The following is a 576716-nucleotide window of genomic DNA, read 5'->3' on the forward strand; positions in this document are numbered from 1 at the left end:
TTATGTTAGCCCAGGGGCTCGTTTTGATTTCTTTTTATAAACCGGTGGATTGGACTGCGGCTATTGGGGAAGGAGGAGGCTTCATTGGAGGCCCGCTACAGTGTGGGGAACCCCAGTGCCAGGGGGTGCACTGCCAAAGGTGGGGTGAGCTGACCCCAGTGCCAGTTGGGGTACACAGACAGGGCTGTGGAGGACCCAGCAATGACTGAAGGCCTAGCTAGTCTAGGGCCTCAGAGAGACCATTTGTGAATGCCATCTGCGAAGCTTGGGGCATGGTAAAGGGGTGGTTTTGGAGCCATGCATCCAGCCCATAAGGCATGTGGGTATTGAGAGACACCTCCTGAGTGTGGGACCCAATAAAGGGATCCAGCAACCTGCAGGGTTTGGGGGAAACTGTCAGTACTGTGACCAAGTAGCAACTTGAGGGCAGCCTCCCAATCCATCATTTATGACAGCAAGATGTGGCAGGCGAGATTAGTAGGTGCCCAAAGAGTGGAGCTTGCACCATCACAGTGCCCTAGGGACATCACAGCCATCCCAGGGGTGGCCGTATCGTGATAGTTGGTCTCTAGCAACCATTCCCCTGGGTGTATTTCCTGTTGGGTCCCTGCTCTAGGGTCCTGCTGGGATGGCCCACACTGCCCTTCCATCTGGCATCCTCCTTTAAGCTGCCCAGTTTTCTTCCTGGGCCAATCGGGGTCAGCTCCCTGAGGCACGTGTCCTCGTGCTCCTGTGTCCTGCCTGTTGCTTTGCTTTTCCCTAGACCTTCTTTCTTCATGCACTGGAGATGTGCCACTCACCCAGACCCATCCCAGTAAGTTTCCTGCTGGCATGGCTTTTCCTGCAGGGGCATAGCAGGGGTTGGACACAGTCCCTGCTACACCCATTCTCAGCTGCCCTCTTCCAGCTCTCCAGGGTACCTTTTGTTTGTCTGTGGCTCTCCCTCCAGCAGCCTCACTCCATGCAGTGCTCAGAGCCACGCTGCCTTTCAGGCTCAGAAGCCAAATTTATATTCCCGTGGGCTCTACCCCTTCCAGTCACATGATCTTCCAACCAAGGACAGGGGTTTTCCCTGGCATACTAATCTGCCTTCTCCCTTTGTTACAACCTATCCAGCTGCCCTGCAGTCTCTACGTAACCAACTGCTGGAGTTCTGCTCCTTGTAGCCTATTGCAAGGCATCTTGCTCCAGGATAGTCACTTTCAGCTTCATAGCACATTTTCCCAGTCTGTCCACTGCATTCTGGGTCCTAGCCCTGCCCTCCAGAGTGTCTGCAACTTGGTGCTGTCCACAAATTTGCTAAACAAGTACTAAGTCCCATCATTCACATCATTAATAGAGATATTAAACAATACCAGACCCAAGGCAGACCCTTGGGGAACCCCACTTGATACCTCATCCCACCAAGACTTTGAGTCACTGATGACTACATTGAGCATGATGATCCAACCAGTTATTCATCCACCTTACAGTACTTTCATCTATTCCATATTTCCTTAGCTTGTTAATGAGTACACCATAGGAGGCAGTATCAAAAGCCTTTCTAAAAATCAAGGTATATCATGTCCACTGCTCTCCTCCACACAGTATATCACCTTATAGAAGGAAATCAGGTTGGTCAAGCATGACATGCTCTTGGTGAATCCACGGTGTGGATATACCCAGGAGGGGGAGCTCTGGTCTCTGCTAGCAGGTCTGTATGCAATGTGAAGTGGACAAGGCATGAGTTAAAAAAGCAGAAATAACTGCTGCAGCAGGATTGGAAACCCAGGATTCCCTTATCCCAGCTGAGTGTTCTCTTCGCTGAGTTACAGAATCGCCCTTCCTCTTGCTTCTGTTCCTTCTAGACCTACAAATCTTTGTTGTTCAGGGAGGTAGCTTCAGCAAGCGAGGCAGAAGATTCCAGCCAGCCTTGCCCATAATCTGATGGTTACAGTGTTCTTGGAAGTAGAAGATGGGTTCTTCAGTCTCCTCAGGATTTCCCACTTCTTGATAAGTTTTCTAACCACTAGAGTATTGAGTAAAAGACAAGTTCTTCCTTGTCCTCTGACTATTTTGTAATGATGTTAGGGACTGAAGTGTAGGTGGTCTGGCCTAATGGTTAAGCCTGATGGTTAGGCCACTAAGGAAAGCCAGGGGACAGGAGTGTAGTCAGAGTTCATGAGTCACATTACCAAATTCAGAGGGAAATCCAGGGGCGGAGTCCATAACATGAGACTGGGTTAGGATCTAAGGATCAGAGGCTGAATTACCAAATCCAAAGGACAGTCCATAGAGCAGATCCTTAGAGCAGTCCAAGAGCAGAGTCAAACTGGGGTCAGGACCCAGGAAACAGACCCACAGGGAAATCCAAAGTCCAGGAACAAGCCAAAACCAGAAAAAACAGAGTTCAGGAACCAGGAGGCTTGTCACAGCACACAAGGTCACAGCTATCGGCTGGCCTGGAGGCTGTTGCCAGAGGTGGGGAGCCTGAACGTCCAATATCCAGCCAGTAAGCCAGCCCATTACCTAGCTGGGGTACAGCTTGTGGTCCAGAGACCTAAGGCAAGTATGACTGCCTAGGCAATTAGGCCACACTGGGCTGCCTGCAAGGGTCCCTGACAAATGAACTCCATTGATGCTCTCAGTGTCAGTGATTAGGTATGTGGTATGGCCAGCTAAGTAGCCTGGGAGTTAGTGAAACCTTAGGCATTTTGCAGAAGGTATTTGGATTATAATAATCAGGGGTTAGGTGCCTAAGTGATCAATTTAAAAGGCCTCTGAGCATGAGTAACAGCCAAAATTTAGGCATGTAGAGGTCTTCTTAGGCCAAAATGAATGAATTAATCTAGGCATATAAGTAATTCTGCATCTACTGAAGGAAGGTAGATCTTAGTCACTTTTTGTGACTTAGGTGCTACTTGCAGGGTCAATTTGGATCTGGCCCATACAGCCTGGTATTTTGTGCTGTGAGGTATCTGTCCAGAGTGCTGAACAGTAGGCCTGCGCAAGTAGGCAGCTATTCGATCTGGCTTCAGATCCGGCCGCTTCAAATGCCAGCAATCCGATCAGGAGCTCCAGGCCAGATTCCTGCTTCAATCCAACAACAACTTTGTTGTTTTTTGTCTGATCTGGATGAAACTTGAAGAGGTAGTAGCATCTGCTGAGAGCATGAAGCCCACCAAGTTTTAAGAAGATTGGTGCAGGCATTCAGGGGGAACTGAACCCCAAATTCTTGAAAGCAAAACTCACGTCATGTGTATGTGTTATGCCACAGGGGGGTGAAAACTGCAGGAGTGGTGGCCCCCACTGAGGCCATGAAGCCTGCCAAGTGTCAAGGATATCTGTGCAGGGGTTTGGGGGGAACTGCACCTCAAGCTGCAGACAAGCAAAATTTGTGACATGAATGACACTGTGTGTGTTAAGGCATAGCAGGGTGAAAGCTGCAGGCATGCTAGCCCCTGCTGCAGCCATGATGCCTGCCAGCTGTCAAGGAGATAGGTGCAGGGCTTCTGGGTTCTGGGACCCTGCACCCCTAGGTGCTGACAGGCAAAACTCGTGACAAGGGTGCTTGTGCAACTGACTGTCTCTGTCTTGGGGCGGTTGATTATTTCCTCTCCTTAGTCTGTGGTTTTGTAGGTGTTAATCCTTGCTAATTAACTCATTAACACCTAATTAACATTTACAAAACCACAGACTAAGGAGACCCTGCTGCACCTTAACTCACACAATGTCACCCATGTCATGAGTTTTGCTTGTCCACAGCTTGAGGTACAGTTTCCCCCAAACCCCTGCATCTACCTTCTTGAAACTTGGCAGGCTTCGTGGCCTCAGCAGGGGCCATCACCCCTGCAGTTTTCACCCCACTGTGGTGTAACACATACACATGACATGAGTTTTGATTTCCAGAATATGGGGTGCAGTTCCCCCCGAACCCCTGCACTGATCTTCTTAAAATTTGGCAGGCTTCATGCTCTCAGCAGAGGCTCCTGCAAGTTTAATCCAAATCAAACAAGAAACAACAAAGTTACAGATATTTAATTGATTCCCCATTATACCCTATGGCCGGATCTCCAAGGCAGCTCCAAAGCTTTTCCGCAGTGGTTCAGAAGCTCCGAACCACTTCAGAAATCCTAAAGAAGCCAGCGCTTCCATCCAGACATGGTGCTTCGGATGCTGAAGTGTCCAAAGCTTCTACAGATCTGAAGCACAGTCCGAAGCCTTGCACAGCCCTGCTGAACAGCTGCATCTAAAAAGTGCAAAGCTGAGCAAATGTGCCAATTCACAAGAGAAGCAGCATATAGTGAAAGAAACAAAACTGTGGATTCACTTTTGCTATCTTTTTTTGTATGCATGATTTCAACATAAAACATATTAAAATCCATCCTAGGTAGGCAAGGCCTCAGTTTCAAGTCATTGCTTCTTAAAAAACCTTGAGGATAGTCTGTTGTTTGTAGTCACTTATTGCAAGGGGTGTGGATCACAAATCAGAGTGTTACAGCCTTAAACAAAATAAATCCAACCCTGCTAAACCCAGGGTAGGGTGAGTGGAATTTAGATCATGTGGGACATGACACTCACATGATAAATTGTAATGCTTCCTCTTGCAGTTAACATAGAGAATGGTTGATCTGTTGATCAAGGAGAAGAAAGAAGAGTGAGAACTTGTGATGAGCAGCTGAGAGTATCTGGGTATTGAGTTAGTAAGAGCTGGTGGCTGCCAAATGTGGCAGAAGAAAAGCAGGTGCAAGGACCATAATGAAAGATATTGTGTGAGCTGAAGAAAGGCATTTTAAACAAGAACAAGCTGAATTAAGTCCTAAGTATTCTCCAAGGCTAAATTCTTTCCTCCTTAGTTAACAAGATACTCCTAAATTATTAGTACAGCTTGCATTGCTAAAGTTGAACTTGGCACTATGTGGACACACGGTGAAAAGATAATTCTTGTGTGAATGAACCAGTAATCTAACCAGAGGAGACAAGCACAAGTTTTCATAGATTGTAAAGCTGGAAGGGACCTTGGAAGATCATCGGGTCCAGCCCCCTGCACCAAGCAGGAAAGATAACTGGGGTTGGACCGCAGCAAGGTGACCGTCCAGTCTCCTCTCGAAGATTTCCAGGGTAGGTGATTGCACCACCTCTGGAGGGAGCTTATCCCGCAGTCTGGACACACTGATTGTGAAAAAGTTTTTCCTAATGTTGAGTCTGAATCAATATTCCAGGAGTTTGTGGCCATTACTCCTGGTTGTCCCCTCAGGTACCCTGGTGAACAGTTGTTCACTGAGTCCTTGATGTACTCCCGTAGTGTAGCGGCAAGCTGCTGCCAGGTCCCCTCTCAGTCTTCTTTTCCTCAGGTTGAAGAGTTGCAGATCCCTCCACCTTTCCTCATATGGCTTGCCTTTTAAGACTCTGATCATACAAGTGGCTCTTCTTTGGACTCTCTCGAGCTTGTCCACATCCTTATTAAAGTGCGGTGCCCAGAACTGGATGCAGTACTCCAGCTGCAGTCTCACCAGTGCTAAGTATAGAGGAAGAATCACCTCCTTTGTTTTGTTGGAGATACATCGATTATTGCATGCCAGAGTATTATTTGCCCTACTGGCTACAACATCGCACTGCCAGCTCATATTGATTATTATTACCCCCAGGTCCCTTTCATTTGTGGTGCTAGTCAGGTTGGTGCCACCAAGCCTGTAAGTGTGTTGGGGGTTGCTCATCCCGAGGTGGAATACTTTACATTTCTGTAAGTGTGAGTGAAATAGTATATTTTCTCCATTCTGCACAAAGGAGCTGAGGCACAGATAAGTTATATGATTTGAACAAGATGATGCAAAGACTGGCAGAGCTGGACTCAGATCTCAAGGGATCCAGTATACTGCCTTAGCTGTGAGACTGTCTGTCCTCTACAGACAACACTGGGACACACAAGACGGCACGGAAAGGTTGCTCAGCTTTGAGGAGAATCTAGATTACTTCATGTAACATGGAGAGAAAACTGATGAGTTTCAGTTTGTGCGGACAATAAAGACATACTTTTGTGTGCAAACCTTTTCCCTCCAGAGCAATCTGGGCTACCAGTGTCAGCAGAGACTCTGGTCTATCTTTGACTTTCATGCCCCAAACTGAGTAGGTGACATTGTCTGTTTTGTTATTTAAGTATAGACCCCTGGTTCTGGATGCATTTCTGGATGCATTTGGATGCATCCAGAGTCCCAGCTCTGGATGTGTCAGAGAGCTGCCCAGACAGGAGCTTCACAATGCCACAACAAGGAATCACCAAGAAACTCCACTCAGGACTGTCCCCTAGTCCATGATTTACCCCTTCCTTGAGAAAAAAAGATTAACTTTGTAGAGTGATTAGAGCAAAAACGTGATTAAGTTTTTGTGAGTCAAATGGAAGCCAAGGGAGGTGACTCAGGGAGACCCCCTGTAAGTTCCCAAATAAAGGGATTTCATTGCTCTGAACATCTGTCTGCAAGGATCATATATGTTCTGCACTGGAGAGGAGAGCCAAGCAAGACCCCAAGGAAAACTGTGAGTCTGGTTGAAGTTGGGGAAGGACTGTGTCCCATACAGCTGTCATGAAAAAGTAAGGTATCACAGCACTGAAGCAAAGGACATGCCTCAGGCCTGGCAAGAAGGGAGGAATTGTGAGTGCTAGGAGGGGTTGCGGGGGGTGGGGACAGTGATTTAATTATTAGAGCTTGTTAATCATTAGCTATCATAACTCCTTCCTTCCCCATATCCTAGTGTCCTGGTTCCCACATAGTCTGTCTGGTGTGTCCTCTCTTTGCTGGACTTTTCTTCCTTCTTATCCATTGTGCCCTGGGCTCTTTGCTCTCTGCTAGGGTTTAACATTACCAGTGATTTCTCAAGGAATAGCATCATATGCACCTGGCACAGAATCAGAGTCCTAGGGCTGGAAGGAAGCTTATGGGCCATCTGGTCCAACCCACTGCACGAATGTGTGAATGCTGTTCCTAAAGCAAATCGTTAATCAACCTCCTCTTAAAAACTGCCAATGAAGGATATTCTACAATCTTTCCCTGGCCACTCGATTCCACTGTCTTACTGTTCTTACAGCAAGGAGGCATTTCCAAGATCTAATCTAATTCCACTTTCCTGCAATTTAAAACCATTGCTTTGTGTTTTGCCCTTTGTGACAAGTGAAAACAGTTGTTCCCCCTCTTCTTTTATGGCAGCCTTTCAAATATATGAAAACTGCCATCATGTGGTGGTTACATTCCCAAATTACATTTGCTTTTCTTCACTCATGTTGAGTGTGCGGTCCACCAAACCCCCGCTATACCTCTCAGCAACCCTATGCCCCAACCATTTATCTCACATGCTGTACCAGTGCATTTTGTTATTCTTCTCTAGGTGTAGTACCTTACATTTTTCTGCATTCAACTTAATTCTATTGTCTCTATCCCAGCTCTCCAACCTATCAAGATTCTTTTCAAATCTATTCCTATCCCCCGAAGTGTTGTGTGTCATCTGCAGACTTGCTCTGAAAATTCTGTTTTGGCTTTAAATCATTATTAAACATGTTAAAGAGCTGGGATCTAGGACAGACCTCTGTGAGACACTGTTTGCAACCTCCTGCCATTCTGACATTGATCCATTTATAATTACCCTTTGTTTGTAATTATTGCACCAATTATATATTCACCTAATAACAATTTTAACTAGCCCACATCTTTCCAGTTTGCTTATGAGAATGTCATGTGAGATTATATCAAAAGCCTGGCTAAAGTCCTAGTGTACTATGTCTGCTGTATTCCCTTCATCTACCTAGCTAGTTACCATGTCAAAAGAATGATTTACTTTGAGTGGAGGCACTTAGAGCCAACCAGAAAGAACTCAGAACCTCACACACTAGAAGGAGGGGAGAAGCTGCTGCAAATGCCAATGACAGCAAGTATGGAGGAGAGAGAAGGGAGGCAGCTTAAGCAACCTCTCAAAGAAGGGGCGGTAACAGTAGTGCCATAATCTGTAACGTCAAGCAGAATCCATTGGTTGTCTTTACAAAGGTTCTTCAGGTTATCGCAAGAGGACTCCAACTTGACATCAGAGAATTGCCTGTGGAGAGAGCCAATATCACAGCTAATCAACTCCAGAGCTTTTAGAACCTCCTAAATAAACTCAACACCATACACTCCAGTCCACTGAGAAATGGCCTTCTATGATTCAGGCCTCACACTCTGATTCTTGTGTTGACTGACACCTGCACCACCAGCTGTCTCCATTTGGGTTGCTCAGTCCTAGCAGTGCTTTAATGATGGCTGGATGGATTGGGGCAGTGGTGTGGAGAAAGGAATATAATATATGTTGCCTTTCTTTTTTGTACAACGAATTGGTCCTATAACTAGCCACTAGCAGTAACTTAGACATCCGAAGGCACGACTTCACAGTCAGGGCGGCTAGGATCTGGAACCAACTTCCAAGCGAAGTGGTGCTGGCTTCTACCCTGGGGGTCTTTAAGAGGAGGCTTGATGTCTACCTGGCAGGGGTCATTTGAGCCTGGTTTTCTCTCCTGCCCAGGGCAGAGGGTCAAACTTGATGATCTACAAGGTCCCTTCCAACCCTACTTCTATGAATCTACTGCATTTAGAACATCCCTTGGAAAAGTAAAGTTTGTGGCTAACCTATGTCTTTTCAGGTGGGAGCCTGTGGGTGCCCAAATTCAACAACCATGGACTGTGAGGCTTGTCTCCTGCCTTTCTTCCAAAGTTATTCTCTTCTTTCATTCAGAAGGTTATAGCACATGGCTGTCAGCCTCAGCTTTGTGCACAACCTGTTTGGAAACCAGACCCTTCCAAGAATGTCAGCCTTGCCTTAAAATGAGTGTCTTCTTTCTCAAACAGAATTCTTTTAGTACTCTGCCAAGAGATAAGGAAGAATGTAAAGGGAGAAAGCATCAGTGCAAAAGGCATCGCTATCAGAGATGCCTTTCTGCCTTAACAAAGATTGTTTCACACATATAGAGTAAAGGTGTAAGTGAAACATCTCCACAGGGGATGTCAAGGAGGAAGGGCTGAGGGTAAGGCTCTGGGACATGTGCCATCAAGTTGTTTTCAGTTTAAGATTTTATCAGGTCTGATCCTAAGGTGGTGTGAAACAGTGTAGATTCATTGATCTGAAGCAGTGGTGTCAAACATATGGCCCATGGGCCCAATGTGTAGGGGTATACTGAACTCCAGGCAGTTGCTGGCTTATTTTGCAGGCAGACCATGGGGCTAGTAGCCATTTTTACAAGCCAAGTGCAGTGAGCTTCCCCATGCCTCTGACTGGCTGAGGGGCCCCAGTAGTCCTGCACCTCCCTGCAGATTGCTAGAAGGCTGCAAACTGCCACTTAGATTATAATGTATCGATGAATGGCTTTCATGGGCTTAATACCCTGATTAAGTCCATGGAAGCCATTAATTGATGTGTAATTAAGCAATCTAAGCAGTTAATTATGGTCTATAATGAAATATCTTATTAAAATAAAGCTATGCACACCATGAATTACACATAGTACCAACTATAAACACTTTATTAACTAATACCAACTACATACACTTTATTAACTCATACCATCTAAGAACTTAATTAAACTCTAAACTGAAATATCTTATGTAAACAAAGCTATGCACAACATGAATTGTAACTAATACCAGCTATATACACTTTAATAAAGGGTATTATAAAAGGAGTTTACTGAAACTGAATACTAACCTTGAGACATGCTAGCTATTAAATATTAAATACATTCTCTGTCTCTGTGGGGTGATCGCTTGTCGGTACACTGAGATAGCATGCTCAGCATCCACCGAGTTCATTGGAATGGTGAGGCAATATTTAGTCAGGTCATAAAGATGTGGAAACCGGTCACAGAGTGCCAAAATGCAGGCACAGGTACAGGCAGACAAAACTTTCCAGGTAGAGGCAGTATCTTTTATTAGACCAACTAAATAGTTGAAAACGTTTTTTCTTTGCAGGTTTTTGGGTACAGACGCCCTTCATCAGGCAAAGGAGAATTCAAAGATGCCAAAATTTCTCCGAGGTAGAAAACAAACTTCATCTTGCAAAGGGGAAACCAGAGATGGCTGGGTTTCTTCAAGATGGAAAAGCGAGTTTGTAAAAAGTTGCTCTGTGAGATTGCAAATGAGGAGCAGACAAAGGCTGAAACAGTCAGGTTACCTGGAGGTGTCAGATGGTAGGCAGGGTATTGAATTTGGCTTCTTTCTTGCTCACATTGTGAAGTTTTCATTTCAAAACAGCAAACTATAATATATTCCATGTTTCAAGGATATTGGTTGTAGCCGTGTTGGTCTAAGGGCATAGGCAGACAAAACTTTTGGGGTAGAAGTGGTATCTTAGGGTAGAGGCACAGATATAGGCATCTGGCACTCTTTCACAAAGTTCACATAAGCACCACATTCATTGCTATTCTCCCCCATCCTGGGATTGCTTTCTGTAGCTGAGGGCCAAAACTCAAAGGCACCTGATTGGGGTCCAAAATGTGAATAGCTCTAAGGAAGAAGGCAGTTGGTTGTCTGAACCATGGTGGCAGTGATGGGTCGTACCTGTAGTTCAGTTTCACAGCTATTGTCTGAAACAGGTCCCTTCTGCACTGGCTTTCACAAGGACAGCTTGACAGTTCTTGTGATGCCCTGTCTTCAGCCCAACTTATCAAATCCATCAGCTTGTTTTATGCATGTTGAATCACAGCCTGCCAGCCTTTAAAGCTCCATAAGCTAGGTAGCATTGTCAGCCACAAATATCGCCTGATCTTGAATGTTACCTCTCCATAAGAGATCACAAAGCTTGAGCACACACGCACTGTGTGCTGGGTGTGACTTTCAACTCCTCACTCACAAACTGCTGGCAGAGTTGCATGTGCTTGGTGTGGTAACAGACCTCATTGAACTACAAATTCCACTATACGAACACAGGCCCTGGTGGTAGCAGCACAGTGTGCGTGTGCCAGATGTCACTGAGTAGGGACAGAATGTGTGCATAGCAGGTGACATGAACAGGGCTGGGCAGCATTTCTTGAAGCAAATCGGAGAAAGTCTTGCACATGTACATAGCATTATCAGACAGGAATGCTGAGATCTTGTTAAGGTCTACGATGCCATAGCTGACAATTACCTTCACAATGGCTTGGGACACGGTAGAAAAATTGACAGACATGAGGTGGAACAGCTCAGTTTGAAACACAGTCAGGTCCTGGTCTGTCCAGCTCCCTTTGGTCAAGGAATGAAAAAACTAAACTCTGTCTTAGCAACCAGGCTGGAGAATGGGTGGAGATTTCATAGATTTCATAGACATTCTGGCTGGAAGGGACCCCGGAGGATCATCGAAGCCAGCCCCCTGCCCCAGGGGCAGGAAGTCAGCAGGGATCTAGGATCCCAGCAAGATAAGCATCCAAATGTGTCTTGAAGGCATTCAGAGTAGGTGCTTGAACCGCCTCCGGCTGCAGTCTATTCCAAACCTTGGGGGCTCAGACAGTAAAGAAGTTCTTCCTTATGTCCAGCCTGAAACAGTCATGGCGGAGTTTGTGACCATTCGATCTTGTCATCCTTGGGACACTCTGGTGAACAGACATTCCCCCAGATCTGATGAGCACCCCTGATAAAGTTATAGGTGGCCACCAGATCACCCCTAAGCCCGTGCTTTTCCAGGCTGAAGAGTCCCATAGCTCTCAGCCTGTCATTGTAAGGTCTGTTTTTCTGACCTCTGATCATGCGCATGGCTCTCCTCTGCACTCTCTCAAGCTTCTCCACATCCTTTTTGAATTGTGGAGCCCAGTACTGGATGCAGTACTCCAGCTGTGGCCTCACCAAAGCCGAGTACAATGTGAGAATGACATCCCGGGATTTGCTTGAGAAGCATCTATGGATGCAAGCCAGCATTTTGCTCGCTTTATTAGCCGCAGCATCACATTGAAGGCTCATGTTCATCTTGTGGTCAATCACGATCCCCAAGTCCCTTTCATCTGTAGTGCTAACCAGTGTAGTACTGCCAAGCCTATAAGCATTCTGCAGGTTTTTCCTCCCAAGGTGGAAAGCCTTGCATTTTTTGGTCTTGAACACCATCAGGTTCTCTTCTGCCCATTTCATGAGCCTGTCAAGATCTGTCTGGATCACCCTCCTGCCCTCAGGTGTGGATGCTTTCCCCCAAAGTTTGGTGCCATCAGTGAACTTGGCCAGTCCGCTTCTGACTCCAATGTCCACATCATTGATGAAGATGTTAAAAAGTATAGGCCCTAGGACAGAGCCTTGAGGGACCCCACTGATCACCGCACACCACGACTATTGACTTCCATCAACCACCACCCTCTGGGTCCTACCACAGAGCCAATTCCCCAGCCAGCGGATCGTGATGAGGTGAAGGCCACAGTTGGCCAGTTTTGCCAAGAGGTGATCATGGGATACCAGATGGAAGGCTTTTTTAAAGTCAAGATATATGACATCAATCTCTTCCCCCTTGTCCAGGTGATAGGTCACCTGGTCATAAAAGGAAATGAGATTGGTCAAGCAAGACCTACCCGCAACAAACCTGTGCTGGGTATCCCTCAGGATATTGCTGTCAGCTAGTCTGTTACGGATGGCCTCCTTGATAATCTTTTCCAAGACCTTCCCCAGGATAAAGGTCAGGCTGATGGGCCTGTAGTTTGCCAGATCTACTTTCCTCCCTTTCTTGAAGATAGGCACCATATTGGCCTTCTTCCAGTCTTCGGGCACTTCACCAAAGCGCCAGGAGTTCTCGAAGATCTGTGCCAGTGGCTGAGCTATGATGCTTGCCAGCTCCTTGAGTACCCTTGGGTGTAAGCTGTCAGGGCCAGCTGACTTGAAGGTATCCAGGCTGTCAAGGTGTTCCTCACGAGGTCAGCTTTGATGGAGGGTAAGGAATCTCCCTCACTCGGGCATCCCTGACACACAGTGGGCAGGGGCGTCCCATGGGACTGGTGAAAAACTGATGCAAAGTACCGATTCAGCAGGTTGGCTTTTTCCTGGGCGTCGGTTGTCAGTTGCCCCATGTGGTTTAGCAGGGGTCCAATGTTGCCCTTGCTTTTCCTCTGGCTCCCCACCGATCTAAAAAAGGACTTTTTATTGTCCTTGATGTTTGTAGCTAGCTGGAGTTCCATCGCAGCCTTGGCTTTCCTGGTTTGCTCTCTGCAGGTCTGGACCAGAGCAGAGTATTCCTCCTTGGAGGTGGATCCCATCCTCCATCCTTTGTAGGTCCTCCTTTTAAGATGCAGGAGGTCCACTAGTTCCCTGGAGAGCCAAGGTGGCTGCTGTGCCCTTTTGCTGCCTTTCCTCTGAGACGGGATAGACTTTGCTTGTGCATCCAGGATTGCTCCTTTGAGGAGCAGCCACTCGTCTTGAACTCCCCTCCCCTTTGGGTTGTGGCCCTTTAGGGTCTCACTGACAAGCCTCCTTAGCTTGTCAAGGTCAGCTTTCCTGAAGTCGAGGACTTCTGCTCTCTGGGTTCATCAGTAATACAGTCTTCTGAGAGAGCTCTTTGTGAACAGAGGTAGGAGCATGGAGACTCTAATGGACCTTCCTTTTGAAAATACTGACTGACCCGGGCTGGGTGAGCTCTGGCTCCTGCTGGTAGAAAGAGAGACATGCATCCTGCTCTGGGCACCAGCTGGAAGGACGACATGACACAAGCACAATGGATCTATCCAGAGGCTCCAGAGAAGGTGGATTCTATTTGCTATGAACCAATATATGACACCAGGAATATCAGGGATGGTGAAGCTGTTTGGCAGCTTATTTGCTATGGAGCAATAAGGAGCAATATAATGCATACATGTACATGTTTTGATTTTTCATGTTTTTCTTTGTCAGGTTATGAATTGCAGTTTGTTGCTCATTTCTTATTGTTCTCATTATGATAGTAAAAAGATAAATTTCATTTTTTTTTAATTATTATTCACAAAGGGAAATTTGATGCCGGGTATCCCACATTAGGTGCTACTGTTTTTATATATATGTGAAGTGAAACCACAGTGGTTGGGCAGTAGGTATTGTCTAGCTGCTTACAGAAACTAGCACGTGTGGGCAAGTACGAGCACAGGGGCTGCCTCTGGAATTAATGCTGTTGTTCTTAGTTCAGATCTGAGAGGAGGGAGAGCCACCCTTCTTGACATCCCTTCCCCAGAGCACAGCTAAGTGGGAGGCAGAGAAAGCTGGTGGAATACAAAAGAGCAATGAGAAGGTGGACTTCATTACCCAGCCTCTCTGGAAGCATCGTGGGTGTGTGATTACGAAGGGAGCAACTTTTCCTTTGGAAATGCACAATGCTCTTGTCACTCATCCAAATTAAACAATGTTAATGTTGGAATGATGCACTCCCCATATTCTCCCCTCTCTCATCCCATAGGCCATGTCAGGTCAAAGCGCATGCACCTGGGCTATCATTAGGACTTCAGTTACTATGGCAGTTGGCTTGAACAGGCTGCAAGTGAGGGGATGGGTACATCAGCCAGGCACAAGGGGGTGGATTTGGACCAGGATCAGACCTAAAAATAAATCCTGGAATTGTCTCGTCTGCCTCATTCCTCAGAGATTGGGGCTGTGTTTCTGAAAGTAGCAGGTTCCTGAGCGGGTGCAGATGGGTCATTTTGCACAGAGATTAACAGAGCTAATATATAGGGTGAGGTGCATGACAGACATCTTTCTGTTCCACAAGAGCTGATTTAAGGGACCATCAAAAATCAGTGGGCAGAATGGAAATACGGAATAGGTATGCTCCCAGTGCATTTGAAGGTACTTAGGGGCAGACCATGACAGAGTATTGCCTAATTGGGTTGTATCAGCATTCTTTAATTGTGCAAGCTGAAAGCATTGGAAGGTGGTGCTGGCAGCATATAACGAAAGGGCTATTTGCTTGTTCATTGAGTATTTAATTGGCAGTGTTCTCAAAGAGCAGTTAACTACTGTGATGTTCTCTTCCATCTTCCCTCTGCCAGTAATGCCAGTCTTCATCATCAACTTATTCTATTTTCAAGCAAGTACCATAGTGCTTTCTGCAATGCTACCTTCAAACATGGAAGGAACTGCTTATCAGAAGCCACAAAATCATCTCCCTGTCCTCCTTTCAAATCTTTCCTTTAATGATTCAACACCAGCAAAAGTTAGACAGATAGGCAGGCCTATTTGTTGTGCTGAGTGTCCATGGGCTAGACACTCCTTCAGTCAGAGAGGCCACTGAACACAACAGTAAATTCTGGGGGACAACAGAAGTGAAAACAAGGATGGGAGTGCAGGTCAAAGGTTAATGATGAGTGGTCCAAAGGGGACACCAAGTAGAGCACACTGGCTAGTGCCCACCACCAGCCCTCAAACAAGTCCAAGGAGCCAGTGGGCATCACTCAGTGAAACTCTGCCTGGAGACATGAACGATGAGGATCTGGAAGGTGGCCCCACTGTCACCAGAGGGCCTCTAAGTCAGAGTGCTGCTCCTGCTCAGGTGTATGCCCAGCTTAGCTAGGGCCAGGAGGAGGTTGACCTGGAGGTCCTGGAAAGCAGATAGGCAGGAGGCATTCAGAGATTGCTCCCAGTCATTGTCTCATTGTTTCCAGTTCTGTCTGCCTTGACCTGTTGATCCTTGAGATTGTAAACTCTGTTGTGCAGGGACCATCTTTTCTGTGTTTGTACAGAACCTGGCACAGTGGCTCCTAGATAATAAACTTCATTTGTTGTCGTTGTTGTATTTAATAATTATACATTGTCATCAATGCATAGTACATCATTATTAGAAACATTTATATTATGTAATTATGTCCTGCACTTTTCCTTTTCATTATAGATTAACATATCCATGTGAAACTTATTAATAGAAAGAAAAAAAGTTTCCATTCTGAAATGTTAAGGGAGATGGATAGAAGCAAGCACATAATGTCTGCATATGTAATTTAAGCCTATAACATCAGGAAAAATAAAGAAAAAGCAATATGCATAGAAAGTCTGATTTAAATAACATATTTAAAAATTTTAAATGTTATTTCAATTAAAGAAGCAATTGGTTATAAATCATGTTTACACTTTAGTATTAGATCTTGGCTCTTTCTGTTCAGATAGGCTGCCTACAAGTCTGTTTAAACCTGCAGATGGCAGCATGTTCTCACACTTGGGGTATGTGATCTCAATTGTTCTTTGACTACAGCTGCTCACAATACTGCTTTGTTCCTCCCTCATCTGTCACCTGGTTTCTGCCTGTTCCTTTCAGAGATGGATTATATTTGCTTTTGGTTCAGGGTCCAATCTGGAACATGAGTTCTTTCTCCTAAAACTGACCACTGGGTCACATTAGATAGATCTGTTCTGGTGTCAGAGAGATACCTTGTCATGGACCACTCTGGAAAGCTGTAACATGAGTCTTTGTGTGGACCCTCTCCTTCACACAGCTTATGGGTACAGAGGAAAATGAACAGCAAGTGTTATCCTATGGAGAAAGGGGAAAGACCAGGCAGTGTGACTTTGTTCCATTCACCATGGATGATAGGACAGATTGGGACAGAGAACCGCTTTTAACCACCTCAGAGTTTGGGGCCTCCAAATTTCATTGTCTAATCTATGTAACCTTCCCAATCTCCCTTGATTGGGATCTGACACTAAGATTTACTGGGTGGCCAGATTGGAACCAACATCCTCTCCTAAGAAAGATAGCACTACCAGTTCCCTTTTTTTTTTTTCCTCCTTTGACTATAAGTGTTTGAATATTAAGTTAGCCATCAGAGTAGGACAGTTTCCTCTAGTCCATTCCTCTGGGATCTGCCTAATGCACTTTGAAATCTTCCAAGAAATAAGGCTGTTTCATCCTCCCTTCAGAATTTGTGGCCAGAGCAAAAAACAAACACTTCTCTGGCTGGATTATGGATCCAGGTGCTAAATCCAGAAAGTTTGTACTCGGTCAACTTTCAGATTCAGAAATCAGTATAGAACACGGTCTAAATTCCACCCTGGAATTCCTTCCATTACCTATATTGGGAATGAATGCACCCACAGCTTTCTTATTTAAGATCATATTCTATTGCAAACTTAGAAAAATCAGATGAAGTTCTGAAACATTGAAAAAAGATTTGAAATAAATAGGAGAGGGAGGAGACATATCTGAGGCATTTGAAGAGGTGAAGGAGTGGGTAAGAGTGGGTTTGGATTGGGGGCAGCACTTGTATTATTAGCTGGCTGATGTGTTAGGTTGTTATGTGGTGATGTGTTATCTGATTATTAGCTGCGACTAGCTGGTTTGCACCATTGTTCCTTAACTTTGTTAAACACCTAAAGTTTAATAAAGGTGCTATAAATATAGCACCCAATCAGTTCTCCTGAGCACATATTTCAGACTGCTGGAAGAAAATATCAGATGCATAATTTTAACAGCAGAATCATGCAATGGAAGATGGAAGCAGCCCAGTCTCAGCAATAAATCAACACTTTGTCAACAGAGAACACCAACAGGAGTGATAAACAAATGGCATTTCCTTAGCACTCAGCTTCCCAACACCCATTAGCCACAGCAATGTTAATAGCTGTAGATGAATAGATTGTAGCTGAATTGCACCCACTGAGATTCAAAGAGAGCATTTAATGTGTAACTTCTGATCTCAAGTCCTAAAAACATGATCTCAGATATGTGCTGGTCCGTGTTCTCAGTGTTGAACTTGGTTGCAATCCTGGATCATACCCCCTATTTCTGGGCACATTCATGCCATAAACTGAAATGTGTGAACTGGAGACACCCACATTACAGCAGCTGCCACCTTATCATGGTTCTGCTGGGAAGGAGCCTCCCCACATAGAGGGAAAGGTGAAGGCTGAATCTTCCCAGCCCACAAGCACAACCTGCCCCAGCAAAAGACAGGAAAGTGTGGATGGTGAGACCCAGCCAGGCCAAAGAGTGATTGTGGTGCTTTGTGGGTCTCCTTCACCACATAGCCACCTTACTAAGGAAGAATATTTGTTGCTAGTGAGAAACTCCAAAAAGACTGACTGGAGGGAAATTCCTCAGCTGCTAGTCAAGAAAAGGAAACCATCTGAAGCCACGGAAAGGAGGAATTTGGCCACTGAAGTCTTAAGGCTTAGTCTGGCTTTGTGATGACAGCAAGTTTGAAATGGACTTTTCCACTCCTCCACACCAAAAACAGGCTGACACTGACAGAAACAAGCTAATTTGCAGAGGGGGAAAAGCCTATGATCAGAAGGAAAATCATCCTGAGGAATATGTATCAGAAATTTCACCCTGCCTTTAGTAAAATGTCTTTAGGAATGTTATACATTACAGATGATTTCTTAAACAAAATGTACTGCATCCAATATGGGATAGGTCAATATTAGATGTACAGGAGACCCTCACCATTCACGGGGGATCCATTCTGGAGAAAATCCGCGAATACTGCCGGGGATCCCTGTCAGACCCCACAGCTGCCCCCTGCACTCCTCCCACAAGAGGCTGGAAGTGCAGGGCTCCCCTGCAGTGCCTGGGGACTGACTGCAGCTGCCCCCAGGGGCAAAAGATGCTGCCACCGCCTCCCTCCCCGTCCCTGGCACTTGCTCTCTGCCTGCCCAGCTCTGCTGTCCCCTGTCCCACGCAGCGCTCCATGCCTGGCTTAATTGCAGAGGCAGGAGCTTGGTGCAGCACCAGAGGGAGCTGCGGCGGTGCTTGCTCTGACCCACCCAGTTGGCACGGCGCACTATGAATATTCGAATCTGTGAATAGCAGATTTGAGAATAGTGGGGGTTTCCTGTATTCTTATGGATAAAAGGAAGCAAACAGAAAAGAAATAGGGAAGAGATGGAACTCAGGCTAGCGTCCAGGATTAAGGACAACAAAAAGTCCTTTTTCAAGTACATTGAGAGCAAGAAGAGGGCACCAAGCAATGTAGGGCCCCTGCAAGACCCAAATGGTAATCTTGTGGCTATGCCAGATGAGAAAGTTGATATTTTTAACAGTTTCTTTGCCTCTGTTTTCTTGAACAGGGACTGGGACATCCCTCCTGCCAGAGGTAGGGACAATCTTGGGGATAGCTCTGTCAGGCCTTCGATCAGGGCAGATGTAGTTAGGGATCTTCTGGAAGGGTTAGACATTTTTAAATCTGCAGGTCCAAATGCCTTCCACCCAAGGGTGTTGAGGGAGCTGGCAGGGGTCATCGCGGAGCCCTTGGCCCAGCTGTATGAGCATTTGTGGTCATCTGGCCAGGTGCCGAAGGATTGGAAACCAAGTAATGCGGTCCCAACTTTTAAGAAAGGGAGGAAGGAGGACCCAAGTAATTATAGGCCTGTAAGCCTCACCTTGGTGTTTGGGAAGATCTTGGAGAGAATCATCAAGGAGCACATCTGTGGGGGGCCTGCAGGGGAGATCATGCTCAGGGGCAACCAGCATGGGTTCATCAAAGGCAGGTCCTGCCAGACCAACCTGATTGCCTTTTGTGACCAAGTAACTAAATCCTTGGATGATGGTGTCGTCATGGATGTAGTCTTTGTAGACTTAAAGAAGGTCTTTAACATTGTCTCTCACCCCATTATCATCAATAAATTAGGCGACTGTGGCATTGATGCCTACACAGTTGGATGGGTAAAAAGTTGGCTGATGGGGCGCACCCAGAGAGTAGTGGTGGACAAGTCGTATTCAACCTGCAAGATGTGAGCAGTGGGGTCCCCCAGGGCTCGGTCCTCAGGCCTGCACTATTTAACATATTCATCAGTGACTTGGACGAGGGGGTTGAAAGCACGCTGTCCAAGTTTACTGATGACACTAAGATGTGGGGCGAGGTGGACACACTTGAAGGGAGAGAGAGGCTGCAACTAGATTTAGACAGACTACAACAGTGGGCAGATGAGAATAGGATGGGGTTCAACATAGATAAATGCAGGGTGCTGCACCTTGGGAGAAGGAATCCACAGCATACATACAGGCTGGGGAGTTCCCCTCTTGAAAGCACAGAGGTGAAAAGGGATCTTGGGGTCATTATTGACTCCAAGATGAACAGGAGCCAGCAAGGCCAGCCATACCTTGTCATGCATCCAAAGATGCATCTCAAGCCAGTCCAGAGAGGTAATACTCCCCCTCTATGTGACATTGGTCAGGCCGCAGTTGGAGTACTGCGTCCAGTACTGGGCACCGCACTTTAAAAAGGATGTGGCCAGCCAAGAGAGAATTCAGAGGGCCACCCGCTTGTTGAGAGGGCAGCAGGACAGGCCCTATGAGGAGAGACTGAGGGACCTGAACCTGTTTAGCCTCAGCAAGAGGAGGCTGAGGGGGGACCTGGTGGCTGCCTACAAACTCATCAGGGGAGATCAACAGCAAATAGGTACAGCCCTTTTCTCCCCAGCACCACCTGGGGTGACAAGGAACAATGGTCATAAGCTGATGGAGAATAGGTTTAGGTTAGAGATCAGAAGGCAATATTTTACAGTTAGGGTGGCCAAAATCTGGAACCAACTTCCCTGGGAAGTGGTCCTTGCCCCTACCTTGGGCAAATTCAAAAAGAGGTTAGATGATCACCTGTCTGGGGTCTTGTGAACCCAGCATTCATTCCTGCCTGTGGCAGGGGGTCAGGCTAGATGATCTGATCAGGTCCCTCCTGACCCTAGCTACTATGAAACTATGAAAGCAGTGTCTGGCTGGTAAGTTTGTTCTGGGGGAAGGAAGAGGTGTCGGGGGGGGCAGATCAAGGCCCCAGCAGTGAGGGAGGGAGTGGGGCTGGGGCAGGCACTGCACAACCGGGGTGGGATGTGAGATGGAGCTGCAAGGGGCTTGTCTGGGGGGGGCTCCTACCACTGCATACACCTTGGGAGGGCATGTGGGGGCATGTGCCTCTGGATCTGTGTGAAGGGCAAGAGTGGGTTGCTGCTGTGGGCTGGGGATGTGCCGGGCACTTCCCAGCACTGGGCTGGGCCAGGCTGCACTCGGGGCAGGCGGTGGTGGCAGTACTGGGAGGGTGCTGGGGGCACTGCAGCCACCCCAAAATTTGCTGTAGCTCCCTCTTAGCACCTTCTCCCAGCACCACTGCTGCCTGCCCCAAGCGCAGCCCAGCCCAGCCCAGCCCCCCACCAGGAAGAGCCTGGCACCGCCCCAGCCCCAGCTTCACCCTGTGCACAGATCTAGGGGCCCACACCCCCCATGCCCTCCTGGGGTGCACACAGCAGTGGGAGCCGCTCTCCCCACTCCTCCAGATGAGCTGCTGGCGGCTCTGTCCTGTCCCAGCAGGGCGGCACCTGTCCCTACCCCAGCCCCAGCCCCACTCCCTCCCTCCCTCACTGTGGGAGCCTCCATCTGCCCCTCCCCCACACCCCTTCTCTCCCCCCCTTTCTCTCTCAGGATTTCAGTTTTGATGAACTAACCTTTCAGTGTGAGGGGTGTTTTAGTCAGGAAATTCCTAACAAGCCCGTATCAAAAGGAGCCTTTTGGGCCTCAAAACTAAGACTGTAGCCACGGGGTGGCGCGCCAGGGACACACCAGGGACCACAGCCCTTCAGCTCCTCAGACATGAAGGGACTGCCCTGTTCTTCTAGGTTCGCCTTGTCACCGGCTGACAAATGTCCACCCTGCAAAATAAGCAGGAGCAAATGCACTTGCTAAATACGTTGCGTTATTTTCAAGCTCGGGAATACGACGCCGTCTCTTCAGAGACATTTCCTTCTTGGCGCTGCCTACATGCAGTTGAATGTACTTGCGCTATCTTAGAAACATCTGCTTTTATTCAGACACACAACAAACTAGAAGTCTTGATTTGATTCGGCAAACTGATCTGAGCCGCCAAAGCCACGGGCAGAAATGCACCTGGCCGGATTGCTTGGGGAGCACGTCTCCCCGAGGGGGCTTCCCCCGACAGCCAGCTGAGCGCACAGACCCTGTTCTCCGGATCCCCCGGCTTCTGCCTAACTTGTCCGGCCGCCCAGAAAACACGTGTATTGCTCCAGCAGAGAGCTCGGTGCGGGAGGAGCACCCGGCACCGAGCCCCGCCACCCCGGCACGGACGTGTCCCCAGGCAGCAAAGTCTCCCAGCCGTCCCGGACCCGGGAAGAAAGCCTGAGGCTGCGGGCGGCGCCCGGGGTGCAGGGCGAGCTTCCCGCCGCAGCTGCACCAGGGCCGCCCCCCGGCCTGCGTCCGCCCCGCCCCGCCCCACCCCGCCCGGGCACGGCTCCGGCTCCGGCTGCGGCGCATGTGCCGCCCCGGCGCCTCCCTCCTCCCCCGGCCGCGCGCAGGCAGCCCAGCCCAGCCCAGCCCAGCCCAGCCCGAGCCGCCGGGCAGCCGCGAGCATGAAGGACCGCACCGGGGAGCTCCGCGCGGTGAGTGCCCGCGCCCGGTCCGCGTGTGTCTAGGGGTCCGTCATCCCGGGAGAGCCAAGGACGTGTACGTGTATGTGTGTTTCTAGGGGTCAGTCAGCCCTGGGGAGCTGAGGGTGTGTGTGTGTGTGTAAGCTGGACCTGTGTGTGCACGTGTGTGTCTAGGGGTTCATCATCCCTGGGGAGCTGAGGAGGGGTGTGTGTGTGCGTGCGCGTGCACCGTGTGTCTAGGGGCTCTCTCGTCCTTGGAGGGCTCGAGGACGGGTGTGTGTAAGCTGGACTTGCGTGTGTATGTGTGTCTAGGGGCCTGTCATCCTTGGGGAGCTGAGGACATGTGTGTAGGCTGGACCTCTGTGTGTGTGTGCATGTGTGTGTGTGTGCGTGCATGTGTGTGTCTAGGGGTCAGTCATCCCTGGGGAGCTGAGGAAGTGTGTGTGTGTGTGTAAGCTGGACCTGTATGTGTGCACGTATGTGTCTTGGGGTCCATCATCCCTGGGGAGCTGAGGGTGTGTGTGTGTGTGTGAGATACCTGGCAGGGGAAACACAACTTATCTGGGTCCATGAAGGCAGTTTTTCTTCAGCTCTCCTGGGGATAACTTCTTCTGGTGTGGTTTAGTACCCACCAAGGTGTTGGGGCTCAAAACCCACTTTATGGAAATGGGAGGCTCCTCCCCAGCTTGCTCCTGCGGCTACATGGCTGAGGGCAGGCGAAACTCGGGTGGCATCTGAACCCCAAGCCTCCGGGGATGCCCGCCAAAAGATGTTGGAAATATCTGAAGCCCCTGGCGGGGGTGGAGGATGTTTGCTGGTTGTAGGGCCACTCAGTCGCGATGCACAGGGGGTGCACGGGGGTACATGTGCACCCCCTGAGAGCACTGGTGCACCCCCTGACAGCAGCGTTCCCTGCTTAGGCAATGGGCAGGGGGGCAGGCGAGACACTGGTGCTGCCCCTGCGAGTGCCAGCCGGGGCGTGAGGGTGCCAAGAGAAGTGATGCCTGCAATCCCTCTGCACCTGATCGTGCCAACTTGGGGGAGGTTTCCCCTGCGGCGGATCGCACCAACTGCTGGCACTTCCAGGTCAGCCTGATTGGCCACAGGAGAACTCCTGCCAGCTGACTGGTCATTGTGGGGGGGGGGGGCAAGTGCCCCCCCCGACTCAGGAGGCACCAGTTGCCTACTTATGGTTCTGAACTAACTCATGGATTTGGACTTGATTTGACTTGAAACATGAAACATTTCTTAAAAAACAAACAAACAAACAAGTGTGTGTGTGTGTGTGGAGAGGTCAGTTGCCCCCTGGTTTGCAGAGCTGGGCGGGTGTTGTGCAGCCCTGGCCATGGGGTAGCAGTGGGGCTGTGCACTGCCCTTCTTGGGAAGTTGGGAGTGGTGCATGGGAATATGGCCCCACTGCTCTGGGGAAGGCAGTGGAGGAGGTTTGTGAGGGAGCAGAGCCAGCTGCGCTGGTGACCACACACACTGAAGCTCTCTCTTGGGCCAAAGCTGGGGAAGAGAGTGCGTGCGTGTGCTGGGCGGGTTTGGGACTAGCTGGATGGGGATGAACCCTGCCTGGGAGAGGGGTTCAGCACATGTGGGGGGTGCATATGCTGGCCACGCAGAGGAGCTTGTGGGGTTGTGTCTGTGCTTAGAGGCAATCTGAGGTTCCTGCCGCACGCACTTTGAGGCGGTAGAGCTCGGCATGGCAATAAGTATTATTAAATGTGACACGTTGCGCGCCCCCGGGGGAGCTGGTTGTGTGAGTGGATGTGACGTGCTCATTGATGGGAGAAGGAGGCCATTGTGCGAGTGGGCTGGACGCTCTGGGTTTGTTTTGACTTAAATAAAAGGTCTTCCCCTCCCTCATGTGGGGAACAAGGTCAGGAATAACTTTGTAAGTTTTGACAAGGTGCAGTGTGGAGAGAAGAGGTGGGAGCCTGTGTGGGTCTGACACACAAATGCTGGGACTGTGCAAATGGTCCCCCTGGGGGAGGTTGTGCAAAGAAGTGGGGAGAATGTGTATGTAGGCCTGACAAATCTTCCCAGGAGGCTTGCTGTGACTGGCTGAACAAAGGTTCAGGTGAGTGTAGCTTGACAGCAGGTTGTAGGATCAGAGGCAGACAGAGAAGTTGACAAGTGTATTCTTGTCCCTGAGCCTTCCTCTGAGGCCTCTTAATACAGATTTCCATAGGGATTTCCATAGCTGGTTTATGCCAATTTGAATATAATGCTCTGGGCCATATCTTGTTTCAAGATGTCTTTAATCAAGGGACTAAGTTTTTCAGTAAGTACACGTCTTGGGATATCCCTGTGTTTGCTGGAGTGGGGGATGGGTGTGTCATTTTGGAACCATCAAAACGCAGGCACAGGTAGCTTGTGGAAGAGCTTAATTCTTGTCTCTCTGTCATTTCTGTAATTTGACTGCGCTCACTTGTTGCATCTTATCGTATAGCATTCCTGCCCGCAGCTGCAAGTGAATCAATGCAGACAGCCCCTTATGTCCATCCACCCAGGACTCCTTTTGATACCAAGGGTCTGCTCATGCATATCCAGCTGAAGGATCAAGATCCCAGGTTGAAAGATTTTTGGGTCAGGGACTGTACTTTTTCTTGTGAATTTATACAGGATCAAGCATAATGTTGCCCTGCCCCTCAGTGGTACTTCCAGAACAGTAAGAGTACATAATGTGAGCCCTAATCTTGTCCTCAACCCTGCATCTAATGGGCACATCTTGTTTCGAGCCTGGAGAACAGGCATGCTTAGTTACACTTCCAGCAAAGGTACAGAATGAAACAAAACAGATGCAGACTCTTTCTGTTATATAGTGCCTAGGAGTTGCTGGAAGGAAGAGTTTCTAAACACCAGATCCCCAATGGCAGAGAAATCAGATATGTGGTGAAAAAATTGTCCTGTACAAGAGATTTCACATAATTACAGATATCCAGTTTGTTTTCCTTCGTGGGAATTCATATAATTTTTCCTAGTTTTAATCTTTCTATGTCTACTCTTTTAGTATATTTTTTTTAATCTTTTCTGGAACTTGTGACTCTTTTATTTACATTTTTAGCTGTCAATTTTTCCTTTGTAAATCAGTCTGTCTGACTCTTTCTCCTTTTTGTTTTCATTCTCTCCAGTTTGTTGATGTTGTCCAGATGCTAAATGCCAATTGCATATTAGTTTAGCGGAGAAGCAATATTTCTTTGGCATTATCTGTTATCGTATTGATTTTGTATTTGGCAGAGAGGATACACCAGTTTTCAGGCACAAATGACCTTCCTAATATCTCTTGTCTAACATCTAACAAGAAAGCTTACTTAATACCTCTCCCAATTAGAAAGTTGATTCAGTAAAAGGTATTACCAAGCAAATCTTGCTTCTCATATTCTCTGGATCACCATGGCTGCAATGACAATACAACACTATTATTTAAGGTACAGTCTCACTGATGTTCAGGGATCCTAGTTTTCCCTGATAAAAATTGCAAATTCTCTGATTAAAACCCCCAAATCCATGATTAAAATGAAAGGCCAAGATATATATCAGTTGAACACCATGTTTTCTTGATATATTTACATTTTTAAAGCAATTTGGAAGTCTACCAGTGCCTCAGTCACTATAACAAACTAGCCAGTTGCCCATCAGGAATGACTAGGGGAGGGGTAGCAGGGACAGAGTGCTGCCATCACCTCCCAGGAGCGGTGGGGCGGGGGTGGGGGTGGGCTGTGTGTGTGCTTGCCCCACCATCCCCTCTGTCCCCTTCAGCCAGCACCCCATACCGCTGCTGCCTCCAGGGTGCTGGCCTCTCCCCCCTGCTCCATCCCCGCCATCACAGTGGTGCTCTGCCGTGCCACTGCCTCTTGTCCAGAACGGTGTTGGAGCACTTTGGTTGTTTCAGTAACCAATCAGAGTGCTCCAAGAGAGTGACAGACAGACAGACAGATGGACTAAGCCCTTTATTATATTTGAATTAATTCTAAATGCCTATAAATTTTGGTATTTGATTTTGGGTTTTTTATCACGGAAAATCAGAGCTCTTCCTGCTCCCTTAGCTCACAGAATGCAGGTCCAGGCCCTGCACTCCCAAGCTACAGCCCCCCGGCCCTGCTGGTGCCCCTCTCTCCCCCCTACAGTGCCCTCCCCTCAGCCCTGCTGGTACCACTCACTCCCCCCAACGACCCCCTGGCTCTGCTGGTGTCCCTTACCCCACCCCCTGCCCAACCCCCTGGCCCTGCTGGTGCTCCTTGCCCCTCACCCACAGCCTCCTGCCCCACTCCAGCCCTGCCAGAGGGGCCTCTAGCTGCCAGGGCTATGGGGCCAGGGGCCCAGGTCTGCACCCCCTGCCCCCCACAGCACTGCCGGAGCCCTGGCTGCTGCCCACAGGAGGTGGTGGTTTCTGGAGTGGAGTGGAGTGGAGTGGAGCATGGAGCCTGGCTCTCCCCTCCCCTGGGCAACCCCACCCTGCTACCTCCCCTGGGGGCCTCCGCAGCCCAGCAGTTGTGACCTGGTATGCCATGGGAGAGTGAGGCTGCACAGGGAAGCTCACTGCTGCTGCAAGCTCCGCACTGCCCTAGAGAGGTGTCCCCTGGTCATGTGGGGGCAGCGGTGTGGGGTTTTGCCTCTCGCTGCTGCTGGGTAGGCAAGGGGCATGTCGTAGGAGCAGCATGGAGCTCACAGCAGCAAGGAGCTTCCTTGCACAACCCCACTGTGCACCAGGTCATATCCACTGGGCTCTGGAGGCCCCAGGGGAGGGCAGCAGGGCAGGAGCCTGAGCCCGCAGTGGGCAGCCTGTACTTGCCCCGTGCTTTCTGGCCCTGGGCCCCAAGCCTCAAGTATCCCCCAGCTGGGCAGCAGCCCTAGCCTCAGCCTCCCTCCATCCCTATGGGGGCCTCAATCCCCCCCGCCACTTACCTGCTGGAGCTGCCATCCAGGCTGCCTGGGTCCATATGCACATATATGCACATGGCGCTCCCTACCTGACCGTCCTCCTCCCACCCTCCCCAGCCAGCGTGCAGAGAGCTCTTTGCAAAAGTACAAAATCCATGGGTTTTTCCATTAAAATGAAAAATCTGCATTTTTCTTGGGTAAAGGGGGAAATCTGTGTTTTTCTCTGTTTCCCCATGGGAAATGGAAAACCTGGATCCCTGACTGATGTTACATTGAATTTCCTTTCTCTTCTTTTTTTACGTGATAGTTGCATACCTATTGCCCAGAAGTTCATGGACACTGTTGCCACCATTACACATCTGATTTTCTCTTCACTGTCGCCAGCACAACATAAATTATGTGACCCTGTGACCACGAAATGACGTTGGAGAATCTCAACTTTTCCTGGCACAAAGCTATACTTCTAGCCTTTATGGTTCCAAAAGAACTTTGAAAGCACGAGTTTAGAGTAATTAGTGATGCAATGTCTGTTTAAGTTTGCAGAAAACCAGATACAATGGCTCTGAGAGATGTGTACTTCCACATCCACGCCACATTCAGTGTTCATCTGAAATCTAATGATGCTTCTAAGTGTAAACATTAAAAACTCTGTCAGTGTTGATCATGTAAGAATGGAGGGGTAGCTAGCCATGTTAGCCTGAAGCGATGCAGAAGGCAGGGTAGATTTGCATCTTATAGATTAACCAAATCGGTGATGTACAGTATCACCTTTCATTAGCGGACTTACTTCATCAGATACTGGGAGGGAACTGCAGTCTCTTCACAGCACATGATGAAATAAATCCACTGTTTACAAAAACTTTATACCTATGGTGGTCAACCTCATGGCCTTACAGGCCAGATAAGTGGCACAGGGATGGTCTGCAGACTGGATTCTGCCTTGTGCCACCTGGGTTATGTCTTGCATGGCTGGATCTGGCTTTGTCCCTCCCAGATCCCACCTCACGCCACTCAAATTGGGCCCCGCACACCCAGTTTGAGCCTTGCACTTCCTGGATCCCACCTCGCACAACCTGGATTGGTTCCTGCATGCTTGTATCGGTCTTTTTGCTTCCTGGATCCAGCCCTGTACTGCCCAGATCTTGCCTTGTGCCACCTGGATTGGGCCTGCACATTCAGGTCTGGCGTTTCACTGCTGGGATCCAGAGGCAGAGGGCTGAATCCAATCTCGTGGCACCCAAATCCATCCCTGTGTGCCTGGATCTCACTTTCTGCATGCCCAGATCCTACCTCACACTGCCCTGGCCCCACACGCCCAGACCTGTGCTCCCCTAGCCTCGTGGAGCTGATCTAACATGCAGGGCCCCCCAGGGGCCCAGAAATTTGGTAGTGGGGGAGCTGTGGTTAATGCTGCCTCTTCTCCCTTGCTGCCAAATTTTCAGATCTGTGAGGAGCCCTGTGGCAGATCATATGGCTCTGCAGAAAGGATCTGCCACACAGGCCGGGAGTTGAAGATCCCTGCCTTACACTGTACATCTCTGATTTAGTTAGTCTATAAGGTGCAAATCCACCCTGTCTTCATGTTAGAAGAAACATCTAATTAAACTGCCAACCTCCTCTAATGTCTCACCAGTTGCCACTAGCCCCGCTGCCAAAATCTTCAGCTTCCCCTTGATAACTTTTGTTACGCAGCTACTCACTGTGTGAGAACCGAGTTAAATGGGCTGCTTTTGCTATGAAAATAGATCATTCCTAGGCCATGTTACACTAGCCAAAATGTATATAGTGGAAGCTCCCTATTGGGAGTTGAATCCTGTGGTGCTGTGCACTAAGGTTTCTGAAACAGTACCGTTTTGTTTTGACTCTGTTTCACCATTTTGATGAGACAGTGTTTCATTCTGAGTTTTGTTTCATTTTGAAACCACTGTTCTGTTTCGTTTTGTCAAAACTGTTTCACTGTTTTGATACTGTTTCGATGTTTCGCCCATAGACTATAATGGGGAAGCATGAAACTGCCTATAACTTTGTCATCTCCTGCCCGATTTAGATGAAACTTGCAGGGATGGTAGCCCCTTCTGAGGTTCTGAAGTCTGCCAAGTTTCTGGGAAACTGCACCTTAAGCTGCTGACAAGCAAGACTTGTGACATGGGTGACACTGTGTGTGTGTGTGTGTGTGTGTAAGGCACGCCCTCACGCTGGGGCCTCTACATGACATGATTGTGTGCCCCAATGAGGTCTCCTCCTTCCCTACAGCCTCAGTCCTGTCCGGCACTTTAAATGACAACAGGTAAAATAATAACTTAGTGAGCAGCAGGACTGTAGCATCAGGCAGCCAAACTGTGACAAAAGCCTTTCTTTCCTCTCCTGCAGGAGCTGCTTCTCCAGCAGCTGCCAGAGAACTCTCCCTGCTAACCCCAGCCCTGGGGCTTAGATGTGCCCAGGGCCCTGCATCTTTCTGGTCAGGTGGTAGGGGTGTTGGTCTAAGGACGTGGCAATGGCAGACAAGGTCCTTTGGGTCAATCTAAACTGGTTTCTTTTAGCAGACCAACTGAATAGTTAAAGAAATATATCTTAGCAAGCTTTCGAGTTGAAAAACCCTTCATCAGACTGAGGAAGCACCTGTAGTTGGTGTATGTGCTGTTCCTGGATGGAAGGAATAATAAAGAAGCCAGAGGCTGGCATGCAATGCAGGCAAGAAAGCCAGTCAGTGAAAATGGAAATGGAGGCATCAGGATGTAAGGAACAGGCAGGGTGGGGAGGGAAGGGGGATGTAGCAGCGCAGGTAGAAGTGGAGAGGTACCTGGGGAATCGGATATCCGGCAGGTTGTAGTGTCAGAATTCCACTGTCTATATCGAGTCCATGAGTTTCTGTACCTATTGCCTAGGAGGCTGATGAAGTTCAGTTTATAGGCTCGTCTGTGAAAAGTGGTTTGTAAATTCAAGCAAGCACTAAACCTCATCACCAGAAGCCAACTTCTTACAGCTCAAAACACACTGAATGGATCCAGGCCATAACATGACAAGACATGCAAAACCTGCAATATCTCCAATATGGAGATATTTTCACAATACAGTACATATCTCCATCAGGGCACCAGATGTCCTGACAGACAAGCCTATGAACTGTACTTCATCAACCTCCTAGGTACAGAAACTCGTGGACTCAATATAGACATTGGAATTCTGACACACTGCAACCTGCCAGACATCTAACTCCCAAGGTACCTCTCCACTTTTACTTGCGTTGTTACATCCCCCTTTCCCCCTGCACACCCCTGCCTGTCCCTCACCCCCTGACACCTCCATTTCCATTTTCACTGAGGCTTTCTTGCCTACATTGCATGCCAGCCTCTGGCGTCTTTACTATTCCTTCCATCCAGGACCAGGAAACACACCAACTGCAGGTGCTTCTTTAGCCTGATGAAGGGTTTTTCAACCCAAAAGCTGGCATCACAGGCACCTAAGCTGAGCTCACCTGGAGCCTCACAACTCCACTGCAACCAGCAAGCCTCAGGTGTGCCAAAGACATGACAGGTCTGGGCTTTACCCAGTCAGGACTGTGTGTGTGTGTGTGGTGGCTGGAGGTTATGGCACCTCCTACCCACCTTTCAGCAGCGGGATCCTCGGTCCTGGCATTTCCTGGGGCTGCCGCGCCACCAACAGTCCCACCAGGCCTCCACGACCCTGGCAGAGTGCAGTTTTAGTGGTCGTGCCCAGGACTTGGGGCCTCCTCCTTCCCCATAGTCCCATCCCATACCTCCAAGTTCATCCTGGCATGGAAGGTCAGCAGGGACATGTTCTTCCCCAGCCATGCCCTTGGCCCACATTGGCAGTGCCTGTGGTGGAGGAGGAGACTGGCTGGTGGATGGTGTGCTAGTATGGGACAGTGGATCCCCCTCTTCCACTTCCCCCCACCTCTGCCATTCTGCCTCCCTGACTCTTCACCAGCACCTCCATTCACTGATCCAGAGTTTGGCTGCTGCATATGCTGCCCTTCACCCTCAGGTCACACATGGTGGTCAGCACATGGACTGTACTGGACCACAAGGGATCAAGCCATTTCCTGATGCCCAATTTCAGCTGCATCACCAGTGCCTGCACATCTGGTAACAGCGACTTGCCCCAGCCAGGAACATTGATCCCCTGTAAGTGCTCCATTTGGCTCTGAAGTTCCCTCACTATAGGGATCACCTGGCTAAGGAGGGCATCGCCAGTGCTGAAGGTCTCAGTGGCCTCAAGGAAGGGCTTGAGGGCCACCAAGATCTGGGAGATGGTATCCCACTCATCTCTGTTAAGGGTGCTGCTGAGCCAAATCTCCCCGAGCAAGGCCATCTCACAGACGGCTTTCCGCCGCTCAACCAGCCTTCCAGAATCAGGAATGCTGCAGGATATTCAGCTCTGCTTGTTTGTCCTGCAGCATCTTGCCCCCCTTGATGCTCCGGTGGAAGTAGCCTGCCACCTTCCTGCATTTGGAAATGAGCTTGCTGGTGGCACTGACGCTGTCACCAGCAGCCCTATCTCCCTCCAAGGCGTCCCTGACAGTAAGGTGGAACTTGTGTGCCACACAGTGAATGCCAACAAGGTTGGCACCATGGACCACCTTGACCATATTGGCCCCATTGTCGGTGACCATGAACCCACGGGTGAGCTCGCCCTGCCCAGCAAGCCATCCCTGCACCGGCCTCCATGATCTTGGTTGCTGTGTGGGGCTCATCCATCACCTTGGCTTGAAGGAGAGCCCACTGATGACTTGACTGGTTGCACCAGTGCCCTGCGAGGGAGAGGTAGGTATGATCTTCACCCCGGCTGCTCCAAATGTCCGAGGTGAAGTGTAAGGCCGCCCGCGGACCTGCCTTGCACAGCTCCTCCCTCAAGTACTCCCTGCATGCCTCATACAGGGAGGGTATCACCATCCTGCAGGAGGTGGTGTGTGCAGGCACTTGGTATGATGTGGCCATGAGCACCGTGAACCCTGGCTGCTCAACTAAGGAGAAGGGCTGGCCATCAACAGCAAGCATCTCCGCAATGCTTTAGGTAATCTTGCTTGGCCTTGCAACATGCCCCCATTTCTGTCCGCCTTTCCTCCACTGTTCCAGGGTGGGCTGCCTCTGCTTTGGGGGAATGGGGGCTTTGGAGCGAGAGGGGGACTTCCCTTTGGACATGCTCCCACTGGTGCCAGGCTAAGGAGAAGCAAGGGCAAGGGGGTGATGCCTGCAGAGATGCATCAACATGCCTACACAGTCAGATGGATCGCAAATTGGCTGAGGGGCTGCACACAGAGAGTGGTGGTGATTGGTGATATTTGACCTGGAGGGATGTGGGCAGTGGAGTCCCCCAGGGCTCGGTCCTCGGGCCCATACTGTTCAATTTCTTTATTAGCAGTTTGGGCGAGGGGGTGAAAAGCACCCTGTTCAAATTTGCTGATGACACCAAGATTTGGGGTGAGGTGGGCACGCTAGAAGGGAGGGACAGGATACAACTGGACCTGGACAGGTTACAGGGGTGGGTGAATGCGAATAGGATGGGATTCAATACTGACAAGTGCAGAGTGGTGCACTTGGGCAGTAAGAACCAGCAGCATACCTACAGGCTGGGGAACTCCCTTCTCGAAAGCACAGTGACAGAAAGGGATCTTGGAGTCATTATCGATTCTAAAATGAACATGGGCTACCAATGTGAGGACATGGTCAGTAAGGCTAACTGCACCTTGTCATGCATCCGCAGATGCATCACGAGCAGGTCCAAGGAGGTGATCCTCCCCCTCTATGCGACACTGGTCAGGCCACAGTTGAAGTACTGCATCCAGTTTTGGACACCGCACTTTAGGAGGGAAGTGGCCAGCATCGAGAGGGTCCAGAGGAGGGCCACTCACATGATCTGGGGACAGCAGGGCAGGTCCTACAAGGAGAGGCTATGGGACCTGAACCTGTTCAACCTTCACAAGAGAAGGCTGAGAGGGGACCTGGTGGCCATCTATAAACTTACCGGGGGGGACCAGTGGGGAATGGGAGAGACCCTGTCCCCCTGAGCACCTCCCAGAGTAACAAGGAATAATGGCCATAAGTTGATTGAGAGTAGGTTCAGGCTGGACATCAGAAGGCACTATTTCACAGTCAGGGCGGCTAGGATCTGGAACCAACTTCCAAGGGAAGCGGTGCTGGCTCCTACCTTGGGGGTCTTTAAGAGGAGGCTTGATAATTACCTAGCTGGGGTCATATGAGCCCAGTATTCACTCCTGTCCAGGGCAGGGGGTCGGACTTGATGATCTACTCAGGTCCCTTCCAACCCTGAATCTATGAATCCCTGTGGTGCTCATGTATTTTGTTCCCTTGCCCCGGCTAGTTTTGGCTCAGCAGTGCAGGCAGATGGTGTATGTGGGATCATCTGCCAGCTCAAAATGACCCCAGACCACACTACCTGCTTGCTTCTGGAGTGGGTGCATGTGTGGATGCTGCCTTTTCCCCCTCCTCAGCAGGCAGAGGCACAGCAACAGGAGGAGCAGACTCACCTGAGCCTCTTGCCTCTACCTCTACGTCAAACTCCTCCAAAGTGCCTTCTGAGGAAGGAGACTTGGCTCTAGGAGAAGCTTGAGGGGTGTGGAGCACAAACTCGGATGATTCTCTCTCCTTCCCCAGAATTTCCCTTGCTAGGACACTGAGGTCCAGATCCAGATCCAGCTCTTCCTCTGGCACTGAAAGACTTAGGATGGGAAGTGAAATGTGGGGGGAGGATTTCACAGATTTTATAGACATTAGGGCTGGAAGGGACCTTGGAAAATCATCGAGTCCAGCGCCCCCACCCGAAGGGCAGGAAGTCAGCTGGGGTCATAGGATCCCAGCAAGATAAGCATCCAATTTACTCCTGAAGGTGTTCAACGTAGGTGCTTGAACCACCTCCAGTGGCAGGCTATTCCAGACCTTGGGGGCTCGGACAGTAAAGAAATTCTTCCTTATGTCCAGTCTGAAACGGTTTTGTAGTAGTTTATAACCGTTCGACCTCGTCATCCCTTGGGGTGCTCTGGTGAACAAACATTCCCCCAGATACTGGTGGCCACCCCTGATAAACTTATAGGTGGCCATCAGATCACCCCTGAGCCTGCACTTTTCCAGGCTAAAGAGCCCCATGGCTCTCATCCTGTCGTCGTAAGGTCTGTTTTCCTGACCTCTGATCATGCGCGTGGCTCTTCTCTAGACTCTTTCAAGCTTTTCCACATCCTTTTTGAATTGTCTTGCTAGTGCTGCTTGTTGTCGTGGTGGTGGGTTATGGCTGGTGCTCTTGGAGGGGATACAGTCTCAGGCACAGGCAGTGGTACTGTCATGGCTGTCATGCTCCCCTCTCCTTGCTGCCTGTACAACTAGTGGAAGCCTCATCCCTTCTAGCTGGAGGAAAGAGGCTGCATTTTAGTTTAGTGAGGGGGAACTTACACCTCTCCCTCTACCCCCTCTTCCACCCCTCCCTGAAGACTTGCCAGTTGCCTCTCCACCACGCTTCATGGTGTGTTTCATAGTGTCTTGTCTTTATAAAAATATATAAATGTATATGTGCCTTTCTATATAAATTCTATATTATAATATGCTGCAAGATATAAATGTATAGAAGTAAAAATATATAAATTCTGTAGTATAAAATCCAATATAATAAAGAAATTGAAAATAATAAATCAATGAATATAATAATAAAATAAAAGGGTCTAGAAAGAAAGCAAAAGGTATTGCAGAATGCTACATGCCGGGCTAGCAAGTAGGACATCAAATCAATGGTAGTAGTAGCCTTTGTTGTCTAATGCTCCTGAGCTGCTGGAAGATAGCTCAGTAACTGTCAGACACCAAGGCAGAAAGCAGGCCAGTTCAAAAAAAATGCTGCCTTTTATGCTGTTTTTCCATCCCTCCCCCAGAGCACTGGGATTGGAAGGGACCTCAGGGAAGGATGACAGTCACTGGCCAGCTACACAGTCAATATGAAAACAGTCCTTCCCCCCCTCTTTCCCCTCCCTCTCCTTATGCAAGCCAAGCTTCAAAACTTGAAATGTTTCAAAACTTTTGACTGCCCTTGTTTCGTTTCGAGGCTGTTTTGAGGCCTTTGTTTTGTTTCGTTTTTGCTGTTTCGAGCTCGAAACGAGTCGACACAGCATTGAAATGAAACAGCCAGTGAAATTTCGCACAGCCCTACTATGCACTCATTAATTAATTAATTAATTGAATTAATAAGCGGCTGCCAGAAATTACCAGAATTTAGATTCAATTTGCCAAAGAGTGTATATGTCTCGAGAGTGTGTCTTTTGGTATTTTATGTGTCATCCAAATACTGGTACTTTGCATTATTTTTCCCAGAATGCATTAGCGTGTGAATCTCATGTAGTTGTTTTCTGACCTGTTTTTTAATATTTCAGAATTCCTTTGACTGATTTCTATACCTGGCTGGTGTTTGTCCATCATCCTTATATAGTTACTATTGCTTAGATGTTAAAATGTAAGGCCTCAGAAGGGAACATATAAGCATAGAGCTGGAAGGGGCCCCCTAGGCCTATGATGTTTTTCTCAGGTAGTCGTTCACCCAAGGAAACTCCAAAATATCCACTTCAAACCCTCACATACAGCTAGAGGGTTCAATACCAGAAACACGAAGAACACCCCATAGCATGGCTTGGCTGCATACAGACAGGGTTAGATCCGGCTCGTGCAGCGGGCAGAGCTTTGCTTGTGTTCGTGAACACGCTGGAGCTGAAAGCTGTGACCACACTGGAGTTGAAAGCTGTGCCCACATCACTGCCCCTTTTCTCTGGCCCCCTGCCTTCCTCCTTCCTCAGAGCTGCACCACTGCTGCTTCTCTTTGCCCTTCATTCCCCCCCTCCCTCCTCTCATTTTTCTTCCCAAGGCTTCAGTAAAAGTGCAGCTTCTAAGCTGGTGGAGAACTGTACCGGGGCTGGGCTGGGGATGTGGGGAGATGCAGGATCAGTGTGGAAGCAGCTTCTAGCTGCCTGTCACTAGTGCCGCTCCCTTCCTGGTGGAAGCTGCATTTGAACCACAACCAGGGAGCAGGGGGGCTGAGAGAAACAGTGGCAGCATGGGTACAGCTTCCAGCTGGACAGTAGTTTTGCCTGGGCTGGGACCTGGAAGCTGCTTCCATGCTGCTCTCACTTCCCCCCACCTGCCCACCCTCTCTGGCCCTGCTACAGCTCCTCTCCTGTGGAAAGCTATGCTTGCACCACAGCTGGGAAGCAGGGGGGCTTGAAGGTGTGTGGGTGCAGCCTCCAACTGCATGACTCTGAGCGCTCAGGACTCAAAAACTGGAGAACCCGTGGGTTGAAATCTTTCTGTCCTGTACTGTTATCTGCTCTGAGACTTATAAATTCATAGATTGTAAGGCTGGAAGGGACCTCAGAGGATCATTGGGTCCAGCCCCCTACACCAGGCAGGAAAGACAACTGGGGTCAGGTGATCCCAGTGAGATGACCTTCCAGTTTCCTCTTGAAGATTTCCAGGGTAGGCGATTGCACCACCTCTGGGGGGAGCTTATTCCACAGTCTGGAAACCCTAATGATGAAGACGTTTTTCCTCATGTTGAGCCTGAAATGGTCTTCCAGGAGTTTGTGGCCATTACTCCTGGCTTTCCCCAAGTGCACCCTGGTGAACAGTTGTTCACTGAGCCCTTGATGTACTCCCCTAGCGTAGTGGTAAGCTGCTACCAATTCCCCTCTCGGCCTTCCCTTTTTCAGGCTGAAGAGTCCCAGGTCCCTCAGCCTTTCCTTGTATGGCTTGCTGCGCAAGTCTCTTATCATCTGGGTGGCCCTTCTCTGGACTCTCTCAAGCTTTTCCGTGTCCTTGTTAAAATGCAGTGCCCAGAACTGGACACAGCATGCCAGTTAAGGTAATTATTACCCCCAGGTCCCCTTCATTCATGGTGCTGGTCAGTTTGGCGCCACCAAGCCTGTAGGTGTGTAGAGGATTGTTCATCCCCACATGGAGCACTTTACATTTCTTGTTGTTGAACTTCATCAAGCTACCTGCCTTTACCCTCACTGCAGATATCGGGCCCCTCTTCAGCAAGGGGATGGATGGCTTGGTACAGCTGTGGGTCAGGTCAGACTTCCCCAGGCAGGATCAGACCATAGATTGCCGACCCCTGAACTGTATGATCCCATTGCTCTGTTCTATACTTTAGTCTAGTGTCTAATAACTCCAGTTCTGTTACTCCTTTCTCATGTACTATGCTGTTTGGTGCAGTTCTTAGTCTGAGCTCTAGCCAGTGCAAGAACTAGAGTAGATGGAGTCTGTTCTGGTATCAAGTCAAGGGTGAAGTGTGTTGAGTCAGGAACATGCAGAATGGCTCTCTATGATCAGTTCTTTTTCTTCTATTTCATTAATCCTATTGGGAGGCTACATATTCCAAGATGGAGGAATTATTTGTAAAAAATTATCTTGGGAGGAATAGGATAAAATGAAGAAAAGGAAAATGTAAACTGAGTATTAGGAGAAAATTTTGATGCCGAGAGTTTTAGACTGTGAATAGAGGCCATTTGGGGTGCCTAGAATTGAACTGGATGGAATACTGGAAAGGATTCTGCATTTCCTAATTCTAGAGTAAGAGGTGGCGTGTGTGTGTGTGTGTGTGTGTGTGTGTGTGTGTGTACATGCACATGCCTGTGTTCATATGTGCATGTGCATGCATGCTGAGATGGAGGGGTTTACTCAAAAGAGAAATACATCCTTTCTGTTCAACAGCAGCAACTGGAAAGCTCTCAAGACAAGGGACTCTTTCTTCATGTACACTGGAGACTGAAATACAGTTGAAAATAGGGTCTTTAATAATATTAAAAGAATGTCACGTGAGTGCCCTGTTAGCTGGCTGAGGAGTGGTATTGGCAGAGTATTGAGAAATATTTTTAAATATGTAAAAAAATAAAGTGGTGTTCATTTTCCCTCCTGGTGTAATACAGGTGTAACGATAGCTTGATATTATCTTAAGTTTAATGTTGAACATTTGTAAAGATTGTAAACATTGATGCCTGTCTGTTCTAAGAAATAGCTTTTCAGTAGGACAGCATCTCACAGGGAACTCCTTCCATCCAGGATCACATCGTGTGCCACTTCAGCAAGGTAGCCTGCTATCAGGTTCATGTTCAGAAAAATTATGAAAGTCTTGATTGCAAATACACTCTTTGTTCTCTGTGTGGTGGGAAGTACTCCATATTCTGAACTTTCATGGGGCTGTTCCAAGCCAAACAGGAACAGTGCTCATCTAAGCACCTCTGTGTCCCCACACTAAAAACAAGTAGAGTTTTGTGGTCAAATTGAGTGATTTGAACTGTATGTCATGGCTGGAGATGACAATCTTACTGGGAGGGGTGGTGAGAATTTAAATCACTTCAGTGCATGCAGACAGCTTTTCAGGAAGACAATGCATTGAAATAACATGTAAAGAATAAGGAGGCTTCCTGGAGAGATTGGAGCTCTTTTAACTTGCTAGTCATCCTAATGAATTAGGGTAGGCTCTGCTTTTCCTGTATTTGAAATGTGTGTTTCTTATCCAGCTTCACTGGGCCAGTTTCTTCTCATTTCAGTATAACCTGCAAATTTGGCTTGTGAGAAGATAAAAAGAATCGTTTCATTGGAGCTAAAGGAGAGCAGCACAAGGCTTCTATTAACCACCCCAATAAAGAAACTAGCTTCATATCTTAAAAGGACTCATTAAAATGACACATTTCAAAATTTAAAGTGGCAATCCTGAAACTTCTCTGAAACATTCTTGGCACACTGGTTTTTAAGCACATTTTACATATCTGGTGACCATGGAAGTAGAGTGGAGGTACTATAAATGTCCCCGGATTCTTTCTTAACAATCTGGAATGAAAGATTTATATATCCTCTCTGGATAAGAAGTCTTAGTCTTTTGGCTTAGGTGAACTGACGAAAGACTAAATTAGAGGCCTGGTCTTGAAAAAGTCTTGTTTGGAAATCAATACAACTTTGCACTAAATTCAGCCGTGGTGTAAGCAGATTGGAGATTTCATTGGACTCAATAGGAGGTAAGCCTGTTTACGCCAAAGCCAAGTTTGACTCTGACTAAAGAGCAATGTGTTGCCTCTTCCCCATCTGTTTCCTGATTTCTGGATTTAAATTCAGATGAGCAAGCATGCCCCTAAGGAAAGGGGCAGCTGCCGACGCAAACCCAGTTCTTCTGGCAGGCATTCCCAGAGGAGTGCAGTTTGAACTATTGCCAAATTCTCTGCTTTCTTGGGAGCCAGAAGTCCAAGATCTCAGAGCCCCAGGCCTCTTTAATGTGTGATTTGATTGGTTGCCTTTAGAACTACATTACTAACAGAACTGCTGAGTTCTCCCAGCATCTCCTTTTCCCTGGGCTTCTTACCATATTCTCCAAATAGTCATGAATCATTGTAACTGAAGAAATGAACCCAGCATTGTCTGATGGCTGGGTTGTTTCAGAGTAGAGTCTAAGCAATTTAAAGGCCTGTCCCAAAGAGTATTTCACCGCTGGAGCAGGTAAGTCCCATTCCACTCCAACCACATAGCTCGAGGTGAGTGTTGAAGATGATAAAAAGGTTGGAAAGCAAGCAGCACTTAGATAAAGGTGCACATAGTTTGGAGAAAAGGAGATTAAGAGGAGAATTGATGATATATTTGAAAGGTTTTCATTGAGAAGACAGGAGATATTGCTTTCCCTTTTCACATAGGACAGGACACAAAGCAATAGGTTTTAACTGCAGCAACGCTGACTTAGATGAAATCTCAGGGAAAAAACGGTTATAAGTGTAAGAAAAGTAGAACAATGGATTGAGCTCCTTAGGGAAGATGTAGAATCTTCTCTCAAGGAGCATCTATTTGGGATGGCTTAGAAATAGTGCATCCTGCTTCTAGTTAAAGCACCCCCGACACCATTTTGAAAGGCAGGATGCTGAATACACAAGACACTGTGTGTGTTTTAATTAGAGCAGCTCCCAAGAGTAGCTCTAACCAGTGCCCCTCAGACCATGTGTATAGATGCCCTATGATTTTGTGACTGGAAAAGGTTACCATTGACTCTAATCCCCAGTATTCACAGGCAGCCATATGGTAGACATGTAGTCCAAAAGTCCACAAGATTATCTAGCCTTCCCCAACTGTTCACTGTTGTAGCAAATCACTTCTGTTCTCCAACAAACTTCAGACCTTTAGTACAAAAAAATGAGGGTCTCATAAAACTATGGTGTGCCAGAGGATGAGGGTAGGATGCACCATGGGTATCACCAATGCTATGAACCCCTGGAGTAGCAAGGGAACTTGCTTTTGTGGACCACACCTGTGGTAATAGTGCTGCTCAGGAAGTGGATGATGGCAGATTTCATGCAAATGGTAGTATGGACACAGGCTGTAACTCTTTCCTGAGCTAAAATGTTAAAATGTCAGATCATTTCCTCCAAGTATTATTTCTATTTTATCCTCATTGCAGCAGCCTTTATTCAGTCACAGTCTTGAGCTGGGGAAACTTGCCTCTACTACTTTTTGTTCTCTCTGTAACACAACTGGGATACAGCTTTACAGCTTTTTCCAGGAACACAGGGTTTATCTTGATCCTCCAGCCAAATGAATAACAGCCCATAGCCCCCGGAGCAAAGCCACGGATTGTCCGGCTGCTCCCCTGCTTCTCCCCCTGCGGGGAAGCCGGCAGTGCCTAGCTCCACTCTGGGGGCTCTGGGAAGCCGTGGGAGAAGCCACGGCTCATCCAGCTACTCCCCACATGGTAAGGCGGGCAGCGCCAGGCTACACTCCAGTGGTTCTGGGAGTGGGGTCCATGGGCAGCTGTAGGAGAATTCACAGCTTGTCTGGCTGCTCCCCCTGCAGTGAGGCTACAGGCGCTAGGAGTGGGGGCTCTGCCCTGCTGCTGCTTGTCCAGCTGGGGCAGGTGTGGTGGCACTGGGAACAGGGGTTCTGCCATGCTGCCACTTACCCAGCTGGGGTGGTGGGTGTGGGGCAGAGGTGCTGCGCTACCTTGGACAAGTGGCATGCAGCAGCAGAACCACTCCAGCCACCCTGTGCCTCCCAGACGAGCCGTGGTTTCACTCTGCCCCAGTGAGTGGCAGCAGGGCATGGCAGGGGCATGTACCCTAGATCTGCTTCGTGTGGCCTGGGCTGGGGCTGCTCTGGATGGGCAGCAGGAGCTATGGGGAATGTTACGGTAGCTGGAGCCCCCCCAAACTCTCACTTCGCTGCCCACCCCATGCAGCTGCTGCTGCTCGGTGGGGCAAAATCGTAGCTCATCCAGGAGGCACGGGGAGGCTGGAGTGGCTCTGCCACTGTGTGCCGCTTGTCTGAGGCAGTGCAGCACCTCTGCCCCGCATCTTCCTACCCTGGCTGGACAAGCAGCGGCAGGACAAAGCTCTCACTCCCAGTGTCTTCTGCCTGGAGCGAACTGTGCCTGCATTGTGTGCCCCCCTGCCTCAGCTGGGCAAGCAGCAGCAGAGCAGAGCCCCCACTCCCAGCACCTTCTGCCTGGCATACAGCCCCGGCCCCGGCTGCCCCACACAGATCCAGGACACATGCCCCCCTGCACCCTCCTAGACCTGCAATGCACAGCAGCAGGAGCTGCCCTCCCCACCCCAGCTGGGTAACATTTGCCCCAGCCCCAGTCCCAGCACTACCCGCAATCCCTCCCTCGCTGCAGTGGTGTTGATCTGCCTCCCCATGCCTCTTCCCTCCTCTCTTCTCCCCCACCGCAACAGACTTACCAGCTGGACACATCTGTGTCCAGCATTGTAAAAGTGAAACTCGCATCAGAACATCGAAACAGGCTGTCAATTTACGAATGTCATAAGTGCCGTTTGACGTAACTCGATACATTGTAAGTAAAGGGCTGCTTGTATATAAAGGGCTTAGTCCATCTGTCTGTGCGTCTGTCTGTAATGCTCTTGGGGTGTGTGGCTCCTGGCGGGGCGTGGCTTCAACAGAGTAGGCCAGGTGGATGTGGAGAGGAGGGGGAGTGGCATGGGGGGGAAGGGGGAGGGTGGCAGCGCGTGGCCAGATGCAGAGCGGTGGCGACACAGGGCAGTGCATGATGATGGCCACCCACTGGCCCACATTGCGGGGTGGGCGTGGGGCCGGACACGGAAGGGCAGGGGAGTGGCACACGGCCAGATGCAGAGCGGCAGTAATGTGGGCCACATGCAAGCTTCACCCCCCACCACGCTTCTGGGAGGCGGCAGCACTCCATTCCCTCCTGACCCCACCGTTATTCTTGATGGGCAATTTGCTAGTATACTATAAACGCAGAAGATATGACACCGAATTGATGGAAAAACCTTTTATACATTTGAGCAAAGGAAAAATCATCAGGTTGTCCTAATTAATATCATATAGACAGCACAGTTATGAACTTAAGGTAACTGCCAAATTAATGCCAATTATTGTCAACACCTAATTTCCCCAGCAAAGCTTTGATTAATCTGAAATCCTCCTTCATATTGGGTCCCACCATGGAGAGGTCATATTTTTGCAAAAGTTGGGGAGGGCTGGGAGAGATGTTATTTAAAAAATAAATGGAAGAGAGCATTTTTTGTCACCATTTCAAAAATGTCTTGGTTTAGGAAGTCCAAATACAAAGTGCTTGCTGAGCCTTAGGGAAAAGTAGTGCATGGGGATGTATTGAATCACATTGGTATATAATAAAAAAACTATTAATGGTGAGGGTGGAAAAAATTTTGGATTCTCTGCAAAATCTCTGAACTCTTTTGTGAAGAGTCTCCTGCATTTTGGCAGGAACTAAATATCAGATGATGTAAAGAGCTTAGGCAGCTGTTTAATACTGTAGAGACAACAAACATGGGCCGGACCTTCTGGAGAGAGTGTTGTCTCCGCAAGTCTTGAACCATATTTTTCACATGGCAGGAGCTCCATCTACATGAGCTTTTTAGACCATCCAGGAAATAAATACGTTCAGAAATAAAGGAAACTTCAAAAACAGATTGAGAGATTCAAGGTTTGAGAAGGAGGATTGGCACTTTCCTGGAGGTCTCAGTACAGAATGTGAATTGGGAATTGATGCTTCCTATCCCAGCTCTGGGACTTAAAGCTTTTTTCAGATTTCTGCTGTGGTTGTTCCATGTCAAGACATGGATTGGAGCTAAAAGGTGCATGTGATTACTCCATTCCAAGAGGACTTCCTAGATTGGAGAGTAAAGAGTCTGAGAATGCAAATGAGATAGGGGGGAAGGTAGATTTACAGCTGTACCCTGTGGCAGAATGCCATCTCTGTCTCTCCCCAAACTCTATCAGGCGGATGCCTAATCTGGCAATTTGATTACCATGATCACTGCAGAGGGCAGACACCTGTGGTCTCTTCGGCTTTAGGTAACTCTGAGTTGTAACCTGAGCTGGATACATTGCTGAGGGAGAGGGAAACCTGCTTCCTCTGTCTACGTGACTGGCCTCACACACCTGGGTGGGGGCTTAAACTCCCTATTGTTCTAAGCCAAAGGTGGGCAATTATTGTGGTCAGAGGGCCGCTTACTGAGTTTTGGCAAGCCATTGAGGGCTGCATGACAGGAAGTGAGGGGCTGATAAATATTAATTTTCTACATTTTTTAGGGGCCCCATGAGCCAAATAGAATGGCCTGGTGGGCTGCATCCAGCCCATGGGCTGCATTTTGCCCACCCCTGTTCTAAGTAATGGGAGGAGGCTAAAGACCCTGTCAGTCTACCCAGCAACCAGTGATGCATTTCAAATTGGTTGGCTGGCAACCAACAATTGCTGGCCTTCATTGGATCAGGTAAATGAAGTCATAAGGTCTATATAAATTTAGGACTGCCCAGGAGGTGGGGGAGCAGCCATGATGAGAATTCTCTGAAATGGGCTCTCTCTATTGAAACTTATGTTCAGTGAACTGCTTGCCTCCAGAGGGAATCTTCACCTGCCTGTGAATGATACTTGTAAGTAAGCTACTTGAGATCTAACTAGATATATAGCTTGCAGTAACTCAGATGCATGATCAAAGGCTACCATGCCACAGTTTGCTGTAAGGTATTGCTTTGATATTGCTCTATCCTGTACCCTATTCCAAACCTACTCCTTGTAACCAATAAAGGTTTCCCCTGTATTTAGCATGGAAGACTTATTGGGAGAGGGGCTAGATTATGCCTTGGGGTCCCCTTGGTTCAGCTGAATAAGGGAAACCACTATTTGTGCTTCAGACTGAGGGAAGCACCCCAAGTTCTTGCAGTGGGTCAAGTACCCTCAAGGACTACTAGGTCTGTGTTTCCCAGGGGGCACAGGCCCAAGATCAGTCCAGACCCTGGGTGGTGGTGGCATTACCCCCACGCTTGCAGGTGTGCTCTAGGAAGGGGGTTGGCTGGATGTGAGGCACCCCCAGGGAAGCACTTGAAGCCTGGAAGGTGGTTGGGTGCAGTGAGGTGGGTGGCTCAACGCAGGAGTACCCCCCCCCACACACACACTGGCCCACCACATACCCAACCCAAGCACAAACCCAAGTTTGCTAATGTTTAAGGAACCTGCCTGAATTGGAAGTTCACAAACTACATACAAAACCAGGCAAATTTCAAGAGGACTGAGGTGTCATGAGCATCTCATGCAATTTACTATCAGAAGGTTGCTTTTTTCCAGTGTTGGCTTTCATAGTCTTTTCTTGCTTTCTTATCAGGAAATGTTTGTTTGGTGCCTAATAATACACTCTCATGCCCCAGGTTCCTCAGGACATTGCAGCTGGATACATCTAGATGTTCCCCATGCACTGCAAATAGATCATTCTTGGCAGGGAGACCATATGTGATGCTGCCAGCAAAGAGCAGACTGAGCCTGGTCCTGTCACTGTTTATATCTAGGGAAGGCAGGGGCAGGGAGGGTACACTGGTACACTTGCACCCACCTTTAATTTCTGGTCCACCCAAAGTTTAAAACTGCCTGGCAGTGGTAGCTGCATTTCTAGTCAGGCAGTGCTGAGGGACTCACTGACTTTGTGGCTCATTATAATCTTCTGATCCCTTGTAAACTCTTCATTCCACAGGTGCTAATGATCATCTCTTTTTTTTAATGATCTTGATGTTTCACCAGTTAAGCTATCCTTTCTTTTGCAGTTTGGCTGTCTGTTAGCTGCTCCCAGTAATGAAGCTCCTATTTCACGGCCTGGCAGGTTGTTTTTAGCTCATTCCAATGAAGTTATATTCATTTTTGCTTCAATTGTAACCTGAATAATACAGCCCTAAGCCCCTAGTGTACTAGTAAATGTGACAAGTCTGTGCTTTTGTTCATGCCCCTAGTCGTCAGTAATGCCCCAGCTTACTCCGTTCTCCATTTCTTGCTTGCCATGCTTTATGGTAACCAGTGTGTTTTGAGGGAGGCTATTCTCGGAACCAAGGTAGTCTTTTGGGGGTGCTTTTGAGCTGTTATTGTGGCCTCTTTGCTGCCCCCTTAGCCACGCCCACCCCTTCCTTCTGGTTCCCTGTCTGCCCCCTTTTGGGACTCCTCTTCTCACACTCTCCTTATGTACTGGACTAACGCTGGGTCCCTTGGACCCTGACCCTTGTCTTGGCTTCAGCCTTTTCAGCCTCAGTCCTTTTTTTCTTCTGGCTGAGACCCCTCATCCCAGGTCATTCAGGCACTGGCTCTTCGGGCCTGAGCCTCACAACACAGGGTGCCTGCCACATACCCTGCTCGTGGACTCCACTCCCTGTGTTCCAGTCTTAAATTTAAACACATAGAAGAAAACCAGAACACAAGAAGTTAACCATCCAATTGTAACTCAGCTATGAGCCCCTCAGGGTTATAAAAGTTGTTACTCTCCCAAGGAGCTGCCCTAATTCCCCCAGCCCCAGGGTACCTCCTTTTCACTCTTAGTTCTGTTCTTTTTCCCACTGTCTGCAAGTCTGAACTACCAGCCCCAGCTCAGAAACTGTGCTTAAATATGGCCAAGCCCTGCCCCTTTTCCAGTCACCTGACCACTGCCCCTAAAGATGGGCCTGGGTGTTCCTGCTCAGCCTAATGAACTGCTTGGTTTTTCTTGCCCTGCAGCTTTCCCCAGCTTCTTAGCAGTCCCTGGCCTCCAGTCTTGAATCCCTTGTAAGTTGTTTACTTCATCCCCTTTCCCCCGTGAGTTCTCATAGCCTGGATCCCACAAAGGGTCTGTTCCCTTCCCCTCTCCCTCCATCGTGCATGAGTAGCAGGGTTTGGGTTCCCAGTTACAGTAAAGTTTCTAACTCACGGGTCAGCAACGTTTTTGGGCAGAGTGCCAAAAACATGTGCAACCTTGACTTGTAAGATGTTGGTGTGCCAGGGCCAGGTGGTGGGGGAGCCGCCAGGGGCCCGATCACTGTTGTGGCAGTGCAGCCCTGGCCCCTTCCTTGCTTTATGCCCCAAGGTCCGCGTGCCAAGCAAAACGCCTTTGTGTACCATGCTCTGGCACCTGTGCCGGGGCTTGCCTACCCCTATTTTCACTTTTTTTTTAATCGAAGAAAAATGTGTTGTTTTTATATGCACATCACTATCTGCACCCCCTTTTTCAATATTCTAGATCTGCCTGTGAGGAAAGGCCTCCTCAGGTTGATATGCCTTTCCCCCAGGATTGATAGAAAGAGTAGAAAAAGTTCATGTCTAGGTTCTACATAAAATCTACCCACTTGTTGGAGAAGACGGGAGGAAAAAAACCCTCCACTTCTTTGGATGGAGCTTTCTTCTCTTAGTTCAGCTCTTTGTTGTAGTCCCCGAGTGTTAAATGCTTTATTCCAGTATGATCTCTCCAGCTGACTAGAGTAATGTTATCCAAGGGATAAATATATTGGACTTCCTCATTGCTGAAAGAGTGAATAGGCTGTCCCTAGAAATGCCACTTTCCTCAAGCATGAAAGGGTTTTAGAATTGACCAGGGCCCCAATCCTGCAAACACTGTAATTTGTTGTATGTAGTGGGGCTACCCACATATGTAAAGTTGCTTACATGAGTATATTTTCACAGAATTGGAACAAAGTCAGTTTGTGTTATTTCTTCAGCATCCAAACCATTAAACAACCTTCTTAGAATCACAGAATCAGAGGTTGGAAGGGCTCTTAAGGGTCATCAGGTCTAGCCTTAACTTAAGGAGTAGCTTGTGAGGTCGTGAGTCAGTTCTTATCTTGCTGAAGTCAGTAGAAAGCTAGAAATGTTCTAGTGAGATGAAGAGTTGCACTGATGTGAAACAAGAATTAGGCCTGTTATATATTTTGGTGTGAAGGGGCTGAGACTCTACAACAATAGCATCAGAAGCTCTGAACCAAGATGCATTAGTTACTGGAAATGGAGTACAGCTGAGATTCTGCAACTTATTTACCATAATGAGAGGAAAAATTTGGCTCATCTCATGTACCACTTCCCCTGAAACTCTTTAATATGGAACCTCTTTTACTAGTCCTTGCTCAGTGGGAATGACTGAAATGGCTTTGCATTATTTCTTCCTTGTGAGCCCATTTGTTTCTTTTACATTTCACAATTATATTAACACGTCCCTCCCCAGAGATGTCTGTGCTTTTTCTTCATACCAAATAATTCATCTGTAGCAGGCTGTAAATGCTCAGCTTTTGCCTGCTACCTGATCTGCATCCACCTGGAAATCCTGCTGTCTGTGAGAGTGGCATGGGTGTGTGTGTGTGTCTGTTTTTCAAAAAGGACATTCAGAATCTAGCTCCAAGTTTACCTGTATAGATACACCCTCGCCCATTTCTCCCAACCACTGTGAAATGCCCTGGGGCATTACACTGTAAATTTAAATGTGTAACCAATTATCATCAATAATACATTGCTGCTTCTGCAACTGACTGTACCTTCCAGGCCCAGTCATGAAGCCAGACAATGTCATTCTTTTTACCAGGAGTCATGTGCCTTTGTTCCTCATTGGGACAGTAAGACCATTTAATAATTTGTTATTAACCAGCCTCAGGTGTTCAAAAATCATGAATGGGCCCCAAAATCATATATATAGCAACTTCATCCAACTTGGTGTCAGCTGCAAATTTAGTAAGCCTGCACTTGATCCAATTATCAAAATAATTAATGAAGATATTAATGGAGAGATCCTGGGGAACTGCACTTGATACAGGTTTCCCTCACTTTATGCAGCTTCTGTATGCGTGAATTTGCTCTTACCTGATGACCTTTTTTATACCAAAAATTCATTATACATGAGGTAAATTCATTCTTATGCAATTGGTGTGGTGGAAACCCACAGACAGCTGCTATGTGAGGTGCATTGTGGGAGTGACGCACACCAAAATATAGTCTCCTGCGTGGATCTGTGCTCCTCACTTATTGTCTACAACATGTGTTTCTGTAGTTGCCATCCCCATTATGATAGTGCCTTGTGCTTGTGTGTACTGTCTGCTGTTGGTGAGTACCAAAATTGTCTTGTAAAAGTGGTAGAAATGAGTCGGGGGTCAGTACAGTCGAGATCTTGGAACATATCCCTATTTGTTACATTGTAAAGTGGGTTCCCTTTATGCAAATTCAGGTTATGTGCTGTTTTCCAGGAACGCATGTACAGCATAAAGCGAGGGAAACCTGTACATTCTCCCTACTAGACACTGAACCATTGATGACTACTCTTTGAGCATGATGATCCAACCAGTTATGTATCCATCTTACAGTACCTTCATCTAGTCTGTATCACTTTAGCTTGTTAATAAGAACATTATGGGAGATGGTCAAAAGCCTTGCTAAAGTCAACGTATATCACATCCAGTCCTCTTTTCCCATCCACAGAGCCTGCCACCTTATTGTAGAAGGAAATCAAGTTGGTGAGGCATGACTTACTCTTCGTAAATCCATGTGGGCTGTTCCTGATCACTTTGTTCTCCTCAAGGTGCTTTGAAATAAATTCTTTGAGGACCTGCTCCATGATCTTTTCAGGTATCATGGTCAGGCTGACTGGTCTGTAATTCGTGGAATCTCCCTTTCTTAAAGATGGGCACTATATTTGCCCTTTTCCAATCACTTGGGACCTCAGCCAGTCCCTGTAAGGTTCTCAGAGAAGATAGTCAATGGCTCTGAAATTACCTCAGCCAATTCCCTTAAGTACCCTAGGATGCATCCCATGTGGCTCTGCTGACTTGAAAGCATCTAGCTTCTTTAAGTAAACTCTAACCTCTTCTTCTACTATTCTAGGCTAGGCTAGGGGTCAGCAACATATGACTAGGAAGTGAGGAGCTGCACTAGGGCTGGATAGCTTCCAGCTGAGCCCACACTGCATTTGGGAGGCTGGGGTTGGGGGGTGGAGAGAAGTGGTGGCAGTATGGATGCAGTTTTCAGCTTTTCTTCCCAAGCTCAGTTCCCCACCAGCTAGAAGCTGTATCTGCACTGCAACCAGAGAACAGGGTGTGGAGAGAAGCAGTGGCAACATGGGTGGAGTTCCTAGCAGCTCTGGACAGGCACAGACAAATGCACTGCCGAGCCCCCAAGCACACATCAAGGTATACTGCATCCGCTGGTCCCCTGCATCCATAGAGCCACTCATCTCATCATAGGAGGCAATCAGGTTGGTCAGGCATGACTTGCCCTTGGTGAACCCATGCTCACTGTTCCTAATCACCTTCTCCTTCAAGTGCTTAGGAATAGATTCCTTGAGGATCTGTTCCATGATTTTTCCAGGGACTGAGATGAGGCAGACTGTTCTGTAGTTCCCTGGATCCTACTTTTTCCCTTTCTTAAATATGGGCACTGTGTTTACTAGGGATGCACTGATGGAGATTTTTGGGGCTGATACCAATAGCCAGTTTTTAAGGAGGCGTATCGGTCAATGCTGATCTGATTTCCAATACAGCTGAGTGCAGGTGGTAAGTGTGTTGTGGTGGAAAGGGAGTGGGGAGGGAGAGGGTGGGAAGGGCATATGAAGGCCCCTATGGAGAGAGAGGGAGTGGGGCTGGAGCAGGTGCTGCCCAGCTGGCTCTTCCGGGGAGCACGGGGAGTGGGGGTGACTCTCTTGCTGCTGCCTGCATCCTGGGAGGGCATGGGGACGGGGGCGGGGGATGTGCCCCAGATCTACACAGGGCATGGGCAAGGCGGTCTGCAGCTGCAGGCTGGGGCTGGCTCCGGGGCAGTACTGGGCAGGCAGCGGTAGCTGCACTGGGAGGGGGCTACGGGGAAGGACTGCAGCCATCCCAGAAATCACTGTAGCCACCCCATTGCCCCCCTCCCAGCACAGCCATCACCTGCCCTGCACAGATCCGGGGACACCCTCCCTCCCCCCATGCCCTCCCAGATAAGTGGCGGGAGCAGTGCCTGGAGCCTCTGGGTGAATGGACAAGCCACCGAACAAGCTGCACGCAGTGGCAGGAGCCCCCCCCCCCTTCCCATGCTCCCTGGACTAGCCCCAGCTCTGTCCTGCATCATCCTCCCCTCCTGCCCCAGCCCCACACCCTTACCACGGGGGCCTTGATCTGACCCCCCACGCCCCTTCTCTTCCACTTCCACCACAACAGACTTACCGGCTGCACACACCTCTCCATGCTGCTGGCTGTGCTCCTCACTGCCTACATGGTCCGCTGTGGCTGTGCTTATACATGGGCCATTTCAGGCCAATTTCAGATGTAGACCATTTTCTTTATATCGGTGCTGATCTGATATTGGACTGATGTATTGGTGCACCTCTAATGTTTACCCTTTTCCAATCATCTGGGACCACTGATCACCATGAATTTTCAAAGATGATGGTCAGTGGCTCTGCACATATTAGCCAATACCCTCAGCACCCTCAGGTACATCCCATCCAGCCCCATGGACTTGTATATGTCCAGCTAAATTGTCCCTGACCTATTTCTAAATAGTCCCTAACTTTCTCCGCTGTTGGCTGCTCACCTCCTCCCCAAACTACTGCCTGGTGCAGTAGTCTGGGAGCTGATCACGCCTATGAAGACTGAGGTGAAAAAAGCATTGAGTACTTCAGCCTTTTCTGCATCCTCTGTCACTAGGTTGCCTTCCCCATTCAGTAAGGGACCCACACTTTCCCTGACCCTCCTCTTGCTACTGACATACTTGTAGAAACCCTTCTTGTTACCCTTCACATCCCTTGCTAGCTGCAGTACTGTATTGCCCTCCCAGCAGATGTCAGGGTGATTGAAGTCCCCCATGAAAACCAGGGCCTGTGATCAGGAAACTTTTGCTGGCTGTTTGAAGAAAGCCTCGTCCACCACTTCTTCCTGGTCTGGTGGTCTATAGCAGACCCCCACCATGACATCACCCTTGTTGCTCTCCCCTCTGACCTTAACCCAGAGACTTTCAACAGGCCTAGCTCCAGTTTCATACAGGGGCTCTGAGCAATCGCACAGCTCTTTTACATACAGTGTGACTCCTCTTTTCTCCTGCCTGTCCTTCCTGAACAGCTTATACCCACCCATGACAGTGCTCCAGTCATGTGAGCTCCCACCAAATCTCTGTTATTCCAATCATGTCATAGTGTTGTGACTGCGCAAGGACTTCCACTTCTTCCTGATTGTTTCCCAGACTGTGCATTCGCGTACAGGCACCTGAGATAACTATCTGATTGCCCTGATTTCTCAGGAAGTATGAGAACACCTCTCCTGTTGTCCCCTCCCGCTTCTGCTTTTTCCAGGTCACCCCCTTCCCCACTTACCTCAAAGCTTTGGTTTCCATCTCCCGGTGAACCTAGTTTAAAGCCATCTTTACGAGGTTAGCAAGCCCGTCTGCAGAGATGCTCTTCCCTGTCTTAGTTAGATGGATCACATCTCTTCCCAGCAATCCTTCTTGGAACAACATCCCATGGTCGAAGAAGCCAAAGCCCTGCTGGAGACACCACCAGTGCAGTCAGGTATTGATCTGCAGGATGCACCCACTCCTGCCCAGGCTCTTTCCCTTGACCAGAAGGATCAAAGAGAACTAGGGGTGCACCGATAGAGATTTTGAGGGCTGATACCGACAGTCGATTTTTAAGGAGGCGTATCGGCTGATACCAATCCGATTTCTGATACAGCTGCATCCAGCTAGTAAGTGTGTTGTGAAAGGGGAGGGGGGAGAGAAGGGGTGTGGGGGAGGGAGTGGGGCTGGGGTTGGGGTAAGCACTGCCCAGCCTGGCTGGGCTAGGGTAGGGGACGGAGCCATGGCTCATCCAGGGGGTGTGGCTTCTACTACTGTGTGCACCCCGGGAGGGCATGGAGAGGGGGATGTGCCCCCAGATCCGCGGGGGGTGCAGCAGGGTGGGCTGCAGCTGTGGGTTGGGGCTGAGCTGCACCGGGCTCTTCCTGGCGGGGTGGGAGGGGTGGGGCTGGGCTGTGCTGCACTCAGGGCAGGCAGCGGCAGCACTGGGAGGGGGGATATGGGAAGGCTACAATGAAATTTGGGATGGCTGCAGCCTCCCCTGTAGCTCCGCTCCCAGCGCCGCTACCCTCCCCCAGTGCAGCCAGGCCTGGCCCCCTCCCCCACCAGGAAGAGCCTGGTGCAGACTCCGGCCCCAACTCCACAGCTGCAGCCTGCCCTCCCCACACAGATCCAGGAGCACACGCCCCCCCACCCCCCCCATGCCCTCCTGGATGGTGCCTACCCCAGCCCCACTGCCTCCCTCACCGGGAGGAGGTGTTGATCTGCTTCCCCACACCCCTTCCCTCCCCTCCCATCACAACAGACTTACCAGCTGCTGGGCTGTGCTCCTCGCTGCCTGTGTGCTGCACTGCAGCTGTGCACACACGGTCATTTATCGGCCAAGTTATCAGCCACATCAGGCCAATTTCTGATATAGTCAATTTTCTTTATATCGGTGCTGATCTGATATCAGACCTATGTATCAGTGCACCTCTAAAGAGAACATGACCTGAGCTCCAGTCCTCTTCACCCTTGCACCCAGAGAATGCAATGCTCTTTCTGAGTAATTTGACCAAGTTTCTACTTCTTGTAGGATTCTTTTTGAGTTTCAACTCATTGAAGAAATTGCTGTCTAGCCAGGTTGGTCTCCTGTTGCACTTCCCATTTTTCTGTCACAGTGGGATAACTTGCTCATGCACCCTTAAAAAGGGCCTCCTCAAAGTACAGTCAGCTCTCTGGTTTCCTTTGCCCCTCAGACTTGCCTCCCCTCAGGTCCCCGAGTTTGTTAAAATTTGCTTTTCTGTATTCTGCTGCTCTCTTTTCCTTCGTCCCCTTAGCATCTTGAGCTATATCATTTTGTGGTCACTGAGAGCCAAGTTACCTTTTGTGTTCACATTCTCAACTCTTGTTTGTGAGCAGAAACTCAAGAAGACTTTCATCCCCAGTTGGCCTCTCTACCCTCTGTACGAAAAATTTATCCTCAACATACTCCAAGAATCTGCTGGACTGCTTGTACACAGCTGTGTTTCCCTCCTAGCAGATGTAATGGCAATTAAAGTCTCCCATGAAAACCAGGTCCTGTGATTTTGAAACTTCTGTCAGTTGTTTAAAGAAGGCCTTATCTACCTCCTCTTTGTTTAGTGGCCTATAGAACAGGGGTCAGCAATGTTTTTGGGAGGACTGCCAAAAACTCCCCAGCCTCGACTTGGAAGATGTTGGTGTGCCAGGGGCAGATGGGAGGGAAGCCGCAAGGGGCCCAATCCTTGTTGTGCTGACAAGCCACGGCCCCTTCCTGCCATCCACCCAGAGGTGCACGTGCACCCACCGCCAGCAACAAACCAGGCCAGGGCTCCACAGACTTCAGTGCAGCAGCTTGCAGGTTCCCAACTGGCTGCCACAGCAAGAGCCCAGGCTGCTTGCAGCAGGCAGTAGGGAGGCTGCAAGCAGCTGCACCGAGGTCTGAGGAGCCCTGGCCCAGCTCATTGCTGGTGGCAGGTTTACACACCTTCCTGCGAGCAGTGGGGGAGCTGCAAGGCGCCCATTCATTCTTATGGCAGAGCAGCCCTGGCTCCTACCCTGCTGCCCACCCTGAGGCACGTGTGCCAAGCAGAATGCCTTTGCATGCCATGCTCTGGCATGCACGCCGGGGGTTGCCAACCCCTGCTTTAGAATATGCCTATCATGACATTCCCCCCCTGCTGTTCTTCCCTCTAACCTTTAGCCAAAGACTTTCAACAGGCCTTCCTTCCACTTCATACCGCACCTCAGAGCATGTGTACATCTCCTTTATATTTAGGGCAATACCTCCGCCTTTTTATTCCTTGAACAAGTTATACTCATCCATAACAGCCATGTGAAGTATCCCACCATGTCCCCGTAATTCCAATTATAACCTAATTCCTTGCTTGTAATAGGACCTCTAGTTCTTCCTATTTATTCCCCATGCTTCTTGAATCAGTAGATAAGCATTTTAGATACCTGACTGTCCTGTCCTCTCCTAAGAGCATTCCTAAGGTTTTTGGCTATTAGTTTCCCTTACAGAACTTTGTTAAGGCTTTTGCTGTTGCTTCCCCATACTAAGTTTTTATCCAGTTCTCCTGGCTCTTTATTTACTTCTGGGCTTTTGTCTCCATCCCCCAGTGAACCTAGTTTAAAGATCCCCTCACTAGGTTAGCAAGCTTGTACCTGAAGCCACTCTGCACCCTCTTCATCAGGTGGAGTCTTCTTTTTCTAGCAGTCTTTCTTCCTGGAACACCACCCATGGTTGAAAAAGCCAAACCCCTGCTGGTGTCACTATCTACACAGCCACTTGTTGATCTCCAAGATGCATCTGCTCCTAGCTGGACTTTTATTGTTGACTGAAAGAATCAATGAGAACACCACCGTCCCCTCCCTTCACACCTGTACCCAGAGCCATGTAGTCATTTTTGATCTGCTCAGGGTCATCCCTGGCAGTATCATTAGTGCCCATATGGATAAGCAGCACGGGATAGTAGTCAGAGGGCCAGATGAGTCTCAGTAACTTTTCTGTGACATCTCAAATGTGGGCTCCTGGCAGGCAGAGGTCCTCCTGATTTAACAGGTCAGGACAGCAGATGGCTGCCTCCATCACCTCTTGGCAGCAGTGGTTTTGACCCTCCCACCCCTAGAGATGCATGACTTGGCCTCTCCTGCCACTGTAGTAGGCTTCTTCTCATCCACAGCCAGGGCCTCATAAGTATTAATATATAAAAGTATTTTTACATATTTTGGAGTAAACTGTGGTTGTTTTCCTTCCTTGTACTTTGAGGCATGTCAATGAGCATTCATTTGTGACCTCGAAAACCTGCACGAGTCAGCTGGCAGCTAAGTTTCAGCCATTTGCTTGTGTTCCTGAGATAACAAGTTTGCTGAGCAGTCTGCTGCTCTCAGCTGGCTCTGGGAGCTCTGTGGGTGAGGTTAATTGGCAGAACTGTGTAGGAAGGAAGCTTGCACTTCGGCTGCCCACAGAGTGCCAGCGTTGTTACCTTCTTGCTTTCAAGAACACAGCATTCAGGCAAATCATTAAAAACATTAGAAATGCCTAGATGCTAATCGCATACCATCTGAGAGTAGTGAAGCAGCTCAGGTGCGCACCTGCAGAGAAAGCTAGAGCTTTGAAATCACTGTTGCTGGCTTGAGACGATTTCCCAACCAATCTGTCACCACTCTTAACTAATTTTATTTTTTATCACATTTAATGAGGTAGGCTTGCTTATACACTAGCATCTGGTAAACCAAACATTAGTGGAAAGGGGATCAAGGTGAAGTATTGTTGATAGTTTGTGTGCTGCCCATCAGCTCTTCGGCTGTGTCAGTTAGTAGGAAGAGGAGATGTGGGAACAATTATGGAGCTGACAGCTAAGATCTTATCACAGGTCTGTGCTTTTTATAATGTTTTGTCCTTCCCCAGCACTTTCTGCCTGAAGACTGCAAACTACTTTGCAAATGTTTGTAGGTTGAGCCTGTTGGCACCTGCTGAGATTAGGGATGTAAATATCATTAAAAAAATTATCTATTTAGCCTCCTTTACTTATATCGGGGGGGGGGGGGGGTTGTGTGTGTGTGTATATATGGGGGGGTGTGTATAAGTATATATGTATGTATATAAATAAATAAATAAAAGGTTATATATATCTACACTACGAGTATCACTCCAGTGAAAGAAAACCTTCACCCGTTACAAAAACTGCACCCATGAACCCATACCAAGGCTTGCTGGCCTCTCAGACCTGTTACAATATGGTCATTATGTGCTATACACATAAGCAACTCCTGGTCCCTCAGACCAGGCAACTCTTCCCTTTCATCCCCACCCCACTTGCAGGGTCACATACTCAGTTCACCTGTCCTCTATATTGCTGTCTCTCCAGCTCCCGCTGGAGGACCCGCTATTGCTGTCGCTGTCCTTGGTTCCACTTGTCTCTTCCTCTTCCTCGCTGTCACTGCCCCCTTCTCCGCTTTGGGGACGTTGGATGATCCTGTGCCACATGTCTCTGTCCCTCAGCCTCACTGTCTCCTGGCTCTTTTTGTGGTTTCTCATGGTTGCTGGCCCTGCGCTCTGCAGGCCGTAGAAGCTGCAGCACTGGTTCAGGATCTCGTAGAACCACGGTGAACCCCTGATCAATGGGCTGTGGTTGGTTGGGGTGACTACCCCCCAGGGTCTCAGGATGTGCCTTACAAAATACCAGTTAAATGGTCCCGCAGGAGAGGGGCATGGAAGAGTGGGGAGCTGGGGCTGAGGGTGGTGATACATGGAGTATCTCTTCCCCTTCTGGATGTGGCCTGCAGCTGGGCTGGCACTGCGCTCCTCCTGCTTGGCTGGGGGCCTGCTCCAGTGCTGTGGCTCCTAGCAGGGGGAAGTCAGCCCACAGATGGATGCCTTGTGCATGATCCTGTGTGTGTCTGCCACGTGCCCCCACGCTGGGAGACATGCCATGGGCCCTTGCCAAGTGGCAGCTGCTGGAGCCCAAGGGTGGGTGGGAAGGAGGGAGGTGCTGCCCAGTGCTCTGGGCTAGAGGCACTGCCTGGGCATGGCAAGGTGTGGCTATCCCAGCACGCGGGAGCCCCTGTGGGTGCTAGGGGGCACCTGGCTCCATGCATGCTGTCCTTCTGTGGCACCTGATGGCAACTCCACCATTGTGCTTGCTCCTTTTCAAACCATACCAGCGCTGCCACACAAGTGTGCCCAGTTCAACTTCCCCAGGTAACTGCTAGTTACCTTCCTGCTGCAGCAGCTGTGCAGTGATGCAGCTGGGATCTGCGCCACGTCGTGGGCAACCCCTGCCAGAGCTGCTCCTCTGACAGTGGGCAACACTGAGCTGAGGGGTAAAAGGTAAATATTACATGATATAAATATAATTACCATTTAACCTTTTACATCCCTAGCTGAGATATGAAAGGGTCATTATCTCAGTTTTACAGATGAGGGCCCTGCTTCTGTTGTGCTCCCCTCAGCTCTAGGGCTGTTCTGCTGTAATTCTGTTTTGAATAGGCCCTATGGGCTGCTCTGCCAGCCCCGAATCACTGGAGCATATTATGCACTAGACACATCCTCTCTATTCCTGCTCCCTCCCCTACAGTGTGGGTTGCAAGGGGACAGTGTAGGTGTCTTATGCCAGTCCACTCCCAGCCAGTCCAACCCTATTTTCAGTGCTACAGGTGATACCTAAGGGGTGTTAAATGAACGTTTTTACCCATTCAAAGTAGATGAGCACCTCTAAAGGAACTTCAGCAGAATGTGTAAGCAAAAGTAAAGAAACTGAGGCAAGGAGAAAGAACATACCTAGCTCTGGGTCATTTGGTGAATCCTTGGCAAAATCAAGAATAGATTCTAGGTCTCCCAACTCAATCTCATGTATTATGCAGTAGAGCCACCCTTCTATCCCATAGAAATTAGAGTTGCTCCAGTCATGGGTATGTCCACACTGCAGTCACAGGAGGGACTACAGGGGAAGTATAGAGGTATCTGAGCTAGTTTGGGAAAGGAACACAATCTACATGCAGCAACTAGACTTCAGGGCAGAATAAACTAGTCTGCACTGAGCTCCATGCTGCTGCAGCTAGTCTGTTACCAGTTAACTTCAGGGATCTATATGCTACCCTACATTGATTTCTCTGATTGTTGTGTAATTACAGTGCATCGGAGTAAACTTGATGAATCTGGTAATAACTGTGCTCCAGTCAACCTCCACATCTCATGTATCTGCATCCCTCTGCTTCAAAATGGCAGCGGAGGTGTTTTAACTAAAGCTCACTCAATGGGCTTTAGATAAAGTGCCCCTGCTGCCATTTCGAAGTGCAGGGATGCTGATACATGGGATGCTCTGAGTGCTTTAATTAAAACTGCTCTCAGCTCCACTCTAATTGAAGTGACTGCCCCCCGCAACTCCCAGAGCATGTGTAAAAATGCCCTATATGGGCAATCATGGAAATGATCTAAAATCTGTGAAAGTGTATTACTTAAAAGTAAACTGAAATGTTTTCAAAATTAATTTCATACAAAAGTCCTGTTAAGCTCTCAGTCATTAGTTTAGCCCCTGAGAATACTTTAGAATAGCAAACATATTTGAGACCAAACATCTGAATGTCTGCTGTGGTGCTTTCGTTGTGTGTCCTTATCTGTCTGGATGTGTTTAAAGTATGGTGTCATTTCTACTAGTATGTTGATGTGTATGGCCTTGAAACAAGGGCAGACATTCAGCTCTCTGTGCCACTTGAGCTGTTACCGGAATTACTGACTGGACACAAGCCTTGTCTGAGTTAGGAAGTCTTTCCCATAATTTTTTACTGTTACTATCATCAGTTCAACTCCACTTTTGGTTGATGGTGGGAGCATGTGCAATGACACATCGCTGGTGCTGTGTTTGCTATCATAGAATTTTTGGGGGAAAGATGCATGTGGTGCAGCTGCAACACCTAGAGGGTGCACGTGCACCCCCCGACCAGCTGTGCTTGCCACTTAGGCGATGGGCAGGAGGGGAGGCAGGAGTGCCAGTGCCCCCCCTGCAGCCACAGTCGGCCGTCTTGTGATTGGCCATGCCCCCCCGACTAAGGCGGCACCAGTCGCCCATGATGTTGTGTGCAGGCAAAGTCTTGAGCTTTGCTTATGTTACTGCTTGCAGTACTGGAGCTAATAGTGGTAAAAATGGGATTTTTTTTTGGCCAGAAGACCCAGGGTAGGAACCCTCAGAGTTCCTTGTCATCACATGATTTTAAAACTGGTACTCATAATATTCAAGTCTGCACAAACATCTGTTGAATGATCTGGATTGGGAAGATTAGAGCGGGTTTGAGTTCCTGTAACAAGTCATATTCCACAGAGCACCTCATATAGATTGCACACAAAATACATTGCAGAGTTAAATGGCAGATGATTATTTTTTAACAGTGGCAAAACTAGTTGTCAGAGAAAAATTCTGTATACTATTGACAGAACCTGCTCTGTCAGGGTACATTCATTCTTAGGTTCCCATGTGCTTCGTAAGTTTAATAATGTAGAAATGGGGAGCATGCACTTCTTTTAGGTTAATATTTTCTGCTTTAGTGCAGCTTTAATGGGGAACTAGTCACCTGGCCTTTGTACATCCATATTTGTACATGTTTCCCTGTAAAACTGGGTTTTTAGGCATCTTGATTTGCAGGTGGAGCTCGGGATAAATGTGACATGACTACAGAATAGAAATAAGACCTGCAGTAGTAGAGAGACCTGGATTGAAGCAGCCTTGTGGGTGAGGCTGTTCATGCTGACTACACAGGGTGTCTGGATACAGAGCACTGGGAGTCTTAGCCTGAAGAAGGAAGCAGAAGAAGTAACATGAGGAAGGGTGTGAGGGAAAAGCCAGGCAACTAGAAGAAGCAGCAGTTCAAAGTGAACAGTGGTGCTGATGGATGAGCCTAAACTAGATGACCTAATTAGGGCCTCAGGGCTGGAGCACACAGTAAAGGAAGGGACTGAACTACCTTTTGCCTTTGGCTCTGTGGGAGGAGGTGAATGGACATCTTGCACTGAAAAGAGGAGGATGGTCTGCCTAAACCCATGAGATAGAAGGAACTTGGCAAGAAACTAGATACAACTCTTACTTCCTTAGGGAAGAAATTGCTTATGCCCAAGAGGGCAAGGGGATGGTTTGTGTTGTCACTGTGACTAATGTAGGAAACTTCATTGTGCTTTTTGTGAAAAATGTATGAGGCTTGGTTTCCTCCACCCATTTTTTTTTCTATCATCAACTGTGATTGAAAAGGGTAATTTCTTTCCTGGAACAAGAAAATAGAATATTGGCATTGGTTACACAGGCATGTGAGGGTTGGTATGAACAATCAAGATGCCAACATGTGTGTGGAGCTACCTTGAAGACACTGTGGGGACCAATGAAGTTTGAAGACAGCTAGGCCAAAGGAGGTTTCCACGACACCCCTCTCCTACCTCAGCTGAAGGGGCCAGGATGTGTCATGGGAGTTCTGTCCATCCGCAAGTGGAAATCAAGACTGAGATTGCAGGGGACTGGAAGAAGAACCTGTGCTCCCCAGTCCAAAGCAACTGAACGCTGGACATTTAGAGGAGAGGGGTAGGCTGTGCTGCCAACTTGCGCTTACCCGTTGGTTTTCTTTTTCAATTCTAATCTAATGACAAGGGTGCAGATATGGGTGAGTAGGCCTGGCCCTCCTATTTGCTTAGGGGGTGCTTAACCTCTTGACTCTACTGGTTATATTAGGTATACCCTGGTTCTACTGGGTATATCTTGGTGGCTGCTTTTTAATGGGTGGGTCAACTCAAGATTCTGCCTCACCTCTACACAAAACTATCCCATTCCCTCTTATAGACCCTACATACAGTATTCAGTTTGACTAATAAATTGTGTCTTGTTTGGAAAAGTTGCCCTACGCTGCTGTATATGTGCTGGTTATAATCTGTAGTAGGAGTTCCTGTTCTTTTGGATCTGTTGAAGGGCCCATGATGAGAAACACAGAGAATACATTTTTCTCTCCATGTCTTTGACTAGCAGGCCTGCAGGGATAAACCTTGTAAAAGTGGTGGCCTAGTGTTAAGAAAGTTACACTCTGGGATGCGTAACATACCCTGTAGAATGGATCTGGGCACATCTGTGTGTGGTAACTTGAGAGACAGTGAATGAGAGAGAAGTCAGGGGTAATCAAGGCCAGGATGAGCAGGCTCTGGCATGAATTATACTGACTAATGTTGCACAGGTAAGATTGAGCTGGGAAACATTTCCTTTAGTCATTATAGAACAGTTACAGACTTGAATTAAAAAATTAACTGTCTTCATAGACATAAGTTGGGTCTGAAAACTGTACATTTATGTTAAAAGTATCAAGAAATGAGGGAGACTTTACCGGTGTACTTGGGATTGTGGTCATCTCTGAAAATTGGGAAAAGCGAGGGGGATCATTTTGGGCATGGGCTTGATTACTAATTTAACTGCATGTACTGGAAGAGACTCTTTGAATTGTAGGACACTGCGTGAAAGGCAGCCTGAATGCAAATTTTATTAACGGTAGCTAAGATTTTGAAGGCTTGTAAGCATGTTAATCCCACTGAAAGGGGAACAAATGACTGGCTTTGCCTGTTGAATATCTTGAGAGAGCATGGACATTTATTTTTAAACACAGCAAGCTCTTTTGTGACTCCAGCTTTATTTAATACTCTTACCAAAACAGCTCTAGCTGTATCAACAATATGGAGAATCAGGGAATAATAGAACCGTAAGGGACCTCTAAGATCATCAAGTCCAGTCCCCTGCTGTGGGCAGGAAGTTATTGGGCTCAGACAAGCTCAACAAGGTGCCTGTCCAGCCTCCTCTTGAACACCTCCAAGGATGGTGACTGCACCACCTCTGCTGGGAGTGTGTTCCAGATTCTGGTGACCCTTATAGAGAAAAAGTTCTTCCTTATATCTAGCCTGAATTTACCCTCTATAAGTTTATGTCCATTGGTTCTCATCCTCACTTGAGGTGGCTTCGTGAAGAGTTGCTCACCTAGATCTTGGTGTTCACCCCTGATGTACTTGTAGGTGGCTATCAAGTCACCTCTCAGCCTTCTCTTACTTGAACTGAACAGGCCCAGTTCCCAGAGTTTCTCCTTGTAAGGCCTATCCTCCATGTCCTTGACCATGCGGGTGGCCCTTCTTTGTACCCTCTTGAGCTTATCTATGTCCTTCTTGAAGTGCGGTGCCCAGAACTGGACACCACTCCAACTGAGGCCTCACCAGTGCCGAATACAGAGGGAGGAGCACTTCCCTGGATCTATTGGACGTACACCGGCTGATGCGCGCCAGAATTCTGTTTGCTTTCTTGGTGACTTCATTGCACTGCTGGCTCATATTCATCTTCTGGTCGATAGTAACCCCCAGGTCTTGTTCAGATGCTGTGCCAGCCACTGGACTACCACCTATCCTGTAGTTGTGGTGAGAGTTCTCCCTACCCATATGAAGGACTTTGCACTTATCCCTGTTAAACCTCATCTGATTCCGTTTTGCCCATGAGTCCAGTCTGTCAAGGTTATCCTGGATGGATCCTGACCCTATCCTCCAGCATGCCCACATTTCTCCACAGCTTGGTATCATCTGTGAACTTAATAATCGAGCTTTCCACCCCCTCATCCAAGTTGTTAATGAATATAGTAAAGATCACAGGTACAAGCATGGATCCCTAGGGGACACCACTGGAGATGACCCTGCCAAATGAGGCCATCCCATCAATTACAACTTTCTGGGAGTAGCCTCTAAGCCAGTTGTCCACCCACCTCACTGTAGACTGGTCAAGTCCGGCACCCCTGAGTTTGTCTGAGAGAATCCCGTGGGAAACCGAATCAAAGGCTTTACTAAAGTCTAAGTATATCGTGTCCACCTCGTATCCCTTGTCCACACGGCTAGTTATCTGGTCGTATGGTCGTAGAAGGGCACAAGGTTTGTGAGGCATGATTTACCCTCAACAAAACCATGCTGTTTGCTTCTTAACATCCCGTCCATTTCTAGCTTGCAAATAATGGCCTCCTTATTATATTTTTCAAAGATTTTACCCAGGACCAAGGTCAGACTGACCAGCCTGTAGTTTGCAGGGTCATCCCTCTTCCCTTTCTTGAAGATGGGCACCATATTGGCCTTCTTTCAGTCATCCAGGACCGCTCCCAAGTTCCATAACTCTTCAAACAGCTTGGCCAATGTTGCTGCTATTAGCTAAGCCAGTTCTTTCAGGACTCTTGGGTTCAGGTCGTTGGGCCCAGCAGACTTGAAGACATCCAAGTGCTGCTGGAGATCCCTCACTTACTCAGGACTGATTCTGTGTAGTTTGTCATCTTCCCCATGTTCCTCAAGCCTCTGGTCAGGTGAACAACCCCCGTTTGATTTCAAGAATACTGACATGAAGTATATATTTCGGAGCTCGGCTTTTTCATGGGCATTTGCTGTGTGCTGCTCCTAAGCATTCAGTGGGGATCCCACAGCGGAGCCTGATTTTTTTTTTTTTCTTGCTCTCTATGTATTTGTAGAAAGACTTTTTGTTGTTTTTTATTCCAGTTGCCAGCTTATAACATACATAATATCATTTTACTGGCAATCATGATTGATAACATTTAGAGAATTATGTAATTTTGTACAATTTCTTTCTATATTATAACTCCATAACAAAATGCCTAGAGGCCTCTGATGGGGATATAAAAGAACCAGTGTTAATGAAGCTTTGAACTTTGTTTCTTTTTAACATGCTAGGTAAAAAATGGGAGGAAGCTGGCTCCCATTGTTAGGTGTGTCAGAATATTAAGTTTTGTCTAATTCATACCTTTCAGGGATCACTGAGAAACTGGTTTCAATAGGTTTTCAAGGAACCCCAAAACAAAGGAAATTTCCTGAATCTTCTAGTTTTTTTGCCTAGTTTGTAGATATTAGATCCTCTGACACTTTGGGAACAGATTGAAACAAATGCATCTGTAAACAAAATAGGAAGAAAGCTTAATAAGAAAGACTAGGTGTGATGCTTATCCACCAGCAGTCTTTCCCTTTTCAAGCACCACGAGTAGGCTCTTACCCTCAACTCACCTGTCATGACTTCACTGATATGAAATTACAAGGGAAGAATTCAGTGTGATGGGGGAAAAAAGGGCCCCTTTGGGGTACTCATGGTTTCTGGCATGGCTAGCATTGGGGCTCTACCTCCCCTACACCCTGACCCACACGCCAGCCATTGTTGTAATGATGGTTTCCTGCAGTGCTGGACTCTGGTCCTGATTGATCCCCACTCTTGGTGAATTCCAGGCAGGGTGTTAGGCTATGCCCCTCCACTTTAGGGGTGAATGCTAGTGAGCCTGTGAGAGTTGTTAACCTCCACCTGAGGGTCCACTGATGACTGAGGGCCCCCTGGCTCCTCCCGTCCTCTTTAAGGGACCTCCTCATGATCCCACAAGAAAAAAGAAATAATGCAAAAAAGGAGAAAAAACAGAAGCATAAAAACCCCTCTGTTCTAATGGGGTTGGCTCCCCTGGGTCCACTAGCTCTCTTGGACCCTCAATCCCCCTTGATGCCTTAGGGTTTTAAACTTAGGTGGGGAGGGGAGGGGCACTGACTCATTCCCCCGAGCTGGTGAACCTGAGCCTCTTACACTGCTCTGGTTAGTTGTGGCTCTTCACAACCTTGGTGTGTCCCTTCTGCCAGAAGCAGTCTCTTCCCCTTCGCTACCAGCACTCTGTGCCTTTTATCTTTCCTCTGGTGGCACCGGTGGCTGACATCACTAGCCTGGCAGTGCCCAGGTTGATTGATAACTGACTTTTAAATCTTGGTACGGATGGGACTCCTCCATTTTGAGTTTCCCAGGTAAGTCTTCCTGCTGGGGTTGTGTGTCTTGGCTTGTCTGCATGGGGGGTCTGCAAGCATGTCGATGCGGGGGTCTCAGGCTCCTTTTGTCACACTGTGTCTTGTTCTTAGATTCTTTTCTTTTTAATTAAAAGTACTGAATTTTTAGTTGTATAAAATCCACTTTGAGTTTTCTGAACAGTCTCCTCATTTAAAAACTTAATAGGCAAAGGGGTTCAGTTAGTTAACTAGCTACTGATTAATTCTTTCTTTTGAGTAGCACTTCTTAGTACAAAGCTGGAGTTCAATACATTTTGGTTTTGCCCTGATGGTCAACAAAATGAGGCTTGGCTAGATCAAAGTAGGGGATTCCAAAGATTTGTTTAGAATCAATGCAAGGAAATGTTTATTCTATGTGGGAGAAGAACTGGAATATGAGGAAGGTTCCCTCTTTACATGTGCATTCAGTCTTCAAGTAATGCAAGTCATTTGAGTAATGCTATGGGCTAGGGACAGAAATTACACATAAAGTGGTTTAAGTGATCAGAAACTTAAATGGCTGGATGCAGCCCAGTCTATGGAGGGGGCAGCCCTCCTCAGCCCCCCGGAAAGCCCCGTCTGGAGTCTGGGGCCAGAGAGGGGGGTTAAGCACCCTTACTGCTGGCTGTAACTGTGGACTACAAATCCAAGAGGCATCCGGAAGCAGGAAGAGGAAGTGATCAAGAACCCTGCAGAGTCCTATTGTTGTTATACTGGACTGCAAATCCCAGAGACCTTCGGGAGCAGCAGGAAGAGGAAGTGAACACACAACCAGAGAGCTGTGCTCTAGTACCCCCCAGCTTCTGCCTTCAGCCACTGCAGGCATGTAGCTGCATTTCCTGAATCAAAGGTAAATGTCTGTTCACTTCTGTTTCAATTTAATCTGTGCAGTTTAGACTAACCTGCAAAGACTGAACTGATTCAGCCTTGGGCTTTTTGACTGTCCATACTTAGCCTTGGTCGTGGGTGTGGGTTTACAGGATAATTCATAACTAATCTGTGGAATGTGGGTTTATGTAGTTGTTTTGCTTGTATACTCTTACCATAGAATAAATCATGCCAGGATCTGGAATGGGCTTCCAAGGGACGTGGTGCTCGCCCTATCCTTGGGGGTCTTCAAGAGGAGAGCAGACAGGCACCTGGCTGGGCTCACATGATCCCAGGTTTGGTGACCCTTTTCCTGCCTGCCAGGGGCAGGGGTTCGGACTAGGCGGACCACTGAGGTCCCTTCCAACCCTAGAATCTATGAATCTATGAATAGGGTTCGAATTGACCTTAAGGGTCATTGAAACTAGATCCCTTCACAAATACAGGATGAGCAGACATCCCAGACAGATTCCTACCCAGCCTCTTCTTGAGAACCGTCAATGGAGGTCTTATCAGGTCATTCCATTGTCCTGCTGTTGTTCTTCCTATACCCTTGGTGTAAAGACTTAATATTTGTTCACAAAAAGAGAGCAGAAAATGACCAATGTTGCAGTAAGGCAAAGTACAAGTACCCCAGGGTGACAGATGGAGTCTTTCCTAATGAAGGTCATATTGCCTTTACTAGACCTGATGAGATCCTGATAGCACTATATTCTTATTAAAGTCAGTGGGATTAAAATGTACTCTCCATTTTTCTGAATGTAGTTGCAATGGATTTAAATCAGGGGCGGGCAATTATTTTGGGCAGAGGGCCGCTTACTGAGTTTTGGCAAGCTGTTGAGGGCCGCATGGGTAGCCCCGTCCCTTCACAGATGCCCCACACCCTGGCTGCCATTTTGTGGCTGGAAGTCCTGTGATTTACTTGTGTTTGTGTAGTGGACACAGAGGTGACTGCACAATAGCTTAAAATGAAGTCTGACTGTATATTATGAGGGTTGGGGGAATGGGGGGTGAGTATAGGTTTGTGGTGGCTGTGGGTATGTGGGGGGTGGGGGACGGTGTGGGTGTTGGGTTTTTGTGGGGGTGCATAGGTATGGGTGCGGGGTTTGGGAGCATGTGGGTGTGTGTGTGGATATGTGGGGGGAGGGTGGTTGAGGTGTGTAAGAGGGTGTGGGGGTCTGTGTGTATGGCAGTGCGGTGGGGAGTGGGTGCATGTATATGCTGAGGTGTGCATATGGGACTCACCCTATGCGCGTGCACACACACACACACACAGAGACAGAGGCTCTCCCTCCCTCATTGCTCTCTGTCTCTCTCTCCCCCTCATTGCACTCACACACGTATACACTCACACTCTTTCTCTCTCTCTTTGTTCCTGGCCCTGGAGTGCTAGTGCGGGCCCTGTGCTCCCATGGTCCGCCCACGTGGTGCTAGAGGCTGGCAGGCATGCAGGAAAGCAGTGAAAGCTGCAGCAGGCAGAGGCTTCCAGTTGGGGGGCAGGGCTGCGAGGGGGTTGGGGGTGGGGCAGGGCTGGGTCAGCGTTCTTTCTGGGTCCTGCTGGCTTCGCCTGAGTCCTACTGCCCCTGGTTCCTGTCATCTTTGATAGGCAGCCAGGAGCAGATAAATATAAACTTTCTAAAATGTTATGGCCTACTGGGCTGTATTTTGCCTGCCCCTGATTTAAATCAACAAGTGAAAGCCTCCAGTTTGAGTGATTAATTTTAATCAAGTTTTCAATTAGTACTTCATTTATTTTCTAAAGAAAGATTCATTTTCACTGTTTGCTAGAGCCTCTAAAACATAGATTTACAGCTAAAATAAAGTTTTTACACTACATTTAGAACATATTTTTGCTACCTAAGAAGTGTACACTCTAAGTACATGAATTTAATCAAACAATTATATGCTCAATTTTTCCTATTCTCATATGCTGTATCAAGCAACCTCACTACTTGGTTTGCTCTGTCAGGTGGAGTGTAATTTGGCCATAATGATTGAACCATGGCAATGAAGTGTTTATTCTGAAAAAAATGAAAGGGAGAATTGGCTGCATAAATGATCCAAATACATTTTTTCATCCATGGAGGCTTCCTGAAACATGCCTTTTCTGATTATGAGTTCATCTGTAATTTTACTTCTCTTTCTTTTTTTTTCTCTTTTTTTTCGATGCAGGTAATTTACTGTCTGTCTGTCACATGCTTATTAGTCACCTTGCTGATAGTACCAGCAGATGATTATGTTCATAATTAACACCGTTTGTATCTAAACTGAACCCTGAGTATGTATTACTCAATCCATTGTTTAAAAAAAGAGATTGTAAATGAAATATTCTTCCTACCATAGTTGTTTGCATTTATACCATTGGTTAAATGACATTATTTGTTCTGTCCCCAATTTTTTAGAAAAAAAATAATACATCTTAAGGATTATCCAAATCTATTTAAAACCTTATCTCTAGCAACATACCATGCCAGGCAGCCTGAAAATAAAAAACAAACTTTTAAAATATTAAAATGTATAAATGCCTTATAAAAAATTATTTTTAACAGGAATGATTTACCTGTGATGCTTGATTTATAATGAATATAGAAATCATGCCAGAAGTCCAGAAGTTGTAGTAAATATGGAACTGATCATTATTCCCGAACAAATTAACATCCTATTATAAATTTTGAAATGCTTAGGTTAAATTATAATTAATTGACCCAAAACACAAATTTGTGACAGTAATTGAAGTGGCACAGTAAGGTGGGACAAGAATAAGTTTACTAACCAGTTGATCCAGTTGTTGAGATATATCCAGACTATCATCTTCAAAGCCTTCCAAGGATCATTTTTCATAATGTTGTTTCATTCCGACAACCAAGCCTTGCATCGCTTTGTTGCTGTGTTTATATTTGGCGTGTCTTTCCTCTTGAACTAGAAATATGGAAATTTATTAAAAATAGTCCCAAACAGAGTCTTTGCATGGCAGATGTTTGACTCCAGTTCCCAGGTGTTAAAATCAGCACAAGAGGCTGCACTCCAAAGAATATTGTCCCTTCGTCCCACAGTGTCCTGACATTGACACTGTTACTGCTCTTTCCTGGTTGGTCATGCTGCGCTGCATCCCTCCTTGGTACACACATCTCCCACTGAACCCCCTCACCACTTCACCCAAACAGAAAAAGAAGTCACGGACAGCTGTTCTGCTCAGTTAAGCACGTGCCTTTAGCACTGCAGTATTTTATTTGTTCAGTGACAGAAGGATGCAGTTGAGAAAATAATGGCTTTTTATTATTTGTATCTCTCTCTCTCTGTACATGGGGGAGGAGACAGGGCAAGGCCATTTAATTGAAGTGCCCAGGTCTATCCAGAATGAATGGCTGGTAGTTACCAGGCAGATTTGAGTTCCTCCATGAGCTGGAGAGAATAAGTTTCTGTGGTGGGTGGATTCATAAATATTCATAACTTGAAAAATATGCAAATCAAGATGTAAGGGGATGCTATAAACTGGAAGTGTGAGAGCATCCAGGTGGGTTCAGTAGATTATCCTATCAGCCATTGATGTGGTATCTCCTGGGGTCAGAGACCAGGTTTGAACGGCTGTAAACACCTTAGACCAGTGTTGTTTAACTGTTTTCCCTTGTAAGCTGGATGGGTGGTACCTGGCCCATTTGTTGGCTGGATCGGGCCAGTGGGCCCAGTTCAGCCATGTGGAGGGGGGCAGGAGACAGCATGACCCCAATTAAGCTGCATGTGGCTTGAAAATTTGGCAGTGGAGTAAGGGTGACAGTATTAATTCCCACTACTCTCCTGCCAACAAGTTTCCCAACCTGTGGGGAGCCCCACAGGCCAGATGCCAAGGTTCTGCAGGCTGGATTTTGTCCACGGGCTGGGGGTTGAGCACCCCTGCCTTTATACACATCATTAATGACCTCTGACCCCAAAATGACAACCATCTCAACAAAGACATGGGGGACAAATCTGTCCTGGCTTACAAGCAGCCCCTCAACATCAAATGGCATCTCTGCAGTAACAAGCTAATTCCAACCAAGGTCCCAGACCTTGCTCCAGATCCAGATGCCAGCTGTGCCCCCTCATCAATATAGACCATGTCATCAGTGGACCAAACAACACTGATTATAACACCTGAGGTTCATTTACCTGCACTTCTACCAATGTCATATATTCTATCACCTGCTTACAGTGTTCCTTTGCTATCTACATTGGACTGACAGGGTGATCCCTATGTGTAAGAATGAACGAACACTGATCTGACATCAGTACCACAATGCTTTAACCTGGATATTCCATCGCTGACCTTGAAGTGGCTGTTCTTAGATAACAAAACTTTAAAAACAAACTTGACCAGGAAATTGCAGAACAAAATATTGCATCTCTTGAAGTGCAGTGCCCACAACTGAACCAAGTACTCTAAGTGAGGCCTTTCCAATGATGACTAGAATAGAGGAATCACTTTTCTTGTCTTATATGCAACACTCCTACATGCTGTTGGCTTTTTCACAACATCGGGAGGACGAGGCTTTCTTCAAACAGATGATGGAAGTTTCCTGATCACAGTTCATGGTTTTCATGGGGGACTTCAATCATGCTGACATTTGCTGGGAGGGCAATACAGCAGTGCACAGGCAATCCAGAACATTTTTGGGGATAGCTGGGGGCAGGTTTCTGGTGCAAGTATTGACGAGGTCAAGTAGAGACCATGCTCTTCTTGACCTGCTGCTCACAAACAGGGAAGAATTGGTGGGGAATGTAGTACTGGATGGCAACTTGGGCAGCAGTGACCATGAGATTTGAGTTCAGGATCCTGAGGAAAGGGAGAAAACAGAGCAACAGAGTTAGGACCCTGGACTTCAGAACAGCGCTTTGACTCTCTCAGGAACCGACGGGCTGGATCCCCTGAGAGGCCAGTCTGAGGGGGAAAGAGGTCCAGGAGAGCTGACTGTATTTTAAAGAAACCTTCCTGAGTGCACAGAATGCACAGGAAGACTAGCAAATATGGCAGAAGACCAGCTTGGCTTAACAGGGGACTCTTTAGTGAGGTAAAACACAAAAAAGAAGCTTACAAGAACTGGAAACTTGGACAAACAACTAGGGAGAAGTATAAGAGTATTGCAGGGATGAAATCAGGAGGGCCAAAGTGTACTGTTCTCAGTGGTGGCAGGTGACAGAACAAGGAGCAATGGTCTGAAGTGGCAGCAAGGGAAGTTTAGGTTGGACATTAGGAAAAACTCTCTCACTTGGAGGGCGGGGAAGCACCAAAACAGGTTACCCAGAGAGGTTGTGGAGTCTCCATCTTCGGAAGTTTTTAAAACCTGGCTAGACAAAGCCTTGGCTGCAGTGATCTAGCTGGGGATGGTTCTGCTTTGAGCAGGGGGTTGGACTAGATGTGACCTCCTGAGGTCCCTTCCAACCCTAATTTTCTATGATTAGTCTCCCTTGACTCATACTTGGCTTGTGGTCCACTAAAACCTGCAGCTCATTTCCTGCTGTACTTCAGCCCAGCCAATTGTTCCCCAGTTTGTATTTATGCATTTGATTGTTCCATCTTGTGTTTAATGCTTTGCACTTGTCCTTTTTGAGTTTCTTTCAATTTATTTTATACCATTTCTCCAGTTTATCAAGTCATTTTGAATCCTGTCCTGTCCTCCAAAGTGTCTGCCAGCCACCTGGCTTGGTGGCATCTATACATTAACTAAACATATGCTCATTTCCATCCTCCAATCATTTAAATTATAGAGCAGCACAGGACTCCAGACAGGCCCCTGAGAAAGTCAATTGATACCTCTTCCCAGTCAGATATTGAGCTATTGATAACTAGTTTTTGAATATAAAAATCCCACTTGTTATGTATCCACCTTACAGCAACTCTGTTTCTTTAGCTTACTAATGAGAATGTCATAGAGGACAGGTTTGAAAGCCTGGCTAAAATCAATGTATATCACATCCACTGCTCTTCTTCCTTCTAGAAAGCCTGTCACCTTGTCACAGAAGGCAACCAGGTTGGCTAAGCATGACTTGTTCTCGTCAAATCCATGTTGGCTGTTCCTGATCACTTTGTTAGGTGCTTAGAAATAGCTTCCTTGATTATATGCTCCAGAATCTTTCTGGTTATCGGAATGTTTTCTCCCTGAGTTTTCTTTACATTTATGTAGGGTGCAACTCTTTGATAAAGACTAATGGGTTCAACATATTTACTTTGTATTTAGTGGCTTTAAGAGTTCATAATAAGCTTAAGCCTTAACATTTGTATTAAATTCAGGCTTCGTTTTTAGCAGGCTTATTTTTTTTAAAGATATGTTTTATTAAAAATAGCAGTATAACAAATTCCTAATTAATGAGTAAATATATTTTTATGTCATCAGTTTTTATCTAACGTGTTGCAGTTACAAGCCATATATCTTTTGTTGGCAATGCACTAGGTATTAAAAAGTGCTCATGCCAATGGGGTGGTTAGGATTAATTCTAGCTGCTTTAATTGTGAAAATGGCTTGGTCTTTGTATGAATTGCACAGACGCTATACAAATGTTTGTTTTACTCCATAGCCTCTTAGTTAACGAGATTTTAAGGAAATGTACAAAATTATCACTACAGGCAGAACATGTAGAGCAAGGCTCATTAAGCTAAGTACTGTAATAAATAGTTATTTCCAGAAAATATATGTATATTAATAAAAAATTGGCAGAACCCTGCGACTAGGAAAGGCGGAATGAGCATGTAAGCGGGTTGCCGAGCCTGCTGGCTTCGGCAGGCAGGTTTGCTCCCTGAGGCGCTCCTCAGCTGCTCCTCCCAACTCCAACACAGTCTTTAAACTGGGGGAAAAAAACTCCTAGAAATGAAAAATTCAAGCCCTGATGCCCTGTTGCAGGCACTCAGAGGGGAGCCCCTTTGGCTCTGGCCCTCAGCACAGCAGTCTGGCCCCTCGTGCTGGCGAGCTGTTCTATTCATAGCTGACTTTTTTTTTTTTTTCCTCCAACCTGTTTCCTCCTGGTCTCCCATTCTGTTCTTCTCTCTGGGTTTTTAAGCTCCCAGTGAGTCTCTCCCTTATTAACAACTCCCCTACAGCTACTCAAGAGGGCTGCCCCCTCTTAAGACCACCTTGTTGCAGCGCAATAATATATTGGTTCCAAATGGAAACCTTAAGCAAGCAAAAAATGACATATGGAATTAGGCTGTCTATTTAATCATGAATTCTTCAGGGACAATCTTTAATGTAAAGGCACAGCAAAGAGAAAGAAGGCAGGAAAATGCAGCTTATGAGGATGAAGCAGAGTAATAAAGTGCAAATACAAAGCCAGGCATGAAAAGGTGTGAGAATGAAGCACATTTTAGGTTGGAGGAATGAGGTGTATTCACGAGGGTCTAGAAATCCAAGTGGTAAACCAGTAAGAACTGTATGGGAAGTTAAGGAACAAATGAATCAGTAGGGTCAAGAGAATGGTCCAGTCTAGAGCAGGGGTGGGCAATTATTTTGGGCGGAGGGCCGCTTACCAAGTTTAGGCAAGCTATTGAGGGCTGCATGGGTAGCCCTGCTCTTTGACAGGTTCCCTACCCCTGGTTGCCATCTTGGGACTCTAAGTCTTGCCCATTAACCCCTGACCTTTGTGTTGGGTCGTTACTGGGAAGAGGGGCGTGTCTTCACACCCAACAGCTGTTCACAGGTCTTTTCCCCAGGCTTAGCTACCTTGGGATGGCTCTCTGCCTCTCTCTCTCTTTCTCTCTCTCCCTTGTTCCTGCCTGCCACGATTTTTTCTTGTTTTGCTGGTTCTTGAAGATGTAAAGGAAAGGGGGAGAGAGGGAGAGGCTGGTGCCACCAGTTGCCAGTTTGCACTATGACCTCCGCACCGGCGAAAAGAAAAGGTGTCAAATGAACTGAAGAAATGAAAAGAAATTTTATTGAATTGACAGGGTCCCTTTCTGAGTTTGTCACAGTCTATCCAACTCCTTTACTCAGTCTATCTTCCCTCGGGTGGCTGAGCTTTCCCTGTTAGGGCAGACGGGGTCTCTTCTTTACTTATACTGCTGCCACACCTGACTTGATTGTTTTGGGAGGTAGGCAGTCAGGGCAAGGGATACCTTGAGTGGAAGCATCTGCTTCTTTCTTCCTCTTCCTGGTAGATCCTTGCCCCACACAGCGCTGATAAGCTGCTGGAGGAGAGCATCTTGGTAATTCTCTGAGGGAGAGAAAGCAAAAACAAAAACCAGAGGGAACCGGGCTGTGACCGAAGCAAACCCCATGGCTCCCGTTCTCTTATCTGCATTGCCAGTGTCTCTGACTTCATTAGCGAACGCCGGTGGTCAATTAACCGAACAAAGTTAAGCCAAGGGAGAGAGTACCCGCATTCTTCTTCTTATACTCTTCCCCACCCCCGGGGATGAGGGCTCCTCCATGCATTCAAGCCTACTGGTCTCTTCCCTTTTTTTTTTTCTGGAGTTTTTTTGGTCTTGGTGAGATGCAGCCATGCGTTACTCTGCCTGCCAGCTTCCAGTTTCCATCTTCTCCTCCAGGCCTCTGCCTGGCCCCGGATATTGCTTTGGCCGGTGCGATCCCCCAATCCGCTTCACCTGGCGATGTGTTAAAGTGGGTCTGGTGTGCACTGGCAGCTCCCGCTGTAGCGTGGAGACCTTATTCTTGGAAACCTCGAGCTTGGAGCCGGGAGGAGGTGTCGGGTAAGTATCCCCTGATCTTTCACACTTTGCCAGCAGAAGTCCCTCTCCTTGCCTCCAGAAGTACTCCTTTCAGCATGGGGTTTTGCCATCTCAGAACCAGAAAAATACCAAATTATATTCTAAAAAATCAAACATCTACAAGATTCATTAATTTGATTTCAAAAAATCTTTTTGTCCTGATCTACATGTGTTTGTGTAGTGTACATAGAGGTGATCACACAATAGTTTAAGATGAAGTCCTACTCTTGTAAATTGTGAGGGTGTGGGTATGTGGGGGGGCTTGTGGGGGGAGTGAGGGAGCATGTGGAAGTGTGTGTGGATATGTGGGGCGTGGATAGGTATGGGGTTTGTGGGATGTTGTGTGTGGGGAGAGGGTGGGCTGGGCTGTGTGAGGGGGTGTGGGGGTCTGCATGTATGGCAGTGTGGGGGGGGTATGGGTACATGTATATGGTGGGGGGTGCTTGTGGGACTCACCCTACAAACACACCCACACACAGTGCTTGCCTCATTATACACACACTCACCCACCCACCCTCCTGGCCCCAGGGTACCAGTGTGGCCCTGCTCCCATGGTGCAACGATGCAGCCGGGGCCACATGGTGCTGGAGCAGCAGCAGCAGGCAGACACTTCTGTGGGGGGGAGGCCAGACTGCCCTTTCTCCTGACTCCTGCCAGCTTCCCCGGCGTCCTACTTCCCCCGGCTCCTGTCAACTTTGACAGGGAGCCTGGAGCAGATAAATATTAATTTTGTAGGTGCCCTGCAGGCTGGATAGACTGGTCTGGTGGGCCAAATCTGGTCCATGGGCCATATTTTGCCTGCCCCGGCCTAGAAACACAAAAGATTTAAAAGATTCAGAGAATGGAGAAGCTTGGGTGATTGTTTAGTGCAGGGGTGTCCAACCTTTTTGAATGTGGGGCCGGAGCATGAACTTTTTATCACCCAGTGGGCCAGCAGGAGCAGGCGCTTGTGCGGCCTGGGGGTGCAGGGGTCAAGGGGTGCCACCTGACCCCGCTGTGTCCTCCCTGCCACCTGGGTGACCTCAGGGATGCTCCCACACCTGTGCGCCTGGGCTCAGCAGCCAGGGGGACATGTGGGGACTCTATAGGGGGGTGCAGGATGTGCAGGAACACCCCCCTGCTCCCTTTTCCTCCGGGGCAGCCTGAGCCCAAGCCCAAGTGGCAGGGGTCCCTCCCTCTCCAGGACCTGCAACTCACCACCTCCAGTGCGATGTCTGTGGGCACGGGGGGATGCGGAGAGACAGGAGCGGCGCTGGCTTCCCACCCCGACAGCCACAGCAGCAGCGGCAGCAGCATCTCCTGCAGGCCCAGCTGTAGCATCCCTCCGAGCCAGCATCCGCACCCCCTGTGCCTGCCTGCTGCACCGCGACCTGCTCCAGCCCACAGGGCTGGAGGGGACCAGCATAGGGTGGGGCCGGCATGCAAATGAGGAAGGGAGGGGCAGGGCTAGGAACAGAAACCCTGCAATGTGGGAGAGGGGAGGAGCTGGCATGCAAATGAGGAAGGGAGGGGTGGGGCAAGGAAGGGACACTGTGAAATGAGGGAGGAGGGGAGAAGCCATAACGTGTCGGCAACATCAAGCTGACACGGTGCATGTGGGAACCTTGTCCCTTCCCGAGGCCTTCAGCAGCCATTAGGAAGCTGCTGAGAGGCTGGGGGAGGGACAAGGGGTGGGAATGAAAGTAAACAATGTTTACTTTCATTTCCCATTGCAGCACCACGGGCCTCAGAAAATGGCTTGGCAGGCTGCATGGCGGCCCGCGGGCCATATGTTGGACAAGCCTGGTTTAGTGTGATGCATTGTGAACTCTGTGTACATTTTAGTTAATGTAACAGGAGCTGTAAGGCTAAATAGCTGCAGTTAGCAATAGTGTATCTAGGGGCGAGCAAGCAGGGCACCAGCCCTGGGTGCTGATTTTAGAGTGGGTGCATACTGGCAGTCCCTGGGAATCCCATGGCTTGAGGCTGCTGCAGCCACTGTGCAGTGGGCCTGTCCCCCAGCCACAGCAGCCCAAGCCCATGCTGTCACTGCAGTAGTTGCCACAAGAGTGTGGCGAGCTTGGCCATGGCAGATAAAACTTCACCCCCCTCTTTCCCCTTTTCTCCAGTGGTTGGCAGGGGTGGTTCCCTCTCTGTATCTGGGGCACTGAGGGAGCTTGCTACACCTTTGGTAGTTAGGACTGAATGTATTCCAATATAGAGCAAGACAGTTAAGGGCAATGTTAATGGCATGAAAAATAAATATGTAATTAAAAAGTACTTCTTGTTTTATTTTTGGGACTTGTGGAAGGCCAAGGAGATATCTATGACTTTAAAAAGATTGTTTGGCACCTTCAGCATCTAATGTAGGATATAAACTCATGATAGAAATATAATTTGTTGGAAATGCAAGGTGATGCAACATGCTTGCCAATGTCAGATGGCCTAAGAGACTCAGCATCCTGAACCCCACTCTCCCCCTTCCTTCCTTTCTTCCTTCCCTCTGTTCTGCTGATGAGGCCCAGTTAGCTCATTTACTAGTGAAACTTTTGGCTCCAATAAGGACATGAGTGGAGGTTTTTAGGTCCTCTGAAGTGGAAGAGTGGGAACTTTGAGTGTCAATGAGAAGCCTACCTGCCTCTATGGACAGACATTTTTTTTTTCAAATGAGAGTAAGGTCTCATTTGAAGGAAATGTTGTTAAAATACATGTTCTCTTTAAAATTTCCTTAAAATATTCTTAAAATACACATAAGATTTCCTTACACATAAGTTTCATAGTGAGATAGAAAAGCTTGAAGGACCCCTGGTGTTTGGTTTTGGAGAGATGAATTTGTTCTGCCACATAACAGGGTATAGTAGATGGTTCCCTTAGTATAGAGGAGACAGGACTTTAGCTTTGGGCTTTTGTGAGCAAATCAAACTTTGAGCATAACTGCTATAGTGATTTCTCTTCACATTATCCAGTTTATGGTCTTTCTTTGAGTGACCTCTGCATATTCCAATGTGTTTGGCTGGCTGAGTGTTTGTTTGATGGGCTGTGTGTTTGGGATGTGCTCTGAGCAGCTGGGAGTGCTGGTAGCTGGGTGATTGCTTCCTGTGCCTGGAATAGGTTACAGAGAGGTTGTGGAATCCTTGGAGGATTTTAAGATCTGGCTAGCCAAAGCCTCGACTGGGATGATATAGTTGGGGATGGTCCTACTTTGAGCAGCTGGGTTGGACTCAATGACCTCCTGAGGTCCTTTTCAACCCTAATTTTCTATGATTTTATATTCTGGTTATGGACCCTAGTAACAAAGACTTCTTTCTCAAAGCAATGGGCACTTTTTGCTTCCTGCCTCTTTCCTTACTGTTCTTTACAGGGTCAAGTCTTGTATCAGAAAGTTAAAATTCCACATGTTAACATTGGCGTCAGTTATTCCCTATTTGCCCTCCTGGATTGGTCTGGAGGTGTCAGTTTAAAAGATGTGCATTTCCATGCTGTTGTGTGACCTTCACATTGCAAATAGCATCACCACTTATAATACCCAGTCCTCCTGTTTGTCCTCTTGATTAAGCAGGGATTAGTCACAAAAATCCTGTCTATAGTAGCAGTACACCTCAAAAAGCAGTGTATTAATGCTTACTCTTGTATATCATTGGTCTGTAACAACATTTTCACATGAGTACCTATCTATAGTTGTGGTCTAAATATGCTCCGGGTTTGAAACCTGGGATTTGGCATAAGCTGGAAAAAATTGCATAGAGCTCCTGCAGTCCGGTTTGTTGGGGAAACGTCTATCAAAAACACAGAACTTTCCTTTCAAAGAGAGATTTCTAAAAATCTCATCAGCCATAAAATTCTTGTGTATACTACAAACTTTTGCTTGTATAGCCACATAGGCTAGGACTGGAAAAAGGCCACACCCATTTATGATATAAGTATGCCAGCAAAAGCGCGGTGTGGATGCAGTTAGGCTGACAGGAGAAGACTTCTGTTGATTTAGCATCTACTGAGGAGGAGCTGACGGAAGGTTTTTGCTGGCGCACACAGTGTCTCCACTAGGTGGTTCTGCTGATATAGCCAGAGCTGTCCCTAGCAGTGTGTGGGACCCAGGGCATATCAGCCTGCGCGGGACCCAGGGGCAGTGTGTGGTGAGCAGCCAGAGCGGGGGTGGGGGGTGAGCAGCTGGAGCCGGTGGAGCATGTGGGGAGGGTGAAGGGGAGGGGCTAGTGAGCAGCTAGAGCCAGCAGCGCTCAGAAGCAGCAGTGAGTGGTGGCCACAGCGGGGCCTGTACAGCACCAGCTGTGAGGCTCGGGGCAATTGCCCCGATTCACTGCCCCACCATCTCCTTCCCCTTCCCCCCCACCCCAGAACAGCCCTGGATACAGCTGTGCTGGCAGAGCTATAGGCTAAGTACAGACAGTCAAAAAACCCGAGGCTAAATTGATTCAGCCCTTGCAGGTTAGTCTAAACTGCACAGATTAAACTGAAAAAGAAGTGAACAGACATTTACCTTTGATTCAGAAAATGCAGCCATGTGCCTACAGTGGCTCAGGCCAGAAGGCAGGGAGGGTGGGGGAAGGGAAGGGGAACTAGAGCTGGGCTGTCTGGCTGTGCATTCACTTCCTCTTCCTGCTGCCCCTGAGGTCTCTGGGATTTGCAGTCCAGAATTACAACAGCGGGACTCTGCAGGGGTGCTGATCACTTCCTCTTCCTGCTTCCAGGTGCCTCTGGGATTTGTAGTTTACAGTGGCAGCTAGCAGTAAGTTTGAGTGGGGGAAGGGGTGTTTAACCCTCCTCCCTGGCCCCAGACCCCTGCCAGGGTTTGCCCGGGGGTGGGTGGGAGGCAGTTCCCCTCCTGTAGGCCGGCCTGCATCCCCAGCTGGCCTTGCTCCCCCTCTCCTTCTCAGCCAGCTCTCACTGCTCCAGCTAGGGAGCAAAGGAGCAGGGCCAGCCATGCTCTCAGGAGCAGACAGCACAGCCCAGCCCAAAGTTGCAAAGCATGCTGGGATGCTGGGGGACTCTGATTTAACTTGAACCAGGAAGGGGTCTGAGACAGAAGTTTCATAAACCAGTTTGACCTTAATCAGTCTTATACTACATTCAACCAGGTTTATCTTAAACCAGTTTCAGCCATTTTGAAACTGGTTTATGTGCACTGAGCTTCTGTTCTGTTACAGGTTTAAACCAGTTTCTGATCACTTAAACTGGTTTACTGCTGTCCCTAGCCATAGTGGCAGCAGTTGTGTAATATAGACAAACCCTTGGAGACCCCGTGAGAAGCCGTCAGATTATCTTGTTCTTAAAAACAAAGTGCCTTATGGCTCTGGCCACCAGCATAGCTGCCATGAAGGTGATCAAGCTTTGGAACATGCTATGCAGAGAGGTTATGGAATCTCCATCCTGGGAAATTTTCAAGACTAGGTTCAACTGACACTTGGTTGGGATGGTTTAGTTAAGGATGATCCTGCTTTGAGCAGGAGGCTGAACTAGGTGGCCTCATGAGGTCCCTTCCAGACCTCCTTTCCTATGCTCCTATAACTGCTTATGCCCATCTCAAGAACAAAATACTTCAGTGTTTGTCATCTACCATCACCATACAGCATGCTCACCTACCTGATACTTCACAAAGTAATGTTGTTATCCTTCAGTTGGTGGACTCAGTTTCGAAATGTTGGAAAGATGTGACATTAAATTAACCAGTTCCTTTGGCTAAAAGTATCTCAGGTATTTCAAACTTGTGTTATGGCACTCATTTAAATAACCCAAGTCCCCACAAACACAGGGACCCCTAGAAAAGGAATCTGTATTTGCTGTGGTTGGATTCGACAAATCAGATGGGTTTCAGATTCTCTCTCCTATCTGCTTGGTGAAGTTGGCCAGATAGCAAGAGACAACGGACTAGCAAATTTCCTGTGACAAACAATGAGGAGCTGCTTCAACCAGCTGTGTGAAGAAACTGTGGCATAATGGAAAAGGTGCATCTAGCACCAGGTTTATGCCTTAGCCCTGCATCTTGAACTAGCTGAGCAGAGATGAGAGATCTGAATGCTCCCAGGAGAACTTGGCGCTAGATGGGTTTTTTCCTTGTTGGGTGACGCGATAAAATTTTATAGAGTAAATGGATTAGAAAAGGGTGGTTGAGAACTCCTGATCTTTCTATCTTAATACAACCTGCATAGGTGGCAAGGTCAAAACTAATAAAAATAAATGCCTACGCCTAATTAGATTGTGGAACTCATTGTCACTGGATGGTCATTGGGGCCCAGTTCTCAGAAAATTCAACAAAAGTTTTGGATCTTTATAGGGTAACTAAATTTTCTAGAGTGGTCATAATACTAAGAAAAAAATCTGGAGGAAGGACAGACTGCCTCAGGGCATTAGCCACTGCCTAACTGTGGGGTATATCTACATGGTGGTGGTGGCATGACCCAACTTGGACAGGCATAAGCATGCCCCATTCACCAGTCATGCTCAAAATCTGAAAAGGTACCAGTGAGGACATTTCAGGCCATCCCTCTCTGGTTGCTGTCAAAACCTCTAGCACAGTTGCAAACAGCTGCTTGGAATGACATTGAATCATCTTTACCAGTGTATTTCTGCATTTGAAGCATGTGTGTTGTTGCAGGCAAGTAGCCACGCTCAGACCCAGAATGCTCTGTTACTCTGGTATCATGAACGACTGGTGCCTCCTGAGACTGGGGGGGACATCATTTGTAAGCAGCAGTGTTGGCAGCGAGCAGGGACCACCCGCAGACACCGGCAGTGGTGTCGGCAGCGGTGGGGGTGGTGGCAGGTGGCGAGCAGGGACCGCTGGCTGCCATGTCGCCGGTGAGGGGGGGGGCAGCAACCGCCCACAGAAGCTGGCGGCAGCTTTACTAGCGGCCAATCTTGGGAGGGGGCACGTGCCCCCCTGTGCCCCACCTACACATCGCCTATGTCTGAAATAGTATACTATGGGAGACTTAACTTGGGGGTAAATTATCCTGCATCTCCTTCTGTGGATTTCTTATACTTTTCTCTGAAGCACTTGTTTTTAGCTACTGTCAGAGACAAGACACTGGACCAGAGACAGCTCAGGTCCAATCCCATTTTGCAAGAGATTAGTTGCACAGCTGCCTTTGGTTTTCCTTGGTAGTTGGGCCCCTACCTCCCACAGGCCCCTTTGAATTTTCCAGTTTAAGTCAAGAGCTAGAGCTAGAGCTGATACAAATGTTCTGACAAACATTGTAGACTTGGAGTTTGCTGATTTAGCAAAATTGGAACATTCTGTAGAGGTGGTCAGAGCATGCAGCGGCATTAGTAATTACACACAGAGAAGTTCCCTGCAAGTGCATTTAACTCCATATCTTATGAGCCTCCATAGACCACATTCCCTGGGTAAAAAGACAGATGGACTGCTTGAAGGGCTGGAGACTTCAAGTATTCTAGGATCTGCAGCTTTGAGGAGGAGCCAGCCCTGAGACAGCTCCAGGGCTCCCCTCCCTTTTGTGCTCCTAATTGCAACATATTCATGTTTCTTAATATTTCTTAATATTTAAAATTAGGTCTGTGCAAAGCGGTTGGTATTCGCTTCGGATTTGGCCAATTTGGGGGACAGTGATTCAGTCTGATGATTTGAACCACTATCCCGATTTGATACGGCCGAATCAGTTAGTCCAGGCCTATCCTCCGCTTGCAGGGGTCCCCCCACAGTCCCTTCCCCCCGTCCCCACTCCGCCCCTAGTACTCACCAGCTCGGAGTCAGCTGCAGCTCCCTGCTGCAGCCACCGGCGACTGCCTGAATCATCAAAGCTCTCTGACTCTTTTCTGGTTTGGGGGGGCACCCGGGGTCCCCCTGCAGCCAATCACTGAGCCAGGGTATGCGGGGGGTGGGGCCCAGCCCACTCCCTGGGGAACCCAGAAGTGGATCAGAAGCAGTTCTGGTCCACTTCTGGGTTCGACGCTAAGTACGCGGGGAGCCCCCCTGCACTCCTGGGGGATGCCCCATCTGCTCCAGCATTCATGAGCCATGCCTGCTGACTCAAGATATATAGAAGAAATATTTAAAGTCATGTCTATGTCCAAATCGCTGATTCTCTGAATCGACATCGAGTCTTCAGATTCAGATTTGGTCGAATAGAATTGGAGCCAGCGATCCAAATCAATTAATCAAATCACTGTCCCCGATTCGGGCCAAATCCGAATCGAATAGGGCCCGTTTCACGCACCTCTAGTATCTAGTATTAGGCCTTCTTCTATACCTGCTATTGCTTTCCAGCCTACATTGACTCCCATCTCTTTCAGTTTGCAGTACAAGTTTCCCTCAATTTATGTGGGTTCTTTGTATGCGAATTCGCTCTTACGTGAGAGGCATATTTAGAGCCATAATTCATTATATGCGAGGTAAATTCACTCTTACGCAATCAGCATAGATGCCCCCCCGCCCAAGCAGGTAAGTCTGTGGAGGGAGAGGAAAGGGCCGTGGCCCCACTCCCTCCAGCCCCAGCTGCAGCAGTCCCAGGAGCAGCCAACACCAGCTGCCTGCACCAGGGCACGGTGCAGCCCAAGAGAAGAGGTGAGCAGGGACAGGTGGAGCATGGTGCAGTCCAACAGCTGCAGGCAGCTGGCACTGGCTGCTCCCAGGGCTGCTGTAGCCAGGGCTGGGGTGAGTGCCACTCTGTTCCCTCTGCTTTGCTGCCTTGTGCAGGCTTGGGAGCAGCACCCCTTCCCTAGTCCCAGCCTCACTCCCTCCCTCACCGCCATGGGAACCTATCTCTATTTGTTACATTGTAAAGTGGGCTCACTTCATGCAAATTTGATTTACGTGCCATTCTCCGGGAACTCATGTACAGCATAAATCAAGGGAAACCTGTATATGAAATGATTTCTTGTTTCATTTTCTCAGGATACATTTCACCATTGCCCTCTGTGGGGATTAATGTCTCACTTAAATGTTGCTAGGTTTTGTTTATGATCTATGTGAAATCTGAACTCCAAGGAAATTTCATTAATTTGCTGGATTATTGCCAGTCTAATCTTATTTGAAGGATGACCATTTTATAAACTGTCTTGATTTTCACTTGTATATCAGCTCCCTGTGAAATGAGTAACAGGTGTTTTAATGTGCTTAGGGCTCTATCTATTGCACAGTTTGCTTTCCTTTTCTCTTGTTTTATATTGGAAGCTTTTGGATACAAAACTAGGCCCACAATCATTCAAGTGAATGAGCAAAACAATAGGCTGTATGTAATTTAGAGGAGCTTTCAGCAAGGAGTTGGCATGCCCTGATAAATCATTAGTCCACTGGGACATTGGTCAGTGTATGTACCACACTATGTGAGATTGGCAGAAATCCATTTTAGCTGTGCATCAATCCTGCTTTATATTAGTAGAATATCGGATAAGCGGAGAAGGATGTATTGGAAACAGAAGAAAAAAATAATTTCTGTGGCATAGCTATTGCTACCATAGTTAAAATCGGGCAGTGGCCAGAAAAAGAACTAATACAAGTGGTTCCTTCTTTTCTAACATTTTTACTTGCTTTTTGTATCCATGTCCTTATTGTAGGCCTTGCTAAAGCATGGATTAATGTAACCATAGGTCAGTCCATATATAAATCATACAGGGGCCCTGCTAATGGCTTGAACTGAAGTAGGTCCCAATGAATACAAAACTAGGCATACGATATATGTCTTGCATAGAAGTGCTGGAAAAGTAGCTCATTTGTTTTGGAGGTGATTCCAAAAATCAACAGATAGAGAGTGAATTGGGAAGACCAGTACAGAACACAAAAACAAAGATCAGAGTGGCCTGGCAAACAGGTGTCCCCATCTGGTGAGAAAATTGCATTAATAGGTGAGAAGTAGTATGTGGATGATGTCACCTAAAGATGTTTTAGTAATTGGTGAGAACTAGAATGTATCTGCTGTAAGCAGGGGTGTGCTTGGTAGCCGTGTTGGTCTGGGACAAGAAGACATACAAAAAACTAGAACTCTTGGTTCCAAAATGATACCTTCTATTAGACCAACTAGAAAATGCTTTTTCAGTTGGTCTAACAAAAGGTATCATTTTGGAACCAAGAGTTTTAGTTTTTGTATGTCTTCTATGCTGTAAACATGCATTTTTTTAATTGGTTTATAAAAAGGGACCTGGGAACCCTTAATAATTTGTGCTGGGTTATGTTCATGACTGTACTGTGCCTAAAAATGGCCTGGTTAATGCTATGGATGTTAGTGTCTAAGCTTGTCAGTAGACCGTAAACCTGGCCCACCTTCTTGTTACTAGGAACTGAATGAAGCCTGTGGTCTCTTTCTTGTAACAGTGAGGTTGTTTGGAGCACAACATCACAGAGGATATCCTGACAGCAGCACACAGATCATTCAGACTGAGGGAGCTTGACATGACCAGCAACACCTCACCCCCAGACAACACTAATGGAGTCAGATAGCAATATTGATGGAGACCACCCTGACAATACTGGTGCCTTCCTGGAGATCTGCATATATTTACTAGGCCTGTGCGAAATGGCTAGTATTCACTTTGGATTCAGATTTGGATGAATCAGAGGACAGTGATTCGGTTCGGTGATTGGAATCACTGTCCCTAATTGATTTGGCTGAATCTCCGAATCACACAGGCCCTATCCCCTGCCCGCTCTCCCAGACCTGGCAATGGCTGCCCTGCCTGCCCCAGCTCCCAGCATTTAAAAAAAAGAGCAGGGAGGAGGCAGGGGATGGGGCCTGGCAGGGGTTCCCCCCATGGTCCCCTCCCCCCCCACCTCCAGCTCCAACTCCCCTGTCCCTACTTACCAGCTCGGAGTTCAGCTACAGCTCTCTGCTGCAGCCAGCAGGGACTGCTTGAATCATCAAAGCTCTCCAAATTGATTCAGAACTTTTAATTGGTCCCCTGATTTGATTTGGATTTGGAGATTTGGCCACCAGATTGGGCCGAATCTCCTCCGAATCAGCACCTGAAGCTTCGCACAGCCCTAATATTTACTCAGTTTAGTGACCATAGTAAGATTTTACTTTGTAGCCATGAGGAGCCAGTATACCTATAGGAGATTAATGCGGATGGTAGTGTAGCCAAGGGCAGGCAAACGGGACACCAACTTGAAGTGCCAATTGGAGGGGGGAGGGACACAACGGCAGCAGCAGCAGCTGTGATGTGCAAGGAGCCCATGCAGTAGTGGCTGGGGTGGCAGTAGCAGTCCTCAGTGTTAGCAGAGACAGTGGCATAGTGGCAGCATTTGAGGGTCTTCCAAGTGTCTGGTAAAATACTCCCCTTCCAGCACCCTCCTCCAGCACCTGTTCCCTCACCCCAGCTGGGACACCAGACTTCCCAGTTATGACCCCAAAACTGGGTGGCATGTACTCAAGAGAGCTATTAATGTTGCAGCATCAGACTGTGTCCTACTGGTGGTGATTTCATGAATGGTGTTCTCTAGAATTTGAGGAGGAAAGAGTCCTGGTAAGGGACTGGGATTGGATCAAGCTTTGTGGGGAGAGATCAGGCAATGTAACTCAAAATCAGGGAGTTATCTGAAGTCAGCAAGGAGCCAAATGTTTTCACAGGCACTGGTTTGACTGTATGTATCAAAAAGCACTTTAAACAACATGTCCTGTTTTATCAACATAGACCAGTGGTTCTCAACTTTTTTAGACTCAGGTCACCCTGTGATAAACTCAAGGCACCCCTTGGACAATGTCATCTCTTAGTTTTCACTCAGTTTTTGACTATAGAAAAATAATATATTGATTCTATTGCAAAGGACTCAAAGACCACAACAGGTCAGAATGTTTTTAATATTCTGGATTCCTATTTGAAATCTCTAGTTTTATTTTGGGAATCATATTTGCATACCTAGTAGTGCTAACATTATATGGCAACATTGAAAGGATCTCAATGCACCCCAGGGTGCCACAGCACCCTAGTTGAGAATTACTGGCATAGACATTATTGTTATCAATTCCAGCTGACACCAGATTTCTGCTTTTGTCATAATCTTGGAGTTGCATGAATAGAACATTTTGTGGTTTAAGTCACAAAAGTGGACTTTAGAGAGAGAAACTCAGAGCTGGTTTGTCTGTGTGAAATTAAGTCCACCATCCTGCTACTTTCAAATGTGTTGGTGCTGTTTAAAAAGGCAAAAGGTAGGCCAAGTTACAGGCAGGGAACAAAGTGCTAATATTATCAGGGCAGGGGCCAAGACCAGATCTCCTTTGTAGTGTGCAATGTGGGAGCACAAGCAGCCCTCGCTAAAGAAACACAAAGATACCAAACGTTTGCATCTTCCCGTTAAAAGAAGACGAAGCAACAGGCATGGTTTCCCTTTCTCTGAATGCTGTTTTCCTGAGATACACCTGGAAAAAACATCAGACACAGGAATAGGAGTCCACGCTCAGAACTTTGGTTGGACTTGCAGTGTATTCCCGCCTGGCTGCCAATTCAGTGTTGAGGCTTTGCACAGCTCGTGACAATGTGGTTGGAGATTATGCTGGTTCCCATAAAGATTCTGATGGCTGCGCCTCCCTTCCGAATGTCTGAGCACTGTAGGTCAGTGCTGGTAATCTCTCTTGCTCCTCATAGTTTTTTGGGTAGTAGTTTGGAATGAAGGTTCTGTAAATCCTGGCCACTTGCAGAACCTGTTCACTGCTGCAGTTCTGTCACATCGCAGATTATTTCCATGTAATTTGGTAGTGCCAAGTACAGTTAGACCCTTTATAGGTCAGGTGGATTATGAGGAGTTGATTTCAAATGAACTACGTCTATTGATGTTGCTTTCCACCAAAATTATTCCAAGGTTGTGGGTGCATATGTGCTCAGTGCCTCCATGCCTTCTTACTCATAAAAAGTAGCCCTAGCCCACCCTTGTAAGGTACTGTTTGCAGCACAGTTGCCTTTCAAGCAGATGTATGCTGATAAATATGACCAGATTTAGCATGGATTTTTGTGACTGAGTTTAGAAACTGACCAGATATCTATTAAAATGGTAGGCTCATGCCAACTTTTGATAACTTATTCCTGTGAATCTAACATTAACACCTGAAGAGGAGGAAGCTTTATGATCATTACATTAACATTCTTGTCTGGCACTGAAACACACCGATCTAAACTGCATTGCTTAAAAAAAACTACATAACTTCGATCAGCATTTCGCAACCCGTGGATTGAGACCCAAAAGTGTGTCATGAGAATATATGAAAAGGTCATGAACAAACTCTAAAAAATGGATCAACAAACTTTAAAAATGGATTCTCCTTTAGAGAGAAGGAGAACAAGCTAGTTCATCTTGCTTGTTCCCCATGCTCCTAGCATTAGTATATAGGCACTTGAGCCCTGTGACTGGTGCCTTTGCTGCCCCCCAGCTCCAAATCCCAAGGGGCCCCTTATTTCTTACCTGCTTATTGCTTACCTGTGCTGTACTGCTGGCCGCCCCATGGCTTGCAGGTTCCCAATGTTCTCCTTCTTCAGGCTGGGCTGTCCTTGTGGGTGCCACATTGTTTGGTGGTCCACAGCTTCCCCCGCCCTCATCTTCCCCTCCTCCCTGATGAGCCTAGTTTAAAGCCTGCCAGAGGAGATCTGCCAATCTAGAACAGAACACATGCTTACCTTTGGGGGACAGGTGAAGCCCATCCCAACTGAGCATGTCCCTCATTGTGAAGTGCGGGTCATTGTCCAGGAAGCCGAAGCCTGTCTCGAGACACCATTGCAGAAGCCGCCAGTCAGTGTCTCTAATGCAGTTTTCATGTCTTCTTCCACGTCTGCTCACTGGTAGGATGGAAGAAAATACCACCTGTGCACCGATCTCCCTCAGCACGCCGCCCAGAGCACTGTAGTCCGTCATCAGGTGATCAGGGCTTCTCCTGGCCGCATCATTAGTACCCACATGGACTAGGACCATGGGTGGGCTGAATCATGGCCTGGATTACTTCCGTCACATCCCGAATCTTTGCTCTGGGCAGGCAGTAGACCTCTCGTGTTGAGGGGTCCTGGCGACAGATGGACCCTTCTGTACCTCTCAGGATGGAGTCGCCTATGACGATCACTCATCGCCTCCTCCTCTGGGTCCGCTTGGATCTCTCGACCTGTTAGGAGTGTGGAGAATGTGGTGTTGCTTCCTGCCCAGAGGTTTCCTCCTCTCCTTCCATCTCCTGCACGGTCGCCAGGGCCTCGTACCTGTTCTCTAGTCGGACTGGAGGAACTGGTACCAGTTTGCTGCGAGCAGCTCCGGTCCTGGATGTGACCATCTGCCACTCTGCTGTGGAGGGCACTCCCCGGGGTGCTTCTTCCTTGGGTGCCTGGGCCTGCAGGGAAAGGAAATAGCTGTCAATTTCATCCTCTGCCTCCCTGATCCTCCTCAGCCTGCCAACCTCCTCCCGGAGCTCCCTCACCTGCGCCTCCAGAGCCCTAAGACGGGCTCCTGCCAGACAGGTGTGGGGGCCCCCAATCTCTGCCCCCCCCCCCCCCCCCCCCGGCCCTCCTGTACAGGAGTCTCTCTCCTGGCCCTTCCTGCTCGCCTGCCGGCACGAACGTCTGCGCAAACGCCGGCGCGCTCTTACAGAGCGCGCCTGTTTGCACGCTCTGTTCATGCTGCGCGGCTCAGGAGCACGGCTCCCTACCAGCTCAGCTATAAGGGACCCAGGGGGCTTCCCTTCCAGATCCAGTTCAGCTGTGCCGGTTCCCTCCGCCCCACTTACCTTCAGGGGATCAGCTGTTGCTGCCCCCGCTGCTGATTCCTCTGCTGCTGCTGTTGCTGCTTCCGCCTCTGGTCAGTGAGTTAGTAAGGGGGCACATGTGCATGCGGGACACGTGTGCCTGGATCCTCTCCTTCCTGCTGCTGGTTCCCGAGTACTGGGAGACGATCCTGATGCGAGGAAAAAGAGGGAAAGGGGCCAGGAGGCTTCCTTGGCTGACCAGAGGAATCCAGGGCAGCCTATGGGCCAGAGGGGGGGCACATAAAAAGTGGAAACAGGGAGAGATCACCAAAGAGGAGTATACCTCCTCTGCTCACGCTTGTAGGGAGGCAGTTAGATGGGCCAAAGCTACCATGGAGCTGAGGATGGCATCCCAAGTAAAGGATAACAAGAAATTGTTTTTTAGATATATAGGGAGTAAAAGGAAGGCCCAGGGAGGAATAGGACCCCTACTAAATGGGCAGAAGCAATTGGTGACGGACAGGGGGGACAAGGCTGAACTCCTCAACAAGTTCTTTGCCTCAGTTGTTCCTAAATGAGGGGCAAGACAAGTCTCTCACTGGGATTGTAGAGAGGCAGCAGCAAGGCGCCAGACTTCCATGTGTAGACCCTGAGGTGGTGCAGAGTCACTTGGAGGAACTGGATGCCTTTAAGTCAGCAGGCCCGGATGAGCTCCATCCGAAGGTACTGAAGGCACTGGCCGACATCATTGCAGAGCCACTGGCGGGAATATTTGAATGCTCGTGGTGCACGGGCCAAGTCCCGGAGGACTAGAAAAGGGCCAATGTGGTCCCCATTTTCAAGAAGGGGAGGAAGGAGGACCCGGGCAACTATAGGCCAGTCAGTCTCACCTCCATCCTTGGTAAAGTCTTTGAAAAAATTATCAAGGCTCACATTTGCGAGAGCCCGGCAGGACAAATTATGCTGAGGGGAAACCAGCACGGGTTCGTAGCAGGCAGATCATGCCTGACCAATCTAGTCTCTTTTTATGACCAGGTTACAAAACGCCTGGACGCAGGAGTAGGGGTGGATGTCGTATATTTAGACTTCAGGAAGGCCTTCAATACGGTATCCCACCCCATACTGGTGAACAAGTTGAGAGGCTGTGACTTAGATGACTACACGGTCCAGTGGGTGGCGAATTGGCTAGAGGGTTGCACTCAGAGAGTCGTAGTGGATGGGTAGGTTTCAACCTGGAAGGGTGTGGGCAGTGGGGTCCCACAGGGCTTGGTCCTTGGACCGATACTCTTCAATGTCTTCATCAGCGACTTGGACGAGGGAGTGAAGTGTACTCTGTCCAAGTTTGCAGATGACACAAAACTGGGGAGAAGTGGACACGCCGGAGGGCAGGGAACAGCTACAAGCAGACCTGGACAGGTTGGACAAATGGGCAGAAAACAACAGAATGCAGTTCAACAAGGAGAAGTGCAAAGTGCTGCACCTAGGGAGGAAAATGTCCAGCACACCTACAGCCTAGGAAATGACCTGCTTGGTGGCACGGAAGCGGAAAGGGATCTTGGAGTCCTGGTTGAATGTAGTATCAAACTGATTTAGGTCAAACTGGTTTATGAAACTTCTGTCTCAGATCCCTTCCTGGTTCAAGTTAAATCAGAGTCCCCCAGCATCCCATTATGCTTTGCAGCCCTGGGCTAGGATGTGCTGTCTGCTCCAGAAAGCAGGGCTGGTCCTGCCCCTCTGCTCCTTATCTGGAGCAGTGAGGGATGGCTCACTGGCTCCCCCAGGCAGGCCGCAGCTGGGGTGTGGGGCCAAGGAGGGGGGTTAAACTCTCCTTCCCCAAATATGGAGTTGCCCTGCCCTGCTTATTTACTGCTGGCTGGAACTGTGGACTACAAGTCCCAGAGGCACCTGAAAGCAAGAAGAAGAAGTGATGAGCAACCCTGCAGAGTCCTGCTGCTGTGATTGCGGACTGTAAATCCCGGAGACCTCGGGGGCAGCAGGAAGAGGAAGTAAACACACCACCAAGCTGTGTAGTTCTTCAGTTTCTTCTATCCTTGTTCAAGCTTTTATGAATTCAGCATCGCATGAATCGGGGGGGGGGGGGGGAGAGTTTTGGAGGGCTTCTTTCTTCCTTTTGGCAGTGGCTGGCAGGAGTGCTTTAGTGCCCCCTGGCTTCTGGCTTGAACTGCTGCAGACATGTGGCTGCATTTCCTCAATCAAAAGTGATTGTCTGCTCATTTGATTATTGATTCAATCCTTTCAGTTTAGACAAACTGGCAAAGACTGAATCAATGCAGACTTGGGCTTTTTTCACTGTCTATTCTTAGCCAGAGCAAGATTCCCTCAAGATGCAAGCTCCCAGAAATCATTAATCTCTCTTTGTTGTCACTGTTTGATGTGTAATGACTCCAGAAATGCTTCACCGCTGTCCTGAGGTAACTGAAGATATTCCTGAATAAGTTTCCAAGTTGGGACACCCTGAACTTTGAGAACAGATTTGAACTTTGCCTTCTGGGACTATTTCTAAACATAACCAAAAGTGTGAATGGTTAATGCTGCATTATGGAGGGATGGTGGTTTTTAGTTTATTTGTAGCAAAATGAAAGAGTTGTTTTGGCATCTGGCATCTTGAATCTAATTTACACAGAATTTCTAATGATAAATGTGTAGTGAGCATGTTTCATGTCCCTGCTGAGCACAACAGAGCTTTATGGACAGTTAGGTCAGAACACATTTCCAAGGACCCTGACATCCGTTCCTTTTATAATGTAGCTTTACAAATCATTTGAGGGCTGAGGAGAAGCTTCCATGCAGCTCACTGCTGACTTATTTTCATAGACATAAGGGCTGGAAGGGACCTCGCAAGATCATCAAGTCTGGCCCCTTGCCCAAGGGGCAGGAAGTCAGCTGGGGTCAAATGATCCCAGCAAGATAGGCATCCAAGTGTTTCTTAAAAGTGTCCAGAGCAGGTGCTTGCACCATTTGGGGTGGGGGGGGCATTGGTGACGTGTAGGGGGTGTATGCAGGTGCAGATGCACCCCATGAGATTGGCAGTGAACCCTCTGAAAGAAGCACCAGGCAGTTGCTGCTTATCACGCCTCCCCCTGCCCCTCTTCCCCACCCCCACCACCGCCGGTGTCTGTGGGCAGTTGCCAATTGCTGTTGGCCGCTGCCAACACTCCTGGCAGTGTCCGCAGGTGGTCGCCAACTGCCAGTCAGCACTCACCACTGCCCCCCACTACCAGCTGTGGGAGCTCCCCACTACTACACCCCTGCTACCACCGCTGCCTGTGGGCAGTCGCCATGCCCCCGCAGCCTCTGGGGGCATGTGGTGTTTATGCAGAGAACAGCAGGATTGCATTTCTATTTTGCACCAAAAGAGGACATTGCTGTTGTGGTAAGGATAGGGCAGAAATTTTACAGAGAGTAAGATCTCAAGTGGATTAAATTTCCTAGCAGTTTCAGAGCTGCTATTTCAGTGGCCTGGTCAGGTTGGTGGCAAAGGGTCTAATAGGTAACAGTAGATTATAGACTAGGGAAGGGCAATTATTTCGGGTGGAGGGGCACTTATCCAGTTTTGGCAGGCTGTTGAGAGCCACATGGGTAGCCCTGCCCCTTGACAGATGCCCTGTCCCCTGGTCACCATCTTGGGACCAATGTCCCAATGTCTTAGGACCAATGTCCCAGGGCCAGCACTGGTGGGGCCCCAAAGTGGGGACAGGCTGGCAGGCGTCTGTGGAGCCAGGCTGGGCTGCACTAGCAGGGAGAGAGGGGAGCTGGCCTGGCTTCCTAGAGCCCCTGTCAGCTGGGACCCCGCGCTCCTGCCACCCTGCTCTGGGCCCCGCCGGCACTAGCCCTGGGACACCAGTGCGGGCCCTGTGCTCTGGCTGGCTTCCCGTGCACTCACACCCAGTGCTCCCCCAGCCCCGACCCCCTGCCCGCCAGCAGGGAAGAAGCTGGTACTGAGAGTGGGGAAAAGCAACCCCTCTCCCACCCCGTGGCCAGTGCTCCCTGCTGCAGGTGCTCGCAGCCCACGCGGGGCTGTCTGGATCAGGCACAGGCAGCCCCACACGGGCTACATGCGGCTACAGCACAGGGCGCTGGCCACGGGGCGAGCGAGGAGCCACCTTTCCTCGTGCTCAGCACCAGCTTGTAACCCAGCCCCACTGCCAGGCTAGGCTCCAAGCCAGCTCTGGGCTCGCCCATCAGTGGCAGCAGCTATGGCTCCCCCACTTGCCGCAATGGGCAGTGTTTGCTGCTGCTGCCTTCCTGGAGTTCACACGCTGGGCAGCCCAGAGATGGTGGTGGCAAACAGTGCCTGGCATGGCAAGTGGAGGGCCGCAGCTGCTGCCACCACACATGCAGTCCCGACGGGCGAGGCCAGAGCCGGCATGGGGCCCAGGCTGGCAGTGGGGCCAGGTTACAAGGTGGTGCTGAGTGCAGGGGTGGGGGGAAGTGGCTCCTCACCTGCCCCGTGCCTGGCATCCCATGCTGCAGCCGCTTGCAGCCTGCATGGGGCTGCCTGTACCTGTTCCTCTTAAGCAGGAGGCTGCCCATCCAGTGCCCCAGCCAGCCCCTCCAGTGTCTACACATGCGTTGCTGCAGAGTTTTTTACTCCACAGCAGGATAGTATTTACTTATATTTACGAGTGCTTCAGTGGGGGCTGCCTGACAGTTACCCCGTGCTGAAGCACCCTCATACCCCAGCCAGCCTCTCCACAGCATGTTGAGCCAGGGGGAGCAGCCTTGGGCTGGCTGGCTGACCCATGAGGCCCTCTGTCATCCGGGACTGCTCTGCCCCAGCTCAGTGTCCTGTGATCCTGGGCGCACATGCAGATGTGCACCCAGCAACAATAATTTCTGGAGCAATAATCTCTGGATCTTATTCCTATGCATTAATAGGAATATGTAGATGCTCCCACTGTGAATTTTCTATTTGAAGAATCAAACTGTGTGCTGAAGGAGGGGCCTGAACAAATTTTAGGCCTGGCATTATTCTTTCCTGGGGTGACACACCAGCAACCTTCTGCATCCCTTGCTGGATGGTTTACTCTGGCGCATATCCATGGCTGAGTTGTACTTGTGTTAGATCCATAAATGCGTCTTGGCATAGACAAATCTAAAAATGAAAATAAAATACCAAATGAGAAGCATCATTTGCCTAATTAGCTCTAGGTAACAGAGCTGGTTGCTGTTATGCTGGAGAGCCCTCCTCTGTTGCCTTTGGTCCCACTGATTTTCAGCAGCAAGCAGGTTTCAAGTCTGTTCAGCTAGTTTATGCTGCTCTGCATTCTTTTGGAAAGCCTCTGGTGAAGGAATGAGATTTATATTGAACCAGAGGGATATAATCTGCCAGATAATTAATTTATTAGCAATGTGCTTATTAAGAAACCACAAAGCCAGGATGCCTGGGGCTTTTCAAATTCTCTTTCTGCATAAATTGCTTGTGGAGCCCAGGCTCTGTTTCACTGCAGAGGATAGATGTCTTCAGCTTTTTTCTTTCCCTTGAGATTTCAGCTGCCTTGAAATGGGAGACTCTGTAGCTGTTCTTGTTGTGCAGCTCTAGAATTCCTGTCCTTTCACTCTGGTTTGATGCATTTGTCAGCATAAACTGTGCCCCAGGCTAGAGGAGATTGGGTGTTTTTGTACATGATTAGTACACAATTCTGCAGACACTTTTCATCTCAGGACTGCAATGTGAAGACTCATTCTAGCAGGCTTGAGAAATCAGAGCTACTCTACCTTAAAAAAATTAGTAAAGCCAGGATAGCCTGGGAAATTCCCCCTTCCTTCTGCCCGCCTCCCGCATTCTGGCCCACGTGGTTGGTGGTTGTAGGTGGCCTGAAAGCCAAAGTTAATTGCTACTACCTGAGGATGTCTGAGACGCAGAAATAGAACTATTAACAAGTTCTTTGAATCCCTTCTTCCCTTTTTATGCTCCCCAAATCACCTGGATCTCAGCAAGTATTTGCTGGGATCCCTGGCTGGAGGAATACTCTGCTTCTGATACTTCCCAGTCAGCTGTGTGTGCAGTGGGACGAGGCACCAAAACATAATTGGTGTCTGTTTGCAAAAGAGGTTAAGGTACCAGGGACTACAGGCACAAGGCATCTGAGTTACCTGGCTGCCTAATGATATTCATTAACCTGCCTTCATTCGTTGCTAAAAACTGATTCTGAAGCTAGTCTCATTTAAACTGTTTCATTGCATCTCCTTGCTTCTCTTCTCAGTAAACCAGGGCTAGACTTGAAAGTTTTTGTTGGCTGGCTGCTTGCAGCATGTGAGAAACCTGAGAGAAGGGATCCTACAAAAGTATTCCACTTCCTATCTCTTGTCAGGAGAGTGTGGAAAAGGCTGAGAGTAGGGATGTGTGAAGCTTCAGGTGGTGATTCGATTTGAAGGAGTTTCAGCTTGATTTGGTGGCCAAATCTCCAAATGTGAATCGAATCAGGGGACCAATTTAAAGGTCCGAATTGATTCAAAGCTCTCTGAATCTTCAGCAAAGATTCGAAGAGCTTTGATGATTCAGGCAGGCCCTGGTGGCTGCAGCAGGGAGCTTCAGCTGAACTCGGAGCTGGTAAGTACTAGGGGCTGGGGGAGGGGACCATGGGGGGACCCCTGCCAGCCCCCTTGTTCCCCCCCAGCTCCCCCAGCCCCTCCATGGCTGCCCCTGCCTGCCCCAGCTCGGTACTTTAAAAAAAAGCCCCAGTGCTCACTGGGTGCTGCCAGGCAGGGGGCAATCCCCACTGCCCCATGCTGCTTGGGGGGCTCTACACAAGCCCCCTCGACCCCCGACCCTCCCCCCCCCCCCGCCCAATCACCAAATCGAATCACTGTCCTCTGAATCGGCTGAATCCAAATCCGAAGCGAATATTAGCTGCTTTGCACAGGCCTAGCTGACAGCACGCAAACCAGAGAACTATAGGTGCAGACAGAAGTGCAGGTTCCTGCTGGAACTCAGCTCTTTGCAAGAAGCACTATGAGTTACAGTGGTCCCCCAGACCCAACAGGTGTTCACTGTTTTGTCCCAGGGGTTGGGGAATTCAGCTGCAGTTTGGAATGGCTGTGAGTCTGCAGCCACTCTCCCCTAGCCATGCCCCTCTCCCCACCTGTCTTCAGATCCAAGGCTCCAATCTGCCTGCCCCACCCTCCAGCGCTGGCTGAAAAAATCTCAGACTGACCCCCCTCCACTCCCTTCCCCCTCTCCCATTCTGAAAACAACTTTGGGAGCAGGCTGATCTGCATCAGCCCAGGCTTGCTTCCAGCACATGCAGACAGACATTAATGAAGGCAATCCTTTTTGGAGCATCTTCATCTGAACACTCATTCAACCCTTAGGCCCTTTTTACAGTGCTCTGCAGCCATACACTTGTGTTTGGTCGTGGTTGTAGAGCACTTTCAGAGGTCAGATTGGGTGAAAATTGTCATTTCTGTCTGTGTCTTACATGGCCTTCTGTACACTCTTCTTGCTCTGCTGAGGCCTGGTGAGTGTTGAGTTAGGGTGTGAGTTTAAAGCACTATCATCATACTGGTATATGTACACATTTTTGTGGAAAAAAGGAACCATTTTTTAGTTTGTGTTTTTTTACAAATACTTTAAAATAAGCCAGAAAAATCCTCCCCTACTCGATAATGTGTGTCTCTATAAGGTAGTTTTACCAGTACCACTAGCAAAATCTCTTGGGTAGACAGGCTTGTATTGTTGGTATTTCAGCAGCATCTACCATCCTGAACAAGAATTCTGACTGAGAAGTGCACAACTGCCAAGGAGTTGGTGTGCAGCATTTCTGAAGGCTCTGTCCTATTTCCCATGTGTAGCCTCCCCATGAGGCTTGTGCTAATATTCTTGTTTAGTGCAGGCTGCCATAGAATCAGTTGTCCTTTCAAGTCTAATTTGCCTCTGTGGGAATCTCTGGGCATAATGGCCAGTGGAGGTGTCTTCTTTCAACCGAGGAAACAAGGATCTTGTTAGCCAGGTATAAGCAGTTAGGAAGTGGTTCTCTTCTTTGTTTCTGTGCATAATGAAGCTATTGTAGCAGAGGCAGGGAATCAGGCAATCAGCCTGATTTTACTTCTATTCCAAACTTTTAGTGAAAGCTGTTGGTGTCGGAGGTGGTGAAGCACAGGGTTTTTTTAGCAGTGTAGATTGCACAGATGGCACCCTTACTCAACCTGCAATGACTTCGCAATAGCAACACATGCCCTTATGACCATGAGGTTCCAGTCTTGTAATTTTCTCTTAGCAGGGCTCCCAGTGGGGCTTTCATACTGCTTTCAGCATGCTCAGCATGCAGCAATATGTTTAGTTACTGGCCTCAATAACCACAATCAGGCTTTCTTTACATTAGCTGTCTGTAAAGTAGTGAATTGGCTTTGAAGTATCAATGTGCTGTAAAATGTTGGTCTTGGCTATCTTAGAAACACCCTCATTGAGCCTCATGCTGAGTTCATCTTTGATTACCCAACAGCTGGACAGAAATGAGAATAGTCCACAAAACAAGCAACAGAAATTATTAGAGACATGGCATATCCCTGGTATTAGGACGATTAAAAGGGGTTAGATTTGTTCATTGGGGTAAAAGGTGAGTGGTATAGGGGAAGGAGGGATGCCATAATGAATGACAGAGAAGCAAATCAGCTGCTCCCTTTATCTCTCTTATACCACTAGGAGAGGGGCACCAGTAAAACTAAGACATGTATGTAATCAGCTGCTAAAAGGAGATGGTTTGCTGTTAAGAATGAAAAAGGATTAAACAGTTTCATAACTGAAAATATCTGCATAAATACATAAGACAAGAACTCTCCTGTTTTAGGGCTGTCAGGACCCCTGGGATTTGAACCCAGGTCTTCTGCACCCACAGGGAAAAGCCCAGGGCAAAACACCACCTAGCAGCAGATTAAGCACCATGGCCAGCTGCCAAGAGGTTCCCAGTGAGGGGCTAAATGACCTGAGTGAATCAATAGGAGGCTTAGGCTGCAGGGGAGTGGGGAGGGGGTTGCAAAATATGGCCCATGAGCCAGATCCAGCCCACCACGCCATTCTATCCAGCCCACAGGGTCTTCTAAAAATTTTAGAAAATTAATATTTATGAGCTCTTGGCTGCCTGTCGATGACAGAAGCCAGGGGCAGCAGGACCCAGCAGCCCTGCCCCACCCCACCCCACCCCACCCCAGCCATTTTCCTGCTTTCCTGCCTGGACACTGCTCTAGCACTACGTGGCTCCCAACTGCATCACCAGACCGCAGGAGCATGGGGCCCATGCCAGTACCCCGGGGCCAGGAGCAGAAGGGGTGTGTGTGTGTGCGTGCGTGCGTGCGTGCATGCACAGAGGGAGGGAAGGACAGAGTGTGTGTATGTGTGTTCATAGGGTGAGTCCCTCACGCCCCCCCACTGTACACACGCACCCACACTGCCCTCACACTGCCATACATGCAGACCCCCACACACACACCCCAGCCACCCTTCCCAACACATTCCCCCACAAACCCCATACCCACTCACACCCCACATATCCACATGCTCCCTCACCCCACACCCACCCCCCACACCTATCCACCCCAACAGACACACCCACAGCCCCCCACAAACCTGTACCCAACCCCCCCAATATACAAGCATAAGACTTTATTTTAAGCTATTGTGCAATCACCTCTACATACACTACACAAACACATGTTAATTGGGACAAAAATAGTTTTTGAAATCAAATTAATCAATGTTGTAAATGTTTCATTTTAGAATATAATTTGGTATTTTTCTGGTTTCATAGATTTCATAGACTTCATAGACATTAGGGCTGGAAGGGGCCTTGGAAGATCATTGAGTCCAGCCCCTTGCCCAAGGGGGAGGAAGTCAGCTGGGGTCATAGGATCCCAGAAAGATAAACATCCAAATTTCTCTTGAAGTCATTCAATGTGGGTGCTTGAACCAACTCCGATGGCAGGCTATTCCGACCTTGAGGGCTCGGACAGTAAAGAAGTTCTTCCTTATGTCCAGCCTGACACAGTCTTTCTGGAGTTTATAACCATTCGACCTTGTCAGCCCTTGGGGCGCTCTGGTGAACAATCGTTCCCCCAGATACTGGTGAACACCACTGATAAACTTATAGGTGGCCATCAGATCGCCCCTGAGCCTGCGCTTTTCCAGGCTAAGGAGCCCCATAGCTCTCAGCCTGTCGTCATAAGGTCTGTTTTCCTGACCTCTGATCATGTGTGTGGCTCTTCTCTGGACTCGCTCAAGCTTCTCCACATCCTTTTTGAATTGTGGAGCCCAAAACTGGACTCAATACTCAAGCTGCGGCCTCACCAAGGCCAAGTACAACGGGAGAATGACGTCCCGGGATTTACTTGAGAAGCATCTTATTTTGCTCGCTTTACTAGCCGCTGCATCACAATGAAGACTCATGTTCATCTTGTGGTCAGTCATGACCCCCAAGTCCTTTTCATCCGTAGTGCTAGCCAGTATAGCACTACCGAGCCTATAAGGATGCTGCAGGTTTTTCCTCCCAAGGTGGAGAACCTTGCATTTTTTGGTGTTAAACACCATCAGGTTCTTGCCCATCCTGTGCGGGCCGGGTGCGAATCCGCGGCCCTTGTCGCGCTGCACGCGGGCTGTGGCTGGCAGCCCAGGCATGCCGGGTTGGAGAGGGCGGGCGCTGAGCTAGAATTAGGCACTGACGCGTAATGGTAGATTTGAAGATTGTTTACTTACACCGGGATGGTCGCGGTGCAGGCTGGAAAACTTGCTTGAGTTGAGGTTACAAACAAAAAGAACACGAACAATCACGTGGAGTTTGCTAGGCTCCACGCAAACAGAACTCTGGATGTCCTGGACAAGCGCGCCACCGAAATGGAAACTCATAGATACATCTTATAATTTTTTCGTTCGAAGACGAGAAGAGGTGGGCGGTGGATCAGGCCGCCGAACTCCTCTGGAACTCACACAAGGTTTCTGTTGCCCTGCTGTGTACCCAGAGTCAGCACGAGATCGATGTGGAGTCCTCCTCAGCTTGGGCGGAAACCGCTCAAGCCTCTTATACGGCTAGCAGGCCAATCGCTAGCCGCCACGTGGGAATAATTTAGAACTAGCCAATAGCGGGGAACAAATTTGTATACGGGTGGTGGGAAATCCTTTGCACCGTGCATTTCTGTCACAACTTGAGAAATGCTCCCTGCAAAGACAGCTGCAAAGTGGTGGGAACTTTTTCCTTGCATGCGGGTTCTCTATGCATTAAAACTCCACTGTGCAATGAAGCTGTAATCCCATGGGGATAATTCTAGTGCCGAAGCGCACACAAAATCATACCTTTGGGTCATGACACATCCATTTCATGAGCCTGTCACGGTCAGCCTGGATTGCCCTCCTGTCCTCAGGTGTGGATGCTTTACCCCAGAGTTTGGTATTGTTGGCGAACTTGGCCAGTCCGCTTGTGACTCCAATGCCTACATCATTAATGAAGATGTTGAACAATATAGGTCCAAGGACAGAGCCTTGGGGGACCCCACTGGTCACAGGGCACCATGATGATTGTCTTATGTCAACCACCACCCTCTGGGTCCAACCACGGAGCCAATTCCCCAGTCAGCGGATCATGGTGGACCCAAGGCCATGGTTGGCCAGTTTTGCCAAGAGGTGATCGTGGGATACCAGATTGAAGGCTTTTTTGAAGTCAAGATATATGACATCAATCTCCTCTCCCTTGTCCAGGTGATAGGTCACCTGGTTGTAGAAGGAAATGAGATTGGTCAAGCAAGACCTACCCGCAACAAACTCATGCTGGGTATCCCTCAGGATATTGCTGTCAGCTAGTCTGTTAAGGATGGGCTCTTTGATAGTCTTTTCCAAGACCTTGCTCAGGATAGAGGTCAGGCTGATGGGTCTATAGTTTGCTGGATCCACTTTCCTCCCTTTCTTGAAGATAGGTACCACATTGGCCTTCTTCCAATCTTCAGGCACTTCACCAGGGCGCCAGGAGTTCTCGAAAGCCCGTGCCAGGGGCTGGGCTATGACGCTCGCCAGCTCCTTGAGTAGCCTGGGGTGTAGATTGTCAAGGCCAGCTGACTTGAAGGTGTCCAGCCTCTCAAGGTGTTCCTTCATGAGGTCAGCATTGTTGGAGGGCCTCCCTGTCCTGTAATGGGCATGGGCGTCCCATGGGACTGATGAAAGACTGATGCAAAGTACCCATTTAATAGGTTGGCTTTTTCCTGGGCTTCGGTTGTCAGTTGTCCCTTCTGGTTTAGCAGGGGTCCAATTTGCCCTTGCTTTTCCTCCGGCTCCCCACATATCTGAAAAAGGCCTTTTAATTGTCCTTGATACTTGTAGCTAGTTGGAGTTCCATCGCAGCCTTGGCTTTTCTGGTTCGCTCCTTGCAGGACCAGACCAGTGTGGAATATTCCTCCTTGGAGGTGGATCCTGTCCTCCATCCTTTGTAGGCCTTTCTTTTTAGCCGCAGGAGGTCCGCTAGTTCCCTGGAGATCCAAGGGGGCTGCTGTGCCCTTTTGCTGCCTTTCCTCTGAGACAGAATAGGCTGAGCTTGTGCATCAAGGATTGCTCCCTTGAGAAGCAACCGCTCTTCCTGAACTCTCCTCCCCTTGGGGCTGTGGTCCCTTAGGGCCTCGCCGACAAGCCTCCTGAGCTTGTCAAAGTCTGCTTTCCTAAAGTCAAGGACTTCTGTATTGCTGACTGACTTGCCAGCTTTACGGCAGATGGTGAAGGTGATCAGCACATGGTCACTGTTGCCCAGCTTCCCATTGATCATTAGGTCACTGATTAGGTTGTCCCCGGTTGCCAGTATCAGGTTGAGCAGCGCTTTATCTCGCATTGGCCCATAGACTTCTTGAGTCAGATAGAGGTCATCCACGCACGAGAGGAAGCTTTGTGACCGCTCAGATTTAGCCGAGCGCTCTTCCCATGAGATGGGTAATTGAAGTCTCCCATGACAACCACGAACCGGGAGCATGTGGCCTCAGACAATTCCCTGGTGAACTCCTGGTCAAGCTCTTGACTTTGGGTGGGAGGTCTGTAGTAGACTCCCACCATTGTGTCACCTGTGCTGTATTCCCCATGGATTTTAACCCAGAGGGTTCTGTGATGGGTTGTCAAAGTCAGGGGTTAGGGGATGGGACTTCCAGTCACCAGATGCTGACCAGGGGGTGGGGCACCTTTCAAGGGGCGGGGTACCCATGCAGCCCTTGACAGCTTGCCAAAACTCAGTAAGCGGCCCTCCAGCTGAAATAATTGCCTGCCCCTGGCTTAGGTTGAACTGGTTTGGTGGAGCCTGCTGTCTAGTAGGGCTGTGGCTATAGCATGACTGTGCATATGGAAGACCTGGTTTCAGATATCAGGAGTCCTAACAAGGGCAGTCACTACTACTCTCTTCCCTTTCCTTCTCACCACACATACACCCCCCCCCCCCTTACTTTGTGCTTTTTGGCCCAGTCACTGTTCGGGAACAGGCAATGTGGGGGACAGTAATGAGGGAGGCAGTGGTGGGGGGCATATGGTAAGGCAGGTGGTTAGGGGCCAGTAATGGGGTACACAGTGGGGGATAGACAGTAGGGGGAAGGCAGTGTGGAGGGTGTGGGGAGGCATGCAGTTTGTCCCCTGCTGCCTGCCCCCACCACTTACCCCCCTTTTGTGCCAACTCCCTCCTCCCTTCCCCCATCCCTTGTTCTCTTCTCTGTACTGCCCCTGCTCCCTGTGGCCTTGGGCACCCACCTCTCCATTCCCCTCTATCTCTACCCACCACCTGCCCCTCCACCCCACTTACCTTTTCTATAGTGCCAACAGGCTCCATCCCTGCTGCAGCCTGGGGCACTGAGTACATCTCCAGTCTGGACCAATAACAATGGCATGCAGCCAACATTGCTGCTACAGAGCTGGGCTGGGACTAGGGGTGTGCGAAGTGGGCCCTATTCAATTTGGATTTGGCCCGAATCAGGGCCAGTGATTCCATTCGTTGATTCAGATCACTGTCCCTGATTCGATTTGGCCGAATCTGAATCTGAAGATTTGATGCTGATTTGGAGGATCAGTGATTCGGACATAGACATAGCTATAAAAAAAATTTCTACATACCTTAAGGTAGCAGGCACAGGTCATGATTACTGCGATGCTGGGGTGCATGGAGCGTCCCACAGGAGTGTGGGGGGGTCCCTCCACATGCTCAGCGGCGAACCCAGAAGTGGACCAGAAGTACTTTGGGTCCACTTCTGGGTCTGCCGGACAGTGCGCTGGGGGCCTCTCCGTGCCCCCCCCCACCCAGTCAGTAATCGGCCACAGAGGGACCCCAGGTGCCTTCCCTAGACCCAGGCGGCACCAGTCACCGAGCCGGGGGGGGCACAGAGGGGGCCCCCCAGCGTGCTCCCCAGCAGACCCGGAAGTGGACCAAAAGTGCTTCTGGTCCACTTCCAGGTCTGCTGCTGAGTGCACTGGGGATCCCTCATGCTTCTGTGAGACAATCCATGCACCCCAACATCGCAGCACTCACGAGCCACCTGGAGGTATGTAGAAAAAACAATCAGGCCAAATCTTCGCTGAATCGAATCAGGGACTGAAGCTTCATACAGCTTCATGCTCTGCGCTGCAGGCTGCAGTGAGGAGAGAACCTGCTGATACAGAAGCAAAGGTAAGAGGGAGTGCAGTGAGGGGCTGTGTGGGGAGAAGCAGCACAGGAGGGAGACTGGGTGCAGCAGAGGCCCATGGCTCCAAGGCAGGAGCAGCGGGGGTTGCAGAGGCAGTGGAAGGCAGACAGTAGCTGCAGTTCTGACTGTAGCCCTGACCTGGGGTTCGGGCTAAAGCTGGAGCCTCAGCTGTTGCCTGCCCCCCCCCAGCTCATACTCAATTCTAAGATGAGGGGCTTTCCTCCCCATGTTAAATGGGGGAAAACATCCTCTTTTAATTGAGTAAATTAGATTGAGCCTTTGGGTGGATGGTCTCTGCCTTAACACCTTGGGGACACAGTGTGATTCTGATTGGTGCCTCTGTGCAGATGTGTAAGGCAGGATGACTGGGGCAGCAGCTGGGAGAGAGGTGGGGTACTGAAAAATAACAGTTGTCACCAAAAGTACTTGGCCACACAAGTGGCATGGCAGCAGCTGGAAGTTGCTTCTGCCTCCCTGTGTAGCTGCTGCTCTGGGCACCCAGCTACCCTCTTACATCTCTGTGTACTACTGCTTATCAAACAGTGATTTTGAGCTATTTATTTAACAGCTTTGTATACTACCCATCCCATCAAAGGCTGAGAGTAGCTTACAGTAAGAGAACAACATTATTTATAAAAGCAAGTAAATGTAATACATTTTCAAATACAATGTAAAACAAAAAATTCTTAACAATATTTCATCCTAGCTTTGTCTGCTAAATCCCTGCCCAGATAGGAAGGTCTTGCAACACTTACAGTATATGTCCAAGCTCTGGCAGGTCACAAAGGGAAGGGAGCTCTAGAGCTCAGATCTCCAAATGTTTTTGCCAAGTTAACTTGCTGCATTAACGATAGTTCCAGGCGGTTGCTCTTGGCTACTGTTAGGGATCACAGTGGGCCATAAGGGAGAAGGCAGTTCCTTAGATATGTTGGGCCTGGACCATTCAGGCCCTTATAGACCAAAACCAGCACTTTGAATTGCATCTGGAAAACTACTGGAAGCCAGTGCAGATTCTGGAGTTACTGGAGTTCAGAAAGTGATGCTTGTACAATAAACTCGCTATGCCTGGCACCAGAACCATCTAGCATGGCATACTCCTGCGCTCAGGCTGCCTCCTAACCCAGCAGTAGTATTGCCACATCCATGTGGCTCTGTAGATGGGCTTTAGGAAGGACTAACAGGCACTGTTCCTAAGCAGCTTATCTGAAGCATCATATGCCGTAGTGTAACTGAGAGGGGTGACTGAGGCATCAGCCCCGGTCGGTGCCTTTTGTGGGGGGGGGGGGGGGGGAACGTAAAGGCATTCACCGCCACAGCAGTGACTGACTGCACTGCCACAGCTGATGTGGCAGCAGCCAATGCTGCCTCAGGTGCCATGGCCACTCTGGGCCCCGAGCTATCTGCATGTCCATGATTATTGTGTTTTCTCACATACACCACATACGTTTTACTGAACACCAGCTGCTGGGAATTAAGTGCGCGTTATGTGCAAAAAATATGGTAAAAGCAGTTTCTGCTGGTTACCTTGTAAAAATGGAAACAAAATCTGCGCAGGAACTCACAGGGCACAGAACAAAGAGCAGGCTTGGCTCCCTAGCTGCCGCTACTCAGTTACTGACTACTAGAAAAGATCTTTTTTTTCCTTATTCTGCCTTTCAAAAACAAAATGAATATTTTATTCCAGGGCATGCTTTATGCAAGAAAATATGGTATGCAGTTTCCATCTTAGAAGGCAGCCTGCCTTCTAAGTGGTGCAGTGTGCTTGAGGGCCCCACTGCCAGACCCAGGAAGCTTGTCATGCTGAATGTTTAATGGCTTAATACTAATAATGGATCTTTGCCCTGAATGAGTCTGGCAGCTCCTGTGTGAAATCCCTGGAATTGGTTTGTGGCACTATTTTTTTTTCTTTTTTTGCTCAATTTAGAAGTTCTGTTCTCTGTATGAAGATATGGAGCTGTCCCTCTGAGCCAGAAGCTGATACCGGGGTTGCCTGCAAGAGGGAATAGGAGAAGTTTCACCAGTTCCTTTCATCCCCAGCTAGATTGATACTTTAAACAGAGCCTGGTAAAGATGATGATGGCTTTATCTGTGAAAAGTCTGAAGTCAGGTAGAAGGCAAGATTTGCACCTTTATAAACTAACTAAAACAGAGATATATAGCATAAGCTTTTATAAGCAGGCTTATCTGTGCCTGACTCAGAATCACTGATAAAACACCCTCTTTTTTCATCATGGTGTATCAGCTATATATGCTTCACTCCAATGAGCTTGTACTGTTTTGGGTACTTTGGGTTGGAAGGCTGCTCTAGCATTGACATAGCACTGAAGATCCATGATACTGGGCTCATCTACACCTGTACTTTAATGCACAGTTGACTATTTTACTGCACATTAAACATCATTTAAAAAGCATGCAAATATTAGCGCAGCCTAATGTGCATTAATTTAGTACCTCACATTGGAGGCACTAAATGCGCATTAGAAAAAGAGCATTAATGCACATGTAGACACACCCACTGGGAAGGGTGTTTTAAAGCTGATTTACCTCTAATGTAAATCCAAGAATTCATAGCAGAAGCTCTAAAAGAGTTGGAGTGCTTGGCCAACACATTAGCATGATCTGGAGGCCTCTTCCGCTTATGAGGTGACCTAGCTTGACTGCTGAATCCGTCTCACTAAGAGGACTGCTTTGCGGTATTCTTCTGAAGGGCTTTGCTCAATTTTAGTAGCGCTATGCTTAAATGACTATTAAAATTAGGGATATGGGGCACAGACAGAAATTACATTTTTTGTGTGGTCGGCTCCCTGAAAGCACCCTGCAGCCCTGCTGTGACACATGTGCACAGCTGCAAAATGCTTTAAAAGTGGCCGATTGCATGATAAATTAACCCTCCTCAAATGAGGGATCAGATGAAGGCACTCTACTTTAGAGCACCTTAGGGAACTTGTGTTCCCTAGGGTTAATTTTTCAAGTGATCAGGGCTGAGCTGATGCAGCCCAGCTTTGCCCCCACCCTCCTGCAAACCCAGTCGTCAGCTTGCTGCTGCTAGCTTCCCCCTCCCTTCCTGAAGACAGCCCTAGAGCTGGCAGGGAGGGGGCAGGGCTGGGGAGAGGGGCAGCTCTTCAGTTGGCTGCTCACCTGCACGTAGGCTCAATCCCCACCCCCTGACCCAACAGGTGAATGTCTGTTGAGTTGGGGTGGAGAGAGGCCGCTCTAACTCAAGGTACTTTATGTAAAGCACCATGAGTTAGGGTGGGGGGCCTGCACATCTGTCAGCACCCCTGTTTTTTTCCCTGCAAGACAGTGGTTTCCAACCCTTTCAGGCTCAAGGTGCCTCTCCATAGGTTTACGCACATGCACACATATGTATGTTTTTAAAGAAACTAGTCCATTGTGTCAGCTGTAGATGTAGCCATGGAGAGAGACAGCCCCTGCCTAGTGTACTGTGAGTACAGGCATCTTTTTTTACTTAACCTGCTCCAGTTCTCATGGTTTTGACTTTGTAAGTCTCATGTGGTTCCCAAGAGATGGTGTGGCCAAGCTGGAGATAGCTTTGGCACTGGTAAGCTGCAGAGCTGGACAAAGGAGAAAATAGGGGTCATGTCACACCCTTGGCCAATGCCCACTACTCCAAGGAGAGCCCAGACAGGCTCCTCTGTTTCCTAGGGCAAATGCCTCCTTGTCTTTTCTGCCAGGCAGGCCAGCTGGCACGTGAAGGCACATATCACTCAGCACACTGGAAGAAGGTCATAGGCCCTATCCCCAGGTGGTGGAATTGGCACGGGAATCTGGAGCAGTGCTGTTTTACCCCAGCTGAATCTAACAGGGGTAGGTAGAGGTGGCACCTACTTAGTGAAGCCTTAGTATGGACTGAGGGGGCAGGGAGGAGACTTTACTGTGTGTATTCTGGATCGTTGTGCCTTCTGCTTATTTTCCAGATCCTATCAAAACTTATTGGGTGGTTCTCTGACATGACTTCCCTTAGCCTTTCCTCTGCATCAGCATATGTAAAAGTGGCCACATGGGAGAAATTGTAAGTTTACTCCTTACAGTCTGAATGGTACAAAGGGCTGGTAGTTCAAGCATATCTGTCTTTGTTGCATATTAATGTATATAGCACCTGAAGAAGTATCATCCTTTGTAAGGTAAACTACTGAATCAAAAGTTATATAGTAAGAGAACAGATAACTTGTGAGGGAGGTCTAACTCAGCAGGGTAATAATATGTTTTAAAACTGAAATTTAAAGCAACTTTCTGGTTTAGGTGTGAGGTGAGAGCCAGTAGAAGAAAACTGCCACAGAATTTAAAAAGTTGCAAAACCCCCAAATGCTAGCTTCTAAGCAAAACCAGGAACAACAGAACTTGGGTTTATTTAAAGCCCCAGGTTCTCACCTAAACTTGATTATCATGTTCTCTAATTTGTGAGAAATTGTGCAACAGGACACAACTGCAGGGGTGCAAGGGTGAATCCTGAGATCTCTGTAGTGTAGGAGTGAAGGGGGCATGGCACATCTGAGCCTGCTCAGAACTCTGTGCATCACACTAGCAGGATTGGCAAGACCCCCTGTGCAGCCCCATATGTTATTGGGTTTTTTTCATGAAGTAACACCATTGCCATTAGTGCCCCCCCTTCCCCTGTACAATGTGGCCACTTCCATATTTAGAAAGGAAGAGAGCTCTAGCCATTGTACTATTACTTGCCAAGCTTATAGCTGTTTCCTAGAAGTCTCCATGAGGACCAGTCCCACATTGTGAGATCGGGCAGGATCTCAGTGCAGGGAAGTTTGGGAGCATGTTCTTCTAGCTACTTTGTTTTGAAATAGTTTGATATGTCTTTTGAATTTCTGCAAGTAACTTTCCTGATTAATTATTTGCTGTCTCAGGTGTACACAGTGCTGTCCCGTGAAAGGCCGTGCTGAGCAAATCACAGCCTATTGCAATGGCGGCTGTGAGGGAGCATTGCAGTTTGAAGGGGTTGTGGAACAGGTATAGTCTAGGTTGTTGCAGGTGGTTTTGCAGAATGTAAAAAACTAACCAAAAAATAAAAGGCCTTCCCAATATTAGTATGATAAACGCAGTGGCTTTACTAATAGGAAAAAAAATGGCTAGCTATCGGATGCCATTGATACCAGATAGGATTCTCATTAATGCTTAAGTGATGTAGATGCTTAAGTTCCACTGAATTCAAGTTTTTAAATTCCAAGATCACTTTGAAAATGGCTCTTAAATCACAATAGGGGCTTTTGAAATTTTATCCAGTACCTGTCTGCTTACATAGAATTAGATGGTACAAAGGGAAAGCAGCACACAGACTCAGAGTTAAACTGATCGTGGAGGATGTGAGCCTGCTGAAGTCAGTGAGGAGTTAGACTGAGTCCCTATTTTGTAGAAGGCAAGGTAGATTTGCAGTTTATAGACTAACCAATGAGATTATATATATAATCAGATTCTGTGATGAACTGAGCTTCAGCCCATGGAAAGCTTGTACGCTATATATATTAGGGCTGTGCAAGGCTTTGGACAGAACTTCGGATCCGGAGAAGCTTCGCACGCTTCAGGGCCTGAAGCAGCACATCGGGTCGAAGCACTGCCTCGTTCGGGTTTCTGAAGAGGTTCGGCGCCGCCTTGGAGATCTGGCCATAGGGTATAATGGGGAAACAATAAAATATCTATAACTTTGTTGTTTTTTGTCTAATTTGAATGAGAATTTCAGAGATGCTAGATCCTGCAGAGAGGATGAAGTCTGCCAAGTTTCAAGAAGATCGGTTTAGGGGCTTGGGGGGAATGGCACCCCAAATTCTTGAAAGCAAAACTCCTGTTACGTCTATGTGTTACAACACAGGGGGGTCAAAACTGCAGGGCTGGTAGCACTTACTGAGGCCACAAAGCCTGCCAAGTTTCAAGAAGATGGGTGCAGGGGCTTGGGGGGAACTGCTCCTCAAGCTGCAGACAAGCAAAACTCGTGCCATGGGTGCTGTGGGACCAATGATGTCTGGGGGCAGGGAGGGGAGACACTGCTGCAGGCCTGGCTACTAAGCTGCTGTGTTCCCAGTTACCAATCAATCAGTCATGATTCACTCAGGGACTCGGGGACCAGCTCAATACACAGGACCTAGCTACTGCATAACGACTTAACCAGCATGAACTAGCACCTACAACACCAGGCTAAGGAGAGAAAAGAATACATACAGTCAACTGCCCCAGGACAGACACAGTCTTGGGACAAGTTTTGTCTGTCAGCAGCTAGGGGTGCAGGGCCCCAGGACCCCCCTGCACCGATCTCCTCCACAGCTGGCAGGCGTCACAGCAGGGGCCACCATCCCTGCAGCTGTCACCGTGCTGCGCCTTAGCACATGCAGGGTCACCCATGGCACGAGTTTTGCTTGTCCTCATTGTGAGGTGCAATATCCCCCAAACCCCTGCACCGATCTTCTTGAAACTTGGCAGGTTTCACGCTATCAGCAGAGGCTACTATCCCTGCGAGTTTCATCCAAATCGGACAAAAAACAACAAAGTTATAGATATTTCATTGATTCCCCATTATACCCTATGGCCGGATCTCCAAGGCAGCTCAGAAGCTTCGGAGCTGCTTCAGCTGGATTGAGGCGGAAACCCAGTCGGAGCTCCGGATCGGATCGCGGCCATCCAAAGTGGCCGGATCCAAAAGCCGAATCGGATCGCTGCCAACTCGCACAGGCCTAATATATATATAGAGAGAGAGTGCAAGAGAGAGGTGTGTGTGTGTGTGTGTAAAAATAATATATACATACATATACACACACACATATACACATACAGATGCACCTTGGTTAGTCTATGAGCTGCACATCTACCCTGCCTTCTATTTGATTTAAGACTAACACAGCTAACTACCTCCCCGTTTTTTGCTAGGAATGTAATTCTCCTTGTTACAGGGGCTAGCACCTTGGATTTTTCCCCTTCCTCTACAGCAGTGAGTAAGGTTTGTTTGGTTGCAAGAAAACCATGCCACCTTAATCCTTCTAGTTTCCTGCTACTGTAGAGGGCAGGTTTTTTCCAACACTGGTACTTGTCATGTTCTGTGCCTATGCTTTGACATAACTATACCTGATGAAATCTGTAGGTTGAGCTGGGAGTCGGTCCCAGAGAACATGTACTATCTGTGATGCTTTTGCTGAGTGAGGGACCCCTACCTGATATTGCTCTGTGGTACCCCTTAAAATCTTTAGCATAGGAAGGAGGAGCTGAAGCACAGTTTGCTGTCTCTTCTAGTGAAGTGAAGTGCATTTGCTGGCCTGAGGGACCTGCGCAGTGCAGCATGGCAGGCTGTATGATTTGTGCTAATGTAAAATATAGTCATGTAGCTAAGGGATACATAAAGGAAGCTCGCAAGGCAGCCTGTCTTTTGTGGTTTCTCACTTTTGTGGCTTCCCATCTCTGATGCGTTCTCCTTTTCAGCTAGATTATCTGATATCACAGTGGGAATGTCCCAGTGCAGACGCTTCCCACAAGGGGATAGATTGCACTCGACAGAAGTGCCACGGCCCCTCAAGTTTTATGGATCATGCTTGCAGAATTAGAAAGTTCTTAAAAATCTTTCCCTTTCCTGAGCCAGTGTTTTTTTTTTTTTAAATCTGGTATAGGCCTTCCCATTGCAAAGTCTGTTTTCAGCAATGAGTACCGAGTGCTCTGAGAGTTTCAAAACTTGTTAAAGAAACAACAAGTTTTAGGTTAATTATCCACCTACTCATATATACACACTCTCCCATGTGCTGAGACCCTGTGTAATCCAGCTGCCTGCATTGATCTTGATCAAGCTCATGAGGCTTAGATACCTTGGTGCTGGGAACCATAGTGATGTTGGCACCTGAGTTAGATGTTCACGTCACATTAAAAGAGAGAATAAATAGGTTGATAGAAGTCCCATATGAATGGATGCATTTTCCATTGAGCATTACTTGCATCTCCAGGATGTGTTTCCATTTTTTGTTTCAAGGGTCCTAAGGGAAAGACTAGATGGATACAATACAATAGAATACAATTCATCCTGTAAGATAAGGTAGAAGATGTAGTTGTTTGGATGTGTTGGGCAAATAATTTTCTGATGAAATCTTCCCTGGGGTGTACAGGCACAGAGCATGTTATCTGTCTGTCTGACCTGCCTTCCAGGTGGTTTCTGATTCTTCCCAATCATTTGGCAGTATGAGTGGAGTGCATCTTTGTTAAATGGAGGCAGCTCTTTCTGAAAGCTAAACAAGTAAGTTACCAATGAAACAAACCAATTGGCAAAAATGGCCTCCGACAGTTTTCCTGCTTCTAGGAGATGAAGAATATATAACTTTCTCAATGGAAAAGGTCACTGTGTGCCGGGAAGGGGATTCAGACAACATCAGCTGGACATAAATATACCATATAAAAGAAAATGTGATGTGGGGCAGAATTGCAATAATAAAGAACACAGCAGACTGTAAGGGAGGTTCATGTTCATTGGCAGAGCAGCTTTGTAGCCCAATACTGGAATTTCTAAGCGAGGAGAGCAACGGAACAGAGCTTGGGCAACTTGGCTGAGGCCTAGAGCAGGGGTGGGCAAAATACGGCCCGCGGGCCAGATGTGGCCTGCCACGCCATTCTATCTGGCCCATGGGGCCCCTAAAAATTTTAAAAAATTAATATTTATCTGCCCCAGGCTGCCTGTCATGTGGCCCTCAATGGCCTGCCAAAACTCAGTAAGCGGCCCTCCATCCAAAATAATTGCCCGCCCCTGGCCTAGAGGGAAGATCTGTGCTGTAGAACTAGAAGAGCATTGCAGGACACAAGCGAGTGACATTGGTAGGTGCGTAGAAACTTCACAAATTTCCTCCATGCTTGGAAGTGATACTTGCACAGAGAAAACTTTGGTGAAATTTTAAAAGAAATTTCAGGTATGCAGACTGTCTAGGTAATAGGACAAGGTACTGAGCAAGCTGGTGGGTTGCTAATCACTGGAGATGCATAAGAATAGGCATCGTGCCTGTATCTGTCGGTGATCAGGTAGTTAGCTTGAAGTCAGGCAGAAGGCAGGGCACCTTATAGACTAGTGGGGGCCAACTATTTTGGTAAGCATACCACAGATTATCCCCACACCCCTTCTGAGTGCCACTCCAAACCCTTTCCCCTGCCTGATCTGATGCTCTGCTTTCTGCTCCCTGCCCTATCTGCTGCTGTGTTGCCTGACCCCTTTCTGGTCTGCTGCATGCCACACACAGAGGCTGCCTGTGCCACTTAGGAAGCAGGTAGGCCACCCCTCTTAAAAACTGAATTAGAGATAAATAAGCTTTTGTAAGCAGTAGCTTACTTCATCAGATGCTATGAAGGGACTGGAGGAAGCAGAGCTTCTAAATAGAAAGAAATGATCTAAATCAAACCTGCCATGACTCAGACAGAGAAGCTAGTGTAGATCAGGGGGGTGAATGTGTGAATAAACACATGGCTTCAGTAGTGAATAGAACATGCTGCCTGCTGCAGTGAAAGCAAACTAAAAAATTCTCACCTTGTGTTCATATATCTGGGGGCTCCCATCAAATTCAGGATGCTCTTTATTTCTTCTTCTAAATCTGAATCTCAGATAGCATCCATGTCCCCAAATTTAGCATCTGTCTCAGATGGCTTTTGCTATTAACTTGTTCAGCTTGACATGGAGGATGCAGCATTGCCAGCTCCTGTGATTTTTATCATCTTGCAGTGTTTAGTGATTTTTCTCAAAGCCCCAGATCCTGTGAACAGTTCAGACTTTCAAGGGGCATTCTTTTAAAAAGAAAAGTAAGTTTATATCCTTCCTAATTGCTGGGCAACACTTTAAAAAGCAATGTCCAAGAGTCAGCAACTAGAGAGGAAATTAAAAGAACCAAAGAACCCTGTGTTTATAAAATCACATGATTTTTAAGTTAACACCATGAGTTTTTATCTTTTCTGAGCATGTGGTATTGGCAGTCATGAGCAGAACCATCCCACTTGGAAATGTCACCTGTGGATGTAAGGGAGCTTTGACTAGGCCTTCCAGCCAGTCCTGAAAATGTGTTCCCAGGAACTGCCTGTGTCTGATTCTGTGTTACGTGCCTACATATAGGAGCTGGGCATGCCTGTGGCATACTCCAGAGCACCATGTGGGGCAGTCCGGAGTCAGCCAGGCCTCGTGATTGCTGAGTGATGGTAATGCTGTATAGGCAACATTGTCAGCTCTTAGGGCTGTCAGTAAACAGCAATCCCTTTCTGACAGGGACAGAGTACTGGTAATGGGCTATGTTTGGGGGGAGAGGTGGGGTTCCAGTTTGGGCTGGTAGCTCTGGGGGAAGAAGTTTAAAGATCGAGTTGGGACACAGAGGAGTGCATGGGATACTTGGACTGTGTGAAAGAAGGAGATACCATTCTTGGATATGGTCCCTCCTCTGGTACCCCTAGGAATTCAGGTGTGATCAATATTTGCTTTGCTTGGAGGAATCATTTGTATTATTTTTTTAGTAGTTTTATGTACTTCTGTGCAACTACATCTTTGAGTGATAGCAAAGTGCCTCAGGCAGCCCATGTGTAGGACATCAGAGGACTGTGTACTGCTTTTTTGACATCCCCTTTTACCATAATCATTAAAGTCTGATGCTGCATATGGCACACCCTTGTGGTCATGCAGATTAGACTATGGGTACAGACAGAAGTGACAACTTTTGCTCGATCTGACCATAGAAAGCGGTCTATAGCCATGACCAAACACAAGTACACAGCTGCAGACTGCTTCAAAAACGACCGATTGGGCAAAAATCTGAACCTTCATTGCATGACGTGTCAGATGAAGACATTTCAAAACAGAGCATCTTCTGTAACTTCTGCCTGCCAGCCTGTTGCTGTTTTCAGATTGGGAGAGGGGAAAAGGAGCGGAGGGAGTTTGGTCTGGATTTTTAACAGCCTGCACAGGTGGGGTGTGTGTATTGGATTCCCCCCACACATGTGAATCCCTGGGGAACCCCTAGAGGTGGATAAAATGGTGGATGTAGCTGGTGGCTGGACTCCATTTCCCAGCAGCCCCTGCCTGCATCACTGTGGCCAGTTTCCATGGAGACCCCAGGAATGGCAGGTCTTTGAGTGTGGGGCTTGGGTTTCCACGGAGATTGGCCCAAGCAGCACTGGTTGGGCATGTGGCTGGGCTGGGGCTGAGGTTCTGCGATGGTGCCGGTGTGGTCCAGAGCCGTGGCAGAGCTGCGATCCACTGCCTGCACACCCCTGCCCAAGGCACGTAGGAAGCAGATCACAGCTCTGCCCCAGCTCCAGACCATGCTGTCACCACCACAAAATCCCAGCCCCTGCCCGGGGCATGCAGGCAGTGGATAGCAGCTCTGCCCCAGCTCTGGACCAAATTGTCACTGCTGCAAAAGCCCAGCCCCAGAGCAGCTCCCCGCTTCCGGCAAAGCGTTCTCAGTTATAGTGGGGAGCTGCACTTCTGTCTGTGCCCTATGTGTCTGCCTGCATGGTAATCCTAACTTGTATTCTGACTTCTTGTCACAGGCTGCTCTCTGAAGCTGTGGCCTTGAAAGCAGGACTGCCCGGGGAAGGGCTCTGCTTCCATTCTTTTGAGAGAGGGATTGGGTTCTTCCTCTGGGTGACATGCACACCTGTCCTGAATTTTGAAATATCTAGCCCCTGCCCTTCAGCAAAATTGCTAAAATGAAGCAGTTGCTGCCAAGTGACAGCGAAAGTGCCTTTTCTCTTAATACCAACAGTGAGAATTTGTGTTTGTACAGAGTGCGTGAATTAGATCTCAAAGTGCTTTACAAATACAGATGGATTAAACCTCATCCCTACAGTAGAAATGTGGGAATACCTGAGCCAGATCTAATTGGAGGCCTATCTGGTTTTATGTTGTGGGCTGTGTCCACACTAAAAAACAAAAAAACCCTCCTTGTGTTTATAATGAAATGGCTGACATGATATACAGTCCAAATGTAGACAGGGCAGGCAGTAGTTGCTGATTGAAATAAAGCTGAATCTCCCCCTGGGTTCACCTCAACCAGCTCCATTGCAATAACAATATAATGTGGCCTGCCTTCCACTGGTATGTCTACTGTTTTCAGTCATCTTATCATACAAACTCACTTTTTTTCTTAGGATGGTTGTGGGTAACAGTTCCTGGCACCTGCTATTACAGAAGAGGGTGCAAGAACCCCTGATAATCTGGGGTTGCCTAGGGAAAAGGTTTGGGTTATAGATGGACATACTATAGATTAGATGTCTGTGTATATAGCCTCCCTAAAATATTTATGGATGTTCGTCTCCTTCACATAAATATCAAACACTTCTTTAATCCTGCTAAGCTCTTAGTCTTGGATACCTTGTGGTAGAGAGTTCATGGGTTAATTATGTAAAAAGTGTAAAAATATTTAGCTGAATAAAAGAGAGTCTGAAATCATAAATGTGTTCCCTTTCATTAAATCTCTCCTGTTCTCACCTTAATGTGAACAGAGGCTTTCCTGTCTGGATGAAATCTGTTAAATCTCTATATATTAAAAACTTTTTATTTTTTTGCTGCCTGTCTGACCCCTTTTATTTCTGCTACTTTTTATTTATTTATTTTTTTTTTGGTTTTTTTGGTGAGGGTTTTTTTGTTTTGTTTTGTTTTGTTTGGGGGGGGGGGGGAGGGGGTTGGTATTAAGGCCACCAGAACTGAATATAGCATGCCAGAGGTGTGTATCCCACCTATCGGAGCATTGTGGTTATTTTTTTTTAAATGTCCTGGTCTGTTTTTACTATGGTATCTAACATTCTTCTGCTTGTTTGACCACTGCCACACCTGGGGCAGATGGGAACATGTGCAGCTGAGAGCAGCTCAGGGAAAACATCCAGTTCCTCCTTCCATGGCACTGTATAAAGTTGTAAAATATCACAGTTCTCATTTTACACTTGGGTAAACCTAGGCACAGAAGTTACATGGCTGGACAGTGAGTTGCAGTGGTGATTTTCACTATGTCTCTGTGTGTGAGCCTGAACTTGTTAATTCCTGAAGCCTTTCAGAGATGCATTAAAACAGGGGCGGACAATTATTTTGGGTGGAGGGCTGCTTACTGAGTTTTGGCAAGCCATCAAGGGCCTCGTGACAAGCAGCCCGGGGCAGATAAATATTAATTTTCTAAATTTTTAGGGGCCCCGCAAGCCGGATAGAATGGCCTGGCAGGCCACATCTGGCCCGTGGGCCACACTTTGCCCACCCCTGCATTAAATTAATTAATATCTCCCTGTCTTTTTCTACTCCATCCATGGGTCAGCTGGATTAATCCATACACCTTCCAGAGGGTCAGAACTTATGTTTCAGGTCACAGGAGAGCTTATCACTCATGAACAGACCTGAAAGGATGTCCACCTTCTCCTGAGTAGTGGAAGAATCCACTTGAGTTCAGAGCATGGAATGGAGCATTGGGGCTTGTAGGAGCAGCTTACTCATATCCTTTTTTTGTGTATATACAGGCTAAGGACAGCGACGATGATGATGAAGTCACTGTTAGCGTGGACCGGGATCGCTTCATGGATGAGTTCTTTGAACAAGTAAGAAGTTGGTTTCTTGTGCCATGCTTAGATGTGTGGTGGAACAGCACAGATGTGGAACAGATGTGTGGTGGAACAGAAACCAAGTGGTGATTGTCACTGACCCCACTGCTGGATGCTAGGTGTTGAACAACCCAGTCTTTATCAATTCCTGTCCCTGGATGATGCCCATTATTAGAAGCCATAGGCATGTGTTAGGGACTTAGCAGTGAGAAAATGGAATTCTTTTGCCTTGACAAGGCACAGAGTTCAGCATTTGTTAGTCCCTCCTTGGTTATACCTAAAGCACGACTGTAAAGGTGTAGACATTGATTAGAATGAATCACCATCTTAACAGCAAAAGCTAGGCAGTAATGTGCAATTACGTGCCCCAAAGGCCCATTCAATTTTCTGCTAGCTTCCATAGAAACCAAAGGTGGTGTAAGAGGCAAATTGTTTGGTAAATGAGCGCAAGTGCCCCCGTGTCAGTTGTGGAGTAGAGTTACTGTCTTCTGCAGAAGCAGAAAGCCTCACAGTTCTTTGTTGCAAAATGCATGCCTCAGTGCTCTGATTACAGCAATAAGACTGTAAGAATCCCTGGAAGTACTTCTTCGCAGAACAACAGCTTCTGTATGGAACTGATTTAATTTTCTGTATATGTCTGGTTTATGGATGAGGTATTCTTCTGGCATGTGGGTGGCTGTAAGATGTGCATGCACATTTCTAGAACACCCTTATCAGAATGTGTGTGGTAAGGAGGGAAGGGGGTGAGCCTGCAGAGAGATGTCTTATTGCAAGCGGAAAATGGAATGAATAAATACAGTCAGCTGAAGGCAAGGAAAGGCTGAAAGAACTGGGGTTGTTTAGTTTGGAGGAGGGCAGATGGGGGAGGGGGTTAGATGATTTGATAACACTCTTCAAATACCACAAAGTTGTTAATAAGGAGGTGATGATTATTTTTTTGCTGTGTCTACAAAAGACAGGACAAGAAGTAAAAGCCTTAAATTGGAGCAAGGCTGGACATTAGGATGAATTTTCTGACTATAATGTTAAGGGTGATTAAGTACTGAAACACATGACCTAGAGAGGTTGTGTAATTTGCCATTTGAAGCTTTTACACATGCAGTTTAGATGAACGCAAAACAGGAAGATCCTGCCATGAACAGGGATAACCTCTAGGAGTCTTTTGGGCCCTGTTTTTCTATGAGTGAAATCAATCTGAATCTAGAGTAAAGGACAATCTGGAGGACATGCAGCCCAGGAATACAGTAGGGCACAAATATGGCTTCTTCCCAAGACATCAGCAAATTTCCTTGAAGTGCAGATGCAGTTGGGAAAGTGCTGGTGTCAAGTGGCATCTCTGTTCCCTGTCTGTCTGTCCATCCATTCTCCCTGTAGGATGGAGTCAAATCTGCACTTTTCAGCTTTTATTCTGGTTAACCCTCTGGAGCCAGCAGTTACTGGGAAAATGAACTGGGTTCTTGCCTTGTGCATCTGGAACATATTGTTTGCTGTACTTTTGTTGCTGCAAAGTTTGTATCCCTAGTACTGATGCAAGAGCCAGGAAGTCTGGAGTCTTCCAGGTCCCAGGGGTTTGCTAGACTGGTACTTAGTAGATATGATGGAAAATGTTTTTCCTAAGTGAAAGTATTTTAGCCCTATCCTTTCCTAGCAGCTGATGAAATTAGGTTGTTGCCTACAAAAGCTTATGTCTCTCTGAACAAGGGAGGGCAGGGTGGTACACTGGAGACTATCTTTTGCCTGATTTCAACTAACATGGCTAACTACCTCTAGGGCCATTGTATGGAAACCTCTGCACCTCCCCAACCCTATTTACTATACTTTAAAGGGATGTCTTTTCAAATCATTCCTGTCTTTTGAGAGTCTGATTGATATCCATTGAGAAGCTTCAACAAAAACTGGATTGTACCAGCCTGGATGTCCTACGACTGTATTTGAATTGGGGAGTACTGCAGCATGATAAACTCACTTCTCAAGCACTCTTAACACCTTTGACATGCTTAACATCCATGTTCTTTTTGCCTGTGTCTCCTTAGGTAGAGGAAATTCGAGGGTTTATTGACAAAATTTCGGAGAACGTGGAGGAAGTGAAGAGGAAGCACAGTGCCATTCTTGCTGCACCCAACCCAGATGAGAGTGAGTGAGACGTTCTCAGTTTTCTTCTTCAGCAGGCTCTGGGAAATGGTGGCACGTGACTGACTCTTGTGGTTTATGAGGGTGGGTCTGATTCCTTGGGTGGATGGATGGAGCCTGTGCAAGGTCCTTTTGAGCTAAGAATGATATGCCGATGTGTCACCCAGATCATCCTACTGGCTGTCTCTTAACCAGGATGGGCTGTAAAGAAAGAGGCTGGTGAGATGCATAATAACTGTGGAGCTTACAGTGGCCAAATGAGAGACCCACAGAAGACAGGCTGGACTGACAGGGAAAAGGGCCAGAAGGATTGACTGGGGCTTCTTCAAGTTATAGTGGAAGGCAGCGGGGAGCACTGAGCTCTTGACGCTGGTGGAGAGCGATTCTGTGCCTGTGTGTTTGGGGGCATCATGAGGTTCTAAAGAGCAGACAGCCCTTTTAACTCCAGTGAATCCATTTCCCATTCTGTTCAGCTGGAAAAAAATGAGTTATTGCAGCAGTGGCTACAGACTTCCCTTTCTGCTACTTCTCTACCAAATACAGTACCGTAGCGATGAAGTTTGATGCTCGGGGCAAAGCCTGCAGCAGCAACCTGCTCTCGCCCTGCACACAGATCCAGGGGGCACACGCCCCCCCCATGCTTGCCTGGGAGTGAATGCAGTGGTGGGAGCTGCCCTCCCCCCATCCGTGCAACCTCCATAAATGAGCTGCTTTTGCCTCTGTCCCACCCTGGTCGGGCAGCGCCTGTTGATGCCCCTTTGCTTCAGCACCCAGGGCTGTTGCCCCACTTGCTCCCCACTTGCTATGGCACTGATCAAATACACTTAATTACAAACCTGAGGAAGAATGTCTTGCAGTCAAAAGCTTGACTAACTCTATCCCAATGACATAGTTGGTCCTATAAAAGATATCAGCCAGGAAATACTTGCCTCCCAATTAATTACAGGCATACTAACCTCTTCTATTCTGTGGCATGACAAGGAAAGTGCATGGTCCTCTGCTCTGCAGAGGGAACTGCAGGAGGTTAGATACAATTGGCAATATACTGTCTGTATGCTCCCCACAATAGCTCCTGACCAAACAGGCTGCTAGATAAAAATAAACAAGGGACGTATGATCCTCACAGAGTTCCCAGCACTCTAAGATCACTCTGAGAAAGACTTGCAAACTTTTCTGTCAGCCGATGCATAGCACAGGCATGTGAAGGCCTTCTGGAGTTGGTAGGTTAAAACACCTGCTCCAGAAGGCTGCAATGCTAGTCTGCTTGGACCCCCTCTGACAGCCATTTATACTGACCCCTCTGCTTCCCTGCTGGCTACACAAGACTTTCTCCGTGAATGTGTCTAGGTTAAACAAGTAATCTGATATTTAGAGGTGCACTGATATATCAGTCGCATATCGGATCGGCACCAATTAAAAGGAAATTTAACATTATTGGCAATCGACTTTTTTTGGCTGGTGTAGTTGATAATGTCAATGATAAATGCTGCATGCACACAGCCAAGAGTTCAGCCTGGCAACTTGGGGAGCAGCGTCTGGCCGGTAAACGTATAGGAGCGAAGGGGCACACAAATCCAGGGGGGCACATGGCCCCCGTGCCTCCCCCAGGGCCGGATGCAGTGGCAGGGAACTACTTCCCTACCCCCACACTCCCTGGATGAGCAGCCTTCTGCTCCCAGCCCTGGCTGGGCACCCCTGCCCCACTCCCTCCCTCACTATGGGGGCCATTATCTGCCCCCCCATGTTCCTTCCCTCTCCCATTCCCCCCCCACAGACTTACTGGCAGGATGCTTCTCTCCATGCTGCCTAGTTGCACTCCTGTAAGTTGGCAATCAAATCGGTATTGGCTGATATGACTGGGCCATCAGTATCAGCCAAGAAAATCTTTATTAGTACACCCCTACTGATATTTCCTACAAACTGCAACTCAAGACCTCTTAAAGGGTGGTGTTCTGTCTCTAATTAAATAAGGGTATTACCCCTTCCATCTAGAATGGCCTCGCCATCATGTTCACTAAACAGCAGCCTAGAAATACAGTTCCTCTGTATCTTCATGTTTCTTAGGCTGTTCCTCACCATCCACTTTGGATTTTGTGTTTTGCAGTATTATATATAGACATCTTTCTAAATGATCAGTTCTATCCTACCACAAATTCTCAGGCTCAGTGTGGGACCCATGGGTGATACTTCTCTGGCTTTAGTGTGGCAGGAGTAATCCAAATGATCCACTTGGTCTCAGGATATTGTGGGCAGTTTATGGCATTCTGAAGTTGGGGATGGGGTTTTCTAAAGTGTGTAAGGAAGCTGGTAGTACAACACGTGTTTTCAGTTGGGATTGCTGGATGATTCCTAACTACCTGCAGTACTTTTCAGAATCTTGCCCTATGTGGCCAGTGTGGCAGTAAAGGTAGAGCTGACATTTTCTTCTCCTTAAATTACTACAGTGATTTGATGTCAAATAGCCTGTCCAAAAGGGAGCTGATTAGATGCTGAATGTTAAGAGCTTGCAGCAAATCACAGCACGCTAGTAGCAAAAACCTGTTGTACTGTAACAGACTCAGACCTAGCAGGTTAAGTGCTGCATTCACTCCTGGTAAGCCAGTGCCCCAGCTGACAAACTCTGTTCCTGTACATAATCATAAACTATAGGAGGTGTGTATGCTAGCTACTTTCTAGGAGATTTACAACAGGACTGTAGAAACAGAACACAAACTCCTTGTGTGTAGGATGCTGAATGCAACTGAGGGCTAATCCACACTGCAGTGGTGGCAAGTCTCAGCACTGATGTTCTCATAGAAAACAGAGAGTAGAGCTGGAGGGGTCCTCCATATGTCATCTAGTGCAACCCCATGCCTGTGGCAGGATCATCCATATACAAACCATCCTATATAAATCCATAATCTAACACTTAGTAAAACTACCATCATCCCTGGCATAACACAAGACATAGTATCCTAACCTGCCTGCCAAACATAAAGCAGGGGGGACCATGGCAGCCAACAGGCTGCTTCTGTAAAATGTCCTAAATGACCACAACCTTTTTAAGGCATCCTGGACTCTTATCTAGCTAGTCTAGAAGGTCCATCTCTATCCTTCCTTCTGCCTGACTTCCGACTAACATGGCTAAGTACCTCTCTCTGCTCATGAATCGAAGAGTGACATATCCTAAAAACCAATGCCATACTGTCCCAGTAGTGCCTTAGTGGTCAGGAGATGTCTCTGACTGCTGCTTTTGTCCTTCTCCTCTGTGCTGTTGTGGGCACATCTGCTTGCTTATGTGCCAATTGGTAGATTTTGTACCCTGAGACATTTCAAAATAGCTTAAAAATGGGGCTTTGAAATGGAGGAGCAAGGTTCAGTCCTATGTATTCTTGGTACCAACACCGCTGGCTCAGTGACCAAAGACTTACCATTCAGCCCAGGCCAAAGTCATAGGGCATCATGCTGGGCAGTCAGGAGGACATTCTGGTAACTAACTTTCAAAAGCTAGCAGGGAGCCGGATAGTTTCCACTTGGTAAGCATGACATACTGCAGCGTGGCAGCTGGTACTAGCTGAGCAGCATTTCGTTAGTGCCTTCTGCTTTCCAACATTGTACCAAGCATTTTAATTCACCAGATTGCTGCTGCCTCGAGTTTTATAAACAGGTACTGGAAGAACAGTAGAATTTGCTGGACAGATTAGATGAAAGAAAGGAAATGGGCTAATTATTTGTGTCAGTGGGAAGAGGGTTCCAAAAGGGACTCTTTCGCTAGCTAATGATCAGGAAGGAGAAACACAAGTCTGTATTCTTCAAACTGCTGGAGTTTGAAAGTAATTACAGAAATAGTTTTCCAGACAGTAAATTATTCTGCAACCAAGGATTATTTTCAACTGAATTGAAATATTTAGCAGGGGAGTCCAGAAGCTGCCAGGTCACTATTTTATTCTGACCTGACTGAGGTAGATGAATTTTGTGCTTGTGCAATGAAGGACCAATAGTGATGATAACCTGGATAGATAGGCCCTGTGTTCAGTACACAGCTGTGCCAGTGTATCTCATGCCAAGGGCTAACAATCATACCTAACTGCCTGGTCATATAAGCTTCTCCTCTCTCCTTACCCCATCTACTCAATTCACTTCAGTATTTAAACCCCCAATGGTGAAATGCCCAGTGAATTTCCCCATGGGACCACCTGAGCCTTCCTCAGGTGCTTTGCAGCTTAGTAAATACAGTAAAACCTGCTTATATCAAACTTTCTTGTACTCATGCATTAGTGACTTTGTGAAGGACTTTTTTATTTGAATACAGGTTAGTAACTTTATTTAAACTGGCTTTGAGATTGACATACTTGCTTTTCATAAAACATGGGGAGGGCATCTAAATCGCCATGATAAAAGGTTAGACTGAATAAAACATTAACCTTTCATTTGTATCAAGCATGTCTGTTGAGCCATGCTAATAATCATAGCCGATGTGAGAGAACCTGTCTCTGCAGAACCTAAAACAGGAGGAGGCCAGGGGTGCCCTCCATAGGGATGTTGCATTAACTGGAACTAATCACTACATGATCACGTGAAAACCCTCCTTTGAGGAGGCATTTTAAAGCCCCCACTAGGGAAGACAAGATGCATATCTGCACAAGAGAGAATAACTGAAGGTTGACTCATGTTTGTGTGGAGATTTAGCTGTGAACAAGCAAGTACAACTTATTTGTGCTTTGTAGCTCTGACATTAAAAAGTAGGTTCTGTTTAAGCAGATCCCCAGAACTGGGAGAGCGTGGATGTAAGCCTGAGGTGCATTGGCAGAACTGGGAGGTGAACATGTGGGATCATATGAATGATTATTTTTTGTGTCAACATCATATTAATGAAGATATTGATGATATGATATTAATTATCAGATGAATCATCATATTCATGATGATTATACATGTCAGCATTACCAGCAGAGGAAGTTTTGCATGGCATCTACCATCTAAACCAGTGGCACCCAATTTATTTCTGGCCCCGCAGTCTGGAGGAGTGATGTAGGGGCAGGCCATTGGCTAGATGTGTTCAGGTTTGGGGCCCCTGCTGTAGAAAGGATGTGGACAAGTTGACGAGAGTCTAGTAGAGGGCAACGAAAATGGTTCAGGGGCTGAGGCATGTGACTTCTGAAGAGAGGCTGAGGGAACTTTTTTTTCAGTCTGCAGAAGAAAAGACTGGCGGGGGATTTGATAGCAGCCTTTAATTACCTGAAGGAGGTTCGAAAGAGGATGGAGCTGGACTGTTCTCAGTGGTGGCAGATGACAGAACAATGAGCAATGGTCTCAAGTTGCAACAAGGGAAGTTTAAGTTGGATATTAGGAAAAACTTTCTTACTAGGAGGGTGGGGAATCTTTGGAACAGGTTACCCAAAGAGATGGTCGAATCTCCATCCTTGGAGGGTTTTAAGGCCTGGCTTGACAAATCCCTGGCTGGGATGATCTAGTTGGAGCTGGTTCTGCTTTGAGCACAGGGTTGGACTAGATGACCTCCTGAGGTCCCTCCCAACCTTAATTTTCTATGATTCTGGATCCTGCGCACTGGTTCAAAGCAGCTATGTACCCACCCAGTTGCATGCACCCAGATCCCATGCATGCACCCATCGATCCCATGCACCCAGATCAGGCCATGCAGTGGCACAATTTGACATGCAGGACCATGTTATCCAGCCTACCAGGCTCCCAATGGGTCCAAAAATTTAGCAGGAAAACTGAAAATAATGCTATCAAATTTCCAGACTGGCGGGGAGTCCCATGGGCCAGATAGCACAGCTCCTTGGTCTAGGGTTGAACACCTTGATCCAAATCATTGTTTATTTAAGGGAATGAATAGAGGTAAGAGAAACTCAAAAGGTAAAATCTCACTAATGTTTAATCTGTGAAATGGTAAGCATTGTTTGTCAAACCAGAATACTTAAGAAAGCTGTATAATTCTCGATTTCCTTCTGTATACTTTCAAGCAACACCATTCCAAGGAGAAGGAAAAGGCATGGGACTGCCTGGGGCTTTGCTTAGTATTTCTGCCCTCTTTTAGGCTGGAGCCATTGGATTAGAGTGTCTTTACTGTGAAGAGGTTCATCACTGCCTACCAAGGATCTCTCTTCTGAATCTATACCTTGTGCTAGAGAAATGATTCTCAGTTGAGATGCTGTGGTACCCTGTGGTGCTGTGACATGCTTGTAAGGGTGTCGCGGGGCACAGGCAGTCTCCCAAAAGTGTCACAGTGTGGCCTGCCCTGCCTCATGCCAGGGTTGCGTGGAGCTGTTCATAGTGGGAAGAGGGCAGCTGAGCTAGCCTGGGCTAGCCTGGATAGTGCTGGTGGCCTCCAGTGCCCATCAGAGAGTCTGGGGGGGATGAGTAAGTGGAGAATGACCTGCAGCTGCTCATGAGGAAGCAGCTCAGGAAGAAGCAGGAGCTGCAGGGTGAGCACAGGTCAGGCCCAGAGACCAGGATGGCAGGCCCAGGAGGATGCAGCAAGGCCAGGCTGACCACAGGCATGGAGCTGGTGCTTAGGGTCTTGTCCTTGCTGGGGCATGAGGTTGGGCCTTCTTACACTTGGTGGCCACCACCAGTGCTCTCTGTTCCAAAGGGAGCCCAGAGCTCAGCCCACCATACACGCAAGCTGGCACCTGTGGGTAAGGAAATAAAGTTTTCATTTCTCACAAGTGTACTGGGAACCTTGGTCCCTATCCTGTAGTCAAAGCATTGTAACCATATAAGTTTGCAACCCTGAAGTGTTTTGTTTTTTTATTTCTTGCATACCCACATCTGATTCTGCTTTATTACCATCTTCTTAATTTTTTAAATCTAAACAATTTTTTTTTCTAAAAAATCTTTTCTAATCTAAAAAAGATTAGATCCTTTTTTAAAGAGACCTAATCTAAGGTAAAGGGACTCCAGAAAAATGTTTTTGAATGGGCATTAAAACTGGTCATTACTTATTTTTTTAACATTTGAAATGGGGTGCTGCTGAATTCAAAAAAGTTATGGAGGGGTGCCTTGACTCTAAATTAGTGGGAAACCACTGCTCTAAAGTTTGAATTGATACTGTTGCTTGTATTATTTAGATTCTGGCTTCTTGTGCTGGGCATGTGGCCCAGCTATAATGCATGTAGAATATGTCTGTTAGACAGCACTTTATTTAATTTGCAGTGGGCGCATCTACATGAGACATTTACTGAGGAGTTGCCGAATTAGCTCCACAGTAAACGTCTTGGCATCTACACATGCAACTTGATTAGGCTTCAGGAAACTAATAAACTCTGCAAGAGGTTAGTACTTGTAAGTAAAAGTACTGTTCTGCTGTGGAGTTTTTTACTTTGTAGCAGGGCATGCGTAGACACTACCCTGGCTGGCTGGGGCAGGAGGGTGCTTTAGTGTGGGGGCTGCCTGCTGACTAGTCCCACACAGAACCACCCTCGTGCCCCAGCCAGCTCCTCCACAGCATGTTGGGCCAGGTCAGAGCAGCCCTGGGCTGGCAGGCTGACCCTCTGGGCTCTCTGCAAGCCAGGGCTGCTCCAGCCCAGCTCAACATCCTGCAGTCTTGGGCGCACATGTAAACGCGACGCCCAGGAGCAATAAACTCTGGCATGATAAGCGCTGGAGTTTGTGTGATATTAATATGCACATGTAGATGTGCCCAGTATGTGGCATTTTTCAGTGATTGGAACTCTAGATTGTAATGACTCTTGTAGTGCAAGAATGAGGGAGTCTTTGTTGCTGGCAGCTAATTGCGTGACTGATGCATAGGCTAGAGTAGGGATATTATACCGTGGGCCAAATGAAGTGCACAGGGCCAGTCTGTGGGCTGGATTGGGACTATGGACTGGCCCTGTGTGCTGCATGCAGCATGTCCCTGATCTGCTTCTCTGGGCTGGATGCAGTGTGTAGTATGTGTCCACTCCAGCCCCACTTGTTGCAGGGCCAGTCCAGGGTGCATGCTGTGTTTGACACCCATGCCAGACCAGTCCTAAGTGCTGGATCTGGTGCACAGGGCTGGTCTGTGGGCTCAATCCAAAGCAACTCCGGTTCCAGTACACAGAGCGAGTCTGGTGCAGACGCTGTATGCAGTGTGCATCCCAGACTGGCTCCTCATGCCACATGTAGGGCATGCTCTGGACCAGCCCCATGTACCACATGCAGCATGTGTCTCAGCAGTCCCTGTGTGTCACAGACCCTGTGAATGTGCTGCATTCAGCCCTGTACGGGCCAGGACTGGCACATATTGCATGTGGCATGCAGGGTCCACAGGAAGCGCCACAGGCCAGATGATAGGGCTTTGTGGACTGGATCCAGCCCATGGGCTGTGTTTATGATACCCCTGAGCTAGAGAGATCCACAAGATGGTAGTTTTCTTGCAAAATGTAAAGTCTTCCTCGAGGGGGGATGCACAGTGAAAGCATATTCTTTTTAGCTGGTTAAAGGGACATATTTAAAATTCAATAGGCATTTTCAATGTTGTTAAGAATCCTGATCTGAATCACAGGCACTGTGGTAAGTCTGTTCTTAAAATTGTTCTGGGGGAGATCTGTCTGCACTGTGGTGGCAACCTGCCTCAGTCGGAACATTTCCCAGAAGGTCCCACCCACCTGCTTCCGCTCCAAACTGAGACGTGTACTGGTGGAGCCTCTTCAGGAGTCCTTCTGTGCCTGTTCTTGAAATGTTGGTCTCTGGTGAGCTTGGGTGGAGCTAAGAGAATGACCCTGGAGTGTCATTTGGATGACGTCCACGGGAGCAGGCGAGTGAGGTGCGATTAGGAAGCCCTGGCTTTGGTACACTGCCAGCATGATGCAGACATACCCATAAACTCTGACTGTCACATCCGTCATCGCTCCTGGTGCTCAAAATGGTACATGATGTTTTTGGTTTTTGGCCTCTGGTTCATTCTCTTCACGTTCTATGTTTAATGGGAAGCGTTCATTGGATTTTGGAGCACCTGGTATGGGTGCTTAGTGATTTCTGGTGGCCCTTTCTCTGCATCTGTTTTCCTCCCCGCTTATATTAATGCTTCTTTTTTACTGCCTTGTGTAATGGATTGTGCTCCTTGAATGAATTACTCCAGGGAGCATAAATCTTTAAATCTGTAGCCAGTTTCCTTCTATCTGTCAGTTCAATCCATCTCAAGTGGACTTAAGAAGCCTTGATAAATATTTAAAACCTCTAAGTGGGCCCATTATTACAGCGTAACAGAAAGCAAGAGATATTTCAGATGCACATAAATTTAAACTCGAACCACACCCCCGAGTTTCTAGATATGAGGGAGACCCACAAGACATGAGACTGAGATGGTGGCTTCTAAAAGGCAGAAAAGTTCTTTGGGTTCCTTGTCTAAAGAATATGATGCGGATAGGATTTTCTGTTCCTGATCAAAGGGGTCATCCTGAGCTCTCCAAAGTAGTAGGGCCACGGGTAGAGTTGCTTCCGGAGTGCATGAATCTGTAGGTACTTACCTCTTCTTTATGCAAAACTGGCGCTGAAACTGTGAGATGCTGTTTTGCATTGTTTGTGCGTGGGCTGTAAATATAACACTTCTGAGCAGATTCTTCCAATACCACTTTGCTTAAAGAGTGAACTAATTGCTGTGTGCTCCTTCTAACCATGACCTCTGGCATTCAGCAGCCTGCCTAGGCAGTGGGGCACAGATGGAAATGCCACCCCGGGGAGCTTGGAGCAATGGTCACTCACGCAGGCACCACCAAACTGAATCAGGGTTGACACAGTGAAAATGAGCAGTTTGCTTCTCTTTGTTCCAGAGACTCTTGCATCCTTCTCCTCTCTGCTCCCATTTCCATGGCTCATTTGTTCACTACATGCTGTAATATTTGTATCTCGGCGGTACTCATTCATTGTTGGTGTTCAGTCACATGAAGCGCTGCATCTGTGTGCCAAGAGGAGGAAAGCCAAACAGAGCAGGAGTGATTTGTGGCTAAGTGAATATATTCCTGTGTGTCACTTAGGCACGAACATAGAGCTGTCTGTTAGGAGTCACAAATAACATGCGTTGTGGGCCTGTGATGAGATGAGCTTAATAAGTGCTCTCAAGTCCAGGCAGAAAAGTCCCTGTGTTCTTGTCAATTAAGTGCTGTGAAACAAGGCAACCCATTTTAATGGCTGGAGCTGCTGGCATGAGAACATACAGGTTGACGCATAAAGCCAGAGCTCTATTACTGGGTTCACTGTAGGATTTCCCTTTGGGGTTTAATGCATTCTGAAAGCAGTGCTCTCAACAAGGGCGAATGTTGAAATGTTTTTTACAAAGTAGAGACTGTGACCGGGGCTCCCAGACTAAACAGCACAAGAAAGGTTTTTTCCAAAGCCTGCAGGTTGCTGTACTCTGCTGTGTGTTACGTTCAAGGCTGCATTCCCTTTGCTGCTGTGCGTTGTGGTGGGAGAAATCTCCCTAAGGTCCGTTGTCTAGCTGTAATTTGATTGACAGACAACGCAGGTAAAGAAAGACAGCTGTTTATTTGCTCGAGCAAAGACCATAAAGCCAGCAAAAGGCAAAATGGCCCCCCCTCAAGGGTGAGGCGATCTTTTATACTTCTTACAACAAAGCAAGACTATATGGTTAACAAAAAGCAATACTTGGGGCAGTGCTCTACAAATCTTTGTAACAGCATATTTCTATTAAGCTGAATTAGCACTTTTAAAAGCTAAAAGTTAAGTAACAGTAACATTATGTTAGCAAAACCTTACACAGTAGAAGATACTTCTCAAGGACACAACCAGTAAGCTCAAAAAATGGTTTCTCTGTCTTATCTTACTTCTTGCTGTAGCTGATTTTTTTAGCACACAGACACAGATTCACTTTTTAACTCAGAAAATGCTTGGTGCAGTTAAAATGATTACTTGACACAAGCAAAGGCCTAGCTATCATTCTGCCTTGTGGTCAGCTGCATTACTAGGCCACAGGTCATGCCTTGTATTCAGCTGTAAAGCTAATACTTCTTAAAAAATCCAAATTATTGTAAACCTAACAGCATGCTTTCAGAAAACTATTCTATTTCAGGGTAATAACAAACTTGCGCACTACAGCGTGGTTCTGGACATGCTAATCTTTTTGTTCAAAGATCATTGCAAAGGTAACAATGAAAATGAGCCTTTTTGTGGGAGGTAATTCACTCTCTTCTCCTTCAGGCCCCTAGCAAATCTCCCCCTGGTCATCTTGCCTGTTGTCAGGGCTGCCCTGTGCTACAAGATGGCTGCTAATGCAAAGCAAAGCATGCTTCAATTAAAATGTGAGCAAAGGACTGGAGGACAATAAGTTAAGCCGGGAAAGCCCCAAATCAGTTGCCAAAACCAACCAGCTTTTCTAGTTAACAGTAATTAGTTATGTAGCACAGAAAGCAAGATGGTACCTGTCTTTTTTCTCTTTATCATATCAGTTCCATGACAATGTGATACGAGCTTTGCTCGTTGCTGCTATCTTTACCCACTGTATCTGCAGGAATTATGTTGTACGCTTGGGGCATGGGTTACCTATATAACAACAGCTTTTACAGGCCTCAGCCCTACCACGCTATGCATATCCAAATGTATAGTAAGGACTGCTCTAGCCCAGAAGAGTTTCCGTGTAAAGTAAAGAATTTGCCAGGACTCCACAAACCTATAGCACTATAGAAATTCAGAGGAAACTCCCCTTAAAATAAACCCTCCTATACTGCTACTCACACTTCCTTCTTGGATGCAAAAGCCCTGCCTTTTGCATCTCAGACAGGAGCACAGATTCCAAGAATAGAGAGAAGCTGTGTCATCATAAAGGTGTGTTTTACTTTGCAATCAGTACCAACACCACTGAGCAATGAAGAGGGACCAAATCACTCCCATGGAAAGGGGTGGAGTTCAGCAGCTGCCATCTGCTGCCTCTGTTTCCTAGTGCCCTCATTTCCTGTATTTGGCATTTTCCTCTTTGGGATATGTTTGCAAGGGGAAAGGTAGGGAAGAGGCTGCTAAAAGTTAGATCGACCTGCTTAGTTCTCTGTGTAGCTGTCCTCTACTTAGGATTTTCTGGTGTTGGGACTATGTGCAGGAGAGGAGCAAATTTGCTTTTGCAATTGATTGTGTGGGAAGAATGAGTTTCTGTATTTCATGCCTCATTTCTCATTTTCTGTGGATTATTTCCAGATTCCTGTGTTGTGCAGTTGTGGGAGGAAGGGATTACATTGTGAATTTTCTAGTAACAACTAGTCCAAGTGGGAGAAGCACATTTTCAAAGTGTCAAGGTTTAAGTGAGTAAGGTTTAGTACACTTCTCTTGTCTACAGTCCTAAACTGTAGTCTTCTGAAAGTGGGGGGAAGAGGGATGTTCCTGGTGCATCTTCCCTCTGCACTGTGCCAACAGTGGTCCTGAAACCTCCAGCAGATTCTGTGGAAGTTTAACATTTTCTAAAAGGCATGCAGACCATGGCCTTGCCTCGTTGTTGGTTTGAAGCCCCCTTCTTCCTAGTTGATTTCCATGGTGCTTGAACCACAGCAAAGGACTCTGGGAAACTTGGTTCCACTAAAATTTACTGAGGTCCTTAGGTGACTCAAGTTGCTTCTTCTGATTCCATTGTAGGGCAAGACCATTTCCTTATCTATTAAACCTTTCCTGATAAGAGCTGAGTGTCCCCATAGTCTCACTGCTGGGAGCTTTCAATGCTGGAACATTGTAAAAACACAGCAGAGAAACAGATGTGCAACTCCCTGATCTAACTCATAGTGCATAACAGAAAGCGTCATGAGTTAGAGCGAATCCCCCCCCCCCCCCCCAACAGATGTTTGCAGGTAGGTGCGGTGGGGGAGGAAGGAGGATCATGCTCCACTTTGGAGCTGATTTAGCAGAGAGGAGCTGCCTACCTGCAGCCTCTCTCCCCTATCCTCACCTCCCCCCACCCAACTCAGGTGCTGTCTGAAAGTAGGGATAAGGAGCTGGGGGCTGGGGGGTGGTAACATAAGGCACAGGGCCCCAATCCACCTGCCCCCTCCAGCTGAGGCTGGGCAAACCCCAGCCTGCAGTTCCCTCCCTTCTCTTCTCCCTCCTTCCTTCTCTTCTCCCTCCTCCCTTCCTGCAGACAGCACTGGGGTTGGGGCTGGGCTGCATCAACCCAGCCCCAATTGTACACAGGAATTGACAGAGGTTACCTAACGCAATCTGCTTTGGCGTGCCTTCATCTGGTCCTTCGTTAGATGAGGGTTAAATTTGTTGCATAATTGGCCACTTTTAAAGTGCTCTGCAGCCGTGCACGTGTCACAGCATGGCTGTAGAGCACTCTCAGGGGCCTGATCGCACGACAAATGTCACTTCTGTCAGTGCCTACTGGTTAGTATGTGGACAGAGCTCCAACATGAGGGAGCCTGTCCTGGATGGAAATAGGTTGTAGTTTAACCACCCTCTGAGGCCAGTGCTCTACATGGAAATCTGTCTCTAAAGGAAAGCTAAAGGCACTTAGTAAAGGTATTTTCTGAGGGAGAAGGGAGGAACTTGTTAGCTGTTGGTCCTAGGAAAGAGTGAGCTCATTGTCTTCTTAGGTGGGGATTTAGCAACAGCAGTTTGTCGCTGTCAAATGGAGTCTGATTTTGAAGCACTGATACGTTTGCAAAACAACCCTCTTGTGCCTTCCACTCCTGACAACTGGGCCTATATAAATTGCAGGACAGAGTATTGAGTTTAAGCTTCTGTACTGGAAAAGCATGGGAAGAAGATCATTACACTTCCCAGCTTAAGGCACCAGAAATGAAATTTTGATTCAGATTCCCCCTGTGTATTCATTAAAAGCTGCTTCTGCAGAAGGCCTCATGGAAGGAACGATCTGCTGGGCAGAAGAATCAGCAGCTCAGCTCAAGATGCCCAGAGCAGCAAATGGCATATAAAATACAGAGGGAAGCTGAAGCCGTGGTTTGATTAATTTATGAAGATTCTGTTCCTCGGAAAGCTTCAGAAGGTTCATGAATGTTTCTGAGCTGCCAGAGCCGGGGATACAGAGCTTGGAGCAGAGAAGTGAGACAGACTGCTCACAGTGGTTTTCAAGAGAGGCATATCTTGGTATCGTGTAATTGCCTAACCCCACTGAAACCTTCTTGCACACCAGCTGCATCTCAGGGCCCTGCTTCTCTGAAGACCAGGGGAAGTTGGGTCCTGTTCTGTTCAGTGGCTGGAGGAGATATTGCAAAACCTTAGGATTGGCAGTGCCAGGTTGTTTTCCATTGCAGAGAGAGATGCAAATTGGTGGTGTACCATATTCTGGTACAAGGGCCATGACATGTATCATGTTCCAGAAACTGGCCTCTGACTGTTGCCGGGCTAGCTGTCCATGAGAAGGAGCAGGGCAAAGTTATAACATCTCAGGATGCTCTATCATTCCATGTTAGGAATCTAACAAACGTTTCTGTTCCCTTGAAGGCATTAGGAAACTGGATCTAGAATTGGAGGCAAAGGGTCCTGGGTGATCTGGTTTCCAGTCCATGTGTCAAAGGCCTGGCAAAGAACTTCTGGGGAATGTGGACGTATATGCAACACATTCTTGCTTATATATCTCCCATGAACATCCATGGACTGTGTTAGCACCGGAAAGAACCGAAATTGCCACAGCTACTCAATGAGACTCTGACGTGTAAGGCACGAACAAGAAAAGTCTGCTCTGCAGTAATTTCCAGTGACACAACTTCATGTCAGAATAAATGAAGCAAGAAGGTTACACAAGGTGAATTCCTGCTGAGATCATTCTCTGGGTGACTAGCATTGTGTGGACAATTGCATTTGTCTCAAGGATCAGAAAATGTTTTCAGTTTGGGGAATTCTTTTATCAAGTGCCTTTCACCTAGCATTTCTCCATACACAAATTCCATCTGGCTGTTGTTTGAGTCTGTTCTATTCGTGTTCAATGACCCACTGTGGAAAGCTGTTTGTTTGGAGCCATCACTGTTTAGGTCTGCTCGGCTGTAAAAAATCCGAGTGGGTGAGAGTAATGGCCTTTCCCTGGCTAGGTAAAATTTCTCCGTGCACAGATATTAGTCAGCTGTTTGTCCACACTCCAGATGAGTGGCTGCTTCAGAACCATTCCAGTGTTTGAAGTGATGTCTTGTTTTAAGCTTCCTCTAAAGTTGGTTGCAGCCACCTGACCAGAGCTGTGCTAATATTGTCAGCAACAACAGATGATGATTATTGTATTACTCATGGAGCAACAAAGAAATGGTCCCCCATAGTCACAGGACCGTATGAACATTAGGCTGGAAAGGACCCTCTGGATCACCAAGTCCATTCCCTTGCTGTCCTAGAGAAATACATCTCAGGTGCCTATTTATAAGCCTGCCACGTTCCATCTTTACTCTAGGTAAGTTTCTTGCCTCCATAGTTTTAGAGGTTTTTCCTCTGGAAGTCAGAAATCCTCTTTTTACTTCCAGTCTGATTTTTTTTTTTCCTGGCCAGTTTATATTGCTTTGGTTTTTGTGCCAGCACTGAATTCTTTAGTTTCCATAGCTTCCCCTTCCCTGGTGCTTACCCCCTGAAGTTTTTTAGACAGCAATCGGAGCCCGCCTCTGCTAGTTTTGGTAGGCTAAACAAGCCAGCTTTTTAATCTTCTCTTGGCATGATAGGTTTCATTCCCTTGATCACTCTAGTAGCCCTTCTCTGTATGTAATTCAGTGTGAACTCATCTTTCTTGCAGACAGGTGACCAGAATTATTCACAGTATTTCATATGAGGTCTCTCCAATGCATTATTCAATGTCAATAATACTTTCCTATCTTGGCGGATGTGAGCACACAGAGGCAGTTTCTGTCCCGAGGAGTTTACACTCGATAGCCTGCAATTGCCTTGGCAGAATATGCAATTGCCTTGGTGGAATAGGAAGGTTGATTTTAAGTCACTGGACTAGGTCTTGAAACCTGGATGCATTTATCATCTCAGACTCCCTGTGTGAACTTCAAAATAATATGCACAATGCAAATCCACTTGCTCTTTCAAGCATGTCCTTCCACAGAAGCCTGAAGGTTTCAGGACCACTGTCAGCACAGTGCAGAGGAAAGATGCTTCAGGAGCACCACCACCTACAGACACAAAATTAAAAAGCCAGTCTTGCTCAGGACTGTAGGAAAGAAATGCATAATAAATCAGCAACCAGACCTTAATAATGAAAATGCATCCTACTTGGACGAGCTGTTACTAGGAGATTCACAATCAAATTCCTTCCTCCTGCACATGCCCACATCTGCGTTGTTTCGCTGAAGGGCCTGAGCGCACTTGGAACTGTGGGTTCACACAGGATTATTATCTAGATGTAGAGGTTCAATGTGGCTCTGCTGAAGTGGCCGTGAAGCGTCCCTGCTTAGATTTCTTCCTTTAACAGAGGAGGCTGAAGGGGCCTCCTCTGCTTACTAATTTCCAGGAGTGGAGCTTTCTGTAGGCAGTTTGCTCCTGGGAGAAAACAAGACTCCATACTTGTAGTTGCAGTCTGTTGACCCACATGGAAACTTTTGAACATGTTTTTTCTCAGATTCACTTTCCTCCTCTCTCTTCAGGTCTTTGCAGATTCAGGGCAGGTGATCAAGGGAGGAGTGTTTAGGCTGACAGTGCTGTGATACCAAGAAGCAAAGCATGTGAGCCCAGATTCTAGCCCACCTATTCAGCATGTAAGTGGGCTTGGGCGCATAGGTGTAATTCTGTTTCATCTTGCTGGAATCCTTAAAAACAGGTAAAATACAAAAGGCTGATGGTCCTCCTCCTCTTTGCTGCTTTTCTGTGACTCATTCTCAAGGGTAAAATGATTGTGTGTTACAAAAGTAGATGCAATATGGATTTTCAGGGACTTGAACAGGGTAGAATAGAATCGCAGTTAGGTGCATAGGTTCACTTAGAGGCTTAATAAATTGAAATACAATCTGGCCATTTGATTGCAAGTAGTGGTTTTTATTGCAGCTGGCTAGTAATTCTGCTCTGACAGAACTTCTCTAGCACACCCACATGAGAGCTGTTTTCAGCCCATTTGTGTGAGCCCTTTCTTTGTTTTGTTCAGAACAATGTGTTGGGGAAGAGAGAGTCTCTAAAGAATTTTGAATGTTGACATGGAGACTCACACTGGAAGCACTGAGATACTGTCTTGAAATGCATGGGATCACAAACTATTTGCCCACCCATCTGTGCACACGGCCTTGGTTATGGCAGTAATTATACCCATTGCCTTCTAGCACTCCTTGGAAACCTCTCTTGCTCTCTTCAGCATTGTTGATGAGATCAAAGATTGTTGAATAACATCCTTCTGCAGGGCTTTGAACAGTTGGCTAGAATTAGAAGGGTAATGAGTTTAGAAGGCTAACGGGCTGAACCGGTGAAGATGCTGCATTCCTGTTTATACCAGAAGGAAGCCATTGTAGGCAGTCTTGGATAAACTGGGGTTCAGTTGAAACCCTCCTGGCAGGTGTCCCAAGCAAATCATTAACTGTCACTTTCTTGGAGTGTCAACGGTATTGAGAAAGTGTGGGTTGGTGAAGACTGACAAGCATTTCAAAAAAAACAACATAGAGACTGCTGTAAGGAAAGAAGAGGTGCAGGGAACAGTCCTGGTGGACATCAGAGAGGGTTTTGGCAGCTCTATGTGGGAGGAAAGCTAGGGATTTCTGGGAGTGTGACAGTTCTCAGACATGGTCCTTGCAGTCAGTCTTAATGTTATCCATTCACTGGGTAGGCCAGTTTGTGGCTCCTTCAGAGCTCTCCAGTCTGTAAGAGCTCCCAAACCTTGGACAAACCTTAAAAAAACAAAACGAAAAAACAAGGATCCTGATTGTCAGGACAGTCGCTCAGGAGGCAGTACATTTGTGTAACTGAGGAATGACAGTGCAACTGCAATTTCCACACCTTGGCTATTTGGCTCATCAATTATCTGAGTGGTGAACCTGTCCCCACCTTTGCAATGTGATGCATGTGTCCTGGTAACTAGCAACAAAGAGTGAGATGGTGGGAAGGTGCAAGAGAAAAGTATTAACATGAGGGGAAAAACTAAAAATTACTGATTTAAGTCTGGAACTTAATATACGTCATAAGTGACTGATACAGCATAGGGAAAGCAGCCCTCAGATATAAAGACAAATGAAGAGAAGCTGCTGCAGTCTTCATGGACTTTGTTACAGGCTCACTTAGCTGAATTCATTCAGCTATCTAAATGGCTTTGTGTTTTCCAAGGGGGAGTTGAATAATTCAGGGTGAACTGCCCAACTGCGCTGGTGTGTATTTGTGTGGGTGGGGGGAAAGCAGTGGCAGCCACTCCTCTGCCAGGGAGCAGAAAATGAACACGGGGCAGTCAAATCCATGCAGCACTTCCTCTCCTCTTCCCACGAGGTCTTTGGGAAAGTAGCTGCAGGGAGGAGACAGCCAGAGGCAGAAGCTGGCGCAGCAGCTGTTTAAGCAGGGACTAAAAAAAAAAAAAGATGACGTTATCAGTCAGCTTTCTGCCCATTTCACTCTGCCCAGCCTCTCCCTGGTATTGACTGGCTGTTTGCTCCAACCCCTCCCACTCCTCACTCTCTTTGTCTTTCCAGCTAGTTAAACTCCCTTAATAGAAACCCTGGTAAATGGATTAAACAACAGACAAACAAGCACAGTGACACTCACGTGATGTTTGTCGTCATCACAGTGTTCGCTCGACTGCCACGTGCTGTCGCTTCCCCTGCTCTGTGTCCGTCTGCTCTGTTGAGATTAAAAACTCTGCTGTTTGCACAGTGGAACCCAACTCTCATTTGGCTCTTAGGTATTACCAAAGTAAACCAGATAAATCAGTGAATCTCAGCAAGGGTGCTGCACGGTGTCAGATTTAGGCACAAGCTAAGTATGATACAGCTTAGGGCAGGGGTGGGCAAAATGTGGCCCGGGGGCTGGATGCAGCCTGCCAGGCCATTCTATCCAGCCCACGGGGTGCCTAAAAAATTTAGAAAATTAATATTAATCTGCTCTGACCTGCCTGTCATGTGGCTCTCGATGGCTTGCCAAAACTCACTAAGCGCCTCTCTGCCCAAAATAATTGCCCTCCCCTGGCTTAGGGCCTCACATTACAAGGGGCCTCTAAATAGGAAAAAAAACCACAGTAAAACCTCACACATCTGGCATGCTCGGGACCGAGCACATGCCAGAAATTTGAAAATGCCGTTTTTTTCAAACCAGCACTGCAGCCAGTCGTGGAGCTTGGGAGGGGTGGGGGTAGGGGGGTTGCGGCAGCTGGTCCCGCAGCACCAGCCGCACACAGAGCAATGGCACAGGGTGTTTAATGGAGGTGGCAGCAGCCACATGCAAGCTTCCCCTGCCACTTCCAGGCCGGCGGGGTGGGGAAGCTGTGGCCGGTCCCAAAGTGGCAGGGGAAGCACCGGTTTTTGTGAGTGTTTCACTTTTTTTGGTAATACTATGGGGGCCTCTTAAGCTTGACATATCTTAAGGCCCCAGCAAGTCATAATCTCCGGCCCTTGTGCTGCAGCATCCTGGGTACCATGAGTTCCTTTTATGGATGATGCGGGGTGCCACAAAATATTATCAGTTAAATATGCAAATACCCAGAGATTTCAAATAGGAATCCATATTAGTGATTGATATGGATTATCTTCTGCCAAATCTCACCTCCCCTTCCTCCCCACAGCTTCTTCTAGTCCTCCCCATGTCCTCTCTCACCTCCTCCTCATTTCCCAGGCACTAGGTTTGCATGTCCTGGTGATGGGAGTGTTCTCCCAAGAATCTCCTAATAGGCCATAATGAGTTACAGGCTTCACCTGGGACCGAAGACAGGTGAGCTCAGGCCTGTGCCGCAGGGGCCCTTGTTTCTCCCAGGTCAGTTGCTTGTGTTTTGCCTTCTAGAGTTGCCCTTCAGCAGCGACCAAGGCAGAGACAGAAGGTCTTTCTTTTGTTTTTTTGTTACAGTTCCTGGAATTTAGCATTGTGTTTATTGTGAGGAGGGGAAGGAGTTGGGTGCACAGTCCTTCTGCAGGAGTGGTGTGCAGGGTACTGTAGGTGAGGGTTTGGGGATCTCCCTTGGCTTTAGGTGGGGTAGTGGCAGGGGGTGGGTAGGTGGTGAGTATTGAGTGAGGTAGGGTATGGAAAAGCTTCTTGTCTCTGGGTTTGATTGGCATTTGGCAGACCTGGTTGGGGTTGGTGACGAGGTTTGCTTGCATGGAGGTGGGGAGTTGGAGTTCTTGCACTTAGGATGTTGTTGGGGAATCATGTCTTTTTGGTTAGTTGATTGGTTGTTGTAAGCTGCTCTGAGCCTTTTGGATAGGGCAGGATATAAATTTAACAAATACATGTGAAAGGCAAGGGCTTCTTAGGGTGAGAACATTTATTGGACCAGATATGTAGTTTAAACAGAATTAGACAAACTTTTGAATGCACAGTGTTCTTAATCATAAATAAACCATGTCCAAAACAGTCTGACTTGTTGTAGCTTTTGAGTTCTTTGCAGCAGAAGAATTGCTCTTATTTTTCTGTAGTCCAAAAAACAAGTGAAAGCTAAGATTTGGCATTTTCAGAAAGGTGCCGTGTGTGCAACAAAGGGAGTCTCGAGTCTAAGGAGGTTGAGAATCATTGGGATAAACAGTAGGGGTTGCAATTACTTGTGAGTAATCTAGTTACTGCCTGTCAGAGAAACAGCAACATTGAGCTGTCTCACTATGTCAGCTAAGCAAATAATAGAAATGTGTCTTGTTCCATAAGGAGAGCAGTCATGCTGCAGCAGGAACAACACGGTTTTTCCTGTATTTCTACAGTCTTTCCATTTGATGGCCCTTTGACAGTTCCTGCATTATTGCAGGTGGAATTCTCTTTTTCCAGGCAGCTGACACAAATCTTTCTGTGTGTTTAAGTTCTGTGGTTACAGATGCCTATTGTCTACTCTTTCATCCAAAACAATACCATATTGTCTGAAATACCAAGTGTCTGTATAGTAAATATCAATTAACGTTAACCTGATTCATGAGAACATAAAAAAGAAGCTGCTTCATAATTATTTCTGTCTTAATTTAGACCACATAGTTAGCAGTACTTCTCCAAGGTCTGTTTCTGGTTGCAGCAAGCTCCCGGCAGGAGAGGTGGGGTGCGTTCGTGGAATGGTTTTCACTGTGAGGAAGTAATGTATGTTCTCTCTGCTAAGGGCGCCCCACTATAGCCCAGCGGCTGTACCTCATCTCCCAGTGGAACATTTCCCTGGCAATGTGCACTTGGGGATTTTCTGTAGGCTGCTGTATTCCTGATCAGAGCTCATTTGGTAACTGTTGGAGGTATTGCCGCTTTGTGCTAGTAAGAGGCAGCTGCTGTGCCTCATGTAAGGTTAATGTTACTTATAGAAGCACAGCACCCTGGTGGTGAATAAATGCTGGACCATCCTTTTTTTGCCACTGGTTTCCTTCAAGGGCTGGTTCCACAGTTTTTTTCAGGCTCTGCCTAGGAGTAGCCCCCGGGTTCTGCGGAGGAACGCATCTGAAGGTGGTGGCTCTCTACAGTCCACCAGATTATTCCAGTTTTCAGTAGACTGGCCTCAGTAGGTCTTAGATCAACAGCTAATCTCTGTTATCTGCGGTACAAAGGAAGCTTTATCACTTGCCAAAATTGAATCTTTCTTGGTAGTGACTAGCAAGAGTGTTTATGCTGGGAGAGATGCGTGGCAGGTCTCGCAGAAGTCTAGCAAATTTTCTGGCTGGGAGTTCTCCTTATTAAATTTTCTTTAACCCCTTGAATTATGAGAGCCCTGACTTTTCTGCACCTTGGCAGGACCTTTAAACTCTCTCTCTCCTGGTGAAGCAGAACAGGCAGTGTATTTAGCTGCCACAAGCTGCGGGTTGTTCTAGCACAGGCTGTTCCTCTGCCCTGAAGGAAATGTTTCCTCTTGCTCCCAGTACGCTATAGATTGAGTTAACAAAGGAGAGGCGAGTGAAAAGGGAGAAGGCTCCAGAGCAAAGTGACTTCCAGCAGGGGCTGAACAGTTTAATCTCCAGCTTGGCTCCAGGTAGGTGGAGGCAGAGCCTGGGGCTCCTGAGATATGGGGCCTGCCATGGATTTGTCTCTGAAAGAGCTTCCTGCTATTATGCTGGCTCTCCCTCTCATTAAACATTTATCTCTGCTGACTGGATTAAAACACCTGCTGCTTGTATGCTGATTAGTCCTGCCCCACACCTTTCCTTTATACCTCCCTGGAACTATCCAGTGCTGAGCTCTGCTTTCACAACTCTCATTCAAAACTGGGGAAGGGGATGGATCATCTCAGGATGGATGGCAGGGATTTTTTTTGCTTTTAGAGCAGCAGCAGCCCTTCTGTTACTGGCTTGATTGAGGATGCATGGTGATGTTGCATGACACATCCCCTCCATGCTGCTCAGTGCTGGCAGGTGTAAATCCAGCTGTTGTCCTTTGGACGGAGTATAGCACCAGTAGGGAGTGAATGAAGAAGCTGGCATGGGAAGGAGCCAAGATGTGGAATAAGGGGAAATCACATGCATGCAGTGCTTCCTAGACTTAGCCCTCCCTATCCAAAAGAAATACTTAGATCTGCCAGGTCAGGACTCCCCCTGGCAAACCACAGAAACCAGCCCAGAAGGCCAGGTTGTTTCCTTGCAGCTCTCAGCTGAAAATGCACCCCTCCCCCTCTCTACCTTTTTGGTATGAGGACTAGGATATACAGGGGGAGGCAGGGAGAGACCAGAGCTAAGATTACCAGGTATGCAAATCAAGCAGCTGCTTCCTCTTGCTTACTGCAGCTTGCCAGAGGGCAACTGGGATATGACAGTCTCTAGGAAACTCATGAAGGTGATCTGTATCCCATGGGGGTTGAGCTAACTGTAAGGGGAATCCCTTCTCGCTTCCGAGCAGAAGCCACAGAAAAGGGTGTGGGGAGGCAAAGGGACTAGGGCTGATAATGGCAGCTCTCAGCTGATTCTCTGGCTCCTGCTACCTGGTTCACTTCCTTGCATCAGCAAACAGCCTGGGTCCCCTCTTCACCTCTGTTCAGTTCCTTCCATCCTACAGCCCCAAACCAGGGTGAAGATCATTATTATTTCCAGCGTTAAGCTTTATTACTGTTTGTCCTTATGTGTCAGTATAAACAGAGCTGGCCGGAGGAGGTGGTATACGAGATCAGGAACTTGGAGCTTTCCTACTTCATTGCTGGAAAAAGGAGGCATCTAAGAGTTCTGAGCAGCTCTGCTAGTGCTTCTTGACGGAGATAACTTTGAGTTTTCTAAAAGATCTACTTGATTTGAGGCTCGAGTTATTGGGCTCTCGGCAGGATTCTCTGGAAGCTGTTCTCTGGCCCAGGTCATGCAGGGAGTCTCAAACTGGGTGTCAGAGTGGTCTTTCAAAGCTGAATATTCCTGACAAACCACAGGCATAACCTTTTGTGTGTAATCCTAGAATGTCAGCTTTTTGGGATACGTCCGCAAGAATTCTTGTCTCAGCCATTTTGGAAACATGGAAAGCATGGGATTGTGTTTTGGGGGGAGGGGTAGGAGAGGAAGCGCAGGATGTTATCAAGACAAACATAGACTTCAATATGGGCCAGCTGCCTGAATAAGTAATCGGAGTCATTGGGGGGCTTACAGTGAAGACAAGCCAGCATGGACTCTGTGATCATTACACAACAAGCTAAGCCAGAAGAAAGGCAGTGTACATCTCATTGGAAGTCCAGGGCTGTAAACAGATGTCACCTTTAAGGCTGCCCTGATTGACCCAAGTCAAAACCTGGGGCAAAAGAGGAGTGGCACAGCCCTTTACGCATATAGCCCTTCCAGGCGGCATTGCTGCTCCTCTACCAGTAAGTGCCCAGGAAGAGCTCACAGCCTGACAGGCTTGGTCCTGGAAGGACTGGGAATTTACTTGAATTAGTAGCTATTAACTCATAGCGATACACTGCATTGTGGTGGGGGGAAGGGGAAGTGTTACCACATTTTATCTCAGGTACTTTGTAGGACAGAAAGCTTTCTCCCAGGAGAAATGCCACTTTGTTTATACCCAAATATACCCTCTTTGGGAGAGGCAAGAACTCTGATGCAGCCCTGAAACTTTTCTGTCAAACCCATGGCAATGTTCTGGCTCAAGCAAACCAAGGACAGAGTCACTGTCCCCTCTCCCTCTAAGCGATTCAGTGCAGAGAGCCACAGAATGGTGCTTAAACTGCCTCCTTTCATCCTGCTGCTGCTACCTTACAGGGGTTTTCTTGCAGGTGTTTGCTGTTTATGGCTGATCCTTCTGACAAGGGAGTAGAGTCCTATGGGAGGAAGGGAGGGTGTTCTCCTTTACTTCACATACAAATCCCATGACATGCACTTTTGCTCTTGGATCTCATTTTAACCCTGCAATTTTTGATTGTCTTGACAGTGACAAATGGGGATAATCCATTTGCTGAAATTAATTTAGAAGGGCTGAGATGAAAGTAAGCCCCAAATCCTTTTATTGTGGTGAACTAGGATTACTGTGGTTCTGCCACTTGCTGCCAACCTGGGGAAAGCATCCTGCTGCATAGAAATTCAAGGCAAGTGGCCTTACTCAGTAAGAGGCAGTGAGGGCTGGAAGCCTGAAGCCCATCTTTGTTCAGGGAATGAGGTTTGAAAACATGTCTTACGGGGCTGTTTGTTCAGTCCTTGACCAGCTGCTTAAATGTGTGTTGAAGGGGAGGAGATGCTGCGTTATGCATTGACTGACATGCTCCAGCAACCTAATAGACAGATCTTCCTCCCTGTGACAGATGAGCTGCCAGAGCTCTTACACATGTGAGCTGTAGAAATTAAAGTGAACAACCTACAAGGCTCCAGTGCTTCTCAGCTAGGGAAATGGACCCTTGCTCTGCCCTTCATATTTGTTCAGCAAAGCCATGCAGTGATGCTCTTTGGGACTTATAGACCTGTCTCCTTTCTGCACAGTCACTAGGGGAAGCTGAGGTGGGCATTGTGGGTGTGTGGAGAAATAGTGGCTCCTTCTTGGTCTTTGAAAAGGGCTCATTTCTCAGACCTGTGAATAATCATCTAAGAAACAATTTGAACAAAAAATTGGAAATTGTTTAAGAAAATCTACAATTCCACACCCAAGGAAGGAGACTATCTAGTTAAACAAATGGCATGGCTTAAAGTAAAACTGAAAGCAGTTATAAAAGTTAATCATGAAAATGGTTTACGAAAAAGGGGAAGTTGATAATGAATATGTATTAAAAGCTAGGAGCTGTACGAAAAAATAAGGGCAATAACAGAAGGGCACAAGGAGATATCAATGAGCACCATATCGAAGGACAATAAGAAGGTATATTAAAATATAGTAGAAATGAAAGGGATCCTAAAATAGTGTTGCCACTAGGATTTTTAAATCATTTTTAATCAGTATGTTTGAATAGCTTTCATTCAATAGTGTTACAATGAACCATCTGAGGAGTTAAATTTGACTTGCAATAAGTTATGGATCAGAGGGAGACTTTCAGAAGACTGGAAAGGAGCTAGCTGTTCAGTTTTTGGGAAAGGATGACCTTAGTGTTTAGGAGCCTGTCATCAATCCCAAACAGAATAATGGATTAGGGGATGCAAGACTCTAATTAAAAGAATTAAGGGAGGCTAATCTACTTAAAGCCAGTAAACAGAGTTTTAGGGAAAGTACGGCTTGTCAAACTAACCTGGTATTTTGGGATCTTTTTAGAGGTTACACATTAGGGCTGTGTGAAGCTTCGGACAGAGCTTCAGATCTGGAGAAGCTTTGGGGTCCGAAGCAGCGTGTCCAGGTCGAAGCGCTGGCTTCATTCGGCTTCCCAAAGTGGTTCAGAGCCGCCTCAGGGATCCGGTCATAGGGTATAATGGGGAAACAATAAAATACCTATAACTTTGTTGTTTTTTTGTCCAACTTGGATGAAAATTTCAGGGGTGCTAGACTCTGTAGAGAGCATGAAGCCTGCCAAATTTCAAGAATATTGGTGTAGGGGCTTGGGGGGAACTGCACCCCAAATTTTTGAAAGCAAAACTCATGTCACGTTTAGGCGTTACAACATAGGGGAGTGAAAACTGCACGGGTGGTGGCCTCTGCTGAGGCCACAAAGGCTGCCAAGTTTCAAGAAGATGGGTGCAGGGGCTTAGGGGGAACTGCCCCTCAAGCAGCAGACAAGCAAAACTCGTGCCACGGGTGACTCTGTGTGTGTTAAGGTGCAGCGGGGTGACAGCTGCAGGGATGGTGGCCCCTGCTGTGATGCCTGCCAGCTGTGGAGGAGATCGGTGCAGGGGGTTCTGGGGCCCTGCACCCCTAGCTGCTGATGGACAAAACTCCTGACAAGGGTGCTTGTGGGACTGACCGTCTCTGTCCTGGGGTGGGGAGGGGGGAGACTGCTGCAAGCCTAGCTGCTAAGCTGCTGTGTTACCAGTTACCAATCAACCATGATTCACTCAGGGACCAGCTCAATACCCAGGACTTAGCTAATGTAGCCAGTTAATTGCCATTAATTAGCACCTACAAAACCAGGTTAAGGAAAGGAAAGAATCAATACAGACAATCAACTGCCCCAGGACAGACACAGTCAGTCCCACAAGCACCCATGGCACGAGTTTTGTCTGTCAGCAGATAGGGATGCCGGGCCCCAGAACCCCCTGCACCGATCTCCTCCACAGCTGGCAAGCGTTGTGGACACAGCAGGGGCCACCATCCCTGCAGCTGTCACCCCGCTGCGCCTTAACACATGCAGTGTCACCCATGGCACGAGTTTTGCTTGTCTGCAGCTTGAGGTGCAGTTCCTCCCAAACCCCTGCACCGATCTTCTTGAAACTTGGCAGGCTTTGTGGCCTCAGTAAGAGCTACCAGCCCTGCAGTTTTGACTCCCCTGTGTTGTAACACATAGATGTGGCAGGAGTTTGGCTTTCAAGAATTTGGAGTAGTGTTCCCCCAAACCCCTGCACCAATCTTCATGAAACTTGGCAGGTTTAATGCTCTTAGCAGAGGCTACTAACCCGGCAAGTTTCATCCAAATTGGACAAAAAACAACAAAGTTATAGATATTTCATTGATTCCTCATTATACCCTATGGCCGGATCTCCAAGGTGGCTCCGAAGCTTCAGTGCCGGATCGAGGCAGAAACCCAGTCCAGAGCTCCCGATCAGATCGCGGCCATCCGAAGCAGCTGGATCTGAAGCCAGATCAGATCACTGCCGACTCGCACAGGCCTATTACACATCTGGTTGATAACAGTAATAGTCTTTCATGTGTGAGACTTCTGCAAGGGAGTTAGATTTGGTAACACCCCTCTCCCCTCATCCTTTTGATTAAGAAACCAGAAAGATAAATTCTGTATGTAACACATGAAATAGTTTAAAATTGGCTAACATCATAACATAATAACAAACGGGATGATTGTTGAGCAGGTGTGTTTCTAGTGGGATTAGTTCTTGGTCCTATGGAAGAAAATATAAAATTATCACTGATAAAGTTTGCGAAGAGTGATAGATAGGTAAATGTTAAAGAGGACAGATTGCTGATGCAGAATTATTTAGATCAATGGGGACCAACATTTTTTGGCTGTTGTGCCAAAAATTAGTTTCGCATCCTCCCCAAGTACCACTCTGATCCCTTTCCCCTGCCTGATCTTTCTGCTCCTTCCTGTGTGCTCCCTGCCTGATCATTTGCTCTGCTTTCTGCTTCATCTCCTGTGCTTCCTGCCCTATCTGTTGTTCTGCTTTTTACTTTCTGCCCTATGTGCTTGTCCCCTTCATGATCTGCCATGTGTCACAGGCATTGTTACTTGTGGCATGCATACTTCAGGTTGGCCACCTCTGATTTAGATCATTTATAAGATGGGCGCAAGCAAACAATGTGCATTGATACAGTCAAATATAAAGGCATACCTCTAGAGCAGATGGGAGAAGCAAGTCTTCCATCTCTGTTTGGGGAAGCAATGACCCTGGTCATAGTTACATGGACGTGATATTCCGTGAGTCTGATGTAACTTAGATAATTTTACTCCAGTTCCTATCTAGAGTAATTGCCCGGGGCAAGATATTTTCTTCTTAGCGTAACTGCTTGTTTATTCACACTAAATAGTTACTTCCAAGCTTTTTTCTTGAAGTTCCTCATCTCAGGGCAACTGTATGAGTAGCTATGACCTCTGTCAAAGACTCTGGAGTCATAATGCACAACCAGCTGAACATGAGGGCCAAGTGCAACACTGCTGTCAAAAGGGCCAGTGTGCGCCTTGTATAGGGAATGTTGCATAGGTGCCAGGGAGCTTCTGTTACCTCTGTGTGGGACACTAGTGGGACCATTACTAAAATATCATATCCAGTTTAGGTGTCCACAATTAAGGAAGGATGCTAATAAATTGATGTTCAGACAAGAGCCACAAGAATTATTCAAATATATCTTATAATGAGAGACTGAAAGAGGATTCACTCCACTTAGCTTACCAGAGAGATGGTCAGGGAATGATTTGATCACAATTTATACAAGTACCTGTACAGGGAACAAGATATTGATAATAAGCTCTTTGATTTAGCAGACAAAAGTAGGACAGGTTTTGTTGGCTAGAGATTAAAGCTCTAGCCACAGATTCAGACTAGAATTCGGTGCAGATTTTTAATAGGGGCAATTAACTATTGGAACAGCTTCCCAAGTGGTGTGGTGAATTCTCCATCTTTACATCGAGATTGGCCATCAGTCAAAAAAGAAGGAATTAACTGAGGAAGGTGCTATGTCTCAAGTTTTATGCCAGAGGGTGAACCGGATGATTATAGTCCCTTCTGGTTTTATAATCTATGAATAAAAAAGCTCTCCCTTTGCTTTGAGGGGGAGTGGGAGGGGAGGAGGACAGGAGAACATGCCTATGCAATGGCGAGGGGGAAAAACTGGAGTACCTTGTTTTTTCTAATCAATATAAAGACTGTGGGGAGGAAGGGAAGCAGAAATGTCTGTAATATGACCCTGGTTGGATATATGCAAAGTTGTTCCTGTAACAGTGCTTTTGGGCCAAGGTTTATACCTGTGCACGATGGTGTCTGTGCTGGCTTGGCCAGTATAATCCCATGTCTGTGCTAGCTGAGACCTACATTCATGTGGCTGAATAACAGGCCTGTGTGAAGTGGCTCGTATTCGCTTTGGATTCAGCCAGTTTGGGGGACAGTGATTTGAATCATTGTCCCAATTTGATTGGGACTGTCCCAAATCACTGTCCCAAATCTGATTCAGAGATTCAGCCACTGCCGAATCTCCAAATCAGCTAGGCCAGGCCCATCCCCCACAGTCTGGCAATGACTGCCCCGGCCGCCCCAGCTCCTGGCACTTGGGGGGGGAAAAAGCCCCGACTCACCAGGTGCTGCTGGGTAGGAGGTGATCCCAGCTGCCCCATGCTGCATGGGGGGCTCTGCACAAGCCCCCTGCCCCCCCAGCCCTCCCACGGGTGCCCTGCAAGGGCCAGCTCCGGCCCTTTAAGAAAAAAAAAATGAAAAGAACCCCAGACTCACTGCTTCTGCTGGTGGGGGTGGGGGGCAATCCCCGCTGCCCCCCACATCACATGGGGGCCTCTGCACAAGCCCCAAGGCTGCTGCAGGAGTGATGAGTCCTGGAAATTTGCTTGGGGTTTTTTTTCTGAAAGGGTTGGAGCTGGCCCAGGTGGGGCATCTGTGGGGAGGCTGGGGGAGCAGGGGAGGTCAGGGGGGGCTGGCAGGGGTCCCCCCATGTTCCCCTCCCCTGCCCCTAGTACTTACCAGCTTGGAGTCAGCTGCAGCTCCCTGCTGCAGCCGTCGGAGACTGCCTGATGCTCTCTGCATCTTTTCGGAAGATTCGGAGAACTTTGAATCGATTTGGTCTTTTAAATTGGTCACCTGATTTGATTCGGATTTGGAGATTCAGCCACCAGTTCGGGCTATATCTCCTCCAAATCAAATCGGCACCCGAAGCTTTGCACAGCCCTACTGAGTAGTTGGGAAAATTCCACTACCTCCCCCCCCCCAGCACGCACACACTGCGGATGCAGCCTAGATTTATGCTTGTTGCTTCCACTTTCATTGCCAGTCCTGCTTGGTGCCCAGCAGTGTGTGGAGACTTAAAATGAAATGTCATATCATTCAGGGACATGGAAAGTCTTGGTGCCTGCCCAGTGAGTGCAGTGCCTCTGCCTGCTGACATACCTGCCCACACTCTTGCTGCCCTTCCTAATGCCTAGTGGGTCTGTCCACTCAAAGCCTGCTGTCTGTTGACACATATCCAGGCACCACCTGTGCTCAATGCCTGCCTATTTCATATCCACCCCATCTAGCTTCTCCAGATCTTGCGCCTAGTGTTGCACCTGGCAGCACAAGCATTTGCCATCTTGCTGCCCACCTATTTGCCCACTCTCCCCTGGATTGTGCTGCTTGCTGACATGCCTGGCCCACCCCGCCTCCGGGCATTCTGTTGCATTCTAGAGAGACAGTCTGCTTTTGAATGGTGGCTTATCCATAACAGCACAAATGCTAATTGGAAGTAAGAATCCATAAAGATGGGCAGTCACTACAGCGGGCTAAGATATTACTCTCCATTTGCTATTAATTGGAAAGCCTAAGCTATGCGTAATGGTGTGCACCAGACTCGTGGCAAGGAATTCAGAGCAGTCCCTCCCTGAAATAGCAGTCAGACCTGCCCATTACAGCGCAGAGTGCTGCTGCCTTGCAAAAGTGTTAAATTCAACCCCAGTGATTATCATATGAAGAGGTTCAGTGCCAGATGATGTGACCTTCAGCAAAGGTAACAGAATGTTTAACGAAGGCAGGAGAGTTTTATATGTATGAATATCCACAATGGCAGATCGGGAACATTGCTTGTGATGGGGCATACCCAGTTTCTGGGCACAAGTACTGCTTCTTTTGGATGCCTCCACCAGTGTACTGGCTGTGCATCTCTTGTCAAGCCAGTGTTGTGAACTTCACAAGTGTAACTGAAGCCTTGGATTGCTGGGGCTTGTGTCGTTTGTGGTTGAGGACTGCACCTGTTGGGCTGATAAACCTGCCCTGAATCTGATCCTTCATTTAATTTTTATTTTTTTAATTATTTTTACTTTGACCTGCTTCGCAGATCTAACTCAGCTCCATTGGGTTATATAGGACAGGCTACTTGCAGCCTTGGATTAGTATCTTAACCACAGTGTGACAAGCTTTCTCCTAAAAAATCATGTGCAGTCTTTGGGCTAGCATGACCAGCACCTGTTTTTCTAGGGAGTAGGGATCTCTAGGTTATCACTGTGAAAAGAGATTTAGGTCTTATCTAATGTATATTTGAAAGATATCCATAACTGTACCCCCTTCCTAAGCCCAATGGGAGCTAGTCCATATCTGACTAACTTGGGATGGCTGTGAATGTTTGATATGGATATGATATCTCCCCACCTTTGCCTCATACCTGGTTCCCACTCCACTACTGTAGTGCTCCACCACCACCACAGTTAAAAGAGATTCTTGTCTTGTCTTAGGCTAAATTTATTCATGATGAAAATGAACCTTTTACCCAGGAAAGCTGTATAAAATATTGGAGAATTTTGTTTCTTTGTAAATTTGGGGAGGAGAAGGCAGCAGAATGCTGAAAGTTGAATTATATGTGTATCAGTTTTGAGTAGCCAGTATATGCTGGGCCTGAGTGGATGGAAAATCAGTGCTCTTCATCCTTTTTGTCTCAGATTTCGTTATGTGCAAGCTCTTCATTCAGTTCCAGCTGATACCCTTAGGGCAGCATTATGCCGCATGTTGTACAGATGCTTAAGAAGATACAGTTCCTGCCACAAAGTGTTTACAGCCTAACTTAAGACTGAACAGAGCAGCAACAAGGGAGTGAAATAAAGTGGAGGGAGGCCTGGGGTATGGCAACAAGATCATGCAATTCTATCGGGTGGCAGGGAACAACGCTTCTTGGTTTCTGTTGATTCGGACTCAGCTGTCCCAGCTGCTGCGTGGCTTCTTTCTGTGGGCATCATTTTAGAGGGCAGCCTGCCGGAGGAGAGGTGGGAGGCTCTGAGTTACTTATGTAAAGTTTAGTAAAGGCAAAACAGGCACAGGCACGTTTAAGGCTATTATGATTTGATGCAGTGAAAGGTCAGTATTATTTCTTTTGAGATTAATGTGGCAGTGAGAGGCCTGTGTCCACATGCACAGATTTTGGAGAGCAACAGCATAACTCAGGCAGCCCAAAGGAGGCACCAGCCCCAGGCACTGATTGAGAGGGGTTGCCAGAATGGCAGCCCCCAAGGAGACCGCACTTCAGCAGCTGCAGAGAGATGGCGCTGGGCCTGGCGCCAGTGGGACACCATGCAGGAGCTGGCTCCAGCAGCACCAACATGTGTCAATGGCAATCTCTCAATTCAAAGATGATCTCTGCCGTGTCTCTTTGATGGATCTTGAGGTGACTTAAGAGTCCAATCCCTGAGCTGCAGATGCATCTGCAGAGGTTGCATATCTTTCTGCAGGCTAGAGTAGGCTGTAGGCTGGGATTTCTCTTTTTCCTTCCTCCACTCTCTCTTTTCTGCTTTAAGGGCAAGACAGTTTACCTCGGAGCAGGTTGCCCCTTGGTTCAGATTGCGGCACCACTGGAGCTGGTTAGCAGCCAGCTCCTCCCAGATCTTGATGTCATCTGTTTTCTTGAGGGATGCTTTCAACGTGTCCTTGTAGTGTTTCCTCTGGCTGCCGTGAGAGCTCAGGCCACAGCTAAGGTGGGAGTAGAGCACTTGTTTTGACAGCCACGCTCAGGAAAGACCCTCTCGTGCTTGCCTCCATTCCCACCCCTCTTTTGCCTGTCTTTTCTCCCTCTCCCCCCAGGTACTTGGCACAACACTCCTGTCCCTTCCAGCTGTGCCCAAGACACAAAAATTGAAGAGCTGTTGGGATGTCTCTTAACCAGACCCATGTATTGGGGTGGCCTAAATGCTTCGTGTGCCTTTTGAACCTGTTTCAAACTGACAGCTTAGTGCATATTATATAGGCTGGAGCCTGGTGGGTCTCATTAGGATTGTTGGGGTTGAAACTGATTTTTACTGCTAAGGTGTAAATCTTCCCAGTGCCAAACAAGCAGGGGTGTTCACTTTGGACAATAGGATGTGAACAGCAAAGTGTGGGCCTCCATCAAAAATGAGGCCAGGAGCAGCTCAAGAGAAGCTGCTTGGATGTAATGAGCTTTTGAGCTGCCCTAAAAGGCTCGCCGGGCAGGAATAGGGGCGTTGGCATTTGCTGCAGCCTTTCAGAAGGAAGCAGGGAGAAGATGCCTTCCCCTTGAGTGCAGGGAAATATCAGCTCATGGAAATCACTGCTGGGAGCTTGCTAAGGCAGGTTCTGGAGCTAGATTTTGAAGGCATGCTCCCATCTTGCTTTTTTTTTTAAGATTTGCCTAGTTCTGCTAGAGCTTCTTTACAGAGTTTGTCCTGACATTAAAAATATCCTGTTGCAAGAAGTATTATAAAGAATTTTTTTCTTCCAGATGATTGTAAGGGTTTTCTCAGTGGAGGAGCCACTGTCTATGCAGGGGAATAGAAAATGATCAAATGCTAAGTGCCTCAAATGGGAAAGCAAGAGAAATCTTTTCTCTGATAGCTTCTTCCATCCATAATCCTCGGGGTTCTTGTTGCTCAGGGAGGTGGGAAATCCTTAGGTAGAGGTGACCTCCAGAAAAAGCTGGATACATTTGGCACCTCTAAGAATGTCTTGGCTGGGTTCTGGCAGGGCTCCATTGTTCTCTTACTCAGTGAGCTGAACTGTGGGCCTTGGTCCCTGATCAGTCCTTCCTCCTCATTTCAGTTGGTGCTTTTGACTTTTGGCTGTTTGTTAAAGGAAAGGTCAAAAGAACAGACTGGTTTAGCACGGTTATTTTATTGTAAGAATGAAGAATATATTCAACAGCAGCAGTCTAGGTAACATGCCAGGTCTGTGCAGTGCTGGTATTCCATGAAATAAGCCCACCACACCTATCTGTTGTTCAAGACTTACAGTTCGCTGATTAACAACAAATTAAGTAATACAGCATGCATTACCTCATCATCAGGCTTTCTCAGAATATTCTATACAATATATCAACATCATGCACACAGGTTTTTGCTCGTTTCTGAGCTAGTTTTCAGGAAAGCACTTCAGAAATGGAGCAAGCCTACAGATGTGGTGCCCCAGTCAATTCCTAGCTGGGAAAACATCCTTGCTGGACATAAACTGAATCATCCATTTAGTTCTGTCTTTTTGCCATGCCTTCCTGCAGGCTCTTAAGAGGTGTTAGTGCAACTTTAGCATAAGCAAAAGTATCATGGGAGCTTGATTTAAACTTAGTCATAGTACATAGATATAAGTATATGAAAATTGTTGATGCATAAATACATATTATTGATTGAAACAAAAGCTAATAAGCATACTTAGCATGTTGGATCAGCGGGACTGTCTGGATTTCCCTTCTACTGTAAACAGCCAATCTTCTTACCAGTATTTATCCTTATGGCCTTCTGGATGTCTATTTCCATGTACTTGGATGAGCAAACCACCCTAGTTCTCACCTGGAGAGGACAGCTTTAGTTTCAAGTCACATCAGTGTGATGATTTCGTAGCGTTGGCTGGGATGCATTTCTTGTTTGGATTCTATAGCACAGGGGTGTCAAACTCACCTGGGCTGGATTCATGCTAGCATCCTGACAGATAGACTGTCCCTTCTTCTATCCTCTGGATTGACACAATCCTAACAAACCATCTCCTTATCCTGGATTTGCCTGGATAATTAGCTGGGATTCTTTAGGCTCTTATAGCCTTTTTTTTAAATGTACCTGGATATGGGAAGTTCCTGGGTTCTGGTGTGTATGTGGAGTGACGGGTTCACAATGTCTCTAAAAGGGGTGTGCAAAGCGGGCCCTATCCAATTCAGATTCAGCCTGAATCGGGGACAGCAATTCGATTAGTTGATTCGGATCACTGTCTCTGATTCGATTCGGCCAAATCCAAATCTGAAGATTCGATGCTGATTTGGAGAATCAGCGATTTGGACAGAGACACAGCTTTAAATGTTTTTTCTACATACCTCAAGGTACCAGCATGGCTCGTGATCACTGCGGTGCTTGGGTGCATGGAGTATCCAACAGGAGTGTGGGGGGGCCCTCCATGCACTTGGCAGCAAACCTGGATGTGGACCAGAAGTACTTCCGGTCCACTTCCGGGTCTGCTGGGGAGCGTGCATGTAGTATGAATTTTTGCATATTAGTTATTATGCTTAAATGATAATAGTATTGAATTGATAAACCTCTATGATTTTATGAACAACTAAAATTCTATTTTGTGCTTGCTTGACATGAGTAGATGAACTTCTTATGCCCTGTGTACGTGAGTGTCTGTGAGAGAGGATGAATGGTGAAAGAATGGTAACTATTTGCATGAAAACAGAAGATTTAATTGATTGGGTAAGCAGCAAGGCGCCAATGTAAAAGCTACCAGACAATAAACTAATTAATGGAAGGCTGAAGAACTCATCTGTGATCAGGTGCAAAGAAGATAATAAGAAGAAGGAATTTTACATATCCTACCATTTGAACTATACAGTGCTTCAAGATCAAGGACACAATACCTCAGTGGAGATAACCAACTTTACTGGAATGACCTCCAGTTGAGATAACATGAAGAAACAACCTCTAATTAAAAACAGAGCATGGAAAAACCCCAATGCTGAGCAAAGACTTGAAATCCCTATAAAAGTGAGATGCAGGCAAGCCAAGATGGGGAGTCCACTCTCTGCAACCTCATGAAGCACAGGCATGCATGTCTGTTCTTCCCCCGCTCCTATCACCCTCAATAAGCCTGGACCTGGCCATCCAGTGCTAATATTGAGTAACATCTGCTGGTAACTATAACATCTTACTGGAGTGGTTTTGTCTGTATGGCTGTTTGTATGTATGCTTGTGTAGGTCTGTTTGTATGACTGGTGTGTCCAAGCTTATGTATCAGCTTCATGTAATCACTAAACATGGCATTTTGCCCCTTTTTAAGGTCTCGCTATTAATTTGAGCTATTGGCAATTTCAAGTAACATGCAGGGATCCCCCGCACGCTCCCCTAACTTGGTGATCAGCCGCAGGAGGACCCCGGGTGTCCCTCTAGACCCAGGAGGCACCAGTCACGAAGCCGGGAGGCACAGAGGGGCCCCCCTGCACACTCCCTGGGGGACCCGGAGGTGGACCGGAAGTGCTTCTGGTTCACTTCCGGGTCTGCTGCTGAGTGTGCTGGGGAGCCCCCCGCGCCCTTGTGGGACACTCCATGCACCGCAGCATCACAGTGTTCACAAGGTGCCCACTACCTAGAGGTATGCAGAAAAAACATTTAAAGCTGTGTCTTTGTCTGAATCGCCGAATCTTTCTGAATCGATTTGGAGGGTTCCAATTTGGTTCAGAGAGATTAAAGGATCCTCTGATTCAATTTGGATTCAGAGATTCGGCCACCAAATCAGGCCGAATCTCCATCAAATCGAATCAGGGACCGAAGCTTTGCGCAGCCCTAGTCTCTAATGCTCTAATAGCACTAATCCTTGGATTGGTTATGCAGGAGGCCACAACATGAGCATAGCAGACCCTTGCACTCCCCAGCATAGGAATCAACTCAAACTTTTGTGCCTAGAGAGGTTTTAAACATATGTTGCAAAAATGACTTCAAGCACTAGGACTTTGTAAAGCAAGAGTGCAGGCACTTGGACTTCTTCAAGACAGTTACTGACCTCCAGGTGGCTACTGATGCTGATAAACATCAAACCTTGAAGATTCACATCTGATACTGCAGGGTGTCAAGCATATGGCTTGTAGGCCAGATCCAGCCTGCGGAGCCACTCCATCTGGCCTGCCAGGCTAACAGCAGGCTACCTGAAGCTGAGGGCATGGTCATCAGTGGATGTGGCCTGCTGCACAATCCAGAGCCTTTAGCTCTGGTGGAAATAGCCCTCGGCAGCAGGTGGGTGAGGACTGTGCAACACAGCTCTCAGTTGTGCTGAAGTTGTCTCACTGGCCGCCACGTCTCTGCCTCCACCACAGCAAGGAGCATGCTCTCTGACCTTGGGCAAATCACTGAGGCTCAGATGCACAAGCGACTTAGGCATGATGATGCTGTACAGTGTTGTCATGACAGAGTTTTAGGCAGCTGGAGTGGAATTCACAAACCTGAGTTAGGTGCCTGGGATCCCTGCACTGTCCAGTGGGGACAGTTTGGCATCTAAGACCGGGATTCGGTGTGCTGAGGCAACAGGAACTTTTGACTTGAGGGTTGTATCTGAATCCACCTCTCTCCCAGACCTACATGCTGCTAAGGTTCAGTGCAGCGCGGCATGCATGGCTATGGCAGTTTGCAGCTCCGGAGCTGATGGTTGGGGAGCCCTTGCACAGAACAGCTGGGGGGTGTCTGTGCAGCATGCAGTTCACTTGCAACTTGTTCAGTCCTGCATTGAGTTATTGGGAAACAGGTAGGTTCTTCCTGCTCTACCTTTGGCTGTGTCTTATAATGAACTGCACGGATACTCTCAACATCAAACAATCATTAGGTGTGCTGTGTGGCTGCCTAAGCAATCTGAGAGTTAGGTGAATGTTGGGTACCTCCCAGGACCTATTTGGACTGCAGCTGCTGTTAGGCAGGAGTTAAATGCCTCCATAGCCAGTCTGGAGTGCGTCTGAGCATGAGCAGTGTTGTGTGAGGCCTGAGGTTGAGACCTGCCTGGGGCATGTAGGAAAGATGTGGCATGGCCACATGTACTAGCGTTGGTTCAGCTCTTGGCTGTGGTTTCCAGATTGTGGCAGCCCTTGTTTCTGAGGCTGGATGTTTCTGTGCATGTGGCCAAGCACTGCAGCTGTTTCATCAGCCAGTGGCACCTGAGGAAAGTGACCCTGTGACATTTCCACATTAAGTCCTCAAACAAGCACAGAAACACAGTGTCCTTAGCAAAGGCGTGAAATTCCCGAATTAAGGCCATGTGGATTAAATGAGCAATAGGAAAGCCAAAAATCAAGGGAAAACACTGCCGTAGTTCAGGACCGCAGGTGGCTCTGAGCTAGAGATTATTCTGAAAGAATGGGAAGGACGCCTATTGACCTGTCACTCAGCGTGCTACTCTGTAATTTTGCTGTTTAATTATAAGGGCTTGATCCTGCCTTTTGACAAGTGGGTGTTCATTGCTGCGTGCCTTATAACATCAGCTGCTTTCTGCGCATCTGAGAATAGGAGCGAGTCCTTAAAGCTGCTTATTTGGAGTAATTTGATCCAAATATGTATAGAGTAATCTTGGATACCCCACTCTCTACCCCCTTGACCAGTCCAGCCCACTAGAATTTTATTTTGCCACCCCCTGAACTCTCTTGCTGCCCTACGTGGATTTGGCTGTTTGATGCTATTTGCTGTGGTGTATCCTTTGCAGTTGAATAGGCGAAAATCCAATAATTGGACATGTAATTTCTCCATGGTGGAGGAATTATACCAAATAGGGCCACCCCACTGTAATAGCATCTCTGTAAATTGTTGGACTGAACTGTCAGTGACCTATGATAAAAGTAGCATATTATAATTGCTTTTCTGTTATCAGTGCCTCGCAGTGAGTGAACCAACCACATTTGAAGACTAACTCAAAAGGACACTTGAACTACGGAAATTTCATCATAAAACCTCATGATGAAGAAGTCAGCAGTAAAAATTAAGCTGACTTTTCCTGGTCATTAAGAAGCCCACAATGAATGAATACATACCATCTCCAGATTCTGGTTGACAAAAAAATAATCGTCAGTCAGTCTGTCTACCCCATTAGAAGCATCTCTGTTGCTTCAGACAGATACATGGCTGTTGGTCATCCTTGGGTACCATAGAAATTAGAGAGAAGAACTGTATTAACTCCCCCTTAGCCCTGTTCTTGTTTGGAGGACCATGTAGGATTATGGTATATTCTAAGTGTGTGCATTCCAGAGTCCCCCAGGCCTTTTTTGCCTGCATAATCCATTGCAAACTCATGTCTGATTTGCAGCCCACTGCCACCCTGCGGGCTCTATCAGCATTACCCTTCAGGTTTTCTCTTCCACTGATGCTTTCGATCATTTTAGGGACCCAAGAACAGTTGGGCTGGAAGTCTGTTCAGACCAGGGTTCTGCCTACCACAGTGGCCAGAACCAAGTACTTCAGAATCCCATAGTCTATCCATGCTACGTCTCATCCTAATCTCTAACAGGGATTTGATTAAGTATGGAAATGTGAGGTTGAGTATCCCTTCTATCATCTTCACTTCTGCCACCAGACTTCCCAGGTATTTGAACCCTGGGTCCCAGTATTATAAGAACAAGAACCATTGGGCCATTGGAACACCTATACTTTCCCTATATTTTCATTAATTTTTCTAAGTGAAATCTCATGGCTTCCCTGCCTGTGTTTCTGGGCCCTTCTGGTCCCTCTCTACATGTGTTCATCTTCACGGGTGTTTGCAGCATTACCTTCCACTTCCGTGAAAACGACGTTTATTCCATCTTCCAGATCCAGAATGAAGCTGCTGCGTTTGGCATCTTTCTGATATCGATCCCCTTTATTATTTTTTTATTTATATGTTAAATCTTGTCACTGATTTTCAGTGCGTATATAGATTCCTTTTTAAACCAATTTAAATTAATGTTTCAATTAAGGTTCTGAGAGAGAGATCCAATGCTGAACAGAAATCGATATACTCTATCCTCTGACTTCCTTTCATATGTTAATTTTGGAATTTTGTCAAAGGAAGCAATTAAGTCTGTCTGACAAGATTTATTCCTCATAGATCTTCTGTGCTGCCTCCTCTTCATGATTCCATTCTTCCCTACATACTAGCACATGCTTTTCTCACTTATTATGACAGTACTGACCTAAGAATAAAGTTAGGTTTGCAGAATGGTATTTGCCAAGAAAACTTACTCCTCCTTGAAGTTATTTGTCTCCATATACTCCACTACTTCCTCCACTCCCGCACCCCAGGAGCATTTTATATGCGCCCAAAGATTCACACGACTCCCTGGCAAACCAATCATATTCAGAAGCTATCAGGTTTCATAGAGACCATCCTGAAATCCCTTAACACTCAAAGAGCAGGTTTTCTACAAAACCCAACAGGCTTTCTCAACAAGATAGAGGACATCGACCACCTTTTTGAGAAGGCCATATTTGCAACCATGGATATCACCATCCTGTACACTAGTATCTCACACGATGAAGGCACAGCTGCCTGCCTGAAATACCTACAGGAAAATGGACTCTGCTCAGATTTGCACCCACAACATGTCATGCCAATAATCCATTTTATCTTCACCCAGGACTTCACTTTCAACAGTCAACACTTCCTCCAAGCAATGGGTACAGCAGAGGGTACAAAGATAGACCACCAATATGCCAACCTCTTAGTAAGCCACCTGGAAGAGGAGTTTTTAGAAAACTGTGCCACCAAACCTGCACTATACTTGCATTACATAGTTGATGTTTTCATTGTCTGGACTGAACGTGTGGACTCACATATTTACTTCCACCACAAGTTTAAAAACTGCCACCCTTCAGGCAAGTTCTCTCTGGATTGCTCCTGCACTAACTAACATCAGTGTTTTAGATACCACAGTCTACATCCAGGATACAAACTGCTATATACAGAAACCCATAGACCACCACAATTACATCCACAAAACCAGCAATCATCTGAAACATACTAAAAAAGCAATGATCCAACAGCAACCAAATACCCCACAACAATCTACTGTAATACAAAAAGAAAACCCTCATTGATTGCATGCCCTTGGTTGTCAACCAGCATCTCACACTTGAATCAATGAGAAGGATCATCAAACAAGACCACCCTAAACATGAAAAGGACTAAACCTTGAGAGAAATATTCCTAGCTCTCCACTTCCAGTTTTCAAACCGTACCCTGGGCCAAATCATCATCAGAAGTAAACTCCCCACTGATCAACAGTCACCTAATGGGACTCATCCCTTCCTTAATAAATTCAAGACCTGTCAATTCACCTATACTGCCACAACAATCAACACTTCCCACAGCGAAACCATCAGAATCCATGGATCATAAACATGTCTGTCCCAGAATGTGGTATACCTCGTCCAGTTTATTAAACGCCCTCGTAGAAACTAGACAAAAAGTATGCACCAGAATGAATGATCACTGAAAAAAAATAAAGGAAAGACACTAGAACACAGATAGGAGAACCTTTCTGTACGGAAAAATCACTCCCTATCTGACCTCACAGTTCTTGTGCTCAAAGGAAGTGTACAAAACACCTTTCAAATATGAGCCTGGGAACAAAAATGCATGAGCCTATTGGAGACTAAGAATGAGAGGCTTAACATGAGCAATGACTCATTAGTCCATTATAAATAATCTACCTGATACTTGCTAATCTATGCACTCCATAGGTGATAACAACCCTCCTAAGTGGTCTTGTACGTCCATTGCCAGGTTTTTACTGTGTTTCTCTGGTCTGTTGGCTACCTGATAATTTCTTTTATCCTGTTTTTATTTCCAGATGGAGCTTAACACAAGTTTTTTTCCCATCTGTTACTTAGCTCTGCTTTGTCTGCTTCTCTTCCAGAGACCCAAAGAAGGGTATTTAATACCTGAAAGTTTATCTGAGTCTATCTCAACCATGCAGTTGGTCAAATAAAAGATGTTATCCACAAGAATTCCTGCTTCTTGCATATTTCCTAGACCATCATTGCTTTAACACTACTTTAGTCATTTGATATTTCTCAGGTTATCCATGTTTCATGAAGATATCCAGTGGTTTAATAGAAAAGTCCCTAGATACAGTAAGATGCATACCATCTAAATTGTTGTTTTATATATGTTGTCTGCTTATAGCCCTTTATTAACAGTTATTTTTTTCAGGGCCCTTCGCCCATGCTTCACTACTAGCAGCAATGCTAGCAGTTCACATTTTTGTCTGTATTTTCTTGTAGGTGACATTTAGTTTAGGCCTCAGCCGGGAGGTTTTATATATACTCTCTCTCCCTTTTCCTCCAAATGCTCACTCCTCTTTTTCATTAGGACACTCAGTCTGTTTTCCATTCTGCTCTGATGTTTCAGTGGCTTCAGGATGCAGTAGCATAACTAGAGGTGGATGTAGCTTCTGCAACAATGGCAGCTGCTGCTGTCATCGCCTTCCCAGCCTCCATTAATGCCCAGGTTGCAAAAGTTGCTTGTTACACCTCAGCCAGGATGAATGTTCCTAAGGAACTTAGTCTTGTGACATTAGTTTGAATTTTTCCCCAATGGATTTCTTAAAAGCTGGGTTATTCCCTACTCCTCCCTGTGCATCATTTGCATCATCAGTAGGAGTTTGATATGACACAGCCTAACAGATAATTATCAAAGCACTAGTAACAGAAGTAGGCAACACTCTGGTTGTGGAGCCAAACAGCTAGATTCTATCATGAACAGTGCTGATCAGCATTGTTGGGTTGTTTCCTTGTACTCCCCCATTTCCCTGTATCCACCAATTCTCTTTTGTATTAAACATAGGGTGCCTGTAGAAATGCAGGACTTCTGCCCTAATGTGCTGTAATTACAGTGTGCTGGAATGGACTTGATTAATCGAGTCTGCTGGAGTGTGCTAATTAGAATGGCCCGGCAGCCTCAGCATGTTGTGTATCAGTGTCCCCACACTTCAAAATGGCAGTGGGGGTGCTTTAACTAAAGCTCATTGAACAAGCTTTAGTTAAAGTGCCCCTGCCACCCTTTTGAAACTCAGGACACTGAATACATGAGATGCTGTGGGTGCTTTAATTAGAGCAGCTCCTGAGACCCTTACTAATTTAAGTGCCCTCCCTACCCCCAGAATATGTGTAAAAATGCCCTTAGATCAGTGGTCACCAACTGGTTGATGCTGATCGACTGGTCAATCAAGGAGCCCCTGACAGTTGAGCTCAGTCTGGGGGGGCTAGCACCCCCTCCCGCCGGCTGAAATCTATTGTCAGAGGCTCTGCAATCAGGAGTGGCCAAAACGCAGTCCAGGAGTGGCGGGATGTTGAGCAGCAGGACGTACGTGGCTGGGCTGAGCCATGCCCCCTGCTGCTGGGGCTCGGCTGGGTGTGTGGGGCGATCTCCCACTGTGCCCCCCGCCACCAGGTGAGTGCAGCTCAGGGCGCAAAGCCCAGCGCACAGTGGCAGCCATCTCACCCTGCACACAGATCAGGGGGGCATGTGCCCCCCAGGCCTCTTGGGATGTGTGCAAGAGCTGCCCACCCCCCCCCCCCCGCGCACACCTAGCACCTGGACTAGCCACCTGGGCTCCAACCCTTCCCCAGCCCAACCTGGCCAGGGTCCCACTCACCCTGCCCCACTCCCTCCCTCACCACGGGGGCTTTGATTTGCCCCCCCAGAACTGACCTGCTGGGTGGGGCAGGCGGGGGGTGGGCACGGTAGATCCTGGATTGCCCTTTTTTTCAAAAAGTGATCTTTACCTTTAAAAAGCTTGGAGACCACTGTCTTAGATTGTAACCTTTGGGACATAAGCAACATGTATGGGGAGCATGGGGGGGCATGTTCCCCCTCCCCCCCGAGAGTGCTGGTGCCTCCCCTGACAGCGAATACTCTGGCTGGTGCCCCCCCTTGAAATTGGCTCTGCTTGGCGACTGGCTGCTGGGAGATCCTACCTCCAGTCGCCAGCTGGCTGCTAGGGAACCCCTCCTCTTCCTCCCAGTAGTGCCCTGCTGGTGCCCCCGCAGACTCGGAAGGCACCAGTCGCCCATGCTTTGGGGCAAGGAGCATCTTGTTTTATGTTTGTACAGCAGGTAGTACTAAAATAGTAATAGTATAATACCATGAGTTAAGAAGCATAAACTTTGCCAAAGGCCCATAAAAGAATGTGAATTTTAGTCAGAAAGCAAAGGAATATGAAGTTTTTTTTATTCAGATAGCAATTTAACATACAGCTGTTACTTCTGCAGAGAGAACTTGGTTTGATGGATATAGTCTGGACCCTCTGTTGTGTGTCTGGTACTTTGGAAAATGTGCTTTCACTCTTCTTTTTTTTTTTTTCACCCCAGCCTAGTTGCAGTAATAAGGGCTGAACTCTGTTGGTATGTTCTCCTCTGCTAATTGGGATAATATCACATGCACCAGAAGGTCGATGGCCATGGGTTTGACTGCCCGTTTTTCATCTTCGTAAGTCAGGAAACATGTATGTACTATCTTCCCTATAGAAGTCTTCCTGCAAATATCCCTTCAAAAGGCTCAGAGATCACATTCACATCAGAAATACGTATCTCCTACTGGGAACAGAAATAGGTAGACTGTCTCTTCTGTGGCTTCCAGTTTTGGGATCTCTTCTCACATTCATTGTTTGTGACTGACCTCAGCAGGCTTTGAACCAGGCCCATGGTGCCCACATGATGCTTCCTGGTAGCGTCTGATTACAATTCTCAACGCAAGGCTTAATGAAGCCTAATCCCAATCAACAATTTATCATAAAAAATTAAAGGAAATGAAATAAGCTAATGAAAAAACCTAACAAGGTTGAAGAAAAGACAGTAAAGAGTCAGGGCAGGTAAATGGCAATAAGCAGTATATACACTGTTAATGCAGCACAGAGGAGCCTGGGCTCAGCTTTATCTCTGGAGTATGGAGTGTCTCCTCCCCTACCATTACTTTGTTCTTTCAGTATGGCACATGGCTAGAAAGTGTGGGTTTTATTGCAGGGGTTTCATCATCCCATCTTATTTCTGTGATGTCCACTGTGGCAAGTTCCTCTTTCACTGGCAGACATTTTAGTTTGACTTGCTTCTCATGCTGCTCTCCAGACACTTTATTTTACTCTTGCTGTTTTTCCAAGGTCTGTTCTTCAACAGCTGACACACAATTACTTTTCTGAAATGTTCCTCCCCAGACTCCTTCTGGACCGTCTTCCATCCAGCCTGGCCTTCTCTCCTGGCCCTTTCTGGATGCAGGGAGACCTTTGTGTCAGTGATATCCCTAACAGATGTCTGTACTTCCCCCACTCCTAGTCTAATTGGCATCTTTACACATGCCCAAGGCGGTGGGAGAGCAGGGGTGCATTTCAGAGCAGCTCTCCAGAGCCCGTGTAATTAAAATGCCCACAGCATCTTGTGTATCCAGCATCCCACACTTCAAAATGGCAGCAGGGGCACATAAGCTAAAGCTTGTTGGAGGAGCATTAGTTATAGTGCCTTCACCACCATTTTGAAACGGGGGGACGCTGATGATACCTGACGGCAAGGCTACTGGAGCTCTCTTATTAGAATGCTCCAGCAGACTTGATTGGTCGAGACTGCTCCAATGTGTTCTAATTAAAATACATTGGAGCAGACATCAGGTGCCCATTAAACCCACAAATGTCATCAGTTCTTTTTGTCTAAGGGTTGGTCCCTTTCCTTGTGTACAAGACTTGACCTCCCCCTCTTTTCCTGTTGCTTTATTCAGCTCACCTAGCCCCTTTTACATCATCCTCTCCACGTGTTTTGACCCTTAAGGTCCTCTGCTGAGCTGACCCCACACAAGATGATGCAGGCATTTCAGAATAAGGTACTACAGAGGCCTAAGCACTCTGTTCACAATCCAAGTGCAGCTTCCAGGGCTTCCCACTCCTTACATCACCAATGCCATGATATGCTACTGGAATTCCAGCCAGACATGCTATAAAGATCTGCCCTTTCTGTACATGCTAGTAAGACATGGGATGAGTTTCTGGTTGTTCAGCTGATATCTGTAGTGAATTCTATGTCACCAGAGCCTGCCTGCATTGTACAGCTGCATTCTGACCTCCTTGGTGTGTAAGGAATGATTGACTTTTCCTGTAGTTCACTAACAAACTTACTTTCATGCAGTGTAAAGGTCTTTGGGCTGCCTTCCCCCCCCCTCCCCTTCTCACTGACAATTTCTGGGGCCTCTCTGGGCTCTCTGTTATCATTAGAATAGCAAAGTGTATTACACTGCCTGTCATTATGTGATCACAATAAAGGTAATTTTGGGGACAAATTATAAATGACTGAAAGCAAAAATTCAGGAGGGGAAATTCACTTTGTTGCTCAGTGCTGTCACTGTGGTACTTCTGTCATCCACCTGATTCCATTTATCCAATTTAATTATATTATGAATATATCCAATGAATAATAAAAAAAGGAGTCTCTGTTGATAGGGGGAAAGGAGTTTAACTTTGCTCATTGTCAAAATAATGAGCTCAGCAGCAAACAGTGGCCCAGCTGCAGGGGTTAGGGCACTACTGTAATACAGCTTTCCCTCACGGGAAGCTGAAGGTACCTATTGCCAATGCAGCTAATTCACAGCAAAATAATGAGGAGTGAGGACAAGCAGAGACAATAAAAGAATTTGAATTTTATCTTGACTTGGTTTGCATGGGTGTTTAATTGATAAATAGAGGTTGTTTTCCTACCTAGCACATTCTTTAAGATATTGATACAGCCTAGAAACATTGTGAAGCCACAAGAATTAAAAGTCCCTTTCTTTCCCTTCTCCTCCTGACTGAAATGTTGTAGACACCACTGGCACTTGTAAATAAGTTCAGCTGTTGCCATATGCTGCAGAAGTTGGGGGGGTGTTGTTACAATGCATTCGAACAAAGTTCAGTTTGTTGTAGTTCAAACTGATAGGTTTTTTGGTGGTGCAATGCGGCAAAATCCAGATGCAGCTCACTCCCCCACAATTAGATGGAGTCAGCAGTACTCAGAAGGCGCAGACAGAAGTTGTAGTTTTCACCTAATCAGGCCCCTGAAAGTGCTCTACAGGCAAGACCAAACACAAGTGCATAGCTGCAGAGCACTTTAAAAGGGCCCAATTCCACAGCAGTCTGAACCCTCATTACATGAAGGTTCAGCTGAAGGTGCTCCAAAGCGGAGCCCTCATTAACTTGTGTCTGCATATGTTGGGAGAAGGGCTCAGCTGATACAGCTCAGCCCTGCTCCTGGTGTTGTTTTCAGAAGGGTTGGGGGAGAGAGGAGGCAAAAAGAGCTCATTCTGGGGGTTGCACAGCCAGTGCTGGAGGGTGGGGTGAGTGGGTGGATTGAAGCCCCCTCACAAGGTGAAGGCCTCCACTCCATTTTCCCCCACCTCCCGGCCAATGCAGCATAGCTGAGAAAACCTCAAAATGGACCTCCCTCCCTGCCTTCTCCTTCTCCCATTCTGAGACATAATGGGGTAGTGGGGGCAGAGCTAGGAGAAGAGACTGCAGAGATGCAGCCTCTGTCCCTGGGTTGGCTCCAAATTAGAGCTCAATTTCCCACCCTCCCGATCCAACAGCGAATACCTGTTGAGTCAGGAGGATTGGTATAACTCATAGCACTTTCTTTGAAGCACCATGAGTTATACCTGGGAGCTGCATTTCTGTCTGCACCTACAATTAAGGGCCTCAAAAAATGTTTAAAAAATCTGGGAGCCCTAAATCAATGGTTAATAAAATGGTTAATTAGTTATTTTATTGTCTGAGAGACCAAATAGTTCTATCCAGCATCTATTACCAGACACTGGCCTGCTTATAACTGAAGAAATTATAATTACAAAACACCTTTTACAGACAAGCCTATGAACTTCACTTCATCAACCTCCTGGATACAAAAAATCATGGACTAAATCTAGACATTGGATTTATAACACATTAAAACCTGCCTAACATCTGACTTCCTAGGCACCTCTCCACTATTTACCAGCTACATTAATTCCCCTTCTACCTCCCCTCCCCTCCCCTCCAGCCTGTCTCTCACCCATTGACTCCTCAATTTACATCTTCACTAACTGCTTTTCTTGCATGCATACCAACCAGCCTCTGGCCTCCTAACTATTTCTTCCATCCACCAACTACAGATGCTTCCTCATCCTAACGAAGGGTATTTATACCTGAAAGCTTGCAAAGAAGAATTTTTTCCAACTATTTGAGTTGGTCTAATAAAAGATATCATATTTACCCAAAGAAACTTGTCTGTTTATAAGTGAAAAACACCTTCTTGTTAGAGTGCTTATAGCAATCCAAAACCTGGATACCTGACACATGGAAGATGCTGAATTTTAGCCAATTTAAAAAAAAAATTAAATCTTCATAATATCTCAAAGAGGAAGCAATTTGTGACCACCTGTAACCTGAGCTACTGCTCCTGCCTTTGCTCAAGGCAATTTGCATCACCATAGAGCCTTACAAGAAGCTGAGAGACACCTATCAGCTAAAAACCGTCTGCCTGGAGGAGTGAATATTCCTTCTTTTGACTCCTCTGTGAAATCCTATGAAATCTGAACTTTCTTTTCTACCCAGGAGGACTTTTACAATCTTTTCTCCACTGCCTGATAAAGCATGTTTGTGCTCAAAAGCTTGCAATTAAAGAAGTGTTTTTTGCAAAAATCTTGTTGGTCTAATAAAAAATATCACCTCTACTGTGAGCCCCGATTGTTTTTCCCTGTAGGCCAATACGGCTACAACCTGGATACCTATAGCAATCCAAAATGTACCGGTACTACTCATGTATAAACTGTTAATATGTGCATGTTAACCCTTTGTAAACTATTTATAGATGTGCATTGAATTGATTAATTCATTATTATATTGTTCACTCAACTAATTGCTTAGGCTGTGTGGGGTCTATAGCCACTAACAACCTGCCAACACTTACTTAGCACTGGTCATCTGTGGTTCTCAAAGAAATTTATGCAGAAAGGTAAATAGAATTATCCCTTGTTTACAGGTAGGGAAACTGAGGAGCAGAGATGCTAAGGGATTTGTCAGCAGTCACAAGGAGTTTGGGCAAAGCCAGGAATAGAATCTGTGTTTTCACTGGACCACAAGAGTAAAGCTCATTTGAAAGGTAGATTCTGTAGATGTGTGTTATGTGGAAAGATTCAGGGGTGATGGATTAGTGAAATATGGTCATAAAGAAATACCAGCTTAGGCTGCAAAGTGGGCTGGTGTGAATGAGGTGCTTTGTGGACAGGCATAAGTTTTTGGATCTCTTGTAGGCCCTGAATTTGTCAGTGTGCGTGGCATGCAAGTTGAATTGTGCTGCCCGACAATATTCTGCGGATAAGAGAGAGCTTCCCCATAAAACACAGTGAATATGAGGGGAAAAGGCACTGAGTCAAGAGTGAAGCTGCATGTTCAGAGCTTCTCTGACTGCTATTCAAATTTTTGTGCATTTTAAACCCCTTAAAATTGGGCAAAACCTCATAGTCCACATTAGCAGACAGTTAAATATCATTTCCCTGTTTTATAAATAAGTTAACAGAGATGGCATATGCTCACTCCTTGGTGGAGCTGGGAAAGGATCCAAGGTTTTTATCCACTCAGCATCTCAAAATGAACATGCATTAGCCTATTTTAGCTATAGCCACTATTCTGACCACATTCTCCTCTCCCAAAGTCAGAATGCAGCCCAGTTTTCCTCATTCTCAGCATTCTACTTCTACCTAGAAAACAGTTGTGTGACCTGCCCCCCAACTCCTTTCCCCTGTGCCTGACCCCTGCCACCTGTCCCTCCACGCTGCTCCTGCCCCCGCTCCCACACACCCACTCCCCCTCTTACTTTCTGCTGCAGACAGGGGCAGTCGGTAGCAGCAGTGACCAGGGCTCAGCTGGGGCCAAAAGGGGCCAAAAAGCCTAGGGTCAAAGCCAGAGCTGAGCCCCTGCCTGCCCTGGACCAGTACTCAAATCAAAGATGAGGCCTTCCCCCCCACCTATGCCAAATGCGGGGGGAACCTCATCTTGGATTTAAGTAAATACAGTACAGTAATATAAAAAAGAAGGGGAGGGCTCTGCCAATCATGATACTTAAGAAAGCATATCAGACAGTTTTTGACAAATATGAGTGCTTTTAAGCCTGATAAAATTCATCCCAGGGTGTTGAAGGAGCTAGCTGAAATAAATCGCTTAGCCACTGGCAGTAATATTTATAAAGTCATGAGCTTTGTTAAGAACAAAGTTATGGAGAAGGACTAACATAGCCCCCTCTGTGAAAAAGGGAAAAAAGACAGACCTTGGAAATCGTGGGCCAGTCATCGTGACATCAATATGTGGGAAGTTACAACTACAAATTATAGAACAGTCAAACTGTAAACAGTTGGAGGAGGAAGGGGTGATCACTGGCAGCCCATATGGATTTGTTAAGAACAAGTTATGCCAAACCAATTTGATTTCCTTCTTTGAAAGGGTAACTAATTTGTTGGATCAGGGGATATGGTGGATGTAATATATGTGAACATTAGTAAGGCTTTTGATACAATCCCACATAATATTTTCATAAGTGGCCTGGAGAAATGTGGATTAAAAAGAATTGCGGTTAGGTGGATGTAGAGTTGTTTGACTAACTACATCTGTTTGACCTTAGCTGGGATATTATGTCCTGTTCTCGGTGTGCAAAACTCTCAAACTCTTTTTTTAAACCAACTAAATGCAAAAATAAAATTAAAAAAAAACTTGTGATTTCTTAGTTGGTCTAATAAAAGGTATCATCTCTGAACCAAGTTTTCTAGAGTTTTGCATTTCTTTTTGACTCAGACCAACACGACTACCAAATACATCTCTGTTTTGGGTGTATCACATTTGAAGAAGGATGAAGGAAAAGTGGAAGGATCCAAAGCTAGGTATGTTTAATCTGGAGAAAAGGAGTTAAAGGCGGGGCATAATAGTAGTTTTCAAATATTTGAAAAGCTGCCAGAAAGAAGAGAGAAAACAACTGTTTTTCTCCACCCCAAAGTCGGAACGTGTGGAACAGTTATCACACTCTGGAGTGAGGGTTTCTAGATGGTGAATTGTGATCTGTAATTTTGAATTACTTGAATGTTGTAGTGCCACTCCAAGCATAAGCACTGGAAGAAGATTCACTGGGAACTCTAAGAAGGATAAAGGGAAGGGATTGGAAAGCATATTCTTTGGACAAAGGAAAGGAGTTGTATTGTACAGCATTGCTCTTTATTTTTTACACATTTTTTAGCTACCAGAACAAGAAGTACAGTCTAAATATACAGAGAGGTAATAAATGATCAGTGGATCGTGGTGACTGGATGGGGGCTAGTACCAGACTGTCAGAGAGAATTTAATGACGTGGGGACTGAAAAAATTGGATTGTCTGCATCAAAAAACGAATTAGTAAGGTAATGGGATCAGGTTACCAGATGAGGTCATAAGAAATCTGGTTTATTTATTTATTAGTTTAGAGTATTCCTTTCAGCGAGAGCTGCTTAAACACTTGGGTTTTTTTCAGTTTTATATTTGAACCGAAAAAACGAAGGAAAAAAAAGAACTCAATCTTCCTGCAAATTCTGCAAATAAACTATTTGTGTAAAAAGTTTTTTACTTACCCACATACCTTCTGCTGTGTCTGGATTGAAGCTAAGCTGGATTTCTCCCATCTGTTCCCATATCCTTAATAGCCACTGGGAGAGCAAGGGAAGCCATGATATCTTTCTTCAAACAAATGGAAATGTTCATCTTAGCATTCCTTATAATTGTGACAATGTACTTAGAAATGTCTTACTATCTCCTATAGCAGCCTCCCATACAAAGATAGTCCCAGGAAGAATCCCATATGTGAGTGCATTAGGGAGCCGTGCCCATTACTTAGAAAAAAATCATCAACTACAAAGGGTAGTCACTCTCCCTAGCCATGTCAGAATGCAGGGAGGCTGAAAGGGATCTCAGACACTCATGACATCAAGGCCTGTTTCTCCTTTATTTTTTCAATAACTTTTGCTGAGAGAAGAGGAGAGAGTCTTGTGGTGCAATAGTTACCACTAGGGCTGTGCGAAGCTTCGGGTGGTGATTTGATGCGGAGGAGATTTGGCCCAATTCGGTGGCTGAATCTCCGAATCTGAATTGAATTAGGGGACCAGTTTAAAGGTCCAAATCGGTTCAAAGCTCTTCGAATCTTCGGAAAAGATTCGGAGAGCTTTGATGATTCAGGCAGTGCCCGGCGCAGCAGGGAGCTGCAGCCACTCAGAGCTGGTAAGTAGTAGGGGCAGGGAAGTAGGAGCTGGGGGAGGAGGGAGGTGACCTTGGTGGGACCCCTGCCAGCACCCCCGAACCCTCACTCCCCTGGCCCCCCCATGGCTGCCCCCGCCTGCCCCAGCTCGGTACTTTAAAAAAAGCCCCGGTGCTCATTGGGTGCTGCCAGGTGGGGGGATCCCCGCTGCCCCATGCTGTACGGAGGGCTCTGCATGAGTCCCCCGATCCCTCCCTCTCGCTCCCCTGGCCTCCCCACGGGTGCCCCACCCAGGCCAGCTCTGGCCCTTTAAGAATAAAAGAGTGCAGAAAACCCCTGGGACTCATTGCTCCTGCAGTGGCCTTGGGGCTTTGGGGGCTTGTGGAGAGCCCCCCATGTGGTGCGGGGCAGTGGGGGGCAGCAGGAATTGCCCCCCCCCCCGGCAGGAGGGGTGAGTCTGGGGGTTTGGGGTTTTTTTTTTTCTTAAAGGGCTAAAGCTGGCTTGGGTGGGGCACCCATGGGGGGCTGGGGGAGCGGGATGGGGTGGTTAGGGGTGCTCGTGCAGAGCCCCCCATGCAGTGTAGGGCAGTGTGGGGCAGTGGGGATTGCCCCTCGCCCAGCAGCACCCAGTGAATCAGGGCTTTTTTTCCCCAAAGAGCGGGGAACTGGGGTGGGCGGGGCAGCCATTGCTGGGCTGGGGGAGCAGGCAGGGGATGGGTCTGGCTGATTCTGAGATTTGGCAACAGCCAAATCTTCGAATCAGATTCGTCCGAATCAATTCAGGACTGTGATTCGAATCACCGAATCGAATCGCTGTCCCCCAAATCGGCCGAATCCAAAGTGAATACTGGCTGCTTCACACAGGCCTAGTTACTACCACAGGGAGCTTAACAAAGCTTGTTCTCATTGCTGTAACTGCAGTTCTGTGGCCCGCTATGAAACAAAGGTCCCCTAGAGCAGGACTGTCCAATTGGCAGCTTGCGGGCCACATCTGGCCTGCGAGGGGTTAACATGTGACACCTGGGCTCCTGCGCAGTCATTGCACCTTCCTCCCAAGGCTCCTGCTGCTGTGGTGGCCGAGGTTTCCAAGGTCCCCCTCCCGCCTCTGGCTTCTGGTTCCTGCCCCCTTCCTGCAAGTAGGGTGGTAGGTGGGAGCAGGGCTGCCTGCAGAACAGGGCGGCTATTGGTCCTGTTTATATCAGACCATCCTGTTTTTAAGCCCTTTGTCCCCCATCCATTTCTGAATGAGGAACGGACTGCAAAAAGTCCTGTTTTTCAGTTCATTGGTGGAAATACATGACAGCCGTTTGTCCTTGTGATTCTGTTGGCTGTGCCTAGAGGTAGGGTGGTGCACAGCCAGGAGGAGCAGGGTTTGGAGCCAGCCAGGGAGGGAAGAGGGAGGTGGAGGAACCCAGTGGCCCCACCCCTTGCTACTGATTGGTCAAGGGGGCCAGTGGTCCCACCCCTTACCAAGGGGTTGTCCTATATTCTGGTTCAGTGACTGGTGCCTCCTGGGTCTGGGGGTGGGCACCCGGGGTCCCCCTGCAGCGGATTGCCAGGTGGGGCGGCCCTGCGCACTCCCCGGCAGACCTGGAAGTGGATTGGAAATACTTCCACTTCCAGTCCACTTCTGGGTTCACCACTGAGCACGTGGAGGCCCCCCCCCCCCGTGGGATGCTTCATGCACCCCAGCATCGCAGCACTCATGAGCCATGCTGCTACCTCAACGTATGTAGAAAAAACTTTTAAAGGTGTGTCTGTGTCCAAATCGCTGATACTCCAAATCGGCATCGAATCTTCAGATTCAGATTCAGCCAAATTGAATCGAGACAGTGATCTAAATCAATTAATTGAATCACTGTCCCTGATTCGGGCCGAATCGTAATTCGAGTTGAATAGGGCCTGCTTCGTACACCCCTAGTGAGCAGCCCTGTGTTAGAGCAGCCTATGCAAAACCTCTTGCTTTCCCTGATGTTCCAAAGTGGTAGTTAAAATGCTGAAATTGCTTCTTCCCCTGCTTCTCTAATCACATCCACATAAAGAGGAGCTTCTGGTGAAACTTTGGATGAAAAATAATTAAATATTGAAAAGGCTGTTAAGTGCAGGTTTCAATATTTTCTCAGTTCTTTCCCTGATGCCTTTTAAACAAGAAATCATCATCATCACTCTACGTCTGTGGTTTGACACCTTAAATATTACTTTGCTTTTCACTACAACATAAAAAGGTTTAGAGTCACATTAATATTTTAAAAAGCATAATAAACAGCTGGGGTTACATTTGGAGAAGCTGCATTGAAGGATTTTGAGTTCACTGTTTTTATCTTCAAGACTTAATTTCCACTTCAAAGGATTATTGCTTTTTAATCTCTTGAATTAAGTGCCTTCTTAAATGATACAGGCAAAAATGGACTGAGAAAGTAGGGGCTAAACTTCAGATAAAGAGACATCTAAGTTCAAGAAGGAGTGAGCCCACTGTGAAATATCTAGAAGCATGGAAGAGGCGATCAGGCAGCTTTGTATGTGCAGAATTCATTAGAGAGAATGAGAAAGTAAAGTACTGAAAGGATATTGCAGTTGCTCTTACTCTAATTAACTGCCTAAATTATAATATAAACAGAAAGCCAAAAGGCCATTCACAAATTCAAGGGTCAGAGGTGAAGCAGAGGCAGACTCCTTAAATAGGATGAATTAAAACGTATTGCTTTTTCTAGTTCTTTTCTAGTAGCTTTGTTTATGTTGTGCTGAAATTGCTCTTAATGTCATACTTCTGTTTTTGGCTGCGGTGAGCCACTATGTTGTTACCTACATCTTCTCTACAGTTTTATCTTGATGGGATGTAGCACTGACTCAGGTAATTCTTCTGGGATGATATAAAATTCATAGTTGTTAGGCCAGGAAGTAGCTGTTAAAAAATCAAAGCATATACTTTCTCTGTTAGTTCCTACAAGTTTTTGTTCTGTTTCCATCACAGCAGAAAGGTTTTCAGAAAAGATGCTTACATTTGGAAAGAAGTCTCCTTTTAAAAACAGGAGTAGGAGTATTCAAATACTAAGTCAGTTGCCTCACTAGAAGTTGCAAGTTAAGATAGGTACTAGCCAAAGGTTGTTTTATGATGCGGTAGCTTAGAAACGAGAACTGTTGCGTGGTGGCACAGAAATTATTTGTTTGGAAAAAGTTTAGAGAGGGAGATTTTTGATGGTTGTGTTATGTGTTTGAGGATAGCCTTTTCAACTCTGTACAAAGTTTTGACAGTACATGCAGTCTGTGAAGTATGCGAAGACAGCTTTGGAGAAAGCTATCCTTTGGAGAACTGTCGAGGAGAATGAAATAGAGTTCAGAGCAGAGGGTGTTTTTTGTGTGCTTTTATTGCCAGGATCAACCCGTGTTGGGTAGTGGATAGCAAAGTAGATGTAGGTTTCTTTGCAGAAGTCTGTTTGATTGTACTAGAGATGAAGGCTGCAGTATTGCCTTCTGTTCAAGGGCTTGCATGGACTGAATCATGAAAGTGCTGGTGACATAAACGTGGCAAAAAAGTAATTCCAGGGGATAAGTTGCTCTGCATTGTTGATAGGAGGCAATTTTGTATTTTCCTTGCTGCCACGTAGGTTTTTATGCAGAGTGCATGAGTATGAGTTACTCAGTATTTGTATTGTATGTTGGTATTGAGCTACTGCTTAGAGGATTCAGTCCAGGATCATGGTATTTGTGCAAGTCCTGCTGCCCTCAAATAATTAAAAGATGAACCTTGCTCATGTTTCATTTAAGCTGAAGAAATGACACGTGGATAAAACGAATGGAATAAATTGGGTGGTTATGATTACTGTAATGAGCAGTGATTCATTCTTGCCATTCACTTATACTTCCAGCAAGACAATATGTGGTAGAAGAAGGGATAGGCAATACACAAAGACCCTGTCAGGAGTGAAAGAAATCCAGGGCTCTCCATCTAGGGCAGGGGTGGGCAAAATGCGGCCCGTGGGCTGGATGTGGTCCTCCAGGCCATTCTATCTGGCCCACGCAGCCCCTAAAAAATTTGGAAAATTAATATTTATCTACCCCTGGCTGCCTGTCATGCGGTCCTTGATGGCTTGCCAAAGCTCAGTAAGTGGCCCTCCACCCAAAATAATTGCCCGCCCCTGATCCAGGGGGTTGACATTATCTCCATGGTATTGTAAGGGCTTGAGAACAATGTGTTATCTTCATTGTTATACGGTGAATGCTGCGCTGTGGGTGAAGTGATTTCAATAAAATAACCCCCCCCCACCACCACCACCGCGCCTACTTGATTCCAAGACAGAGGATTCTTTTCCTCATGTTAAATGGGGAGAAAAACATCATCTTGGAATCGAGTAAATACAGGTAATTCTACCCAGAACATCACCTGTAATGTATGTTGTTGCTGTGCAAAACTGCAGCCTTGCAAGTCTCCAGCTGCTGCTTGTATCATGCGATCTGAAACTGTGGTGTGACCGTGACATTGCACCCACTTTGGATTGTAAGCACCAACATAAACAGGAACATTTTATTTTGCATTTTTACACATCGACTAAAAACTTATTTGAATAAATGGAATGCCTCCATGAAAATGAGCTTTTACCAGACACCTGTCCAGTATTTTACTTGGCAGGTGATAGTTTTTAGACTGTGCGTAAAAGGTCATAATCTAATTTTAGTCACTTTCCCAGCAAGAGGAGTCACTGGTTGGTATTTAAATAATTTGTTTATTGTTTATATAGTTAAATCTTCCTCCTAAATATTAAGCCCAAATCCTCTAAGTATGCAGTGTATCTAGTCCTGACCTTTGGTGTCTCTCCAGGTGGGCAGAGTTGTCATTCTCTTCCCTGAAAGACAACTCAAAATAACAATTGGGAGCATATACTTTGCACCTCTGTCATGCCTTCTGCATGCAGATCTTTAAGATTTCCACCAATCAATGTAGACTTGTGACCCACTCCCTAGGAGTTTGGAGAAGTCTGTGCAGTGAACCGTGTTGGTTTTGGTTGTCCTCACTGTCAGTGTTGTGACTTTGGGCGGGGGCATTTTCATGGGTCTTTCTTTGACTCTGTTCTCCTTTGCTGTTACCAGAAACAAAATTAAGTTTAGAGTTTATTGAAAAACGGAGGCTTTGCTTCACAGGCAAGTTGGTGTCTTTTTTTTATATTTACAGGGTTTACCCCCAGCTCCAAGCTTCCTTTGCAGTTTCAAGTTTGAACAAATCAACAGTTTAGCATCAAGCATTGAGTTAACCTCAAACCCTAAACTGTTCCAGTTTGCTCAAAACATGATCTAGACTTGTAAACAAGTTTGTATGTGTGATTATTTTTGGACATTGGGGCTAAGTTTGGATTTTTTAATGAAACCAGAGATTGCTACGTATCTATTCTGTGAGGCCTGCAAGTTGCAATATTGATGGCACTTACATCTAGGCATGCATCAGCAAACTAAAAGGCAGCATGAGGTAGAAATCAGTCACTGATGCTTGAGCTTCTTCAAAATGTTAAGCTTTTTTCCTGATGGGTAGTCATAAAAGGAGACGACAGGTGTCATTGTGATGCCAGGGTGTGATCTCTGACCCAGTGCAATGACAAATCCTGCACAGGCTTCTTATACCCTTAGTCACTCTCTGAATCTGTCCCTTTGTTACAAGGTGGATTGGCATTGTCCAGAACTGTATGGGTGAAAACTGCTTTTGTTATAGTTTTGTTTTTTCATAGGTGGGGATGAAAATTAAACCATTTTTCAGGCACCTGCAAAGTTGGACCAATATTTTCACTGTAGGATTAGATGAGACGGCAAGAAGGGCTGTGTGGGACCAATCTCCTGTGTAAACACGAAGGAATTATTCATAGATTCATAGATGTTAGGGTCGGAAGGGACCTCAATAGATCATCGAGTCTGACCCCCTGCATAGGCAGGAAAGAGTGCTGGGTCTAGATGACCCCAGCTAGATGGTTATCTAACGTCCCCTTGAAGGCCCCCAGGGTAGGGGAGAGCACCACCTCCCTTGGGAGCCCGTTCCAGACCTTGGCCACTCAAATTGTGAAGAAGTTCCTCCTAATGTCGGCCAGTGCCTTCAGCACCCTTGGATGGAGCTCATCTGGGCCTGCCGACTTAAAGGCATCCAGTTCTTCCAAGTGACTGCACCATCTCAGGGTCTACGCATGGTAGTCTGGCGCCTTGCTGCTGCCTCTCTACAACCCCAGTGAGAGACTTGTCATGCCCCTCACTTAGGAACACTGAGGCAAAGAACTCGTTGAAGAGTTCAGCCTTGTCCCCCCTGTCCGTCACCAATTGTTTCTGCCCATTTAGCAGGGGTCCTATTCCTCCCTGGGCCTTCCTTTTATTCCCTATATATCTAAAATACAATTTCTTGTTGTCTTTTACTTGGGATGCCATCCTCAGCTCCATGGTAGCTTTGGCCCATCTAACTGCCTCCCTACAAGCGCGAGCAGAGGAGGTATATTCGTCTTTGGTGATTTCTTCCTGTTTCCACTTTTTATGTGCTCCCCTTTTGGCCCTTAAGCTGCCCTGGATTTCTCTGGTCAGCCAAGGAAGCCTCCTGGCCCCTTTCCCTCTTTTTCCTCGCGTCGGGATCGTCTTGCTTTGTGCCTGAAGGATCATTTCCTTAAGGCACAGCCACCCTTCTTGGGCTCCCATAACTTCAAAACTCCTATTCTGCAGTGCGTCCTTGACTAATTGTCTGAGTTCATTGAAATCAGCTTTCCTAAAGTCTAGCACTTTCACCCTACTAATTACCTTATTAGATAATAAGGAAATGTTAGTGTGATGATGATTAAGGTTCATTGGAAATCTACACAGTATTTTATAAATATAGAGCAAGTCAGGTCCCCTGGCTTCAAGTGTTCCCACTAGGACTGACAAGTCATAGGACTGTAACTAAGGAAGGGAGAATGAGCAGAGACATTTGGGTAGGAGAACAAATGAGACCAGAAGGTGCCTTGGAAAAAACAAACATGGGATTTGAAAATGGGGTGGTAGTGGCAGATGGGAAGTGGGTCTGTTCCTAGCCTCAGGCAGTACAGTAGGAGCTATGGAGCAGTCTCCAGCCCGTGTGAGCCGGCGCCACCACCGCTGATTAGTTGCGTCATCCTGCTGCCTGCAGTAGCTGCCTCGATGCACCGTCTTCTCTGCTGACTGGCTGGTGACTTGAACTCTCTTGCTCTTTTCTTCTTAGTCTCTCTACTGCAGTCTCCCACGAGCTGCACTCTGTGTCCCCTTCTTCCTTCCCCTGACGCCTGCCTCCCCTATGCGACTTCCCTTTGCTTTGTACCACATCAAATTGAATATAAGCAAAATAAACTCAACTCAAACACCCCCCAAAATTATTAACAAACAAACAGGAAACATCATAGCACCAACATAACACCAGCAAACCGGTGCTGTGTGCACAGCTTGCATTACAATCCTTTGCTTGTCTGTTTAGCTCTCTTGTCTGTAAGCTTTGGCAGAGACTTTTTTGGTGTTTGCTTATACACTGCCTAGCTTGGTGGGTCTCATATCTTTTTGTATATTTGTTCACAGGTGGTGGTAGTAATAATAAAAGTAGGGGCAGATCCAGAAGAGGTGTGGTGGTGCAGTTGCACCCCACCTTTGTCTGTCCACTGTATGCACGTTGAACTGTTCTCAGAGTTCACAGGCTGCTGTGAGCTCTATATGCTCACTGGCTGGTCTGCAAAGGGGCTACCCAGAGCCCATGCTTTCAAGCAGCCCCTGACCTGGATCCCAGGGGCTATACGCCAGAACCACTTGCCCCTCTTTTCCTTTCCCTTGCTTCTCTGCTGCTGAAATAGTGTGGGGTGGGTAGCTAGCATCCAGGATCACCGCAAGGGTTACAGCCACTCACACAGTGAGCTCTCTTTATGTGCATGTGCCATACAACCAAAAGGGCTGTGGCCATACTCCTGTTGCTGTAATCCTGAATCCATCCATGGAAGTAGCAATAAACTGGGGAATGAGTGAGAGAAAAATAAGTAGATTAAAGTTTGTTGTGTGAGATCTTTGCCTTTTCTCCATAGGTAAATCCCCCTTTAGAAGTTTCTTAGTAATTTTACCCACATGGTAGCCTGTTATTTTCCACTATAAACTGTAAAAGGCAGTTCTCTACTTTTGCTATTTGTTTTCTGTTAAGGAAAAGGATTAGGATGTAGCCATGCAGAGCCAACTAGCTACTAGCCTTTGTCTTCCTTTACCATGGGCAGTATGGTACCTCAGCTCCAAAGCACCAGTTACATTTGTGCAGTCAGGGTTGATCAGTCTTTCTGATGTTTGGAGAGATGGAGCTATTAGACAAGCCATGTCCTCAGTAAATGGCTTTAGGAGGAGGGAGTGAAATCTAGCCCAGCCATGGGACAGGATGTGTGTGTGCTCTGGGCAGATGAGAATCTGACACAGGCAACAAGCTGCATGATGAACTTCAGCAATTCTTGAATGCAGAGGGTTTTTTTAATACGATATTTGTTGTGTGTGGGTGGAAATTGTTCTAACGTCTAATTGTTCTTAATGTCTGGACATGTTTATAATCCAGCAATAAGGGCATATGGAATTAGCCTTTGACTTTGTTAACAATTTAGACAATGTACATTATGAAAGTTTCTGAAATGAATGGTGGAAAAGGAGGAGTTTTTTTGAAAGGTGCAGCTCTTCTTAAATAGGGTTGTTAGTACTAATAGATTTTGGGATCTGCAGTGAGCTGGTATTGGATAATTTGCTGTGTCTATGGCATTGTAGACATGCATAGTGTTTTACAGAGATATAGGCTCAGAAATGCACTGTGCAGCTTTCATGTATTCTTCTGAAAAATCAGCCATTGTTCTGTCAGGTATCTGATCTTTTCTCATGACATACAAATAAATGTTGGTTCTAGGTTTTGCTGTTCTTTAGTGAAGCTGGGTTGCTGCTGGCTGGTTTAGAATTCAAGATTTATAGACAAGAAAGGATCATTAGAATAGCTAATTGGGCTCCGTGTGAATCAACAGCTATCCAATTTCACTGAGCCCCTAATTGAGCCCAATAGCTCATATTTGCTTAAGCATATGTTTCAAAAGGTCATCCTGTTTTGACGTCAAGAGATAGATAAATCCACCTATTCTCACAGTAGTTTATTCCAATGCTTAATCAAAATTGTTAAAATGTGCCTTGTTTGTGATTACAATTTACCTGGCTTCTGCTCCCAGCCCTTGATTCTTGTTATGTTTTTCACATTATTACTTGGTATTTCCTTCCGGTGAACATACAGTAAAACTTGAATATTTTGCGGGGTTAGGTTGCTAGCCCCCCTGAGAAGATGAGGGTTTAGTTAGTAATAGAGAGCACATATATAGGGGGATTCCACAACTGCATGGGATCACTGAGATGCTCCATCTGTTGCTAAGTCTTGCCTTTTGAAGTAAAGAAGGGAGCAGCTCATTCTTCATTCAAAAACCTGTTGCAAATTAAACAGGTTGCAAACCACCTGGGTGCAAAATTATCTGGGTTCTACTGTATTACATGTTGCAATCAAACCATCTCTCCATTTCTTTTTTGGCGATTTGTACAAAATGCGATTTGTAAATTTCTTATTGTAAAGCATATTCTCCAGCTCTCAAATCGCTTTGGTGGCTCTTCTCTGCACTCTCCAAGTTGTTCAAATTTTTCAAAACACCAGGAGCACATCTATTATTCCATGCTGGCTTCAGCAGTGCCAAGTACAGAGATTAAATAACTTCTTTAGGTATCATCACTGTTCAATTGCACTTGATCTTCTGGCCACAGCATATCACTGGGGATTTATATTGAGGTGCTTATGTGTTTATCTGCTGTGACCCCTACATCTGTGTCAGGGGGTGTTGTTGCACGTTAACTTAAGTACGTGCTAACGGCCGTTAAACTAGGAGTGTTTACACATCAGGGCAGTAAACACATGCTAAGGGCCTTCAGAGTGGTTTAGAGCAGTGGTTCCCAATCTGTGGTATGTGCCTGGGGGAGGGGGGAGAGCAGCGGCAGGCTCTTGAATGAACTCCGTTCACTTCCCCTTGGCAGCTGTTACCTAGGGCAGCAGTTCCCAATCTGTGGTATGGGTACCACAAGTGGTACACAGACAACCTGTCCATGGTATGCATTAACAGATTTATTATAATTACTTTATATGAGAAAAAATTGCTGGTGGTACTTAAGGTTGAACTGAAATATTTGCTGGTGATACCTAAGGTTGTATCATTTTAAATTGGTGGTGCGCGATTTGTCAGTATTGGAACCGCTGGTTCAGAGAGAATCCTTTTCCACCAGGGATCATCTCTAACTGGTTTTGGGCAGCTCCTGTTGTAGTCATGTGTGACCACTCCACAGAAGCAAAACCAGTTACGAGTGGTCCTCTAGCATCCCATGAGGCACTGCTCCCAGTCACTCAATTGTCCCCACAATGACAGCAGGGTAGCACCTAAAGGTAAGACTCCCTGCCCCACCCCTCCCTTCCCATTTTGGATTCTTCCCAGCCCACGAGGCTCCTTCCCTGCTCCTTGGGGCTCCCCCACTGCCCCTCTCAGCTCACCCATACCCATGTTCCCTGGCTCACCTGTGGCTACCAATGCTGTCCCAGGGGAGCAGGCAGGAAAGGGGAACCCACTTGCCACCACTGCCATTGCTCTCTGGATAGGGCTCAGCCCGGAGAGCAATGGAGGCCCACTGGCGATAGTGGCAGTGGCTAGGCAAGTGGGTTTTCACAGACGGGAGAGCCCCAGGGGCAGGAGTGATAAGGAGGGAGTTGCAGGGGCAGGGGGGAGATAGTGGTGGGCCTCATCTGGGTCAGGGGCATAGGAGAGGGATGGGAGGCTCAATCCAGGTGGCGGGGTGCAGTGGGGTCCCAGTCAGGGCAGGCAGGTACTGGTAGGCCCAATGAAACCCTGCCAGCCCCCAACTGCCCACAATCTGGGCCACCTACCTTGCCCCTGAGGGCAGGCGAGCTTGGCAGATGTAGAGCCAACTTGGCTCCTAGCCATGCCCCTGCTTGCCACCCCTATAAAGGCAAGTCAGAGCAGTGCACAGTACACAGGGCATTAACCCTTAATGTGCAACTACTCAAAGCATATGCTATCTTTAACACCAATTAAATTTAGCACATGCCAATTGTAAGGTGTAACTACACCTGGTGTCACTTCATGCCTGACAAACCTGATTGCCTTCTAGGATGAGATGACTGTCTCTTTGGATGTAGGGGGAGCAGTGGATGGGATATACCTTGATTTTAGCATACCGTCTCCCACAATTTTTTGCAAACATAAAAACGCGCAAGCTATGGCAGTACAGGTTGGATGAATGGACTGTAAGGTGGATAGAAAACTGGCTGGATCCTCAGGTTCAAAGGGTAGTAATCAATGGCTCAGTGTCTAGTTGGCAGCTAGTATCAAATGGAGTGCCCCAGGGGGCAGTCCTAGGACAGGTTTTGTTCATTCTTTGATCTTCATTTTTTCATGAAGATCAATGACTTGGAAGATGGCATAGAGTGCACTCTCACCAGGTTTGTTAATGACACCAGGCTGTGGGGAGGAATAGATACACTGGAGGGTAGGGTTAGGATTTAGAGAGACCTTGACAAATTGGAGGCATGGACCAAAAGAAATCTCATGAGATTCGATGAGGACAGCTGCAAAGTTCTTCACTTAGAATGGACCAATCCCATACACCGGTACAGACTGGGAACTGCCTGGCTAAACAGCAGCTCTGCAAAATAAGACCTGGGGGTTACAGTGGACAATAAGCCAGCAGATTGAGAAGTAATTATTCCCCTCTATTCAGCATTGTTGGGCCACATCTGGAGTACTGTCAAACCAGTTTGTTAAAGCACCCATTTTGAAGCATGGGATGCTGAATACACGAGACACTGCAGGCTCTTGGAAGCCGTTCTAATTAAAGCGGCCCCTGATAGCTGCTCTAATTAAAGCATCCCCACCACCACCACTCTGGAGCATGTGTAAAGATGCCTGGTATTTCTGTTAATGCAACTCATAATCACATTTGGGTTTTTTTCATGACTGCATCACCTTGCTGGTTGATGTTGAGTCTGTTGTCTAGCAAACCCTCCAGATCCAGTGCAGCAATGCTGTTGCCAAGACAGCTATCCTCCATTTTGTATTTGTATATGTGGTTTTTCTTCCCTAGGTGTAGCAACTTACATTTGTCTTTTGCTGATTCCCTATTGTTGTGTAGTGCCCAGTTGTCTAGTCTATCAGTGTTCCTTAGACTTCTAATCTTATCCTCCGAAGCATTTGTGACACCTTCCCTGCCCCCATTTTATGTCATCTGGAAACTTGACCAGAAAGTTCTCTCTTCCTACATGCAAGGCATTAATGCAGTTGATTAACAAACAGCACCTGTAGCTGTGTAGGGACACAAGTAGTCTATTGCTGGAGAAACGGTTTCAGGTTGTAAGTAAGGACAAGCTACCTTATGATGGTTGTCATTTTCCAGGAGGGGCTGGATGTCATTAATGATGTGTCCAGGGTGTTCTAGCTGGGGGTTATATGCAACAACTAGAAAGAATCTGTTGCCCTTGTCATGCGGCTGATACTATAGCAGAGTGGAGCAAGGTCTGAATTTGGCTTTCTTGACTGTATGTCTATGGTTTTCGGATTGTATTGTGTAAATGTAGGAATCCCTGTTCCAGATCCTTAAGGTGTGCATCCTGGTCAGTGGGATCAGAACATATATAGTTGTAACGTAGAGCTTAGCTGTTGACAGTGGACCTAGTTGATATACTTAGGATGAAAGCTGGCAGTGAGGCAGTAGCTCTAGCAGTCAGTTGTTTTCTGATACCATGTGATGGTTATATAGCCATGGCAGATTTTCACCTTGGTGTCTAAGAAATGAATTTGCTGGGTGAAATATTCCAAGGTCAGTTTAATGAGGGGTGGAAGTTGTTAAAGTCTGGGTGGAATTTTTTTAGAGATTTCTTCCCTTGTGTCCATGTGATGAAGGTGTACCTTAGGTATATCGGGAGGATGCGAGAGTAGTTGCAAAGGAAGTGGACTTCAAAATCTGTCACAAATACTGTATATTGACATATTTTGGGGCCACTCATGTGCCCATGACAGTGCCATTTGTTTGTAGGTATAAGCAATCTCCAGATCTGAAATAGTTGCTTGGGAAGACAAACAAGGCGAGTGTCATGGAAACAAAACCAGTGTCCTTGCAAGGGTAATGTTCTTTATGACTTGCAGTTCATCTTCCTGGGGGATGTTGGTGTACAGACGTGTAACATGCATTGTAGCTAATATGGTGGTAGCCGGAAGCTTGTCAAAGGAACCTAGTTTCTTTAGGAAATCTGTGGTCTGTCAAATAGCTGGTAAATCCAGTGGCATATGGGAATAGGATAGAGTCAATGTAGCCAGAAACTCCCTCCATGATGGTGCCAGTGTTAGAGACCGTGGTGAATTCTGGGTTGCCAGCTTTGTATATTTTGCATGTTAAGTAAAAGTTTCCAGGCCTGGGTTACTGGGAGGTGGAAGCATTAATCCTTTCCTATGTTCCCAGATCTAGTGCCTTTTGGAGGTCATTTGACTCCTACTGGTATAGTGCGATGGGGTCCTTGGTCAGGATTTTGTAAAAATCTGAGTTGGAAAATTGTCTCTTGCCTTCCTGTATGTATACTGTTTTGTCCAGGACAGCAGTAGCACCCCTCTTATCAGCCTCTTGTATGATAATATCAGAGTTGTTTGTAAGGCTGAGCATAGCTCTTTGTTCCATTAGGCTGAGATTGAGGCGTAAGCATTGTTGTTTTTTAGCAATTTCAGAGTGGGTGCAGAGGTGGAAGCTGTCTAGTCATGGTTTATTTTTTTGTGAAGATTGAGGTAAATTAGCCACTGTGTAGCTCTGCTTTCTTTGTGCCTTTCATGGATAGCTCATCTTCACTATTGAGCAGTGAACCCACAGTTTGCACGATCTATCTATTTTCTGATGTATTTATAGAACCCCTTTGTATTTTCTTTAATAACCTTTGCTAGGTGTATTCATGTTTTGCTTTTGCTTTCCTTTGTCTGTACAAGTTCATGCTCTTCCTGGGTATACTGCCTGAGCATCCCACCAATTTTTTCCATTGCCTCTGTTTCTCTCTTGATTTTGAGATAGCTCAAGAGCTCTTAGTGTAGCCATATCAGTCTTCTGTTTTAGGGTACTCACCCAGGAAGCAGAAGTCACAGGTCCTATGTCTTCATCATGTAGGGAGGGGGTTTGAATATGCATCTCTTCATCTTCCTAGTATAGTGCCCTGTACATTATCCAAGCCCCTTTTCTACCTCTCCTTTTGAAGCTGAGCTAATGGATTTTGCTTTTAATATTCAGTGGATTCAGCAGATGCAAAGCAGCATGAAGTTTTCTGCCCCAGTGGGAAGAAGGGTCCAGCCTAGAACCCATGAGTCCCTTTATCAGTAGTAGTCATCTAACTGAACCCCACACTTTCTGTTTATGCTGTTCCTCCTGGCTTCACATCTTTCTCCCACAGCTTCTGGGAAAGGTGGGATCAGCAGCTTCAAAAGGAGCACTGGAAAGGTGTTTGGCTAATGTCAACCTGTAGCCTAGTGGCTAGAGCTTCTTGTGGGGAGGGCAGAGAGATGCAGGTTCAGACCAGACCTTGCTTTGGGTGAGGGAGACCTAGAAACCAGCTCTCCTTTTTCTTTGGCAAGTGTCCTAATCACTCAGCTTCCGGGCAAAAGCAAGGGATAACTTCCTTCCTCCTGTATCGCATACATTTTAGTCATGGGATTTTTCTGGGTAGAATGATATGACTTGTGCTCATTCACCTAGTGTTCAAGCATATGGACCCGCACACCTGCCTGGCCAAAGTGCAGCTGACTGAGCATGCTCAGCAGCCGTGTGAATGTTGATGCGTCCACATGGGATGTGGAGCAGGATTTCAAACTGTGCGTAAGTGCCAAAAATGGCAGTTTCATGTCATTTGGGTGTATAAAGGAAGATAGGCTTCTGGCTTTGCCTCCCAGATACAATAGTTGCATTTGGCTATATTAAAGCCTCTGGCTGTCTTGTTGACTACTTGCATCTAATTTCTTCCAGCACTAACCCCTAACCCTTCTCAGGATATCTGCTGATGAGCTAATGCTCCCAGAGCTGTTTTGGGCCTTTGTTCCTTTGTCTGAGAACCACTTTAATACTTGTCCTCTATCAATATCAGTATGATTGAGTTTAAGCCCATTGTGGCGATTAATCAAGTTTGTGCCGTCTTTAAATCTGACTCATAAAGAAAGCAGATCTCTCCCTTCTGTGGATCATCTGTGAATGTGATTAGCAAACTCTGTTCTACCCTGGACATTTTTGAAAATACTAAATTGAACTAGACCCAGAACTGACCTCGGAGTAGGCCTCATTAGTCATCTTCCCTGCTTATCTCTGAATTCCTAATACTTGTACCCTGTATTCAATTTTTCAAAGGCCGTCTCTACACCATATGGTAGTTTTCCATATCTCTATTTCTTTAGGATGTCTTTGAGGATATCACACAAAATCATATTACACGTTCTGCTAAAGTGTAGAGAGAGTATACCTATTGCATTTCCTTTATTGGCAAACCTTGTTATTCTGTCAAAAATGTCATGTAGCTTAGCAAAAGGCAAGGCTTTTTGTGATTTCTTGTATTGGACAAGCTGTATAGTTGGGAGAGCTGTTGGACAAGCTTTCAGACATCAAGTGCCCTTGCTCAGGTCTGAAGGAAAAGCAGATGCAGACTGAGATAAATACTAACTGAAAGCCTTTGCCTGAAGGAATCTTCCACAGCCAGGATGAAATTACATCTGTCCACCTTCCTGCCACAGCAGAAAGGATCAGAAAAAACTCATCTTACTGGACACTTCCCAGTGGATGGAACCACACATTAGACCACTATATCAAAGGTCAGCACCACCACAGCCTGCCCTCTCAGAGAGGAAAGCTATGATCCACTTAGATCCACCAAGGAAATGGTAATCAAACGACTAGACAAAAGAAGAGTCATAGTCCTCCTTACCTGCCAAGACTACATCAATGAGGCCAACAGACAAGTATCTGACACCAGTTACTATAAAGAACTTGTGGAGGACTCACACCAATGTTCACCTGTGAACTGAAAATATGATTAAATATTTTCCACACCAGCTGCAGAAAACACCTGTGCATTTATTCCCTACTCTCCCACCCCAAGAACTTAATATATGCTTCTGAAGATACACAAAGGAGGTAACTCTGACAGACCCATTCTGTCTAACTGAAGAACTATCAGGATTCATAAAAACTGTCCTTAAAGTATTAGTTGCTCTAAGACCAAGTTTTCTATAGGACACAAAAAACTTTTTCAAGAAGATCCAGATATTCACCACCTCTCTGAGAAGGCCACACTGACAACCACGGATGTCACCAGCCTATACATCAGCATCTCACACCTGAATGCATAAGTGCCTGCTTGAAATATCTACAAGAACACAGACCACACGTGGATTTACAACCACAAGATATGGCACAAGTCATCTACATTATCCTCACCCACAATATCACTTTTGACAACTGTCATTTCCTCCAAAACTGTGGGCACAAAATGGCCCCTCACTTCTGCCATTTCTGCCTGCAGACCTGGCCAGGCTCCTCCCATCCCCAGCAGCACACAAGGAGCCGACTTCAGTTGCATGCCACCTTTCCTGGCCAGTGCAGACCCAGCCGGGTCCGTCCCATCCAGAGCAGCATGCAGCTAAAGCCAGCTTCCCATATGCTGCTGGGGATGGGGTGAGCCCGGCCGGGTCTGCACCGGCCAGCAAAAGCGGCGGTGGAGCCATGTGCTGCTCGGGACTGACCAGCGCAGGTAGGGGGGGAAATGCAGCCGAGCCCCTGCCGCTCCAGCTGGGCTCATCCTGTCTCGAGCAGCACACAGCTCCGCCACCACCTCTCCTCTGTGGTGCTGACTGAACCACAGTGTCCTGCATTTCAAAATGGCAGTGGGAGCACTTTAATGAATGAGCTTTAGTTAAAGCGCCCCCCACAGCCATTTTGAAATGCAGGACACTGAATACATGAGACACTACAGTGCCCTCCTCCCCCACCCCAAAGCATATGTATAGACACCCTGATAAGTCTGATCATAGGTAGTTCTTCATTCTAGCAGACAAAAGTATTCGGAATGTAATAAAGATTTTTGGGGCCGATACTGATGGCTGATTATTAATGAGTTATATCGGCCAATACCAATCCAATTGCTGATGTACAGCCCAGCAGCTTGGAGAGCAGCATCTGACTGGTAAGTCTGTTGTGGGGGGAGGGGTGGAGGGAGGGAAAAGGCATTGTGGGGGCAGGTCGAGGCCCCTGCGGTGAGGGGCGAGGGGGTCTGGGGCAGGGGAGGCGCTGCCCAGCCAGGGCAGGGCACAGGACAGAGCTGCAAGCAGTTTATCCAGGGGGCATGGGGGCAGCTCCCACTGCTGCACGCACCCCTGGGGGTGGTATGGGGGGGTGTGCCCCCTGGATCTGTGTGCGGGGCAAGGGTGGGCTGCTGTTGTGGGTTGGGGCCGGAGGCAGTGCCTGGCTCTTCCCGGTGGGGGGTTGGGCCAGAGCTGTGCTTGGTCCAGGCAGCAGCAGCACTGGGAGTGGGAGCTATGGGGCCCACCCTCCTTCCAGTGCCACTGCAGCCCAGCCCAAGCACAGCCCTGGCCCAGCCCCACTGCCAGGAAGAGCCCACACTGGCAGCGTGCCCTCACCCCGCACACAGATCCAGGGGGCACATGCTCCCCCATTCCTCTCCCGGTGCTGCTCACAGCAGTGGGAGCCACCTCCCCCACATCCCCCTGCAGCACCCAGACAAGCTGCTCATGGCTCTGTCCTGAGCCCCACCACGGCAGAGCAGCGTCTGCCCCTACCCCAGCCCCCCTCCTCTCTCACCGTGGGGGGCCTCGATTTGCCCCTCCACGCCCTTTTCCTCCCCATGCCCCTTCCCTCCACCAGCCCCTTCCCCCCACCTGCCCCTTCCCCCACAACAGACTTACCAGCCAGGTGCTGCTTTCTGAGCTGCTGGGCTGGCCGTGTGCATGCTGCAGCTTGCATGCATGCATGCAACATTTATCAGAGACATTATTGGCCACATCAGCCAAAAAAGCCGATTGCTGATAATGTCAATTTTCCTTTTATCAGTGCTGATATGATACAGATTGATGTATCGGTGTGCCTCTAAAAAGTATAATGCGATCCAATGGCTGGAAGCTGAAGCTAGATGAATGCAGATTAGTAATGAAGTGCACATTTTTAATCTTTGTCTTGCTAAAAATAATACTGTAGCTCAACCAGAGCTATGGGCTTGATACTGGGATTTGTGGGAGAAATTCTCTACTCCGTTATGCACAAGGTCATGATAGATGATCTCAATGGTCCCTGTAGAATTGAAAAAAAAATCTATGAATCTGTGGGTCTATGAAAATCAAGATGTATCATGGTCAAAAATGAAAAATACTTGCTTAATTTATCATTGTTATCACAACACAAATTATGAAACACAAGAGTGAATATAGGAACTGTTGCAATGAACAGATCTAGCCAGGCTGCTATGTGATGCAGTTCAATTTGTGTGTATCATATTGATTTCTTAGAGGAAGACCTTTGTTGCTTTAGATGTAAAAATGGACTTGCTGAGTTTGTGGGCCAATGATGCTAAATGCTCAAGTCGTTGTGCAATCACTCCAGTTCTGTACTGCAGTCTCCTGCAAACTGCTTCTTTTTTCTCCCAGTGGTCTCTTTAGATGTCACAATTGATTACCAGCATTACTGAGACATACTGGGCACATCTGCATGAGACACCTTACTCGAGATTAGAGCAAATTACTGTGCAATAAGTGTCTGCACGTGTAGATGGTGACACTTACTGCACAGTAATTTGCTCTAATCATGAGTACATTTTTCTACCTGTAAATACAAGTAGCAGGTTTACTTGCAATTACCTACCGCACTGTACAGCACGTGTAGATGGCAGACTGGGAGCAAATGTGCTCCTGGGCAGCAGGGGGCAGGAGATTGCTCCCTGCCCCTGGAAGATGCCTGCTGCCAGGGCAGGCTCTACCACCAGAGCCCAGGAGGCGACAGTGTCCCTCTATCCCAGCAGTAAGGAGTTCCTAGCCCCTGCTCCGCAGTCATGGAGTGGAGACTTGGAGTTCCCTGATGCCAGGGAAGGGGGATGTTGTTCCCCCCTCCCTCTTCCCCAGGCTTCAGTGGCAGAGCCCGCCCCAGCAGCAGGCAGTTCCAGGGGCAGGGAGCAATCTGCCAGCTCCTGGCACCCTGCTCCCTGCCAGCACTTAGAGCTCCCCCTGGCCGCTGCAGGGCATCAGTTCAGGGTTGGCAGGGGTGGGAGCAGACTGCTGCCATGAGTAGCAAATCTGCTCTGGCTTCTCCACACATGTAGACACCTGCCTGGGGTAGGTTTACTCTAGAGTAAATTACTCTAAAGTAAACCCACCCTAGAGTATTTGCATGTGTAGACAGGCCTTGTCTGGTGCAACAAGGAAGCTGCAGTGAGCTTCAGTCACAAATTAGTGACTTTATGAAGTTCTTTTATTCATATTGCAGCTCCCTGTCTACTTTCTGTTGCCCTCACTGAGTTTATGCAGTCCTGGGATGCTGTGGGGAGGCTGTCGATACCTAGCCAACTGCAGATGGTATTGCTCACAGTAGTTGCATTTTAAATAGGCTTTTTAAATACCTTCAGACTAGTAGGCATACAGGTAGCAGTATATGGCCAACCAGCTGCCAATCCCAGATGCAAGCACTGAAGTGCAAATGCTGGTATAGCAGAGCCTCCTGTAGTGCTAAATAATAAGCAGAGAATGAATTTGTAGACAGCAACACCACAGCTGGAGATTAGATTTTAGGAAAACAAATCTTGGCCTATTAAGAAATCTAGTGAGTTATGGGGAAGTGGGAGGGATGATTAAAAGCATGCAATACAGGACCAGGCTGGATAATCCTAACGCTGCATCGTAAGGAAAATGTACTAAACTGTAGTTTCTCTGCTGAAAAGTGCAGAAACAAGAAGTCTCTAATGGGGTGTCATTAGGAGGTTTCATGGAGATTTGAAAAGGGAAGAAGAATCAGATTTTGAAATGGAAAAGCAAGTAAGGCAATTTAGGAATAGCCTACAAAGCCGTTCTTACAGGAAGAAAGAAGACAGCAAGTGTATGTTTGGTAGCTGATTCCTGCAAAGCCAAATAATGGCCTGAACATTGTATGTTCAGATTTGCTGAGGGTTTCCTTTACTCCTCTTTCTCAATGACTAGTTTACAAGATCCCCCATATTTTCCAGCTGTTTAGTCTTTGTTAATTCATTTTTCTTGCTACAGACATATTTTTTTAAAAGTTTAGCATCTTAGTCATTAAAATATTCAACAAACGTAGTTCTTTGGTGATACTTTATAGACCAGTGGGGGCCAACCCTTTTGGCAGGCATGCCACAAATTAGCCCTGCACCCTCCCAGAGTACCACTCTGATCCCAAGAGGACACTTGCGTGTCTATACACACATGCCAGGAGCCTAGGGAATAAACAGGATGAACTTGTTCTCCTGCTAAATGCAAATAACTATGATGTCACTGGGATAACAGAGACCTGGTAGGACTCCACCCATGACTGGATCATTGGTATAGACAGCTATACCCTGTACAGGAGAGATTGAGGGGACAAAAAGGGCAAGGGGCGTAGCTCTCTATGTCAAGGAAAGCTACGCGTCCCTGCAAGCCAACATTGGCACCCAGGGTGGACAACTTGAGACCCTCTGGGTTAAAATCCGTGGGGAACATGGCACAGGGGATACTATGGTGGGGGTGTACTACAGACCCCCTACCCAGAGTCAAGACTTTGACCAGGAGTTCACCAGGGAATTGGCTGAGGCTGCACGATCCCAGTGTATAGTTATCATGGGAGACTTTAACTATCCAGACATCCGTGGGAGGAGTGCTCGGCCAAATTCGAGCGGTCGAAAAGCTTTCTCTCGTGTGTGGATGACCTCTATCTGACGCAGGAAGTCTATGGACCGATAAGAGGTAAAGCGCTGCTTGACCTGGTACTGGCAACCGAGGATGACCTAATCGGTGACCTAATGATCGAAAGGAAGCTGGGTGACAGTGACCATGAGCTGATCACCTTCACCATCTGCTGTAAAGCTGGCAAGTCAGTCAGTAATACAGAAGTCCTTGACTTCAGGAAAGCTGACTTTGACAAGCTAAGGAGGCTTGTCAGAGAGGCCCTAAAAGGCCACAACCCAATGGAGAGGGGAGTTCAGGACAAGTGGTTGCTCCTCAAGGGAGCAATCCTGGATGCGCAAGCAAAGTCCATCCTGTCTTGGATGAAAGGCAGCAAAAGGGCATAGCAGCCCCCTTGGCTCTCCAGGGAACTGGCGGACCTCCTCCATCTTAAAAGGAAGACCTACAAAGGATGGAGGACTGGAACCGCCACGAAGGAGGAATACTCTGCTGTGGTCTGGACCTGCAGAGAGCAAACCAGGAAAGCCAAGACAGTGATGGAACTCCAGCTAGCTACAAATATCAAGGACAATAAAAAGTCCTTTTTTTAGATATGTGGGGAGCTGGAGGAAAAGCAAGGGCAACATTGGACCCCTGCTAAACCAGATGGGGCAACTGACAACTAACACCCAGGAAAAAGCGAATTTGCTAAATGGGTACTTTGCATCAGTCTTTCACCAGTCCCATGGGATTGCCTGGGTGAGGGAGATTCCTTGCCCTCCATTGAAGCTGACCTCGTGGAGGAACACCTTGACAGCCTGGATACCTTCAAGTCAGCCGGCCCTGATGGGTTACACCCAAGGGTACTCAAAGAGTTGGTGAGATCCCTGGCATGGATCTTTGAGAGCTCTTGGTGATCTGGTGAAGTGCCTGATGATTGGAAGAATGCCAATGTGGTGCCTATCTTTAAGAAAGGGAGGAAAGTAGATCCGGCAAACAACAGGCCCATCAGCCTGACCTCTGTCCTGGGCAAGGTCTTGGAAAAGATTATCAAGGAGGCCATCCTTAACAGACTAGCTTAAGGCAATATCCTGAGGGATACCCAGCATGGGTTTGGTGTGGGTAGGTCTTGTTTGACCAATCTCATTTCCTTTTATGACCAGGTGACCTATCACCTAGACAAGGGGGAAGAGATGGACGTTGTATATCTTGACTTTAAAAAAGCATTCGATCTGGTATCCCACGATCACCTCTTGGCTAAACTGGTTAACTGTGGCCTCGACCTCATCACAATCCGCTGGCTGGGGAACTGGCTCCACGGTAGGACCCAGAGGGTGGTGGTCGATGGGAGCCAATCATCTTGGTGCACTGTGGCCAGTGTGGTCCCTCAAGGCTCTGTCCTAGGGCCTATACTTTTTAACATCTTCATCAATGATGTGGACATTGGTGTCAGAAGCAGACTGGCCAAGTTTGCCGACGATACCAAACTCTGGGGTAAAGCATCCACACCTGAGGACAGGATTGCGATCCAGGCTGACCTTGACAGGCTCATGAAATGGGCTGATGAGAACCTGATGGTGTTCAACACTGAAAAATGCAAGGTTCTCCACCTTGGGAGGAAAAACCTGCAGCATGCTTATAGGCTTGATAGTGCTACGCTGGTTAGCACTACAGATGAAAGGGACTTGGGGGTCATGGTTGACCACAAGATGAACATGAGCTTTCAATGTGATGCTGCGGCTAGTAAAGTGAGCAAAACGCTGGCTTGCATCCGTAGATGCTTCTCAAGCAAATCCCAGGACATCATTCTCCCATTGTACTTGGCCTTGGTGAGGCCGCAGCTGGAGTACTGCATCCAATTTTGGGCTCCACAATTCAAAAAGGATGTGGAGAACCTTGAGAGGGTGCAGAGGAGAGCCACGTGCATGATCAGAGGTCAGGAAAACAGACCTTATGATGAGAGGCTGAGAGCCGTGAGACTCTTCAGCATGGAAAAGTGCAGGCTCAGGGGTGATCTGGTGGCCACCTATAAGTTTATCAGGGGTGCTCATCAGGATCTGGGGGAACATCTGTTCAACAGAGCGCCCCAAGGGATGACGAGATCGAATGGTCACAAACTCCACCGCGACTGATTCAGGCTGGACATAAGAAAGAACTTCTTTACTGTCCGAGTCCCCAAAGTTTGGGATACACTGCTGCTGGAGGTGGCTCAAGCACCCACTTTGAACGTTTACAAGACACATTTGGATGCTTATCTTGCTGGGATCCTATGATCCCTGCTGACTTCCTGCCCCTGGGGCAGGGGGCTGGACTCTGATCCTCTGGGGTCCCTTCCAGCCCAAATGTCTATGAAATCTATGAAATCTTACCCATTTGGGTGCTCTGCTTTCTGCTCCCTACCCTATATGCCACTGTGCTGTCTATCACCTCCCAGTTTGCCATGTGCCGCACACACAGGCTGTCCATGCCATTTGTAGCACCCATGGCATGTTGGCCACCTCTCCTTTATAGTTGCCCCTCTTATTCCAGCTAATACTTTTACAGGGTTAATTTGTTCTCCTGCATGTAAAGTTCTGTATGGGGAATGCAATAGAAGATTGGAGAAAAGCAAAGGTGGCATCAGCTTTTGAAAGAGAGAAGGAAAAGTGAACTTGCTACAAAGACTGAGTAAGCTGCTGAGCTTATGCTCATCACTATTGACTCGTTCTTGCTGTGTGCCCCATCTGACTATATCCATGTGCTATTTCTTGCTTAAGAGGTGGTGAGCTCTTTCAGCTGTCTTTCTGTTCTGTTTTTTAACATGGTGCCCTTGGGAAGTGGAAGTTAGGATGTCATTCTTCCACAAGAATAAAGAATCTTCATGGACCTCTCCAAATTCCACACAAATTTGGAGATGTTTCCTCCAGCATCTCTAAGCCAATAAATGGTGTATGCCAGGGACAGTATTGAATGGGGGATGATCACTCAAGAGATATTCAGTTCAGTGCTCTCCCAGTATAGCATCCACTCTTGCCACTGTCATTTGACTTAGATAGACCATTTGTCTGACCCAGTATGGCACTTAGGTTTTTATGCTCTTACAATGTGTAATGCTTAGATTTTGCTTTAGATAGTGCAGATGCATAGCACGTTCTTCATATAATGTATTATAAGCCTCTTGACAGATTAAAAACGTTCTGTGCAGTTTTCTGTGGTGGGCATAAGAGATAGAAAGAAGCACAGAAGGTGGCTTTCAGTCATGTTGCTTAATGCCTTTCTGGGGAATGATTTACCAGGAAACATTAGGTGTTGGATCAGTATTGTCTGAATTAGGAGCAGCTAGTGCAGGGCACCAAGGTCTGTATGTCAGTATTTCCAGAGCATAAGCTCCTTGTAAGGAGAGCAATTAGAGTCACTGAAAGGAAGAATGAGAAGTATTGGGAGATGTTTCTTGTTCCACTCCATCCTGACTCCCACAGCTCCCTGACTGCCAGAAAGGATTGTGAGTTGGCTCAAAAAAGACTCAGTCTCACTTCTTGGTCAGATTCTTGTTTTAAAGGCATGGACTGTGTAACACCAACTGCTGTGTAACACAGCTGCTCAGGCTATGTTAGCCATCCTGTTGCCAACATTTGAGCTGGCAAGCACCTTCCCTGGGGAGGCAGTACAGGGCTGCTCTTTACAGAGAATGTCTGAGCCCTGGTCCAGTTTAGTTCCAGATGCCCAAAGGGATGGAAAAGGTAGGTCCCTGCTGAACCAGTCTTCATTGATTTGCTCTTCTAGCAGCAAGTGGCTGTCTAGGACTTACGGGGAGTGCTTAGCTGTTCATTTTCTTTCCTCACCTTCGTCTAGTACTTGGACCAAAGAGTCCTGTTTGAACTCCAGTGTTATAGTGAGGTTGTTAAAGGTAACGCAGAGCTGTCATCACAGGCCTTCTACATGCCATAACCCAGCACTGGCAAAATACCACTTATGCCAAGGACTTGACAACCTTGACCTACTTAGCATCTCAACATCAGACCATCTGACACTGGTGTATTTGCTTGCCTGTAGAGTTTAGCAATCAGGAGTGATGCAAAGCAAAGGTAATGGACTGCTCCCTCTCATGTGGAGTGTTTTACTCCCAGGCTAGTCTTTGGCTTCATTTTGCCCTGGGTGCTAATTTATAGTACTACAGCAGCAAGCAATCTAAGTTGCATAGTAACAGCTGATTCCCACTCCCCAGCTGCAACTTCCCCTCCCCCATTAAAGACTGTTAAAAACTACATCTGTCCATAGCCTAATGTGAGCAGCAGGCCTGTGCTCTGAGGCTTTCATACGGAAGGCAACACTCATATGTTGCTTATGCTAAAATAACCTCAGATCTCCTGGTTTATGTGTGCAGACCAGACTGCTGTGTGGGACCCATCCATCAGCATGCCCTGGTGCAGCACTTGGAGGAAACAGCTGGGCACAAAGGGAATTTGCTGTCTGCTGTTCTGTTTCAGAAGTGCGTTGTTTCTAGAATTACATCCAAAGAGAGATGTGCCTTAGGAGCTGAGCTGGAGAGCTGCTACCTGGCTGTAGGAGCTGGGTGCTGGAACACAGCAGGAGCAGTCCTGCATTGCCCAGCCGTAAGAGCTGGACATGACATGAGCAGCAGGGTCTTTGAGTCCTCAAGGCAGGTAAGACCCCCTATAGCCAGATGGGGTGGGTCAGTGCAGAGATGCTCCAGATGTAGTAAAGAAACACTTGGTTGTCCGTCCCCCCCCCCTCTGAAATTTTGCTCAGGATGCTAAAACTGATAGTTAAACCTCTGTGCAGTCTTATTTGGACTGTTGTGTGCAGTTTGGATGACCAATGTGGATAGGATTCAGAGGCCCAGGAGGCCCTTCCCAGTCCTATGTTCCTATGCCTGTAGCCACATGGATAGTGAGGAAGAACATTTATGAAGGGGTGTGTAAAGACGGTCTTAAATCAAGAAAGAATTCTTTGGGCATGACATGCCTCTAGTGCTTGGGGATCATCTGCCATAACTTAGCCCAGATGCTTAGTGGCTAGGGCACGTGCCCAGGGAGTGGGAGACCGACATCCTTGGCCCCTTCACCCGTAGGGCGTTTGAATCTGCATTTCCTATTTCCCAGCACAGTTCTCTAATCTGCCCTTTCCCTATCAGGACCTCTTTACAGACCTGCTTTTGAAACTGAGCCACTTCACCTTGTGCAGGCAGTCCTTGGACTTACGACACAATTGAAAACCGCGTCATAAGTCGAAGCATCAAAACTCAGAATTGATCTTCCTATAGATACAATATTATAAATGGGGGATTGGTTCCTTAACCAAGGCCTGATACCCTATTTCTCGCACACGGCAGCCACCACCACCATCCAACACCCCACCCCACTGCGCACCACTTTCACACGGCCAGTCGCGCATCCGGCTCTGTGGGCTGCGGATGGGCAGCACGTGATTGGTTGGGTGCGAGGCCCATCAGCAGCCTGCAGAGCTGCATGCGCGACCAGCCGTGCGATTGCTGCTGCCACCCACCACCCTGCAGTGCTGCTGCATGCAAGCCCCCTGCTCTGAATCCAGCCACCAACCTGCCCCCCCCAACTCTGCGTCCAGATGAGCATTGTAAAGTCGAAGCCGACGTCAGAAAGTTAAAACAGTGTCAATTTATAAACATCGTAAGTGCTGTTCGTTGTAACTCCAACATTGTAAAGTTGAGGATTGCCTGTATTTATGAGTCATTGGATAAAACAGATGGAGAACAACGGGGAAGTTTCTCTCACTTTGGAGGGGAATGGGCTCAAGCTAGAATACAGAACTACGCATCGAGGGCAACAGCCATCTCATTGAGCCACATACCCTTAGACTTATTTGCCTCTTCCTGGCCCCACATATCTCCCTTTCTTGGCTGCTCAGGGGTCAGCTTTAATGCAAATACAAAGTACCCACAATATTTCATTATATAAAATGACATGATTTTTAAGCCTGTCTCATGATTTTTCAGTGCTTGGGGTTGTCACGGCTGGGTTAACCAGTTATAAGAATCTCCACAGCTCTTTTGCAAATGTAGTAGTGACACTGGTGTGTAACACATAAGTGTTTTGGTGAGCTGCTTTTGTGTCCTTTTGCTCCTGCTGAAAGTCCATGCACAACAATTCCAGAATTTCCCTCGATCAGCACTTAGCATTAACCACTTCCCAGGAAATGTATTGCGCACATGCTGGTCTGGGTCTGACATAACAACATCACCATGTTGAAAAGCAACTGCAGTGAGAACTGTTTGGACTGCAGGAGCTGTGCAGGGCCAGGTGATTTTTATTCACCCATTGTTAAAACAGTTTTTCTTCTAGCTACAGATAACACTGTTCTTTATCATGGAGATGTGAGATTCTAAAAATAACCCACCTCCCAAATTCTCTGGCTTGCTGCTTTTCTGCACGTACCCTTTTGCTCTCTTTGTTCACACAGGGCTGCTATGAGTCTCAGGGTAATTAACCCTCAGTACCAGAAATTAAACCAAGGTGTTCCCTTGGCCTCCTTTAGTTATGTTCTGTGGGCCTGTGCCAGCTTCTCCAGCACGACTGCCTTTGCTTGTGAGGCTTTACTTTTGGATCTGCCAAATAATCAGCGTTCCCATTTCCCTCCAGCTCCATAACATGAACCTTTCCCACCAACTTCTGATTTCCTGAGATACAGCAGTGTTGCTGTATCTATGATGGTTCAGGGACATGAGAGATGCAAGATCTGTGAGGTGAGGTGATACGTGTTATTGGACCAACTTGTATAGTTGAGAGAAGAAATAAGATTTTGGGCTTCAAGCTCCCTTCATCAAGTCTGAAACAGAGGCTGTCACAATCCAAGTTAAGTACAAGAAGGAGTAGTTATATTTAGCTTGCTGTGTAATGGTTTCTTTTCCAGGACTGAAGAAGGGGTGCTGGAAGCCCGTAAGTTTGTGTCCTCTCTTTCTCTCCACTGCACAGATTAGTCCAATAAAAGATATTACTTGCTTCAATGCAGCACTCAAATCACCACTCCTGTTATATGGGTATTGTAATAAAGTCCACCGTTTAAGGAAGCTGCATGGGCCAGAGACATGATAGTTCTTGGTGTGACAGGGCCAATAGCCAGAGGCAAACTTGATTGGTTTGGTTTCAGCATTGAGAGTGATGATGATCAGAGCTATACAAAACCTGCACGGAACATCTGTCACATTTCTACTACAATTCCTGTACCCCCACCTATTCTAAACAGAGCAATTTCTGCTTTTGTTAGAGGACTAGGTCCCCAGCACCTGTATGCATTCCAGTGCACAACTGCCCTAGCCAATAGATATATGACAGCAGTAGATGACTTGACCTTCTAGAGGAGGAAGTAGTAGTTCAGGATTGACAGAGTCACTGAAGAGACCCTGCATAACAGCAGTTATCACCTTGCAAGTGTGTTGGGTTCTGGAGACTTCCTGCACAATGAACTGTATCTGCTCAGTGCATGCAAAGAAGGCTGGGTGCTTCTGTTCTATTCAGGACTAGGGATGTTAGATCTTGTTTGAAAGTTCGGAGCCATTCAGCTGACTCACCCTGATAGACGCATCGGATGGTCTATTATTGCTCCATTTTGGGGATGTAAAACGCTGTTCTGGGATATAAAACAAAATTTCTCATTCTTTCCTGAGTTTTGCAATTAGATGGGGGAAAGTCAAGGCAGAGGCCCAGATATGGCTTGGAGACTACATTTTTTATACTCCTATCAAGAACTAGAAAATGAATTCTTTGTTTTTTGGGAAGAGTAAAGAAAAACCTTCCAGATGCTGAGCTGCTAAGTGAAAGAAACCTAACTGGTGCTCTTTCTAGCTTTGGAAACCTAACTGGTGCTTTGACTATAGCTGTTTCTTCTCTGGAAGTGGAGAGAGCTAGGCGCCCCACATACCAGCTGGTCTGGAGCCCACATTGCTTGCAGCACAGATCTCAGAGTGGAGGCCACAAGCATCTGCCCTTGCAGCACAGTCTGGGAGCAGCTGGGGCAGACACCGCATCCCAGACCCAGTCTACAGGGCTGGTCCAGTGTGTGCTGTGCCCCATGTGGGTCTGCTCAGTGGCCATATGTTTAACACGTTTGAGGTAGATAAAATGTAGGGTGTTTATACATGTGTTCCAGGAGTCAGGGGGGAGGGGGCAGCACTTTAACTGGAGGAAGCTTTTAATTAAAGCACCCAGAGTGTCTTGTGTATCAGCATCCCTGCTCTGAAAAAATGGCAGTGGGGGCACTTTAACTAAAGCTCGTCAAATGAGCTTTAAAGTGCCCCTGCTGCCATTTTTCAGGTGGGGATGCTGATACACACGACACTGAAGTCTGTTGGAGCGCGGTAGTTACCACACTCCAGCAGACTCAATCGAGTCTGCTCTGATGCACTGTAATTACAGCGCATCAGAGCAGCCTTGCTGCATGTGTATAGGTGTCCATAATGCCCCTCTCTGGCCTGGCATATGAGCCCTTAGAACTGCCTTTCTGACCTCTGGCTTCCCTGAGACTGATTATCTGCAGGCACATAGTATTCAGTGGACAGCCTGGCTTCCTGTCCTAGCTCTTTAGTAATGCTCTTTTCTCCAAAGTCCCCTGTGTTTTGTTTCTGCTTCCATTGTGTGCCAGAGTAGGAGGTTTTGCAGGACTTCAGGAGGAGATAAAAAGTATTGTATCATTTCTATTTAAATAACGCCTGTGCTTTTAATTCTTTTTTTTTAATAAGTTGTCTGACAGAGCTTGCCAGCTTATTGGGCAGAAGATAAAAGAACACTAATTTTCCCTGTCTTGTCATTGTGTCCGGCAGGTGCCGACACAGCTTAATGAACAGTTCACGGCGCAGGCCTTCATTGGATATGCATGTGATTCACACAGCCACCTGCCTGTGTGAGAGGAGGGATGGGTTCAGTTCTAACCTTGAAGCTTGAAGACAACTGCTGTGATGCTGATCATTATATTCAGGCCTTGTTTCCTCCCAGCAGTTTGCTCTGATGATCATTTCAGTGATATATCTTGGGTACAGCAAATCTATATCCAATTACAGCTTCTGAGACAACTGCTGCACTCCTGGAAGATGAGAAATGTGCACCTGTACATATCTTGGCAGTTCTTTTATAGAAATCCATAATATAGAACCATTCCTTAGAAACAGCCACCTGGGCATATCCTGTGACACAGCAGCAAGCAGGTAACAACAGCTCATTAGCAATCTGTGCCAGTAGTGCTTTTATTGAAGGACCTTAACTTGTGATTTCCTCATTCTGGAGCTGGTTCTACAGTAGGCTGCTCTAACTGTGCCTGTTGGCTGTGGCCCAAAGGAACCATTACATCCACCAGCAGTTGCTGGAATACAGCAGTGCTTTGGCAATATTCCCAGCCTCCTAGCACACCTCGAAGCTGGGCACTATAAATGGCAGGGTGTGAGAGTAGCTGATACAAGCTCTGTTTCATCCATGGTTTCCTCTGACCCTTGTGGAAAAATTCTGAAAGCAGGGGGAGGCTAATTTTAACCTACTTGTTTCAGAGTATGGCAAGATCACCCTGCCTGTCCTTATGGGAAATTTCCTCTAGTGTCTGACATAGGTAAGGTAAAGCAAAAATAAGTAACTCAGATATTGGCTTGACAGACGAGTGGAAGATGAAAAGGAGGAGCAAATGAGCACTTTTCAGATGTTGAGAACAAAATGATCAAGGCAAGGAGGGCCATGAAGAAAATAAATTATTTAATTGCCAACTGTCAATGCTAGGCACTTGAGCAATAAAGGAGGAAATGGAATTGCTCATTTGTGAGTGTAATTTTGACCTAATTGATATTGCTGGGACCTGGTAGGGAAATTGTCAGGGTTGGAGTGTTACAATTGATAGTTATTACCTACTTGGGTTGGATCTAGTGTGCAACGGGGCTGGGCTATGCTCAGGGCAGGCAGTGGTGGTGCTAGGAGGGGGGCTATGGGAGAGGGGGCCTGCAGCCACCCCAAAATTTGCTGTAGCTCCCCCAGCCCCCCTCCCAGCGCCACCGCCCAACCCAGCCCCAGTTGGGAAGAACCCAGCACAGCCCCAGCCCCAGTTGCCCTGTGCACCGATCCAGGAGCACAGCCCCCACCTCCCCACATGCCCTCCCAGGGTGCGTGCAGCGGCAGGAACTGCCCTCTCCAGTGCCCCCTGGATGAGCTGCAGCTCCATCATGTGCCCCACCCCACCCCGGCTGGGCAGCGCCTGTCCCTGTCCCAGCCCCACTCCCTCCCTCACTGCGGGGGCCTTGATTTGCCCCTCACGCCCCTTCCCTCCTCTCTCCCCTTCCACCACAACAGACTTACCAGCTGGATGCAGCTGTCCAAGCTGCCGGGCTGTGCTTCTCACTGCCTGCATGCTGCGCTGAAGCTGCACATATGCACGGGCATTTATCGATCACGTTATCTGACATATCAAGCCAAAAAAGCTGATTTCCGATATGGACGATTTTCTTTATATTGGTGCCAATCCAATATCAAACTGATGTATTGGTGCACCTCTAATTACAGTGGCAATTTCCTAACTCAGAATGTATTGCATGCAATGTAGGGGAATTCAATATTAGACCTTATCTCGAGAGAGACAGAAGAATTCATCACAAATTAAAAATAAGTGATTGCTTAGGTGTTTAGTGATCACATTTGCTGTGTATAAACAGAGTAAAGTCAAAGCCAGTAATATATATATTCATAGTGTTTTAAATGGGTCAGTTTTACAAAGCCAAAATTAATTAAGCTGGTTTGTCAGAGCTCGTGCCTAGACATCTTTGAGAAGCACTGTAAGACTTTTATAGTTAGGAAGTCTTCAGCAGGAAGAGTTAAATTCTGGGGCATTGTCTGGGGAGTTTGTTCTATTATATATTATTTTATTTTAATATTTTTATCTGTCTTTATGATTTATCTGGTTTTTATTGTAAATTGCCCTGAGCCTTTCTTGGGGAAAGATGGCAGCATACAATTCTAATAAATAAATAATTTTGATGAGAGAGAGCCTTTCTGTCTAGCAGAAAGGGTATCACAAGATCCAGTGGCTGGAGTTTGAAGGTTGTGCGAAGTAGACAACAGTTTTCTAACTGTAAGGATAATTAACTATCAGAACAACCTATCAAGGTTGCGATGGACTGTCTATCAATGGAAATCTTTACATCCAGATTGTATGGTTTCCCTGTAAGACATGCTTCAGTTCAGACAAGAATGAATTCAGTCATATAATTAATGTTATGTGGGATGTCAAACTAGAATATCATAGTGATTTCTTCTCACTATATAATGAATGAATGTATACATTGCCTCCTTCAGTGTTATGTCTCTCTTTTCCTTCATATGTAGGCTTGGTATAACAGAATGGTAATTTCCTGAGTCTGTGCCTGTTAACAATGAGAGAGAACATTGGCATTCACTGATTTAAAGGTCCTATTGAAATTATGTTTCTTCATCTGAAGAGCACACCCAGACAGTGTAGAACGCGTCGTAGTCTCCATCACCCTGATCTTCTTTGTTGTTCCACTTCTGCCTTGTTCTGGACAGGTGTTGACCAATTGTTCATTTCTTTTTTGGGTCCTTCCAGGTACTGATATCTCTGAAATGAAATACTGTAGGGTTGCCCCCATGTTGCCCCCCATGCTCTGCACAAAACCTTAGTAGTACTTTGCCACTGTGTAAATGGCTGCAACCTCTTCAATATGTAATATAGCTTAAGAAGCATTATTAAAATGTATTAAAATCTCCTTGATGCTAATTAAATATTATTAAGTGCCAACTGTGTGAGCTGTGATCAGTCTAGATAATATGAAGTTAGGTTAACAGCCACCCTTCCCTTCACAGGACATTCAGCACAAACTGACTTTGTGGATTCTGAGTCTTGAAGTGTCACCAGGCTGCGCCACTATTGCAGTGTCATGATTTTGTTCAGTTTCTTTTTTTGTTGGAAGGTAAAATGCTAGTTTGAACTTGTGCCCTCAAAGGAAAGCCATATTGCATTATCTCAGTTCATAAGTATTCTGCAATAAGAATAGACCACATTTTCAGGAATGTCTTGCTTGGTAAATCATTGGTAAATGATTTTTTCTTTAAGAAGTGACTGTGTCAGGAACATTTGTCCAATCCCATGGCTGCTGATCCATGTACCCCTTGCAAAGGTATGCATGCTGCGTGTGTGGTCTTCAGTGTTTTCCTCTGCAGCATTTCCATTTGAAAGTGTCTCTTGCATATCACTTTGAACATCAAACACAAATGTTGAAATCAGCTAATTTACCAAGGGACAGGTTAAGACATCCTATGGAGGCATAATTGCATAATTTGCATACAAAGTGACTACAGAGTTCAGGTATGAAGTCTGAGTCTTGGGTGTTCACAGAGGCTTGTCACTGAATATGAACTGCTTCCACTGGTGGTATCTGTTCTGACAGGCTCCCCTGCCAGTAGCTGAGAGCCCATCACAGGACAGAGCATACTCAAGAAACCATGTGGCAGCTCAGTTTATTCGACATGTCAGGTTGCATTTAACATTAGAGTCCAGACTATTTTTGGGAGTTTGCTTGCCTCCCTCATACCTCCACCTCCTCATTGCCTAGTGAAGAATTGTTATTCTTGGCTCAGAATAATTGTGAGGAAAATCAAATTCCATCTGTTTCTTCCAAAGGGTGGAAACAGAATAAGAAAATCAACAGCAAACTCCATTTGCTGAAAACCACCACCTTGTCCATCACTGTCTTTAGCTTTCCTCTGTGTCTTGCTTTGGGTCAGTTTTATAAACAGAGTGCCTTTCCTGTGGGAAAGCCACATGATCCCATCACTCTTGCTGGCTAGTTCCCAAGTAGCCAACCTGAGGCCCCTGGGACAGGTATAGACAATGGGTACTAGCCTGCTGGATCTTAAGCAGTTTGCTATTAAATTGACCGTTGCTAGATTTCTATCTGAGTTAGGATCCAGATTATATTTCTAAACTCTAGCTGTAACCTCGTGGAGCTCCCAGGGTCCAAGCAGGGGATCCCAGGACCTGTTGAGATGAAGACTTCCCCAGTGGTTATGGTACCAGGCTGGGACTTGAGATACCTGAAGGCATTTCTCTGAGCTGATAGACTGTACATGTAATCTTGGGCAAGTTGCTTAGTCTCTCTCTGCCTCCATTCCCCATCAGTAAAATGACGACAATAGCACTCCTCTGCCTCAGAGTAGAGTTGTGAGGATCACTAGATCAGAGAGGGTATGGTGCTCTGGTAGTACAGTAATGGGGGCTAAGGTCAGCCTAACAAAGATACAAGTGCCTTTTACCAAACTGCAACTGTACATGGCAACTGCTTCGGTAAAGCCATTCGTGACATTAAGGAATTCCTGGTAGTTTCAACATTTGCAAGCATATGTAAACATTTCAACTTGGGGTGTCTTGCTTGATGCTCAGAATGACATCTATGAACCCAGCCTCTCAGCTGAATTATTATGGGAAGGTGAACACAAATGTATGTCACAGATGGGTTCAAAATATCTGATTTATGAACTTGTGATGGCATTCGGCTACCTTCTCTTTGGTGTCTTCATTTTCAAAACCCCAAATATTCACACAGATTCGATAGGTGTCCTTATCTTGTGGAGCAGATGCATAAATCATAGAAAATTAGGGAATAGAGAAGCAAGACCCTCTAACCAAGCACCTCTGGGTTTTTCACTCCCAACAGGAGCATTCACAGATTCACAGAAGTTTAGGGCTGGAAGGGATCTTGTGAGAGCATCAGGTCCAGCCCCCCTGCTCTGGGCAGGAAAGACTGCTGGGGTCAAATATCATTAGGACATTTCAGTCGAAATCCCCAGCCTTGGCTGCAACCAACATCCAATGCTTCTGAGAAAGGCCAACCCCCCCCCCCCCCTCAAAAAAAGCAAACACACCTGTAGCAATAAGACAGGAAATGTCCCTTCCCGACCCCGTGTGGGAGCCAGCAAAGCCCTGCAATCTAGGAACTGCAAACACAACTCCACAATCACACACCCTAGCTGGAGAGTCAGAATCCCCTTCGTCCTATCCCCTTGATTAAATTATCCCAGCACCTTTAATCTGCATTCGTAGCCAGTCCATTTGTACAGCCCTGCTTCTGTCTCTTCCTGCAAAAGAGCCTGGTCCTCTCTAATTTCCATTTGATCTAGGCTGCAGAGCTCTTCCTGTAATCTCCAAGCGATACATGTGTGGGGTCTCCTGGGTTTTCAACAGTTGCTTTTTATGGTGCAATCTAGGCATTTTTACTCCTAGATCACCCTGGACCAACAGGAGCATGTCCTCTAGGTAGCCTGTTACAAATCTTGACCGCCCTCATAAGCAGAAAGTTCCTCCTTATCTCTAACTTAAATTTCCTCTGCTGCAGCTTGAGGACAGCTTACTCCTGGTTCTGTCCTTTATGGTCACAGAGAAACATCTCCATCCTTGTTATAATCACTTTTTAACTTTTCTTTATAAGTCATGTTTCCCAGGGCTCTCTTCATTTTTGTTGCTCTGGTGGACTCTTTCCAATCTGTCCATATGCTTGTTGAAGTGTGGGCCACAAAACTGGACACAGTACTCCAAGTAAAGCCTTACCAGTGCTGAATAGGTGGGCTAGAATCACTTTCTTTGATTTGCAAGTAAAGCTCCTGTTAATACAGCCCCAATTACACTATTGGCTTGTTTTGCAACAAGAGCACACTGTTGGCTTATATTTAGTTTGTGGTCTACTGCAGCCCTGAAGTCCTTTTCTGCAGTACTGCAGCTAAGTCTGTCATTCCCTAGTCTGTAGTTATGCATCCAGTTCTTTCTCAAGTGCAGAACTTGGCAGTTGTCCTTGTTGAATCTCATTTGATTGATTGTGAACCATTTTTCTAATCTACCCATGTCATTCAGGTTCCTAGCCTTACCCTCAAGAGTGCCTGCAACTCTAACCAATTTTGTGGCATCTGCAGGTTGGTCAGGCATGACTTGCTCTTGATGAATCCATGCTAGCTGTTCTTGATCACCTTGTTCTCCTCTAGGTGCTTCGCAATAGATTCCTTGAGAACCTAGTAAGTGATCTTTCCTCGTTTTGAGGTGAATCTGACTGGTCTGTAATTTCCCACATCCTCCTTCTTCTCATTCTTAAATAGGGACACTATATTTTCCCATTTTCCAGTCATCCAAGATCTCACCCAACCTCCTGAGTTCTCAAAGAGGAAAGCTGATAGTTCTGAAATTACTTCATCCCGGTCCTTCAGTAGGCTTCCTGCCCTCCCAACTTACATCCCATCCATCCCTGCCAACTTGAAAGCACCTAGACTTTGCAGCATCTCCACGTCCTTTTGAAAATGAAGGGCCCAGTGAGTACTGTGTACACACAGTACTCTAGATAAGGCTTTACCAGCACTGAGTAAAGTGGCACCATCACTTGCCATGTCTTGGACCTAATGCTCCTGTTTATGCAGCCCAAAATTACACTCACCTCTTTTGCAGGTATGAACCACATTTGTATTTTTCTCCTCGAGGGTGTCATCCAGCCCTTGTCTCTCATCTTTAATTTGTGTTTTTGATTATTCTTTGATGTGTAACACCTTGTGCTTGTCAACATTGAAATTCACCCTGTTGTTTCTAGCCTGGTTTTCCAATCTATCAAAGATCCTTGTAACCGGTGCTCCTGTCCTCCAGTGAGTTTGCAGTCCTTCCTGGTTTCATTTCATCTGCAAATTTGCTCAAAAAGTTAACTCCTCTGGTCATTGGTATGGCTTAAGGGACAGCACAATCCAGCATCTGATCTGTCTAATCACAGTGGTATCAAGCTGCATGGGAGGAGGGTTAAATCTCAAGTAAGCACTTAACAAGCTCTGTCAGCAATGAATAACATTAAGAGGGGGAAGCTATGCCTGCTGGGGTCTTGGGGGGAGCTGCCTCAGGCCCACCAGGTGAAGGGGTTCCCCTGTCCCTCCCTTTCCCCTCTTCCCAGCTCTAGCCCTGGCAAAGCCAAGCTGGCAGTTACATGCTGCTGCTGTCAAGAGACTCAGGCAGGAGGTTGGGGAAATGGAGCCCTCCAGCCAGGGTACCAGGGGGGTTCCCTTCCCCATCCACTGTCTAAGCTTCTTGACATGGCACCATGCAGCTGCCAGCTTGCAGCTGTAGGCTCAGCTTTGCCGCGGCCAGAACTGGGGCAGGAGGACAGGGTGGAATAGAGCCCCCAACCCAGCTGCCCCAGCAAATGCCTGTTGGGTTCAATGGTGCTCTAACTCATGGGGCTTTGTGTGAAACGCTATGAGTTAGAGCACCTCCGTGACAGGCTGCCTAAACATCTGTAGACATCCTTAGTTGATCACTGAACTTCACTCTGTCCGAACTCCCATTTACTATAATGGAGGTTAGTAAAACTGCTTTCTTTCGGGGTTTTTCATCAAGATAAGTCAATTCAGCCCTGAGGCAGCACCGCCATTGGGTGTAGTAGTAATTTTCCTCCATTCTTCCCAGTCGTTTGTAATCCTTGTACAATCAGTTTTAAACCCATCCAGTCTTTGATGTTGGTTGTTCAGCTTGTCCTAGGTCTTCCACCTCTTCTCCGTCTGTCCGCCGCATCCTGCAGGATGGTGTTGGTAAGGGTGCCGGGCCTTCTTGTTACATGTCCAAACCACAGCATCTTTCTTCTTCTTAGGTTTTTGAGTAAGGATTCATATTTGCCAACTTCTTCTTATCCAATGTGCTCTTTCACAGATTCATTTGTTCAGTGTGCAGTATAGGGTATGCAGGCACTTCAGGGATTTGAGGGGCCTGATCCTGGGCACCCCAGGAATTCCCATGCAGGATCAGGCCCCTAAAGTCCCAGGAACGCCTGCCTGGCTTTTCCCTCTTAGAGTTGTGCCCTGGGCAATCTCCAGGGTACATCACTGTAAGTGGGAGAAACCCTGGCTTTCCCTACTTATAATGACATGCCTTGGAGAATCCTAAGGATGCATCTCCATAAACAGAAAAAGGCAGGGTTCTGCACCTAGAGACATGCCACTGGGGAATTTCCAAGGGGCATCTTTGTAAGCAGGGGAACATATTGCCTGTCGTCCTATGGGATCAGTCCCCTGTTCAATGTGGGACAACAGGTGATGTGTGTGTTGCCTAATGAAGTGGATCAGCTACAGCAAGACACAGGGATTTAGACTCAAATGCCCCAAGTCCCTTGTGTTGCTGTTAAAAGCAGGTTTTTAAACATAGTGCAGTTAAGAATTGACATGACACCTCATTAGATTAATAGTAGAAAAGCTTTAATAAGAATACCACAAATAAGCCATAAAACTAAATGACAGAAAAAGACTCCTTCCCAATATAAAATGAGCTATCACAGAAAGTCTTAGTACATATTTAGCTGCAGCAATGTTTTTCTCACCAATGCAGGCAGGAAGGGGTTCCAGTCTTTTTGCAGCCTTTACTAAGCAGGATCCTTCACCTTCATGGTCAGCTGGGTGAACAAATGATTCCCCTGTCTCTCTCCTGGATTGCCCACCTTGCCGGCAAATCTGTTTTGCTCTTATACTGTTTAACTGTATACCTTCAAAGCATTCCTTCTTAATAGTTGGTCTATTAAAGTCGGAACAAAACAGGGAGGAAGGGGCAGTTAACAATTATATTACAATTGTTAACTGCTTGAATCCTGGTTTTGGATATTTTGTTTAAGAATGGGGCAATAGCCTGCACTGGTGATGGTCTATTTCCAAAACCCCAGGCAGACATTGAATGATTGAGATATTTGTAACACCTAAGACAGACATTGAATGACTGAGACATTTATAAAACCTCAGACAGACATTGAATGCCTGCTTTGAGAAATATGAGGAATGTTAACAAGGCACATACAGCATGCATACCCATGCATTCATCACATACAGGACATCTTTCCTGTATTCAGTGCACCTTTTACAGGTTCTGCTTTGAAATGTATATTTAGTCTTGTTTTCTTTCAATTGAAATGTGTATATGTAGTTTCCTGCTTTCTCTGGTTACACCAGCTTAGACAGTCTGTGCCCTTCTCTTTTTCTCTCAGCTTTGTTATACATATACAATGAGTATGTCAGGTCTCTGCCAAGTTCTCCTTTTAGAGGAACCATTACTTTTCTTTTTAGGCTCGGGTGTGGTAGAAGGTTGAGACCTATCTAACTCAATGATTAATGGATGGCAACCACTAGTGGAGCAACTGTTTGTTGTTCTTGGTAGCGCTCTCAGTAACCTCACCTACTCTTGCCCCAGCTTTCATTATGACTTATCATCTTATGGCATGAGTCTGGTATTGGGTGTCACAAGTTCCACGTTCTCTACACCTAATGGGTTGCAACCATTAGCAGAGACTGATCTTCTTTGTGGCAGTCTTGTCACCACAATTCAGTTTTGCCCCAGCCATTGTCTTTTGTGCAGGAGGGTTTCTTTCCTAGCTATTAGACCTTTCAGGTGATTATAAACACTGTGATGATTTGGCATAATGTAGCACAGAAGATTAAATCAATTGGGATTGCTTTATTTTGCATGGTCCCAGCCACTGTCTTGCATTCTTGTGCAAGACTCACTGTTATTTAAATTTGGTCATTTAGATTTTGTGTGCCAGTCCAGCTGAGTTATCACAGATTTCACAGTCATCACCGTATGAAAATGGGATTTAGAGTATATAAAATCACTTAGGTGCTTTTGAAAATGTTACTTTTAGATAATATCTAACTGCCCTTTTCAGCACCAAGAACAAAAAAACTTAAGAGGCACTTGCTTGGTGTTATGCGTGTATAACAGCATGCTTATTTCTCATGAAGCTTTCTGTAAAAATGCTGCACAACTGTATTTCAGCATGAGCAAGAACTCCCAGTAGAGAGTTTTATTTGGAAACTAAAACATAGTTGAAGCATTGCCTAAAGTTAGAGATGTCTTATAATTATTACTTCTACCCTTAGCTATGGCAGTCTGTGCAGCATCAAACACCAATGACTTTCAGGTTTCCTTGCTGACGAAATTCTCTTCAGCCCTTTGCTGGGTTGAGGTAGAATTATATAGGTGGGAGAGAAAGTACAAGTTAAGAGATCTGAATTTTAACTCCCGTCCCCTTACTTGCCTCTTATGGCAAGTCCTGTAACCTTGTGCTGCCTCAGTTACCCCATCTAGAAAGTGGCAGTAGTTCTCATGTAATTGGCTGCAAAGTGCATTGAGATCCTGGGAAGCAAGTGGAACCAAAAAAGGCAGAGCGCGAGATTTCCAAGCTGCCTAAGGAATTTGTTTGCTCACTTCTTATTAATGTTAATATGAAATGGGTATTGTTCACAGCTTTGATAATCTCAGCCATAACATTATTAAACCAGATCTTCCCTTCATAGGGATGATAGATAGATCTTTCTGCTCTGCAAAATGGACATAGTCATAACAAAGCAATAATGAAATTGCAGTGCGTGCTTTGCTCCCAGGAACTGACAAGAAGAACTGAAAGGTGAACCAAGCATGAGCCTCCAAGATTCTTGATATGGACAGCTGGTGGCTTTGCCTCACCGTCTGCAGATAGGATGGAGAAGGGTCTGTGAAATGATAGAGTACAAGGGTGTGATGATTTTGCCTAGGTATAGTAGATCAGGCCCTGGGAGCAGCTGTGACACACCCTAGTGGTCACCTTAACCCTGCCCTCTGCTTGCGCGCTGTAGCTTCTCGGGGTGTTCCTCTTCCACGTCTTGATGGTAACCGTAACAAGAAAGAGAGGAGGCTGCCCTTAGAGGCCAGTGAGCTGTGTGTGCTCTTCCTATATTCTCCTTGTCCTTGGGCCCAACTTAGCCCACTTGATCTGGGGTGCCGACAACCACTGACCTCAGTTTCTTGGCCTGGGGCTCTGACCCCACTGGGCACAGTCTCTTAGCCTGGGGCTCTGACGCCTGTGGCCCCAGTTGCTTTAAGGGGTGAAATCATTCCTCATAGCCCATGCCATACAGGTATTATTCTGTCAACATTTGCCTTTCTTTATAGGCCTCAGCCCTCTTGACTTTAGCTCACAATTATTCTGACTGCAGGCCTCCAACCCTGGCCCGCTTGTTCTGGCCTGGCTTTCTTGGCCTTAGCCCCTTGCCTTTGGTCATGCTAAGCTCTCTACCCTCTCAACCTATCTGCATTTTACCCTCTGGGCCCCTGGCCCTGTCTCGCATGTTGTCCCGGTCCCTGACCCAGGCAAGGCTGCTTGCAGTCTAACCCACCTTCCTCCCCACAACACCCCTGACCCAGGCAGGGCTGCTCACAGTCAGACCCAGCCCCCACAAAACTCCTGACCCAGGCAAGGCTGCTCTTAAGTTATGACAGCCCTTGGCCCTTTAACTGGGCTCAGCCCCTTGAGTTCCTCACTCTTCAGAGCTGCTGTCTCCCATCTCCAAGCAGTTTGGCTTTAGCCTCATGCAGCTTCCTGGATCCCAGGCCCTAGAAGGGCTCTGTTCGGGCTTTAGCCTCTCCTACTGCAGGGTGCTTTCCAGGCAGTGGAGAGGCTAAAGCCACCTGTGGCCTCCATACCACCCCTATCAGCTACACCCAGTTCTCCAGTTCTCTGTGCCAGCTAAAGATTGTACGCACCCCTCCTGGGTCTCTCTTGGTCCCAACAAACTTTCACCCTGGAGCTGCTAGCTTTTGCAGCTTCCCTGAGTGCCTGTGTTCACCTCTGTTGCAGGCTAGGCCAACAGGAGTTCTGCTGTCATTGGGAGTCAGGGTCACATTGCCCCATCTGACTTGGCCACCTTTTCAGGTCACCTGTGTGGCAGAATGCCATCTCCGCCTCTCCCCAAACTCTGCTATTAGGCTTATTACCTATCTGACAATTCGGTTACCATGGTCACTGAAGAGGGTAGGCACTAGGGCAGTGTGAAATTTTGCCAGCAGTTTTGTTTCGACATTGTTTCGACTCGTTTTGAGCTCAAAACAGCGAAATCGAAAAGATACAGAGCGTCGAAACGTTTCAAAATTTTTGAAGCATTTTGAGTTTTGAAGCTTAAGCTGGGCTTGCCTGCAGGGAAAGAGAAACTAAAGTAAGGAGAGGGAGGGGGAAGGTGGGGAAGGACTGCTCTCATTATTGACTGTGTAGCTGGCCAGTGACTGTCATCCTTCCCTGAGGTCTCTTCCAATCCCAGTGCTCTGGGGGAGGGGTGGAAAAACTGCATAAAAGGCAGCATTGTTTGAACTGCCCTGCTTTCTGCCTTGGTGTCAGTTGAGTGAAGGCACACCTTAACACACACACAGTGTCACCCACCCCCACCCATGTCACGAGTTTTACCTGTCAGCAGCTAGAACCCAGAACCCCCCTGCACCTATCTCTTTGACAGCTGGCAGGGTTCGTGGCCTCAGCAGGGGCTAGCATGCCTGCAGTTTTCACCCTGCTGCGCCTTAACACACACAGTGTCACCCATGTCACGAGTTTTGCTTTTCCGCGGCTTGAGGTACAGTTTTCCCCAAACCCGTGCACCTATCTCCTTGAAACCTGGCAGACTTCATGACCCCAGAAGGGGCTACCATTCCTGTAAGTTTCATCCAAATCAGACCAGAAATGACAAAGTTATAGGCTGTTTCAAGCATCCCCATTATAGCCTATGGGTGAAACGTCGAAACAGCGTTAAAACAGTGAAACTGTATTGATGAAACAAAATGGAAGGGTGGTTTTGAATTGAAATGAAATTCGAAACAAAATGCTGTTCTGTCAAAACATCAAAACGTAAGTTGAAATGGAATGGTGCTGTTTTGCACGGCCCTAGTAGGCACCCTTGCCCCCATTAGCTTCAGGTAACCCTGAGTTGTAACCTGAAGTGGGTGGGTTCCTGAGGGAGAGGGGAACCTGCTCCCTTTGCCTACGTGACTGGCCTCACACACCGGGGGCTGGCGGGGGGGGGCGGGGGTGTTAAACTCTCCATTGTTCTAAGCAATGACCTCATGGCTGGGAGGGGAGGCAAAAGCCACTGTCCCTCTACCTGGCAACCATTGATGCATTTCCAATTGATTGGCTTGTAGCCGACTTCAGCTAGTCTCCACTGAACCCCAGTGAGGTCATAAGGTCTGTATAAGTTAATGACTGCCCAGGAGGAGGGGCGGCAGTCATGATGAAGACATAGGGATGAGCTGGATGTCTGCAGCTCACTCTCTTAAAACACATGGACAACCTACAAACTGCCTGCCTCCAGAGGGAAGCTCTATCAGCCTCTGGATGATACTTGTGAGTAAGCTACTTGAAATCTAATTAGATATATAGCTTAGAGTAACTCAGATGCATGATCAAAGGCTACCATGCCACTGTTTGATCTAAGGATTATTCTTTGATCTTCCTGTACCCTGTAGCCTATTCCAATCCTACTGCTTGTAATCAATAAAGTTCTCCTCTGTACTTAGCATGGGAAACTTATTGGGAGAGGGCCTAGACTATGCCTTGGGGTCCCCTTGGTCTGGCTGACTAAGAGAAGTCAGACTAAGGGAAGCACAAATAAAACTCAGAGAAGCTTTTGAATGCAAGGTATTCTTCATCAATTCTGAGGAAAGAGGCAGAAAAAACAGTGATTAAAAACAGTGTGTGGGGCGGTAAAATTGGAGAAGATAGAGATTCCCAGGGGGAGTGGGCAACAATTAACAGAAGAACAGAAGTTTGATTAATGGGAGATCAAGACCTATCAAAAGGGAGGAAGGTCAATATCATCTGTAGTGATAATGGATTCTGATAGATTTGTTCTTGGGGGTGGTGGGGAAGGAGGTTGACTATTTTAGCAGTGACCTGTTTTTGCATTTGTTGTTAAGGCAGGGCTTCCTCCCATTTAATATCTATTCAACAGTGGGAAGGTTAGTGGGTTGGACAGTGAGAACTTCTGATGATGAGTTGGGCAAGATTAGGTGATTGTTAGAAAGCCAGGAGAGGAGGGCCAGGGAAAGATACCGTCTATTTCTCTACTGGCTTGTCCTTATTGTATTAAAGCAGGGGTGGACAAAATACGGCCTGAGGGCTGGATCCAGGCCATCAAAGCATTTTATCTGGCCTACAGCAGGTCCCTCGGCCCTGCCTAGCCCAGGCAGAAGGGCCAGCCTGGGTCATGGTACATGTATCTGCTCCTGCCAACCATGGGTGCGCAGCAGGACTGGGGCAGCATGGCAGCCAGACTGTTTTCCGACAGCCCCAGTGCTGGCTCCTTCTGGCTGCTACTGCTGGACCTGACCCAACTGCCCTGCACCCACAAGAGGGAACAGGACCCATGGGGGCAGGGTGCACAGCCAGGTAGCTGGGATGGGGCCATGGGAGGGCAGGCGGGGAATCATGTCCAGGAGCAGGACGGGCAGGCAGAGCCAACTATCAGGATTGGGACCACAGGGTCCCACAGTCTGCTCTTTGCATGTCCTTGCAACAGGTGCCACTTCTGCAGGCAGGGGTCTGTGGGGAGCAGATTGTAGCTCTCCCCCAGGCCGTGGCCCCACAGTCTGCTCCCTGCACATCCTTGCAACAGGTACCAGTTCTGTGGGCAGGGGTCTGTGGGGAGCAGATTGCAGCTGTTCCCCAGGCCCTGGCCCCATGCTGTCACTGCCCCTAGATCCTGGACCTGGCCAAACTCACCTGTCCCACTCCTGGATGCGGCTTCGCGCCCATCTGTGGCGCTATCCAAGTCACGCAGCTGCACACCCTGCCCACCCTGGTCCTGGCCAATCTCCATGGAGCCCCCAGGGGTGCTGGGTGGTGTCAACCTGGGGCAGAGCAGTGATCTGCTCCCTGCATGCTCCTGCCCTCCTCCTGCCCATGGAACCAGTTCTTGTCTCTGGGACATGCAGGTAGCAGATTGCAGCTCTGCCCCAGCCCTGACCCTGTGTTGTCATCAACCCACAATGCCAATCCCAGCCCCAGCCCTGGCTCTGCCCACCTACCCATCCCACTCCTGGATGATGCTCCCCATCTGCTCGTGGCCCCATCCCAGGCACCTGGCTGCATGTGGGGGCCCCTTAGGGTGCTTTCGTGAGTTGTGGGGGGCAAGGGCGAAGTGCTGACCTAGCCTGCAACAGCTCTTTAATTCTCCCTGTGTGGCCCTCGAGCCAAAGTAATTGCCTACCCCTGTATTAAAGACATATTTCAGGCTGGCCAGATGGGTATCATGAATATTCTCCTTGAAGCAATTGTAGTATCTGAGGACCTGACTGTAGATTAAGGTTTATTTGGTGTGCTTGGGAGGGTTGCTGGTTTTATGGACATAAGTATGGTGGTTCATGGGTTTCTCATATAGGGGAGCTTGTAGGATGCCATCCTAGATGTTGGTCATGTTATCTAGAAAGTTAATGTTAGTGTAGGAATATTCCAGATAAAGTTTGATCGAGGAGTAATACTTGCTAAAGTCCTCTAGAGGGATTGGTATAGAAGGGCCAACTTTGTGCCTAAAGCAGTGCCCATGGTTTGGAGGAATTAGAAGGATTGTTAAAAGTGAAGTTGTTATGGATGATTTGTGCATCATGTTGCAAATTTGAGTACAGCCCATGTTCCTATAGATATTTCAGGCAGACAGCTGTGCCTCTATGTGGTGTGGGAAGTTAGCTAGTACCATCCACGGTTGCAAGTGTGGCCATCTTGAGGAAGTGGTTGATGTTCCAGATTTTGTTGAGGAAGTCTGTTGCGTCTTGTAGAAAATTTGCTCTTTGAATAACATGTGGTTTCAGGATAGTTTCTGTGAATTTTGATAGCTCTACGGAGAGGGTGCCACAGTTAGATATGATGGGTCTGTGAGTGTCACCTTGTTTGTGAATGTTTGGGAGCATGTAAAAAGCTCCTGGGATAGGAGAGCAGAGAATAAGTGGGAGTAGTATGGTGGTTCATGGGTTTTTCATATAGGGTAGTCTGTTTTTTAATGTGTTGTGGGTTGTGGTGCATGAGGCTTGGATAGATGGTTGGTATAAACACAGGAGACTGGCCCTGATGGCCAAATAAGCCCTTTTCCACTCCTAGGTTCCTATGTTTAACAAACTGACTTTTCTTTTTCCCAGTTGGTCATCAGCAGGGATCTGGGTTTTCCATTTCCCATGCACTTGTCTCCTCCCCACAGCTCAACAAAGCCAGAAACCACAGATTTTACCCTTTACTGGAGGAAAAGGTAGATTTCTCATTTTACCGGAGAAACCCACAGATTTTGCAGTTTTGCAAAAAGCTCTCTGGAGGTTGGCAGAGTTCCAGCCTGCAAGGGGCTGGGAGGGAGCAGGAGGAGGGCAGACAGGCAGGGGGCACCTTGGGAAAAACCTCACATTCTTCAGTGGGAGAAAAGGAAACTCTTCCTCCTCCTTCCCAATCTGCTGCTTGCAAAAAAAAAAATGCAGTGATTTGATTTCCCCTTGTGAACCCAGTAGATTGCCTAAAATCTGCACAGAATTTTGGAAGCCACCAGACAAAAAGGGTCACTCTCCTGAAGCCCTAGTAGTAGGGTGGCCACTGATGCACCCCAGAATACAGAACATCCCCTTGGTAAGGCATGGGATCACTGGCTTCCTTGACCAGTCAATGGTGAGGGGCAGGGCTGCCACCTCCTTGGCCAATCAGCAGCAAGAAGCAGGGCCACCGCAAGAAGACTGCGATTCAGTCCATGAACCCTGCACTGATGAATTCGTGGCACCCTGTGAAACAAGGGAGAGCAAGTGCTAAAATCAGCAGCAAGTTTGTGAGCCTCTGCAGCTGAGCCAGCAAGGAGCCTTGCCTCACTCCCCTGCATCATGGTTTCACAAGTCCCACAGCTCTGCCGTTCTCTCCAGACAGTCCAGCCTTGAGAGAACATGCCGTAGCAGGTGTGAGGCTCAAGCACACCCTCCCCGCACTGGGATCCTGTCTCACTCTGGCTCAGCTCCACACTTGAGAGCCAGGGGTACACACTGCACAAGGACCTCACCTCCCCACCATCAGCAATGGAAATTTGCCCTGACCACATCCTGGTCAAAGCTGGGCTGAGAGGGGTTGGTGGGCATTGGATGCCTGTGCCAGTGCATCCAGCTACCTGGTGGGACCTTCCCTTCCTTCCCCAGGAGACCGGGCTGCTCTGCGGGTGCAAAGACAGTGACAAGAGCCTCCTCCCAGTGCCATGAGTGTTCCAGCACATACAAATGCAGTGTTTCACCTGCCTGCTCTCAAAGCCATTACCTTGTGCCAAGGCAGTGCAAGGGGGTACATGTGCAGATCAACTGCCTGGCCCTGGCCCTGGCAGCTCAGCTGCCCGAGGAGCCCGGGTGCATCTGCACACACCCAGCCCAGGGTTAGGGAGCTCAGGCATGCAACAGTGCCTTGGCTCTCGCTGTGTCTGCATGTGCACAGCAGCCAGGCTCCTGGTACAGGTGCAGAGGGACCAGCCTCTGGATCCTCCATCTCCACCCCCCTGGCTGGCTCAGAACCCTGCACCTCCTGGCTGTGCACTGCCCTACCTCTAGGTGCAGCCAATAGAATCACAAAGACAAATGACTGACATACATTTCCACCAATGAACTGAAAAACAAGGCTTTTTGCAGTCCAGTCCACACTGAGGAACGGACAGGGAACAAAGGGTTTAAAAACAGGACGGTTCAGTATACAACAGGACCAATGGCCACCCTGTCTGGTGAGTAGAAGCAGTCAGGTTATCCCATTCACCAGCTCATACCCCAGAAAGGATGACTTGGGATCACCAAATACTTGGTACCCTCAGCATTCCTTCAGTTCTTTTTGAATTGCCTAATTAGGTGGTGCCTGAACATTACCAGCCAATTAGGAGGTATTGCGTGTTTGCAGGACAGGCAGTGGAGCCATATCCCTCTGGGCCAGGACAATACACTGTTTACCAGGAAATTGTTCAAGTTTTTAAAAGGCACTGTTTGTTTGCACTCGGCAATAAGCCTTCCATTATGTGTTTTCTGAAACGGTCTCATGGATAGTGAAGTGAACTTGGGAGGGAGGGGGGGCTCTTTTTTTAAGTTTATCACATAGTCCTTCAGTCAAGTGCAAGATGTTGAAATTTAGTAACAATTCTGAAATTAGGGTAATTTTCTCTTGATTTCAAGTGGAACAGGATATGGTCTTTGTACTCTACCATTTATCCTATCAGGTACATATCTGGCCAGCCCTCGTTTTGTCTCCTTGTAATGCATTAGAGAAATTGCCTGAGCCAGGGAAAATCATAGAATCATAGGGCTGGAAAGATCATCAGGTCCAGCCCCCTGCATGAGCAGGAAAGACATCTGGGGTCAGGTAGCCATCCAGTCTTCTCCTGAAGACCTCTAGGGTAGATGATTGCACCACCTCTGGGTGGAGCTTGTTCCATAGTCTGGACAGCCTACTTGTGAAGAAGTTTTTTCTTAATGTTCAGCCAGAAACTATATATTCCAGGAGTTTGTGGCTGTTGTTTCTAATTGTTCACCAGGGCACCCTGAGGAAAAGTTGTTCACCGAGCCCCTGATATACACCTCTGATATGGCGGTAAGCCACAATCAGGTCCCCTCTCTGCCTTCTCTTCTTTAGGCTGAAGAGTCCCTCAGCCTCTCCTTGTATGGCTTGCCATGCAAGTCCCTGATCATACAGGTGGCCCTTCTCTGGACCCTCTCGAGCTTTAGCACGTCCTTGTTGAAGTGTGGCGCCCAGAACTGGACACAATACTCCAGCTGTGGCTGCACCAATGTTGAGTAAAGCAGGAGAATCGCTTCTTGGGTTTTACTGGAGATGCATCAATTGGTGCATGCCAGAGTTTTATTGGCCCTAGCAGCTACTGCATTGCATTGCCAACTCATATTCATGCTGGAGTCTATTGTTACCCCCAGATCCCTTTCCTTTGTAGTGCCGGTCAGGTTAGTGATGCCCAGCTTGTAGGTGTGCTGGGGGTTCTTCCTTCCCAGATGCAGCACTTTGCATTTCTCTGCGTTGAACTTCATCTGGTTCCAGTCTGCCCAGCATGCCAGCCTGTCTAGGTCTGCTTATATCTGCAGCCTATCTGCGGATTTGTCCTCACAACCCCATATCTTGGTGTCGTCCGCGAACTTGGCCAATGGACTTTTCACCCCCTCATCCAGGTCGTTGATGAAGATGTTGAACAGCACTGGGCCAAGTACCAACCCCTAGGGTACGCCGCTGCCCACATCTCACCAGGATGACACCAATCCATTCATTTGAACTCTCTGTGTCCTACCCTGCAGCCAGTTTCACACCTATTTGATGGTCCTGCAGTTGAGCCCGATATCTTCCAGTTTTCTGATCAGCACCTCTTCTCCAGCTGGGTAATCATTAAGAGTAGCTACAAATATGCCAGATTTTTAAAGTTTGGGGGAAAAGAGAGAGAGAGAAGACAGCACATTCAGGGGTGATTTAAGTCAGCTAAGGCTTTTCAGGTGAAGCTGCTGAGCTCTATGTGTATGGGTGTAAATTAGGAAGTCAAATCTTGTCTGAAATATTTTAATAACACTCCACATTCTTCATTTGAAGGCTTTTGTGGGGGAAAACATAACCATGAAGTATTTCTTATTTCTGGTGCCTACAATCCATAATATCTGATCTCTCCATCCTGCATTCTCCAACATGATTTCAGATGCATCTGAATACAGTAAACAGCTGCTTACACTCAGAAGTATTTTGTAATGTCCTGGTGCAAACAGTGTCTTGTTCAAACCAAGTTTGTGTTTGTCTGAGACTTAGGTTAGCTCTCAGCTCTGAACCAAAAACTCTCTGGACTTGACTACTTCATTCAAAAATCAGTTTCACCTAGAGAAAGGATAAAGCCTTAAATATAACATTTCAATTTAAATGCATGGGGGAATGTTTGCATTAGTCTTAGATCTGAACCTGGCATATGGTTTTGGTTCTAGCTCTAGAATAGTTCTGCTTATGTCTCTTTTTGAAGGGCAACAGCTTCAGATGATGTAAAGTAATGAGAGGAGATGATTTCCCTTTATCTCTCCCTCAGACCTCCTCCGTAATCTTCTTCCTTTTAAAATCTCATGCCTTTCCATACTGCATCTGCCACCACAAGTCATCCCAACTTTCTACCTTGCTCAGGTTTATAAACTATATATCTAGATGTATTTATTTCTTTTTCAAATATTGAAATAAATGTGTAATTAAATGCAAAACAACCACTTGACAGCATGATGCCTTTTGCCTCCTCATGTGACATCTATACTTATATTGAATTTTGTTAAACCGCAACTCCATGTGGCGCCCAATGACTAGGGAGACGACAATCCAATTGCACATGAATCCTGTTACTCATTAGCCAGAGCAAGCAGGGAGCAAACACCAGCACACATTGCTTGCAGCAGCTTTGTTCAGAATGGAGACAGCTTCGGACAAAGGTCCCAGAAAACCAACAAACCGGGGACCTGCAACGAACGATAGTTCTTTCCACATGTATACACTTTGGTTTATACTCATTAACATTTATTCCACCCCCACTTGTACTATGGTTCCACCCATATCTCCTCCCCTTTCAAGCTCTGCCTTTGTTTACTGTTTGCTTCATTAGCATGGAATTGCCTATGCATTTTACTCATTTATATGCCTTTTTGCTATAAGCGCATGTCCAAGGCCACGAACTTACTTCTTCGATCAATGGGTGGGCTTTGACCAAAACCTGGAAGCTTCTTCACCAGTCACCATTCACCTTTCTGCATATGTTCATTTCGGTTACGTGTTATCTTCCACATCCATCTGTTTTTCTGTCCCATATTGTACCATATTCCACATTCCTAAAGCTTCACCTCATTTACAGTACACAGACTCTCTTGAAAATGGCTGACACAGTTAAGATGGTTACTTAGCATAAGCAAAGGGCTGGCTTAGCATAAGCATTCACAAGCAAAATCTGTTTGTCCAAGCCTCTTGCAATATACTTTCAATATATCATTCTTCCTTGTGGATAGCAGCTTTGCTAGGCCACAGGTCATGGCTTTATTCAGCTGCAAATCCAGTGCTCCCCAAGATCTAAATATTGTCACCCTAACAAATCTCAAAACAGGAACTCGCAGAATCATAGAAAGTTAGGGTTGGAAGGGACCTCAGGAGGTCATCTAGTCTAACCCCCTGAAGCAGGACTATCCTCAACTAGATCACCCCAGCCAAAGCTTTGTCCAGCTGGGTTCTGAAAACCTCCAAGTGCCAGTAAAGAGTAGTTCTTTCCCAAACCTTCAGACTGCTGCAGGCTGCACTCTCTGAGCTGTCTTTCAGGAGCTACAGCCATCCTACTCAGGAGACAGCCTCACTGCCTGCTCAGCCCTGGGCTTGGGCTTTATATAGCTCAACCTGTCCCCTTCTAGGTAGTGACTCTCTCATTAGCCCCCATCAGTACCTGCAGCTGCTCCTGCCTTCTTAAAGTGACAAGTGCTCCAAGCGCTCCACCACAATACTGTTTGCCGTAGCTCCACACAACTGTGGGAGGGAGGCCCTGGGGGAAATGTGAAGCCCTTGGGGGGAGAGAGAGAAAGAAGGAAGGGGCAGTGGGGGGAGCCAAGGACATCATAGGCCACACCCTGTGGTTGGGGCTGGAGGTGGGGAGGGTTGTGGGGATGAGGAAATGCTGGGTGAATCATCTGTTTCCCCACACCCCTGCCCTCCCCTGCTGAAGTCTGGAGCCCAGCCAAGGTGCCAGTTCTCCCCTTCCTCCCCCTTGGATGCTTAGGAGAGCATGTCCCATTTAATGGGATCATAAATCTGCCTAATTGACACATCCTTGCCGTTCTGTCAGGGCCATGCTGCGCTCCATGGGAGATTTGAGCCTAAGCATAGATATCACAAGTGCTTGAGCATAAACAGCTCCCCCTCCCCACAAAGTACTCACAGAAAGGCAGTGATCGTGTTTATTGAGCTCAGCGGGCAAAAGGGTAAACAGCAGTTTTTGCCAAGACCACCCCCAGGTCAAGACAGGAGATACCACACAGCTGTGTCTGACAGCTGCTTCAAGAAGGAGAAAAAATCCCCCTCTTGTCAAAAAACCCCCAGACCTCCCTCCCACTACTGGATAGGGACACATGCAATGGAAGGATTGCCATGTGGGAACAGTTATCTCCGTCGCTCGGCTCTCGCTGCCAGGGTCGCTCCTGGGTTCTGCACCTGGACAGGCTGGGAAGTGGCCCAACAACACATTTCCCCCTCCCCTCTGCTCCAATCCATGGGTGAGGTCCAGTGGGTGCCAGCTGATTCCTATCTTCCTGGTGCAGGACCTGCACCTTTCTGGCTTCTAACACAGTGCCCTAACCACCAGCCACAGGTTAGGCATAATTCCACCTCTCACCTTGCTCCCCCCCCCCCCCCAATTATCTAGTCCAGAGAGGGAACTAGGTAGGGCCAAATAGAAGAAAACAAGCTAAAGGGGCTGTGTCCTCTGCTTGGAATGGCAGTTATCTGTGTGTTCTAGCTTGAACCATCATTCCTAATGGGGCAGAAACTTCCCCGTCTAATGAATATTAAATGTAAGGTTCAGTGATGTAGGGGCAGAGTCCTGTGCTGCATTTGGCAAAGAATTAAGCACTTTCTTAAGTGTCCCTGTGACCATATAGCACCTTACCATGACCAAACTGCTGATATCTACATAGTTTTGGAAAATGGTGGCAACTAGATAACTGCTGGATTGTCAATAGAGGGGCTGAATTCTCCCCTGTGTCTGTACTCAGTTACTACAAGAAGTGGGGGCAATCAAGGAGCTAGCTATAGCTGATCTTGTATCTATCCAAGCCAGTGGCAATTACAGCAGCCTAGGGGCTAGTTTAATTTATGGCATGGATTGCCCCAAGGCTTCCCGTGGGAGTTGCCTGCTTCCTCTCTGCAGAAAGGGAGTTTGGGGGATATCTGGCACAGAAGCTGCCACTGCTGTGCTATGTACTATGTCAGGGGAATTCTTTGCTGGAAAGCAGTGGTCAGGACCCTTTCCATGAGTGGGACAGAAGAGGAAAGCTGCTCCTGATGTTTAGACGCCAGGGCTTTTTGAGAATTGAGAGGTTGAGGCCCACTAGTTTTAAGGCCTATAAAAAAAAAAAAGTCAGTGTCCCTTTAAATTATTGTTCTCATCAGGAAAATGCATCTAACCATAAAAATAATAATAATGTAATGTTTCATTTTCCTGTTGCTAGGTGTTGCTTGCAACCAGCAGTAAAATAGATAAGAATGAGTCACTTTAACAGACACTGTTTGTTATATTTGTCTGAAAGGAGTATGTCTTTTGGATTTACAAGAAACCTTTTCGATTATTATAACTCGCAGACTAACTAAAATATGTGTTTTCTTTCTCTTGTCAGTTTAACTTGTCAGTGTTTCAGTTATTTGGGTAAAGTCAGACTTACTCTTCCCTAGAAAGAAAGAAGCCCTGATAACATATCACCTTACATACCCGTCTCTCTATGGGCTTCAGTGGGATTTTTCATGAGCGTAAAAGTAGGCATCACTGAGGTCAGAGCTGAAATGATTCTGAATGTTGAAAATTTTTCCCCACTCCCCCTCCCAGTTGACAGGTGAATGGAAAACCTCTTATGAAAGGTCTCAAGTTGCAGCAAGGGAGGTTTAGGTTGGCTATCAGGACAAACTTTCTCACTAGGAGGGTGGTGAAGCACTGGAACAGGCTACCCAGAGAGGAGGTGAAATCTCCATCCTTGGAGATGTTTAAGACACTGCTAGACAAAGCCCTGGCTGGGATGATAATTGGGGATGGTCCTGCTTTGAGCAGGGGGTTGGATGAGATGACCTGAGGTCCCTTCCAACCCTAATTTTCTATGATTCTGTGATTCTATGAAGAAGATTAAAAAAGCCAACCCTTCACATGTACGAAAGGAGGCTCTGTAAGGACCTGGATTTTCAAAAATTATTCACTTTCCAGAGAGTCAGGCTAATTATATCTCCTTCATTTGTCTGAATTCTTGTTTATCTCTAAAATGGGTAATCACCAGGCTCATCTCCCATTGGTGGAGTTATGAGGTTGTCTGGCATACTAGGTCAGAAGTACCCTGAGCTTGGATAAAAGCATTTCATAAATAAAGAAGGCATTGTGTTCTGTTGAAGATGTTCCTGAATGATACTGAAGCCCTTTGCTTGAATCAGAAATGCAGGCTGCTGATCAACTGGGTATGACCTTTCAGAGGCACCTCAATATCATCATGATTTTTGCAATTAGGGCTAGAGATTGCCAGCAGAGATCAGAGATGTGACAGCCATTGAAATTACTCAGTTAACATGTCAAGAATCTATTAAACCAAGATTTATTTTATTAAATAAGCACTCATCTCATCCAAACCAAAAGGGCATATTAGGTTGTTTGGGTTTCTAAGCAATTGCATTAGAGTGGCAGAGAGTTTAGCATCTGGATAGGGAGGGAGATACCACAGTACGTTGTCCAGCTGCTGCATGCTGGTGTCTTCTCAGCTCCTCGTGAGGAGCTGTGGATGGGTCAGGGCCATATCCTGTTGGCAGCACATCCTAGACAGAGCAGCCCAATCTAAGGGACTAGCATACCCCTGTTCCAGAGGTGGGCAATTATTTTGGCTGGAGGGCCACTTCACAAGTTTTGGTGAACAGTCAAGTGCTGCACACACAAAATCTTAAAGAAGATATAATTCTAACAAATTATAGATAAAAGCAAATCATATACTTAAAATAAAACATCTACTCTAACATATTTTAATTGTATTTAAAATAATTTTTGCTCTGATTTATGTTTTTTAGTAGTCTATATAGAGGTGATTGCATAATAGCTTAAAATAAAGTCTTTTCTTGTATACTGTGTGTGTGGGGGGGGGGGGGGGCATGCTGCCCATATGCTAGGTCCCAGGAGTGGAGGGAAGGAGCAGAGGCTGGGGGGCAGATGCAGCAGAGTTTGCCTGGGGAGTGTGATGCAGGTGCAGCTGCCCCTGCCCCCATCCAGCCTGCAGCTGCCCCCACAGTGCTTCACATGGGGACATGCCCCACCTGCAACTGCCCAGGGCAGCCCATGCTGCATCCCTGCCCAAACCCACCCCCGGCCCACCAGACAGCACTGCCCCAGGCCCAGCCCACACTCACAGCTTCCCGGCTGGGCTGCTGCCGGAGCTACCCAAATACTGCTTGGCTACCCATGCCTCCAGTGGCTCCTATCCCTACTGTGCCACTCCAGGCAGCAGGTAACATGGGGACCTGTGCCAGGCAGCAGATGCCCATCCAAGGGGGGAGGGAGAAGCTGCAGCCAGGTGGCCCTGCCCCAGCGCATGGGGCTCCAGCTCCAGGCCACCTTCCACCCACTCAGCCACCAACAGTGGCTGCTCGTGACACTGAGTGGGCAGAGTGGGTGGCTGCCCTGGGCAGGAGTGGGCAAGGTTCAGCCCTATGCGGTGTGCCACAGTGGCAGCCATGGGCTGGATACTATCAGTTGGCATGCATCTGCCTGTGGCTCAGATCCAATGAGTTGATGGGCTGAATCCGGCCCATAGACCATATTTGCCCTTCCCTGCTCTACTTCTTTTCAACAAAGTGAGTTTTCAGCCCAGGTTAAACTTTCCCTTTTCTGCATCTTCCAGGTATCACTACCACATGGAAATCCTTTACTGAAGGGCTGTCTGTGAATGGCCTACACAGGCCTAGTGGGATCAAAATACCTATGTCCAGTGGCATCTGGAACAAGGAGGACAGTGAGGGCGCTCAGGTCACTGAAAAGTAGGGGTGCACTGATAAGGATTTCCTTGGCTGATACCGATAGCCAATGATTAACCAGCCATATCATAGAATAGAAGGGACTTGTAAGATCATCAAGTCAGGTCCCCTGCCATGGGTAGGAGGTAATTGGGCTCAAACGAGCTCAACAAGGTGCTTGTCCAGCCTCCTCTTGAACACTCCTGGTGACTGCACCACCTCTGCTGGATGTGTGTTCCAGAGTCTAGATATCTGGATGGAAAATAAGTTTTTCCCTATGTCTAGCCTAAACTTTTCCTTGACTAGCTTGTGTCCATTGGTTCTCATCCTCCCAGGGGGTGCTTTTCTGAAGAGTTGCTACCCCTGGGCTTCACCCCTTACTTGCTTGTAAGTAGCTATCAAGTCACCCCTCATTCTTCTTTTACTCAGACTGAACAAGCCCAGTTCCTGAAGTCTGTTCTCAGAGGGCCTATCCTCCAGGCCCTTGATCATGCGGGTGGCCCTTCTCTGTACCATTTTGAGCTTATCCACATCCTTCTTGAAGTGAGGTGCCCAGAACTGGACACAGTACCCCAGCTGTGGTCTTACCAACGCCAAGTAGAGGGGGAGTAGCACCTCTCGGGATCTATTGGCAACACATCAAGTGCTTTTCATCAGGAGAGAAAAAGGACAGCTTGTGCTAAATAACAAATGAGCTTCATGTCCGTAATTCCCATGCTCTATTTCATGTATTATTACCGATTCCCTTCCTGCCTCCAGGTGAATCTCGTAGGTGCTTTGTGCCTTGGTTTCCTCATGTGCAGTGGAGGATAATGCTACCTCCTTCAAAAGAGTGTTTAGACTTATTAACTTTGTGAAGCATGTTGAGACTTGGACAGGTGGTTCTGGAGCAGGGGTGGGCAATTATTTTGGCTGGAGGGCCACTTAACAAGTCCTGGTGAGCTGTTGAGGGCTGCAAGGGTAGCCCCACCCCTTGGCAGGTGCCCCGCCCCCTGACCACCATCTTGGGACCAGAAGTCCCACCCCCTAACCCCTGACCTTTGCCACTAGAAGTATTCCTTTTGGGGGGTTGCCATCTTGGAACCAGAAAAAAACCCCAAATTATATACTAAAAATCAAACATCTACTATAGTTTAATTTTAGTTCAAAAAATATTTCTCTACTGATTTATGTGTGTTTGCGTAGTGTATATAAAAGTGATTGCATAATAGCTCAAAATAAAGTCTTACTTTATTGTGCGTGCGTGCGTGCATGCATGCATGTGTGTGTGTGTGTGGGGAGAGTAGTGGGGTGTGGGATGTGGTTGTAGGGCCCTCCCCATGCCCCCACCCAGGGCACACAGCCCCTGCTCTTGGCAGCAGCAGGTCAGGGCGCTCATGGCTCAGGGCAGACAGAGCCCCCCAGCACTGCACAGCTCCAGCCGAGTCCTAGGATCTGGAGGTGGTGGCAGGGAGTAGGGAGAGGCCAGCCTGGTTGCATCATGCAATGCTCTCCATAACTCAAGTGCAGCTCTTGGGACTTGGCTGGAGCTGAGCACCACTAGGGGGAGCCCTGCATGCTAGAGCCAGTGGCCTGGCCCCAGTCCCTGCCACCACCTGCAGCTCCTGTGAGTTGGCTGGTGCGGCAGGGAGCGGAGCCAAGCTGGCCTGGCTCCATCGCGTGGGGCTCCCCACCACTCCTGGCCGAGTCCCAGGAACTGCACATGGTAGCAGGGAGCAGAGCCAGGCTGCTGGTTCTATTGCCTGTGGCTCCTAGCCAAGTCCTGGGAGCTGCACATGAGCCCCTGGGAGTCCCACACCATGGAGACAGGCTGGCCCGTGCTTCCGCAGACCCAGTCTCTGCGCTCCCACCAGCTCTGGCCCTGGCATGGGCCCTGTGCTCCTGCCAGCCCTGGCTTATGCTGCAGGCTCCATGCTCCCACCAGTCCTGGTGCTGGCCCTTTGCTCCCACCCAGCTGCAGTTTCCCCCCTGCTCACCACCAGTTCCCTACCAGCTGCCAAGAGTGCTGCAGCAGGGACAAGAGGAGGAGCCGCTGGAGGCAGGGGTTCTGGAAACTGCACACACTGGCCAGGGCCCTCCCGCAGGTGAAGGTGGGAGTGCAGTGTGCTACCTTCATGGGAGTGGGCAGGGCTTGGCCCTATGCAGAGTGCAGCAGAGGCAGCCGCAGGCCAGGCCAGGTACAGTTAGTTGATGTGCGCCCGTCCGTGGGCTGGATGAAATTGCCTGGCGAGCCAGATCCAGCCTGTGAGCTGTATTTTGCCCACCCCTGTTCTGGAGAAATACTGAGAGTGATTAATGATAAATGAGTTTGACACAAAAGTAGTTGGGAGAACCTGGATGGTGAGAGAGGAAAAACTGCTTGATTTCCCCTGCCAATACTTCTGTTTACACCTAAAAGTCTCTTGTTCCTCCAAACTATAAAAAATGGAATCCCATTAGTTTGTCATGTTCGTGACTGACTGCCCAGAACCACTCATGACATGGGATTGTGAGTCCCATGTCATTTCAGTCCAAATATTTCTGCAAGAGGCAACAACTCCCCATCAGGGAGCTGGAGGGCAGAGCCTGGTAATTAGTCAAACAGTGTCACTGAAGACTTCTAGCTTTTGGGGTAGAGGAGACACTCTCCTTAACACACTTGAAAGCTCTTGGCAGTGTACCCCCGCCCCCTCCCTCCTCCCCAGGGTTTCGCTAGCTAGGCTGTCCAGCATTGTCATCTAAAACCCTATTTCTCCCCAGTTTCTGTTTGGAAAAGGTGGCGAAACCCCTACTTTCTGATTGGCCCTAACTAAAGTTCCCCTGTAGAAGAGCAAAGTGAGAGTCTAGTGCAGAGTATCACCAGTTGGTGCCTGCAGACGGTTTGGAATTGGCATATCAAATCTTAGCATGTCTGACATCAAAGCTGCTCCCCCTGTACCGCTAGGTACCTTGGGGAAGGGCTTGGCAGGATTCATTTCTGGTGTCAGTGGTCTGTCACTCACTCAAGCCTGAAGTCACAAGGTTCTCACCTGCTCTGCAGTGACTCCTAATCTGCTTCCCCAAGGGAGGGTGGGCAGCACTGTAGAGGCCAGCTGCTAAACCTGGTGGGGATAGGGGAGGAAGTGCTTCACACTCGCACCTGGCTGTGACCCTTCTTGCAGTGAGATACCAGGGCAAGAAAGAGCAGGGTGCTGAGCCTTACCCTTCTTGGGACCAAACCCTACATCCTCCTGCTCTGAAGACCATGAGGGCAGGAATGCAGGTGAGGTGGTCTTTGGCTCCTGGGTAGAAGGAACTCAGTTTCTGATGCTGGGCAACAGTGACCTATGCCCTGGTTCTGGTGAGCCTAAAATTAGCAACCGAATGGGTGCAGGATTGCTGGTTGGATGGAGAGGTTGCCTGGGTAACAATGTGAGGTTCTTGAAGGGACCCATGTCGACCTTTTGGGAGGGAATGGAGGCTGCATGTGCTTGCATGATTTGAACAATTAAGTCATTCAGTGACTTGACCAAATTGGGATCATCGAGTATCTCCAAGGCAACCAACTTTGTTTTCTCCTTTCTCCCTCTAGAAACAAAGGACGAGCTAGAAGAATTAATGTCCGACATCAAAAAGACGGCAAACAAAGTGCGCTCCAAGTTAAAGAGTAAGTATCTGTTTGCAGCGTTCCTACAGAATGCAAGCGAATGGCCTCCTGACTCCTGCACCAGTCTCTCTTAGCTCCCTAAAGGGATCTTGCGTACTTACTAGACTTTGATCAGTGGCTTCTGTGCCATTGAACCAAGTTCAGAATGCTATGTATGCTCCAGTTTTGCAATTATACAATGTACTGCGGCATTTATTGCTCCCTTCAGCTTTTTTTTAATGCTAAGTATCTAGCCTTTCTGGCTATGAAGATCATTTCTTAAAAATAAATTGACCCACATGGAAAATGATGCTGCTCTGGAAAAGAGCTTAAAACATGGCTGAGTGGAATGACCCTCCCTCACCATCTTGTTTGGGATACTGTGGACTCTGACTGTGTGGCCAGGGAATCTAGTATTTTTCCTCAGTTATCACAGCATTGAGTATTTTGCTACAGAATGAATATTTCCCAGCTCCCAGCCTCATCATGCACATGGGAGGATGGAAACAGAAGATATGTCATAAGTGTCCGATAAACTACCATTCCTGCAAAATTTAGGAGTGCTTGGCATGTAGTCAAATCACTCAGTACCACAGTGTGGCCGTATCTTCCATTAGCAAACTGAACTCGTGTAGAAAGCTGAGCATCAGAGTTGGTATAAAGGGACTGCTTAGCATCCTGACTTCTGTGAGCAGGTTTGTTCCCTGAGGAGCTCCTCAGTCACTTCTCCCCACTAAAACACAGTCTTTAATCCTCAAACAAATAGGCAAATAGGCAAACAAATCCAGATCTTTATGCCCTGTCCCAGGGACTAGGAGGGGAATCCCCTTGATTCTGACCTCCAGCAGAGCAGCCTTGCTCCTCTTTGTAGCAAGCTGGTCTTACTCATGGCTTGCTTCTCTGCAAACTGTTCCCCTACAGCTTACCCTTCTCCCCCTCCAGGTTTTAAGCTCTCTGTGGGATGCTCCCTTATTAGCAGAAGGCCCTGCAACTGCGGATCCCTAATAGACCTGGCTACCCCTTCTTACAGGGACAGACCATGCTGTTATAGTTGGGTATTAGGGAAGGAAGAGCTATGTGTAGTAGATTGCTCAGTGTGGTCCCTGCCTGCACAAGATGGGTCCATGCAGGATCTTCACTAGTATCTTCCAGTCTAGTATGAAAGATCCAAAGCAACGAGCTTCCCAACCCTTCTAGTCAGAGATGACCTGCATCTGATATTTAGCTGTAACTTGTATGTCTGATTCATCCTGTGGGCCCTAATTATGCCCAGCTGGACTGTACCAAGCAATTACTTGTTTGCTGTAGGGGTTACACTTTTCTCAGGCTGCCTCTGATGAACCGTTTGCCATCTGTAGCTTTAATATCTATTTGTAAATTGCCCTGTGCAGCCCTCAGGTTGTATTTGTCGCTGCTTTCTCTGATTTTTTTTTTTTTTTTTGCTGATATGAATGTGTTGCAATAGGCTATATAGGCTCTGTGCATCCTGACAGCAGGAAGGGGTTAATGCAGTCCCATGGAGAGAGTCTCATTTTGGAGCACAGTGATAGAGAGGAAAGAACTTCTGCAGAGCTCTAACGAGAGGGTTTGAGATGCAGAAGCTGAAAGGCCTAGTGAGCACCTGGGGTGGTAATTAGTATCTGTATGGGCCGGCTGTTTTCACTGGCATTTGTTGGAGGAGTTGCTTCCCTCATCTTGTTCCTTTAAACAAGGCTACAGTAAGTGAAAGCAGTTTGGTTTGCCTGGGTATCTGATGGCTGAAAAGAGTGCCTTGTGGGGTAAACTTTATATATATCTTCAAGGAAGAACTGTGTCTTCCTTTGTTAATAGAGCACATCTGAGATGTGCCTGTCTTCGGGTCCCAATACTGAATGCATTATTCCCAGGGCACTCTCATTAAGATTACACAGAGTGGAACTACCTCCTCTGCAAGACATGACCAGTATGGCAGGATGACATCCCCAGAGGTGACCAGATGCCCCTGGAGGCCTCCAAAAATTCCCTTTTTGCCCTGCTTACTCTGGGAACTCTCTCTCCTTCACTTGCTTGCCACATCTTGATGTCTTTTATGGTTATAAAAGGGAGGCTGCCCCAGGGCTTCCCAGACCTGGTTTTGCTCTAGTGACCACCTGATGGCTATAGTCCTTTGCCTTATGAGCTAATTGCATGGCACATCTACATTCACGCAGCCCTCCTCCAGGTCCTCAGACCCTCAGCCTCTTACACAGCTCTCTTCTGCACCTTCAGAGTGCTTGGTCTCTCGTCCCCTATGCAGGCTTCCAAGGCCACTTGTTCCAGATGCCTTCTCCTGCCCCATAAGCCCTCTCCTGTTCCCTGCACTGATTCAGAGGTCCAGTACTTTCCCTCAGATCTCCCTCTCTCCTGGCGTGCTTTTCCCTCTTGGACCCCCATCATCACAGATGGTACTTCACCCTGGATCTCTCTACACTGTACCACCAGTACCCTGATCCTCTTTTCTCTGGCTGTGGCCACCCTCTGACCTTCAGCCTGTCTAAAGCCCTGGCCCCACCTGGGGCCAGTTGGGAGACTATTGGAATCAGTCCCATGATTACTAATCCTTATTCGCCTATGGGTCCACTCTCTGTACGGCCAGCTGTTTCCCGGCTAATGCACTAGTGTAACACCTGTACAGGATGAAACAGGCCAGTGTGCTGAGACAGAGGCTCCTTCCTCTCTGGAGTGCTTGTGCTTGAAGTTACAGGACAAGGTAAAACCTCTGTTCTGGTATTTGTCACTTTTGCCAAGACAGATTTATCCTCACTAGGCTCTGCATCAGTAGTACAATCTTCATGTCTAGTGGCCAGCTGGGTAATCAGTTTATTCCAGACGTATACTTCTCCCCTCCTGGGTCAGTCATTCAGATTGATATATGGTGCCAGTTCTGAAGATGCAGGGCCCTTCTAGGGAGGACTGGAGTGAAGGAGAGAGTAAAGGAAGGTCATCTCTTTTATCAGTGCTCTCCATTTTGCTGGCATCTTTCTACCTTGCGGCAGCAAAGAAAAGGCTGTGTAGTGAACCTGATGGACAGTTTCCATTATCAGAAGAATCAATCTTTGTAACAACCAGGAAGTGAAGACAATGAGACTATTGACCCGAGGATGACTGCAGCATGCAGGAATACTCTGACTAGGTCTTGCTGGTGATGGATTTAAGAAACACTTGAGGCAGACTGGAGCCCCAGGTGGCAGACTCATTCAGCCAGGGCTACACAGTGTCTCCTGCTGTGATTCTGGTGACCACAGTGTCTGGAAATTGCAGTCCATAGAGAGTTTTAGCAGTGACTCTTGAACTTTTCCTTTACTGGTTAGCTTTCCTTTTGGCACTGAGTTTGGTCTACAAAAGCAGACTGCTTGCCTTTTGGGGCATAAGTTTAGACATGTGCCATTTCAAGGGCCAATTGTTGCATCCTGTACAATTAGGAAAATAATGTTTTTGCCTCTTCAGGAGCCATTTTCACTCCGTTCCATGATTATGCAGCTCTGGAAATTTGCGCTAGTGTTGAATAGGCCTGCCATGTAAGAATGCCTTTCTCTAGCACTGTGACTGTCATGGCCACCCCACATCATTTTTCAGGTATGGATGGTTGAAGGTATTTTGCTAATCAGGCCAGGCCTCTCTTGGTCTGCTATCTGGTACCATGTAAACCAGTACAGCCTGTTCCACGGTTAGGTTGTCAGCAATTAAACTGGCACCCACACCTGGGCTATCCTGGATGAGGAGGGTGTGTGGACACCCAGCAGGACTAAAAACAACACCTGTCAAAAGGCAGATGAGCTCTCTGCGAGCCAACACCCATCCATACCAGGAGAGGAGATGGGCACCGCCAGGTCACTGCCCAAAAAATCACCGGTAACACAAAGCCACTCAACTAACCTAGGGGGGTTGTAACAGCATCTAAGGTGCCACAACAGTTGCAGCAGCCTCAGGGCTGACTGGACTTGAAGGTCTTTGGGGGCTTGACCCTGTATGTACTCCATTGTGCATATACTGTGTGTGCCTGCACTTTGCGTGCCTCAGACTAGAGTTCCCAGCCAGCAGTGGTCATCCAGTCCATGTCTGCGCTCTGTCACTGTCCCTGTATACCATACAGAGGGCAGGAAGGGTAGGGCAAGACCAACTGGCATGCTAGTTCCTTCTCGCTACTATCAGACAAAATGCCAGTGTCTGTATCTGGGCCAGCTTTCTTATCTCAATTTATGTTCATAGCTACTTGTGAGTACTTGAAGTTCTTAGATATCAGTGTTTGTTTAGCATAATTTAAGGGACAGGGGAAATAAGGAGTAGGGCTGTGCGAAGCTTCGGTCTCTGATCCAATTCCGGAAGAGATTCATTCCGATTTGGTGGCTGAATCTCCAAATCTGAATCAAATCAGAGGGACCTTTAATCTCTCTGAATCAATTCGGAGAGATTCAGAAAGATTCAGAGATTCGGATATAGACACAGCTTTAAATGTGCTGCAATGCTGGGGTGGATGGTGTGTCCCACAGGAGTGTGGGAGGCTCCCCAGCGCGCTTGGTCCCCCTGTGCCCCTCCTGGCTCGGTGACTGGTGCCTCCTGGGTCTGGGGTGGGGGCACCCGAGGTCCCCCTGCAGCCAATCGCTGAGCTGAGGGGCGCGGGGGGGGGGGGGGGGTCTCCCAGTGTGCTCCCCAGTGGACCCAAAAGTGGACCGGAAGTACTTCTGGGTTTGCTGCTGAGCATGTGGAGGGTCCCCCCGCACCCCTGTGGGATGCTCCATGCACCCCAGCATCGCAGTGATCACAAGCCACACTGGTACCTCAAGGTATGTAGAAAAACTTTTAAATCTGTGTCTATGTCCGAATCACTGATTCTCCGAATCAGCATCAAATCCTCAGATTCAGAATCAGCCAAATTGAATCAGGGACAGTGTTCCGAATCCACGAATCGAATCAGTGTTCCTGATTCAGGCCAAATCTGAATCGAATAGGGACCCCTTCACATATCCCTAAGAAGGAGTATCCCGTAGAGCTTTCACTTCCACTTCTTATTCATCTTTAGTGCAAAGAGAGACTATATTTAAATAAGGGTGACCCTTATTTTGTTTGGGGGAAGCTTACTGTAGGTCACTTTTTTTGGCTGAGGGAAAATCAATTCAGGAGTATTTTGACAAATCATCTATATTTGACTCAGCCTTCATCTGGCCCCACAGGCTTCATGTATAGCAGGATCAGAAGTCAGTAGTGTTGGACTCGAGAGTTCCTTTCCTCAAGCTATTTACTCAAGAATTCAGTTCTTAGAGAAAAGATGGGAGCAGAGGAGGGCAAACTGAATTGCCTAGGAAGGAAATGAGAAACAAATTGTCTTCAAAATACTCCTCATAAAAACTTCTGCTTATCCCTGCTGTTTTAAGTCTGAGGAAACACTGCATCCCCATATGAATGTCACTGGGGTTCCTAAAAAGCACTTTAGTGCTAAAATCTAGAGCTTCTCCAGTGTTTCTTAGTATTTGAACTATTGGCATGGACTTCCCTTGATTCCCATATGAGCAGTACCTGGCAACCAGCTGCCTTCTGTATCGAGCAGAACTTTGTATGGTGATGTGGCACCGTGGACATCAATTTTATCAGTTCTAGGTAAAAAAGGACTGCCACTATGCTTGTCTGGCACCCACCCATAAGCCACACTGGAGATATGCATGTAGTGCCAAAAGGTGAGCTGGGATCTTCATGGTACTATTCTGCTCGCCAGTACCAACCACAGGCCAAGGTAAACTTTTTAGTGATTCTTTTCTCAACGGTGCCTCCTTCGGGCTCTGAGATGTTATATTCCTCAAATGCCAGCAAAGACAGGCAGGATCCTGCTGCTATTGTCCTGACTTCACTTTCTTATATCCTACCTGGAGGAGCACAGTATTCTGTTCTTGAACCCCGTCAGATTCCCTGAAGGTCTTAGCTGCTGCCTTTTTCTTTCTTTGGTCTCCATCATAATAAACATCCTCTGACAGAAAGGCTGAATGACTGCACTTCTGTGGAGAATAAATTAGTCATTACTGAGCTTGACATTCTACAGTTTGATTTATCAGGCAATCGTGGCAAAATGTGAATTTAATTAAATGGCCTCCAGAAAAAAAGAGAACAACCTATGGAAACTGTCAGAGAAGGCAAATTGCTGATGAGATCTATTTGCAGATGGCCTTAAATGGCCTTTTCTTTGGTTATAACACAGTGACATTCCCATGTGAGAATGTGTCATTTGAGGGCAATGTCATCAGTGAGAAGACCGATATCAGAGTCCTAAATTCATTAGGTTTCCATACCTTCCTGCCTTCTAGGCTGCTGTCCCCAAAAGGCTCAGGTTGGCCTATACTAAAAATAAAATGTCATAATATAGATAAAATATTAGTATAACATAGAAATTGATAAAAAAAAATTCTCCAGACATCATCCCAAAACATAGCTCTATCTGCTAAAAGACTGCCCAAATAAAAAAAAAAAGACTTTCTTCTGGAAAATATCCAGGATTTGGCTCTTATGGATCACAAGGGGGAAAGGTGTTTCAGAGCTGAAGAGAGACTGTCAAGAATGAATTCCCATGTTTTTGCCAAACAAGCTTGGTGGACAGGTGTAATTTAAAGGAGATTGTTCTTGGCTGTCTTTAAGGATTATGATGGAACATAAAGGAGGAGGTAGCCCCTAGGGTATGTAGAGCCCAGGCCATTTAGGACCTTATAGGACTGGCTCCACGGATGCAGGGAGAATAGTGGACATGATACACCTTCACTTTAGCAATGCTTTTGATACGGTCTCCCCCACCATTCGTGTAAGCAAGTTAAGGAAGTATGGGTTGGATGAATGAACTGTAAGGTGGATAGAGAAGTGGCTGGATCATTGGACTTAAAGGGCAGTAATCAATGGCTTGATATCTGGTTGGTAGCTGGTATCAAGTGGACTGTCCCAGGGTTCGGTCCTGGGGCTGGTTTTGTTCAATATCTTCATCAATGATCTGTAAGATGGGATAGAGTATACCCTCAGTATGTTTGCAGATTACTCCAGGTTAGGTGGAGTAGCATATACACTGGAGGGTAGGGCTAGAATTCAGAGAGACCTAGACAAATTGAAGGAGTGGACCAAAAGAAAATCTCATGAGGTTCAATAAGAAGTGCAAAGTCTGCACTTAGGACAGAACAACCCTATGGAGTGGTACAAGACTGGAGACTGACTGGCTAAGCAGCAGCTCAACAGAAAAGGATCTAGGTGTTACAGTGGACAATAAGCTGAATATGAGCCAGCTGTGTGCCCCTATGAAGAAGGTAATGGCATACAGGAGCTGCATTAGTAGGAACATGGCCAGCAGATTGAGGGAAATGATTGTTCCCTTCTATTCATAGACTCAGATTGTAAGGCTGGAAGGGACCTCAGAAGATCATCCGGTCCAGCCCCACTGCACCAGGCAGGAAAGACAACTGGGGTCAGGTGAGCCCAGCAAGGTGACCATCCAGTCTCTTGAAGATTTCCAGGGTAGGCAATTGCACCACCTCTGGAGGGAGCTTATTTCACAGTCTGGACACCCTAACTGTGAAGAAGTTTTTCCTAGTGTTGAACCTGAAATAGTCTTCCAGGAGTTTGTGGCTATTACTCCTGGTGAACAGTTGTTCACTGAGCCCTTGATGTACTCCCCTGATGTAGTGGTGAGCTGCTATGAAGTCCCCACTCAGCCTTCTCTTTTTCAGGCTGAAGAGTCCCAGGTCCCTCAGCCTTTCCTTGTATGGTTTGCTGTGCAAGTCTGTCATCATACAGGTGGCCCTTCTTTAGACTCTCTCAAGCTTTACCACATTCTTGTTAAAGCATGGTGCCCAGAAGTGTGGTGTCCAGGTGAAGATAACACCCTAGAGAGGAGGAACCAGATCCAGACTGACCTAGACAGGTTGGGGAAGTGGGCTGAGAGCAACAGGATGCAATTCAATAAGGACAAGTGCAAGGTGCTGCATCTAGGGAGAAAAAACTGCCATCATAGCTATAGGCTGGGGGGCGACCTTCTCAGCACCACTGAGGCCGAAAGAGATCTTAGAGTCACTGTTGACTCCAGGACGAACATGAGTCGTCAATGTGATGAAGTAGTTGGCAGAGCCAATCACACCTTGTCTTGTATCCCTAGGTGCTTCACAAATAGGTCCAGGGAGGTGATTCTTCCTCTCTATGTGGCACTGGTCAGGCCACAGCTGGAGTACTGTGCCGCAATTCAAGTGGGATGCAGACAACCTAGAGAGGGTCCAAAGAAGAGCCACTTGTCTGATTAGAGGCCTGTAGGGAAGGCCCTACAAGGAAAGGCTAAGGGACCCTAACCTCTTCAGCTTCTCCAAGAGAAGGCTGAGAGGGGACCTCGTGGTGGTGTACAAATTCATAAGGGGAGAGCAACATGAAGTAGGAGATGATCTGTTTACCAGGGCACCCCCTGGAACAACAAGGAACAATGGCCATAAGCTACTGGAGAGAAGGTTTAAACTGGACATTAGAAAAAAGTTCTTCACAGTCAGGGTTGCCAGGATCTGGAATGGGCTTCCAAGGGAGGTGGTGCTCGCCCCATCCTTGGGGGCCTTCAAGAGGAGACTGGACAGGCACCTGGCTGGGTTCACATGACCCCAGGTTTGGTGACCCTTTTCGTGCCAGTCAGGGGCAGGGGGTCAGACTAGATGGCCCACTGAGGTCCCTTCTGACCCTAGAATCTGTGAATCTATGAATCAGACACAATACTCCAGCTGTGGTCTCACCAATGCTGAGTAGAGCAGAAAAATCACTTCCTTGGTTTTGCTGGAGATGCATCCATTGATGCTTGCCAGAATATTATTTGCCCTGCTGGCTACAGCATCAGACTGCTGGCTCATATTCATACTGCTCTCTATTATTACCCCCACATCGCTTTCATTCATGGTGCTGGTCAGTTTGGTGCTGCCAAGCCTGTAGGTATGTAGAGGATTGTTCATCCCCAGGTAGAACACTCAGTGTTGAACTTCATCTGGTTCCGATTCGCCTAACTTGCCAGCCTGTCTAGGTCCACCTGTATCTGTAGCCTATCTTCAAGCGTGACCACGCTTCCCCATAACTTGGTGTCATCCGCGAACTTGGACAATGAACTCTTCAACCCCCACATCCAAATCATTGATAAAAATGTTGAAAAACACTGGACCAAGCACGGACCCCCAAGGGACACCACTGGTCACTTTCTGCCAGGACGACACAGATCCGTTCATTAGAACTCTCTGGGTCCTACCCTGCAGTCAGCTTCCTACCCACCTAACTGTCTCGCAGTGAAGCCCACAATCCTCCAATTTTTTCTCAAGAAAACATTGTGGGGTACCAGATCAAAGGCTTTTTGGAAGTCAAGGTATACAATGTTAGCCTCCTCTCTCTTATCCAGGTGGCGAGTTACCTGATCATAAAAGGAGATGAGGCTGGTAAAACAAGACCTGGCCGTGACAAAGCCATGCTGGCTGTTGTTCAGAATCCTACCTTCTGCAAGCCTATATGGCACTGGTGAGGCCACATCTGGAGTACTGTGTCCAGTTTTGGGCTCCCCACTACAAAAAGGATGTGGACAAATTGGAGAGAATCCAGTGGAGGATGGAGCTAGAATAGTCTTAGTGTCGGCAGATAACAGAACAAGGAGCAGTGGTCTCAATTTACAGCAAGGGATTAGATATTAGGAAAAACTTTCTGTCCAGGAGGGATATAAAGCACTGGACAAGGTTACCCAGAGAGGTTGTGGGATCTCCATCTTTGGAGGATTTTAATACCTGGCTTGACAAAGGCATGGCTAGAATGATTTAGTTGGGGATGGCCTTGCTTTGAGCAGGGGGTTGGACTGGATGACCTCCCAAGTTCCCTTCCAACCCTAATCTTTTGTGATTCTGTGATTCTAAGTTACCCTATAGAAAAGGTCCTGAGGGGTGGCAAGTACTCTCTCATCACTCTTGGGGACCTTGCCACTAGGAAAGAGTGGAACCAATTAAGAGCAGTGCTCCAAATACACACCAGGTCATGTAAATGCATTATGAACACCTAATGATTAACTTTATCAAAAGCTACTGAAATACTGAAACAGTTGAAAACTGATTTATTTATACCAGGCAACACCAAGCTTCCTCAATCCCAAATTCAGTGTCTGCAGGTAAATTGGTGGTTCCTAAGCTATACTGGATTCAAAGAATTTTTATGTGCAAAGGAGGTAGCAAACTCATCACCGTGGACTGTGAATAACTTGATTTCCAGATTTACCACGGCATTCACTCCCAGAACAGTTCTGCTAGGTAACACTTTGCAGACACAACTGTAGTAGAGATGAAAGAGTCTCTCTGCTGCAGGCACTGCCATAGTACAGTCCTTTAAAAAGCAACTATGCTGCAATTAATTGGCTTTGGTATTAGTTGAGTTGCGCTTTAACTGCCTGCTCGTCTGCTTCAGCCATCCCAGCTGGCCTGCATACCAGGGAGATCTGTGCCACTGCAGTGATGGGTCTGTATGTATGCCTGTGTGCTGCCATATCTACAGCCAAGGTCAGCATACTTATTATTCCACAGTTTGACCAGGCCATCACCAGAGTAGCTGTCACAGTCAGTGGGAATATCCCCCAGGGAGTTCTGGAATTCCACAGGCTCAATGAGTCTGCAATCAAGAGAAAATAAAGTACATCTCAAGCAGCTCCTCTGTCTGCCCATCATCAGGGCTCATACGAGGGAGTTAAGTTTCACTAGTTATGCATAGAAACAATCATTCTCTGGAATTAATGTATAAGCAATCACATCAGTATATCAAGCTTCAAAACCCGCTTGCCAAAATTCTCAGAAGACATTTCTACAGGGGTCATAAATGGGGAGCTCCATGGCTTTATAATGGTAGAATCATCCATCTCTTGACCAGTTAGCAATATGCATGAAAATATATGTCCGAGTTGTAGCTCTAGGAATGCTTGGAGCCAAGGTTCTCAGGGAAATGCTTTTCCGATTCAGTGGGCAGGACAATTAATATGTGCATTTCTGCCTATTTCATTACTGCAGAGAATCTTGAGGTGAAATCAAGCATAATATAATAACAGTTATTTAACAGATTCCATTGTGTCCAAAATGGTTCTGATTCCCACAACTATGGTCAGCTGTCAGTGCACCACTCCACTTGTTCCTCAGTCATATCTCCTGCGTCAAGACAAAAATACAGTTCAATATTCCAGGCATCCTCTATTGCACTCAGCAGCATGGTGTTTGAATGGACTTTGTAAAATCCTGTTCAGTCCATGCTATCTGGTAACACAAAAGAATCTACAAGGAAAGTATCCATATCCAAATAGAGAAGAACTTGGACATGGTGAGACTGAGATTTGTTATACGTCTTCTGCAGTCACCACGACCAAACATACCAGGTATCTCTCATCATTGAGATGTATGTTTCTCTTTTAATTGTCTGAGTGTTCTTGGTATCTGTTGAAAGGTGAAGGACACCAGTAAATAATGAATAACCTCTTGCCCCCTTATGGTGGGACTACAAGTGGGACTTGGGAGGTTTTCCCCAGCAGCATTGAAACCAGCACTATTGTGGGATTTCAGCCTGGTCCTCTCAGTCTTCAGCAAAAACTCTGTTTGAGCTGTATTACTTTACCTCCCCACAAAGGTAGCCTTGGCCATAGGCCTTAGTATCAGCTAGGAGGCTGGAGGAGCTGGCTGGTCTTATATCAGATCTGTCATGATAAAAAAAAAAGTTTTCCCTTGAACAGCGCTAGGAAATGACTTCTTAGAATAGTTTGAGTTTCCTATTAAGTACTGCAGTTGCCCATGTTCTTTCTCAGACCTTGTACAGCTGCAAAGTGTTAAAATTATTCTAATATAATAAAGGGCTTCGTCTGTCTGTCTGTCCATAACACTCTTGGAGCACTGATTGGTTACTGAAACAACCAAGCAGAGTGCTCCAAGAGTATTACGGACAGGAGGTGTTGGCGGCGGCACAGCAGAGCGGCACCATAACGGTGGGGACAGAGTGGGGAGGCGAGCGCTCATTTGATAAGCTTTAGTTAAAGCGCCCTCACCACCATTTTTAAGCATAGGAATACTGATACACAAGATGCTGGAGTTTGCTGGAGCATGATTAATTCAGCCTGCTCATGTATAGGCACCCTGTGAAATGATGCAATATCCATTCAGAGACTCCCAAAGTGACCCGCTGGCCCTTTCCTGACAAAATAAGATACAACTTTACCAAAATACTGACAGAATACATGTTGGGGCATATTCTGTCTGTGTTCATACAGCTTCCTTTGCTTCCCTTAATGTCCCATCACTGATGTATAAGGCATCTGCATGGGTCTGACATGGTTTTATTAAACATGCACTGGCACCAGAATCTATCTGCTTTGGCTGCCTCTTTTGCAAAGCAATGCTTTGATCTGCTCAACAGCCAGGTTATGAGCAGCCTCCTCCTTAGCATTCTGTACAGAATCTCTAGGTGGAATATGAACAGAGACAAGCACTGAAAGATGACAAAAGAGCCTTTTACCCATAGTAACTGAAATTCTTTGAGCTGTATTGTCTCCCTCTATTCCATGGCTTGACCTCCTTCCCCTCTGCTTTGGATTCCTAAATAAATATGCTTAGGCATTCTGCCAAAGAAAAAGGAAGCAGAATGCTGGCTGGTCTGGTCCCTTGCCATGCTTTATACCTTCTGTGCAGTGCCTGAGGATAGATGGGATGTATGCCTGAGCCACGCAGGTACTTTTAGCAAGAAAATCTCTGGTTTTGGGTCTAGGCAGCAACTGTGCATTCATAGTGAAAAAACATGGGGCGGCATGTCTTACAGAACCCCACGTTACACTACTAGCACATACCTCATGTCTGAATCCAGAAATGTTGAGTTCTAACTCAACTTGTTCTAGCTACAGTGGATCCACCTCTGAAAAATGGGCCACAGACTCAAGGGGCATTTATACACATACTCCAGGAGGTGGGGGGGGAGAGGTGGGGAGGAACGGCTCTCAGAGCGTCACGTGTATCAATGTCTCCACACTGAAAAGTGGCGATGGGGGCACTTTAATTAAAGATCTTCAAACAAGCTTTAGTTAAAGTGCCCTCGTTGCCATTTTTCAGCATGGGAACGCTGATACATATGAAGCTGGAGCGCAGTAATTACCACACTCCATCAGACTCAATTAACTGAGTCTGCTCCAACGCACTTTAATTACAGTGGATTGGAGCAGCCTCAGTGCACATGTAAAGGCACCCAAGGTGCTGAACTCTAGGCATACAAGCATTTATTATTATAGCCCTGTTTTCCAACTGAAGATTTCTTTACCCTGGCTTGTAACCTTCTCTAGGGCCAGATCCAGATAAACTTGGTCCCACTGAGCAGAACCTTGATGCCCATGTAGTGACCAGAAAGGTTAGTAAAGTCAGATGTTCTTCTATGTGAAGAAGGAGGTAGAAACCAGATAAACAGTGTCCTACAGGACTTCTTTGGCTCCCAAAAAAAGGCAGCCTGACTTTGCTAGTACAGTAGCATTTTTAAGTCGTATGCTTTTGAGCTGGTGGTGAAGAGCATATCCCCCATCTCTTTGACATGCAGCCATATTTCTTATCCTTTGCCTCCATGTGGCAGTCAGGGCCCTTTCAGAGCTGCCCTTTCTTTCTGTGGCTTGATGTTACCTGATACAGCTGCTTCTCTTTCTACAGTAATTAATGTGCTTTTGGACAAGTGAGGAATTAATCTTACTTGGCTGCAGTACTAGGCATAATTAAAAAGGCAAATATCCACTTTGCAGCAAGTCGTTCACCAGAAATTCATAGCACAACCTCAAAATCTGCCCTTCATTGCTAATCAGTCACTTCCCAATATGTGGGTTGGTAGTGGAGACTCCACAGCTGGGAGGCTGTACATTTTAAAAGTCCATGTAAGAGCTCTGACCTTCGGTAGTTGGCAAATCAGTTCTGGAGTAAAATCCATATTTGTGGAGTCCGTTCCCAGGCTTTGAATGGCTGGTGCCATCATAAGGAAGACTGGACTCTGGTCTGTGCCTAGGTCTACAAGGAGCTATGTCTAATATATATATATGTGTGTGTGTGTGTGTGTGTGTGTGTGTATGTATGTATGAATGAATAAATAGTATCCAACAGGGTGGCGATTATGGTGCTCCTGGACTCTTGGCAGAGTCAGACTTCTTACACCTTGGCTGTTCAGACACAGTTACCTGGGAGAAAACTGTTCTCAATCCAGCTTCAGGAAAGCTGTTTTTTTATTTGAGAGAAGAACTGTGGGTAGAAATAGGAAAGAGCCATTTCAGTTGTACAGTGAGCTAAAGTATTTTTTTCATGTAGCTCAGAGCTGGTGATTTACCCCAGTGCAGCTTACAGTTCTATTAAAAGAAACACTGCTGTGCTGGGCACAGAACTCTTGCACTCCGTTTTACTTCCCTGTTCTTTCTCAGGGGGGAGAGAGAGATTCTTCAGATGTTTAAATAAGCAAGACTGCTGTTTGAAAATAGAAGAAGAGACAGCTGGAGTTAGTTCTGTTTGTAGCCTAGGGTAAAATTCAGGCCAGTGTCAGGAAATAGGGAGTACAGTGGGATCCAGATGCTTCTCTTGAGTTCCAGTTTGTGCAGTAGTTTTGCAGAGCAGCTGCTTTTTTTTCCTTCTAAACAGTATGAAGTAAACCATATCTTTCTATCCACCACCAGGTATTGAACAGAGCATTGAACAAGAAGAAGGACTGAATAGATCATCTGCTGACCTAAGGATAAGAAAAACTCAGGTGAGTCTCTCTCCAGCTGATTCTGGGTGTCGCAAGCACGGCATTTAATTAATTAATGACCATTATTGCATCCAAGAAAGTAACAGACAGTTTGCAGACACTCTGCACACAGCTCAGTAAGCACTGCACAGTTGGTTTGGCAGAGACTATAGAAAGTCAGCCATGTGACAGATTTTAAAGTGGCTACAAATATGCAAGCATGCTTTGTGCTCTGCCAGTCAGCCATCCTGAACCCAGTGCTTTTCTTGTGAATGTGCATGTGCTCTAGATGTAAATTGGCAAAGGACTATGTATGTGTTGTTCCTATCATGGCTGTGCACATCAGAGCTTCTGTGTGGGTAACTTGAAGGCAGAGATTTTGATCCATCCATTTATAATACCTGGCTTAAGAGGATGTTTTATTGGATGAAAAAAAAGCAAATTTCAAAAGTAGTATGTAAGTTTTGGAGACAGCAAGGCCCCTTCTGCAACATGTCCTAAAACTTGTACCTACTTTGATTCTCTGCATGTTTTTAAAGAGCCTGGAAAGATGTTTTACATATTCATAAGTGATGACAGGACCTTACACTGATGCTGTAGCTTGAATTATGTTTTGAACATATCCAGAAAGGATCATTAACTTCCAGTTTGTGTTCATTAGGCCCTAATCTACACCTGGGACTTTGCAGTCTTCATGGGGCTGCCCTACAAGTCCTACTGTCAAGTACTGACTTGAGAAGTCAAAATATAGTAGTTGCTGCCCTCCAGTATAGTAGTGGATTGTAATGGGAAATAGCATGTTTTGACTTAATCTAATTCCTGAATTCCTTGATCTGTTGTGTAAGTGTTATGTACTTTCACTAGTTTCTTACCTTAGCAGTTTCACCCAGTAACTCCATTTCTGGAAAGTTATTCTCTGAGAATGCCTCGTCTTTATTAGCTGAAAAGAAGGTATTCAATATAGGTGGCTCCCCAGTATTGTCTGGTGAACCCTGCAGTTCAATTGTGTATATATAAGCACTGATTTGAACCTTGAAAATAGGCTGCAGATTGCCGTAGCAGTCACTGCATAAAACAGGCCCTGTACTGTCTAACACTTGACCTGGAAGTTGAGGAAAAGTAAACACTTTTTAATTAAATTTGCAGATATTACCTTGAAGTGCTAAAAAATGGCAGACAGGGAAACTGGAAGGGCTCTACCAGGGATTGCAAAACTTAGCAGAAATTAACACAACAAAATTCCACCCTAGTAAACTGCAAAGTCATAAACTGGACAAAATATTGTGAAGCATATGGAGGAACCTGCGAGTCAGTGATGCTGAAGGGACTTGGGACTGAGACACAGGGAGCAGTGGGCATAGATGGATCTAACAGTTATATCTGTATTAACTAATACCAGTATAAGCTTTTTAGGACACAGTTGTTATGTCTGCATGCTCCCCCGGCAATAAAAGTGAGCTAAATAATTATGTTTCCTTCCTGTTAACAGCTATAGCTATTTAGCATTTAGTAATTACAGTGTGTTGGAGCAGACTTGATTAATTGAGTCTGCTGGAGTGTGCTAATTAGCATGCTTCAGCCACCTCAGCGTGTCGTGTATGCAGCATCTGCATGCTTCAAAATGGTGGCAAGAGTGCTTTACCTAAAGCTTGTCTGAGGAGTAACACAATGAAATTGTGCAGAACATGTGAGTTAGCTGTTGAAGAGATGTGCACTTGTGGTAGTGGGATGTACTAGAATCCCCCCTCCCAAAAGGAATGACAGAATCCTAGTTGCTTGAAACACTTCACAAAGGTTTGGCGAAAGCTCTTGTTACTGCCCCAGGAAACAGCTAAGCATGTACAACCAGAGTCAGCCTTAGGGAAAATGGTGCCCTGGGTGAACATATTTTCCTTCCCACACACCCATCCCTCCCATTTCAGAAATAAAGTTGTAATCTCAGAAGATTTTTTATAATTTACTTAAAAAATACGAAAGGAAATGACACAAAATTCAATTCAATTCAATTTTAGTTAAATAATAAATGATAGAAGTCATAAAAAACATTAGACCTAAGTGTCACACCACTGCCAAATTGGCGAGCGACCTGAAGAGTCCCCAGAGCAAGCTCTTCTCCCCTCAACTCACCTGCCACGTCTTGGTGTTAATAGTATTCCAAGGAGGGGTTCAGTGGTGTTTGTACGGAGGCCCCTGCTAGGGGTACTCACAGTCTGGTTGGGGCTCTGCCTCCTGTACACCCTGGCCACCCAGCAACTGTTGGTGTTGAGGCATTGAAGACACTTGCAGCACCTCTGGCCTTGCCCTTCTAAATTTCCCATGGTGGCACCTGTGGCTGATGTCATCTGCTGGCTGCTGCCTAGGTTGATTGACAAGGAGCTTTTAAATCACAGCAGTGGTGCCACACATTGCCACAGCTCCAGCTCTCCCTGCCTTGAAGATAAGTTTTCCTTTTTTCCCAGGACTCTCTGTTCGGCCCATTCAGGGTTGGCTGGGGATCCAGGGGTGCTCAGGGGGTATGTACGGTCCCCATCATCACATAACCTCTCCCTTAAGTCACCTTGTGGCATCTTCAAGACTACTCTCTTGCCTAACTTCATTTCATGTTCCCTCTGATGGGGTTCCAAGGCTTCCCTGGTCATTCTATCTTCCATGACACACCTGGAGAGGAAATTGGCCACTATATTGTCCTTGCCAGGTCAATGAACTACAGTGAACTTAACGGGCTGTAAAGCCAATGCCCAGAGAGTAATGCGCGCGTTGTCTATATGCGACTTTGTTAGCCATTGTAATGGCACGTGGTCCGTGACCACCGTAAATTCTCAGCCTAATAGATAGTACCTGACATAGTCTACAGCCCACCTCATAGCTAGACATTCTTTCTCTATCGTGGCATACCTGATCTCTGCAGTATTAAGTTTCATAGTTGGTAGGGTCAGAAGGGACCTGAGCAGATCATCAAGTCCGACCCCCTGCCATGGCAGGAAAGAGCACTGGGGTCAAACGACCCCAAGCAAGGTATTCATCCAGCCTCCTCTTAAAGACCCCCAGGGTAGGAGCCAGCACCACTTCTCTTGGAAGTTGATTCCAGATCCTAGCCGCCCTGACTGTGAAGTAGCACCTCCTGACGTCTAGTCTGAATCTACCCTCTGCCAGCTTGTGTCTGTTATTTCTAGTCACTCCTGGTAGTGCTCGGGGGAACAGGGACTCCCCCAATACCTGCTGGTCCCCTCTGACTAGTTTGTAAATGGCCAATAGATCCCCCCTCAGCCTTCTCTTGTGGAGGCTGAACAGGTTCAGGCCCCTTAGCCTCTCCTCGTTGGGCCTGCCCTGCTGCCCCCGATCATGTGAGTGGCCCTCCTCTGGACCCACTCCAAGTTGTCCACATCCCTCCTGAAGTGCGGCGCCCAGAACTGGACGCAGTACTCCAACTGCGGCCTGACCAGTGCCGCATAGAGGGGGAGGATCACCTCCTTAGTCCTGCTTGTGATGCATCTGTGGATGCATGACAACGTGTGGTTGACCTTCCTGACCGCATCCCCACACTGTCAGCCCATGTTCATTTTGGCATCAGTGATGACTCCAAGATCCTTTTCTGCCTCTGCACTGACGAGAAGGGAGTTCCCCAGCCTGTAGGTATGCTGCTGGTTCTTCCTCCCCAGGTGCAGCACCTTGCACTTGTCAGTGCTGAAACCCATCCTGTTCTCATCTGCCCACCCTGTAACCTGTCTAGGTCCAATTGCAGCCTATTCCTCCCATCTAGCTTGCCCACTTCCCCCCACATCTTAGTGGTGTCAGCAAATTTGAACAAGGTGCTTTTTACCCCCTTGTCCAAGTCACTGATGAAGATGTTGAACAGTGTGGGTCCGAGAACCGAGCCCTGGGGAACTCCACTGCCCACATCGCTCCAGGTCAAAAATGACCCATCCACCACCACTCTCTGGGTGCGGCCCTCCAGCCAGTTAGCGACCCATTTGACTGTGTAGGTGTTGACACTACAGTCCCTAAGTTTTTTAATGAGAATGGGGTGAGAGACAATGTCGAAGGCCTCCCTGAAGTCCAGAAATACTACGTCCACTGCTACCCTTGCATCTAAGGATTTTGTGACCTGGTCATAGCAGGCCACCAGGTTGGTCTGACAGGACCTGCCTCTAATGAACCCATATTGGTTGCCCGTAAACATAACCTCCCCTGCTGGCCCCTCGTGGACATGCGCCAGGATAATTCTCTCAAAAAGCTTACCCAGGATCGAGATAAGACTAACTGGCCTATAGTTTCCTGGGTCCTCCTTCCTCCCTTTTTTGAAAATGGGGATCACATTGGCCCTTTTCCAGTCCTCTGGCACCACACCAGAGCACCACGAGTGCTCGTAAAGCTGTGCCAGGGGTCTTGCAATGACCTCTGCCAATTCCCTCAGCACTCTGGGGTGGAGATCATCAGGACCAGCTGATTTAAATATGTCCAGTCCCTCCAGAAGTTCCCTCACTAGATCCTCACCGACCCTAGGCCTGGGTGCGCCTCCCCAAGTTTGAGACTTGTAAATGCTACTGGTCTCTGGGTAGACTCTTGAGGTGCATCCCTAAGTGCGAATAATAGGGACAATAATGTGACCTACTTGGATCAAGTGGGTATCACTTTGAGTACTTCTCTGAATCATCCTCTTCAGGGTGCTGTTCAGTCTTTCAACTAACCCACTGATTTGCAGGTGGTACACAGACATTCTAAGATGGGTAATCCCCAACATCATCACCCCAGACATGAAATTAGTCCCTTGATCTGTCAGAATTTCATGAGGGATACCCACTTGTGTGATCCACTTGAGCAGTTTTTCTGCCACTCAAGGAGCCATAATCAACCTAAGCGGCATGGCCTCTGGGAAGCGGGTGGGATGGTCTATAAACACGAGGATATACTGATATCCTGTGGTGGTTTTTGGTAATGGCCCACAATATCAAGTGCTACCTGAGAAAAGGGAGTTTGTTTCTATTATTGGCATCAGCTGCAGGGAAGCCTTTGGAGGTCTTGGGTCTTTTGACATTTGGGTCATGTGGCTCCCCACTGATCTACTTCCTTCTGCAAGCATGGCCAAAAAAAGGTTTAAGTGATCCTTGCCCTAGTTTTACTCCCTCCTAGAACGCACAGTGTTGTAAGCAGCTCAGCCTGGTGGACCCCAGCTCTTGGTGCAAGATCTGCTTGAATAAGGGACTGGGAGTACCCAGTATCTAGGACATTCCCACCTGCCTGTTTGAGTCTCATCACCAAAAATACAGTTCATAGGTTCCCCACAATCCTCCTCTGGGCCTATCTCTAAATGACTGGGTAGATGTAACAGACCTCTTCAAGACACTTAGGCCAAGGTGACATTCCTTGGCCATATGGCCTGTCTTGCCACAGCGATAGCACCCCACCCCACGTGATGTTATCTTCTGTGTCCCTTGCTCTTTTTCTTCTTCTCAGGGCTCGTTTATGTTAGGGGGACTGAGACCTCTACTCCGGCCCCACTCGCTCTTGGATACCACAGAAGCCTCTGGAGTCATGAGAGCCTCTTCATAATTATGAGGTTGATGTCTACACACCCATCTCTGCATATCTTCATGTAGGTCCCACATGAACTGCTCTAATAAAATCTGATCAATCACCCCTTTGAGGTCACAGTGGTTTAAGGGAAGCCACTTATTCAGTACGCCCTTTAGTAACTGCATGAGAATGTAAGGTCGTCTGTCCTCTCATGATTTACGGGTGTAAAAGGGCAACCTATAATTTTCTGGTGTTTTTTCAAGATAGTATAGGATTGCCGCCTTTACCATTTCATAATTACATGCGTCTTCTCTTAAGAGGGACCGATACACTGCCTGGGCCTTATCCACCACCAGTGCCCCTAATTGGTGAGCCCACTGAGTGCGGTCTGACCCCATCTGCAAGGCAGTCTGCTTGAATGACTCTATGTATGCCTCGGGGTCGTCATCTTTAGTCATTTGCAGCATTTTAAACAGTGATAAATTTCTTTGGATCCATTCTTGCTGATGTGTTCCCTGCTTCTGCTGCATACCCAAGACTTGTCCTATGGCGTGAAGGGCCTGGCCCAACAGTTCAGTATGGGACATGGTTGCCGGTTGCATATCAAATGATCCCCAGGTCGGATCACTGATCCTTTAACACGTTCCCAGCCAATGCACCACTGTCACGTCACCGCCTAATTGGTGAGTGACCTGGAGAGTACCCAAAGTGAGCTCTCCTCCCTTCAACTCACCTGCCATGTCTTGGTGTTAATAGTATTCTAAGGAGGGGTTCAATAGTGTCAGTATGGAGGTTCCCGCTAGGGGTACTCAGTCTGGACGCGGCTGACATTGGGGCTCTACCCCCCCTACACCCCAGCACCCAGCAACTGTCAACGTTGAGTCGTTGAAGACACTTGTGGCACCTCCGGCCTTGTCTGGTCCTCCAGTGGTCACCAGCTATTGTCCCGGCATCTACCTCTCAGTGAGTTGCTGCACCTGTGTATGTGGTCTCTTTGGCCCTTCCTGGCCGTTCACCTGCTTGCAGTTCTCTGAGAGCCAGGCTCAGGACTAGCCCTGACTCGGGGGCCCAGGTATCCTGGCCTCATGGCCTTACTGAATTCAGTCAAAAGAAATAATACGAAGAAAAGAAAAAAAAAACCTCCACACTGGAGAGACTGTATATTCCAGGCTCAACAAGCCCCTGTGGATGAGTGCACCTTACTCCCTCCTTCGAGGAATAGCCCCTGAACGGGGCTGTAGCCATTGTCTTTCCTTGGCCCTGGTAGGGCTATCCGGCCCCAGGTTACCTGGGTGTCCGTGATTCAAATGCCTCCCTAGCCCAGTACCCTGAGGCCTCTCCTGCCCTAGCCTTGGCTGGCCAGGAAACAGTTCCTCCCTCCTCCCTGCTGGCACTCTGAGTGCCTTTTAAATTCCCTGCAGTGGTGCCTGTGGCTGACATCATCAGCCGGGCACCGCCTAGGTTGATTAACAAGGAGCTTTTAAATTGCAGCAGTGGTGCTGCCCATTGCCACAGCTCCAGCTTTTCCTGCCCTGAAGGTAAGTTTTCCTTTTTCCCTGGGACTCTCCGCTCAGCCCGTTCAGGGTCAGCTGGGGATCTCAGGGTACTCAGGGGGCATGTACGGTCCCCACCATCACACTGACAAATAAACTAAATATTTAAATTAAACATTAAACTAATAAATAACAATAACAAATAAAATACTTTGTTCACCAAGATTCTCAGATTCAGAAGACAGCTCTGCATGCCTGTGTTGCTACAAACTGATATTTTTTGTGACAGTGCTGTGTTTGGAGCCACAGCATTCTCGATAGACAGGATGGTCAACAGAGAGAGCCTGTCATCTCACATGATTGATTGCAAATATGTTTTTATGAGCTTCAACTTCAAGAAGCTCTGTTCAGTGCTCACCACTGATACAGGAATGGTTAACAGGATCCTGAGTGTTATCCATGCGTTTGGGAAATTGTCACAAAGTTCATTGTTGTAAATAAAGTGTAGAACTTCTTGAGGAGCACTACAGTCTGTTGGAAGTACACTTTGGAGATAGTGAAGTTCTTCACAGTTGTTCACTTCTTCAGCGTAACTGAATTGATGCTTTTTATGACAAATGGGGTGGTTAGATCAACACCAAGATTTTCAGCTCTTTCCTTAGCTGTTGTCAGAGTTCCTTTGAACCCAACTTCCCTATAGTTTACAATATAGTCACGACCGGCATTTATCAAGTTTGTGGCTGTAGTGGTGTCAAAGTTTTTCTTGCTTTGCATGCTTTCACTCATTACATTGACCTGAAAAAGGATATTGTACTGCACCACAATGGAGACAAGAAACTTGAATTTGGTGGGTTGACATGGCTGGATGAGTGCTTCATGATAGATACTAATGTTTGCTTGCTCTGAGTGAGCCAATATAGTGAGAGCATTGTGGACTTCGGCTGTTTGACACTGAACAGTTTAAATGCTTTCAATTCTGCACTCCCAGCATGTTTCACATACTGGCTTAACAGTAACATTGGCATGATCTGTGGGAATCTTCCAATGATTAACAGAGGCAGAGAACAGAATGTAGATCCTTCGCAGAAGGCCGAAGAGGGACTTGGACTCCGTTGAAGATGTTACAGTATCTCCCATCAAGAGATTGAGCAAGTGGCATCCACATGGAACAGAAAACACTCTTGGGTTTTCATTAAGGACTCTTGCCTGCATGCCCTTGTTTTTCCCTTTCATATTTGCACTGTTGTCATAACCCTGCCCCAAAAGTCTCAGATATTTATGTCGCATTCCTTCAGAGTAATAAGTATAGTATCAGTTGGTCCTTCCCCAGTAGACTCATCCACTGTTTTAAAACCAATAAAATGCTCCTGAATGGTCACTTTTCCATCAGAAGTGTCAAGGAACCTAACAACGAAAGACATTCTAATATAATAAAAGGCTTTGTCTGTCTGTCCATAATGTTCCAGGCCAACTGCACATGTGCCGCTGGGAGGGTGGGCAGTGATTGGCTGCCCACCCAGGCTGCACATGCCCAAGTTTGTGCTGCTGCCGGGGAAGTTTGGTGGCGGGGAACATGCCCAGGCCACCCAAGCAGCAGGGCTTCCCCTCTGTGTCCCTGTCTGAGGGTGAAGGGGGCATTCACAGTGGTGGCACCCCCTGCCGCCCCCTAGAACAGTCAGCAGGGAAGAGGCAGTGGCGGCCAGAGAGGGAGGGAGGGGAGGAGGGAAGCAGGTGGACATGGAGTGGGGAGGGAGGCACAATGGGGTCAGGCCAGGGGAGCAGGCTGAGGCCATGGCTGCGCAGTGCCATGCCATTCTGTGTGGGACAGCGCATGGGTCAAAAGCACCATGGTGTGCTGTGCAGCAAGGCAGGTAGCAGCACAGGGAGGGGCCGTAGCCCCCAAAATTCACCTTACCCACCATAGCTACCCCTCCCAGTGCTGCCACCTGCATGAGAGTCATGGGATGGGGCTCCCAGCCTGAGTTGGCCTGGCCCTGTGTGCAGCTGCAGGGACACATCCCAGCAGCAGCTCCCTGCTGATCAGTGCAACAGGGGGGTGGGGGGCGCAAGACAGAGCTGTGGGTGGCTGGGGGGGAGAATGGGGAGGGGGAGGGGGAGGTGGCTCAGAGTGAGGAAGAATGAGGGAGGTGGGAGGTTCTGTGAGGGGAAAGGTATGTGTGTAGGTGTGTGTGGATGTGTCTGTGCGTGTGCATATGTGCGTGTGTGTGCATCTGTGTGTGTGCATCTGCATGTGCAGCGCATCTGTGCACGTATGCATGCATCTGTGCATCTGTGTGCATGCATCCGTGTCTGTGTGCATCTGTATGTGCGTGCGTGTGTCTGTGTTCATGGCAGGCAGAGTGTATTTGTCTCTCTGTGTCCATGTGCAGAGAATGAGTAAAGTGCACTCCTGTCTGCATGTGTGCATGCATGTGTATGTGTGTGTACATGTGTGCGTACATGCATGCATCTGTGTTCATGGCAGGGAAAGTGTGTTTGTGTCTATGTATCCATAAGCATAGAGTGAGTAGAGTGCATGCCTGTCTGTGTCTGTGCGTGTGTGTGTCTGAGTGCATGTGTGTGTCTGTGCGTGCATGTGTGCATGCATGCGTGCTTGTGTGTGTGTCTGTGTTCATGGCAGGAGGGAGAGTGTGTTTGTCTCTGTGTGTCCATGTGCAGTGAGTGAGTAGAGCATGCACCCGTCTGCATTTGTGCATGTGTCTGTTTGCATATGTCTGTGTGTGCATAGGTGTCTGTGCATGTGCGTCTGTGTGTGTGTCTGCATGCATGTGTCTGTGTTCATGGCAGGAGAGAGAGTGTGTTTGTCTCTGTGTGTCTATGTGCAGAGAGTGAGTAGAGTGTATGCCCGTCTGCATGTGTGCATCTGTGTGTGCCTGTATCTGTGTGCGTACATGTCTGTGTGTGTTTGTGTGCATGTCTGTGTACATAAATGTCTTTGCATGTGTCTGTGTGTGTTTCTGTGCATGTGTCTGTGCATGCATGTCTGTGTGCATGCATGTGTGTTCATGGCAGGAGGGAGTGTTTGTCTGTGTCCATCTGCAGAGACTGAGTACACTGCGCACCGGTCTGCATGTGTGCATGTGTCTATGCATGGGTGTGCACATGCGAGCATGGGTGTGCACATGGCAGGGAGACTGTTTGTGTCTCCATGTGCGGAAACTGAGCAAGTAGAGTGCACACCTGTCTGTGGGTGGGTGGGTGGGTGGGTGTCTGTGTTCATGGCAGGAGGGGAGACTGTGTTTGTCTCTGTATGTCCATGTGCAGAGAGTGAGTAGAGTGTTCTGGTTTGCATCTGAGTCTGCATGTGTCTGCATCTGTGTGTGTCTGCGTGTACGTTGCTTGTCTGTGTGTGTGCATGCCTGTTCATGGCAAGGAGAGTATGTTTGTCTCTGTGCATGTGCAGAGAGTGTGTGAGTGCATGTGTGTGTGCATGTCTGTATGTGTGTATGTCTGTTTGCACGTATATCTGTGCATGCATGCATGCATCTGCATGCATCTGTGAGTGCATGCATCTGTATTCATGGCAGGGAGAGAGTATGGTTTGTGTGTCCATGTGCACAGAGTGAGTGAGCAGAGTGCACGCCCGTCTGCGCATGCCTCTGTGTGTGTGTGTGTGTATCTGTGTTAGTGTGTCTGTGTGTGCATGAGTCTGTGAGTGTATGTGTCTGTTTTCATGGAAGGGAGAGTATGTTTGTATCTGTGTGTCCATGTACAGAGAGTGAGTAGAGTGCATGCCTGTGCGTGTGTGCCTCTGTGTGTGCATGTTTGGCCATAGCAGGGTGGGGGCATGGGTAGCAGGGAGAAGAGGTGGGCATGTACCCGCCCAGCCCGGCAGGATCCACCCAGCCTCCTCCACCAACACTAGGAGGGGAAAGGGCCCCTCTTCCACCCCTCTGTAGCCCAGATCCCATGGAGACAAGGGGCCTCCAATTTTGTGTTTGCTCAGGGGTGCCAGTGCACATTGATCCGCCACCCGCAGGGGGGGTGGAGTGCAGCAGGGGCGGGGAATGGGGCCGGACCCAGACTGGCATGGCAGGGGGTGGGGGGGGGGGGGTGTGACCAGGCGCATTGCTCCATCCCCACCTGCCTGCCCCTGTCATTCTTGATGGGCAATTGGCTAAGTCTTTTCAGAATGGCTCGCATCTGGGGTGCAGTCCAATATCATGGAGCAGTACTTGGCACTCTTCAATCTTTTAAGACTGTCTTGCAGCATTTCCTTTGCCAATAATTCAGTTATCTCATTCTGGCTTGTTTTTCTGCAGTAGTGATCTCTTCATTACTTCATCCTACTTTCCTAGTAACTCCACTAAACTGAGGAAGTTCCTGTTGTTCACCATGAAGAAGCTGTCAGATGAGCCTTGAAAAGCCATGGTATTTTTAGAAAAATAAAGTATTAGTGTCACGAGCCTCTCTAGAATGTTCTCCCAGTGTTTTGTCTAATTTATCACATGTTGAAGCTCCTTGTTGATGCAATTATCCTGTTTTATCCTTTTCTCTGCTTTGACCCATGTTAGGCAGGAATTAAAATGACTAGGCAACTTTCCATGGCACACGAGAATCTGAGACATGCTTCCAATCATTCAGCCCTTCAAATGCTAGGGATGATTTTGGATTCAAGTCAAAGAGCTTGCAACAGAAACAAAACCTTATTAGCGGACTCCAAGTAAAGCATCCAGCGCCGCATCAGAACTTCACTGTTTTCGAGATTTCGCTACAAAAACATCAGAAAAATGGTCATTCTGCTCATCCAGAGGAAAATCCATGTCCTCTACTTTTGTGGACCATTGGTCATTAGTATATATATCAAATGTTGGCATTAGATTGGGCCATAAAGCAGGGTCAGAAATGGCATTGCCAGTGCATATAATGGAAATCATTTCACCTCTATCACTAGTGGCATAGTCATTATTTGGTATGGAAGAAGAATTTCTGTTTTGTTTGGGTCTCTCTGTTTCTCTTTCAATGATTCTTGGAAGTTGAATTATGGATCATCCATGCATTTTTCATCCCATGTCTCTACTGCGACCATCTCACTACTACTGTCATTAACAGATTTCAAGTATTTTTTCATTACAGCCGTATCTTTTTTCATTGCAGTCATTAATTGAGCTTTTTGTTTCTTATTCTATGCCCCTGATGTCCTCTTCTTAGGTACTTGCTACATTTTGTTTCCTTCCAAGTTTCACAGCCAATGAAAGTTAAAACAAGCATCCTGGCACATTGCTGGCAGTGGTGACATGTAGGGGGTGCATGAGTGTCCATGTGCCCCCCCTGAGAGCACTGGTGCACCCCCTGACAGCAGTGTTCCCAGGCAGGGGGGGCAGGCAAGAGTGCTGGTGCCCCTCCCAAGACTGCCGGCTGGGGAGTGCGCCAGGAGAAACGGTCCGCATGCAGCCGATCCTGCTGAACTGAAAGTGCCAGCAGTGCACTGCTGCCAGGTATGGGTCAGTGGGATCAGTCACAGGGGGACTCTTCCCCCCCCCCCCCAGGTGACAGGATTAACCACAAGGGACTCCCCCCCCCCCCCCCCCGGGTCTCTGACTGTCTGCTGGGTGGGGGCAAATGCCCCCCCCCCCCCCAACTCAGGAGGCACCAGCTGCCCATGCATGCTGGCACGTGCTTGAAAGGGTCAAGGGCAAGTGAAAATTAAAAAAAGGTATCCTGGCTCTGCCCCTGCTCCCACCCAGCCAAGCAGCCCCTTCCCCCTCCCCAGGGACCTCCAGCTCTGGTATGTATTACTGTTCAAGCAGCCTGCACACTCTGGGCAGGGGTGTGCAGGCAGCAGATTGCAGCTTTGCCCTGGCCCCAGACCAAGCTGTCCCTGCCGCAAGATCCCAGTGGCTCCAGAGCAGTCCCCTTCCCTGCCCTGCCGTGCGCCCTGCCAGCGTGGCTGGGGCTGGTTGCCATGGCAACCCCATCCTTGCACTATCACAGCGCAACTGGGGTCTCCAGTTACTTAACAGGTATTAACAATCATCTCCCTTAGCTGCCTAAATAGTAATACCAGAGCTGCACTATGCCACCCTGCCCTGCCTCTGCCAACAGATCTGCACCACACTGCCCCTGCCCCTCCAACCACTGCCCACCCCTAAGGCCGGCTCTGTGTAGAGCTGTAGCAACTAAGACCTGTTCTATTGCTAATAAATCATCCTTGCTTCAGATTCTCTGAAACTTTCTTTCTGGTAAATTTGTAAAAAGTCTTTAAGATTATCTGGCAAGAGAGGCATATTGGGCTTTTACCCTTTGCTGCTTTGATAGCTTAAAAAAAACCCTAACATTTTTTTTTTTTTCCTGTTTTATTGTTTTATCTCAGAAATAGCAGGAATATTAAATCATGTCTTCCCTGTTTCTGTTGAAAGTGTCAAGAGGATTCAGAAATATGGATTTCTTGGCTTTCACAACTTTTAATGGAAGGGGAGAAGCATGAATCATTGGGAGAAATAGAGCATGTTTTCAGCTGTTCAAGAGTTTACATCAAATCAGTGTCAGCAAAACAAAACCTTTTTTAAATTGATAAAAATCCCTTCCTCTGTACCGTCAGTTAATCAGGTGTTACTTAGTTTTTGAGCTGTCATAGCCATCCTAGTTCTCCAGTCTTCTGCAAAGTCTTCATGTTTAAGCCTGGGGAGGCCATAATTGTGTGTGCACATGCATATGTGGCTTTTTTTATACAGGTGAAAGCACTACTTCTGTTTTCTACAAAAGAGACACAACATGAAATACAGCCCTTGGGTTTCCATTTTCAGTCTGTGACATCTTTGCCTTTGTTGCAGTATTATGGGCCGAATCCTGCTGATCTGATCGGTGTGCTCTCAGCTCCAGTCACCTTTCAGGGCTGGCCCCTCAATCTCGGTGGTGCTGCACCTGCTGCGAGTAGAGGTTGGTTTTGGGCTCTCTGTCCCCGCAGGGCCGTGACTGGTAGATTCTTGCTGGTCTCTCTCCTCTCCATTCCCAGCACAGACTGGTTTTGGAGCAGTTCCCCACAAAGCCACTTCACCTATTTCTTCTCATGCTTTTTCTTTATGGGGGCTGTGACCACAGTCTCTTGAGGTGCCTTTCTCTCATATAGGCTATAAAATTTGTCTCTGACGCACTCCTTCAAAACAGCCTTTCCTTCAGCCTAGTAGCAGCAGCAGGCACTATTGGGGAGGGCTCCTCCCATTGTGGTACGATGTCCCAGGAGCTTGTCTTTTTACTCCTGCCAAACCTACTATTCCCCATGTACAGTACTTAGTTTTGGCATTGTTTCCCAGGGGCTTTGGGTTGTTCAGTCCCTGAAGTGCCTTTCATGGTAGATGCAGACTAGTTTGTAGTTATGACTGGAGAAATAGCACTGGCATGTCTTTCTTCTCTACATTCTGTGCTCTCTTCATTGATACCTCTTCCTCAGGAGGCCCAGCACTTAGCTCATTTCTTTCCTCAGGGTATTTCAGATGCACTGAGGTCTAGATGAAATCTTCTGATGTATGGGGCACGGAGCTCACTACAAAGAGCCAACAGCCCCTTTTAGGAAATTTCTGCCTTATATAATATAATGATACTGACCTTCATCAGATGGATTATATGATTGCTAGATAACTTGCAGAAAGAGCTTACTCCACAGCAACTCTGGGTATTGGGGAACTGGTCCCCATATCTTCTGATATTACCACTGAGTGCCAGAGCAAGCAGACTTGGAACCCAAGGTCTTAAGGGGAGTGAGGTATCCATTGATCAGTGTTTCTCCCGTGAAAAGCAAAGATATCAGACAGTGTGCCAGTTACCCAGCAATGGGTGAGAAATTCTGTAGGACTGCCTCCTCAGTGTAGCCAGATGAGCACCCCACAGACACCTGGTAATCTTCCAGCCCTTCCTTTGTGTTGAGCATGTATCTTTTCAGCATGCCAGAAATACAGCTCAGCTCTGAAATGTGTCACATTAACACTCCAGGATCTCAGGCATATTCTCTTTCTCTCTCTCTGATTTCTACATTGTACATGCTCTCTCTAAACAACATCTCCTCTGACTTGGGGGCTACCCCAGGTTAGCATCCATGGTAAAGACCTGGCACTGTAGTTTTTATTGTAGGGTAAAGTCATTACCTTGACCTTTTTGTAGACCTCACCTCACTACAGTGCAGTAAAAGTGATAGCGCTTTGTCTCTGGGCTGAGATTATTGCAGGATAGGGAATGCATATTCGTTATCGTGCTATAAAGAAAAATTGAACCTCACTGACAGTCCAAGCAGTTGTAATTACAAATTGTGTTAAGGGACCTGCTGAAATCAAGGGGGCAGATGGGTGATTTCACAAGCCGATCAAGGTGCTAGCCATCATTTTCATGGGCTTATCGGAGTTCCCTTGCCCCCACGAGCGGCCAAGGAACCTCGGCATCCCTGCCCCTCACCACTGATTGGTTGAGAGGGTTGCCTTTCAGTAAATTCAGTAAATTTTTAGTAATTTTTTTTTCAGTGATTCTGTGCAAAATTGCAGAAACTTCTGTTTTTCACAGTTTCCCTGAAAATCACAAAATTATGATTTGAATACATCCCTAATTATGTTGGTGATACAAACTGGCTCCTCTTGCTAGGCCAGCTCTGCAGGAATCAGAGAAGCAAAACTGTAAAAACATTGGCCACTGAGGTCAGGCATACTGACCTGTGGAAACTCTCACTGCTGTACATGGGGCAGAATTGGCCTCAGTGTTGCACATATTTGGTCCATGTCTTTAGATCCTTTTCCTCATGTTCCGGTGTCATAACATGTTCTAAGGGATCAGCATTGCTTGTGCTCAGAGCAGCTACTGCATTCTTATCTACACAGAAACAGGGAGATGTTTTAAGGTAAGGTCTCAAGAGTAGCTAGGAATTGGTCAGAAAAGACAAAGCCAAAGCAAACACTTCAAAAAGGTCAGTGTTTGCACTTTATCTCCCTTCCAGGGGCTGAAATTGCTCCATTATATTTGATCTTTTCTTCTGCAGCTGGTGTCTAATCAATAGAGTAGTGACATTAACTAATCACCTCTGCAGAAGCAGCTTTCTGCACCAAACATAATAGATTCTGCCATGTCCTGTGCAAGTATAATAGGTGCTTGTCAGTTAAGCCTTGAATCTGTCTCTGATCAGCATGGCAGAAAACTGATTCAGAAGTTAATGATGGAAAAGAAACTTTCCAGAGCTAGATATAGATGGCATCTGCCAAGACTATTTTTTTTAAAGCGTAGCATAACAATGTCCTCAAGCCTTCTGGGACATCACAGCATTTCCCTTCTAGGGAGGGTGTTGGGCATAAGGCAAAGCCACTACACTCCAGTTCTTGCTTCCACAGTATGCCTGAGGGAACTGCTAACACCTTGCAGCAAAATCCTCACAAGAAATACTGCTAACAAAATAGCTTGAAAATTAAGGAGAAGAAAACACTGTGGACATGGCGGGAGGAGAGGAATCACAGACCCTGACTTTTTAGGATGACTCTCATTTTTAGTAATTCTACAATAATCTGCAAATTCCAAGCTTTCGCTTTATAAGACTTGTCATCTACCCTCTCCCAGTGCAGGGGGACACCTGACTTGTTTACAGTTCGGTAGTGCTTAGAGACCACAGGCAAAATTAGGGGTCCAGTTGGACTAGGTCAGGGGTGCTCAACCTCCAACCCAAAGGCCAAATGTAGCCCATAGATTCATCACACCTGGCTCATGGGGTTCCCCATGAATCAGGAAATTCGGTGGGAGGGGAGTGGTGGCAATTAATATGTACACCCTCTCCTCTGCCAAATTGCCAAAGCCCAAGACCATGTAGCAGGTTGAAACTGGGCTGCACCTCATTCCCCCCATGGGGCTTGACCATGCCTTCCCCACTTATGGCTAGATTGGGGCTGGGTTGAGACAAGACTACCCCTCCCTGGGGTTGAGATGATCCTTCTTCCCTGACAAGGTAGGATTGGGACCAAGCTGTCACCCTTCATGTGGCTGGATGGAGCCTGCCATACCCACTCTGGGTGTAAGATTGTGACCACTGGCTGGTTCCGGTGCATGGATGGACTGGGCCCACCCATCCCATGGGGCAAAAAGGTTCAACACCATTGGACTAGGTGCTTATGTATACACATGATGGGACAAAATGCCTTTCTAGAGGAATTTTGTTCCATCCTTAAATAGACAAAGGATGGAAAGGGAAAGAGAGGGGAAATCATAGAAAAGTAGGGATGAAACGGACCTCAGAAGATCATCTGCTCCAACCCCCTGCTTGAGGCAGGATCATCCGTCTGCAAAACCATCCCATACAAATACTTGTCTAACCTATTACTAAAACTACATGATGAATCCTGTTGCACAACTACAAGGCATAGAACCCTAACTGGACACAGGTAAAGCAGGAGGATACCCGTGGTCAGCGTTCTGCTGTTGTGATGGTTGTTAAAGTGTGCCTGAGAGATCCAACAAGAATTCCCCTTTCTGTGTCCCCTCCATAATCTTATCTTAGCCACTTTAATCTTCTGCCTTCAGTAAGTCAGTTGTGGAACAATGCTTCATTCTCCTGCTGCTGAGTATGGTCATCTCCAATATCCACCTGCTTTAGGATAGAGAGCCCTTCTCATTATCTCCCAGCAGTCCATGTATGGGTAAGCTCCTGGGTTTCTAACTCAGGGGCAGGCAAAATATGGCCTGTGGGCCAGATCCTACCCACCAGGCAATTTTATTTGGCCCACGGGCAGGCAACCACCAATTAATTCTAGCCAGCCCAGCCTGCGGCTGCTCCTGCTGTACTCTGCATGGGGCAGTGTGCAGCGCTCCTACCCTTGCCTGCAGGAGGGCCCCAGCCAGCTGGCGTGCACAGCTCCAGAAAACTGCTCAGCTTCCCCACCTCCAGCAGCTCCTCCTCCTGTCTCTGCTGCATCACTCCAGGCAGCAGGTAGGGCAGACAGGGGGAAGCTGCAGCTCAGCAGGAGCTTAAAGCACAAGGCCAGGGCTGGCAGAAGCCCAGAGTGCAGAGTCTGCACCCAGCAGGGCGGCGGGAGCACAGAGTCCAGGTCAGCTCAGTTCTGTCACATGGTGTTCCCCGCAGTCACAGCTGCAGCTCACATGCAGCTCCTGGGACTCGCACACCACCAGAGGGAAGCTCCGTGTGGTGAATCCAAAGGCCTTTCCTGCCCCCTGCTGCTATGTGCGACTCCTGGGACTCCACCGGAAGTGGCGGGGTGCCCCAAGCGATGGAGCCAGGCTGGCTTGGCCCCACTCCCTGCTTCCTGGTGGAGTCCTAGGAACTGCATGTGGCGGCTGTTTACAGAGCCCTCCAGGCATATAGCTAATGGGCATAGATCATTCCTGACCCAACTCTTCTTGAAAGCCTCCAGTGATGGAGATTCCACCACTTCCCTCAGCAGTCCACTCTACTGCCTCACTGCTCGAATAGTGAAATTTTTCCCAAAGCTACCTTGCTCCACTTTCAAGCCGTTGGTCCACATCCTGCACTCATCAACAACAGAGAAAAGTGTTCTCCCTCTTTTGGCAGCTCTTCAGATATTTGAAGACTGCTATCATTTGAAATATTTTTTTCCACAAGCTACTTAGAAAAAAATCGTAGATAATTAGGGTTGGAAGGGACCTCAGAAGGTCATCTAGTCCAGTACCCTGCTCAAAAAGGACCATCCTCAACTAGATCATTCCAGCTAAGGATTTGTCAATCCAGGCCTTAAAAACCTCCAAGGATGGAGATTCTACCTTCAAGCTCTCCTCATATGGCTTGTCTTCCAAACCTTTTATCATTTTTGTCACCCACCTCTGGACCTTCTCTAGCTTCTCCATGTCCTTTTTAAAATGCAGAGCACAGCACTGCATACAGTACTCTAGATGAGGCCTCACCAGTGTTGAGTAGAAAAGTACAGTCACTCACCATGTCTTGCATCTAAGGCTTCAATTGTGCAGCCCAAAACCGCATTTGCTTTTTGTACAGCTGTGTAGACTCATTGTGATCCATGCTGCCATCCAGCCAGTTGCTGTCCATTTTGCATTTGTGTATATGTGTTTTTGATTATTCTTCCCAAAGTGCAGTACCTTGTGCTTGTCAGCATTGAATTTCATGCTATTGGCACTAACACAACTTTCCAATCTACCAAGATTCTTTTGAATTGCAGTCCTTTCCCCCAGTGTGTTCACAGTCCTTCTGTTTCATGTCATCTGCCAGTTTGTTCAAGAAGCTCTCTGTGCCAGCATCCAATTTACTAATCAAAATTTTGAATGGGACCAAGCCCAGGACAGACCCCTGTGGGACTCCACTCAAATCTTCCTGCCATTCCAACATGGATCTATTTATAATTACTCTATGCTTGTAGCTATTGAACAAGTTGTCTGTCCACTACTGTTTTGTCTACTCTTGCCCATATTTCTCCTACTTGTTTATGAGAAGGTTATGTGAGACTGTCAAAAGCCAGAGAAGAGGTGCAGTGTCTTATCCAAAATCACAAAGTACCTCACAGAGAATAATAATAGGACCTGAATTGCTTGACTTCCAGCTTGGAGCACAGTTCATCAATCTATACCAGCTTCCTACAGCTGTGGCAGTGTAAGCTGCCTGTTAGTTAATGTAACCCGGGTTCATCCAAGGGTGTGCCCCATTCTCAATCGGATGGGATGGGTAGGCAGGAGGGGGTGCTGTGAGAGGGATGCCAGAGTTATGAGCGGATTCCTCTTTCCTCTATAGACTTAGCCCAGGCCCAAAGTTCTTAACTATATACAAGTTATTGAGTTACCAACATTTATAGATAAAACTCTTTAAGATGGATATAATTACAGATAAAAATATACATATAAAGGTCTGTTAGCAAAAGGAAGTTGGCCCTAGGGAGGACATTCAGGTAAGTACCCATGCCTGAGGCCCAGAAGAGGGGTGGATCTCAGGACAGTCAATCCAGCAAGTTTATACAAGTGGGTTAGCTAATAAAGACATCCTTACAGAGCCCATTATACAGCATTAACACACCCAACTATTTATAACACCAACAATAACAAAATATACCGTGTGGGAAACATAACTATACCAGATATTAGACGCGCCCTATCTGGATTCCAAACACTTTGTCCCTCAAATGGGATAGGGTCTTCTCCCCCTAGTCCCACTCCCACCCAGGGTCCCTTGCCCGGGGGTGCCTCCCCTGCAGGACCTGGGTTCCCAGTAACTCATGGTCCTTCCTGTGAGGACTGTTGATCTGGCGTCTGGGTCTCCACACTGTCTCAGGCCTCCTGGAGTTGCTGGCCTCGAGTTGAGGGTTCTTTCCTCTGGGCCCTGTGACCCACATTGGGCACCCAGGGAGCTCCTATGGGAGCCGAGCCCTTGCTGGCTCCAGTTCCTCAACCTCACACCGGGGTCTTTCCTCTTCCCGGGCCCTGCTCTGGGCACCGTGGTTATTTTATTTTAATGCAGAGCCATGCTGCAGGGCTCTGGTTATCTGGCCTAGAGCCAGAGCTAACTTGAACAGCCTTGAGCTGCTCCCAGGGCTGGCTCTCCGTGCGCTGACCTGTACACTGTGTGGGGCCCGAGCAGCCTTCAGCTGCTCCCAGGGCTGGATCTTCATATGCCAATCCACACACCGCCTCACCTAGCCGCTTGCCGGGTTTGCAGGCTCAAGTCACCTCAAGTGCCTTCCAGAGCCTGAGCACCACGCGCCAATCCATGCACTGTCGAAGCTCAGGCAGGGTCCCAATTATAGTCTTTGGAGCTCCTCTCTCCTCGCCATCCTTTGCCGCGTCTGCCCAGCGTGCTCACCACACTGGGCTTTTATTTACACCAGAGGCCCCACCCCTTAAATGCTGCCGGACCTGCAAAACACAGTCTTCAACCAGGTCCAGGGGCTTCTTGCATCCCCCCACCTCCAAGCAGGGGTGGGGCAAGCCCCTCCCAGCTGTTACCTGATTGGTGGAAATGTTCCACCAATCCAAAGTGTCCTTCTCCAAGCCAGGCTTGCCATGCAAAAGCAGCGAGCCCACCACATTCAATTTTGTAGAGAATTCCCTGCAGGAAATCTGAAAGCTCTTTGTTCCCTATTAGCATCCATAGGAATATAAGTATTAAGCTTATCTGATGTCTCTATATCCTCTTTAGTAAGAAACTGTCAAGACCTGGTCCTGGACTCTCCCAACCTGGAAGCTCAGGAACCAAGCACAAGCTCAGCCCTCCACCAGGCCACCACTCATGGGCAAAAGTGGAGGGGTAGAGGAGGGGGTCACACTGGGAAAAGACTCTCTACTGCTGGCCTCTGATTGGCCCAGGGCTCCCAGCTGGTGATTGGATCTTCCTGCTTTTAGAAGGCTTCCTGTTTGCTGTGGAAGCTACCAGCAGGTTCCTGCTGCCCTTTGTCTTCCCTGTTTTCTCTTTGTTCCTTTATCCTGATTCTAGATCTGACGACCCATTGCTAACCCTTTCACCTCTACCTCTGTTTTGCAACTTGGGCTGCTTGGAACTCAGCCCTCCCAGGAGCCTGACCCAGCTTGCTCTCTGACCTTGCCTTGCCTGTTGTTTCAGCTTTGATTTGGACTCTGACCATATGACCTTGACCTGGCTCTCCCTCAGACTCTGGTTATCGGCTCATGTTAGCCAGTAGGCAGACTGCCCATGCCTCTGTGCATGACAGTTTGTTTGGACCTCACAGGAGCAAAGGGGCTGGTACCTACAGGATGGACACCTCAGGCCAGCCTCTATCCTAGAGTCCCCCTGAGTGGGAGAGAACATCCTTGCAGGAGCAGTAAACTGAGTTAAAACAAGAGAACCGTGATCTGCAAGTCCAGGCCAGTCAGCTAGCAGTGGAGAACTGGGACTTGCAGGCTCAGTTGACCCAGCTGGTTGATGACCGGCAGTGATTGCATGAGTTTGTTTGCCAACTGCAAGTGAAGAATGACTTCCTCCAAGGGCACTCGCTGTACCCACACCCAATGACTCTGCTCCCCCCCAGATTCAATGATGATTGTTGGTGCTTCTGGGGCTTCGAACTGGTTCTGCCTCTTCTTTCTGATGTAGAATCATAGAGACATATGGCTGGAAGGGACCTCCAAATGTCATCTAGTCCAACCTTCTGCCTGAGGTAGGATCATACCTATCCAAACCATCCTATACAAATCAGTTTTCTGACCTCTTAGCAAAACTACAGTCAAACCTGACACAGCACAAGATAATAACACCCTAACCTGCTGCAGGTAAAGCAGTCAGGCAATGTTCCACTGCTGTAAAGGTTGTTAATATACACTCAAGAGATCCCAGGTAGAGGGCCAAACCCCATGCCACAGAGGAAGGACCACCACCACCCCTCCCCCGGCCAGTACTAATCTGACCCTGGGGTAAAATTCCTTTCTGACCTCAAATACGGTGATTGGTCTGACCCTGACTGGAAGGGCAAGACCCTTTAGCCAGGAACCTCTGGCTTTTAAGTCCCAGCAGGAGCATTGGCACACACCAGTCAAAACCCCCAGCCTTGGCTGCAGCCAACACTTGGTGCCTCTGAGGAACGCTTAAAAAAATCCTGACATGTAGTAGAAGGGACGGAAGGGTGGAATTCCTTCCCAATCCCATGTAGCAACTAACAAAGCCCAGAAGCATGGCAATGCCCATAGTAAAACATAGGCAGCTACACCTAAATCATCCTCATCCAGTGGCTGTCCAACCCCTTCTTGAACACTGGGTGCTAGAAAGTCCACAACATCCCTAGTCAATCTATTCCACTGCCTCACTGCTCTAACAGTGAAGAAGTTTTTCCTGATATCCAATCTAAACCTACTTTGCTACAACTTCAAGCCATTGCTCTATGTCCTATCTTCTGCAGCAAGGGAAAAAAGGTGTTTTCTCTCTTCTTTATGGCAGCCCTTCAAGTTCATACATGCCAATGATCAAGCCAAGGTAACCCTAGTTATCAGTCTTCTAATGGGAGATGCCCTACATTGAGCCTCCTCGATATTAAAGAAGGCTGGCCCGCTACTGAAGGACTGGGAGGTATTTCTTGAGGCCACGTCTGCAATGTTCGACACCCCCACTGTGCCCACATGACAAACAGCTCTGAGGAAGCTCTGCTGGGGTTCAAGCATGGTGGCCTCCTGTACTGCACTCTTTTTCCATTACATGACCAACATGGACTGAAATGAGGCCACCCAGTTTTACCAGTTCTGATGGGGGCTCTGAGAAGAAATCAAAGGTGAGCTGGCCCATGTGGAGGTACCCCCCAGCTTAAGTGCCTTTATCAACTTGGTCAACAGAATTGACAGCAGGCTAAGGAAATGACAGGAAGAGAAGAAGTGGTTACCACCTTTGCGCCCCCACCCTGTGCCAAACCACCTCCCATACCAACAACCACGCCAAGCTCATGCAGGTGAAGAGAGATGGTTGAAGGCTCACCCCTATGGAACAGCAGTGGTGCCACCAGCACCACCAGTGCTTTTATTGTAGCAAACCCAGGCACGCCATTGACTCCTATCTGGCCCATAACCACAGGGGTTCAGGAAGCACCAACACCCAGCTCCACTGCGGGGGGCAGGTCTGGGATCTGCCCATCAACCCTCTGCCTCAAGGTTCAGTGGGGCTCACTCACTGCCTCACATTCGATATTCTCAGCGGCAATTGTTCATGTGGCTGTATGTACCTGGCTTGCCTCTGCCATCCCCGGAGATGACTGCCCTCCTTGGCTCTGGGTCCACCAACTGCTTTATGGATGAGAAAACCACCCAGAGACTGGACATCCCCTTTATGCCCGAGTCACTCCAGATTTGATAGAAACCATTAATGGGTCTCTCCTGTCCTCTGGTCCAGTAACACAGTAGATATCCAAGGGTATTGAGAAGTGCTAAGCTTTGGAATAATCTATTCCCCACTTGTTGGAGGGTCTGGGAAGCTGCTGCTCATAAGGTCTCCCCAGAAGTATCCAGGGCCTTGATGGTGAGGGTTGAGCAGCTATCTGCAGTGGCAACAGGTATTCCCTCCAAGTATGGGCACCATGCCTACATTTCTGAAAAAAAGAACATGAATATTCTTTCCCTACACCAGGACTATGATTGTCCTATGGACATTCAACCTGATGCAAAGATACCTGGAGGGCACATATGCCATGTCTGATCCCGAGCTAGCTGCCTTATGTGACTATCTCGAAGAGAACCTAGGTAAAGGTTCTACTAAAAAATCCATTACACCTGCCAGGGCATTGGTTCTGTTTGTGAAGAAAAAGGAAACCAAATTTACCATCAGGAATCAGTATCCCCTGCCCCTGATCTCAGAACTATTAGACGGACTGGGTACAGCTCATGTCATCACCAAACAGAATCTCCATGGGGCTTATAACCTAATAAGCATTTGGTCTGGTGATGAGTCAGTGAACAGGGGCAGCAAACAGGGAAAGCAGTTTGCAGGCAGTTCACTGGTCAGTTTACCCTCCCCTCCTTGAGGGGAGAGCCTTTCAGATTGGTGTGAGGAAGCAGGGGAAAAGGAAGAATAAACGGGCCAGCTTCCAGGTGAGTTCACTAGGGAAGGTCTGCTTGGAAGAATGGCAGTAAGACAGAAGAGACAGATTAAGAGACCCAGGGAAATAGCCGGAGGATGTTGCAATGCCAGAGCCACTGCCACTGCCTCTGCTTGCACCTGTGAGGTTTCAGCCCAGGCAGAACTGCTCACCATCGAGGCTTCCACCCAGGTCTAGGTTTGGCGCTGTGAGGACTGCGGCTTGTAGCTTCCTTCCAGTGACAGCCAGGTGGAGGAGTGCCTGAGGTGTCAGCGGTGCCTCCTGGTGGCATCTATCAAGGAACTGGCAATAGAACTACAGGAGGAGGTGGTGAGGCTTTGAAGCATCCTCTACAATGAGGAGTTTATCAGTTCACTGCTGGAGGAGACCTCCAAGACTGTGGAGGAAGGACTGCCAGAGGCAGCGCTAGAGAAGGGAGAGGGCATGGACTCCCAGAAAGATGGAAGCTGGTATCTTGTGATCTCTGGCAGCAAGCAGAAATCTTCATCTCTACCTGCAGCAGTTAGGCTGGAGAATAGATTTGGAGCCCTAACAACAGAGGGCAAGGAGCACGGTGGAGGAGGACAGGCCAGGCCATCGTAAGGTGCTAAGGATTGAGATGACTGCCACCAAGAAACCATGACAGGTGGTGGTGGTGGTGGTTGGAGACTCCATTCTGCAGGGGACAGAGTGATCTATCTGCTGACCTGACCTGTTTTTCTCGGGAAGTCTGCTGTTTGCCCAGAGCCAGATTGAAGATGTCATGGAGGTATTACTGAGACTCATTCGGCCCTTTGACTACTACCCCATGCTGCTCAGCCATGTGGGCACCAATGATACTGCCAGAGCAGATCAAAAGTGATTACAGGGCTCTGGGTGCAAGGGTGAAGGGACAGGGGCTCAGGTGGTGTTCTCTTCAGTACTTCTGGTTAAGGGAAAGGCCCTGGGCAAGAGCAGGTGCATCCTGCAGATCAGTGCCTGGCTGCGCAAGTGTTGTCACCAGCAGGGCTTTGCCTTCTTTGACTACAGGATGTTGTTCCAAGAAGGATTGCTAGGAAGAGATGTGATCCACCTGATGAAGAGAGGAAAGAGCATCTTTGTAGACAGGCTCACTAACCTAGTGAGGAGGGCTTTAAACTAGGTTCACCGGGGGATGGAGACCAAAGCCCTGAGGTAAGTGGGAAAATGAGGGACCTGGAGGAAGAGCAAGCAGGAGGGGGCAACAGGAGGTGCTCTCATACTTCCTGAGAAATGAGGGCAATCAACTAGTTACCTCAGAGCCTGAGAAACAAGCAGGAAGAACTGGAAGTTGTTGCACAGTCACGGCACTATGATGTGATCGGAATAACAGAGACTTGGTGGGATCTCGCATGACTGGAGCAGTGTCATGGGTGGGTAGAAACTGTTCAGGAAGGACAGGCAGAGGAGAAGAAGAGGAGGAGTTGTACTTTATGCATACTATGCCATATATATAACTGCTCAGAGCTCCAGTATGAAACTGGAGATAGGCCTGTTGAAAGTCTCTGGGTTAAGGTCAGAGGGGAGAGCAACAAGGGTGATGTTGTAGTGGGGGTCTGCTATAGACCACCAGACCAGGAGGATGAGGTAGATGAGGCTTTCTTGAGACAATTAGCAGAAGTTTCCTGATCACAGGCCCTGGTTCTCATGGGGGACTTCAATCACCCTGACATCTGCTGGGAAGCCAATACAGCAGTATGCAGGCAATCCAGGAAGTTTTTGGAGAGTGCTGGGGACAACTTCCTGCTGCATTGCTGGAGCAGCCAACTAGAGGCCATGCTCTTCTTGAACTGCTACTCACAAACAGGGAGGAATTGGTGGGGAATGTAGTAGTGGATGGCAACTTGTACAGCAGTGACCATGACATGATTGATTTCAAGATCCTGAGGAAAGGAAAAATGTCTTTTTCACCTCAGTCGTCATAGGCAAGGTCAGCTCCCAGACTACTGCACCTGGCAGCACAATTTGGGGAGAAGGTGAGCAGCCAATGGTGAAAGAAAAGGTATGGGAGTATTTAGAAAAGCTGGACACCTATAAGTTCATGGGGCCAGATGGGATGCACCCAAAGGTGCTGAGGGAGTTGGCTAATGTGATTGCAGAGCTGCTGGCCATCATCTTTGAAAACTCATGGTGATCAGGAGAGGTCCTGGATGATTGGAAAAGGGCAAACATAGTGCCCATATTTAAGAAAGGGAAAAAGGAGGATCCTGGGAACTACAGACTAGTCAGCCTCACCTCAGTCCATGGAAAAATCATGGAGCAGATCCTCAAGGAATCAATTTCTAAGCACTTGGAGGAGAAGGTGATTAGGAACAGTCAGCATGGATTCACCAAGGGCAAGGCACGCCTGACCAACCTGATTGCCTTCTGTGATGAGATGACTGGCTCTGTGGATGCAGGGGACCAGTGGATGCAGTATACCTTGATTTTAGTAAGGCTTTTGATACCGTCTGTGACAGGGGGCAATCTCCCAGGCCCAATCACAGTGCCAGCCTGCCCACCTGTCTTTGGGCACGCCGCCTGCCTTACTCTCTTGCCACACCTTGTTGTTAAATAATTAAGATGATTATTAGGTGAGAGGCTGCCCTTCGTGCACCCTGATGTCAAACGGTGGTACACACATGACTCCAATCTTCCCTTATCGTGTCCCATGCCTCGCAGATGACCTCCATGAGTAGTGTTATGCTTCAACTTGAGGCCAGGCCCAATTCAGCACATTGTTAGGCCTCTTTCATGCTGCCCTGTTCGAGTCCTCACACATACCACCCTCCTCCCACTGGGGCTGCTACCACTCCACCCACTCTCACCAAGTCTCTTGCATTCATGCCCTTTACCAAGCCACACTCACCCTGCCCTGCTCTGTTGAGCGAACATGTAGGCCATTAGGCTTGTCTCTGTACTCCTTGGCCAGCCCTGGCACAGCCTTTTGGGCGTCTCCTGCAACCCTCATCTACCCTGTGGCCAGGCAATTAGCCAAACACTGGCCTAACTCTGCTTCAGTGGATAACACGGCCCACGTGTTCTCTAATTGGGGCCAGTGACTTGCCCCTGCCACTCATGGCTCCCTCTATGCCGCCTCACTCAGTCCCTTTTCTCGACCAGAATGGCCGATCTTGTAGATAGAGCTTTTAACTAAGATCTCTGGGGAATGGGGAAACACTGACTGGAGCATGCCCGGGGACCAGCACACAAGAAAGCTCTGAAGTTGGGGACACTAGAAGAGCCACTCTTGCAAGAGCTGAGGGGATGGTTCTCCCGCAGTGTGACAGGAAATTGAGAGTCTCAACTGGAGGACTCAGGTGCCTGTACACTAATGCCAGGAGCATGGGGAACAAACAGGAGGAGCTAGCCCTCCTACTTTCCAGTGGGCATTATGATTTAGTAGGGATTATGGAGACCTGATGGGACTCTTTACATGACTGGAGCATAGCCATAGAGGGCTACACCCTGCACAGAAGGGACCAAGTAGAGAACAAAGGTAGAGGTGTAGCTCTTTATGTGAAGGAGCAGTACACCTCCTTGGAGGCTGACCCCGTCTCCAAAGAAGAGCAGCTCGAAAACCCTCTGGCTCAAATTACCCTCTGGGGTGGAGGGTGCGGAGAGAGACCTAGCTGTCAGTGTATAATACAGACCACCAAACCAGGGGGAGGAGCTTGGTCTGGAGTTCTCTTGAGAACTGGCAGAGGCCACATGTGCACGGGACATGGTTGTCACGGGTGACTTCAATTACCCAGACATCTCTTGGGAGGAACACTTGGTTAAGTCGGATCGGTCATGTCGCTTCCTGACCTGTATTGAAGAACTCTATAGGACTCAGAAAGTGCACTGGGTCACCAGAGATAATGCTCTCCTAGACTTGGTCTTGGCGAAAGGAGACAACCTGGTGAGCAACTTGAATATGGAGGGTAGCCTGGGTGACAGCAACCGTGAAACCGTCACGTTCACTGTCTGTTGCAAGGCACACAAATCAGCTAGCAGGGTTGAAGTTTAAGACTTCAAAAAAGTGAATTTCAGTAGACTCAGGGCAATAATAGGGGAAGCGCTGTGTGACCAGGGACCAAAGGTGAAAGGAGTGCAGGAAGAGTGGTCATTCCTCAAGGACATGATCCTCGAAGCACAAGAAGTCCAATCCCATGTGGAGGAAAATTAACAGAAGGGCTAGTAAGTCCTCTTGTTTTAACAGGGATATCATGGTCCTCTTGTAAAAAGAAGGAAGAGGCATACAAACAATGGAAGCTTGGGACAGCCCCCAAGGAGGACTATACAACAACGGCCTGCACTTTTAGGGAGCAGATTAGAAAGGCTAATGTAAACTAGCAACAAAAATCAAGGACAATAAGAAGCCCTCCTTTAGGTTTGTCTAGTGCAGGGGGGGGCTGGACCCAGTGATCTTGAGGTTCCTTCCAGCTCCTAACAATCTATGAATCTATATCCACACTGTCCTAGAAAGATTATGACAATGTAGATTACATGCCAAACTGGGAAAATGTGTGCCTTCAATCAAACAAGCATCAAATTTCTGGGATTCATGTTATTCCCCAGATGGCATCAAGATGGACCCCAAGAAATGAAGTCAGTGCGATTAGGCATCCCCATGTTCGGCCCCGGAAATGCAACAATTCCTGGAGTTCACTAACTTTTTCAAAAGATTCATTCCAAACTTTGAGTAGTTGGCTGCACCCCTCAACAGACTGGTCTGGAAAAACATGCTTTAGAGCACTACACTGTTTCTTGGGAGCCATTGGTTCAGTTCCCTGGTTCATGATACTTCATGTGACCTTGTCTTCTCTGGGTCCCAATTCCCAATATGTACAACTGGAACAATAACATTGGCCTCTTGTGGAGGTGGGGGCCGGGCTGTGTGGTGCTTGGATACTGTGGGACCATGAGTAAGGTAATGTTGATAGATGTAGTGTGGGAAAGTCAGTGGTTCACAAACCGGTGTGGTAATGCTGATGATTTCCTGCTCTGGGGAAGTAGGCTTGGCCTGCGTGAAAAAAATTGATTTCTAGAGCAATTTAGCAAAAGCAGTACATTGTGGTGGAACAATGTATACAGGCCCTTAAGCCAGCTTCTGTTGATTTTTTGCTTAGATTGATAGGAATGGATTTGGCTCAATCACTCTGGGTGTGTCCAGACAAGTAGGAACATGCGTTTCCCCTGGAGCAAGTAGCCATGGCACATCTTGTGCTGCTGCCACTTGTCCCGCCTGCGCCATGCGTGCTCTGGCACGCAGCAAGTTACCCCAGGTGCGGGAGGGGAGGCTGGGGCCAGCAGCTCTGCTAGCCCCAACAGCCTTACCTGGAGTCCTGGGGGCCTCCGAGAGTTGCAGCCACAGCACTCCTGCAGCTGGGAGCCTGGCCAGCTGGAGCATGGCTCCGGCCAGCCAGGCTCCGGTTTTGGGCGGTACGCACTGCTGCCATGTGTGGCGCCCTGCTTTTTTTTGGTATGGGGTTTTTTTTACCTTGAGATCTCTCGGGGTCAAAAAAAAAACCAGCCCATGCTGCCAAGTAGCAACATGGGGAACACCTGCATGTGCAGTGTGTGGCACCATAGATGGGTCTGTGGCGCCACATACTGCACGTCCGTGCTTGTCTAGACGCACCCTCTGAGACCTGTACAGGGCTTCATGAATACTCCAGTCATTAGTGTGAGGTAAAGGAGGACAGTGTTTTACAAGCTTGCCTGCTGCTTGGTGGTAAGTGCCTATGTGCAAGTTGAACCTGCAGTCCGTGAATGATTGTTCATAGTAGCTTACCTTTTTTTCACCAGGTTTAAATCTATGAGGTAGGACCGTGCACGTGAGCAGTAATTGCAGAACAGCTGCTGTGTGGCAAAGCCCTACTTTCTCTACCTTCTGTTTGTCCATATGAAGAGTTTTTAAAGTAGCTTAGTTGAATCAGGTCAACTTTCTAATGTGAGCAAGGCCCAAGACACTGCACATGGCAAATCTAGAGCAAGGTAACAATGAATTCCTGGGGCTGCTTTTCCTAGCCAGGAGTGGGCTTAGCTGGCACTGCAGGGATTCTGCTTATTCTGTTCCTGACAGTGACCCTCTCTTAAACCTATTTCTAGGCTAAGGGAATACCAACATTTTCCTTTTGCTTGGAGGAGAGCAGCCAGTGCTGCCAAGTCCAGCACACGCACTTTACACAGCAGGGTAGTGCTCTCATGCCAATCCTAGCAGCCCCTTCTTGAAGGAAGTGGATGTAGTGCTCTACTCTAGTGGGTTGGTCAGGAAGGGAGTCTGGGAAGCAAAGCTGCGTAGAAATGGTGAAGTCCCAAGGCTGCATATACCCTGCTTTGTCACTGTACGTTGCTAGTAAACCAATCTGACATTTCTTGGTGAGCTGAACTCTAGTGTGCTGCAAGCTCTTCATGATCTGCACCGATGTGACTGCTGAGGCTGTAACTTGGGGAAGAGCATGGTGGCTTTGCACTGAGAAGATTCATAGGCTTTTAAGAGGCTGCAGTATCTGAGCATGAGGTGCCGCCAATTCTACTTGGGCCTTCTCCTGAAGGGACAACTCTAGTATCTCTTCAAAACTTTATTTTTATATTTAACTCTGCAGTTGTAATATACCGTTAGTGACAAAGAGATCCTCAGTCATTCTGGTGCCATACAGTACTATTCCCACACAGTACTATTCTCCCCTCCCACACAGTACTATTCTCTCTTAGTTTAATACCGACATGGTGGGACAGTGCCTCGTATGGTGTACACTTTTTTTGTTTCATTTGCATCAGCTGAGTATCTGCCCCAACGTATACTTCCCTGTCAGTGAACAGCCCAGCCGGTGACCTCAGCATAATGCTAGGAATAGCATTTGTCCATTATTTTAGGTTCCCTTTTCTTGTGGTTCTGCAACACTGAGCAATATAAAGTCTTAGCTTTGTAAAGCAACCTCATTGGCAGGTGAGGCAGATGGAAACAAGCGGGGTGGAGAGAGGCAATGGAGATGGGCAGAAGAAAGAGCTTTTCCTGATCAGATTCTTATAATGGGAAGGTTTTGAAGATAAGTTACATCTGAAGGCAGCCTTATATTCCTGGATTGCTACAGAAGAAATGCTGAAATGTGAGCTACACATGCCATAAAGTATGCCTTTTCTGTTTTGATGCTGAAGGCTCATTTTGTGCTTAGCCACCTGGAATCAGGAAAGCACGGCATCAGCTCTTGCAGGACCTACCCACTCTGCCCAATGTAACTCAGGGGTGTAACTGGCCAGTTCTCCTCCCTGGGTCATGGGAGCGCACAGTGCAGATGTAGCAGCTGGAGGTTCACTGCTGCAAGAGAGGATGTCGCCTCCAGCCACTGTTCCTCCACCATACACTGCCGCTGCCATTCTGCTGTCCTTGCTGCTAGATCCAAAGCTGCTTCAAGGAAGGCACAAGCTGTTGGCTGGGGGCAGGGAAGAGGGAGGAGATGGGTCAGAACAAACAGGAGCATGAGATGCCCTTCTAGCTCCATTCTGGTACCCCTTCCTCCCTGCTTAGGTAGCATATGGGGCTCATACCCAACTTGCCCACCATCATTATGCTACTGATGTAACTGGCCAGCTATATCTGCCTTCACCTTTGGCTATGCACAGAAATTTGCCTTTTTAGTTAAGCTCTTGCAATAATAAGTGAGCATAACTTTGTGTGTGGACACTCTAAAATGTATGTAAACATTTTTAATATTTAATATGGGTTTTAAAACCAGTGTAGCTCAAATAGTACAAACCCCTAGGGGGACACTTTTAATTTGGGTCTCATTAAACCTGTTCTTGGCTTAAACTGAAAAGCGTATATCTATGCAGGAACTTGACTGATTTAACTGACTGTGGTTTAAATTCACGTCAAGTTTTTTAATTGTCTGCATGAGAAACTTCATCCAAGATCTAACTGTGTCCACACAGAGGTTGGCACTGATTTAATTAAAATCCATGCAAGCTTTTACTGTGAGCAAGCCATAAATTAGAGGCAATAGGGAGAAAAGCAATGTGTTAAATTCTGGTTGTAAACAGAAGTAACTTTACATTCCACTTTAGAGGAGTGCAAGAAGCAAGGAGTGTTCCTGTGGATTATACTGTGGGTGTTGAATTATTCATGAGAAATTCAGTCAACGACCTATCTAGCTTATAAAGATATCAGGTCCTGCAGGACGGGTAAAAATTGTGGTTATTTAAAATTTAGACATATTTATTTTTAACAACTTTTGAAACTTGGATTATTTGTAATTTTTAACTAAGTTTTAGCTTTCATTCAAATACAGCTTGCCACAAACCCTGAGTAAAAAATTATTTTGCAAATAAATGTATTCTCCATTTTCTAGCTATTTCTATTTAAGAACAAGAAAAAAATATGTCAACTTATTTAATTACTTGAATTAAGTGTATAAGTACAGTGTGTCTTCCTGAAGTGCTAAATTTGGTACTTCTATTTGCTAAACAGCTCCAGTGGACTGGAAATAACCATGTTTGAATGGTTATCAGCCACTTGACAGTAAATCATCTTGGAAAACAAGAAAAAAATGTAAAACAAGATTAAAATTACTCATTTCAATCAAGGTTTCCTGGTTACTGATTTTTAAATCTGGCTCAAATAAAAAAAGACTCTCCATATGTTTCTGGTCTTCCTAATTGCAAGTAGGGCAATTAGTTTCTTAAGCACGGGCAAGTGTGTCAGACCTGAAGCTAGCTGAAAGGACTCTTATTGGGGACCTCTTATGGGGTTTGTGAGTGGTGCAGGAGAAAAATTGGATTTATGTTTGAAAATGAAGTGCTTTACTCTGGTACAGCAAATTGAACATTTCTTTAAACTGGTCTCTAATACCTTATTAAGCAAATTAACTGGGGTTCTATTGAAAGAAACCATATTATCCATACCAGCACTCAGGACACATTTGAACTTCTTTGTGCATCAGTGACACTTGGTTTTAATACTACAGCAGCTCTCACTGCAGAGAGCGTTGAAGCATCTGGGGGAATATGAGGGAAGCTACAGGCACACGCTTGAACAAAAAGAAAAGTGCATGCATGGTGGTATTAAATATGGGAAAGATGGAAGGGTTAATGGTGGCAGTCACCAGCATGGAGGTGAAGGTACTGGGAATACCCTTTGACATGGGATTTACAGGAGAGGAGGCATGGGAAAAGACCACTGCTGAAGTGCAGGTGATTCTGGACTCATGGACAGGCGTGGGGGACAGATGAGAACCATGAAAGTAATTCTGTCTCCTATAATACTGTCCACAAGACTGTTTTTTCTGCCATCATGATAGCAAGTGTGTTGATTACAGAGGGTAGCGCACCTTTTTTTTTGAAAGTCCAAAAGGGAAAGGTTAGCTTGGATTGAACCATCTAAGATGGGAGCTCCAAGGATATATACTTGTTTATGTAAAGCCGGTGAGTGCATCCTCCCAGGCAACGGTAGTAGAGGAGATGAAGGCTGCACTTTTTGCATAGTATTTACCAGAACTATGATGTGGAAACTGAAGGTATATAGGGGATCAATTCTGTGCCTGTGTGCATAGCACACTGCCTTCTTGGCAAAATATAGGCTGGCAAAAGTGGAGCTGGGGGTCTTGATGGGCCCAAAAAAGATGATTGAAAACATTAGGGTGAGGGGTGTGTTGGCACCAGCACAAAATACATCATATGAGCTCTCTAAGCAAGTATAGACCAACATCTTCGAGAAGATGATGGTAGTGGATCACATCAACCTGAATGGTCTCACAGCATTACAGATTCTACCAACATAGGTGATTTGGTACATGTGGCACCTTGGGAGGATCCTGCAGTATCCAAAGGAGCTGTATGAACAGGAAGAGTGCACCTGTTTTAATGCTGCATCTTTTGGTAAAGAGGTACAGGACATAACTGGCCAACAAATCTAGTGAGTGGCCAGGGGACAGTGGCTGACCAAAGAAGTGATGCTGTATGGCGTCTTACTTAAAAACTTTACGGATGACAAAACATGCACCCATTTGCAAAAACATAACTTAAGTTTATGGATGATGTGGAACTTGTTGGTATTTAAAATCTAGACTTTTATGCCCCAAGGCTGTTTAAGGCAGGCATGAGAAAACTAAATAAGTATAATGTGCTCTCTATGGGAAAGAGAAGGCAGGCGAGGCCTGACAGAGCACTTTATTTTGTGCAGAAGTGGCAGCTGGGAGCCGTGTCGGATGGACAAGGATGAGAAAAATGGACACGTTTTCTTTTTGTTTATTAACAATTGCTTTTGTGTACTGGTGTGGGAGGTGGCGGGAATGGAGTAGCTTGAAGAGAGGTAGCAAGGAGCATGTTACATGGTGTGGAAAATTGTTGAGGTCAGCTGAGGCCTACAAATATGATGATTAGGTTATGTTATGTTATAGTTATTGTAATTATTAGTCAGCCTAACCGTAGAAAGGAGAATGTACTAGACATCAGTGTTTTGGTGGGGGCGGGATAGGAGGGGTGGGTACAGAAGGGATGGTTAATGTCTGTTTGCGTTGTGGCAATATAATACAGATACAGTTGTTTACAGGGGTGTTCTTACTTGTTACATGTTGAAGAATGTGATACTTCGGTAGTTTTATTTTTTGAAAGCCTCGCTGGATCTTGTGCTCTTGGTGTTTTGGCTTCTGAGCCTGCTTGGTTGTGCTTCTGGAGTCTGGCTTTCAAGAACTTGGCTCAGCTTTGGTCCCTGACTCAGCCTGTGGGTTGGACTTTGCCTCTGGACTCCTCACTTGGATGTGTGAACTTGGTCCCTGACTCCAGAGCCCTGAGTCAGCCTGTGACTTGGTCTCTGCCTCTGGAATTGCCCTGCAGATTTGGTAACTTAGACTCTAGCACCTATCCTCATCTGTGTGGCTGTGGGTCCCCCAGCTTTTGTCTCTAGCCCTCACTTAGTGGTCTATTCACTAGGCTGGATCGCCTGCAACCAGGTCTTTACGTGTCCTGTAGCACAGCTGACATAGCATAATCTTGTCATGAAACCGACCATCTCATTGCTACCTGGAATCCAGTACTGGGGAACAGTAACTATTATTATCATTTTCTTTGGTGCTTCTTCAAACCCATATTTGGAAAACCCTCCTGTGGCACTAGGAGTGTTTAGTTCTGACTCACGGAAATGCCAGTTCCAGTAATTTCAGTGGCTCCCAGAAAATTAAAGTGGAAACATTCTGCGGGAGATTCAATTTTGTCCTTTATGTTGTTAATCAGTCAGATGCAAACAGATATATCCCTACCCCATGTCACACCCCAAGTGCCCAAAAACATCTATGCAACTAAACGTAGTCACAGTGTATGATGCCTTTAAGGGGGGGATGTCTGTTGGCTTATCCTGCACCACAGGAAGTCTCCTGCAGGGGATTCCACATGTGGGCTGGGGCATGACAGATGTGTGCCCCAGGTCAGGGTATAGCACCTGGGGCCATTATCCCACAGGATTGGGACCCTGAAGCCATGGGAGCAGCAGGGTCCAATCCTGCAAGACAACAGCCTCAGTGACATCTGATTAATTGGATCGGCTGTAATAGCATGCTACCAGGCACATCTGATGCTACAGCAAGAACCATGTCTCTCTCTACCTGTACTGTTGAGTCCATCTCTCCCCTTTTCTCTTTTCCACCCCTCTGCATGTCTTTCTCTTTTTCCCCTTTTTATCAGTGGTCTGTTCTCCAGTCATTTGCCTGTTTTCCCTTTCTCTCAGTCTCCAGTTGCTTCCTGGCCCTTTTCTCTCCCTATCTGTGACTCATTTCACAGGTATTGTAAGAGTCAATGAAAACTCTCTCTCTGCTTGAGGCATGTCCATTAGCCAGTCATAATTTTCTCTAATTTGTTTACTACTGGCTTAAACCTCTGTGAGTATTAGTCACTGCTCAAGTTGTGTCAGTTGTGACTGGCAGGTTCGAGAAATAATACCATATAACTTATTGAAGAATCATGCAAGTGCTTCCTGCACAGCACAGATGCATGGAAAATTTGTTAGCATGCATGGTTGCAGATAGGACTCTGAAAATTTCAGTTGGAACCAGAGAATCAGCATTTTTGCACAGCCAAGTTTTGTCCTTTGTATGAACAGCAGGTCACAGCTCTGCAGTACTGGGGTGGTACAGATGTGGTCAGTATCTGTATTGTAGTTAAGCTCTGGTTAATTTTTATTCAGTTGTTTTGGAACAGTTCCCTGTAAAATGGAAAAAAATCTCACTAAGAGCATATTGGTTCTGTTCTGCTGCATCTGTAGTTAGTCAGAAAGGTGGCTGATTTCAGAAGAACAATCCCAATTTGTCTGTCAGACAGAGAGCAAATAGCATGCTTGGAGATGTAGTTATCATCATGCTATGCTCGCACACAACCAGTGCTTAATGGTCAGGCAGAGTTAGGCGTCTTTTTAGAAAGAAGCATCCATTTGGTCTGGTGTAAAACATATTTAGTGTTTAAAAGGGACCCGCAGAGCTTTGCAGCAACTCAAAACAGTTTTAAATCGCTGAAATGTGCCAACACCTGAGAACTACAAATAGGGTCTATGGGTGCTTGTACACATGATGAAAATTGGGCGTGTTTGGTTTAATTGCGTCACAATGTACATGTGCGGGGTGGGGAGGGTGGGGGTTATGTTTTAAATGAGTTTATGTTGCAAACTAAACCATATCCGCATGTAGTTTAGTTTGCAACATAGCTATCTGTAACACTGCAGCCTTTTGACAGCTCGCCACTCCCACGCGCAGAAGCAGTAAGGGGCCCTATCTTTTCTTTGTTCCGTGGAGTCTGCCCATGCCCCGCAAGCTGCCAGCAGGCTGAGCGGCCCCTGAACTATGGGGGGTCCCGGTCCTTCCCTCTGCAGTGGTGCTGTCACCCAGGGCCGCTTGGGTGGGCTGCTAGCAGGTGGGTGCTGCCTCAGTTCAGGCTCAGGGAACAGTTGGATCGGGCTGGGTGTTGCTTCCAAGCTGGCGCAGCACCCATCCACTAGTCACCACCCAGGTGGTCCCGGGGGGCACTGCCACTGTAGTGACTAAGCAGCTGCTTAAGAAACTAGGTCTTATTTTCCTTGTTCTTGGCTTTTACTTATTCGGCTGGTATCCCTGATGTAGTAGCTACAGGTCTCTCGTGTTCTCAAACCTGTCTCCTCCTTGCCAAAGTTTTTTGCATCTACCTTCACATATCTGTCTTCCTGTGAGGAACTGACTGTATCATAAGCACCTTAGGCTAAGGGAGAGAAGGCAAGAAAAATGCCCTGGTTCTTTATGCTCACAGTGTCCTGGTTTGCAGCTGGAAGTGAAGTAGTAATCTGGGGCTCAAACATTTAACTTGTCAGCTCCAAGAGACAGTGCCCCTACCTCCTGGCCTCGTGATGGTGAAATTCAAAAGCATGCATTTGTGTCCTCAGTTTCAAGTCAGCTCAGTGATGGTCTGTCTTTATGTCAGTGTTGCCAAGCTCCATTCTCACTGAACAAATAATAGATTGCTTTTGACATGCAAGTAAAATACCATTGAGTTTATGCTCCATTTAAAAATAGCTCAGGAGATGCATTTCAGTTGCTGTTCAAATACGAATATTTTCTTCACCACAGCTGCCCAGGAGGGCCAGCAATCTTCCTTTTGATAGTTCAGTATTAATCTACTCTATGTTTAGTTCTAACAATGCCAGTTATTGGTAAATGCTCCAAAATGCATCTTAATTTATAGTTCTAGACCCATTCTGGCTCAGTCCCCAAGGTTCTTGCTAAGCTTTCTACTCAAGCAAATCTCAGTGGATTAGGGGGAATTTGAAAAAGTCAGAAGTAAACTCTGAATGATATTTGGCTTGGTTCTGTGTTTACCCTTATGTGATCCTCACCTCTAAAGCAGATCCATGATGTTTTATTTTTGTCAGCCTAGCTAAATGCTAGTCTCCTAGGACAAATGCTATGTTTCTTTGGGTAGGCAAGTGGAATACCTTCAGATTTGCACTTTGGCTGATTTGTATTTGTGGCAGGCTGTCTGATGTTACCTGCTTGTACTTTTTTGCATATTAAACGGAGGAATTCTTTTGGATAGCATTCATCTGTGTCACGGTGTCAGGACAGATATGTCACTGAAGAGGCTAAATATGGTTGCGGTGGAGGTATTTTTAGTTACTTCAGCTCAGATCTGTGAAGGTCTCACCTTAACAAAAGAAGAACTGCCCTTCTCCATGCAGCACTAAGTGAAAAGCAACTTTTTGTGTTCTTCCTTCTCCAGCATTCCACATTATCACGCAAGTTCGTGGAGGTGATGTCGGAGTACAATGCCACACAGTCTGACTATAGAGAGCGCTGCAAAGGGAGGATTCAAAGGCAACTGGAAATCAGTGAGTAAAATCACTTACTAGCAGAACAAGGCAGCTTGAGCTCCTGTGCCCAGAGTCAGCAGTCAGACTGCTGGTTCTGGTACTGGTTGTCTGTTAATTAAAATGCTGCTGGATTTCAGTGTTTCATGTGATAACATTCATGTTTTCAAAATGTATTTGTTGTTGACTTGCATTGGATTTCATCTGGCAAGTGACAGGAGAGGGTCTCTGGGCTCATTTACCAACCCCAAGTCATAGTGTGTCAGAACACATGCTCTGTCCCCCTAGGTTACTCATGGAGAAAGTGTACTGATTCTGCGATTTGCCAACATAGAAAATTGAAGAGCTGGCACTCGCTCTCAGGTGGAATAGACTCCAGTGCATTAGGCACCTCCTCCAACAAATACAATTCCACCCATTGCTGAGGGATGAAGTAACCTTTTAAACTTGGACATCTGACCCGGGAGAACATTGTGCCTTGCATTCACATGCATAGTTCCTACTTTATCCCCAGACTGAGATCACTCAGCCAGTCGGAGTCCATATGACATGGCAGCTCCATAGCTGCTGGCCCTAGCAGTTGAAATTAGGGGAGACAGTGAAGTGTGACTTCAGTACCCTACAAGGTAATAGCAAGCATGTGGAAGGGGAAATAAAGCTGTTTCCTGGCTCAGGCCCTAGACTCTTCCCCACATTTGGCAGCATTTTTCCTGCTCACAGGCTGCCATCTTCTCCGAGCGTGCTGGGAGGCCCTTTATTTTGTGATGCTAACAGGAGAGGCTGCACCAGTGCTACCCTCTTTTGCAAGTGTGGGCGTGTGAGGCCTGGCACACGCTGTAATTGCTTCCATGTTGGCAGCAGGCTGTCAGAGTGCTTGAGAGAGGCATGCATAGGCTTCAATTAATCCCTGCTAAATTAGCAAGAAGAGAATCACTTCCAGTGTGTGGATTGGGTTCAGTGATAAATTTATTGCTTAATTAGCTGCCCCATTTAAGAAAGCTGAGTTGTTGGGTCTTGCTGAGGTGTCTAGCCAATGTCTGTGTGAAGCTGGCATCCCCTCCAAAACTGCTTTTGCTCATCTCCGCATTTCTTCTGGTATCAAAGTAGCAGTGAAAGGACATGGTTGCTTTCAAGGCAGAGGACTCTATCATCCCAGGCATTGAAGAAGGGGTTTCAGGTCCTTTCTGAGGCCATGGCCAGTGCAGCTCTGGAAGCAGTGACCATGTGCTGTGACTCGGGCATCAGCAGAAGTAGAAGTAGTCCTCTTGCTAGTGAGCAGCCCAGCTTTTGTATTTTATTTTTAAAGCCATAAGGGGGGACAACAGAAAAGATCTTTCCTCTTCGGCATCTAATTTTGAATCCAGACAGATCGTGCCATTGTTGATTACTGAACGTCTACATTTTTCTACATTTATATGAAGCTGGCAGATTCAGAGGTAGGAGCAAAATCTGACATTTATTCCATGCCAACTTCCATTTAAGGTGAACCAAAAAGTATTTTCAACATAAATGTAAAAAACAAAATGAGATATAAGATCCCAGGACACTTACTGCTCCCAGTACCCCTAAACTGTTGTGGGAGAAACATGAACCTTATACTCAGTTTTAAGCAGGTAGAATATTTTGAGTTCTCTTCTAATCTAGACCTTCAGTCACTCTTATTAGAAGCTTGTTTGGTATTTGCATGTGAGTAAAGCAGCGATTCTCAACCAGGGTGTTGTGGCACCCTTGGGAACCTTGAGATCCTCTCAGGGATGCATTGGGGTGTCAAGCAAGTTAGCACTATTAAGTGTGAAGGCATGATTTATAAGATAAACCCTAATATTTCAAATAGGAGTCTATACTGTCAAAAGCAGAGTGACCTGTTGTGGTCTTTATGAGTTCTTTGCAGCAGAATTGCTCTATTTTTACTTAGTCAAAAAATGAATAAAAAATAAGAGCTGGCATTTTTTGAGGGTGCCTCAAGTCTAAAAAGGTCTGGACTACAGGGCTGGTGAGAGCCTTATAGTCCTTCTGCTCCCTGCACAGTCAGTGGCAATGCTGACTTCCCACCTGCTCATGCTGATGCACTTCAGGCTGCAAGCAGACATCACCTTTGTGTCACCATTACAATTTTTATGGTGGTACAAAACTCAAGCAAACAGCCCTTTGTTGCAAACCACGTGTTTACATTTTGTGATTGCAGCAACCCTAGTCATAGTCTGTGCTGCCTTTTTTGCAGCCAACATATATTCCCTTATGAGAGAACCATGATTTCATCCTAGATATCTGCTATTTCATAGTGCTTTTGTCCATCACTCTACTCTTGGCAAACTTCACACTGCTGTATGTGCAGTCTTAATTAGGTGTGCATCCCTGGACAGCATAAGCACTCCCTGGCTTGTCTTTTGTCTTGGGCAGCCACTATCGCCTTTGTGAAGTATGTATCTGTCTCCTGACATGGGCTCTCAAATCTGTTAGGATTAGTGCCCAGGCCCTTTAAACAAAATTCTGCCTTGCACACACAACTCCTCACTTGCATGGTAGTTGGGGAGCTGGGGGGGGAGGGCCTTTAGTGGTACCTGCTCTTTTAGATCTTGGCCAGCCAATACCTGTGAATTGTCTTGGTGCTTGTAGCACGCCATTGTGGTTACTACTTTATTGAATTGCCTGGAGGCTCCCATCAGAAACTCCAAATAATTACAGCATGTTTATAAACTCACTCTCCTGTTACAGTACTCTGGAAGGGCACTTTGCTTAGCAGTGATCTTCCTGGGCATTGCCTTATCCTCACCGCAGTGTTACAGTCTCAGTAGTGATGTGCATTGTAGTTGCTTGGATACACTCATGATGGCTTGTGATCAGACTGCATGTTCACCTACAGCGTCCAAAGATAAAGTGACAAAATTGTTCCGTTTCAGAAGGCACAGACAGGGGCAGCTTTCTCTATCTGAGCATATCCCCTCCTGGGCCCGTCAGGCCTCTGCTTGCAAATGATGTGAGCTTTTAGCTTTGCATCAATGCTGCTCCTAGGTCTCTTTGTGAGGCATCGTGCTGCAGCTCCAGCTGTCCTGCATGGTTGGAGTGCTTTAGGACTGGTTACTTGCTTAGGATTTTCTTTACTCTTTCAAATGCTTGCTGTAGGAATTCCCTTGCTGCATCATTTTCAGCTTGTTTGGGTGTGGGTAGATCTAAACTGGAAGGATAGCTGGCCCTTTCAATGAATTGCTGGACCTCCTTCTCCTTTTTCTTCAGTATTTCCTTAATGGGTCTGTTTTTCAAGGTCCAGCCAGAGTCCTTCAGAAGTTCACAGCTCCTCAGTGTAGGAGACCTCAGCAATCCTGAGCTTCAGCTCATCAGCATTCAGACTAATACTCCATCCCTGCACCTGGTTAATACTCTACTTAGGGATGTGGTCTGGGGTGACCTCTTCTTCGGCATCATCTTCTCCTGCAGTAAAAATGTCATTGTCTGCAGTCTTGATGCCTGAGAACACCTTGTCTATAGGCCAGCCTCATTCATACCCAGCACTACTTGCCCACAGGCCGGAGGCAAAGGCTGTCAGGTGGCTGGATGGTTCATCTAGCTCAGTGTTGAATGGGGAAATAATGCCTCATTTTGGATTAAAGTAAATGTGGTAATATGGTTTTCACGTATAAAATCTTGTAGTCACTGTGCTTATTGGCAATTAGTGACATCCCCTCCAGCCGGAGAAACAAGCTGATTCTAGGGAGACTCCCAAACCCCTCTGCCTTTGTTCACAGAACAGATTTCTGCTGTAATGATGTTAGTTGGAACGCAAAGCATGGCTGTGCCAGGAGAAGCAAAGTCACACGGTTACTGCCAGAGCTCAGTTCACGCGGGTGCAGGCATGGTTTTAGTCTTCCAGCACAAAGCAGCACTTTGCTAGCGTGAACTACATCTGCACTACCAGCACTTTGCCAAGTATTGTACTGGTGTTCTGGATCAATAGAGCACTCCCCATGGAGATGTAGCCTTGGAGCAGGAGAGGAGTGAGGGACCTGAGGTCTGAAACTTTTAATGAGCAGTAGACCCAGGAAGCTCACACAGAAGTAAATAAGCATCTTCTGGGGGTCACCTTGGGCTTCTCCCTGCCAGCTCGTCCAGCTGCTGCTGAAATCTTGTTTGAAGCAACAGTCTCTCTTCTCAGCAGCCTTTCTGCCTTCCCTTCCTCCCTCACTGGGCCTGCTGTTGTTCCCCATGATATATGGTAGCCCCCACACTATCTAAAAGTGTGTTCAATTGAAGCAGCAGGATCCTAACAGAGGAAGGTACCTCAAAGACCCTAATGCACAAAGCCCTGCCACCATTGACTGCTGTGGGGAAGCAGTGCTATCTCATAGCAATCAGATGGTAAGAGAGTTTTCAGGAGCAATCTCCCAGACAGAGAAGCATCACAGGTACTTTGTGATCTAGACCTCAGCAGTTAGAAACATAGGTGAAGCAAAGTCCAAGGCTTCATTTCCACAGGTAAACCTCCTCCAGGAAGCCTGGCTCCTCACCTGCAGCCAGTGTGGGTGAGGGGAATTCTTCAGAGCATCAGGCTGTAATTCTTAAAGAAGTCTGCCAGGTGGTTTAGACATAGAAGTGCTTCTAGAATAACGCAAAGCACATGCCCCTTCCTCAGGAAGGTCCTATGGTCGAAGTCTGCTACCCTGGTCAACGGAAAGCAGATCCTGCAGGAACACTTCTTCCCTTTTAGGACTTTTCTATGTTTCTTGTAGTAATAGTATGAATTGTATGTGTTGTAGCTTAAGAAGATTTTGTAATGCAGACAAGCTCTAGGGCAGTGACACTCGGTCCTCACTGACTCATCAGCCATGTGAGCAGTCAAGACTAACCCAAGAGCTGCAGTAACACATACATCCCTAAGCAAATTGTGGCAAACATGTTCCAGTTCAAAAGAAATGTATGCATCTTGACTGGCATTGTGGTGCATTAATTAGCAGAAAAGCCAGGAGCTAGTTTTCCCTGCTTGGGACAGTGATTTGGAACAAATGTATGTATAGCAGCAGTGTCCAGGAGTGAATCTAGCTGGGGAAGCTTTGATGGAACATTTCTCACTGTTCACGGAAAGCTTGTTTCCATAGCTGCAAAAACCCCCTCTGTGAATAAAAAGTTAACAAAGCAACATCCCCAGTCAGCCTCACGGTCAGAAGCACTGCCTGGAGCAGCTGAGTTGAACATACGATTGACAGTTTCCTGTGAGCATTTACAGCTCAGGAATTTCTTCAAAATGCTCTTTTCAAGCAGACTCCTGGCCAGGACATGGAGCTAGTAGAGAGCTGGGTACATCCCTGAACTTTCTTTTCAGCCAGCAAACCCAGGGTATAACAAGTGCCAGTGGTTCTACATGCAAGGCTACCCAATAGCCCACGTTGTAAAATATACAAGGGAAGTGATTTCTTCAGCTTCATCAGAAACACGGCTTAGGTTTCCTTTTAACCAGCAGAGCTGGTGAGTTCCTGCCTGCAGTTTCCTTCTGCTCTGAAAACTGGGGCAGTCAGTGAAAGCGTTGCCTCCTTGCATTTGAGCTCTGAGACACATGCTTGGTTCTCTCAGTGCCAGCCTGTTCCTCACACCTCCTCTCACTTTTCAGAGGAAAGATAGTTGGTGGACAGATACAGAAATATCTCTGCTAGAGGGAGGCTGGCTGCCAAGTGTCTTCCAGAGCTTAGTCCCATGGTCCGATTTTTCCTTCTACCACAACTAGTGAGAGCAAGCTGTCATGGTGAATGGTGAGCACCTCAGGGCAGGGCTCTCATGCTCAAGTCACCAGCTGAGGGAGTCAAGGCATGCACCTAAGAAGTACAGACAGCCCTTATTAAAGGAAAGCTGCTGTAGAGTGTCTGCTCCAAGCTTGCAGCATTCCTATCGTAGGATATGTGGTGTACTGTTTTCAGCAGGAGGGGTTTTTCAATATGACTCAAGGATGCTTCTCCAGAAGTGGACCTCTGTGGTCTTGGCCCCTTTCCTTTCTAGTGTGTCCTTCTTGTTTTATGTCCCACAAACACTGGATTACTGATGCTTTTTTAGAAGCTATCTTTTTTTTCTTGTGGCCCTCTTGTCTAGTGCTCCAGCTCTCAATCCAGTCCTTGTATTGAAACTGATCCCATGCCTGCTCTCTAATCACTCCAGAGCAGCTTTTTGTATTCTTTATTAGATACATTCATACAGCTTCACCTGCTCTTCATCCACATGCCAATCCACGCGTGCTCTCACACTGCTACAAAAATCACCAAGGCACCAGATGTCACGGAGACGTGGTAACACGTGTCCTAGAATTCATGACAACAAGACAAATTCCTCCTCATCCAGTCTCTTGCTTGGGCTGGGCTCTTTTTAGACTGCATCAGGACAATCTGACTCATCTTCAGTTAGGAACCGTCCTCAAACTAACGCTTTCTGAAGTCAGAACAGCATGCCCTACTTGTGATGGGAGTTGACAATTTTGTATTTCTCTCTCCCATTTTGTCTGTTTCAGGAAATTACATTTTAAATCTAATTTGGTTTCTACTCTGAAAGATGGGCAGAGGTAACAGGGCAGCTCCATGCTCTGAGCAGTGGCCCTACATGGAGCAGTGTTGCCAGCGGTGAAGCTGCAGCCCACTGCCAGCTGCAGTGGTGACTGTTTTTGCATCCCCCCACGTTCCCAGTTATGTTGGTGGAGCTGCATAAAGGTCTCTGCAAGGGTCATTTAGCCTTGATACATAAAGCAGCAGTTGGTAATGTTTTCAAGCAGCAAGCTGGAATGGCTCAGCTTGGGTCCAGAACACACCTGTCTGCTGCAGTACCCAGCTGTGGGACACCATAGGGAAAGCTCCTTCCCACCCAACTGTGATATACTGGGGGGCTATAACATAGCACAGGCAAAGCCCCCACCTCTGAAGCCCCAGTTCTGCCAGCTGGATCCAATCACTCTATGGGCTATAGGTTGCCAGTCTCTGCTCTGGCATAAAGGGTTCACCAGTGCTTTCACAATAACTTGGACCAGGGCTTTTCTTCATCTTCTGGCATAGTGAGTGTAAATGAGCAAGTGTGTGTATGCACACTCATATACACATATGTTTTAACAGTATATTTTGTTGTTGGATTGGGGATCCAAATACAGTAAGTAGCTTTTCCTGCTCCAACGAAGTGTCAACAAAGGAAGTGAGCAGGTTGCAGATCTGTCAGGCTAGCCTGTTATTTAAGATGCAGACATACAGCCTGGCTCCTGGAACAAACTTGCTTGAAATTTTTACAACAGATCAGGTGATTTAGAAGCAGAAAGAAGAAGAGTTAATAATTTCTCATTCTGAGAGAGTCTCATTGCTGTGGTAAGCACAACTGACAAGTCAAATTCACATGCACTTCTGTATCTGCTCCAACAGGTTGCTTTCTATAGGAGGAGGTAAAAACAAGAAGGAGGGGGGATATTTTATGAATTTGCTGAGATGCCAAGTGAGGTCTGAAAGCTGAAATGAACCAATTTGATTTGGCAAATTTTGGAAATGATTTGACTCGGGCATGGCCAGATTAACACTTTAGTGGGCCCTAGGCAAACAAACTCATGGACCCCAGACTGGTCAAGACCCCCCTCCCCACCCCAGCGCTGCTGCCCACAGGGAGCAGGGCTTGGAGCTCCTGCTAGGAAACAGCTGCCATGGTGACAAGGCCAGTGGAGGGGAGGTGAAGGGAAGGGAGGCAGACAGGGCCATTTGCACCACTGCCACAGAGAGAAGGACCAGGACCCCCCTGCAGCTCAGGGCCCTAGCCACGTGCCTAGTTTACCTATGCGTTAATCTGGCCCTAGACTCAGGCTAACTCTTGTTTGAATCCTTCAAACTCCCTAATTATAATGCTGGGTTAGTTGTCAGTGCATTTTTGTCTTGGACAATAAATCTCAGACCGGGCTATTTGGCTATGAACAATTGATCCATGTGGATCCTAGTGAACTAATAAAACAGTTTTTTCTTCCCAGATCACGTTTAGATAAAGCAAATGGACTAGGCCTGTGCTGCCCATGCAACATACGTTCAGTCTTTTAAGTGTTAGAGATGCAGCAGCTATACCATGGCGCAGTGCAAACCACCAAGCTTTCTTGTTTCACGGATATACTCCTCAGTTATCAGTTCTTTAATATACTGTTGGAAACAGCCATTGATAATTTTTCTTTTCCCCAAGGAGTGAGCATGACCTTATCTTAAGACATTTTTGGAATATGGTCCCTGCTGTTTGAAAGTGTGATATCAGAAAAGACTAGTTTTTAACACATGAAAAACAAATGTTTAGCTGCTATTTGAAGTTCTCTTGGGTCACTTTATTTAGCCTAATAAAGGTAAGAACTTGTATGTAGGATTATTCAGTTAAAATTCAAAACATATTTCCTTGTGGTCTTACTAGAAAGAGGATAAAAACACGAAAGTTCTCTTTAATGTGAATGAACTGAAAAAACAAGAGAATCTCTAAAATGTGGTCTCACCACTGCTCCCTCCCGCTAACTGTGAGAGGAGAAAGTCTGCCAACGTAGCTGTGAATGTATCTCTTATTATTTCTCAGTTCATACAGCTTCTGTAGATTCAGCAGAATTCTGAGGTCTCCCAGGGTGACTTTGGTTTTGTTTAGGAGATTGCTGGAAGAGAGCAGTACTCTTCTTTCAGTGGCACAGTTGCCTTGATAGTCTTTTGGCATTTTTCTCTTTAACATGGTTATCCAGCAAATGGCACTGGCATATAACTTATTTCTTTTATCCTTTTCTTAAAAGAAAGTTGTATAATTTCTTCACATCATAGACACTATTTCCCTTGTAGCTGGGGCATGGGCTAGGGCCCTCCAGTGCCAGAAGTATTAGCTGATGGCCCCACTCTCCGTTCCCATCACCCCTGGGTTCACCTGTCATCCTTGGTCTTAAGTGATATGGTGAATGAGAGTGTAACTGGTTTTCCATGTAGTCCATCAGGTGGGTTAAGGAGAGTCCTGCTGGATGGTTTACAGGGCTCCTCCTCCCCTACACCCTGCCCACACGCCTCCAGATGAGATGTTCTATAACAGATGTTACCAGCTTTTCTTTCAAGCCTTGTACCATAGTCTCTCTGACTTCCTTTACCTCCGGTGTTGCCCCTTGAAGTTGGAACACCAGGCTCCATTCCAAGGCGTTCACCCTTTAAGCATCACCAGTCCAAATAAATAAACAAAACTTGGGCATGCCTTACCCATTGGGTGAGTCAGTGCAACCAGTGTAGTAGCCCTTCTGGAAGCCTGAGGGGTCTTGCTGCTACAGGCCTTCCCCTCCTCCTGCTTCTTCTCCAGCCTTGTTCTTTGGTTTTGGCTACTCCCTTCCCAGTTCCCTGGGTGCTGCCCAGCTAGGGCCAGCCCAGCTACCCATGGCCCTCAAGCCAAGCTGCTTGCCTCTTGCAGCCTGCCACATCTTGTGTCTTGTGAGAGAGGGGGTTTCCATGTGACTCCACTCCTCTGGAGCATCCCCAGTGCTTGCCCCCTTCATTCCACCTTCAGCAGCTTCAAATGTGATACATGTGGCCCCACTTCCTCCTCCCCCAATGACTGTCCCATGGCTGTTGCATGCCACGTTCAACAGTTGTTCCTCATTCCTTCCCTGGTCTGGCTGTCTTCCTGGTTTGCAGCCTGGGTAAACGGGCCAGGAGGAGCTTTTCTGGATGCTGTGTCACCTGGTAGGTGTCCTGTGCCTGAGCCACTGCTACATTCCTATTAAGCCATACCACTTCATTGATTTCTTCTTTTATAAAGCAATCTCTTTCTTTAATGTTTCAAGGTTCTGGGTGGGTGCTTTTGGTTGTCATTATGCCTTTTCCTCCTCATGCCAAACCATTCATGTCACTGGCCGAGTGGAATGTCACTTTGAAGGAAAATAAAATCTCCACAGTGCTATAATTCAGTATTCAAGGTCCATGCATTCTTTGATTGAATATAATGTCTTTAACTTCCTGTCCTTCAAGGCTTACAGTAGAGCAAGTGACATTATTTTGAAGGAGCAAGAAATCTACGTAGGTACAAACAGCATCTTTGATTCAAAAAGCAGAATCAAAGATTAAGCTTAATGTTTATTGTATTTAGATGTACTTTTCCATAAAAATGGTCTAAAATCAAGGTGCGTCTTATACACCAGTGCTACATAAGGAAAAATAATTTAAATTGTTTGTAATAAAAGTTGATGATTTCAACACACTATTTTAACCCATTTGGGTGTATCTTTTATACTGGAAAATATAGTAGTTGGGCTGGAATTCTTGAGGCATGAGGAAATATGATTACCTGCATCCTGAATCCTTTTCTGGGTCTTGCATCTTGTTAGTCTAAAAATAACAAGTTTTATAGTTCTCTACTCTCACAGCAACTTGTTCCCTGTTGCCACACAGTGAGATGGGAATTGTATACATATGCAAAAGCACAAGAAGTTTCCTTCCTAATAATAGCTGAAAGACCCCTATTCAAGACACTGGAGCCCTAATATCTAGAGAATGTGGATTTCAATCTTGGTGCATCTGAGATTCTCTAGGCAAAGTGTCTTGGAGTGTATATGATAACCTCTCATTTTCTGATCTCCCGGCGTCTCTATTTCATAATACCTGGATTTTATGGTTCACTGAAATCCTGATTGTGACATAGGGGGTGTGCAAGGATAGATAGAGAGAGTGATTGGCTCCAGACTGAATAGGTAAAGCGAGATCTGTAGTAATTTCTTACCAGTATAATCAAGGCATTTTTTATTTATGTTTCTAGAGAGTGTGGCATGAAACGATTTCCAGACAAGTTTATATACTGCTGCTCCCCTGCTTGATAGATCCAGGAAGCATCTACAGTTATTTTCCGAAGCAGCGCTCATATAAACAGACAAATTCTTTCAGTAGTCAGAAATCAAGAATAGCTTCTTTTTTTTTTAATTTGCTATCTTGGCTCAAACCCCCACCCAAAAATCTAGGAAAATAAGCACTGCCTGGGTGTTCCAGTGAGAACAAACTTCCCCACTCACAAGCAGTGTTAAACTATAACAGGGTTTGTTGATGGAAGAAGAAAAATGTGACAGCAAACAGTCTTGGGGAAACCCTTAGTAATCTGGAACCCACCGCAACCAACTGTTAACAGTTTATCACAGTCAGTATGTTCAGAGTTCTTTTAGTCCCACACGAGATGAACTTGGTAGGTAGCAGAGCTTGTGTAGCTGCTAGCCCAGGCTTTCCCCTTGCCTCACAACTGCTGGGGGGGAGCTATTCTGCTCTTGCTATTGCCACTCCTCACTGAGGAGTGCCAGCTGTTGCCGCTCCTCAGTGCACCATTGTTGCACACAACCAGTGAGGGCACTGCTCTGCTCTGGTTCCTCACCACCATCCACTTCCCTTGCTGCACAACTGAACTCTAAGACCTTAAGCAAATTCAGTGATTAAGCTTGAATCTGACCCACTAGCAACCATACCCACAGGTACTCCAAGGACTTCAGCTTTTTAGAAAAAAGTGGGTAACAGGTCCCAACCAGATTTGTACATCACAAGTACTCTTCTTCCTTACAAAGCTGGATGGCAAAGTGCAAACCATCACCTTGAGATAGCTCCGTTCCCCTGAGCCTTCTCCTTCACTCCAGCTTAGACCTCCACACAAGCCATGATGAGTGCTGACCCCTCAGCAACCTTTGTCCATCTTTCTCTTACAGCATCTCTTACCATTTTGTAAATTTTACAATTTTAGAAAAGAGGTCAGTGTGCACACGCCTGACTCACCCAGCCCCTTATATTCAACCAGTTAAAATGCAGTTAAAACATGTTACTGCAGGTAAAATAAGCACAAAGAGTTCCCACTGTGACAACCACGTGTACCAATATGGTTATGCGGAAAAGGGACTTAGTTCCCAGCTGTCCTACAGTGCATACCAACGGGGAGATGCAAATTAGCATCACAGATAGGTTGTCATGGGGAACACAGGTACATTAACAGGGTTACATATGGTAGAGCTAAATCAGAGGAATTCATTGTAATAGGAGTTTGGTGCCCAAACCCCACAGAAGGCTATAATCACCTTTGCTTAAATTCTGGCCTGAAGGATTTCCTTTCCCCCACTCCCACCCTGCTGACTGATCATGTAGCAGGTTGGCACACTCCCTGTTCTGGGGTTTTCTCCTACCTCTGTCCTACCAACCCTCTTCTGTACCTGTGGTTTTGAACCTCAGCTGGAACACTGCAAGTAATGGCTCCAGAGCTGAGCCCTTCTTTCTGCCTGCTTTTCATCTTCTGACAGTCATCTCCTTTTAATTACTGAGTTTTCTAATTTACCTAGCAAATCCCCACAGGAAGATTTTAATTTTGGCAGTCTCTAAATAAGATTCTGCTGCCTCGGTTTTTGTATTGTATGCAGAGGACACTAGGCATAGATGAGAGCAGGAAGATGGAAGTGCAAAGTAGGCGGCACAGGTTCTTAAACTACTGCAGCACGTAGGCCACCTTTTAGTACAGGGATTGTCTCTTCACTTCTTTCCTTCCCTGTGGCCATTGCTCAAGCCTCCTTATGCCTCTTCTGTAACTGTGTCATAGCTCTGTGGGATTATGGCATTTGCTCATACAGAAAGCTAATCAGGAGAAGGGTTAGTGCATTTTCTACTGCTTTTATTACAGACTAACAACCTGGAAAAAGGAGGAGAAACCAGTACTATATGACCAGTGAGTTATTTGGGAACAATAAAACTTAACGTGAAAGCTGTGGGCTATTGCCTTTCCCTGTGGGGTGGCCTGGTGCTTTGGGAGTCAGTCACATAGCTGAATGGCTCTGGAGATAATTGTGCTGCACTGCTAAGGCACACCCTGGAGACTCTTATGGTTGGCCTAACTTTTAAACAAGAGCTGGTGTAGTGGTGGATTATGTGATGAGGGACTATAGTTTTGATCTGGACCATAATGAGTGAGTACTTTGTGCATGATGGTTTGCAGCTCTTTCTTCTGGGTTTTTCCTCCTCCTCTTTGACTCCATGACAGTATTCCTGGTCTCAGTATGGGAGGTGCAGTATCCGGAGGATGTGCTCTCTGGGGCATTAATTAGAATTCTGCCTCTCCCAGAAAACTGAGAGATCCATGTCCAAATGGCAAATCTTTTCCAGGAGCTTACTTGCCTAAAACACAAACTAGATCCTCTGTACACTCATTTCCCTTCATTTCTTACTTGTGAGGTACATTAGAAACATTTAGAAGAAATGGTGACCTGGAGGAGCTCTCTCCAGGCCCATGTAATAGGGCCCAGCTCTTATAGCTCAGGTCATCCATCAATTTCAAATAATTTTGCAAAGCTTTGATCATTTCCTCCATCTCAGAGTGAGGAAACTGTGGCAGGGAAGTCAAGTTACCTGCTGCAGGGCATGGAGCAGGCCAGTGGCAGCATCAGGAACAGAACTAAACTCTCCTAAATCCCAGTGCAGGGCTCTGCCTTCTAGTCTATAAAAGAATTTGCACTATGATGATTGGCTGCTCCACTTTGTCAGGCCATGGCTCTGGAGCTTGAGTCCTAGAGGGGCAGAGGTTCAAATCTGGAAAAGCAATAGTAGTCCAGTAGTATTTAATTTGGGGGCCCTGGAGACTACTGCAGGCAGAACTGTTATAACAGCTAAAAGCTATGCTGCAGCATTTGGCTCATAGCACGTCTGTTGGGATCCTAAAAGCTGACCAGGATATTTCCTTGGAATGGACAGAGTCCTCTATTTTCCTATGAGCTCTTTACTTACCCTATTTGGCATCACTGAGAATACATCCTAATCCCTTTTGCTGAACTGTGCTTTTTAAAACAAAAAAAACCCCAAATCCTATTTGCTAGATATTGCAGATGAATCAGTGCTGCTAAGCGTGTTGGGAAATGTATAATCTTCACAGCATTCCCTAATGATTTCCTCCAAGGCTGCTGAGGCATATAATTGATGGAGCCCACATCCAAGTACAAGGTCATATGTCTAGGAACAAGGAATGCAGTGAGAGGTACATATCCAGGAAAGCAATTGCTCTGAAAAGGTCATGCACAGACAATGGCCCATGAGCTCCTAGTGAGATGCTGTAATAAGAGGAGTTAGTAAGATCCTTCCCTGCATTGGTGGGGAGTAGTGAGCAGGAAAAGGGGCTGATTTTACCTTTGAAGAAAGCCTTCAAGAATCCTTCCTATAGCTCTAGTGTTGACATTTTAAAAAGGATGGTGAAAAATTGGAGACGGTAGAGAAGAGCCACAAAAAATTCCAAGGGGTGGAGGAAACCCCTACAGTGAGAGACTGAAAGAGCTTGTTCTGTTTAATATATCAAAATGGAAATAGACAAGTGACTTGATTATAGTGTGTAAGTACCTCATGGAGAGAAAATTCCAGGTGCATTTTCATCTCATGGATAAGGCGCAATGCAAACCAATGACTGGAAGTAAAAGCCAAACACATTTAAAATAGAAATCAAGCAATTATTTTTTTTTAATAGTGAGAGCAACTATTAAACATACTACCAAGGAAAGGAGTGGATTCACTAACTCTAAGTGTTATAGACACACGTTCAGTAACAAGATACCTAATGCTAAGACCTGTTGATATAGCCAGGCAGACAGTGATCTAGCCTTCAGATCTAAAAATCTATGCCTCTGGGTTTCTTCCTGCTCACCTTGTGAATTCATAGGGGAACTCTGCCAATCTGGCTACTGACCTCTGAGACAAAGGATGGGACAGGGGGGTTACACCCTTCCATCCCAGCTGTCTTCCGTAAGATAGCTGGGAAGAACACATTCCAGTTGTAGAAGTCTGGAAAACATAGTGTGCAAGTAGATAATAAGAGACTATATCGTAAGGCATATGCAGGGTCACACTTAATACTGACATTTCCTAAATTTGAGTGTTTGACTTTGAAACCTTTACAGTATTTTTAATAGGATGTAATTGCCTATCAAGAAAGGGAGGAATTCCATTATGGACTTATATTAGTCATCTAGTTGGGCCTCCTACATGACTCAATGTTCCTAAACCAGGGGGGTCAAATTCGCCTCTCTCTCCAGGCCAAATCACAAGAACATTTCCCCTCGCCCCCCCTGGAATTTCTGGCCACACGAGCTGAATGAAATGGCTCCATGTGCTGGATCAGGCCACAAGCCATATGTTTGACAGCCCTATCCTAAACCATCATTTCTTGAAACCTTTCACTGAAAAAGAGACTGTGACCGTGACATCCCAGAGCACTTTGTTCCATTGACCTAGTGGTGTCTCAGTTTTCCCTGAGATTTAATCTAAATCTGACATTGTATGCTTCCCCAGTGTTATTTTTAATTGCATTTATATAATTTGTCCTTAACTTACTTTGGCTCCTCTATTTGCCAAACAAAATTATATATTTAATAATATTTTGAGAATGAGCTGAATATGAATTATGTATGGCTTGTTCATTGACTTTTTCCCATCTCCTGTTTAATAAGACATAGATTCAACTAGTTTTATAGCCTCAGTTGCTGTTATTCACACACATTCTTTTCTGGCACTTGAGAATCACATTGTCTGCAAATTAATATTTCATTATTCAGCTAGTTTTATGATTTTATTTAATAAAAAGTCATTTTCATTGTTTTCTTCTTTTTCATTATTTTCCATTTCTCATTTGTGATTCTCTCTATTCTGCAGGGTTTCTTCCAATCCTGAGCATAGTATTTGCAGAACATCCTAATTAATAGCTCCTTCAGCCTAATCAGAGGGGCAGGGCTAGTGGGTGGCAGACCTTACTTGATAGGATCATAGGAAAATAGGGCTGGACGGTCTCACTAGGTCATCTATTCCAACCCCTTGTTCAAGGCAGGATCATCCCTGACTAAATCATCCTGGTCAAGCATCTGTCCAACCTGTGCTTGATAGGATCATAGGAAAGTAGAGCTGGACTTCCAAGTATCTTCCTCTCAAAATCTGTAAATGTTACCAGGTGTCTGTGTACATCTTTGGGCATCTAAAGATTTTTAAAATTCTAGGTTGTAAAATGTTATCTGCTACAGTAATACAACCCTGTTGAATTCCCTCTTCTGAGTGCTTATCAAGCATCTGTTCCATGTGGTGCTGTCCCTGGCTCAGCGCCTCTAGGCACACATTCAGGTTCAGAACCTATGGCTGGCACGACTCTTGGCAGCGGGCAGTTTGCATCTCAGCTCCTTAGGCCCTGAAACTAGTGCTGTCTCTAGCAAGCTTTGCCAGTAGCAGCGGCATGGATCCAGAGCTCCATCGAAGCTGTGGACCCTCTGGTTCACTGTTTCCCTCTTTGAAGCCCCTGACAGGATAAACAAGTAATGCAGAGGCTCTGCATAATATTTACATGCAAATACACTCTAGGCACAGAGGAAGCACAAAAGCTATGCAGATCGATAGAAGAAAAACAGATGGAAGAGATGGACAGAAGCCAGTGCAGCCCTCAAGGCCAAATGCAGTATGCTACGGCAGTGAAGACAGCACAGGAGTCAGGACTGATACAGAGAGACTCCTACTTCCATCCTACGCTGTGACTGCTTTACAAATAAATCTGCACTGGAATTTCTCCCTTCACCATCTGTTCTTATTTGTGCTTGGGAGTCAGGCAACTGGACTGAGAAGGTTATCATTGCACTGCAGAGGCATCTGCTAAGTCCTGCCTGCCATGAGAGCGTGGACCAAGTTCTGTACTCCTTGGAGCTGGTATTGTGCACATGCAGTCTAGCAAGTTTAGTGCCACTCGCCTAAAAGAACAATACAGGTCACTCCTGGACATTGCATTTGTGAACTGTATTATTTCTGAGCAGCAGGTGCAGCTGAGTGAATGTCAGCCTCACGTCACAGCAGAGCAGTTTCTCTAATAATTTGGGGGTATAGGGTTCTTTGAGCCAGTAGATACCTAACTGACCACCTATTCCAGGCCATGGCTGGAAACAAGATACTGCATCACAGGGCTCGTTGTTCTGTTCTGGTCCAAAGATGAAACTGCTAGTGAAATGAACCCAAAAAACATTTGCTTCCACTTGGATGTTAGTAGCCATTAGCACATGGGTATCCCAAGGTGGCCTGCTCAGCGGGGAAGGTTTCTCCTTCTGTACAGTGCTGTTAAATGAAGGGTGGAGCAGATCTGAGATACAGCTGTCTTCAGTGTTCCTGTTCTGGAGCAGGTCCTCATAGCTATCTTGTAAAAACTTTCTTGTCTTGTTTTGAGGAAGCAAAAATAATTCACTGCATGGATATTGCTTTGTGTCCACTGTGTCTTTACCACCACCAACTGAAGTTTAAAGTTTCAGTGGTGTCAGATCAGGGAATGGATAATCCTGTCTCCTCAGTTCTCTTCCTGGTTCTTGCACTGATGTGCTGTGTGATCTGCAGTGAGCTGCTCAACCCCTCAGTGCCTCAGTTTACCATTCAGAACATACTTCAGTAGTTCCCAAGGAGTGTTAGCACATATAATGCCTCGGGGGAAGGATGAAGTTTCTATAGTGGAGTGTTTCTCTATTTTGATTGGTGTTTGTGGCACGTGTGACTTCAGTGCGATTTGCAGTACAGGCAGTCCTCAACTTACAACATTTTGAGTTACAACGTTTCGCAGTTACAACGTTTATAAATCGACACCCTGTTTCAACTTTATGACGCCAGTTTTGACTTAAAACGCTTGATCCAATGCGACGCCACGTCTGTGAACAAGTTCGCTGTGTCGCTCATCTCCTTGGAGAACATCTGTCCAAACTTCCTGGGTCACCTTCTTTAAGAAAGCAGACAAGACTCCAGAACAACCCGCAGCCAAGACTCCTGAGAAGACTCCAGCCAAAAACCCTTCAAGAAGTCCAACCAAGAGCCTTTCAAAAAGTCCAGCAAAGTCACCTCAAAGAAGTCCTTCCAAACTAATATGATTGCTGTTTACAATATAAATACGTTAATGGAGCTATATTACTCATCTATAATTGATCGAGTACAAAATTCTGGGGTATTTTTGGTGAAAATATGGCATCGGGCCTTGGTTCAGGAACCAATCCCCCATTTATAACATTGTTTCTTATGAGAAAATTGGTTCCGAGTTCCAATGTTTTGACTTAAGATGCAGTTTTCAGGAACCAATCGTGTCGTAAGTCTGAGGACTGCCTTTATAGGTATCCTGTTTATCTCACTTCTTCCCCAATGGTTCTTAAAGGTGATAAATGAATTGGGCCGGATCACCTACTCAGCAACACCCAGTTTCATGCCACCTTCTTCTAATTCTCCATATTACCATTTTTTTTTTTTTTTGCCTTTCCTGACCTGTCCTTCAGTTTCCCTTTCCCCTCTTACCCCGCTATTATGTTCGTGTTTTGTGGTTAGAAATGACTGGGGCTGACACAGGGCTATTTAGTGCTCTATTGCATGCTCAAAAGGATTGAGCAGGTGCTGAGATGCATCCACTGACTTCGGTAGGCAGCAAAATGTTCTTTTTCACAGTTTGAACTATCCCAAGCCCCATTAATGAGTCAGGCTAATTAACCTAGGACTTGTGGCTACCTTTTGGTAAGTATGCCTCTTTTGTTTCCTTCTGATCTGTGTAGCTCTTGGACTTCCCCATCACTTCTCATTCATTAAACAAGCCCTATCTGACTGCTGTACTAATTCACCTCTGTGCTCTTGATTCATTAGCTGCTCCATTTCTGATTCATCTGCGTTTGCTCTTGTTCATGCTCTTAGTATTGGCTTGTACCTTCTTTCCTGGCCTCCCTCAACCCCTCTCCTGTTAACAAGAAAGATCTCTCCTTCCCTCGGACTCCCTGGCCAACCCCCAGCCAAAGCCTGTCTTGTACACTAGCCTTGATACGGCACTCTAATTTCATGGGCCTTATCTAGCCATTAATCTGAAAGAATCCAGTGTAATTAAAGGTGGAGTATCTGAGTAACCTGCAGAGTAATTACTGCCATTTCCCTGCCATGTAGATGTATGAGCAGTATCTGATCAGTGCTGCTCTGCAGGATGGAGAAGAGGCCATTATACCAGCTGAAGAAAAACTAATTACCCCCAAAGAAATCGTGGGGTCAGAGGTGCAAACTGAGCAGGAGCAATGGGCTTCAGAGATCATGAGTGAATTTAATTTCACAGGTTGATACAGGGGAACAGGCTTCCGCAGTCACATTAGCACTTCAGAGCACACTCACAATAGGACTTCCAGAAACAACCATCTCTGACAGAGGATACATGGCCTTAGCCTGGTTACCCCTCTCCATCCCAGAGCAGGCCTATGCCTCACCTTTATCCTCAGAGTCTGGAGGGATTCTTCCAAAACTTTTGGGGAGACAGAGACCGATTGGGTCATGGTGCCTCTCAAGGCACAGGTTGCAATCAGGTTTGGTCATGGAGGCTCAGCAGGCTAAGGCGGCCATGGAGTTCAGTCTGCGCAATGGCACCAGGCTGTGGGATTGGGTGCAGTGTTCATACTGGGCCAGCAAGAACGGTCTGCCTCGGGCATGTGCCAAGCCCTCTCCTTTCAGTGTGGGAGCCTCCTTAGAGGGACAAAACACACTGGACCCTCTGTATGAATGTAACAGGCTTAAGGCTAGGACTGATCTGTCTCTGTTCCTCCTGCCTGCTACCTTCATGGCCCCCGCACACCTCTTCCTAGCATCTAGCACAAATGATCCAACCCAGAAGAAAGGAGCTTGGAAACTGTCACATGCTGTTGTATCTGCCTCCGCACCAGGACAGCCCTGTCCTCCTGACAGACTGGGGTGAGTGACTGGAGGTGCAAGAATGGAAATTCAGGACCTTGCGGCAGCTACAGGACTCAAGCAGTAGGCCCTGTATTCCACTAATTGGAGGAAAAGGTTGAGGTGGGACCAGCTGGTCCAGTCTGAACCCAGTGCTGTACAGTGTGGATGCTGGGCCCTGTTGCAAGTTGGGGTGGGATTATAAATTTGAGACCAGACTCTCCTGTCTGGCCAAAGGACAGAGTTGGAGGCTTGTCTTGGGGACCAGACCTGTCCAGGATTAATTTGAGATAAGGGCTCCAGAACCGCTAGAGGCCTGGGTTCATTTCAGACTAAACCGCTTCTCCTAGATCAGGGGCAGAGGGAGGAGGTCCTCTGAATCACTGAGAACTCCTGACTGGTTCCTGCCTCTTCCTGAGCCATCAGGAAACATGGCATGCTGCTCCACAGGCTGATCTCATGCCTCCAGGCAGGCAAATAGAAGGAAGGGGCAGGGAGAAGGTATGGAATCATAGGCACCGACTTGGTTTTTGCTGGTGGGTGCTTGCAGGTGTATATAAAAAACCCAATAAAGGCACTTTACTTTTAACTCGCCATGTTCCCATGCTGAGCCCCGTGCATGCCCAGAAGAGGAAGCACATTACTTCTGCCTGGCTCTGCCAAAAAAGTCCCACTAAAGCATGCAATCTTCAAAGACACTGCACTTTTATCTAATAGCTGATTGAATCAGTCTTAGCTAAAAGAGCTAAAAAGCCCTGCAGAAGCACCCAATCTTTACAGACACTGCAGAGCTGGGTTGAAGTAACATGCTGCTGCTTCTGCTTTTTGAGGTTTATTTTTTTTTAAACATCTGCAAGGATCTCTGTGGGTGCTGAGCACCTACTAATATTTTTCAGTGGGTGCTTGAACCCAGGAGCACCCTTGGAGTCGGCATTTATGTATGGAATGCCAGCTGGAAAGGATGCCAGCTGCAACTACCCAGGATTATGCCGGCAGAGGGGTGTGCCAGCCCAGCTGCATACACGGCTGTTTAGATTTAATCTAGCCTTTCTTTTTGTGTCAGAGCCCAGGGCCCTTGTCATACAGAGCCAGTGAACAGCACAAGACTGTCCAGTCAAAATTTACTGGCTAGTGACAGCTGGAGGAGGTAGAGTCTTGTGGGTCTGCCAGGTCTGGTTTGGGGCCATCTCTAGAGTATGCTGAAACCACCATGAACTGGAAATGGGGTTGTTCTTGGGCAGAGCTTCCTTCCATGGCCAGAGATACAAGTGGCCTGATCCAGCCTGTGTCAGTGGAGACCCAGACCCCCAGAGGGAGGCTGAGGCTGCAAAAAATGACCAAGCCACATGCATAAGCTGCATGCACACTGTCTGGATGGTCCAAGATAGTATCACGGTGCAGAAATCTCCATCTGCAGGTGCAGCCACCTGCTTAGAACAGGTGCTACTCAGGCCTCTATGTAAAGCCCAGCGCCGTTCGCCTGGCTGTGCAATGGAGTCCAGCTGCCCCAGGCGGTATGCAGCACTAGGTGGGTGGGGAAGGAGCCTTCTGGCCTTCTCTGCGCTGTCCCTCATCTTGCCTGCAGTTGATGACTCAGATTGGGCTAAAACGGTTACAGCCAGACATGTCCTCCAACCTCTGAAGTGCTGTCATAGTGTCCTGCTGTGGCAGTGGAGTGAGCCACGGCAGGGCAGGGTAGCACGTGGGTGTCCCCAGTGTCAGTGCAATGGCTTTATTAGTTGCTGTCCCCAGCGGGTGCGACATACACACCACTGATTGAATAGTACAGATTTCACAGTCCTTTGCAGCTGTCACAGCTGATTAGGCATCCCCCTCCTCCCCTCGGCATGTGGGATATTCCTCTGTGCCAGGCTGCAGATAATTCCTAGCCCCAGCAGCTCTCTCCAGGATGTGTGTGTGTGAGGGAGAGCTCTTCTGAGGGACACGCATCACTGCATGGTTTGCTGGTTCTCAGAAAACACTGCAGTGATTGATGCTTTCTGCTCCTGGCCTTCCCTTCTGCATGGTGGCAGGTGCATGCCCGTGGGTGCCCCCTTGCTCTCATGCCTCTGAAGCATGGGAATTGCCTTTGCCTTCACCTTCAAGATGAGCCTGCTGAAGCATCAGTGTCTCCTCTCTCGGTGAGGGAGAAGGTGAGGAGATGCCCAGCTTTTCCCCCTGCCACACAGGGCCTTGATTGCACATGTGCAGCAATTGTGCTTCCCAAGGCAGGGAGGATGGAGTCGCTGGTTCTCAGGGCTGGTTCTCTTCCAGCCTTCCCTGCCCACTGCCAGCCCCAGCCATGGGCCAGTTTTGTATTAAGACACCCTTCCTTTCATATCCTTCAGGCTGGAGGCAGGCAGTGGATCCTGAATGTGCCAGGATGCTGAGCCCCTGCCTGTTCATTCCTCTGACAGCTAAGAGAGTCCTGACAGTACAAGTTGGCTGTTGTGTGGTGGTTCCTGGGGAGACCCCGCTGGCACCTCTCTCCCGGCAGCTCTGGGCCAGGCACAACCTCTATCAGTACCCTGTGCAGTGCAATGCCTGCCCTCTCCAGGCCTTTCGAAAGTGAGACCAGCCAGCTCCAGCCACCATAGGCATGTTGCAATGTCCTGTGCTGGAGTTGGCCATTATCCTCCACTCCAGAGCAGCAGCGTTTCCCTGATTGTGGGACCAGAAGCACTTTGGAGATAAAAGACCTCAGATAAAGACAGCCTGTGCAGTGTCAGTGCATAGTCTCAGGACGGCTGACAGGCTGTGTACTTACCTGGAGCACTCCCATTGCCGAAGCAAGGCAAGCAGCGCGCAGGACATGCTGTTGGAGCATTGCAGACACAGCACTGACTAACTGCTGCCATTTCTCAAGGCTTCAGTGGTTAGGCTGCTGTTAGAAGCCTTGAAATGAGGGGAAATTCCAGGAGTTTCTAGTAGCAGCCATGAAAGTGAGGATTAGAAGCCTTGAAAAAATGCTGGGAGTTAGTCTGTTTGAGGACTGGTAACATACTGACAGGCTCCTAGCAGCAGTTTTTTTACAGCAATTTGTTTCTCCATCACTGTATCTAGTACCACTGATGGAGCTAAAAGGAGTTCATTTACAGTACAAACCACATAGGCATTACAAGCTTTTCTGTAAATGCATTACTGTAATTCGGTTTGAGAGGATTTAGGCTGGAGACAGGCTAGCTCTAGAAGGGGAGGGGAAAGTGCTGGTTGCGAGCACGACTCAGTAGTTGCAATGTACTGGTTAGGGTATGGACAGGCATGCGCTTGAAGCACTCCCAGTCCTGGAGGGCTTCAAATTTAGTGTGCTTCAATTCCATGCAGATGCACAGTGCCGGTCCCGCCCCTGAGCACTTCAGGATGGCTGCAGAGTCATGCAGTGTTAGTGCTTTATCTCAGGGGCTGGAAAGCAGGGATGGTTGCAGTCCTCTCAGCCTGCTGTCTTGCCTCTGGAGATTCCCAAAGGCAGTTGAGGGCACAGGAGAGTGCTTATTGTCTGTCAGCCCTACTCCCACCCTCCCACTCCCCATAGGGGAGACTGGGCAGGGAACAGAGCACTGTGGGATGCTGGAAGATCACTGGAACATGCAGCCATTTCTGGAAGCATGCCAAAAGAAACCATTTCAGAGTTTAGCAAGAGTCATTTTTGAAGCACTTCTTTTGTCACAAAAGTCTGCACCATCACTATTTGAAGCAGTTCAGATAGCACATCTGTTCATGGCCTTACTTTGCCTGCCCTAAATCACTGGCACCTGTACATGTGTAGCAAGACTGCTCTGACGCACTGTAATTACAGCGCGTCAGAGCAGACTCAGTTAATCAAGTCTGCTGGAGCGTGGTAACTACTGCATTCCAGCAGACTCCAGCGTTTCATGTATCGGCATCCCTACACTGAAAACTGGCAGCAGGGGTACTTTAACTAAAGCTCATTTGATGGGCTTTAGTTAAAGTGCACCCTCCACCATTTTTCAGCACAGGGACGCTGATGCATGTGACACTCCGGACACTTTAATTGGAGTGGCTCTCAGAGCTGCTTCAATTAAAGCACCCCCCACTATCGGAGAATGTGTAAGCATCCTAACCCTGAATGCAACAGGCTTATTTGCAAGTGCTCTGCTACACCCCCCTGGCTACAGGAGCCTGTATACGTAACAGCTACATCATAACAAGTTATACTGGTCTACTTCAATACTGCTGTTTCTGATTTGTCTCTCTGCACCCTTCAGAGCCTTCTGGACAGAAATTCTGAGATAGGTCTTTGCACCACATTTTTCCAATTGAGGCCATAGGGAAACATCTGTGAACTATACATGATGTTGGATGAGAGACCCCCCACTTGCTGCTATATGTGCTTGCAAAATCTGCAGCTTAGTCATGCTTAGGAAAAGTCAGAGGTCCGCTTCTTTTCTCATCAGCCATTTCCTCCCGTGATATGTGGAGACAGACATAAATGTCAGTGTAGCTGTATTCTTTGTGTAGAGGAAAATTGTTGTCTATGGCAACATATTGATCAGAGGCCTCAAGCAACATTTCTGGGGGCAAAGCAGCATTTTAAAGTACCCTCAATGGCAGCCTCAAGCACTTTATCTGATGCGTCAGTGATTTGCTTAATGAACTAGCATATTTGTAGCCATTAGCAATGGTTTGGCCACTAATTCCAGTCGAGGCTCCTTTTTGCATATGTAAAGCATCCAGTAGCAACAGTTTTCTCACCAGCTGTGTTGCTGTCTCACTGGTTCCTCTAGCAATTATATTCACAACATGGAGTAAAATAAGCAATCCGTATTGTTTCTTGGGGCTTACAATGATGCCTTGATCTAGATAAGGGAAGCAGCATTTGGTTGCAGGAAAGAGAGGCTGGATTTGTTAATCGAATGCCACTCTCTTGTGGGCTGCATAGCTCTCACAAGATATTAGGATTCGCTTTTTTCGTTTCCTGCTCTCATTAAGCCATCTTTTTTTTTTCTCAGCCAGTCTCTCCATAAATTGTATCATCCACACATTCTCAATTGATTCATAGGATTGATTTCTTTGTATTTTACACTGGGGTTTTTTACTCTTTCCAGTAACCAATGGCTCTAGTTTTCACCGCAGCAATCAGTAGAGTCATCCTTTTTTTCTATTTTAGAGCTTGTTATATCCAAGTCTTTAAATGATATTCCCTTGGAATCATCTTCCAGTACAAACCAGCCTCAACAGCATTAAAGATGTCAGAAGGATTATAATCCTTGATGAGATCTGAGAGAACTTCAACAATCTATTGCAAAATGAGCTGCACAGTCATTAGCATCTCCTTTTTCTCTGTGTTGCTGCATGAATTTAATGGAATTGAGCTCTTCTCACATTTTTAGGCATCCATTTGGAATCTAAAAAACCTAAACTAGATGGTTGGCTTTGTCAGTCACCAGGGAAAACAAATAGGTACCTGTTTGCTAGGAGTTTGGCTAAACCAGTTCAGGAGGGCTTGCTATACATCTTCAGCTTCCCAGTCATCTGGTGCTTGCATTTGCTTTCAGGATCAGTATTGTTTTGCATTTCTTTTAAGGGTAGAAACAGACATTGCCTTTGTGCCACCATAAAATTTTTTATGAAAGCACAAAGGCCAAGCAAACAGATGTCCATGCCCCTTGATGTGCCACAGATGCCCAATATTTGTGTCTGTGATGTAGCTGGTATGAATTTGTGCCACTGTTTTGCAGTGAATATCTGTTTGCTTTAAGGTGGGAGAATGTGAGCAGCCCGGAGCTACCTGCATTCTCCAGCTGCCCCAGGCAGGTGCTCCCAGGCTTGCAGTGTCCCAGTCTTGTATGCCTCAGGAATCCCTATTCCCAGGGCACCCACAATTGGCTCCCTGAAGCCCCAGGAGTGTCTGCCTGGGTTCCCCTGTTTGCAGAGGCATGCCCAAGTCAGATTTCCTGGGCATGTTTCTCTCCAAATGTGGAAACCCAGGGCTTCCCTGATTGCAGAGGTGTGCCCAAGGATCCCGTAGGCAGTCTTCTGCTAATGGGAAAACCTGGGGTTCCCCCATTTGGCAAGGTGAACCCTGAAGATTTTCTTGCATGATTGAGCCCTGGCCACTCCTGAGAGCAGCAAGGGCCCAACCCTGCAGGACAACAGGACAACGTCACCCAATGAAGCGAATTAGCTGTGCCAGGATACATCCTGACACAGTTGATGCACTTCATTTGGTGACATCTGTTTATTCCCAAACCTGTCAGAGCCCACTGTCCCACTTCGATCTCTGCAGAAACTCTGATCTTCCACCAGCATTGGAATCAGGAAACTGAAAAAGAGGTGAAAGGTTTACTCTTAACACCTCGTAGGTTAAACAAGTCTGCAGACTGTCCAGTGCACCTCCTAGGGCCAGTGCACAGGAGGAGGATACACACCCACACTTGCTTGCAGTGTGGATGTGGGAATTTCCCCCCTCACCTGAGAACTGGACCCTGTAGAACAGGCAGTGCTGAAATACATCAACGACAGTAATACCGGTTGTTTGTATGGCAGCAGATACTGCAAAATCCAGGAGGAGGTGGTGGAGTGGGGGGGAAAGTGGAGGAGTGTTTACAACCTCTGCATTGCATTTCATGCAGAGAGTTGACTGAAGTTAGGCATTTGAAATGCAGCACGTGGCAAGCTCTTCACAGGTAGCTTGTTCTAAATTAATTCATTTACTGCAATTCTTTTTCATTTAAAATAGCAGCCATGGTTTAGACCTGCCTCCTTTTCCACCCCAGAGCCTGGCATAGAACAGCGACCTCCATGCCAGCTAGCAAAGGATTGCCATCAAAGTCATGAGTTCTGCTGCATGTGCCATGTGCTCTCTCCCTTGTCTGATCAGCAGCCTGGTTTAGTCAGTTATATCTCTACCATAGGGTCTTCTTTGGCACCTTCCGCTGTAGACTCAAGCACTGAATACAATCTGGTGAAAGGACCAGTAGTTCCACGAGATGATTCTTCCTACTTTCTGGGCTGAGAATTGACCTACTTGTTTGGGGAAGGCTGTAGGAAAGATGAGGCCCTTTCATGCCAGTCAGGATGCATATTTTGGGAGCAGCAGCAAAGGAAGTTAAGGTGTCTTGCTATGACTTTAGGAGCCTAAGTTTAAACCTTGCCGCAGACCCATACCAAAGGCTGTACCCTGTCAACCCATCTGTAAGTGGTACCTGGTCATTTGGTCTGGGGAATCTAAGGTGGCCAGATGGGAGCAATGTGGCACACATCACTTGTGTGCCCTTGGCTACAGAAGCTAGTATGTCTTAACCAAGCCAGCTTTATTGGCTGCTAGGCCTGGGGAGATGTCTTGACCATCTTTGGATGCTCATTGGGTTGGGCATTTTGATCTGTGACGTACTGTGAGTGTGGTACTTCTACTATGGAGAATGCTCTGCCCTCAATACTTTTCTCCCTAGTAATATCCTTGTAGAGTAGGGCTGACTTAGCAGGGCTTGATGTAGAAGAGGTGTCTGATATCACCAACTCCCTGGCTGCTAAGAACCTCGTAGATCAGAGTCTAGCCTTTGAACTTGGTCCTGAAATGCATAAGAAGCTATTGGAGCATATGCCACCAATTGCAACAGTCCAGCATGGAGATGATGCATAGATTCATAGATGTTGGGTCAGATCTCAATAGATCATTGAGTCCACCCCCTGCATAGGCAGAAAAGAGTGCTGGGTTCAGATGACCCCAGCCAGATGCCTATCTAGCCTTCTCTTGAAGACCCCCAGGGTAGGGGAGAGCACCACCTCCCTTGGGAGCCCGTTCCAGACCTTGGCCACTCGAACTGTGAAGAAGTTCTTCCTAATGTCCAGTCTAAATCTACTCTCTGCTAGCTTGTGGCCATTATTTCTTGTAACCCCAGGGGCGCCTTGGTGAGTAGAGCCTCACCTATTCCCTTCTGTGCCCCCATGTTGAATTTATAGGCAGCCACAAAGTCACCTCTCAACCATCTCTTGCGGAGGCTGAAGAGGTCCAGGTGCCCTAGTCCCTCCTTGTAGTGCTTGGCCTGCAAGCCTTTAACCATATGAGCGGCCCTTCTCTGGACCCTCTCCAGGTTATCCACATCCCTCTTGAAGTGCGGCGCCCAAAACTGGACGCAGTATTCCAACTGCGGTCTGTCCAGTGCCCGACAGAGGGGAAGTATCACCTCCTTGGTTCTGTTTGCCATGCATCTGCTGATGCACGATAAAGTGCAGTTAGCTTTGCTGATGACTTCATCACACTGCAGAGCTAACAGCACTTTATCGTGCATCAGCAGTACATAATGCTTCAACCACTTCCTGCCTGGAGGGGCTGAGACGCTGGGCAGGCAGAGAAGGGAGCCAACTGCTCAGAAGCAGGAGGACAGGGACTCTTCCAGCTTCCTCCAGCTGCCAGGGTCATTTTGAGGAGGAGGCTCCACATTTATCAGACACCTGCTTGAGAGACTGCAAGTGAGGCAGCCTGTGAGCTGTGCCAGGGAGGGTAGAATCCAACCAGCCCAGCAATCCTTGGTTGGACCAGCCTCCCTCGGTCTTTACTACTGGGCTTGGGCTGGTAGATTTGTGCTGCCATGGGTAGATGTCCTGTACATGTGTCACACTGCCTCCATGATGTGGGAGTATCTATATGAATAGGTAGGGGTGAGTGGGAGCTTGAGAATCAGATGGCAGATGCTGAAACAGAAAAATAAGGATGTAAGTGGTGGGAGGGAAGAGGGAGGGAGATATTGCAGCAGTATCCACCATGGGGAGATGAAGGGGAGAGGAGAGGCTGAAAGCAATGCAGAGAGAGACGCATCACCCTGTGCTTGCAAGGCAGAGGCAAGGCCCAGGAGGGCTCTGTGAGTGCTGTACTCTCCAGCATGCCCAATAAAGTGAGCCACCCCCTCCCCAGTGGTTCCTCCTGCCCCATGGGGCAAGGCTGTAACTGCCTACCTTGTGCTTTGCAGCGCAGAACTCAGAGGAAGACAATCAGCTGGTTTAACACTTAGCTGAAAGATACTAAAACAGCTTTTCTGTGCCTAAAAATTGCTGGTTATAAAGTCAGAGATGCAGGCTTAGAAATGGGACCTGGGAATACCAGCCTTTGCTTAGTCCTGGTCTGTGATGGAACTGGAAATAATTTCGCCAAGAGCACCAGCCTGGCTGTCTCTGACACCCTCCATCAAGGCCAGAGAAGCACTGATGCAGATGAGCTCTGGAGACTCACTGCACCCACCCCTTCCCCTCTTGAGGAGCAGGCTGGCACCTGGAGGTGGGTTAGTCATGCATTAAGGATAATTGCTCTTCTGCTTCTAGAGAAGAGCCACAGGGGAGAGTGACCAGTGAGCAAGTGGGGACATGTGTGGAAGTGGCCTGTGCCCCTCTGCAGCCTGCTCCTATATAATTAGGGAAGTAGGGGTGGCGGACAAATCTGAGTAACTAGTTCAGCCCCATTAGACATCCTGGTCCCAGTGTCTTCAGCTCCGACCCCCTTGACTAGGTTGCTTTCTGAAGAACATAGCATCTTTCCACCTCCTCTAGAGAAACGCTTTTCCCTCGCAGCAGAAACAGGCCTGCTCTCCACATCGCTACCACCACCAGGGAGACACAGAAGGCCCTGAACCGAGAAAACACATGAAATGGAAAGGCCAGCAGCCCACAGATCACATCAGACAGCTCCCATCCTAGAGCCCCTGGCCCCTCCTGCCTAGGGGACAGGCCTGAGGGGAACCAGGAAGTCAGGCCTCTGCAATTCACTCACTAAGCCTAAGAGATTTCTGCTAGAAGCAGTCAGAAACCCAGGGCACTGAGCTCAGAGGCTGAGTGCAACCTCTATACCAGGGAGCTTTCTGCCTGTTGGTGGTGTGGAAGGTGAGCTCTCTTTGAACGTTTCTGATGGAACTGGAAACCAAGGAGCCAGCGGTGGTGTTGACTAAAGGAGTGTGGGGCTATTCCAACACAAGCCCTTCAGCTGACTCCAGGTCCTTGGCAGTATAAGCTAGGACTACCAGGGTTGTAGCCACGGTTCAGCTGGTGGGAAGTTGTGTCTCAATGCATACCTCCAGCAATGCTTCACTCCAGCAATGCTTCCCACCAGTGATGTTACCTCCAGCGATCCTTCCCACCAGCTGAACCCTAGATTACAATCTTGGAGCTGTTGGGCACATGCTCCTTACCCCCTTCCAGGTAAAGGATTTGGCCACCTGTGTGGCATACCACAAAGCCAGTCAGTTGCCGAGGAGGTCTTCTGAAGAGCTTACTAGTAACATTTTCATTTGCTTTCCTCTCCAAGAAACCACTGGATGCAGGCTTGCTGCTAAAGCAAGGTGCATCTGGCCCTTTGTGTTTGTATCCAGCCCACAACTGCATGGAGCTGAGGAAAGGGGCACTTGGGGAGCCCCAGTTGGTTCCTGATGATTGACCTCTCGATGTTCTTTGCAGCTGGTAGGACTACAACCAGTGAGGAGCTGGAAGACATGCTGGAGAGCGGGAATCCAGCCATTTTCTCCTCTGGGGTAGGTGCACAGGCATTTTGCTGTGTTTCGAACCCAAGCTTCAATCTCAGACTTTTAAGACAACTTAGGGGAAGATTCTGACAACTAGACATGTGTACAGTGACACCCAGACCATCCACCTGATGGAGTCTGCCCTGCCGCCTGCACCTGCGCTAGGAGCACATGCCAGGCTTGGACCTATTACAGCCCCCCGACCCCCGATGGATGTAGTCACAAAGCAGCTTTCTTCACAGCACAACCATGTGTTGAGGGAGGATATGAGTCTGCACCCACCAAACTGACTAACCATCTGTGAGTCTAGTCTCAGAGCTTGTGCTGGAAAGCCTAGGCAGCTATCCCACAGTGCCTCAGCCTGCAGTCAGGGAATGGGGGTGGGGGGCTGACAGCTCTGTTCCCCAGGTCCAGTTAGTCCAGTCTGTTCCAGAGAACCGATGTTGAGGTCAGTGGGACAAGATAGGCTCACTGCAGGGACAGAACACAAGTCCCTGCCATGGCTATAGGTCAACATTAGCCATGTAGGGGCAATTACATGAATCATGGGTAGTGCTGAGTCAGCTAAAAGCTCTTTTATAGTCAGATTGTTCCCTGGCCACCATTTCTTCCATAGCCAAACAGCTGTCCTGCTGTAAAATATATGCCCAGGTGGTGTTGACTTAAAATGAATGGGCACAGCATAGAATCTGTTTGCTGCATACCCTTCTGTGCCTGTACTCCCCACTGTCCCTCACAGCCTCCTCTCCCTGCCTTGGATTTATTGATTTATTTGCTCTGGCACTCCGTACTGCTTTGCTTATGTAGCCAGCCCTGTGCCACCACAGCTAGCCTCCGATCCATCAGTCCCAGCTGCTCATGTTCTGCTGGAAAGCACTGTAATTGCAACCTCTTGCCAGTTGGGCATTATTGCTTACCTACAGGTCCTTTAGCACCTTGGTGTCTGTCACCTCTGGTGTCTGTAACCTTCATGCACAGGCCCATGTCTTTAGTCAATGTGGCCTGAACTGGCTAAGTTGCATGACCTGGCCAGGCCCTCACAGCACACAGGGAGTGTCCTGTGTCACCCACTGACAGCAGAGCCACACCCAAAGGGCTCCCTACAGAGTGAGCCCATGAACCAGGGAGGCTACCTAGGGGTAGGGCCCAAGAGCCAGGTGCATGATCCCTGTCTCCCTCTCCTTGCAGATCATCATGGACTCCAACATCACAAAGCAAGCACTCAATGAGATTGAGACGCGGCACAGCGAGATCATCAAGCTGGAGAACAGCATCCGGGAGCTGCATGACATGTTCATGGACATGGCGATGCTCGTGGAGAGCCAGGTGAGAGGTCCAGAGTAGTGCCCACCGCATGCTGCTTAGGGGTCCAGCTCCCTGCTGCTTCCTAGGGCTTCTGGCTGAACAGGCAGCTTGAAGAGCCCCACCTGGTGCAGAAAATACAGACCAAAGAACAAAATCCTGTCTGGTCTGGGGTAAGGGGACTATTATAGGGCCCTCTCCCCTGGGGTCCTGCCCATGCCCAAACACTGAAGTTGAGGAGAAGTACCTGACTTTGGCATGTGCAGCCCTAGCAGGATGTCCATGCACCTTGTTTAGCCTTGCTGCAAGCAGGCACCTTCCATTGGTCTGGTGGAGACTCAGCTGCTTGTAGCAGGACTGAGTGTGGCCTTTCCAGGCTGTCCAGGTGGCACTTTTCAGAATATAGGACAGGTTTGCTGGCCACTGCTCCTTGTGCTCCACCTTGGAGCTAAGGGTTGCCATGTGCTGATGGATCCCAGTGGGGACCTTCTGGCTAGCAGTGGAAGGAGGGAGCAAGTAACAAGCTTCTGTCCTGGTGGTTCCAAGGCAGGCCCTTAAGAAGGGAGGGCATAGAGCAGGAGCCCCAGAGAAGAAGCCCAGCCCAAGGGCTGTGGGGGTGAGACATGACCTTCTCATTAAGGGGCTGCCTACTCCAGGACACCCACTGCCAGTACTTTTGGGAAATGAGCATCCCATACTGGGTCTCTGTTTTTTTCTGCTCAGACCCTGACTGGTTCCAGCAGCCACTGGATGCACTAAGGGCTGTGCCCCACTGGGATAGTCCTGGAGCTTGCTTTCCTGTGGAGCTCATGCTGTGCTCCCTTGGGTATGGACTACCTTGAGTCAGGCCAGGTCTCCACAGGCAGAGTGCGCTGTGCATGTGGGGCAGGCTTCCTTGCCCATAGAGGGCAGTTCCCCGGGACCTGGCCTGTGCCTGTTCACATGACCCTTCCTGACCCCTGTTCTTGCCTGACATGCTGCCACCAAATCCTGGAGGGAAGTGTCCCAGCCAGCAGGTAATATGCATCCCGCTCTGTGCCAGTCACCTGCATGCCTCACTGCATGGCCTGTGCTCCCTGCATATGTCTGTGGCTTTCATAGATTGTAAGGCTGGAAGGGACCTCAGAAGATCATCAGGTCCAGCCCCCTGCACCAAGCAGGAAAGATAAATGGGTTTGGGTGACCCCAGCAAGGTGACCATTCAGTCTCCTCTTGAAGATTTCCAGGGTAGGCAATTGCACCACCTCTGGAGGGAACTTATTCCACAGTCTGGACACCCTGACTGTGAAGAAGTTTTTCCTCATGTTGAGCCTGAAATGGTCTTCCAGAAGTTTGTGGCCATTACTCCTGGTTTTCCCCAAGGGTGCCCTGGTGAACAGTTGTTCACCGAGTCCTTGATGTGCTCCTCTGATGTAGCGGTAAACTGCTACCAAGTCCCCTCTCAGCCTTCTCTTTTTCAGGCTGAAGTGTCCCAGGTCCCCCAGCCTTTCCTCGTATGGCTTGCCATGCAGGTCTCTCATCATACAGGTGGCCCTTCGCTGGACTTTCTCAAGCTTTACCACATCCTTGTTAAAGTGTGGTGCCCAGAACTGGACGCAGTACTCCAGCTGTGGTCTCACCAATGCTGAGTAGAGCAAAAGAATCACTTCTTTGGCTTTGTTGGAGATGCATCAATTGATGCATGCCAGAGTGTTATTTGTCTTGCTGGTTACAGCATCAACACAGCTGGCTCATATTCATACTATGAATGATTGTCCCATGCAAAAACTATCCAAGGACAAAGAAGAGCTATGAGTAGCAGTGTGCTATACATCTGACCTGGTGGGCAGAAGGCTGTCAGTCCCCAGGGCAGCAATGCATAAGGTGCACACAGGGATGCCTGGCTAGGTCCAGCGTGTTGCCTGGGCCCTCTGCACTAGCCTTCCTCTTGGTGTCAGGGTAGGCAGGTTGTCACCCCAGGGCAGGTGATATGAGCAGCGGCCTGTGCAGTCAGGCAGCTCCAGGTACAAAAACCTCACATCACAGGGAAATGAGAAGGAAGAAGTGATATATGTTCCTCCACAGCCAACTCAGGCCCCACCTGCAATGTACTGGCACCACGAGGCAGCATCCACACAGGTGTGGGATGGGGCCTTCAGGAAGTTAGGAGGCTTCTTCCCTCCAGCGTGTCCCTTCTGTGTTTTTGTGGTACCAATGGCTCGAACTCCTCCTGTTGTTTCCTTACTTCAGGCAGGTCTCTGCTTGGGGGCTGGCTAGTTCAGCTAGTCTCCTATTGGTGCTACCACTGCCCACTCCCAGGGTTTCTATGCCAGGTGCTGCACCCAGTCCATGCAGTGCAGACATTAGCCTCAGCTGAGCATGTGCCTGAGACCTTGGGTGCTACACCTAACTCCCAGAAATCACAGTCCCAGGCCTGCATTCTCTTTGGGAGCAAGAAAGAAGCTTGGCTGGTTCTGGAAGTGGATTGTCTCCGCACATAGTGGGCTGGATCTGAAGGGAGTGGACAGGGGCTGCAGGTGAGCATGTGGCACCCAGTGCTGCATTCAGGCTCAGCTATTGCACCGCTGAAGAGTGATTCCTACCCAGAAAGGGCAGAACCTCACTAGCACAATAAGGCTCACGCTTCATCACACTGGGAGAGCCCATCCCCACCCACATCTGGCCATGGGGCAGGCACAGTCAAGGGGCAGGTGTTCTTGCCACTGCTTCATGTCCAGGGTTAGGCCTGTGACAGTGCCTGTGTGAGCCGTCATTTGTGTGGAAAGCAGCAGCCTGGTACTCCCTGCTGTGCAATGGGCAGCCCCCATAGATGGAAAACAAGAGTCCTGGAGAAGTTGGGTGACTTCCTGAGGTAACAGCAACCTGTCATGAATAGAAATGCAGGCTCTTAGAGGCCCCTGCTTCATCTCACCGGCTCTTGAGGATCTGATCTCCAAACACCCAACCCTTTGAGGGCAGACTGGTGCGCTTGGGCAGCTGAGGAGTGGGGAAGAGTCCAGCCATTGAGACCATGGGGCCTGGGACAGAGACAAGGGTGGGTGGAGGGAGTAGCCATTGGCCCTTTGGGTTGAGTGTATGAGCAAAATGTTCCTATGCCTGGAGGGGCAGCTGAAGGGCTGGGGAGGCCCAGATGTTGTATGGGAGAGCAGAGGGTGAGGCAGCTTATAGGGTCCAGTCAGCCCCTCCAGGCACATCCTGAGCTCAGCGCCAGTCTGGACACAGATAGTCAGTGTCTCTCCTTCATGCTGGTTTTTTCCACCTTCAAGCAGATCCTGTGCTACGCTGATATTGAGGCCGTTTACTTAGGCAGGGACCATGGTGACTCCTCTGCTGGCTACTGGTCTGGCAGCCTCACTCCTGAGCCCTGTCAGTGGCTGTGTGTTCATCGATATGGTGAGCCATGATTACAGCACCACTGGCAGCCTCTGGCTGAGGGGCCAGAGCCCCAGGCTGCATACGGCTCCCTAGAATGTACCATGAGGCTCTGTGGGACTCAGACCTGCCTCTCAAACAGGCCAGCACCTGATCCTGCAGAGAAAGTCAATGACCCAGATGGCATCTACTGCGGACAGCTGTGCCAGAGACAGGGCGAGGAAGGAAACCTGCCACGTGTCCCTGCTGTTCCCTGGCCAACAAATGCTACCTCGGTAACCACCCTTCGCAGGGAGCAGGAGCAGAAACTTGCCATGCAGGCAGGGGCCAGGCTGGTACTGGTGCTATTGGGAGTGGTACACTACTCAGTGCCCCTCAGTCTTGTGTCTGAATGGCACACAGAACTGCTGCCCCTAATCCTGGGGGCTGACCTGGGGAGTTGCCTTGGGACTCAGCAGTGGTGCAGAGCACTCCATAGAGGGTAGCTGGCTCCTGAGTCCTGGCAGATGCATGCCGGTGGTGTGCTGGGGGCAGCAGCAAGGATCCCTGTCCGTGCATGCCTGTAGCTTTGTGATTGTCCTGTCATGGTCTGATGTTGTGGGTCCATGCTGTCTGGTGGCTTTGACTAGTTGTCCCTGCTTTTCAGTGTCTCCTGTTCAGTCGTTGATGACAAACCCCAATGCCGTAACCTGACACGGCCTCCTAAGGGTCCCTACACTGACGAGACAGTCCCAGGCTGAAGGAAACAACAGCTTCCAAGGCTGTGTGTTGTTTAGGCCAAGCAGGAATAGTGCAGCCAGAAACAATCACTCCGTGCACTAGTGTGGGGCAGTGTAGTCTGGCTGCTGCCAGGGCTTGTCCCAGAGAGCAACCCCCTCCCTTCCCCACTCCCCCTCCCCCAAACAAGCCACCTCCCTTGGACAAGACAACTCCACACTGCCCTGGTCTGGCCATTAAGGAGAAGCTGGAGGGTCCAGAGTGCTGGGGACACAAGGAAACCTGCGGGTAGTATGCAAACCTCCCTGTGTGCCATGGGGGCTACTTCCCCAAATGTCCTGGGGTTGAATGCCTGCTCCCAGGAGAAACCCTAGCCCAGCTCTGTGCTCTGAGTGCAGGGCTGGGATGAACACTCAGGCTCTTTCTCTCTCTGCCTCTCTCTCTCTCTCTCTCTCCTGTGCTAGGGGCAGCAGTGACCATGCTGGAATGGGAAGCCCCTGTGTCCAGACTGAAGTCTGTGAGGTGCCAAGGAGAACCCTAGGGTAGGCAGCCTGTTCTGCAGCCTGACAGCAGCAGGTAATGGGAGCAACCAGAGGAGTGTGCCTGGAGCTCACACCAGTGCATACGTGTGTGTGCGTGCATACGCGTGTGCGTATTCTCTCCTGTGCCACGCAGGGTGAGATGATCGACCGCATCGAGTATAATGTCGAGCACTCCGTGGACTATGTGGAGAGGGCTGTGTCTGATACCAAAAAAGCTGTTAAGTACCAGAGCAAAGCCCGACGGGTGAGTACTGTGATCACCTGGACTCAGCCATGGGCATGCAGCACCCTGCACCCTGTCACCTGCTGGCTGGGAATGCCCCCTGCCATCCTGAGGAGCATGAACCAGCTCTCCAGGCTTCCAGGTGTGAGCCAGTCACTGTCCCATCCAGCAGGGGATGAACCCTGGCCCTTGTCCCCAGTAGACCCCAGTGGCCTGTCCCTGCTACCAGCAGCCATCTCAGTGGGGTGTTCTTGCTGCTGGCTGCAAGGTGTGTGGAGTCAGCCTGCTCCGGTGGGGAGGAGCAGGGGGCATGTGCAGAAGAGCAGAATGCCAGCCAGCTGGCATTTCTTTTTTATGCATATTTTCACCCTCCTTGGGTGGGAATCCTGTGGCCCTTCCCTGCCTGTTTAGTGCTGAGCTGGTGGGGAGTGTAGGAGAAGAGTTCCCCCTGGTGCCATAGTCCAGGCATCACAGCTCTTGCCTATGCTGGGCCCCAAACCAGGAGCAAAGGTCTTCAGGTTGAGGGAGAGGAGTGGGACCTGGCTTGGCTCTGCTGTGCAGGGGACTGGGCTGTGTCTTGGCAGGGCAAGCCTTCATCTGACCCCTCATTGGAGCCCATGGAGTTGGTCAGTCAGCTCCAGGGGGCCTGACTGAGAGTTGGAGTCAGCGCTCGGCACACGCTGAGTTTTCCTGGGAAACAATGCCTCCAGATGGCAGCAGGGACTCTGCCTCACGTCCATGAAGTGCCCTAGGCCTCCATGTTCTGAAGTGGAGCCCCACCACCCAGTACTAGAAGAAACAAAGACTAAGGAGAGCTTGGAGACAACAAAGAGCCCATCACCAGTGGAGACTGAGTCGGGTCCCCGGCAGGGGAGGGTTAGGGTGTGTGCTGCTGTTGACTGATACCATCTCCCTTTCTCTCCCCTGTCGGTGCTGCGGGAACGGGCCTGAGCAGAAGAAGATCATGATCATTATCTGCTGCGTGGTGCTGGGCATTGTCATCGCCTCCACCTTCGGCGGCATTTTCGGATAGAACTTCCCAAGCCCAGACTCTTTCTTTTCAAAGAGTCCAAGGAAGTGAGGCCGAACTGCTGGGCCTGGCAGCCGCCCTGCAGGGAGCCGAGCCTCAGCGCCCCCGGGAGCCCTTCCAGCAGAATTTCAGTTTCTAATGCATGATCGTTTTGTAACTGTGCGTGTGGTGCGGTACGTCTGTGTGGAGAGGGGCTGCACCAGGCCAGGAGGGCGGGCAGTGTGGGGAGCCAGGGCCAGGGCAGGAGGGGACAACAAAGCAGGGACCTGAGATGCCAGGGGTTGGGGGAACTGGGATCCAGAGAGGGCAGAACACACTTGGCACTGCTTCTAACACACGGAGCCAGATGGCATAGGCACAGGTGCAGGTTGCCCGTGACCAGTCTTCTAACATGCAGCCAGGCACATGGCAGCTGAACGCACTGGCTGAGGGAGCACCCTGAGAACAAGGAGCAGGGCTAATGTCAGTACAGGGCAATGCTGGGTTCTCAGGGCAGGTGCTGGCCAACCAACCCCCCAGTCAATTCTGGGCCCTCGCTGGCACAGCTAACATCTGTGTCCCTAGCACCTGCCCTGTCAGGCCACTCATAACGCAGCACTTCTGCTGGCTCCTTTTCCTGGCCAGTTGTGGCATCATGCCCACCTCCTTGGCAGATGCTTCCTGCAGTGTCCCTCACACCTGGCATCCCTTAACTCTTGTGTGACCACTTCCTGCAGTGTCCTGGCTTCTCTTCCTCTTCCCCAGCTGCCTTGCCCAGTGGCTGCTCCGGGCATGTTCCCTCCACTCTGGCTCCTGCAGGGCTGGGTTCTCTGCTGCTGCCTGTGCTGGTCAGAAATGTTTTTCTGTGAGGCTGGGCTGACAGGGCAACAGTCCCCGTGCCTTGGAGTGCACATCCCCAGGTAGGACCAGCGCTGCTGCGTGGGAAGGATCAGGAGTAGACAGACCGGGGTAGACAGAATTGCATTCCTCCCTGCTGCCCCCCTAGGCCAGCTAGGGCACATTCTTGCTCCTTGCCCTTTTGGCCTGAGAGGTGAGCTGTGCAGAGCTGGCACTGTGCGGCGAGCCCAAAGGAGGATTGAGCAGAGGCCTGAGCTCTGCCACTGACTGGGCAGGGGAGATGGTGTGGGAGCAGGGGTAGTTCTTGGCCTTGCTCCTGGCCCCCTCCATTCCTATGCCCCACTGTTAGAAGAGCCCCAGGTCCCTTCACTGCACCTTGCACTTACTTGGGGAATGCCCCATGGTACTGGAGGTCGCCTTGGCCATTGCCTAACACTTCCACCAGCTCTGGGCTGATATTCATAGAATCATAGAAAATTAGGGTTGGAAGGGACTTCAGGAGGTCATCCCATCCAACCCACTGTTCAAAGCAGGATCATCCCCAATTATCATCCCAGCCAAGGCTTTGTCTAGCAGTGTCTTAACCATCTCCAAGGATGGAGATTTCACAACCTCTCTGGGTAGCCTGTTCCAGTGCTTTACTACCCTCCTAGTGAGAACGTTTTTCTTAGTATCTAACTTAAACTTCCCTTGCTACAACTTAAGACCATTGCTCCTTGTTCTGTCATCTGCCACCACTGAGAACAGTCCAGCTCCATCCTCTTTGAAACCACCCTTCAGGTAGTTGAAGGCTGTTATTAAATCCCCTCTATCTTCTTCTCCAGACTAAATAAACCCAGTTCCCTCAGCCTCTCCTCGTAAGACATGTGCCCCAGGCCCCTAACCATCTTCATTGCCCTCTGCTGGACTCTGTCCAATTTGTCCACATCCTTTCTGCAGCGGGAGGCCCAAAACTGGACACAGTACTCCACATGTGGGCTCACCAGTGCCCAATAGAGAATAATCACTTTCCTTGATCTGCAGGCACCACTCCTACGAATGCAGCCCAGCCTTTATCTGAAGGGATTTCCCAGCTCCTCGTTCTGGGTAGCAGAGCCTTAGTAATGCCTGGCAGCAACCTGCTCCTTCTCGTCACCTCTCTGCCGTGTCGCCAGCCCTAGAGCCACCACCCTGCCCACAGCCATGCAGTGTGCATCCAGCTTGAGAAACGCTTGGGTTGGCTGGAAGAGCTGCCCCAATGACCCACAGAGCTGCCCAACCCAACTGCACCCATCACTAGACTCTTCCATCTAGCAATAGGCAAGTGCAATTCAGTCCTGCAACTTCACTTCCTTCCAGCTCCCTAAGAATTGTGTGGGGAGGGACCATTTGACAAGTGGGTCTGTCCCCACCCTCCCCAGCATTGCAGGCACTTCCCAGGATGTAAGAGAAGCACTATATCTCACTATCCAACAGCATCCCACGACCCCCAGCACACGTTACTCCTGCTTTCTGATGGGACCAGTTCAGAGCCAACGTTGACAGTCTGGTCTTCATGGCAGCAGAGGGTCCTCACCCCACTACTGTTCATGCGAAAGGCAAATTTCAGACTGGGCTATGCCTGGAACAGGCCCTGCAGTGTTGTATGTACCAATATGGTCTAGGGGGAGGCGGGGTTGGGAGGGAATGCAGCCTGCCTTAGCACCAGGGAATCAGGCCATCCCAGCAAGGGGCAGCAACCAGCATCAAAACTTCCCATCACCTCGGTCTCTGCCAAGGGCATCCTAAGTCAGCTTCTGCTCCTAAGCAAGCTACTTATTACAGTGACCCTGATAGGCCCAAGTGAGACCCCAGACCTAAGCTGGCACCTGCATCCTGGCCCTGAGGTGGTGCAAAGGCAAGAGGAGCCACTCATTTGCTTATAGAAGGCAAACAGGTACATACTCTCTATGGAGAAACAACCCATGCAAGCAACTGGCTGGGGCCTAGGAGGCAGCTGTATGTGAAAGCATCTCTGCAGTGCTCAGGGACCCCCAGCTGAACCTACTTGGCTGCTGTTCCTGTGGCAGTCCCAGGGGGCTGCCCTGCAAGTGGCTGCCACAGCAAGGTATGAATTACCGTCTCCAGTCCTGCCCCATCCAATCCCATTTTGCGATGGTTGTCAGTGCTGCAAGGAGCTTGTCTTTTAGCTCCCCAGCAACATGCTTGCCAGCACCTCCCAACACAAAGCAGCAAGCTGAGATGAGACCCCCAGGAGAAGTAGGCAGCTCCCACAGGGTTCACAGCTTGTCATGAGTTGGGCTGTAATATGCCCCTGCTATAGCCTCCCTTTAAAGCCTGTAGGGGAATCAAGGCTCTGTGTGAAATCAGTGGGTGTCATCTCTGAGCCAAAGAGCTTTGGGAACTGTCAGATCTTCTGCTCCTCTGCCCAGGGCTGAACCAAAATGGGCTCTCTTCCCAACACCATTAATAAAAGGTCCAGCAAAATTCAAATCAGCTTGGTGCCAGCCATCCAGTAGAAGTGTCTGCAGAGGGTGTTTTCTGCCAATGGCCAAGGAACAGGCACCAGGAGGGCAGCAGGAGTAAAACCCTGCCAAAATAGCTCAGGGTTAAGCTGAGGGGCTTAAAACCACAAAGGGAACAAGGCCTTTTGGGCACTTACCTATCCCAAGGAGAGGGGGCTACAGTGCCATGGGTAGTAGGGAGCATGGAGGGTTTAGCCTTTTACCAGCTAATTGAGGCCAGGGCTTATCCACAGCCACATGTAGCTAAGGTAGTGAGAACAGACAACAGCTCCACCATATGTGAGGTCTTTGAGTTGGGAAAGTGGTTGGATTCCAGATGCCAACACCCTTACTCTGTCCCCTTACAAAGAGGCTCAATACCCTGAGCTTTCCTCTGCCTTATGCAAAAACCAGCCAGTAAGATCTTCAAAGGAAGGCTTCCCCCTTTGTTAAGCAATAACATTGCCAGCAAGGCAGGTCCTGGGGGGAGGAAAACAGTAGCTCCATCAATCCTCAGGAAAGGCATATGTCAAGATGCTCACTGCTGTTAAAGACTGATTAGGCATTTCTTCATGCACCTCTGCAGCACCATTATTGCCTAGTGCAGCAGAGCTGTGACACACTCGAGTGAGTGAGGCAGGAGCACAACATAGACACTGCTGGTCTGCTCAGGCAGCTGTGCTCTGGGGGGTCAAGTCCTGAAGCAGCATTGTTGGAAGACAGGCACGTATTAATGTCAGTTTAGCAAAGAGACACACAAAACCCAACAAAACAGGCTGTGGGGACCCAGCCCTGGAGTAGGATTCTGCAAGGCTGGGACTGCCTGTACCCTTACTTCAGGCTTTATTAGGGCCTGATCACAAGCAGTGAGTGGGGCTGAGGTATGGACCCCAGCAGGAGCCATATACCACAATGCCACCCCCCCATGGCTATAAGCAGGGGAGGGAAGCATTTGGGACCAGTACTGTAATCCCTGCACGTGGGTAAGCCCTATCCTGTTCCCCCCTGCCCACCCATGTTGCATGTGGAGACTGGATTCACAATGGTGTGCTTGTGCTTGGGAAGATGTTTCACTTTTTCTTTAGGAAAATCAATCTCAAGGTGTCTTTTTTAAAGAATTATCTGTTCCAAGTGCCACATGGCCTCCCAGTGTGGGGGTTGTCTTGCGCAGTATTCCATGAGCTATGTCAGGCACGTGCAGCTTGCGCTCTTAGCAGGGGAGTGTTTTGTTCTTTAAATTCAGTGCACTTGAAAGTGTTCAGCGACCCCCTTGGAGTTGTACCACTGCTGTACCGTGAGCTGAGTGTCCTTGTTTTCCACGTGGATCTTGAACCTGGCTTGCTCAGTCTCCATGGACTGGATGACGCTGTGTTGCCTCTTTTTCTCCATCTAGTCCCTGTCCTTCCTCTGCTAAGACTCCTTTCCCCACTGCTTCAGATGCAAAATAGCTTCCCATTTTGTGGAATTTTTATGTAGAATAAACATTTGTAACCACACAGCAGGGCCCCAGCTCCTCACTCTATTGCGCCACAGGGGAAGGGTGACTACGCAGGTCAGAGCTGGCCCAGGAAGGGTAGCAGCATATAGCAGCAGCTGCTCTTCTCTACGTTTCAGGTAGTGACCCAGGAAAGCTCTGATGAATTCCTTAACTCCACTCTACTTGTGGGGATACTTGCCCACATTCACCGTGTGGGGTCCTTGACCGCAGCTGCGGATGACTTTGCATAACCACGTGCAAGCAAGGGTTGGTTGGGTCACAGCATTAGGAAGCCTTCAACATCCTTTCAGAAAGGGAGAAGTACTGGGGGACTGTTCATTTCCACTTGACCTGCCTCAGCACAGAACAGCTCCTGATTCACACATGCATGCCTGACGAAGAGGACAGTTCTGCAACCCTCACACTCAAAGAGCTTCTATTTGCTGACTGGGCTGGAACCCCAGAGGAAGGGTCCCAGAAACAAGATAACCCAGGATACATTGCATTCCCAAGGTCAGGAACAGGTTGCCTGTGGCTATACAGCAGCTCTACCACCCTGCCCCCGTGGGCTGGTAACAGGGCCCACACCCCAGAAAGTCTGCAAAAGGCTGGATCAGTCTCCATAGATTGCACCCCAACCTGGCTGCAGTGTTGGCTAAGAGATTCTCCTTCCCAGGTAAACAGGACTGGAAGCATTCAAGTGGGACACTGGGCAGCCCCTCCTGCAGAAGTCACGGATGGACATCCTCAGGCTGTGCAGCTTTCAGGCTTAGGTTGCGTGTGCCTGCAGCCCCTGCTGGTGCAGAGGTAGGTCCACAGGGGTTGTGCCAGGGTCAATGCAAAGCCTGCCACAGAACTGGGACTGGAAGGAAATCCAAAGGGGTCAGAAGTGAGGGCGCCGCTTTCGGCCGGTATATTTTGTATCAGCCCGCACTTCCCTGTGGAGAAAGAAACAAACATGGCTCAGCTGAAGGGACACAAATGTACTGGAAACAAAACAGCCAGCAGGCCACCTGCAGACCTGTACTGACAGCCAGGAGGGGACTCAGCTTAACACAGAAGAGTCAGAAAAAGCACAGAGCTGGCAGACTGCTGAAGCAATGGGGATCTTGGCAGGAACAGGTGCAGCACAATGCTAATAACCCTGTTGCCTGCCCCAACCTCAGTGCTGCTGGTGGCTGTCTCCACAGAGATCCCAAGTGCCTTGGCTGCAGCTGAGAGAATGTCTCACTCTGCTCTGTAGGACCCAACATGGGAAGTGGAGGCACTTACTTGCCCTGCCGCCGCCTGCGTTCCTTCTTCTCCAAGATCCAGTCCCGAGACTTCTTTGCAGACTTCCCCTTGGCATTTTTGAACCTTGTTCTACAAGAGAACCAAGAGAGAAGGCTGACTGGGGCCAGGTGTGGGGTGTGGACAGAGCTGGTCACTCATTTACCTCAAGTCTCAGGTTCTCCTAGCTTGCTGCAACCAGCCCTGGATGGATTTAGAGTCCCTCACAGCCCATGATCTTCCCCCTCACCCCATGAAAGTGAGGGCTTAAGGAAAGGTTAGGACTCCAAGCTTGTAAGCAGTAGCTTGGCTGGACAGAAACAGTCAATGCAGTACAAAGAATATACAGACAAAGAACATCCTGACCAGCTCTCGGAGTCTAGGTAACTCACTAAACTCTAGCAACAATGGTAGAGGAAGGGACAGGGACTGGGTATGCACCCAAGGTGCTACCTAGCAGCATGGACAGTCACTGGCCATTGGCATTGTGAAGAGATAGGCTTATTAAGTCAGACAGAGCCCCTGGCTTCCCAGCAAGTTACTAATGCTGCCCTCTGGACGAGCTGTCTAAAACAATGAAGAGGCCTCAGGCTGGTAAATGTTAAGCGTACAATTCTGTAAGAGGCAGGAAAACATGACAGCCAGCAGCTCCTGGCAGCCATGACGATTATCCTCTGGCTGTTACTTTCAGTCTCTCCCACTGGCTGCAAGGGAAACAGTGCCTTGCAACACAGGGTCAGGAGGAGACATTGCTAATGGTACCGTAGCACACCAGCCCTGAGCCATATGAAGGGCTAGACAGGGATCAAAGCATCAAAGTACACAGAGGCAGAAAAGGATCTTGGAGTCTTTACTGATTCCAAGATGAACATAGGCCGCCAATGTGGGGACATGGTCAGTAAGGCTAACCACACCTTGTCATGCATCCACAGATGCATCACAAACAGGTCCAAGGAGGTGATCCTCCCCCTCTATGCGACATTGGTCAGGCCGCAGTTGAAGTACTGCATCCATTTCTGGGCGCCGCGCTTCAGGAGGAATGTGGACAGCATTAAGAGGGTCCAAAGGAGGGCCACTCACATGATACGGGGGCAGCAGGGCAGGCCCTATGAGGAGAGGCTACGGGACCTCAACCTGTTCAGCCTCCACAAAAGAAGGCTGAGAGGGGATCTGGTGGCTGTCTATAAACTTGCCAAGGGGGACCAGCGGGGAACGGGAGAAACCCTGTTCCCCCCAGCACTACCAGGAGTAACTAGGAATAATGGCCATAAGTTGACCGAGAGTAGGTTCAGGCTGGACATCAGGAGGCGCTACTTCACAGTTAGGTCGGCTGGGATCTGGAACCAACTTCCAAGGGGCGTGGTGCTCGCTCCTACCCTGGGGGTCTTCAAAAGGAGGCTAGACAATCACCTTGCCAAGGTCGTTTGACCCCAGCATCCTTTCCTCCCCATGTCAGGGTGTCAGACTTGATGATCTGCTCAGGTCCCTTCTGACCCTACCGACTATGAAACTAAGATAAACAGCTGAGCAGAGAAGGGAATTTAGGGCTCCATGGAGGTGGGAGGAGGGCAGGTGGGGGGAAGGAGGACACAACACTCGTCTTCCTGAAGCCCCACAAACATGCTGGGTTCCTGTCAGATGCCTCTCATGGAGCTGACCCTGCAGCTACACCCCCAACACAGTACCTTTCATTAGTAAACTTGGCCTGCCGGGATTCCTCTCCATCAGTACACTCAGCACCAAGACCCTGAAAGCAGAGAAAAAGGGGCATTAATGTCATCAAGCAGAACTCAGGAGCTGCCACCACATGGATGGAGGGGCACAGTCACCCCAGAAGCAAGATGCCAGCAAATCTAGGGGAGAGACTGTTCTGTGGGAAAGAAGCAAACTGATCCATCTACCAGCTTTTGAGGTAAAAGCAAAACAGCACCAAGCTGGCTGCATGGAAAGCTTGGACAGGATGAGCTAACGTTAGGCAGGACAGCATATCCTTTCCCTCACAGATCTCAAGCTCTCAGGGAAGAAATGAGCTCAGGCCCAGCAGCCCCTTCATGCTTGAAATAAGTATGGCCAAGGCTGGACCATGGAACTCAGCCCTAGCTGAAGGCGGACAATGCCATGCAAACACCAGGGAGCCCTAGGAACACGAGGTCCTGCTGTCCATGGCTCTGGACAGATGGCATGTCTGTATTGCAGACAGATTCTCCCACAAACTGTGAACTTGCTACAGCAGTGCAGAGCAATATGGGGTTGACCCCCTACCCATATCCAGACTAGTTATTTTGAGCTGCATGTCTTTACCCTGAACTGCAGACTGCTGTGTAGGTAAATCAGGCTCTAAGGCTCTACACTTCCTATGCAAAGAGGATCACTCACTAAGGAGCAGCAGCTTCCCATACCCCAATGAATCCCAGTATGCGGTCACCCAAAGCTGGGGCTCATTACCTTTGGTAACACACCAGATGCACCAACAAAGAGGCAGAGAAAGAACCTGAAAGAGAGACCAGAGAGATAAGAAATGGGAGCATACAGTTTCTTTCTGGGATTGGGAATGCAGGTGGAGCTGGCTTCCAGCCACCTTGCAATTACAAGAAGCTGAATATGGGACAGAGCGCATTCAGAAAGGACAAGTCTCTCACGGGTTTGCTCCACATTATGAGCTACCACCTTTGCCCTAGAGCAAGATATCCATATGGGGGAGACACACCACCGTGTTTGCAGGAGTCTTGTATATCAGCCCTCAGCAGGAATAGCTACACCATGCCCAAGCCCACAAGGACACAAAACTCACTTCTTAGCTTTGGCACTGTTAGGATAATCCACCACCATCCCTCCTGTGAAACCTGCCTTCATGGCCTGAGCAGTGATGAGCTCCAGCTGCAAAGAACACATGGTGTCATCAGTTAGCCAACCAGCCATCCACCCAACAATGTGTGACAGAACTGCCAGCTGAGTCTTATGCAAATTATGTTCATCAGTTCTGCACTAAATCCCCTTTCCAAAGCAAATTCCACATCCAAACTCCCAGTTGTAAGGAAGCAGTCTGCTAGTATTGCCTCTGCCCAAAAACCCAGTGGCTCAACCACAGCTCGAAGATCTGGCTTTCCAATTTGACCAGACCGTAGGAAATCTGGCAAATCAAATGCTTAATCCATATCCTGCCATGCCCTTTGCTTGTTCTAAGATTCAACTCCTCAAACACAGTCTGTAGAGCAGTGGGTTAATGGTGCACTCCATGAGCTCCTGCATGATTCCAGAAAGGACCAGAGTCTAACCACCATATTGGGATGTTCCCCCTTCAGGAGCGTCATAAGGTTTCCACCAATACGGCACGGACCAAGACCACGTGCACTCAAAGCAGCACTCAAGAAAGTCTGGAAAATGCAGTCAAGCTCTGGGCAGTGCTTTTCCACCTTGCACCACCCATGTACCCTTTCCCAGCAGGGGAAGAATTGACATACCTGTTCGGAGTTCTCAGGATAGAGCTGCAGGACAGCACGCGATCCCCGGGCCTGCAGAGAGTAAAGGAGATTATGAACCCCTTGCCCAAAACAGACTTATGCTACAATACAGCCTGCCTGCCTAGCACAGGGAGTGTGACCCAACACCATAGTGTAGCTGGGGTAGGTAGCAGTGTCCAAGTCAGCTGGGGGACCATGCTCGAGGGACAGATCAGCCTGAAAGGAGATCCTCTCACTAGATGTACTGTGAGGAGGAAGGGCTGGCTGAAAAGGGGCCACACTCACCAAGGCAGAATAGAGGGTTGAGAAGAATCGATACAGGCGTTTGGGAGGACTGTGCGTCTTCTTATCGGCATTACAGAGCCACTGCACTGCAGAAATACTGAGAGAGAACATGTGACCAAAGGACAAGAGAGCCCCCAGCCTCTCATGGGGGCTCCTCAGGCTACTCTTTTCAGCAAAACCTTTCCATCCCCTTCATCTTGCCCAAGTCTTCTCTCACCAACCCTCCCCCCAGACTTGACCCATCCCCGGACATTCCACTGGCAGAGCTGGTGCTTGATGTACCACTGGGCTGAAGGCACTCACATCAGCTGTTCAATCAGCACATTGTTCCCACCAGCCTTCCTAGACAGCATTGGATAAACCCATCCTAAAGAAACATTGACTCAAAGCCTGTGGGGCCACGCATCTGAACTGCTCAACAGCAATATTCGCCCCTACAGAATGCAGGCTTCCTTTACAACAGAACAAGCTTCTAGTTCCTGCAGCTGCAAACACTTCCCACCATGGATGGCATGCTAGTGCCTTAGATCAGTGGCTCTCAACCAGGGTACTGTGAGACCACTTGAGGGGTGCCATGGTGCAGGTGCTGCCACTGCACAGCAGCCACCAGGTAGAAGCACCCCACATGCCTGGTACACAGCCAGACTGGGAAGGGCTCTGCATGCATGCGCTCCTCAGATTTCTGCTAAGCCTTAAGCAGGCAGAAGAGACTGCTCATGCCTCAGTTCTTCCTGGTGTGCCTGTGCACCAGGCATGTAAAACAGTTTTTACCTGCCAGTAGCACCCAGTTGAGAACCACTTAGGTTGGGGGTTTTCAATCTTTTTGCATCGTTGTATCCCCGGCCAGACACGGAGCAGTGTACCCCCAGCCAGGGAGTAAGTGAGAGGAGGGCCAAACGGCCGGATGTGGAGTAGCAGCAGCTGCCACATGCAAGCTTCCCCTGCCCCCCACGTCCAGCTGGGCAGGCGGTGCCTGCATGGCAGCACGGGATGCTGCCTGGTAGCACTCCGTCTCTGCCCATGTGTACCCCCTAGGGCCAGCTCAAGTACCCCTGGGGGTACGCACACCCCCAGTTAACAACCCCTGACTTAGGTAAACTGAGCTAGCACAACAATGGTTCTCAACCAGGGACACCACCAAATTCAAAAGTTGGGAGGTGTACCCTGACTCTAGAAAGGTTAAGAACCACTGCCTTAGACCATCCAAAAGAGCTGTACCGAGATTCCTACGACCATGATGTCAGGTAAAACACAGCGAGGAGGTACTATGTCCCTTCAAGGGTCAGATTCTCCATTAACCCAAGTGTAGCCCCAATTCACATGTGCAGTTAATGCAGTTACTCCCCCACCACTCTGAGCAAGTGACCCTGAATGCAACAACAGCTCTGGGGTAGTAAACAGTGCCCCCCACACCTCACTTCCATAAGAAAACTTTTCCCCAGCCTTCAAGGGAGCTGGGCTGTGGGGCTCAAGGGCAGCACCATGTCGAAGCCTTGTAGCTCCAGCTTTCCAACTATAAGATATGCAGCTCTCTCTTTCCCCAACACCCATAAGCAACTAATGCTGGGCTCAGCTCTGGGTATTTCAGCCCCTCCTGTTTGCCTTGGTTATCAGCAGCCCAACCCCTCCTGGGTCCATCCTCAGCTTTCTGAGTATTGGTTTCTCAGTTTTCCCAGCACTATGAGACACACAAAGTACATGAAGGTAACTTTCCAATAGCCGCCCCCAAATTGAAGTAAGCTACTACAATTCAAAAGCTGTCCAAATCTCAACCTGGAATCAACCTGCACTGTGGCAAGGACAATAGTTAACAAGGAGGCACAGAGAAGTCTGTCCCTGTTCGGTAGAGTTTCTGGGAACCACAGGAAGACAATGAAAATGTACAGCCGTACCTGATGCAGCCATCAAACGTGCCCGGCCTGAAAGGAATACCGTGTCCCACGTCTGCAAGAAGAAGGTCCCCTTCCACCTCTCTCTCCACAGCCACATCTGCACAGAACTTGAAATAATTAGGAAGCCTGCCACGTGCCTTCAAATCACATCACAAGATTTGAAACATCTGTCTGCTGCATGGGCAGTGCTTTCCTAGTCAAAGCATGAAGGTCCAAGCCCTTGGATATACAGCGGAACTGGATCTGCTTACCCAGCATGGCAGAACTGATGTCCATGCCAACCCAGTAGTGCCCCTCCTCAGAGATGTAATCTCCACTCAAACCAGAACCACAGCTAAAAAGGAAAGAGCAAGGGTTACAAAAGCAGTAGAAATAAACAGCCAACTCCTTCACATATAACCCAAGAGGTACCTGTTAACATTAATGGAAATTAGGCCCTTGGGCACAAGTGGATCAGATGCCTGAGCCATGTTCATCACCATGCTACCAGACAAAACCCTACGTAAAATGCCAGCATTTTTCATAATACAAAAAACAAAAGCTCTGGCAGCTCAGAGTCCTGTCTTCCTATAACAGCAACCCAAAGACCAAAGGGAAGAAAGCAAGAAGGAAGCAGCATCCTTCCAACTCCATGACTCATCTGTATTTTCTTACCCAACATCCAACAGGAAACACGGCTGATCCTCTGCCAAACCCAACAGCTCCACTGCCCGCTGTGACATCTGCGTCTGGATCTCAATCATTCGAGAGCTGAGGGAGAAAGCATCACAAATCAATGACTCCTCCTTCTTCACACAAAGGCAATGATGTAGGTGTAGGTTAAACCAAACGCTGCAGGCTGGAGGAACACAACGCTACACTCCAGTGCCTGAAGAAACCCCGATTAGTCCACAGCTTGTGCCACAAAAAGCACCTGCAACTTGTTACATGCAGTGACCCAGCTTCACCCGGCTTTCCTGGGCCCTTTCACAGACACCTTAATATGCAAGTGCAGTTTCTCCGTGCACGTCTAGGGCGGGCCTCCGCCGCCCAGCAGTGCACAAGGGGGAGGCACGGCGAGGCGAGGCCCGGCAGGGCCCGGGCACGCCCGGAGCGCGGGGGCGCAGGCTGCCCGGGCCGGAGCCGGGAGCTGGGAGCGAGGCCGGCGGGACGAGCCCTTACTTCTGAGTGTACTTGCGCGCCTCGGCCGCGTCGTAGAACTGCAGGGAGAGACGGCGAGGAGTGAGCGCGGGCCGGAGCCTCCCCCGCTGCCCTGCCCCAACCCCCCTCCCGGCCCCGGCCCCGGCCCCGGCCCCGGCCCCGGCCCCGGCCCCGGCCCCACACCAGCTCGGGGGGGCCACGATGCTCAGGCCTCCGGCCGCTGCCCGCCATGCTGCCTCTATAACGTCATCTCCCCGCGCCACAGCGGAGCCAGCCGCCGCCCGCTTCCATTGGCCAGCCCCGCTGCGCATCGACTTTGGCCGGCTCCGCCCCGCGCCCCCATTGGCCGGCCGCAGCAAGATGGCGGCGCCCTGGCTGAGGTGAAGGAGCGGCAGCCAGCATGGCCGCCCGCGGGCGTCTCGGCCGAGCCCTGCTCGCAGCCCGCTGTGTCGCCCGGCTGCACTCGCAGAACGGGCCCGCGCCGCCGCGCACCCGCCGCGCGGGCCTGTACGAGCTGCTGGGCGTGCCGGCCACGGCGTCGCAGGCGCAGATCAAGGCCGCCTACTACGCGCAGTCCTTCCGCTTCCACCCGGACCGCAACGCCGGCAGCGAGGAGGCGGCCGCGCTCTTCGCCGCCGTCAGCGAGGCCTACTTGGTGCTGGGCAGCGCCACGCTGCGCCGCAAGTACGACCGCGGCATCCTGAGCAGCCAGGACCTGCGCACGGCCAGCCGCCCCTCGGGCCGCCAGGAATCGCCGCCGCCGCGCGCCCACCGCCCCACTTCGCCCCGCGGCCGCTCCGTCCGGGCCACCGGCCGCCCGCCCCAGCCCATCTTCGACTTCGACGCCTTCTACCGCGCACACTACGGCGAGCAGCTGCAGCGCGAGCAGTTACTGCGCAGCCAGCGGGAGGAGCTGCGCAAGCAGCGCCAGGCGGAGGAGGCCCGGGGCAAGCACGGCGACGCCGTGGAGCTGTTGGCTGCCGTGCTCCTTCTGCTCGTCCTGACCCTGCTCCTATATGGGAACTGAGGGCCAGGCCTGGGGCAGCCTCCCTGCGCCCACCAGACCGCCTGGGAGCTCCCCCGCTCCCTGCGGGAGACCAGGGCCCTTTGCGGGCGGCTGGCAGCACCCCACACGCTGCCCCGCTGTGCGCGCCGGCTGCTCTCGGGAAGCTGCGGCACAACTACAGCCCCTCAGATCCTCTGTTGAGACCAGACTTCGTCATTTGCCCGAAAGCGGTGGCAGCTTCGAGCCTCCAAGTAGCCGGGGTGAAGGTTCCTCTCCTTTGCTTATCTGGCAGGGTTGAGGTCCAGGGAGCTGCTGTGCCTGCTCCCTGTTTAGATGTAGATGTTAGGGATGACCTCAGTTGCTGCAGTCACAAATTCAGGCCCTCGATTGCTCGTTCTCATGGGTATAGGGTGCACTTTACTCGTGGTCCTGCGCTCGCATCCAGGTGTAGCGTGGACCCGTTCTCATGGATCGTATGTAAAACAGGGCCTGACTGGATCTTTGTCATTTCTGCACTATGTGAGTGAGAGGATTGCACTCTCCCTGGTGTGGGCTGACAGTGTGTGGTTCTTCATGTACCAGGAACTGTCAGGTGCTGTTTTTCTAGACGGCCTGTTGACTTTTTTTTTTAAACAGCTCCCCAGTATATGCCAGGACTTGCAGTGCTGATGACTCATTGAACAGACTTGCTGTCTGTACCATTGACATATCTCCCTTTTCTCTCTTCCTGAATGCTTGATACCAAAGGTTTTCAGGTTTGGTGGAACATGAGAAAAGCTCAATATGGTGGCAGCAAGCAGTATGTCTTGTGCAGCTGCCTGGCTTGTCCAAAGGGTACAGAAAAGTTCTTGTCTTTCCAGTTCTTAAGGGCATCCAGTTTTTACAACTGGGGACCCTGCACTGTGAGTGCTGACTCGTGTCATATCTTAATTTATGTGTGGATAGCATGGGTTCAGACTAATATATTAATTTATGCAAATTCTTAAATCTAGAAGTGTTTAGCCTCACATGAGGCTTCTTTCTTGCACCTCAGTTGGGGTTTTTGCACATGTTGCTTTCGAACTTTGTGTGTCAGCACAGAGTGAGTTAAATCTGTTCCCCTCTAGTTTAGCGTCTCACAGGGTCTCTGGTGTGCCAAGAATTTCACTTCCATGCTCTCTGATTTGTACAGGATCCCCTGGTAGTGTCTTGCAGTCTCAAGCACAGTCTCAGCCTTCTGCCTGTCTTCAAGGGAATTATTTTCTTGCAAATGAGAACCTGCAGAAAATAAGTCTGACGTGTCCCCAGGAGCCTGGAAGGGACAGGAGGGTTCTGATAGGTGCGTGCAGCTTCCCACTACCTGAGTGTTCCCTGATAATTGAGCCTTGGGCCAAAAGGCAGCAGCATGGCAGAGAGTCCAGTGCAGGACAGGGTGGGAACAACTTAATAAATGTGAGGTTCTGAGGACCCATGAGAGCTTTTCAAAATAATTCTACCCTTCAAAATGACACAGTCCAGACATGCTTTCTCTCTGATCAGAACACTTTTGTCCCAGTGACTAGTCTGTTCTGCCCCAGTGATTGATTTAAGGCAAAGGACTTGCTTTCTTGGGCCTCTCCTATTGGTATTGGGTACTGGGGTTAATGCAACCCCATACCCCATCAGGCTGGGAGGGATTCTGGGTCAGCTTGTGAGAAGGTGCTAGGAGTTGTTTGGTTCTGGGATACAGGCTGAGAACTTCCATGGAGCAAAAGGGTTGTGGCCTGGGGTTTCAAGTCATTTTCATTCCACCCTTTCTAAAGCCTCTTACGAATGCATTTGGCCTGTATGCTTGTTTTACATCATGCAATCCTGACTCTGATTTGGCTGTGACATCCCACTCTTTACTAGTCAATCCTTTGAAAGAAAACAAAACAGAGGCACAAAAGTGCAACAGGGAAATGTGGTAAAACATGTGGGAGATGGTGTTCCTCACTCTGATGGCCAATGCTGGCTCTGAGTTGGCACTTTATTTAGTTCCTGATACCTGGGGGTCTTGGGTGGACTCCACGTTCAGCTGTGAACTCTACTGTCGGTTTGTGATGGCTCTGGTATACTGCAATGGAGACCTTTCAGGGATGCTGCTGCTAATAATGGGTTTTAGTAATTCACTTTGTGGTACTATCATAAATTGGAGTAGGAATTCACCTGCCAATCTACCCCAATACCCATGTTGCTCCCTGGCTCTGTCATGCTGAAAGAAGTCTAAGTATTTCTCTGAGATGGAGACCTCCTGTGAGCTGTAGTTATGCCCTGTGCCTGGGTCAGACATGTTTGTGGTGCAATATGCTGTGCTGTTAAACTGTGCTGTAAGAACGTGCCTTAGAGTGGGGGACTTGTACAAGGACAGTGTCCCAATCACTGACTATGGGGAGGGGGCAAGAACATAAAGCTGTACATCTTGTTTGCTGATTAAATACCTGTGTCTTTCTTTTTTTTTCCTTTTGCTGGGCTGTGGCTTGCCTTTAATCAGTAGGTCCACCCAAGACTGCTCCTGGCCACTCTCACCAAGATATTTCGTAGACATTAGGGCTGGAAGGGACCTCAGAAGATCATCAAGTCAGCCTCCTGCCCCAGGGGCAGGAAGTCAGCTGGGGTCACAGGATCCCAGCAAGATAAACGTCCAATTGACTCTTAAAGGAGTCCAGAGTAGGTGCGTGCGCCACCTCTGGCAGCAGTCTGTTCCAGGCCTTGAGGGCTTGGACAGTAAAGAAGTTCTTCCTTGTGTCCAGCCTGAAATGGTCTTGGAGGAGTTTGTGACCATTTGACCTTGAACAGGCATTCCCCCAGATCCTGATGCATACCACTTATATACTTATAGGCAGCTATCAGGTCCCCCCGAGCCTGTGCTTTTCAAAGTTGAAGAGTCCTGTAGCTCTCAGCCTCTCATCATAAGGCCTGTTTTCCTGCCCTCTGATCATGCTTGTGGCTCTCCTCTGGACTCTCAAGCTTCTCCACTTCCTTTTTAAATTGTGGCATCCAGAATTGGATGCAGTACTCCAGCTGCAGCCTCACCAAGGCCGAGTACAGCAGGAGGCTGACATCCTGGGCTTTGCTGTTGCTCAGACTTGCAGTAAGAGAGTCCCTGCACTGAAGCACTTGCAGCTGAACTGAAACCACTTGCAAAGCGTATGGGAGGGCAAGATGCATTGATATGAGTGGGCATATGAAAAGTCCATCTGACTGTTCATTGGTGTCACAATAGAGTTTGGAAAAGATGGTTATGGTTTCCTGGATCAGATACATGTATAACATTTACCATGGGGAAGGCACAGAGAGGCTATGAAAGGAGCTGGCAGACTGGGCCAATGCTGCAGTTTTTGGTGGAAAATGGGAGGTGGGGATGAAAAAGGGGACATGTTGGGAGGTATAAATCTATGACAAGTGTATTGAAAATTTTTCTGGGACAAGACTACGGTTACATAGATTCATAGATATTAGGGGCTGGAAAGGATCTCACAAGATTTTTGGGTCCAGCCCTCTGCACTTGGACAGGAAAGACTGTTGGGGTCAGATGACCCCAGCAAGGTATGTGTCAAATTTGTTTTTTAAATATCTCCAGGGTAGGTGACTGTACCACCTCTGGGTGGTCTGTTCCAGACCCTCGGCATTTGAATCGTAAAGGAATTTCTCCTTATGTCCGCTCCTAAGCAATCTTCAGGCAGTTCATGCCCATTGTTTCTTGTCTTCCCCTGGAGTGCCTTGGTGAACAATTGCTCCCCCAGGCCCTGATTTGTGCCCCTTATATACTTATAGGCTGCCATCAAGTCCCCTCTGAGTTTTCTCTTGTCCAAACCAAACAGTCCCATGTCTTTCAGCCTCTCCTCATATGACCTGTTCTCCAGACCTCATGCACGTGGCCCTTCTTTGGACTTTCTCTATTTCTCCACATCCTTCCTGAAGTGCGGCTCCCAGAACTGGACGCAGTACTCCAGCTGCGGTCTCACCAAGGCCAAGTAGAGCAGGAGGATGACATCCTTAGTCTTGCTTGAGATGCATGCCAGCGTTTTGATTTGCTCTGCCAGCTACGGCATCACATTGGTGGCTTATGTTCATTCTGTGGTCTATCGTGACCCCCAGGTTTTTTTCAGTTGTGGTGCTGGCAAGTGTAGCACCACCGAGCCTGTAAGTGTTGCAGATTATTTCTACCCAGATGGAGGACTTTACATTTTTCCATGTTGAGCATCCTTAGGTTTTGATCTGCCCACCTTGCAAGCCTGTCCAGGTCAGCCTGTATCCCCAGCCTGCCCTCCAGCGTGACTCCCCCATAGATTCATAGATTGCTAGGGGCTAGAACGGACCTTGCAAAATCATCAGGTCCAGCCCTTCTGCACTAGGCAGGAAAGAACTGGTAGGGCTGTGAGAAGCTTCGGTAGCCGATTCGATTCAGAGGAGATTTGGCCTGATCCATTGGCCGAATCTCCAAATTGAATCGGGAGACCTGTTAATCTCTCCAAATCGAATCGGAAGCCTCTGACTTAATTCGGAGAGATTTGGAGATTCAGCCACAGGCTGCACAGGCAGACACTAGGCAGTGCTGGTGGGAGCAGTCAGATGAGCCTTGCCTTGAGCCAGCAGCCCCAGGAGAAGCTACTGCTCGTCCAGCTGCTCCCCTGGCTGCCCTCCACCGAGCCAAGGCAGGCAGTGCTGGCAGGCCCAGGAGAAGCCCTGGGGGCTGGGGAGTCGAACCAGGAGCTGGGGGGAATGATCGGGGGATGGGGAAACGAACAGGGGCTTCCCACTCAGCTCCTGGTTTGATTCCCCAGCTCCCTGATCATTCCCCCCAGCCCCTACGGCTTCTCCCGGGGTTGCTGGCTCAAGCCACAGGTTGTCCAGCTGCCTCCGTCAGCAGGCAGTGCTGGCAGCCCCAAGAGAAGCTGTGGGGGCTGGGGGGAATGATCAAACTGGGAGCTGTGGAATGGAGCAGGGGAGAAGCTCTGGTTCAATCCCCCAGTCCCCTGATCATCCCGCACCCAGCCCCTGCAGCTTCTCCCAAGGCTGTCAGCACTGCCTGCCTTTCCCTGGCGGGGGTGCAGCTGGGGGAGTGTTGGACGAGCCGTGGCTTCTCCTGGGGCTGCCAGCTCAAACCAGGGCTTATCCAGCTGCTCCTGCCGGCACTGCCTCCCCAGCTGCTCTCGGGAAGCTGCGGCACGACTACAGCCCCTCGGATCCTCTGTTGAGACCAAACTTCATCATATGCCCGAAAGCAGCAGCAGTGTCGAGCCTCCAAGCAACCCGGGTGAAGGTTCCTCTGCTTACCTGGCAGGGGTGAGGTCCAGGGAGCTGCTGTGCCTGCTCCCTGTTTAGATGTAGACATTAGGGGTGACCTCAGTTGCTACGATCACAAATTCAGGCCCTCAATTGCTCGTTCTCATGGGTATAGGGTGCACTTCACTCACGGTCCTGTGTTCGCATTCAGGCATAGCATGGACCTGTTCTCATGGATCGTATTGCAAAACAGGGCCTGACTGGATCTTTTCATTTTTTGCACTATGTGAGCAAGAGGATTGCACTCTTCCTGGTGTGGGCTGACAGTTTGTGGTTCTTCACATACCAGGAACTGTCAGGTGCTGCTTTTCTAGATGGCCTGTTGACTTTTTTTAAACAGCTCACCAGTATATGCCAGGACTTGCAGCGCTGATGACTCATTGAACAGACTTGCTGTCTGTACCATTGACACATCTCCCTTTTCTCTCTTCCTGAATGCTTGATACCCATATAGTCTACGGCCAAATAAGATTCAGTGCCGAATATCTTCTGATTCGGCTAATTCGAATCAGGAAAGTGATTTGAATCGCTGAATCAAATCACTATCCCTCCAAATCGCCGAATCCGAAGGAAATACTTTCCGCTTCGCACACACCTAACAACTAGGGATCAGGTGACCCCAGCAAGGTGACTGCCCAGTCTCCTTGTGAAGATTTCCAGTGTAGGTGATTGCACCACCTCTGGAGGGAGTTTGTTTCACAATCTAGATACGCTGACTATGAAGGAGTTTTTCCTAGAATTGAGCCTGAAGCAGTCTTCCAGGAGTTTATATCCATTACTCCTGGTCTTCCCCATAGGGTCCCTGGTGAACAGTAGGCCTGTGCAAATGGCTAGTATTTGATTTGGATTTGGCCTATTCCGGGAACAGTGATTTGATTCGGTGATTCAACTCACTGCCTCAAATCAATTCAGACGAATCCGATTCAGAGATTTGGCTGCTGCCGAATCTCCAAATCGGACAGGCCCTATCCCCCGTCTGCTTTCAGTGGCTACCCGGTCTTCCCCAGCTCCTAGCTCTTTGGGGAAAAAAAGCCCAGACTCACCAGATGCTGCCAGGCGGTGGGGCGGGGATCCCCGCTGCCCTCCACTGCCCCATGCTGGATGTGGGGCTCTACCATGAGGCCCCCCTCCCCCCCCCATGTCTGTCCTGCCTGCCCCAGCCCTTTAAAAAAAAGAAAAGCCCTGCACTCACCAGGTGCTGCCAGGAAGGGGGCGATCCCCACTGCCCCGCACCACGTGGGGGGTACTGCAGGAGCCCACAGAAGCCCCAAGACCACTGCAGGAGTTGGTGAGGCCAGGCTGTTGTTTTTTTCTTAAAGGGTTGGGAGCTGGGGTGGGCGGAGCAGCCATATGGGGGCTGGGAGAGTGGGCGGGGTGGCTCACGACAGCCCCCCATGCAGCATGGGGCAGCAGGGATCACCTCCCTCCACTAGGCAGTAGCTGGTGAGTGGGGGCTTTTTTTTTAAAGAGCTGGGGGAGCAGGCAGGGGATGGGGTGTGGTGGGGGTCCCCCCATGGTCCCCCCCCACCCCCTCCTCCAGCCTCCCCTTCCCCATCCCCTACTTACCAGCTCGCAGTCCGGGTCCAGCTCCCTTCTGCCGTGGGCAGGGACAGCCCGAATCACTGAAGCTCTCCAAATCTTTTCCGAATCTATTCGGAGAGCTTCAAATCAATTCAGACCTTTTAATTGGTCCCCTGATTCGATTCAGATTCAGAGATTCGGCCACTGAATCAGGCCAAATCTCCTCCGAATTGAATCAGCACCTGAAGCTTCGCACAGCCCTAATGAACAGTTGTTCACCGAGCTCTTGATGTACTCCCCTGAGGTAGCAATAAGCAACCACCAAGTCCCCTCTTAGCCTTCTCTTCTTTAGGCTGAAGAGGCCCAAGTCCCTCAGCCTATCCTCGTTTGGCTGGCCTTGCAAGTCTCTGATATATGGGTGGCTCTTCTCTGGACCCTCTCAAGTTTTTCCACATCCTTGTTGAAGTGTGGTGCCCAGAACTGAACACAGTATTCTAGCTGTGGTCTCACTGGTGCTGAGTACAGTGGAAGAATCGCTTCCTTGGTTTTACATAAGATGCATTCGTTGATACATGCCAGAGTGTTGATACACATTTTCAGCTAATACACTAATATTTTAATGTGTTTAATAGTAGCTCAGTATTAATTACCTATCTAAACAGTTGTCTGATTCCTCCCTAGTTTGAGATGCTTTGTGCAGCTGTGATGGTGACAGGCAGTTGTGGCACATCATTCCCTAAGGCAGCAATGGCCAACCTTCAACACGTGCTGCAAGCAGCACAGGGAGCCTCTGTGCATGACATGCAGCAGATTGGGTGGGAGCAGAAAGCAGAGCAGCAGACTAGGTAGGAGAAGGAGACTTGAGTAGCACTCAGGATAGGCATAGGGCTTAGTTTGTAAGATGTCTGCTAAAATGGTTGGACCACACAGCCCTAAGGGACTTCCAGTGTAAGCAAAACGCACACAAACTTGCATGCAGCTGTGTCTTAAAGACAAGTGTTCTGGTGAATGGGTTGTACCACTGAAGTGACCTGAATCCCAGCTATCCTAATAATACTTTAATGTGTGGCGCTGTTAAAGTGCTCCTTGCATGGTAATGGCTTATGCCTCGTCAATTTTGTTGCTACAGCATTTTAGAAATAATGAAGGTAAGTAAATACTTAGCGCTGCAAGAGGACATAATTTAGTTACAGATCTCACTATGAATCTGTGGCAGTCAGGATTAGAATGCAGTTCTCCCAACTCACGTTTTCAGCAGGAGCATTGGCACACCCCAGTCAAAATCCCCAACCTTGGCCACAGCTCACACCCAGTGGCTCTGAGGAAGTGGAACCCTGAGGTGTGTAGCTGCTGGAAGGGGAAAAAAATCCTTTCCAGCCCATATGACTACCAGCAAAGCCCAGAAGCATGCAAAATACCTATAGTATAGCATAGACTGAGCTACTCTTAAATCATCCCTGACCAATTCTTATCCAAACACTTCTTGAATACCTTCAGTGATAGAGAGTCCACAAATTACCAGATCAGTCTATTCCACTGCCTTTCTGTTCTAATAGTGAAAAAGTTTTTACTGATACCCAGCCTAAACCCATTTTCCTACAACTTCAAGCCATTGGTCTGTGCCCTGGTCTGCAGCAGGAGAGAAAAGGAATTCTCCCTCTTCTTTGTGGCAGCCCTTCAGATATTTGAAGGTTGCCATCGTGTCCCCTCTTAAGCACCTTTTGTGCAAGTTGAACATGGCTGTCTCTCTACCTCTCTTCATGGCTTGTTTTTCAAATCTTTTATCACTTTTTTTTGCTTTCCTCTGCTTCTCACTTCTCTGGCATCTCCATGTCCTTTCTAGAATGTGGATTTGCTTCATACACATCTCTAGGAGAAGCCTAACCAGTGTCAAGTAAAGAGGCAATGTCACTTTGCCTGTCTTGTACCTAATGCTCCTATTGATGCAACCCAAAACCACATCTGCCTTTTGTGCAGCTGTGTCACAGTAGATGCGTGTTGAGTCTGATCCACCAAGACTCCTAGCTCCCTCATAGTGCTGCCGTCCAGCCAGTGGTCACCCACTTTGTGTTTTTGATTATTCTTCCTGAAGTATACCACTTTGCATTTGTCTTCCTGAGGTGTAGCACCTTGCATAAGAACTTAATTTAAAGCTCTCCTTCCTAGGTTGTTCTTTCAAAGATGGTCTTTACAGGTCTGGCCAGATGGATCGTGTCACTTGATAGCAGGCCTTCACCCCAGAACATCTGCCTGTTTTTCAAAGAATTCAAGCCCTTCACATTTATGCCACCATCTCAGCCACATGTTTACTTCCATGATACGGTGGTCCCTGCCTGGGCCCTTAGCTTCCACTTGGAGAATTGCTAAGAGCAACAGTTGTGCTCCAAGCTCCTTAATCCTCCTGCCAAGAGCCTCATAGTCACCTCTGATTTGCTCAGTGTAATTTCTGGCAGTATCATTGGTCCCTGCATAGGCAAGAAGGAAAAGGTAATGGTCTGAGGGATAAATGAGCTTAGGCAATTTTTCTGCAATATCCTAAATATGGGCTCAAGGCAGACACTGCACCTCCTGAAACCCCAAATCCAGATAACAAATTGGTGCCTCTATTACCCACAGAAGGGAGTCTCCAACCACTACTACTACTCCTCTTCCTTTTTGGTATAGTCGTCTTAGAGCCACAATCCCTGGGGCCCTGAATTTCCTGCTGTACCGCTGGGTCCTCTGGGTCCCACTGCTGATGTCCTCACCTCTGCCTTTTTCCCACCTGTTCTACTGCAGGGTGCTTGAAAGCAGTTGCTGACTTAAATCTGCATCTCTTGAATTCTGGGGACCCTTCTAGTAGTGATATGTTGCCACTTCTCTTTTCCCCTTGGTCTCTTCTGTGTGCTTCTTATGACTTCTATCCAAGAAGTCTTCATTTTCCCTGATAGCATGAAGTGTATAGATCCCTGAGGTTTCAACCCTTCAGTCTTTTCCTCCAAGGTGGACATCAGCTTACACTTGGTACAGATTAAATGATCTTGACCCTCTGGGAGGAACATGAATGTGACACGTCCCATGCAAGTAACTACAGCTAATCCAGTTTCTATTTATGCCTCCTATCCTTCCTGGAGGATACCTAGGCTATAGGAAACAAAGCAAAGTGGGGGGAAGAAAAAAAACACACCCACCCATGTGTGCATGCATGTGTTGCTTGCTCTCTGTCTGGCAGTCTCTCTCTCTCTCTCTCTCAGCCACCTATTCCCTGGCTCCCTCCTGTGACAAATTCCGAGACAAACTCCCTCTCTGCACTTCTCCTCTGGCTTTATAGATATCAGTGGTATCGTTTTTCCACCTTAATGTTGCTAGCTTGACTGAGAGCTCTTTCAAGTCATGTTCACGAGCATACTAGAGGTAGGCAAAGCTAAATGGAAATGTATGAGATATGGCCCACAGAGTCCTGTCATCTGGCCAATGCAGCTAACAGTGGGGCAAGTAGGGACAATGTTAATTGCTGCTGTTGCCACTTGTCTTTCCACCACATTTTCAACCTGTACACAGCTCCATGGGCTGAATGACATGCCTCTGCACTCCAGATTAAGCCCACAGACCAGCCCTGCACCACTTCTCTGGCCCACAGGCTGAAAGGAGTCATGCTATATGAGAGATTGCTTTGAAATCTTCCTTAATCTTACATGGGCTAGAAGCATGAATGGCCTGATCTGAATCCAAGCTAAATGTGGTAGGACCTAGAATCTGGCAAGCCTATTCTTGCAGCTGCTGCTACCTTATAGTACATCTCTTTGAGGGGACAGGGGCACAGCCTTTTTGGTGTCTTGGGCTGGCTCAGGTCACCCAGCTGCCTGTCAGTGAATATAGCCAAATCCTATTTAAGCTTCACATACCTAAATTGCACATAAGTTGTATGAGGGGAGGTTACCTTTGGCACTACTGTATAGTTTGGGGTTCTGTTTTGCCCTGTAATAGCATAGGACCACCCTGCAGCTCTGTCTTCATGGCTAAGTTCTTTAATCACCAGGCCATGTACTAAGCATTGCCTTGAGAGTCCTCCAGCCCCCCCTTTAAAGATAGCCCACTGTGCTGTCCAGTTTCTGGATAATACATTAAAGAATAATGGAAAGTCTTTGCCCCATTAGGAGCAGGGGCCTAGGCTAAACTGTAGGGCCCTATCCTTTCCTGGACAAGAGCCATAGCACTGAAACATGTCCCCCCCCGCCCAGCTCTCTCCTATCCCCCTGTTTTGGTGCCCTGTGGGCTAGTGTCAAGATAGGCTCATGAAGGGGAAATAGAAGCAGGTCCCTTGTCATTCAGGCTACGGAGCGAAAGGCAGTTGGACGTGGTGCTGAGCCTCACTATCAGGCAGGGATTAAGCAGCTACAGAAAGATGGTATCTTTTACTTCCACAAGCTCAAGAGGCCACTTGGCTTAGGTGGACTTTTTAAGGGACTTAAGCATATTAGTTTCTGTTGATCTGCAACTGCTAGCTGTTGCATAGAGTAAATGTGTTTGCACTTCTGCAGAATTATGAGTACAGTGCCCAGCCTGCTTGTCACTGATACTAAGTTGGCACCAAAACCAGCCCCTTCCAGGTGTTTGGATGAACTTTCAGGCCTCAAATACCCTTAGGTTGCCAGAGGGGCTTTAATGCTGCCGGAGGAGGCAGAAGGCAAGAGGTGGATGCAGCTGCCACTTCTCATTGCCAAATTTCTGACCTTAAGGCAGCTCCGTGGGCTGGATGACATGCATGGCTCTGCACTCTGGATCTAGGCTATTGACCAACCCCACACTACACATCTTGCCCCTGGGGCTGGATGAGTTTGACACCCTGATCTAGCCAGTGGAGATATAGCAGCATAGCCTTCAGTTCAGGTTGGGTCCTGGGCATGTAGTCCAGGGGATAAAAAGACAGCACCTGAAGAGGAGGGGAATAGACTGAACTTGGTTCTCTGAGATGGGATATTTTGGATAAAAAGCTAGACTCGCTAAAGCTCTAAGGTAAGATGAATATTATTTAGACTTTTTGTGTTAAAAAACATTTTCTTTGTTCAGCTTTGTTTCTGCTGTTGAGAGTAAACTGTTCTCTGTTTTGGAAAAGCTGTTTAGGTCTCCATATTGAGCATGGGTCCCTGTTCCTGAAGTGAAGCCTCCATAAGATCCAAACCCATTCAGACCTGCTGAGCATTCACAGCTGGTAAGTAAGATGCATGGTCAGAGATGCAGCTAGTTCTGTAACCCTGTCTCTGTCTTCCAATGAACCATAGATATGGTCTGGTGCAGTAAGGCAGTAGCCCAAATTGAACCTCACCCATGCAGCAAGTGGCTTTTAGTCTTGATTTAACACAATAGCATTTAGGCCTGTGCGAGTCAGCAGCGATCCAATCCGGCTTCGAATCCAGCCGCTTCGGATGGCCGTGATCCCATCTGGAGCTCTGGACCAGGTTTTTGCCTCAATCCGGCCAAAGCAGCTCCAAAGCTTCTGAGCCGCCTTGGAGATCCAGCCATAAAGTATAATGGGGAATCAATGAAATATCTATAACTTTGTTGTTCTTTGTCCGATTTGGATTAAACTTGCAGAGATGGTAGCCTGTGCTGAGAGCATAAAATCTGCCAAGTTTCAAGAAGATTGGTGCCGGAGTTTGGGGGGAACTGTACCCCAAATTCTTGAAAGCCAAACTCATGTCACGGCTGTGTGTTGCACCACAGAGGGGTCAAAACTACAGGATGGTAGCTCTTACTGAGGCCACAAAGCCTGCCAAGTTTCAAGGAGATCGGTGCAGGGGCTTGGGGGGAGCTGCCCCTCAAGCTGCGGACAAGCAAAATTCGTGCCATGGGTGACCCTGCATGTATTAAGGCGCAGCGGGGTGACAGCTGCAGGGATGGTGGCCCCTGCTGTGACGCCTGCCAGCTGTGGAGGAGATCGGTGCAGGGGGCGTCTGGGGCTCTGCACCCCTAGCTGCTGACAGACAAAACTCATGCCAAGACTGTGTCTGTGTTGGGGCAGTTGATTGTCTGTATTGATTCTTTCCTCTCCTTAGCCTGGTGTTGTAGGTGCTAACTGATGCTCATCAAGTCCTTATGCAGTAGCTAGGTCCTGTGTATTGAGCTGGTCCCTGGTCCCTGGGTGAATCATGAGTGATTGATTGGTAACTGGAAACACAGCAGCTTAGCAGCCAGGCCTGCAGCAGTGTCTCCCCTCCCCGCCCCAAGACAGACAGTCGGTCCCACAAGCACCCATGGCACCAGTTTTGCTTGTCCGCAGCTTGAGGGGCAGTTCCCCCCAAGCCCCTGCACCGATCTTCTTGAAACTTGGCAGGCTTTGTGGCCTCAGCAAGAGCTACCAGCCCTGAAGTCTTGACCCCCTGTGTTGTAACACATAGATGGGACATGAAGTTTGCTTTCAAGGATTTGGAATGCAGTTCCCCCCAAACCCCTACACCGAGCTCCTTGAAACTTGGCAGGCTTCATGCTCTCTGCAGAGTCTACCACCCCTGAAAATTTAATTCAAATTGGACAAAAAACAACAAAGTTATAGATATTTTATTGTTTCCCCATGATACCCTATGGCCAGATCTCCAAGGTGGCTCCGAAGTATTTCGGGAAACCGAACAAGGCCAGCACTTCGACCTGGACATGCTGCTTTGGACCCCGAAGTGTCCAAAGCTTCTCTGGATCCGAAGCCTCGCACAGCCCTAGTAGCCTTCTAGGTATTGAGTTGCTGTTCCTCTAATGTCCTGAAGATGGAGCCCATATCCCTCATATTCGGTTCTGATACTTCCTCCACTATGCGCAGAGGAGCTATCTGCTTCTGTACAACCAGCTCTGAGGGCAGCATCTGCTGTTGGGAGCCTCCTTCCTGCTTGGAATTATCTCTGGCACACAGAAAAGACCCAGCAAGATAGTGGGTCAGTCCTGCTTGAAGCCAAGCTCCCCCTTTTCAAAAGCCTTCCCTGCACTTCTGGGCTGCCCTATGCACATGGTGAATGGCAAGGCAGTGTCCTGCATTCTCCCTCTTTGTGTCACTTGTCTGCTGTATTGCAGTATCAAGAGGCATCAAGCCAGCACCTGCCCTTCCATAGCAGAAGCATACATCCTTTGTCACTTCCTTTCTCGCCATCTTATTCCCATCCTGAGTGAGCTGAGAATACCTTCCCTGAGGTGCAAGGCAAGGATTTTTTGTGGGTGATACCTTTTATTGGACTCACTGCATTTGGTCTAATAAAATATGCAGTGGGTCTAATAGATATTTCACCCACACACATTCTTGCCTTTTGCATAATTCCTAGACCATAACAGCCTCAAAATTGCTCCAACATTTCCTAAGGTAATAGCTTTCTCTCCCCTGGCCCTGTGCTTATCCGTTGTTGGACTCTGTCTGCCTATTGTCATGATTTATCATGATGGAATTGGTACAGGATAGAGAATGGCAACAAAGGCCTAGAACTCATCTTGCACATGGGCATTGAGGGAGAGCCCCTGTCCAGCTTTGGCTTGTTTTTGGTTGGGTTTTTTTTGAGTTGTGGGTTAGGAAATGAAACTTTGACAGAGAAACTCGAGTCAGACACCAGTTAGGCCTGGGTTTTTCTTTGAGTGACCTAGACTGGGAGTTTTATGTTAGGTCCCCTCAACAGTACTACAGTTCACCTGGATATCACAAAAATACTCCTGCTACTTCTCCTAATGCAAACTATAGTTGAGATGTTCCCAAACCAACAGAAGGCTTCATGCAAAGAGCCCAGAGGCTACTGTCTTAAATACTCCTAGCATTTAAGACACCTAGACTGCCTAGCAGAACCTGACCTAGGACCAGTTTGGAGCAGTGAAATTACACCCCCGCCCCCCATGGAATTATGCCAGCTTGGTTTGAGTCCCATAGTGCTGCACAGTAGGTCATGTCATGCTGAAAGTCAAGTGAGGCTGGGCTCCCTTAAAAGTACATCTTCGAGGCCAGGTTATGGGAGAAGGGCTAGCTAGCTGCACAATCAGCACATGCTGGTGGTTACAGTGTGGGGTGGTTGTCTGGGCACCTGACTGTATTTCAAGTTCTCCCAGAAACTCAAACTTGAACAGGGCACCTCAGTTGGGGATGTGGTAGGGTGAGCAATGTGAAACAACCAAACTGCGGTCAGAGGCAGCAGCAGGTGCTTGGCATTGAAAATTCAGGCCTGAGATGCTTGGAATTGGGCTCCCAAATTCAGGGGCTGCCAGTGTAATTGTGCCAGGGCCTGGAAACTTGCTGCTTCATCTCCCCTGGCTGTGACATACAGAGAGCAATAGCTCTCTACCTCACACAGGTCCTAAAGGTAAAACATTGAAGGTCTCTTAGTGCCCAGCTAGAAGGAGCTGGAAAAGAGTATTATGGGCTTTGTGGAGCACAGAGGAGGACAGGTTCCATTGCACATTCCCTGCTTCCCTCAGGGAAAAGCTGCTCCCTTAGCCAGCCTGGGGGGACAGGAGATAGGCAGTTGAGTAGGAAGGAGGGAGCAGGTGTTGACTTCCTAAGAGGGCAGCCTGTGGAGGAACAGCTTGCTGTGACCTGAGAAGAGGACAAGAGTCCCTGTGCCCTCCTACCCCTGCTCAGCAGCGGCAGATGCCTGAGTGTACTGCAGCATCAATAATGCAAGAATCCTTGGGGACAGCTGGGTTCAGAGGGCAGATGCAAGAAGCTATGTAGGGGGCAGCCCAAAGCATTCGGCCACTTCCAGTTATCTACTCTGCCCTGGGAGTAGTAATGCCTAATGTCCACCCTGGCTCTTGGGGCCTGCTGGGGTGAGCTGTCAGGTGCTATGCTGCTGCCAGCCCCGGAAAGGGTTAGAGCTGCTTGTGGCAGGGGTAGCGGGCCTGAGGCTGAGGGTCAGGAGAGTGGTGGGGCCAGGTTTGGGGCTGGGCAGGCCCTGAGCAGAAGGCTGCACTGGGACATGGACAGGTGAAACCTGCCTCTGACTCTGCTCTGGATTAGCACAAGGCAGTGATCAGGTTTTGGGCTTAGTGGGGCACTGTGCCCATGTGCAAACAGCCACAGTGTGGTGCAGCTCAGGGAAGCAGCCACATTGGGATACATGTAGCTGCAAGCGGTTGCAGCTTGAACGTTGCAGTCGCAGACTAAGATCAGGAAAGCAGCAGGCCTGCCATAGGTAGAATCCCTAGAGCTGACTTGCAGAGCCAGAGTGAGTGGAAGGGGTTGGAGTAGTGCCAAAGTCCTGGAGGAGTCATCTTTCTACCCTGAAATCTCTGTCCCCTTAGGACCCATCTGGGCCCAAATCAAGTGCTCTCCCTTTTGTGCAGTGCCTGAGGCTGGATGCCCTCACTCTGACTAGAGCCAGAGAGCAATCCTGATTTGTCTGAAGGGCAGTATCCTGCTTCCCACACCCCCACCATTGGGGCATGTGATGTAGGGAGCCCAGAGCTGCGAAGGATCTTCTTTTGATGGGATCTGTAGAAGAGTTTGGGAGAAGCTAGGGACCTTCCTGCTGCACAGGGTGGGGAGCTGACCAGGGAGCCTGGCAGTGCCTCAAAATGCACATCTCTGGGGTATAGAGGCAATGGAGGCTATGGAAAGGGCTCTCTTGGTGGGGCAGCTGATGCCCTGCTAAGAGGAGGGGGTCTCCTTTTAAAATCTCACACCATAATCCTGCTGTGCCCTGAGGGGTGGGTGAGCCAAGACCCCTCAGCCACCCTCTCAGATCTCTACCCCCTATTGTTTCTTATGATCCAGCAGGTTCCTCAGGCCCTTCAGTGTGTTTTAGCACTTGGCTGTAGCAGCCCAGCTGCCTCTTCCCAGGCAGCTATGTTTGACCTGCCTGGTAGCTACAGAGAAGGGCTCATGTTCCATTGGGGGATTCTGCAGGCTCGGATACCTCTGGGTATATGAGGCTCTGCCCCTATGGGGACCCCAGCCTCATCTGAGTTCATGCTGGCCCTGCTTGCTCCTTGCCCTGCCCCCACCTGCTTCCTGGTCTTTAAGAAAGGCTGGGAGTGCCTTGGGGGAGGAGGGACTGGACATGCATGGCTGACAACTCAGGGCAGGCTGCAGGGCCAGGCTCCTCACGTAGACAGGAACCCCCTGCAGCGACTTCTCTGTTAATACAGTTCCCTATTAACAGCACCTGCTGCCTGATCTGCCAGCTGGCTGCTCAACTCCCTGGGGGGTCCCTCCAGCCCTGCAGGCAAGGTGCTCACCTGGCAGCCCAGCCTTGCTGTAGCTTCACCCTCAGGGACAGAGACACTGTAGGGCCTGCTGGCCCCTTCAGACATGCAGCACTTCAGCCTTCCCCAGAAGTGGGAGCACCACAGCCTGCCTCCCCCAGCCTGTCCCCTGTGGAGGCTTCCTTTCTTTGTCCCCTAGGTGTGTCCTTGCAGCTACCTCAGTGGTAGTGCTGGGTTGGGGGAGGAAGGGGGCAGCTATAGCTCACTGCGACGTTTGAAATCAGGCCCTTCACTGTGTTTTTAGCACCTAGCTGTAGCAGCCTATATGCCTCTTCCCAGGCAGCTGTGTTTGAAATGCCTGGTAGCTACAAAGAAGGGCTCATGTTCCCCTGGTGGAGTCTGCAGGCTCAGATACCTCTGGGAGACCTCTGCCTCTATAAGGACCCCACCCTCATCTGACCAGGTTGGACCAGGGCTGAACCAGGAGCCCTGGGACCACCCAGCCTTATCCCATCCTCCTGCTCCAGGTGCCTGGCCATGTACTAAAGAACTGCCCTAGCCAGTCCCAGATAGTAAGGATGGAAAATACCTTTGAGGGCCCTCTCCTTCCCTCATGGGAGTTGACAGCAGCTGCTGAGCCAGGCTGCCAAGGCTTAGGGTGACAGATGGAGGATGGATGACCTTGCACTGAAGTAAATTCAGGAACAGACCCCACTAGGCTCAGGGCCTCCAGCCTCCACACCCCCAGAGCAGTGTAGACACTCCTCCAACACACAAGGGACAGTTTAACTCTGGATTAAATACCCTTTGCCATGGGGGAAGGGTGTCAGTGGAAATTGGGGTGATCACATCACAACATAGGCACTGCAGAGAAGGTGAGCAACTAAAACCAACCTCCCAGGTGCCAGCAGCTCTCATGCCCTGTTCTATGGACCTGGCAACTGGAGAAGCCTTGAGGGCACACGATGCCTGTGTGGTATGCACCTGGCTGGAATCTCTCCAGAACTGCACAGTGTTAGACCCTCTATGCTCTTGTTAAGAGACTCCCAGCTTGTAGCCTGCCAGGACCTTGCCTCTGCCCTGGATTCCCCCCTGGCCCAGTTCAGCACTGCATGATTGGAGGTGCTGGCTCTGAGCTGGGCTGCAGCTGCATGATTTCCTCAGGCACCAGCTGGGCTGGCTGCTCCTAGCATGGCAGGGGACAGTCAATGACATTCAGATTCCAAATGGACACAAGGAGATGCTTGTTAATTCCATGCATATTTAGCCCCAGGAATTCACTGCCATAAGCCCTTCCAGAGACTGAGAGCGCAGTCAGCTTCAAAAAGGGGCTAGAGTTTTACAGAGAACACAACTGTTCAATAACAGCAATACCTGCTTCAAAGGGAAGAGCAAAGTTTCTTGTTTCTTTTTACCTGGAGAAAAATGTGTATTGTGTTATACATGATGATGCACTGCACCATCTGCACCCCCACCCCTCTATTCAAAATCCTGGATCCCCCCGTGACATCCACTGCCTCAGACATTTTTTTAGTTCTCATTCAGCTCAGCCCCTTCATTTATGAACACTTGCATTTCTCAGGCTACTGTTTCCCCTCTTTTATCAGTTGCCAATTCTCTCCTTACATCTCCTCATGACATGACATTATGAATGGATGTTCCACCTCCAGTGCCTTTCCCTTCCCCTGGAGCCTTGACCAGCACACAGTATTTGCATGTACTTAACTCATTTTTATTCATTTCCAGTTCAGGTGGGTATTTTAAGTCTGAAGGGCTGGATGGATAAGAAGGAATTAAGCACTTAAGTGCTTCATTAGGCACCAACAGTTTTCTCAAACTACCCAGTCTGCTGCTGCCCTACCCTGTGGGCACCTAAAAACCCCTAGGGCCCTAATTTCTGCCATTGGCACTTATCCATTTAAGTCCTGAGACTGTTGAAAAGATAAGCTCTGGTAGGATTCTGTTTAATGCCCCCTTATGCCCTGCTTGCCTGCTGGACCTGGTCTAGCAGGCAGGGTCATAATACAGATAACCTCCCAAACCCATGAAGCTCAGGGAAGGGGAAGGGTCCCTTTCTTTTACTCGCTAGGATAGTGTAGTTAGAGTACCCATTTGGGATACAAAGACTCAGACTCAAATCCCTCCTTTGGGGCAGAGCAGGGAATTGACCCTGGCTCTGTTCTAGACATGTTCCAATCACACAGGTTTCTGGGGGTAGGAGGCTGTTTTCTCAATCTCCTTCTGAAGCTGTTTCACTTTGTAAAAAAACTGGAAACTTTTGGGTGCAGGGGCTAGAATTCCAGGTGAGTGCCCTAACCAGCCGGGAAGAAAGTCATTTTCCCTCTCTTAGGCTCCATGAATATTTAAATATTCAATGTAAAGTGGAAAATTCAGCAGAAGAGAGAGAGAGCTCTGCCTTAGACTGCACTTTAGCCAAATGCTTCAAAACACTCTTTTGGAAGGTGGGAAACCTGTGTCAAGTCTCTGAGCTAAATTAGGTCAAAAGATCTGAACCTAACTATCCCCCTTCCCAGTTGAGTGCTATGAGCACTGGGGTGTTAAAACCCATGTGGATGCACAGTTCTGTGGGGATAAAGAACTGAGCTGGCTTGGGCAGCAAACTCCAGAGAAGAGTTCATCTCTATGAATCTCACATGGAGGCAGTGCCTAGTTGCTCCTGAGGGGCAGGGATCCCTTTATGCACTGCCCACTCAGTATCTTCAGTGCACATTTGGGTTGCACAAGGAAATTCTTCCAAATTTGCATCTGAAATCTAATCCCTTCATGGTTACTTCTTTCTGTGAACCTCTTTAATGGAAACGGATATAAATAGTTCATGGTCAATGATTCCAAGCCTCTCAAGCTCTCGAGCAGTGGGAAATGGATGCTAGGCAGCGTCCCCCTTGACTCTTAACTTCATGTTCTGGCTTGTGCAGTTGTTTTCTGTGTACCAGAGCAAAACGTGTGGTATTACAGGCTCAGGTAAAATCTCCCAAGCAGATAGGGGCTTGCTGCAGGTGCCTGGAGAGCTGACAAAGGGATTCTTCTTTTGCAACCTGTGGCAAGCGACCCTGCTCATTTCTCCTTTGCTTTTTCTTCCTTGTATATTGATGGTGGAAATCCCTACTGGGATCTGTAGTTGTTGGCAGTACCACTCTGGCATTCTGAAGAGCTCTGTTTGCCCTGGAATGGCACCTCCTGTTCTTTTCTCTCTCCTGCATACATCACACCCTCACGATGGACCTTCACCCTTGCCCCCCAGGCCCTTCCCCCCTCAGCTTTCTAGTACATCTGCTAATCCTTATTACCCTTGCATTTCCTACCTTGAGCACGGTCTGCCTAATGAGGTCTGTCTGCTTGCATCCAAGGAAATGAGCACTTCAGCCTGCAGTAGGAATCAGTGGTGGCAGAAAGTCAGCCCCTGGGATGGTGGCAGAGATCACCATCCCAGTGTTTCATACAGACTCCTTGCACTGCAGCTAGCCTCCCAATAATCCATGGATACCAGGCCCAGCCATCAGTAATAATCACCCCACTGGGTGGATCTCCAAGGTCCATATTATTTCTCTACTTGGACTCTGCATCACAGAGCTCTCATCTGCATCACTTCCCTCATGAGGTGCCTTGTGCAGGCAGCTGTCAAATGTCCTGCTTCAATCTAAGGCCATGACCAGCATTATCCAGGTTGGGTATTGTAGCTGTGCCCCTACAGACACACTTGAATGTCTCCAGCAAAGGTGCTCAGCACCCCTGAAAAGTCAAGCACTCTGAATTAGATACCCAAACATGGATTTAAGTACCCCCCCCCCATTTGGTGATACTGGCCTCACCCTGGGATGTGTCTTCAGTGTATTCAAGTGCACTTTGCTGTTCTTAGTGTGCAAGGGCCAAGGGTGATACTGAGCTTGAATGGCCATCACTGAAGCCATGGTAGCCTGTGCTCTTTAATATATTCATTAACGACTTGGAGGAGGGGGTAGAAAGCTCAATTATTAAGTTTGCAGATGATACCAAGCTGTGGGGAAATGCAGGCACAAGGAGGACAAGGTCAAGATCCAGGATGACCTTGACAGGCTGGACTCATGGGCAAAGTAGAATCAGATGAGGTTTAACAGGAATAAGTGCAAAGTCCTTCATCTGGGTAGGAAGAACCCTCATCACAACTACAGGATGAGTGGTGGCCCACTGGCTGGCACAGCATCTGAATGAGCCCTGGGGGTTACGATCAACCAGAAGATGAATATGAGCCAGCAGTGCGATGAGGTCAGCAGGAAAGCAAGTAGAACTCCGGCATGCATCCAGCGTGTGTCCAGTAGATCCAGGGAGGTGGTTCTCCCTCTTTATTTGGTGTTGGTGAGGCCACAGCTGTTGTAGTGTCCAGTTCTGGGCGCTGCACTTCAAGAAGGACATAGATAAGCTCAAGAGAGTACAAAGAAGAGCCACCCACATGGTCAAGGGCATGGAGGATAGGCCCTACACAGAGAGACTCTGAGAACTGGGCTTGTTCAGTTGGATGAAGAGAAGGCTGAGAGGTGACTTGATAGCTGCTTACAAGTTCATTGAGGTGAACACCAAGATTTAGGTGAGCAACTCTTCAGGAAGGCACCCCAAGGGAGGGTGAGGACCAATGGACATAAGCTTATAGAGGGTAAATTCAGGCTAGATATAAGGAAGAACTTCTTCTCTGTAAGGTCACCAGGATCTGGAACACACTCCCAGCAGTCACCATCCTTGGAGGTGTTCAAGAGGAGGCTAGATGGGCACCTTGTTGAGCATGTCTGAGCCCAATAGCTTCCTGCCCATGGCAGGGGACTGGTCTTGATGATCTTACAGGTCTCTTCTAGTCCTACAGTTCTATGATTCTATAGCCAGCAGGCTGACCACAGAGACTTCTGTGGTGTGCAATGGCAGTGGGGAGGTACTGCAGGGTCTTTCCCTCTCAAAAGTAGAGCTACATTGCTGTGACTGGCATTTAAGCTTCTGATGAAGTGAAGTTGGGTTCACAAAAGCTTGTGCTTTTAAGTTTTATATATAAGCTTAAAATATATAATTGCTTTCAAGATTTTAATATATATATTTAATCTTGTTTAATCTAACATGGATAACTACCTCCTTCCATTTAAGCTGCAGACATTGCTGATTCCTCACTCACTTCCATAGGCCTCAGATTAGAGTTGCGTCCTACAGCTGCAGTAGATTCAGTTTAGGTACATCCTGGGGAACCAGGGCCTGAGATTTCACAACTAAACGGTTGGCACCTATGGACGTTAGAGAAGGAAAAGTGTCTACTGGGGATGCTGTGAAGCACCCCTCTCCTCTAGGAACCTGGGCAATGACCTGCTGTCAGGGCAACAGGCCCTGAGCACAGGCAACAATAGGGGCAAAGTGTGCCTCAGAAGCCTCCGCGATCCCACGTGCTGGTAACTGCATGGTTGTAATTTACTGGGCCGCTCTTTAGACAAGCGCCTTGGTTTTTCAGTCTGACTTGGCGCTACTGCTGCCTTCTAAGATGACAGCTTGACACATTGTGTAGACCCTCAAGGCACCCGAGGGTTCTCGCCTGCCACGTCTTTGCTGGAATTAATAGTTAAAGGGGAGGATCTTACTCCTACCTCCCTTGGTGCCTTGTTGTCTTCTACGTAGTATCTTCACCCCTGGGGCTCTGCCTCCCCTTCACCTTGCCTAACGCCAACCAGATGGTGTTAAGGTCTAGCCAAATTGGACTTAGGGTCTGTGTCCATGACCGGACAAAAGTACAAATCATCCATTTGCTTAAACGCAGACATTAGGTCCATACAGTCTTTTCCTTATCTCAAGTTTCTGTTGGCCATTCTGCTCCCTCCTAGGCAATGTTGGGGTAGGGTTGCGCCTTAGACTTGGTGCTTCCATCCATGTATTCACAAATTCACTTCGCTTCTAATCTGTTCCTTTCAGGTTCACCATCGCTCCAGCTCAGGTCTGCGACGTCAGGGATCCACGCCTGCTGCAACAGTGAGTATTTCTGCTCCTCTGAGCCCATTATGGTGAGAAGCCTCTCAGCATCTGGCTTCTGCCAATTTCCCCTTCTGGGGCAAGTGACTTCACTGTGTTGCTCACATTCCCTTGGGGACCATTTTTCCAGTCCTCCCTGGGTGTTGCTCCGGGTTGCTTTTGAACCAGTGAACACAGGCCAGGTGCCGAATCGCTGCCGACACACATTTACAAAGCATGCCCAGACTGGCACTGGAAGTCCGCCCCGGTCTGCTACCATGCTCAGCATCAGCCGTTCCACTCGTCAGTCCCGTGCTGCAGGTAAGTTACCTCTCATGGCAGTGTCCCTGCCACAATGGTCTTGGGGCAGTTTTGTTTCTATGGGAGGATGACAGAAATCAACCCTTGAGAAGAGGCTGGCCAGGGAAAAGGGGGCAATGGACCAATTCTTATCATTGGCTTTACATTTTCACAATCTAAATGAAGTAGGAGCTTTGCAATAATTCTAAGCAGGAAATGGGCAGGTTTGGCTGGAAAAATAAGATAAAAACCAGAAGCAGGCAGAGACCCAAACAGCAGCACCAGAAAGAAAAACAAACAGCAGGAAATTAGAGGCAGGGAGGCTAACCACAGCATATGCAGAGCAAGGGGAGGAGGAAGCAAGTGACAAACCTGCCGGGGTGGATTTCCAGCTGCAAAACACAATGTTGGAGCCACCGCTCCCCCCCTCATCTCCCTTCCCATTTCCCATCAGTTGTTTGTTGATCCCCTTGGTCACGGCTTCTCTTCTAATTCAATTACAAGCTCTTTGGGGCAGGGACTGTCATATTCTGTGTGCTCAGACTTGTATAAATGCAGTCGGGTCCCATGGTCTCAGCACAGTGCCATTGAAGAAAAACAGTGAAGAAGGTCTCTGCATAGGTAACCCCTCTGCTAGGAGTGCACTTACGATGCATTGCCACTCCCCCTGGGAATGGCACCCATGGGTGCTACTCATGGGAGATGCAAGCAGTGCCCAGAAGTACCGTAGGAAGGTTGGGGCAGATGGGTGAAGCTGACAGCATGTGGGAAACATTCCTTTGGTGACTGGCTCAGGCTGCATGGATTTGAATGTTTGATCTCTAGTGCAAAATGGGCTGGACCTGGGAAACTGGAAGACAGCCAACTAGGAGTTACCACTGCTGAGTTGTTCTAGCAAGGTGGGACAATGGGGGCCAAGATGTTATTTCTTAGTGACCCAATAGCCTCCAAAAGGATGGACAATGGAAACCTCTTAGCAGGGGACCACCTCTGGGCTGATTTTTCTGGGCCAGAGACCCAAACCATCTCAAGCGGAAGATTTCTGAGGAGAGGAGGCAGGAGGGAGCTGGCTTCCCTCATGGATGCTGACCAAAACCCAGCGGACTCTCTGGGCTGATGAGGCCTGAGGGAGGAATCACATTTAACTCTTGTTTTTCCACAGTTCTGTAACCATTGTCCTCTTTTCTCTTAAAAAGCACGTGCAACCAAGCAACTAACAAGTAGTCCTCAGATTTACGACAGAATTGGTTCCTGAAAAACGCATCTCAAGTCAAAACGTTGTAACTCGGAACCAATTTTCCCATAGGAAACAATGTTATAAATGGGGGATTGGTTCCTGAACCAAGGCCTGATGCCCTGTTTTCACCAAAAATAACCCAGAGTTTTATACTCAATCAATTATAGATGAGTAATGTAGCTGCATTAATGTATTTATATTGTAAATAGCAATCATATTGATTTGGAAGGACTTCAAGGTGACTTTGCTGGACTTTTTGAAGGGCTCTTGGTTGGACTTTTTGAAGGGTTCTTGGCTTCAGGTTTTTCTGGAGTCTTGTCTGCTTTCTTAAAGAAAGTGTCCAGGAAAGTTTGGGCAGATGTTCTCCAGGGAGACGGGCGACGCAACAAACTTGTTTGCTGGTGTGGCATGGGTCAGATCAAGCATCGTAAAGTTGAAACTGATGTCAGAAAGTTGAAAGAGGGTGTCAATTTATAAGTTGTAAGTGCAAACCGTTGTAACTCGAAACCTTGTAAGTCGAGGACTGCCTGTACTTGCAAAGCTGGGGTTCTATTGGTCACAGGTCTCCAAAGAGCTGCACTGTAATCCAGGGTGGTCCTGGGTGTGGGCTTGGAGGAAGCCCTGAGAAGTTCAGTACTGGCTGCAGGGCCATGGAGAGCTGGACTGTGGGGGTCCCACATGCCAAAGATGGTGTCAGATAGAGATGGAAACATGCCCAATAGGCCTGGACCAGAGGCAGTGTGTGCAGTTTAGACCAAGCTGGCTCAAAAGCCCTTGGAATCCAAAGCCTGGGCTCAATGGAGCAGACAACTTCTCATGCCATTTCCAGTGGAAGGGACAGTGTAAAGGGATGGGATGGGCTCACCTGGCTTGCCATCTGGTTGGGACACTGGACTTAAAACTCTGCGTTGAGGTTAGAACCATCAAAGATGCATTCATGAGTGGACGGGGAAGGGGATCACCCAGCCTGCAGCAGGTTCTGGGCTGAGTGCTGCACAATAGAGCAGAGACTTCTGGGTGGGAACGGCCTTGATGATGGTCGGAGATTACTGTTATCACTCACTGCACGAAGCACAAGAGAGAGGCAGAGCTGCTAGCAGAGTTCTCAGGTAGGGGAAACCCGAGATCCTTTTAACAGACAGGGTCACCCACTGACCTCTCCACTCCCAGGGAGCTTAGCCTTCCCCATGCACAAAACTAATCAAGGTCTTGATTGGCTGCCCTGAATGGGGAGTCACCCTGCAGAGGACACTGGGTGCAATATTCCAGACCAGACAGCAGGGTTGGGGAACCCACAGGAGCAAAGTACAGCTCCTAGTACAGACTCCTGGGTGGGGGGAAGCACTACGTTTTCCTTTGTTCTGTCCCCTATTGCCTCGGCACAACACAGCAGTTGCCCTACCACCCAAAGGGCAGCCCGTTGCCCCACGACCTTCCATCCTCAGAGTACTTCCTGCCACCTGCTCCAAGGCTCAACCCCAGTCCCCACTGGGCAGGTGCAGAATGGTGGGCAGAGCACTTCTGACAGTACAAGTCAGAAGCAAAGAGGAAAGTCTGGAAAACGCCTTTATTTGGAAATCAATTTTCATGCCTGGTCTTCCTTGGGTAGCCCTCCAACACACCCCACACACGCATGAAACAAGCCCAGCACCATATGGGGGGGCTCATACCTGTCCCTGTAGAACTCCCCACCCATAACAACTTGCACTCAATGCACAGGAATTACCTATATCCTACACACCAACTGCTGCAGCTTCCTTAGCCTGACGAAGGGTTTTTGAACCCGAAAGCTTGCTTAATAACTATTCTCCAACCATTTGGGTTGGTCTAATAAAAGATATCAAATTCACCCAAGGAACCTTGTCTGCCTATATCCTACGAACTGGCAGAACAGGAGAAGAGGGTGACAGCAGGGCAAGCCCTTTTTCTTCCAGAGTTAGAATAGTCTCTGCAGTGCATCTTACTCACTGCTACTGTAACCTGGTGGCCTGCTCCCATCCACTCTTCCCTCTGCCCCCATGACCCCTGCTGATCCTGTGAGGTTCCAGTGACATGGCTGCACTGTAATTGCCTCCATCACAAAGAAGCCATTCCGTCCCTGAAGCATGACAGCCATCTTCTCCCCTTTCCTCCCCTCCCACATGAACTGGCTGAAGCTATCAGCTGTCCCTCAAACCTAAAAACCACTCCCAACACCCCAAACCAAATACCCCTGCCTGATTATCAGTCACCACTACAGACTCAGAGTGACATCTGCCATGGCAGCACCCAGCTTCTTGGGAAACCCCATAGTGCAACCACTGGTCTCAGACTCCCTCTCCCACCTGTGGAGTCCAGTGGACCACTTGGCAGCTAGCAAACCATACTGCTGGCTGCTGCATCCTTGAGCACTTCCAGGTAGCCATTCCATTGCCCCCCACCCTGCCAGCTTCACAAGGGCACGGGAAGGAATTGAATTATGCCTTCAAGCTGCCTGGCTGGGGGGTGCCACGTGCTCAGCTCAGGTTCATTCGCTGATGGAAGAAGTTCACAAACAGGCCAGTGGGTGCAACAAGGGCTCAGGTATGAGGACATCCTATCCCTACTCCCAGCTACCGGTGAGGTGGCTCCTGCTTCTGTTGGCGGGATAAGCGCGAGGGCTCCACCCGAAAAGGCCGTGGGCTTAACAGAGAGATGTGTCCAATGAGCCGCAGAGGGGAGCACAGGCGCGGAGGGGGGGCACGAGACACTGGCATCTGGCCTGCACTGGGTCCTAGGGGAGGGAGGTTTCGACTGGGAGGGGCAACAGCCATAGGGAAGGGGATGACAGCATCTGAGGAGACCAGAATGGCAGGTGTAAAGCCACAGTGGAGCTGGAACATCTTGGGGGTGGCTTTGTTCTGCACCAGAGCAACATGGGTGGGAGCTGGGCTTGCCAAGGGGGGTTCCTGTCCCTTGGAACACGTGGAGTACAGGCTGGGTGGCTTCTTCTTCAGGAGCTCCTGAAGCTTCTCCACCTGCGTCCGTCGGAGGTGGGACACCATCCGGCTCTGCTGGAAGGATTCCAGGAAGGCATCCAGAGGCATCTCCTGGGACAGGAATTTCTCCATCTGCACCTGCAGGGCAGAGAACAGGGGGTCAACATGGGGGCAAGGGTACCCATAGGAGCCTGAACATGAAGAATAATGTCAAACCACAGGGCAGGCAAGGAAAGAAGAGTGGCAGGAGGTGCTGCGGCAGGAGCTGGCCAGAAGCCTAGCACTAATCGCAGGACAAGCCACTCCTGCAGTGTTATCCTGGCTCCCTGCATCAGTGAGGTTTAGTCATGGCCTTCAACAGCATCAGAGCTTCATCCCTGGCTCTCTTCCTACCACCCAAGAAGAGAGCAGGTTGCAACAGCATAGCAGGCTAGTGTAGCTCAGGGGCCAGCTCCGTGGTGCTCACCCAGCTGCAGAGAGAGAAGCCTCACAGAGGGCATGTGGGGGAAGCTGAGAAATAATGTGACAAGAACCCAGCGAGTGGTAAAGCAGTTTTCTCCAGACTCACCTCCGACTCCGTCTCAGCTGCATCCAGATCGGCCTGGAGATGGGTCAGAGCAATCTGGGGGTTCCACTTCTCCAGGTAGGCCGCTGCTTGGGTAGAGAAGAGGGTCAGAGCCGGCTGCATACAGGTGGACCTGTTGCTAGCGTGATGCAGGGGTCTCAGCCATTCCCTCACCTGCTTTCCCAGCAATGGGGAGCAAGAGGCCTTTATTCTTCCTGCATCTGCCTGTAACACATCAACCCACACCCAGCAACTGGGGAGCAGGCCCTTACCTCTAATGTCCTAACCCAGAACCTTCCCTGTGTGACACCCAAGCCCTCTTCATAAAGGGCATGCAGCCAGGGTAGGCCCTCAACGCTATCCTGCACCCACCCCCACACACCTCCCACTCTGCTGCTCCAGCTAACCCCAGTATGACTCAATCTGCCCACTTTGCATCTGCCCCAAGCTAGGGGCAATCACTCCCAGTTGCACTTGTGTGCTCCCCTGGGTGCCTGAATGCCACAGGTGCCACTGCCTAGAGCCTCACGGGGGGTAGCACAGTCACCTCTGGAAGCCACAGATTTGCATCAGCATCACAACACGTCACAGGTAGGCCATGGTCCCAGGGCATGAGCAGGGACCATGAGATGGCATGGTCAGACCAAGCCAGACCAAAAAGGTCTCTAGACAGCACCACCCAGCTGCTTTCTAGTTCCTCAGGGCTCTGACTCATTGAACAAAAAACTCTATCCTCAATGACCATCAAGGCAAAAAGCCCAGTCAGTGACCCAGCTCCCTCTTGCCTTCCCAAGAGCCAAGGGGACCAACATCAGCGCCACAAGACATGGGACAGCTCTACTCACCCACTCGCTGCTGCTTTTCTTGACACGCCTCCTTCGTCTCTTTCAGCTCCTGGTATTTTATGGCCAGTGAAGCTTTGCCATTCTCTAGCTGTGGCTGCAAGGACAGGTTCTCCTTGGCCAGAGTATAGTTTAAAGCCAGGCACATTTCCCGCTCCAGCTGCAAGCTCTGGAACTGCAGGGACATCAGGATTCAGTACAGAGGCAGAAGCAACTCCATCAGCATGCACCTGGCACCTCATGCAAGACCAATGCTCCCGCTCCCCACACTGCCAACCCTGTCTCCAGTGCTGAATCCTACCCCCACCTCTGGGATGAATGCTTTCCACTCAGCACACAGTGCCAGTCTCTCCTCTGCCACTCAGCACAGCCCCCAGCAATAATCCTTGAGTGAAAAGCCCACCAATGTTCCCATCCTAACATACCTCTCAACAGGGAACCTCACTAAATTTTCTCATCCAGCTTCCCACTGGAGCTATTAACGATGGCCTTGGCCAAAGCTGTCCAGGCCTCATCCCTACATCTGAAACTCAGACTTTTCAGACTCAGAGTCTCTCTCTCACGTCAGGATCTGAGAAACAGCATGAGGAACATCTGGAGGGAGACTGTAGCTGCTGCACCCAAATGAAAAAAAAAAAAAAATCAGCAGCAGCCAAGAGCCATACTGCTCTCGCATCTGACACAGGGAAAATGATGCTAAGTTCCTCTTGAAGCCAGACTGCCCAGCCCTTCTCTGGGTGGGAAGAGGCAGCTTCCAAACACGTCAATTGGCTTACCAACAAGCTATACAACCAGATACCTTCTTTTACCACATACACATCTGCTTCACACAGGGCCATGAGCCAACAGCTAAAGCAGATCTGCTTTATAAAGAGGCCTGGGGAAGAGAAGCTGCAGAACAGGCTGAGAAAGGCTAAAAATAATGTCCTGATTCCTATCCAGGAACACTTTCTGGCATGCCAGAACTTTAATAAACACTCACAATTTAGGCTAGCAGCACTAGCACGTGTGGGCAGAGCTTGAAACATCAACTAGCCACCCACTGGCTAAGGAACTAGAACTGTTAGCTGGATGTGGGCATGAGAAGCAGAGATGGTCTCCAGGTGCGGGGCAAGTGGTTATGCCCCATTGCTCTAGCTGCTACTTTCAACATCACCAAGAAGAGGAAGCTCTGCAAGGAGCGCTCTGCAACTGTGGTGCCTATTTCTGCTCTTGGTCTCCTCACACCCCAGAACAGAGTTCTTCTAGGTGGTTTCCGTGATCAAGGAACTGTGGGCAGAGTTGGAGATTTTCTGGTGTTCCCTTCTAGATCCTTTGTTTTGAACCCGTGACCCGCACCCCCTCCCATGGGTTCTCCTCCCCATCTCTGCCCCAAGTTGCAGCCCTGGACCTGTGGCCAGCATTCCCTGAGAGCTGTGTGGCATGCGTAGCCACGCAGGCGTGCCTGGCAGCACAGTATGTGTGCCTGCGCAGCCGTGCACGCCACACAGCCTAGAGGGAACGCTGCCTGTGGTCTTCCCCATATATCAGGAAGGACTTTTAAGACTGGGGTGGGGATGCTCAAACCTTCATCCAATCCTTCCGCAGGGCTGCAAATATTGTAGCCTAGATCTATGGCCCACACCCTGTCACAGGAAGGGCCTTCAGTTCTTAGTGGGCTTCAAAGCCTGCCCATCCACCCAGGTCCAGATCATGGCTCCTAATGCCAGGATTCCTAGCAGGTGCCATCTGTCCCTCATTCTGACTTAAGGGCACAAACTTTGGTATTGTCCTGCAGCTCCAATAAATCCACATGGTGCCTGTTTAATTCAAAGCACCCGCCTTTCTCCTCCACTACTGGATGGAAACAGAAGTGTCCTGCCTCTTCTTCCCCCTCTTCAGACTTGACGCTGGGGAGAAGAGAGAAAGATGAGGCCTCTATTTCACGCTTATCCAAGGCTCTATTCCTCTGCCCTGACCCAGCGCTTGCTTCTGCAGCTCTCACACATGGACAGCAGTAGGGCAAGCAGATATAGTTATCACTTATCAGATCACTGCAACCCAAAGATGTGAACTGTCATTGTGTACCCAAGCAGTCTGTAACCGCTGACAAATGTGAGCAGCAGCAAAGGGCATTAGGGTTGACAGCAGGCTCCAGTATGCAGTGCAACACCAGCTGCTTTTGCAAAGTTTCTTCACAATCGTAAGGGAAGGAGCCTTTATTACTAAAAGCTTCAGCTTTGCAAACAGATTGTGCAGTCTCCAAATGTGCCAGGGAGCTGCCCCACTAGCTGCATCAAGCGACATAGGGGTTCTTTCATGCCCAGCTGCGATGCACTGCTCTACTACTAATTTCCACCATGAAACAGAGGTAAGTGCAACATGGGCAAGTTCAAATTTCTAAAACAACTTGAATTTGGAGAACGTTACACTGTCAAACACTTGATTTTGTCATCTCAACATGGCATTAAGGCCGTTTGTAAGGATGCTAAATGCAACCCCTTAGCTGATGGACACCAGTCCCCTTGGAGCTTGACATCTAGGGACTGAGGGGTGAAATCTCTGCGCTCTGCTTCTATGACAGTGCCTTGACCAACAACCCGCACCCCTGCCGCCCACAGTGATGTGAGAGGTCCTGCAGCTGCTAGCATGGAAGTGCTGGCTGATGGGCACAGGATCTTGCTGGTGCCTTCTGTGCACCCTGCTCTAGAAATTTCTCACATGATAGCTCCCCTGGGCTCATTTTTATTTTGGTTTCATTTACTGCATTCAGGATGCCATCAAAATACGAGGAGAAAGGTAAAGCATAGTACTCGCACAGGAAGCACTTTGACAGATGCCTCTATGATACCTCAGGGCGGGACTGGGCTTGGAAACAAAACACGGGAGGCCAGTGGAAAGGAATGGTGGCTCTGAGCAGGGGGCCTCCCCTCCGCCCCCCTCTACAAAGGCTGGTTTCCCCATGCTCAGCCAAGCCCCTAGTGCATTAGATATTCTGCTGGTCTATCTGGGAGATTACAAGACAGATTTTGTTCCTGATGCTAACCCAGGTCCAGGAGAGATCTTTTGGTGCTGCAACCATCACCGTGTTCTCCCTTAGCACTGGATGCATTCAGCTGAGCATCCACGAAGTCCATCTTCCCAGGAACAGTTCCTGTATCTACAGCCTCCAAGCAATTCTCCCCAGACTGACTCCTGAAGAGAAGTTATCAAAACTTTCTGGGCCGAAGTTGGCACTACTATAGCAAGAAATAAATCCTAGACTGAAGTTTAGGTCAAAATGAGACAGGAAGGTATTGCTAACATGGAAGAAAAACCTTTGGACTGGGAAGAGGAAGACCAGGTCTCAAGACCGCAAGTTTTTTACTCAAAGCCATTTCCTTGCTATGTAGCAGGTCTTCTGACAATACAGCAGGTCATCTAGCAAAGTGCCTGTGATATCTGGGTAGGGAGAGTCTAACTCCTGTTATTATTCAATTCTTTGCTAGATGGTAATCCTCCCTGCCAGCTATAGAGGATCTTCTGGATATCCAGTAAAGGCTCCATATCCAAGTCTTTAGAGAAGCCTATTATCTCTTAATCTTATTACGGTGACATTTTCATTTTTTCTGATCAAAACCACAACTGATTGCAGCCAGGAAAAAGTAGAAACAAAGCAGACATTGACAAATACATTTCCAGCTACATCCAGGAACTACCCGCACCAGACACAAACAATTATTTTTCCTTCAAGCAGCCTCGGTGCCTTCCGACTGTTCTCCTTTCTCCTCTCTGTCAAGCTCCGCTTGATCCAAGATCAAAAGCACGACGTGTTTGTTGAGTACCATAAAGGAGGGGAAAAAAACCCCAAAACAACTTTCTGGTTTCCAAAATTAACTCTGATCTTTTTTATCATCACCTGGCTGAGACAACTGGCTGTCATCTGAGATCTACTGAACAACGCCGACTTCCCTCCAGTTAAACCTGCTTTCCTGATATTTTCATTTTAGAAAAACTTAAAGTTGATACTGTCGCCCCGAAATGCTCTCGCCCGCGGGCTCGCCCCGCAGAGAAAGGCCTCGCACCCACACCGGTCTCCCTGCAAACTTTGTGACTTTCTCACTGGTTGTGAATTAAACACATCCACAAAAAAATAAATACCAAAAAACCCCAACCCAGCCAAGGCTGTACTATAAGGCTGGTGCCGCGAGCTGAGCAGGGCAGAGAAGTGTCTCGGCGGAGCCCGCGCGGCGCCCGGGGCTGGTGCGTGACCCGCGGCTCCTGCAACGGGAGCGACGGGAACACCCCCCGCAGCGGAGCGGAGCGGAGCGGAGCAGGCGGCAGCCGACGGGACCCCCGCCCGGGCGCACGGGGCCCGGCGGGTCGCCCACCGGCGGCGGGGCCGGGCCGGGCGCGGGGGGCAGGGGCGGTACCTGCGCGCTGAGCCGCGCCATGCGCTGCAGCTGCGGCTCGTCCTGCAGCAGGGCCCGCAGCCGCGCCGTGCTGAGCCCGCCGAGCCGCGCCGGGGAGCCGCTGCCCCGGGACATGCCGCCGAGCGCCCCGCGCTGCCCGAGCGGCCGCCGAGCCGAGCCGAGCCGAGCCAAGCCGCACCACGCCTGGCCGCCAGGGGGCGCCGCGGGGCGCTTAAAGGGGCCGGGCCGCCGAGCTCAGGGGCGGGGCCCGGTCCCTCCCCAAAGTAACCCCGGCTCAGGGCGGGCGGGCGCGGGTGCTGCTGTGGGGGGTGCCGCGGGGTTTGGCACGTGCTGGGTCAGAGTGCGACACGCGGGGTCCGTGCCGCCGCTCCCGGCTCTGTCATCCGTCCCTGGTCCCAACACGTCCCTGCAAGGGTGGCGCGTGCCGGGACTGGCACAGGCCCGTGAGCAGCTCCCCGGGCCCTGCCTGTGCCAGTCCTGACTCCCTGCCTCCTCCCGGGGCCAGGCCGGGGGGCTGTCGCGGGCTCGTTGTCCGGGAAGCTACAACCGCTCTGCTTCTGCCTAAGGTGGCCTTTCCTTGTTTGCTTAAATACAGCCGGAATCGGTACAGCCGTCGTCTACAGGGGCCTTTCCCCGGGGCGGTGGGGGAGCCACGCGGATAGGGTGTCTTGATGCAGCGACTTTCAGCGGCCTCGCCCTGCGGCGTCAGGGCTGTGGCGTGGGGGGATGTGGGAGCAGCACCTCCGGGAGGCACTGCAGAGCCCCAGGAGACGGAGCAGCCTGTGCGCGGCGGGGAGGGGGGTGTGCATGCATGCATGTGTGAGAGACGGTTAGTTATATATAGGAAACCACGAGGTGCAGCATCTGCCTCCCTCCTTCTGTTCTACTTTTGATGAAAACAGATGTCAGAGGCGCTTGATCCTGCCCTGGCTGCTTCTGGGGGTGATGCCATTGGCTCTGTGTACTCAGCAGCACAATCGAGGGGTGAGGAGCATGTCCCTCCGCTAGAGGTGTTAATGTGTAGTCACATTAAAGAAAACAGATAGCTCTCTCAGGAGCCCGGTACCAGAAAGTGCACACCTTGTCCATAGCAGGTGTACTACAAATCATCCTTGCACCCTCCTCGAGTGCCACTCTGGTCCCCTTCCCCTGTCCAATCTGTTGCTCTGCTTTGTGCTTACGCCCCTCTCCTCCCTGCCTGCTCTGCTGCTCTTCTTTCTGACTCCTGCCCTATGCGCTGTGGTGCTGCCTGTCCTCTCCCTGATCTGCCATGTGCTCCCTTGTGACCATGGGTTGGCCACCCCTATCCTTCGGCATCATCCCCGTGCATCCAGGGCTGCCCGCCTTCATATTGTCAGGATGATGGCAACATGTCCTTCCGCCTAAGGAGATCTCTGGTCACTGATACAGCTCACAGGCATTCACACTTGCCATGTGAACAATGCTCCCTCCTCTGGCCCCAGCCTTGGTGACACTGCCACAAGTACCAGGTCTGATTGAAACTGCCTGGATCAGGGAGCTCCCTATAACTGCCCACTGCTCAAGGCAGAGCTCAGGCTGAGCACAGCTTACTGGGAAGGCCATGCCCACATTTGGGCAGGTTACCTGGGATGTGAACATAACCCATCATCCGTGTCCCTCTAGCTCAAGCCAAGCCTGGAAGATGGTGGGGGTGGGGGTGTGCTACTGCATGAAAGGAATAAAGAAATAAGTGATATACAAGAGCGTTCTTTCCCATCTCTGCTGGCTCCTTCTCCATAAGGTGCTGACAGGCTGGCTGATTTTTCTACAAGGATGTCGTGACTTGGGCCCAGGCAGGTTTTAAGGCCTGTTGTGGAGCTTCAGAGGTCTGAGTTCCTGCATACCCATCCTGACAAGGGGCTTCAGCCTACAGCTCCTGCAGTACACAGCCCTTCTGAGCCATGGCCTGCCCTCTATGTGGGCTCAGTGCATATGCAATACTCTGTACATACTCCAGCATGCTTGCAGCCCTGCACCACAGCCATGCTCATTGCACTACGCAAATACCAATACCTTTGAAACATCGAGGCAGGAAGGTAGCATGCCAAGATATGATCTCTCTGTTCTGCTATCTCTCATTCTGCTGCTCCCTCATCACGACAAAGCTGCAGATTTTCAAAGAATATTTTTGGTGGTGGGATCACAGTTCCTTTGAGTTCACACGTGCCAACTTAAAGAGAGACAGAATAATCATGTGAGTGCATCTTAAAGCTAGAGCTGGCTATACATTTTCTGATATTTGGTTGGAAACACTGGTTGTCCGATATGAAGCATTTCACAACTAGGTAAATTACTTTCAGACAAATATAGAAAGAAAGTGTTTTGATATGCTTGAAACACTCAAGTGTGACCTTTGGGGAATGGAACGTTTCAGTTTTCAGGTCTGAAACAACTTTACATTATAAAAGAGAAAATGCAATTAAATATGTCAAAATCAGAGTGAAACGTTCCCATTTTGTGGAAATGGAAAGTTTTCATTGTCTCCAAGTGTATTCTTTCCTGGAGTTCTGGTTTGTAGAAATTTTGAAATGTTTTGGTTTCATTCAGCTCTGGCATGGAAGCAATTTGGAAATTGTGAAACTGCCCCTGAAAGGAAAAATGTGGCTCCTTCTCAGCTCTACTTAAATCCTTCCAGAATTCCCCGAGAGCTCCCTGCCTTGTAGCAGCTGCACCTTTAAAGCCAGAGAGCTCCAATCCATCCAAGAGGGAGACTGAGCTTTGTGTCAGAGGATGGGAAAGCCCTGACGGGTTTGGCAGAATGGACCCAGACCTGGTTTCCAGGCTATGATGACTCAGTATCATCCATGCCAGGTCCCAGGACAGTGCTGTTTGGAAGGAAGGGAGGGAAGTCCTTCTAGCAGGTTAATTCCATGTTAACAATGACATACGTTTCAATCTACTCTGATGTTTGAGATGCTCAAAATTATTCCTGCTGACCTGGAGCTAGCTGAGCAGGGCCAGCACTGAAGCTACCAGATTCATACGCTTCTGCAATAGCCTCCACTGATTTTCTGCGGATATACAGACACATATGCCTGCATTGCTCACGCAGTGCATGGTGCTCTTGGCCATGGTTTTGTTTGCTGTTGCATGTAGCAGTTTGCACAGAGGGATCAGTATGGGGGGTGCAGCATGCTCAGAAAGCCAAGCAGTGCAGGAGCTGCAGCTGAGGCCCCTGTATGAGGCTGGGCTCAGGCAATGTCTGAGGCCATCTCTGAAGCTCTTTATCAGACATGTTTAATACAACACACTCCCCATTGGCCACAGAAGGAACCACAGCTCATTTGCTACTGATGGAGAAAAGGCCAGAAGAGAGCTTGTGGTCACGAATGATACATTGCTCTGTCACACAGTCACGGCTGCAAGCATAGCTACGTGAAGCCGCTGCAGCGAGTGCCTGCAGCCCATCGGGCTCGCAGTCGGTGGGTGGAGGCCCAGAAACATTGTCCTGAAGACAGCAGGCAGGTTGGAAAAGCCTGTCACTTCAGGGAAGGAGAACCCTCCAGAGAGCCAGCAGCTGAGCACAAGGCGCTTGTTAAACCGTGGTCTCGCACAAGCGAGCTGTCAAACACTCCTCCTTCAGAACATCTCTCCTTGCAGCACTCCCGCTGGTACTGTGGTGGCTCTGCTCCAGGGGTGCTGAATTCACATCAGGGCTCCTAAAAGCACAGCAGCCATTTTTAATACATGAGTGATTGCACCAACCTTTCCCAGCTAGCTGGGTCTTGTAGGGGGTTACCAAGTTCTGCAGCTTATTGGCTCCCTCTCCCTGAGAGCAGCTGCATCGCAGTGCCCCACCGTCTGCATTAACTGTGCATCACTAGCTTGCTCACGAACTTGCTTCACGTTCAGCCCATGAAGCACACGGAGCTTGATGCCCAGAGCACACAGGCATGCCAGAGTTGGCAACACACACTCTGGAGAGCAGGGCAGACTGAAGTGGCACGCATTGCTCTTTATGCAGTAAAAATCCCATCCCAGCAGCTGATGGATAAAGGGATGTTAGTCCCTTCCCACAACTTGCCTCTGCATCCAGTTCTGTGCCCCATCATTGGCATCAGTGTGTGCTCTCTCCCTGGACCAGAAGTTACCTGCCCCAAATCCACCCTGTCCCAGTGCATCCTGACCTGGCTCCAGATCCACCCTGCCCTGGTGCTGCATGGCCACCACAGAACCATCCTGGCGTGATCCAGCCTTTCCTGGCCCTGACCCACACACATACTGTTCAGCCCCTTGCTCCGAGAGCACCCACTGATGCTAGGAGACCTCACCCTGCAATGCTCCCGGCTGTGCAGTGACCCAGCTTCACTAGGAGGGGTGGACGGTGCTTGCTCCACACTAATCTATGGAGAGGTGAGCAGGGCATTCTTCTGGGCAGCAGGAGATATGGTTTTGAGTTCCTTCAGGCTAAAGGAGGCCTGTAACCCAGGTCTTTCACTCTCTAAGTGAGTGCTGTAGCCACTAAGCTGTGACATAAGAGTTGGGCATCCCCAGCACCACCAGTTGTGCTTTTCTGTGTGAAACTCACAGTGCCTGGTGCTCGCTGGGCTGAACTCAGTGCTGTTGGTATGGCTCAAGCCCCAGAAAATCAGTATATAATCAGGATGTCCCAAGGCAGGGGTGCGTAAGGCAGCTCCAAGAGCTGCTCCAAGGAGACACTGGTGTGCCGGGGTGGGGGTGGAAGAAGAAGTGCCACAGGGGTGGGGGGACTGGGGGCTGTGGGTGAGGACTGGCAGGATGTAAAGAGGCAAGAGGGCAGGTGGTAGCTGTGGCTTCCCCTGCTCAATTGTAAGGTGAGGGGCTTTTTTCCCCATATTAAATGAGAGGAAGGGGAGAACTTGTCTTGTTGCTAACCTTGGCCATTTTCAAGGGGCCTAGGCTAAGCTGCAGAAGTGCTGCTGAGCAGAAGGCCCAAAGCCCTCAGATGGTTTTTCACTGGATGAGTATGTTCTGGGTGCAAGCTGAGTGGGAACACGTCCATAGGGAAGCCCTTAAGCTCCCCAGGAAACCCACCCACCTCCTGGGTCCTTCTGTTCCTGTTTTATATCTTGCCTCTGACCAGGCCAATGACCAGACCCCCACAGCAAGACTGACTGGGGTAGGGCAGTATTTCCAGCCCATGAGGCGGAAACGCAGGTAATTTAAGGAGATCTCAGGATCTGCTCTTCTACTGCTCCCTGTGAGCCAGAATTCAGATTCATGACTTCCTGCAAGAAGGGTCTGTGTTTCTAAGTGACCTGAACTTTTGCAGATGTGACAACTAACTTGGTCAGCAAGTAAAGGAAGCCATCAAACACAATTCAACAAAGCCTAAAAGGAGATAAGAAGACCATGCATTAAATAATCTATGCACACTATATCATAGCTTTATCTTAAAATAGTAGTAGCAGTGATTGATATAACCAAATGTATTAGATGTTAGTCTGCTATAATAGCTAGATGTGTGTTAAAATGCTTAGATAATTTGTAAAAACAAAAACAGCCTGTTGAAAAGGCCATAAAGTAAGGTAAAGAAGAAACAGAAATAGCAACAGGGGATGATATGATAGGGGACCTCCAGATCGGTAGCCATTTGGGAGACAGCGATCACCTTATAATAGAATTCAACATAAGACGGCGAGTGGGTAAGGTAACTAGTAGGGTGAAAGTGCTAGACTTTAGGAAAGCTGATCTCAATGCACTCAGGCGATTAGTCAAGGACGCACTGCAGAGTAGGAGTTTTGAAGGGATGGGAGCCCAAGAAGGGTGGCTGTGCCTAAAGGAAACGATCCTTCGGGCACAAAGCAAGACGATCCCCGAGCGAGGCAAAAGAGGGAAAGGGGCCAGGAGGCTTCCATGGCTGACCAGAGAAATCCAGGGCAGCCTAAGGGCCAAAAGGGGAGCACATAAAAAGTGGAAACAGGGTGAGATCACTAAAGATGAATATACCTCCTCTGCTCGTGCTTGTAGGGAGGCAGTTAGGCGGGCCAAAGCTACCATGGAGCTGAGGATGGCAACCCAAGTAAAGGACAACAAGAAATTGTTTTTTAGATATATTGGGAGTAAAAGGAAGGCCCAGGGAGGAATAGGACCCCTGCTAAATGGGCAGAAACAATTGGTGACGGACAGGGGGGACAAGGCTGAACTCCTCAACGAGTTCTTTGCCTCAGTGTTCCTAAGTGAGGGGCACGACAAGTCTCTCACTGGGGTTGTAGAGAGGCAGCAGCAAGGCGCCAGACTTCCATGCGTAGATCCTGAGGTGGTGCAGAGTCACTTGGAAGAACTGGATGCCTTTAAGTCGGCAGGCCCGGATGGGCTCCATCCGAGGGTGCTGAAGGCACTGGCCGACATCATTGCAGAGCCACTGGCGGGAATATTCGAACGCTCGTGGCGCACGGGCCAAGTCCCGGAGGACTGGAAAAGGGCTAACGTGGTCCCCATTTTCAAAAAGGGGAGGAAGGAGGACCCGGGCAACTATAGGCCAGTCAGTCTCACCTCCATCCTTGGTAAAGTCTTTGAAAAAATTATCAAGGCTCACATTTGTGAGAGCCCGGCAGGGCAAATTATGCTGAGGGGAAACCAGCACGGGTTTGTGGCGGGCAGATCATGCCTGACCAACCTAGTCTCTTTCTATGACCAGGTTACGAAACACCTGGACACAGGAGGAGGGGTGGATGTCGTATACTTAGACTTCAGGAAGGCCTTCGATACGGTATCCCACCCCATACTGGTGAACAAGTTAAGAGGCTGTGATGTGGATGACTACACAGTCCGGTGGGTGGCGAATTGGCTAGAGGGTCACACCCAAAGAGTCGTGGTGGATGGGTCGGTCTCGACCTGGAAGGGTGTGGGCAGTGGGGTCCCGCTGGGTTCGGTCCTTGGACCGATACTCTTTAATGTCTTCATCAGCGACTTGGACGAGGGAGTCAAATGTACTCTGTCCAAGTTTGCAGATGACACAAAGCTATGGGGAGAAGTGGACACGCCGGAGGGCAGGGAACAGCTGCAGGCAGACCTGGACAGGTTGGACAAGTGGGCAGAAAACAACAGAATGCAGTTCAACAAGGAGAAATGCAAAGTGCTGCACCTAGGGAGGAAAAATGTCCAGCACACCTACAGCCTAGGGAATGACCTGCTGGGTGGCACAGAGGTGGAAAGGGATCTTGGAGTCCTAGTGGACTCCAAGATGAACATGAGCCGGCAGTGTGACGAAGCCATCAGAAAAGCCAATGGCACTTTATCGTGCATCAGCAGATGCATGACAAATAGGTCCAGGGAGGTGATACTTCCCCTCTATAGGGCGCTGGTCAGACCGCAGTTGGAGTACTGCGTGCAATTCTGGGCGCCACACTTCAAGAAGGATGCGGATAACCTGGAGAGGGTCCAGAGAAGGGCAACTCGTATGGTCAAGGGCCTGCAGACCAAGCCCTACGAGGAGAGACTAGAGAAACTGGACCTTTTCAGCCTCCGCAAGAGAAGGTTGAGAGGCGACCTTGTGGCTGCCTATAAGTTCATCACGGGGGCACAGAAGGGAATAGGTGAGGATTTATTCACCAAGGCGCCCCCGGGGGTTACAAGAAACAATGGCCACAAGCTAGCAGAGAGCAGATTTAGACTACACATTAGGAAGAACTTCTTCACAGTTCGAGTGGCCAAGGTCTGGAACAGGCTCCCAAGGGAGGTGGTGCTCTCCCGTACCCTGGGGGTCTTCAAGAGGAGGTTAGACGAATATCTAGCTGGGGTCATCTAGACCCAGCCCTCTTTCCTGCTTATGCAGGGGGTCGGACTTGATGATCTATTGAGGTCCCTTCCGACCCTAACATCTATGAATCTATGAATCTATATGAATCATTCCACAATGGGGAAGGAAAAGAGATTAAAAACCCTCCCTCTTTACCAAGGATATAAATCCCAAATAATTAACACCTTCCAAGTCCACACAAAATATGGTTCAGTCCAGTTCCAAAAGTTTCAGTGAAACAAAGACATTTAAATAAAATCAAGCAGAGGTCATTTATTAGAATATTAAAACCAACTATCCATAAATATTAGGCATAGGCTGGAGGGAAATTTGGAAAACTCTTGACTTTCAAAAAGACCTGCTGCCAATCTGTGTGCCACCTGTGTGCACCTGTGTGCCAATCTGTGTGCCACCTGTGTGTGATCTGTGTGTCTCCCATCTCTCAAGTCTCCCCAGCCGATACAGGTGTTAATCTAAGTTGTGCTGTTGCAGGTAGCCAGATAGACTTTAGGATAAATGTTCGTTCTCATGTTTTAAGGTGCAAACATACAACTTTGGGCTGTAGACCTGTTTCTGCCTCTTTTATCAGTAGCCCCTATCCAGAAAGTTACTTATCATCTAGGTAATAGTTTTCTAATTTAATAAATATGGTACTTGGTACTTGGTTTACTTCAGAGCCCTCAAGGGAGGTAGTGTTTAATAACTGTGTGTGTTTAGGTGCAGTTTCAGGTAGTCATCATTTCCAATCCCTCTGCTTTCCATGTTTATCTCTGGTTTCTCCTGCAGGCCAGGCCTTTTTTGGTCTGCTATTTGGTACCATGTAAAATCATGGTCAGGTTGTTGGCAACTAAATCAGCACCCCCACCCGTGCTAGCCTGGGTGAGGTTGTGTGGACACCCAGCAGGACTAAAAACAAGACCTGGCAAAGGGTGGATGAGCTCTCTGCGAGCCAACACCCATCCATACCTAGAGAGGAGACGGGCAACGCCAGGTCACTCTGCCCAAAGACTCACCAATGATGCAAAGCAACTCAAGAAACTGAGGAGGGTTGTTACAGCATCTAAGGTGCCCCAACAGTTGCAGTAGTCTTGGGACTGACTTGACATGACCCTGGTTTCTGCTCTTTCCTATCCTGTATTGTAACCTCATCTTTTCCTGGAGAAGATATATTGTTCTTCCTGGTCATCTGCTGGCCCTTGTTTCTGGTCACCTTAGTGTAATGTCCTAAAGGACACAGGTTGAGCAGGTTAAAAAAGTTTATCAAGGCACTTTCTCACTGCAAAATGCTACTTTTCAAAACACACTTCTATTCTGATGAGAATCCTGCCATGACAAGGGCTTAGAAACAAACCCAAACAAAATGACTGCATTTCAGAACATTTTGGAAATTCATTTCGAAATTCTAAAAATTCTCTTTGCATTGTATTTTTTTTTTCATTTTTATAAATGAAAACAAATATGGCAATAGCAACATAGACAAGAAAATTAAAATCTAAGGGATATCTCATTTCTAAACTTAAATATGCTCAAATCCAGTTTTTGGTACTTTTGTTTCCCAAGAAATTGCAAAAGTATGTCCTGCTGGTTTGAATCTGAATAAAGACAAATTTGGAAATGTCACAAACTGGGAAACTCCCCCCAGCCCTATCCTGAGGGACTGTCTAATACTCTGTGTGCCTGGTCTTTGGTGGGAGCACCAAGCAGAAAAAACCTGGGGCCTGCGTTTTCTGCGGTGAGTCACCAAGCACCAGAGAAAGAGTAATAGGGAGCTTTGACACACTTGGATCAGAGGGTGCACAAGGAGGAGTATGCAAGGATAGCATCGGTGACTCATCGGTGATCACCTAGGGAAGCCTGAGAAACTGATTTTTCTCTGCTGCAAGTTTTTAATATGAAGTCACAAAACAATTAGAAGCACATTTAATTATGAAAACCTCATCTGCTTCAGTAGTTGATTTTAGACCCTCCAAGTTCTGGATGTTACAGCCAAAAACTTCTGTCTTTGCCTCAGAGCAAACTTCCTGACTGATTTGATAAAACAAAGGGTACTGGTATCATATATTTTCTAACTGGTGTTTAGTTTGGCTGTGTCTGCTTCTTTCCCAGACCTGAGGAAGGGCACCTTTTCCTGTAAATGTATCTCTCATTTCTTCCATCTATACAGTTGGTCCAATAAAAGACATTATCAAACAGACCAAGCAGTGTCTGCTCTGCCTCCCCCCACACCATAGAGAAAGAGCCAAATCAGGTTATATCTGATGTGCATTCACCTCTGTGTCTGCAAAGCCACCACATTGTCCCTTCGTGAGCACTAGTGAATTCCCCGGTATCCCTTAAAAAAAACATGTCTCAGGCTAAATTAGCCAAATCAGTTCTTAATTGTATTGACTGAGCAGAGCTCAGTCCTTCAAATTTGTGTGGTGCTAGCACCAACAAGTATCCTCCCTCCCACGCTTCAGCCTGGGGCTTCAGATACTCCCAGTTCTATGGCAGGCATCCTACGTACAAACCCCAAGCCCGGAGGCCTTGGGGTTCAGATGCCCTGTACTCTTGCCCCTAGGCCACATGAGCCAGCTAGAGAGAGAGCCTGAGAGGAATGGATAGAAGAGAGCCTGCCTGGCACAAAAGCTATTCTTCCTAGGAACAGCCCTCCCCAACGTGTGAAGCACGGTTTGCCTGTCAGAAAGGGAGAGTTACTGAGAGACAGCACTTGTGGAGATGTCTTTTCATTTTGAAGCTTTAATATCTATAAAGGAATGGGACAGGTTGAGTTTACAGGTTGCTGCATTTTACAGCCTTCTATAGCTTCTCCTTGCTACTACAAACTAAACAGATAGTAAAGAGCCACAACAGGGATGAGCGCCTTTTTTCTTCCTGGAGGTGCTACTTATGGGAACTAAATTTTTTGCAACAAAGTGAAGTAAATAGACACAAAGCACAAAGAAGAGCTCAAGAAATATGTAGAAAGGGACAGGAAATGGAAAGGCCCCATTTCTGGTATTCCACTACTATCTTTCAAGCAAAGCCCCAGCAAGAAAGTTAAGGTTGGCCCTGGCCTTTTTTTATCATGCTTTTGCAGGGCCAAGATTTCTCACTGCAGACAGGAGCTGAGTGATTTAACAGTATGTAGCAGATTTGATGAGTATGACAGAAACTTGGCAGTTCCCGCTACATAAACTACCCCAGCGAATGGCCCCTTTGACGTTCAGCTGTGCATTATAACAATTTGAGCACCACCAGCCCCCACCATAGCTAGATGCACAATTCCCACTAGAATTATCTTGATCCAGGTCTGTACTGGAAAACTTCACATTGTCTTGAACACTGGAAGCACTCTTTGAAGTCATGGCATCTCCTGCACCCCCTGTGTAGGTGCCCAACCTCAGCCTCTAGCCTTTGGACTCATCTTCCACACCAAAGAGGTTGTAGTCTGAGTATTTCATGGAGCCCATGGAATCATAGATGACAAACTTGACCTGGTAGACCTTCTGCTTAGCAATCTGATGCATGTACTCCATGCCCGGCCAGTAGTTTTCCTGCACATTGCCAAAGCCGTACCTGTGGGTGCTCCAGAACTCTGCCCAAGTGATCCCTGTGTCCTTGTGGTTCCTCTGGAGGACTGTCCAGCCATCGCTGGTGCTGAAGTCACAATAAACAATAATCTGGCGGAGGTCTGTGGGCTGGATGAAGAAGACACCACTGACCCTGTCCCGAATTACCTCACTGCAGTCCTTGGGCCAGGCTGTACATGAGAGACAGAGCATTTTCACTAAATCTCAATGGATTAATACTCCACCCATGGCAAATTTGGTTTGCAACGTCCTCTCACCAGCAATGGGGAGGGAGAAGGCCACTGAGGCTTCTCCAAGGCATAGGCCTGAGTCCCATGGAAAAGAGTTAAAGTTTAAACCTGCTCCTGGGTCAAAGTCATTACATCTGCTGCTTTCAAGCCCTTCTCTCTCAAGCCAACAAAAATCAGTCACTACATTTTCTGCTTCCAGGTGGACATGGTTTTCATTTGGTGCCTAAGGTTTCTACCTTGGGCCTACTTAGACTGTGTGCTTCCTCCCCTGTGGGTATTATGCTTGTCCTTCCATATTTAGGAACGTGTATGGATATGTAAAAGGGGGATGTACTTACTTTTCTTCTCCCGTAAGTCTAGGTCGTTGGCTTGGCTGCGCCGGACGTTACTTTTCCCTGTGAACAGGAACAAGAGGAACAACAACAGGAACAAGAGATTCACCACGAGATGAGGGATTTCACAGCACATTCCCTATCTTCAGAGCAGTCAGCTGTACAGATGGAAGCATTATCTGCTCATCACCGCACTCCTTCCCCCTCCCTACAGCCCAAAACTTGTCTATGCCTGCCTATGCTACAGCAAACTCCTCCTTGCTCCTCTGCCAATACTACTACTCATCAGCCTTCCCTTCCCATGGGTGGAGGTTCCTGATGTCTTGAGCAGGTCCTTTTAAGAAGTTCAGGTTTTGGATGTCCATGGCCAGAACTGTGGCTGACAGGGCCAGTACACAGGGCAGCAGCCAGAGATGAGAGTGCTGGACAGCTGAGAAAGGAAAAGATGGCACAAAGCTAGAAACACAAACCCTCCTAGCAGGAAGCCATGAATCTGAATTCAGGCTCACAGGGAGCAGTAAAAGACCAGATCCTGAGATCTCCTTAAACCATGAATGCCGGCTGGTCCCAGAGGCTGGGGGTCACGGTGAGCTCCCGCAGGTGGAAGTCGCACTGTCAGCAACAGGAGTGTTGCGGAGGCCAAGTGAGGAGCTGCCGCAGGCGGCCATGGTGCTGTCGGTGGTGTGGCGATGAGGTGGCAAGTGCCAACCAGTGGTCGGAAACCACCCGCAGACACCACCAGCAGATGCCACAGACCGCCTGCCCTACCCCAGTCTTGCTGGCAGAGTCGATGGCGAGGGAGTGGGGTGGTGAGCGGCGACCACCCGCAGGCACTGGGGGTGCACCACCAGGCTCAGAGGGTGCATGTGCACCTGTGTGCACCCCCTATGCATTGCTAATGCCTTAAACTGCCTGTGTTTCCCCCTCATGGGCTGGAAATACTGCCCTACCCCAATCAGTCTTGCTGTGGGGGTCTGGTCATTGGCCTGGTCAGAAGCAAGATATAAAACAGGAACAGAAGGACCCAGGAGGAGGGCAGGTTTCCTGGAGAGCTTAAGGGCTTCCCTATGGACGTGTTCCCACTCAGTTTGCTCCCAGAACATACTCATCCAGTGAAAAAACATCTGAAGTTGTGGGGAGAAAACAGAGAAGGAAAGAGGCAGTGATACAGAAAGAGTGGGCAAGAGGGACAGTGGCTGCTCAGGAACAGAGTGCCCCAGGGACAGGTTAACAGGGGAGGCTGGGGAGAGGGAAAGCCAGAGGTCCTAGACCCATGAGTGATACTGTGAGCCTTAGGAATAGTGGGGAACCCTGGGAACAAGGGTTGGATGGGTACAGAGATCCCAGAGTGGGGATCCCGGGGATATGTCGTGTGTGCAGAGTTGCAAACCCACCCCAAGAGGTGGGAGTCAGGCTCAAGCAATCCCTACCTACCCTTGAGTCCTTGGCTGTGCTCTGCACTGCTAGCCATGCCCCTGATGGCCATGCTAGCTTAGTGCAGACAACCCCCCTGCACCCTCTGCAGTGCAGACAAATCTTGGTCACTGTTTCCCAGCAGGGCTTCTCCTTCCCTCCCCCTCAACAGATGAGCTGGGAGCCGTTCTTTTCTGAGTTCCAGCTAAACTATCTGACCCAGGGTGTCCAGGTAACCCTAAATACTGTAGGCTTTGATCAGCACTGGTGAGGCCACGTCTGGAGTACTGTGTTCAGTTTTGGACCCCCCCCCCCCCCCCCACTACAGAAAGGATGTGGATAAATTGGAGAGAGTCCAGCGGAGGGCAACAAAAATGGTTAGGGGCCTGGGGCACATGACTTGTGAGGAGAGGAGAGGGCACTGGGCTTATTTAGTCTAGAGAAGAGGAGAGGGGATTTAATAGCAGTCTTCAACTACCTGAAGGGGGTTCAAAAGAGGATAGAGCTGGACTGTTCTCAGTGGTGGCAGATGACAGAACAAGGAGCAATGGTCTCAAGTTGCATCAGGGGAAGTTTAGGTTGAATATTAGGAAGATTTTTCTCACTAGGAGGGTAGTAAAACACTGGAACAGGTTACCCAGAGAGGTGGTGCAATCTCCGTCCTTGGAGGTTTACAAGACCTGGCTAGACACAGTGTTGGCTGGGATGATCTTCTTGGGGATAGTGCTGCTTTGAGCAGAGATTTGGACTACATGATCTCCTGAGGTCCCTGCCAACCCTAATTTTCTTTGATTGTATGATCTATGATTATGATGCTATAGTCCCATTGGCATCAAGTCTTCTCTCACATAGCACTGCTGAGGTCACTCTCCAAGCTGTCACATTATCAGGGTTCAGGTAGACTCTACTCTGTCTGCTGAGAGCCACCCAATCCTGAGAGCAGTGAACAGACCCAGCTGCCCACCCTGACCCCTCTAGCTCTCAGGGCTGCATTTACCCATCATCTCCCCAAGGCTGAATGCTGCTGCACTACCCAGAGGTGTCTGGTTGGAGGCAGCATCTGTCTCGCAATTATAATTCCTGCTGTAAAAGGGGCAGGTGCTGCCCATGGTGTCCACCTCACCCTCTCCCTCTGCTCCACAGGGCAGCTGCACCACTGGGAGAAATGAGATGGCCAGTGTCCTCAAATGGAATTTGTTTGAAGAAACACATAGGAAACCATGCTGGCACATAAGCAGAGAGCATTTGGGGTTTCCAGGAGTGGCTTGGGCCAAGGCAGGTTTGTTACAGCCTGACTCCAGATAAGACTTTTCCCTAGAACGGACATCCATCAGGAGTTGGAAATGCTCCCTCAGGTAGAGACACAAACAAGGGCAGCCAGGCAGCACTGGGGCAGAGTGGAACTGGGGCCAGGGCCGTGATGTGCCAGGCAGGATGGCATCTGGAGTCAGGTCTGTGTTGGGCAGAGTGTGTCTGGGGCCTGGCCAGTGTTGTGCTGGGCAGGGGAGGGCCTGCTCCCCTGGCTCTTCAGGATTCTGGGCTGCTAGTGCAACAAGCAATGAGACTGAGTTGGGTAATGGAGGTTGTGAACCCTTCCAACTCCATCCCAGAGGCCTGTTTGAATGGCAACAATTACAAGGTCCCCTCCAGCCACTGAGAGCCAAATATGCGCACTTCATGTAGCCCTCCACACCTCACCCTGGGCTCCAAAAGATCAGAAGCGGGGGGCATGTGTATGTTGTAGCACATTGCACCATATGCAACAGATTACAGCTGGGTTTTCAGTCTAAGCATGCTTTCTTATGGCCAGAGGAATAACTGTCTCATTTTGAGTCCAGCAAAATACTGATGGGGGCAGGAGAGAGGTGTGGACAGGTGGGACTTGGGCTAACCCCACTTAGGGTGAGAGTTGTGTTACCTGCCCTGGGGACGCAGGGTCCCAGTTGCTGTTGGCGCAGAGTGGTCTGCCCAGCCTGTTCCTGCTGCTGCTACAGCAGTGGTGCAGAGTCCCTGCACCTGCCATCCCCACCACACACACCCAGCATCTCTTACAGTTTGGTAACTGGGTCTCTTGGCTGACATATTGAGAAGCCCTCCTTAGAGAGAGATTCTAGACTTTAAACCCATCACAATCTGTCAGTTGTGACACGGCTAAGTATCCAAAAAAAAAATTAAGACCTTTTTAAATAGGGCAAACCCTGGCTAACTGAGAAACAGAGAAATTGCCAATGGGAATTCATCTGTGGAGTGTTTTTACAGGGCCCAGCAAGGCTCTGTTCTTCAGCCAAAGCAATTCACTATCTTTACCAGGGACTTGGAAAGAAACATAAAACTGTGTCTGGTAGAGTTTGCAGAAGGCATACGCATAGGTGGAGTGGTATATAAGAAGCTTCTACAGAGCAGTCTGGATTGCTTGGTAAGATGGACGTGTGTTTTTATATACTAGGGAGGATATGATCAAATACTGGGGTGGCCTTTAGAGACAAGGCTATTTGCAAACTTAGATGCTTAATAAAGGTAGATTTACAGGTCTCCTAATAACGAGCCTTTATTGTACACTAATTTCATATACAACTGTACTTCCCAGTGATTTTCGGTACCCTCTTAGCAGGTAGGGTATCACTACCACCCAGATCAGATAAAGAAGCACGAGACAGGTCTAAGCCCAATCTTTTATTGTTGATAGCCAAAGCACAAGGATAAATAGTTGTCTCAATGTCTTTCTAGCTACTCACAACAGCACACAGTGGCTGGGGAGACCCTGAAGGGAGGTGTCACACAAATTGGCAGCAGGTTGTCTTGAATTTGGTGGCTTCCAAAATCCTCCCCATGTGTACACTCAGTATTTATATATGGCTTATTTTAATAAATATGCTCAGATTGGTTTTATTCAGATTTCTTTGTTTCACTGAGACTTCGGGAACTGGACAGAGCTGTTTTTACTATGGGAGCTGTCAATTAGTTGGGGTCTGTGTCCTTGTGAAAATTATGTAACAGCTGCAAAGGCTTGCTTGGCTGCAAGCTGAGTGGGTGAGCTGTGCCTAAAAACTTTGCAAGGAAGGCGGCAACAGGTTTGCAGCGGGTGCAACAGCTTTTCAAGCCGGTATGCTGTGCACAATGCGTGCTTTTTACTGGCGCATTTGAACTGTGACCAGAGCCCCCATCACAAACGGACTCTGATTGGCTACTATGGAGCTATAAAAACCTGGGGGAGAAATAGCAGGAGAGTGACACTAGCCTGGAGAGAGGGGTGGGGATATAGCACTTCTTTCTTTCCCCCTCAGGCAAAAGAAATGAAGCTGAGGTTTGCAGGGGAGCAGACATCAGGATGGAGGCGAGCCTGAGCCTTTCCAGGAGAAGCTGGTTCCCCACCTGGGTTGAAGCTGTGCAATCAGGGACACAGGTACCCAGGGGAAGAGTGGGGAAGGGTTGGTAAGCTAGCTGGGAGAAGCTGCCTGGTCAGGGACTTGTGGAGGGAAGTCCTCTGTTTGGACTGGAAAGGCTCCTACTGCAGGAACAGAGACCTGCAGAGGGAGTCCACTGCCTGCATGTGGAGGTGCTGGGGGAGAGGGAGCAGGTGCCCAGAGAGGGAGCAGGCTGTGAGATTCCCAAACCTGTGTGGGTGTGTGAGGGGACACTTAACCCCTAGTGTTTGCAGGAGGTGTATTTTTCAGAAGGAAACTAAAGAAAAAAAGCCTGTTACCTGCAGTGGCTGATCAGAGACTTGTTTTTGCTGAGTTACCAAGAAAGACCAAAGTCCACTTTCCCTAGAGCTGCAGAAGCCTTACCTCCGCCATCTACTGGTGGATCATAGTTAAAGCTGTGTTGCCATTCCTTGTTATGGGAAGGGGATTGTGACCAGAAGGAAGTCAACCTGGGTTATGGGGGGAAAACTGTTTTAAAGGGTTATCTAGGTGAATGTAATCATCAGTGAAGTTTTTTGATGCAAGTAGGATGGCCCAGTGTGGTGATCGTTCCTCTAATGTTGCGGTTGTAGATTCTACTCAAATCGTTTGCTTTATTAAATGTAATATAAGTGCCTGTCACGAATGATGGATTTCAAAGGAGTGTTTATATAGATGGCCCTGAAGGGTTGCCCTGTCCCTGACCATTCTGTTGCCCCTCACTGCCAAGCCACAGCCCCCCCCAGCCCTGCCAGTACCCCTCACTCGCCCAACAGCAGTACCCTGCTCCCCTGGGCCCTGATGGTGCTCCTCACTCCCAACCTGCAGCCCCCTGTCCCTGCTGGTGCCCCTAGCTCCTGACCCACAGTCCTGTCCCCCTGCGCATCCAGGACTTTGCTGTGCTCCGGGCCTGGAAGCAGGGAGAGGCGATCAGAGGTAGCAGGGAGCACCACATGGGTCTGCGGGCCTCTAACTGCAGGCAGGTGCTCCCAGCTGCCTCTGATTGCCCTCCCCCTGCTCCCACCAGTGGAGCAAAGGAAAGTCCTGGACATCTGGGCTGATTTAAAAAAAAAACCAAAATAAAAAAACAAAAAAAACCCTGCCTGGGCGGAGAGCAGAGGGCTTAAAAAAAAGGACACGATGTATGGTAACCCTGTCTCGGCAGTGCATGTGCACTTGATCATAAAAGCATTACGGACGGACAGACAAAGCCCTTTTAAGTATATTTTTCTTCTCTTGATCAGTCCTTTTCTGTATATAGTTGTCCATAATAAAGAAACCAATGTGTTTATTGGGTTTGGAATAAATTCTTGGGTGGTGAGGATGAGGCACACACTCCTCCATGGGACACCTCAGTCAGCAGACCTGCTTGAGGGGGTTCCCAGGGCTACTGGCACCCTGAGGATCTGACATCTGGCACATCACCTGGCCTAGTGTGCTGGCATGGGTTACAATTACAAGTCTGGAACAGAGAACTTCATATCTCTTTCCCTCGCCACCTGAGAATGCTACTTGCCACATCCTGTTTCTTTTACTTAGCTGATCATGCTAGTTGTAACATCTGCAAAAATTAACTTGAAACAAACTTTGGGGCCTTCTGTTTTGACTGGAATGGTTGGGGGGCCAAAGGCACTGGGGGGGATGTGGTGTTGGGAAGGTGCTAAGGGAGCTGGAGGTTAAGTCCTTTCAGCCTGAGCTTTGTCTGTATTAGCTGACACTGGAAGCCATGCCCAGATCCTCGGGGACAGCAGCAGAAATGCTGCTCCTGAGTGTCTCAGGGGTCAAGGTAAGAATTTGACTCCCTGAGTCCCACCAAAGCCAAATTGCAATGCTTTGGGCTTCTTGTACACTTAACCCACACTCCAAATTTCCCGGGTCCTAATACTTGTTTGCTCATTTGTTGAAAGGCAACAAATGCTCAACATACTGCCCAGTGCTCGTAGCCCTGCCTACATGAATGCAGTGGTGGATCCAGGAGGGTACAGTGGTACTGTCACACCTGCCTTTTGGATTGTGCCATGGAAGGAGCAGCCTGGGATCTTTTTTCTTTACATTTATTTACTTATTTTTTTTTTTAAGTCCCTGAAGCAGGTAAGGATTCCTCCCTTCCTGTACTCAGTGGCATGTCCCCTCCCCTCATCCCCTGCCTGCCACTGCTGCTCTTCCCAGGTGACCCAGGGGAAGGGAGAGCTCCAGGGCCATTCCTACCCTGCTCCAGCCAGGAATGGTGGAAGCAGATGGATTCCCCCTCTGTGTCCAGTCCTCCCAGATGTTCCCTGGTAGCTCAGAACTAGGCTCGGAGAAGGAGAACTGGCCTGCTACTGCCACTGTCCCCAACCCACCTGGTTCCCTGTGCAGCCTTCCTACAGCCCTGGCTGTAGTGGGACAGGAACGCGGTGAGTGGGTCCAGAAGTGTAAGTGCAGAGGGTTCTGGGGTCTCTACCCCCTGGACAGTGGGGATAGCAGTAGCAGCAGGCAGGGGCAGGGAGAATGGGGGGGGGGGGTACATGCCACTGAGCACAGGGGAAGGGACAGTCTGGGGAGGGGAGCTTCTTACCTGTTTCAGGCATTTAAAGTTCTTGGCTGTTGCTCCCACAGTGCGTTTAGCTCACCCTGGTTTGTGGCAGGGACAGGGCTGCAGCAGTGCACTCTGCACCCCTGTTTACAAAATCCTAGATCTGCTTATGCATGAATGAGAGAGAAGTAAGCAAAACACTTTAAATGTGGAGCAGCAACAAACCTTTCTTGTGCCTTTGCCTCGACCCTCCAGCTAAGGGATCATCTCCCAATTCCTAACTTCTTCAATCTTCTAAATTATGGAGCATCTGCTAATTGTAACTTTTATCACTACACTGCTGGCCCTCCTTTACTCACTGCTTTATGTGCAAGTGTCCAATAGTTGCACAAGATCCTGGGAGCAGCTCCTCAGCCCCACTGGTGCCTAGTGACACTTCCTGAAGAAAGTGCCTTTGACGTTTGTAACAGGACACAAACTAGCTCCTTTCTGGTGCTTGGCAAGCAGTCTCAACTGTGAGAGGGGTGGAGACACTGAACTGTGCAGACTTCCACTTTCTGTATAACTTCAGAATGCTTGAATACTGATGAGCTGCTCTGTGTCTAGGGCCTGTAATTCAGGGACTTCTTGCCCAGTTCCCTTCTTGTTTTGTGGCAACTGGCTTTTACCATGCAGCTGTGTTTTGAAATTGGACTGAGAACAACGTCCTCTTCATGTCTTATTTTGTGGGTTCATTAAGTCTGGTGCCAAGCTCAAACACTGTCACTATGTACTGAGTGCAAACCCTGTGTGAGACCAAAGACAGTCACCGGGCCTTGTAGGAAAGATCACACAGCAGCAGGGATAGCTTCTGAGACATCTCTTCTTTCTCCCAAATAACTTTTGGCTTCTTGACCCAGGCCTGTGTGAGACACAACAGCACTAGAGAGAGAGACTGCTCTGCAGCTGGATGCTACAGTCCTCCAGTTCAGCCACTCGGGTGCATGTCAAGATCTATCTGTATATCAGTGACTTCTATACCACAACCGCTTCCTTCTGTGCATCCCTGCAGTCTTCACCCCCACCTTTCCCCAATGTCTTCGTGTTGTCATGTCAGGAAAGAAAAAGAAGAGACGTTCCCCACTTTCTTCTCCAAACCAGGCAGACTTCTAGGGCTTCAGGTCCTGTGGGAGTTGTCTCCTCTCGCACAGCACAGCTGACCTGTTCTGTCCCAGAACCGTCGGGTCTACAGGGCCCAGGTGGACTCTGCCCTTCCTGGTGGCACGCACCCACCCACCTCTGAACTGGCCCAGACCTGCCTGCACCGATTGCTGCCCTCTAGAAGGGCCTGAACACTTCTGTACAGCAAAACAGTAAAAGACTATACAAACATGAATAGACCTGGCCAGCCTAGACCTGACACACTAAAAATAACTGCTTACATGCCAAAATGGTAAGGGGTGTTGAAGAAACAATTCCTGACCTAAACAATATATGTACTGAGAGAGATCCAGCTGCAAAAATAAAGATAGACAGATAGATATCTATATTGATATAGATATATACGCATGCGCACACATCAATAATTCTTCTGTTAAGAAAGGATGACAAATTTGTTAGACACGGGTGCCATCTGTTGGACAGCAGAGGCAGCAGACAATGATATCTGAGAGCCAACGGCTAATTTTGGGAAATAAAACAGACCCCGAGCCTGGGAAGAAGCAGCCAGGGTCACTGTGTGGGTCTCAAGGGCTGACTGACTTCAGGAGTATATTGCAGAGTTCAGGAATAGTCCTGGACTCTTGCACCAAGCATATGGATACAGCACCCTCCGGCCCAGGATTGTCACAAGTGATGGGAATACATTTCAGAGCTGCCCTCTCACAGGCTCTTTCCTTTGTGAGGCCAGTGCCCAGGCTGGGAAATAAAACCCTCCACCCATGCGAGTCTCACTGTCCACTCACCCAACAAGGAGGTGTCCACGATAGGCCGCCCACATCCAGACGAAGTTAGTATTTTCAACACAATATCAGCTACCACACCAAAAGGAACAGGATGCTACCCCAAAAGTTATAAAACCAGAGTTTACAATTTGATCCGAATTCATTGCGCTGTGTCCCAGCTCATGTTTGGCTCTTCATGGACACATGATCGCTACCTGGACTACACTGCCCAGAGCTGTCTTTCTGAAGGCTGCACCTGCCTGGCATTGGCAGTGCCCACTGTGGAGGAGACAGGTGCTGCCCATGGTGTCCCCCTGCCCCTACCCTCCAGGACAGGTGCACCACTGGCAGCAATGAGCTGGCCAGTGTTTTCAAGTGGGATTTGTTGAGAAACACTTGGCAACAGGGCACCATACCAGAATGCAAGCAGAGAGGGGGTGGGGCTGCCAGGAGCTGGCCTGGGCCAAGGCAGGGTTGTTACAGCCTGACTCCAGATACAGCCTGGCTCTTCCCTGGAATGGGCATCCATCAGGAACTGGAAATGCTCCCTCAGGTAGAGACACAAACATGGAAGGGAGCCAGGCAGCACTGGGGCAGGTGGAAGTGGGGCCAAGGCTGTCATGTGCCAGGCAGGATGGGGTCTGGGGCCAGGCCTGTGTTGGGCAGGGTGGGTCTGGGGCCTGGTCAACATTTTTCTGTCCAGGGAAGGGCCCTCTCCCCTGGCTCTTCAGGATTCAAGGTGCCGGCAGGTCAAGCTGAGGATCCAAAGCACGTCTCCGCTGGCTTGGGGAGCTGTACAGCCAGGACAGTGCTCTGCTAGGCAAAGTGTAACTCAGGTCAGAGTCATGCTGTGCTTGACAGGGTGGAGCTGAAGTGTTAGAACAGTGCGGAGCAAGATGGATTTGGGGCCATGACAGCACTGGTGCAGGCTGTTTCCATGGCTGGGGTGACATGAATCTGTATCAAAGAGCAGGAAGTCTGCACTGTGTGGTGTTGGGAGTGAGTCTGCAGTTGCAGTTCCTGCTCTTTTGTCTTGCTGCTTGAAAAAATTGCACTTGAAGATACACACACAGTGTGAAAATGCTACACTTTAACACAGGTATAATGTGGGCTGGTTTGCACACCAGTTATGTGAATGTCTGGATGGGAGAGATAATGACCAGCTCTCCCGAGACAGCTGCAGCAGCAGGCGTTATTACAGTGACTCTCCGCAAGGGAAGCCGTTGATATACAGCTCCCTCGTCACCACCAGATTTCATCCTAAGCACAGGGCTAGATTCATTGTCTACATCCAAGCTCTAGGTTACAACCAGATCTGCTCTGGTCCCACCAACCGGGATGAACACTTTAAATTGGTGTAGGGATTTCTACAATTACAATACAATCCCAAAACTGTAGCCACTCAAATCAGCAGAAATTAAAACCTCTCACCATGTGAGTCTCATAAGAAGGAATCCATTTTCCCTTAGTGGGGTGAAGCCTTTGACTCTCCTGAGTGATGCCATGCTGATAGTCACTCTCCTTGGGTCTCCATATTTCTGTAAATGGAGGAGACATTTGCTGCTCACTAGGCCTGTGTGAGTAGGCAGTGATCCGATCCAGCTTCAGGTCCGGCCTCTTTGGATGGCCACAATCCAATCCGGAGCTCTGGACCGGGTTTCCACCTCGATCCAGCCGAAGTGGCTCCGAAGCTTTGGAGCCGCCTTGGAGATCTGGCCATAGGGTATAATGGGGAATCAATGAAATATCTATAACTTTGTTGTTTTTTGTCTGATTTGGATGAAAATTTTAGGGGTGGTAGACTCTGCAGAGCATGAAGCCTGCCAGGTTTCAAGAATATTGGTACTGGGGTTTGGGGGGGACTGTACCCCAAATTCTTGAAAGCCAAACTCATGTCACGTCTATGTGTTACGACATAGTGGGGTGAAAACTGCATGGGTGGTGGCCTATGCTGAGGCCACAAAGGCTGCCAAGTTTCAAGAAGATCGGTGCAGGAGTTTGGGGGGAACTGCCCCTCAAGCTGTGGACAAGCAAAACTCGTGCCATGGGTGCTTTTGGGACTTCACTTTGACCCGGATGTGCTGCTTTGGACCCCGAAGCATCTGAAGCTTCTCTGGATCTGAAGCTCTGTCCAAAGCCTCGCACAGCCCTACTGCTCACATCAGCGATCAGAGGATGCAGCCCAGGTTGGGTCCTGCTGCTGCTGTTTCAGCCTTGCAGCGCATGTGTTGTTCAGGGAGTTTTCCTGTTTTGTTTCTGCATCTTAAACCACTCTTTGCTGGGATCCAGACAGACTTCCTTCCCCCAACAGAGCACCACGCTGTGAACAGAGAAGGAGAGAAACAGAGACAGAGAAAGGGGGTTGTGAGGCCATGTTCTTTAAGCATGAGCTAGAAAAGAAATGCAAAGTCACCCACAGACTCTGATCACAGGCCCCTTTGCTTAGGAGCCAGGCCAGTCACTGGGAGCTGCTGGGAGGTAACGCCCTTTCCCCTGAGACATTCTTTTTCTAGCATGAGATTCTCTCTTATGGAACAAATGGCTGGACCTTCACTGTCCCTGCTTTGCCAATTCACCAATGCATGTCTCCTGCCAGGCCGGTTCTGACTCCCTCAGCCATCCTAGGCTATGTCTACATGTACAATTAATGTGAAGCAAAACTCTGAAGTTTATTGCTCCAGAGATTATTGCTCCTGGGTACACTGTTTGAATGTGCATCCAGAACTGCAGCATGCCGAGCTGGGGTGGAGCAGCCCTGGCTGGCAGGGAAACCACAGGGCCAGCCTGACAGTCTAGGGCTGCTTCAGTGCAGGGCTAGCCAGCAAGCAGCCCCCATGCTGAAGCACACTCATGTCCCAGCCAGCCAGGGCAGCATCTACATGTGTGCTGCTGTGGAGTTTTTTACTCTGCAGTAATTCCAATACTATCCTGCTGTGGAGTCAACTATTTTACTCCAGCCTAATAGCAGCACATGTGTAGATGCTGATGCTGAGACATTCACTGCATTGTTCAGTGAACGTCTCATGTAGACATGTCCCCAGTGCGCTCCAGTCCTGTCCTGCTGCCCCAGCTGCCAAATCTCTACCACAACTAGACCCTGCCCTGCTGCTGGGCAAGAGCTCACGGTTCCTTGGTGCATCTCAGACTCGGTGCTCCCACACCTGAATGCGAGTGGCTGGACATGGAGATTTACTTGTAGTGCCACCTAGGGTGGACGCACACAACTTTTGGTGGGACAGCCTGCTCTTTCCTGAGATGGAGCAGGTTTTTGTTCAGATGTCCTTCGCAAGTGTCCTGGGACAGACCAAATTCTGCTGCCACAAAAAATATGATAAGTTTGTCTCAGGACATTGCAAAGGGCACCTGAAAGCCTGTTCCTGGCAATATGGCAGGATAGGAGACACAGACATCCCACAAGCCACTAATTCTGTCCTCTTCACCCCAGGCTCTGAGTCTGCACGCCTGAAGTAGGGGACCTGTTGCAGAGCACTGAGGTGCCCTGCTCCTAAAGAGGAGAAACTGCTAGGGAAAGAGCCCTAGCAGTGAATAAGGAGCCCAGCTGTGGGTTGCCAGGGCAACCAGAGGAAGTCAGCTGACTGTAAGGGGCAGGGCCTGGCCCTTATAAAGCCCAGGGGCCCAGGCTGCACTGGTAGCTCTCTGTTAGCAGCCAGAGAGGAAGGAGTTTCCTGAGCAAAGCTGTGAGTAGAAGCCTGACTGCAGGTACAGCCTAAGCCGGGTAAAGGATGGTAGCCCTGGGATGTTTGAGCTATGTGGTTTTAGCTGGGTGGCTTTAAGTTATGTTATAGCCTAGGGGCTTGTGTTTTGTGTTGTTGTTTATCACTGGTGGTTTGGGGGAGGCCTCATAGGGGACTCACAGCGGAGTGTGAGGACCCCAGTGCCAGTGATGGCGCAGCATTCAGGGTGTATAGACCCCAGCCCCAGAGGAGGGGGTGGTGGTGAGCCCCAGAGGAGGGGGTAGCAGTGTGGCGGTGAGCCCCAGAGGAGGGGGTGGCCATATTGAGGAAGAACCACATTGTGGAGAAGGCCCCAGAGAGGAGATGTGGAGAGAGACAGGGCTTCAGAGGGCCTGAGTGCCAGAGAGATTGTACACCTGAACAGAACAACATCTATTTCATCTGTGAGGCGTGGGGTGTAGTATTGGGGTGGTAGGAGCCATGCATAGCCCCTAAAGCTAGGGTGCCCTGGAAGCACCCATTTGTAGAGCGGGACCCATGAGGGGTCCAGGAGTCCACAGGGCGAAGACTACAGCAAGATGTGACCAAGAGGGCGGAAGAGGCAGCCTTCCTAATGTATTTCAATATCAAAGACGTGGCGGGTGAGAAACTGAGGGTGCCCTTGCTTCAACTTGGCATGGGAAGGGGGCCTTGAGGAGATCACAGCCCTCCTGTAGGCCCCTGCCTGTGACAGAACCCCCCAGGGCTTGGGTTGTGTAGTACCACACCCCCTAGAGCCCCAGCCAGGATTGTAATCTCATGGTGCTGAGTGTTGCATGCAGCTGTAGTGACAACCTGTCCTGCCCCAAACAGCTTCCTATGTTACCAAAACAGACAAGGTGAAGCAGGCAGACAGTGCAGCAAACTGCACCCAGCACATGCTGAGAACAGAACTCCTTGGAGACTTCTCCCTGGCCCCTTGTTTAATCCCTAGTCCTCACTGTCCCTGGCCCGTATGTCCTCCCTTCTGAGTGTAGGGATTCTGCAGAAATGCTTCACTGCAGTTTGCTGAGCTGACTTGAAATACTGCACATGGAGTTAATTCAGTTCCTGTGTAATGCCTTGTTGCTTCACAAGTTTTCTACCTCAGATGCCCAGGGGGAGGCAATGGTGTATCAGAGGAGATGCTATCTGACCAGGAAAAGTGGCTCATCAGGATGAACTGGGTCATTGGCCTCCCAAGCTAGAGCATCTGCCAGGCAACACAGTATGACATCACCCCAGTCACCTTCTAACACCCCTTATAGCAAAATCAAATTATTTCCTACACCTCCATTTCTACCCTTCTAGCACCAGGTCAGTGTCTGCCTGAGGTTTTACTCTGACTTAAGACCATAAGGATCAGCTCATGCTCTATTGCTCTGTAGCTGAATGGGTACTGTACTAAGCTGCTGTCAGTATGACTGCATTCAAAATTTGTGGAGTTGAGTCCCACCAGAGTCACACTCCCACCTCACCCTGGTATATTTATGTACTGATTTCTTTAACAGTGGGCATGTCTACTCATGTGCCACAATTAGTGCAAAGTAGATTAATTTACTTTGGTGTAGGATAGTCCTGTCAGACATGGGTCCTATCCTATACCTCAGTAAGTTATTGCACTTAAATGCATGTGTAGATGATGATGTCAGGATTAGTTTACTGCTCAAATTGAGCCAGAGTATATTCAGTCACATTGATTGCACATGTAGATGCGCCCAGTGTGACTCTTTTTTTTTAAATTATTTATTTATTTATTTATTTATTTATTTTATAACAGCACAATTAAGGATAAACTCATTCCCAATGGCAAGAACAACTACAACAACAACACGCTACTCCATGGCACAGAAGCAGAACTTCTTGTGCTTGTCATAACCTGCTACTCTGAGATTTGTTGGTCTCAGATGAAATTGCTCCTGAGCAAAGAAAAAAGGCATGTTGCTACACTGTCTGGGACTCAAACCCCGGGTCAACTTCTTGGAATGCAGAGATATCGGATTCACCCAAAGAACTCTGTGCTGCTCATAGCCACTTCATCACTTCACCCAAGCAGAACTGCTTTCCATGGTCATAGTGCACTGGTAGTTTTTTGCCATTTCTCCTGTTTCTTGAAATGCCCTTTGACCACTTTCTAGATCATTGTCACATTGGTGAAGTGTTATAAATTCTGAGGCTTCCTATGTTTTGTATTTGCAGGAAGGAGCAGTAACAGATGGTATGTCTGCACCATCTCCTTGGCATTCCTGGGGAAACTTGACTGGGGATGGTATGATAGGCCAATAATGTTCTTGGCTCAATAATCAGCATATGTGGCACGTTAAGTTGGTATTTTGTTATTACCCCGGTAGGGTTGAAAGGTAACTAACGCTGTGTGGGAGATGACTGGTAATCCCATGATTTGGATCTGCTAATCTTTTTTTCCACTTCATGAATGATTTACTAGCATCTGTTTTCCCCCACTTCCCAAAAGCACTGGACATTGGCCATTAATAGTGGTCAGAGTTTTGGCTGGAGTGCACTGATGTTCTTGCCAATACTTAAAAGTATCTGAAAGGAAGGATTGCTTTTTCCACTAAGGGTTACACCACACAGATTTGAGGTTAGGGAAAAAAAAAAAAAAAAAAATATTTCTATCAGGTCAGATTGGGGGGAAAAAAACTGCAGTGTTTTGCTTTCCTCAGTAGTATGGGGCATGATCTTACACCTAGCCTCATCTAATCATATATTGACCTAACAAATTGTCTGCCATTGCAGTGGCAGGGCACCTCTACCTGTGGCACTTTGTAGGATGGTTTTGTTTTCACAGGGTGCTTTGTGACAGTGGTGTACATGACCAACTGGTATGGACATTTTTTAGGGCTTTGTAGCTACATGGTTGCTTGCAGACACAGGGGACTGGAATCAATGGCCCAGGAAGCCACTTCCAGTCTTATGTTCATAAGATTGGGGAGAGAGCTGGTGGCCAGGCAGCCTCCCCACTTCGCTATTGTGCGGTTACTCCAGAAGGCTATGCCTATTTTTACCCTTAAGGGATGGGGCTGATATGGAGAACCAAAGTCACTTATGAAACTGCTAACAACAAAGAACCACAAGTGCTTTGCAAACAGATACAAGAAAACAAACTGAGGTGTATCAGCAAGGTGCCACTGACACTGAAACAAATTGATTTGACAACATAGAGGCCAAAGCTATGCAGTTTAGGTCCTGATCCTGTAAACTATAATGCAGTGGTGGTTCTCAACTTTTTTAGACTGGAGGCATCCCTGGATAACTTTTGTAAACTGAGTAGCACCCCAGTTCAAAAAAGTCCTGTATTCATTGCAGGGGAAGGAAGGAAGTAGGGACCTGGGAGCAGCTAGGTAGGGAGAGTCTGAATCTGCCCTTATCTGCTTATCTCCCCACACCTGAAGCCTGAGCTTGCCTTTATCTCCTTATGGCATCACACCTAGCTTGCCTCTTTCCAAGAATCCCTTCAAAGGGTCTCAGGGCACCCTGGCTGAGAATCGCAGTATAATGTTTATTGACACTTGTACTCTTAACCACAGTTCAGCAAGGGCTTGATCACACAGAATAGACTGTAGTAGTCCATGGGCCTGCCTACCCCCTCCCCCAACAAATTAAGCATGTGCTTAAGCACTTTTCTAGATTGGGTTGGAGCATTGTAGCAGCAGTGGTCTAGGAAATATGTAAGAAATGAGGGTTTTGGGGGGATGTCTTTTATTGGAGACATGTTAGACAAGCTTTTTGGGCACTGCCCTGAGGAAGGACACCTTAGGTTGCCTGGCATGTCTTCCAACCCTGAAATGTATCGCCAAAAAACACCCCCCCCATCCTTGCTTCTCGTATTTCCTGGACCATTAAGACTACAAAACAAACATCACTCCACTCCTACTAAAAGGTGGTTATGTGTCAATTAGCCACCAGAGGGAGCTCAAACAAGAGACAAAGGGTGTAACAAACACACAAACTAAAATATAATGTAGTGCTGGTGACTAGAAAACTAAAAATATCCTGTTTTGAAACATTTCTGCTTTAATCTTTTTTTAAATGCAATACAGCACAATACATTGTAGTTTTGTTCGTTTCTCTCCTTCCTATTGTTCCTGAAAACAGTAACTTGGTTACTTTGACTGTCCTCTGCTGCTTGTTCCTTCCCTGTTCCTGACTCCCAGCACACCTCCACAACAACCAGGTGTGTTGCGATCAAGGGAGCAGCTGAATTCAGACGGACTTCAGAAGCATGAAGGATTCAAAGAACAAAGTTCTGCCTCCTATCAAACAGTCCAGCTGCTCAGATAAAGGAAGAGACAAAAAAGACCTGACGGGCAGTATACTGAGGCAGGCAGAACAACCATGGCGCTTGGCGGGCCTGTGCCCATCCTGCCCCGGGTGCCAGCACCTGCCCAGGGTCACCTCACCCCGGTGCTTTTTCCTGCCCAGGGCAAGCGGTTGGACTTGATGATCTACCAAGGTCCTTTCTGACCCTAAAACACCTATGACATTGATGAAGAAAGGCCATTTTAAGTACCATCCTCATAATGAATATAGTTAATACTTTAAAACTGTGTCTGGATGCAGATTCCTGAGTAGGAGTGAAAAGTTTGCCTGTGCACATGCATTGTGCAGAAGATAAGTCAAGTCTACAGGACTACTGGCTGGTGCGAGACCCAAAAGCACCTTTGGTTTGACACTTCCCGACTTGAGAACGCCTCGGCCCTGCCCCGCTTTGGCCTGTTCAGTTATACCCGTGTGCAAGCGAAGCCTTGAGGACCAGATGAGCAGCCTTCTAATCCCTTCACGTAAATCTCGGGGAGGTTGTTTGCTTGTTTATTCCATTTATTTATTTATTTTATTTATTTATTTATTTATTTTTAAAGAAAACGTCAAACGAAAGAAGCACGTTACTACTCGGTCCACATGGGAATTGCAGAATCAAGGACGCCTTGGGTTGCACAAACCACGTGGTGCTGGAGCGCGGGGTTCGCTGGCTTTGCGCACGCGCAGCTTGACGCTGCGGCGATGACGCGTTTCATTCAGACTGAGCCCTGTGGGCGGGGGCGAGGAGCGCTCCCTGCCGCGCGGGATTCTGGGAGCGCCGCCATGGAGGTGGGGGGGTCCTCAGGTAAGGAAGTGGCGGCGCCGGGGCTGTTGGGAGTTGTAGTCCGCGGGGCGCCGGGAGAACTCCGTGTCCCATGAGGCTGCGCGGCGGTGGCGCCTGCGCGCGGGGCCTGGGCGGAGCCAAGATGGCGGCGGCGGCTGGGGTGCCGCGCTCTCCTCCGGGCTGAGGCGGTCGCGGCGCCTGGTCTCCCGCGCGGCGCGGCGATGTCGGAGCCGGAGCACCTGGGCGTGAAGCGGGCCGAGTCGGCGCGGCTGCGGCGGGCCGAGCAGCTGCGGCGCTGGAAGGGCTCCCTCACGGAGCTGGAGCCGGCGGCGCCGGGGGGCGGGCGCGGCCGGCACCGCGCCGGGGGGACCCGCGTCCGCTTCGAGGAGGGCGCCGTGTTCCTGGCCGCCTGCTCCAGCGGCGACACGGACGAGGTGAAGCGCCTGCTGGGTCGCGGCGCCCGCGTCAACACGGCCAACGTGGACGGGCTGACGGCGCTGCACCAGGTACCGCCGCCTCCCCTCGCCTCCTGCTCGCTGGGTGGGCGCGGGCCCGGGCCCGCCGCCGAGACGGTCAGCCAGGTAGCGGGGCCGAGTCCGGTTTCGTGCATCCTCTGGCCAGCTTTAAAGCAAGAGCCTGTCCTTGTGTCGCGTGATAACTTGCGTTGTGAAAAGCAGCACAAGTCAGTGTCTGAAAGTCATTCGGCAGAGCGAGGAGCTCAACTAAAACGTTGGGCCGGGACTGGTGCTTGGGTGTGGTTTGTGATCTCCTGAGATCGCTGCTGTGATTGGGAAGCTTCCTCCAGGTTTGCCACTTTTGCAAGGTCAAAATGGGCCCTTGTTTGCCGCCTCCTCTCTGCTCGGTGGGAGTTGCTCTGACACTTCCCAAACTTCTCTTGGCAACCCTTGGAGGTCTAAGATAAGCAACATGGATTCTATTAATACGAATCCAAACGTGCTACACGCTGTGCAAAAGTCATCTTAGAGGCTAGCCTTAAAACGGCAAAACCTTTGAAATACAGGATCAAGCCTCAGTTCAGAATCGGCAATCCCGTGTACAGTGTCAGATTTCTGATGCGATGCGAAAGTAAGGCAGGTTTTTACGCTTAAAATAACTACGCAGGAACTTAACGAAGCATCTGAAATCGGATTGTTTGCTTTTGTGTATTTGGCCGGTGAAATCTGATTACTTATGAAAGGTACTAAAGAGTTCATGATTTTTAGGTTGACCTGAAATCTTTGTAGACTAAATATCACTAAATGTTTACAGTTCAGTGATTTAAAGCCTTGGAATTGTGGTTTTATAAAGAAAATGCTGACATGGTTAACTACAATAGCAGGAAAAAATAGTAATCCAGTGCTTTGAGCCAGCAAGCCATCATTTAGTGTGGTTAGCGTTATGAATGGGAATACTCAGGACCCCTAGCAACTTGTTCAGGGTCTGCACTTGTGCTTCCTCATGAGCATATAAAAACAATGTGCAGTGACACCTAACTAGCCAGTCTCCTTCTCTGTGCTTTGCAAACTGTGAAGTTTCTCGGGTATTGTGACAGGTCTGTTGGTTGTTGCACTTGGGTAAACATGAGTTGACAGGTAGTGAAACCTATAATGCAGGGGTGGCCAAAATGTCAGGTCTGGCCCACGGCTTACTCCATTTCCCAGCAGCCCATGCCTACGTGGCTCCTGGCTGGTCTCCGTGGAGGGGCCACAGAACTGGGGCTCTGCCTCGGCCCTGTGTTGTCATGGCCCCATGATTCCAAGGTCTTCATGGAGACTGGCTAGGAGCCATGTAGGCAGGGTGCATGGATGGGCGTGGAGCTGCTCTGGGGCTGAGGCCAGGTTCTTGGGGTGGTGACAGCATGGTACCGGGGCAGAGTCACGATCCATTCCCTGCACGCCCTTGTCTCCAGAACCCATGCTCGTTGTAGGGGCATGTGGGCAGTGGATTGCAGCTTTGTCCCAGCCTCGTGCTGTCACTGCCCCAATACCGGGTACTCCCTTGCCCCACCTGCTAGTCTCGCTCCCAGCTGTGGCCCCATCCTGGCTGCCCGGCCACGCATCCTGCCTGCATGGGTTCCGCCCCCAGCCGTGGGAGCCAGATAGACAGCTCAGGGTGGCTGGGAAAGGCTGAATTTGGCAGTGACAGCCAGAAGGAGCTGCTGCTGCAGGGGCTGCTGGGAAATGGAGATGGCTGTGGGCTGTATTCTGTCCATTCCTGCTCTAATGGGTCAGACTTTTTCTGACAAGATGGTGGCCAAAAAATTGTAAACCTTGCAGCGATCTCTGATACAACTCACTGGGGGAAAATGGGTACTAAAAATGTGGATACTAACAGCAGGTAGTTTGCAAGTAATTGAAGAACTTAGAAGAACTCTTGTTCTTTTCAAGTCTTGTAGTCCAAAAGTGAGTGGCTGGCCAGTTCTTGAGAAAATTATTGTAGCTTCTTGCTGACACTTGCAATTCAGACGTCTGAGGAAGCTTGCTGTAAAGCGTACAACAATTTTACAGTGTTAATCAATTTATCATTTATTTTATGAAAACTCAAACCTGTTACATTAAAGGCCAGTGATCAGAATAGCACCCAAATATAACTTTGTATGTGTATGGGAGTGTAGACTAGTGACTGACAAAACTGGATAATACAGTAGAGAATAGCTAGACTTAGAGCGTAGACCTCTAGAGTGTTAACTTATGATTTAATTCTTGCATGTGCAAGAAGCAAACAGGCCAGATATTGTTGCATGTATTGTGAGCATATAGAACACAATATTAGCAGCTGAACTTCTTTACTATGGAAAAATGTGCTGAATATATTGCACGTGGCATGCATAACAAATGAAAATGCTTCTAACCTTGAGTATTTGAAAATCTGAATGGTGGTATTTTGATATTATGTGAAAACGAACAATATGTGTTTTCACCTGATTTGGGAAAGGATGCTTTGGCTGGTGAAAAACCTTCCCTGAAAGCCAAAACAAGTTGAAGGTCTTGAAGAATAGCTGGCATAGTGACAAAAGACACAGCAAATAAAGTGTATGTCTGAATATTTCTGTAATAGCTCTAAGGATGTGTGCTTCTGGGTGTGTCAGTACAAGCGATTTAGAGCTCATGGACAGACAGTATAGGTAAATGATAGATGCAGACCATTTATGCATATATTTCTTGCACTTGTGAGTATTCTATGTAAAGAGTTAAGGGACATAATAGAATATGTTTGTTTTGTTGCAAGAGGGTGGGTAGGAAATGTTTACTTCCTCATCAAACCATATAGCTTTTAAGCAAATTTTTTTTTTTCTTAATGAGCTAACACTTTTTTTTTGATACAAGCAGAAGTTTGTCTTATTTGACTGTGCTGAATTAATGAATCTTGAAAGATTTGGTTCTTGCTTAACCTTGACTTCTGTATGCTCTGGGTAGCATGTAACTTTTCATATAACCTTGGGTTAGTTTAATTTGGCACATGCTGGCATCAGACATTTTATTGCTTTCAAACAAAATGTAGTGTTGCAGTTTTCCAATTGAAAGGTTATAGTGTATTAGTCTTGCTTTCCATGAGTTTTTTCTAAAAATAATTAATATACATTTACTTAGCAGATGAGACATCTTCTTTGCTATATATAACTGTGAAATTGTATTTTAAAATGACCTTTTAAATTACATGTGGCAATTCTGACCCTCCAGCTGGCAGTGACCATCTTCCTGAGAAGTGTCATGTGCACTATATGAGCCTGAGTTAAGGGCCAAACTGATTTAAAAATAAGCATGCTGTGAATGCAGTGGGAGTTGTATGTTTGAGCCTGTGTTTGTAAAACATCTTGTGTGTTAAAGTCAACAAAACTTGTCCATGTAAACCCTAATTAGTTTATCATACTGAACCTAGAACTATTTGCTGGGGTTGTGATGAAAGTATTTTACATATAATGTAAAGTGATGCAGTATCTTAAGCTAGTGTTGTTCAGACTTTTTGCCCAGTGGGCCAGGGCAAACATGGCAGGGCTCCTTGCAGCCATGAGGAAGAGAGGAGGGGGCAGCCTGGCCCTAATTCAGCCATGTGGTGGAAGGGGGCATGGCCAAGCCAGAGTTTGGCAGCACGGAGAGGTGGTACTATTAGCTGTCACTGCTGTCCTGCCACCAAATTTCCCAACCTGTGGGGAGCCACATGGGCTGGATGCCAATGATACATGGGCCAAAGGTTGAGCACCCCTGTCCTACGTAGAGGTGCACCGATTAAGAATTTTTGGGTCAATACCAATGGTTGATTATTAATGAGCCATATCATCTGGTACCGATCCGATAGCCGATATACAGCCTGGCAGCTTGAATAGCAGTGTCTGGTTGGTAAGTCTGTTGGGGGAAAGGGGTGTGTGTGGGGGGGTGTAGATTGAGGCCCCCACAGTGAGGGAGGGAGTCTGGCTGGGGCAAAGGTAGGTGCTGCCCAGCTGGGGTGGGACGGAGCCACAAGCAGCTTGTCCAGGAGGCATGGGGAGGGCTGGGGGGTGGCTCCCACTGCTGCGTGCAGCCCTGTGTGCAGGGTGCGGGCGGGCTGCCTCTGTGGGTTGGGGGCAGCACTGGGCTCTTCCTGGCAGGAGGGTTGGGCCAGGGCTGTGCTTGGGGCAGGTGGTGGCAGAACTGGGATTGGGGGTTGTGTGGGGGCTATGGCGAATTCTGGAGTGGCTGTAGCCCACCCTGAAACTCCCCTCCTAGCACCACTGCTGCCCACCCTGAGTGCAGCCCCAGCCCAGCTCCATCCGCCAGGAAGAGCCCAGCCCTCAGTGACAGCTGACCCTCACCCCACGTGCACATTCGGGGGGGGGGGGGGGCATGTGTCCCCCATGCTTCTCCCCAGGGTGTGCGCAGTGGCAGGAGTTGTCCCCTCCCTCCCTCCTCTTGCCCCCCAGATGAGCAGCTCCTGACTCTGTCCCGTGCCCTGTCCCGCCACAGCTGGGCAGCACCTGCCCCAGCCCCTGCCCCACTCCCTTATCCCCCATTCCCCCTCTCACCATGGGGAGGGGCTCTTGATTTGCACCCTCCCCCCCCCCCCCCCCCCCCCACACACTGCTTCCCTTCCCTTCCCTCCACTCCTTCCCCACAACAGACTTACCAGCTGGACACTGTATTCCAAGCTGCTGGGCTGGCCGTGTGCATGCTGTGGCTGTGCGCATTCATGTGGCATTTATTGGCTACATTATCAGCACATCAGCCAAAAAAAGCTGATTTCAAATAATGTCAATTCTCCTTTTATTGGTGCTAATATGACATGGATTGATGTATTGGTGCACCTCTGGTCTTGGGCAGCACGCGTGAATAGCTGGCGTGAAAAATTTCTGCCAAACTTCTACCTGATGGAAGTCTGGGAGTAAAAACAACATGGGACTTCTCTTGAGATAAAGCCGTTTAGTTTGGGATCCTAGTACATGTCTGTTCTACTTCAACTACCTGTGAAGTTTCTGAGAACACTTTTCTGGGGCAGTTGCACTAATTTAAGTTAGTTGTCATTCATTCCAGGGACAAGGTATGTTGTAAAGGGCTGTGCCAGCACTTCATTTATCTCAGGTTTTGACTAGGTTCAATTAGAACCACCTCAAAAGTGTTGTGTGTGTTTAGCCAGAAATACCAACTTCAGTTTGGACTTTATTTTTCACTTTTTATATGTAATGGGAAGCAGGATCTGAGAACTTTTCTAGCAAATGACATGTGGAATGAATTAACTTTTTTTCCAGAATTAAAACCTTTTTAAAATTTTGTTTTTATTTTTATTTTATTCTCCTAGTTGTAAAGACACTTTTCCAAATGTGAAGCCCATGCAGTTTTGTGTTTTAAAGTCTGTAGGCATCTCCAGTGACTCTTCTGATCTTCCTTAGAACTTTGCCAGGCACCTGCAGAATGACATTCAGACCTGTTACTGCCATTGCCATTCAGTGCCCAGCGGTCATTTGTGAAACTGTAAAGAAATTCGTTAGTTTTACTTTGCAGTTGTCTTCCAACATTTAAGTGGCTGGGGGTCTTGTACGCTGCAGGCCACTGTAGTGGTGGCCATGAACCCCCCAGGGTGCATGTTGCATACTTAAGGAATGTTTCCTACCCTGCTGCACTGTGTGCATGTAGGTGTTCCCCCACTTTGCTTCTGTGCAGCACAGAACCCTGCCTCACCTTCAGCTCCCTACAGGCTCCCCTGTGGCACCTCACTGCATAGGCACTCCAGAATGCCAGGTCCCCTAGCACAGTGGGTGCACACCATACTGCACTGCTCCATGGGGCTGGATCAGGCAGCAGAAATGGGGGGCGGAGAGGGGATGGGGGGGGAGCGGGAGCCCCAAGACACTGCGTGCTGATGCAGCTGGAGTGGTCTCTGGCTCCCAGCCAGCCGTGTCTATCCCTATCATATGTTAGTCTCTCATGGGCTGTCAGTTGGACAGCCCTGGTCTAGGAAATTTGAGAAGCAGAAAGCACTGGAGCACTTTGAGGGACCACCACATATAGAAGAGATGAGGGAAGGGTAGCATAGTGGAGGCCACCTTCCCATTCTCCTAGCTGTCAGGAGACTGTAGGGATTACACGGGGTAGAGATTCCCCTCCCTCGCTTGTACAGTTACACAGAAAACTTAAAAATTCAGGAGACTTGGAATGACCCACTTACACATTTCCAGCATCTAGAAAAGGTTCTGAGATCCTTGCTAGTTACTACTAGGCAAAGACCACCTCTGTTCCTAAAGACTGATAGGGAGCATTATCTCCTAGAAGTGAAAGCAGTGGCTATGGGAGTGACTGGCTTGGAGATCCATAATTCATTTTTTGTCTGTTATTCTATCTGACAATAGCCAATACCTGATGCTTGAAAGGAAGTGCAAGGAACTGTCAAAGTGTGTTTATGGAATAGCTGTACTTTTATATGGGAAGCTTTTATCAATGCTGCAAGACAAAAGTTAGCTTGTGCCTGAAGTATGAGAACTGATACTGTTTGTACAAAGCGCTGAATGTGTTTTTTGATTAAGTTCTCACACATGATATTTGTGCAGTCTTAGGTTGCCCCTCTCTCTTCCCCACCCCCCACAACAATAAGATGAAGCATGATTTCTTTTTATGAAAGCAGTTATATACTGTAGCTATCGGTGGTAGCAGATGATATGCTGACCCAGGAAGTTTCTTCTGCCCCCCCTTTCCTCCCAGTCTCTTGTGTTCCTTGCATTTTACGTTAAATAGCTACATCGCATAAGAAATTTACTTAACACTTTTAAGGGAGAACTTTCTTCTAGTCAAGGTGAAACACAGTTTTGCCATCACCCTTCATAAATCTACTTTTCCAAGTCATGCACCTGAAGTTTAAGTAAGTTGTATGCTGTACTTGATTGTGTTGTCCATCAAATAGAAATGTCATAAAACTGTTAAAGGTACAGCTTGATGCTCCATTGGTTGATTAGTAGAAAAGAAAGTTGTCTGGTTTATCTCATACTATCATTCGCCAAAAACCAGTTCTCTGAATGCTACTTGTGCTTCTGTGGAGCTAGCTGAATACCACAGAAAAGGACTGATGAAAATGTAAATAATCGCTGTTTGACCAGCTTGACTAGGTTTATGTTCTCGTGTTTCTGGAATACTATCCACCCTATTTTCTTTCCTAGATATGTTTGGTATAGTTAGACCGTGATTTTACCTTCAGTCTTTATACCTATCTGCTTAACTAGTCCTCATGTCCACAAGTAGAGCTTGACAATTTTGCCAGACACTTAATAGCAGAGGTCTAACTGTTTAACTAGACTGAAACCAGAGATGGGGCCTAATTGAGCACAGTAATGCCCAGATGAGAATCAAACATCCTCTCTACCCCCATTTATAGGGGTTTCCTATTAGGGTGACTTCTGTTGGGACAATCTCTCATATGTCAGCTTCCAGATAGCTGGTTGTCTGAAATTTTGAAGCCAACCCTACCCAGTTGATTGAAGATGCATGAGAGAACACTTGTTTTCCCATTCCAGCCTCTGTGCACACATCTAGCCTTTTAAGTAGGAATGTGGGCAAGAATATCGTAAGTCAGTATGTTGGAGAAGAAATTATGATAGGCAGCATGCATCTCTGCATGATTCCTTCCTTCTCCAGCCTCCTCTATTTAGTTCTCTGTAGTGACTACAGCAGTCTGCAGTTTTTGTTGTTTTCTGAAGCAACTGATGCATTTTTGGTCTTTGGTTTTCTCAGTGAAAACTGACAAGAATCAAATCACTTAATTCAGTTGCTGCAACAGAAAAGTTCTAAGGAGCAAGTCACATTGTCTGTTGAAACCATTATTGTATCTGTACTCTGTTCACGTTTAGATAGGCAACTTTCCATGTATAAGGTATGTTGTCAAATGAAAGCTTAGATTCTTCAGAAAGCTCCTGTTTTGCTAATAGAAGTACCTGTCAAACCCTGCGTGGACATAGGTTGTCGTGTTGTGCACAGTAATGATAAAGGCTGGATACCTGGTTTCCAGTAACTTTCCTGCATGTTGAAAGCACTGTTGACTGAAGATCCAGAAATGTTGACTCAGAAGTCTCAGTAGTACCTGTTACTTCCCGATATCTTCAATGAATGGCTAGTCCACAGTTATGCTGTAGTGTGGCTGAAGCCACAGCTGTGGAAACCTGTTGAAAGTTTAGGGGTGAAATGTGTGTTGACCTGTTTTGCTAATAGAACCTATATCAGCTTTAACAGTCTGTGCTATAACATGAATAGCCAAAAATTCCTATGATAAACTCCAAGCTTAGTGTTCAGTTCTTTGATGAGCAGTATTCATAAAGAAAGTAGCTAGAGATTGTGTTGAAAAAAATGGAGATGAGATGTTGGATGGCTTGTAACACTCACAAGGCTTTTCACAGAGGTTCTAATGCACTGAGATCATCACTAATAACTATAAAAATGTAACACTGGGTTGGTAAAAATAACCTCATGAACTAGTGCTTCATTGAGGATTAGCATAGGCAGAAAGTTCAAAAAGCCTATGCATTAGGAGTATGCATATTAGAACAACTTCTAAGAAGTATAAAACCACCATGAAAATGAATGGGGTTTTTTATTTTAATTACAAGCTTTCCAAGATAACTGTCTTTTGTATGTGAATGAAGGGATGGGCCTACACATGCTAAAACTAATGTGGAAAAAGCTTTTCACCACAGGATTGGCATAGTGCATAATTAAAAACAAACACAACCGTCATTCTGGAATGTTTTGTTGCCATCCTCAAATCTCCGTGTAATGGATGAGGCTGCTTGACCTAGTGATGATCGTACAGATTTAACATGCTGAAAGTGCCAAGCATGCATCCTGGGATTTGAGCGTGGAGTTTATTTTCAGAAGTTGCTATGTACGCAGTCTCCTTCCTTGGGCTTCGGTTACTGATTCATAAAGGGACCTTGATGAAAGGTGCAGTCTAGATAAGAGATGTGGAATTCAGCTTTTGAGGATGCTTCTTCTTTCAAGAAGTTCATGGGAAACCTGAATGAATGAACTTTGGGGTTTTGAAAGCTGTCAATTTCAACTTAAATAGATGTACAAATACTTATGAGGACTGTTTACAGCAGGGGTGGGCAAAACGCAGCCCGCGGGTTGGATGTGACCAGCCAGGCCATTCTGTCCAGCCCACGGGGCCCCTAAAAAATTTAGAAAATTAATATTTATCTGCCCCTGGCTGCCTGTCATTCAGCCCTCGATGGCTTGCCAAAACTCAGTAAGCAGCCCTCCGCCCGAAATAATTGCCCATCTCTGATTTACAGGTTCCTACAAGCCCCCCTAGATGATGGGGTCCTGTGAAGATCCTTCAGTACTCTAAAGAGATCCCCCCTTCCCCTCCAATGTGCATGTATGCACCATAATGCATGTTGCTTTGGGATGTGCCTGCCTTGTTTTCTGGGTTAGGAGCAGCAGGATGCCAGACTAGTCTGAGTTTCTCTGGTTGCCTGTCAATGTTTGGTTTCTCTTTTTTAACATTGGCATTCCAGACTTCTCGCACTTTGTAGTATATGGAAGAATTAGATTAATGGCTTTCTTTAGAAAAAGCCTGTGCACAAAGTTCTTTTGGGATTTAAACTTGTCTTCGTATTAGATGCTTTATGAAACGTGACACCACACTAAAACTGCAAGAGTCTTTTCAGCTTCATTAAAGGAGAGATTTATTTGTAAGTACTTTGGAAAGTAATTCTTTGTTCTAAGTACAAATGGTATAATTTTTGGCTTTCATAAACACTTTCTTTTTACTGTTAACCAAGGGATTTAACTGTTGTTGTAAGTGGGAAAAACATGAATGCAGCCGTAACACAGTGTCTCGCTACAAACATTTCCATAATGCAGTATGCTGACCTTGCTGAGAACACAGTGACTTCAGCTTTTCTTTTCCAGCATCCGCTCTAGGTTGTAAATCTTAGTGAAATGTACAGAATGTAGAATGGCCACCTGCTATCGGCCTTTTATGTGTCATTGCCTTCTTCAGGCTAAACAGAAACCTGGCCTCACTCTGCTAGTCAGAATTGCAGGGATTATTTGACACTGGAACGCTCACCGTCCACTTCCAGAATCTGTCTGAAGCTGTATCCTATTTATAATTTATCCCTGCTGTCTTTCAGGCAGTGTTATTTCTGTTCAGCACTTCTAGGTTCAGTTTGATTTGGAAAGTTGTGATATGAGTGCTATCAAGTAACTGAGGCTTGAGAGGCAACTTTTGTACTGATTTTCGTTGAACTGATGCAGCTTTGTACGTGAGCTTTTTGCTGTGAGAGAGGCAAAGATATCTTAGGGCATACTTTATTAGACCAAGTGCATAATTTGGGATAGAGTTGGACAAGCTTTGAAATTTAAGATGTTCTTCGTTGGGTTCTTTCCTAGCAATTTAAACCTGGTTTGTATTGGTTTAGTTTGTGGTTGTAAATATCCCAAGTCAAGCTAAATGAGAATAAGCCTACTTTTTAAATTGGTAGAAAAGAGCCCCCCTGTATAGTTGCATTAATTTTAACTAAACTAATGCAACCTTTAATTAAACAGTTATAAGAAGCCCAGATAGTAAAGAGTATGTCTTGACCTGCCTACTCCAGACTAGACTGTGTATACAAGTCAGTTTGTTCCAAGGGAAGGTTGCAAAGGATTTTATTCATATATTTCTTGTAGACATTAATTATGGGCACTTATACATGACAAATTGCCCTGTTTTTACACCAGTTTTTGAGGGATTTTTTTTCTCTGGAATATGGGTCATGTGAGTGAATTTTAGCCCATGCTATATATATTTTAACTCTTTGCAGGAGCTTGTCTAAGCACACGTTGCAATGATTTAACAATGTTGGTATAGTTGAGCAGATAGTGTGGGCTGAGTACACTTTCACTACTGCAGCTTGACTGATATAGCTATATGGTTAAATATACCAGCAAAGCCCTTAGTGGGGGTGTAGCTTATATCAGCAACATTAGTTCTTGTGCAAGTATCCTCTCCAAATAAAAACACTTGCACTAACAAAAGCATTTTTGTTAAGTTGCCTGCAAAGGGATTTTTTGCCAGCATAGGTGTGACTTATTAATACTCCTGATTTATAGCTATATTTGCAAAACTTGCCATGTAGACCCACTTGCAGTCACAGTAGCATAAATGTGCACAATTATCAGTATAGTGTACTCTCATTCAGGGAGAGGAATCCTGCAAACTTGCTTTTTCAGTTGGGTTGGTCAGTGGTATGAAGAGGGTGTGATCCCTGACTGACAGACCATGGTTTATCCATAGTTCTACTGGCAAAACTATATTACAGTGATACAGGACAAATTATTCCTACACATGGAGCACTTTGCCAATACAGTTAACCAACAGGACTGCAAGTAACAAGTTATACAAAAGAAAACAATTTCAGTGAGAAATCGTAAGCTTAATCAAAATAGTCACACTGAGACAACTTTCAAATGTAGTTTGTGAAAGAACACGTGCAAAATGTCAAATCCTCCTAGTGTGCTGTTGCTGGACCTAGAAATCTGTTCCAGTATCAACAAGGAAAAGTGTTTCAGGAAACTAAATGCATGCTATTACTGTTCACCAATTTAAGCAGTAACAAATAAAAAAAAAAAGTTGGGGGGGAGGGGGAAGTGGCTTAGCCAAAAGATTTTAGTAAATTGCCAAAACTAGCTTAGTTGCTTCCTGCTTTAGTTTCTCCCAATTCCTGTTTTGCATTTTATTTCCTTACTTTACTACATCTTTCAGCAGAAGATTTGGCTGCATTAAGGCCCCTGACTTGGCAGCTGAGAACATTCCTAGTATTTTGCTTTGGTACAGCTGAACTTTTAAAGGGGTCTTTTTATCATGAATTGGCTCAGTAGGAGAATGGGATCGCCTTAATTAGAAAGCAGGGTAAATTTGTGCCTTAGAACAACTAAATCAGAGATGCATAATCTTTTGTAAAGAGTATCTTACTTCATCAGATGCTAAGAATTTACCCTGCCTTCTACCTGGCTTCAGATTAATGGGACTAGTTACCTCTACTTCCTTAATTATCATTCATTTCCTGTTAGTCTGACCTGTTGAACAATAATGCTTAGCACTTCAAAGTCATTACTAGCCAGTTTCAAGACTGAGAGTTTTGTGCATGCTAGGCTTGTCCAAGACTAGATCTACAGAGAAAAATGATGTGCTACATTAAGAAATACTACCCCGTTAACCTAGTTGAACACTCATTTATAATTGATTTGGTTTGCTTGATCAGCATAAAAGACTTGGTTTGTGATCGCCAACATTCTGTCGTCATCTTCTTCCATAAACTTCTTCCTCTAGAGAAACAGAAAGCAGTGAAGTAATCTATATAGAAATATTTCAATAGCCTAAATGTATGAATTTCTGTCTTTGTGTCTGAGTTTTATTCTTCTGTTACTAAAGAATACATCTCAACATTTTATTGGGGAAAAAAGTTGCTTCTTCACAGGCCACACTAGTATCCACTGGCCACTTCCTTCTCTTTGTGTTCCTTCTTTACCATTTGCTATGTTCAGGTATTCAAACTTAAAAAAACAGATTGATTTAAATAGGTGATCCCCCAGTATATTGCCTGTAAGTCACTACCACATTGCTCGTTTTCACTGGAAAATGGAAAGTTTAAAACTAAGGGTGTCAGGCAGCGAAGTATGATATTGCGCACAATGCTTTACTTGCTCAGTGTTGTTGTCTAGAGCAGTGGTTCTCAACTTTTTTGTACCAGGACCCATTTATAAACGTTGGTCAGTCCCGACTCAGCGCCCTTCACTCCTGACCCACTGCCTCCCACCCCCAGTGTGTGGGGCAGAGGTGTCCCAAGCAGCCCTTTGGAGGCTAGAACTCTCTCAGCCTACAGGAGAAAAGCCACAACTTTTTTACCATTTTCTTCTTTAAAGTTTGATCCATTTTTAAAGTTTGCTCGCAGCCCTTTCATATATTTTTGCAACTCACTTTTGGGTTACTACGCATGGGTTGAGAAATGCTGGTCTAGAGCTAGCAAAATAAGTAGGGACCATTAACTTAAGCAAGACTCCTTTTAAACTGCAAAGATATATATTTAATTGCCCTTTTTACCTTAGCCTATCCTAGCCCATTTGCTTGGAGAACTCTCTCCTATTGTTGTTTTAAAACAAAACCAAAAAACCCCAAACCTGGGATTCTTGGCTATTTGCATCCATTCAGGGCTGCAGCCGTAGGAAGATCACCAAATAGATAGCAGAGTTGGCAGCAGTGCTTATGTTTTCTCTTCCTTTTTCCTTCTTTCTCATGTCTCTTAGCTACCAGGAGCTCAGTAAGCTAAGCAGGTCTGGTTTGAACTAGTTTTTGGTTGATGGAGCTCAAACATGTTTAAGGCAGAGATGTGGGTTTTGTGGAAAATTTTGAATTGGAAAATTTTCCAGAAACATTTCCAATTCCCTAAATAGAGCTCTAAGGTCATTGCAGCACCTCCAGTTTCACTGTCACTATCTGTAGAATCACTTGCTCTTCTTATTAGTTCCATTTCAGAATCAGATCGAGGCAAATCTGATTCAGAACTACTTGAACCACATTTTCCTTTGCTAAAGGATGGTTTTACCAATGAGTCGATGGACAAGGGCAGCTTACCATCACACTTCATCTTCTTCATTAATTGTGCTTCTGACTGATTCTCTAGAAGCAAGAGATTTTGAGAAATAGAAACAAGCTTAGCAGTGTGTTATTTGTTAATCTATTCCTCTTCTTTGTCTTTGCTGAAAGCCTTCCCCTTCCGTTCACAAGAAGCTGCTGTTGGTGGAATGCTTAGGCTCCTTAGAGCAATCCTGGATGTCAGTTGGGTGTTACAAGTATCCTTTCCACCATGTGAGAGGAGACGTATTATATCTCTGCTGCCCGCCAAATGATGTCTTTAGGTGAATTCATAACTTGACTTTTGGTTTGGATTATTCTGAGAGTATATTTACCTTCCTGTTTACAAATCAATAAAACATGTATGTACTCTCTCTCACACTTCCTAAGGATAATCACCTGAAAAACATTCATTACAACTTTGAAAATGTCAAGCTTCCCTAACATTGTATTGGCATCCATTCATCGTTACTAATGAATTTTATGAAACAATGAATTTTCAAAAATGGAAAATTTCCCACAGGAGAAGTAAAGCACTGGAAATTTTTCTGGAAACATATATGCTTCTTGAAAAGTGCATGATGTATATATAAAAAAAAAACCTTGAAAAGGGCATATTAAAGAGGTGTGTCCATATCCCAGGTCAGGTAATTAAATTCTGCTTCATTAAACTTGCAAGGTTTGGGGAAAAAATGTTTTCCTGCAGAGATGACAACCTTGATAATGAATGAGGGGATCTTCTTTGCTTTATAAATTTATCAAACACTCACTTTGGGATCTGAGCTAGAATGCATTATAGAAGCATTTGGGAATTAATAGACTTCTTTCCATTTTTCCCTTTATTTATTTTCATTTTTTGTTTCCTGATCTCACTTTTTCCCCTAGTTCTATCAGAATGACATAATCAAGTTCCCACTAGGCAGATAATGCTGAGGCTGTATTGGAGAAATTCCCAAACAATGTTCTCAGAAAAATGTACTGGAGCTGCTATGCCAACTCTGGGAAAGTGTTAGTCTTGCTGCTCAGTCACTAAAGGGAGTCTTAATGCCTGCTTCAGTGGTCCCACTTGAAAGACATGGTCAAATGTGCTGTCTTGTGTCATTTCTATAGAAACGCTCTTGTGATTGGATGTCTTAATTGACTAGCTTCTGTAGGCTATGTCTTCACTTGACCATGGTGATTTCACAGCCTACTATGCCCTTGAGTCTGCTAGAACAGGTGAGTATGATTTTGTCTCTTGGGGAGCTTTATTCAGTTATTTCAGCCTGTTCAGAATACAGTTTTGTGTCTGGTCTTTGGTTTAGCTTTCCTCCTCATTTTGAACTTGTACTGCATACTGTATGTTCATTACTTCTGAACTGGCAGATTCGCTAAAAATTGGCATTTTTCATCTTAATGCTCTTAACTGTGTAAGTTCTGGCTCTGTTTAGAAGAGTCCTCTAACACCCATCCTCCTAAACCTGTGTTCCAAAGAGTATGTGAAACATTCACTCAAAAAAATAAAGACACAAAGAAATAAAGATCTTAAAGGATGGTCTCATCTTATTTAATGCAGTATAATTTACCATTGATCTGTCCCAATTGTCAGGGCCGAGGGGCTGTGGCCAGCAGCCTGGACATGTGGGCCGGGGAAAAGGGTCGGCACGGCGAACTAGAATTAGGCACTGACGCGTAGAGGTTGATTTAAATATTATTTTACTTACACCGTAGGTGGTCGCGGTGCAGGCAGGAAAACTTTCTTGAGTTGCAGTTACAAAACGAAAACAAAACTCAAACAAGACCCGCAGAAAACTCGAGCCTCTTAAACACGAACAACCCGGACAGAGCTCTGGATACACACACACGAAGTTTGGTAGGCTCCGTGGACCGACCAAAAGCGCGCAGGGAAGGGTACGTCGAGGGATCAGGCGGCGACGGGGAGAGGCTAGAGGTTGATCAGGCCCCTGTATCCTCCTTTAAGGCACACGCGGAGTTTGTTAGGTTCCACAGCGCGCTTAGAGTTCTTCACGAGATGGATGTGAAGTTCTCCTCCTCCAACTTGGGCGGAAACTGCTCAAGCCTCTTATATGGCTAGCAAGCCAATCGCTAGCTGCCACGTGGGAATAATTTAGAAACAGCCAATAGTGGGAAACAAATTTACATACGGGTGGTGGGAACTCCTTTGCACCGGGGTTTTCTCTATGCAACTGAGAATTGCACTGTGCAAAGAAAGCTCCATGTGGCGGGAAATAATTGTGCAGTGCCGAAGCGCACACAAAATCATACCCTTTGGGTCATGACACCAATGAAGGAAGGGAATGGGTGGGTTATGTGAAACTATACATATTCAGATCAGTGCACTGTAACATAGGCTCCATTACTCTGCTGCAGGATAGTTACTAATATAATTGGCTATAATGCTGTTTTTTCTTTTGAATATAAGTAAGTTGCCCAGTGCCATCTAAGAATTTTGATTCTAAACTTGTCAATACTGGAAGAAATGTAAATTCTTCGACCAAGTTAGTCTTTTCCATGGTGTTTTTGACAGTTGTCCCTAGGGAGGTGTAAGGCCCGGGGTATATCAGCCTGTGAGGGGCCTGGTGGAGGGGGGTGGTGAGCGGCTCTTGGCTGTGGAGGTGCCTATATGGCACAAACTGTGGGGCCTGGGGCAGTCACCCCGATTCGCACCCCACTACGGACGGCCCGGGTTTTTGACAACAAACAGAGCTCACACATGACAAGTACATGCAGTGTTCAGGGAGTGCTGAAAGGTGCATCAAATGCAGTGTCCGTTCTTTTGAAATGATGTTTCAAAAGAAGGTGGAAGACACAGGTGTGGTCAACTAAGTTTCCAGCAGTTTTAAACATTATGTGCTAGATAGCAGTTTGCTTTGCTTTCGAGTGGTATCTTCCATTCAAAGCTTTAAAAAAACTCCTGCAATTCATTAGTTCATTTCAGCTCTTGTGAAATATAAAAGCAAGCTAAAATTGATATTAAATGCAATGCAGAAGGGCAGTTGTTTACAAAAATGAGTAGTGCCAGGACCAGTCCAATGCTAGAACAAAATATACTGTAACAAGTTACTATTCATAACAGTTAAGTTGGGCACTGTGTTTAATTTTCACATGGTCAACAGTATGTACAAAAAACTACATAACTCTGAATTGCTTAGATGTAATGCAGCTTTTTCAAATATCGATTACAGAACTCAGATAAAGGATTTGCCCTCTTGTTAGTTGAGCTCACTATTTTTTATGTCCTTAACTGCTTCTGGAGATTTCATAATGATAGTTTAAATAAGGATGCATTTCTTGTACCCTTCAACATTCTAGTCTATACATGTTGGATGCCACCTTTCTTACCAGAAACATATTCCATCCTTGCTTTTAACTTTTGTTTTATTTCTGAATGGCTGATTGGCCAGTGGTGGTTGCTCTCCAGGGCTCTGTGGCTGATTTCTTCAGTAGAGATCACCTTGAGGTAGTCTGAGCAAAGAAGACCACTTCATTTTGAAAAAGGCAAGTAGCAAAGGTCTGTGTGGTCCTCAAGACTTCTGGATTGTGCTGTCCTTCACTCAAACTTGAAATTCACAGCATATAACAAATGTTTATATCACTAGTTAAGAGTTGCTATAGAAAAATTTATATATTTTTGGCTAGATATTTTCTTGTACTGTACCTATCGGCTTGTCTCCTGTTTACTCAGCCTATGACCTTCAGGGGGTTTTTTTCGGTTAGCTTTCAACCTTATTTATTTTTAAGAAAATGGCTTGGTATCACAGGACCTGGACAGGGAACAAGGAATACCCTCTGTAGTCATTGGGTGTAGAACCATATATGCTGACTGAATAGCTGTAGATTGTGCTACAAACAAAAAACAACAAAAAATACTCCCCAAAATAAAATAAAACACAAAAGAAACAAACAAAACACCACTTTCCATTTCTACTTTACACAAAAATCAAACTGCTACTTAAGCTTTTAATTAATTTTGAAAACAAAATTACATGAAAAAGTAATCTTATTTAATAGCATTACTGTAATGGTGTGAAGCTATTTGTATTGTACTGTGGAAGTTCTTGTGTGAGCTGCAGGCTGCCTTGACTTTTCTTTATTTTTGGTACTGTTAGAATAATACAAATGTTCCAGTGCCACAGTTGCTAATGGTAAAAACAATGAATGTGGCAACCTCTGTTTTAGTTGCTTTCCCACTGTTTTCCCTTTCTTCTGAGTTTTACCAACTGCTGCTACTATTAAACCCCTATTTCTACCCTAATTTACAACATTTTGTGTAGTCCTCTTAGTTACCTGTACCTTTTTCAAAACTGCTGTTTCCTTTCTCGATCTTCATTGTTCTCTCTTCCTTAGAATCACATAAAAGTAGAGGTGAAAGGGACCGCAGGAGATCATGTAGTCCAGCCCCCTGCTCAAAGCAGGACTGTCCCCAACGAGATTATCCCAGCCCGGGGTTTGTTGAGCCAGGCCTTAAAAACCTCCAAGGATGGAGATTCTACTTCTCTAAGTAATTTGTTCCAGTTCTTCTTCTAGCGAGAGAGTTTTTCCTAATACCCAAACTGAACTCCCCTTGCTGCAACTTCAGACCATTGCTCCTTGTTCTGTCATCTGCCACCACTAAGAACAGTCTAGCTTCTTGATTGCTCTAGCTTGTTTTTTCTCCAGCAGATCTAAACCACTGCAGCCCAAGTTATTACTCCTGTTGATCATGGACTCAAGGGACTCTTGAGTACTTTAACTTGCTTAAATTTTGCACGTATTGCATTCTTCCTCCCGTTTCTCTCCTTTTCTTACCCTAATCCTTTCCTTATTATGCAGTTCACTTCCTTCCTTCACCTAAATTTGTACTTTTCAAATTTTGGCTAACTTAATGTTTGTTCTGTGTGAGTACATGTGAACTGCAGCTATTGTTGTGACTCCAGTGTAGCGTAGACATAATGACCTAGCTTTAAATGAAATCATTGGTTTGATTTAATAACTGTAGTATTTCAAGTTTTAACAGAATGCAGGCTGCCTTGTCTAGGTTACTACTGGTACAGGAGTAAACTGTTTTAAAAATACTTTAGGTGGGCATTTTTACATTTGCTTTGAGACGCAGCACCAGGTGTTTTAATTAATGAGCTGTGCTAATTAAAAGCACCTGCGTGTCACGTGGATCAGTATCCCTGCATGTCCCTGCCTTGAACAAATGGCGGCAGGGTGCTTTGAATTAAAGCTCATTGAATATGTTTTATTTCAAACCTCCCCATTGCCATTTTTTCCGTGCAGGGACACTGATACACATGATGCAGAAGGCTGCTGGAGCGCATCAGTTACTCTGCTCCAGCAGACTAGATTAATTGAGTTTGCTCTGATGTGCATAGGAAAAGTTGACACCGTTTTAGTTCTGTTTCTTTCAAGCTAAAGCTGCGACTTTTTTTTCCCCTCCTTGATTATATTGTTAAGGATATCCAGTGTTAGCCTTTTTCAATTAAAAAGGTGTTGATGCAGCATTTTCTGTATTTTTAGACTTTTACGTAACTTTTAGACATTGAAGTTTTCTGTGTGGCTTTTCTGCAAAACTGTGTTCATGCAAATGAACACCAAAGAACATCTATTCCTACAGAATTGGGTGTTTGCACTTTATTAATAGAAACTTCCTTTTTTGAAATGATAGCGAAGGTGTCCTATTTTGTCACCACCTAGATGAAGGGTTCAGAGCTTACTATTGAAGCAGCTGTAGCAATGCATACCATGCAATATTGAGGACATTTTAGCAAGTTATTATAAGCAGGTTGCTTAGCCTGCTGGCTCCTCCAGGCTGGCTTTGCTCCTTGGAAGAGCTCCACAGTTGGTCCTTCAAATAATAAACACAGTGTTTGCACCACAAACAAACCAACAAACAAAAGCTCTTCAGCCCTGTTCAGCTGCAGTACCAGGGACCCTTTGACACAGTAGCATGACCCCTTCCTGGTAGTGAGCTTGTTTGGGTTGCAGTTTGCCTTCTTCCTGCAAACTGCTCCTTCAGCTCATTTGCCTTCTGCTGTCTTCTGTGGGACTTTTAGGCTTCTAGTGGGACACTTCCTCACTGTCTAAGCATCCACAGTTGGGTTTTTTCAGCAGGGCTACCTGTTCCCTTTTAAAGTCCCAGACTGCCCCATTATGGCAATTTTCTCATAGAGGCCAGCACAGCAGTTAATGCCTTCATTCTACAGGCCTTGTTATAAGATATATCGTGTGTTTTGTGATGGGGGAGCACCATTGGTGCCTGTCACTTTAAGGGCTGAGAGCAGGCAGGTGCAGGCCAGTCCTGATGAGGTAGCCATTTTACATCCTGGCTCCCAGGGCTGAAACAGCAGGTTGCTGTTGCTCCTTTGGCTGCTTGCATCACTCGGTTGAGGTGCTGCTCACAGACCACCTTGGTGGTCAGGAAGGAACTATTGGGATGGCAGGAGGTTCCTATGGGCACAGTGGGGTTCTTAGTCCCGGGAATCAGGCCAGGGCCTAATACAGGGGTGGGCAAAATGCGGCCTGGGAGCCAGATGTGGCCCACCAAGCCATTCTATCTGACCCGCAGGGCCCCTAAAAAAACCAGAAAATTAATATTAATCTGCCCTGGTCTGCCTGTCATGCAGCCCTCAATGGCTTACCAAAACTCAGTAAGCAGCTCTCTGCCCAAAATAATTGCCCGCCCCTGGCCTAACGTAACAGCAAGGCTCAGCCTAGCAAAGGGGCTAACAGCTTGCAGACCTGCACAGGGGCTAGGCAAGCCCCTGATAAGAGCTCTCAGGGGTGAGGCCTAGGGCTCAGGTGAGCCCATTTGAGAGAAGGGCTGTCTATTAAGATCTTCAAGGCTCTTAGCAAGCCCAAGGGGAGATGGCCATATGCTGGGGCCCAGAAGGAGACCCCTCTGATCCACAGAGGGCAGCAGAGGCTAAGCTAGCCCTCTTATCCCTCGACTGGTCAGTGTAAGGGGGCCAGGGCCTAAAGGCCAAAGAGCGATTGAGCCTACCACAAGGGTCAGGCTAGGGCTGTGAAGAGCCATCTGGCACCTCAGCTGGCCTGGAGGCAGGGCCAGGCCTCAAACAGGCCAAAGGTCCTCCCCCTTGAGAGGACATCACAGCTGGCAGAGGGTAGGGGCTAGTCAGTGTGCATGCTGCTATGAAGGTGGCGGCCAGCAGAAGGAGGCTGCCATAGAAGTCCTAGGACTAAGAACAGCCCAGGAACATCACATAGCCCAATAGGAATAAGACCAGTGCAGGTAGACCTGCTTGGTCCTGGGTAAGACTGTGGCAGGACAGTCTCCCAGAAATGCCAAGCTAGTTACCTCCCTGCTGAAAGGTGGATAGGGGCGCCTGATAACCCCAGCCCCCACCATCCGGTAGGTCATTAAGACTGGAGGGTAGCAGGGCCAAGCAAACCTGTGGGAGAGGCACCTGAGCCCATGGGGGTGTAAGACCCCAGTGGTAGTGGGGGCCAGGCACGCCTGTGGAGAGGCACCTGAGCCTGTGCAGCTGTAATACCCTGAGACTCCAGCATAGGGGTGGAGTAGTTATGCCGGTGAAGGGGTGCAGTGTTGAGTGCCCCAAGAAAGCCTTTGGATGCTTGAGGGCAAGTAATTGGCCCTAGTTACAGGGTGCAAAGGAGGAGTTACCTGGCAAGGGGCTTCGGTCAGAACTCTGCCCAGGACGAGGTGAATTGGCTGGTCACTGCTCAGATGAGGTTTGCGGGAGAGGCCTGAAAGGCTATGTCAGGGCCAGTCAAGGAGTGCGAGTAGGAAAGCCTGATGGCCTACGGGGGCCACTCAAGGGATCAGGACACATCAAACGTGGTCCTGTGTGGGGCAGCGAGTAAGAGGTCCAGTGAGAGTGGGCTTAGTGCTAGAGGACTGGTGAGAGTGGGGTCATGTGAATGAGGCCTATTGAATGGAATGATAGCATGAATGTGTGAGGCCTAGCAAGAAGCTGAGTTTGGTCTGGTCTCGAGCCAGAGCAAACAGTATCTCCAGGATAACATCTTCTAGGCATGGGACACGAAGGGGAGGTCAGAGTTGTGTCTAAACCCCTAGGCATTGGGATCTTGAATGGGCAGTCTCCCGTTTATATTGTAACACTATTTTACATTACAACAAAGGCATGGCAGGTGAGACCAGGCAGACTGCCCTAGGCAGGCAGGTGGGCTAGCACTGTGACCAGGCCTGGGAGTTTGCCCCTGTCAGTTTTTTTTTATAGATCACCTTCTCTTCCCAGTATGCTAGTTTTCCAGCACATGGTTTTGAGCAAGAAAATGTGTGTGCGCAGGGAGCAGTGTTTAACTTGGGGAGCACCATGAAAGAATCCTTTGAGCTACTAAATCAACACATGGTAGTGTGAGTTAAACCCTTGGAAACAAACCTGTTTGTTAAATGATGGCTTGGTCATTGGAGAGTGGTAGTTAGCCATGTCAGTCTGAAGTCAGTTAGAAGGATAGATTATAGAATCATAGAAAATTAAGGTTGGAGGTAATTTAGTTCAACCCCCTGCTCAAAGCAGGACTATCTTTGTAGACTAACTAAATAAGATTCATAAGCAGAAACTTCTGTGAACCCAAGTGGAGGAGGCCATGTGGAATTTTGACTTTATTTATTTATTTTTGCTTTGTTTTCTTGGAAGAAAATTTACTTTTTAAATGAATCAGCTTCTGTACAAACATGTAGTCATCTATGCTAACAAGGATGTTTTCTAGTTTCATGTGACTAAAGACAGGGCAATGTGATTTCTGGTCTAAAACACAAATAATTCTTGTAAACTACTGTAATTAAGACTCAAACTGCATCAGATATGTGGCAGAGATTTTTATGGGCAGTATCTCTTATTGGACTGTGGACTTGGGAGGGACATAGATTAGGTTTTGGGTACCAGTGTACCCTTTTTTACATGTGAGGGGAGAGGATGGGGAAAAAACAGACATTGCCATACACTGCTATCAAATGTGTGCCATTCATCTATTTAGTGCTCTTGTACAGAAAGGTGGATAGCCATGCTAATCTAAAGTCAGGCAGAAGGCAGGGCAGGGTGGCACCTTAAGGTCTGTTTTCAGAAAGAGAAGAGTTTTTGTAGGCAAAAACTTTACTTTGTCATATGGAGCCATGGGTGGTCTCTCCCTGGCGGCCTGTCAGGGTAGTGCACTTTGTCTAAGAAACGCACAGTCTGGTCCATGCAACTAATTTTTGTCAGTACATTTAGAAAGGGGGAAAATGTTCTTTTGGGACTGAGTGATATGTAGGTAGTGCTTTTCTAATCATTCCACTGCAAGTGAAAGAATAACTCAAGGCAGTGTTATTCTGTGCTAGTATAGAAGTACTACTGTGATGAAATCAGACCTCAGTAAAAGATCTTTTGATCTTGGCTGCTGTTTACATAGAAATGCTTACACCTCTGGTCTTTGCTAATTATGTAATGGTAATAAAAATGCTATGAATATATGCATATCATCTTTCAAAGGCAGTGACATAATATTCTTCCTATCCAGCAGAAGTTCAGGTGAATATGTCAGTCTGATCTTTTTTTTTTTCTTTATTCCAGTAGCTCCTATTTCCCATGGGAGACTTTGCTACAGAATTGACATGCGAAGGGTTAATCTGATGAAAGCAGATAATACACAAACTAAGGATAAAGCGAAGCATGCCAGTGAAGGACTGAAGTCTTTCATATCCATAGCAACCTTCATCCAAGGAGTTTAATGAATTTTACAAGGCTTTAAGACCCCTTCAGTCCTGTGCTAGGTATGTATTCACTTTGGAAAGTGAGGTAAACTCAACAAGAGTTGAAGAGGCTTGCCCAGGAACATATGTGAAAACAATGGAAAGTCTGTCGAGAACCCAGAACCCTGTGCACTAACTATTGGCCTTATCCTTGCAGTATTGCAACTTGATACACTGTCTTGCTTTATCATCCTGAAAATACTACATCAGTGACACTTACTTTCCCACTTTCATTTTTCCTCCTACCCTAGTGTATTTTTATTGATTTCTTTTTTTAAGAGAATTGGGCTTCTTTTGATGCATGGAAATATGCATGCCAGTTATTTCAAGTTTTCCATTTTATTTTTGGACAGTAAATAGTCTGTTAGTCTTTGCCTGATGTCCTAGGAAGACTAAATTCACATGAGAAGAGCCATCCAGTTAACATCAAAGCGTGGGACAACACACCTGCTTATATGATACATAAATCAATGTTGTCTCCAATATTTTAGTTGTAATACAGTTCTAGTTTTATGTGCTATAGGAAGATCTGAAAGGAGAATGGCAGTGAATTTTAAATGTGGGTGCCTGCCAGTGTATTCCAGGTGGGTGTTCTAACTTTGGCAACATGGACTGGGCAGTGCATGAGGGAAACCCTGCTATTGTTTGCAGGAAATGTGATGGTGGTTTAGATTTACAAAATCACTGTCAAAATTAACCCATGGTGTTAAAAATGCAGTATCACTTGGAAGTGGAATTTTTGGAAGTGCCCATTTTGACAAATGGCCCTTTAAGTGGGGAACTGTGATCAGGGAACATAATGGCAAGGTCATGCCTCTGGTGCTGACAATTGCTAGTGGTGACAGTTGCAAGGCTATTTTGGGAGTACTATTTTTTTTGTTTTCTCTGAACTCCTGTCTCTGCACTCCCAGATTTAACCCTGATGCTGTTCAGCTGCCACCAAACCTGCCTTTTTTTTTTTTTTTTTTTGTTGAGTGCTGCCCTTTTAGAATATGTATTGACATGTTACTTTTCTGCTAAATGCCATGAAGCAGCTAAGTCAGAGGGAGTCAGATGTTATTCAGCACATATTTATGTTAGGAAACTAGCATTTATTAAATCTTGCTATCAACAAAACTTAGTGTAATGTTGACATGGCACTACCAATTATCACAGATCAGGATATTAATAGTTAAAATCTTCAGGCACAGCTGACATTCCTCAGGTTATAGTAGATATTTAATCGCTTCTAAAATTACTTTACTAGTTTCCTAGATATAAAACATACAACCAATTATAGTATATGTTCCCTAGAGTACCTAAGAGGTAGGATATTATAGATGCACATCAGTGAGACCAAAAACAGTATAAATGTCTTTTGACCAAGGTTAAGGAATAAACCAAGTGATTTGTATTCTACTCTTGGCTCAGTTATATGCTTCCTACATGACACTTGGGAAGTCACCGAGTGCTTGTCTGCACTTCTTTTGTGCTGATTCTGCTGCTGCTACTGAGAAGCATGCCCTGCTCACTCACTCCTGTTCAATGCATACCAAAGCTTGACTTTAGTGTAGCCAAATTAGAATGTACTTGGCGTTCCTCTGAGAAGCACACCAGGGACAGAGCCTAAGAGCCATGCTGGATTGCACATTTGGGGACCATGCTAAGCCAGCTATGTTGCCTTACGATTTGGCAGGAGTAGACAGGGTATGCATTCAGTGATGGTCTCATAGCCTCTCCTCGTAGGTCCTGCCCTGCTGCCACCTGACAATGCAAGTGGCCCTCCTCTGGACCCTCTCAATGCTGTCCACATCCCTCCTGAAGTGTGGCGCCCAGAACTGGATGCAGTATTCCAACTGCGGCCTGACCAGTGTCGTATAGAGGAGGAGGATCACCTCCTTGAACCTGCTCGTGATGCATCTGTGGATGCATGACAAGGTGCAGCCCATGTTCATCTTGGAGTCTATAATGACTCCAAGATCCTTTTCTGGCTCTGTGCTGATGAGAAGGGAGTTCCCCAGCCTGTAGGTATGCTGCTGGTTCTTCCCCCCACAGGTGCAGTACCTTGCACTTGTCAGTGTTGAAACCCATCTTATTCTCATCTGCCCACCCCTGTAACCTGTCCAGATCCAATTGCAGCCTGTCCCTCCCTTCCAGTGTGCCCACTTCTCCCCAGATCTTAGTGTCATCTGTGAATTTGAACAAGGTGCTTTTCACCCCCTTGTCCAAGTCGCTGATGAAGATGTTGAACAGTGCGGGCCCGAGGACCAAGCCCTGGGGGACCCCACTGCCCACATCCCTCCAGGTTAAAAATGACCCGTCCACCACCACTTAGTTATGACAAGTACTCAGAATGGATAAACTGAAAACATGATGTATTTTTCTTTCATTCTTTCTCTAATCTAATCCTATGTTAATTTTAGTTGTATATTGCAGCAGTGAAACATACTTTCAGCCAGTAGTATGTGCTAGCATCCTTTCCAAATCCGGGTGTTTCAAAATGCTACAGATACTTTGGTGTTGGACATGTTACTTGAGTAATTTTATATTTTACTAGCCTTTATTAAGTATCAAATGTTCTTTCTTGTCTTTTTTTGTAAAAGACATGAAGCATGTGCATGGCTTTCATAGACCCCTGACAGACGGACATCTTAAAACCTAATCCTCAATTCCAATAACTTTGTCCTGCCATGTCACATGCACATGGTTAGATGCATGATTTTGGGATCAGGAATTAGGTCCTTATCATGCTTTACTTGCTGATGCAGTGGGTCCCAGGCTCCTACTGTATCATCAAGGCTAAACCAATCATCTGATTGTCAGCTGTGGCCAGGAACCAAATTGGTCTCCAGCCCCAGCTGACAGTAAGCTTGGTACATAATGAGCCTGCCATTGGCTGGGGCAGCCTGATGCCAGACTCCCTACCATCGGCCGTCTCTCAGAGTCGAGGATGACGTCCCATCAGGCTTGATGGTTCCTCAGGTGACTGAGGAGCCCGATTCTGGATACACACGTTCTTCAACAATGGGGGCATGTTGTTGTGCAGGGCAGTGGGATTCACAGCCCGGGTTGGTCTCCTTCTCCTTCCTCTGCCACCATTGTTTTGCCTCAGGATTGAGTTGTTGGGCCTTGAAGTGGTGCGCACCTTGGTAGACCAGGTGGTGCCACACCAAACAGTCAATGTCTTGCTCCTCCTCAGCTGTTGGTGTTGATGCCTCTGTGCTTGAGGGTGACCTTGAGTGTGTCTTGGTACTGTTTCCTTTGGTCACCTTTGAACATTGGCTAATAGAGAGTTGGGATAAGAAAATCTGGCGAGGGAGGTGGTTCTCAGACATTCAGACGCAGCGCCCACCCACCAGAGTTGATTTCTCAAGAGCAAGGCTTTGATGCTGGTAGACGCAGCTTCATGGAGGACACATGCGCTGCTGGTCTGGTGGTCCTCCCATTTGATCCCCAGGATTCAATGCAAGCACCGCTGCTGAAAGCTCTTGAGGGTCTTAATGTGGCGTCAGTAGATGATCCAGGTTTCACTGAAGTTAGGGGAGCGTGGTCAGCATGACAGCCTTGTAAATAAGGGCCTTTGTTGACTTCCAAAGGTCTCTATTTGTGGAGACACGTTGTTGCAGCTTGAAAAAGGTGGCACTGGTGCAGTTGACCTGGTACTGGACTTCTTCAGCGATGATAACCTGTTGAGAGAGGTGGCTGCCAAGATACGGATAGTGCTCCGCATACTCCAGAGCCTCCCCATATATGTAGATAGCGCGAGGGATGTTCAGCTGGCCTGTGGAGGGTTGGTGGAGAACCTTCGTCTTAGCGATGTTCAAGGACACCTTGAACATCGCTAAGACGAAGCATAAGCATTGTATAAGCATTGTGCACCAGGACCTGTCAAAACCAGGTACAGACTAAAACCCTTTCAATTGCTTCACTTGCAATGCAAAACTTATTTTAGTTCAAGCAGTCTTTGATCCAAAGAAACCTAGTTCAGGCTTCCAGGGGAATAGTTTCATTTAAAAACAAAATGCTAAATAACCGTTTTCTTCCTTTGTTAGCCTTTTTTGTGTTAGTGTAGTAATGCCTACTCGGACAGTAAAGAAATTCTTCCTTACTGTCCGAGCCCCCAAGGTCTGGAACAGCCCGCCACCGGAGGTGGTTCAAGCGCCTACATTGAACACCTTCAAGAGCAAACTGGATGCTTATCTTGCTGGGATCCTATGACCCCAGCTGACTTCCTGCCCTTTGGGCAGGGGGCTGGACTCGATGATCTTCCGAGGTCCCTTCCAGCTCTGATGTTGGATATCAGTTTGGTAAGGGGCAAAGAGGCTGTACTGATGCATATAGGGCTATATGAGAGGAAGGAGTAGAGGAGATGGTGCCAAAATCAAGAGTGGGTGGAAGAGGTTGGTATCATTGTTGGAACAAATGTATGGGGACAGAGCTATATATAGCTTCAAAGGTGATGGCAACATTTTGAACTTGGAACTATGTTGGATAAGAAGTCAATAGAAGAATTAAAAACACTTGCATGAATAAACTGCAGAAAGTTTTAGTAGCAGTATTTCTTTTAGATCGAAGGAGTAACGTAACATACCTTTTGGGAGGCTGAAGAGAAGGAGATAAATTAATGGGTCAGACTCCTTTTTTCATTAACTCTGCTTTTTCTAATTTCTTCAGTTCTCACCAGAATGGGTGGTTTCTGCATGTAAAAAAACCTGAGCTGCTAAATACTATTCTGCTTGCCAGAAACTGGTGAGGATTGAAGCCAATGGACCCAACTCAGCAGTGTTCTTCCCTTATGAGCCTATGTTTATTCATAGTAACAGTCCGCATGCCATAAAAGCTAAACCAGTTATCCCTTTATCCTTTTTTTACCCTGCATCTCTAAAGAAGGTACTTTTTAATGCTTAAATCCTGCTAAATCAGGGCATAAGGGGGCAACCAAAGGAAGAAGCTTCTTGTCTCTTCTTTTTATTAAGCACCGCAAATTATTAACTCCCTGGACAAAAATGCTTCCCAACACCTATGTAACCTGGTACTATTTCATTACATGAACATATGATACTGAGCGGCTTGACATGCTAATTGTAAACTAAACATCTGTTCAGTGAGAGAAATGGAATATACTCTGAGCTGCATTCGTCATTGGTGTGGCAGGGTTGCCTTAAATATCTTCTCACACGTGGTCAATTAATTTCACAACACTAACAAATTACACAGACAAATGGGCAGTTAGGAGTCTTGTACGGTACTGGAGAGTCTACAGCACTTATTAGGTTTGGGTATTTGACTGGTCAAATACAGTTTAGTCAGATATTGGTCAAATTGTCAAATATGGTCAAATAATACTTTTTTACATTTAAAAATCAGGAATTCCTTATTTAATGTTGAAATTAAATGTGTTTCACAATTAAATCTCTTGTAAAACCACTAGACAGAAAAAGCACAAATTTCTATTAAGAAATGTCAAAAAACATAAAAATTGTATTTCTGTCAAGAAAACTACCAAACAAAAATTAATCTCCCATAAAATTGAAAACATATTTTTGTCAAGATAAAAGAAGTATAAAAAATCTACACTGTTTAATTATTATAAAAGTTAAACTTATTTTCACTCTTCATCTGTGTTTATTTGATGTCTTCTCAACTTTCATTCTTTTCACTGTCACTTTCTTCTGAGTAAGACTCAGAAGTTATGCTTGAAAAATATTAATTAATCTTTGTCTGAAACATTTTTTATTAACCTTAGATTATGATGTACAGTTGCCATCTTCCCAGCAGTTTTTTGTTTTCATCCTGTTCTGGTTCTTGCTCTGAGTGTTCCCCCAAACTGACCAGTTACTCTCTGTACGAGCTCTACAGCTTGGATATGTTAACAGGATATTAGAAATAGTCACTAATGATCAAGGAGGATAAAAGCCTTTGCACCAAGTTGATGTAATATGTCCTTTTTCTATGGATATGACCATGTTGCTTTACTGTTGAATATATCACTTCTTACTTTAAAATGAATTATTTCAGTCAAAATAGATTGGTCATTAGGAAATTTCTTAAACTTGGCCAAGTTCATTATTAGTTCACATGCTGCATCTAAGTCTTCACTTGTTAGTTTCTGTCCTTGACAACATGAATCTGACAGGTAAGCTGCATTGTGTGCATCAGTGATCAATTGACACTTTATTTTCGCCATCATTTCATTTGTTTTTTCTCAGATGTTTAAAGTAGAGATTCTTTACAAGTGTCAGTGATATGATGCCAAAAGTTTGTGAACATGTATTTGAGACGTGCAGGTGTACATATGTTCCCTTCTAACTTCTGTATAGCTTGAACAGCAGGTGGTAGCATTGACAAAAATTTGAAATTGTGTGCCCAAAAGACATCCTCATCAAAAATGTGAGTTTGAATGTCTTGCAGACAGATGCTAGAAACACTTTTTTTTCTACAACAGCTGACTCCAAAGCTCTCTTGCAAACTGGAAGTTGCAAACATTTGCTTGTTGAAGCCCACTGTGTAGGACTGGTTAGGCTCAATGTCGAAAGTATGTATTGTTTTTGGCAACGCGGAAACACGGCAGCTGGCACATGTTCATTTTTTAAAAACTTGGCAGTTTTTTTCACTTTTGTGTGATGAGAATGGAATGTTTGTAAACCTTTTGAAATCATGACCAAAAAGTTGCAGTATGTGAGCAGCACAACCATAGAACTGAATGTGAGGATATTTCTCTTTCACAGTAAGTACTTCAAGCGGATTTCATATTTGTGGTATTAGCATTTGCTGCTGTACCTGACTTCTTAGGACTGAGTTCTTGAATAACATTTTCAAACTGTAATGCTATGTACTTGGGTGTGTGGCGATGTTTTACACTGCTTAAGAACTTATAGAATAGTGACTGGGAAGTTGTCACCATGAAGTTAATTATGCTTTCATTCCGAATATTGCTTCAGTCATCTGATACAATGGGCACGTCAGATACCTCTTTAATAAGACTCTACTTTGTATTTTGCCAAAAGCTTCACCAAGAAGATATCCAGCCAGCTGTTTTCTGCCTGGTTATGTATAGATTGGATGTAGGTTGGCAAAAAATTCCTGCATGTAGGATTTTTTTTTTTCCACATCTGCTATGTGAAAAGGCAAATTGCTTACATATACAGCTTTAGCAAACATCCGGTCAAGCTCACATTTTTCTTGTGTATTAAGCTTGTCCAAAAAATCTTGAAATATTTTACTGTGATTTTGATCTCCTTGGTGTAATAGTGTTTCCTGTGAAGCTGGAGATTTCACAAGAAGTTGATTCCCAAGATCTGGCTGAAGGAGGCTTGAAAGCAGAAGGCTGCTGAAATAAAGCTTCAAAGTCAGAATTGCTTGCAGAAGTTGAGTTTGAAGGTGAAAAAGTAGAAGATTTGCCAGCCTGAGTTTCAGTGTTTTCTTCCATTCCTATTGCCATAGCATCTTGATCAGAGGAACCTTCTATGCTCAAAGCATGATCAGAAGAAGCATCTGATGTACAAGTAGAAGAAAACGACAATGACTTGGAATCATTATTAAGGAGTCTTTCTTTTACTATAGCTGGGCACATTTCACAAGACTTTAAGAGGGGTTTTATCACTCTGTCTGAAAGTTACGTATTTACAGTTGCTGAATTTTATACCTGCTTTTCACTGCTTTTCCCTCGTGTACTCTTTTATAAAATTTCCATACAAAAGCTTTAGGCTTTCTTTTACCATTCATTTCTTTTTTTAATTAAAGTTTTAACCCCTCTTAATAAAAAAATAATAGTTCACTTTTTCAATTTGAAACTTTCAAACCACTTTTAATTTAAAAAAAAATCACAAAAACCAACACACTGGAAGTCACTGAATGTAATTCAAGAAATATAGTGAATAACTAAATATATGATTAACTAAATAACTACGTAGAAATATAGTGAAGAACTAAATCCCATGGAAAATATATTCTATTATATATTTTCTACTGGATTTAGTTCTTCGCTATATTTCTACATATACAATGTCTATATAGATATTAATAAATAACTATGTTAATTGTAAGGCAAACGGACAAGTTGTGCCAATCAATGGTTTTAAAGTCCTCAGTTCTGAAAAGTTACTCGATTGGTTAGAACCTTCCAGATAATATAGACATTTCTTGACTGTTTTTCTTTCTGGAATAATTTAGAAGAGTGTGTGTGTGTGTGTGTGTGTGTGTGTGTGTGTGTTCCACCAATCGAATAATTGTTTAAAACTATTGGCTGGCATGACTTGCCTGTTAATGCATTAGTTAAAATTTAAAACAGCCTGCCTTTGCACTCTGTCTGCCCCTTCTACCAGGAGTTTGTGCTGTGTAAATCGAAGTGCTGGGGCTGGGGTGGGAGGAGGAGGCTATGGAACTGAGCCGAGGCAGATTTTTCCCTGGAGGAGGATCAATAGGGAAGGGGAAACAGGGCAGGGTGCGATGGCTGCCAGCAGGACCACTGCTCGCCACCTGTGGGTGTTGCTGTATGGCAAGCAGAGCAGGTATTGGCTACCCTGCCTCTTGCCTCTGTCCCTCTCCCTGAGTAACTCGCTGTTCTCAATCTTGTTGTCTGCCTTGGTGATGTTGGTGTTCTGCCTGCCGGAGGAGTGGGGTGGTGCACTTCAGTGAGAGGGGCTGCAAGGTGGCATGGCCTGCAGGTGCTCCAGCTGGCTCAGTGGCAACATGCTCTCCTCACCCTGTGCTCTGTCTCCTGTTGCTGTGGAGCAGGAGAATGCTCTGCCCTCCTCCCCTGCTCTCTCTCACAGCAGAAATGATGGCCAAGGAGGTGCATGTCCACCAGTCCACTGACTGCCTAGCTGTGGGTTGCCTGAGGCCGCTTGGCTGGGAGACACCAGGTCTTAGGCACCAGCTGCCACTCACCCCAGTATGGGGAGCTGTCTCATAGCAGGGAGCCCCGGGCTGCCTCAGTGCATGTCCCACACAGCCCCTGCACTCCCAGCCTTCCATATATTATCAGCAGGATCTGAGTTTACCATTTCCCACAGAAAAACAGAGAAAACCACAGATTTCCTATTTTTATCAGAGAAAAAGTGGATTTTACCTTTCAGCAGAGATATCCATGGTTTTGCAAAAAGCTCTGCTGGCAGGCAGAGTTCCAGCCTGCAAAAGCTGATTGCAAAAAGAGCAGGAAATCCCTAGCCCTGCCTGGAGGGGGAAGGGTGGGACCTGAAGCTCTCACTCACCCAAGGCTTGGGTCAGGTTCACTTTTCTCCCTGGAGCCTGTGAAGTGGTAAGTGGGGGTTATGGGGCAGGGCTGGGGGAGAAGCTGACTTGGGAGCTGGTGGGGGGGCCAAGGGAGGGAGGAGGTGTTGGTGAAAGACATGGAGTGCCTGACCAGTGGCACGTGGACCGCCAGCGACACTGTTGGCCAGACCGGGCTCTGCACCTCCATGTGCAGCTTCCCTGAAGGGCCGATACCGCCACTCCAGTTCCGCGTGCTGCTGGGTGTGCAGGCACTCCACATCTTCCTTCAACACCTCCTGGTTCCCTCTGCCCCCAGCCAGCTCCCTGCAGGAGTGCCTGGTCTGCTGCATGTAGGCCTGGAGTGGCTATATCAGCCTTTCAGGGAAGCCGCACATGGAGGCACAGAGCCCGGTCGGCCCGATAGCACACCACTTGCAGTCCACATGGCTTGTGGGGGTTGGGGCTGTCTCCCGGTGGCAGTGTGCCCTCCTAGAGGGCAGGGGGACCCGTGCCCCCAGATCTGTATGGGGAGCAGCGGCAGGGCAGATGTGCACTGTGGGCTCATGCTCCCGGCCCTGCTGCCCTCCCCTGGGCCCTCCTGGAGCGTGGCATGTGCAACCTGGAGTGGCAGAATACAGCGGGGCCACGCACAAAAGCTGTCTGCACCTGCAAGCTCTGTGCTTCCTTGGCCACACTTCCTTTGTGTGCACGGGGGTAGCGTGGCAGCAGCACATGGTTGTGCCCCTCGCTGCTGCCCCTGCCTGCAGGGAAAGTGTGGCTAGGGTAGTGGGGAGCTTGCAGTTGCAGGCACCTTTCATGAGCAGCCCTGCTGTGCTGTACTGGGTCTCACATACTGTGCCCTGGAGGGCCCGGGGGAAGGCATCAGGGCTGGGAGCATGAGCCTACAGCATGCACCTGGCCCGCCCCCACTCCCTCCACAGATCTGGGAGGCGCAGGTCCCCCTGCTCCCTGGGAGTGTGTACTGCCGCTGGGAGCTGGCCCCACCCCTGCCCAAGTCCTTAGCAAGCAGCAACAGTGGGGGACCTGGCTCTCTGCTCCTTCTGCTGCAGCAGCTTGCCTTCTGTTGGGGACAGGGCCTGCAGACCTGGGTCCCTGGCCACATAGCCCTGGCAGCTAGGGCCTCCAGCAGGGCTGGGGGGCAGGAGCTGTGGGTGAGGGGCAAGGGGCACAAACAGGGATGGGGGTGCTATGTGTGGGGAGTGAGGGGTGTGGCAGAATGCCATCTCAGTCTCTCCCCAAACTCTGCTATCAGGCTTATTACCTAGCTGACAATTTGGTTACCATGGTCACTGCAGAGGGCAAACACCCCTGGCCCTATCGGCTTCAGGTAACCCTGAGTTGTAATCTGAGCTGGGTATGTTCCTGAGGGAGGGGGAACCTGCTCCATCTGCCTACATGATTGGCCCTCCCACACCTGGTGGGGGCTTAAAGTCCCTATGTTCAAAGCAATGTCATCATGATCGGGAGGGGCTAGAGACCCTGTCACTCTACTTGGCAACCAGTGATGCATTTTAAATTGGTTGGCTGACAGCCAACAGCTGCTGGCCTTCATTGGATCAGGTAAATTAGGTCATAAAGTCTATATACATTAAGGACTGCCCAGGGGGTGGGGCAGCAGCCATGATGGGAACCCTCAGAGAAGCTGGACCATCTGAAACTGTCTCTGTCTCTTGAAACTCATGTTCAGGGATTTGCTTGCCTCCAGAGGGAGTCTCCACCTGCCTCTGGATGATATTTGTGAGTAATCTATTTGAGATCTAATTAGATATATAACTTGCAGCAACTCACATGTGTGAGCAAAGGCTACCATGCCATAGTTTGCTCTAATTTCTCTGATATTGCTCTACCCTGTACCCTATTCCAAACCTACTCTTTGTAACCAATAAAGTTCTCGTACCTAGCATGGGAGACTTACTGGGAGAGGGTCTAGATTATGCCTTGGGGTTCCCTTGGTTTGCCTGACTAAGGGAGACCACTGTGCACCCCACAACTCTGTGGAGTTCTTGCAGTGGGTAGAGTATCCCTCAAGGACTACTAGGCCTGTGTTTCCTAGGGGCACGGGGCCAAGATCAGTCCAGACCCTTGGTGGTGGCAGCATTACCCCTAGGCTTGTGCTCCAGGAAGGGGGTTGGCCAGATGTGAGGTGCCCCCAGGGAGGTACTCGGAGCCTGGAAGGTGGTCAGGTGCAGTGAGGTGGGTGGCTGAGCACAGGAGTACCACCTACTGGCCCACCACAAGGGGCACCAGTAGGGCTGGGGGGCTGTTGGTGGAGTGAGGGACACAGTCAGGACTAGGGGATTGTGGAGGGCTTTTAATTTTAACCACGGATTTTGGGGGTTTTATTAGAGAATATGGAATTTTTTTTTGTCGGGGAAAACCAGGGTCCCTGGTTATTGGTTAAATGGTTAACAAATATAATTAAAGTTTAAACCGCTAATTTTTAAACATTATTTACATCCCTAATTGCTTTAATTACAGAAAGCCTTCCTATAATATTTGACTGATCTTTGACTGGTCAAAAAATATGCTGTCACTTGACAAGTTTGCTAGTCCTACCTCTAATATTAGTAGACAAGAAGGGACTTCCTGATACCCAACTCATCCCAAACCATTCTTAGCTCTGTGGATGCGGTGAGAGCAATGGACGTGGTATACCTTGACTTGAGTAAGGTTTTTGATATGGTCTCCCACAGCATTCTCTCATGCAAGCTGAGGGAATTATGGGTTGGATGAATGGACCTGAAGGTGGACAGAAAACTTTCTGAATTGTCAGGTTCAAAGGATGATAATCAATAGCTCCAATGTCTAGTTGGCAGCCAGTATCAAGTGGAGTGTCCCAGGGGTTGGTCCTGCAGCCGGTTTTGTTCAACATTTTCATCAATGACCTGGAAGATGGGATGGATTACACCCTCAGCAAGTGTAAATACGCTGGAGGGTAGGGCCAGGATTCAGAGTGACTTAGAAAAATTGGAGGATTGAACCAACAAAAAACTCATGAGGTTCAATAAAGACAAGTGCAAAGTTCTGCACTGAAGACAGAAGTGTCCTATGCACTGGTACAGGTTGCGGATTGACTGGCTAAGTAGCAGCTCAGCAGAAAAGGACCTGAGGGTTATAGTGGACATTAAGCTCAATGTGAGCCAACAGTGTGCCCTTGCAAAGAAGGCCAGTGTTATGTTGGGCTGCATGAGTAGGAGCATTGCCAGCAGATCAAGGGAAGTGATTCTTTTCCTGTGTTCAGCACTGGTGAGGCCACATCTGGACTACTGTGTCCAGTTTTGGGTCCCCCACTACACACAAGATGTAGACGAACTGGAGATAGTCCAGTGCAGGTTAATGAAAATGGTTAGGGGACTGGGAAGCATGATTTCTGAGGAGGGCTGAGGGAACTGGGCTTATTTAGTCTGCAGAAGAGAAGTCTGACGTGGGATTTAATAGCAGCCTTCAGCGACCTGAAGGGTGGTTCCAAAGAGGATGGAGCTAGACTGTTCTCAGTAGTGGCAGATGACAGAACAAGGAGCAATGGTCTCAAGTTGCAGACAGGAAAGTTGAGGTTAGATATTGGGAAAAACTTTCTCACGCAGAGGGTAGTAAATCGCTGGAACAGGTTACCCAGAGAGGTTGTGAAATGTCCATCTTTAGAGGCTTTTAAGTTCCGGCTAGATGATCTAGTTAGGCTGGTCCTGTTTTGAGCAGGGGGTTGGACTAGATGACCTCCTCAGGTCTCTTGCAACCCTAATTTTCTATGATTCCTAGGAAATTCTTGCACTGGGGAGAAGCAGTGCTACTGAAACACCAAAACTAGTCAGACTGCTCTACTGACAAAAAAAAGATCAAATATCTGGTGCAGTGCAGCTTTGGCATGCTTTCATATCTCGTTCCCCTTGCCAGCATTTTGCTTTGCATGCCTGGAAGATGTTAACTCTAATGGGATTGGCAGTTATATTACAAGCTTCTGAATTGTTGTGGAAAACTTATTTTTTGCCTGAAGCTGCTGGCACTCACAATATCTTTATGGTGATGAGGTCCCATTTGATATAGATCACAGGTGCTCAACACCCAGCCCATGGTGCTGTCATGCAGCCTCGGGGGGCTCTCCATGGGTCTGGAAATTTGGTGCTGTGGGAGTAGTGGCACTGTTCCCTTGCTGTCTTGTCTCGGCAACCCCTGGCATGTGTGCCGAGCATGGCATGCAAGGCCACTTTCCTCAGCATGCGTTGGGGCCCGGGCTGGGAGGCAGCAGCTGTGCTGTGCTCCTGGCCCTGCTGCCCTCCTCTGGGCCCTCCAGAGTACAGCATGTGTAACCCAGAGCAGCAGCGCACAGAAAGGCCACGCAGGTAAGCTGCCTGCTGCTGCAAGCTGTGTGCTGCCTGGGTCACACTTCCCCTGTGTGCACGGGAGCAGCATGGGAAGCACGCAGGGTTGTGCTCCTCGCTGTTGCCCCCGCCTGCAGGGGAAGTGTGGCCAGGGCATTGGGGAGCTCGGAGCGGCAGGCAGCTTTCTGCTCCCCCCACCGTGTCCTACCTTGCTAGGTTCCATATGCTGCTCTACAGAAGTGGCAGAGAGGGCAGCACAGCGGGGAGCATTGCCGGTATCTGCTGCCTCCCCAGAGCCCAGGGCTGGGGCTGGGAGGCAGCTGGGACCAGGGCAGGGAGACAGCACCTGTTTCCAGCCTCCCAGCTGCAGCTGGCTCAGGTTCTGGGTAACTGCTAATAGCCACAGAGCCTGGGCTGGGGGGCAGGGGCTTTGGGTGGGGGGCAAGGGGGACAAGCAGGGCTGGGGACAGGGGGCACAAGCAGGGCAGGGGCTTTGGATGGGGGGCAAGGGACACAAACAGGGCTGGGGGGCTGTTGTGGGGGGACCTGCTCAAAACAAATGCACAAGATTAAAGGAAGTATCAGAAGTTATATTTCATAGATTCACAGATTGTAGAGTCGGAAGGGACTGCAAAGGATCATCGTGTCCAACACCCTGCCCCTGGCAGGGAAGAGGACCTAGGTCAGATGACCCTAGCCAGGTGCCTATCAAGCCTCCTCTTGAAGACCTCCAAGTTAGGAGATATTACCTCTCTTGGAAGCCCATTCCAGATTCTGGCCACCTTTACTGTAAAAAAATGTCTTCCTAATGTTTAACCTGAATCTACTCTCCACTAGTTTGCACCCATTATTGCTAGTTACTCCTAGGGGTGCTCTGGTAAATAGTGCATCCCCAATTCCCTGTTGTCCTCCCTTGATAAACTTATAGGCAGCTACAAGGTCTGCCCTTAGACGTCTCTTGTGAAGGCTGAAGAGATCCAGATCCCTCAACCTCCCCTCATAAGGTCTTTTACGGAGGCCACTAATCATGTGAGTGGCCCTCCTCTGAACCCTCTCCATATTCTCCATGTCCCTCTTGAAGTGCAGCACCCAAAACTGTATGCAGTACTCCCCTCCACCTGCGGCCTGACCAATGCCACATAGAGGGGGAGCATCACCTCCCTCGATCTGTTGGTCATGCATCTGCTAATGCACGACAAGGTGCGATTGGCCTTGTTGATGGCTTCGTTACACTGTGATCATTGTCACTAGGTTTACAATTTTTAGAAAATCTGGCATTTACTGTAAAAAAAAAAAAAAAAAAAAAAAAAAAAGTGTGATTATTAATTATACTAATATGCAGTGTATCCTACCATGTACCCCCTGCCCTCGTTTTGTTTTTCTGGCATGCTGGCATTCTGGCACCTTCCAAGGTAGACAGTGGGGTTTTTTAGCACTCCATCCAAAAAAACGTTGGCTACCCCTGCTCTAAACCCATTGGGATCCCCAGGCTCTGTGTGCTGCATCAGGATCTCTATCCCATAGTGCAGGGGGAGCACTGGGTCCAGGGCCCAATCTCGCTGTCCGGGGCTGGGAGAGGGTGGTGTTGGGCCCCCAGGAGCCAACCTTGTGGGGTGGGGGCACAGGTGGGGGTGGTGCTGGGCCTGAAGATGGCCTGATTTTGCCTGCAGATGGTCTCTGCACCACTCATTTAGCTTGTGGGGCCGAAAGGTTGAGCACAACTGGTATAGATGAAATGGAGATTACCTTTTACCTGGTTTGCTGATCAGTAGAGAGACTGTTGTGCAGTCTCATTTTATGTTGTGCATTTTCATTAGGATGCAGCATATACTAGAAGATCGCCTTGATAATACAGTTTACCAGAAAATGAAATAGTATCCCTGTCTATTAGGATCTTTCCTGTCTACTTAGGAGCGAGAAGTTTAATATTAGATATCGGTCAATTTCAGGAACTGAGCTCTTCTTCCCTATGAATAAATGCTAGTAGTTGGTTTCCTGCTGGGGCAGATGGAGTATAAGGAATTGTCGACTGAAGGTTTGCCCAGTAATACTTGATATTTGAATTATATTTTGTTTTGGTTGTTTTGTGTTTTTCTGAGAGAGAAGCTTGGTTGCAGTCTTAGTTCTAGACACTGCACGCAACTTGCATAGAGAACAGTTAAAATACAAATATTTCAGTAGTAATCCAAAATAATTTTAAATTATTGAATTTCTGGTGGCTGTCAACCAGAAATACAGAGGTCATTGATACTTTTCTCTGCCCATAAGTTAAAATGAATTCCTTTCTTATGTCAGCACAACTGAGTATCTCTGACTAGACAGGCACAAATTGCATACTTGGTTCGCTCCTTCCTCTGTTGCCATTTGCAAACTATGTGTATTGAACTTTAGAAATGAGAGAACCAGAGACTAAATGTGCAATTCTCAAATTGCATTTTAAATCAGCATAATTATAACTCCTCTTAACCTCTTCTAAAGTAAATTTAGATCAGTTCATATATATGAGGATGCAGCAAATGGGATCAGTATTGTTATAGAAAACTGAAAAAAGTGAGAATCATTTGTGGATAATAGAAAGTTATGTCCTTGGAAGAAAAATTCAGTAGATATGGTTTTTTTTTCTTTGATTTGTAAGGAAATCATCTTAGCTGAAGAGGCAGCATTATGTTTCTCAACTAAGCTTGCTGTCAGTGAAAGCCCTCATCCCTTTGTTGCAGGTTAGGGTTCTCTTTGTGTTTTGAGGGTAATATGCCTTGTAGTTGTGCGAGAGGGTAAATTATGTATTTTTAAGACTAGATTAGATATATTTATATAGGCTGATCTGGATTGTGGTGATACTTGAGCAGAGGGTTGGACTGAGACTTTCAGTTCTACTTTTCTATGATTGCTTTGGAGAAATTCCTAAGTGTCATGTAAACGTTGCTGTTTGTCTTATTTTGTAATCCGGGGGTAGGAACCAAACACTCTGCATGCACCGAATCAAAGGGCAAGGCTTTTTGTACAGCTGCATCATGTTGTTCAATAAAACTGTTGAATCTTTTAAATGTAACCATGGAGGGCTGCTGGTACTTGGCTCCCCCAAAAAGTAAGGTACTGGTGGTGATCCAAAAGGTGGAGTCCTGCTGATCTTGGATGGACTCTCTGCTCTGGATGGGATTATAAAAGTGTCATGACTGCATGTGCTGAGCTGCGGGGTTATTTTGCTTTTATGATTAATTCCAGCACTTGCTCTATGGTTGGGTAAACTGATTCCTGAGTGTAAAATATTAATATGCTTCTAGTTTGTGCACAGATATTACTGTGACATGATTTTGAAGCATGTGTATAAAAACAACATGGTCATTCAAGGTGGTTGTGCTTTTAACATGAAAATATTTATGAAAGATTTAAAATTTTCTCTCAAATCTTAACTTGGACTTTCCTATATGTATTGCTGTAACACAAATATTACAGTTTACAACTTTAACTCATAATATGCCTTGTGTTTGTAACCCTGTATTTATCCAAATCTAAGATGACCTTCCAGTATTTATTATCATTTGCCATGTACAGAATCTATTTTTTGGAGAGTTGTCTTGAATTTATCCACCCACTGATACAGCAGGGGAATAGTTGGGGGTTGAGCAGCTTGCCCTTGCCACCTGTTAGGTTTTTGTTCCCTCCTCTACCTCCTGCAGACGTATGTCCTCTATACTAAGGTATTCTGAATTGTAAGACCACTAGTGAATTTCTGTGGCATTTAACTAAATAACTTTAAAATATTAGCAAGTGAATGGTTGTGAGATGAATAGATGGAAGGATCTGCATCAGTTTTCTAACATTTTCTTAGAAACAGTCAACAGCAAGGATGTTCAAAGGTGAAAAGTGACTTTTTTTTTTTAAGGTGCATCAGTTGTGAAGACACTGAACTTCTGAGATACCTTCCGGGAGCTTATTTTCAGCCTCCCCTCTGAAAAGTGGTTCCCTATAAGGTATCAGGGAAGAATTACCTGAATTACCAAACTGCTCTAGAAGAACGTTGGGTGGTGTTATTGCAGTTTCATAAGTGTTTGTTACAAAGTTATTCCTCATGTATTTTGTTGTTTCCCGGATACAAATCATCATAACTGCTAGTACTTATTCAGTTGTAATTCAGAAGAGATCATATAGATTGAACCTTCTCTTGTATTTCTATTCTTATGGATATTTAGCTAAAGATTCTTGCTAATAACTGTTACGTCGCATGATTGCACAGTGCTGGGCAAAAGGCCCATTAAGAAACCTAGATGTATAGGGGTAGAAGGAGGATTTTTCTGTTTGAGTGTTAGAGGATGCATCACGGCATGTTAAGCGCTTTGATTGAGCATTCTAGACTGAAAACAACCTGCCTGCATAGAGTACTCATTAAAACATAGTTCCTGTTGGGGTGGTGAATGAATGCCAACTGGTGCGCACGCTCAGTACAGTTTTGTATCCTTACTTTAACTCATTATTTTCCTTTTAGTATCCAGGAGGATCAAGTTGCTCTGCTGTAAATTTTTTTTGTAGGAACAGGTTGGGGCGGGGAGGGGAGGAGGCAGAAGTTATACCATTGTCCCTTCTCTGTCAAGCATGCATTCCACAGGACCTAGGCAGGGCAAGGGCTGACATGTCAGTGAGGCCTGTAGGAGACCTGAAATCCCGAAGAAAGTTTGCCATCCTTCTTACATCTAGAAAGATTTCTTGGAGTGCAGTTAATCCATTAGATTGTGTGTGAGGGTCTTTTCAGTTCTCTTAGCTGACCCTCAGCCTATGTATTTATAGTTAGCAATATCTATTTTTGTAGTTTATGTGAAAAACAAAATGCAGCGCTCTGTTTCCATTAAACACATACAGAGCTGCTGACCTAAGTATATGACTCCAAAAGCTTATTTTAAACTTTCAGGTAAAGATCAAAACAGGATATAGCATGGAACAATGATTCTTAACCTTTTTTAGATTTGAGGCACTCCTTGTTAGCCTCAAGGTATCCCTCGGAAAATGCCAGCTCGTTTTCACTAGTTTTTTGCTTGCAAAAAAATAATGGAGCAGCTTTTTTCTGTTGCAAAGAGCAAAAAAGGACCATGTAACAGGGGGCTTTCTCGGGGTCGGTCTGCCATTGGTCTGCCCACCTGTTTCTGGGCCAACTGCCCGCTGCCTCATCTGCCATGCCTTGTTGTTTCTTAATTGGTTCTAATAAGGCGGGAGGCTGCCCATTCTTGCCCCAATGCCAGGGGGCTCTATCTTTGGCTCCATTCCTCCCCTATGCCGCAGCCCAAGCCTCGCAGATTTCATAGACATAGACATTCGGGCTGGAAGAGACCTCAGAAGATCTTTGAGTCCAGCCCCCTGCCCCAGGAGCAGGAAGTCAGCAGAGGTCATAGGATCCCAGCAAGATGAACACCCATATTTCTTTTGAAGGCATTCGAAGTAGGTGCTTGAACCACTTCTGGCAGCAGTCTATTCCAGACCTTGGGGGCTCGGACAGTAAAGAAGTTCTTCCTTATGTCCAGCCTGAAAAGGTCATGAAGCAGTTTGTGAACATTCAATCTTGTCATCCCTTGGGGTGCTCTGGTGAACAGACATTTCCCCATTCCTGGTGAGTACCCCTGATAAATTTGTAGGTGGCCACCAGATCACCCCTGAGCCTGCACGTTTCCAGGCTGAAGTATCCCGTAACTCTCAGCCTCTCATTATAAGGTCGTTTTCCTGACCTCTGATAATGTGCGTGGCTCTCCTCTGCACTCTCTCAGGCTTCTCCACATCCTTTTTAAATTGTGGAGCCCAAAACTGGATGCTGTACTTCAATGTTATTTTTTTTAGTTTAGTTTAGTTGGAAGACCATGGTTGTTACAGACAGACATATCATAGAAAGTTAGGGTTGGAAGGGACCTAAGGAGGTCATCTGGTGTCCAACCCCTGCTCAAAGCAGAACCATCCTGACTAGATCATCCCAGCCAAAGCTTTGTCTAGATCAGTTTTGAAAACCTCCAAGGATGCTTCCACCACCTCTCATATAGCATAGCACCTCTTAATGCTCAAGCTACCATCTCTCCTTGGGCTCCATACCCTGCCTTTTCAGGGAAATGAGCTCCATGACCTTGGTAACCTGTTCCCATGTTTTGCTAACCTCCTAGTGAGAAAACTCTTCCTAATGTCTAACCTAAACTTCCCTTGTTGAAACCTGAGACCATTGCTCCTTGTTCTGTCATTTTCCACCACTGAGAACAGTCCAGCTCCATCCTCTTTGAAACCACCCTTCAAGGAGTTGAAGGCTGCTATTAAGTCCCCACTGAATCTCCTCTTCTCTAGACTAAGTAAGCCCAATTCCCTCCATCTTTCCTTATAAGTCATGTGCCCCAGTCCCCTCACCATTTTGTTGTCCTTCTCTGGCCTCTCTCCAATTTGTCCACTTCCTTTCTAGGGGTGGGGGGGACGACACACTGAACATAGTATTCCAGATGTAGCCACACCAGCGCTGAATTGAGGCAAATAATCACTTCCATCAATCTTATGGCAACACACCTATCAATCCAGCCCAATATGATGTTAACCTGCTTGACAACAAGGACACACTGCTGGCTCATATTCAGCTTATTGTCCACTGTAACCCCCCAGGTCCTTTTCTGCAGAGTTACTGCCTGGTTTGTCGGACCCCAGCCTGTACCAGTGTATGGGATTATTCCATCCTAAGGACAGGACTTTGCATTTGTCCTTGTTGAAGCTCCTGAGCAGGGATCCTGGTTTTCTCTGATTTAAAAAAATGTCCAATTTTTGGTTTTAAAACAGTAGCCCCAAATCCACATTTTTCCATGATTAAAATGAAACACCACTATATAGTTCTCTCTCTATTAGTGGTGTTTAATTTTAATCATGGAAAAATGTGGATTTGGGGTTACTTGTTTTTAAACCAAAAATTTGGGGATGCTTTTTAAATCGGAGAAAACAAGGATCCCTGCTCATGAGATTCCTTTTGGCCCAATCCTCCAATTTTGTCTAGGTCTCTCTGAATCCTACCCTACCCTCCAGTGTATCTACTACTCCCCCCAGCTTGGTGTCATCTTGCTAAGCGTGCACTCTATGCCATCTACCAGGTCATTGATGAAGACCTTGAGTAAAACCAACCCCAGGACCAACTCTTGAGGCACTCCACTTGATACCGGCTGCCAAGTAGTCATCGAGCCATTGGTTACTACTGTCCAAGCCCAATGCTTCAGCTAGTTTTCTATCCACTTTAAAGTCCATTCATCCAGCCCGTACTTCTTTAGCTTGCCTGAGAGAATGTTGTGTGAGATTGTATCAAAAGCCTTGCTAAAATCACCAACTGCTGAAGCTTCCTTAGCCTGACAAAGGGTTTTTGAACCTGAAAGCTTGCTTAATAACCATTCTCCAACTGTTTGGGTTAGTCTAATGAAAGATATCAAATTCACCCAAGGAACCTTGTCTTGCTAAAATCAAGGTATACCACATCCACTGGTCTCCCCACATCCACAGAGTCAGTCATCTTATAGAAGGCAATCAGGTTGGTCAGGCATGTCTTACCCTTGGTGAATCCATGCTGTCTGTTCCTAAACACCTTTTTCTCCTCCAGGTGCTTAGAAATAGATTCCTTGAGGATCTGCTCCATGATTTTTCCAGGGACTGAGGTGAGGCTGACTGGTCTGTAGTTCCCAAGATCCTCCTTTTTCTCTTTCTTAAATATGGGCACTATGTTTGCCCTTTTTCAATCATCCGAGACCTCTCCTGATTGCCAAAGATGATGGCTAATGGCTCTGCAGTCACTTCAGCCAACTCTGTCAGCACCATTGGATGCATCCCATCCAGCCTCATGGACTTGTACCCATCTAACTTTTCTAAGTAGTCCCTAACCTATTCTTTCAGTACTTAGGGCTGCTCACCTCCTCCCCAAACTCTGCTGGCCAGTGCAGTAGTCTGAGAGCTGACATAACTAGGTTTTAAATTCCTGTCATTTTGCTTTCTATTAGAGCAATACAAGAGTTTCAGCTGCAATCAGTTTAATTGAAAAAAGCTCCCAATACCTGTATTTCCTGGCCAAAATGTAATACTTAAGTTGTGTTATAATCTCAATTCCATTGACACTTGGGTAGAGAAGTATTATCTCAAATTAAAAAATAATTCGTATTTTGCAGGCAGCTGTTACACTGAAAAAATAGAAAACTTGGAAGTATGCAGTTTGGGTTCTCCCAACTTTAAATTCGAATTTTGAAGCAATGCGGTCTATTTTTACTCCATGTCTCAACACAATGTCTGTGTTTAGTATCATGTATGTACAGAGTATACTTTGCCTGATGGAAACACTGGATTGAATTTTTTATGAAGATCTAGGGTCCGACTCAGAAACGACATAGAACATTTCAAAAGCATGTTAAAGGCATCTTAAATTTTTAAGTCCAAGTGAACTGTCCACAAAACTGCCTGCATGCTTAGGTGCCTAGAATCATAGGCTTGAAAAGGACCATAAGAGTCCAGGTCCAGCCCCATGTTCCTTATCTTCCCTGGGGAGTATGCTCCACTGCTGTATAGTTTTAACAGCTTGGATCTTGGGAATAAATTCCTTACTAACCTAAACCTAAAGATTTAAGTGATGTGGTCTGCTATAGTATGGTTATTTTTTAAAGGAGAAAGTGGCTTCTCAGGTTGTGATACCACAGCCATGGTATTTTGGCTTCATTAGGTCCTATAGGATGCCTGTGGATTCCTATAGTGTACATCGGGGTAAGCAATTATTTGGGCTGGCGGGCGGCTTAAGGAGTTTTGGTGAGGTGTTGCAGGGCGGGGTGGGGGGCGCTGACCCAGTGCGAAGGGTGGGGGAATGCGAAGGGGGCAATTGATCCCGTCTGGCCCCAGGCCCTTCTGTCCTGTACCTACTGCTGGGGGTACTCCATAGAGCAGGCAGGGTGTGGGTTGTGTGGTGGTGACAGTTCTGGGCTGGGGCCTGGTGCAGAGCTGTGATTCCCTCCCCCAACGTCCCTGTGATGAGTGCCAGTTATGGCGGGAGCAGATTGCGCCTCTGCCGTGTGCCCCAGTCCCCGGCCCTGTGCTGTCACCACCCCACGATCCCAACCCCCAGCCACCTGTCTTGCTCCCAGATGCCACTCCCCACCCACCCATGGCCCCATCCCATCCACCTGGCCAAGCGTACCTTGCCTGCAGGGGTCCTGGGCCAGTCTGCATGGAGACCCCACCCGCCCACTCCACCTGGTGCCTCCAGCAGTGGGTGCAGGGTGGGTAGGCTGGTGTGCCTAGGCAATGGGACTGGGTCTGGCAGACACTGGTGGCAGCAGCAGGTGGGCAGTTGTAGTCATTCCCCCCCGCCTTCCCCTGCAGTGGAGGGTCAGTGGGAGGGGAGGCTGTGGCAGGGAGGCAGTAGTTGTAGCACTTGCCCTAACTCTGAGTTGGGCCCGCAGCAGCTGCTTCTCCCCGTCCCTCTCCACCATCACCTTGGCCTTGATTTCAAGATGAGGGATGCTTTTTCCCACGTTAAATGGGAGAGAAGCGTTGTCTTGGAGTTGAGTAAATAATGGTAATAACTTTCTGTGATTCTATGTTTAAAATTTCAAATAGTCTCTTTTGGAACTTGCCTGTTTTCAAAACATTTTAAAACTTCCTGGAAGAATCTTTCCTGTGTCAGCTATTGGATAGATTTTGTCAGAGATAAAGGGCTGCGGTTATCAAAATTATATTCATGGTGAAACAAAACCTTTAAATCTTGGGTCAGTTTGAGAAGCAGTTGTGTAAATGGCCTTTGAGGGTCCATGTCTGTAAGCAGTTTCCAAACTGAACCTGCTTTATGTTCAAGGCAAGCTATTCCTACTTACATTAGCTCTGCAAACTTAGTTTGGAGTCTGACAGCTAAGCTGAGTTCTTTTCTGCCAATATCTTAACTAATAAAGATTCTGTCAAGTGGAATTTTCTTTGATGCATATGATATATAATCTCACTCATATTTCAGTAGCAGGATAGGCTTTGCGTCACAAGCAAATCGAAATGGTCTTCATTTTAATCAGTAAACAGATACTGCTTGGAATAAATGAATGAGTCAGACTGCTGTTTATATGCAGGACTCCTTGGTAAAACTCTACAGATGACTCCACAGTGAAAGTAAAGTAGAAAAATATTCAGTGTGCTGATGTCCTGCTTTACTGCAAGAATGACTCTTAGGACTTTTTTTAGAAATCATACTTTGGCTTCCCTTGCGCTTCAGTTTACTTCATTGACGTTTTTCTGGAACAGCCTGATCTAAGTAAATATACAACTTTGCCCAACTTTGCTATTCCATCAAGCTCCTCTAAGACTCATACCGAGGGATCCCTTTATAGGGTGTTTACCCTCTCCTGATTAATAGGAATGTGAGGGAGAGAGAGAATAGACCAAAACAAAATGTGCAGGTATGAGAGGTAGGTATAAGGAAGTTTAGGACTTATGCTGGGGCACTCAGAGTTTAAGACTAATCAAAGCTGTTAAGTGAAAGTGTATAAGTGAACTTCGTAGTTTTATTTAATGTCTTAACTTCTCATATAGACAAACCTTTACCGGATGGACTTAAGTTGTTCATTCTGTTTAATGCCACTCTTTCTTTTCTTCTTTTTTTCTCTTCCTCCTCTTCCAAGGCCTGTATAGACGAGAACCTGGACATGGTGAAGTTCCTTGTAGAAAATGGAGCGGATGTAAACCAACAGGATAATGAGGGCTGGACCCCTCTTCATGCTGTGGCTTCCTGTGGCTATCTGAATATAGCAGAGTGAGTGAGTTTCAGGCTGTCAGGGGTGTGTATAGTAACAACTTTCCACATCTTTTCCTCCTTCAGAGTGGTGGCTTTTCTAAACAGCATATCATGGAAACAAAGTTAACAGGGAAAAAAAGTGCCATACTGATGTTGATGCTCTAATTTTCAAGGATAGGGTGCAAGATGAAATAAATCTGCTTCATAGAATTCTGTTCATAGAGAAGCAGGGTTGGAAGGGAGCTCCAGGGGTCATCTAATCCAGTGCTTCTGAATACATACGAAGTGCTTTAAGCAACATCAGATTTTTGGTGAAATGTGCTCAGCAAAAGCGAAGCATGATGATGGACAACTGTAAATATTAATGCATGGGGAAATCTAGGAAAGCACAAATTGGCTGCAGCTAGACTAGTTGCTGAGCAGGTATGCACCCTCTGTCAGAGGACTCGTGCACAATTTTTAAACTTAAAAAGAGCATTGTTAATGAAATTTTTTTTATCTGGTCTGTCTGTGTACATCAAAGAAGCATACATTTGGGTAATTATATTGATGTACTTCAGTGCAGTGTAAAACCCATGTGTTTAAATACACTGCACAGATGTAAAACTGAAATTGAGATGAATTGGCATCACTGTAAATCTTGACTTTTTATTTACATTCACACACTAACGTTTTATGATGGGTTTGCAGAGAAATTGCATTTAATATCATTTTAAAATTTAACAAATAGGGCATTAGACTAACACAGCTTGAAGTATGCTTGAAGCCTCTACAGGAAAGCAAGAACTTCTGGGCTGCTGTGTCATCCATATGCTACTGACACAATTCCTTTTTCTTCAAAATCTAATCCTGTGTTTCCATGTCTGACAAAAATGGAAAAGGAGATGAAAGTACCTGTTAATTGAGCTCTTTTAAAATAAGTGTCACTGTGTTCAGATCAGATGGTTTAGTGATCCCTTCTTCCTTATGATTTCTTCACTGTAAGTATACAAATATAAAATGGGAGAAGCCATCTTTATCTAGTATAGGAGCTGGCAGCTTATGGGTAATGGGCTGGATCTGTCCTGTTGATAGGGTAGATCTGGCCCAGTGCAACTCAGGGAATCTGGCAGCAGCAGTTGCCTTTTTCATAGATTCATAGAAAATTAGGGTTGGAAGGGACCTCAGAAGGTCATCTAGTCCAACCTCCTGCTCAAAGCAGGACCATCCCCAACTAGATCATCCCATCCAGGGCTTTGTCGAGCAAGGCCTTAAACTCCAAGGATGGAGATGCCACCACCTCTCTAGATAATCCATTCGAGTGCTTTACCACCCTCCTAGTGAAAGATTTTTCTGGTATCCAACCTAAACTTCCCTTGCTGTAACTTGAGACCTTTGCTCCTTTTTCTGTCATCTGTCCCCACTGAGAACAGTTTAGCTCCATCCTCTTTGCAGTCACATTTCAGGTAGTGGAAGGCTGCTATTAAATCCCCAGTCTTCTCTTCTGCAGACTAGTCATGTGCCCCAGCCATCTAACCATGTTTGTTGTCCTCTGCTGGCTCTTTCTAATTTGTCTACATCTTTTTTTGTAGTGGGGGACCCAAAACTGGACACAGTACTCCAGATATAGCTTTACCACTGCTGAATAGAGGGGAAGAATTACTTCCCTTGCCCTGCTGGCAACACTCCTACTAATGCAGCCCAGTTTGCTGTTAGCCTTCTTGGCAACAGGGGCTCATTGTTGACTCAAATCGAGCTTATCGTCCAGTGTAACCCCCAGGTCTTTTTTTTTTTGCTGAACTGGTGCTTAGCTGGTTGGTCCCAAGCCTTTAGTGGTGAATGGGATTCTTCTGTCCTAAGTGGAGGACTTTGCAGTTGTCCTTGTTGAATTTCATGAGATTCCTTTTGGCCCAGTCCTCTAATTTGTGTAGGTCACTCTGAATCCTAGCCCTACCCTCCAGTGTATCTACAACTTCCCTCAGCTTGGTGGGGAAGTTGCTAAGGGATCCCATCTTCCAGATTGTTAATGATGATATTGAACAAAACCAGCCCCAGGACCAACTCCTGGGGGACTCCATTTGATACTGGGTGCCAACTAGACATCAAGCCATTGATCACTACTTATTCTGTCCTCAACTCAACTATCCAGCCAATTTTCTATCCACCTTAAGGTCCATTCATCCAACCCACACCTCCTTAACTTGCTTGCAAGAATGCTTTAGGAGATGGTATCAAAAGCCTTGCTCAAATCGAGGTATATCATGTCCACTGCTTTCCCCACATCCACAAAGCCAGTCATTTCATCATAGGAGGCAGGCAATCAGTTTGTCAACAATCCATGTAGACTGTTCCTGATCACTTTCTCCTCCTCCAAATGCTTAGAAATGGATTCCTTGAGGACCTGCTCTATGATTTTTCTGGGTAGTGAGGTGAGGCTGACTGGCTTGTAGTTCCCTGGATCCTCCTTCTTCCCTTTCTTAAAAATGGGCACTAAATTTGCTCTTTTCCAGTCGTCCAGGACCTCCCCTGATCACCACAAGCTTTCAAAGATAATGGCCAGTGGCTCTATGATCACATCAACCAACACTCTCACCACCCTTGGATGCATTGCAAACAGTCCCATGGTCTTGTACATGTCCAGCTTTTCTAAATAGCCCCTAGCCTGTTCTTTCACCACTGAGAGCTACTCACCTTTTCACCAAACTCTGCTACCCGGCGTAGTACTCTGGGAGCTGACTTTGCCTGGGAAGACCAAGATAAAAAAGGCATTGAGTACTGAGACCAAGGTACAAAAGACACTTTTCTATCTATTCTCCTTGTAGCATCTGCTTATTGTTGGGGAGTGTGAGGCTGTGGCCTGTGGTAGGGGATGGGTTAGTGGTCCATGGTGGTAAAAGGTTGCCAACCACTGGTCTAGTCGGTTCTTTAAAAATCAGATATTTAAAAGCCCACTAAACAAAATCTCCCAGTAAAAGCCTTGGCTCTCATGAAGCTTCTCACTTCTCTGAGCATGCTTGCTGCTTTTTCAAGGATTGAATTAATGCTGATTTCACGATGTTCAGTTTGCCCACGTAGGATTAATAACCTTCTTATCTACTGTTGGAAGATCTTCCCCAGTACTTGTTGCTGTGAGCTAACAAGTTTACTGTGGGGTTCTGTTTAGGGAAACAGAATAATTGGAATCAAAGAATTGCAAAGCTAAGCAGTTGCATTTTGAGCTGGGCTTCTGAAAACAGACTGGCTCATGTACAAGAGCAAATAAAGAAAAAGTGCTGTTAGCACCTAACTTGCTCCTTCACTCTGCATCGTAACCCAAAAATTGTTTTACACCGATGACTTTTGTATTCCTTGCTTTTTTAAACGTGGCTTTTATCCTTGGCTCTTAGTGGCCCGTGCATTATTGCACAATGGGGAATGGCATGCTTCTTTTTGTAGAAATAACTAGGATGAGGAAACACCAACTGGGCTGCATAACATTTAATTGAGGCGATTTAGTGGGAATTCAGACACAAAATAGCAGACTTCTGGCACAAATGCTTTCATGATTTCTGTGCATTGTGAAACACCTTCCAAGATAACATGTAGCTAATAAGAGCAATGAATCTGTTGTTTGAGGCACAGCTGCCATATTTGCATCTGAACCCAGAGTATACAGAAGTTTCTAGGGTGTTTAAAACACATTTTTATGATGTTTATTGCTTTAGATATCCTATTACTTAGAAACTTTGAATACTAATTACCTTTATGAATCTTTTCCTGCCCCTCTCCCATCCTGTGTACATGTGTGAAATGCTCCAGAATTTTACTTCTCTGTTGTATTCAAAACACATGCAGGCTGAAAGAATGCGACAAATATAAAAAACGTATTGAAGACCAGTCCTGCTTGTTCAAAGCTCCTTTTGAAGTGCCAGCACAGGCATATTGCTAAATGAACTGGGGCTTTTTGACTAGTTATGTCAAGTAGCAACTGACATAGCATAGAACTAGCAACTGCTTGCATGGACCTCTGAGTAGAGAGGAGAGAGCCCTTAACAATTAGTAGCTGGGTGTTTAGATTTGAAATTGAGGCTTATGAAACAAGTCCCAAGTAAAACTATCTGGGATTAGAAAGCAAAATTATTCTTTCCTGCTGTTCAGTCTGCTGTTTTTCACTTGAATTTTGGCCACAAAGTCTAATAAGTTGGTATGGGTCTTAACTGTGTAGGTACTTAATCAGCCATGGAGCCAATGTGGCTGCTGTGAACAGTGAAGGTGAAGTCCCATCTGACATTGCAGAGGAAGCAGCCATGAAGGACCTGCTTTTGGAGCAAGTAAAGAAACAAGGTAAATGCAGCTGAATGTTTGAATGTGCATTCTTTGGATCTGTAGGGACCTTTTGTAAGGAAACTGCGTGGATTGAGCACCCTGATTAAAAAAAACAAACCAAAAACCTGATCCCTGGCCCATAGAGCAGCAGAACAATTTAATATTGACAGCAGGGTATTACAACAAGTGTTGCAAGGGTGGTTGTGATTTGTATTTTTTTCTCTCGGGTTAGGTTTAATTCTGGTCTCTAGTGTCTGTAAAAGTTCTCTTCAATGAGACTTATTAGAATATTTTCACTCCATTCTAAGCAAGAAAAAAAATATAGCAACCTGGTTCTTCATGGTTAGTGACAAGCCTTGTCTTCACTGGTGCACACATCTAATATTTGTAGACTGCATTAATACAAAAAGTAATTGTATGTTGTACAGCATATCTTCGCTTGAAAGTGATACGAGTTGCACTGGTGTAAGGATGCCTTTTACAATAGTGACTTGTTTCTGCTAGGAGTTTCCATCCATGTAACAACACTGCTGTTAGCATGCCAACATACAGATAAAGCCTAAATATGCAGTAAACTCTAGGGCGCTCTCTGCCCTGACTGTTTTTGAATTGGTATAGCTATGCACTTGCAGTATGACTACCCCTGCAAGATGGCAGAGCTCTAAGTAGAGTCATTAAACAAGTTTATTTGTAGACTTAGGAAGATCCCACTGCAGTCCTTCCAATTTTGAAGCAACCACAGTGGTTAGAAATTCATCCTTTATAAAAAACTAAAACTTAAATTCTTGACTAATTGGTGGAGCTCTGGCCTCCAAAGGAAGTTTTCTAGTTCTCACTAGCAGTTGGAAAGCTGTAATTGTGTAGCTTAGAAAGAAACTTGAAAGCCTGCCTAGAAGGTTCAACCAGGAGTTTCTATGGAAAATGTAACCTTTTTTTGAGTTTGATTACATTCCCTTGGAAACAAGACCTATTTAACTCAGCTTAGTTGTTGCATAGCTTACTAATGATGTTGGTGCTGCCTTAGTTTTGTGTTCTGGAATGAATCCAGCCCTAACCCACATATGCTGTTTAGGCATTATGCTGACTACTTTGCGCCTAAGTTATCTTTGAGGTAGGATCTTATAGGGCAGGGGTAGGCAACATTTTTTGGCTGGAGTGCCAAAAAACACCATAATGCCTAAGGTGCAGGTGTGCCGGCATGGCAGAAAAACAAAATGCGGGCAAGGGGTACATGGCAGGATGCCCTGCTTGTGCCCCTTGCCCCCAGCCCTACTGCTCCTTGCCCCCCCACCCAAAGCCCATGCCCCTCAGCCCAGCAGGGCTTGCAGCAGCCCGGGCTCCTGGCTAGCAGCAGCTCCCCAGAGTGGGGTCTGGCTGCAGCTGGGAGGCTCCAAGCAGCTGTGCCAGGCTCCGGCATCAGCTGCGCACCAGCGCATGCAGGCATGCCCTGGAGTGGGTGGTGGGGGAGGGGCCTGAGGCAGTGTAGCCCCAGTCTCTCCCCTGCTCCCAGCATGGAGGTGATGAGCCCAGCACAGCTGTTTGTAGCTAGCCCAGGCTCTGGGCAGCTGCAGCAAGCAGCGGGCAGAATGTAAACAGCTGTGCTGGGCTCATCACCTCCATGCCGGGAGCAAGGGAGAGACCAGGGCTGCACTGCCTCAGACCCCTCCCCAACCGCCTGCTCCAAGGCATGCCTGCACGCACCGGTGCGGAGCTGGTGCTGGAGCCAGGCACAGCTGTTTTGGAGCCTCCCGGCTGCAGCAAGCCCTAGTTTTGGGGAGCTGCTACCAGCCGGGATCCTGGGCTGCTCCCAGCAGGTAGCTGGGACGCTGCAAGCCCTTCTGGGAGCAGCATGGGCTCCGTCACTGGCAGCAGCTACCCAGAGCTGGGGCTGGCCGTGGCGTGCCAAGCAAAATGGCCTTGCGTACCACGCTTGGCACGAATGTCAGGGGTTGCTGACCCCTGTTATAGGGACTAGTCCCCTGTTACTGCAAGCAACCATAACACAATACTTTCAGATGGAATTTATAAGTTAGAGAATGGTAAGTTAGCATGTTTGAGCCCCTTCTGATAAGTGTGGCGAGACCAGTCTGGATGGTAAAAATCTTCAAATTTCTGGTTTTAATTTATTTATGGCTAGTTCATTCCTGTTTTGGTTTTCTGCCATCTTTGTCAAGTAGCTTAAATAGTTCTCCTTGGTGCTGTTTATCCCTTTCAGGTATTCATAGAGTGATTGAATCTCTTCTCGGTCTCCAATTTTGCTAGGCTAATAAAGCCAAGCTCTATTAGTCTCCTCGTTAAATAGGCTCTGCACTTCCTGATCATTGTAGGAGCCTTTCTCTGTGCCTGTCCCCACTGGAATTCATCTTTCTTGGACATGGGTGACCAGAATTATATGCAGTGATCTGTTTGAGGTCTTACCCAGTGCCTTGTGCAAAACACCTCTCCTCACTCCCTTAGGCTAGGGACAGACATTCAGAAAGCCTGAGCCTGAATTGATTCAATCTTTGCAGGTTAGTGTAACCTGGCTAGGCTAAATCAGTTATGTAACCAGACAGACATCCCAGAAATGTAGGTGCATGCTGGCAGTGGCTCAGGCTAGAAGCTGGCGGGTGCTAAAGGAGGCCTCCCTTCCCCAGGGCTGAACTGACGGTGGGCATGGGCAGGCAGGTCTCTGAGATTAGGGAGGGGTGTACCCCCCCTCCCCCAATAACAGAGCATTTGTTATCAGCATTTAACACCCAATCAGAAAACAAAGCCTTGCTCATTACAAGCTCTAAAATAGCTTTTTTCCAAAGGAAGGAATGCAGGGACATTACCATCTGAGTTGTTGATTACCTCCAAAAAGCCCTAAGCAGACACTGTCCTATCTGTCTTACACAGCATTAGCTAGCATACCACCATGCTGGCTACAGTCCACGCTGTGGGAGAGAGGAGGAAAGGATCTCTGCTTAAGCAGCAAGTGTTAAGGAGGGTGGGGGGGAGGGAACACTGGGAAGTCAGCAGACCCTGCTGTGCCTGCAACTCTCTAGCAGAGCTCTGGCCAGGGAGCAGAGGAAAGGGGCCAGCCCTGCTGTGGAGCAGAGCGCCTAGCCCAGAGAGCATGCCGGGGTGCTGGGGGGTGTCTGGTTTAACTTAAACCAGCAAAGGGTCTGGTACAGACATTGCATGAACTTGTTTACCCAAATCAGTTAAGTCTGATACTACATTCAGCCGGGTTTATCTCAAACCAGGTTCAGCCATTTTCAAACGGGTTTATGTGCACTGAACATCTGTTCTGTAACAGACTTAAACCAGTTTCTGATCACTTAAACAGGTTTATGTGTAATGTCTGTCCCTAGCCTTAGTGGTATATTTGCACTATAGGTGCCACACACTGGTGGCTCAGTGATCCTGAGATTAACCTGTAAATCAAGATCCATCTCCTCCCTAACTTTTGTAGTTGACCAGCCCTCAGTTACTATAATTCTTCTATATTCAGTTACTTTTTGGTCCACCTCTGAGTTAAATGAAGTCTCCTGTCATCACCAAATTTCATAAGCTTCTATTTCTTGTGCCGTGGTCAAAAAATAGCTATATTGGTTCCAGGACCCACCCTCAAAGGACTTTTGTAATAACTTTTTCTTAATCCAGTACTTCTCCTTTCAGGGCAGCTTGTCTCCTTTTTGTACATTATGAAAAGGTGCAGCTAGCAATTTTTGTACTATGCTGTATTTTCTCTGGTTTAACTAATTTATTTGACTCTTTATGAAATGCTTGACCAAAGTCCAAATGAGGTTTACTACATTTCCTCTATCTAAAAATTTAGTTGCATTTAATTATTCTGGCACAGTTTATCTTTGGTAAATCCTTGCTGTATTCAGTCCCATTTTTCATTTACCTCCAGGTCTTTTTCTTCCAAAACTTGTTCCAAAGCCAGCATAGTTTTGAGGTCAGAGTAACAGGCCTGTAGTTACCTTGAGCTTTTGCTTATTTAAATAGATGTACTAAGTTTGTTGTTGTCTGGTCAGATAGTACAACCCTAGATTTGATAGATTTATTAACTTCTTGCTGCCAAATTTGAAAATACAAGATCTTGTAAATCAAGTGAAGTGATTCACAGATTCTTCCACTCTTTAGCACTGATGAAGCCTCACCTGAAGTAATGTATCCAGTTTTTGGGCCCCAGACTTCAAGATGGATGTGCACAAATTGGAAAAAGTTCAGTGGAGAGTGACAAAAGTGTTTGGAGGCCTGGGAAACATGACTTATGAGGAAAGACTGAAAGAGCTTGGGTTATTCAGTTTGAAAAACAGAAAACTGGGGAGGGGATCCAATAAGTTTTCAAACTCCTGTAAGGGACAGGACTTGGGCAATGGCCTCCAATTGCACCAGAGGAAATCTAAGTTTGAGATTAGGAGGAGCTTTCTGACTACGAGGGTGGTTAAGCATTTGAACACGTTACCGAGAGAAGTTGTGGAATCTCCATCCCAGGAAATTTTCAAGAACAGGTTAGACCGGTGATTCTCAGCAGGATGCCATAACACCATAGGGTCTTTGAGAGTCTTTCACGGGTGCCCCAGCATACCACACAATCTTAGCACTGTTAAGTGTGCAAACATAATTTACAAGATAAACCCAGAGATATCAAACAGAAATCAGTAGTGTTAAAAATATTCTGACCTGTTGTGGCCTTTCTGAGTTCTTCTCAGCAGAAGAAGTGCTTTATTGTTTTTCTGTGGTCAGAAAATGAGTGAAAACAGAGCTTGCATTTTCTGAGGGTGCCTTGAGTCTAATGAGGTTGAGAACCACTTGGTTAGACAGACGCTTGACTGGGGTGGTTGTCAGGGATGATTACTGACTTGAGCACAGGGCTGGACTAGATGACCTCATGAGGTCCCTTTCACCCCACTTTTCTATGAACCTCTGTATTCATAGAGTATATGCAGCAGTTTTCCTACTTCATAGAAAACTTTTACTAACTTTGTGGAATATATTTCTAAATGGTCAAAAATAATGTTAGACTTGCTTTATATGTAGTATGAAAATATTAATGTGAGCCTTTCTTTTGTCTGGTTGTCCTCTGCTTCTATAGGGCTAGATCTGGACTTGGCAAGAAAAGAGGAAGAGCAACAAATGCTGCAGGATGCACGGCAGTGGCTAAACAGTGGGAAAATTAAAGTTGTAAAGCAATCCCGCACAGGTGCCACTGCTCTTCATGTAGCTGCAGCAAAGGGCTACTCTGAAGTTATGAGGTAAGAACTCCTTTGTATTGGTCAGTGCATAGCGTTCAGTTTTGTTGAAATGTGGGATGCTTCTAGTGCTGCAGTTGAGGGTGGGATTTGTTTTCTGGGGCAGTGTGGTAAGGGTTCCAGGTTGGTATTTCTGGAGGCTCTGAAGAGCTATGCATCGAACACCTATTTTTCATTTATAAATGTAAGTAGCTCAAATGATGCCTATACTGAACACCTGGCTAGAAGCAGGGCCCCTTTTTTTCCAGTGCAGTCTCCATCTCATTGAGCTACCTTCCCTTTGGTGTGTTCATCTTTTGGCTTCACTTCCCTTTCTGGCTGCCTACTAGGCCAGCTTCAGGAGTATGTCTGTAGAGTCCATTGTTTAATGCTTAGCCTCTTGTTAGCGCACTTTTACAAGAAACAGTAGATGAAGGTTGCAACCCCTCTGGGCCAGGGGGGGCCTAGAACCAGGTTTCCTGCTTCCTCAGCAAGTGACCTAATCATTTAGGCTATTTGGCTAAAATGTGGGAGGGCCCTCTACATCCTCTGACAGCAAGCATCTGCCAGTGTGGTGGGTGGGGTTTGGTGACTACAATTTTGAGACTTAGTGCTGAACATGTGCTTGAGCAGTGCTACTCTCTGTGCATCTGTGCAGCCAGAGTGTGGCCTACTAAGCATGCTCAACAGGAAAGTGCTGGACATATATAGCTAAGTAGAATTCAACCTGTGCATGAGAACCAAAAGATCTAGTTAGGGGACTAGGTAAGTGCCGCTTAAGCACATGGAGGTGAAACAGGATTTAGTCTTTTTATCAATTGCAGGGTCAACTCTCAGGTCTCAGGACCAAACCCAAAGAGCAGAGAACCAGGAGCTAGGGAACTCTGAATAAGGTACAGAATTGCTGTATGACCTCAGGCTTTGTAACAGCCATGTTTCTCCCTTTCTCCTGCTGGATAATCAGGTTCAAGTGAGAACTCAATGATGTAAAACATTTCTTTTTTTCATAAAGAAACAAATTGTTTTGATGTCTCAAACAGTAACTTTATGGTTTGACACAGTGAAGCATGTGTGTAAAAGCAGCACAAATGTCACCTTTGCTTCCTGGATTGATAGCATTATGAAAGCAGCATACTTCACTTATGATCAGTTAACTGATTCAGACCATAGAGCTTCTGCTGTGACTTCCCAAAATATTTAAGCTTCTGGGTTCTCAGCATCTTTGAAACTGAGAGTCTGTTTTGATGCTTAAGCATGGTGACTGAAAGGTGGTCTTACTTGCTCCCAAATAATTTAAGCATCTTTGACAATAATATCCTGAGGACTGAACTTCGAACACTATTTTAGAAAATTTTGACCTTAAGAATTTTTGCCAAGTACACTGGCACCCAGTTATGAAGGAGAATGTCAGAAAAGCTGCCTGGGAAAAAGACTTGCTTTACTGTAGAAGTCCTGTCTACTAAGTTATATTGTCTGAAATCCTGACGAGGGTGTTGTATTTGTTCATTAACTCGGCCTTTTTTAAATCTGACTTGTGTGTTGTTTCTCATTAACTCATTGGTCAGTCACAGGCAGTAACTGCTTCCCCCTTGGTAGTCCTGCCTCCACTGACTCTTTACAGACCCTAGAGTACAGTTGTGATCTGCGGTAGGGCCTGTGTCAGACTTCTCTAGTCTGGAAATCACCTGTTTTTTTGTTACTGTGGCCTCTACTGGGACTTTTCTGTTTTTTAAGCTGCTCAGGGTTTGTGCTGGCTCTGTTATGCGGAATGTCCCCAGGCTGCAGAGATCATTTTTGTCCTCCTTATCCAATGTAGGCTTCCCTAGACTGCTGCTGCTCTCGTGTTTCACAGTGCTGTTGCCTAAGGTTTTTCCAAACTTGCCAGTCACTCTGCACTGTCAGAATACCCTCTTTCTTTGACAGTAGCTTTGTTTGGTCCTTGCAGGGTTTCTGTCCTCAAGCTGTTTGCTTAGTGGCCCCTGCCCAGAACATATTTAGTACTTTTGTACACAAAGTATCATTTAGAATAATGGGATTTCTGGTATGCAAGGCCTTGATTGGCTTCTTGCGGCAGTTGCAACTACTTTTTCTCCCTGTGTGCTGTACCCAACAGTTCCAAGTGTCAGGAGCTATCTGGCCAGATGATCCCAGACTAGAATACAATGTCTTCCTAGGGAACTGGTTTTCCCTTTTTGGTTCCACCAAAGCCAGTTTGCCATTCAGCACATGTAAGCGGGTTTTTACCACACAGGTATATTTCAGGTGGTTAGTGCAGTGTACAGGGGAAGGGACTTGACTTTTGTCATATTGTCCCTTATCTGTTATGACAGTAAACATGCCCAGAAGATTCTTTAAGTACGAATGAAAATATAAACCAGTTAAATATTTACCATGCTACCTGTTGTGTGTCACACGGTATGTACCCTTGTGAGTAGGGAAATCATTCTTATTTCTTTCCTTAGGCTCTTGATCCAAGCGGGGTTTAATTTAAATGTCCAGGACAATGATGGCTGGACTCCGCTCCATGCTGCTGCACACTGGGGAATAAAAGAAGCTTGCTCTATCTTGGCTGAGGCATTGTGTGATATGGACATCAGGAACAAGCTGGTTAGTGAGCGTTATACTGTCAAGGCAACATTAGAATTGCATTGAGTTTCTGGAAGCTATAAACTAAACTTTTTTGTACGGAGATACACTCAAGCCTTTCTTGCCCATTCAGCCCAGTAGTCTGACATGCTGCCCAATGCAGTTTGTTACATGAGTTAAATAAAACAAAGAGTTTTAATTAAAAAAAAATGTATTTTTTAGAGGTCACTGCTGGGAACGCTGTGAGGTGAATCTTAAGGATTAGGAATTAGAGAGGAGAATGTAAACTAACCCCTATCCTGTTAGAAGTTAGGTCTTGACCACTTAAACATGGACAAATATCAGTGGTTTGAGGAGTTGGCAGATACGCTTAGGTGAGGAAGGTGTGTGTATGAATGAAAAATTGTTACAAACTACATGCTACTTTCAGAGCTGCATATTATTATATATTTAAATATACCCATCCACCTCATTTTAAATAATGCCTTTCCCAATATTTATGGTATTTTGGAGGAGGGGGTTGTTTGCCTATATTCACTGGTGTGAAATGCTTCCTGCTGAAACTGAACCAGTGTTGATAATGACCGTGTCTTGTAAGTGTAGCCTTCACCCACTTCTCTGTAAGACCTCAGAGAATAAATCTAGTCAGGAGGATTTAATGTTTGACAAATGTCCGGCTGGGTGTGTCATTTACACAAATGTGGTAAGTGGCATCCGTTTGTACTAGGAACTGATTTGAAAGAAGTGATTCTTTTTGGTAAAAGTCATTATGGAGAGACAGCTGTTTGCCATGTGTACATGGGGCAAAATTGTCTAAATGCTGTGAGGTGCTTTCACTTGCGCTGAGACCAAGTTTTCCTAAGGTAAAGAAGTAGATGGGTTTCAGGGTTGGCCCTCAGTATTCCAAATGGATGTGTGCGCTCTCTATTGCAGTGGATTATAAAGAACAGTTTCAAAATGAATTGAATTTGCTTTTACTAGCTAGTGTTTATAGAGTCATTTGAGTTGAATTTTGATGATGATGTGTAAGGGAACACCAAACATTATTGCTTAATCTCTCTAACTTGTTAAAATTGCAAACCAGGTAATTATCATTTGAAAACCTAGTGGGCATTCCATGCTCTGAAATTGAATAATTAATTTTGCATGCTCTATCGTAACTGATGTATGAAGCTTTAAAAAGGGAAAGGCTTATAGCTACTTGCTGCTGGCATTAAAGGCCAAAAAAGTAGTGTTGGGTGCAACATGTAAATAAGGGATTATCATATGCTAACTCCTAATAGCTTCACTCTAACAGTCACGGGTCCAAATTATTAAAAGTGGTTTCAGTGCCTCAGTTTTTCAGTATTGTTTCATACACCTTTTTAAAAAGTGTTGACCCCTCCCTGCCCCCCCCCCCCCCCCCCCCCCCCCCGGGTGCTGATTTCTCAAATGTAATTTATTATGCATTTAAAAAAAAAAAAAATCTAAACAGTACCTTGCACTTTCTTGAAGCATCAGGTCTTTTTAAAGTGCCTGAAGTAGTGCACCCAAAATCACTAGTTACTATTGCAAGCCTTGCCCATTGTAACTAGTCAGTTAACAAGTTGTTTTATGTTGTATTTTTATTTGTATGACACAAAGCATGTTATGTTTTATTTTTAGCTGTATGATCATTTGCTTAAGGCTCATATTGCAGATAAAGCCATGCAAGCAGACTCTTTACTATCGTATGATTCTCATTGCATTGTTAGTTGATCTGCAAAATTCTTTAATAGTATTTTAATAACTGCTGTAAATTAGTGAGGCTCAACTATAGTATTGCTCACTTTGAAAGTGAAATTGATCCTCGTGCATCTTGTGATCTTGCTTGAGGGCTGTAAACTCATGGGCAGTAGTTGGCTTTTCAATCTTCTCTTGATTAGTAGCCATCAGCTTTAATTATTAATGAACTGTTAATTAAGATGAAAAGTGAAGCTGATCTCTTGCCTTATGTCGCGAGATGTCCTTCCCTAGTTATTTTATATCAACACTACAGGACAGAGCTGTCCAATTTTTGTCCTGTTGATTGCTACTTTGGCAGCTTGCCTGGAACTTAAAGGACATATTAATGAAATAGAAAAAGATGAAGTCACCATCCTGCTTAGCATACATAAGGTACATTTTGTGAGTACAAGGATCCAAATACTATAGCTCTTACTTTAACTCATTCCTCTGATTTGCACTTCATAATCAAGATGAGTGGCTATGGATTGAATTGTAAAACTGTAATTCCTGGTAGAAGTAAGTAGATATAACAGACTGGCAACAGCTGTTTCCTATGCATCTTCTTCCATTAGTTACCCAAGTAGTTTTGGAGGAGAAGGTGTTTTTTGGCAGCTTACCTAGTGCTGTTCCTTCTTCATTTTTTTTTTTAATGGTTCTCTACTGGTAAACATTGCTCACATGTTAAAGAAACAACATTTAATGGTGCCTTTATTTTTCCTCTCCCCATAATTATATGTCATCAGGGTCAAACACCATTTGATGTGGCTGATGAGGGACTGGTTGAACACTTAGAGATGCTGCAAAAGAAACAGAATGTGGTGAGTTTCTGACTGACCTCTTTCTAGCCACCTATTAATGGGTGAGTAACTTATACAACAGTGGGGGCAAGCAATTGTGGCAGGCATGCCACAAATTTGGCCTGTACCCCTCCTGAGCACCTCTCTCATCCCCTTCACCTGCCCCGTTGGCTGCTTTGCTTTCTGCTTCCTACCCTGTACTCCCTGCCTGATATGCTGCTGTGCTTTCTGCTTCTTGCCACTGCTGCCAGTCTCCTCCTCAGTTTGTCATGTGCCACACACGCAGGCTGCCTGTTCTACTTGTGACTTGTGTCCTGATGGTTGGCCACCCCAGTTCTAAAGCATACTGTCTCAGTGGAGGCATGGAACTGAGTGCCAGCATTTTTTAGAAAATAACTAATAGGAGGACATTAAAACAACTTCAGTTGAGCAGTGTTCAAAGTAATGATTTAATTGCAATCCATCTTTCTGCTGTATCTTAAAATGCTTCTGGCTTGTGTGAGTTACCTTTATTCATTTATTCACATATAATTGCATTGCTGGTGATAAACTTCTATGTCACTTGGCCAAAGCACTTCAGTCACTGGTGCATGGCTTAATAGGGCAGTCCATAAAGGCCAGCATTTGATTTTGGCCTTAGGCAGTGCTCTACTCCATCAGCACTGCTAAAGTTCTGTTGGAGTTCCACTGACATGCCACTGGAATATAACAATGCACCTGGTATATAATTATGTTCTTGCAAAAGTTTTGACCCAGGATACACTAGAGTCTGCCATTCTAGATAACGTAGCTGGCAGACTTGCCTGTCACATTAGGGCACAAAAAGGCAGTTATGAAAGGAGAAGGCATTTTTTCTACAGTCAGGTTTGGTGTGATAACTAGCCACTAATGCTGACATTGCCTGTTAATGTATGTCCTTCCCATTGTTTCTTTCAACTTCTTGAACTTTTTCACAGCTGCGCAGTGAGAAAGAGACAAGAAACAAGCTAATTGAATCGGATGTGAATGGCAAACTTCAAAGTGGACTCTTCAAAAAGTAAGATACTTTACTTAATGACAAAGTTTCACAGAATGTAAAACAATTTGGCTGCAGGTGTCTTGGTAGTCTGGCTTGACCTCATTCAAAAAATGCATCTACTGCAGCACTTCTAGTTTCTTCTTTCAAATACTAGCTCTCTTTCTTGCCCATTTCGTTGATATAGACTTTACTCTGAGGCACCCTTTTCCCCATCTGAATGGTGGTGCCCTTGCCATCTTGGAGCATGCAGGAATGGGAGCACTGCCAGTAGTGAGTGTCCTGTGTTAGATAATTCTGGGGTGCTGAGGTCAATAAGAAGATGCATTTGTAAAGTTGCCTCTTCTAGATGTAGTCAATTAGATCCTCTCTACATAGGTAAAGGTGGAATGGGACCTAATGTGCAATTCACACAATTGTGCCTCCTGGCTGGAGGCAAGCTCCCATGGCTGGGGCCCCATGCAGCCCAGTTGTAGAGGGTGCCTTACACATCCCTGGGGCTGGAGGATCCTCGCTGCAGTGATCTCCCTGGTCTGGGGATTTCAAGCATCCCTGAAATGGGGGGATTGCCAGGAGGCATGCTACGAGAACCCAGCATCCACAGCTGTGGGATTATGGGTCCTGGTAACTGAGGGGTGCTGCTGGGACCCAGAATCTGCAGCTGCTGGGGCTGTGTCCCAGGCAATTGAAGGACTTGCGGCCCCAGGTGGCCAAGTGCACACCTGTGCCTGGGAGCCCTGTCAGCTGACAGGGGAGACCCTGCTACACATGCAAATTTATAGTTTGATAGCAACCAGTTATTATACATTTTTTAGGTCTAACTTTATAGTTGGTTTGAGCTTTTATTGTGTGATAAGTATTTTGCATGTATAGCTGGTCTCAGGGTAATTGCACAGTTAACCAGTTAATTGTGCAATACCTGTAATGTGTACAAGGGATCTTTATTTCTAGGTTCCTTAAGAGTAAAAGCTCAAATAACTTGGCAAGCCTTAAAACTGTTTTATGTTTTGTTTTTATTTTTTTTTCAGTAAAGAGAAGATTCTTTATGAGGACGACACTTTGAAGTCTGTGGAAACAGAAGAAGAAAACAAGGAGTCCAGCAGTTCCAGCTCTGAGGAAGAGGAAGAAGCTGAAGAGGATGAGGCTTCAGAATCAGATATTGAAAAGGAGTCAGGTAATCTGTAGTAGAACTTTGAGATTTGATAATTATCAAGTTGTAATAAGACATCAATTTTGGACACCCATTGGGCACTTCTACATGAAACATTTACTGTGCAGTAAATTACTTAATTTTTCAGTAAACATCTCTGTGTCTACATGTGTACCCTATTAGGCTGGAGTAAACTAATTTACTTTGCAGCAGAATAGTACTTGCAAATACAGGTACTTGTAAATACAAGTACTATTCTGCTATGGAATAAAAAAAACAAAAAACAAAACTCCGCAGCAGCACACGTGTAGATGCTGCCCTGGCTGGCTGGGGCACAAGAAGCTGTCTGCTGGCTAGCCCTGTGCTGAAGCATCCTTGTGCCCCACCCAGCCCCTCTGCAGCACATTGAGCTGGGAGGAGTAGCCCTGGGCTTATCCCCTGAGCCCCCTGCTAACCAGGGATGCTTTGACCTGGCTTAGTGTGCTGTACTCCCAGGTGCGGACGCAAATGGTCTGGAACAATAGATTCCAGAGCAATAAGCTCTGGAGTTTGCTTCACATTAATACGCATGTGTAGACGTGCCCATTAATTTTTAAAGGAGAGAAACTTCTTGGAAATGTTCTTCAAATGTTTTGAGATACTAACTAAATCATGGGTATAGGATAGGGTAGAGAACCGTATAGTAAAATGTACTGAAGTTCTTGGATTATGTTCTTGTTAATATAGAAGACCTAACTTAACTGGTCTTCAGATTATTTATCTAATAGGGGTCAATCCTTTTTTTTAAACACACAATTAGAATCTTATCAGAAAATTGAAATTGCTAGAAAGCAACATGATAGAATTTAAAAGTACCTGTGATTGTAAGTGCCTTTCATACAATTTATTTTAATCTATGCAAGATCCCATTAAAGGTGTGGAAACTTTTCACCTTCACTTTGCTAGATGTTCCAAACCAGCAGCATTGTTTTAAATACTACATAACAGGGACTGACTAACTTCTTTCTGATTACTAGCTCCAAGTCAGCCTGATGTAAGAAATTTTGGAATAGGTTTACACTGTTCATAAGTTCTGCATTAAGCAGTGGCTTTTTCTCAGTGTAAGTGTATTTAAAATGCTTTGGATTTTTTGATAATCATCCCACCAGACTATACAAACTTTGTGGGAGGCTAAATATTTCCAGTTTTAGCTGCTTGCATGTCTCCTTTAAGAGTGAAAATGTTGATAAAAGTTCAGGGAGACAGTAGTCTGCTTATTGCACCTGTTGATCCAAGAACTGGACTGAAGGTACCTATAGAAACTGATATTCTAGTTAACTATTTCAGTGACCCTTAAGAGAGGGTATTCAATATGGTAAAAAATAAAGAATTGGGAAACATTTTTATGGAGGGGGAAAACAAGATTCTAAACTTCTTTGAGAGTAATGACAGTTTTCTTTGCTGTTACCACATAGAGGCAAGAGAAGCCTTTTCTGATCTTGGTGTGTCTTCTTTAATCATATATTGGGTGTGTCTACATGTTCATTAATGCACTTTTGATAATGTGCATTAAATTCAGTATCTCCACTGTGAGGTACTAGAAAAAGGTGTGTTAACTTATTTTAATCTGCATTACTGAAAGTGGACAGTTTTCTGTGACTAGGCTAATGTGCTTTAAAGTGCACATGTAGACATGCCTATTGAAAAGTAATGAATTCACAAAGTAAAGAGTATAATATCAAGCTTCATATTAATGCAGATTGCTGCAGTTCCACGCTGCTGACTTAACAACAACTTAGGGATCCTTAATTAGTTCAGAGCAGGGGTGTCAAACATTCGGCTGCGTGTGGATTTAGCCTGCAGAGCCCCATGATCCAATCCCAGATATAGACCCCTGGGGCCACCACTGATGCCTCCAAGGGGAAGAAGAGAGGTGCAGGGACTTGGGAGCACCTGTTACCTCACCTGCTTACCTCTCCTTTCACTTCTCTATCTCTCTGTCTCCTATCTCTGTGAGGGGAGGGTGGATGGAGTTGATAGGGTACTCCCCATGGCTGGTGCTAGGGGAGGTGGCAGCATTTTGGAACATTTCAGTGTTTTGAAATGTTCTAACCAGGAACAGCATAGAGCCATATGGGTGTGCCCTGGCTGAAACATATCCTTTTAGAAGTGGTTTCCAAGTGTTTCACTTGTTACATCTTTCCACACCTGAAGTTGTTAGGTCAGAGTTGACCTGATTTTGTCAACTCTTGGTATAGTGTAATTTTTCTCCACATTGGAAATGCAGGTGTATATTTTAATTGCTGACTCGGATCAGTACAGAAACTCTAGAAGGCAGAAAGGCCCACAGGGGTTTTTATCTGGCCCTTTATTTCTTACTACTTAACAGCAGGTGCTCAGAACAGAGTATCTGATCTGCTCAGAGTGAGTGGACCAGGAAAGTGAAATCGAGAAACTCCCTGATCCCTGAGGAGTGGGTAGCAGTACAAAAAAAAATCTGTTACATCTTTGTGTACTAGTCTGTTTCGGACTCAGTGGCATATACACAAAAGAAAAATCTTTCTGGTGATGTTCAAGGGCCCCAGACAATCTTGGGGTTTGGTTGTGCTGACTGTCCCTGTACAGGGATGACTGTCCCCCCTCTTTTTTTGCATTTTGAGAATTGTAGATCACAATTGGTACTGGAACCCTTTTTCAGATTCAGATAATGAATATTCAGATATGTAAATTAATGCTGGCTTCCTGTGAATTTGCAAAATGGCTGGTTGCAGTCACGTGTGCAAATTAGGTAAACACATTCACGGCCATCATTCTTTGAAAACCTAGCACATGACAGTACCGACTGTCCAGAAAAGCCAGGAGTGAAAAAAGCCACAAAGCAAGTAGATGCCTATGCCTTGACAGTTTGTTTGTTTGTTTTTTGGGGGGTTTTGCTGAGAAATATAGGGAGCACCAACATTTGTTGAATCCCAGATACAGCACTAAAACAATTGTCCTTTACACTAAATACGCTGGGGTACATCGGAAGAAGTGCATTTAAAAAAAAATCTAATGGGAATTTTCTCTGCTGTACTCCTCCTTTATATACAACATGCTTCTTCCCAGTTCTAATATTTATATAGCTTCAAAAGTCTTCATGAGCTTTAAAGTTATAAAGGTCACTAGCTTGAAGAGTTTAAGGTTTAGACTGGAAAAACAAGCAATTAATGGGCATCTCAGCATACCGAGCTAATTTGAGACCCCTGTTAAACTAAGCATAGGGTAGAGCACAGATATGATAAGAGCTGGAGTGGAAGATACTAGTGAGAAGCTGAGTTGAATTTTGAAGAGTGTCCTTTTGCGTGGTTAAATAATTTTTGTAGAATCTGTATAGTGTGAGGATGACATAATTTGAACAAGAAGCACCGAATTGCTGTAGTGTCTCCTGAGCAATATTCTCTTTGAAATAAACTTTGCTCACTAAGCTAAGGGAGCTGTGACCTTAGTGTTCCCATTGCATTGTACTGGGACCAGTGTTTAATGACGAAAACAGATCTACAAAGACAGAAAGTTCTAAATGTAATGAACAGTCAGCACTGAGAAGGTTTTATATATTGTCAAGAGAAAGCATCAGCTTTACTGAGAGTTCTTTTTGGCCGAAGTTCTCTATGGTAGTTCTTTGTGGCCGAAGCAGTGTTACTGGGTGTGTACAAAGCCTGTCACAATGGTGTTGCATTTACGGTTGGTCCTTGGGCGCTACCACAATAAGTGTGATTAAAATCTACTAGCTGATTATTTATTATTAAGGTTTTTATCAACTATTATTAGAGGTGCACTGACGCATCGTTCTGATATCAGCTTGGCACAGATATAAAGAAAATTAATTGTATCAGAAATCGGCCTGATGTGGCTGATAATTTGGCCAATAAATACCTGTGCCTATGCGCAGCCACAGCGCAGCACATAGGTGACAAGGAGCGCAGCCCAGCAGCTTGGAGGGGTGCATGCAGCTGGTCAATCTGTTGTGGTCGAAGGGGAGGAAAGGGAAGTGGGGGTGCAGATCAATGCCCCCTGCTCTGAGAGAGGGAGTGGGGCGGAGCCTGGGAACAGACACTGCTCAGCCGGGTAGGACGGGGTATGGGACGGAGCAGCGGCTCGTCTGGGGGGCATGGCTCCTGCCACTGTGCACGCTCTGGGAGGGTGGGTGGGGGAGAGGCATGTGCCCCGAATCTGTGTGGCAGGTGGGCTGCAGCTGTGGGCTGGGGCCAGGGCTATGCTGGGGTCTTCCCGGCGTGTGGGGGCTATGCTCAGGGGCCAGAGCGGTGAGGGGGGGGGAAGCTACAGCAAAATTTGGGGTGGCTACAGCCCCTCCCCCCCAAGCGCATCTCCCAGCGCTGCCGCTGCCTGCCCCAAGCGCAACCCCAACACGCTGGGAACACAGCTCTGAGCACAGCCCCGAGTGCAGCCCCCATGCACCAGGAAGAGCCTGGCGCGGCCCCAGCCTCAGCCCGCAGCTGCAGCCCATCCCACACCACCCCACTTAGATCTGGGGCATACACCCCCTGCGCCCTGCCGGGTTACCTACAGCAGCAGGAGCCACCTGCCCCCCATCACTCCCTGGATGAGCCATGGCTCTGTCCCATGCCCCATGCTGTCCAAGTTGGGTAGCACCTGCCCCAGCTGCACTCCCTCTCTCGCTGCAGGGGCCATGATCTGCCCCCCCACGTCCCTTCCCTCCCACCTCCCTGTCTGCCACAACATACTTACCAGCTGCATGCAGCTGTATTGGAAATCAGGTCGATATTGGCTGATATACCTCCTTAAAAATCTCTATCGCTGCACCCCTATTATATTTAATTCAACTTGGAATGTTTCCATTTTGAAAAATCTTGTGATGCCAAAATACAGAACCAGACTTTCAACATCTTTTTTTTAAATTTATGAATTGGAAGAAACTGAACCAAATCCTGAAGCCTTTTCCATTTAGTTGGAAATTAGATTCTTGTTTTGTGGATTACACAGCAATAAAAGTCTTCATCTTCTGAACTTTACATTTCTTAAAATTACTAAAACCCATTGTTTTGCCAGTGCATATCTACTAACTCTGTGATATATCTGCTAATAGTTTTAAAGGGACTCTGCAGTCCCAGTGCTCCTAGTTATATCCCTTTCTTCCCAATCAAAATGTCTGAGGGATAAGATGCCAAGCTAGATATTTGTGAATTTATCGCATCCCCCATCCATCATTCCTAGATCTATCATTCTCTCTAATTGTTTAATAGTTTTAATTGCTCACTTGGTTTCTTGTGTCCTTTTGATAATAAAGGGTACTGTCCACTTTATTCTGGGGTTGAGGCATTTGGAACAGGGAGATCAGGCTCTTCACAACAGAATATCATGTTGAATGAACTCTGTGTCAAATCACATGTGTGTAATAGGCTACATTTTATTGATTGGAGATGTTTCATTCCTTAGTATGGACCTAGTTATAACTGTTTATATTAAAAGCTATTTCTGTATAAGGCACTTTCTCAGTGTAAGGCTAACAGCAATAGTCATTTGTGGAGGAAGTATGTACCCATATTTTACAAGGAACCTTTATTGAATACTTTTACTATATGGCAAACAATTTATGTGGAGAAGGTTTTTATGGTACAGTGGACATTTTGTGGCAGCCTGTATACACAGCAACCAAATTTGCCGTCAGTCTGCCTTGTCCGTGTTAGGATAGCATAAACTTGAGTACTGTAGAGAGCTGGGCTGTCTATACCAGAAGCAGATAACATGCAGAATATAAATTATGGCACTCAAGGTAGCATCTCAGCCCAACACTCTTAGTAATATTAACAGAATCGTAACACTTTATTTCTCATCAGACTGACTCAATATGCAATCTGAAATGCATTCCTAGACATCAGGAGTATAGGAGGGCTTTTTGATCTCCTTTTTTGATTCTCTTTATCTTTTTATGATTACTTGACTAGCAAACCAGTAATGAGTGAAGTCTTTTCTCCTGACTCAAACATTCTCTGGTAAGGAATCATTGCTGGCCTGCCAGTTGAAAAAAAAATGTGTGCAAAGGCACACAGCAGGGTGTACCTACACAGTGCAAACATATTTGCCTTGTGACTGGGTAAAATGTCTTTGTTTAGTCAATGGGAAGTTTCCTGGTTGGGAAAACTGTGTTACTCTTGGACTGAGGGATGTTTCCCTTTATCCTGAGAAACAGGAACATACTGGGAGATGTCCAAGGTCTGTGCAAGGTCTGAATCTGAATCTTGTGCAAGGTTTGAATCTGAGTTTAATAAAGTAATGGTTTAGAGATAAAGCATTAAAACTCCTTCTCTCTCTTCTCCACCCCTGTTGTCTAAAAATTATAGAGAGAAAGGAAGAGTCCTCTGCCAACCATTCTGATCATGAACCCAGGAGTAGCATCATTGAGCAAGTACGACCACCAGAGCATAATTCCTTCCCTTCATCTGCCAGAAAAGTAAGTGAATTGGGGATTTACTTTGATTCAAACTGTGCATTCCATTGTCGCTTTAAAGCAGCGGCTTACTTTAGGGAATAGGTGGGGGTTTTTTCAGCTTGTTTTGAGAGAATTTGCAAGATTTAAGTTGAAGACAAATAACAGTATTTGATTACAACAAAGAAACATAGTAATAGCATAATAGTCTAGAACTGGCACAAATGAAGTTTATTGCATAGTGCAACTTTCTTTCCAATCTCTCCTCCTCTGAAATGTTGATCCTTTTAAAAAAACAAAACCTAAAAAACTCATTGCTGATTATTTAGTACTTCCGGGTAACTGATCTGAGAAGATGCATGTTCAGTGATAAGCTATGTGCCCTTAGTTTCTTTCAGCAGGAAGTACAATAAAAGTGCAGTAAAAATGCCATTGAAACTGTCCTTGTAAAAGCTACCAGTAAAACTCTTGTCTCTGAATATCCTGGGAAGGTGACATTAGTGTGGATCATATTGCAGTATTTATGCTAAAGGTATGCTATGATGTTACAGCCCAGCAAAGGCAGAAGTGAGATCAGACTTTTTTGGATTAAGCACAGAGTGGTTACTGGAATCTGGGATGACTCAATGCAAGATGCACTCCCCTTGTTCCTGCTCCCAATAATTAGATTCCGTATATGGAAAATTTTATAAATTTGTTATAACTTTCCAGGTGTAGAATCTAATTATTGGAGGTTTGTCTTGAATTTGCCCCCTTCCCACTGCTATAGCAGGTCACATAGTGGCTGGGGGGAGGTCAGGTGGCCCTCTTGCCCTCTGCCCTCTGAACTTCTTCCCCTCCTTACTATCAGACCTTTTTCAGGCTCTGTGCCCTTCCTAAATGCGTGCAAGTGGCAAAATTGAAACACAAGAGACCAAAAAACACTGACTTCGAAGTAAACATACTTGTAGCAATTTGCATATAAGGAAATTATTATTGGTACCTATAGACTTGGTTCATCCAGAATTGATGCATTTTACTTTTTGCCAAAAAATAGTGCTGCAGCTTTTACCACAGGTACTGCATAAATGCACTTTTGAGCTTCACTTTTTTCTGTACTTATACATAATCCAAACTAGGCATGATACTGGTCTAAAGCCCAAAGATGCATGATTTATCATATAGCTCATTGGGCTGGGCCCCAGAAGAGTCAACTGTGTTTCAAGCCGTGGTGGCTCCACAACCCAGCACTGCTCAATGTGTGTGTGTGTGTGTGTGTGTGTGTGTGTGTGTGTGTGTGTGTGTGTGTGTGTGTGTACTCCAGGTCGTCCCCTCTCCTTCCCCCCTTGGATCCGTGGGCTAATTAGTCCCCCACTCATAACTGGAACTGGGTGTTCTTGTTGCGAGTCCTGGGATCCTCCAAACATGTATAATGCAGATGAGGCCTGGGGCTGCCTGGTCTGGTTCCACCTTATGGAGGCCGGGGTCCCACCAATCAAGTGACAGGTCAAGAGAGTGGGCAACAAATCCTCTCCTCTATGTTGACATTTGGTGATGCTTGCCAGGCATTTAAGGCTGGTAAAGAAACAGATATCATTGGAAACAGGAAAGAAAGGAACTGCTTAGCTGTGGGAGTGAAGAGGAAGTTGATATATATTTGATGGAGTGTTTCACCTTGAGCTGAAAAAGAGATGGTACTGAGGGGGACTGAACACAATGGGCACTATCTCTTATCCATATGGGCTGCACTAACCTGTCCTTCTGATAGGTTCCCATCAGCATCTCAGCCTTTGGCTAAGATCAAATGTAAGTTCAAATTTGGCTAAAATCAAATGAGATCCTGCCCATCTCCTACTGGCAGGGAGATGCCAATGTGCCAAGCATGGGCAATCTCTGCAATGTTGTGGTGGTCATCCATGCCTTCTGCTTCCTGACCTGCCTGGACAAGATGGTGAGCAGCAGCATCATGAAGGAGACCACCCACAAGAGGATTGCGAAGCAGCCCACTGGATGTGACTTGGTTGTCTTCCTGAGCAGCTTGCTAGAAAGGAGAGTTTGGTTCAGACACTGGGGACTTTGACTCACTGTGGAGAGGAGCCTGCGATGCCACATGCCACCTCCGGAAGCGCTTCAGTTGCAACTGGACTTGGACCAAGGAGTGCCAGGAGCTGGGAGTCTGCTGCTCCCAGCCCCTACTGCCAGTTGCATCACCATGTACCCCAACATGAGAACCCTCTTGGAGAGGTTCTTGAAGGATGCCATCTAAGCAAAATACACCAGCAACCTAAGGGCAAAACCTGACCAGGGCAGGGTCTTCAAGCTCATCTCAAAGTGGGATGCGAGCAACCACTTCATGCCCAGTGGGAGCTTCATGTGTTTCACAGACCAGTGCTTCATCCACTGTGCCCACCCAAACTGCCTGCTGCTCAATGGCACCATCTGGTACAGAAACCTTGACAGGAGGTGTGCTAATGCTGTGATTGCAAGGCAGAGATTCTCCCCAACACACTGTGCACCTGCCACATATACCACTACTGTGTCAAGCTGATGTGGTGCCTCAAGGTGTCCAACACCATCCATGGTTGTGCTTTACTTACGTAAAGCACATCACAGGACAGCACCAGTACGTGGATCCCACCAGACTGCCAGCCAGAAGCAATGCAGAAGGGACCATCTGACCGTGCCCCCTGGCCGTACTGAATCTCCTCCAAGGATGTTAAATCCTGGACTCTTCCCTGCAATTGTATTCTGCATGTTGTTGTTTGAAACTGTTTCCCAAACCATCTCCCTATTACGATGCAGTATTGTTGTGCAGGGTCTTCTGTATATTCTCTGCTTTATAACTGTTGTGCTCCCCCCACCCCTAGTTTGCTGTGTGTTTTGTATGTAACTTAGTTATGTTCCCATCCCTGCCCCTGTCCTCTACTATGTAGCCCCCTGCTTGGGTCTTTCTGTATTTCCTTGTGCTTTGAACTTCAACATTTTCTAATGCATTCAATTTTTGGTACCAGGGGAAGGGTGTCATCAGGGCTGGCTCTGGCCTTCCTGGTGCTGGTCTGTTATTGTAGCATCTCCAGGCCTGGTGCCAGTTCCCTCCTGGGGGAGCTACTGCTTGCCTTTTTAATGGCCACACATGCAGAAGGTTCCCATCAGTATGTTTGCTCAATATGGTCCATGCATTTTACAGGCAAGCTCACTGTGGGCTGTATTCAGTCAGCTTCATAATTGGTTTCCATTATTGAGCACATGGTGCTTCTGGCAACAGTTTAATGATAGACAGAGATCCTGGTTTTCTTCATTTAAAAATCATATATTCTCTGATTTAAAAAAAACCATGCTAATTCTCTGATTAAAAAGCCCAAACTGCAATTAAAATGAAAAATGAAATGCCACTCTGTGTGTGTGTGTGTGTGTGTGTGTGTGTGTGTGTAGATGTGCGTGTGTGTGTGGAGAGAGAGAGAGAGAGAGAGAGAGAGAGATGTGTATGTATGTATCAATTGAACACTATTTTATTGATATATTTACAATTTTTGAAGCAATTTGGAAGCCTGTCCAGTGCCTCAGTCACTATAATAAAATTAAATTCTAAGTACCTATAAATTTTGGTATTTGATTTTTGGGGGTTTTTTTATCATAGAAAATCAGAGCTTCCCCTACCCCCTTTGCTCACAAGGATGTAGGGCCAGGCCCTTCACTCCCCACCCTCCCCAACCCTGCTGGAGGAGAGGCCCCCAGATGCCAGGATTAAAGGACTAGTGACCCAGGTCCACAGCCCTTTGCCCCTTGCAATAGAGCTTGAGCCCTGGCTGCTGCCTGCAGGAGGCAGCAACTGCCACAGTGGAGTGCAGCACAGAGCCCAGCTACCCCCACCCCCATGGGCAGCACAGCCAGAGCACAGCCTGTCAGAGAGGCAGATACAGGCTGCCTGCTGTGGGCTCAGACTCCCTGCCATGCTGCTCCCCCCTCTTCCTCCCCACAGGCCACTGTGGCCCAATGGGGGTGGGACCCACTGCATCAGGGCAGAGTGGGGCTAGACGGGAAATCTCCGTGGCACCACTGGGAGCCCTGCACCACCATGGCGAAGTGCCCCCTGCCCACCTGGCAGCAGCGAAAGGCAAAACTCAGTGTTGCTGCCCCTGCTGCTGCCAGGTGGGCAGGAGGCGCTTCACTATGGTGACAAGGAGAGGCAAAGAGCTTCCGTCCCCAGTCCTTCTATGCCCTGCGGCACTGGGTCCCATCTGCTGGGCTGCGGAGGCCCCAGGGGGAGGGCAGCAGGGCACAGCCTGTAGCTGGCAGCCTGCACCTGCCCCACCCCGTCCCATGTACAGATCTGGGGGGCATGTACTCTGTGCATGCCCCCCAGGACTGCACACTGCAGCAGGGAGCCATCACCCCCCTGCCCCCAGACAAGCCTCTTGCAGCTCCGTCCCGCTCCCTGCCCAGGTGCTGCGGCTGCGCATTCTAGCCCTGGGCCCCAAGCCCCACACTGCCTAGGCTGGGCAGCAGCCCCGCCCTGCCTAATTCACTCCCTTCCTTCCTCCATTCCTATGGGGGCCTCTCTCCCCTGCCAAACTTACCTGTGGGAGCTACTCTTCAAGCTGCTGCACAGCCATGTGCATGTATGAGCATGCACGTGCACATGGTGCCCCCTGCTTAACCACCCTTCTCCCGTTCCCCCAAGCCTCTTGCAGGCTGGAACTCTGCCAGCCTGCAAAGAGGTCTGTTAAAATGAAATCCACCTTTTTTGGTTAAAAGGGAAAATCTGCCTTTTTTTTTTTTCCATTTTTCCGTGGGAAATGGAAAACCCGGATCCCTGATGATAGACAAGGCGTGTCTACATGTGCAGTAGATACAGGAGCAGTTGACCCATGAGTAAATGTTCCCAGGCAGGCATCTACATGTGCAGGGAAGTGGGAGCAGATTTGCTGCTGACAGCAGCAAACTGCTCTCATTTCCTGGGGCCCTGCAATGGGCCCCTGCCGCCACAAGGGGGAGTTCTTGGCTCCACCTGGGTGCTAGCCTAGGGGCTGGCAGGGAGCACAGGGCCAGGAGACAGCTGTATCCTGGTGAGGCCTGGGACATTGCTTCCTGCCCCTGGGGGACTGCCTGCTGCTGGGGCAGGGAAAATGTCCCTCTGCCCCAGCAGCAGGGAGCTCCCAGCCCTGGATCTCAACAGAGGACTTGGAAAGAGCTGCAGGGGAGGAGCAGGTCCCAGCCCCCTGTTGCAATCTGCTGGTGGGGCAGCTAGCAGTGAGCCCCCAGCTGGGTGAAGAATCCCTACCCAGCTGGGAGCTTGCAGCTAGTTGTCCCACTAGTTGCCCAATAATGATCTCGGAGCAGGGGGACTGGAGCTCCCTGCTGCTGGGGCAGAGGGACACAGTCCCTGCCTAGGTTCTGGCAGAGTCTGCCCTGGCAGCATGGAGCTCCTGGGGGCAGCATGGAGCTCCTGGGGGCAGCAGTCTCCTGTCCCATGGTGGCTGGCTGGCTGGGAGAAGATTTGCTCCCAGTCAGGTATCTACATTTCATAGATTTCATAGGCATTAGGGCTGGAAGGGATCTCGGAAGATCATCGAGTCCAGCCCCCTATGCTGGGGTCATAGGATCAAATCATGAGTGCTACACTACATGAGTGCTACTACACAGTTACTAATTTCATTTGCTACTTGCATTTAAGATAGCAAATGTAGTCACAATTAGCAAGATTTACTGCGCAGTAAGCATGTGCATGTGTTAGATGCAGATGCTTACTGTGCAGTAAACCACACTACTTTGCAGTAAAGTGTCTCGTGTAGACACACCTACAGTACATTTAATGAAGTTTTCTTGTATGCAAATGTAAGATTAGGCTGTTTTTCCCTATGCTAGTTGTGAGGGAACCTTGCCTTATGTTAGAGTAAATATTGTACTTCAAACTTTAAACCCATGTGACTAGGATAAATCAGTATATTTTTCTTTGTCTTTGGCCTTGTGTTCAGTGTCTGTGCTCTTGTACCAAAGTGCTGATGGCTATTATATGCCAGTTACTTTTAAAAGACTGGGGTAATAGCTACAAGAGACGGACATTGTTTTATAGCTAGACATGAATAACTTTGCACATGCTGTTGTGCCTTTGTTGCAAAGAAGGCTAACGCTGATGAGGACACATCTGGAGTAGTGTGTCAAGTTTTGGGACCCCAACTACAGAAAGGTTGTGGACAAATTAGAGGTCTGGTCCTGCTTTGAGCAAGGGTTTGGACTAGTTGATCTGTATGTCTATTCACCAGGACATCCCAAGGGAATACAGGGTCTAATGGTCACAAACTGCTGGAAGACCATTTTAAATTGGACATAAGGAAACAATTCTTTACCGCCCAAGTCTCCAGAGTCTGGAATAGGCTCTGCAAGCACCTACTCTGGAAACGTTTAAGAAATGCTTGGATGCTTATCTTGTTGAGGTGATCTGACCCCAGATGACTTCCTGCCCCTTGGGCAGGTGGCTGGACCCAATGATCTTAGAAGGTCCCTTCCAGCCCTAACATCTGTGAAATTATGAAATCTCTTGAGGTCCCTTTCAACCCTAATTTTCTATGATTCTATGCCAGTAAGCTCAGTTCAGACTGAGCAAAAGAAGTGAAGCAGTAACCCTTTCCCAAATGCAAAGCAGCTACATTTGTAGACTGGTTATTTCACAGGCAAATATGACTGAAGCTTTTGCCTAATTAAAGTTGCTTAACCCAGAATAGGACTGTGTGTGTACCAAAGTGAATTTGTATCTGAAATTATTTTTAACTAGAACTCCTCTAACACAATTTCCCTTCCAACTGTCCTGCATCATGTTCTTGTCTTTGGGTGCACATTTTCTTTGTCCGATTAAACATGCTTAAAATATCAGTACAGTGGCCTCTCTTTCTGTATCTTGTAGATTTCACCCTGTGCAAACAAGATCAACAATAAGTGCAAAGTAAATACAGTAGACCCCCGATTTACGCGATTCCGACTTACGCACGTCTCACGTTTACACGATTTTATTATTAGGGTCCGGATTGGAAAATGCCCCTCGAGATGCGTGTCATTCGCGTATATATGCGAACACTTGCAAGATTCACGTATATACGCGAACGCCTCACAAGATTTACAGGCAGAACCAAGTGGAGCTGTAACGGCATCTCAAGATGCATAGGTGAGATGCTAGATGCACCTTCTAAAGGCGATTCCTCTGAGAAAAGGGGAAAAAAAGCTATGATTGAGGTATGCAACCCCTCATTATTCTGTTGTTTCCTATGGGGAAAGTAGTCCCAGCTTACTTGAATTCGACTTACATGAAATTCTCCCGGAACGCAATACTCGTGTAAATCGGAGGTCTACTGTATCACAGTTAACTGGTTAATCATACAATAAATTTAGACCAGTCAGGTGTGCAAAGTAGCTATCACATGATAAAAATGACTACCTACCTATAAAAAGAGCCAACCAGCTACAGAGTTAATGCTTGAAAGCATGTAACAGCTCTGTAGCTGGTTTCTATCCAGCTTTAATTTGAATGTGTACCAGGGCCCTCAGAAAAATAGCATGAAGTTCAGACAATGACATAAGACAGCATGTATATGGCCATATGGTTTACATAAAAGTTTTATTTCTAGTTAATTTAAAATGAGTTGCATTACTTCCTTGTGCTGTTGCTCCCTTCCTACATTTAAACTGATGAAAAAAGACAATGGGGTGGGGGTTGGAGGAACTTTTACATAAGAATTCCCTAACTATAAAACATAAGCCTAATTTTAATACAAATGTAGAATTGTATGTGCATGTGTCTAGCTATCCCAAGACATCCAAGTAACCTGAATCTAATGCTTTGAAGTGTGTTGCCTGTGAGAATTTTGGCTTAGTAAAACTTTCTGAAAATAAATTGTGGGTCTGCAATACCCCTGCTTCTTACCAAATGTTGTCATTTTCCACTACAGTTTAGTTGGCTCAACAAGTCAGAAGAGCAAAAGGATGAATCTCCTTCATCTTGGAGGCTGGGACTAAGGAAAACTGGCAGCCACAACATGCTCAGTGAAGTTGCTGCTTCTCGTGAAGGACAGAGAGACAGGAGTTCTTTTATCTATCGCTCTTCATCTAGTCCCCGGATTTCTGCATTAATAGACAACAAAGAAAAGGTCTGGTTTCCCCTGAAACAGCCTGCTGATGCATCCCTTCTGAGAAGTGTTAAGCAGCCTGCCTTTCTGCATTGGCACCCCATTTCACAGCACCATTCCTCCATGGGTATAGACAGATGTAACAATTGTATCGAAATCAAAGGAGACTGGTACAAGCTATTATGATGCATCTGTTATATTAACATAACTTTATAGTCATACAAATTTAACAAAACTATTTCATCTTTAACCCTGCTTCATTTAGGGTAAGGTAAGGCAGTTTAGCTGACTATTATCACTGCAGGCTCATGCTGACAGTTAGATAACAGAGCACAGCTGTTGTGTACTCCAGCAGCTTTTCCCTTTTGAGCAGCTACAAATGTGTGTTTGTCCATATCCCTAGTTTCAATTTTGGTATTAATTCACAATCTCCATATTTTAATATCCTTTTTATACTTTTATGTTGCTTGCATTTGTGGTATCAAGTGCTTTGATATATTTATACTTCCCTCTTGATTTGAGCTATTTCCATCTTATTAGCAGTCCATGCAAAACTGGAGTTCAGGACTTCTTACTCCTTCCTGTCTAGGTTATGGTCAGCTTAACACTTTCTGCCAGTTTGTCATCCTACTTGTTTTGAGGGAGACAGTCTAATCAAGCCAGTGCCCTGTTTTCACACTAGTTGTTCCTCTGCTTCATTCTAATGGTGTGGGCACTTGTCACATTTCCAGTGCTTCAGAGGGTGAGCAGACAGATGTGCATGCCAGAGGGACATGTTCTGGCTAGCCAGAGGCTGAGTGCACAGGAGAGTTGATAATTGACTCTGTTTTCCTGCCCCTGGCAGGAAGGGGAGAAGAAAAGAGAAACTGAGCTGCAGGTCACAGCCCCTCCCAGGGGACCAGGGGCTGTATTGCTACTCACTCGGCAGCAAAGCAAGCTGTCAATGAGTGCTCTCCTTTGTATTCCACCTGCTTTTCCTGAGTGCCCCCTTCATCAGAACTGGGAGAGGTGTTGGGGGTGGTGGGGCCTCTGGTCCCAGTAGGGCAGAGGTAGAGGGCACAGGGTGTTCACGGACAGTCAGCTCTGCTGCAGAGGGGGGACATCATGGTGGGGGAAAGAGCCACAGGATGCAGCAGCTCCTTGTCATGGCCTCTAGCTTGAGAGCAAGCTGCTGCATGCAGTTGCAGTGATCTTGAAGTGCTCCAGCTGGGGGGCATGGCAGGGGGCTTTGTCTGTCTGCAGCTGAAGCACTCCATTTTAGAAGCTCTGCAAAGTGCAGCTGCATTTGAAGTGCTTCAAATGTTATGCATATCTATATCTTAAATATTCATCAGTGAGCTCTGCCTACAGTTAGCAGTCTGTGATTTGCCGCCCATCTATACAAAATCTATCTCAGTTGAGATTAGCTCCTAAATTAATATTCCTGCCTTGCTCATGCTAGTTAGCCTTGGAAATGTAATGTCTTGGGTGACACCTATGTGCCAAAAAACCTTAAACTATGTTAAAAGAAAATCAGAAATTGATGCACTTCTAGTAGCAAAAATTGAAGCACTAATTCAGAGAGGTCACTGAAAGTAAATCAACTTACATTTGAAATATGTGTGTTCTTGTTTTGCATTATCAGGATAAGGACAGCAACAAAAGCTATCTTGCCTCAATAGCCCCTAGAAGACTAAGCAGTACGGGTGACATAGAGGAAAAGGAAAACAGGTAGGACTTCAACTCTGAGCTAAAGGCTTTGGCTTCAGCAGCCTTCATCAATTCATGGAATTCAGTCTTCAGAAGTGCCTTCCCATTTTTATGTTCACGATTCATATGTTTATTTACTAGTCCCAAGTGTGTAGGTGTTTAAAGGCTGGGAGCTGTATCACTGCATGTCAACCTCATGGAATATGCCCTCAGTCTTGAAGAAGGGGAGTGATAGGTTTTTTCCCTAACAAAACCAGATTATTCATCATTTAAAAATATGCAGGGTAGTGATATTTGTAACATACACCTCTCCTCACCCCATTAGTATATGTATGAGTGGGCCTTGTCCTTTAAGAAGTGAGTTTCTATTCTTGATCTGTAGCTTTGACTCATGCTCATAGTGATGCACCTTGCTCTGTTGTCACTTCCTATCTACCTTTGCTGTTAAGCCATCTCTTGCTTTTTGACATCATTTATATTTGTGAGCTTTTTGCACTGTGACTCTGTTATGTCTTTACAGTGCCTAGCACAATGGCATCCTGATCCTTGTTGATTTTCCCCAGATACTTTTGCCATATAAATGGGAATAGCATCCGGTGCCTTAAGATGTGCATGGGGAAGTGCTGTTTCTAACCGGTCCCTTGTAATGTTTTTTCAAGGGAGTAAAAATTGACAAAAGTTGAAAAAACATAGGGAGAAAAGTCAGTGCAAACATTTGTGGAGAAACTGTTGCACTGAAGAGAAATCTCTGATAAAGCATTTCACAGTGATTAAATTCTTTGTTACCTGTTGCATTATAGTTGATTAGAATCTCCCACCGTTCTTTGCATGTTAGTAGACAGCTGGTGTTTCAAATTACATAAAGAAAGACTTGGGACTATTTTGAACAGTGCCTCCTATTGTGGTGTGCACTCAGCTGAGTGCTGCCAAATATCCTTTGCTCTCTAAAGTGGAGACTAAGATTTCAAGCTAACCTAGCAGGCAGTAGTCACCACATACTGTAAGATACAATTTTTGCAGTATGTTTTTCTTTTAACATAAGCCAAGTCAATGCTACATGGAATATGTAGGAGACAAAGTCCATCTAGGATGGATGGATAGTTTGAATTCAAAACTGAAAATAATTGGGAGCTATGGAATGAATGTCACAGTGTTTTGTTCTGTCCTTTGGCTGGAAGGAATTGCCACAAAATACTTCTAGGATAGGGGTGAGGGACTAAACTTTGATTTATTTACTCTATTAAATTGGGTTACTGATTATTTGCTGCTAGACTTGCTAAGTAGCCCTGAATACTGCTAACTGTTTAATACTTGCTGTAAGCAGTATTTTTAAGGAAATAGCATAAGATTTATCACGTTGGATCAGACCAGTGACGTGTAGTCTGGTATTCTGTCTCAATCGGTGACCAGCACTTAATGCTTCAAAGTAAAAACTACCCTTCCAGATGCAGCCACTGCATCTGAGCAGCTGTGCAAGGTGACAAAGCAAGTTCATTCTACATAATGGCATCGTCTAATGTATGAAATGACAATCTTTAGATAAGTCTGAATTTTAGAATTGTAAGTGCTTCTGGTCAGAAACTGCATGGCACTGTGTCTGCAAAATACTATAAGTTTGTGATATTTAAAGAATTGCCTTGGCAATTACTAGAGATAATTTTAAAGCAAATGGGGATATTTCAGTTACTTATCCCTATGGTGAATTAGTCTGTAAAGGAAGAGCTTGTGTTGCCTGAATATTAAATAGTCTTCGCTTCTGCCAGTGGATGCTGAAGCTGTGGAACTTACCAGGAGGCTGGCAGTTTGAGGAGTCGAGACTAGACTGCAGAGCTTTTCTAAGCCAACCTAATGTTCTCTTACCTCAGAGAATCTGCTGTTAATCTGGTGCGGAGTGGTTCCTACACCCGGCAATCATGGAAGGATGAACCAAAGGGAAACGAAGCCCCCCAGACAGGTGCACCTTCCACCTACATATCTACCTACCTGAAAAGGTATGGCCTGAAACACTTTAGATACAGACAGCAGAATGGATTTTTAACATGTTTTCCAGGCTTCTAAAATGGCAGTTTTCTATTTGCTGCATGGTTATAGCTGGTCTTGGTGTGCTCATTGTTATAGGACTGGTGAAACAAAATATACAGTCTGCTGAGTTTTTCCATTATAAACACTGTCTCCCCAGACTTTCATTTTGGCACTGAACTTTAAATACTGTACTGGCATGATTTAGATGCAACATTTCATTTCTCAGATGTTGGTGTAATTGCTAGATGACAAAAAAAAATTCCCCTTGAATGTAGGATGAAGTTATTCAATAGTGAACCTCATAGTATCATAGTTGGTAGGGTTGGAAGGGACCTGAGCAGATCATCAAGTCTGACCCCCTGCCATGGGCAGGAAAAAATGCTGGGGTCAAATGACCCTGGCTAGGTGATTATCAAGCCTCCTTTTGAAGACCCCTAGGGTAGGAGCGAGCACCACTTCCAGATCCTAGCCGCCCTGACTGTGAAGTAGTGCTTCCTGATGTCTAGCCTAAACCTACTTTCAGTCAACTGGTGGCCATTATTCCTAGTCCAGAAGGCTACTAAAAAGTTAGTTCTGATAGCCTATGTCTAATTGAGGTACACATTAAGGCATAATTTTTTATATCAGATAATCAAAAAAATAGTACTGTCCATAATTCATGCAGATCATCAGCGTTAGAATGCGATTGATGTCCACAAATCAACCAACCATTTTCTTTCCATAGTTGGAATACTGGGTTTTTTTGCAAGCGCATGTGCCACTCTAGAGAAGTGATTGCTGATGAACTAGGAAGGCAGAAAAAGGAAAAAAAAAAACTGATCATATAACCCCCTTCCCCTTCTCTGCCCCACTGGCAATATCTGCCATCATTTCACCACTATCTTCCCTCAAGAAAGACTAGGCTCCCTCTAATCTTTTGAAATTCAGTGCAAGGTGCAGTAAAGCTTTCAGGATTTTAACATGTTGCTTCATCAAGTACCTGACCCCAAACTGCATAATTTTGTCCTGAACATGGAGGATTTTCCTTTAAATATCTGGAGAGAAGTTGATTTCTTGTAAATGTTGCTCATGTGCCGCATTCTAGCTTTTAGGGGATGATTGCTGATACAGTTAAATTTTCATAGGATATGGTTCTGTAGCCACTGAATAAATGGAATACCATTTATACAAAAGGGGAAAGAGCTGGATATTTTGAAAGCAGAAGACGTTATTCCAGAGCCAGCATTCAATTCTAATGACTCCACATCTATCCTGGGACCTGATGCTAACAGTTCGGGCTGTACCGCCTCTCTCTCTCTCTCTCCCTCTGTTTCTTTCTCTGTCTGTCTCTCTCGGACAAGCGGCAAGAGTTTTTTGCTGCTTGCAGGTAGCATCTCAGAGGCATAATATAGAATAGATACTGTTACCTTATCTGAAAGGTAGCCCAGTCAGTAGAGCTACTGAGAAGTTTACATTTTACTAGGACTTTACAACTTTTCAGCTTTGTGCTCCCGCTAATCTAAAATCAGATACACAATTACAATTTACCAGCTGTACTGTGCTGCTGTGATTTAAGGTGTATAGGTCTGGCAATGGAATCAGAGCCCAATAACTTCAAGTGAAAGGAGTCTGTGAAAAGACTCACTTACACTATGCTCAGTACTATTGTGCTGGATGAGGAGGGTGGCAGTGAAACTAAAGCTTGAAGTAGAGAGGCATTAGATAGTCTGATAAGGAGCTGGGAAGGACTGGAGGTGGGTTGAGATGTCTTGAGTAGAGGACAACACAAATAGTCAGTGTTTTCCCCCTCCAGGCTTTGGTTGTTCCTCCTTTCTAACTCTCATGCTGGTTCATGTCTGTAATATATTTGCGCATCCAGTCTACTTTCTCTTCTGTTCCTTGTTAGATTTCAGTCTGCTGCCTATTTCTCTCCTGGCTCTGGTTCCAGTCTTGCCTCCTGGTCCTAGTTTTCTAACCTCAAGCTCTGTCCCAATATTTTTTTAGCATGGTAAAATGTATATCGCGCTAGTCCATGTTCTTGGGTATGGCTGAACTGTTTTGGTCAAATGGTTGAGCCAGCCAGTACCAGCTGTAGAAAATTTCAGTCCAAGTGATTAGGGTTTGTCAGTTTTAAGCAACTCAACAGGGTCTCAATGTGGGCAATGGCAGTGTTGCCCGATCCTTCTACAATACTTATTTCTCCTTTGTGTTAAGTTGTTTCTCTCTCCCTTCCCTTCCCTTCCCTTCCCTTCCCTTCCCTTCCCGTCCCTTCCCGTCCCGTCCCGTCCCGTCCCGTTAAGTGCACTGTTGTGTCTCTAGTACTACTTACACTGGGGTCCATTTTTTCCCCAGGCTTTTTCCTGCTTTCTGACTTTCCTAAATTCACCTCCATTCCCCTATTTTCTCCCTGAACTGTGTTCTGTTTTTATAAGTGATGTCATCATAATCCTGTTCTGTATGTCCCAAGTGTGATCTTTGGTGACCTTGGCACATTCCATTCTCCTTTGCATTCATTTTTCTGAGATATAAAATGTTCCCTTTCCTGTTCAGCTGAGGGTCTGGAGTGGTCTGCCTGTATGTTAACCATGCTCTGAAGGAGGCAATCCTGTGATATTTTACAGTGCTTCATTTGGTAGAAGTAGTGACCTCAACAGTCCCTACAGTTCAGCCAATCGCAGTACATCTCCAGCTACCTCACCAACTACCATATGTTCATCTACCTCATTGGGCACCCAGTGGCAACCTGCCTCTTCCTGTCCCACATCTGTCAGTGCGAATACTACTGCATCAGTTCGCCAGTATACTAGGTAATGGCTTGTGACTCGTTCACGTGAATCTTTAGTTAAAACAAAGTTTCAAGAGTTATGGGGAGGTGCATGTTCTGAATCCTGGAATTGTTCAGAAATTTATTTGGTCATAATCTGTTTCATGATGAGTTCTGGAAACCCATTTCAATTTAAAAAGTACATGTATTTGCAGTATGGACAAATGTACATTTGTAGCCACTTTGAAAGGGGAGGGGAATCTGCTGCTCTAGAGTGCACAGCAGCTGTTACACTAACTTTTATATCTGCATGAGCTTGCAACCATATGAGTGAGCTAAATTGCATTAGGTTTGACCATAGGTGAAGCAAGGTTAATGTTGGAGCAGTTTTGCTATACTTGCACTGCTACAGAATTGTAGCATAACAGCTTGTACCTGTGTATCCTTTGATAGCAATTCAGTTGTTATTTCTGTTTATACCTGAGGTTGTTTTAGTAATGCCTATGCATCAGGAAGCATTTGAGATTTGCATGCATACTCTTAGCTTGGTCACTTCTGACATGAATGATCAACCATTCATTCTTGCTTTTTGCACGTGGAATCTGAGGTTGCTCTGAGGTTTTGAATAGGATCTTTGGGTCCATCCATTTTCCAGCTTATTCACCAGTTTAATTCTTTCAATCTTTCCAATCACTTTCTGCCCTTTCTTCTAGATGTCCTGAAAGGTACCATTCTTTTCAGAACCAGGAGCAGAGACTCGAGGAAACGTATTGTTAATGTTCCCTTGAGGCAGTTGTCTAGTCTTGGTAGCCAACCCAGTTCACTTAGTTTGCATCCTGTTATGTATGTCTTGTCTGTTTCAGAGTGCCATCCCGGCAACAAATTGACTCTGCTGTAGAGAAAAATACAGAGAACATCTCTGCTATCACTCCACTAAGTGTAATCACAAATCGCACTGCACTCAGTTCTACCAATGGTGTTACAAATGCCAGTGCTGCCGCAACTACTGGAAAGGACTCAGCTGAGGAGGCCAGGGAACGCAGAAGGTTAGTGAATAAAGTCAGTGCTTTTCATCCATGAGATCTGCATGTGTTTTATGCGGTAGGGGTACCACACCTTCTTTAGGTGCTTCCTGGTGTCACTGGTTAATGCTCACATCTTCCAGCTTGAAGTCTTAGATTAAATTGTCACTGGGTGTGTCTACACGTGCGCTTTAATAGCCTGCACGTGCATTTGAATGGCCTATTTTACTGTGGATTAGAGCATCACATTAAAAACCAAGCTAATATGCCAATGCACACTGTGCATTGTCACTAAAAAACCATGTGCTTTCACTGCTGCACATTAGGGGAGTCTAATGCGCATTTATTTAGTACCTCACATTAGAGGTACTGAATTTAATGCACAGTAGCAAAATCACATTAATGAATGTATAGACATGCTGACTGAGTTGAGATGAAAATGAGTTTGGTTTGAGCTTTTTCGTTTGTGACTTCTTGAGGTACTTCATCTTGGTCTCCTGGAAACAACTCTGGTAATTAGATTTCAGTCTCTGTAGTCTTTCTGGGTACTGATTTTTATGGTGGTGTGTGATGTGAATACTTTTCTGCAGTGGACTCTGGAAATCAATGTGTCTCTTTAGTCCAAAAGCACAGAGCAGTGTCAGTTATGTAGCTATGCTCTGGTACAATGAGGAGGAGTTATTAAACATAAGCTGAATCTCTATGTGGTTGGCATACAGTCAGTGACATTCACAGTAGCAGCATTTTACATATTGTTTTGAAGATGAGGCTGGTATAGCCTCTTATCACATGAAGTTACTTTTAAATTTCAAAAGAAGTAAGCCTGAGGTAGCTATTTGTAAGGAAAGCTTATCATGTATCAGTACAAACAGAACATCAAATGCACAACGTTCATTCTTGTGAACAAGTTAAATGTGCCAGAACTATTTCTCCCAGTGGTGCCACACCAAAAAAATATAAAAAAATCATAAAACAAAAGCAATACTAAATTGTATATTTTTACTATGCAGCCTGCTTTGGAAGGAGGTAAAGTAACTCAACAGGAGAGCAGTGCTTGTGGGAATTAGATTTCTGTAACCTTCTTTTTTTTTTTTTTTTCTTTTGGGTCTTAAAATTCCCAGTTCTCCCAAGTAGCAATGGTTCTGTATTAGGCTAAATATTGCCAGAAAATGAAAGAGGAGGTGATCTATAATAGAAATTGTCATTTCTTTACTTCACAGAGCCATACAATCTGTGTTTGGCTATAGGATCATCTCTTCAGGCAGCTTATAACTAACCTCTCTTCTTCAGTTATAGTAAATCTGAGAAAGGGAGCTAAAGTATTCTTTTTCAACAAGTACTTGAACTCAAGCAAGTAGATTCTCACAAGCTACTATAGCCAAGGTTCTCATGGTACAATGAGCTTTCTGCATGGGTAAGAGTACAATAAGGACTTGCCTTCTCAGGGAACTGACCTGAAATACCTATTGCAGAATACCTGAACTGTGCTATCACCTTGTATGGGCAAATTTTATTTCACAGGAGTAGTACCTGTGTCCAGGTGAAATAAGCTGACTTGCATAAGGAATTCTTAGTGAAAAATGTGTTTATTCACATGGGCAGTTAAAATGGAGTAGCAATTCCCATTTTAAATGTATAGCTTGTTTTGTTTTGCTGTAGCATCCCAGTGTAGGTAAGCCTGAAATGAAATTATAGTGGCTTTGGATTCTTCACAGAAATGTTTTCACCCAAATACATGTTCTTGGCATTACCTACAGAGAAAAAGATTTTGTCAATGCCAAAATTTGAAGCAGCTATTAACATTACTGCTTTAATATTTATTGCAAAAGTTAATAAACGTAAGTATTGTAGGATGCATTGAAATTTTGTGAGTTGTCTTCACTGAAATTTGGTCATTGTAAGAAAAAAAAATCTTGCTTCTTCTAGCTGATGGTTTGCTCAGTAGTTCCTCCATGTTTTCATTAGTGCATTGCCCTGGTGGGTTCAGACTGCCTTTGCTAATGTGGAGTCATGAGTAGTTGGGGATACTGGAACAGAGGACTGCTTGCAGCTTTTGAATGGGGTTCTGGGAATTGCAAAAGCCAGTTGTGTAACCCAAATGGAAAAGCGTTCTTTTGAAAAGAAGCCAGTTTGTTAAAGGAAAATGGGTAACAGTTGCTGGGGAAGCACTACATGGATTTCAGCTCCCAGTGGCAGCTGTCACAATAGCACGTTCATGTAGTTCAGTGTTTCTAAAGTTCCAGGTTTCTCTTAGCAACAATGACAACATAAACAAGCCCACCGGCTAATATTAGATCATTGAGATGTCTCCATAATATAAATTGCCTTTCTAAAGCCAAAAGATTAAAGTGAAATGCTCTTTTAGGTTTTGGGAAGAATGACTGGCAGACTGGTCTGGGATGATCTTCTTTCTCCACTGAATACCAGTATGCCCTTTGTCTTGGATTTTGAAATATCATGCCATCTGTCTTGCAGTATCTTTACCACTGTGTTCTTGTTAACCGTGCTGATTGGCAAAAGCTAGAATAGTTGCTTGCGCATCACGAATAAATTCCATGTCATTCCTTTAAAGAGCACAAGCAGTATCCATTCAGTGGAGAGATTCTGTGCAGTTTGTATAAAGCCAGGAAGATTGAGGGGGGAGGAACTTGTTTGTTAAATCCAGTCAACCCTCTAATGGTATGTTCTTGAGTACACAGGTGTATGTTAGTCTTCCCCCCCCCCAATTTTGTTGCAACATTGCACCATTCTGTGTTTGAACCTGCTTGGTGGAAGCTTCCTTTGCATCGTGCATTGCCCCAGCATTCTTGTCAGCAGATATTTTCTTTCACACAATTGTAGAAGCTGGAGATGCTGAATGCCTGATGGGCCATCTGGATGTTCGTCTACCAGTGCAGTACCATGTCCTCTTGTAAATCTGTTGATCCCATCTAGCTTTACATTTTGTAATGGAATAGTTTCCTGAAGGGCTTGAATTATAGGCTCATGCAAACCATATGTAAAAGACACTGCACAAAACTATTTTCCATATATAAGAGAGTAATAGAGCTCTCCTTGGTTTGTATTCAAAAGAAGTGGATAGTAAGGGTTTTGTAGATTTTCTGTTAGTTGCAGTCTCCCTCTGGTGAAATGATTGTCTGCTGCTTCTGAGGTGTAGTGGCGACCCCTGTTGTCTATAAGAAATTCTTAATATTTACAGCAGGAGCTCCTTTTGCTGCTACTGCTGTTGCAGTGATTTCTCTCAGTTGTTATTAGTTTTAATGATCACTTTCCCTTGAATTGTGTCTGTTACTGCAGAGCTTGTTAGGTTGGGACTGTGTTCACTGCTGCATATCACCTTACCTTGCACAGAAAACATCTTACTTGTTCACTGTGCAGATCCTAATGTACCTCCTAGATCAGAGGTTCCCAACCACCGGGCCACAGCCTGGAACCAGGCTGCAAAGGTTGGCTGCTGGGTCGTGGCACGAGCCACCTGCTTGCACCCCCATTTGTCTGCCTATGCGAGCGGCTTCCACTGCTGGCAGTCATGTGCAGAGTGAAAGCTGGGCGGTGGGGCAGCCCCGGGAGGGAAGCAGCTGGCTCCGTGTGTCCCGTCCCGTCCTGCTCCTGTGCCAGTCCGCAGGTTGGGAACCACTGTCTTAGATGGACTGCCAGGTAGATGTTGTTGAACCAGAACCTGCCTGGATGTTAGTTGCCTAGATATTGTTTCAAGTGCCTTGCTGATCTTGGAAGGTTTCAGAGAACTCAGACTATCATCCAGGCAGGGCTGATTCAGAAAAGGCTGTTAAATCTTTTTGGGACCCCACCCCAAAATCCAAGTCAGGATGAAACTTAGTGTGAATGCCACTGCTTGTAGTGAATGTTCACATCCTAAAGGAAAGCTCATCCTGCATTACTTTTTGAAAGGCAGAGAGGCAAGCCCGGTAAAGTTTTGTGTTCCCCTAGGAACAGTGTAAAGGGATACCCCTAGATTTGAAATCCAGTCCATTTTATGCAAGTTAGAATTAGTGTAGCTAATTGCCCCCTCCACTTTGAAACTGCTCTACCAACTTGTCTAGACAATTGCAGCTTTTACTCAAGTGTTTTCTCACACATTCCACGTGAAACATCTATTTAAACAAAAAATAGTGTTGACTGCCTACGGTTGACTATAGACAGCTAAGTACATGGTTTGGTTCCCTTTTTTTTTCATGTTCTCAGGTCAAACAGTAGAAAAAGCATGCAGAAGAATTAGGTCTGCCTCCTTTATGACTCCAAGATCAAATCTAGCATTGGTTGCTGTCTACTTCTTGAAAAAATTAGATGTGATATTAGGGAAGGGATGTGATATGAGAGTAGAGAACTTCTACAGGTGAGCAGAGTTGACTGATGTTTGGTCAAATGTCTCTGTTTTCCTTTCCTTTTAATTCCAATGGGATTTCCAGGGATCTAGTAGGATCATGTAGACTAAATTCTGTAATGTGTATTAATAACTAAGCCCTATGACCTCCCTCATCAATTTTGTTAGACAAGCAGTTTTGGCAAGACTGTTTACCTCGTGATTCTTCTCTCATTGAAATTCAGAACACAATGACTCTTAGTAGAAGTTTGGATGCCTGGCATGGTTTTAACCCTCACTGTTATCTTGTTACTTTCCAAAGCTCATGGAATCTGGTCTCCAGAGAGGTAGAGGAGAAGATTGATTGATTGATTTATTTATGTTCCTCCTAAACCGGCCCCAAAACAATCAATGAGCATCTTACTACAGGTTTTCACATTTTAGAGAGTCAGGACTTCATAATCTGAAGCATTTAATTTGCGTGAACATTCATAATTCTCCTTGTAAAAATGTATTGGGATCTTAAACATTTAAGTTTGTATGCCCTGTACTCATTAGAAGGGGGAGAGTTTTTTTTTTCCTTGTGTCAAACTGTGGCCAAGCGAAGGACAGCAACAAGTTAAAAGGTATCTTTGTACTTAAAGCAAGCAGTCATTTGGTGTCTACTGTTGAAAGCTCTTATCTGCCATGTTTTTACAGTTAATCTCTTACAGATAAAGTTGTCCCTTTTTAAAAAAAGCTGCTAGTGCTGGTGAGATGACGTGGGAGGGCAGGAATTCGTTTGGCTGTTTGATTTCTTTTCCATGTTCGGAAGAGGAGAGAGTTCTGTTGCTTTATCGGAAATCGGGCTTCATGTTTATTTGTGAAAAGGTCGAGGTATAGGTGGAGTGTCACTTTTATTGAGCCTAGTTTCCTGTAAAGAAAACAGGTGTACTGCAAAGTGCCTGGCTCCCAGATTAACTTTCTCAAAAGTGTTCAGGGTGGGGATTTTATTTTCGCTCTCACGTCCTTCCTCAGGAGAGAAAATGCAGAACCTGGAATTTGGGCGGAGGAGTCCAGATTGTGGGTTGGCCTGCTGAACTCAAGGGCCTCCCCATGGCTTTCTAGCATGTGCATGAACCTAGAGGATTGCTCAGGACAGCTAGAGAGAGATCACTTGAGCTTTAACAGTTTAGAGACTGCAGTAAAGGAACTTGACAGTGGCACAAACAGAAGGTAAAACTGCCTTTCACTTCTAGACTTTGTTAATCCTCTTCTGTATCCAGATTATTTACATCCTTTCCCTCCCCCTTTACTAATCTAAGGCATTGATGCATTTTGTTTGTTTGCTTACTGTATTTGATAGCTAGATTGTCTTGGCTGTGAGTTGTATATTCAGGGTATCTAGGTATTGCCATTTTCCCATTCCTTAATATCTGATTTACTTTTACCACCTCAAAAATGGCTCTGGCGAGGTTAAACACTTATTGATATAATCAAGAGCCACTATATGAGGAATTGATAACTGAGAACTAATTTAGCTGAAAATTGACAACTTCCTTAAATTGCCTTTACTCCATAGCACCTGCTGCTGGATGCTCTGGCAGACTTGGTGATGAATCAAGTCAGTCAGTTGCGCTAGAGATTTTGTTGGATTTTTTTTTTATTTTTTTTTTTTTTTTAGTAATTGGAAGAGTAAAGAATATATCCTTTTCATTCTTTCAGGTAGAAATTAGTTTTACCAAAAATCCCGTAAAGCTGAGTATCTTCAGAATAAATTGAAAGGCTTTTGAAGCCAATAAAACATTGATAGTCTTAGCTCTGTGGAAAATGTCAGTCTGTTGCAAAATTACATTCACTAATATTCTCTGTAAGCTGCCTAGAGCTGAATCTTTGCTGGTTATTTTTTCAGAAATACTGCTGAGATTTCCAAAAGCTTTACTTCCACAAGATGGCAGCACAGGGCTGCTTAACCATGTGTGGGTGTACATTTTTGCTTACTGTTTCTTAGCCACTCTTTCAGTCCTGTTTCACTATGAATTTCTGGTGTCAAGAGGAATGTTTCCTCAGTGGTCAGCGTTGTTTGTAAACGTGTATTTGTGTTTAAGGAATTGATCTTACATCCAGTTGTAAAGATTTGTGGAGGAAAGTTGTTAGGACTCCAGGCTCACTAATTTTATCCAAGAAATGCTCCTCACTCTAAGATGAATGACACACTATTTGAGTTCATTCTGGACAGTAGCCCTGAGATGCAGCCAGACACTTGGGGTACAGGGTCAGTATTGACTTCAGATTGCCACACACTAGCAGTTATGATCCCATGGTTGCCCTGTTGCCCTGCCCTAGTTATGCCACTGGCTCTGGCTTCCAAGATACGCCTGGCTTAATATTCCATTGATCATCTGGGAAGAGATGAAGTGCTAACAGCTGACTTCTTAGTCTACTTATTCATGCAGCAACTCTCTTCTTTACCACAAAGGTGCAACTTCTCCAATCCTCAGGCATCAGCATGAAATGGTTCATTTAGGTATGCAGAACTATATACAACACTGTGCTTGGTCCTGCAGCTGCTTTGCATTACAGCTCTATGCTAAAGGCAAATCAATTTGGAAATCCTACTTTTGTGTCTGGAGAACGTTGCATCTACTATAGCTGCAGCTGTTACCTAGGATAACTAACCAGAAAATTAGCAAGGAGGAAATATTTGTTTTTTCTAGCTTGCTTTATACTTGGCAGCAATTTCCCTGCAGTCATTTACCTTCTCTCTTGCTGGGAAGCAAAAAAAACCCCTCAAATACTTCTCAGAAAGACACTTTTTTATTTTAAAATCAGGATCATCAATTCCAAGTGAGGTCAATCAGGTATGACATTTTCTAGGAATTAATTTAAGGGGCACTATCAACTTGAATGTTTTCTATATATATATATATATATATATATATATATATATATATATATATATATATATTTAGTTCTTTCCACTAATTTCTCACTTTATCATTCACAAGCATTCTCCCCAGGCTTCCTCTCTGCTGCTTTGTGTCCATAATGTAGTTCTGTTTCTTTTTCCCCATAGCATAGTATAGAGCACCTGATGCCAAAGTATGGCTAGCATTGGGGTCTCATTTGAGTCCATTATCCAACCACTTGTCAGTTTTACTGTACTTGCACTTAATTCTGGCTTTAGACCAGGACTGCGTTGTGCTAGCTGCTCTACAGACACAGAACAAAGACAATCTCTGTCCCAAAGAGCTTGTCAAATAAGAGGCAGAGTTACAAAAGCAAATTAGAGTTTAAAGGAGTGGCAAAGGAGCACTTGCATTTTGAATAACAAGTGACAGAGATCACAGGTCTCTCTGGATGTCCTCATTGCTTTACTCATCACTTCAGTGTGTTTGGTTCAACTGAGTTTTTGCATATGGAGAATTTCATCTTGTTCTTGTTGCTTTTTAATCATATTGGAAAATGGATTATTATAACTTGTGAGCAAGTCAACATTTATAATGGATGCATGGCCTATCTGAGCAAGTTGTTTACTACAAACTGAGCACATTTTAAAGTACTTGATCATGAAATCTTGTTATCTTCCTGCCTTCAGTTTATTAAATCTCTCAAGATTACCACACTGTCTCCTCTCTGATTTCCCAATTTAAGTACCTTTCAGTCTGACATCTTATCCTTCACTTCTCCCTATCAAGTATACTTCTTAAATGTTAACAAGTTGGCTTTTCATGGCTATAGATTTAATCAGTACTTACAGATTACTTGGCTTGATGCTCACGAACATCTTAATACAAAGAATAGCAGCCCTCTGTATCTGGTTTTGTGCGCGATTGGGAAAGAATCCTTTCTACATATCTCCAATATACGACTGGTCATTGATTTTTGTTGTCAGGTTTATATTTTATGCAACAGTCTAATGGATTGTATTTTGGGAACTATTATCAGTATTGTTTCCTTCAGAGCTTGCATCTGATCTGGTTCCCCAGGTAGTTTGTTAGCAAACAGCAAGTCATTGCCTACCTTTTGCTGGTGGGATAGCTGTGACACTGCAAGTTTCCCTAGTTTCCAAGGGAGACATTGCTGATACTGCAGTCTTTCAGTAAGCTCTTGCTATCTTCTCTTCTATAAATCTCCACACTTGTTCTGACCTTCAAGCTGACATACAGGCCTGCATTAAGGGGTACTATTTATGTCTGTCTGCATTACTACTTCAAAAGGGGGTGGCTAACTGGCTCCTCTCAATTCACTGAAGATGCTTAGCGCTGGTATAAAAATCTGTGAGGTGGGAAATCCCTGTTGCTTTTATGTTATAGTCAAAAAGACCTTCATGTGAAATTGCTGCAGTAATTTAAATATTTCTATATGTTTAAGAGGAGGTGCTTAAAGGCATTGGCTTTAACTGTCTGTAGACCAAACAAGCCTTTCCATCTGTAAGACACTTAGGCCCCCAGCACACATTTATTTATTGGTGTGATGAGATCTGATTCCCAACAATTGCAACTGCTGCCATGCCACACGTGAATGGTAGGAGGTGCAATTTTGGGATCGGATCCCAATCATGCCCTTTCTACTTGCCAGTGTAGGGCTTTCTTTGCACTGGCAAGTTGAAAGCTGCATGCCCACAGCCCTGTGCGCAGGGCTATGGATGCCACCTTTGAACATACTGCATATGGGGAAACTGCCCCAGCAGGAGGAGCTGTAGGGCAAGGCAGTTAATGTGTTGGGTCATAGCAATTCCCAGAGATCCCCTGATCCACCATTTAAAAGTGTCTTGATTCTCAGCCCCCACAGAGCTGCAGGACAAAGCAAGAAATGCCATTGGGCACAGAGGCTGTAAGGTTCCTGGGTGGAGGAACTCCTTGGCTTCCTCCCACTGGGAACTCTGCATCTTGCAAACCTGATCATCTGGCAGCCCGTTTTCAGCATTGGGACGGGGGTTGTCCTGGTCCTGATGCTGACAATCATGTTTAAGAATGCCACACATTTGATTTACAGCACTTTGCAAACTAGCCACAAAGATATTCCCTATTTTTTGTGGAATATATTTGTTGTTGGTTTACCACTCTTATGGTACCCTAAATTGGCTGAGCATATATCCCCATTCCTATTTATGGAATGATTAACACATTCAGTGTTATCATAAATCTGATGTGTCCCTTGTCCTTAGTCAGTAGTGGGTGGCTATTCATAGTCAGCAATGTGAGGAAGCACCAGTCAATTCTGGCTTTTAGAGAAACAGCCATCTTGGCATCCATTAAGGACACTTCAGAGACTCAGCCTTAAGTTAAATAGATTTTTAAAATGGATTTTGGTGAAGAGATCTCAGTGTATTGGAGGAATTCAGGTTGCGAGAAGTGATGGCTGCTCGTGCAACACAGATATGTTATTGTTGAAATAAATAAGGAGCCCTGTACTAGTGTGTACATAAAATGTATCTATTCTTAGTATAACCGTTATAGAAATATTGGTCTTCATTGACAAAGGCATATGTTTTCAAGCAAATCTTATTGTCTAACAGTATTGATGCCAAGCTTTATAAACCCAGTGGATGCATTTATGATAAACTTTTCCTGTTGACAGAGAGATGGAAGTCACCAAATGCCCTTTGATGAAAGGGACAGCCCTGGAGTTAAATGAAGACAAATGTTTAATTTCCAGTGTTTGTTACTAAGTTTTGAGTTTGCACATTCCCTAATATCCTCTTGGTGAAGGGCACTTTATCACAGTTTTTTAAACTCAGCAATTTTAGGAAGCTTTAAAAGTCTGTCATGTTGTCAGGCTGGATGATAATATTTTGCCAAGGGTATCTAACTACTGATGGCTAAACAGTCTAAATCCAACATAGCTATTCTCCCTTGATGGTTGGACCAAGAAATGGCTGACAAGGTAGGTGATGTCACAGGATAGCAAGAACTTTTTTAGTGAAGTTTCTTAAGCAGCAGCTTTTATAAGGTTTTTCTGCATCATTCCTTTTCATTTAATTTTCATTTAATTTCATTTTAATTTTCAGTCTTGTTTCTTTACAAAGAATTATTGAAAGTCCTATTCTATTAAAATAGGAATTAAACAGCAGAGGAGAGTTTTGTTGGTTACAGTTTCAAGCCTCTTACCAAATAAAACTGTATTCAAAAGCTCTTATTTTTTGCTCAGTTCATGCTAAAGGGCATCCTTATTGCTTTCACTGTATGCTTCTGGGTAGCATTTCTGCATCATCAAGCTTTGTCTAGCCCCTTACGTTTGCATTCCAAACCTTGGGGAAAACAATGGAATTGGTTCAGTTCTTCCTCTAGCCTGGCGTAGTGTGTAATTTTTTTGGGGGGGAGGGAGGTCTATCTTGTTTCAGTTTTGTATTCCTTAAAAGTGGATAACTAATGTTTAGTCAGAGCAGAGGATGCCAGTTGTCCTCCCCAGCTTAATCTAGTTCTGGTCCCTGGGCTCAGATAGAAGTGACAATTTCTGCCCGATCTGGCCCTGGAAAACAATCTACAGCTGTGACAGAGCACAAATGCATGGCTGCAGAATGTTTTAAAAGGGCCCAATCCCACCACAATCTGAACCCTCATTACATGAAGGTTCAGATGAAGGCAGTCCAAAGCAGAACACCTTCATTAACTTCTGTTTGCATGTGCCAGGAACAGGGCTTGGCAGATGCAGCCCAGCCCTGCTCCCAGCACTGTTTTCAGAATGAGAGGGAGGGAAGGGAGCAGATGGAGCTTGCTCTTGGGGCTACCCAGCCGGCGCTGCAGTGGAAACCCACCCCCACTCCCGAAGGCCTCCCTCCCCTGCCTTCTCCCCCTTCCAAAACAGAAGGGAGGTGCGGGGGGTGGGGGCTGCAGAGATGCAGCCTCTGTTCCTGGATGGGCTCCATATTGAAGCTCAATCACCCACCCACCCTTCTGACCCAACAGCTAATTTCTCTTGGGTTGGAAGGATCAGTCTGATTCATAGCACTTTCTGTAAAGCACCATGAGTTAGACCCAAAAGCTGCACTTCTGTCTGCGCTTTGTTTAGTCAGGGCAAAGATTCATGGTTGTTCTCCCTGGCTTAATCTAGTTCTTGTCCTTCTGGGAAAACAGGATTCACTTTGAAGAGTGGGTCAGGCAGACAGACACAGCAGGTGTGCAATAAGGGTATATACTCAGTGGAATCGCTTGCTTGAGTCAGTACCACAGGCAGGATTTTTTTAGTCGTTCCTCAGAAATTAAATATACCATTGCAGCTTATATAAGGCTATCTCCTCAGAGATCTGCAGGGCCATATGTTTGCATTTTCAAGACAGCTTAAATTTCACAGTCAAAATATAGTTTTCATTCTTTAAGAGCAGTGCCCACTCTACCTTGTGAACCTCTGTCTTCTCTCCTTACCTAGCCCTGGTTGCCCCTTTCTTCGCACAGTCTGATCATGGTGTCAGTCTCTCCTTGTATTTCTGGAACGGTCTATTTGTACATCTGCAGCATGGATTTATCATCTTACTTTAATTAATCTTTCTCCCTTGTCTTTATAGATCTCTTTATTTTTCTGTCCCTCTATTTAACATGCTGCAGTGTTTTAGGATACAGCTTGTTTGTTAGGGATAATGCAAAATAAAACCGTGTAGCCCGTCATGAAAAACATAATACTTGACAAGAATTAGAACAATATCATAACTGAATTGTCACCAGATGTGCTACTAGCTGATTTAATTTGAAAACTATACACACCTCCATGCTGCTCTTACAGCATTTAATTGTGCCTGTCAGCCTCACTCCGGGAATTTGGTTGTGCCATAATACAGTGTCATGGCTGAGTCATAGCTGAAGAAATAATTATCCTCTCATACTTTTAAGATAATCGTGGGTGGAGGAGTGGTTGAATACTAACAAGCAAACCAGGGCCAACAGCTTGGAAAACAGCTGGGAACTTGGGGACCCAAAGTGAGGCTGACGAAAAGTTTGACTTTCAGAAACTGATACACTTCCACTTTCTGAAACACAGGGAAGTATGTAGGAAAACCCAGGACTGAGGCACCTGGATTTTGTTTTGTTTTCTTGGGTGAAGTCTACCTAATATCATGGTGGGGGGAGGATGGGAAGATTTTAAAAAGGAATCTCCAGTCCCTTTCATCCTCGTTGAGAGCACAGGCACACAATGCAATACTCACTGTACCACAAAAACTTTAACACAGAGGATATCCCGGGGACTCTTGCCCATAAGTCTTGGCACTGCTGAGACATCCAACTACTGCTCATTACAGGGAATGGATGTGGAGATTTGGAGCCCTGTCAAAAGGAGAACATTTCAAAAGGGCAGCAGCTGTTAAGTTCCACTTGTTAGATGCAGACAAGTGGGAATGATACAAATGTAGCAAAACCATTTCAACTTTAACTCTGGTTCATTTCCGGTTAAAGTTGCTGCTATTTTGCTAGGTTTGTATCACCCCTGTTACTAGTCTGCAAGTAGCAATTAGAACCTAACACAGTAGTGGGCAATTATTTGGGCCTGAGGACCACATAGGGAGTTTTGGTTAGCTGTTGTAGGCTGGGTCAGCACTCCTCCTCCCACCGCAACAATTCACCAATTCACCAAAACTCCCTATGGTGCTGTGGGTGGGTGCTGAGCAGTGTTCAGGGGTGGGAAGGGTGGGAGACGCTGGGATCACATGCCCCTGCCCTCTGGGATGGGTCTGTGGATGGGGGGGCTGCCTGGGCACTAGGTCCCAGGAACCTGCTGTGGGTATGGGGAGGGGGGGGCGAGGAGTGGAGGGTGGGGGCTGGCACATGCTGCAGAGCTCTCCTTGGACAGTGCTGTCCACGCTGCCCCTGTGGTGCTCTGCATGGGACTGAGCCCCACTTGCTTGTGCCAGGGCAGCCTGTGCTGCACTACTAGTGATTCCTGCGGCCCAGCCGGGTGCTACTCCATGCCCCCTACCTTCAGTGGCAGTTCCTGCTCCTGATCTTGCCCCTGCAGCACCGTGCTGTGCCATGCAGCTCCTGGGGAGCAGCTTCAGCCAGGACCTTCCCCCAGCATGCTCGGCTCTGCTTGGCACTAGGGACAGGAGCTGCCTGGCTGAAGTTGTGCATCTGCCCACCTGGAACAGCATGGTGTGGCACAGCAGGGGCAGGCGCAGCTTCCGGCAGGCTTTTCCTGCTGCAACAGCAGCTGGCCAGGTGCTGCTCTGCGCCTCTCGCCTCCAGCAGCAGCTCCTCCTGCTGTGCCACTTCCAGTGGGTGCGTAGGGCTCCAGCTCCAGATCCTGGCTGTCTTCCAACGAAAGGTGCCCAGGAGCTGAAGCTGGAGTCCTGTGTCCTGGGAAAGGAGCTGTCTGGCTGAAACTGCTCACCCAGAGTGCTGTAGCATGGCGAGGGCAAGATCAGAAGCAGGAGCCACTGCTGGAGGTAGGAGGCTTAGAACAGCACCTGGGTGCAGCTACATCGGAAACATCCCTGCCAGAAACTCCATGTTGGCCAGGGCCTGGGCTGGCAGGAGCCTGGTTCAGCCTGCCCCATCATAAGTGGACAGGGCATGGCCCTACGTGGAGTGTTGCAGGGGCAGCCACAGGCCAGATCCAGTCACCTGGAGAGCCAGATTTGCCCTGTGGGCCATGCTTTACCAGCCCCTGACCCAACAGCTGCCATCCTTTTGAAGTGTTGCCCTTTTGCAATGACTCCAAATGTATGCGTCTATACCTACAGGTATAGCTGTTTTTAAAAGATTCTTCTTGCAACTCCAACCTCTGGTGTCCTTTTAAAAATCTACCTACTTTTGCATATGCATGATCTTTAGTTACATGAACAAATCCTAGTTGTCAAATATAAAGATGACACTTTTCTCCAGTGTTTATAGATCCAAATGTTGGAACATTTTGTAGCTTTATTTGTAAACTAAAACTTCTTTGAAATGGTCTGGATTACTGTCAGCTTCAGCTTTTCTCCTTTATTAGTGTTTTACTGGTATGTACTAATCATTGAAACCCAAATCCTGAAGTATTTAGCTGTATAACTCCTGTTGATTTCAATAATGAGGTACTAAATTAACAACCTACTTCATCTATAAACTGAGGGCGTACATATATTTTACTGCTGTTTTGTATTTGCATTCTTTAGAAGCTTCTGGGTACTATGCACAGCATTAGGTGCTCTACTTGGGCCATAGGCTGTAGCAATTAAATGCACGCTGGTTGATTTCTCAAATACTTGATTGCTGAGATTGTATCTTCATGTATTGCACATAAGAAGGCGGGTCAATGTTCAGGTTGCATGTGCAGCTGTGACTTTGTCACTTTGTGGTCTGACTAAATCTCTAACTCTTGTGACTTGCTTTTCTCAACAATTCGGAATGAAATGTCAAGTGTCAGGAGACATGTTTAATGACTGGGACATATCATACATACGGCATATCTTCCACAGATTTACTGGCCAGGTGAGTAGGTGCCTAGCACCAGATACTTCAGAAGAAGGTGCAAGAAAATCTTTGATAGACAGTATGGCCTATAGGCAGAGACCAACCTAATTTGCAGGGGCTGCCCCCAGATTTCACAGCAGAATGCAGACCCAAGCACCCTTTTTGCAGATGGAGCAGAACAGGGCGTCTAGCTGAGGGGCCCTGGTGGCTCTGCCCCACACTGCTGATTGGCTGTGGGGTGCTACCTGTCATGTGGCCCTGCCCCTAGCTGCTGATTAGCTGAGGATTGTCAATCATGCAGTCCAACCTCTCACCAGCTGGTTATGGGGCGGGGCCACATGACAGGCAGCCCTCACAGTCAATCATTGTGTGCATGTGGGGAGGGGGGTGGCAGCCATCTAGCTGACAGCCTTTCAAATGGGCAGCCGCCACGCCTGCGCCACCCGCCGCCGCCCCCCCCGCCTTTGAACAGGCTGCCACAGTGTGCTAGAGACTGCTGGTTCCCTCTGGGAGCCAGAGTTTTATCTTCAGTATGTTTTTTTGGGGGGTGGGGAAGGTTCAACAGATTTCATGGGCATTGCCCGAATTTCGCGGAAATTGTGAATTCAGTAGGTCCCTACCTATAGGGGATGCTTTTCCCAAACACCCAAGGCTTTGTAGCTGGTTTATGGTCTGATGCACAGGTTTTATTATCGTTCTTTTGAATTTCTTAGTTCTCTTGCAGATGTTTTCATGTAAATGTCCATTTTTTAAATCCTTTTTGGTTCAATGAAATCTAGTGACAGTTTGGTCCACGTCTGAGTATTGTTATATGAAGTGTTCCCATTCAATATGAGTTTGGAGGGATTTTACTTCAACATTTAGAGGAATTTCTGCAGTATTTTTACGGACTCTTTACTGTGGGCAATTCTATCCTTACAGAAAGCCAGCAAGGGTAACATTATAATAAATGATTTCACACTGATAACAATGGTATTTTCACTTAATCATCTGTACATATTACATGCAGCTTTTAGTCCTGAAGAAAAATGTAAGATGAAGGTTATGAGGAATATAGAAAAACAGGATTTATGTGTCTGCGGACTTGATCTGAATGGAACTACAAACTTTCTTGTTTGTTTTAGTTTATGCACCAGAAGTTGTAGACAGTAGGTCTAACTGGAGTCCGTTATTGTATGTAGGTTACAGACATTATTTATATTAGAGTATAAAATGTCTAGCAGGTAACACTTGGACATTTTTCTTGAAGGTACTCTGGTGAATGAGTGAGCTGCAACACTGCAGCAATTGGTTGTGTACTAGTATAGTCATAAAATGCCATATCCCCTAAACAGAAGTAAGAGAAACTGCACAGACTGACCAAAAATGGCTCTGTCTATATAAGGGGTTGAAACTCTTGCTGTGAGTTGGGCAAAACTAGGTCAATAGGCTATCTTCTGTTGTTTTATGCTTTCCTGACCTGTTCTTTCCAGGTCATATCTGACTCCTGTGCGGGACGAGGAAGCTGAGTCTCTAAGGAAGGCACGATCCAGGCAAGCCCGACAGACGCGCAGGTCTACACAGGTGAGGAATGATTTTCCTGCTGACCTTGCATCCAGGTCGCAGGCAAGAGAGCCCCCTTCCTTTTACGATACCTTGGTGCTGTGCTATCCTCACATATTTACAAATTGTATCTACGGAAAAGGGAGATGATGTGGTTAGTGGCTCCAAAAGACATGAAGTTAGACCCATAGACGTAGGCTCTAAGAAGTCTTTAAACTCGAATAGCATTTTTCTTTGTTTGTTTGATTGTTTTCTGCCTTTCCCGAAAAAGGCTCAGGGCTCTGTTTCCCTTTGTTCACTGTTTACATCAAGAGATTGAGCATATTTTAAGAAACATTCTCTTAGACTTGGGGTCCGCCTTGCCTGTAGACTCCTTATTTTGCTTTTAACCCAGTTTGTGCAACTAATTCTTCCCATGGTCTTTCCTGGCCATTCTGTCTTGGTACTGTTCTATCAAATGTGAATATGAAGGTGGAGGCAGGTAAAGGCTTGTGGAAGAGGTATGGGGAGGAGCTGAAGGGGACTTCAAAATGCAAGCCCAACATCTCTGGCCAAGCATTGGGGATCAGAGGCTTCCAGCCAGAGGTGCTAATGAGTTTCCCCACTGAGGCTCTAAAACTTTGTACCTGGCTGGGCTGCTGGGCATGGTGGATGAGAGGCAATGGAAGCCAGAGCTATAGGCAGTGTTTAAAGTCCCCAGTGGAGGAAGCCCATCAGTATCCTCTGCTGGGAGCCTCTGATTCCCCCTGCATCCTGCAGCCTAGCCAGAGCTGGGTTTCCACAATCCAGCAGGGTTTGTATGATCAGATGATTGTCTACCCTGAGAATGCTGGGTGAGTCAGACCTAGGACTGTCTGATGTTGGAGCCAAGAATCAGCTGACCATCAGTTCCACCTACACTGTGACACCAGCCTTAAACTTTCCAGTGCAAGAAGAGCCAGGGATGATAGAACTGGTGCAGTTGGGCTCTAATCCCTGATCCCAAAATCATGCCGTCTGACACACACATGGCATAGCAGGAGGCATGATTATCTGGATTTGGGATCAGATCCAATTATGCCATTAAATGAATGTGTGCCAAGGGCCTTAGTGATACTCATGTGATACACAAAGCTCGATTAATCTGCTGAAATACACTAACATCTGAAATGAAGCATGACATTTGACAGCCAGCAGCACTACAAAGATCTTAACAGGAAACAAAGAAATAGATATATTTTAAACTTAGGAGGAATTGAGATGACAGGCTGAAGACTTGACTAGCTGGCTTTGGCTAGGACAGATATTGTTTCCCCCTCTTGCTCCTTGAAGGGGTCAGCAACTCTCTAAAGACCCTAATAGTTTAAAAAATACTGCATTTTACTCAGGGGGAGCACAACTTAGTTGTCAAAACGTACTGCAAGTAGACATCTGGTAGACATGCACGCACATGAGTGCATGTATGCACGTGCACGTTAACTTAATTCATTATTTTTAAATGATTCTGTCTAACAGACAGTAAATTCAATATGTGCCTTGCTTGTTTAATTTGAAAAGAAAAAGAAGCAAAACTGTTTCATTATTTTAAATTGATTACTTTTGGTTATTCTTATAATTGAGAAGTGTAAACTTATCACCTTGTGATGGATTTGCACCATCCTAATGGGCAATCAAAGCTCCAAAATAATGCGTGTGCACAGTTAGTAGAACAAGTGCTAGTACTTGCCCTATAAGTCCCCACATTAAGAGCTTTTGACTTGGGTGTTACCAGGTTCAAACTGTCCAAATATGTACGTGCAATTTGTTAGTTATTGGGGAAAATGTAATAGACAAATGGAATTGCAGATGGTTTTTCTGTGCGGAAATCAGACTCAGCAGTTTCACAGAGTAGGCTGAATCAATTTTATTTCCTTGAGTACAGTCCAGGAGCCTATCCAGTGCTCTGGATGCCTATCTTGTAAATTAATAATCTCAGCATGCACATAACCCAAGGACTGTTCCTACATGATATTTATCCACTTCAACCCATATTCTCTTCAATCTTAATAAAGAGAGAAAAGATGAGCTTTGCAGCATGTCTGCAAGGCTAACGAATCTGACTGTTAAAGACCACCGCAGGCATTTTGCTTTGTATTCCAGCCTGCAGTCAGGCAGCTGTGCCACCTTCCACAATACAATGAACTTCATTTCCATCATGCATACAGGTTAAAAACTAAACATGAAACATTTGTTCCCGTGCCCAAAAGTGACCCTTAGATTGAGGAGAGGAAGAGGCTTTCCAGCAATCTGTCTGTGTTCAAGGTTTCCTCCCAAGTAGATAGCTCTTTAATGCCCTTCTTGAGCAGTCTATAAATTAAGTAGGGGCTTCAGTCTATCTGACAAACGTGTGAATTATAACCAGAGTTTCACCATAGTGGTTTAGCACTTTGTATTTATAGGGGTGTTGCTTACCTGTCTGAATTTAGTAACTTCCTACAGTGAAGCCTGTAGCAGATGACTGAAATTGTCAATTCAACTGACATATATCAAATGCTAGTGAAAGTATGCTAAGTTGAATAGAGCAAAATATCAAATTAGCAATAAACTGGAGACTGAATAGAGGAAAAGCATATCTGGATGGTGCTATAGTAGACATATGATTGGCATGTCTGATGAGCTCTTGAAAGTATTCTTGGTAATCAACTAATTCCAAAATACCATCTCCAGATGTGTACAATTTCCAGTTGTAAGACTCGCTTCTGGTAGTATAACCAGCTTGTTGGCTTCATTGTTGTAGATCTCAATTTTGGGTCATCTTGAGTTGCTAAGGATTATACATATTGACTGAGATTAGTATTATTTTTTTAATGGTAGATTTATCCTAATCTGTTGATCTAGATGAAAGTAGGACCTAGAGATATCAGCACCTATTGTGCTGAACATTATAAACATGGTACCTGCCCCAAAGAATTTGCAGTTAATTAAAGAAGGAATGCATCTCTTGTCTTTAGAAAACACTTAGTTGTAAGTGTTCATTTGTTGATGTTATTCTACTCCTTCCCCAGGGTGTGACGCTCACAGATCTTCAGGAGGCAGAAAGAACCTTCAGCCGATCTCGAGCAGAGCGGCAAGCTCAAGAACAGCAGAGTGAGAAATCTGAAAGCACTGAAACAACTGAGGACGGAAGTGAGAGACAAGTGGAGGCCCGGCCCCGGTGGAGCAAAAACCTAGATGAGGAGGTGGTCTTTCTATGCTTCCTAGCTGACTCTTTTAATAGTTTGGACCAGCTGAAAGCAAGTGAATTCTGTTGATTGACTAAGAATAGTCTCTGGGAGTAGTAGGACAGACAGAATTGGCTATTATCTGATTAATCTTGATACTTAGGTGCTTGAAACTTGTATGATACATAGTTGGTTTGTTTGTTTCTTGCATCGTAAATTACTTGCTGCCTTGTTTTCAGTTTAAAATTTCATTTTTCATCTCGTAAAATAAAAAAAAAAATTATGAGAACTGCAAGATCATTGAATGCAGAGTCTAGTAAAAGGAGAATGATGCCACAACTCCATTCTCTCTTTAAGGATCTAGTTGAGGCTGGGTCTTGATGCTTCTCCATAGATGTTCTGAGTAACTGGTGAAGAGCAGACACAGATGAAGGAAGGAGTCCTCAAAGGAGTGTTATTTTCCACAAATATTATATTTGGGTGAACTCTAACCCAGGCCAACTTTCACTTCTTCTAGAGAATGCTTATTTGCAAATGAGCAACCATCCAAAGTTAGCTCAGTGGTAATAGGAAGTAGTGTAAGCAAGGAAGTCACAGTATTCCTTGCTATTGGATTCTGATGGGAAAGGTTAAATTGAAAATACTAAGACTTCAGTATGCCATGTTTAATATTATTACTGGTCTGTGCCCTTGTTTTACATTGCCAAATGATTGTTAATGCAGCAATCACAAGAAGCCTGAAGTCAGCAGCTTCTTTAATATACATTATGTATATAACAAGCCACCTGAATTTAAACAAAATTGATATTGAACATTTTGATTGGCTCGAGCAGAACATGAAATATGCACGCTTCCTTTTGGCAGCCCTGTACCCAATCCCGGGATAATGCCTGGGGTAATGTTGTTTTAAATTTCTCCAGAAGTAACTTTCCAGCCCTGGCATAAAATCATGCTATTCTAGTGGATCTTAACATGTAGTGGTCCTGGCTCCTTCATCCTTTTTTGACTGAACAACTTCCTTTCACTATGCATCTTTCTAGTCTCATTTACATTGATGGTATTGGCTTGCAAGCTGGCTCTCAAAGATGCCTGTACAAAGGGATGAACAAACAATTCCTCTCGTCCCGAGCCTCTTCTCTTGTGTCCACCCTCAGATGTAAACAGCATTAAATCCATTTCCTAATCTATCCTCTCTGGCAGGTTATGGTTTAAAATATGCAGCAGCAATGAAGAGAACTACATTTCAGATATCTTTGTTGCCCATTTAGAAGATACAGGCTTTAACTGGTTTGTTTCCCTTCTGCTAATCTTTTTATTTATGGCTGTTTGTTTGCAGCCTGTCTATCGACGATTAAGGTGTCCCATACAACCAGACAAACCCCCAGCACCAGTATCTCCCTCTACAGCTGCCCCTCTTCTTTATACAAGTTCTTACCTGGCTCGGACAAATAAACCTCTAGGCCCTGACTCTGAAAACCCAGCAGACTTCCACAACACGGCCACAGAGATGGAAAAAAATGGTATGTACCTTTCAGAATGAAGACAACTCAGATGTTTTAGACCAGGGTCAAGAGGCTCAATGTATATCTAGAAGGCACTAGGTTTTCAGTTGTGCACTGTTCCAGCTGGTCCTGGGGGGGTGGCCCTACAGGGAACCTGTGAACTAATCAAGTTAATGTATATATGTAGATGTAATGCCTAACACAGGATGTCTAGGTCACTTACAGAGCAATCCAGTTCTGACATGTAAAGATGGAGATTAGCGGAGAGGTGGCTAAAGCAGTGGTAGAATTTCAAGTAATGTAACTCCTTTTAGCCAATGTCCTCGCATGGTGTTGAGGGAGCTATGCTGCTGGAGGTGCAGTCTTTAGGATCTATCCAGTGAAAGGAATATAAAGTTATCAGGCATCTTTTAGGTAACTGCAGCCAATTTGAAAATGTCACTAGGATTTTGATTACAAACAGAATTGTGAATCATCTTAAACCAAGGCAGTCTCTTTGCTTATCTAGAGTATGAAGATCAAGATTTAGATGACAGATCTCCAAACACGCAGTCAATTCGAGAGAGGCGGCGGCCAAAGGAGAGGCGAAGAGGCACTGGCATCATTTTCTGGACAAAAGATGTGAGTGAGAGCAAAAGGCAAACTGGGTCTTCAGTATTCAAAGTTGAATATCTTTTTGATTTTTAAAGTCAAAATCCATTTGGGCCTCAGTTCCATTCTGTTACATTAGTACATTGAATTGAAGGTCCCTGGATAAAAGCACCCTTTTTACTTTATGCCAAGGGTGATACGTGTTGAATATGTTGAAAGAAACTTTTATTTTTGAGCTTTCTGCTTGCACAGGGAGTTGACTTTCATCACTGATTCTTAGGATATGTCTTCATTGCCTCCTGAGTGAAGCTGGGCACCACAAGAATAAACCACACCTGCTCTGATCCTGCTTGAGTTGGCAAATTTGTGGAGTAGACAGCATGGCTGGGGCCTGAGCATGTGTCTTGGCGCCATACTGCGCTCTCTGAATGAAGAGAGCCTGAACACAGAGAGGGCATATATTCAGTGCCATGCCAAATTGCCCATTCTGTAAAATTGCCAACCCAGGCATGCACAATGCATAAGACTAATTTCTTGGTAGTGTGCCTAATTTTATTTGGGATGTGATGAGCTTCACATAAGAAGAGAGCTAATGTCCAGCATGCTGCAGTACTGGCCTAGCAGTGAGAGAGGTTCCTTTACTTTGGTAATATGATTTGTAGAATTTTAGATCTTAAACCAATATTCTTCATGCTAAAGTCTGCAGAGCCATTATAATGTTTACTTCGGCCTGCTTGCATTGTGGGGACAGAAACAGACCTTGCAATTGGGAAATGCTGTCCTTGGGAAGTACCTTCCCAGCAGCTGGCAGTTCTCCAAGTCTTCCCTTCTCCCAAGTTTTCCTTCATGAAGGAAAGCAGGCAGGGACTCCAGATATTATTTCAGGTCACTTTCTGCATCATTACACTGTATATGACATGCCAGAGGTTACCCCAGCCAAGTAGAAGATGGCCTCAAGGACTCAGGCATCGACACCAGCACCTGTGCCTCATGCTGCAGAATTGAGCTGTCTCCTGTTCCTCCAGTTTCCTGCAGGCTGTAACTGCAGCAAGTGCTGTGCACAGCATAGGCACTTCTAATATCAGAATGAAGTAAAAAATCCTTTGGGTCCAGTTCCTTGCCCTCACTGCCATCTCCCTCGTGAATTCCTACTCATGTTCATGAGTGAGCTCTGTAGAGGAAGCACAGTTCAGCTGAATGCCTTGTAAGAGAGAAGCTCCCCAGAACCACTGTCCTTTGAGAGACTGAGAAAGGGCTTATGCTGGGGAGAGGAAATAGTTTCTTTGAGAGCAGGGAGATCATTAGTCACCAGGAAAAATGTCAGATTTATGAGCCCCATTCATTTATGCTCTAAAGCAGAATTATGGGGATAAAACACCCAAAGGAGGAATACATGAATAAACTAAGTGCCTGAATTCCTTGCTCGTGGACCTCATGTACAATGCAACAGATCAGTGAAGAAAGACGAGCAGAGACAATTCCCATAGGCCTGGCTAAACTATTCACACAAAGGGAATTGTTTGAAGTTAAATCTCAGCAGTTCAACTTGAAATCAGATGATCGAGTAGTTCTATATTAAGTTTTCTGGAAAGGTTTTGTGAACTTATGGGTAGGTCTGCAGTTACACTTGACCAGTTAGTTTTCCTTGTACACTATGGCAAAGTGCAACAGCGATAGAGATTTCCTGGTTTCCTCATCCTTTCCCATCTGACCTGTTCTCCCTTCAGATCACTGATTGGGAATGAGGGAAAAATGGAAATGGTTGAAAAGCATATCAGCTTTCAACAGAAAATGGGATCGATAACCTGGATATTAGGACAGGGTGGGCCAAGGCAACAACTGGAAAATTTCCAAGGTTTTTATGGTCACAAGAGTCAACCCCTCTGTTCTTCCCAGTTATGGAAAACCTATTGGTCCTATTTCTCTGTGCACTACAGAGTTGTCATAAGTCTGAGGTTTGTGATGAGCTGCTCTGCATCTAGAAACAGTGAACAGCACCTTTTACTCTCTTTCTGTGTGGACTTGGGATGTCAATGAGGAAAGACATCTCACAAACCTGAGCCATGTCTCTATAGTATGTATCATCTTGTTTTTATATTGTATGCAGTAGCAGTGAAAAAGATGAGAATTATTATCCATTTTGGTTTATGAATACATTATTCATAGGCCTGACCAACCTATCATTGGTCTTCCAATAGGCATCTGAAGAATCAATCTTCCATTTGTGACAGGACAGGTTTAAAATGAAAACTTGAATGACTAGATTACTGTTGAGAGGCAGTGATTTCTTATGGTGATATCTGTTACTGGGTTAACTCATGGGCACCTTCTACCACCTTCCCCCCTTTCAAAAAAATAATAAAAATTAACAAATAGAACTTGTTCTACTGCCGGCCGAAGAACCCATAGTTCGGGGGCGGGCAAAATGCAGCCTGGGGGCCGGATGCAGCCTGCCAAGCCATTCTATCTGGCCTGCGGGGCCCCTAAAAAATTTAGAAAATTAATATTTATCTGCCCTGGGCTGCCTGTCATGCAGCCCTCAGTGGCTTGCCAAAACTCAGTAAGCGGCTCTCCACCCAAAATAATTGCCCGCCCCTGCCATAGTTTAACTGTCATTGTAAACCAGTGAAGCAGTTGTGCATTCCTTCAGGAGGGCGGCATTGTGTCTAAAAATGGTTCTAGTTTCCAATGCCATCCAAGTGGGATCAATACACTTTTACAGATCCCAACACTTAAACGTTTACTTAGGGTATCAGGAAAGCTTTGAGCAGAATAGCCCTTCTCTGAGCAGTAGTTTTATCTCTGGTACTGAGATCTGATAGATAGCATTTTGCTTGCCAAATTCTGCCTACTAGTCATTTAGGGCACCTATACACAAGCAGCAAGGCTGCTCCAACATGCTCTAATTACGGTGCATCAGAGCTGCTTGATTAATTGAGTTGAGTCTGCAGGAGCATGGTAATTACTGCATTCCAGCAGAATCCAGTGTCTCATACATCAGCATCCCCTCACTGAAAAATGGCAGTGGGGGCATTTTAACTAAAGCTTTCTTCAAGTAATAAGCTTGTTTGAACTTCAGTTAAAAGTTCAAACTTGCAAACCTTGCCGCCATTTTTCAGCATGAGGACACCAATGCACGAGATGCTCCAGGCACTTGAATTAGAGTGGCTCTCAGATCACATGTATAAACACCCTTAGTCTTGGGCAGTGCAACCTCTTTGCCTTGGCAGAATTTTCTGTGGCTTACTGTCCCAGAGAAGAGGAGGAGTTTTATATAACCTACCTAATTCCTGGATGTCCACGTTAAAAGGATGACTTTTGCTCTCTTAGATGCACTGCTTTGAAAATCCCATTATAAACTCTCTTTCGCCATTAGCCATTTTTATCCATACTTAGCTGCAAATTTCCTTTGGAGTGATAAGGTCCACAGATCTGGAAATAAATGGTTCATTCTAAACAGAAATAAAAAATGTTTGATTTGGGTTTATCTATGCTAAAAATTTACCATGCTCTGCATTAGGGGATATTTTTTCCTTCAATGTGTATTTTACACACGTAATTTAGGGAAGTAGCTTTGAATTATTATCCAGGCTGTGAAAGTTATATCAACTAGAGAGAACTTCATGAGGCAGTGTATTCCCCTGTGTTGGTAACTGACAGGTCTGGTTCACACTGCTTGCAGCTTGGGGACAGAAGTACCATTGTAGGAGATCTGTGGAATTTATTACTTGAAGAAAGGAAATCTTCTGGTAAGCAAGGATACATTTTTCATATTCATGTATGGTGAAAACTGGCATGCTGTCAGATGTTAGTCTCCTATGCCTCTATAGACTCTTTTTTTTCCAAGAAGACTGCTGCAATGTAATTCTTAATTACTTTTGGGAATACACAATTCAAATTTTTTTTTTCCAGGTGGCTGTTCAAATAACTGCTCTAAGCAAAGTTTGTAAGGGAGTAGGCATCATTTGTAGATGTTTTTAATATTAAAACTTTTTGGCTTCTTATAGCTGAAATAATGCTTAAACATCTTCACTTTCATTCCACGATGCAGAAATTACATATCAAATCTGTGAAGATAAATGTTTGGCCATTCAAGTGCTTTGTTAAACAGATCTTTAGACGTCCTCACGTTAATGATTCCTTTTGAAGTTTATCAGATAATCACTCATTTTAGAGTTGTTGTACTTTCTTCTGTCTCCTAGTTTGAGAATCTGCCACTGAATAGTGAAACAATTAAAAAAGCCCTGTAAAGGCTTCCTCAAATATTTTCCACAATTGCTGAGCAATTAAGTGTAGAAAATTCCTGTCTTTGAAAAAACCCTAATCCATTTAAAGATCAGGCCACTGATTCTCAACCAGGGGACTGTGGCTATCATTTTTCAAGGGGTACTTCCAATCTAATGAGTAGTATCTCATGTACAAAGAGGTTGAGAACCGCTGGATTAGGATATATAAACCTTGCTGCTATACAGATTTAGATGACTTCAAGGCTAAATGGTTTCACTTTGGGAGGCAAGAGTTTTTGTGGGTGCTATCCCAACCATGCAGTTGGTCCAGTAAAAGATAAATTCATACAAACTTTCAGGCATCACAGTATACCCTTCCTTGGGTCTCTTGAGGAGGAAAAGGGTACTGTGATGCCTGAAAGCTTGTCTGAATTAATCCCAGCCATGCAGTTGGTCCAGTAAAAGTCCCACAAAAACTCTTGCCTCTCTCATTTCCTGACTATCACAGCTACAACATCACTTCACTTTTGTTTGTTCTTTTTAGGATGATGAGGTTGATGGTAACGAGGAAAAGAAAGAGAGTCGGGTAAGTGTACATTTCAAAATATATGTTGGCATCAGTGACTTCCTTGATGTTGTCCTAGATTTTGATGGCAGCAGGTCTCCTCTGAATGAACTACTTCTTGTTAGTAGAAGTGTGTCGGAATACCATGCTGGAATGAACATGTGTTTTGGAAGCAGGTCAACATGTGCATGTGTAATCATCATATGTTACTACTGCCCTCTTCCCCTCCCTGTGCCTCTTGTTCTGGGTTTTATGATTTCTGACCTTGTGCTCCCCGCATCTGAAACAATCTCCTCATTTTCAAAGTACTCCTGTCCTTAAAGATTTTCCTCTTTTATGTTTAAATGCACCCCAAGGAATTATGCGCAGAAAAATTCAAAATTATGCGCTGAATCATGTGCCATGTTGTGGCACAGATCCAGCCCAGCCTGGCTCCGTGTTTCCACGTGTGGCTTTCTGCTGGAGTGCTGGAAACCCAACGTGGAGACATGGAGCCAGCCTGGGCAAATGGCACACGGCTCCCACCTGCAGTGCTGCGAGCCCCATATCCTGGAACACAGTCAGCCCGAACCGGGTTGAAGGTGCACTCCAGTGGGCCAGCTCTGGGCCACCACGTGCAGCCCCTGGGACTCATCTGGAGCCGTGTGCCGCCAGAAGGGCTGTGCCTGCTGCAGCCACGAGTGCCCTGAAGACCTGCTGCTGCTGTTGCTGCTGACGGCAGCAGAGGCTGTGCACCATGGTGGTGGGGGGGGCATGTGACAAGGGGGCCAGACACACTCATGCCCACCCCAACCTCCTCCTGCAGGCAGGTACTCCCTACTCACCAGCTGTCCAGTCGCATGCCACTGCACTTGGTACCTCCACATGGGGCTCCCAGCTGAAGTGCTGGAGGTGGAGACATAGAGCCTGCCCAGGTTAAATTATGCAGTTATGTGCGGTCATACGTTTTATGCACAAAATTGTGTGGGCACATAATTGTGTAATTCCCCAGGGTGTATTTAAAGCCCCCCTTTATCTGAACTTTCTTGTTTTGCTTTGTTTTTGTCTTTAGCTAAGAAATGTTTGGTCTTGGAACATGTCTTAATCTGACAAAGTTCAAGCAATGTGCTTGTTTCCAAACCATCAGTGCATCATGTGTTAGACTGGTATGGGGACAAATAAAACTGCAAAGTTGCACAAGTCATTGCCACAGGTTGATAAAATCATGTGCCAGCATAGTGTATTATTGTAGTGCTTTAAAGAGCATCTGATTTCTCTTAACTCATAGGGGCTTTTTCACATAGTCTGCTACCTAAATCATTTTGCAGTCTGGGGGTTAGTGGCACATACGTTGGAATGCCGAGTGGCTTTTATGTTTTGTGGTCTTCTAAATCTTCTGTCATAGTGCTTGGTGAATGTGTTCTCTTTCAGCGCCCTGTGACTCAGACCTGTAATAGTGGGATACCTAGGCACTGACACTTGTGGGGCAGTAAAATACCTGCCCAGGATTTGCTTGTCTCCACCTTTTACTTTGAGAAGCTCTAGTATTCCATTACTTCTTAGAGCAAGAACTTGAAGGATAACTTTTCTGTCAATGGTGTTCTGACATTCCTTTAAGAAGTTGCCCAAATATGCCCGAATTAGTATGTGCCGCAAAACTCTTGCAAGTGAACAATGTAAAGGAGAACTGTGCTCACAAGTATTGAGAATGCGACAGCACTAAGTTATGTGTGTCCATGCCCTGCAGCTGAACTGTTCAAAAATATCACAGATTTATGAACCAGTTCACAGTTGTCACAAGTAAGAGGTGTTCAGACATATGGTGCTGGAGCCTTTCAAATAGATAGTAACCTTTTTAGGCATTGAAGTGCTGTGGTTCTGACACCAGGGGGGTGGGAGTTATCATCTAGCCCAGCATGCCTTGGAGTGGACTAGTAGGGAGGGGAGCGCTTGCGCCCATGATTTTGGACCCAGAGGCTGGGACATCATGAAGGTCTGTGGTTGTAAGGAGTGAGGACAGTTGCTTATTAGAGAGAGAATTTTTACTGAATGAGCAGTGCAAGGGGATTACATTGATAAAGCATCAACAAAAGGGAGGGACAGAATCCAGTTAGATCTAGACAGATTACAGAGGTGAGCGGATGAGAATAGGATGGAATTCAGTGCAGACAAGTGCAAGGTACTGCACCTAGGGAGAAGGAACCAGCAACACACCTAGAGGTTGGGGAACACCCTTCTTGACAGCACAGTTGCAGAAAGGGATCTTGGAGTCATTGTTGACTTCAAGATGAACATGAGCTGCAAATGCGAGGAAGCGGTCAGTAAGGCTAACTGCGCCTTGTCGTGCATCTACAGATGCATCACAGGCACATCCAGGGAGGTGATCCTTCTCCTCTGTGCGGCATTGGTCAGGCCACAGTTGGAGTACTGTGTCCAGTTCCAGGCACCGCACTTCAAGAGGGATGTGGTTAGCAGTGAGAGGGTCCAGAGGAGGGCCACCCGCATGGTCAAGGGGCAGCAGGGCAGGCCCTACACGGAGAGGTTAAAGGGCCTGAACCTATTCAGCCTCCGCAAGAGAAGGCTGAGAGGGGATCTGGTGGCTGTTTACAAGCTCGCTGGGGGGGACCAGTGAGAATTGGGGGTGGTTCTGTTCCCCTGGGCACCACCCAGGGTTACTAGGAATAATGGCCACATATTGTTAGAGAGAAGGTTCAGGCTGGACATCAGGAGACAGTACTTTACAGTTAGGGCTGCCAGGCTCTGGAATGGGCTCCCAAGGGTGGCAGTACTCTCTCCTACCTTGGGGGTCTTCAAGAGGAGGATGGACAGATATTTGGCTGGGGTGATATGATCCCGGCACCTGTTCCTGCCCGGGGTAGGGGGTTGGACCCGATGATCTGTTTAAGTCCCTTCCAATCCGAAGTACTATGATACTAAGAAAAAGAAAATGGGCAGTAGAATTCTGTCCACATACTGGAGTAGCCAGTTACAGCACTGGGGTTTGAGGGTGAAGCATAATGCCGTGTGGGATGTCAGGAGGAACTGTCAGACTCGTGTCACAGAGTGTTTGGTGTCCGCATGTAACATTGGGCCAGTTCAGCAAACTGGTTCAAAAGAGTACTTGATTTTCCATGTACACCTTTGAACTATTCCGGTCAGCTTTAAAATGGTTTAGCAGGCACGCCTGTATGTCTACTTCAGGTTTAAACCTATCTGAGTGTTCAGTGTACTCATACCCACAGTTAGCCTTTCTAGGCAGTCACTGCTGTGGCCCAAAATGTGGTCCAGTACCAGAAAAGAGAAGAAGGAATTTCTTTCCTGTCTCCTGGTGTGGTCCCTTGCAGGTTACCTCATAATCCATATGCAGAAGGCAGCTAAATTAAGGCATACTTGATTCTTATCTTGGCTCCCTTTCAATATGTAATTTTTGATTGCATGATTACCTGCTATCTCTCCACAGGCCTCTACTTTTTAGTCTTTGTTCATTTTCCTTATCTGTCCAGTCCAGTTTTTACTCCTCAGGTTTCAGTTTCTCATCCAATCTCTCACAGTCTTTCCAGCTACCCTCAAAACTTCTCTTCCCAGGCTCTCCCAGTCCCCATCATCTGCTCTGTCTTAGCTAACTTAGCTTTCACATCTCCTCTCCATCAGTATCTGGCTCCTTCCAGGCTACTCCTGTTTCTGCCTCCAGGTCCAACTTTTGTCCCCTTTTCATTCAAGTCAGGCAGTTTCTTTAATACCACTGTAGGAAGGGGCATTGAGAACAAAAAAGAAGCAGGCTTCCTTTTGTCGTTTCTTATGTCCAGCATGGAGTAGCAAGTGCAGGGAAAGTCTGACTTAATCTCTGAAGCCATGGTTGGAGCATGCACAGTCCATTCTGCACAAGCCCCTCTCAGCTTAATGCAATGCAAAACACTGAAGTCCCTTGAATATATGATTGTAAAACATGGAGATGTATGAGTTTTTTTTATCAAAAAGTACTTTTCATTCCATCCAGGAAGAGCATGCACCAACTGCTGAAACTTCCTTAGCCTGACGAAGGATTTTTGAACTCGAAAGCTTGCTTAATAACTATTCTCCAACTATTTGGGTTGGTCTAATAAAAGATATCAAATTCACCCAAGAAACCTTGTCTGCCTATGTCCTTAGACCAACACGACTACAACCTACACCCCTGTTACATGGACAGGACACTTTTGTTTTCTAACATGATTCCTGGAAAAGGCTGAAACTTAAAAAATCAGCTGTAGTTAGGCACCTGGCATAGAATTGCCTCAGTCCAGATGCTTTGGTAAAGTTGTATGCAATTTATAATATAGTCTTTTAATGGGTAGACTCGTGCACCACTGACAGCTCTGGCCATGTCTTTCTCATGAACAAAGCTTACTACATTGTGATAAATTAGGCAAATAGATTTTATAGCTCAGGTAACATTGAAGGGCACAAGAGGTTGAGCCATGGGAAAAGATACCTGTTGAAAAATAATCCATAAGAGACGAGCATCTGTCAGGAGGAATCAGCCCTAAGAAAAGTAAGTCTTGACTGGTCTGAAGAACTATATGGAATATGAAGTCTACTCCCATTTTAGGAGATCTGGATTTGGACTATGGTAACCATAGAATCATAGAAAATTAGAGTTGGAAGGGACCTCAAGAGGTCATCTATTCCAATCCCCTCTCTAAGCAGGACCATCCCCAACTAGATCATTGCAGCAAAGGCTTTGTCGAGCTGGGCCTTAAAAGCCTCCAAGAATGGAGATTCAAACTCCTCTCTAGGTAACCTGTTCCAGTGCTTCAGCCTCCTAGTGAGAGTGTTTTTCCTAATATCCAACCTAAACTTCCCTTGTTGCAGCCTGAGACCATTGCTCCTTGTTCTGTCATCTGCCACCACTGAGAACAGTCTAACTCTATCTTCTTTGTAACCACATTTCAGGTAGTTGAAGGCTGTTATTAAGTACCCAGGCTTCTCTTCTGCAAACTAAATAAGCCTAGTTCCATCACTCTCTCCTCAGAAGTCATGTGCCCCAGCCCTCTAACCATGTTTGTTGTCCTCTGCTGGACTCTCTCCAATTTGTCTACCTCTTTTTTGTAGTGGGGGACCAAAACTGAACACAGTACTCCAGATGTAGCCTCCCCAGTGCTGGATATAATCACTTCCCTTGATCTGCTAGCAGTGCTCCTACTAATGCAGCCCAGTATGCTATTAGCCTTGTTGGCAACAAGGGCACACTTGGCTCATATTCAGTGTATTATTCACTATAATCCCCGGGTCCTTTTCTGTTCAGCTGCTGCTTAGCCAGTTGTTCCTCAGTCTGTACTGGTGCATGGGATTGTTCTGTCCTAAGTGCAGGACTTTGCACTTGTCCTTATTGAACCTCATGAGATTACTTGTCGTCAAATCCTCCGAATTCTCGAGGTCTCTCTGAATCTTAGCCCTACCCTCTACCATATCTACTACTCTCTCCAGCTTGGTGTCATTTACATACTTGCTGAGGGTGCACTCCTTCCCATCTTCCAGATCATTGACAAAGACATTAAATAAAACCAGCCCCAGGCTCAACTCATGGGGCACTCCACTTGATACCAGCTGCCAACTAGACAGTGAGCCTTTGATCCTTTGAGCCAGATGTTTGGGATTGCAAGCAAGAGAGGAGTTTTGGATTCTTCTAGTTTCCTTTTCCATATTTCAGTTACAGTTCTCTTCAGTCTTGAAATTATTGTCAGGAATAAGCTTGGTGGGTAGAGTTATATTAGAAGAATGTACTTGTCTGCAGTAGGCCAGCAATTGTGAAGAGTCAGAAAAAGTACCACAGGTTGAACATAGTAATACTAGCCAATTGACCATCAAGAATGATGGATTTCAAAGGAGTGTTTACATGGCTGACCCCAAAGGGTGAGCGGGCATAAGGTTGGTGGGGGGGGCAGGCTGCCATGTAAACACTCCCCCTGCCGCCGCCTCCAGCCTCTGGCATGGGGGCTCCCTCCTTCTGCCCACCTCTGCCTCCTCCCCTGAGCAGTGGGGCGTCCCCGTGCCTCTGCTCCCCTCCCTCCCACCTTTCCCACCGCCTCCCCCTCCTTGCTGGCTGTTGGTAATAAAAGTTGTGGGGTGCATGCATGCATCAGGCACCCGTCCCTGCCAGGCACGGGGCGGGGGGTGTCATCAGGGCCAGGTGGCCTGGGGGTGCCACCACCGTGACCCCCCTCCTCTTCACCTCCCTCTGCCCTGCGCCACCTGGGCCTGCACAGCCAATCACTGCCCTCTCGGTGGCGCAGGCACAGTTGACGAAGAGAGTTACGGACTCACAGACCCACAGACAGACAAAGCCCTTTTTATATATCTAGAATTTGATAGCCAGATTTTTAGTTCATTTTGATATTCATGGTTTCACAAAAATCAATGGTACCAGTTTTTTCTATTCGTCATATAACATAGGATAGATTAGACATATGAAGCAAAATCCAATACTGTACATCTGAGGGTGGAAACAGGCATCGCCCTGTGTTGCCTTTTTGCTGCCATAAAAAATTTTTATGGTTGCTTGATAACAAAGCAGACACACATTCATACCCCTTGTTGTGACATATATTGTGGCTGTGGTGAAGGTGGTATTTGGTTGTGCTGCTGTTTAATGGCAGGTGTCTATTTACTTTATGGCAGGAGCGTGCTGGCAGCCCAAAGCTGTCAGCACTTTCCCACAATGGCTGCGACTTGAGGGGCCAAATCCTGTGAACCCTGCGAATTCTGGTGCAGGAAGGGGCCAGACAGGACCTGGGGGCACCTGTCTGGCTTTCACCACTTACTGCGGTACACCCCAGATCTCTGGACTGTGTCTTGATAGGGGGAAAAGTTGGGGTTTCTCTGCTTACCAAGACATGCCTCAGGGATCCCAGGAGCACATCTCTAAGTGGGGAAAGCCAGATAAGCACTCCCAGGGCTTGAGGTGCCCAGTCCTGCACAGAAATTTCCCAGGTGTGCAGGACCAGCCCCTCAAGCCCCAGAAGAGCATGTTGCTTGTTGTCCTGCAGCATCAATGGATGGGAGAATGGGCAATCTGTGCTTTACCAAGCGATACAGATCAGCTGTGCCAGGACATCCCAGCAAAACTGATCTGCTTCATTTGGCAGTGTCTGTTTCTACCCTGAGAATCTTGTGTTTAAACCACAAACACTGTGTGGCAGTGTTGTAGGTGCTGCAGAGCCAGAACTTTGATTCCTCATTTTTGGTGTGTTCAGGTTCTCTTCTGTAACTTTGTGTTTAGTGAGTTTGTCTCCAGTGTCAATGAAAAACAATGTAATCTTGTTGTGGACCAAAGGAAGGGGGACTTAACAAACTTACTGTTTTAAAAAAGCACTCGCAGGTGTACGATTAGCTGTTTATGAGCTTGCCTATTACTACTTGCCCGTGATTCCATTATAAAGGTACTGTCTTTTGTAGCTCGATTGACCATATTTAACAGCTCTGAAACCCATCAGTTAGGACCACCATGGATTCTATGCTTACTGTCACTGTCCTCCCTCTTCCTCAACAAAAGAATTGGTAGTATTGTGCACAGAGTTTATAGGCGGTCCTTTTAAGTTTAAAAAAAAGTGTCTGCTTACGTCCTGAGTTACCCAGTTTTCAGTATCTGATTGCCTAATAAGGTAAGGTATGTCCTAGGCACAAGCTGTTTTGTCTTGCAGAGTTGCAGGGAAGTTGATTTAGTAATAGAAAGACTTAATGTGAAGCCCTTATTCACTGACATGGAGGAAAACTTGTGAATCTTACTAGTCTAGAATGTTAACACAAGCTGTGAGGCTTCTTTTTATTAACAGTTTTATATAAGTCACCTTGGGTGAATGTGATGCGAAGGTAGAGAAGAATATTTACCCTTTTAATATTCTCGTCTAGCACAGATGCAGTATAACAAGGTGGTAAACTGTTCTGGCCCTTGTCCCAGGCAGTATCGAAGGAATTGTATCTCACTTCAGATACATACAATAAAATGCTAGTATACTTAATTATGCACAGTACAAGGATGGGTCTTTGAACCTTTGGCTCCATTCAGCCCTGTTAGAAGCCGAATGTTACAGTGGGTGGTATAATGCTGCAAGGAAAGTAGACTTGGGAGCCAAATATGGATGCTGTTAGCAGTATGCACTGAAGAAAAAAACTGAGGCTAAAGAAGTTTGTTTAAAAACCTGAGTTGTTGATTTGTGACCGCATTTAACCTTGGAGCCTTGAATAAGTTTAGGGATGTTTTTGTTTGTAGACCCCGAGTTCTTTGGCACGGCATTATGTACAAGGTACATTTATGTCTAAATATATGTACAGAACTTTATCTGCTTGGGCCTGTTTTGCCCAGCCTTGTAATCCTAAATTTTTTCATAAACCAACTTGTGCTGTTTTGAGAAGGAAATCTTGCTTACTATTTATGGGTTGCCACGATACAGCATTTAAATCATCCGCTTGTAAGCCACAGTAAAAGCAAAGTGGCAACTGGCCAATTCCTATTTAAGACATCAGGCATTTAGGGATGTAGTGTTGCTGCACGAAGCTAGGTAAGCCCACCAGTCTACTCCGTGTAAAACAGTATTGCATCTGAATCTCTTCATAGCGCTTTCTCGAATGCATCGAAGCCCTGATTGCAGGAAAGTTGAGCAAGACAAAAAACCTGTCTTTAAGTCTGGCTCTGTGTACAGACAAGAAAAGCCAAACCAGATAATAACTTGGGAATACTTTCTGGAGGTCATGGTGACCTTGCACGATATCATACAATTGTAATTTTTGTCTAGTTGGTTCCAAAGGCCAGTCTCGTACTTCACCTTATGGAGTAGTGTACTTCTTTCAGCCTTTTGGTTTGGTCCAAGCCAACTAATGTGGAGAGCTTGCCAAAAAGTAATTTCTGCTGAAGAAGCCTGGGGCAGTTTTGAGATGGATTCTGTGGGTTTAACTTGGATATGCCTATCCCTCACGTTGCTGGTAGTATAGCTGGCTTGCAAAAGCAACATAAGTAACTTAAAAGAAATAGTTGTCTTTGTCTTAAGCAGAACATTTTATGAGCTAAAACATGTAAATAAACATTCCATCAGCTTTCATTTGAAAGTATCCCAGCTGTGTTTCTTCATGGCTTGTTAAAACTGATTTTCTTTTTTATATCTTGATTGATCTGACTACTTGTTCTGGGTTCTTTATTCTTATCCTTGAGTTCACAATATTAGTTCCAGGCCCATGAGTCTGAAGCTGAGCCTCTCTGTTCCAATGGGAGGTAGAAATGTAGGCTTGTTTAAATGTCACATGTTCTTATTAAAATAACTGGGGGGGGGGAGGGGCATGTAAATGTCCAGATGTCCCTTAACGGGAGTGTCATGTTGCGGTTTTTTTGTAAAAATGGGAACTTTCTTGAAGCCTTTGTGGATTAAATCCAGCATCTAAATAGCACAAGGAAACAGTTTTAGAAGACAGTTGCTCGTGCAGTTCTGCCTAAAGATATCCTTTTTGTTCTGTCAGTTCAGCAAGCTGCAGGTAGAGCCTTATTCTCATGTGCAAAATTCCTCTGTAGCTGCAAATCTTAGTCGTCTACAGGACACCTACATGACCACTAGAGTATTTGGGAATGATGTATTCTGGTGTATTCTTTTTCTACCTTCCGTACAACAGGAAAGCTACATTGTTGTACGTCTTCCAAGGGGAAATCAAAGAGTCATTTGAGATGAGCGAGGCAGTTAACATACTGAGGCACGCTGGAGTTAACAGTTAGTTCAGGTAATAGGATAATAATTTACAGTCCAGTCTGTGCTTGATTTCTTGGTCTTGAATTTCCTGTTCTTGTAGGTGTTTAAAGTTCTTTCATTTAAGGACAGCCACTCTGAGGTCAGGGACAGAATGTCCAGGGAGGATTACTCAATGCGTTGGAAAAAAGCTAGAAACATAATGAAAAAGGAATTGATTGATCGAATCAGGGCAGGGCAGGGAAGTTCTACATCCTATAGATTATAGACACACAGTATCTGATGTATCCAGAAAAAGAACAGAATAGAATCCGTGACTCAGATGCATACTAATAGTACTCTGAGGCTTTCCAATATCCCAGACATGTTTTGCACTTCTGTTCTGGAATGTCCCCTTCAGCACGTGTGGTTGCAGAGAGAGAGGCCCGTTTCAGCTGCTTCCAATCTACCATATGGCCCTTCTCTGAACTTTGGTTATGCAGTCTTTTTTCACTCAACTTATTACTGCTTTTGTGTGTCATTACTGTAGCAATAACACAGAAGAGAAGAGAAACTTCTAACAGCACTTCTCACTGTATAATTGTTGAGGAGCTTTTAGTGAAAAATATGCAGTGAAAGCTCATTGCCATTGCCAGAAGCGCTGTGCCACCATGGTGAGGTGGCCCCTGCCCACCTGGCAGCAACAAGGGGCACAACTCTGTGGCCCCCCTCCCCCAAGAGTGTGCGCAGTGGCAGGGAATCAGCCCTGCCCCCCAGACGAGCCTCCTGCAGCTCTGTCCCGCTCCCTTCCCCTGGCTCTGTGGCCGCACATTCTGGCCCTGAGCCTCAAGCCCCACGCATTGTGTGGGCTGGGCTCCAGCCCTGCCCAGCTCACTCCCTCCCTCCCTCACTATGGGGGCCTTAATTCCCACACCCCCTTTCCCTCTCCCCTCCCACTGCCAGACTTACCTGCGGGGAGCTGCTCTCTAGCCTGCCTGGCAATCATGTGCATGTGTATGTGTGCATATGTACATGGCTCCCCCATCTGACCGTGCTCTTCCCACTCCACCTAGCCCCTTGCAAGCTAGAACTCAGCCTGCAAGGGAAAACCCACTGTTTCCTATGTTTTTCTCCTTTAAAGGAGAAAATCCGGGTTTTTTGTGGCAAACAGAAAACATGGATCCCTGTTTATCAGTAATGACAGCAACGAGTCACATTTTGAATCCTTTTCACGGACTCGATACTGAAGTTCCTGAACACTTAGGGGAAAAAAAACGAAAAAAAGGCATAATTAATTTTGCTAGTCAGCATGTTCTGATTTCAAAGGTGCTGCTTTGTTTTCTTAATGAAAATGCCAAATTGTCTCTGGCATAAACCTGAATATGAAAGGATAGGTCCAGGATTTGAGGCACTGAGGATGAGAATATGAAGGAATTCAGCACTGTCACTGCTTATTCTAATCATGAATGGAATAAGACCTTGTTGTCAAGCCATTTATTTTAAGCACAATAGGCACCACCATTCCAATCTCCCTGTAATAGTGGGAGTTTTCCACTAGACATGCCGTTGTTGCTTCTAATTGCTGATATCAGGATATCACTTTGCCTTTCTGGTGTTTGTGAATTTAATGGAGTTGGGGTTTTCACTTCTCTCCCACAAATACTTTTCTAGCTCATGATACCAAATTCAAAGGTAGGGCAATTCCTGGAATGGAAAATACATGTCTACACTTGAGTCATGTTCTAAATAGACTTGAATAATCAGTATGTGTGCCGCATCTGTTCTTTCAGAATCTCTGTTTTACTCCAAGTGGCTGTTTAAATGCATTTCTTCTCCAAATATAACCAAGCTTCCCACGTGGTAAGACCAGGCTTTTTGTAGGGGATGTGTCTGTTCACTGCTGTTTGCTGCCTTCTCTTTCTGTGCATCTTAAAGAAAAGGTAATGTTGTCTAGAAAACTTCAGCACTGTGAAGTGAATAGGCTGAGACTCACATCTGGGAACATCACTAAAATTAACTTGTCTTAGTGTTTTGGTGCTAATCCAGACATGTCTAGAGAAAAATAGTTTGCTTTGTTAGTCTGAAGTCAGGCAGAAGGCAGGGCAAAGTGGCACCTTGTAGACTAATTCAGAGAGGCATAAGCTTTTGTAAGAAGCAGTTTAGTAGCATCTGATGGAGTAAGCTGTTGGTTTTCAAATACTTGTGCCTCTCTGAATAAGTCTATAAGGTGTCATTCTGCTCTGCATTCTGCCAGACATGTCTGTTACTTTATAGCTCCTGGTTCTTATATGAGAAGACAACAAGTTATTGCTTTTCTTTTAAAATTGAATGCTGGGATTATGAGCACAGTGGGGTTATGGCCCTACATATGCAGGTGTAACAATGTTAGATGAACAGTTGTGTAAGCAATGTGTGTATGGGTGTGTGTGTGTACATGCACACAAAATATAAGCTAGTCTGTTCTCAAGAGCACCAGTCAGGGCAACAGATGAAACTGTTCACTTGCACAGTTCGTATTCCATTTATGGGAAACTACTTCAGTGCCTTTACATCATGCTTACAGTAGGGCCTCCTGCCAGCCCAAGATTTTTTTTCCCCAGATTTTATTAGCCCTGTGCTGCTGGACCTTGTATTCCACCTTGTTTGGTCCTAAAAAAGAAATCTGCGTGACTCTTAAAACTTACCTCTTCCAGCTTTGCATACAATTTTACTTTCTCTGTATGATGACGTGCATCATATTTCTAGAACAGATTTAAAGTGTATATTCTCTGTAGATAATAGAACCAAGAGGTATTACTGTTTTTAAAGGTGACTTTTCTGCATATGAATTACATTTATACAGTTACTCCATTTAAAACAATAAGAGAGCAACCTCCAAAACTGAGGGTTATTGTAGAGTATAGGCAGAACTTCTTTCAATGAGACGTGAGAGAATGGGATAAACATGTAGGCAACAGTAGCATGTACAAAATTACAAACCTATATAGGGGGTTCCAGTGATGCTGTTAGTAGCCTTTCATGACCAGAGCCCATTCAGAATAAAACCAGATCCTAATATATGTTAGGCATCCAAGTGGAATCCTGTTCTATCCTGTTTTAAGTCTGAAAAAGTTAATGCAAAAGATAGGTGGTTCCTCCCGCTCTTTGTGGTTTATTCTTAAAGCTAAATTGGAATAGTATCCGGCCCTGTGGTGTTCTGTAGCTATATGCTGTTCTCTTGTTATAGTCATTAATCTCTCTTTGGAAAAACAAGATATTAAAATCAAAATGGTACATTTTGCTACCATTAGTCTGAAGCTCATCAGGTTAACAATCTGATCCTTCTTCTGTAAATGTCAGTATCTGTCTCTGCATCAGGTGTAGCTGTAATCAAAATGCAAAGCCTGTGCTATCTCCCCCCTCCCATCACACACCAACCCCAGGATGCATCTAATGTGGTGAATGCAAAGACTGTCTATGATTTAAGAATGATATATAGCTTTAAATATCTAAGAAAAGCATGAGACTGAGGCTATCGTGTAACTTACTCGTCTGTAACTACAGTATAGAATAACAGCCCAATTACCAGCATGCACCGTAGCAGCTAGCATGTTGTTAAATTGAGTATGGATCTAAATTTTGTATATCAGACTACTAACACAAATGCCCAATTTAGAATGTAGTCTTGAGTCTGTTCTCGGTACAGAGTACCCATGTATCATGACAAGTAGTTCATTGTTTAAAATTGCAGTTAATTTGTATTTAATACTTTAGCATAAGTTTTGATTCTTTTGGTCTTTTTAATACAGTAAATACTGAAGATTAAACATTTTTCATTCCATTCTTTGCAAGCAAATACTGGATGCTTAGCATAGCCAAGGTTGTAATTCTTTCTGTCTTGTGCTACTAAAATTTGTTCTGCTTTGCTCTGAAAAGTGGTTTCAGCAGTAGGTCCAAATTAAGAGTTCACACAACAGGTAATTTCTTCCCCAGTCCACTCCCACTATCCTAGTCATTCATTCAGATGACAAAGCTCACCCCTTCCCAAAACTACTACTACTACTCTTATAAAGCTCTAAGTGCTAAGTGGAAAGTAAGATTGCAGGAGTTGAAATTTGATGCAACTGATCTAGGAAGCAAATGGCTTGAGCAGCTTCTCCAGTTAAAGTTAAGAAAAGGTAAATCTTCCATGTTAAACATTAGACTTTGTTAAAAGCTAGAGTTTTGAGAGTAAGCAGGAACTGAAAATGGTGTGCTAGACTGTTCTCAGTGTTGTACCCTGAACTGAGGAGTTCTTTGCGTTGTGGGAAATTTTGGGGAGAGGAAGTGGGTGGCACTTCTTGACCAGGAGCAATCTTGGTGGTAAATATAACATTCTGAAGTCTGCTCGAGAACAAGACCTGATCATTTGTGAATATTTTAATTGTTGAAAATCTGGGATTTGAGTGATCTTGCATGGATTACGGTTCTGCCCCAGCTCTGGACCATGTTGTCACTGCTGCAAGGAGCTGGGGCCCACTGCCTGCATGGCCCTACCTGGAGCATGCTGGCTGCAGATTGTGGCTCTGCCCTGGCCCCGGACTGCAAGCTGCCCCACCACAAGGGCCCAGTGGCACCAGAGCAGCCTCCTGCCCTACCCTGCCCTGCCACACACCCTGCTAGCTTGACTGGGGTCAGTCTCCATGGCAACCCCAGCCTTGTGCCATCACAGCACAGCTGTGGTTGGGGTCTCCATGGAGATCAGCCCCAGCCATATGGGCAGGGGCTGCTGGGAAACAGTGTCTGGCTGCTGGCTCAATATGCCATTTTGCCCACCCCGGTCTTGCTGGAGGTAGAGTTCCTTACCCTTTCCCAATGAATTTCCTGTGTAAAATAGCTGTAGTGGAATACTTCCAGTGGTCAGTATGTCCATGTATTTTACCCAGTTTTCTTTTTCCATAGCTGTATCTGTAGTCCCTTTTGCCTCTCACTCTTAACTTGTGAAATTCTTATGTGTGGAAAGGGGGAGTAGGACTGTATTGTGCAAAATATGCTGCCTGAACAGACTGGTTGTAACTGACTGGACTGTATTAACTTATTGTTGATCTGAGTATAGCATATACACATTGTTCCATACTCTACCACTTCCATAAAAATTGTTTGAGGTCTGGTAGTTGTGCAGACCATCTTGATGAGTGAATCTCCTGGTAGGGTTGTCTGTTAGCTTTGCAGAAATGTCCTCTGAATCTGTCAAGAGATAACTAAACTTTTTTGCATGGGTACAGTTGCTTTGAATGCCCATACAGAATGAGGAGTCCAGTGTACATAGCTGAACAGCAAAGTTTTATTTATTATACAGGAGTGTTCTTTAAAAGAGATCTGCAAACAGCAAAACCAGTTACATCTAGGCAATGATCTTGAACCTTCAAGCATCATTCTCTGTGAGCATTGGAGAAGCACAAAGGGCAAAAGATTCAGGTTTATTAGTTATATTGGGGGAGGGGGGAGAAGGTGGGGAATTAAAACTATGCAAGAAGCTAGGAAGAAGATTAAGAAATATTTTCGAAGAAAAATTGTGAAATGTACTATCCACCATATATTTCTACTCCACTTCATTCTCCTTTTTCTTGAACTGATGGAGAGGCTAATTTTCAAACTGTCCTTTCTGACTTAAAATTAGAGACATTCTCTAGCAACTTGCTTTTTGTTTGCCCTGTAAACAGCTGCTAGAACCACCTCTGTCTCAGATGAGTGGATAATTGTAATGGATGTCTGTAGAAAGCACAGATTATGGCATTTATTTTGGTTTAAAAGTGAAACAAAGCTTTCCCAGCACTACCCTCATTTGGAGGAATAGGACCAAAGGTGGTTATGAAAATGCTGTGATTCTTGTCTGGTTACCTTCCTGCTAGGGACATGAACAATAGCATGTAATTTGCAGTTCTTAACTCCACCTTGGTGATTAACATGGGCTCCCTCAGACTTGTTGCTGTAGTGACGCCCTCGCATTGTGGCTGCTACATGAGTTAGGCTAGTTTTGAAATACTGTATTCTCTTTTGGAACCTTAGGAACCACAAGACCTGTGTCGGTGGAAGAGGAAAACGTGTAAAAGTTCCTGTAAATAGGCAGTCAGAGTAACTAAATAGCACTGTTCACTATATGGTAGAATGCAGCTTTTCATATTAGACTAGTGATTCTTAACAGGGGTGCTGTGAGTTCCTTGTAGGGGTGCAGTTGCACTCTGTCCCCTTGCAAGGAGGTAGGCGCACTGCTCGCTCCTTCTCGCCCCTTGCTTCAGAGTCCCATGGACAAAGGGTGCACCTTAGTTGTTCTGAACAACAGGCTCTGCTCAGGGTGGGCAGACAAATGGACGTATAAATGTAGAACTAACTGCACTTTTTAGCCAAGCTTGTCCCCCAGCTTCCCTCTCGCTCCAAGAGCAGCAAGGGCAGGTGGCTCTGGTCCCCAGAGGACTGTGCTTTCCCCTTCAAATACAGACTGGAGGGGGCTTGCCCAGGCCTCGTGTTCTGTTGCTCATCTCTCTGCCCCTTCAAACCCCTCAATGTCCCACACATAGTACGTGTTCAACCCAGCACTGCATCCCTGCTGGCCAGGTATACCCTGGCTCTGTCCAGTTTCACCCTGGGGCTGGAGTACTGGAGGCATGCTGCTTGGGAGAACTTAGTGCAGAAATTGGCTTGCTGGTTCTTGGTCCCCAGCAGTAACTTGGACCCATGAATGATGACCCAAGGTGCAGCACTGGGAGCAAACATGCATGAGGCCAGGCAGAGCTGGGGAAGCGGCCTACAGGTAGATTATTTATATTGTATTATAATATAGCAATACAGTTACTTAACACATTATAATGCTTATGATATTCGTATTATATTAGCTTTTTAAATGGGGTGCTGTTAAATACCGAAAACCTATGAAGGTGTCCCTTGAGTCCCAAAAAGGATGAGAATCACTGCACTAGACTATCAAAGGAACTGTGGTTTTATAGTTAATGCAGTAGATGGGAACACCAGAAAATCTGGGTTCAGTTCCTGACTATAACCTAAGACAAGTCTGTATTTTTATGTGCCTCCACTTTCTCTTCTGCAAGGTAGGGAAGTATTTTTGTTTTACAGAAGTGTTGCCAGAATAAAAGAGATCATTTGACAATTTTCCCACCAGCTGTCCTTTCATTTTGCTTGTGGTGAATGCCCTTTCCATGGTATAATTAAATGTCATTGAGAAGACCTCTGTTGAGGTGGACAGTATGACTGTTCCAGCTTCCTCATGACTGCATAGAAAGAATATATAACATGTAGTCTGAGTAGATGGTATAATGAAAAATTTTTTTAGATCTTGTTTCTGTGTTACTTGCACAGTTTCTCCAAATGCATGTTTGCAACACCTGCACTGTACAACCATGTATACTGTGCTTGAAGACTCGCACACAGATGCAGACATGTTTAGAAAAAAGTACAAATTCCACTTGCTACGAAATATTCTGTAGTAGTCTGTCCAGGCTTCACCAATTGGTTTATCATAGGTTAAATCTAAGCACAAAGCCCTCTTTGTTGGGCAATAGCTGACTTCAGTACAGGTCAGTGTAAATAAGCCTATACAGGTTCTTCAGTATTATCCAGCCATTGGATAGTGTGGTGTTGCTTAATTAATGCTGGATTACTGGAACCAGTCCAGTGACTATACTTGAGTTAATGCATTTCAACAAAGAATGATACTATATGGTTAGCAATTTGAGAGAGATCACACATTCTAAAACAGATGCTGTGCTTGACTGTGATCGCATTTAACATATGAGACCACTTAAATTAATGCACTTACTGTCTATGTGAGAGTACTTTTCAAGTGCATTTACTAAAGGAAATTTACTGTGTACTCCATTTGTTTTGGATAAGAGTAGTTCTGAAAAATGTACTTAGTTGAACATGCATATTTTTTGGCTTTTTGCAAAACTTTGGAAACACAAAATACTCCTGATTTAGGTCGATTTGTGCACTGGCAACAAGGTAGTGGGGAGGGGACTCTGTAGCCATATGCCTTAAAGCAGACTATTTCGAACCAGCACATCAGACAAACTAGGTGCTGCTTTCTTGGACCTCTAAGCCAGTTTTCTAAAGAACCCTTCTTCCAAAAGTGCTGTGGTGTGCTGTGCGTGGTGGTGTGTGGGAACTTGAATTCTGCTTAATGGTCAATTACAGGACTGTATGTCCTGTGAAAATATTTGCCTCTGACAGTCTGTTGCAAAATGCCTGCTCAAGCTAATGTGTGGCATTTAGACCTTGCAAAGTACAGTATAGAGAATTTGTCTTTGACTTCTAGCTCTCACCCCTTCAGGCCTTGGGAGCTTATAAAGTTTTGGGTTTTTTCTTTTTTTCCTACAAGTGGCAGCCCAAATCCCAAGTTGAAAGTGAATCTTTGTCTTTGGCCTCCTTCCAGCATTCCTCGCTGAACAAGTAAGGATTTGGAATGTCAAAAAACAGCAAGAGGGGAGGGAAGATGTAAGTGTGTGTGTGTGAAGGCGTCTCAAACTAGGAGGACGGAACAAAACATAACTTCATCTGGACTTCCCCTTTCCAAAACAGTGTTTGTTCCTGATTTATACTTTCTTGTTTCTCTTAAATCATCTAGCTCTGTTCAGTTGCTGTAGCAGAGAGCGCTCGGCAGCATTGCAGAGTGAAACAGGTTTCTTATAAAAGCTTCCTTTCTGGATAACGCTTACTATTCGTTTGCCTTCACTCTTGAGAATTGATGGTATTGGCTACAGAACTACTGGGGGGTCACCAGAAGCATTCTGCTTTGCTGCACAAACGCTTTGGATGATACAATGGAAATGTTCTTTTGTGGAAGACCCTGGAACAGGCCTTGATTCTGAGGCTAGTGCTGTGCAACACCTTGGATGAGAACACAATTATTTCTTGATACTTTCCTTTCAACCTGAACAGTGTAGTGGATCCACAGCATCCTACAACATTTCTAAGCAGCCGATTGATGCATCCATCTATACCCTAAAGAGCAGGGTTTTCATTATCATAATAGCATTTTGAATTAAATCCGTTTCTTCTGGCCGTGGGAGTAAGACCTGCCCTGCAGTGCACAACTGAAGAAAAGTGGAAGTGGAAGCTTGATTGCTGCTCACGGAGGTGAACATTATCCACCTGGAGGAGCCATGTCGTCTTTGTACACCAGAAGTAAGGAGTTTACTCGCAGCAGGAAGTCTCAGTCAGATTCTCCCCCGTCGTCTCCTTCCCCGATTGCAAAGACACTCAGAGTAAGCAGACTTTTCATTTCCGTATTGCACTGCAACCTGCTGAGAGTAGGCTATGGTCAGGTTAACAGCGTCAGTTTGTCCTCTGGCACCGGAGAGCCAAGTTATGTTGTTTACTTCTCTGAATGAGGCAATTCATATGAAATAAGCCTAGGAGGAACAAAGTTTAATAGTATAAGAATGTGGCTTCCAAGCAGTCCTTGTGCTGTGCTTATTTGAGTGATTATAGAGGATCTTTTGTCACAAGAGCCCCATTTTTTTTTTCTTTCTGCTTCCATTGAGGGTATTATCCCTTTTATGCTTATTAGGGAAAAGCCTTTCAGATAGAAATGAGGCAAAAAGCCAAACAACTTGTACATTGTTTTTTTCATATGCTCTTAAATGTTGCTGATATAGCTAGTTGCAAACTTCAGTGTATCCCTGTGAAGTGCAACATACTTCAGTCATTTCTAAAAAGGCAAGAGAACAGTTTCTTCCAAGAGCTGCAGATAGATTGTCGTGGCTGTTTTGAACTGTTCAGTTCCTCCAGATCTGTCGATTTGGGGTTCCATCTGTTGGTGGGCATTAAAGTAAGAGACAATTTAGCAACATTGCTAATTGTTTTGGAGAGGTGTCTGAAGGACTATCCTTAAGTCCACATGATTGGGTATGCAATCTCTTTTCTATCCATAGAGCAACAATGTCAGAGCAAAAAGAAATAGGCTTTGTGGAAAGGTAGATTACTTTTGGCCAGAAAGATGAATGGAGTATCTTTTAAGTGGCATTGTATTCACAGAAGTAAAGTAATGCATTGTCTTTACTTTTTAGAGACCAGCATAAATAATAGTTCTAAGGAAAGGAAAATGCATTTAAACTACTGTCCCTTTATTGGCAACAGCTAGGAACGTCAGAAAACTTAACCTTGTGCTGCTGATGTTAAAGTTTCTTCTCTGAAGAATGCCATCAGTGTCCATTCCACAGTTCTGCTGCATCTGCTATAAGCTTTTAGGATCCTGAAATCCAGATATCCTCACAGCTAAATTTTGAAACTAAAATTAGGTAGTGGTGTTAATTTTTTTTTTAATTTCAGTGTTTGCAGGTTTGTTTACATTCCCATAATAACAAGCCAGGTTATCCATACTAATAATGAATGAAGAGATCTAAACATTGTTCTAAATTTTGGGATGAAATGAAAATGTTTGAATGTCTTTAAGAAACTGACTGTAATATTTCCCTATTTGTCATGCACAGGTACTTCCCACGTTCATGCTGATGAGCATTTAACAGGCATATCTTGCTGTAGCTGTGATTGCTACATTCACTAACACTTGCTTTATAGCTACCCACAACTTTAACGCAAAGCAGTTCGTAACTCTCAGCTTCTGCTGTAATATTTGTAAGCAGGAATGTACATTTCTTTTTTTTTTTACTTTATTAATGAATCCAACTTATCAAATAACAAACTAAAAACATTTTAAAGATGCATCCAGTCCCCTAAGACACACATGAAGATTGATATTTAACTTCTATCAAGAGTGCTCCCTTAATCAAAGTTGGTGCCTGCTCTCTTGTGTTCTTCTCTTTCTTCCAGTCTCTGACTATTTCATTGTTTCAGTCAATGTTAAACTCTTGTTTCTTCATCTCTGTATAATAATTCACTCCTTTTTCCTTAGAATTGCGTAATACAGATCTCACTATCTTCTCATTTCTGCTTTTAACATTTTTAATTTATTCCAAACTTGTTCTTAAGTATGAGATCTTAGAACTTTCCCTTCAATATTCTGAAAAAGCTTCTCAAACTTTCTGGTTTTGAGGCAGGAGAAGGTGTGTTTGATTTCCCCCCCCCCCCAATTTCAAAGTAAGCATCTTCCCCCCTGCCCTCTTCTTCCTGTAGAACACTGATTTGATAGGACAACAACTTTTCCATTACTAAAGCTTCCCAAACTTTTGTCAACCAGTTAGTGATTTGAGGGATGTCACCTCTCTTTCAAAGCTTTTGCAGTTGTAATTTTTGCAGGCACTAGAAGGTGAGTGATAATTCCTTATGACTCTTTATGTTTCCGAGTCCTCTGGAAAGTTCAGTAAGAACAGTAAGGGGTTATCTGATAGTTGGCTTCCTGTTCCCTCACCATATCTCCAACCTTCTTCCAAAACAGTCTGATTCTGGAACGTGTCCACTTTGTGGTAGAATCCTCTCAACTGACCATGCGGCCTCCAAAATTTGCCTGCTTCTGTACCATAAATGTGTTTAATTTTTTAAGTGGAATGAGGTACCATTAAATAAAGGTTTTAAATTTTTTAAAATCATTTTATTTTATTATTGTGCAGATGGATTTGTGGGAACCATTGTTCCAGATGGTCTCCCATTCTTCAACAGTAAGTTCGTATCCAGTATCATTGTTGACTTTGTCAAAAACAACCTTTTTTCTTCTATATAACTGTAGGAGCATAGAATCCTGATAGACTCAATTGCATATTAAAGAGTCTGTTTGGATCTTTATAGATGGACCAGAAATGCATGCATAGCTGGAAATGCCTGCTTTGAGCTACAGTGAAAGGTCCCAGAAAATGGGCCTAGTAGTGCTCCTCTGGGATTGTAACTAATCTAGTGGTTCTCAACCTTTTTTAGACTGAAGGAACTCTTTGGAAAATGCAAACTCTTAGTTGTTTTTTTTTTGACTACAGAAAAGCAATAGTCATTGTTCTGTTGCAAAGAACTCAGAAAGACCACAACAAGTCTCATTGTTTTTAATGCTATGAATTTCTATTTGAAATCTTTTGATTTATCTCGTGAATCATGTTTGCATATATAGAAGTGCTAACATTGTGTGGCACTCCATGGCATCCTTGAAACAATCTCAAGGCACCCCTAAGTGTTGCCACACCCTAGTTGAGAATCCATTGCTGTAATCAAAGGACTTGTATAAGAAAAAAGAAATTTAAACACTCCTAGTGCTAATTATACCATTGTTGTTGCTGCAGCTCAAGTGTGAGAAACCTTGTAAGAATTCAGACTAGAAGTACAACAGTGCTCACTTAAAGTTCACCATGGAAGATGTAGAAAATGTCTTGTTCGTTATGAAGGTTTATTGTCGTAGAAGGTTAATATCTGAAAAAGTGAATAGTCCCAAAACAAGGTAGGCTGAAGTCAGAAGTTAATTGGTTATCTCTCTCAAGGCATTTTTACATATGCTATGGGATGCGATGCTGGGTGCTTTAATTAGTGAACCGTGCTAATTAAAAGCATCCGTGCGTCACGTGTATCAGCATCCCTGTGCTGAAAAAGACAACAGGGTGCTTTGAAATAAAGTTCATTGAACGTATTTTATTTCAAAGCGCCCCACCACCATTTTTTCAGCACGGCAGTGATGCAGCATGTGGCACGGAAGGCTGCTGAAGCACAGCAGTGTCCGTGCTCCATTAGATTCTATTAACTGAGTCTGATCCGACGCACATTGGAGCAGGCTCTGCACATGTGTATAGGAGCCCTTAGATTTTAAAAATCTGCAGAAGCCTTCAATGTTAAAGTATTGAGGTTGTACAAACTGAAGCGATTACCCAGTGCTCCCTTCTATGGTATATGACAATTGAAAAGCCAGTTTATCAGTCATTCACAGTTAACTTTACCTTTTTCCCTCTGAATTTGTCTGAGTCTCTGGGATGTCTCATGTCTTACTTTGTAGTTGCAAGCTTAATGGTGAAATCTCTTTGCAGTAAGCTGGTTGAAACTGGAAGAAAAGAAAATTCAAAACAGGCTACAACTGTATTAAAAAGATGGTAGAAGCAAATCAGTCCAGCATCTGACCATATGTTTAACTGCCTTGTTCCTGTCACAGCTGCTGGGTCAGAGAATAAAGTCCCTCTTGCTTTTGTACATGTCTCTTAAAACATCCCCAGAACCTGTGGTTCTCCTGGACAGCAATTGTTTTTTGTAGTAAACTGCTCCAAACCACATAATGCCTTTGTGACGTGGATAAGTACTTCAAATATCTAAGCCAGGTTTTCAAATGAGAAAAGCTTGTGTATAGATTCACTAGACATTAAGTCTGCCAAAGCACACATGCAGATAAGACTAGCATTTTAAATGTTAAAACAGAATGACAGCCTAAAATCATATATACTCTCGTCAGAACCAGAGTTCTGTCATAACCTGAAAGCTGTCCTTGTGCACCAAACTTAGTAGAAATGCTTGATTGGATTACAGCCTTGAAATAGCTTTGAATACAGATGGTCTGACAGTCACTGTCTCCTGTCTGATTTGAGTCCTTTTATTCATGTAACAAGCTTAAACGTGTTTCAGATATCAGTGGTAACAAGTTTATTTTTACATTAAGTAAAACTGCATGAGTCATTTGACTTGTTTTTCTACAGCAAAAGAAAAAGCAACTCTTTGTATATATTCCTATTAGAAATGTTAACCTCTGACTTCCCCGTCAGATGTCTTGTTGGCTTAATCTAATAGAGATATTTCATGCTGCAGAAATATATACATAATTAGCATGCTCCAGTAGACTCGATTAATCAAGTCTAGTCCAACATGCTGTAATTACAGCATGTTGGAACAACATCCCCCCACGTCTACAGGCACCCATTGAATTCAGAAATTAGTACAGTTTAGAGATCTTGGCTGGTGTTTTTTTCGTTCATTTGTTTGTTGGTTTCCCTCCTGTTTAGGGGACCAGTTTGTGGATGTTTTTGTTGGGAAGTTCAGCCAATCAGATAACCCTTCTCTTGGAGTGTATTTCACAACATTAAAAAGGTCTTTGTAACCCTGTGAAAAAAGTTGTATTTTGATTCCAGAACTCGCAGCCCAAGCTGTCCAAGGCAGAGGATGATAAAGTAGTAATGCACTCTGAAGTCCATGTCTGAGATGAGCCGATCTAGAGTGGATATAGCAAAGAACTCAGGACTGAACATGGGTTCAACATTTAACTTGGAAACATTGGGTCCCCTCTACACATGCAGGTAGAGGTGCAATGGGATCTAATGTGAGATTTAATCAATTGCGCCTCCTGCCATGCCACATGTTCATGGCAGGAGGCCCAATAGTCAGATTGTGCATTAGATCCCATCATACCGTCATGCTGGAGTCTGATTCTGAGCTCCTCCTGCACCTGCAAGAAACAAGCTGCCCTAGCTGGGAGCTCCACACACCTCATTGAGGGACTCCCAGCTGCAGGGGTGCCATGTACACCTCTGGGACTGGAGGATCCCTGTTGTGGCAATCTCCCTGTCCCAAGCCAGAGGATCCTGGAAGAGATGATTTCCCCCTCCCCTGTGCACCAGACAGGCAGGGTACCCCTGGGAAAGGAGGATTGCCACAGGAGAAGTTCTCCTCAGCCCAGCAGTGCAGGAAACCCCTGGGGCTAGAGGATCACTGCGATTCTGGGCTGGGGGGGGTCACCTCTGTGGCAGTCCACTGGCCCTAGGGGTTTCACGCACCCCCAAGCCCTAAGGATCGCAGCAGCCACAATCCCTAGATCTCTACTGCAGTGGTTCTCAAACCTTTTGTTTCACGTACCACTTGAAAATTGCTGAGGGTCTCAACGAACCATTCAAACTTTTTTTGTTCTACAAATCAAAGCACACAACTCATACTTTAATATCCGTAGTCTTACCTTACAAGTATAGATATTCTCGATTTGTTCTGCAGCCTTTCTGCAGACGACCTGAATGGAGTTCACGGACCAGTGGTGGTCCATGAACCACAGTTTGAGAACCTCTGCTCTACTGGCATTTGTACACATAGTTGTGCTGCAGCACCGGGTGCTTTTAAAAGTGCCTGGTGCTGCGGTGCATGCAGTTGTATAAGCAGCAAAATGCACATCAGCGCTGAGAAAATGGTGGCAGCGCGCTTTTGAACCAAAACACCTCAAAGGTGTTTTTAGTTCAGCAGTGCACCACCACCATTTTCTACGTGCTGACACACATTTCACCAGTTGTACAACGCACATGACACAGCACACTGCTCATCAGCTCACATGTGGAGCAGACTCAATTAATTGAATCTGCTCCAACCCACCGGATCTCTGGCGCATCACGGGATGAAAAGGTATGTATATAAATGCCCTGTGGTTTTACCCTGGGCATGGTGCACCCCTGCAGCTGACTGGATCCCAGGTGTAGGGGGGACCCTGCTACATATGCAAATTAAATCTTGATAACATCCAGGTATAAAGATCTAACTTTATAGTTGGTTGGTGCTCTTTTTGGCTTGATAGCTACTTTGCATGTATAGCTGGTCTCCAGGTAATTGCACAGTTAACTAGTTAATTACACAATACCTGTAACATGTCCAATCTGGAATGGGGAAATGGGAAGGGCCAATTAAAGGCTAGACTGCAAAGTGCTTTTGGAGTTGGCCAGAGTACTAGAGCAAACCCACTGCCTCAGGTTTGGATACAATTACTGCTTAACCAGGCTAACAGGTGGATCCAGTTGGCTCCAGCCAGAATATACAAAGGGATGAGAGGGGAATAGGCTCGAAGAGGTGCTGCAGTGAAATTCTAGAAGGGGACAACTTCAGAATTTAAGTTAAAATATTTTAATGCAATAAAATAGAACTCTCCTTCTTTTGTCTATTTGTTTTAATGTTTGCTGGTACACATGAACAAGTGCAATATAACTGATCCCCAACAAAGGTGTTGCTTAATTTGATATGAATAAAAAAAGGCCTCTCATTCAGTTGTGTCCTAGTTCCTAAGTACTGTCCCTGCTCCTGCCCATGACTTCCTCACGTATTACCATTACTTTCACACAGACGGCACGCACCTTTTCCCTGAAAATTAGCTACTGAAGATTGTAGTGTATATCTTAGAGAAATGCAGCCAGGGGCAGATCCAGAAAGGGGGACAACGGTGCATTTGTGTACTTCTTTCAGTTCTTCCTCTGCTCCCGCCATCTCAAGGACTAGAGGGCCTGAACACCCAGGAAGCAAACTGCCCAGCCCATTTTCCTGAGACAGGCAAGCAGCCAGCAGTGCCTGACAAGTCAGCGGAAGGCCCACCTGGCCAAGGAAGGGGCTGGACAATTTGGCTTCAGAAGAATCATGCCTTTAACTGACTGGTTGCTGCTGGCTGCCCACACTGCTAGACAGTGGTGTAACAAGCAGAATTAGTGCCTGGGGTAAACCCTGTGGGGGTGGAGGGAAGTGCACAGTGGTGGGGGGAGTGTGGGTTCTGAGAGTGGGGTGGGGAGAAAGCATGTGGGTTTGGGGGTGAGTAGGTGGCAACAATCTTACCCCTGCCAGGAACCCCTAAACAGTCCCCAGCTAAGCTGCTACTGCTGCCACCCTGCTTTCTGCTTGCTCCACCTGTCACTGTTAAACCAGCAGCAGCTGCTGCCACTGTCACCACCACCACCAAGACAGTCTTGCAGTTCCTGACATGGGTATGCTCCTGGGGCATGGATTCTGCAGGGGTGGGGGATGATTCCAGCACCCCTCCTGAGTTGACACCCAGGACAAGTGCCTCTCTTGCCTGCCCCTAGTTATGTTATTGCTGCTTGGACCCCTCTTCCCAAGCAGGGTGGGCTCCCAGCAGTGCCCGCCACATACTGTAGCTAGGGGGTTAACAGAGCAACCATGGGTTCTTGCTTCTCTGCCTTATTTCCACTGCCTATGTTTTCCCTGTAAAAATACTTAGTGGTATTTTCAAGGAAAGATGCCCCCCCCCACTCCCTCCAACCTCTCTTCTTTCTGCCTTCCAAAAATAAGACATGTGTCTTCTTCAGGGACATGTTATGTACAAAAAAATACTGTACTTGCTTGTCTCTGGAAATGCATTTTGTCTTCTACCTGTAGTCCATCCATCAGTTGGATGTTGTCTGCTGTAATCTATCACTGTACTGACTGCACACTAATTGTGCTCCATCACGCTATCAAAATAGCCTTCGCTTTTTATCGTCATTGTTAAATTATCTTAACCCTTATTGATGAAAACTACCCAAAAGCATTCAGGAAGGAATTATGGTAGACTGGAGTTTGATTCTTACACCATTCTAGAATCCTTCCTGATGAATTTTGCTTCCTTGTATAAGAGCAGGACTGTTTTAAAGCTGCTCTTGCAGTGATTGACAGTGATTGGTCATAGAGTAGAATCTAGCCTGTGTGCGCGCACACCATTAAAAAATAATTCTTGACCTGGTATCATTTTTACCTCAGATGCATGGTTTTGGAAACCAGTTTGCTTTTATCTGCTGGGCAGCTTGCAAACGAAATGACTTTAATTGGCCATTTAGCATTCGTGGCCACTGCCTAAAGAAGTGCAGTAAGATTTCTACAGATTCTGGGACTATAATAATCCCTTCTATTGCACATTCATATCTGATCACAGCAATATAATGCAACAGGTGCATGTCCACTCAGTCAAAAAAATGTGTTTTATCTATTTGGAGGAGCATCCGTGTTTTGAATTTTACTTTATTTTGTTAAAATGTTTTTGGAATAACACAAAATATTGAAATTGTTGTTGCATTTCACCTAATTTTTAACTCAAATTCCAAAAACAGTACCTAATTAGCTGGCAGCACGCTTAAACTACTGATACTAACACCGTTTAGAGCAAATTGTTGTCTGTGAATTCCTAGAGGCCCAAACTCTGGCTGATGATCTGTATGGCATTGCATGATCTCACTCTTTCCAGTAGACAGAAACTAATGAGAAGGGGAGATGACAGGAACAAGACAGTATAGCCAACTTATTTCTAGAATGACAAGATACTGTATGCACTATAGATGACAGAGCTTACCTAATTGCCTTTCCATGAAATCATTCTAGATGACTACAGTTGCTATATGAATGCCGTGTGGTTTTGGAGGGGAAGGGGAAAAAAGGTATTTACAAGACATCTGTGTCTAAAATCTACGTCACTTCAAGTTGAAGTGTCTGCTTTAGGCAACTTGAATTCTGGCCAGTTTTCAAGTGCCATAAAAGATTAAATCTCTTATAATAAAATTTGAAAATGTCCCAGCTGTGGCATCTGGTGGGGTTAGAGAGAAGCAGCAGCCTGTGACATTCTCATATTTAAGGAAGTTTAGAAGCAAAACCCTTTCTCTCTTCTTTGTCACTTAGATGCCTGTTTTTTATTTTCTCTTGAAACTTCACATCTGGGGACTTTTGGCTAAGATTGCATCACTTTGTAAAATTAAATTTTTCACCAATAAAATTTGATCTCAAAGAAGAGGAAAAAAAGAACAGCAACAAAACCAAGTTTCTGAATTGTGGCCTTTACTAAATTAAAATACAATCCAGCCTGACATTTTACATGGAGAGTTCTATCCCCATGGGAGTGTGGTAATGAAATGCAGCTGTTACAAAGCCAAAGGGCTATGGAAGAAAAGACTGGGAAACTGAGGCAAGGGCTGGCAATAAAGTGCATGCTGTTAGAATGCTGTAGAAGTTTAGAACTATTTTCAGATTTCAGCAGATGGAGTTGTCACTCAATTATATTGGTATGTATTTGTTTCTGATTAAACATGTGCTATCCTCATTGTCAATAATGTAAGCTGTTTGTTCTACTAGCTGCTGAAATCACTATTCCATCTTGGATGGTCTTTTAATATTATGTTCCAGTTAGAGTAGCTTTTTATTAAGCTTTGATGGTTGATTTATAGTTTGCAAAAACATACTTTGCATCAGGTTTATTGAGGTTGGGGGGATAGGTGGAGGAGGTTTGGTTAGGTAGAGTCATTAATCACAGGAAAAGAATTTGTAATCATTGTATTCGCACAAATACATAAAATTGGCTGGAGGGCAAACAGTATTCTTATTTCACCTTTAGCTAACAGAAAGCTTCAGAAATAAGCAGCTTATAAGGTAATAAGCTTGTTTTTGTAGAGACACTAACTTCAAGCAATATTACCAAGCCACCATTTGAATACTCCTGTTGAAAATGGGTGTTCTGACTACATTGCACCTGTTTTATCGCTGCACTCTGGAGTCACTAACCCCAAATAAATGTGAATGAGAAGCAAATGTTAACTGAATGACATATTTCTCTTCTATGAATCAGCTGTAAGTAGGTACAGATGGCATCTACAGTATACTAAGGTTTGTGGGTATGTGTGCAGGACCTAAAGGAGAGAGTGGTCGCATGGGTACAGTTGTACTGGGTGCACAATCATAGAAGGGGGCCCCCAAAATTATGAGAGTTTTCTTTCTTAATATTCATTCTATTATGATGAGTAAAATAATAATTATTAGTAATGTTTACATAATTTAGAAATTCAGCTTAGATTTCAAATAGGATTTATTTATTTCCAGTTTCCAAAATGGGAGGTCCCCACACTTCTCTCACAAGCTGCATACATGTGCATGTGCAACAGTGGATCCATGGTGGGGTACAGTGGTACAATTGTACACCTAATCAAATCAGACAAAATTAGGGTTGGGCAGGACCTCAGGAGGCCATCTAGTCCAACTCCCTGCGGAAACCAGGACCATCCCAAGCTATGTCATCCAACCCAAGGCTTTGTCTACCCAAGTCTTAAAAACCTTTAAGGATGGAGGTTCTGCAACCTCTCTGGGTAGCCTGTTCCAGTGCTTTACTACCCTTTTGCTTCAGAAACTGTATAACATTTCTCCTTGGCATGCAGAAATGGGAAAAACTAGGCATAACTCGAGCTACTTTCTTCCTTTTTAATTGGTGGTCATCTTGTAACATTGATGACCACCATTGGTGGTTGCCTTGTAACAGTGCTCCTATTTATGTCCAAAATACAGCAGAACAAATTCACTCCAGAGCATCTCAAAATAGCCCCAAATTTCCAGAGTTTGGCCAGCTGCAGATAGTAAAGTATAAAATGTTCCCACAGCTATTTGCTTTGGAAGAAATGTAAATATTAGACTTTTCCCATCCTTTCAGGGTCAGATCCTGCCCGCAGAAGGATGCAATTGAAGGCAATTAGGCCAATTTCTGCCTTGGCAAGAGGCTGATCCCCTTTTGGCACTGCTTTTCAAGGCTACATTTTATTTTAAACCTTCCATGAGAATTTGGTTTTAATTATATTTTACTGAACTTTTAATAACTGTAAGAGCTTTTGAGTTTTTTAAAGGAAGTCTCCAGTGTTCTGTAATACAAACATTTCTAAAATCAAAACCGAACGGCACTCCTGGCTCCTTGTGAGCCTATAGCCATCCAAACTAATAAAGTAACTGCCAATGCCTAGCTCTGGTTTTTAATTGGAAATGTGAACAGAGCAAGCACAATGAGCTATCCTGGGGACACAGGGAGGAACTGTTTCATATGGGACATTTCAGAGCAAAGTTACGCTAACACAGAACAAATTCTGTTTGCCCCCTTTATTTCTTAGCAGCAGCACATCTCAAGGCCTAGTGTTTCCCCTATATTCCCTCTGAGACTCATCAATACCTGGTCCAGGTTGATGAATAGGGTTGCTGCAGAATAGTATAAGGCATCTGCTGCATTGGGCACACTAAGACAGCTTCAGTAAAGACTTTTAGGGCACCTGCACTGCCAGATCAGGGCACACTGCCTCCAGCTGAAACTCTGCGTGCCCAGATTGGACTTGGGCCACTTCCGCTCACCAGTTTAGTGTGCTGTCCAGCCTGTGGGGCTCTGCATGAGTCTGGCAATGTGTTAGCAGGGGAGTGGCAACTCCTGTCAGTGCTCCAACACTGTTGTGTTTTGGGGCTTATGGGGATCCTCTGGGCTGGATAGCAGGGCTCTGGCAGGCTGAAGGTTGAGCACCCCTAGTCTAAAGAAATAATGGGGCATTGGTTCAGTTAGAAGGAAACATGCTACCTTCTGAATTGCTATCAGGACTTCCCACAATTTCTAGGCTTTCACTGATCTTCCTCTTAGATACTGCCCTGATCTGGCTCTGTTTTGCCCGAGGTCAGTGACATTGCAGGCAGAAGCTTGTGTGCCTGTTAATGTTCTAGCTTTTGTTCAAGTTCTGAGGAAAACTGAATGATGTGGGCAAAGCCAACCATAATGTTGGAAGTTTAATATTGATATCCAGGAAAAACACAAATGAAGGTTTTTTTTCTGCATTGAATGTCTCTGCATACTTTTAACATAGCATTTTGTAAAGTATTCAAGAAACAGGAATAGAAAATCCCATGCTTACAATGTACATCTTACTGAATGGCTGCATGTTGTGACCTTTTGTCTTTTTGCTCTCCTTTTTCTCCCTGCAGTTTCTTCCTATGCTCTGATTTTTGTCTTTTATATCTGAATTTAATTTTTTCCTCCTCTTTGGGATCGGGATGTTCCATACTTCTTTTGCTCATGTAGTACGTGAAGTGATGCTGAGCTAATGTTCCAGGAAGCATAATCTGTACACTATGTGATTTTTAAAAGATAAGCTATGAAAAATTGATGTTAAAGCAACATTTTTTTTGCATTTTTCCTACAGCTTTCTTACAAAAGCAAAAATTGGAGAGATGATTGGGCTAGTGTAATTTCTGGAAGCGGAGAGCTAAACTGATCATGAGCACAGTGCCCACAATTTGGCCCAGATTTGCAGAAGTATATTGGAATCTGAACTCTCTTGAAAAGCTGGCCCCAACCTAGAATCACAGAAAATGAGGGTTGGAAGGGACCTCAGCAGGTCATCTAGTCCAGTCCCCTGCTCAGAACAGGACCATCCCCAACTAGATCATTCCAGCCAGGGCTTTGTCGAGCCAGGCCTTAAAATCCTCCAAGGATGGAGATTGCACTACCTCTCTGGGTAACCCATTGCAGTGCTTCAGCCTCCTAGTCAGAGAGTTTTTCATCATATGCAACCTGATATCCACCTATTGCTCCTTGTTATGTCATCTGCCAGCACTGAGAATAGTCTGGCTCCATCCTCAGTTTTCTCTTTTGCAGACTGAACCCAATTCCCATAGCCTCACCTCAGAAGTTATGTCCCTCAACCCCCTAACCATTTTTGTTCCCCATCACTAGATTCTCTCCAGCTTGTCCACATCCTTTCTGTATTGGGGGGGCCCAAAACTGGACACACTACTCCAGATGTGTCCTCACCGAACAGAGGGGAAGAACCACTTTCCTTGATCTGCTGGCAATGCTCCTACTAATGAAGCTCAGAATGCTGTTAGCCTCCTTTTCAACGAGGGTACACTGTTGACTTGTATCCAGTTTATTGTTCACTATAACCCCCAGGTCCTTTCCTTAAATTGTTGAGTAATTCTGAAAGTCTTCATTTAAATCAGGTGTTCAGTTGCTGTTTGGTGAGCTCACATGCAGCCTGTAAGCAGTTAACCTGCAGCCTGTGGGCCCTTACAGGTACCTCTCCCATGGCCACATCATGGAGGAGGGCTGAGGAGCCAGCAGCAAAGCCTTAATGGAGGAGAGAAGGGGCTGCACACCAGCACCTCATGTGGCTTCTGGCCATTAGGGCTCTGCAAGGCTTTGGACACAGCTTCAGATCCAGAGAAGCTTTGGACGCTTCAGGGTCCGAAGCAGCACATCCGGGTCAAGGTGCTGCCTCGTTTGGCTTCCCAAAGCGGTTCGGAGCTGCCTCCGAGATCCAGCCATAGGGTATAATGGGGAAACAATAAAATACCTATAACTGTGTTGTTTTTTGTCCGATTTGGATGAAATTTTCAGGGGTGGCAGAGAGTCTGCCAAGTATCAAGAAGATCGATACAGGGGCTTGGGGGTAACAGTACCTCAAATTCTTGAAAGCAAAACTCATGTCACATCTAGGCGTTGCAACATAGCGGGGTGAAAACTGCAGGAGTGGTAAGCCTATGCTGAGACCACAAAGCCTGCCAAGTTTCAAGAAGATCAGTGCAGGGGTTTGGGGGCAACTGTACCCCAAATTCTTGAAAGCAAAACTCCTGTCACGTCTGTATTACAAAACGGGGGGGTCAAAACTACAAGGATGGTAGCTCTTACTGAGGCCACAAAGCCTGCCAAGTTTCAAGGAGATCGGTGCAGGGGTTTGAGGGGAGCTGCACCTCAAACTGCGGACAAGCAAAACTCGTGCCATGGGTGACACTGCGTGTGTTAAGGCGCAGAGGGGTGACAGCTGCAGGGATGGTGGCCCCTGCTGTGACGCCTGCCAGCTGTGGAGGAGATCGGTGCAGGGGGTCCTGGGGCCCTGCACCCCTAATGCTGCACCCCTAATGCTGACAGACCAAACTCGTGCAAAAACTGTGTCTGTCCTGCGGCAGTTGATTGTCTGTATTGATTCTTTTGTCTCTTTAGCCTGGTGTTGTAGGTGCTATTTGATGCTCATTAAGGAGCTTTGCTTTCAAGCATTTGGGGTACAGTTCCCCCCAAATCCCTGCACTGATCTCCTTGAAACTTGGCAGGCTTTGCGGCCTCAGTAAGACCTAGCAGTCCTGCAGTTTTCACCCCCCCCACCCCCCCCCCCGGTGTAACACACAGCCGTGACATGAGTTTGGCTTTTAAGAATTTGGGATACAGTTCCCCCCCAAACCTGCACTGATCTTCTTGAAACTTGACAGGTTTCATGCTCTCAGCAGAGGCTACTAACCCTGCAAGTTTCATCCAAATTGGTCAAAAAACAACAAAGTTATAGATATTTCATTGATTCCCCCATTATACCCTCTGGCCAGATCTCCGAGGCAGCTCTGAAGTTTTGGCTGGATCGAGGCAGAAACCCAGTCAGAGCTGTGGATCGGATTGTGGCCATCCAAAGCAGCCAGATCCGAAGCTGGATCAGATCGCTGCTGATTCGCACAGGCCTACTGGCCATGCTGAATTTGGACAGCTCTGATTTAAATAGACTGGAAGAAGGCCAATGTGGTGCCTATCTTCAGGAAAGGGAGGAAAGTGGATCCGGCTAACTGTAGGCCCATCAGTCTGCCTTCTATCCCGGGGAAGATCTTAGAAAAGTTTATTAAAGAGGCCATCCTTAATGGACTGGCCGACGCCAACATCTTAAGGGATAGCCAGCACGGGTTTGTCGCGGGTAGGTCTTGCTTGACCAATCTCATTTCCTTCTACGGCCAGGTGACCTATCACCTGGACAAGGGAGATGAGATTGATGTCATATATCTTGACTTCAAAAAAGCCTTTGATCTGGTATCCCATGATCACCTCTTGGAGAAACTGGCCAATTGTCACCTTGGGTGCACCACGATCCACTGGCTGGAAAATTGGCTCCATGGTCGGACCCAGAGGGTAGTAATTGATGGAAGTCGTCACTCATCATGGTGTCCTGTGACCAGTGGGGTCCCCCAAGGCTCTGTCCTTGGACCTATATTGTTCAACATCTTCACTAATGATGTGGACACTGGAGTCAGAAGCGGACTGGCCAAGTTCGCCGATGACACCAAACTTTGGGGCAGAGCATCCACACCAGAAGACAGGCGGGTGATCCAGGCTGACCTGGACAGGCTCAGCAAGTGGGCGGACGAGAGAATCTGATGGTGTTCAACGCCGATAAATGCAAGGTTCTCCACCTTGGGAAGAAAAACCCTCAGCATCCTTATAGGCTCGGCAGTGCTACGCTGGCTAACACTATGGAAGAGAGAGATTTGGGGGTCACCATTGACCACAAGATGAACATGAGCCTGCAGTGCGATGCTGCGGCTAGTAAAGCGACCAAAATGCTGGCTTGCATCCATAGATGCTTCTCAAGCAAATCCCGGGACGTCATTCTCCCCTTGTACTTGGCCTTGGTGAGGCTGCAGCTGGAGTATTGTGTCCAGTTTTGGGCTCCACAATTCAGAAAGGATGTGGAGAAGCTTGAGAGAGTCCAGAGAAGAGCCACGCGCATGATTAGAGGTCAGGGAAGCAGACCTTACGATGACAGGCTGAGAGCCCTGGGGCTCTTTAGCCTGGAAAAGCGCAGGCTCAGGAGTGATCTGATGGCCACCTATAAGTTTATCAGGGGTGACCACCAGTATCTGGGGGGACGTTTGTTCACCAGAGCGCCCCAAGGGATGACGACTAGGTCGAACGGTCATAAACTACTACAAGACCATTTCAGGCTGGACATAAGGAAGAATTTCTTTACTGTCCGAGCCCCCAAGGTCTGGAACAGCCTGCCACCGGAGGTGGTTCAAGCGCCTACATTGAACACCTTCAAGAGCAAACTGGATGCTTATTTTGCTGGGATCCTGTGACCCCAGCTGACTTCCTGCCCTTTGGGCAGGGAGCTGGACTCGATGATCTTCCGAGGTCCCTTCCAGCCCTAATGTCTATGAAATCTGTGAAATAACATTCACTCACTCTCTTGCTTGCTCATTCTCCCACTACTTTCCTTTTAACCTGCCCTGAAGCTCATGCCTCCCAAATTGCACCCTACGCATATCTACTGCAGTGCATGGCTGACGACCTGAAGGTTCCATTATTCGTGTTCTGTCAGCAGTTTTAAAATACTTATAACTTTGTTTAAATTACATTTCATTGCATCCTTTTGCTTTAAGAGCCTCCTGTGTCACTCGGAGCACTGTCCATATTGCCTTTCAAAGTCCAGTCCTTTCAATAGGCCCCCTTTGGAAAAATGTATCATTGGATTTTTTTTTTATAGTAGAGAGTATTTTTTTCATTGAACTTCTCAAATTTTGCTATGCCTGGAAGCCAGTTGCATGTATTTGAGACCAAAATTGAAACATCAAAAGGTGGTTTTCCCTGATGTACCTCTCCAGAAATTGTGGCTCAACTGAAAGAATGGTCTTTGATAGAAACTGACTTTACTACCTTAATTATTACATCAGGGTAGTTGACTAGTGCTGTAATGTTAAGTTCAGACTTCTCTTTCCAAATCCAGCCTTTATACAGTTGCTTGTGGAAAGTTTGGTCTTGTTCCAGCTTGAACTTAATTATCTTCTGTCTCATTATGTATCACTGTAACTGCAACATAAATCTGCTGAGGGATTTCAAACCTTGGGAAAGATGTAGGCTTTTTGTGAAGTGCTACAGTCTAGAGCACAAATAGGAAATGTAGTGATGCCTTTTGAGTTATAAACTTTAGAATATACTAAATTCATTTAAGACAGAGCCATACATTTCATATATGCTGCCGTCCCCTAGTTGGCTGTTTTTCTTCAGGTCTGAGATGTCTGTTTAGCTGATGGGGTTGCCTAAACAGGGGTTGGCAAACTTTTGCTGCCAGAGGCAGCAGCTTACAACCTGGCCCCTGCCATAGGCCGCACACATCCAGCCCCCTGGAGAGCTCAAAGCTGCCTGAGCTAACTTGACTCAACTCGCTGTAGGCTGCAGATGAAGATACTGGAGAGTGGGTAGGTGGCTTGGCACAGCTCTGCCACTAACTGTCCTGTGCTGCCCCAGGCTGGGTTAGACTTACCTAGACTGGATCTAACCTTTTTGTGGGCTAGATCTGGCCTGAGGGCCACAGGCTGTAGACTCCTGACCTATAGGAATCTTTCAATAAAGAAAACTGAGACCTGCCCCAGGGAATTCCACATGATGCTCATGGAAGCAATATGTAGAGAGTAGAGCGTAGACTGGACTTTGTCTCTTTCTTTCTGTCATTTTCGTAGTCATTTTTAAGCATTCTTTTTTTTTTAATATCCTTCTTTTACGTGTATATGTATCCAATCCTTTGAGCATCTCGAAAAAATGTTTTGAAGAAACCCATTTTGCCTTTTCTGTGGTGAAAGCAGGTTTTCTCACATTAACATCATAGGCTTGTGAATCTCCTTCCTTTACTACTGTATTTTCTTTCATACCACTTGCCCCTGAATAAGATGTACCTTGTTTTTGAAAGGTGGAATGAAGAAAAAAAAAACTTTTCCTTGAAAGTACCAGTAAGCATGGTGTTTCCACAGGGGAAAATGTAGGCAGCTGCAGTGGGGGAATGCAAAAAACTGTGGCTGCTGTGGTAACCCCCACTAGCTGTAAGAAGCCCTTCTGTCTGAGTCAAAATAGCTAGCCCTTCTAACCTTCTCAAGCTGAGTTGGGTGGGCAGCTAGCAGTACCAGCCAATCCTAGCCAGCAGCACTTGTGGAGTCAACTGAGGGCACACCTGGCTCAAATAGAGGGGCTAAGCAGTTGAGCTCCAACAGGATCAAGCCCTCCATTGACCTGGCAGGTGCTCTTGGCTCTCCCCTCCCCCCAGCTCAGCTTGAAAAGAGAAGAGAGGCCAAGGAATTTGGCTTAGTCAGTGGTACCAGCCACCATATCAGGTGAGGAACCAATCCTACTGGAGTCAGACTGCCAGGCTTCTCTGTGCCAGCCAGCTAGCCCTCAGCAAATTCGGTAGGCACCTCTGACTGCCCACCTGGCTCAGAGGGACCAGAGAGTATACCTTCCTCATGACTGAGGCTTCTTCCCCCAGCACTTCCCTGTTTAAGCTCTGCACTCCTATTTCCAGCAGCTATTTGGGGGGCAAAAAAGATGCATGTTGTATTGAATAAATGCAGTGCTCCCCACTGCACCCCCCCACCCTTGCACTCTCTTCTGTGCCTATGAAGAGGCCTCTACAACAAAACTCAAATTCTGCTTTTGAGGATTTTGAGTACTGTGGAGTCATGTTGCATATCATTTTTGCTGCTACCATTTGACTTCTGCACTTGTATATAATGGAGAACCTTCCAACCCACAGAACTCTTACTAACAAACATGGCTTACCACAGGTAACCTCTGTCAAGTTATAGTGCCAAGCAAAACCATCCTTTAATTTATTTTGTGCTTAAGTTGGCTGAGGTTGTCTTTGGCTTGAGTGCAAGTGGGTTGTAACAAACGTAGCACTAAGAATAGAACTCAGCTAGTTTGGAGGTTGGTTGAAATTGTAGGGGAAAGGAGGCACAATGTATTCTGCACCAGGAATTCCCAACCTTGCCCCCAGTGTAGAACCTCCACCCCATTCATGAACCTCCTGCACCTCTTAGAGCTTTGCATTCACACCTGGCTTCTGAAAAGTGAGAATCTTTCTGCTCCCAGGAGAAGTGATAGCTATTTGTGGATTTCCAGAGTTTTAATACATACCCTGCAGATGTGAAGAGGACTCTATTATTCTTTGTTATTCACGTGACTCACTGGACATTTCTTCCACCAGAGCTAGAAGGCATGCATTGATTTAGAAATGAGTATACAAACCAATTAGTGTGAAACAAAAGAAGATGAGACAACCAAACCTTTGTGAATTATTCCATTTATGATGTCCCTGTGGGTCAGATTTTTGGGTTCTGCAAAAATTAACTAGCAGTCTTCAGAAATAGCTGCTTTAGGTTTGCAGTTACAGAGAGGTAAAATCTTTTCATAGATTCATAGATGTTAGGGGCTGGAAAATAGCTCACAAGATCATTGGGTCCAGCCCCCCTGCACTTGGGCAGAAAAGACTGCTGGGGTCAGATTACCCCAGCAAAGTGAGCATCAAGATGCTTTTTGAAGATCACCAGGATGGGTGATTGTACCATCTCTGGGGCAGGGAGTCTGTTCCAGACCCTCAGCACTTGACTTGTAAATACGTTTTTCTTTATGTCCAATCTGAAGTGATCTGCAATCAGTTTGTGCCCATTATTTCTTGTCTTCCCCTGGGGGACCTAGGTGAACAGATGTTCCCCCAGGCCCTGATGTATGCCGCTAATATACTTATAGGCTGCAATTAAGTCACCTCTGAGTCTTCTCCAGGTTGAACAGTCCCAAGTCTTTCAGCCTCTCCTCGTATGACCTGCTGTCTCTTAACCTTTGTAGGGGAAGAATTCAAGTCCGTCTAATGTGAACTAGATTAGAGGAAATACTAAATATGTGCAACTGACCTAGAACTTCCTCTGCTCTAAGTGATTACAGTGGGATACCTGCTACAGACATAGTGTACTTACTCTAATCCCAAATAAGTGTACTTGCTCTAATCCCCACCTAGGATGGCTATAGGTCCTGTTTTATATCGGACCATCCTTTTATTTTTTTTTTTAAACTCTTTATCCCCTGTCTATTTCTAAATGAGGAATGGACTGCAAGAATTCTGTATTTTAGTTCATTGGTGGAAATACATGTCAGTCATTTGTCCTTGCAATTCTATTGGCTGTGTCTAGAGGTAGAGCGGTACACAGCCAGGAAGAACAGGGTTCCAAGCCAACCAGGGAGGGAGGGAGGGAGTTGGTCTTTTTGTAATGGTCCCACCCCTTACTGCTGATTGGCCAAGGGTCATGGTGGTTCCACTGCTCATTGCTGATTGGTTGAGGAGGTGGCAGCCCCACCCCTCACCGCTGATTGGCCATAGGAGCCAGTAACTGCCCCCCCCCCCCACCAAGGGGATTCAAAGCAACCTCTGCTTAGTGCTCTTAACTGGTTCCAGAAAAAACAAGTGTTAAGTGAAACACTGCAAAGTGAAATCCATTTGCCCATAGGAATGACTGTAAATATAGGTAATTGGTTGGCGCCACTTCTCACTGCTGCCGCCTCTCCCCACCCCATGTGCTGGGTGCCCTGCTCTGGGCATGGGCCCCTGCCGGTCCTGGCCCCAGGCCCTGCACTCTTGCTGCCCCACCCTGGGTGCAGGACCCACAGGCTCCGCACTCCTCCCCATCTCCAATGCTTCGACTGGTGAACTCAGGTGGTGGAGCATCCCACAGGAGCAGGGTGGATATTTGCAGCCGGCTGGGAGCAGGGCGGGGTTTGCAGCGTCCCCACTACGTGCCTGGCCAGCTGTAAACCCCACCCCGCTCCTGGCTGGCTCTACTGCCCCACCAGTCTGTATTCACCAGCCGTGCCTGACTTCTTCCCACCCCCCATGCTCATGCCCACGCCCCCACTCACTGCCACTCGCCACACTTGCTGCTGCTGCCGCCACCACTGCTTCTCCCTACCTTCCTGCCAAAACTTGCTGATTCCACTGAGCACTATAGCAAAACTTGCTGAGCGCCCAGTGAAACCAGGTATCAATTTTAAATGAGTGCTATAGAGAAATAGCACGAATCAAAACGCGTTAAACAGGGGCTGCCTGTATCCTTTATTTTGGGAATGCATAAGTAGCCATCCTAGCTTCACCTCTGCCCTGCCCTGCCCTGCCCTGTGCCTCCCCCCACCCCCTACTCTTAACTGCAGCTCCAGCCCAGGACACGGAGCATATGCTGGCTCCTGCCCAGCAGCAGTGGTGGCAGCTCCAGTTTCAGCTCCAGCTCCATCACAATCCTAGGGCTGCTGCCATTACAGCTGCCACAGCCTGTCTGGGTAGAGGCTGTGTGTTCTGTGTCTTGGGCCAGAGCTGGAGCTGGAGCTGCAACGGAGGGTAAGCAGCAGTGGAGGGAAAGGGGCAGGCAGGTGGGGAGGAGTGGCAGGGGGAAAATAGTGTACGAGGCAACACGGAGACATGCTGTGGGGCGGGGGTGGACAGGCAGCAGGGTATGAGGTACAGGAAGAAAGAGGCAGCAGTCAGGCTGCTTGACTCCCTCACTCCCTACCTCCCTACTGCTGCTTTCTTTGCTGCAACGATGTGGAGGACAAATTCACAAATTTTCCATGTATAGAATCGAATTATGGGGGGTTGTCCTAAATTCAGAGTAGTCTTGGATCCTGGTCTGTATTTTATATGCACTGTCATTAGGCTTCGGTTTCCCCTTGGCATCAGCCACAAAACATTGCAATTCGTTTTTAAATTACAATTTGACCAAACTTGTCTGTTAACGTTCACCTTATCTAGAAAGGAATGAAATCTAAAGTGTTTCAGTGAAGCCAAAGAGATCAAGAGGTTATGGACAAAGATCAGGAAGTTACTATTTGTGTATGTGATAGCTAAATGGGCCTCTGGCCACTTGATTTCAAGATTGAAAATTACTCCTAAATGCTATTACTGCAGTGTTTCACTTGAAATGTTAATTCTGCTAATTGCTAATCCTGTTTTTCCCCTTTTGTTTTCCTTCTTCCTTTAGCATGAAAGACTTTCCAGGTAAGAGTTTTCCCTTACATACTTTCTAATTAATATGTATAAACAAGATGCATGTATGTTGCCTCCTGGTTTCACAGTACATAAAATGAGTAGCATAAACTGCTTATTGGTTGATTTGATTGATAGGCCATCTTCCTCCTCCCTCTCCCTGCCCCTACCCCCTCCAAGGCTCAGAGTGGCTTACATTAAAAGCCAAAATACCTTATGAAAACAGAGTAAGATATGAAAAAAGATAGTATAGCAAAACAAGTTCACATGCACACAATATCCAAAAGTTCAAAACCAATCCACCCCACTCACTTCTGCTTCCCTGCCTCTAACCTAAATCAGTGTCTTCCTCCTTCTTTCCCTCCCACCCCCCAAACCCAGCCTGACTCGACTCAGCTCAGGCTTCCCAGGTCCCACTCATTACCTCCATAAAAAACAAATTTGGAGGTGCACCTTAGACCAAACCTTGATTCCAAAGCAGGTTGCCCAGGGTAAGGTTCTTGCCTCAAGTGAACTTGCAAGTCACTTTTATTCCCCTGAAGTCCCTGATTATTCAATTTATTTAAGGGAAAGAAACCATTTCTTTCCCTGTTACTGGTCTGTTTGTTTGGTAGTCCTTCCAGATCATGTGTGTATGTGTGAGAGGTCACCCAGTGGAGGATGCCTAGATCCCCATTAGCTGGGCCAGTGGGGAAACCACCCTATCATCCGGACAGAACCATAACTTCAAGGAAAAGATTGGAAGCAGGTGCTGCCCTGGAGAGGCTGAGCCCAATTACCACTGCTCTGAGTTTTTGTAAAAATTAGGTGGCCAGTTGGCCTTCATCAGTCAGAGATTCCTCATGTGAACTTCATTTTAAACTGTTTGCTTTGAGAGACCCTGAATACTATCAGCAACACTTGAATAATGATTTCTTTGAGCTGTCTGGCAGGTATTTTTCCAGAAGGCTTGAGCCCTGACCAGTCACGTTCATACTGACAGCATTTCAAGTGTTCTCAAACTGTTCTTTAAGTGTCAGCCCTTATGTGTTTAGGTTGGAATTGGCAGGTACGAACCCTACCACCAGTGACTCCTACAGCGATCGTGCCTCCAGCCGCTCCAGTGCCTACACCCGGAGAGAGAACCGGTTGGCCTCTCTCAGTGCCAGAACAGAGGACGAAAGTAACAGGGACTATAAAAAGGTAGGGCTGCTTTAGGTGTGCTGTTTTACACTACAACTGCCTATTCCAGTTGTAGCCTTCTGTCAGAAACCTGGGTTTTAACAAGAGGAGCTGAGAAGGAACAAAAAAGGACAAATGTTTTCAGCAATGGCCTATTCAACAGCCCTCTGTTTGCAAGGGGATCCTGCTTTAAGCTGAGCTTGTAAAGAGCTTCTTTCTCTTGAATTCACTCTGTACTAGAATCGTGGAAAGCTTGTTCAAAGTGCATCACTCCGCTGTTCTTTACAGCCCTGAAGAAGGAGTAAGAGAATCAAGGAAAGCTGTGAAAGTGAAATATGTAGGAATGGAGGGTTAGGGATGCAAACAGACTGAAAATGTGCTCTGGCCTGAATGAGTTTGGTTTTTTTTAAAGACGTGTGTATGTGTGTACTTCATCTATACTTCTCAAATGGCAGACACTGCTGTTTAACATGCAGCTATTGCCTTTTGGGCAAGGCTTGCTTGGCGTTATCACTTGATAATATTTGCTTAGTGTTTGTAACCAGTTGATTTTCATGATGTACCTCATCTGTTTTGAATTTGCATGAGTATGAAACCTAAGCTGTTTTTAAGGGGAGGAGCAGACATGGGAAATGTAGATGAAGAACAGCACTACATAAGAAAAGATGTCCTTGCAAGTCACAGTGCCCTCTTCAATTTACATTTTTCCCATGTTTGATTTAATCCTTGAAAAAATTAATATTAAAGGATAAAATGAGTCTTAATATGCTCCCAGATTGCACACATGCATAGAAGAGCAGCAAAACTATATGAAAGGTAAATGGATAGAATTATCTTAATTTCCCTACGGGTTTACTACTGAGAGGTACTTCATCCTAGTTTTATAAATATGCAGCTGTATAGGAGAAATCCATCCAGGTTTTTAATGGGAATGTCCTAAAGAGCCAGTCGATATTCAGGACTCATAGTATTCCAGCACTGTTTGCCTAAATGCAGTTGCCATGTCTCTCTGAAACAGAAAACCTCAGTGGATTTAGGAATTGAATGGGAGGGCCATTTTTTTTTCTCTCTCTGGTGGTAGCAACAGCAGAGCAAGCCCACCTGGTCTGGTGTACCCTGTACAAGCTACCCATTGCTAAGAAGACTTGTGACCTCCCATGGTAGCTGCTGCATGGGGCCCTGGCCATAGGCACTTTTGTCTGCCACTTAGACCCAGCGGCATTGGTGGCCTGTCCTTTCTGAAGGAGGAGGACACTCTTTTCCATGCCTTCTTGGACTGCCTCTGCCTGCTGCTGCTCTTTGCTGCACTCAGCATCCTCTTTGGCATGCTAGACATGAACTTCTCTAAGACTGTGTGCATCTTTATCCTGTACCAAGTATCCAAGAGGAGCATGATCTGCCTGACCAACTTCCTTTCTTGTTAGGCCAGGCCAAGATGGCGACTCTGAAAAGCTTCAGAAACTTGTTTACAGGGACCAGCTTTGATGATGCCCCCCAACTCTTGCACTTCTTGGTCTAGGCACATGTTACCTTTTGAATTTGGACTCTTCATCTTGCAACCAAATGTGAAGCAGTTTGCATAATACTGACTGTCGAGGGGGGCCTCTGTGAGGTGGAAGATGGATAGCTGGTTCTACATGTGTAACCCAATGAGAGGCCTTGGGGAGAGGGTTTCAATGTCTGGTGACATGGGTTTTTATTTTTGGGGGGGTATTTTTGGTTTTTGGTTTATTTTTGCTGACAGGTATTTGAGGCTTGGCCCCTGGCAGGGCCCACAATTTGCATTTTCACAATTTGCATTTCCACAATTTGTTTCTAATACTTGTATAATAAAGGTTTAACAAGTCAAAATTCTCTTCTTGCTCTGGCTCTCCTCTCTGTCACGGTCTCAGTCTCTCCCCCAGAAGCCTCATTGCTTCTTTGGTCTGGTTGCACACTGTCAAGCTGACTCACCTCTTAAACTCAGCCTGGTCTATCTAGCTCTTGGCCAAAGCCCCAGCTGACCAGCTGGGCCTGCACTCTGTCCCCTTGGCTGAAGTGAAAACTTCCCTCCCTGCATGTTGCCCTAGAAGACTTGTTGTCCTAAAAGACCATCTCAGTGCATGACAAACCCTCCCCGATGTTGCCCAGAAGACCATCTCAGCACATGACAAGTCCTCTTCAGTGACGGCTTGCTCTATCACTGTCTGTTTCTCTGGCTGTGCACAGGTGAACCCAGCATTCTGCTGTCCCTCCCTGTGCCCAGCAAGAACAGTGAAGGGATCTGCCTTGAGATCTTATCTGAGAAGACACTGTACACATGGGCAGTCAAAGTACATCAGGCCCGTGTCCTCACAGCCTGCCCTGATGTGACTTGGAGGCAGCACCTACTGACAGTAATACCAAAGCAAACCTCCCAAGCCTGAGGCACCCTGTACAAGTTGCCCATTGCTAAGAGAACTGGTGACTTCCAGTGGTAGCTGCTGCTTGGGGCCTTGGCCATGGACACTTACGTTCACCACTTAAACCTGGCAGCATTGGTGGCCTGCTCTTTCTGTAAGGAGGAAGTGGAAGAGATGCTCTTCTGTGCCTTCCTGGACTGCCCCCACCTGCTGCCACTCTTTGCTGCCTTCAGCATCCTCTTTGGCACACTGGACTTGAACTTATATGAGACTGTACATCATCTTTATCCCATACCAAGTAGCCAAGAGGAGCATGATCTGCCTGGCCAACTTCCTGCTGGGCAAGGACAAGATGGTGACTCTGAAAAGCTTCAGAAACTTGCTTACGGGGGCCGTCCCTCCAACTCTTCCACCTCCTGGTCCAGACGCATGCTATCATTTGAATTTGGACTCTTCATCTTGCAACCAACTTGAAGCATTTTGCATCGTGCTGGCCCTCGAGAGGACCCTCTGAAAGATGGAAGATGGACATCCATGAGAGGCCTGGGGGAGAGGTTCCAACCTCTGGTGACATGGTATTTTTGTCACCGACAAGTGTTTTTCATGTGGGACCTTTGGGAATTCCACACACTTTGCACTTTCACTATTTGTTTTTAATATTTGTGTAATAAAACGTAAAAAACATCAAAAGTCTCTCTCTCTCTCTCTCTCTGTCCCTCCCTACCTTCTGTCTCTGTCTGTTTCTCCCCTCTGTCTCCTTTGACTCTCTGCCCTTTTTCTCCTCTTTTGAAATGAAAGTGTACATGCTCAGTTAGGTTATATTGGGTGAACTCAATAGTTACAGCTTTAGGTATGTTCAGTGAGCTCACTGAAATGGTCTGTTGAAACTATGTATTTTACTATGGTGAGTAGGTTACTTGATGTAAAATTGTTCCCTTTCATTTGTCCATTGGCTGTGGCTTTAAAACTGCAACATTTGTGAAGGATTTTTCAGTGTGATCATCTCCTTTAAGGAGCCATGAGCAGAGAAACTGAGCCCCTTTGTCCCTCTTCAGAATATACTGGATTGCTTGCAGGAGTTGGTCCCTAGCCCTAAATAATGATAGCTGCAGGTTTTAAAGCAACATGTATATTTGTCTGTGTGTATACATGCACAAACATATGGCCTGAAGCTGTGACTGTTAGACTGAGGCTCATGTCGTAATTCTAGAGCAGTCTCATTGACTCATATATCTTGTTTCCTGCTTCAGCTCTATGAAAGTGCCCTGTCTGAAAACCAGAAGTTGAAATCAAAACTGCAGGAAGCCCAGTTGGAGCTGGCTGATATCAAATCAAAACTGGAAAAAGCAACCCAGGTAAGGAGAAAAGAAGCCCAAGGAATGGTGAGATAAAGATGGAGGAATGGGTATCAGCTCATGAATCTGAGGGAAGAGCCAGTGTACTTTCTGTAAAGGAACATAGTACTTTGCTGTCATACGGTTTGGATTCTGTAGAAAGATGTAGTAGAAGGGCAAAGTATGATTGTGTCTAGATTAGTTACTATGTCAAACCTGTCTGTGGAGCACCCCCAGGGCCCTGAGTTTCTACCCATTGTCCCACTGCTTGTCCGAAGGATCAGACTGAGTTTGCTCTGGGATAACTCCTTATCTCTGCAAGCCACAGCTCAACTGCCCTTATGCTGGACCTGCTGCAGAAAGGGAATCTCTGCCAGCTCTAGGTGGCCTCCCCTTTGGGTTGGGAAAGAAATTTTAGGTGCCCCTTTCCCTAGAATGGGGGACTGTCACTTACCCAGAGGTAAGATTTGCTCTCTCCACAGGCAGCTATTAAGGAGACAGAGCAACAAAAGGATTTATTATGTAGGACAAAAGAATTATATAAGCAAAATTAACCATACATTTACAGACAGAAAAACAAGACAACTAACCTCTTGTCTGGCTATACCCTAGCTCTCCTGAGAGGTCTGCCACTATCACCAGAAGTCAGGCTTCCTGCTGGTTGTGCCAGCTCTGGCTGCTGAGGCTTTGGACCCTTCTCCACCTAAGGGGGGTGCACAGGAGGAAAGAATCCAAGGACCCATGACTATGATAACTTAAAAAAAACAACCCCCCCCCAGTCCATCAGTCTTATTGTGATTGCTCGTGAATCACCAGACTCCTCCAGAAATGTCTGGTCTCCTAGAGGCAGCTGGAATTCTTCTGGCTGATGGGCCATTTCTCTCAGATGCCTTCTCTATAGAGGATTTAGTTTCTTCATTATTGGAAGACCGTGCCTTGGGTGCCCAACTCAGTAACATCTCCTGCCGGATCTGGGAGTGGCAATTGTCCTTAAGTATGCATGCCATAGTCCCTTGGCTAAATCATGTCCAAAATTATAAAGATATGCATAGACAGCATAACATCTATACAGTGATAAAAGCAGTGTAAATGGATACAGCATAATGCAGGCTTTCCAACAAGACCACACCTGCCATATCAGTACAACAAAACCCAAGAAAATGTCTATGGCAGCCCATGTGCCCCCGGGGTAGAGCTTGTGACAAACTGTTGTGTCAAGACATCTTTCTTTCCAGGCAAGTGGGTATGGAGACTCTCCATGTTCCCCTCTTGCTTTCTCCTATGCTTGCTGCTCTATTTTAATAAGTTTCTATTTTTAACTTAAATAGCAGAAACAGGAAAAAACCTCTGACCGATCGAGTATGATGGAGATGGAGAAAAGGGTACGTATCTACTTTTTTCTCAATCCTATTCTCTGATTCCTAAGCCTCTGAGGATGTATTCTATTGTTTTCTGGAAAGAAAGTATTTAATTAAATATTTCACAACTGCTCCAGGAAGCTGAATTTGTAGCAATATTTGAGTTTTGATCTTTTTGGCTTCCCAAACGATGTAAAACCATAGTGCAGTTTCTTTTACCTTGTCACAAGATGCTGCAGAGCCACAAATCTCTTTTTGTGGTGCTGAAGGGTTATTGGCTCATTGTGCAATTGTTTCCATATCCTCCTAGTTAACAAAAAAAACTATCTCAGCAAAAAATCCTTTCCAGTCAAGTTAGTATTGCCTTATTATACCTTGAAATATGAACCTGTAAGCTCTTCCTTTCTGAGCAGTCAAATTCATTGTAGCAGATCAGACTTGAATTGCAAGTCTTGTCTAAATTGTAACCTTTAAACCTTTTCTTTAAACTGTTTCATAAATTAGATTTTGTGAGCTTCTGCTGCTTGTGAGAACTGTATGTTTAAATCCAGTTCCAGAAGTAAAAAACCTGAATTACTTGCATTAAAACACATGCCAGAGTCTGTCACCTCTCTTTCAAAGAAGATCTCATTTAGGCACACTTAAGTTTGGTCAGTAACAAAATTTGATTTCTCCTTGGCCTGCAGCTTGTCCCATCAGATTTGTCCTGTGAGGAGGGTGAGCCTTGAATCACGGGTTTGGAAAGAACCTCAAAGGTCATCCAACCCACTGCCTCCTCCCAACACCCTCACAGATGCTAAATGGACAGTCCTTTGCTATCCCAGATCTCTTCTCACAAACCTCTGATGGAGATTTCACCGCATCCTTAACCAGCATGTCCCATTTCCTATTATTTGTATAGTTAGGATGTTATGATTTCTTTTTTCTCTCTGACATGCAATCTAAGCTTAGTTAATAATAGGTTAAGATTTCTTTAGTAAATATGTAGATACAGCAAGTAGTGGTGTGAGAAAGCTCAAGTCAGCTCTTCAGAAAGAAGCCTTAAAAAATTGTGTTCATCCCATGGTGCAAGTTAATTCAAGAAGTATAGTCTTCTGGCTCCCTGAAGTCCCCCTGTGACTTCAGTTGTACATACTGCATGTCAGTTTAACAGCTGACACATTCTATCCCAGTGATGCCATTTATTTATGCCATTTATAAAATGTATTTGAATGCTTTCCTATGAGTGTCTATAGAAATATAAAGTACTATTTTCCTTCAGAGAAAAAAAAGGTTTTTTCCTTTAACCTGTTGCATGATCATTGGTATTTTTTTTTAATGGTTTCTAAACAGGAGAAGCGAGCCCTTGAGCGGAGACTCTCTGAAATGGAGGAGGAGGTGAAGGTATGGAAGAATTTGCTCCCTTTGTTTATTCCCTTTTGTGCTTTTTGTTAATGAATATAAGAGTTGCCGTGCAATAAAGGCATACTAATGCTGCATATTGCATTGGAGGAGGCGCACAGATGACTTTCTATGTGTGTCCCTTTAAGCTATCATGTTATATTAATGTCCCATGTTCTCAGAACATGGGACATTAATAACTGCTAAATTATTGCTCAGTTGATTCTTTTACATATGGGCACTCTGCTGTTTTGATCCCATAACATTAAAGGCTAACCCCGAGTACTTCTGAAACTAAGCTCTTGTGGTATCAGAGGTGAGCTTTTGTGTGTTGATCCCGTGTTCTCTGATGCAGTAATGCAGGCTAAAGTTAGGCCCTTGATGTTTTGCCCTTTGGTCCAGAAAGTCACAGGACTTTCTCAGAGAGGTGTGTATGCTTTTTTTTGCCAAGCCAGAATCAGCAGCTGGGAGGGGAGAAGGGGGAGAGAATTTACAATGACATCATTTCTGCCCTTTCTTCCTAAAGCAAGTTGCTAGAAAGCTGTTTCAATGAGTCTTCCTAGAATAGAATTGCAGAAAGAGAATTTTGTTCTCTCTCATCCCACTTGGCAGCTACAAGGATGCTCAGCAGCATGTGCCCTGTCAGAACTGGAGGTTTCCTCCTACACCCACTCATTTGTTCTGCTACTTCTGTTTTCAGTCAATAACTTTGAAGGACAGTTATCCCCACATTGTCATGGCTCAGAAGGCTGTGAGTGCTGATCTGTCGGGTACCACTGCTGAGTCAGCTGGGGAGGCAGCATGTTGTGCTGCCTTTGCTAACCTAACACTTTAAACTGATTTTTGCAGTGCTACCTCATCTTATGCAAACACTAATGCTCATGTTTGCAAAATGCACCTCTTTGTTCCCTCTCCACATGGGTTCTTTCCTATTGAATGCCATCCAAGTGGGACTTAGTTTTATCACTTTAAATGGAAAAAGGGATTCTCTATTTTGGGGCTGAGAGCTGCTGACCCTATAACCTAGCACAGCAATGACGAAAGCTATTTCCTGCTTTCCTGTAGAGGGTTCCAATTTTGTGAGTCTGTTGAAATTAAGCTTCGCAGCTTTACTGAGCATAATTAGCCGTGAAGTGTTTTACAACTGCTTAGGCTGAAACTAACATGCCTTTTTCCTTTACCCTCTGAAGGTAGGGGTTGGGAGTTATGGTGCTAGCGGCAGGGAAGATAAGTGTGCCAAAGATGCCACATTAGAACACTGTCACATCTGCACGTTGACAAAAAGTCAGACACCCCAATAAGGAGCATGGATGTGTAGTGTAAGCACTAAAACAGAATAGGTCAAATGTGGAACCCCCAATTTAAGTATTCATTCCAGATAAATCATCTGTTCTGGGTGGACTTCATTCACTCTGAAAGAGGGGTTATCAAAGTGTGACCCACAGGCCAAATGGGATCCACAAGCCCCTTGGATGTGGCCCATTGCCCAGGACTGTCCCTTTTGAAGTAGCTCAACTTTGGGAACCCTTGATCTAAAAGATCTTCAAATATTAATCTGTTGAAAAATAAAACATACACACTTATGAACTGGAATGAGAATGGAGGGGGAAAGAATGGATGTGCTTATTAAAAATGCTATATATATTCAGCATAATAATGAAGATTTCATGCTAAAGAAACCATTTGTGTTTATTGTTTTGTTCTGTTTGATTAACTGCTTTCCTGTAATTTTACAGCAACAGTGTTGGCATTACAAATGTGTTCATTTTTTCTTTAGGAAAAAGCAGGTCTTTAGCAACTTGGAGCGTATTAGGGCCAACTAAACCCATAAACAGGAAAATTCACACCCTGTATTGGGCCTGCCAGTTTTGTGTGCTTTAGCGCATCTGCTGTTGACATTTAGGCTTTACAACAACTGTTTTAACCATTCCAAGCTTCACGTCTGCTCCTCCCTGGAAAACCAGTTGGTGACCTTGTGTTAACAGAACACATAAATGCTGACTCTGAAAGGATCTTTACTGTGGTACCATTGTGCTTCAACTTGTTATTCATAAGGAAACTTCTTAAGAATGCTGTCAGCACTTAGATGAGCTGTAGCATATTTCTTTGCTGTCAGCCACTTATTAAAAGAAGGTTTAAAATGCTGAGCTAGACATTTTTAAATAAGGCAATGTTTGCAAGCACTTGAGACTTAGCAAGGCTATTTGATACCAGCGTAATATTTTGCCTTAAAGGGAGAGAATCAGTGCTTACTGACCTTGGAAATTGTTTGTGATACAAAAAGTATGTTGTTATGACCTACATGACTGTGTCTCACTGCTGCCAACTCCTGTAACTCCATTTCTTTGCTAGTCCTGTGCACTCCCACCATTTTAGCCTACTGAACTCAGACTGTGCAAAATCATAAAGAATAAGGGGTGTATAGTCCTCCCTCCTGCTCTTGCATCAGATAGACCAACCCCAAGCACAGTGACTTGAAAAGACTTCACCCCCTTGCAACAGACTCCTTAGGGATGTAAGGGCTGAGATGGTAGTTAGACAAACTGCCTGGGATATATGATGGAAAGCTTTTTTTTTCCTCCCATTCTTTGCTTAGGATCATTGGATTTTCCTTCTCTGTTTCAGAGGATTAACCTGATGCTAATGACATACCTCCCCCATCCCCTGCCAAAAAAATAAGGGGTGGGGGATGACATTAAAAAGAAAAAAAGTGTGCAAAGAATTGTACATATATACTTCCTCTTGCTGCAATGGCAGAGTAATATGAAATTTTACTCACTAAAGCTTAAGACAGAGCTGAGCTCGTTGAGGGTCCAGGAACCTGCTTAGTAAACAAAGAAAAATTGTGTTTTTAGAACGAATTTAGTACAAAACTCCTTTGTTATCCCAATCTCTTTTTACACAAGATAGCATAATTTCCATTACATTCATTTGAAGCTGTCCATAATCTGCAGCAGAAGTGAGCATCCACATCTGATGCAGATGTGTGTGCCTTGGCCCCTTTTAAACTGCAGAGCAATATATTTTTCCCACTTATGTAGGCACCAGGTACTGTATATTCAGGGAAGGAACAGCTGGGTGGAGATATCTGCTGTCGTGAAGCCATGTGTTATGCAGACAATAGGCCAGGGATTCACAAAACTGGGATGCTGCCAGGTGTGAGGAAATAAGTGAGGTGTGAGGACATAAGCAGATAAATTTAGCTGATAAACCAAACTCATGCTTGTCCCTGCCTGGATTTCCTCCCACCCCTACTGCTCATCCCCCATGTAAGGAGGTGTAAGCACTTTAATATATAAATTGGTTTTTGAAATTGAGTGCACTCACATCACAAAAGTTATGGAGGGGTGCCTTGAATCCAAAAAGTTGAAGAACCACTTCAATAAGTAATTGCGAAAGTCTTACCTAGGATCTGGCATTTAGTGCAGGCCTGGGTTTCTAGTTGTTACCAGGCTTTTAATTTTTTTATTTATGGGGTTTTTTTGAGCATGGTTATTTGGAAAGCTGTCAGCTCTGAATGTGCACACATCTCCCTGTAGTCCATCCTAGTTGGCTGCAGCCTGCCTGAGGCCTTGGTTCTGTATGTGTATTGGAACTGGAACATTGACATTAAAGTAAATGCAAGTCTCTCTCTTTCAGATCTGTGCCTTTCCATTTCATTTATGTTCTCTTTCTGTCATCAGCAGGATCTCACTGTTGTGTGATGACAGTGTCGCAATACCTTAACCCAAGATTGTACAAGGGACAGGGACACTGCTGTTCTCTTAGCATCCTAGCAGTATGCAAGCATGTCCATTAGGGGTGTGTGAAGCGGGCCCTATTCGATTCGGATTTGGCCCAAATCAGGGACAGTATTCAATTTGTTGATTCGGATCACTGTCCCTGATCCGATTCGACTGAATCTGAACCTAAAGATTCGATGTTGATTCGGACATAGACACAGCTTTAAAAGTTTTTTCTACATACCTTGAGGTAGCAGGCACGACTCGTGAGCGCTGCAATGTTGGGGCAGATGGAGTGTCCCACATGAGTGTGGGGGGGCCCTCCACATGCTCGGCAGTGAACCCAGAAGTGGACTGGAAGTACTTCCGGATCTGCCAGGGAGCATACTGGGGGACCCCCCTCCGCACTTCCCCAGCTTGGCTATCAGCTGTAGGGGGACCTCGGGTGCCCCCCTCCAGGCCCAGGAGGCACCAGTCATCGAGCCAGGGGGGCCCCCCGGCAGACCTGGAAGCAGACCGAAAGTGCTTCTGGTCCAGTTCTGGGTCTGCTGCCAAGTGTGCTGGGGAGCTCCCTGTGCTTCTGTGGGACGCTCCATGTGCCCCAGCATCGCAGCACTCACAAGGTGCCTTGCAGCACTGCTACCTAGAGGTATGTAGAAAAAACATTTCAGGCTGTCTCTATGTCCAAATCGTTTTGGAGTGTTTCGATTCGATTCAGAGAGATTAAAGGGTTCTCTGACTCTATTCGGATTTGGAGATTCGGCTACTGAATCTCTGCCGAATCAAGTTGGGCCGAAGCTTCGCACAGCCCTAATGTGCATGTACCAACACTTGTCAGTTTAGATAATTTTTGACAGGGTTCTGATACAACCTAGCAAATGAGTGTGAATGCTCATAATAAAGTGCCATCTTAGCCTGAATGGATGAGGAACTGACTATGACACACTTCCTAAAATAGGATATTACCTCCTTGGGATTTCAACATGGTTTTTTTCCAGTTCTGTAGCATGCGTTCACGGGTGTGTTTTAAAGGCCATTGTTCAACTTCTGATATTCATGCATAAGCTATGCTTGTTCACATACTAGCTGTCTGCTAATCCTTTGCAAATCCCACTAATTTTCTCCTTGCACCAAATGCAGAAATTACATGGAAAGTATAAATTACTCAGATTTGGCCCCTGGTATCTGAAGTTCACTGATGCATGCAGTTAAGTGTGCTGGTGGATATTAAAGAAGGTTAAGCAACAGTAGCTGCTTTGCAGGTTGTAATAAACAAATACATGAAGCTTGAAGGCAGGGATTTCTTAGGGTGATATAGTTCTTTTATTGGACCAACTATGTAGTTGGGATAGTTAGACAAGCTTTTGAATGCAAGACATTCTTCATTCTTCTTGCAGCTGTTCCCCTCCCTGCTTACCCCTTGCTCAGCATCCTTGCCCTTTCCTTCTTGATAGAGTAATGTGCTGACCTCTTGTAATGTATTTCTTGGACTTGGTAGTAGTGGCTAATCTCTAAAAGAGGCTCTGGTTCTTAGTCATATTTTGCCACTGGAACTTGGGGTGGAAAAAAACCCCAACACACGCTGCTTTTGTGCTGTCATAAGAATGCCATCCCTGTATGAATAATGGCTGATATTCAGCTAACGCAGAAACGCTCAGACCTAACCTGGCAACCAGTGTTAACCAGCAAGCTTGAAGCCATTGTCATTTATCTGTTCTCCAGCACTGTTTAGGATTGTCTTGCAAGATTTAGGATTAAATGTCTTTGTTCCCTTACTTGCACCAAAGGAATTTATTTAGCAGCTTCATTGTATTTAGCATTGAATTAAGGCATGGGGATCCAAAGTGCAATTTGCTATAGTTATCCGCATATTTAATGCAAAGGGGCAGCCCTCTGCCCGTAAAACTCTCTACATGCAGTGCTCCCTCCTTGTCTTCATTTTATGCAAGTGTAATCCTTCAGCACTTGAGAGGTTTGCAAATGCAGCTTCTTTCTGGAAAAAGGCTAGCTGCTCCCACTAATAGAGCTTCCTTCAGTGGCTCATGCTACTTAAATTCATTTGTATTAGCTTTCCAGTGGATGCTTTCCATTCATGGCCCCATGTCATCATGCACTTGCATAGGGAGGGATATTAGGTTGTTCAAATTTGTAGGAAGAATAGAGGCTTTTTAAGCTGCCTTGACCACAGGCTGGGATTCTTCACTCTAGAATTCAAGACCTGTTCTTGCAGCTGTTCCTCACCCTGCTTACCCCATGCTCATAATCCTCGCCCTTTCTTTCATGATAGAGAAATGCACCAACCGCATGTAATGCATTTCTTGGGCCTGGTAGTAGTAACTAGTCTCTAAAAGAGACTCTGGTTCTTAGTCCCTTCTTGCCACTGGAATTTAGCAAAAAAACCCAGGACATGCTGCTTTTGTGCAAAATGCGTTTGACGAGCTTTAGTTAAAATGTCCCCGCCACCTTTTTGAAACACAGGGACGCTGAGTACGTGATGTGGAGGCTGCTAGGGTACGCTAATTAGCAGGCTTAGCGGTAATTAGCTCACATCAGAGCAGAGGTCCATCATGTGTATAGGTGCCCTATGTGTATGCTTGTTTTCATTCATGCAGGAAAAGCAAAAACACTTTCTTTTTTCAAAAGTCATAATCTGAGTATCATTCAGGGTGTATGTGTGCATGTCTATGTGCGTGTGCACATCTGTGCGTGTTTTGGCTCTTGCTGTTTTCCTTTGCTTTCTCTGCTGTCCTTCACTGTGCTGTATTTTTCTGTAGCAGCCATAACTGTTTTAATCTCATTTTAAGGCATATGTGGTTTTCTTTTGTCAGCTGAGGATGCCTTGTTTCTGTACACCTGCTGCTTGGGGTGTACTCTAAAGCAGCAGCATTCAGGTATAAATACAGAAGTGACTGGTTCACTGGGAATTGGATGGCTTAAAGCGGTGAGATTTATCTTGAGGCCCAAATTTAGCTTGCATGACTGAGAACATTTGCGTTATTATCTTTTGGGACTGGCACAGCCAACACACCAGTATGATTGGAGATGGCCAATTATGTAAGCAGAAGCTGCTATAATTCAGGGCAGCGGTGATAAGGAACGTAGAGGGTGTGCTGGAAGAACTGCAAGTGCTGTATGTATTGGCATAGGGCAGCAGGATAGGAATGCAGCCAGGTGCCCAGGCAGCTGCCACACACAGGGACACTGCTGATTTCCATGGTATTTTTGCTCTTGTGGCTTGGGGCAGCTGTCCCTTTTGCCCCACCCTATTTAATACCGGAGGTGTATGGATAGGTTCTTGGGTAGAGTGAGCCAGTGATACAGAGTTTAAAGCAACATAAACTATGTACAGGTTTTAAATTTGCTTTGTTAGTCAAGATAGCGCTGCGCTGTGGAAGGGAAAGGACTTTGAAGTTTTTAAGGCCATAAAAAATTGTGTTTTCAATAGTAACTCTTTACACATTCTTTTTTATGCACAGCAGCTTTAGTTTGGTTGGGAGGTCATGTAAAGAGGAAGAGTTGCCAGGATTTTTAGTTGCCCTGGGGCTGCTTTCAAAGCCAGAGTCCCTGTGGGCAATGAGTCATTGATGTTAATTCTCACAATAAATCATAAGGAAAGTTCTAGGGCCGGAGAGAGGGATACCATATGTGGCTTGCAAGGACAGTAAACTGGCATGCAGCCTGCAAGAGAACATTGCTCCGGTGCTGGGAGGTGACCTTTGTTAGACTGATTAATATGGCTGCTGGAGTGGGTTCAGCCCCTAACAGATTGGATGGCGCCTGAGGTCTCTTCTTATATTTCAGTGTTGTCGAATTCTCTGTGTGTATTTCTGCTTCTCTCCATTTTGTTATCACTGTTGTTTTTTTTAAATTGCTTGTGAATTAAATTCACATTTCTGCGTCCTTTTATATACTTGGTCTGTTCTGTCTCTGTCCATCCCATGTTACTCTTTGCAGAATCTCCATCAACTCAAACAGATTCAAACTCTGAGGGAGATGAATGAGCAGCTGCTGGCTGAAAACAGGGCCTTGACCCGGGTCGTAGCCAGGCTCTCTGCATCCACCAGTCCCCCAGAATCAGAGGAGCTATAGCTTCTTTCGCCTCCTCCTTCCACTCTTCCAGGCAGGTCTTTGCTTGTATTGTCTGAGCTGCCCTTGAGCCCCTTTGCTCCACTTTAAGTGTCTGCTAAGGCTTGTGGCTTAAAGCATAGCATGTGGCAAGGGGGGCGGCTAAAGGATTCCCCAAACCCTGTTTGAATGCAAGGATTTAACTCAGCACTTGGATTATCTGGTCTTTGATTTGCTTTGCTTTGCTTTAGAACTGCTGGCCTCATCACTTGAACTGCTTACATTCCTAGGGATGAGTTTTCCTTGTGTGGGCTTGGAAACCGAGAACACCATCCTCTGTAAATAAGAGACTTGCTCTCCAACTGTAACTTCCCTCCTGGAGACTGTGCTGAACAGAGGGAACAGTAAAGGTTGGAATAGATGACAGATGGTTACTAACATTTAGAAAATCCTTCCGGATCCTCCCTTGTGATTATTAATACTGATAAATGGGCATGTATGTGGCTCATATTCTATATTCCAGATAAATGGGCATGTATGTGGCTCATATTTTGTATTCCAGTGAGCTGGCCAGCATCATCCATTATATGATCAGAAAACTGGAGTATTATTGCAGCATGTAATTGATCACAACAGCCTCCAATTAGTCATTCCTTTTTTAATCTCAGAATAGTTGCGTTAGAAGTCAGTAGCTGGCAACTAATTATGACACTAAGATTATCGAAAATCAGAGTTAATATTGCTCTAGGGATATTATATAAATACATTTCATATTTTAAGAAAGCAAGATTTTTATAAGAGTCTGGCACTGAAGAATTTTCAACTGACTTTAAAATTACTTTCTAAAAGAAACGATTTGAAGAAAATCTTGACTGTGATCTTGGATGCTGCAATAAAGTATGGTAAATCCAGAGCAATCCAGCTAAGCATGTAAATAAGCAGGCCACATGCATGATGCATTTGCTTTTTTCCATCTTTGTATGTTAAAAGTATGGCAGAGCAATTACTGTTCGGAAGTCCAAAGATTATCTCTCTTTATAACCTTTTGCACATCACCTGCCATGCAATTAAGTCTCATTGTCTTTTTCTTGTTCAGTCTTAATATAAGAACTAGAAATGGAAATCCTAACTAGGGCACCTCCCTTTCCCATGTAAGCCCTCTGTCGATCTTCTCTCAAGTTAGTTTGGAGCAACTTGGATTTGTTCAAGCACAGCAGTTTTACAAGAGGATTGAAGAAGCAGTATGCCTTCCACCTGAAGCCAGAAGACTTACTCTTAGAAATAAGGCAACAGTTTAATAGAGGGCATGAATAACCACATGAACAGCCTGCTCATGAAAGCCTGGTGAAGTCTCCATTTCTTGAAATCTTCAAATCAAGAGTGGATATCTTTCCAAAAACCATGAGTTACTCACACGAGTGTTTGGGCTCAATACAAGAGTAACTGACTAAAACTTTGTGGCTTGTATTATGCAGAAGGCAAACAAGGTGATTTATGGTCCCTTCTGGCTTTTCAATCCCTGGCTTTAAAATATCTAATTTGGACCTGTTTGTTGCTTTAAGCAAACAAGGTTCCTTGAGTATGCTTTAAGCAAGGAGTTTAACTTCTGTGCCTGTGTTCCCCATCTGGGAAATGGTGGTTGTTCCCCTTGTAAAATGCTTGGATCCTTGTGAATGAAAATTGACTGAAGGATTGTCATACATAATGCATCACAGTAGCAGGTCCTCTTCAAGGGGGCTTGTTTTCAGAAATCCTCATCTTTTTTCTTTCTAGTTGTTCCTTCACCTGTGTTATGTACAAGAGACAAAACCAGATGTTTGTAAAATAATACATGCAGGACTTTAGCAGATGAGATTTATTTTGATTTCTGATGTAAGATTTTCATAAACATCACTACAACTGAAGCCCTGAGGGCTGAACTGGAATTCAGTGTTGGTTCAACTCTTATCACTTTCAGTAGTGTATTTACCATAAAAGCACTCAATTGAAGCCTTCCACGTTTCACCTTGATGTATAAGATTTACCCTAGACCAGCGGTGCTCAACCTTTTAGGCCCTACTGGCTGAATGAGTTGCACAGGCCCAGTATGCAGCCCAGATCCTGGCGTCAGAGCCTGGATTGGGCCCCACATTGCCTGGCTAGGGACGGACACTACACATAAACTGATTTAAGTGATCATAAACTGGTTTAAACCTGTAACAGAACAGATGTTCAGTGCACATAAACCAGTTTGAAAATGGCTGAAACCGGTTTGAGATAAACCTGGTTGAATGTAGTATCAGACTTATGCAATGTCTGTCCCAGACCCCTTGTTCTAAGTGAAGTCAGAGTCCCCCAGAATCCCAGATGCTTTACAACCCTGGGCAGGGCTCTGCTCCAGCCCAACAGGGCTGGCCCCTCTTCTCCACTCCCTGTCTGGAGCTCTTGCAGAGACTGCAGCTACAGGGCATCTGCCTGGCTTGCTCCTCTTCCCCCCCCCCCCCCCCCCCCCCCCCCGGCTCAAGCAGGAATTTCCCCCCTCCCCTCTGCCTTATACAGACACCTCTCAGCATTAGCTAGCATACCACGTGCTGGCTACAGTCTGTACTGTGGGAGACAGGACAAAGGCAGACAACACAGTATCTCCTTAGGGCTTTTTGGAGCTAATCAACAGGTAGCTGGTAATGTCCCCCTTCCTTGGAAAAAGTTGTTTAAGAAGTGCTTAAACTAATGAGAGATCCTTTTATTTTCTTAATGGACTGATAAACACTGAGTTAGGGGTGATAAACACTGTGTTATCAACTCCCTGGTAGGCTGCTCAGGAGAGGGGGAACCCTTCCCTAATCAGAGTGCCCTGCTGGGGCCTGGCTATGCCCCCCTCATCTCAGCATTGTAGAAGGGAAGGGAAGGCTGCTCTAGTGCCCCCCGGCTTGTAGCCTGAGCCACTACAGGCATGTGCCTGCATTTTTTCAGTCTAGAGGGGATGTCTGTACGGTTACAAACCAGTTCAGCCTAGCCAGGTTAGACTAACCTGCAAAGATTGAAACAATTCAGGCTCAGACTTTTTGAATGTCTGTCTCTAGCCCCTCTGTCCAGCCATGGCTGGATCAGGCCTCACACCACCTGAGCCTGTCCCTATTCTGTCAGCCCTGTGGGGCCTTAGGCCCCACATGCCTGATCTACCATGCAGGGCCATGCTATCCAGCCCATGGAACTCCCCACAGGACCAGAAATTTGGCAGCAGGGGAGCAGCAGCTAAGACTGTCCAGCTCCCTTTCTGTCAAATTGTCAGACCCTTGGGGAGCCCAGCAGGCCAGATGACACTGCTCCACAGGCCAGATCTGGCCCTTGGACCTGGAAGTTGAATATCCCTGCTGTAGACTTAGTCAGATTTTGTTCTGTTTTCAGTAGCTGCTGCAGAAGAGGATGACTTCTTGCTGAAGTTGTGATACTTCTTAGAAGTGTCTACATTGTTGTTGGCTTAATAACAATGAGGGTGGGCAACCAGCAACACACGTGACACAAGTGGCCTCTGAATGTGGCATATGGCAGATGGGGAAGGAGGCAGACAGCACAGAAGCTAATAGAGCAGGAAGCAAAAGATACAGCAGCAGACTGGGTTGGGGCATAGGGCAGGGAGCAGAAAGCAGAGCAGTTGATTGGGCAAGGGAAGGGCATCAGAGTGGCAGTTAGGAACGGTGCCTGACTAATTTATGGCATGCCTGTCAAAAAGGCCGGCCCTCGCTGGGTTAGCTCTTTACTGTTGCAATAAATTGCCAGAATTTCTGAGGATGCTTGTTCTTAAAACATGGCCAAGATCTGATTTTCCAATAAAAAATAAAGATTGGGACACTGGTCTGTAACCTCTTAGCTGCTTACCATTCCCCATGACCACTTCCAAAATCAGAAGACAAACTGCAGAACTCCAGATGGCCATTGTAATAGAGCAGGGGGACTTGCTTGAGACCCCAGAACATGCCAAATTGAAATATAGAAAGGACCCAGACTTGTGGAAAGCTCTGCTTTTCTGCAAAATTGAATCTCAGTGCACAGTCAAGGTCTGATATGCTATTACTGTTTTTTGAGTTAGGAATTAGTGTATGTGCTATATGTGAATTGGAAGATAGAAGGGAGAGTTGCAGTCATCCAAAATGGGGAAAGCATTTTGTATGTGGCTTGTTGGATTATGGTTATGCACCGTATATTCTGTCCATCTAAAAGCAATGGCAAGTTGGCTTATTTTGTGAAATAAGCCTGTATCTGATACTGGAAAACCACCTGTATTTAGAATAAAAATCCCTAAATAACTTCCCTTTTAGGTCTGCACAAATATAATGCCAACAACCATTTTACAAAAATCAACAAATAGCTACATCTCCCCTCCTTGGTACTTGTCCGGGTTACTTGTCGTCCTACCCCTCTGCACCATACAAAATGTGATGCCTTTGTCTCTGATTATGTGCAGTGAGTCAGATGGAAGCCTGTAGGCAGGAATGTTGGATGGGAATTGTACTGGGCTAGGCAGCTAATGTGGGCAGCACAGGTTCTTGCTTGTTTGTTAATGGAGGGAATAGTTTAATGGACATAGTGTGTGCTAGTGTTTCCCTTTTGGGAGTTGTCTGATTGCAGTAATGTTAATCTAAATGTCGTAATGAGGAAATAGGGCTCTGTTTATTCCAGTAGCTTGTAGTCTGATTTAAGTTCTCATGCTTTGTGGAGGTGGAAGGAGGAGGCGAGGTCATAAGGAGAAAATGAATTTGTGGCTGTAGGTTGAAATAGCTGGGTGAGAACTCACCTAATGAATTCCTGGTTTCTCAGGCATGGGCTGCAGGTATCTGCAGTTAATTAAATTCAGCTGCATTTTACAAAAGGCTGTTTTGCTTGGGGAAATTTTCCAGGGTTTTAAAGTGCATATCAACATTGATAGGTAACAGTAGTAGTAGAGTGCAAGGATAATTTTTCTTCCCTCCCACAGGCCACTTTCACTTTACCTAGTTTTCCACAGATTGCAGCAAACATGAGTTCAGCTATCACAGCCTAGTCCACAATAAGGCTATCAGCTAGTTTTTGTGTTGTTTTGTTTTGTTTATAATGCACTCTAGTATAAGTGAAGCTAAGCTCTTTCCTTCCACTCACTCGTGGGGTGCAAATTGCTGTAACCAAGACTCTCTTAACTTGGACATTAAAGGGTAACCTGTAAAGGCTGGGGGGGATAGTGTTTGCTTTTACTTAAGAGTGATGCAGAAAAGTACTGGAAGGGCTTCCCAAAGAGGTTTCTTTTGCACTTCAGTATTTGATTTGAGGGCTGGGTCAGCTACCTCAAGACAGGAAAGAACTCTTGGTTTGAAAATCAGTTTAATTCTAATGACTAAATGCTGCAGCAGATAACTTCTCTCTGTATGTATTTTTCTCTTACTCCTTTAGATGTTGCAAGTGTTTTATCAGTACACTTCTAATATTGTTTTTTTTAATTGGTCTTTTTGCTGTCGGTGCTCACTAGCTACTGGCATTTGACTCAGCATCTATTGGTCTAGCTTTAAAGTCATTCTTGCCCTCCTAAGCCTTACCCCTGTCTGCACTGCTGAAGGCTGTGGTGTGTCATGATAGGAAACAGCTGTTTCCCACACTGAACCATCCCTCTTAGGGTTGTTTGCTTTTTTGCTGCTCTAATGTTATTCCACCTACCTCCCTACTTGTTCAAGTAGTCAAGTTGCACCTGTTCAAATAGTTTGAACGGGCCGATGTTTCAGAAGTCTCGAAGGGTTATGAAGAAATTGCAAAGGATTTTGGAAACTCATTTGAAGTTATAAATATGTTGAATTCAACTAACTTGCAGTGGAGGAGACATACAGTGAGGGAAAGTACTGTAAGTGTACTTGCTGTTAGTCCAACTTTGAGAAGACTGCGCTGAGCCCCACTTAGCCCCTGTGACCTGTGAGACTTTTGTAGTAGTGATCATGAGTGGCATAAATCCTGCCCTGTTTATGTCTTTGCAGGTTTTAACAGAGCTGAAGTCAGATAATCAAAGGCTGAAAGATGAAAATGGAGCGCTCATCCGTGTCATCAGCAAACTCTCCAAATAGGAAATTTGATCAAAGGAAGGAGGAGGGGGTGTCTCTGCACAAGCTGCCAACCCTGCCACTAACCTGTTCAACACCTCTTGCCCTCCAAGCAGAAGTACTGCAAGCATTGCAGATATGGGATCAACTTGTCACCTCCCTCTGCTCCTCCCACCACAGTACATTCCCTCATTGCCCGCTAAAGGCACCCCCAGATGTTTTATTATTTTTAATTTAAGCATGTTGTGATATCTTGGACATTTTATTCAAGAGGGAAAAAAACCCGAGGATTAGGTTTGAGCTGTCAAGACTGGGCTTGTGGCACGAAGTCGTGTTCAAAGTTGACTCCAGTCTGGAGTAAAGAATCAATCTACTGTAATAAACAATGCAGAAATGAATAGGGAACTGATCCAGCATGCCCAAGCCCTCTTTAGGTGGTTGGGGGGTGGAGGTGGGAAGCATGAGCAAGAGCACTGAAGTGTCGGCCTCCCCACTTGGAGTTTGGGAATCTGGTTAAATGGTGATGCTGTGAAAGCCATGAGGGCTCATTTCTGTGACAGACTGACAACAGCTGCTTTGCACAGAGAATCTGTTCTCCTCCTGTTCGAGTAGCTGAGTCTCTCCTTATTTAATGTAAGATTTTAAATCATTTTGGTAACTTCATTTCTGAACCCTACCTTTGGATCCCCCTTTCCCTGCCAAACCTGTGCAGCCTGGGTGGTGATAATGCATCACTCTGTACTCCTTCCAGGATAACTATCTCAGTTACTGGCCAGGTAATGGCATTGCTAATTAAATCTTGACCCTTGCCTTTTGGGATAGGATTTATCACTGGTAAAAGCCTCCAAAGGAGAAGCTGGGCCAGCAGAGATCACCTGCTATATTTACATGTGTATGTAACATCTGGGTGTGAATATCCATACAGTGAGGTATGCATATACAAGTAAGCAGTCCCTTTTTTCCAAGAGCAACATGGAGCATTTTTCTACTAACCTACTATGAGAGGAGCACACTAAGCAGATCTTTCATGTCACTGTCAGCAGGAGCAAAAGCAAATGAAAATGCAGCAGTAGTCTGAGTTGGGCTTAAAGGGAGTTAGGTGGGAGAAGAGGTGTGTGCAAGGGAGATATCAAGAGGATGATGGAAGCTCCTGACACAGCTGTTTCCAGCTGCCTGAAACAGTGACCAATTGTCCTGCTGTATATCATGGAAGGGTATAATTATAATTTATTTAATAGGAGCAAGAATGAGTCTGTGCTCAGTGCATACTGATAACTGAATCTGTGGAGTTATTTTTTTCTTGCTGGAAGCTAGTAACTGGATTTGACCTTGATGGAAAACCTCAAAGGGCTCTTTCATGTTATAAGTACTTAAAACAGATTGAAAGTGTTCTCTCTCATGGGCATTCGGAAAGCAGCTCCTCCAGATGCTAGATGCTTTTGATTCTTAGCTTTTCTTGGAAGCTGGGTTATAACAAGTCAACACATTTGCTGAGCTTTGCATAGAAGGGCTTCTTGCAAAGGCACACTCTGCCAGTGCTAGGGCAGTTGTAGCACTTTTCTGTATTCCAGATCATGTGCTTTTTGACTGACTTCCACTTTTTTCTTCTTACTTCTACACGTTCCAGTTCTCTTCCAAAGTTTGTGCTCAGACTTCTGATGCCCAGACTTCAGTAGCTGTTGGTTTCAGATTGTTTCTTCTGGTCTCCTCCATTGTATATTTTTGTATCGGAACTTTTTCAAACTTTATGTCTACTTTGCATTACATCTACATCCTTTCTGCTGAACGCAACTAAACATGACTTACCATGGACTCTGTTTGGGCCCCTACTTGGTTGTCCAAGTAGTCACTTTTGCTTCAAAAGAGAGAATTTTTTTCTTTTTATACTTGGAGAAATTCCCTCTGCAACACGGATCTGGGAAAGAAGGGGCCAAATTAGTTACAGTATAGCATTCACATATTCTACAACGCACTGGCTCCAGCAAGCACCTAGCCTTTCCTTGTATTCCTTCTGAGAACTGAGAGCCTTGGGAATTGAAATGGGTCAATGCTTGTAGCCTCATACTTCACCCATGTGCTGCTCTCTTTGTGTAAGTACTTGATCTGTCTTTCATCTTGTGGTCCACTTCTTTTGGATGCTCCTCAATTCAGATTTGAATATCTCTTGAGTCTAGATGTGTCAAGAGTCTGGTCACTTCCTATGTTGTATAGGCTTCATGCCTGTCAGAAGCCACTGATATTGGTGTGAAGGATGTTTTCCATCTGATATGCTAGTATGTGAGCATCTGATCAGCACACATCCTACTGTACGAGGGTTGGGATCTCAAATTGTTAGTCGCTCTTCTTTTGACAAGAAGAGTGCCAAGAAGTGTGGAAAATCCTGATGTATCTAGCCCCTTCTGCAGTATTCATTCTGCACTAGGATTTTAGCCACTATCTACTTGGAGCATTACATAACACTGTAGGTTGAAGGAATATCTCCTTAGCATATTTGCACCTCAAGAAAAACCTGCAAAGGATAATAAGGGATGCAAAAAGCATGATTCTCGTGTGTTAACATGTGAAGCCAAGACACTTTCAGTTAAGTGTCTGTTTAGCACTGGGTTTTACCATCCTAACGTCTGGGGGTGGAACTCGCATCAGTAGCTTAGCTCTGTTGACTAGCCAGAACTGTGAGTATTTTATTGTTGTACAGTGCTGATGAAAACCAACTTCTTCAGAGTTCCTTGGGTTTAACAAACCACTCCTGACTTTACCATTGGATTAAAGAGAGAAGGTGCAGGACACCTAGCTTTCTACACGCGAGACTTTCAGTGGTGAAAAGCAGTCGTTTTGAAAATATGTCTATTTTAATCATAACATCATCTCTTGGAAAGTACTAAAACTTTATTCCAAGCAATTGCTTGGGAACCCATTTTTATCCAAAGAACTTATTGCAGCTGCAAGAGATAGAAATATGCTTAATTTATAGAGCATGTCCTCCTGATAAGTTAAGGATCATTTCTCCAAAATTGGTAGAATTCAGGGCAATCTTTTTTCCTCTACTGGGTAACATGTTTCCATTTTGGTATGCGAAGGTTGGACTTTTAGCCTCCTAGGAGATCATACTATATACAAAGATGACATAGTTGCAGTGATTCCTAGAATCGTCAGTCAGACTCTATAAGGAGGGAAACATGGGAGTCAGGGTGTCAGTGTGCATGCACATGTGTGCAGCACACACACAGGAACTGTGAAGATTACAGGGTCTGTATGTAAAAAATCTGTTAAATCAAGAAAGAAGCCCTTTGCTTTTTACAACTACATTCCTACCCATACAAGGCTAAAAGAAACAGCCCATTCAAAGCTGTACTTTAGAAATGCTCTTACACCTCTAAGTGCTTGCTGATCTTTTCTCTTCTTAGTCTCCTGCTGTAGGGTCTAAACCATGCCAACTTTGACTGACTTTATGGTAAGGGT

General features: G+C 46.7%; 6 protein-coding genes, 2 long non-coding RNA genes and 1 other non-coding gene across 18 annotated transcripts in view; 4 read left to right on the forward strand and 5 right to left on the reverse strand.

The window, feature by feature from the left end:
- Positions 1-22172: 22172 nt before the first annotated feature.
- STX1A (syntaxin 1A) lies at positions 22173-325840 on the forward strand. 4 transcript variants are annotated; one of them, XM_059717358.1, is made up of 10 exons: positions 95424-95515; positions 117046-117123; positions 119160-119259; positions 230142-230216; positions 244882-244955; positions 283618-283726; positions 313774-313847; positions 315027-315164; positions 319905-320015; positions 320950-325840. In XM_059717358.1, exons 1-10 carry the CDS (start codon positions 95459-95461, stop codon positions 321025-321027), a joined length of 894 nt encoding a protein of 297 aa, XP_059573341.1. In that variant the 5' UTR covers positions 95424-95458; the 3' UTR covers positions 321028-325840. The 4 variants fall into 4 exon arrangements, with proteins under 4 accessions (XP_019348124.1, XP_059573341.1, XP_059573342.1 ...); XM_019492579.2 differs by lacking the exon at positions 95424-95515 and adding an exon at positions 22173-22271 and having other exon boundaries at positions 319905-325840; XM_059717359.1 differs by lacking the exon at positions 320950-325840 and having other exon boundaries at positions 95425-95515; positions 319694-319997.
- On the reverse strand, positions 129708-138314 carry LOC132244777 (uncharacterized). Its single transcript, XR_009456535.1, has 2 exons — positions 137845-138314; positions 129708-136982 (listed from the first exon to the last, which is right to left on the reverse strand). It is a non-coding gene; the product is annotated as an uncharacterized LOC132244777 (long non-coding RNA).
- A 400-nt stretch (positions 325841-326240) lies between the features above and the next one.
- BUD23 (BUD23 rRNA methyltransferase and ribosome maturation factor) lies at positions 326241-334138 on the reverse strand. The gene is made up of 12 exons (XM_006258784.4): positions 334052-334138; positions 333890-333927; positions 333383-333478; positions 332980-333062; positions 332729-332825; positions 330837-330933; positions 330552-330602; positions 329882-329967; positions 329536-329581; positions 328776-328837; positions 327094-327183; positions 326241-326759 (listed from the first exon to the last, which is right to left on the reverse strand). The coding sequence occupies exons 1-12, from the start codon at positions 334097-334099 to the stop codon at positions 326705-326707; spliced, it is 849 nt and encodes a 282-aa protein (XP_006258846.2). The 5' UTR covers positions 334100-334138; the 3' UTR covers positions 326241-326704.
- On the reverse strand, positions 327704-327839 carry LOC132245286 (small Cajal body-specific RNA 20). Its single transcript, XR_009457110.1, has one exon. It is a non-coding gene; the product is annotated as a small Cajal body-specific RNA 20 (non-coding RNA).
- A 60-nt stretch (positions 334139-334198) lies between the features above and the next one.
- Positions 334199-337338, forward strand: DNAJC30 (DnaJ heat shock protein family (Hsp40) member C30). Its single transcript, XM_006258798.4, has one exon. It carries the CDS (start codon positions 334269-334271, stop codon positions 334893-334895), a length of 627 nt encoding a protein of 208 aa, XP_006258860.2. The 5' UTR covers positions 334199-334268; the 3' UTR covers positions 334896-337338.
- Positions 337339-341876: 4538 nt separating this feature from the next.
- LOC132244720 (uncharacterized) lies at positions 341877-361180 on the forward strand. The gene is made up of 2 exons (XR_009456461.1): positions 341877-346872; positions 357759-361180. It is a non-coding gene; the product is annotated as an uncharacterized LOC132244720 (long non-coding RNA).
- VPS37D (VPS37D subunit of ESCRT-I) lies at positions 360880-368229 on the reverse strand. Its single transcript, XM_059717062.1, has 4 exons — positions 368087-368229; positions 363699-363870; positions 362857-362939; positions 360880-362426 (listed from the first exon to the last, which is right to left on the reverse strand). Exons 1-4 carry the CDS (start codon positions 368198-368200, stop codon positions 361923-361925), a joined length of 873 nt encoding a protein of 290 aa, XP_059573045.1. The 5' UTR covers positions 368201-368229; the 3' UTR covers positions 360880-361922.
- A 10750-nt stretch (positions 368230-378979) lies between these two features.
- Positions 378980-380629, reverse strand: LOC132244883 (fibrinogen-like protein 1-like protein). Its single transcript, XM_059717558.1, has 3 exons — positions 380575-380629; positions 379968-380024; positions 378980-379569 (listed from the first exon to the last, which is right to left on the reverse strand). Exons 1-3 carry the CDS (start codon positions 380627-380629, stop codon positions 379217-379219), a joined length of 465 nt encoding a protein of 154 aa, XP_059573541.1. The 3' UTR covers positions 378980-379216.
- A 17429-nt stretch (positions 380630-398058) lies between these two features.
- PPP1R12B (protein phosphatase 1 regulatory subunit 12B) overlaps positions 398059-576716 on the forward strand; it is a 181880-nt gene continuing 3222 nt past the window's right edge. The window contains exons 1-26 of one of the 7 annotated variants that reach the window (XM_019492480.2): positions 398482-398538; positions 421639-421838; positions 445975-446105; positions 450271-450389; positions 455443-455602; positions 458041-458185; positions 460654-460728; positions 461664-461743; positions 462751-462896; positions 469211-469320; positions 477216-477413; positions 479017-479102; positions 480947-481072; positions 483704-483889; positions 484710-484892; positions 501023-501113; positions 504116-504289; positions 505608-505791; positions 506282-506394; positions 511135-511176; positions 551814-551830; positions 552853-553000; positions 556611-556715; positions 558023-558076; positions 559385-559435; positions 573195-576716. The exon at positions 573195-576716 is cut by the window's right edge and continues 3222 nt beyond it. In XM_019492480.2, the coding sequence (XP_019348025.1) occupies positions 445999-446105; positions 450271-450389; positions 455443-455602; positions 458041-458185; positions 460654-460728; positions 461664-461743; positions 462751-462896; positions 469211-469320; positions 477216-477413; positions 479017-479102; positions 480947-481072; positions 483704-483889; positions 484710-484892; positions 501023-501113; positions 504116-504289; positions 505608-505791; positions 506282-506394; positions 511135-511176; positions 551814-551830; positions 552853-553000; positions 556611-556715; positions 558023-558076; positions 559385-559435; positions 573195-573281 (2787 nt within the window). In that variant the 5' untranslated portion in view covers positions 398482-398538; positions 421639-421838; positions 445975-445998 and the 3' untranslated portion in view covers positions 573282-576716. Of the gene's footprint in view, positions 398539-421638; positions 421839-445974; positions 446106-450270; positions 450390-455442; positions 455603-458040; positions 458186-460653; positions 460729-461663; positions 461744-462750; positions 462897-469210; positions 469321-477215; positions 477414-479016; positions 479103-480946; positions 481073-483703; positions 483890-484709; positions 484893-490270; positions 490405-501022; positions 501114-504115; positions 504290-505607; positions 505792-506281; positions 506395-511134; positions 511177-529126; positions 530060-551813; positions 551831-552852; positions 553001-556610; positions 556716-558022; positions 558077-559384; positions 559436-573194 lie in introns of those variants that run through there. The other 6 variants (XM_059717218.1, XM_059717219.1, XM_019492481.2 and 3 more) reach the window with 6 other exon arrangements.

Source organism: Alligator mississippiensis, chromosome 14 (genome assembly GCF_030867095.1).
Source record: "Alligator mississippiensis isolate rAllMis1 chromosome 14, rAllMis1, whole genome shotgun sequence".
NCBI classification, from domain to species: domain Eukaryota; kingdom Metazoa; phylum Chordata; order Crocodylia; family Alligatoridae; genus Alligator; species Alligator mississippiensis.

Coding starts and splice junctions, on each gene's coding strand:
- STX1A (XM_019492579.2), top strand. CDS start 22,242: ATGAAGGACCGCACCGGGGAGCTCCGCGCG. Junction 313,848..315,026: donor CAGCCATTTTCTCCTCTGGG/GTAGGTGCACAG, acceptor CTCTCCTTGCAG/ATCATCATGGACTCCAACAT. Junction 315,165..319,904: donor CGATGCTCGTGGAGAGCCAG/GTGAGAGGTCCA, acceptor TGTGCCACGCAG/GGTGAGATGATCGACCGCAT.
- LOC132244883 (XM_059717558.1), bottom strand. CDS start 380,629: ATGGCCGCCTGCGGCAGCTCCTCACTTGGCCTCCGCAACACTCCTGTT. Junction 380,025..380,574: donor CAACACTCCTGTTGCTGACA/GTGCGACTTCCA, acceptor TCCTGTTCACAG/GGAAAAGTAACGTCCGGCGC. Junction 379,570..379,967: donor AGACTTACGGGAGAAGAAAA/GTAAGTACATCC, acceptor TCTCATGTACAG/CCTGGCCCAAGGACTGCAGT.
- BUD23 (XM_006258784.4), bottom strand. CDS start 334,099: ATGGCGGGCAGCGGCCGGAGGCCTGAGCATCGTGGCCCCCCCGAGCTG. Junction 333,063..333,382: donor TGTTTCCTGTTGGATGTTGG/GTAAGAAAATAC, acceptor TTTCCTTTTTAG/CTGTGGTTCTGGTTTGAGTG. Junction 326,760..327,093: donor CGCAGGCGGCGGCAGGGCAA/GTAAGTGCCTCC, acceptor CTTTCTCCACAG/GGAAGTGCGGGCTGATACAA.
- VPS37D (XM_059717062.1), bottom strand. CDS start 368,200: ATGTCCCGGGGCAGCGGCTCCCCGGCGCGGCTCGGCGGGCTCAGCACG. Junction 362,940..363,698: donor AGAAAAGCAGCAGCGAGTGG/GTGAGTAGAGCT, acceptor CTACCCAAGCAG/CGGCCTACCTGGAGAAGTGG. Junction 362,427..362,856: donor CAGCTGAGACGGAGTCGGAG/GTGAGTCTGGAG, acceptor TCTGCCCTGCAG/GTGCAGATGGAGAAATTCCT.
- DNAJC30 (XM_006258798.4), top strand. CDS start 334,269: ATGGCCGCCCGCGGGCGTCTCGGCCGAGCCCTGCTCGCAGCCCGCTGT.